The 576716-nt window shown below is 40.7% G+C and overlaps 3 protein-coding genes across 5 annotated transcripts; 2 read left to right on the top strand and 1 right to left on the bottom strand.

Annotated features, from left to right (window-relative positions):
- The first annotated feature begins 329801 nt into the window (after nucleotides 1-329801).
- Nucleotides 329802-391591, top strand: SLC39A10 (solute carrier family 39 member 10). Of its 3 annotated transcripts, none has more exons than XM_060780774.2 (10): nucleotides 329802-330189; nucleotides 363546-364598; nucleotides 366778-366985; nucleotides 372520-372689; nucleotides 374095-374316; nucleotides 377678-377798; nucleotides 380346-380717; nucleotides 382913-382993; nucleotides 385272-385462; nucleotides 387688-391591. In XM_060780774.2, exons 2-10 carry the CDS (start codon nucleotides 363555-363557, stop codon nucleotides 387844-387846), a joined length of 2568 nt encoding a protein of 855 aa, XP_060636757.2. In that variant the 5' UTR covers nucleotides 329802-330189; nucleotides 363546-363554; the 3' UTR covers nucleotides 387847-391591. The 3 variants fall into 3 exon arrangements, with proteins under 3 accessions (XP_060636757.2, XP_060636749.2, XP_060636765.2); XM_060780766.2 differs by lacking the exon at nucleotides 329802-330189 and adding an exon at nucleotides 362569-362646; XM_060780782.2 differs by lacking the exon at nucleotides 329802-330189 and adding an exon at nucleotides 362622-362686.
- Nucleotides 391592-391598: 7 nt separating this feature from the next.
- On the bottom strand, nucleotides 391599-576078 carry DNAH7 (dynein axonemal heavy chain 7). Its single transcript, XM_060780806.2, has 64 exons — nucleotides 575959-576078; nucleotides 567215-567280; nucleotides 563741-563849; nucleotides 561218-561365; nucleotides 560907-560997; nucleotides 560388-560568; nucleotides 557163-557235; nucleotides 554193-554318; nucleotides 547753-547872; nucleotides 543699-543882; nucleotides 541219-541398; nucleotides 537561-537839; nucleotides 536171-536298; nucleotides 535130-535208; nucleotides 533582-533806; nucleotides 532966-533112; nucleotides 530654-531339; nucleotides 529853-530039; nucleotides 521608-521801; nucleotides 518409-518607; nucleotides 514765-514905; nucleotides 514007-514219; nucleotides 509671-509780; nucleotides 507598-507766; nucleotides 507276-507378; nucleotides 507055-507182; nucleotides 504537-504749; nucleotides 502874-502972; nucleotides 501626-501874; nucleotides 498638-498787; nucleotides 497765-497947; nucleotides 495801-495977; nucleotides 493807-493938; nucleotides 490867-491091; nucleotides 487897-488094; nucleotides 480226-480381; nucleotides 477254-477422; nucleotides 476351-476477; nucleotides 474751-474970; nucleotides 471183-472055; nucleotides 467093-467322; nucleotides 464292-464622; nucleotides 458892-459238; nucleotides 457263-457443; nucleotides 451924-452109; nucleotides 443390-443553; nucleotides 442857-443011; nucleotides 441709-441899; nucleotides 439778-439911; nucleotides 435943-436278; nucleotides 431000-431126; nucleotides 429209-429403; nucleotides 426488-426580; nucleotides 415753-415929; nucleotides 413176-413337; nucleotides 410864-411064; nucleotides 409191-409352; nucleotides 407683-407868; nucleotides 403620-403757; nucleotides 401494-401724; nucleotides 397172-397324; nucleotides 396877-397054; nucleotides 393768-393871; nucleotides 391599-391991 (listed from the first exon to the last, which is right to left on the bottom strand). Exons 1-64 carry the CDS (start codon nucleotides 575971-575973, stop codon nucleotides 391785-391787), a joined length of 12021 nt encoding a protein of 4006 aa, XP_060636789.2. The 5' UTR covers nucleotides 575974-576078; the 3' UTR covers nucleotides 391599-391784.
- On the top strand, nucleotides 419963-424532 carry LOC132778124 (baculoviral IAP repeat-containing protein 5.1-like). Its single transcript, XM_060780794.2, has 4 exons — nucleotides 419963-420100; nucleotides 422222-422331; nucleotides 424004-424124; nucleotides 424240-424532. Exons 1-4 carry the CDS (start codon nucleotides 419963-419965, stop codon nucleotides 424495-424497), a joined length of 627 nt encoding a protein of 208 aa, XP_060636777.2. The 3' UTR covers nucleotides 424498-424532.
- Nucleotides 576079-576716: the final 638 nt, after the last annotated feature.

The following is a 576716-nucleotide window of genomic DNA, read 5'->3' as shown; positions in this document are numbered from 1 at the left end:
GTTCTAGAGGCATTCTCTCCTGACATTTTGCCTGCATCTATGGCAAGCATCCTCAGAGGTAGTGAGGTCTGTTGGAACTAGGGAAAAGGGTTTATATATCTGTGGAATGACCAGGGTGAGACAAAGGACTCTTGTCTGCTGGAGCTAGGTGTGAATGTTTGAACTGACCACCTTGATTAGCATACAATGGGCTGACTGTGCCTGGAGCAAACTTTTGTTGAGAAGTGATTAGATGTCCTTGTCTGTTTCCTCTCTGTAGTTGTGCTGTTGCAATTTTAGAGATTTTTTAATACTGGTAGCCAGATTTTGTTCATTTTAATGGTTTCCTCCTTTCTGTTGAAATTGTCCACCTGCTTGTGGATTTCAACGGCTTCTCTGTGTAGTCTGACATGTTGGTTGTGAGGGTGGTCCAGCATTTCTGTGTTCTCAAATAATATGCTGTGTCCAGGTTGGTTCATCAGGTGCTCTGCTATGGCTGACTTCTCTGGTTGGAGTAGTCTGCAGTGCCTTTCATGTTACTTGATTCGTGTTTGGGCAATGCTGCGTTTAGTGGTCCCTATGTAGACTTGTCCTCTAGAACATGGCCATATAGCCCAGAAAACCTACAACAACCCAGTGATTCCGGCCATGAAAGCCTTCGAGAATAAATTGAAGTATGCCAAGTTTGGTTCAATTCCATCATTGGTGGATTTCCGAATGCTCTTTGATTGTAGGTCAACTATAAATCCCAGCAACTACAGCTCCCAAATGACAAAATTAACCCAATCCCACCAGTATTCAAATTTGGGTGTATCAGGTATTTGTGCCAAATTTAGATCAGTGAATGAAAATACATCCTGCATGTCAGATATTTACACTACAATTCATAACAGTAGCAAAATTACAGTTATGAAGTAGCAACAGAAATAATATTATGGTTGGGGGTCACTCTAACATGAGAAACTGTATTAAGGGGCCACTGCATTTGGAAGATTGAGAAGCCCTTTAAGGTATTTAGGATCCTCTCCCTGAAGGTAGACAATTAAAATTAAGAGCCTTTATCATACATATCTAAACAAAATTTAGGTAGTAACCCAAGTCATTCAAGGAGGCTTGTAAAACTACAAATCCCAGGATTCCATAGTATTGAGCCATGGCAGTTAAAGAGATGTTGTTGTTCATTCGTTCAGTCGTCTCCGACTCTTCGTGACCTCATGGACCAGCCCACGCCAGAGCTCCCTGTCAGTCGTCACCACCCCCAGCTCCTTCAAGGTCAGTCCAGTCACTTCAAGGATGCCATCCATCCATCTTGCCCTTGGTCGGCCCCTCTTCCTTTTGCCTTCCACTTTCCCCAGCATAATTGTCTTCTCTAGGCTTTCCTGTCTCCTCATGATGTGGCCAAAGTACTTCAACTTTGTCTCTAGTATCTTTCCCTCCAGTGAGCAGTCGGGCTTTATTTCCTGGAGGATGGACTGGTTGGATCTTCTCGCAGTCCAAGGCACTCTCAGCACTTTCCTCCAGCACCACAGCTCAAAAGCATCGATCTTCCTTCGCTCAGCCTTCCCTAAGGTCCAGCTCTCACATCCGTAGGTGACTACAGGGAATACCATGGCTTTGACTAGGCGGATCTTTGTTGCCAGTCTGATGTCTCTACTCTTTACTATTTTATCGAGACTGGACATTGCTCTCCTCCCAAGAAGTAAGCGTCTTCTGATTTCCTGGCCACAGTCTGCATCTGCAGTAATCTTTGCACCTAGAAATACAAAGTCTGTCACGGCCTCCACGGTTTCTCCCTCTATTTTCCAGTTGTCAATCATTCTTGTTGCCATAATCTTGGTTTTTTTGACGTTTAGCTGCAACCCGGCTTTTGCGCTTTCTTCTTTCACCTTGATTAGAAGGCTCCTCAGCTCCTCCTCGCTTTCGGCCATCAGAGTGGTGTCATCTGCATATCTGAGGTTGTTAATGTTTCTTCCAGCAATTTTCACCCCAGCTTTGCATTCATCAAGCCCCGCACATCGCATGATGTGTTCTGCATACAAGTTAAAAAGGTTGGGTGAGAGGATGCAGCCTTGCCGTACGCCTTTCCCAATCTTGAACCAGTCTGTTGTTCCGTGGTCAGTTCTTACTGTTGCTTCTTGGTCCTTGTACAGATTCCTCAGGAGAGAGACAAGGTGGCTTGGTATGCCCATCCCACTAAGAACTTGCCACAATTTATTATGATCCACACAGTCAAAGGCTTTAGAATAGTCAATGAAGCAGAAGTAGATGTTTTTCTGAAACTCCCTGCTTTTCTCCATTATCCAGCGGATATTGGCAATTTGGTCTCTCGTTCCTCTGCCTTTTCTAAACCCAGCTTGAACATCTGGCAACTCTCGCTCCATGTATTGCTGGAGTCTTCCTTGCAGGATCTTGAGCATTACCTTACTGGCATGAGAAATAAGGGCCACTGTACGGAAGTTTGAGCAGTCTTTCGCATTTCCCTTTTTTGGTATGGGGATATAAGTTGATTTTTTCCAGTCTGATGGCCATTCTTGTGTTTTCCATATTTGCTGGCAAATGGAATGCATCACCTTGACAGCATCATCTTTTAAGATTTTAAACAGTTCAGCTGGGATCCCGTCGTCTCCTGCTGCCTTGTTGTTAGCAATGCTTCTTAAGGCCCATTCAACCTCACTCCTCAGGATGTCTGGTTCTAATTCATTCACCACACCGTCAAAACTATCCTCAATATTATTATCCTTCCTATACAGATCTTCTGTATAGTCTCGCCACCTTCTCTTGATCTCTTCAGCTTCTGTTAGGTCCCTGCCATCTTTGTTTCTTATCATGCCAATTTTTGCCTGAAATTTACCTCCACTGTTTCTAATTTTCTGGAAGAGGTCTCTTGTCCTTCCTATTCTGTTGTCTTCTTCCACTTCCATGCATTGCTTATTTAAAAATAGTTCCTTATCTCTTCTGGCTAACCTCTGGAATTGCGCATTTAACTGGGCATATCTCCCCTTATCCCTGTTTCCTTTTGCTTTCCTCCTTTCTTGGGCTACTTCCAGTGTCTCAGCAGACAACCATTTTGCCTTCTTGGTTTTCTTTTTCTTTGGGACGTACTTTGTTGCTGCCTCCTGAACAATGTCTCGGACTTCTGTCCATAGTTCTTCTGGGACTCTGTTTACTAAATCTAGTCCTTCAAATCTGTTCTTCACTTCCACTGTATATTCGCTAGGAATGTTAGTGAGATCATATCTAACTGGTCTGTGTATTTTCCCTGATCTCTTTAGTTTTATTCTAAATTGGGCAATAAGAAGTTCGTGATCTGAGCTACAGTCAGCCCCAGGTCTTGTTTTCACCGACTGGATGGATGTCCGCCACCTTTGGCTGCAAAGGATGTAGTCAATCTGATTTCGGTGTTGACCGTCTGGAGAGGTCCATGTGTAAAGCCGTCTTTTAGGTTGTTGGAAGAGAGTATTCGTTATACACAGCGAGTTTTCCTGGCAAAATTCTATCAGCCTGCGTCCCGCTTCATTTTGTTCTCCCAGACCATGCTTGCCTGTGATCCCAGTTGTCATTTGACTTCCCACCTTGGCATTCCAGTCTCCTGTAATGAAAATAATGTCTCTTTTTGGTGTATTATCCAGTAGTTCCTGCAGATCCTCATAGAACTGATCTACTTCTGCTTCTTCAGCAGCTGTGGTTGGGGCATATATTTGGATCACTGTAATGTTGAAAGGCTTTCCTTGCACTCGAATTGAGATCATTCTGTCATTTTTTGGGTTGTATCCAAGCACCGCTTTAGCGAATTTCTTATTAATTATGAAGGCTACTCCATTTCTTCGATGTTCCTCTTGTCCGCAGTAGTAGATCTGGTGGTCATCTGATGTGAAGTGGCCCATTCCAGTCCATTTCAGTTCGCTGACCCCCAGAATGTCTATCTTTAGTCTTGACATCTCACCAATAACAACATCCAATTTGCCCTGGCTCATAGATCTTACATTCCAGGTTCCTATGGTGTGTTGATCTTTAGAGCATCGGATTTGTCGTTCACCTCCAGTACCGTCGGCCGCTAGCCTTCCTTTCGGCTTTGAGCTAGCTGCGTCATCACATCTGGGGCTAGTTGAACTTATCCTCTGCTCCTCCCCAGTAGCATTTTGGCCATCTTCCGACCTGGGAGTCCCATCTTCCAATGGCATACCGACATATCTCTGGTTGTACTGATCCATTTAGTTTTCTTGGCAAGGATACTGGAGTGGTTTGCCATTGCCTTCCCCAGGGATCACGCTTGGTCTGACCTCTCTGCCACAACCGTCCCGTCTTGGGTGTCCCTTCACGGTTTCGCTCATGACATCATTGAGGTGCTCAAGCTCCAGCGCCCCGACAAGGCGGTGATCCTTTGCTGGAGAGTTAAAGAGATATCAAACTGCATTAATTCTATAGTGTAGATACACCCCTAGTGCACTCAAAATGTTAAAAGGAAGCTGCTCTAGAAATCGTAGGAAGCATTTTTGAAATGTGTTTTTTGCATGGCAGGAATATAAATGTGGTAATATGTATCAAATTGTATTACCGGTGTTCTAATAGAAAAAGATATTCATTAGCAAAATAAATGTGATATTTAAAAGTGGGGCCATAGGAATACATTTATTCTCCAATGAATTAGGTTTTCTCAGCTTGTATAACTATTTGTAATCCTGACAGCATTTTTTTTCTGAACAGCCTGTGATAATGAAATCCAGATTTACTTATTAATAGAAGTCTAAAAGAACAATATAGCAGGAAGCATCTGCCTTATATATAAGAAAACTAAATGTTTCCCGTTCTGTAACTTACATAGTGCAACAATTTTATGCTATGCAGAAATAACTGCATAAAGATGGACTGGGCAAAACAACTCCGAGCTTTTGAAAGAAAAAAAATCTATAAACCCCGAAAATGGGTTTTAATTGTGAATGTAAGGTGTATTATGTCCAGAGTTTTAATCCTCTGTCTGTGCTGCAGGAAACTGTTAATTCAAATATTCAGCTTTATAAATTGTGAAAGCAGACAATTCTTCCTCTTATTGAGATTTAGGTTATTTTTAAAAGATTAGCTGGAATTTGCTAAGGCAGTTACACATGCATAACACTGCAATTCTATAGCTAAGTAGTGTCTCCAGAAAATTCTTCTTCTATGCAAGAATATTATGCTTTTCACAGAAAATGCTTGTCCCTCTGGATAAGATTTTTTTTCTCACCAAAACAACCATATATGAATTTTACACAAATAAGATTCAAACTGCATAGACTCTGAAAACCATTCCGTTTTTTAAAAACTTCCTCGAACTTATAAAAAGTTGATAAAGTTATTTGTTGCTTCCTCTGAGCATAAAATTAATGAAGAATCACCTCCCTGGGCCAGTTTTGTTTTAAAGGCAACATTATACAACTGAATCTACAACCAAGTGCACAACTGATTGGACAAACAAGTGCACAACTGAACTTGCAGGAATGTACCATTCACAGACACAACTCTGCCTCTCACAACTTGAATTGAAATGTGCAAGAGACAAAAATTACCAAATGTAACTGCAAGGGAAGTACAGTATTTGTAAGACACCAGCAAGATTCTAAATATTGCCAGTTCTCTTCAAGGGAAATTTGGTGATTCACTATAGAGAAGCAAACTGTTCATTCATTACTATGTCGTTATTGCTCTTGCCAGGAACAGTGGTTGATGTTTAGAGATTTTTCTACCCTGTATACCTGGAGGCCCCTAGTGATGCAGTGGTTTAAACCGCTGAGCTACAGAACTCACTGACCGAAAGATCACAGGCTTGAATCCAGGGAAAGGGGGAGCTCGAGCTATTAGCCCCAGCTCCTGTTAAACTAGCAGTTTGAAAACATGTAAATGTGAGTAGGTACTGATCCAGTGGGAAGGTAACGGCACTCCATGCTGATTTGGCCACAGTGGTCCACACTCTTGTTACATCCTGAATAGATTACTGCAACGCGCTCTACGTGGAGTTGCCTTTGAAAACTGTTTGGAAACTTCAGTTAGTCCAATGGGCGGCAGCTAGATTAATCACCGGAGCATCATACAGGGAACATACCACCCCTCTGTTGTGTCAGCTCCACTGGCTGCTGATCCAGTTCCGAGCACAATTAAAAGTGCTGGTTTTGACCTATAAAACCCTATACGGCTCTGGCCAGCATACCTGTACCTGCCCGAACGTATCTCCTTCTATGTCCCACCTTGGAGTTTAAGATATTCTGGAGAGGCCCTGCTCTCGGCCCCGCCTCTATCACAAGTGAGGCTGGTGGGGACGAGGGACAGGGCCTTCTCGGTGGTGGCCCCTTGCCTGTGGAACTCACTCCCCAGGGAAATTAGGTCATCAACATCCCTCCTCTCCTTCAGAAGGAAGCTGAAAACATAGATATGGGACCAGGCCTTCGGGTAATCTGGTAGACTGACAAGGTAATGATGACCAGAATTTGGAAATGACTATGGTGATGCTGAATGGACTTATGGATTTTAGAACTCTGTGAACATTGGCCACTGGATTGGCTTTTAGTTGTTATTATATTAATTGGATGTTTTAACTTGTGGTTATTGTTGTTATGTATTTTATCTGTTGAATTGTTGACATCGAATTGTGCCAGTTGTAAGCCGCCCTGTGTCCCCCCTAGGGGGTTGCGGAGGGCAGGGTAGAAGTGCCCAAAATAAATAAATAAATAAATAAATAAATGCTGCCATACCAGCCACATGACCTAGGAGGTGTCTACAGACAATGCTGGTTCTTCTGCTTAGAATGGAGATGAGCACCAACCTCCAGAGTCAGACACAACTGGACTTAATGTCAGGGAAAACCTTTACCTTTACTATCTGAAAATAACATAAATGGAGTTGAATCCTATGTACCTTAACATGAGGACAGATGTTCTTTTTCACTATGAAAACAATTTTTGATATGTATTTGGAAACGATGATGGATTGTGATATCATTCTACTTACGTCGGCAATAAAAAAACACATATCAAAAAAACCATGAGGACAGATTACAAAATGTCTTGGCTGAGCCCCGTTGCTCCTGTTGTTCGAGGGAGAGAAAAGTCAACTTGCTTTTAAAATGCAAAAATTGGTCCAACAATTTAAGAAACAAATGTCATGGAGAAGCACATTTCCATCTAATGCAGGGGTCCTCAGACTTTTTAAGCTGAGGGATGGTTCATGGTTCCTCAGACTGTTGTGGGGCTGGGCTATAGTTTGAAGAAAACATGAATACCTATGCATACTGCACATATCTTATTTGTGGAAGGAAAAAAAAACAATACAATATTTTAAATAAATAAAGATTTTAACCAACACAAACTTACCGGTATATCAGTGGAAAGTGTGGGCCTGCTTTTGGCTGATGAGATAGTCAAGTTCATTAGGATTGTTGTTGTTGAGTGCCTTCAAGTCATCTGGACTTAGAGAGACCCTAAGTCTAAAGTTTAGGGCAGGGGTGGGTAAATGACTTTGGAGGGCCTCATCCAGCCCATGGCCCTTAGTTTGATAATGATATACATTCCAACAATCCCAAATTGGGAAGGGCCAGTTCCAATTAATCCTCTGTCATTCCATTTTTCTCCCAATGCTTTTAAATGTACCAATTTCTTTTCCTCTTTTGTCCTCAACTTACTTCAATTTCTGCAAGCAGAGCTCAAAGGGCAAACTAGTTTTCTCCCAGTTAACTCAGCAGGGAGGAGAAGAGGTGGCATAAACTTGCTATTCATGTGATTCCTTTCTCCAATAATGCCGAAGCAAAAGCAAATGGCTACAGCCTCGCCTATCTTGTCTGTTGCTCCTTAGGCATATGTGATCAATTCAAAAAAATGTTTCAGAAGTCATTTCAGAACTAGGGAGCAGTGGTGTTTTGTTTCTAAAGTGTTTCTAAAGTATCAGTGAAAATTTTGTTACTGCAATGAGAGTAAGAAAAATGTGCTGTTGAACAGCATCCCAGAGTATTGAAAGTTCGTTACTTTTTCGTTATAGTAATTGTACAAGTAGGGAAACTTTAGGGGCTCATTTCTCCCTCATTTTTACAGCTATTGGGGTGAAAGTTACTACAATAATAGAACACATTTATCACTGTTAGCCTACCAAATTGCAGAACATTTCACTTATTCATGGATTTCTGGGGAATTTTCAAGAATTTTATAAACACATTTGAAAAAATACTAAGAGTTATCTCCTTGAATTTTCTATACGACACAAGATAACAGGGGATCATTTCCCTCCAGCTTTTAGGAATATTAATACATCTACTGATTTTTGGGATTTTTAAAAATGTTTTGGCAAAAATGTTTTTTAAAGTTCCAATCTAATTGAATGTCTCTCATATTAACTAACAGAAGCCAATATCAACCGATTCTACATTTTCATAGAATTTTAGAGTTGAAGGGAAGGGCCATCTCATCCAACCCCCTTCTTCCAGGCAGAAGGACACAATCAATACTCGCCGAATAGATGTCCATCCAACCTCTAAACTAATTAATATGCTTTCCCTATTGAGTTGGAAAGGGCCCCAAAGTGCCATCCATTTAATATTTTCTTCCCAGCCCAGCACAGAGATTTACTTACTAGAAGTATCAGACAGTACTCCTCTTTGCAGATTCCACAATTGATAGGCACTGTGATTGGCTGCTGCTACGGAGGGACAAATCTCTCCCCTATCTAGATTCTGACTTTCTGATGCAAGCAGAATTCTGGGAAATGTAGTTTGGTGCAGGGCCTTGTGCATTCTCTGGCATAGGGCTCCTTGCCTTCCCAAACTACATTTTGCAGAATTCTGAGCTTTCTCAGGCTTTTCCCCAGTGAACTCTGCTCCCTGCTTACCCTCTCCTAATGGCATGAGACCATTAATTGAAAGAGGAATGGGAGCCTTTTTGGCTGCTTACTATGAAAATGAAACCGACTTTGAGAGGCTTCTGAGCACTACAAAATAAAAATGAAAAAGGATTGGGTAAGTTTTTATTCTTAAATTTTAGGTGCAGTTCATGCCCACGTATTGGATATCACTTCGGAAGTACGGATTTAACAAATTTTAATGTGACTTACAGAACTTCCAAAAATTTTGCACAAACCTAATTAATAGCTTTTGACATCTTGATCACAATCAGGTGTTTCTTAGTCACACTTTTTTCATCTACTAAACTCAGTCTTTGTAATTCCATCTAATGGACCTGTGCCCTAGTAAGGGAGTTTCGGACCAGAGCCTCAGTCAAAAATCTGTGAAAGAAAATAGCAAGTGAACTGAGTAAGTGCTTAGTAAACAGACAGAAATGTGAGCATCTTCACTGAATCGAGTGGCAAAGAATCAAGAGACCTGCTACAATCCTTATGCTAGAATGTCTGATTAACTGAAATTTCACCAAGCCTATTCTGTTGAAAAAGACAAATCCTTTGGAGTGAATTCCACAGAGGACTGCACTTCAACTTTAAGGTTACAGAATGAGATCACCAAGAGTCAGGATCCCTCCAGACAGCAGATTGTAATTACAAGGAATGTGAAGAATCCTACTTGACCTTTAAATATATTGACATGTCTGCTGTTATAAATGTGTTTGTGAAGCCTGCAAATCCTACACTCATTAAATATTGAATACTAGAGTGGCTGCCCATATAATCTCACTTTCTTTTCCCCTTTTTTATTCTGCTCAATGTTCATCACGTGTGTGCTTGTGGTTGGAAAATGTTATACATACAGCTGATGAGAAAAAAAGAATAAAAAGGAATCTTTTTATTCCCTGCTCCAATAACAAATTGTAATGCCAGACCTTACTAAATAAGATTTATTCATCACACCTGAAAGAAACAGTGGAAACTCTTGGGCATAATGCACTGCACCTAGTTTTCCGAGAAAAGAGTTGTTGTTGTTTTCCGTATCAAGGTGATTTCCTTTATTCAACCTGACATCTGCATCTGAGCAAACTAAAAGATATTACAAGGGCTTACAAATATGGGTCCTACAACGAAATATGCCCTTATTCCCTTTATTGTTAAAGTATGCCTCTTTATCATTCTTGTTAACAAGTCGGAAACACAAGGTGATCGTTCAGAGGGATTGGGTTGTGAGAGAATGCAAAACTGACCTGCGTGCTTAGAAAAAGAATGAGCTGCCACTATCTTTGAGATGTGCTTTTTCAGAAATGATGGGGTGCTGATGTGCTTATTTGTATTTCCACTTTAGCAAAACTATCATAAGGAACCGTTCACTCTGACATGCTAGCTTTCTACAAGCAAGGTGTTGTTATTTTTTGAGATCTTAGGTGGATAACCCAGGGGCAACTACAGCTACCAGAGACCTTCAGCACTGCCTTCTATGGGTTCCTAAGCCTCCAACAAATGCTTCTTTTCTCATTACAGTTGCCAAGTTTCCCCATGGAGCATGTACTTGGCACAGTCTGGAGAACAGTTGCTGGATGAAATACGGGAAAGTGTGGTTATATTGGAAAATAAACCATGCCTAAATGATGTGCTCTGGTTCTCGGAGTCTGACAACTGTCATTCATATGGGGAGGAAAATGAGCATGGGGACAGCTATCCACATGAGTTCTTGTTTTCACTACTGGGCTCCTCCATGCTGCAGAACAATAGTTTAGAAGACTGACGAGCATGTCTTAAATAGTAGGGAAAGGCAGTAAAGGAGCATGCTTTTAATAACAGAATACATTGGTTATAATCGTGTGCCATTTTCCCCATTTAAATCATCTATGGGTGCACACATACACACCACACCCTGTTTATATGATGCTGCACCAATCACTGTGCTCCTTAGCTTTTCATAGCACCACACATCTTGATAGGGAGGTACAGAAAGTGAGATACTGAAAAAGGGAAGGTTAAGTTTTCCCATCCATACATAGTAAGTGCATGTATATACAAGGATCCAAATACACTGATGACACCCCCTTCTGCCATGTTTCACCAGCAATCACTGGCAAAACAGAAGGCATGTATAGTGCCTCGCAACAAGCCATTCACCCTTTCTCCTTCTCCTATCGCATGGGAGAAGGGTGGCATATCAGGCCAAGGTGCATTGGCACTCTTGGCCTGATATGGCAAAACAAGTTGAATCATTGCCATTTCCCCAGCAGATGGGGGGGGGGGAGCATAAAAACCTCTGGTAGTTCCATTGGAGCTACCCAAAAGGCAAATTATTCACCGTGGTGGCAAGGAAGCTTCTTGCAACACTTCCTCGCTGCTTCACCCACTGATAGGGTGGGCTCTCGGCCTATGGAATCTGATCTGTGGCCGAAGAGGAGCCCCAGCATGATAAGAGACAAAAAAAAAACCTGTGTGATGAGGTGGCAAGGAAAAGTGAAACCTGCCTCCTAGCTCACGCTGAAGCAAAGAGCACAGCAGGGGCAGAGCAGCCTTCAATAGTCTGCAGCTCCACCCCTGTCAACCACCTCTACCAAATCTGGCCTCCTTAATGAGAACATTCAACACACACAGCCCACAATGACAATGACAATAATAATAATAATAATAATAATAATAATAATAATAATGTATTGTCGAAGGCTTTCATGGCCGGAATCACTCAGTTCTTGTGGGTTTTTTTGGGCTATATGGCCATGTTCTAGAGGCATGACGTTTCGCCTGCATCTATGGCAAGCATCCTCAGAGGTCTGAGGATGCTTGCCATAGATGCAGGCGAAACGTCATGCCTCTAGAACATGGCCATATAGCCCGAAAAAACCCACAAGAACTGAATAATAATAATCCTTTATTGGTACCCCGCTACCATCTCCCGGAGGACTCAGTGCGGCTTACAAGAGGCCGAGCCCAAATACAACAGTAAAAACAACAACAACAATACAGCAAAATAACTCAAAAACAAGGCAATAACATTAACAACACACCATGATGCAATTAAAATCTGTGGCAGGGCCAAATGTAATAATTAACATTTAAAAGTGCTGGGCATGACCAGGTGAAAAGGTTAGGTGTTTGGAGGGGGGTGGGCATGCAGTTATCCTGGCTGGGGCTTGCCTGATGTCCTTAGGGAGAGAATTCCAGAGTCGAGGGGCCACCACCGAGAAAGCCCTATCCCTCGTCCCCGCCAATTGCACTTGCGATGCAGGTGGGATGGTGAGTAGGGCCTCTCCAGATGAATGAAGAGATTGTGTGGGTTCGTACACAGAGATGCGGTCATGCAGGTAGGCGGGTCCCAAACAGTGTGAATAAATTGTCAATATTTGTCTGAGATAGTGCTTGCAGTTCTGGAGGGACTCTTAATTTTTTGCATCTCATAGACTTAGCATGGGGATTTGGTTAACCAGTTAAAATTCATGAGTAAACCAGTTTTTTAAAAAAAATCTGAAACATTTCGGGGGTGGGGGGTTGAACCCCTAAACCCCCCCCCCCCCCCTCGCTACAGGCCTGGCCACTTTGATACCATTTTAATTCCCATGGATCTGTCCTATGGAATGATTGGATCTGTACTTCCAGCTTGGATAGAGTTCTGGTACTGGTACTTCCAGCTTGGATAGAGTTATTTTAGGGGGGGGGGGGGGGTGGAGCACGAAAGACTCTAAGTATTCCTCTCAAAATTATACATTATATGATTTTGTAGCATGAAGCCATGATAATGAAAGTGGTATCAGATGGCTATAACTGGGTACTGCAAATGCATTCCTATTGCTCACAACTGCCACATGAATCCCACTTATGATGTAGAGATCAAATTGGTTGTCATGTCAGAATCCGATTTCCCAAATTCTAAAATGATATTAGGCCGCACAATGAATGAAGTAAATATTATTTTAAGTGTGAGAGAGGGGAAAAGAAAGCAGGAAAATGACTTCTGAGTAGCTGACATACTGCCAGTTCAGTTGAAATTAAACTACCGGAATTCCTCCTGCTTTTGTCCCTCAGGCTGTGAAGAAAAGAAGTGGCTCTCCCACTGCTTCCAGATTTCATACCAAATTATTATTGATCAAGTGTGAAGAATACATCTGGAGATAGACAAATCCAGCTCTGCTTCTAGTGGCAAACTCTTGACAAGCTGCCTGCAGGGAGTACTCTCCCCACACACTGCTTGCCATGCCTAGGGTTCCTTCTTGATCAATGCCTCCGATTTTAGGATTCAGTGGTTTGGCCTTAACAATGTTGATGTTAACATACAGCTAGCAATTCTACTTAAAAAGTTTTCTGCAGTTTGCTCTCTGCCCTTCTGAATACTGAAAGAGATAGTGTATACAGTACCGAAGTAAAGGACAGTAGCACAAAAGACAGAGCAGAGTGGTCTCTTAAAATATGATATTGTATGTGCACCCTTACCCAATGCGGAATAGTGTTGCATAATATACTGCAATATAACATAACAGAGTATAGTCTAGCAAAATATAGCATAGTGTACAGCAGACCTGTATAACTTGCAGCCCGCTAGATGTTTGGAACTCAAACTCCAAAAAGGTCTAGCCAGCTTGTTCAATGATCGGGAATTCTGGGAGCTGAAGTCCAAAATGCCTGGAAGGCCACTGGTTGTGCAAGCCTAGTGTATAGCACTTTATAGCATAGCGTAGCGTACTTTTCTCCTGCTCAGCCCCAATGCTGACTAATGGTTCACATATCAGTGGGGCAGTGAATCAATTCAAGTTTCAAAGGCATTCTTGAAGGTGCTGAAGCCCATTCCTGAATAGATCCAGCATCTTGGACAACTCTTTTAAAGTAGCTGAATTTTGAAGGTTCTGAAACTCTTTCCTAAAGAGGTTCAATACATTGGAGAACTTCTTTAAAGGGAGACCAGACCTTGAATGTACTGAAACCATCCCTGTATAGCATCTCAGAGAGTTCATTTAAAGCAGTGGTCCCCAACCTTTGTGCCTCCAGGTGTTTTGAACTTCAGCTCCCACAGTTCCTAATAGCTGGTAAGCTGGCTGGGATTTCTGGGAAAGCACCTGGAGGCTCAAAGGTTGGGAACCACTGGTTTAAAGAGAGATAGATCTTGAGTGTGCTGAAGGCTATTCCTACATATGTTCAGCACCTTGGAGAGCTCCATTAAAAGGGAGTCCAAACCTTGAAGGTTTTTCCTAATTAGGTTCAGAACCTTAGAGATCTCTTTTAAAGGGATCCCAAAACCAGAATGGGTTCACTTCTTTACTGGAATGGATTCCACCAGCACCCCTTGCACCATCACACTACCAAACCAGAAACTGAGATTCATGTAGGCAGCACAAGCAAAAGTTTCATTCCTAGTTGAGAGTGAGAATGATTTTCTTTCTGAAGAACATGACATGCTATTCTTTGAAAGGGAAGGTGAGATATACTCCTGTTGAATTGTAAACACAACTATTTGTCCATTATCTAATGTTCTTGCCTCAATTTTCAGTTAAGATATAAAACACAGACAGGCAGACAGGCAAAGTGAGGTGGCTGCCCCAGGAAGCAAAAACACAAAAAGGCAGCAAAAAGCTGTTATTGGATGGTTACTACCTGGGATGGAGAAAAGGGGCTAATAGGGTTTAAATTACTTGAGCAGGAAAGTAACACAGTTTTCCATTCTGCCTTAGGCACAAGAATATCTTGGGCTAGCACTGGACATAACCACTCTCAGAACTGTGTTGAATACAGTCATCCCTCCAAATCTGTAGTTTCAATTTTTGTAGACTTGATTATTCATGGATGGGACTCTCCACACCAACCAAGTTGGTGGAGGGAGCAATTTGCCTCTCCCCCTGAATAGAGAATGGGTAGTTCCTCAGAACCATCTGGAAAGGCGGGTGGGGGCTGGCTGACCGTCGCAGCCAGCCTCCATGCTCATTCTGGCTTGAGACTTCAACCCACCATGCCCGCCCACTGACAGTATAATTAGTTGGTGCCTGCCGGAACCGGGTAGGAATTTTTAGCGCCCTATGTTCTGGGGAGGTTTTTCGCCTACCCTATACTGTTTTTAGGGGCTAGCTGGGATGGCGGGTTTGTTAAATAGGCCAGCATAAATAGCTTAGGAAAACACATATATTGATGTATACACAAGGCACCCCTTAAGGGTGGGGGTCATTGCACAACAAACACTAACCTAGAGGTCATCAAATGGGTGAGGGGACATCACATGGCCCAGAAACGGGAGGGGCTGATATCAATTTGAGACAGGATTCTCCAGGCATTTACCTTTGGTTGCCCTGTTTGGGCTCCAGTGGACACAGTTATTACACACTGAATAGCCAAGGACGCTGCCTCGGCTTGGCCACCAAGTTCCTAGACACATAGTTTAGTTCAGTTAAAGTTAAAAGGTAACATTTAATAAAGCTGCCCAAATTTGAATCCAATCTATTGTTGTCCAGTCTCGTTATTTCGGGGGTTAAGGGGCAATTGATTATATTGTCCTCTCTAAGAATCTCTATGTCCTCCAGTGACACTATGATCAACTTTTTCCAATCATGTTAGAGGACTTAAGAGATTTCTAAGGAGAACACATCTCTAGAAATCTCTAGGTCGTCCAATGTGATTATACAGCCAGCTTTCAGTAGAAGTTGATCATAGTTATGCTGGAAGGCCTAGAATTTTACAGAGGTGTTTTATGTTTTGTAAAAAAAAAAATAGCATTTTTATTCATGGCTTTTAACCCCAGTGAATGTGGAGGGATCACTATATTTGTTTTTTGAACAATTTCTTAACCTGCTTTGTCAAGGAGCAAGACATCTGCTACAAAATTAAGAAAATATGTGTGAGCAGAGCCACAAAAGGTTAGAGTGCATCCATTTCCAAGTCAAACTTTTTTTTGAATGACTTCTCTAATGTTCACAAAGCTCTCAATGGAAGTTGATTTTTTTTTACTAATTGCATTTAGCTAATAGTAATGAAGTTTGGGAGGAGTAATTTGTCAGGTGCTCCAGCTGTGCTTATCTGGAGAGCAATCAAGGGTGCTTGCTCATTTTGCTAGCAATTTGAGTTGGAATTATTTTAACGTTAATAAACATAAAATTGCTTTCCATTTCCTGTCTTTGTAAGAAATTAATCAGGTAAAAGGGAAAATGCTATTCAAAATGGTTAATTAATACTCAGTGTAAAATTAAAGATTAGGAGAAATGAAGTTAAAATAATTGGTATGCTTATTGGTCCAGGTGAAGATTAAGAAAGTTTTGGATTGGCCTGATGTTATCAGGATGCTGATTTCTGTCTATTCTTATCCTGTTTGTGCAGTTTAAAGAAATTACTTTCTGGAATACAATGACTCAAATCATGCAGAAAACATAGCTGAGGGATTCCAAGCGTTGTGGTCCAAACATGTACTGTTTGCAGGCTCTACATTGGTGTATGTGAACAATATGCTAACATACACTATCCACTATTATCTACTACCACTAGAAGCTTTTAGACTTTTTCCCCTTAGATACCACTTTCCACATCATATGTTTACCTAAGTCATGCTTAGTATATATAGTCATTGAATCCATTGGATTTGCCTACATGTTGATTCACCATACAACAATTGATTCAATGGGTATACTCTAGCTGAAATTCCAGTCCATATCCTGTAACACAACAGAATATGTTCTGGTACTGTCAGATCATTGGTTCTGCTGCCTAAGATCTCTCTGATTTTACTGAGAGAGAGCTGACATGATAGACAAGAGTATTCAGCAGCACTTCCTGAACATGCCAGGGTCTGAATCAGAAGCCATTGGGATGTGAAACAGTTCTGTACTGTTTAGCTGTAGCCCTTCCCTTGTGCTTATATTTCCTCTATTTTCTGGATCTGTCCTTAAAAAGCTGAGGCAACCATAGTTTAGGGATAGTTGAAGGCTAGCATTTAAAGTAAGAGTGGACCCTTTGGCTTTCCAGCATAAGTTGTCAAACACATGGTTGGCATTCAATAGGCCTCAGATTCAGTCACTAGTATTCTATCTCTAGGCATGTTACAAAGCATACCTGGATTCTCCTACTAGGAATGTAGAAAACATATAGGATTCAGGATAAATAATAATAATAATAATAATAATAATAATAATAATAATACTTTGTTTATAACCACTAGCATTCATTTTAGGTATTTCAACAATATCCATGCTGGTAATTGAATGTAGAGAATAAGCCGCCCCGAGTCCCCTTTGGGGAGATGGTGGTGGGGTATAAATAAAGTTTATTATTATTATTATTATTATTATTATTATTATTATATTATAGAGAATGGAAAAAATGACGTGTCCAGGCTTTGTTCTGTAAAGGGCAGTTATTAGAGTTCATAGAGTGGCTGTCCTCATTTTACCTTTTGGGAACATTATCTAAAATGTTTGTTCCTTTAAATTGCTGGAATTATCATCTGATCTTCTCAGGTCTGTAATCTTTAAGTATGAGAGTGAAGAATAGAAGGATCTTGTATCTAGATCACCAGTTCTCAAAGTGTGCTCTGTGAAGCCCTTGGGGCACCATGAAGAATACTGAGGGGCTCTGCAGTTCCCTCCTCCCCTTCCAAGCTTTCCCTTCTCTTTTCTGCTCCTCCTCCTTACCCACCTCCCTTTTCGCCAAAAGCCTTTTTCCCCACCTCCCTTGCTTCCAAACCCATATTTCCCTCCCACAGCTCAGGGGTTGCTTTGACTGTGCTTTTCCTGCGTGGCAGAAGGGGAGTAGACTGGATAGCCCCTGAAGTTGCTCCTATTACAATGATTATTATTACAAAGCCTGGGTGGCCATCTGTTGGGGGGGGGGGCTTTGGTTGTGCTTTTCCTTCTTGGCAGAAGTGAGTGAACTGGATGGCCTCTGGGGTTTTCTACTCAAATACCATTAAGTTTATGTTGGTAAAAATTTTAAATATTGTATGGTTCTTTCTTTCTTTTTCCTTTTCCTTTTGTTTTGCACTAGAAATGAGATATGTGAAGTGTGCATAAGAATTTGTTCATTTTTTTATTAGTTCATACAAACACTCTCCATCCATCTGTCACTGGTCCAGCCCATTAGTTGAATTTTAAAACACAGTGCATCAAAAAGTTTGCCCTATGCTTGATATGTATAATATAATATATAGTATAATATTATTATATTATTATTATGTAAACATTATATATATCTACCATATACATATATCTTCATCTCTTCAAATTGTTCTTCATTTTAAATATTGTATGGTTCTTTCTGTCCTTTTCCTTTTGTTTTGCACTAGAAATGAGATATGTGAAGTGTGCATAAGAATTTGTTCATTTTTTTATTAGTTCACACAAACACTCTCCATCCATCTGCCATTGGCCCGGCCCATTTGTTGAATTTTAAAACACAGTGCATCAAAAAGTCTGCCCCATGCTTAATATGTATAATATAATATATAGTATAATATATTATTATTATTATTATTATTATTATTATGTACACATTATATAGATATCTACCATATGCATATATCTGCTGAAGGTAACTTCTTCACACATTGTGACCCAATTTTTCTTTTCCGCCATGATTAGAGCTGCATCTAACCATGACGGTTTGGCACTACTTTGGCACTACAGTTTGGCACTACTTTGCCATGTCTCAGTGCTATGACATCATGAGAGTCTTCATTGCACCATGGAACACTTGATGCAATTTAGTGGAAGTAACCTTTTACTTACACTAGATTGCAATGAATGTTCCATGGTGCACACAGTTTAATAAGATAGGAATTGAAGATTGGGTTTCCCAAACATTAGGAAATCCTGACAAGGAGAATCAAGAATCCTCACAATTTGGGGAAAATACATGGTTTTGAACAAAAGCCAGCATTTTCTGCACAGGAATCTACATTTCCAAAATAGAAATTCTGATTTTCTGTGCAAAATAAAGCCTTTCTGCATCTAAAAATCATATTTGCTGCACAAGGTGGATGGCCATCTGTCAGGGGTGATTTGAATGCAATATTCCTGCTTCTTGGCAGGGGGTTGGACTGGATGGCCCATGAGGTCTCTTCCAACTCTTTGATTCTATGATTCTATGATTCTATGATTCAAAGGATGCTATTTTCTGCAACAAAAATGCTCTTTTTGCAGAATAAATCCCAAGTAATTAATAGTCCTTGAAAAAGTTGAACTTTTTGAGGATTTTCTTAAAGTGAGGAGGAAAATAGAAGAGTCTGTTTGTGAAGATTTACATTCCTATTATTAACTGCAGGGAATATGTTTGCCCATTCACTTATTTGCCCACAATAAATTATTTCAAACACGACTTTTCTTTCCAGGAAAAAAAATCACAATGTCATTATGTTGTTCAAACATTTAGTCCGTTGTGATTTTGTAAGAATGCCGATATTTAAATTGGAAGACCCAGGATTTGAAGAGCTTAGCATGCTTAGGGACTAAATGACTTCCTGATTTTGGAGGGTACAGAAAAACTGGGGGGGGGGGAATGGAAAACACACCCTTTTGAGTCCTCCTTTGAATTATTTACTATGCCAGAACTCAAGCCTGAGAGAACTCGAATGCTACTTTACATAACAAGCTGAAAAACATTAATTTAAATAACCAGCTCAGAACTCCACTTGGGAATCAACACTGAGGAAAGAGTGTACTCAGAACTCCAAAAAGTCCATTATTGGAGGCGGAGGGGCAGCTCCTTTTACCAATAGCAGTACAGAATCCCAAATCTCAGAAGTATTTTAAGATTTCAAGGACTGCGGCTGTTTACAATTGTACTTAGCTATTAATGTTTAGCGATATTAAAAGCACAGAATGATTTCCTTTCCTTTCTTTTTGTGCACAGTTTTCATACCCCAAAAGAATCAACCCTTTTGCTCATGTCATTCGTACTTCTCAAATACTAGAAGAAGAGCTAATGCAAATCTTATGAAGCCAAATTGTTCGGAGCAAAAGAAGGGGGATTCGGAATTAAACCAAAGAGGACCCCATGGTTTATAGTCAAGAAGGATATCTTTAATAATCTGACCCAGCTTTCCTCAGCTTTGAGACCTCCAGATGGTTTGCACTACATTTTTATTTATGTATTTATTATCTTGCTCATCTGCTAAAAGGGCAATCAAGCACACATCTGCACTGACTACTTAGGTCAATCGGCAAAGTAATCAACCCTGTGGTGGCTAAATGCCCAAAGGTTAATCCAGGAAAATGCCTATGTGCAATTGGCTGCAGCTATCTCAACAGCCATCCCACCTCCCTGGGCTCAGGTGACCCAGGGGTCCAAGATGGCCATCCTGCCCCCAACCTTATGTCTCTAGAGAGAGAGGAACTTCTGGATTTCTGGAGAAAGGGGAACTTCTGGACCACCAAGAGCAGTGACACTGTGGAGATGAGTGGCAGTTGGGGCCCATGCCAAGCAGCACTAAACTATGTTCAGTGTGGATGGATTGGCAAGGTGGCCCAGAGAGTCAGGCCATCAAATAGGCTCAAACCAGTATCTGGGGGGGAGGGGGCTTCAACACAGCTATATAACCCAGAATATCAAGGCAGATAATCCACAATATCTTATTTGAACTGGTGCATCTGAGTCCATGCTGCCAAATAATCCAGGGCAATGTGGACTTTCTACAGCTGTGTGGAAGGTGCCTGGGATGCTAGTTCAAACCCACTTTTAGGTTTAGCGTAGACTGTAATTCAAATAGTAACATAGTAGATTAAAAGACAATCAAAAACGCATTCGTTGTAAAATAAGGTATAAATAGCCTCCTAAACAATTATTTTAATAAACCCTTCAATAGCAACGGACCTAAGAATCATCAAACCATCAAACTAAAAGGAATCCTATGATCATCTCATCCAACTTTCCCAGCAATCCCGAAAGATACTTTGTTTAAAAATCTCCATTTAAAAAGAGTACACCACTCTCTGAAGCAGACTAGTATATTATTTTACAATACACAAGTTCTTCCTAACGTTTAGGTGGAATTTTCTTTTTCTGGTTTGAAACCTAAATGCCAAAGGCCCACCTGAATAAAAAAAAAATCCTGCTCCTCCAGCCCTTTGCCAGGAATGCCTTTGCTCTCTTTCCTGACTTCATGTAGGAGAACACCAGGGAGAGCTGTAAACTGATGATGTTTTGCCATTCCTCTAGTTGCGTACAGCCTTTCCTGCCTCTTTTCCAGCCAGCATTTCTCCCCTTGCAGAGTGGGTTTAATCAGGGACTGAGTGGGATTTTTTGTATGTGTAGCCACATCTTTTTCACTCATGTTGTATACTCAGTTTGGCTCACTGGCATTCCCATTTCTTCTTCCAATTGGCAGGGGGTGGTCACTCAGATGTTTTATGAGTTGTAGGGTGATTCCTGAGGCTCTGGCAGGTGATGAGATCTGCCTTCAGACCTCATATTTAGTTATTTATTTATTATTTGCCATATTTATACCCCACCTTCCTCTACCCCAGCAGGGGGACTCAAGGTGGCATACAATGGCACTTTCACAGTACCTCAAAACAACAAATTCACCTAAAAATAGTTTAAAATTACAACGTATTAGACATGGTTAAAATACATTCAAAGTTAAAAACATGCCATCTAGAGTTCAAGATCTACGGCTATTACAAAGTTCAATTGCACATAATTCTATACTTACACTTAACTGGGAAAACAATTTCAGGGCCTTGGGAGGAATGATCCTTTCAAGAGAGCTGACCAAAACTGAGAGATCAGCCATCCAGATGACCTTTTGTTCCCCTTTAAGATGAACAAATAATGACTAAACAGAGTGCCTAGTCATCTGCTTTTCAAACTAAGTTAATTACTCCTCAAGGAACTGAGCATTCACATGTTCCCAGACTTGCATCCCCATTGCAAAAAGTTATGTAAATAAAACTGTGCCTTTGATTTCACTAATATAATTGTCCCATGCCTTCCTTCTAGTGAGAGGTGAAATCCTTTTGCGGGCATTTCCAGAGTCAGGCCCGTAGCCAGGATTTCGTTTCGGGGGGGGGGCTGAATTTTTTTTCAGGGGGGGTTTTGGGGGGGCTGAGTTTCGGGGGGGGGCTGAGTCTGAGTGAAAGAGGGTCTAGCCTAGCAAACCTTTTGTATCATTACCCCAATACCCCCATGCATATGGGATATATTGAGTATGGTGATCAGATCATGATATGAATAAACATAACAGTTTAAATAATGCACCAATAAGGCCTTTTCGCGAACCACCATGAAAATTTCGGGGGGGGGCTGAAGCCCCCCGAGCCCCCCCCCCCCTGGCTACATGCCTGTCCAGAGTCTACAAGCAGGTATTCAGAAAGTATTCTAGTGTGTTCCCATTAGACCTCCAAATGGCAACAGCAGAGAAAGACTTCTTGTAATGATCTGAGTACTCAGCCAAGCTTCTATGTGAGAGTATGAACCCTCAGCTATACTGTGGCCATTAGCCTTGCTGACTGAGGCTAATAGGGAATTATAGTTTAAAGAAATCGGGGCTGGGGGTTGTGGGAGATGGCTTGCTTAATGTGAAATAAGCTCATAACCTCTGAGAGTAGTCTATCTTCTCCTGAATTTGAATCTTGAATTGGAAGGTGAATAAGAGCAGCCTAAAGGATTACCCACTGAATTAATGCTAGTAGGCTAACCACCAATGGAAGAGAACAGAAATGACATTATATTAGATGTGAATATGTGGATTTTTCTCTCCGAAAACCATTTTCCTTAAATAGTAGTCTATTTGCTGGGCTGTAGTAAGGATGCAGTGAGAGCACTATGTGGTATCAGTATAAAGTTCTTATTGATGTTACCTTATTTCAGATGTGAACATTGAGAAGTACAGTCATCTTAAATATTTTACTGAAGTCTCTGCTTATCCAGCTCACTATTGTACTTGATTAGCTCCCTTCTCCCCTCTCTCTCATTCTAGATAGATAGATAGAATAAAAGCCTGTTTGTCTTATATAGTTATGCCAGGATTACATGCCGGCATGCTGAAAGAGTGGCCTCCTTTTAAAAGAACCCAAAATGCATTCATTTGGGGAAAGTGATTTTATGACCTAGATATAGATTGACTGTGAACAACTATAGATGCTCCAACACTCCGGTTTGGTTTCAGAGTAGGGTGGGCAGTTAAGTGGCCTTTTAGTGCTGACTAAAACCCCACTTGTAAATGTTTAATCCAAAGTGCTTTCCTACAGGACCAAATGGAGAGCTGCAGCCCAGCCTAAGTATGCAGGGAATACCTTTCTCTCAACCCAGTGTTAGAGAGTGGAAGCCCTGCGTGGCAATCAATGCATTGTAGGATTTATGTGTGAAAGCTACTATTAGCACTAATGGGAGTCAGACATGTAAATCCCTTGGCCATAGCTTAGAGGAAAAGGCCCACATTGCACTTTATCATGGAGCACGAGAGGCCCACTCCATTTATCACTCTGGCCCATTAAGCATTCTGCCACTTAGCTGACAAAGACTGCTCTCTCCTTGTCAAAAATAAAATATCTACAAATGAGAGCAGACTTATTTCCCTTTGTACTGCCAGCATCGTGTCATGTTCCAGTTTATGGCATCACATGGAAGCTTCCATTTTTTCCGACAGAAAGCTTTCTCAGGGCTGCTTCGAGTCTGGTGCTGCCCAGTGGGCCAAAACACTTCACCTTAAATTCTCCTGTTTGTCATGTTGGAGAGCTGGTTTTCCACCCTCAGCATTAAAGAAGGGGGCATGTGTCCTGCTTTCACAGAAGACTGTTCCCTGTTTGAAGTGTTGTCCAAAGAGAGCCCTCTGCTTGAACGCATCCTCTGAAGAATGAAAATGATGAATTGCCTTAAGAACCCATTCTGAAAGTTTCTAGTTTTGTAATTCAAGGAGAGGAAAGAAAACAAGAGCCTATTGTCTCCACCTGTTCAGCCTTGTAATCCCACAGCATAGCTTTGGCATTAACATTGAATCACCTCCCCCTGTTTGACTTTTGTTGTCTTCATCTTTCTCCTCATTTGATTGAAAACTGGATTTTCAGTCATTTTACTGAATCCCAAGGCTGTAACAACAGATTAAAAGCTAATATTAAAAAGTTGTCTTTTTCCAGATAGTTTTTGTGGCCTAAGGAGCAATGCAGCTGTACTTTTCCCCCAAAATTTTTTTCAATTTCTATTACTAGTTTAAAACCCACCCAGTCTAAACAGATTGCAAAGTAGCTCCTTCTTTAGATAATTTATTGATTACTTTTACATCCAATATTAAACAGATTGCAAAATAGCTCCTTCTTTAGATAATTTAATAATTACATTTACATCAAATCATCTGGGCGTCCCCTGGGCAATGTCCTTGCAGACGATCAATTCTCTCACACCAGAAGCAACTTGCAGTTTCTCAAGTCGCTCCTGACACAACAAAAAAAAATCCATTTTTTTTTTGTTAAGGTGGTAGGAATGGCTCTCCTCTTCCCCGTGTTATTCTACCTACAAATCCAGGCTGGCAAAACTGTAGTCCATGGGTAGCATCCACTTTTGCAGCCCCAACCAGTCTACCACAGCCTGCCCTCATTTGAAAAACTTTGGCACAATTTTCTGGCAATGTCCACCTCCCAAACCATGTGAAAATACTTCTATCTGCCACCACAAAGTCTGCAGAACCTATCAATGCATCGGGCATCTCAATTTCCATTCATGCCCTACCCAAAATGATGGATGGAATTGACATGTTATGACTTCTAGTCACCATTTTGGAAAGAGTGGATTGTCTTGGGTGTTTGGGGTAGGTGAGCAATGGGGATAAGTCAAGGTGAAATTGGTCTACTACTGATGCTGTAAGGTAAACCAGTCTGAGAGACAGGAATTGATACAGTGGAATTTATTTATTTATTTATTTGGGGTGCTTCTACCCCGCCCTTCTCAACCCCCTAGGGGGGACTCAGGGCGGCTTACAAAAGGCACAATTCAATGCCTAACAATTACAACATACAATGCAATATATAATACACAAATTTACCACAGGCGAGGGGCCACCACCGAGAAGGCCCTGTCCCTTGTCCCCACCAGTCTCGCTTGTGATAAAGGTGGAGCCGAGAGCAGGGCCCCCTCAGCAGAACTTAAACTCCGAGGTGGGACATAGAAGGAGATACGTTCGGACAGGTACGCTGGGCCAGAACCGTAAAGGGTTTTGTAGGTCAAAACCAGCACTTTGAATTGTGCTCAGAACTGGATCGGCAGCCAGTGGAGCTGACATAGCAGGGGGGTGGTATGCTCCCTGTATGACGCTCTGGTGATTAATCTAGCCGCCGCCTGTTGGACTAATTGAAGTTTCCAAACAGTCTTCAAAGGCAACCCCACGTAGAGCGCGTTGCAGTAATCTATTCGGGATGTAACAAGAGCGTGGACCACTGTGGCCAGATCTGACTTCCCAAGGTATGGGTGCAGCTGGTGCACAAGTTTTAATTGTGCAAAAGCTTTCCCAGCCACCGCTGAGACCCGGGGTTCCAGGCTCAGCAATGAGTCTGGTGGCCCAAAAGTCTGTTACCTGGTGAATCCATTTGGGTGTTTAAGATGGATCTCTCCAAGGGCATGGAACCTATTTGAATGCTTTCAAGGTTCTACCATGGCTGTGAACCCACAAACCTCTGAGCCATGCAACCTTCACTACATTAGTTCCACAGTTCTCTGATAATCTTAAACTGACTTCCTAAATCCCATTACATCAGAGGGGACTTGCACTAATTACTACACTATACTACTATGGGTATGGGTGTTGTTGAACATCCTACAATTTCACATCCTTCTCTTCTCAATACAAATGCTTTAACTGTCTAATGCCCAAATCTATTTGTGTGTGTATACACATGTGTTTGTTTATTTATTTATTTTCCAGAGCTGCAAGACTGTCTGGAAAATTTGTTACTGTATTCAAGAGAACTGTTCATATGCCATTCCATTTCCTGGATTCAAAACCGTGCCTCTGTATATCTAAATGGACCCGTGCAATCAGACCAATTACCACTCTCTCACTCTCAATGGGTGATTTCGGCGGGAAAGCATTGACCCCGAATCCTTGTGTCAGCACAACGTATGCAGAGCAGAGAGAAAAGTGGCAGGATTCCAGGATTTGGCAATGAGGAGGGAAAAGAGCCTTGACAATGACTAGCTCTGCAGGAGAAGCCAGCAGGGGATTTGCAACAGCTCTTAAACCTTCTGCAGGGTATAAGTGATGGGTACTAAAAATACTGGAAACTCACTCAGGAGTGCTAAAATATTACTTGGTCATTAGCATAGTAATTATAGCTGAGCTGTTCCTGCCTGGTGCTGTAATTTAAAAAGTTCCAGCATCTCCATTATAATCAGCCGCAGTTAGTTCTAGGGGTTCATTGGCCATTAAAAGAACTCTGGGAAAAGGAAACGAAGGACCCATCTGTCACAGACAAGAGGTTTGATCTCGATTAATCCACCTACTGCTGACACTCAAACCGAGCCTTGCATCCAAGTAGCATGAAACCTAGCAGATAAAGACACACCAGAAAGCGAGGCTTTCCAAAATGTGGAAATCAAGCAGAAACCAATCTAAAATCAGACACAGCCATGGAAACAGCAAGATATCTTATCTGAAATGCTGGCTTCTGTCGAGATGGGAGGATGCTGCCTCAGTGCAATTGTTTTTATTACAAACCATCTTTAGAAAGCCACAACCTTGTTGCAAGTCGACAACTGTCATGACAAATTATCGGCTAAACTAGAGATACAGCACTTGCACCTCATGCCATGTTTTTTTGTTTTTTTGGGGGGTTTTTTGCAACTCAGCCCTTAGCCCTCATATATTTATGCTCAGAAAAATTTCCCAACATATTTGGGAGATACAAATAACTGGTGAAAGGTACCCAGAAATATTTCTTTTCTCCCATCAGATAAGAAAGGATATAAATTATCCATGCTCACCTGGAATGATAAAACAGTCAGCTATTTACATCCCTTCAATGTCATTGCACAGTTTAGTCATTGGGAAATTTAAAGTGATTGTCCATATGTGGAGCATGGAATAAATGTAAAATAAAAATCCCATTAACCAAGTTTTTAATTTGGATTGCTTGAAGTAAAAGAAAATGGGGAGGAGACAGTGGAAGGAGTATGCCTCCCGTATGATGGGAAAGCAAATGGATAATTTGAGAAACAAATTGAATGAAGGAAAACATGTGATGGGGTAGGAAAATCATTTCCAAATGGGGCATTGCAAAGCTTAGGGTGAAAACAACAATCTCTAACATTTACTTATTTGTCCTTAAAAAGGTCATCCTGGTCTTCAAATCAGGTTAATTGGAAATCTAATTCATTTGCACTTTTTGAACATTTTTGAACTCTTTGCACTCCTAATTCTTGAGAGCCAATTCTCCTAACCAAACAAGTTAATATTACTTAAAAAATTTGCATAGATATATTAGGGGGGAGTACTTGCAATAATTATTGGGAAAATGTGCATGAAAACACTTTGAATTTTTATGTAATTTGTTTGTGTTTTTTTAATTGTGTTGTGATACTATGTATACTGTTTTGTTGGAAACTGCCTTGAGTCACCGATATGGCTGAGAAAGGTGGTATACAAATACAGTAAATAAATAATAAAAAATAAATTAAAAAGGCAAAATGATGCAACAGCAAAATGTAAACAGATACATGGAAGAGTGAGAAACTGAGACAGATCAATCCATCTATGCACCACCACTAGTAGCAGTTCTAAAGAGTTTAATATCAGTTAGTTTTTTTAAAAAAAACAGTCTATGCCCTGATTTAAATCACACACATCTCACATCCTACAGTGGTTCCCAACCTTTGTTTGACCAGGATCACTTGACCAGGGACAACACTCCAACATTAGTACCAAAAGGGTTATGAATCAGTTTTTGGTCAACTTTAGATTTGGTTTGGTTATTTGAGGCATTGATTCAGAAAATTGCATTGCACAGACTACATCAGTTCTAGTTTCTGATGCGGAACATATGCCATCCAGTAGTCGCCACCTGCTCACCCACAGAAAACCATATTTAATAATCTAGAACTGATGTGTTCTATCCAATGCAATTTGCTGAATCAGAACCCCAAAAAACCCCAGGAACAGGCCTAAAAATGAAGACACCAAGGCACCCTGCTTCCAGGTGCTGCATGCAATGTCTCTGCTCAGGGGGAGGGAGAAGGAGGAGAAGCAGTCAGGAGGCTTGTTGTCGTGTTTTTCGTGGGTAGTCAGCCTCTCCTCTCCCAACATCCTCATTGCCTTGGCACTACAAGAGGGTTTTGTGAGACCAGTCATTGCAACAGTATAGTAACAGTGAGGCCACGGGCCATATTTTAGTTCTTGGTGACCACTGGTGGTTCACTGACCACAGGTTGGGAACCACTGTTCTAGGAGATGTAAAATATAACTAAAACCCCATTCATGGAACTCTCACATAATATGATGTAACATGGCTCTCAGAGCGTGAAGCCTTCTGTTAGAAGCTGGATCTCAAACACATATTGACCACATTGATTCCCTATGAGGAGCAATGGAGATCTGGCCTGAGGGTCTACTTGCAAGATGACAAGTGGGTCTCCCTCAACATTATAGATAATGAACGAAATTCCTAACATTACTTGGCTGTTTTTTGGGTAAATGTGTTGAACCTAATAAAGGACTGCATTGTCCAATCACTAGATTCATGATTTGAACAACACAATAAGTTATGTAAAGCTTTATCCTGCTTGGACCCAGAAAAGTTTAAAGCTATTGCAAGAAGAATCTTGGAGATGAAGCATTGGAAGGCATTACTCCACTGTCTCCAACAATAATCAAAGAACAAGTAATATTGGAATTATTTTTGCTTCAGACTTTGATGTATTAAAACTATTGCTTAATGATGGTGATAATATGGATTACAGTTGCAACAAGTGTAAAATTTGTAGCATTTCCCCATCATGTGGCATCCAAAGTTCTGGCATCCAACATTATGGCATCTTCGTTGCAAAGCATGTGATAACCTTTGTGAACTTTATAAAATCATCTGCACACTATCAGAGACTCCAAGTCCAATGAGAGAACAGTTTCAAAGCATGAAGACAAAGCTAAGAAATTCACTGTCTGAGGAGAATTTGGAAGCATACATGTTGCTAACCATTGAAAAGGAAATTCGAAGAATTGGATGTGGAAGTAATTATTGACAGATTGGCACAATCATCTAGTGAATTGAAACGATCAGTCTTTTGCTCTCAATATAGTGGACTACATGAAATATGCTTTTGAACTACCTGTTAATGTGTAAAATGTTCATTGCAAGTAAACTATTTCAAAATGTCAACTGTCTATTTATCTGTATTTACATTTAGCATATACTGTACTACTGCCAGTAATATGTACAATTCACGTGCATTGTAATTAGTAACAATATACATTTGTTTTGCAATACTGTATTTTTAATTGTAACTTCTTTCCAATTAAAAAAACAATTATTTCTTATAAAATTTAATTATAGCCATGTAGTTGTGGGCAGACCCCCTTTGTCTCCTGGCAAGCAGACCCAGTTCACTGAGGAGCATCAAGAATCATCTAAGTATCTCATGAACTAGTTTAGATTACAGTGGACCTTATTGTTCTCTATCTCCTCCAAAAATACTTCCTCTTTCCAACAGTTTTTTCAGGGAATATACTTGCTAGAAAAAAAAACTTGCCTGTTGCCAAAGCAACCAGCTTGATCATCTCCACCCTGAGTCACCTGTTGCCACACTTAGCTATGCGCAACTAGCTGCAGCAGAATGAGAGACTTGACTATGTATCCACTGAAAATTGTATAATATGGACAGACAACATCCACATAGGGACACATATTCTGATATGAATCTAATACGCTATGCTGCAGAGGGAAAAATAGGATTGTTTTATCTTCTCACCCATCCCCACAAGTTTAAACTGAGGTTCAAGTCTCAGCTTCATGTCTCCATAGTGGCATTATTATACAACAGTACTAGATTGCTTATGAGTCCTTCTATTGCCATTGAATTCTTTATACATGGGTTCAGGGATGGTAAGCTTTGGGGTGGACCCCCAGTCACATGGATTCCCTTGATCTTCCATCACAAAATGCTTCAGGAGGGACTGTTCCACTTTCAGTTGCTTTTTGGTCAGTTTTGTAGTTGAAAGAAAAACCAAGTAGTGATAGTCAAAAATGTGAATAACAATCGCTTCCTGTCCTGGATAATGGCAATGAAAAGCCAGGACAACTGAAAACGTAGCAGCGAGAGTACTCAAGTCTTCCACATTACCTCTACAGGATCCATTATTGCATAGGACCATTCAGTCAGAAGACAGCTAGTCCAAAATAAGACATGTGAAATAACGGCAAATGTGTAGGGAAGCAAGAGCCATGTACTAGTTGCAAAGAAGTGATTCTGTTTTGGAGGTTCCAGCAAGTCCTACACACTGTACCAAAGCATTCAAAAGTACTTGAGTTAGCATTTAGAGTAGCTCTAGCTTTGACCAATGAGAATAGCTTCTAGAGCTGTGTGATCAATGAAAAACAATGTTTCAAAACTTATTACAAAATTAGAGGGTACCGGCATTTTGTTTCTAAAGTGTTTTTAATGTATTGATAGTGAAAATTTTGTTACTATCACAAGACTAACAAGGAAACTTCTGTGGCTTCTAGCTCCACCTTTTACAGCTATTGGGGTGAAACTCCTTCAACAGTAGAACACATTTACCCCTGTTATCCCATCAAATTACAGAACATTTCACTTATCCATAGATTTTTGGGGAATTTTTCAAAGTTTTTATAAACATTTTCTTTAAAAAAAACACTACAAGAACTATATCCTGAGATAACAGGGGATCATTCCCCCCAACATTCAGAAATATTCATACATCCACTGATTTTAGGGATTTTTTTAAAGTTTTGGGGGAAATGTTTTTAAAAGCCACAACACTTATCTCAGTGAATGTCTCTCATAGAACTTCTATATAGGGATTTCTTCCCAGCCCTGCACAGAGAAGTATCAATCAGTCCTCTTTGTAGATTCAACAATTTATTGGGACTCTCTCCTATCCTGACTGGGGTTTTCTGATGCTGAGCTGAATTCTGGGAAAAGTAGTTTAGGGCAAGGTCTTTTGAATTCTCTGGCATAAGGCTCCTCACTTTCCCAAGCTACATTTCCCAGAATTCTGTGCTTTCTCAGTCTTTTTTCCAGCAAACCTAACTTTCTCCCTGCTGTTTCCCTGTCCTAATTGCTAGAGACCATTAATTTAATGAGGAAGCAAGCCCTTTTGGTTTTGTTTTGCTTGCTTGCGATGAACATGAAAGTGACTTTGAGGGGCTTCCAAGATTTACAAAATTCAAACAAAAAGTATTGGGTAAGTTTTGATTCGTAAGTTTTTGGTGTGGGTCATGACCATGCATCAGATATTCAAATTTAATGAATTTGATACAACTTTAAAAAACTAACTAAAAAATTGCACGTTCCTAATAGCTTCACTTACATTTCAACCTGGATAGAGATATTAGCCCTTGCATAAGAATGGAGTTGGTCCCAAGCTCTCAATAAGCATGTATTGGATGCAATGGACCCTTGGAATTTTGTGGTGTTTGGTTCCAGGACCCTCCATGAATACCAAAATCTGTAACTATGCAAGTTGCATTCTATACAGTGATGTAGTAAAATGACCTCCTTACATAAAATCATAGTTTGATTTTTGGATTTTTAACACATTTTTTCAAGGCGTGGATGGTTAAATGCATTGATACAGAATTTGTGGATACAGAAGCCTGAATATACACTTGACACTGTAGTGTCAGATTCCCTACCCAATCCACACTACTCTTGTCCACTAAATACATAAAACTCTTTCTGCACTTCCAAATAAGGTTTAATTGAAAAATAAGCTATGTGGCAGAGGGTAGAAAGGGAAGAGAAGGAAGACACTAGAACACCACTCCTGAAAATGTGGGACTGCTGGCAATGCCAGCCAAATCATAGGCCTCAACAGATATGGATCCTCCTATATGGATGTGCAAATGTAGTCAGTTCTCCAGCAACAAGCAGTTCTGAAGTGACTTTTGTTCATTTGGGATTCCAACATATTTAACCTAGAAAGCATGGCTATAGTCAGAGAGAAAGAGATGCCCCGGGAGATGAAGAAAGAGAAGAAACTAACAGGAAGAGATCAGAAGGACTGCTTCTGCCCTTGCCAAGCAGGAAATTGCTCTTTCTCGTCTGCCTTGAGGAGGCTGTGGGGAGAGTCTTTTGTTCCTCTACAACTGGGCCTTTTGAAGGCTCGGTCTTTTCACTGAGAAAATAGAACAAGTCTTGGTGTGCCACACAACAATAATTTGGGTTTTAAAAACATAAACAAAAACAAAAAAGTGTTAGATCTACTGCATTGGTAAAATCACTGTAACTTCTCAGATAAGGCAATTTTTGGTGGCATATGCCAGTTTAGCCCTAAGTGATCCAGGGAGCCCACCAGCTCCCATCAAATGATGCAGAGAAACTTCCAGTGGGGTTCCATGGGTCATCTAGAGTGGATCCAGCATATGCCGCCATGGCAGCAAAACATGAGGCTTCCCGTGTTGCGCAGAAAGCAATGCGGGGAAGCCGTGCAGTTGATGCTTCCCCCGTGGTATCAGCTTTTTCTCAAGTTGGGCAATGTGGGACATGGAGCAATGGGTTTCCCACACCCTCCAAAGACAGTAGCCGGATTCACTACAATATGTGGTGGCCCATGTGACGAGGTCGTAGGTCAAGTTCTGGACATCATTACAAACATGGTAATGAATCCTACTGTTACTCTCACCTAGAGTAGACCTATCAAATTACCATATTTACTCAAAATGCAATGCACAACTTTTTTGGGTCAATTACACAGCCAAAAGTGAGATGCACATGAATCTCACATGTAAATCCACCTGCACCTCTCTATCAGACTGAGGATGTCCATTCCACATCATTCAGTTGGCTTTTAAAACTGCCCATTTGGTTTTGAAGGCCTTGTGAATTAGGCCAGTAGAGAAGCTGGAGCTATCCCTCTGTCAGGCCAAGGCTGGCAAGTTCATCTGATGCAGTAAGCCTGGGTAACAACGGAAAAATTTGTTTCTAAAATCGATTTGTATTTGGGGGGTTTTTTTTGTTTCGATATTTAAAATAATTACAAAATTTTCCTTTTAAAAAGTTTGATATTTACGAAATTTCGAAAATGTGAAAAAAATTACAAAACATTAACGAATCGATTTCCGAAACAATAACGAATCGATTCATTAATGGCGGACGCGACCGCGAAATACGCTAAAAAACCTCCAAAAACTTCTGAAGCTTCCCTCTCCCTCTGTTGTTGACTGTTGGTGTGATATTATAATTTTTTTTCACTAATTAAACAAAAAACTTGCCCCAGACATGCGGAAATAATAACGAAACGACCTCAGAACAATAACGAAACGAATACAATAACGAAATACGAAGTATTTACAAAACGTGTTTAAAAATTCGTTTTTTTAAAAAATTGCTCCAGAATGGTTCGTTATCGTTTTGTAATTGAAAAAATTAACGAATTATTAACGAATTACGAATTAACAAAACGAAACCGCCCAGCCCTATGATGCAGTGCTATTAGCTTCCCCTTGCCTGTCAGCCATCCTGACACAAGTAGTGGAGCAGCTGATAAGCATGGGGAAGCTGTGTATTATGTTTTCTTTGTAGTGAACAGCTTCAAAATTGAGGTGCACATTACAATCAATGGGGCATTATACTCAGGTAAATATGGTAATAAGAGACATGTTAACCAATAGAGTCAATGGGTCTACTCTAACTAGGACTAACAAAATATTATTCAGGCCCCAATGTATAAGGTAAGACATAACATCAACCCCTGTTTTGGTCCCTGGAGGACTCCTGACTTTTACTGAGATTTGTTTAGTAAAGACCAAGCCCAGAGGACACATTGCACATTGTAATTGAAAAGGGATTTCCATCCTATAGGTCATACATTCTAGGGATCTACACTAGACTTGTAAGTTGAAAGCCTTTTCAAAGCATTAGCGTAAGCTACTCCAAAAACGTAAGAATCAAAGCACACACACACATTTTTTCATTACTGTTTTGTAAAGCTTGGGAGTCTCCCAGTCAGTTTCATTCCGTACCTAAGTCCCCCCTCCCCCCCCCCCCCCCCCCCCGCTTCACCCAGCTAAATGAAATCCTACATTATCTGTTTTGAACTGGGATATATGCAGAGGTGGCCCTAGGTAGTTTTCAACGGTAAGCAAAAAGTATTTTGCCCCCCCCCCCCAAACCAATCACTGATATATATTTTCGGTTCGTCATGGGAGTTCTATGTGCCATATTTGGTTTAGTTCCATCATTGGTAGAGTTCAGAATGCTCTTTGATTGTAGGCGAACTATACATCCCAGTAACTACAACTCGCATATGTCAATGTCTATTTTCCCCCAAGAGCGCCTCAAGAGCGCCCTTGGGCAAGATCAACCATGCTGCAAATGCTTACTTTGCATAATGGGTTGAGCTGCCCCTGGATATATGGCAGTGTGGACTCAGATAACCCAGTTCAAAGCAGATATTGTGGTATTTTCTGCCTTAATATTCTGGGATATAGGGCTGTATGGAAGGACCCTAAGTCAGTAGCTCCCAAGCTTTGTTCCTTCAATTCCTAGAGGAACCAGCCTGTTTGGACAGTAATCAGGAATTCTGGAGCTAAAGTGAAAACAACTGATGGATCAAAGTTTGGGAATCACTGCTTTTAACCATAGTAGGTTCACTTTCCCCTCAAAGTGAAAATGAAAATGGGTTGAGGTGAGTGTGAAAAATGGATGACCAACCATCAATACTTTAACTGAGGTGAGAAAACAATTGAAATACGCAATCAGATTGTATGACTGATATTAAACAGTACTTTTTAGAACCTAAAATGTAATGTTTAAGATCAATCACACTTTTGCCCAACTTATGATAGCTAAAATAATTTAATTGAACTAAATTAATGTGTTTCATGGTCTTTACTGACATGCTTTTAAATTGCTCCTATATTTAATTCTGTCTTCACATCATATAGTAATTTGTTATTTTATTCAAATTGATAGCTTTCTTTTTTTTCCCTTGGTATTTTTATTAATACATTTTTGGAGAAAGCAAATAAATATATAAACAGTCAGTTTAAAAGCATTCTGTCAGTTTGATTTTTTCCCCCAACCTGTCTACATAGTTCAAAGGTCTTGATTCACCAGCCTGAGATATTTGTATCAAGCTACATTGTAGAATCATTTCTTTTTACCGAAAAAATGATGCATTGGTTCACCATACAATTTTGTTTCGTTTATTTCCTATGTGGCCTTTGCAATATTTTTCTTAAGCAGAGATTGAAGATGGTGATGCCATAAAGTGACCCAGGAGATGAAATCACAATCATTTGGGATTTAGATGTTTAGAATTGGCCAAAGATATTAACCTGGTAATGGAGTCCCGTGGCATATTATTCTCATAGCTTCCATAATGAAGCACAATTTAAAACTATATTAGCTTTATGAATTTCTAGGATATGCTGGCTGTAAATATAAGGTTACCACCCTCTTACTATCTCCCTTTCTTTTTTAAAAAAAAATGACTAACCCCAGCAATGAGAAGCACAGCTCCAGTGAGAATGATCTACCTTGGGAATTAATTCAAAAACAAATAATAAATGCAGGTATCAGCACCAGAGTTGGGTGAATTTGTCTCACAGCATTTGTGTCAGTTTGTCCCACCCACTCACATCAGTCTTTTAAATTCAAAAGTTGGCAACTCCGCTGTTGAAGACTCATTTGAACCAATGGGGGAAGACCACAGCTACATGTATACAAAATGGCACTATCACATCAGAAGGGATGAATGCAGTTGTTCAGATCGTAACTGCAAGCACATTTAATTGAAGGATTTGCCTTGAGCAAGTGTCATGAATACTTTTTAAACATTAAAAAAGTTATTTTATTCATAGAAAGAGCACATCAGGCACTCACAGAGAAAGCAAGTAGACACACAGAGATTCTATATAACTACATTGGGTACACAAACAAAGGGGATATTACATTTTACTAAGCATTCACACACATATAAACATATATTCATTCATCCATCAAGCATACATTACCATCCCTTCTTCCTGCTCCTGGTAGAGAGACCGGCACGTAGGTCAGATTGTGTTCCATAAAAATCTGCCATTCCTTGGAGAAAGTAGCAAGTGACCAGACTCTGTGTTCTATTGCAGATCTGACACACTTTTGCATAGTAAAAAGGTCTATTATATAGCATATTTCTGATGATGTTATTCCAAAAAGTTGTCAATGACTGAGAGGTTGTTTTGCAGCTAAAACTGGCTGACTGGATCAATTCCAGACAGGTTTTTTTTCCTTCTTAAGTAAGGTACATTTTGTTTGCTTCCTTAACTTAGAGAATCGTTGTCTTTGAATATGTAAACATGCTTTCAACCACAAGGTTAATCATTGTCTCTGGTCATCAATATCAGCAGTTCTCATCAGCAACACCTTAATCACATTTCAGCAGTTTTCCAGGTTTCAATATTCTTGGTTACTTCTAGCCATACACCTTTCATACAATTTCATATTTATCACACAAGCATGCATTGCTTTAGGCTACATGTCTCCCTTTTCACCTTTCTTTTTTCCTTAGGTAGAACATGTTCCTTCATTCCACTGAAAGTGTATCGAGACATCGGTGAATTACCACCAAAAGCACATCAACACACATCACCCACTTTTATCACAGCTTTTAGTCCATGGTTCTGTTGTCACCATAGGACCCATGGAGACCCAGATCCATCCTTGTGGCCTGGTTACTTTGGAAGGCTTATTGTTACTGTGTGCCTTCATGTCTTTTCCAACTTCTGGAAACCTTAAGGTGAACTATAAAGGGGTTTTCTGGAGCTGAGAGTTTGACTCACCCAAAGTCACTCAGTGGATTTCCATGGCCAAGTAGGGAATCAAATAGTCATTGTCTGATACTCAGTTATACAATGCTAGCTCTCTTGGATGTCTTACTATGCTTTAAATATCTCTACTGGACAGACAACCAGATTACATGTAGGACCTCTTTTGAGGTTCCTCACATTTCAAGCAATTACGAATATTATGAATATTACTATTTCTTGTCATAGCCATTTTGAGGTCTTAAGATGGAGGGTGAGTTAGGTTGTAATCTATATTTCAAGGGTCCTGCATTGTTCTTAAGAGGTCAGCTTATCAGTGATTATACAGGTATTGCAACTGCTCCAGTAACTACTATAGGGAGAAAGAACCAGTCAAAGGAACAGCATTTTTTTAGTTTAAACTCCTTCAGTATACAATACCACCTGGATCTCAGCATAGAATTGCTCAAACCTGTAGGTGGCATGTGATCTGGTCCCACCTCCTTCTCACAACAATCTTGTATGACTCTTTTTGAAGCATTTCATTCACCAAAAACCATCTGAGAAATGCCTGGTAATGTGAGGGTTACATTTTGTGACTTAAAACAAAGCTGCTACAGCCTCTCATTAGGAGCAAGGCCAGTAGCTTTTAATAAATTAATTTGTGTTATTATTACTACCACTGTTAGTTTAGTACTCCAGTGTTCAATGGATTTCAGGGATATTATCTCCAAACCACTGAACATATACTTTATAACATCAACTGCCTTCAAATTTATCAGCATAACAATAGTCAAAAGCCCAGTGTTTATCCTTTTGAAAGTGATTTTTACTTTAAAAAAAATTAAGGAGTCCATCTTCTTTGGGAGCCAACTGATTTGGAATTCCATTTTGAAAAGTGCTGTGAGCATATCATCAATACAATTAAAGAAATGCATATAAATTATGCTGTCTCTTGAGTTTATGGCTGAGGTTATATAGGAACTTCAAAAATTCAGATTCTTAGTAGGGTTGGTCATGCATTCCATTCAGGGGCGGCTCAACCCATTACGCAAAGTAAGCATTTGCAGTATAGTTGATTTTGCCCAGGGGCGCTCTTGAGACACTCTTGGGGGAAAATAGACCTTGACATATGCAAGTTGTAGTTACTGGGATGTATAGTTCACCTACAATCAAAGAGCATTCTGAACTCCACCAATGATGTAATTGAACCAAATATGGCACGCAGAACTCCCACGACGAACAGAAAATATATATCAGTGATTGGTTGGGGGCGGGTGCCAAAATACTGTTTGCTTACCATTGAAAATTACTTAAGGCAGCCTCTGATTCCACTTTACAGAGTACAGTCATTTGTTTGAATGGGTTTGCAAGAACAGTCTTCGGCACATGCACATTTTAGGCAGATGCATGTTGTCTTCCCTTTTCTTTGGTGATTCACTTCCTCTTTGTTGGTGATAAGTGAGCCAGTGAAGAAAAGGAGTTGTGTCTCATAGAAATCTGTGAAACCTGTGATTTCAAATTCTGAAGTTGAGATTGGTTTCTGTCTTGTATTGTCTAATGACTACCAAGGTTTCAGCTTCCTCTTCAAGCTTACAGATTTGTGGGGCATGAAACAAAGGACCTGATCTCCACAATTTTGTACAGATCTTCTTCATTGTTTTGTCATGTTTGACAGATATAGGGATGAAAAATGTGGGTCCCACTAATTCAGCCATATATTTTTGGAGTCATTTTTCGAACTTTCATGCAAGTATTCACTATTATTGCTATAGATAGGCACATGGTACTGTGCTTTCCACATGGGATATCATGGCATCACAAAGGCACTCGTACATACTAGAACACTCCATAGTATTAACGCCTAAAATGGCAGGTGCCCATCTGTATAGGAATAAAATAACAACTCTGTGCGGGTTTTTGTAACCAATGTGCAGAGAACGCAGGTGGGAGAATGGTAATCCATCATTAGGTTGACACCTTGCAACAGAGACACCATTCATACACAACCATTCATCATTCTTTGAAAGCAACAGGAGAGAAGGCAGTTGCAACTCCTCCTCCTTCCTGCTTCCTTGCTTCCCACCTTTCCTTCAGCCTCCAGGTGGCACATCTAAAGTTTCCTTGATGCAATACATTATGGAGTGGTTCAGGGACAAAGTCAGAGATTCAACAAACATAAGAAGCTGTGATATCCTTGCTTCTTATAGCATGAGAACTTTAATGATAGAAGACCAGTGCACAGGCTGGAACATGACAGCCCTAATTTATGATGTCACAACCTGCAATATAGCACAGGGTTTTTTTCTCATCAGGTTCTTATAGTGAAACCTATCATGTGCATATTTTGTAGGAACATAGAAAAATACCTTATACTAGTTCTATTTATTTCTCCATAGCCCATTGTTACCTTGGACCTTGGGTCTAAGCAACATAAGGAAAGATAAAAGATAACAATGGAAAAATAAATAAATAAATAAATATATCTGCTTTGATAAATAGTAGTTCTTGAGCATATCAAGTAGAAAACCATCATTCCAATTCTAATTCCCCATATAGATCTTTTTAGCAGAGATTCTACCTGAGACCTTTTTTATGCAAAGAATGTGTGTTTTGAAAATGCGCAAGCTCCTGCGCTTTTCTTTGAGGCATCCAAATGATGCCTCAGATAAAAGTGAATCCATTTAGCATAAAGCATAAAAACCCTGATTTGTGCCAAATTAATTTGACATGTGGAAAACCCGGGTCTTTCCAGGTGTTGGCCCTGTGTAGATTGGGCCTGGGATTGCGCTGCGTGACTTTCGAGCCCAATTCATACAACTGTCTTGAAATTTCTGGGCTCCTAGAGGCCAGAAAACCCAAGACAACCTCCACCCCAAAACCCCTTTAAAAACCCTAAAACATAAAAATTACTTACCGGGCCACCATTACCCTGTTGCCAGCCCTCTCCTGGCATATAGAAATGATGCGCCAGGAGAGGGGGAGGAGGAAAATTGCTCCTCCCCCCCCCCCCCGGCACATGGGAGGGACAGAAGTAATATGCACCAGGAGAGGGACAGAAGTAATTTTTACTTTTAAAAGCTTTTCTGGGTGGTGGGGGTTGTTGGTGTTTGGATACCCTGCTGAAAGGTCTGGCAGGGCATCTGGACACACACACCCCAGAAAAGCAAGGGTGTCCATGGGTGGTGTGTGGACTTTAACCTGCACCCAATCAGGTTTCTTGAACCCAATTGGGCTCGAGTTAAAGGACTCTGTGGAAGCGGCCTGAGCTATACTTCCCTTCAGTGATATAATTGTGCATTATCTTGGAGGCCAATGCCTATGGTCTCAAAATCATGCCTCCTAAATGACCAATCAGAAAATAGCAGACCATGGGGACAGTTCAAAGTTTTGAAGACATTAATTTTGGATTTCAACTCCCAAAGCAGTGATGTTGCTGTTTGGGGGATTCTAAGACCTGTTGTTTGAAAAAGTAACTTTCCCTTAGTTTGATTGAAAGACTAGATTGATTGCAGTCAACAGCTGCACGCAGATGGAAGTGGTAGGGGGTAATATAGGTTTATTATTGCAATAAAAATGTAAGTAACTGAGATGTAGAAACTACTCTACCCTTTTCAAAAGCAAAGGAATGGGCAGCCCTTTACTCAAGCTAGATACTTCTTTGGATTTAAATCTCTATCTACTCTATTCACATAGCTGCTTGAAAACTTTTTTTCCTGCCTGAGAGCTCTGAAACAAATCTCACCAAGGCCTTTATAAAATAAGCATCTGAGTCGAAGCTAGCCAACAATCCCATAAATGTTTGATGAAGATATATTTCCATGTCATATGGCTTAAGGTGCAATAATAAAGCTAAGCTTTTTTGGGAGCCCCCAGGTGAGCTAGCCTACATTAGGAAAGTTTGGTTGTTATATTGGTGAATACATCCCTATTTTACCTAGTTTTCTGAACTTTGAGGAGAGATACTTGATTTGTTGCAAATTCGTTTTCCAGAGCTATGTCTAGGGAAGAAAAAAAGTACAGATATTCTGAAAGGTCGAGAAGTAGATGTTCTGCTTGTGTCTGAAAGTGAACCTACAGATGAAGGTCACCACATGGGTACATGCCAAGTTGATTACCTTGCTTGAGAGATCCATGACTATAAATAATAATAATAATAATAATAATAATAATAATAATAATAATACTTTATTTATTTTCCCCCTATCTCCCCAAAGGGACTCAAGGTGGATTCCAAACATAACAAGCAATTTATTTATTTATTTATTTATTTATTTATTTATTTACAGTATTTATATACCACTTTTCTCACCCCTAGGGGCACTCAAAGCAGTTTACACATCTATATAAATAAAAATGTAATGTTTGTTTGTGGGGTTAACAGAACTCAAAACCCACTGGGGGAATTGACACCAAATTTGGACACAATACACCTAACAACCCAATGTATGTCCTTCACTAATAAAAACACTGAAAAACACAGCAGAAGGGACTTAAAAAGCCTCAAAAAAGCTAAATGATGAAAAGCTAAATGAAAATACAGGAAAAAAGGAAAAAAGGGGGAGGGAAGGGGAGAAAAAAGAAAGAAAGAAAGAAAGAAAGAAAGAAAGAAAGAAAAGAAAGAGGGAGGGAGGGAAAGAAAGAAAGAAAGAAAGAAAGGAGGGGGGAGGAAGGGAGGAAGGGAGGAAGGAAAGGGAGAAGGAAGCGTGGAAGCAAAGAGAGAAGGAAGGAAAGAGGTAGAAAACAAAGAAAGGAGAGAGAGGGAGGGAAAGAAAAAGGGGAAAGGAAGGAAAGTTGAAGAAGGAAGGAAGGAGAGAAGGAAAGAAAAAGGGAAAGAGGGAGCAAAGGAAGGGGGAGATTTAGAGAAAGAGGGAGGGAAGGAAAGAGAGAAGGAAGAAAAGAGAGGCAGAAGAAGAGAAAGAAAAGAGGGGAAAGAAGGAAAGAGATAGAGAAGGAAGGAAGAAGAGTAGGAAAGACGGAAGGAAGGAAGGAAGGAAAGAAGGAAGGAAAGAAGGAAAGAAGGAAAGAAGGAAAGAAGGAAAGAAGGAAAGAAGGAAAGAAGGAAAGAAGGAAAGAGGGAGTGAAAGAAGAAGAGAAAGAGGGAAGGTTGGCCACAGCAACGTGTGGCAGGTACAGCTAGTATACACATAAAAATTAAAATTGACAACCCAACATACAAAAGCAAATTGTAACTTAACAACTAAAATTAAATTGAAAAACACAACCTATTATATCAAACAAAACAACAAAACAGACTGTCTCTGCCATTTCCTAAAATATTTTACATGACTGTTTTTAAAACAATATTAAAATTGTATTTATTCAGAGAACAACTTGAACAAGATGTAGGATATTTCTAGTCTCCTCCCCAAAAAAAATGCTGGCTTCACCAAACTTCAACTTCCAAGATTCCATAGCATTAAACTATGGCAATTAAAATGGTGCCAAACTGCATTTATCAATAGTTTTGATGCACCTAGAATGAAGACAAATCAGATATCCTGCAGGGGAGCATTCCATCAAATTAACCATCCCATAGTCCGTCTATAAACAAAACACAAAACACTTCCATTCCAAATACTGTATGGTTATTTTCTCTATGGCCAGGGAGAGCAATTAGCTTAGAACATCCAACATGGTTTTAGTTTCCATTTAAGTAAAAATTGCACACTCATGGCTCTGCATTCAAAACAACAGCTCCACTGACATAAGTGCTTCATTTAGCAGTTCCTACATCAGTTAATTTTCTTTTAAATTTCATTTCCAACCTTCCCTGCATTATGCAAAAAAAAAAAAGAGAGGGGGGGAGAAAAAAGTACGTGTCAACAGAGGAGAATTTGAAAAGGTGACAAACTGTGAAGAATTAAAACTTCTAATTTTACAGATGAGCAACTGCAAATAACAAAATCTCAGACAAACACAATTTTAATGAAAGGTGACATGCTGGAGATAGTTTTTTTTTTTCCTTCATCAGGTAACACCGAATTAGTTTAGGAAGCTGTACAATAATGCTGTGATTGCAATAACAAATTCATAGCCTGTGCTGTTAGTTTTGTTTTCTTGTTTGTTTTCCAAAACCAGACATGACACTTCTCTTCTGGTAGTCTATTTTCTTCGCACCCAATGTGTCAAAGTTTGTTCATGTCTGAGCCTGCTCTTATTCATATTAGTATACTATCAAGCATATTTCCCAGTCTCCCACGACACTTTGTTTTATACCCAAGCAAGACTTGAATAATTTGAGCCTACTGTCATAATAGTGGCTGAAGCAACTTCTTCAATTCTTCTTCAAACACACCAATCTGTTAAGTAAGTGTTTGTCAGGATGCAGAAAATCAGAACATATAACACATATGTTTACAGCATAGTTATAACAGTTTAATCCCATTACCATGACTCAGTTTTATGGAATTCTAGGGTTTGTAGCTTAGTGAGGGATTTAAGAATTGTTTGCTATTGTTCAAAAGGGCCTGCATTAGGGAAGTAGAGAGTTCTAAGGACTGCTGAGGAAACTATAATTCCCAAGATTCCATAGGATGCAGCCATGGCAATTAAAGTAGTATCATACAGCAAGTGGCTGTATGAACTGGGTCTAAAAATATTTGTTGCCGCAAGACAAAGGAACCCACCCACAACTATAAAGCTATCATTGAATTTTTATAAGAAACTAGCTTAGGTACCCAGCGATGCCTAGGTTAGGTGTTTTGCAATCATAAACATACAAAGTATTCATTGTTGGGTTTTGGATTTTAATAATGGGCCCATTAGAAAATGCATAAGAATATGGGTAAACTACAACTTCTATCATCGTCTGTCATTGTTCTAACCCAGTGATTCTCAACCTGGGGTCCCCAGATGTTTTTGGCCTTCAACTCCCAGAAATCCTAACAGCTGGTAAACTGGCTGGGATTTCTGAGGTTGAGAACCACTGTACCACACCAGTATTCAAAGTTGGGTATATTCAGCCTGTGTGCCATGTTTGGTCCAGATCCATTGATGTTTTGGTTCCTGGTGCTCTCTGGATACGTGTGAACTACAACCCCTTAAATTCAAGGTCAATTCACTCCAAACCCAATCAGCATTCAAAGTTGGCCATGTTCAGTCTGTGTGCAAAGGCTGGTCCAAATTCATTGTTGGTTGGATTCACAGTGCTCTCTGGAAGCAGGTGAACTATAACTCCCTAAACTCAAGGTCATTTCCCTCCAAACCCCACAAGTATTCAAAGTTGGGCATATTTGGTCTGTGTGTCAAGGTTGGTCCAGACCCATTGTTATTTAGGTTCACAGTGTTCTTTGATTGCAGGTGAACTACAACTCCCTAAATACAAGATCAATTCCCTCCAAACCCCAACAGCATTTAAAGTTAGGTCTGTCAGGTATGTGTGCCATGGGTCCAGATCCATCGGTTGGTTGGGTTCAGAATGCTCTCTGGATGTGGATGAGCTAAAAGTCTCAGATTCCAGGGTCAATCCCACCCCCCTCCCACTCCTCCAGTCTTTTCTGTTGGTCATGAGGAGGTCTGTGTGCCAGGTTTGGTCCAAATTCATTGTCGGTGGGAGTCACAGTGCTCTCTGGAAATTGAAGTTGTCTTGGAAATCTGTCGCCCAGAAACATACAAACTTTGGGCCTACTGTCATAATAGTCAGACTACACAGAGAAGCCATTGAAATCCACAAGCATGTGGACAATTTCAACAGAAAGGAAGAAACCATGAAAATGAACAAAATCTGGCTACCAGTATTAAAAAACTAAAAAATTACAACAGCAAAACAACAGAGGGGAAACAAACAGGCACATAAAATCACTCTCAACAAAAGATTCCCCCCAAGCACTTCCAAGCCATTGAATGCTAATCAAGGTGATCAGCTGAAACATTCACAGCTAGCCCCAGCAGACAAAAGTCCTTTGTCTCACCCTGGTCATTCCACAGATATATAAACCCGTTTTTCCTACTTCCAACAGACCTCACTACCTCTGAGGATGCTTGCCATAGATGCAGGCGAAACGTCAGGAGAAAAATTGCCTCCAGAACATGGCCATATAGCCTGGAAAAACCTACAACAACCCAGTGACTCTGGCCATGAAATCCTTCGACAATACATACAAACTTTGACTTTTATTAGATAGAAAGATAGATAGACAGTGAAGCTCTGATCCTATATAATATATGTGTTGACCTCACATGACTCGAATCAGAATAATTTTTGAGCAGTGTGAGCTGTATTTATTCTGAGAGGCCCCAGAACCTGACACATTTCAGTTGCATACATTAATAATATTGGAACTTCTATTATATTTTCAAGCTACTAAAAGGTTATTAACATCTTTAACATGTTGTCTAATGTTTCAAGGGGTAAGCTCGCTGATACCTGGCCAGTCCACCACTGCATACAACCCTAACTTTGCAGTGTTGATACACTCTTGGGATGCATCTACAGTGCAAAATTTTGTCACAGATTTAACTGCTATAGAGGACCAGCCAAGAAAGAAGAAGCCCCAGCCTCCGCAGTGACTTCATGGCCTAAGAGATGCCCCGCTGCCACTTCTGCTTGAGAGCAACTGCTCACCACTCTCTCTTTCTATCTGCCAATAAAAAGAAAAGAAAAAAAACCTTGCCTTAAGGGTGCAAGTGGCCTTTACTATGCAATCAGTTCCCATTCTTGGACATCCCTTTAAGGGATTTTTTTTGGTTAACCATTAATAGAGTTCCAAGGGCAGCTTTAAGGCCTTAAGGTGGGCAACAGCATGCATGCCCACAGAGAGGGCTCTGAGTGCCCTGCCCCCCCCGGCATGCGTGTCATAGTTTTGCCACCAAGCATGTCATAGGTTCACCTCCATTGCTCTATACCAGGGATCCTCAAACTAAGGCCCAGGGGCCGAATACGACCCTTCAAGGTCATTTACCCAGCCCTCACTCAGAGTCAACCTAAGTCTGAAATGACTTGAAAGCACACAACAACAACAACAACAACAGCAACAACAACAACAACCCTATCTCATCAGCCAAAAGCAGGCCCACACTTCCCACTGAAATACTAATAAGTTTATATTTGTTAAAAATGTTCTTCATTTTAATTATTGTATTGTTTTTAAGTGTTTTTACACTACAAATAAGATATGTGCAGTGTGCATAAGAATTCATTCATTTTTTTTTCAAATTATAATCCGGCCCTGCAACAGTTTGAGGGACTGTGACCTGGCCCTTTGTTTAAAAAGTTTGAGGACCTCTGCTCTATACTGTAAAATTAATGCAGATTAACACCACTTTAATAGCAATGGCTCAATGTTGTGGAAGCATTGGAGGTACAGTTTAATACGGTCTTTCACTTTCTCTGCCCAAGAATGCTAATGCCTCACCAAACTACTCTGCCAAAGAGTGTTAATGCCTCACAAACTACATGATTCCATCGCACTAAGGCACAGCAGTTAAACTCATGTCAAACGGCATTAATTCTACAGTATAGAATCACCTGGGGAACGAGAGAAAAGGGGAAAGAATCTGGCATATAAGAATGTGTTCACATGTGGTCATAAGAGACATCCCAGGATCAGAGCAAATGAAAAGGCGATCCTGGGGCAATCTGGATCTCTCTGGTTTCTCTGATTTGAACATAGCTTTAAGTAAGGTTTAAATCTTTACTTCTCTCTTCTAGGCAAGCTGGTGACTGTTTCATTGACTTTAGCTTGCTGGCATGCCCGAGGCTTTGCTTCTTCTCACAGTATGCTCTCATTCATATCGAAGCTTTGAAGATAAAATGCTACATGCGAGTGCTGTGAATTGGAAATGCAGTATAGGCTCATTGCTTTGGAGCATTTAATACAATACAACCTATTATTTTTCCATTGTAGTCCACCATTTTTCCATAGGCTCTGAAAAGATAATGACATTGATAAATATTTTAACATAATAAAACAGACAGATAAAACTTTGCCCTACTTGTAAGCCAAAGGGTGAAGTGGCTGTACACGTAACAAAGTAGCATCTCACCTCCAGAAAGAAATTAGTCATAGGAGAATGCGGACCTAAGGAGAAGCCAAATACAATGAAAATGGGAATTCACAGGTACGCAAAAACAGTCCCTGTAGCCCAAATCAAGCTCCTTACACATGGAAAAGGCCAGCCCATGTAGCATCTTGGGGTGCATCTACACTGTAGAATTAATACAGATTGATACCACTTTAACTGCCATTGCTAAATGCTGTGGAATCCTGGAAGTTGTAGTTTGGTGATGAATCTGTGCTGTTTGATAGGGATTTTGTAAAACTATTATTCCCATGATGCTATAGCATTTGAGCCTTAGCACTTAAAGCGATGAAAAACTTGTAGATGCACTATTAGTTGTCACTATTTCTCATCAGGAAAAACAGTTGCTTCAACAGTTGGAGGTATTTGAACCAGTTTTTTATCCAGACAGATTTCCATTCACATGACAATTCCTGTGCCTTTCAAGTTTTGAAATTTGGGGGTTTTTTATGGCCAAAAGGATTGACTAGAGACCTCCAGCTAGTAATGTGCCACCCACTTCTAGCCATTTTTCATGGACCATGATTACAAAAAGTTAAAGGCAAACTGACTAAAACAACTATGCTGATTGCAATGTGAACTTGTAGCATTGTGAGCGGAGAACACCCATCTGCCTCATCTATATAAATAAAAATGTAAATGTATGTTTCTTCATTACCTCAAATCTCCCAAAATACTTCACTGGTTGCTTTGACATTTTGACACAACATAGCATTTGAACAAGCAAGTGTTTATATGTTTTCACATATCTACTATGATATAGATGTCACAGCTGTGACAAGTAAAAATATGCTTTTTCTCAAAAACAGCGCCATCTGTGAGACATCAAAGAAATGCACATTATACTACATATTTTACAATTGTTAAGGTTCAAAACTCAACTCTCCCTAAATACTTCATCAACTGTTTTGAAATTTTGTGGCATGCTCCCAGACTGGGCTTCATCTGCCGGCATCTGTGCTTGGTGCTTGGCTCTCCTCCTCGCAGCCTCCATCCCTGGTAACCCTCCACCCTGGCCCTGCCTCTGAGTCCAAGATAGCTGTCTTGCCGTCCTCCCTTCTCCCAGTATAAGAGCCCCCCTGGCACTGCTGCCTTCTTGCCCAGCTGCAGTGCAGTGCGAAGCAACCCCATCAGAGCTGGCGTTGCCATTTGGGATCCATGGCCTGGTCGCCCCCCACCAAGCATGCCTGCCTGCCTCCTTCCAGAGCAGAACCAAGAGGAATAGAGTGGGAAAAGAGTGGCGGGGCAGGGAGGGAAATTCAGGTTGGGGAGAGGGGTGGGGCATGGGCCCAGGGAATGCAGGGAAGGAGGAAGGCAAGGAGGTAGGACCATCCCAAGCCCTGGGCTCCCATAGCCTCATGCCCTGCCCTGACTTGCCCGCCAATGTCTCACACCAATACCTTCCGGAAGACTGAAGGCTCAGGAGGAAGGATTGAATGGAAGGAAGGGAGAGATAGATTGGACAGAAGGAAAGGAAAGAGTTTCCCCAAAACACACTTATTATTATTATTATTATTATTATTATTATTATTATTGCTATTATATAGACTAGTATCATGATTATTATCATTATTATATAGACGACTATTATTTTTATTATTATTATTATTATTAGATTATGATGATGATGAGATGATTAGATGATTAGATGATGATGATTAATAATATAGGCCAGTATTATTATTATTATTATTATTATTATTACCAGGATTACTATTGTTATTATCTAGACTATTGTCTATATAAATAAAAATGTAAATGTTTGTTTGTTCGAAACCTTAAATCTCCCAAAATTAGATACTCTTTTCTTTCTTTTCCATTTAACCAGACTGGGTCACAGCAAAGCGTGGCCAGGAACAGCTAGCTCTAAATAATATGAGCATAGAAGTTAAATAAAAAAACTAAACCCAAACTGTCTTGGAATAGTAAAAAGCCATAACACAACATTTTTTCAACCACATTGACAAAAGGATTCCTTGGCTAGGATAGATGAATCAAACTTACTTGTCCCCAGCATGTTAGAGTAGGTTGTGTCTTCTTGCTTTTGCCATCATCTGCAGAGCAGTCTTTCTGGATTTTTTGTTTTCAAGCTAACAGATTCTAAGTATGAAATTACACATTTTTAATTCACAAATGCATATATACATACATACATACATACATACATACATACAAAAATGTATTGCTGCTCAATTTCTATTTGCATTTATTCATCGTTTTAGAAAGTAATACAGTATTTTCCACAGGCATATACCTAAATGTCTCTGAACAAATTAATGGCAGTGAGTCCTTTCCGGTGAACCACGCCATCTCACTGAGGCAAAGTACTGAGGCCATCCTTTCAGTGCAAGGAAGATCTGGTTGATTCTGTCACAGATTTCACCAGCTTCCCTAATCTCAAGACCTCAAGATGCTTCGTTGAGAAAATGGTTCAACCATTGCATCAAAATATTTCACATTTCAGGTCAATTTTCTTCACAGACAAAAATCAAATGGTACAAAGTGATATACTGTAATTTTAATTTGTCAAATTAAATTAATTTGAGACCCACTCTTTGGGGAATATGGAATATACAGGCAGTCCCCAAGTTGTCTGGTAAGTGAGGATTAGAAAGATTGGGATGGAAGACATTGTGTTAGACCATAAATACAGTGCTTACACATTCATCAATACCCAAAGGATCCTGACCACTAATAAGAATAACATCTAGTGAAAAAAGAATATTTGCATAATTATTTTTTTCACAAATGAGCTGGATTCTCTTCACAAGCATGTAATTTTCTTCTCAAACATAACACAAAGAATGAAAACCAGTAATCAAAAATGCACCAAACCTCTCAAAACCACGTCTCCCTGATATTGGAATAGGAACTGCAGCTGTTTATTTATTCTTAGCATTCTCTGCAGAAAAATACCTGAAGATGTGCCAGTACATATATCATATGTCTCAGCTGAGATTGTCTTTTGACTTCTCAAAATACCCAGCAGCTCTCCTCCATCAAGTGTAATGGGAGACAAAGCTGAGTTCACACTGAGAATGGTGTGTCCCAGTTTACCACATTAGATGCTATTGGAGTATGTGCATACAGCAAAAATGCTGTTGCATTACCTCTACCTCCATATTCACCCCAGGTGCCCCATTACAATCAAATAGCAGGTGCCTTCAATCACTCACAAAACTCGGGGGAAATCGGAAATGTTATCAAAGCCTTCCATTAGTCTTCTGCTTGATGTGGAATAGTCAGAAAACACAGCAAACATCTTGGTATGTTACCGCTCACCATCAGAGGATTGAATGAGGCACTTAGCAAAGGCTGGCTCATCTAAGTAGCATTCCCATTAACTTATTGTAAAATTGCTGGCCTAGAGTGTAGCAGCAAGCAACCATATCTTCCTGAGGGAAATAAGAGGTAAGAAGGCACCGTGCTTTACAGGTAACTTTCAGCATGTGTATAACAATCACAAAATCAGTCCCAGCTCAGTCACATACTAAGATCAGCCATCATTGCAAGTGATCACCCACAAGAGACTAGGTGACAGCAGCATGAGTCCACACATACACCACATTATATTCACCTCAACCATTTTATGGGGGCCACAGAGTAAAAAAGTTGTAGTCAATTTCCAAAGAAGTCATAAACATGGCATAATGTACCTTAGTTTTTGAGAAAATGCTAATTGTAACTAATTATTTATTTTATAATTAAAATTGGTTATTTATTTGTACCTAGTTACTAACCAGCTTTAACTTTTCAATCAAAACTACACCATCAGACAAACATGTTGATTCTCATTTCTACCATTATGAAGTATGTTACAACAGCATTTTAACTTATGAATGATACGTCTTTTTGTTGTACCAATTTAGTTTTCACTTTTTTCTAAACTTATTGGGCACAGCCTGAGTGAATGGTAGAAAACGCATATCCCAAAGTTCAAGTACTGGTCTATGTTGCATCTTCATGTTGTGTTGTAGATACTGGGATGCTAGAAGAAGAGAGGATGAGAGGAAAGTGTGTTTTGTGAAACAAGCCAGTAGTTTGTAAGCTTCAGATTTTTAATTTAAAAAGTAATGAAAGCAATTATTTTAGTAACTTTTGCAAATGGAGAGGTACACACTACTTTAAAATAACTATATTAACAACTGGCTGCGAAGATGTAGGAACCATAACTTTTCCTTATTACTTTTAAGCAAATTTCCTCATTCTACAGGAAACTATAAATTGAAAGCTTATATTTCTTTGTAACTTGGTTTTTTGCAGCTAATATTTTCTAAATATAGATCACAAGACTTGGTTATAATGGTGGCTGGTGATTCCAATGTCACTAGGATGTACAATTTTCTCTGGAGTTTAGTTAGAGCTTCACAAAAGCTATCCAAGATGCTGAGCCCAATTTACCAAGAATTGCCATAGCTTAGATATAGAATCATATAATCAAAGAGTTGGAAGAGACCTCATGGGCCATCCAGTCCAACTCCCTGCTAAGAAGCAGGAATATTGCATTCAAATCACCCCTGACAGATGGCCATCCAGCCTCTGTTTAAAAGCTTCCAAAAAAGGAGCCTCCACCACACTCCGGGACAAAGAGTTCCACTGCTGAACGGCTCTCACAGTCAGGAAGTTCTTTCTCATGTCCACATGGAATCTCCTCTGTTGTAGTTTGAAGCCATTGTTCCACATCCTAGTCTCCAAGGAAGCAGAAAACAAGCTTGCTCCCTCTTCCCTGTGGCTTCCTCTCACATATTTATACATGGCTATCATATCTCTTCTCAGCCTTCTCTTCTTCAGGCTAAACATGCCCAGCTCCTTAAGCCGCTCCTCAAAAGGCTTGTTCTCCAGACCTTGATCATTTTAGTCACCCTCCTCTGGACACACTCCAGCTTGTCAATATCTTTCTTGAATTGTGGTGCCCAGAATTGGACACAATATTCCAGGTGTGGTCTAACCTAAGCGGAATAGAGGGGTAGCTTGACTTCCCTAGATCTAGACACTATGCTCTTATTGATGCAGGCCAAAATCCCATTGGCTTTTTTTGCCTCCACATCACATTGTTGGCTCATGTTTAACTTGTTGTCCACGAGGACTCCAAGATCTTTTTCACACGTACTGCTCTCGAGCTAGGCATTGTCCAACCCAGCCCAAGACATTTAGCCCTCTTTCCTTCTTCCTGCATTAGTCCTATACATGCTAAGGAGACTATCAAAGAGTTCCTACTTTAATATTGCTGATGGGACAACATTTCCAGCTCACCCATCTCTATCCTTAACACTCCCTGCTCAAAGGAACTATATCTCTCTAATGGTAGAGGCAATCTGGTGCTCAAAGCTAGTAGATCTAGTGAACAAATCACTGTGCCTTTTATATGTGCCAATACGAGAAGTCATGATGATCTATTGTTGGCTTCAGAGAATTGAGTTTTACTTCATAGATTTAAGGAAAGCTTCCAAGATCCTCCAAATTATTAAAGCCATTACAAAGCAATGTGGAAAAGGGACTGGATAAGCTGTTGAAGAGGACAGTATAACAACATACTCGTAGCTATGGAGGAGAATGTTAAGGTCATGAGGTAGCTAACACTTCCAGCCCTCTTAGAAGATGAGATTTATAATCCAGGCTTGAGAGAGTAACTCTTTTTCCTCTCTAAGCTAAACGGGTCTTGTGAAATCCCATAACAAGACGCACATCCTACAAGCTTTCCAATCGATTGTGTGAAGTGACCATTAAGCACACCATTAACAAGATGTTCTAACATGTATTGCATCTTAATCCCTGTGGTAAATAGCACATTCGTAGCACTTGGATGAGAAGACGTAGAAAGAGTCAATGGTCATCATATATACTCATCTGAACGTTGCACTGAGGGGAGAAAGTCATAAATAAGATTCCCTACCCATTTAAAACTCTGATTTTGAGCATAAGGTAATTAAAAGGCAGAAGTCATCATAACTGTATTTTCATAAATGTATACATTTAAAGCTGTTAAAAGTAATAAAAGCATCCACTTATCTCCAAAGCAAAATAACCTCCAACGGTAGTGGCACAGCAGTGAATGTTAGAGGCAGTGAAAGTTAGCAGAGTCATGAATCCAGTCTGGTTTTAGTCTGAACTTTTAAAAAGCTATTCAAGGGACTGAACCCATTTATAAAATAGAATTCAGTACCTTGGATAGTTCATTTAAACTTTAACATTCAACATTTACTATCTGGGAGGCACTGCTCTTTCTATGTTTATTTTACATCCTTAGAAAATGCCTCAACAGGGCTTTTGTTGTCATACAAAGGGCTGTCCCATTATTTAACCCAAATGAACTACTACATGTACAACTATAGACAACTATGGAGTATAATCTCATACACTGTATCCAAAGTCCTACACCCAGGGGTTGGTAAAGTGTGGCCCTTAAGTTACGTGTGGCTCTAGAGCTATGTTTTTGTGCCCCTGAACATCTCCAGACTGCCCCTTTCCTCCAGAAGTGGATTTTCAGACACTCACTTTGTTGGTTTTTCACATTTTAATGATTTCTGTGATGTCTAGAGCAGTGGTTCCCAACCTGTGCTCCACAGAGTCCTAAGGGCCCCACATACACTTCCAAGGGGCTCCACAACTACTCCAAAAATAAAGAGGGGGATCACAAAGTTCACAAAACTTTTTAAAAAAAACTAAAAGGGGGAGTCCTGTAGGGACTGGACATGCTCAGTGGCCATATCATGTTCACTGAGGGAGGGAAAGATAGGAAAATGGAAATGGAGAGGGAACAGAATGGCTGGAATCCTAAACAAAAGAACTCCACTCTACAAAGTTCTACAGATTCTGTTTCTAGACTAGAATATATGAGACATGAGAAAACATTGGATTTGCACCAGTGCAGAGCTCAGGCTTAATCCTTTATCTGTGCAGAAAGGTTTCAAACATCTAAAATTGTTTGATACAAAATGAAAGTTTGAGAAGTATAAAATTTCTGCTTGAAAAAGGATGGGCATCATAACTCAACTCTATAAGGAGTCTACCTCCCCTCTCACTTGCAGAGCTTCCTACCGCTCAGAAAGTAGTGTGAGCTCCTTTTGTAATATTGCTCTCTTTTCCAAAAGCAATAAACTGGAACGGGTGTAATATATCTAATATACTAGAGGTAGTACTTTTCCTAGTTTTAGAATGCAGTTTCCCCTGGCCTTACCTCTATTACACACATCATTCATTAGATTATGAAGACCATTAATGTCATGCAGCAGAACCAAATGAATTCACTAAGAGACCACCATTAGCATATCAAGTACCGGTTTCTCAGCTAAATATTCCTGACAGCTCTCATTACAAGTGATAGATGACATTTATAAAAGACAGCAGTTCCAGAGAAAAATAAAGATCTACCTTGTGTGTCCTGATTGCAGTGTACCATCTTTGACTGTTTATTTTTTTCTCACTTTTTCAGGGTGGAGAAGAGTTGTAAAATTCGCAAAATTAGATTAATTGCTCATGCCAAAATGTATTAAGGCATTGAAAAACTAATTGAGAGTTGATTTTGACTTTTGCAGGTGGTTTATTCCTGAGACAGCAAACTGTGAATCATTCCAGATGTGTTCTCAGCCATATGTCATGCAGCGAGGGAGAGGGAAATGGAGCAAACTACATATAGACGATCCAAGCCAAAAGGAATTTTGTTGTGTTTGTTGTCATTGCAGTTTCTAAAGCTGAGAACCAATTCACAATCATGTTTTAAAATGGAACTCTGATTCTGTATTCCTGAAAATGCAAAATGTGGATAAAATAAATATCTGTTCAATAACATGAATGTATGGAACACCTCTGCTATCTATCTTATGATTGACAATCCTCCATTTTAAGTGCTATTAGAAGACATGTCCATGTTTGGAGGTGTCCTTTTTTTAAGGGCTGCCCAGTTCAGGTCCAATCACATATTTGGGTTAAGTAGGGATTTGATTATATTGCCAGTATTCCAAAGGACAGTCACAATTTACAAAACAAAGAGATTTCAAATCTGGCAAAACCTCAAAATTTTGTGTTGATGAGCCAGCCAACACAAGATAAGAACTTTACTCTTCTGCTTGGCATCAGCCCAATCAGACAGAAGAGAATAGCAATGCCATGCAAATCACAATCCTAGCAAACAGCTTCCCTGCATTTGGTATCTAATGCCTGATGACTGTAAATGTGCCAAATTCTCAAGGACCATTCTTGTAGGAGTGTGACTAGTGCTCATTCTCAAATACAGGATTTGGGGTGTCCCGTACCACCCTAATATGGGATCTGCCTTTGGAACCTCATATATGAGTGGTCCCATACAAAATGAAATGCTTGACATCTTAGTTATGACTTAAGGACCAAATCCCTTAAGTGGTAGGATGTGGTGAAGAATAAATGGAAGGAAGTATAACTTCTGCTAACTCAACTGAGTTATATTGTTGCTTGTGTATTTTTGGAATTTGCCAGCTTTAAAATCTTAGCAGGACTAGTCCAAGCCATTTATTTTCCAAAAAGAAAGGACAAAACAGCACCCCTGCTCTCAAGTCCATGTCAAGGGAAAAATGGGCTAGCAACTGAATTCTACATCAACATCAGTTGTACACAAGTTAATAAAGTGTTCAATTAAAAAAAATTAAAAAACCAACAGGGTTGTGTTAGCATCCTCTATAGTTTCTGAATTGTTGTGTGCCTTCATGTTGCTTCCGACTCAAACTGACCTTCTCCTAAGACATTCTTGGCAAGATGTAATGAGGACAACTTGCTTTCTTAATCCCTGGCCCTTTTGGCTAGTCATCCAGGGAGAAGATGCAATTCGATCTCAAATATAACATTATGAATGAATCTCTCAGGGAGGGGAATTTTCCATCCTATTTAAAAAAAAAATGCAGTAGTCAGACCGCTGCTGAAAAAGCCCTCCCTGGATCCCATGGACCTTAATAATAACAGAGCAGTATCTAACCTTCCAAGATGATTGAGTAGGCAGTTGCCCTCCAACTCCAGGCAGTCTTGGATGACATACACTTTGTTGACCCATTTCAAACTGTCTTCAGACCAGGATACAGAGACTGCTATTGTCGCCTTAGTAGATTATCGCCATCCCCCTTGACAAAGGGTGTATGTCCATGTTGGTATCCTTCTGGAATGCCCGGAAGCGGGGGGGGGGGGGGGGGGAGGGCAGCTGACAATTGGAGACACTGTGTTACAGTGATTCTGATCACACCTCTTAGGCAGGTTCCAGATGGTGGTGCTTTAGGATAGCTGTGCCTCAAAAAAGGAGCTGTCATATGGCATCCCACAGGGTGCTATTCTATCTGCATCACTTCTTAACATTTGCATGAAACCACTGGAAGAGATCATCCATAGGAATGAGACAGGGTGTCCTCAGTATGCTGATGACACCGAAATATATTTCTTCAAGCATTCAAAAATAAGCTTTTACTAAGAAAAGTATGCCTACTCTGAATGAACACCTGAAGGAACCCATTACAGTTGCTCCCTGCTTAGAATTCCTTCTTTGAAACAATTGTGTTTGAACACCAAAGCTTTCAGCTTTGGGGTCATGGGGGCTACAGATTTGCAACATCTTGAACTTCCTCTGCCAAAGGATGCTGAAACTACAAATCCCGGGATACATAGCATATGACAATTAAATTACAGTTGACATCCCACAAATAGAAGCTCCAGATGCTCATGAAGCAGCTTCCCCTATTACACAAATCTAATGTGCACCCTAATTTTGGCAAGATAATTTAGCCCAAAAAATGTGAGCGTTAGATTTGAGTAAATACAATAATCTTATCTGTTTGGACTCTTCCACCCCATGTCCCCCACCTCCTGTTCAACAAGTATACAATAAGACAGACATAGCCATAGGAAATGCATTCCTGGATGGACCAAAAATACCTGAAACTGTGGATATCAATATACCATTAACTGACTTCCTGTCCTAGAATACCATATATTCGAGCTGGAAGACCAAGTGATTTCTAAAGAGCGATTTAGGAATTTGCTATGTCCTCCAGGAACACTTCACAGTAACTTCTGGGAGAAGCATAGAATAGAATTGCCTTGAGGACCTAGCAAATTTTTAGAAAGATATTTTTCTCCCTGGGCAAAAAATAAGTGAAACCACAAATATGAGTTCTGCATGTACAAAAATCTACTATATTTGCAATTTTTAAATGTTACAAAAAATAAAATAATGGCACTTTAATTGTACAAAAATACTCCTCTGTCCCTAAAAATCCACATCCCGTGCATAAATGTATGATGAAACAGCAGGATAGATGATAGATTAGATAGATAGATAGATAGATAGATAGATAGATAGATAGATAGATAGATAAAGAGATAGAGCAATGTAGGGTGGTTTATTTTGTATAGTTCTTATTGTTCTTCTAATACATGCCGACATTAAAAGGGCTGGATATAAAAGCCGAGAGAGGCTTGCTCTTTTAGGCACATGAAAATGAAATGGTCCCACATCTATGCACTGTCTTTTAATGGACCCATTATTTTTCCATTACTTAATCCTGCTCAAGAATTTTTTATGAGCCATGTTAAAAGTGTAAGAGAGAGGAAGCAACTTCTGATTTCTCCTGCAATTTCAGCTTAGCCCAAACAGGCAAAGGCACTCACTATGCTGTTACCCTGCATCAGTCAGAAAAGCAGCAATTAAGCTTTCACGGCTATATAGGACTGCATCTGATTTTAATGTTTCAGCTGGGTGTACTAAGACCCGACTAGGCCAGACCCACTTCTCCCTCACTCACTTTTTCAATCTCTCCCTCTCCCTCTCCCTCTGCAGTGTCTGCTAAACTTGCCTTCTTGTTCTCTTCAGCTATGGGATGACCACTGTGGTCCAGCCTACCAGAAAGCTTTGGTACCACAATCCTGATATCAAGAAATCAGGCACCAAATTATGAAACGTAAAATACAGGATGCAGTTCCACCAGGGACATAGCAAGCATGCACATCCTTACCTCATGGGCCCGGTCCTGTTCAACATCTTTATTAATGACTTAGATAAAGGGCTAGAAGGCATGATCATCAAGTTTGCAGACGACACCAGATTGGGAGGGATAGCCAATACTCCAGAGGACAGGAGCAGGATTCAAAATGATCTTGACAGATTAGAGAGATGGGCCGAAACTAACAAAATTCAAAGTTCAACAGGGACAAATGCAGGATACTCCACTTAGGCAGGAAAAACGAAATGCAAAGATACAGAATGGGGGACAATGCCTGGCTCGAGAGCAGTACGTGTGAAAAAGATCTTGGAGTCCTCGTGGACAACAAGTTAAACATGAGCCAGGAATGTGATGTGGCAGCAAAAAAAAGCCAGTGGGATTTTGGCCTGCATCAATAGGAGCATAGTGTCTAGATCTAGGGAAGTAATGCTACCCCTCTATTCCATTTTGGTTAGACCACACCTGGAATATTGTGTCCAATTCTGGGCACCACAATTCAAGAGAGATATTGACAAGCTAGAATGTGTCCAGAGGAGGATGACTAAAATGATCAAGGGCTGGAGAACAAGCCCTATGAGGAGCGGCTTAAGGAGCTGGGCATGTTTAGCCTGAAGAAGAGAAGGCTGAGAGGAGATATGATAGCCATGTATAAATATGTGAGAGGAAGCCACAGGGAGGAGGGAGCAAGCTTGTTTTCTGCTTCCCTGGAGACTAGGACACGGAACAATGGCTCCAAAGTACAGGAGAGGAGATTCCATCTGAACATGAGGAAGAACTTCCTGATTGTGAGAGCCGTTCAGCAGTGGAACTCTCTGTCCTGGAGTGTGGTGGAGGCTCCTTCTTTGGAAGCTTTTAAACAGAGGCTGGATGGCCATCTGTCAGGGGTGATTTAAAATGCAATATTCCTGCTTCTTGGCAGGGGTTGGACTGGATGGCCCATGAGGTCTCTTCCAACTCTTTGATTGTATTATTCTATGAACATTTGCTATAAATTGCCTCTGGAATGCTGTCTGAACACCCCTTTCTTTAATTTTCACAATCCTCTGACAATGAACTAGGAGGTATGGGGGGAAGCACTCAATGAATATGTGTCAGCATTCCTATGTTCCTTTCCTGCTCCCACTGACAAGATCAGAGCTGTCTGTGGGAAAGATCTGTCACTCATGCCCCAAGACAGCCTTACCCATTGAAATGGTCATCATCCTCAAGCACCCATTGTGCACTTTGGCCTAACCCCATTATGTTCAAAGGAGCCAACCCATCAAGTCCATCATAGACTCATTTCCCAATGCCACACCACATTCCTTTTTAATCATACTCCTCTCGGAAGCGGATCAATAAACGGACTGACACTTCAAATGCTCCAATGATAGCTTATTAAATTTCCCAAAATTATACAAGAGGGAATTTTAAATTTTTATGCAAGTGTGGAAAAGTAAAACTCAACAATGGCACCATCTTGATTTTTCCTAGGCTTTTGGCTTCAAGAGAGAAGAAGAATCAATGAAATCAATATGAAAATGAGGAGGGTATGAATTGCATGGGGTTACACCATCTGGGAGGATGACACAAAAATGACTGTCTATAGCCTTTCATCTTTCAGTGATTAGTTAAACCTAGCTAGAAGGCTGGTCTAACCAAATCAGGAAGCCCCGTCCCCACCCCACTCCAGAAAAAAATGACTTTTAAACACAAGACATGTATAAAGGATCCTGGTATTATACCTTAGAATAAACCACTCCACTGTTGCCAGTATAATAAAATCAGAATCCTGCTGGTCACCAATCTGATGGAATATGATTCTTGGCACGGAGTGTTAATGTATGTATGAGGTAACATGTATGTATTTTGGACTCATTTTGGTATTTTGGTAGATTCGCTGCCACCACCTAATTTATTTTAGGGTATTACAGATGATTCCCCTGAGGTAAACTTCTTCCTGCCCACCAGTTCTCCCTTAGCTCCTTAAGATGACTGTGATGTAAAGATGTTAAAACAGATAGAAATATTCTCACAGGAATGATTCATTACTGAGGCTTATTTAAAAGTTGAACTAGAGAAAATGTTTATTTATAATATTGAACAAACAACTATCTTCTTTAATGAGGCGTACAAGCTTAAATGGTTACTGAGGCACAATAATCTTGATGGTTACTTTAAACAGGTTACTTGACTTAGACATGAGTAAAACTCCTCATTCTACAATAACACAGTAGCAGTGAGTTCCCCAGACTAACCTAACCAAGTTGTCTACACAGCAATTAGCTACACTCTAAGCAGAGTCCTCTAAAAGCTAATCTACTCCAACCCAGAGAGCAAGCCACTTGTGTAAAAACCCACACAAGTACCCCAGGCGACTACTTTGACTTCCCTGGCCAATAATGCAGCCTTGCCTGTCACAAATGCTCTCAGACAGAAAAATCTAAGCTCAAAAATCTACCTCTCTTCTCTTCTGTTCCCAAAATCAATCCTTCTTCTTCAAACCCTAAAATCAATCTCCCTGCTCTCTCTCAAGCTGACACTTTTCCCTCTCAGGACTTAACTCCTCCCATCTGTCCTAACTAATCAAAAGAGAGCTTCAGCTCCTCCCCAATTCTCCTTTTACACTCCCAAGATGTCTGCTTCCTTTGCTGACACTCCCAAAATGGAGTCCTACCTACTGATATTCCAGGCTTCTCCTTCGGCCTACGAGGTAAGAATAATTACAGCATGTTTTTATTTATATTACTATGGAGATGAGTGCATGCCAACCTAGGAAAAGGAGCAAGAGTAATGTATTGGAGGAGATAGTGCGTGATACTGGGTGGGTAGCCCCCTGTGCTGTACATGGTAAGCTTTAAGTGCAAAGGGAGGTTTCAAATGTTAGAAGGCTCCCAAGGTGTGGAAGGACAGAGTAATTCTAATTTAATAGCATTTATAGAAAGAACACCAAGCTAGCAGAAGAAGAGTCTGATGTGATAAAGTTGCAAGTCAAGTTAAAATGAACTATAAAGGAAATTAATGTAAAAACAAATAACTGGTACATATTTTATATATGGCGAAAGGCTTTATTTCATTCGTACAAAGTTCTAGTTAACATTGTGCTTTATTAAGATGTCTATTAAAAGTCCACCATGTTAATCCAACAGAAAGACTTTGCGTACATTCTGTTAGATTTTCCCATTAACAATATTGACTCTTAGAGATTGGTGCTAATTACATTAATGGGAATATAAAACAAACTAACAAGGCTACTGGTTAAAGACCAAGAAGCCATTGATTGCTCATGATACAAGTGAAACAAAGATCTCTTTTTAAAACAGGATGGGATTGAGACCAAAACATTTGGCATCAAATTGGGTTAAATGTGTGTTGGCATAAAGAAAACGCTAGAACCACACAGGTTGATTTTCCCCTTTTTTCTTCTTCTTAGGAGGGAAATTATAGCACTGCAGAAATAGTGGTAATTTCAAGAAATTTGGGGTACTGTAATCAGAGGTGGAGCTGAGTGGCTATTTCTTCTTCTTTTCTGCTTAAAGGCTTAACAGATCTTGTGTGCCAATATAAAGAAGATCTGGCATCAATGGGAAAAGTGGTAATGTCAGCCAAGCAATTGAGAATCCAACCGATACTGCTTTATGTCCCGCTTGGAAATAGAGTTCCTTTACTTGGCTCCTTTGTCTCTACCCTTGGATCAGGCTTAGTTAAAGACATTTAGCTGCCTGAGGCAAAGAAGAAAATGGCAAGCCTTTCCCATTTTATGCACAAATGTCAATGGGACTAGCAGGTGAATTACTCTGATAGAGCAGCATCCTCCATAGGATCTGAAGGCATCAGACTATCTGAGGGATACAGGCAACATTAACTGCACCTTGCTCTATGTCTTTACCACAATGTCTGTTAACAAAATGAAAGTCTATTGTCTTGGATAGGAGGGAGCATGCAAGGCAATGGAGTGCTCCAATCACAGTCATTCAACAACTCACCTCTAAGGGTAGGATCGGGTTTTCTATTTCTGAGCAGTATGAAAATTCGCCATTCTGGAAACTCAATAAGCAGTATATGCAGCTAGGTAAAAAGCCATCCAATTCTGATGGTATGAGATGGCATAAAAGCAGTCAGAATGATCAACTGTGTTTGGGGCAGGGGCTGGCTGCCAATTAGCTTTCGAGCACAATTCAAAGTGCTGGTGTTGACCTATAAAGCCCTAAACTACTCCGGCCCTGTTTACCTCTCTGAACGTATTCTCCCCTACAAACCATCAAGATTATTAAGATCATCTGGAGAGGCCCTGCTCTCGGTCCCACTGGCCTCGCAAGCGCGCCTGGTGGGGACGAGGGACAGGGCCTTCTCGGTGGTGGCCCCGCGACTCTGGAACTCTCTCCCTCTGGAGGCCAGAACCACCCCATCCATCCTAACATTTAGGAAACGGGTGAAGATGTGGCTATGGAGTCAGGCCTTCGATGAATGAGACAACACCATAGGACCCTGGATGGAAGTTGATGTAGATCCATCTTAATAGGACGACTGACCACTGTAGTTTTATATATAGTGTTTTTAAAGTTGTTTTTGTAATTGTGATATATGATATTTTAATGAGTGTATATGTTTTTTATGGCTGGAAACTGGGCTGAGTCCCTCAATGAGGTTGAGAAGCTCGGTATAGAAAACTGTGAAATAATAATAAATAAATAATAGAAGCAATTCTACATATATGCTGTGCAGATGAACAATTTCAGTTTATACTGTTGTGTACATTCACGTATAAGTCTGAAAGTTTTTATCAAAAAGTTAACCCCAAAAAACTGGGTCGAGCTATCTATGGATCAACATAAGTACTGAAACCCTTCCCTGAGTAGAGTGGCAAAAGGTGAGAGCTTAGTGCATCCCAAGAGAACCTAAAAGAAGCACCGACACCCTCTAATCTCTCTGCTGTCACACTACTTCTGACGTTCTTTAAATGCCTGGGCAAGAAAAGGGCGGCAGCAGCTCAGGCACTTCCCTTCAAAGAAAAGCCAAGAGTGTGCTTCTTTTAAATTCTCCCATGATGGATTAAACTAGTGCTTTTCTTCACTCAACTCAGAGTCGGAAATTTTTAAAATAAGAATTAATACTACACTTGACTTTCCTCGAAATGAGAGCCATCCCCTTCTCTGATGGGGCAAGGCCTTTTTGAATGTCTAGACAAGAAAATGACCACAACAGCCAAGAAATTGTTGAAGGCTTTCATGGCTTGAATCACTAGGTTGTTGTAGGTTTTTCGAGCCATATAGCCATGTTCTAGAAGCATTCCCTCCTGATGTTTCACCTGTATCTATGGCAAACATCCTCAGAGGTTGTGGGGCTCACAACCTCTGAGTATGCTTGCCATAGATGCAGGTGAAACATCAGGAGAGAATGCTTCTATAACAGTGGTTCTCAACCTGGGGTCCCCAGATGTTTTTGGCCTACAACTCCCAGAAATCCTAGCCAGTTTACCAGCTGTTAGGATTTGTGGGAGTTGGAGGCCAAAATATCTGGGGACCCCAGGTTGAGAACCACTGTTCTAGAACATGGTGATATAGCCCGAAAAACCTACAACAACCCAGCCAAGAGATTGCTGCCTCCCTGGGATGATATTATTATTTATTATTTATTTACTATATTTCTATACCGCCATTCTCAGTCCGAGGATGACTCATGGCGGTTTACAAAATGGCATGATTCGATGCCACAATCATATAAAAACAGTTAAAAGTATATAACATGCATAAATTCCATAAACAATAAAATCAATAAAAGCATAAATCCTCTGCATCTCATTACTAAAATCATTATCCGATCACAATTGTCCAGTCGTTCTGTGGTCAAGAAATTATCTGCTACACTGCATTTGAGAAAGCCTGCTCGCAAAGCCAGGTTTTGACTTTTTAATGAAATGTTAAGAGGGTGGGGGCTAATGTCTCTAGGGATCTAATGTCCCTAGGGAGGGCGTCCCATAGCCGAGGGGCCACCACTGAGAAAGCTCTCTCTCGTCCCTGCCAACTAAACCTGTGAAGAAGGTGGGACCAAGAGTAGGGCCTCCCCAGAAGATATTAAATTCCTGGATGGTTCATAAGGAGAGATATGTTCAGACAGATAGGCAGGGTCAGAACCGTTTAGGACTTTATAGGCTAAAGCCAGCACTTTGAATTGTGCCCAGAAACAGATTGGCAGCCAGTGGAGCTGGCGCAACAGAGGAGTTGTGTACTCCCCGAGTGCCACTCCTGTTAACAACCTGGTTGCCGCCCGTTGGACCATCTGAAGCTTCCAAACAGTCTTCAAAGGCAACCCCATGTAGAGAGTGTTACAGTAGTCTATTCAGGATGTAACCAGAGCATGGACTACTGTGGCCAAGTCAGACTTCCCAAGGTATGGACGCAGCTGGCTACTTTCCCTTCTTCAGAGAATGATCATTCACTTAACCATAGATCATATCGAAATCCATAATTTTGGCCCCAAAACCTGCCCTGGACTTATACATGTGATTGAGTTATATATGGTAATAGTATTAAAATTTCTGCTCCATGAAACACAGAATGTATCTACACTATAGAATTAATACAAGTTGACATGACTCTGCCCTGTACTATGCTGTCCTTATATCTCAGGATCTGATCCCATGTTATCTGCTCCACTGGCAGATAATCTAGGATAAACAGATAATCTGGGACCAGATCCTGGGATATAAGACCAGTGGAGAAGGGGCCTCTAAATACCATGTCTCAAAACTGGGAGCTGTAGTTTCACAAGGTCTTTAGCTTTGTGTGGCAAAGAGAACTGGTGCCTTAAGGCAACTTTGCCTAACCAAATGCTTTCCAGATGGTTGTGTTAGTCAAAAAAATGATTCCAGCACCAGGTTTGGCGAAGTCTGCCACAAATTAAAAAGTACTATTTCAGACATGTTATTAAGAATTCATGTTTAATGAATTATGGACAAATTGGTTTTGTCTGAACAGCCCCTGCATCTGTATTTCTCTTCTTTAAGGTCTGTTCCATCAGCCTAATAGGAAAAAGAGGAGGGGAGAGGGAGAGATCAGGTTACAAGAACAATGTCATTCTTTTTGACTTGAATGTGCCAAATGTCATCTCGAAATGAACTCCTCCATGAAAATGGTTGATGAGGTAAAAAGCAAAGCAAGAACAGAACAAAGGGAACAGAAGCTCAGAAACAGAGAGGGGGTGGATGCATCTGCTAGTGCCTCGGGAAGTATCCATTAAATGAATATTTTAAAATGGAACTTCATTAGCTGGATTTTGCATCCCTTTGCTTTCCACTTCCATGAAGTTTATTAGTTACACTCTTTTGCATCTTTTACCACATTCTCTTGCTTTCCTTTCAGGCTCTCTGCCACCCGCACTGTGCTGCCTCCTACACGGCAGTTGAGCAAATAGATAGCAATTAAGATGATTTTACTAGGATGCTTTTATGGAAGAGCAGAAGCATTCTCAAAGCTTCTACGAGGTGCTCACTATCCATTAGCAAAGTTAGGCTCTGCTGTATACGATGAACTCTTCATAACACCATAGAATGGAAAGGAGGAAGTACAAAATACAGCTCCAAAAGGCTATGTACACTCATCCATCTGCAGTTACTCAGACAGGCCACAAAAACACTATTTTACTTTTAAAAAAGAAAATAAAAGAGAAAGATAGTGGGATGAAAGGGAGTATAACTACATTGGGTACGCAATGGCAGTGCCCCCCACTCTCAACATCATACCACAGTAATTTTCAACAGACTCAAGATGTTATAACAACCAGTAGCCAATCTTTAATCTGGAACAAAACTTACAAAAATATCTTTAAAGACAAAATGATGGTTTAGGTTCTTAGTGCTATACAATGCCACAAGGGATGAGATCAAATATCTATTAGTTCAGAAATCTATTCACAAAATGGTCAGCCTCCAGGCAGCTGACAAAAAAAATCTTCCAATAATTGGTGTTATCAAAAGTAACCCTTGTGGGCTGCTTCCAAAACAATGCCAATAACCCCGTTGTCGTGTTGTTTCCGTCGTTTGATGTCCCAGCCGGACTTTGCCGCCCATCTCGGCACACCCCATGCACTCCAAAGCATCCAAGAACTGGGCCCCTTCGCTGCTGTCGTTTTGTTGTTGATGTTATTGTTGTTATTTGCTGCTGCTAACGTTGCTGTTCTTGCAATACGTGTGTTTATTTTTTATGATACTGTAGAACTAATGCAGTTTGAGACCACATTAAGTGCCATTGCTCAATGCTATGAAAACACTAGAGTTGTAGTTTTACAAGGTCTCCTTCACCTTCTCTACCAAAGAGTGCTGGTGCCTCACCAAGCTGCAGAACCTGGGATTCCACAGAATTGAGCCATGGCAGTCAAAGTTGTGTCAAAACACATTAATTCTAGAGTGTAGGTGCATTTTTCAATTGCAGAATCATTTACTTATTTGAATGCCCCCACACTAAAACAGCCAAATTGCCTTAGTTTAAAATGTACCCATGCCATTCGCAAAATGCAAACCTAGGAAACATGTTGGTGATGGAGGAGAAAAGAGATACTGTATCAGGAGCATGAAGGATCCCCTTTCTAGGTTGACCCCTTTGGCTCCTAGCAGGCATGTAGCCAGGGGTGGTTGGGGGGCTTCAGCCCCCCCCCCCCGAAATTCTGATGGTGGTCCGCGAGAAGGTCTTACTGGTGCATTATTTAAACTGCTATGTTTATTCATATCATGATCTGATCACTATACTCAATATATCCCATATGCATGGGGGTATTGGGATAACGATACAAAAGGTTTGCTAGGGTAGACCCTCTTTCACTCAGTCTCAGCCCCCCCCCCCCCCCCGAACCGAACTCAGCCCCCCCACCCCCCCACCCCCCACCCCCTGAAACAAAATCCTGGCTACGGGCCTGGCTCCTAGCACTCATTTTGGCCCTTTCCCCTTAAGATAACTTTCCAGATCTGTTACGCAGACTCTGAGGTGACCACCATACCAGAAACTGTTCCTACTGAGAATGAGTGGCCAATTGTCCTCATTCCTTTTTACATTTTTCATGTAAACACTACCTGTCCTCTGCCAAGAGTTGCTGTGCGCCCAGACTGTGTATATGTGTTTTGTGTGTGTACTTATGTGTATATGTGTGTATATGTATATTTATGTGGTTATGTGCATGTGTTGTAATGTATGTTTTGTTTTTTTGGCTTTTTAAGTCTCTTCCATTGCGTTTTTCAGTGTTTTTATGAGTGATGGTCACTCGTTGGCCTGATTGTGTCCAAATTTGGTGTCAATTCGCCCAGTGGTTTGTGTTAATCCCACAAATGAACGTTACATTTTTATTTATATAGATACATGATGTACCGGAAGATATGGATATAGATGTGGATGTAGGTCTAGGTCTAGGCATAGAGGGAGAAGGATAGGGATAGGCAGAGACAGAGATTGAGATGTACATCAGTCAACAACATATTTCACTTGTTGCAGATTTCCATCTAACATCTCCCTAGGGTTAAACTCTTGTGCTGGTAGGACTGCTGACCAAAAGGTCAGTGGTTCCAATCTGGGGAGCAGGGTGAGCTCCCATCTGTCAGCTCCAGCTTCTCATATGGGAACATCAGAGAAGCCTTCTGCAGAATGGCAAAATATCCGGGTCTTCCCTGGGCAATGTCCTTGCAGACAGCCAATTCTCTCATACCAGAAGTGACTTCCAGTTTTTCAAATCACTCCTGACACAGAAAAAAAAAAATTCCAGCTAGCCCATGACAATTAGATTAAGTTATCAATTCCTAACAAATTCTGAGCATCTTGCTAGAGCCGTCCATAGGCCTCCTGGTGTAATTTTCCACAGCCACCAAATCTAAGGAGGTTGGTGGCCAAAGCTGTTCTGAAAACTGCAGACAGCAATCAAGTATTGCACCTTTGTGAAGTTGTGCATAATCAGAAACTACCTTCATCAGACTGCCACTTTTAGGAGCACAGTGGCTGGCAGGACCTGCTATTTTAAACAACAGTTCACTAGACAATCCTGCAGTCTTATTGATGTGATTGAATACAGGTCTCTAAGATCTCATCTGGAGTACATGAGCAAAACAACCACACTTCATGAAGCTGAAAGATAGAGCAACCAATGGCTACGCATTTCAACTCAGATAATCATAGAATCTCTGATTTGTCTCTGTTTAGCACTGAGGTGCCATCTTCGTTAGACATTTTGGACAAAAGGGAGAATTTGGGGATCTATAGGCAAAAAACACCACATGGCGTCAGCTTAGACGATATGCTGTCATCCTCTAAGACTGCTGATAACAAAGTAATCTAAACCTCAAAGACAGATTTTGGCTTTCATGAAATGATAGCAAATTGTTATGTTAAATAATTCTTGGTGCATTTTAAGTGCAACGATAGACAGAGGAGTTTGTGGGATTTTTTGCCTCGAGTATCAAAATAATATGGCTGGCTTTGTGTACTGTGCTTTTAAACATGGTGGGCATGCTATTTGGTGCTCTGCTTCAGGCTGTCGAGTGTCTTGAGAGAGCATTGGCTACAGAACCAGTATGCTCCAAATTTCCCCCATGGTTTTGCTTCTGCCCATCCATGCCATCTGTGGTTTTGAACAGATCAAAGTACTATGTAAGTGGCAGTGCCAAATGTCAATACAACACAGAGCCCTGATGTGCAAACATCCACTTCACTGAACATTACACAAAACAAGAAGGGATAGGAACACACAGCCAGAGTATTCTGCTGGAGACATGACAGCAACTGCAAATATGACATTTTTCATTCAAAGCTATTTTTTAATGATTTAGCACTTCCCTGGGAAATAGCCTCCAAGTTTGAACACCAATCTTAAAGAACTTCTTTAGATTAGAAGCAGTGACCTATTGGGTGCTTATCTGCTTGGCTTTTGAGTGTGTTATATATTTCTTTTCCTATGCTTTCCATATCTTTGCCCAATGCAGCACTGGAAGTAAATGAAAAATTTGATATCGCTGCAGAAAGTTTCTTCCGACCAACTTTTCTTCAGCTGTCAATTACAACTGCAGACCTTCATCGTGCCAAGGCAGTATACACAGGGACATGTGAGAGCCACAAGTATGCTTCAAGGGGAAGAACAGGCCTCTTGAATGGAAATGAATTTTTGCTTAAGCACCACGGTTTTGCTTTTCTTCTCAGCATCAAGTTGTTATTTCAGAAGTAATGGTTTTGGAAGCCAGCAAAGTTCTCCTGAGCATGGAATGTCATATCACTTCTCAGGAAAGGTCAGACACAACACTTGGAAACATTGCTTTGAGGACAACAACTTCCAGATGCCCCCAACCCCCAGATATTCTGATCATTATGATCCAAAATGACATATTTCAAGCTTTGTTCTTAACTGTGGCCTGCTCTGAGATTGGATAATGGACGTAGCCATCACATAAAACCATTAAATGTCAGCATATCTTCAGTTCTTTCACTTATATTTTTACTTCCATGGAAGGATTAGAGCATGAGAAATACGTATTAGTGGCATTTGCTGCCTCATTGCAAAAATAATTTGATTGACTAGGATACAATGTTATTTTGTAGTGACTAGAGGAAGCATTTGCTGTTTCATCTGTTATAACTCTATTATTCCACTTTAATTGCTAGGGCAACGTCCTATGAAATCTTGGGGTTTGCAGTTCAAGAGGGCACATTTAAAATCCTCAGCCATAAGATTCTTTGACCACACAAAACAACAACAACAATCAGGATTCCATGGGATGAGGCCATGACAATTAAAGTGGAATAATAGCAAACAGTGCAATGTGATGATGCTTTTTGGTCATTATCCTGTTTAAATAAATATATAGTCTGGCGCGCAATCCTCAGGTACCTCCTCCCCATCCATGCCAACCTTATCCTCAAAATTTGTCTTTTTAAGCCCCCAAACTCCTCTGCCCCTTTTCTAATAGGGGTACCTTGATGAACCATAAGTCAGACACAACCCGAAGGCAGAAAACAACACATTAAGAAACATTTTGAATTGCTTTTGTGATATATGTAGTATGGTGTAGTTATTTTAGTGTTGGGTTAGGGATCAAAGATGGATGTTTCTCCCCATCTTTCCATTTACACACAGAAGCCATCCCATGATGCATGGCCTCTGACATGCACTCAGAGAAAAAAAACACAATTTCAAATTTGTTTTGTTTTTTATACCATTTCTGAGATCCTTTGCCTACAGTTGACTATGGGTTGCTAATGAAGAAGACCATGTGTCATGTGATAGGACCAATAGGAAACTGTAGGCAAAGGGTCTCAGAAACAGAGTATGTGTGATGAGGACCTGGGTTCTATCCAAACTTCATAGGGCCATCCTAATTGCTGAACCTTATCCCACCAATATGTTGAATACGTAGACTACCTTCTTTACAGTTCAGAATAAAATCTAGAATAGATACAACACCCACCCCCACTGGCATTAGAGCTACTAGTTGTCTTAGGTCAGTGGTTCTCAACCTGGGGTCCCCAGATGTTTTGGTCTACAACCCCCAGAAATCCCAGCCAGTTTACCAGCTGTTAGGCTTTCTGGGAGTTGAAGGCCAAAAACATCTGGGGATCCCAGGTTGAGACCCACTGCCTTAAGTAGTTGCCCGTGTCTGTTACTGATACTTTCAACCTGGCCCATGGCTTGAGCCAAGGCAATACCTGAACCATTAAGCCTAAGGGGAATCAGAAACTTTGATATTTGACTGAAGCTTCCCTGGATTATAGCTATAGCAGACAGAATTCTGCCTTTTTGCCTATCAATAAAGGTTACCAGGCTGAAGATAATGTTATTGGCTGGACCAAGCTAAATAACAACCTTCATTCTCAGCCATGATTCCTTGGGCAATGGACTAATAGACATAACAAGAAGAAGTTAGATAAAGGCATTTGCATGCGATGAACTTAAAGTAAATTAGGAGTCCCATTAGTTTCAGCTGGAACACCGGTGCAATAAAAGAATCAGTGGAAGCATTTACCAGGTTGTGGTATTATCATTAATGATATGCTTTATTTCCCTCTTATCTACATCTCTACAAGGCACGGAGAAGAATAGTTGAGTGCTATTAAAGTCCCAAACTAATTTGTCCTGTCTTATTAGTATATACTACCTGTGCACTGGGAAATACTTACAGAGAACAGATTTGTCACTTGGCTGTGTAGGAGATTAAAAAAGCCTTGGTACCATCACAATGTGGGAGATAAAATGCTACCTGAAATGTTAACCACATACATTATGCTGTGTATTCTAAGGAGTGTAATAAAGCTGCATATAGATGTTGGATTTTTTTTTTTGTTTTAATGTTGTGTACAAGGACTTCATACATGGGACCACTGTTCCTGATTTAGACAATGTCGTCTGTGCACATACAGAAGAAGATCTACAAGCCACTCTCAACACCTTTGCAGAAGCATACACGAAGCTTGGCCTGTCACTGAACATCGAGAAAACCAAAGTGCTGTACCAGCAGTCACCAGCCATCCCCTCTCCAACGCCAGAGATACAGCTTAATGGTGTAACATTAGAAAATGTTGACCATTTCTGCTACCTTGGCAGCCACCTCTCCATCAAAGTCAACATCGACACCAAAATACAACACCGCCTGAGCTCTGCAAGTGCAGCATTTTCCCGAATGAAGCAGAGAGTGTTTGAGGACCGGGACATCCGTAGGGATACCAAGGTGCTTGTCTATAAAGCTATTGTCCTCCCAACCCTGCTATATGCCTGTGAAACGTGGACTGTCTACAGACGTCACATGCAGCTCCTGGAACGATTCCATCAGCGCTGCCTCCGGAAAATCCTGCAAATCTCCTGGGAAGACAAGCGGACAAACTTCAGTGTGCTGGAAGAAGCAAAGACCACCAGCATTGAAGCAATGGTCCTCCAACATCAACTCCGCTGGGCCGGCCATGTTGTCCAGATGCCCAACCACCATCTCCCAAAGCAGTTGCTCTACTCCAAACTTAAGAACGGAAAACGGAATGTTGGTGGACAGGAAAAGAGATTTAAAGATGGGCTCAAAGCCAGCCTTAAAAACTCTGGCATAGACACCGAGAACTGGGAAGCACTAGCCCTTGACCACTCCAGCTGGAGGACAGCTGTGACCAGCAGTGCTGCAGAATTCGAGGAGGCACGAGTGGAGGGTGAAAGAGAGAAACGTGCCAGGAGGAAGGCGCATCAAGCCAACCCCAACCGGTACCGCCTTCCACCTGGAAACCAATGCCTTCACTGTGGGAGAAGATGCGGGTCAAGAATAGGGCTCCACAGCCACATACGGACCCACAAAAATAGTCATCAAGGAAGACCATCCTACTCGTCCAACGAGGGATCGCCTAAGTAAGTAAGTAAGTAAGATGTTGGAATTTTTTTTTGTTTTAATGTTGTGTAAAAGGACTTCATACATGGGACCACTCTTCCTTATTTAGACACACATTCACACACACACCTACAAAATTAAAAATTGCTTCAGTGGAGAAAGTGAATTGTTTGGGTTCCTCCCAGCTTGTTCCAGTTCCTGGTAACAGATATGGTGGACTGATAATTTGTAGTCACTAGAGTGAAGATTTTACAGCAGTACAAATGGTGGATCATTAAAAAAAAAGCAGGGAAGAAAGGGAGACAAAGCTAAACCATGTTTTCTAAGCAAATGGATCATATAATCACTTCTTTCAAGAGTACCTTTCAGTTCTCAGCCTCATACTCTTTGAATACATACAGTCTATCATTGCATTCAATGCAATTCAATTCGGAAGAAAATCAAAAATAAAAGTAGGTGAGAAAGAACCATGTTTTATTCCAGACAAATAAGTGTGGAAAAGTTACTTCTGAAGATCACAACTCACAGAATATTCCAGAATTGGACAGTTCCATATGGCCCAGATCCAGTAAAAGGCTGTTGTTATTTTACTGTTCAAGGAAGTCAACATCCTGAAAACTTTAGTGCAATTATGTTTTTAGTCCCATTTGTGAACACATCAAGTTTAGGGTCATTTGTAATCAAGCATGTGAGTTTCTACACCATAACACACAGAGGAATACTTTAGATTACTGTTTAAATATCTTGGAGGTCAAATAAAGTCATCATGATTAGTAGTTGTTTTCCTGTATGACTGTCTAGCGCCCCTCACGAAATTCACCCAGGACCAGGGTAATCTGTTTCTGAGTAAATCTGAGTTGCATTGCAGCTGCTCTGTAATAACTATAAGCAGATCCACTGAGGGTCTTCAAAGTCCTAATAAACATGCTAATGTTGGAACGCTAAACTGCTCTGGTCAGTTGACTGACACTTCTCTGCTTCAGGGACTGGAGAAGGCTTCACTATACTGGAATAAATGAATGCAGCATCTAACAGAGAGAAGATTCATCAGAATTGTAAATGAAAGGATGGTGGTCTCAGTCTGTTCTCCATGTGAGAGAGCGGGGTCTTATTGTTTTAGATTATTCTCTAGAGCAGGGGTTCTCAAACCTTTTCAACCGCGGAGCCCTTTTTGAAGCAAAAGTTTCTTATGGAGCCCCAAGAAATGTTTATATATTATATTATCACTAATAATTATAGTAATAGGAGCAATCCCAGGGGACATCTGGTCCAATCCCTTCTGCCCGGCACGAAAAACTCAATCAAAACACCACTAACAGATAGGCACTCAGCCTTTGAAATTATTATTATTATTATTATTATTATTATTATTATTATTATTTGCTTTAATTGAAGTCAATAATTGGAAACTTCTCAAAGCACAGTAGATAAAGAATCAGTACAGGAAAACTGAACTACAAACCAGATCTGACAGCTGGCATAACAAAGTATTTCATGGGCAGTTCCTTGACAAAACTGAAGGAAAAGTTGATAAGGAAAAGACCTGGTTATGGCTCATGAATGGAACCCTGAAGAAGGAGACAGAAGGCCTGATTCTTGCAGCCCAGGAGAAAGCCATCAGAACAAATGTAATTAAAGCCAGGATCGAAAAATCAGCAGATGGCCTAAAATGCAGACTATGCAAAGAAGCTGATGAAACCATATCCTCAGCTGCTGCAAGAAAATAGCACAAACAGACTACAAACACAGGCAAAACTCTGGCCCAAATGATTCACTGGAACTTATGTCACAAGTACCACCTGCCAGTAGTAAAGAACTGGTGAAATCATAAACCTGCAAAGGTCGTGGAAAATGAACACACAAAAATACTGTGGAACTTTCGCATCCAGACTGATAAAGTTTTGGAACACAATATACCAGACATCACAATTGTGAAAAAGAAAAAAGTTTGGATTATTGATGTCGCCATGCCAGGTGACAGTCACATTGAGGAAAAACAACAAGGAAAACTCAGCTGTTATCAAGACCTCAAAATCGAACTGCAAAGGCTCTGGCATAAACCAGTACAGGTGGTCTCAGTGGTCATGGGCACACTGGATGCCCTGCCAAAAGATCTCAGCCAGCATTTGGTAAACAATAAGCATAGACAAAACCATGGTCTGTCAACTGCAAAAGGCCACCTTACTTGGATCTGCACGCAATATTCGAAAATACATCACACAATCCTAGACACTTGGGAAGTGTTCGACTTGTGATTTTGTGATATGAAATTCAGCATATAGATCTCGTTTGCTGTGTTTTTGTGTCAGTAAAATAATAATAATAATAATAATAATAATAATAATAATAATAGCAGAAACCCAAGGGGCCATCCAGTTCAACTCCCTTCTGCCATACAGGAAAAGAAAAATCAAAGCACACCCTGGGCAGTGGGAGGGGAATAGTGTTTTTGAAACAAGGAAGGCAAGGGGAAAGGATCTCGGCCACAAGGGAGGCAGCGGGGAGGGGGCTTTTTGAGTTGAAGGGGTCAAGGGAAAAATACTTTTGGGGGTGAGGGAAGTGGGGAGAAAGGCTTTGGGGGTGAGGGAAATGGGGGGAAAGGCTTTGGGGCAAGGGGGTGAAGGAGATGGAGAAAAGGCTTTTGGGGGTCAGGTGGCCGAAGGAAAAGAGCTTTTGGCAGCAAGGGAGGTGGTGGAGCAGGAAAGAGGAGGGAAAGCTTGGAAGGGGAGGAGGTAACCGCGGAACCCCTCAGTATGCTTTGTGGAGCCTTAAGAGCTCTGCGGAGTACGCTTTGAAAACTGATCGTTTCGAGATAAGACTGAGACTTTTTTTTTCTGTTGACTCCCTGCTGCAGTATGAGCCCTCAATAGGCACCCCTCCCTTTGGCATCAACCCTGTGCCCAACTCTAAATCACCAAATACATTTCCGAGCTGTCCCAGAAGGTGAAACTAGTCATGGCCTATTCTTCCAGCACTTCACCTTTAATGTTTGTGGGGAATCCCGAAACAGAAGGTGACACTTTTCATGGTGTGACAGGATAAATGATGCCATCAGATAATTGTTTCAGCTGCATTATGCTCCATAATGGCCCTAGATGAGCCATGATGATGGATAGATGCACTGTGCCAAACTCTCTGTGACATCGTGTTAGTGTCCAAATGGTCCACCTGGGTCAAGACTGCATTCAGCTTTGCTGGGCTGCCCCCTTATCAACTAGGTCACCACCACTCCTCCCAGCTGTCCATGGAGCTCCCTATGAGCACCTGGCCATCACAGTCATATATGCTGTAATCGTAACAGGGAACCTATATGACTAGCTAAGAATGGATAGAACAAACCTCCCTTTCTTGCTGATCATACAGGTGCCCCATTTAGACATCAGCAAATGTGAATGAAACAGCTATGCAGATGCAGGAAATTCTGTGGTCAGTAGAGATCAACGGCACTGGGAAAATCCATCCCTTTCCCCTGTGCTGCTCAGCATAGGGAAAGGATGGTTATGGTTGTGATGTCTGTTTGGACAGTAGATGAGGCCAAAAATGGACCCGATCCAGCTTCCCTGAGGCCTTTGAAGTTCAGAGTTTCCACATTCTTCATAGGATCTCCTGACTTTGCTTAAAGTGGAGCAAAGTCAAGTTAAAGGCAAAAAAAATCAGGATAGTTACTAAAAATCCCTAGGCACCGTGTAGACATCTAATGGTGGATTTTAGTTGAGTATGTTTGTTTGTTTATTTGTTTTTGTTTTGTTTTTAGTGTAGCCAAGCCCTCAGATCCAGCTGCTGTAAAAGCAGTGTAGCACAGTATGCCCGTTTCAAAATTTAGGGCTTAATGTATGACTTTAGCTATCAGCAACATATACAATAATTTCTTTGCTTTCCCCTTATCATACCGCACAAAGAAACTTGCTTATTTTGAGAAAGGCTGCATTTGTTGCCTTTTTGACATCTACCACTTCAATCAAACAAGAATACAAGCATGCCAGGAAAACAAGCCCCCTTGGACTGTTGTTGTTTGAGCTGATCCTTGACTTATTAAATATTTGCTCATGAGCGAATTAGCCACAGTTGTCTGCTCTGCACTTGATCCTCCTGCTTGATGGAAACTCATCAAGCCAGTCCCAGCACACACGCTGCTACTCATCTTCCGTATGTGCCCTTCAGTCTTCTTTAATTGAAGCACAGTTTGCACACTCGACGGGGCTTTCATAAGGATCAAAACTGGGCAGGCACAGTGCCAAAGCTAACATGCACAGGGAAGCCAGATGTTTCATTTCTTTGGCCCATCAAGGGGATTTACTCCCCAGTAACCCCTCCCAAAAGAAAAGGTAATGTGGGAAGGGGGGGCAAGGGAAGACTACTGATTTTATACTTAAATAGAACTTAGAAGTATTGCTTTTTGGACCACTACTCTCAGAATCCCCAGAAAACACAGAGGCTATTCATTTATGTTTTCAGCTTCACGGCCACTCCTGAATGGTAAACAGGAACTGGTGAAATAAATGTAGTTTTGAGTCAAAGACAGAAAACAAAACTCTATAAAGCATTGAACTTCTTGTAAATACCTTATCATTTGAGATATCCCCGTTCAAGATAAGCACCATGGAGCACTTCTATCAGAATGGAAATCCCATTGTTGCTGCACCAGTTAATTGCATGTGGGTTTTTTCCTCCTCCTTATTACTTATTTATTAGAGACATTTGACAATGCTGAGGGATCAAAACTGCTTTTCTGTTTGTTTAGCTACTCAAGTCCCTCTGTGAAATGTATGCTTATTTACAATAACTCCAGCTCTCTGTTTACAATGCAGTTGTTAAATTGGTTAAGAGACTTTAATTGGCCATCAGGGATTACTTGTGCTATTCCCAAATCTGTTTACCAAAAATTATATACATACTTACTTAGAGTAAACTCTTACTTAGAGCTTGTTTATATTAGGCCATTACCAGACACTAAGATTTTTTAAAAGAATAAAAAAAACAGATTTCTAATGTACCACATGAATTCCACCCTTGAATAAACATATCTTTTAGAGGAGGCTGCCAATGCATTCTTTCACCTTAAATACAGCATAGCCACCTGTTCAATTTGTTCCTGTGCTGAGCAGTTGCCATTCCAGAAAGGAGGCAATAGCATTTAAGTTGCAATTAGCAATGGTGTCTTTCTTTCCCTTGTGATTCCTTGAAACAAATAATCCATTTCTTCGACACATTACAACTCCTTATCTGCTGTTTCACTTACCCACAGTCCAAAAAATATTTCCCACAGAAGTGTTTATGAGTCTTTCTAGTTCCTCTAGTGCTATTCTATGGTATGCTTCTGGCTTAAGTACAGTCAAAATATTGGGTTCCCTATTATCCATGGTTTCAGATATTCATGGAGGTCTACATAGTTCCCATGGATAAGGAGAACCTACTATAATCTGTACAGTTTATCAAATATACATTGATAAACCAAATGTGAAAATTCAAGGTTCATAGCTCATTCATTTGAGGACCTATTTACATGGGCTAAAACTCCTAAATCAGGCCAGACATTACTCCTGGACACAAGCTCAACATTCAGGGACTTCTGACCCCAAGCACAAAATAAATCTGGTGAATAACCTAGAATTTTGAGAAAACTTCAGAAGCCACCCTGCACTTTGGGGTTGGTGAGGACAGGTGGGTCCACATGGCTCAGTGATGCAAGCTAGGGGATGGATATTAGGTGGCCTACACACAATGATCCTAGAGAAGACAATTATGCTGGGGAAAGTGGAAGGCAAAAGGAAGAGGGGCCGACCAAGGGCAAGATGGATGGATGGCATCCTTGAAGTGACTGGACTGACCTTGAAGGAGCTGGGGGTGATGACGGCCGACAGGGTGCTCTGGCGTGGACTGGTCCATGAGGTCACGAAGAGTCGGAGACGACTGAATGAATGAACAACAACACACACAATGATACTGACAGATAAATGCTACAAAAATTTCTTACTCTTCCCTTTGCAATTCTCTGTGCCACCAGAAAATTGCATCCAAAGGTGCTGGAGGTGTGGAAGAGACTTCAGAGATAAAAAGAGGTGCATGGGAGTTTTAGTGGAAATAACTGATCACCCACTTTGTAGAAGATACCATGTAGGACTGGTGTTTTGTGACATTTGGTTTAAAATATTCAAAAGGAAAAGGTTTTGGGGGTGGGAGATAGGCTTTTGAAAGAAAGAAAGAAAGAAAGAAAGAAAGAAAGAAAGAAAGAAAGAAAGAAAAGTGCTGTGGTTAGGGAGAACCCTGAAACATGTCCAGGGCTGGTAGAACCATTACATGAAATTCAGCAAAGCATTTTGGAGAGTGGCGATCCACCAGCCACAAAAGTAGTTCCCTGCCACAGGCTTGCTGTTGATATCACTTCTGGACCAGCCATATGACCAGGAAAAATGATATCATCAGCTTCAATGCAATCTTAACCCAGCAAACCATACGGACTCCCAAAGTGCTCCAGTGACACTCTAGTGGCAGCTCCAGAGTGATTTACCCTGGAATAATCAGATAAGCATAGACTTAGGGCACTTCCAAACAGCCCCTTTAATGCGAGAGTTCCCACATTTAAAAGGGGGCTGTCCAGATGATGTCTGTGAGAAACACAAATTAATTTGCAACAAACTGGGAAAATTCTGGTATATGGTGAATTAATTTGTTAGTGGGTTTATTCCACACCTTCATGGAAGGCATGGGATAAACACACTACTTCCTCTGTCTGGACTGCTCCCTCAAAAGTTCTGCACCTTTAAGGAGGCAGTATAGAGTAGCCCAGAAAACCATGACACAAACCCTCTCCCCAAAAGCCCTTTAAAAAATAAAAGAACTTACCCAGCCTGCTTTCGCTTGGTGCTGGAGTTCTCCTGGCACGTAGAAATGATGCGCCAAGAGAAAGGGTTGGAGAAGGAAAATCACTCCCCCCCCCCCTCCTTCTCCTGCCGCATCATTCCTTGTCACCAGGAGAGCTCCGGTACCATGCAAATGGAGGCCGGGTAAGTTTTTTTTATTCTTTCTGGTGGGGGTGGATGGGGACCCAGGAACATTCACATTTTCCTGGAATAAAAGGCTGTCTGGAAGCACCCTTAGTTTCAGATGTGTCGTTTCCTTTACTACAGGGAGAAGTTCATCTTTTTCTCTGCTATGCTAGTGTTTTTATCCCATTATGGCTTCCAGGACACTACTAGCATACATGCAAACTAGCATTAAAGACTTCTGTAATTGCGACTGAGGACCTTATCGTACAAAGGTGGTGAACCGGCAAAGTAGCAAGGCCATCGCCTTTAGTCCTTAGTCTCAATAGGTGATAGTCCCTATTGCACGACAAAATACAGTCCACATTTGACAGTCCACCACTTCCCTGCAATGAAGCTCTCAGAGGCTATTGACATAGGAAGCCTGTCAATAATAGCCCCTGATTACACTAAGTGTAATGAGTCCAAGCACTTCTGTGGTGGTATCTGCCATGCTCCCCTCACTGTATCCTTTTTCATTTGTTTTTTTGTTTTTGTTTTTTTGAAGTGAAAAAAACAAGCAGAGGAAGTAGCAGTGTGGGAGGGTGGGGTGCACAACACCTTCCTAGTGTGTACTACTGGTAATACCAAATATTTTTTTAAATTGAGATTTAACTTCAAATCTGGTTGTTTGCAGTGGAATGGGTTGAGCAATGTATTTTGATCTTTACTTCAGGCAGCAAAATGCATTGGGCCAGTCCTGTATTGCAAAATGGCTGTAATGTGCCCTTTCTTGAAGTTTTATAGCTATAATTGGAAATATGGAAGAATAAAGCACAAGATCTGATTGATAGTCTTATGTATGAGACTATACAGTATGTACAGGATCAAATCACTAGAGCACTTCTGTTCCTGCCAGCAGGAGATTTAAGCTTTCTGCTTCCACCAAATCTCTCATACATTAAAGTTCCCCAGAAACAACAATTAATACACTTATGTGATTGTTCTTAGCAGATTGTAGACTTGTAACAATTTATCCTTAACAGCACTGGGGGAAGCTGGAGACCTGATTTAATTAGGCAAGTGGGTGATAAATCATAGAGTAGATTTTTATTTCAATATGTTCTTTGCAGAGCTGTCATTTTGGATAGCTTGGAGCAAAAACAGTGACAACACTCCAATACTCAAAGCTGGCAGAACAGAAACATCAAAACAGGGCAGACAGAAGGGAGAGCCCTGTATAAAATGTTCTGAAGACATCAAAAATTCAATTTTTGAGGTCTGCCCACTAGTAAATCATCAACAATCAGGAACGTCTACAGATGCAGTACTTGCTTGGCAATGGAGAAATCTGCACCTGTTGAGGTTCTGCTAGCTAACAACACCCACACTCACAAAAATATTAACTTTTGAATAAACACACATAATCCTCTGTTGATTAAAATGCACAATGAATGGGGCTTGATGTTCCAGAATTCCATCATATAGCTATATCACTGTTGGAAATGCATTCAGACTCCATTTCAAAACATTTTGTTATCCCCAGCCCTACTCTGTCCCAATACATGTCACTTCCTCCTTGTTTTAAGGGGATTGTTTCAGTTTGTCAATGAAATTTAGCAGCCAGTAGTGTTATTGTTCATTCGTTCAGTCATCTCCGACTCTTCATGACCTCATGGACCAGCCCACTCCAGAGCTCCCTGTCAGCCGTCACCACCCCCAGCTCCTTCAAGGTCAGTCCAGTAACTTCAAGGATGCCATCCATCCATCTTGCCCTTGGTCGGCCCCTCTTCCTTTTACCTTTCACTTTCCCCAGCATAATTGTCTTCTCTAGGCTTTGCTGTCTCCTCATGATGTGGCCAAAGTCCTTCAACTTTGTCTCTAGTATCCTTCCCTCCAATGAGCAGTCGGGCTTGATTTCTTGGAGGATGGACTGGTTGGATCTTTTCGCAGTCCAAGGCACTTTCAGAACTTTCCTCCAACTCCACAGTTCAAAAGCATCGATCTTCCTTCGCTCAGCCTTCCCTAAGGTCCAGCTCTCACATCCGTAGGTTACTACAGGGAATACCATGGCTTTGACTAGGCGGATCTTTGTTGCCAGTCTGATGTCTCTACTCTTTAGTATTTTATCGAGATTGGACATTGCTCTCCTCGCAAGAAGTAAGTGTCTTCTGATTTCCTGGCCACAGTCTGCATCTGCAGTAATCTTTGCACCTAGAAATACAAAGTCTGTCACGGCCTCCACATTTTCTCCCTCTATTTCCCAGTTGTCAATCATTCTTGTTGCCATAATCTTGGTTTTTTTGATGTTTAGCTGCAACCCAGCTTTTGCGCTTTTTTCTTTCACCTTGATTAGAAGGCTCCTCAGCTCCTCCTCGCTTTTGGCCATCAGAGTGGTGTCATCTGCATATCTGAGGTTGTTAATGTTTCTTCCAGCAGCCAGTAGAAAAACCTGTAAAACTGAGACCTCCTGCTTGTTTGAAAGTGTGGTTTGCTGCTAAATTATGGTACCAGGTATGCAATCTGTGACAGGAACAGAAATGTTCTGCATCAAGGTCAGAAATGTTGTGTGTCCCTCCCCACCCCACCCCCAGTTGTTGCAGAACTGCAACTTCCCACATCCCTAACTATTAACCATGCTGACCAGGGCTAATCAACATTGCAGTCCAACAACATGTAGGGTGTCACATCTTAATATCATAATATCTCTGCACATTCATCCCACTGTAATTCTTTAATTTAGGAATTGCACATCTTACATTGGCACAGCCACATGCTGGCTATGAGATACCTATAATAGTCTCAAAAAGTGCATCCACAACAACCATGGACATCTTCAGTGGAAGTACTATGTCAGGCAATGGACCTCTCCATTCAACTATTGCATCCAGAGATAGACCCAGAGATTGAAGAAATGGAAGTTGTTAGTGAACTGGCTCAAAAATACAAAGACAAGGATGCTTCTCGAAACAAGTCATTACAAAACATTGGTACATCAACTGAAAAGACATTGCCTTTTCTACTTACTAGCCACACACACATACACACAAATACACATCCTATCCAGTTGGGTCCAGCTAGGGTCAGTAGGATCCAATCAGATGAAATTCAATTTCTGTGGTTTAGCTGGGCAAAAGGTCACATCACACCTGCATAGGGTGAAATAAGATGGATCATACAGCCCTAAGGGCTAAACCAATGTGGGAAAGTTTTGGTCCTCCAGATATTTCATATTACAGTGCCCATCAAATACAATAAGCATAGGCAGAGGTAAGAAATTATCAGAGATTTCAGTCAAAAATATCTGGAAGGCCAAAAGTTCCCTTTGTTATGTATCTATGAGTAATTTCTGAAAGTATGGTGCCCCTAAGGAAAACATATCACAAGATGTTCTGTGGATAAGAATATGTGACTTGTCCAAGGTCACCCAGTGTGTTTCCATGGCAGAGAGGGAATTTGAATCCTGTTCTCTAGAGGATCATAGTCCAACGCTCAAACCACTACACCATGCTGCTCCATCAAAGGTTCCCCAATCCAAAACATCACCACCCATTTCTTTGATCAGCCATTGATAAATCATCTTCTGTATGTACCTGCCTTACACCAATGTTCAATATTTTTCCTTCACAGATGGACACACCACTACTTTCACCAAACATCGAACTATATGTAACAGATTCATAGTTTATATAAACACAGACTCCAATACTGGGGCCTAACGAGTCCTCAGAGGTACACGAATGATTAAAAATATAAAACATCAAACTCATGGCTTAACAACACCTTTGAGAGGAACAGCATGAATTCAAAAATAAACTAGGCTAAATACTCTGCCTAACAACTCCCTAGTGGGCATGGTGGTCTAGGAAAGTGTAGTAATGAGATCAAATATGGATTACAATATGTAAAGTGAAAATCCAATATGCAAGGATGAATAATACAAAAATTGCATTAGTATAATGACATCTTGTGTTCGCAAAATAGCCCACAATGTTTTTTGAGGGAAGGCAGAGAGTATGTTCTTTTTTATTTCATGCACTTCTATATAAATTATTATAGACACAGATTTTCACCAGCTTCTTCTCCCAAAGCTGGGGCTACTCTACCCTTGAAGACTACATTTATTCCAGCAATATAAGTATCAATACACAATATATAAAGTCAATGATTTTCAACACTTGACTTATACCACTTGCAAATCCATTAAAGTTCACTTCTCATCATCCACCTCTAAAAACAAAAATAAAATATTAGAATAGACTTCCCTCTTCCTCCTTAAAGACATGCGATTAAAAATATATTGCCATTCTGCTATCTTCTTATCTTATTTTAAAATAAATCTGTATTTCACTTTATTATCATAATATTTTATTTAATCTTCAGAACATGAAAACAGTTTTACATTTTCTTTATAAATGATATAAACAATTTCCATCCATTCATTTGCAAGAAGCTTGCATAGTACTTTTAAAATCTTTTGCTGCAGCTGGATTTTTCCTTGGATTTGTTTTAATTTTAAACTCCCCCTCTCAAAAAAAAGTTTGTATGCTATTTTATTAATTTTCCTACAGTATGAATTTATGCACTACTTTGAGTATTTTCCAGACAGCATTACCTTCTGAGTAGTATAGACATATAATTATTCAATTATCTCTTATGGCAGTGTTTCTCAACCTGGGGGTCGGGACCCCTGGGGGGGTCACGAAGGGGTGTCAGAGGGGTCACCAAAGACCATCAGAAAACACAGCCTTTTCTGTTGGTAATGGCGATTCTGTGTGGGAAGTTTGGCCCAATTCTATTGTTGGTTGGGTTCAAGATGCTCTTTAACTCTAGGTGAACTATACATCCCAGCAACCATAACTTCCAGATGGTAATGTCTATTTTCCCCAAACTCCACCAGTGTTTACATTTGGGCATATTGAGCATTTGTGCCAAGTTTGGTCCAGATCCATCATTGTTTGAGTCCACAGTGCTCTCTGGATGTAGGTGAACTACAACTCCCAAACTCAAGGTCAAAGCCGACCATACCCTTCCAGTATTTTCTATTGGTCTTGGGAGTCCTGTGTGCCAAATTTGGTTCAATTCCATCACTGGTGGAGTTCAGAATGCTCTTTGATTGTAGGTGAATTATAAATCCCAACAAACTACAATTCCCAAATGACAAAATCAATCCCCTGCTCAACCCCACCAGTATTCAAATTTGGGTGTATCGTGTATCTGTGCCCAATTTGGTCCAGTGAATGAAAATACATCCTGCATATCAGATATTGACATTACAGTTCATAACAGTACCAAAAATACAGTTACGAAGTAGCATCTGAAATAATGTGATGGTTGGGGGTCAGCACAACATGAGGAACTGTATTAAGTGGTCACGGCATTAGGAAGGTTGAGAAACACTGTCTTATGGGATTCATTGAGACCATAGGAGCTAAAGGCAAAGAAATTGCCCTTGTCATCTTCTTTACTTGAAACAAAACCACAGTCAATTGATCAACTTATCTATCTCTATGTGGAAAATGATGAACACAATCTCAATGTGTATATTCTAAGACCACCAATATCTGCACTTTGTCTCTCTAACAACCTCATCAAACAGGCCACCAGAATCGCCACACATGGTGGCAAGTCCGACTGTGCCTAGTGAGGGACGTGGGGAACCCATCGCTCCATGCTCCACATTGCCTGACTCACTTATTGCCCCATCACACAAGGAGAAGCATTGGTCACCTAGCTTTCCTTGTTGATCAACATTGAACACCGGACACCTCTCGTGTTGTTACAATGATGGCATGCACTGCTTCCTGCACAGTTTTACAATGGAGCGCCACCCGAAGTAGTTCAACATTGTAGGATGAGAGCAGGTGGGCTCTGTCGTAAAAATGTAAAGGAAGCAGTGCATGCCACCGAAAGTCACACCGTTTGATGAGGTCATAAGAATTTGCTAGGTGATTCCATGGAATGCTTCTCCAGAAATTACTATTGAGTTGCATTGGAGGACTTAGTAATTCTCTAGGTCCTCCAACCCAACACTATGGTACTGGAAGCCAAGTAATTTAAGGGTATTTGGCTATATTAATGTTTTTGGGTAGCTACAGTCAACTGAGAACATATCTTATGAAATTGCAGTACTAAAAAGTCTACTGAATGTGATGTGCAGTTTGTTCAAGTTATTTTTTTCTGAATTCTTTTCAAATCTACAAACAAAAGTGTTAAACATAGATTTCATGGCTCTGTTGTCCTTCAATCTTCCCCTTACCTATTACACTGTGTATGCATCTTTATCCCATTGGATTGAACTGAACCAGCAATTTAACAGTACCATTAGTACTTATTCAAGCAGTAATAATGAAAATGATAAACAGAATGATTTAATGTCCACAGTTGAGATGGTAGTGAATTGCAGTCTCTCTTTTACATCTATGCTGGGAAGATATAAGAGGTATTGAGCTGGTGTTCTTTAGTGATACAAATTTTCACTCAAGAGAAATGGGGAATGGCTAGAGCAATTGGTTTTTCCAATCCACCTTGTTCTCTTCCATTCAGTCACCCCGGTGGGTTGAAAAAAGAATTTACTCACATGCCAACAAACCCCTGCAATGTGAAATAATCCCAAATGCCAGACAGAAGTCAGCAGTATTTAATAAGCCACAGGAAATTTGACCAACAGATAGCACATAGTGTGTTTGGCAAATCAGGTGCAACATGTGACGGAACAGGCTGCTTGCCATCTTAACCCAAAGGAAAAGTGTGTACCCAGGAGCTAGCCATATTGTTATTGGTTTCACTGCCTGAAAACTCACACCACTGAAAAATGATGTTTCCTAGGGAGATGTCAGAATGGCACAAAGAGCTCTAATTATCATTGGCAGGGTTGCTTTCTAAATAAAAGCTTTCTAAATAAAAATGTCATTAAAGGAGAAAAAACTGTTTTGAAGGATATTGGAGAAGTTGAACACTCACTGTCTCCATGGATTTGGAAACAGCTTATGCTTTTGGGACATACTCTAGGCTTTCCCAGCTTGTTTGATTAATCTCTAAAAAGCAGAATAAGTTCTGAAACACAGGAGGTTTCAAAAAGATTGAAAGAGCTCTTTGTCAATCCCAGAGTATGCCATGGATCCAGCCTCGCAAGCATTAATCACAATCCAACTTCACTGAAAGCAACAAATGGATTGTATGGCCAGATCCTATTCAGGCTCACTTGGAAATAGATTTCTGAGACAGAGGCCCCTTCTACACCACCATATAATCCAGATTATAAAATCAGATAATCCACCTTATCTGCTTTGAACTGAATGAGTCTACACTGCCATCTAATCCAGTTCAAATCAGATAAACTGGATTTTATATGGCAGTGTAGAAGGGGCCATGGATTTCTCAAAAACAAGTCATGGCAGACTAATCTTATGTCTTTTTTTTCAATCAGGTTACAAGCTTGGTAGATGCTGGGAATGCTATGGATATAGCATATCTTGATTTCAGTAAGACTTCCAACAAAGTCCCCCGTGACCTTCTTGCAAGCAAACAAGTCAAATGTGCACTTAGCAATGCTACTATTAGGTGGATCTGTAAATGGTTACATGACTGCCTGGCTCCTTTAAGGGCCCAAGCCTTCTCACCGCCCGGCAGCAGCTACATCTGAGCAGGGAGCCACCCAGCACCAGCAACATCTGTGCAAGAAGCCCCCATGGCTCCCACTGCCTGGCCTCTTTAAGGGCCCAAGCCTCTTCGCCACCCGGCAGCAGCTATATCTGAGCAGGGAGCCACCCAGCGCCAGCAACATCTGTGGAGGGAGCCCCCATGGCCCCACTGCCTGGCTCCTTTAAGGGCACAAGCCTCCTCGCCACCCGGCAGCAGCTACATCTGAGCAGGGAGCCACCCAGAACCAGCAACATCTGTGCAGGGAGCCCCCATGGCCCCCATGCCTTGCCTCCTTGCTGCCCGACACCTGTAACATCTGTTGATGTGTGATGACTACTTACCTGGATTAGCTAAACTGAGGCTTTTCCATGAACTCCTTACTGATTGTTTTGGGCAGCTTTGGTGGCTCTGGTCCTCATCACAAACTTTCGTTATAATTGCACTGTCTACAAGATCGGTAATTGAAAACTACACAAACTGGCAAACAATCATGTCTGACAATTTTAATTATTTTAAGTTACAGTTATATGTTATTGTTTTTGATATGTAATGTATTGTTTTTATTAGTATGTGAGGCATTGAATTTTTGCCAATTATTATGCTGTACACCGCTTTGAGCCCCCTTAGGGGTGAGAAAAGTGGTATAGAAATGCAGTAAGTAAATAAATAATAATAATGACCAAATCCAAATGGTGCTCACCAATGGTTCCACTTCATCAGGAAAGAAGTGATTAGTGGAGTGCTTCAAGGTTCAACCCCGGACCCAATATTATTCAATATCTTTATTAATGACTTAGATGAAGTTTTAGAGGGCATGTTTGTCATATCTGCAGATGACACCAAATTGGGAGAAATAGCTAATACTCCAGAAGACAGGATCAACTAACACAATGCATTTCAACAAGGACAAATGTAAGATGCTACACTTAGGCAAAATGCACAGATACAGGATGGGTGATGCTTGACTTGGCAATAGTACATCTGAAAAAGATCTTGAAGTCTTAGTGGCTTAAAGAACTGGGCATATTTTTTAGCCTGCAGAAGAAAAGGTGGAGAGAAGGCATATTGACCATGTATAAATATGTGAAAGGGTGTCAAAAGGAAGCAGGAGCAAGCTTGTTTTCTGCTGCCCTGGAAACTAAGACACAGCAATTGGTTCAAATTACAGAAAAGGATATTCCACCTGAACATTTGGAAGAACTTCCTGACTGTAAGAGCTGTTAAGCAGTGAAACTCTCTGCCTTGGAAAGTGATGGAAGCTCCTTCCTTGGAAGCTTTTAAATAAAGGCTGGATGGTCATCTGTCAGGGATACTTTGATTGTGCTTTTCCTGCATGGCAGGGGATTGGACTAGATTTCCCATGTGGTCTCCTTCAATTCTTTAATTCTATGATTCTCATCTCCAACACTCTGGGGACTCTAACCTGGCTCATCACATTGGCTGGTATGATCACCATACCAATCCAAAAACACTCTTACTGTACAGTATATAACTTTGGACACTAAGCAAGGTCAAGGCAGATTAGCATTTAGTTGAAATACCTTCTTAACAACCAAATTACATAAAACTCATTTTCTCCAGGGAATGAAAACGTCATAAAAGGAAAAAGGAACATTGTGGATATTCAGAAGACTGGTTGTCAGCCATTATTAATAAACTCTGTGTTAAAAACGTGGGCCTATGTGACATGCTACAGAACAAGCCTGCACCGGGATTGTGGCACAGCTGGCTGAGTGTCAGCTGCATTAAGATCACTCTGACCAAAAGGTCATGAGTTCGAAGCCAGCCCGGGTTGGAGTGGGCTTCCAACCAATTGTGTAGCCTGTTGTCGACCTTTGCAACCCGAAAGACAGTTGCATCTATCAAGTAGGAAAATTAGGTACCACCTTGTGTGGGGAGGCTAAATTAACTAATTTATGAGGCCATAAAAATACTCCAGCAAAAAGCACTCTAGCAAAAGCATGCGGGGAATGCGGAAGTACTTCATCAGTGTTGCAGATGGACGATGAAAGCAACAGCTCCCCTGGCGACCAGAAAAAGTTAAATAGCCTCTGTGTATGTCTGTATATGTTGTATGCCAAATTGGCATTGAATGTTTGCCATATATGTGTACAATGTAATCTGCCCTGAGTCCCCTGCGGGGTGAGAAGGGCGGAATATAAATACTGTAAATAAATAAACAAACAAATAAATAACAAGAGTAACAGAAATCACCTTCATCCCCCCGCCCCTGACATCTCCAAAACTTTGCTATAGAAGATTTTTCTGGCTGTGAGGAGCTAAACTTGTAAGTGAGGGGATTTAGTTTCCTAAACCAGCCCCACTGTTTGCTAGCCATGGTTGTGTAAACTATTATTAAACTAGGGCTGAACTGATGTTTGTTTCCTGTTTCATGAAACATATAACTCATGTAATGGTGTTGTTTTTCCTCCATACCTTTCAAATAGCCTTTCATAATTTTCTGTTACAGATAAAAAGGAGGGTCTATTGAGGTTACAATGCAATAAATACAGAGGGAGCGAGGTGAAATCCTTTACATCCACATTTGCTGACCCACTCAGGATGTTAAAACCCAAGGCCCTGAACTCTCTGACATTCAAGGAACTTGAATAAATTCTGGCAATTTCAAGTTTTTGCATCTTCGAAATAACACTGCCTTCATTATTTTCTCCTTCACTGCTTCTGAGCAGGGAAAATTTAGGTCAGTGTTGAGGCTGAGTTACTGCTGATAACTGTCAACAAATAAATCTCTGCCCCATATTTCATTCTTTATGAAAAATAAATGAGCATGGGGCATGGAAATTGACAATCTCTCTGAGACAAAAATCTGTTAGCAAGCCTATTTGCATTTTGAAATTACTTTTGAAGAAACAGTAATGGGCTTTCCACACCAAGGATGAGACATGGAGGACAGAATCAGAGGTTAGACCATAATAGTCTTCTCCTAGGCCTCTCATTTTTGCTAATGGTATGATTAAGCTTCAGACAGACCAATGGCATGAGGTTAGCATGGAGCCAGTTCACACAAACTTGCATTCACCTGTGGACCACTCAAAATGTAATGGCTTATGGCAATTGAAAGCATGGATTCAATCCAAAATCACGAGTTAGGGTCAGGTTTTTCTTAAAATGGAATGCAATATAAAACGTATTTCATTAAATAGGAAGTTCCATTTATAATTGGGGACTCACCCCCCCCCCCCCACAAAAAAAACATGTTTTGGTCTACAGGCCTATAACAAGATATGTAATACTGATGTTATGGATTGTGGTTCTGTTCCTACAGGGAGAATGAGAGCCAAGGCTCTCATTACCTGTAATATGGATTCCTGTCCATATTACAGGTAAGGTGTTTTTCAAAGTCACCTCTCCCATATTGCCTTTGCTGTATGGACATCTTCCAAGCAGCACAGACCAAAAGGCAAGTATTTGAGGAATAAGTGTCTTGTAGCCAAAAGCACCCATTTTTCCTTGTTTTCCATAGCTGATCCTTCCTGTTTTTGGTATCACTGGCATTTTTTTCAACACTCCCACCCTTTGGCATAATTGTGCTTGTGGAGCTGATAGGATCTTGGTCTTGGTTTTGGGTCTCCAAAGCACTATGATCAATGGACCAATAGTCACTGACTTACTTGGGGACAGAGCTTGTAGTCATTAGCTCTACATAGCCGTTGCCTCATTTTTGAAGCTTGCTATCTTAGGAGAGAACAGAAGGTAAGTTGTGTGTTGGTGATAATCCTTGACTCCTTTGAGTGTGTTTTAAGGCTTCTCTTTGTTTTTAACTGTGTTACCTTCCTGAGCACGTGATCTAAGAATGTAGGGCTTCTGATGAGCCACTGATATGTTTGGGGATATTCCCTCCTCAGTCTTTGGAGCTCTGGGTGCATTAATACTGTATAATTAATGCAATTTGACACCACTTTTCCTGCCATGACTCAATGCTATGGAATCATGAGAATTATAGTTTCAATAGTGTAAAAGGTCTTTAGTCTTCTCTGCCAGAGAATGCTAGTGCATCATCAAACTCCATCATCTTCACTCCTTAGACAAAGAAATACTGGCTACAAAGGGTTGTCTCTCAAAGACAAGGAAGAATGTCTTTGACAAAAGCATGGCAACTCTCATCAAGAGGCCTTAAAACTAAAACCTTTGGGGGGTAAGGCTGAGATAATAACTTAAACAGTTATTCAAAAACAAGCTCTAAGCACAGTAGAGGTTGGATAGCTACCTGATGGTGATGGCCTAGATGGAGACCTTGTCTTGAGGGTTGTCCATAGGGACTCTTGCAACTCTGTGATCCTATGACCGAAATGAAAACCATCTATCTTTTCGAAGTAACACCTAGTTAACCCGTAGGAAGGGAACAATCAGGGAACTTCCTGGTATTTCTAAGGAAGAGTCCTTTACAAATCCTGGAAATCCATTGCATCCTCTCCCGTCCTCTGCTGCTGCTGTCTATGAAATGTATCTCTGTTGCACTGGGAAGGGGTAGGAATATTGGTGAGACACTTCCAGCTCAACAGCAGCTACTGCTTGCAATGAGTGGAGGGGATGGGATGGGATTCAGTATGCTGCACTGTAACTATGAACCTCATCATACTGATGCCCCCTCTCTTTTGTCCCATTTTGCCAGCAATCACCGGCAAAACAATAGTCGTGTGTGGCACTACACAGTGAACCGCATGCCCTCCTTTCTTTCCCTTCCTCTATCACATGGGGAAAGGGTGTAAGATCAAGACAAGGTATGTTGGCACCCTGTCCCTACACCACTGGAGAAATTACACTGTCTAGCCGGTATTGCACCACCTGACATCCGCTGGGAAGTAGCAGCCAATAGTGAAAGGACCAAGGCAGAGACATCTCCAGCTCATCCCCTGTTGGGGTATCAGCCAGCACGTCAATGACTTAAATCCAGACATAGTTTTCTAAGATCTCTAGAGACACTCGCCGGAACGCCTCAGCAAGCGAGAGTCCAAAAGTGGCAGGCTCAAACCCAGAACCTCAACCAATGGCTGATACCAAATGAGAGACTCCCCCCTGGGCACACAGAGGACTGGGCGACTTGGAAGGCGCTGAACAGACTGCGCTCTGGCACCACGAGATGCAGAGCCAACCTTCAGAAATGGGGCTACAAAGTGGAATCCTCGACATGCGAGTGCGGAGAGGAGCAAACCACTGACCACCTGCTGCAATGCAAGCTGTGCCCAGCCACGTGCACTTCTTGCAGCAACACCAGAAGCACTCCAAGTGGCCAGATACTGGTCAAAGGACATTTAATCAACTACCAAACTCACACATTTTGTATTTTCTCTGTTTGTTTGCTTTGTTCTGTTAGAAATGTAATATAATTGACTGGCTGCACTGACACGAGAAATAAATAACCCTGTCCCTTCCCACATCAGATTGGGGGAATGTTGGTGTATTGCCATTTCCCCCATCAGACAAGAGGAAAGCCTAAAAACTACAAGTAGTTCCATCGGAGCTACCCAAAATATTGAAGACTCACTGTGGTGGCGAGGAAGCTTCTTACAATGATTTCTCACCACTTCACCCGTTAATGTGGTGGGGCCACAGCCTGCATCATCTGATGGCATTCATCAGGATCTGTGACTGAAGAGGAGCCCCATTGTGATAAGGGGCCAAAAAAACCCCATGTGATGAGGTGGTATGAAGCTTAAGGTTTGAGTTTCTTTTAAAATGTGCGCTAATTCAAACAGTGGTGTAATCGGCTATTTAAAAAATGTAAGTAGATGTTATCATAACCATTTAAAGATCCATCATCTCTTCTGTTCAAATAAAGATCATTCTTCCTCCTTAAAACATTTAGAATGGGGTGAGCAGTGTTGGTGATTTGGGGAGCAAATTTTAGCACACTGGTCTTTTTAAACTTTTTCTTGTTGTAGGGCAAGTCATATGATCTTTGAGGAACTTGCTTGTGGTTCTGGTGATGCTAGTCCATGGTAAAACAGAGTATATGTGCCCCACAGAGCTTTTATAATGAAATCAAAGAGTGACTTCAGCAGTGGCTGCTACAATACTTGGTAGAGGCTGCATACATCCCATGGATATGTTGCTATGCCTGATTTAGAGTGTTCTTGAGCAAAGTCTGCTTTCAAATTACAGCCTGACACTCAATGTTTATGATCTTTTTAAGGACAGAGGAAACAACATCCATCATTCAAAGCCATCTGGGGCTTTTTGCATTCTCAAGGCACTCGTTTTAAGCACAATGCAACCATGGTTAACCCTCTTTCAGTTGATTTCAATGGGAGTTCTAAAGCATGTGTGCTTGCAAAATACAAAAACCATGAGCATGTTTACTGAGTTTATTCTCTCTGGCTTGGTTGTACTATCATTAGCAGGGTTGAATGATCATCATTCATATCCAGCATGCACTGATGTGTCATTAATTGGTATTAATCAGGAAATTGCTATATAAATACAAAAGACTATAGGGACCCATATGTATGGCTCATTACGCTAATACAGCTTAAGAGATTGGCTGGACTTTCATCTGCTAGTTATGAAAGCTAAAAAATTGATTAAAACTGAACTAGCTGTTCAGGGACCATTTTGCACATTTCTAGAACTGGAGCAGGATAGTGGGCTATTTTGCCTATTCTGGGGAATGTCCAGAAGATAAAATGTGGCATTTCTCCTGGTAACAAAACAGGACCCTCAAGGAAGACACATAGGTGGAACTCAACTTACTATAGCAGAAATCCTTCACAGTACCCAGATGAACTCCAGATTTCAAGGTCCTCTTAGTAAAGTCAAGATTTAACTATCCACCAAAGGCATGGAGCAAGAGTCTGGTGCCCAACATCCTCAGCTACTTTGAAGACCAGATCAACACACGAGCCAGATTTGAAGGCAAAAGGAACAGAGGTCTGAGAGGATATCTTATACAGTCTCCAGTCAAAAGGATCAGACATAAACACTTAGTATAATACAAGACATTTTATTCTTTTTGAAAGCCCCACGCCCTCCCCTGATTGATCAGAAGCTGGCATAGTTTTAATCCGGGGTTCTTTTGGCTGGTGGATCCTCATGATGACAGTGGTGGACAGAGTCATTTGGGAAGGTCTGCTGGGAAAAGGCAACGTGAGTTGCGGCAATATATAAAAAAGGCCATTATGAGATTACTGGCCAAGTCTGAATTGCACAAAATATGAGCCTCAGAAACACAATTGGTCTGTTACGCAAAAAATGAACAGTTCAGTTAGGAACTTACAGATTTTATCTGTATACTGTCGATGTCAGGGAGCAGCTGATCTCTGGATTCCCTTGGAAAACTGAAAGTTCTGTTGTTGGAATTAACTTTTCCAGTTGGCATTGTCACCTCCTGATGGATCCACCTCACAATAGGCGGGGAGCTAAAATGCCCTGCAAGTTCATGCAGAAGCAGGATATCTTGTGTTGTTGTAGGTTTTTTGGGCTATGTGGCCGTGTTCTAGAAGCATTCTCTCCTGACATTTCTCCTGCGTCTATGGCAGACATCCTTAGAAGATGTGAGGTCTCACAACCTCTGAAGGTGAAACGTCAGGAGAGAATGCTTCTAGAACATGGCCATATAGCTCGATAAACGTACAACAACCCAGTGATTCTGGCCATGAAAGCCTTCGACAATACATAGGATATATTGTTTCCCTACAGAACTGGAAGACGTGTGCAGATATGATTCCTCGCTTCAGTGCAACTTGCTTACTATTTGATATATAACATATATGTGTGGGTCTCAGAAGGGTTATATCCATGTGATGGTTATAAATTATTTTCTAGAAAAACAGAGATGTATAGTTTTGAAGCACAGAGTGAAACTCCTTTTGTTAGGGGGTTTGTAGATAAGCTCTTTATTGGGATTTGTGGGCACATATTTCATCTTCAGTTTCTCTCAGGTGTGAATATTTGTAAAAGGTTAACTAATCCCCTCTGGAATTGATAGTTTTCCTTTCGGGCTGCTGGGAATAGTCTATTGCGGACTGGAGAAAAGGTACTATTTTGATATTGCAAAACTTCATATAGTGTAAAACATATAATGAAATTAACATATGATTTTGGAATTCGTATTGAGTCTACCTTTTAGGAGGGGGTCAATTTTTCAACAACGTTAGCATAATATCTTCCCAAAGACCCCTAACGAACTTACCCAGCAAGTTTAGTGCCCAGCTGGCAAGTATCTGATTCGAGTAAATCGTATTACACTTGATAACTTCCCAGAGGGTAATAACACTGGAATTTGCTAACCCTTCTGATCACTGTGGTGTAAGTGCTTATCCTGCACACATTCTGATCTGCATCAATTTTCTGGCTAGAGTAAAAGTTCCTTAAACCATCTCCATAATGAAGGCCCCAATTACATTTCCATGTAATCCAGTTCAAAGCAGTTAATCTGCATTGTGAATCTAGATTATATGGCAGTGCAGATGGAGCCTAAGTGAGAAGGAAGAATGCCCGCATTTCACCTTGTTTTGGGAACAGTCCCTTCAGCTAAAATTTCTGTCTTAATTTCCAACCCAGAAATTAAGCTGGGTGTGTCCACAATAGGCTGTGAGCCTCTGTGGTTAGTACTGACTGCATACTGCTTAATGATATATCACCAGAGGGTCTCCCCTAGGTGTTAGGCTTTGGCCTGGAAACCTTTGAGCCTGGAATAACACTAAACTGGAAAAATACATTATAGTATAAAAACCCAACAGATTGACCTCATTACCTTTGAGGATGCTTGCCTTAGATGCAGATGAAACATCAGGAGAGAATGCCTCTAGAACATGGCCATATAGCCCGAAAAAAACTACAACAACCCACCAACACACTGAATTTAAGAAGCAGTGGATAACATTCCATACTCGCTCTTTGTTCTGGGAGGGTGCCGCTTCATACCATAATGATGCACAAGGTGGTTGGAGAGGACTGTCTTTAATTTTAAAAGTTTAAAGAGGACCCACATCAAACACCAGTAAGAGTTCTACCACTTTTGTCCTACTATACATAATTGGCAGGTGTACAACAGGAAATGTAGTCATGGCCATGATGCTTCCTGCAGTGTGAGAAAGAACATGGTTTTGCTTAGCCACTCTTCCTGCAGTGGTTCATTCGGGCTCTGTCAAAAATCCCTCTGGACTACTGCAATACACTCTACGTGGGGCTATCCTTGAAGACGGCCAGGAAACTACAACTTGTCCAATGTTAGGCAGATTAATAACTGTGGCAAGTTACAGGGACCCCCCCCCCCCCTTTTATTTTCCAGGCCCAATTCAAGGTGCAGGTTATAACCTATAAAGCCCTAAACGGCTTGGAACCCGTCTATCTTCATGACCGTAGCTCCCTCCATGAACCAGCCCAGGCCCTTTGATCTTCGGGGGAGGCCCTCCTTTCACCCCTGCCAGTTTCACAGGCTCATCTTGTGGGCACAAGGGAGAGAGCCTTCTCCTCTGTGGCCCCCCGACCCTGGAACTCAACAATCCGGAGAGATTAGGAAAGCCCCTACCTTAGAAACTATTAAAAAGAACCTTAAAACCTGGCTCTTCCGCTGCACCTTTGGTGAGTAGGTGCACAACCTCACACTACTGTTTCCCTCAATGTTTCTGTCACTAGAATACATGTCCGCCCCCCATGGAAAAGTTTGGTTCTACAACCCCGTTTTTATGAGCTCTCCTTTGCAAATAACCTGTTCCTCCTTTATCTCACCCTGAGGTTTTTTTAACATTTTATCCTGCACATGTGACCCTCCCATTGTCATTGTGATTGTGTTTATGTAATTTTATATTGCTTAATGTAGTCATATGTTTTTATGTAATTATGATGTTATTTGTTGCTTAGTGTTTTTGGTTTTATTTTGCTGTAATCTGTTGTTTGGGCTTGGTCTTGTGTAAGCCGCCCCAAGTCCCGTTGGGGGAGATGGTGGCGGGGTATAAATCAAGATTATTATTATTATTATTATTATTATTATTATTATTATTATTCAATCTACCATGAGGGCCAAAAGTCGTGAAGAGGTCTGATGTGCAATAAAATAAAAATGTACATATTCAATTAACGAGATATTTCACATGTAATATCAATTTATTTCCTATATATACTGTATATTGAGCTATGGTGCTGTAAATTAAAAACAAAAAAAGAGTTATTAAATATTGCAATCCCCTTTGTGATTTTTGGCCCACTCTGTACTTCTTCCATTGTTACACTAAGAGTCAACATGACTCACAGTCTTCCATAAAGTATGGCTGATGAAAGACATTGCTAACAAGCAACGCAGTGTGTCCTTTCCAACCACCCACCTAATGCAACAGCTTAAAGAGGGACAGGACCAATGAGTAATGGAACAAATTACATTTACAAAGTAATGTTCCAAGCTCTCCCCATGCAGCTAGCATTTTAAATTTCCCACCTTGGAGTAATGCTACATCCCTGCTATGTTCTTTGTCAACATACCTAAACAATTGCTCAGGGCATAAGACTGCGTGAACACTACAGCTTGAAAAATGGAACTTAAGTCCATGCTTTTTCAAAGCACAAATGTGGCATGGAAGGAAGCAGCTCGCTCTGTCCTGAAGAGGAGAACTGATTGCTTTTGATGATATAAACATATTTTTTTCAGAGTCTGAGTCCTATGCCATCAGTGCTCACTTTTATGCAAAGTAAAAGTGTGCCTCTCTATTTGGAAAAGGAAATAAAAAATCTAGGCCCTTTTTTAACAATATCATCACATTAGAATATGTTCCCAATGATTACTATTTTTCAGAATGCAGACTATTAAGATCGGCTTGCCCCTGCTGTGTTAATCAGAGACTTTCAAATAGTTGAATTAGCATAAATCGTCTGAATTAAATACTTTCTCCCTGTGATATTAGCCTTTCCAGTTTGTGGTTCAGAAATTCAGTAAGTTATCCCATGAGCAGGAATGATATTTTGTAGCAGGTGCTGAAGGAGACCAGGTAAGGTCACAAGAAGGAGTTGAAGGAGATGCTTCTGCAAGGTAAATGAAATGAATGTTCTTGTTTTATTATTATTTATTTACTTCATTTATTTACCGCTTTTCTCCCCCAGTTCCAACATATTCACAGCCAAAATTTAATGTCTAACAAATGTATAAAAAACCTAACATAAAATGACAGTAACATGTAACTATTAATTAAAGTATTAAACTATATTAAATAAAAACAAACAACATCTAGACATTTAAAACACTGAATTAAAAACATATTATTATAAACATTACAATCACATAATCCAGAAACAGAAATCCAATGCCTTTCCAAGTATCAATTGCACATAATCCTATTTGTTGCTTGCATTGCTTATTGCCCAAAGGTTTGGTCCCACATCCATGACTTTACTTTCCTCCTGAAGACCAAAAGGGAGGGCACTGATCTAATTTTGTTAGGAAGGGAGCTCCACAGATGAGCGGCCACCAATGAGAAGGCCCTGTCTCTCGTCCACACCACTCGTGCCAGCAAGGAAGGTGGGACTGGAACCAGGGCCTTCCTGGACAATCTTAACCTCCGAGATGGTTCATAGAAGGAGATAAGTTTGGAAAGGTAAGCTGGGCTGGAACCATTTAGGGCATTATAGGCTAAAGCCAGCACTTTGAATTGTGCTTGGTAGCAGACTGGCAGCCAGTGGAGCTGTCGTAACAGGGGAGTTGTATGCTCCTTGTACCCCACTCTCGTGAGCAATCTGGCTGCCACCCATTGGACCAATTGGAGCTTCTGGATAGTCTTCAAAGGCAACACCACATACAGCATGTTACAGTAATCTATACGGGATGTAACCAAAGTGTGGACTACCATGGCCAAGTCTGACTTCTTTATTTTATAGGGTGCATCTAGATTTAATGCAGTTTGGCACTGCATTGACTGCCTTGTTATTGGGTCATTTTTTGGTCATGTCAGGAGTGACCTGAGAAACTGCAATCCAGACGCTGATAATCAACACCAAAAGGCTAGAAGTATCCACAGGAACAAGACCCCTTAAACAGATTTCCATGGCACATGAACTTCATTTCCAAACGATGCCTGATCCAACAGGTTTTCCCATGAAGCAAACCTTATATCCCCACACTCAAAAACTGGTTTCATTTTCCCCCACCTTTTCTTCTTATCTGACAAAGCCTTTTGGAGCTTGTTGTCTTGAATTTGTTGTCGGTCCTGGCTAAACTCCATTTTTCAACTCCCTTTCTCGCTGCTCATTAAAATTTCCAGGTGTCAAATTGTTTCCCCAACCCAAATCTTGAGAGCTCAGAGAGAGAGGGGGTAAACCATCATCCCTGTGCCCAGCAGGAATATTCTTATGAGAAACTGCCCTTTGCACTGGGGCCTCTTTGTCATTGTCTACATGAAAATCCTTGACCAAACCATCTCCATCTTGCACTTCAGCCATCATTTCCTTCATCATTGTCCACATCAGAAGCATCATAATCCTGGAACACAACCACTGGCTGATTCCCAACAGGTTCCATAGCATTGAACCATGGCAGTTAAAATGGGGTCAAACTGTATTAAATCTTCACTCTTTATCTGAAAAATACCCCACCTTAAAATGTTTTCTGTAGAGAGAACAGTGTCATTTTGCAGCAAAACAATACTGCATTAGGTATAACCCCCACCCCCAGCATATTTCAGCACAGACAATCCATTATCTGCTCAAACCCCTCATACTTATTTCAGAGTTCCTCAAGCGTAAATGGCACTTGAGGACTGTTGGGAAGGGGTGGTTCTCATATTCTCGTACAGCAGGGAGAATGGGGAGAATTTGTTGCTGCTTGCGAAAATAAGAAACAGAAAGATTTACATCCCTTCTAAAAAGAGAGGTTGAGAGAGGCTTCCCAAGGCCGCTCTCTACTATTGCAATTCTCTCATCCTTGGCTGAATACAAAGAGGCGGGGTAGATGCTTCTTTCGTTTTGACAGTGCAATCAACTGAAAATATTCTTTTTTAATTATGCACTAATGAAGCTTTAGATGATAAGGACTTGACCTTTATAGGATTCCTACCAATCCAAAGAAAACTGTTTGGCATGTTCATTAGTGCATTCAAGAGGAAGCTTGTAGAGCTTAAATGCCAAGAGCACAGCTGAAAATATCAAACTTTAAAGTTTACACAGCTGCAACAGCTGACGTACAGAGTTAATAGCAAAACAAAAAATGGGGATCAAACATTAACAAGCCAGCTGTTAATGAGAAGATCTATGCCATTATAAACTTACCCTCTGGTTTAAGCTTTTGCTTATTCGAAAGGCAATACTGCACTAGACTAGGGATGCATCTGCACTGTAGAATCAATGTGGTTTGACACCACTTTATCTGTCTTGGTCTTATGCTATGGGATCATAAATGTTGTTGTTTGACAGTCTTTAGCTTCCTCTGCCAAAGAGTGCTGGTTCCTCACCAAACTACAAATTCAAGAATACCATAGAATTGAGCCATGGCAGTTAATGTGTCAAATTCCATTAATTGTACCCTGGGAAAGTGGGGGGTCAGAACATCAGAAACTAGGGTTGGATCACGAAAATGATCTAACGTTGCAGAAAGAGAGGATCTGAATGTGAATGTAAATTAGATCACACAGAAGGGTTCTTTTCTTCCCAATCCTCAATTCATCTTCACCCTATGAAATAAATTAAGCACAGAAAGAATGACTGGGCAAAGGTCATCCAATAAACCTACTAGTTGAATGGGCATTTATATTGGCCAAAAATGTGAGTATGGGCAGTCCCAAGTTACAAACAAGCTTGTAGGTTTGTTCTTAAGTTGAATAAGTACAACACCAGTCTCTCTCACACACACACACACGTGTGTGTGTGTGTGTGTGTTCATTTGTGGGATTACCGAAACTCAAAAACCACTGGATGAATTGACACCAAATTTGGACACAACACACCTATCAGGCCAACAAGTGACCATCACTCATGAAAACACTGAAAAACACAATGGAAGGGACTTAAAAGCCAAAAAAGCAAAAAGACGCTACAGCGCATATGCAAAAACAACTCCTCCTGGCAAACAAAACACACAATAGCATATCCACACTCTCTCCTGGACTACAGCTCCCAGCATCCCCTAGACCCGGGCCTTTAGAAGAGGAGGGTGATTAAAATGCACTGCTTCCAAGCTGCAAGCTTTCTTCTCCTTGGATTTCTTTGAGAACATCCCAATCCCTGCTTATTTCCTATTTCCTATTCCTGGACTGCAACTCCCAGAATCCTCCAGGTAGATAAGATAGATAGATAGATAGATAGATAGATAGATAGATAGATAGATGATAGATAGATAGATAGATAGATTAGGAGGAGTGCTGGGAGTTGCAGTCCAAGAATAGGTAGAGAAGTAACAAAGGGGAGAAAGAGGAAGGGAAAGAAAAGGGGGAAGGAAGGGAAGAGGAAGAGAAGGAAGGAAGAAGAGAATGAAACAAAAAAGGGAAGGATGGAGAAAGAAAGGAGGAGAGAAAGTGGGAGGGAAGGTTGGCCACAGCAACACGTGGCGGGTACAGCTAGTATATATATATAGTTATGGAAACAAGAATTGGTGAGAATAATTCAGTTGAGATCCCCTTTTCCCCATGGTAACTCTTTCAGGTGTGAATTTCCCTTCCGATGGGTAGATTTCTCTAACTTCCTGTTGTCTCACCCCTGTTCTTTACTATGAGTCATTTGTAAGTTGGATGTTTGTAATTGGGGACTTCCTGTACTCACTTTAAAATACTTTACCGCTGAAGACAATTTCATAACAGAGTAAAGAGCATCCATTCAAGTTAGAATAACCTCAGTAATCCCTGAAACCAAACAAATATTACATTTAGCTCAGGTCCCTCTCACAATACACAGCTCATGACTCCTCAGCCAGAGAATTCTGTGGCCAAACTGTAGATCCCAGGAGCGTTCCATAGGCCAACAGTGATGACAGGTAAAATTAAATCACAGCATTATAACTATAGTGTGAAAGAGAACTGAACCAACTGTGACCTTTCAGATGTTTCTGGTGTAGAATTTCCTTCCCCAGTTATTATGAGGTATGTAGAGTCCAATTTGCTTCCAAGCTCCATTCAAGATGCCGGTGTTGACTTACAAAGGCCTAAACTGAGGCCAGGATATCTGAAAGACCACCTCCTCCCATATGAGCTTGCCATAAATTTAAAATCAGAAGAGGTCCAGTTCTGTGTCCCAACACCTCATAAATTTAGGGTGGGGGTTTCCCATGACAATACTGTCTATGTAGTAGCACCTCGGCTGTGAAACTCACCATCCAAGGACATTAGGCTGGTGCCATCTCTTTTAAGCTGCCAGCATGAAACCAAAACAGTGTTCTTCTTCATGGCATTCAATAATTACAAATGCAGTTTTGTTTTAATCCTGATTTATTGGAGTTTTATACTGCTTTTAGGCATTTATAAAGAACATTTTAATGTGTTAATAAATATTATATTTTAATGTGTCTTTATGTTGTTTTAATTGTTTTTTATCTGTTCAGTGCCTCAGGAGTTCTTATGGGCTGGGAGGCAATGCAGAAATACTTAAAATAATTATAAAATAAGCAGCTGTCACAATGTACAGAAGACAGAACATACCAATAACTCTGGAAACTACCAGTTATCCTGCAACACATCTGAAAATGGAAACAGACTTATCTAGTAACTTACCATATATATGTGTAAGTTGACCACATGTATAAGGTGGGGACAGGTTTGGGGTTTTGATATAACTCATAAATAAGTCATTCTTTTGGCTCTTTCTGCCACTCTTTTTCCACTCAGGGCTTTAAAAAAAAACCAGAAGTGGCACCATCGAGAAGAGAGTAGATGGGGTTACTGCTTCTTTTGCAACTTCATCACACACATCTTCAGAAGTGTCCTAGGATGCTTGCAGAACAGTTGATTCATGGAACCCTAGACCACCTACCACATAACACACATTCACTTCCAGTGGGGCTCCATCAATCAACTGTGGCTCAAGCATGCTGGAGGCTGGCAAATCACTCAGTTGCCCCTCATCGTGACAAAGTCTTTAGATTCTCAATGGACAGACCAAGCTCTTGCCTTTTGCCACTCTACTCAAATAAAGAGATGGTTCCTTTTTTGTGAGGAGTTACGGTGCAGTAGTCACACTGACCCTTGAGGAAGTTGACCAGGTTTTAAAGTAGATTTTTGACTAAAATTCCCAGACTTATGCATAGGTATATATGGTATCTATCTTTGGAAAATATTGAGCCACACATTTGTGTAGCAGGCTTGGAAAGGATACTGTCAGTGGTCTCAATCTTTCTCACTGCTATGGTCAGTACCCATTTGCTCACTTCTGTTGTCATTGCTCCTGTGGTTGTTGTTGTGTGCCTTCATCTGTTCCCACTTATGGAGACTCTAAGGTAAACCCCCGGTGGCGCAGTGGGTTAAAGCACTGAGCTGCTGAGCTTGTTGATTGAAAGGTCGCAGGTTCGATTCCGGGGAGCGGCGTGAGCTTCCGCTGTCAGCCCTAGCTTCTGCCAACCTAACAGTTCGAAAACATGCAAATGTGAGTAGATCAATAGGTACCGCTCCGGCGGGAAGGTAACGACGCTCCATGCAGTCATGCCGGCCACATGACCTTGGAGGTGTCTACGGACAACACTGGCTCTTCGGCTTAGAAATGGAGATGAGCACCACACCCCAGAGTCAGACATGACTGGACTTAATGTCAGGGGACTACCTTTACCTTTACCTTTAAGGTGAACCTATCACAGGATTTTCTCAACAAATGTTTTCAACAGGGGTTTGCCATGGCCTTCCTCTGAGGCTGATGGAATGTGACTTGCTTAAGATCACCTTGAGGATTTCACAGTTGAGCAGGAATTCAAACCCTAGTGCAATGCTTTAACCACTACTTTAGGTTTAATCAGATCTACTTACCAGAATGAGGGAGGGAGGAATGTATACAGGTCATCTCTCTTCACCCATTTCACCTTTGTAAAAGAACACAACAATATGCAGATAAGGTAGGCTAATCAAGGAACTCTAGGGGTTATAAGTAATGAGCTTCCCACCCCATACCCTCCAATATTTCACAAATGAAAACTGGGGGCGGATCCAGACAGGCCTTTATCTCAGGAGAATCCTCATTTTAAAAATGTGGATTTTCCTGGAAGCCTGCTCTCTCTCACACACACACACACATACCCTGAAAGCGCACAATTTTTGGGGTGGGTATCCAGACATTCCCCTGGGACTAGCCCAGGATAACGTCTGGAGGCCTTACCCCCCTCCCCCAAAACCCCTGGATTCCTTTGAAAAGTCATGCACTAGGGGGGGGGGGTGATATTCCTCCCTCTCCTGGTGCATCATTTCTATGCATCAGGAGGGGTGCTCCAAGCCTGTAATGGAGGCCAGGTAAGTTTTCATTACTTTTCAAAGGGGTCTGGGGGTTTTGGGGGAAGGGTGGGTATTCCCACAGTTTACCAGGCTTATTTAGCCCAGTAAACTGTAGTCCAAACACCGAAAGTAGTGGGTTTATCCCATGCCTTCCAAGAAGGCACAGAATATTTCCACTATCTAATTCACCACAAACCAGGCTAATTAATTTGGGATTGTCCAGAATGTTGTCTAGACAGCCCCTCCTTTGCGGTAGGTACCACAATAAAGGTACTGTCTGGACCGATCCTGAGACGTATTTGGCTAAGCAGCATTAGAGTGTGGTCAAAACTGGCCACAGTGTTTAATGAGAGAGAATACACTAGCTATAGCAGGTTATAAACAGTTTACTTTTGCCTGAGTCTATAAGACAGTGGTTCTCAACCTGTGGGTCCCCACATGTTTTGGCCAACTCCCAGAAATCCCAGCCAGTTTACCAGCTCTTAGGATTTCTGAGTAATGAAATCCAAAACATCTCAGGACTCACCGGTTGAGTACCATTGCTATAAAGGAAAGTAAGATCCTTTATGACTTCTCTGTTACCCACCTCCCAGCAGAATGAATTGAGTGCAAAGTACTTTTGTTTTTGGAACTCCATTTGCAGCAATTGGAGTAAGCTGAGGAGAAAGGTTGGAAGTGGGAAAAGGAGAAAGAAACTCTAACATTTTAAGAGCAGTTCAAAAAGTGGAATGACAGAGGGTTAACTGGACTGCTCAAGTGTGGACCTTGGCAGATGCCATATTTGGCGTACCCCTCTCAACCCTAACCAAAATACTCTGTAGAACTCCCTCAGTCCAACCTATATTCAGGGCTAGGAAATCATTTCCTTATGCTGGGCCCCAATGGTCCACATGTGGTGATTATGAATAAGTATGCACTCACTCAAAAATAATCCACTGTCATTTAAACCTCGTATATCAAGAGCACAGTAAAGGTCATCATACAGAACAAAGCTACTGCCAGAATCCACAATTCCTGCCCTGTCTCTTTATGAAGACAAATTGTGTTTTTAAAATCTTTTAATGAAGTTACATTCATCATTCCTCTGGCTGCCTTTCTTTTTGTCCTCTACAACAGCGCTGTCATTTCACTGCTGATGTCATTGAACTTGGATTTTTCTTTCTCCTTTTTTTTCCTTGAGTCATACTCACCACTAAGTGAGATGAATGAAATCAATATTCTCTCCTTTACAGGTGAAATGAGTTTAGCAGCATATAATAGTGGAGTCCCCTTTCCTCCTTCTCCATTGCTGTGCTACAATCTATCAATGTACTCTGCTTGGCACCTGAATGAACCTATCTTAATATGAGATTTCATGCTATGAGTCCCTCAGATGTAATGACATCTTTTAACCTTTGATCCTGAGGATTTTCCCTTAGCACCATCCACCTTTGTCCTCCAGAAGGTATAACATATGCAAAGGGAATTTATGTAGTCCTTGAATGGTGGAACAGCAGTAGGTGGAACAGCCTTTATAGCCCTAAATGGTTCCGGCCCAAGCTACCTATCTGACCGCATCTCTGCCTATGAACCCACCAGGACTTTGAGATCTTCCGGGGAGGCCCTGCTCTCGATCCTGCCTGCTTCTCAAGCACGGCTGGCGGGGACGAGAGATAGGGCCTTCTCAGTGGTGGCCCCTCGGCTGTGGAATGCCCTTCCCACGGACATTAGACTAGCACCATCTCTAATGGTATTCCGCAAAAAAGTGAAGACCTGGCTGTTTGAGCAGGCGTTCAAATAATTAGTGCAATGACTGGTTAATGAACATAGGAATGGAACAATGGATGACGAATCTGGATCATGTTTCTGATGATGAGACAACAGTGAATGGTTATTGTAGTAATTGTTTATTAATTGTGTAATATGTTAGGTTGTTAACTGTTTTTACACTGTAGCATTGAATTTTTGCTGCTCTTATTTGTTGTGAACCGCTGTGAGTCACCTTCGGGCTGAGAACAGCGGTATATAAGTAAAGTAAATAAATAAATAAATAGGTATATTCAGGACATTATCACACAAGGCTACAAAATGGGTTTGGAATTGCGAACCCATCTAGGCTCAAGCTTGAATATGCCAAGATAGGTACTCTTCTTATCACAGCAATCCATTCCTCAAGCACTTGCAGAAACTTGCAAGCGCTTTTAGTGTATTGCAACTGCTGGGATTTGTCTCTTCCCTTTCTATGCATTGCCCTTATTCAGTCACATCACAGTTCTTAAACTCACTGTTGAAGAACTTCTTTAAACACTTTGAAAATAGATACAAAGCACATAGCTGCCTCAAAACAGGCGTTCCTAGTTTTTTGAACAGTGGGTCTCCAGATGTTTTGGCCTTCAATTCCCAAAGCTGCTAACAACTGGTAAACTGGCTGGGATTTCTGGGATTTTAGGCTAAAACACCTGGGGACCCACAGGTTGAGAACCACAGGTGTAGAACATTGAGAAATTGTAAGCACTTCCATTCATGGCTAGGGAACTTCAAATCCATATTATCAGCGGCATGCAATAATGTCTTCAGTAATACTGAGATCTTGCTTTGGCAAACAGTATCTTTTACCTGAACATAAACAGAAAGGTTTTTTTCCAAGCCAGCTGTTGTTTTCAAGCTTATTTTTTAAACTGTATCCTCTGTCATCAATGGGGTTTCCAGAATAAAAGCTGGAGAAGGTTCCTGTACCTTTATAGGGTGTATAATAGAGAGCATTTCAGCAGTTGTTGTGATAGACAACCAGGTAAAAAGGAAGACTTGCCAAACTTGATTATACCATTTTACTATGGTATTGTATACCACGGGATTCAAGCATCTGCAAATTTTGATATCCATGGTGAGTCCTGGAAACAAACCTCAGGGGATAGAAAGGACCCATTGTAGTCTAATTGTTATTACTTTGTGAAAATGGCAATGATGACATAAACTATTCTGATCTTGACTTCTTTGGCGACAGCTCAGAAGGATCATATGGATGAGTGTTTTCTCTGTTTCAGAAAAAGGCTTGCTTTTCAAAGTATCCCAAAACAATAGATAATAAATAGTCACTAACAATGAAATAATTATAACTTATTTATCATTTTTGTAATTAAAGTATAAAGATCATAAAACTGTGCATTCTGGCTGGGAACTAGAAATAAAAAATAACTTTTCAAAGCAAAACTGCATGATCGTATCTCCATATATGAACCCACACGTTCCCTTCGATCATCTGGAGAGGCCCTGCTCACAATCCCACCTGTGTCGCAAGTGCGTTTGGTGGGGACGAGGGACAGGGCCTTCTCTGTGGTGGCCCCCTGACTCTGGAACTCTCTCCCCAAGGACATCAGACAAGCCCCAACATTGGCAATCTTTAGGAAGAGCCTGAAGACCTGGCTGTTCCAGCATGCCTTTCCAGATTAATAGGCATTGTAATTCAAAAAATATCTGGAAAACTCTTTTTACATATTGAAAATCAAATGTAGGAGGTATGGATTTCACATCCATTTGTACCCACTTCCCACAGTTTGGGGATATGATCCTCCATGGTATCCAAGATACTATTTTATTTAAAGCAAACTGTAGGACAGCTGTATATTTAACATATATTATTAGATACATGAATGATTAATATTTCTGCTTATTAATTTATCTGTGCTTGGGCCCAGATTTGGCTGCTAAGCATACCTGCCTGGAAATCATTCATTGGAACAAATCAGAGTTTCTCCTGAATTGATTCAGTTAGAAGGCACTTTCCTTACTTTTTGTACAATTAATCCCCCTAGTTCTGTGAGTCATGTTCTCTTTGAAGTAAGCCCCCACTGCGTCTTTTCAGTTCTGGCTCTCATCAACAAGTGAAGAGGTCTGAAGGTGGAGGGAACAGAAGAAAATAAGCTTCTGTTGTTTTCTCCTGTTTCTCCCTACCCCATATTCCTTTGCCGTCAGCCTCCAGGAGGGAGGTATGATCTTCAGATGCCTTCTTTGCTTGTATAGGCTCCCGTGTGAGGGACAACTCTGGGTTCTGTCTCAAATGCAGTGGCTACAAGACTACAGAAATATCCCTGATGAAAATGTCTGCCATCTAGCACGCCATCAGTAGAGGTATTGAGGTTGGAGAAGCTGCCCTTCACCCATTCCTGAATCACCCAAGAGCCTGGCCTTATTTTTGTAAGATAAACTTCTGGGTCCAGGAGGGCCTAGGTCCCTTCTAAACTGCCATACATTCCAGATTATCAAAATAGTGAATCCACTTTATCTGCTTTGAACCGGATTATATAAATCTACACTGCAATATAATAAAGTACAAAGCAGATAATCTGGATGTTATATGGAAGTGTAGAAGGGGCCCTAGTGATTCCTAGAGAGGTGCTCTCTCAGGGCCCTTCCACACTGACCAAAATGTGAGTCAAATCGGCATTTTAAATGCCAATTTCATCCACATTTGCAAGCCAAAAGGGAGGTAACTTCCTGCCTTTTTGGTAAAGAGGTGGTCAGATATCCACCCATGCCATTTTGCAATCAGCATGAGGAGGTATGACCACTGCCCTCTCCCTTCCCTGCTCCTCATTTTGCCCACCAAAATTACAGTAAAGGGCACAGGACAGGAGCATGAAGCTTCTCCCGATCTTCTGATGTCACTTTGACACACAAGAAGCTCCGGGGAAGCCTCATGCCTCAGTTTGAGGGGCCAAATGGGGGGCATGGCGTGAAAGACGGAACTGTCACCCTCTCTTCCTGAGCTATCTGAGCCCATGGAGGTGGGATGGCTATGGGGACTGCCCTTTGCGACCATGCATGGTGATCCCAAGAGGCAATCCCCACAGGCCCATACCAAGCCCCAGAGAATTTTAAGGGGTGACTGTAGTGTAGGCAGAGGTGGCCCTAGGTAATTTTCAATGGTAAGCAAAAAGTATTTTGACACCTCCCCCCCCCCCCTAACCAATCACTGATATATATTTTCTGTTCGTCATGGGAGTTCTGTGTGCCATATTTGGTTCAATTCCATCATTGGCGGAGTTCAGAATGCTCTTTGATTGTAGGTGAACTATACATCCCAGTAACTACAACTCACATATGTCAAGGTCTATTTTCCCCCAAGAGCACCTCAAGAGCGCCCCTAAGCAAAATCAACTATACTGCAAATGCTTACTTTGCATAATGGGTTGAGCCGCCCCTGAGTGTAGGGACCTCATCACAATGACCAAATGAAGTATCTTAGGATGCTTCCAGCTTGCTTTGGGAACAGAATCCCACACCTACCTTCACACAATGTTGTGTGACTTCTGGCAGAGGCCCCACCTCATCGATGCTTCCCTCCAAATATGGGAGCCTTCCTGTGTTGTCCACTTCTGCCCAGTTTGGACAATGCTTCGCCTGTGTGCTATATTGCCATACTTACTGGTGAAACAGCAGGCGGGGGGGGGGGGGGGTCCCCATGTGATAAGGGTGTATGACTTTTACAATTGCAATTTTTCATGAAACATGTAGCAGTAGTGAAGGAAGGCAGATTAAATCTACTGAGCAGCTTTTTCTTCAATGTCTTCCTTTTTTCTTCTTGTCTCCATCAGACTATATATGCCAGCATAGTTCACCATAGCTCCAGCCATTGAATTTTTCACATTCCTGGGCCAAACCTATTCTTGGAAATATGTCAGCTGCTTTATCTACATTATCCTCCAATTTAATATGCTTTTAATTCATGCATATAAAAAATGTAACACAGGAACGAGAGGAGACGAAGAAGCATAATTATTTGAGATCAATTCATTACACCTCCACAGATATGAAATATTTAGCTAGCAAGTTCCCTAAATTTAGCTAGCTACAGTCGCTTTCTGGTAGCTAGAGAGAAGCAGGTAAAGAGCATGAAGTTAGGGAAGGAGAGAGAGAGAGAGAGAGAGAGAGAGAGAGAGAGAGAGATCATGCAAGACAGCTTTCTGTGATCAAATGCCTTGAGACACAAGCAGAGTGAAGGGACACAAGCCGAGAGTGTCAAAAGCAATGATCTGCATTGTTCTTTCCAGCCCTGAATGGGGAAAATCTATTGTACATCTGGCAGCCAGAAAAATCAAATGAGGCCATTTTGACAATGCTAGCCAAGCCGCATTACCTTTTTATATAAAATGTGATTCACTTCTGTAAACCCCTAAAATGTGATACAGCTAAATGTTTCTCCTAGTTGAGGAAAGAGTGGTTCGAGGGAAGTCACTTTGATAAGAAAAAGTACGGGGGAGTGTTAAAAAAAAACCCTAACCCATCCCCACCCATTCTACTATTCCAATTTTTCTCTTCTTCTGACATTTTTTAAAGAAATTAAAAGAGTCCAGCAATTTAGTCATATATTTCCAACATCTCATCTTGTTTGACCTTGAACGACCCCGAGATCTCCTCCACCTGCATACAAAAAATGCTTCAAACCTTATAGAGAAGCACCAGATTTCCACACAGGTATGAAAATTCTCCTTTGTCTGGTTTGACAGCAAGAGTGGCTTCAGCATCAAACACGCCCCAGGCTTTCAAAGCCAACTTTATATTTTACCCCTTGATCTGTGCCTTCTCTCATCTGAGGTTACAGGAGGTTGGTCTTTAAAAGGTCCTGGTTCTTTCGAAGAAGCACACCACAGCCCGACTAAATCTAGTGGCCAGCTTTTATACCGGTACAGTATAAAATAACTCCAATGCTACTATTTTAGATATAGTATAAGAGTAGAAATTGGACATTCTATGAGTTGTAGTAAAAAAGAAAGTTTCCCAGTTCTTGTCTACCTGCTTCTCTGTATCCATCTATTCCAACCAGGCATGTAGCCGGAGGGGGGGGGGGGCTTGAGAGGCTTCAGCCCCCACCCCCCAAATTCTCATGGTGGTTCGCGAAAAGGCCTTACTGGTGCATTATTTAAGCTGTTATGTTTATTCATATCATGATCTGATCACCATACTTAATATATCCCATATGCATGGGGGTATTGGGGTAATGATACAAAAGGTTTGCTAGGGTAGACCCTCTTTCACTCAGACTCAGCCACCACCACCCCGAAACTCAGCCCCCCCCCCAAAAAAAACCCTGAAAAAATTCACCCAAAATGAAATTCTGGCTACGGGCCTGATTTCAACTATACAGATAAAGCTGATTTTTTGCTTTTTCAGGTGCTCTATGGAGAGAGTACTAGTTTTGTTTGCCTTGGTGGGATGATCGTTGCCACGAATTAGTCAGGAGGAGTGTCCTTCAGCTAGTCAAAAGAACTGCAGCCAGGCTGTTAACTGGGGAATATCTACACTGATCATTTCAGCCAGCTTCAAAGTGTATTAGTTATACAACACACAACAGGAAGGTGTGCTGCAGCATATGATAGGGGCTTTAAACAGGCACAAACAAAACCATCAGGGACTCCAAAATTGAGTCCTTAGTGTGCATCAGCACACTCTAGTATAAACCACAATTTACAGCAAACAGCACCACATAATGTGCCAAACTGTACAGATATCTAAAGCACTCCACTGATGCACACTTAGACATTAAGGGCAAGGGACGTTAGAAAAAATTCATCCCCCAGGTTGGTCAAGCCATGGATATTGTGGATCCTGGAACCAGTTAAATACCAGCCTCTGTGATGCGTGTAAGCATCAGCTGCCCCCACCAAAACCCAGTTCGAGGCTTCAAATGGAATCATCTGCATGGTGAAAACTCTTCCTTCTATGCTGGTTTTACCCCCAGATTAAGTGGGGCTGGCTATAAGGATCACACAACTCCCTTCGTGAAACAGCTCCAGTGACTGACAGTTTGTTTCCAGGCACAATTCAATAATATTATCTACAAAGCCATATATGGTTCAGGTCCAGGTTATTTTACCAGATCATATCTCGCTCTATGAGACAGCCTAGGCTCTGAAATCCTCAGGAAAGACCTTTCTCTCAGTCCCACCCCATCTCAAGCACGATTGGTGGGAACCTGAGAGGGGGCTTCTTGGTGTCTGCCCCTGGTTTCAAACTGCATTATAGGGAAATGCAGATGGGGCTGAAGAATCATATAATGCACTTTAACAGAACTGTACTGCATTACATGAGTCTATACTGTCCAGATAATACAGTTTCAAACTGCATTATATGGCAATGTAGATGAGCCTTATATGGCAAGCTAGACCCCTCCCAGGGTGCAACTATTTGCACAGTTCAGAATCAGCCCTGGCTATTATTTGGATGAGTGATAGACAACAAATAGCAGATGTTGTTGGCTATATTTCAGAAGAAGGAACTGGTAAAACCACCTCTGAATATTCCTAGCATTAAAATGCCCCATGAAACTCATGAGGTTCCCATACATCAACAAGTGACTTGAAGACATGACACACATACAATTTATTTATTTATTTATTTATTTATTTATTTATTTACAGTTCTTATATTCCACCCTTCTCACCCCGCAGGGGACTCAGGGCGGATTACAGTAAACACATATATGGCAAACATTCAATGCCAGTTTGACAAACAACATTTAACAGACAAAGGCTATTTAACTTTTTTCTGGCCGCCAGGGGAGCTGCTGCTTTTCATCATCCATCAACGACACCGATGAAGTTCTTCCGCATTCCACATTCCCCGGAGTCTTCTTTCTTTATGGCCTCATAAATTAGTTAAATTTAGCCTCCCACACAAGGTGATGCCTTATTTTCCTACTTGACAGATGCAACTGTCTTTCGGGTTGCAAAGGTCGACAACGGGCTACACAATGGCTGGACACCCACTCCAGCCCGGGCTGGCTTCGAACTCATGACCTTTTGGTCAGAGTGATCTTAATGCAGCTGACACTCAGCCAGCTGCGCTACAATCCCGGCAGACAAATAGTGCTGAATATGGAGATCATAATAACAATATATGTTGTATATTATGATTATATTATAAAGAGGAGGAGTTGATAGTGTTGGCAATAACAATGGCTGGCATAAACCCAAGGTATAAAAAGTGGCCAGAGAGAGCTGTTTGAACAGAATTGATACGATGGGAAAGAGCAAACTGTGACAGCCTAGCCATTGTATTTGGAGTTATTGTTTTCTCTTATGTTGGCCCAAGTTGATGGGAGCATTTTGGTACCCACCGCCAAAGCACTAACGTTAATATGTCTCTCTTCACTTCCTAATCGTGCTTTAGGGCTGCTTAATGCCTCGCTAGACCCAAAAATAAACCCGAGGGTCCCATGCTCATTTTAGCCTCAATTAAGATATACAGCCTGAGTGAAAAATACATCGATAGGGAGCCACTTTTCTGAAATAACTGCTTATCTCAGTACTTTTGGTTCATTATAAACAGACTCTTGGGATCGGGCTTTAAATAAAAGTTGTTGGTGAACAAAATTACAAGATAATATAGAGAGGCTTCCTAAACTAGATATATTCCATATATATATATATATATATATATATTCTCAGAAATCAGGAAAACATGCCATCTTTGCCAAAGCACTGCCTTCTGTATTCCTCCAAGACAAATATTTTTCACCAAGGATATGTGGAAAACTCCCCTTTGAGTTTTGGACTCCTATGCATTATTGGTTTTATCTGTATTTAAAAAAAAACCAATTCTAATGCATGTGTTGTTTTTTTAAAAATATAATCTTTATTTGGAGTTTTAATTTAATGCATTTGTTGACTCTCCTTCTGAATAGCTGCTTAAAGGATCGATATGATGAACTGTAGAAAATACTTACTGTACCCTATAATGATTATAGCTTTCTTTTGTCTGGGATTCTTAAAGACTATTTTGTCTTCCTTGACCAGAAATGTATTTGTATCCTCATTTAGAGGTAGATGCATTGAATCAATGAGAGCAACTTCTGTGCTGACTCGCTGATCAACAATTAAATTTATGGCTCTATTTAAGCTAGGACTGCTCAGTTTCACTTTCCAATGCTTCACTTAAAAGTGACATGCAGAAAATTGTGTAAATTATACAATTAATGTATTCCTAATTGTTGCTCTTACTTAGTTTTTCTCCTTTCAGTAACTGAGGATCTGATTTCTCAAATTATCTTAATAAAATTTCTTAAAGTTATGATATCTAATCTGTTCAATATTTTTAAAAGGCAATATGTAAAGCTGTATTTTTTTTTCCTCCATGGCTTCCACACTACATCTTTTGCTATTCAAGACTGCCCCCCCCCCCAAGTGCTCAAACTAACTTCAATGGGGCTGCGGTTGGTGATCAACACTGGGGGGGGGGGGTTAAGGAGCCCTGTCGGGATCATTGGGACTGGGACTGACTGCTTTCAATCCCTGCCATAAAGAGGGAGAGGCTGGGAGGAGGCTGGGAAGATGGATGGGGAATGTCGTATAGATAAGACCACCTGTTCTTTGGGGAAATTGAAATTGCAGCAGAAAATTGTGGGAACCATGTTTTCCCAGTAGGGGGGGGGAGGGGGGGAATTGGGGTGTATGGGCGGGAAACTTTAGAACTGTCTTCTTAGGATTTTGGAAAAATAGAATAAACGACTTGTTTCCAGTGATTTATCATTGTGACTTTGCCTTTAATTCCAAGAACTTCCAGAGTCTGACACAAGCTGGCACAAGTGAAATCCTTTCCGCCAGTGCAATGTCAGCAGCAAATAAAGCCACTTAGGCCCCATCTACACTGATTATTTAATGCACTTTAAACCTGCATTTTGAAGAAAGTGGTTTGGTTGTACAAATGATTACAAAGGAAATCCTGGAATCAATTTGAGGGCTGGCTGGTGAACCTTTTGAGTGGAGACTCTGTATCAGACATGCTTTCAGGCTTGAAAGTAATAAACCTTTGTTCCTTTTGCATTCAAAGCTGGTTGGCATATTGATTTGTTCTGCAAGGTATTGGGGACCACAAGGCACTGAACTCTCAGCCCACTCCTTTGGTAGGTAGCTGAATTTTGACTTAACTTTTGTGGGGTTTTTATTGTCTGGCCACTGTGATTTGAAGCTAGCTTCAAACCACATTAAATGGTTGGTGTAATTGAAGTCTTTAAAAGCTACTTGGTTTTCTAAACTTTAAAACTAGTATTAAGATTTGAATCTTAAATTCTACAATTTTGTATGCATTCAGTGAAAAGGGTATAAAAGTGAAAGGGAGACTAGTGAGTGTGAGTACTAAATACAGCAATCATTGCTGTTGCTGCTGCTGTGACCAGCAGTGCTGCAGAATTTGAAGAGGCATGAAGGAAGGGCAAAAGGGAGAAATGTGCCAAGAGGAAGGCGCATCAATCCAACCCTGACCGGAAAACATGCCATCTTTGCCTTCTGTCTGGAAACTGATGTCCTCACTGCTGGAGAAAATGCGGGTCAAGAGTAGGGCTCCACAGCCACCTACGGACCCACCGCCAAAACACCACACCTGGAAGATAATCATCCTCGAGCTACAAGGGATCGCCTTAAGTAAATAATAGCAATCACAGGGGTATAATTTTGTTATTGACTTGTTTTCCTAGGTTAAATTAGCCTTGTCCTGCTTCAAGCAAAGTCAAGAGATGCTCCAGATTTTTCTGTAAATTCTGAAATATCCCTCAGCTTTGGGGCCATTTGTACAGCTGGATTTAGACCAGTTTACTGTTCCAACAAGAATGATTGACAACTGGAAAATAGAGGGAGAAAATGTGGAGGCCATGACAGACTTTGTATTTCTAGGTGCAAAGATTACTGCAGATGCAGACTGTGGCCAGGAAATCAGAAGACACTTACTTCTTGGGAGGAGAGCAATGTCCAGTCTCGATAAAATAGTAAAGAGTAGAGACATCAGACTGGCAACAAAGATCCGCCTAGTCAAAGCCATGGTATTCCCTGTAGTAACCTACGGATGTGAGAGCTGGACCTTAAGGAAGGCTGAGCGAAGGAAGATAGATGCTCAATGTATTGTCGAAGGCTTTCATGGCTGGAATAACTAGGTTCTTGTGGGGTTTTTTGGGCTATAGGGCCATGTTCTAGAGGTTTTTGAAAAGATAGATGCTTTTGAACTGTGGTGTTGGAGGAAAGTTCTGAGAGTGCCTTGGACTGCGAGAAGATCCAACCAGTCCATCCTCCAGGAAATAAAGCGTGACTGCTCATTGGAGGGAAGGATACTAGAGACAAAGTTGAAGTACTTTGGCCACATCATAAGGAGACAGCAAAGCCTGGAGAAGACAATTATGCTGGGGAAAGTGGAAGGCAAAAGGAAGAGGGGCCGACCAAGGGCAAGATGGATGGATGGCATCCTTGAAGTGACTGCACTGACCTTGAAGGACCTGGGGGTGGTGACGGCCGACAGGGAGCTCTGGCGTGGGCTGGTCCATGAGGTCACGAAGAGTCGGAGACGACTGAACAAATGAACAACAACAACACTGTTCCAGATTGTATACGACCATCATCATCCTTGCCCTATGGCCATGATTTTCCCTTAGACATCTTTGAGGAAGTCACAGAAAGCTTCTCATTGATTTCAACTCGAATGTGGTTGGCCTCTATAAAGTTTTTAAAAAACCCTAATCAACGCTGCCATGTATTATATTGTTTACAATCTAAGTCCCAGAAGATAATGTGAAATGATTAGTGTTTGTATCTTTCAGATGTCTTTTTCTTTTATTTAACTCCAGGGAACAAGGACTGTTCAGCCATTGCATCTGATTTAATTCATGTTCTTTCCATTTGCTGTGAATCGTGTTACAATCAGAACTTACTCCACTATGGCTGTAGTTCTAAAATTCTGCAACTCTGTTATGATAGTATAATGCAGTTAAGAAACTGTGTAAAAAATTAGTTGGTGATAATGAAATTTCTGGTACAAAACCCTCAAACTAAGAGTTATGTTTTTTTTTCTTATGAGTTTTAATTACTTTAAAAAGTAATTATTTGCATACTGACAAGGAATGATGTTTCCTTTCTGCATGTAAAAAACATGGGTGTAATTAACTCTTTTTCAATGGAAATAGACTACTCATTACTCAGGGCATATCTACACTGGATCGGTTGGTGCCGATCCAGTGTGCTGCATCCAGAATTGGCAACAAGGAACATGGGATAGCAGTTGCAGCCAGTTCCAATTGGGAACCAACCCAACTGTACTCCCTATCTCTACGTCAGGGCAGAATTTGGAGTATCCCTCAACTTTTAGTAACAGAGCATGGCCATGTTAAGGAAACCTTCCCCAGCACTACTACATATCTGCAGTGCTGATCCAATTGTATGACAGCCTAAGTGGTCAGTGTACAAGAGGCGTTTGTATGTATTTTGATTCATTATGAACAAAGGGATGGGAGAGGAAGGTTTAAATGCATGGTTAGGATGTTTACAGCCAGGAAGGACCATTATGTAATTTTGGGGGCATTTTTCTCAGAGGTTTTCAAGTTGTAATATCTGCATTGGCCAGATGATTAGTGGAATGCTTTAAGTTAATTCTTCCTATTAAAACATAATGTTCTAACCTTTGCTGGAAAAAAATGCAATAATGTTGACATGGCTTCTAGATAGGAGAAGGGCAGCTTGAAGGAACATCTATTCAGAATGTACTCACTCAGTAATATAGCTATATAAATAACAATGTAATGTTCGTTTGTGGGATTAACATAACTCAAAAACCACTGGACGAATTGATACCAAATTTGGACACAAGACACCTACTAACCCAAGGAGTGGCCATCACTCAAAGAAATTTGATTTTCTCATTTGGGAGTTGTAGTTGCTGGGATTTATATTTAACCTACAATCAAAGAGCATTCTGAACTCAACCAATGATGGAATTGAACCAAATGTGGCATACAGGACTCCCATGATGAAGAGAAAACACTTGAAGGGTTTGGTGGGCATTGACCTTGTGTTTGGGAGTTGTAGTTCACCTACATACAGAGAGCACTGTGGACTCAAACAATGATGGATCTGGACCAAACGTGGCACGAATATTCCACATGCCCAAATATGAACAGAGATGGAGTTTGGGGGAAATAGACCTTGACGTTTGGGGGTTGTAGTTACTGGGATTTATAGTTCGCCTACAATCAAAGAGCATTCTGAACCCCATGAAGGACAGAATTGGGCCAAACTTCCCACACTGAACCCCCATGACCAACAAAAAATACTTAAGGCCATCCAATCCAACTCCCTTCACCAGGGCAAGAAAACGTAATGAAAGCTCTCCTGACAAAGAGCCATCTAGCCATATATATAGATAGATATATATGATTCACAGAGAGAGAGAGATAGTATCATAGATTTGAAAGGGACCCATAAAGAAGGACAATTATATGTTGCATATCCCAAAGTAGGCAAACCAGACAATCTCCACATCAACACTGACAAAGAAACATCAAGAAATACTGTTTACCCACAAGCATAAAGAAATTATATATATTAGAAACCAACAATTTCTCATTACTTTATTTTCCAGATCACCAGAGTGGGCCACAGCAATGTTTGGCAGGGGACGGCTAGTGTGTTTGTGTGTGTGTGCGTGCGTGTGTGTGTGCGTGCATATGTTTGGGGGCCTTAGTTTGGGGACCCTTGGTTTAAACTAAGGCCCCTGGCGGGCCTTATTTTGCGGACCCCTGGTTTAAAAGCTAGGCCCACTGCCAGGGTTAGTACAGTTCTGTGCTTCGTATGCACTCACACACATACATATGAAGCATAAATGTATTTCTTGTCCTGACTTGGATATGCTTCCATATATTTCATTATGTATATATATGCCAATGCAAGCATTCCAAAATCTTGGGAGGGGGATTTAAAATCCCAAACACTTTTGATCTCAATCATTTCGGATAAAGGATATTCAACCTGTATTCACTAGCGGGGGAATCATGCAAAGCCAAACCCAGCAGATGCAGACATGCCTTAAATGCCATCTAAATATAAACATTTCCTGTGATCTTGCCTGTCATCTTTTAGCTGAGCTTGAAGGGTATTATTGGGCGAGGGTGGCAGCAGGGCAGAACAGGGGTTATAGCAAAAAAAAAGTCCTTGATGGATTTCAAAGCTATAAACAAGTACTGCTATAATTAAGAGCAATGACCCTTGGAGGGAAAGGGTTGCTATCAGGTAAATAAGCTGCCAGGGTCTTGTTAAACAGAAAAGTTGGGGGAATGATTGGAAAATAGCATCAATCAGTGTTCCTCCAGACAGCTCTTGTAAATGGCAACTGCCAAAGGATAAATGCAGGATGTCATTTATGTGTGTGTGTGTGTGTGCACGCTGGGTACATGTTTTAAAGCTCTCTTTGTTATTTATCCACACAATACCTCATTGATCCACTCTTACCAAGAGGAAAAGGCTTAGCACTACACAAACAAGTCTTTGATATCAAGTCTTAATAAGCACAGTTTATATTGTGTCTCCCTTCCTTGCAAGTCCAATAGTGGCACAATAAAAACAATAACATGCACTTGTCTATGTTTAGCGTAATACAGTTTAGGCTCCAATCATTCAGTGACGTGCCCCATTCAAAGCTGTGCCAGCAGGCCTCATTCTCCTGCCCAGTGTTGCTTGCTTTACATTTCCTCTCCTATTCAGGGCGTCAAAGCAATTGTCTCTTCTGTGTGTGCTTCCAGATCCAAGTTTATGGATTATCGCAATCTGTTAAACTTGCTTTGTTTCCAGCCATGGTGAGGCACAAGCCGTGAGGTTCTTTTTGTTTCTTTCAGACAATTAAAATGCCAAGTGAAGCACTGCAAAAGCCTATAAATGCGGAATTGGCTGGAGACATCGGAGTGGCAGCTAAAGCCCCATCTCACAAAAGGAGCTTGTAAACAGAAACATTTGCAATAAACAGGGGAGGGGAGCAGGGGGAAGAAATATGATGACAGAATAGTGTGTATCTGGTGTTACTGTTGTTGGACTGTCTGTCCGTCCACACCCTTCATTCTTTTATAAGTTGAAAAATACCCTTTATACATATTGCCACACCAGTTGAATGTGCCTATGGTGCCTTGCTCAAAAATCAAGAAGTACCTTGCTAAGAAGAGAGAGTGATGGAAACCCAATCCATCTTATGTGGATAGTAGAAAGGTACCCTAACCTCAGTTCTCAATTCCTGTTCATTGCAGGAATTTTACAGACTGCACAGATGTCAATTCAGCCTTTTAATAGCTAGCGTGGAGTTTAAATAACTGTCCATGAAGGACAGTCTACCACAACCTGTCAAACATTAATGTGGTTTTTTTCATCCGTATTGTCTAGATTTAACCTTTGGAGCTACTTTTCTTCCATATTTATTATTTTTCCACTTTTAAATCAACCATCTCTTCACATGGCCATTCAGGCTATTCCGTTTTGCTGCTAATGAGAAGTTGAGCAGGGCGGCATCTGGCGCCCAAGAACCCTCCCTCCTCCCCTTATGGGACAGAGTGCATTGGCACCCTTTCCTTACCCCTCCCCCCCTCAATCAGATGGCAGAAAGGGCTGCCATCCATAGGAGCTACCCAAACAACACTTTGCTCCACATAGTGGTGAAAGAAGCGCCTTTCAGCACTTCCACTCCACTTTGGAAGGAATGTGGGCAGGGTCTGCCATGCATTGTGTGATGGTGCACAGCAGACCCTCTCCAACCTGCACATAAAAGTAGCAAAATGGGACAAAACTACCCTATGTGAAGAGATCCCAGATCTTGGAAAAATACATTTTTACTACAATCTCAAGAATTGCACCTGTAGTTCATGAAGTAACACTCTGAGCTCTAGAATTTTCACAGGTTTGGTATCACTAACTCGTGCAATAAAATCTCCATTGTATTTGCTCTTTATCAATAAACTTCCCAGTCCACTAAATCTCTTAAAAACATCTTGGAGATCACCATAGCTATTCATGACCTCATCACATTGGGTTTTTGCTCTGTACTATGATGCTTCTTGGAAGAAACCAGGTGAAGCTCATAGGAACCCGTCACATGACACAAAGCTACTTCCAACAGGGCTCCATCCTGGCAGCATTGTAGAATGAGCCCTGAGAACATGGCTACTCATGTTCTCATTACTTAATCCAGGGACAGCACAGGGGGAAGCCAGGCAGTGACAGTTTCCACCATGTCATGTGGAAGGAGCACCTCAATGTAGCGTCCATGAAGACTTGGTGCGATAATTTTGACTTGGTGAAATAATTTTGAAAACCCAATTTAAAAAATGCAAATACAGTACTGACCAAAGAAAACACAGAACTTTCCAAAATGCTGGAGTTGTGTCCTCTTGGTCTAATTCCTCTCTCCCACAAAGATGCTAACCTCAGAAAGCCTTTACAGTTCACCTTTCTTTTTGGCTGAAACCCAGATCCAGAAGTGATATAACATCATTTTGAGTCACATGGGGATCAAGGGTGCAGCCCATTCAAGTTTAGGGGGTGCAACTATCCTATGTTCTTTTCAACTCATGGCAACCCTAAGCTGACCCTATCATGAGGTTTCCTTAGTGCAATTTGTTCAGAGTGAATTTTGCCCTCCTTCTGAGACCGAGACTTGCCCAATGTGATTTGCCCAAGGGTGCCCAATGGGATACCATGGTTGAAGGGGAATTTGAACCCCCCCTAATCACTACACCATAATAGCTCTACAATGGCCTTACCCTCTTTGTATTTGCTCATACTTGTTTTAGTTTAAGTCTTCTTAAGGGGGTGGGAGGTGTTCTATTGAAACTAAAGCTTCTGTCTCAGCTCAGAATGCATCTGTTCCCTATGTGGCACATCTAATACCAATGTTCCTGTGTTGACCTCTTTGTTTATATCTTGGAACACTTACATTTTTCATCTTTTGCCATAATCATTCTTGACTAACTTTCTATACCTATCCCTGTGAAAAGTACAAAAATAATAGAGCAAGAAAAATCAAGAAAAAGGGGGGAAAGAAGCTATATAGAAGCCTGTTACATCATGGCAACTGATTGTTGACAGAGTGCCTTTAAAATATTTCCCCTTTTCATTTTCTGTACTAAATTCAAATGGTGATAACATTTCACAGAACTCCAGCAATGACCTTTGAGCAGCTATAAGTATAATGCACCCTTAAGGTTATTGATTTCCTGAATTTTTAATGGAATGCATGCATTTTGTTCCATGGGCAGAAACAGCCACCCAGTAAAGGCATACATCCCATCTCTTTTCCTCAGTGACTTTGACATTCTGACTCTCTTTTCCACCGATGAGATTTTTGCAGTCAGGTGACATGCTTGGCCTGATTAATCGCATTTCCTTGCACCCCGATAAATGCTAAACTGATTCAATGTATGTCTCTCTGCTTGTCAGAAATGCCACTTTTGCCTATTTTAAGGGCCGTTTTGTAGCTGATAAAGACAGGAAATGCTATGGGGCACTAGCGGCAGCATGACATTTTCCTAATACGCTTCACTGCCTTCCTTGCTGAATACTGATCTTCCTACCAGCCCCTGGAGGGAAGCTACCTAGCTGTGGACTCCCTCTCCTCTCTTGTCTCCAGGCCAATTTATACTGCCTGCTAAAGAAGGAGCTATCAAGTCATAAAGTTGTTCATGCCCTTGATTGTCTTCCATTTGCTTCCATCAGGTGAGACAAAGTCTCCATCTTGTTGCAAGTTCCCTCAGGCCTTGTTTGGAGATGAATTTCTGGGGTTCTTAAAAGTCCGCTTCAAAGGAAAGGGGTTATTTTATTTAATATTTTTCCCTCTTCTTGCCTTTGACTCATCTCCATATTATATTCAGCCCTAAAGTAAAGCAAAATGAGGTGGAAAACTCAGGTAGCAGGATTTGGTTGCTATGGAAAAGGCAAAAATCTTTGAGTTTTATTTGCTTAAGACTCACAGGTACAGCTCTATGATTACTTTAATTGCCATGAGCCCAACCAATGAAAGCCTAGGACTGCAGTCAAATTGTAGAATAATACAACTGGAAGAGACTACCAAAAATTTGCTATAAAAACAACAGCTTCACCTGCCCCCTTTAAGCTACAGTGCTTCACGTGGCTGAATCCACTTCACTCACCTGCATGCCCATCTGCTCCCCATTTGGATATAGCACCTCAGGAGATTGAGTCTGAAAGCACTGGGGTGAAGAGACTGACAATTCCAACTATCTTCAACCCAGTGCTTTCGGACTCAGATGAGTGAAATATCATAGCTGAAAGGAGAATGGGCACACGAGCAAGTGAAGCTCCATTGATGGAGAGGGGCAGACACATGGGCAAATGAAGCTTCACTCATGCACGTGCCTACTCCACTTTCGGCTACAGCACTTTACTCAACTGAGTCCAAAAGAACTGGGGTTTTTTTTCATGTCAGGAGTGACTTGAGACACTGCAAGTCACTTCTGGTGTGAGTGAATTGACCGTCTGCGAGGATGTTGCCCAGGGAATGCCTGGATGTTTGATGTTTTACCATCCTGTAGGAGGCTTCACTCATGTCCCCACATGGGGAGCTAGAGCTGACAGATGGGAGCTCACCCCACTCTCCGGATTCGAACCACCAACCTTTCAGTCAGCAGTCTTGCCAACGAAAGGGTTTAACCCACTGTACCCCGGGTGGTTCCTGTGTTGAGGAGAGTTGGTTTTATCAGTCTCTTCAATCCAGTGCTTTTGGACTCAGCCACATGAAACACCATAGCCAGAGGGCAGTAGTTGAGTGCAAGCGCAAGTGAATCCATCACGTAAGCACCATAGCTGAAAGGGGGCAGTTGAAGCTGTTGTTTGTATAGCACAGCAAGACACTTTAGAGAGGGAAGACGAGCTAGACTGTTGCAGATCATCTGCCAGCAGATACAGAATCATATCTGTTACTATTATATGATGAAAGCAAAAAATTCAAATTGCGGGGGGGGGGGGGGGGGGGTGTGATTATTACATGATGACAACTATTACACTGTGAAATCGAGTATATTGTGGACTCCTAAAGACAAATCAATAGGTCCGAGAGCAAATTAAGCCTGAATTGTCCCTAGAAGCCAAGATGACTAAACTAAGATGGTTATACCTTGAACTATCACAAGAAGACATGATTCATTAGATAATAGTGTTTGGTATGATAGAACAGAGTGGGAAAAGAAGAAGATCACATTGCAAGTGGACAGATTGATTCAAAGCAACTCTGAATCTATGGATTAAAAATCATACTCACCTCATCAGCATGCAATCCTGATACACAATTTCTTGATGTGCTATTCTTTGGACTTCAGTCTTAAAAAAAAAAACATTGCCTTTTAACTTTAAGTTTTAAAGAAAAACCAGGCACTGTCTCTCCAGGCAGCATTGTTTTATTGTGTAGATGCATGGAGAAGTTAGTGGTGGACAAAACTGGTTGGTGGGAGGTGGGCATTCCCACCAGGAAGTGACTGTTTCCACACTGAATTTTAATTTATTTTAAAAGGTATGTTGGTATAGGAACTCATATATTGGTATATTAGTATTAGTGCACTTTCACTTGACAAAAATATGTTTATTTTTTAGGGCTGGGCAATTCGTTTCGTTAATTCGTAATTCGTTAAAAAATTCGTTAATTTTTGAATTACGAAACGAGTACAAAACTTTTTTTTTAACCTGGAAGTGTTTTTAAATATCGAAACGGCAGACGCCAAAAAATTTTGTATTTCTGTCCATTTCGGAAATACGTAAGATGGCCGCCTGCCGATGCTTGCTGAGAGGGGCGAGCGAGCGGCGAGCGAGAGGGCCCGCCAGAGTGAGTGCCTGCCTTCCCTCCTTAATAATAATTAATAATAATTAATCCCTATTCTACTAAATTAATAATTAAATTTAAAAAATATTTTAAAAATATTGGAAAAAAAGGGCGCCATCTTTACAAAATGTTTTGTAAATATTTACGAAATTTCGTAAATACCGAAACTTTTTTTTGGGAAAGTTTTGTAATTATTTTAAATATCGAAACAAAAAAAACCCCAATTACAAATCGATTTTAGAAACAAATTTTTGCGTTGTTACCCAGGCCCATTATTTTTGCATGCATGATGGGGGGAAATTAAAAGTGGAGTGTCCATGGCCATATGGCTGAAAATAATGTGAAGGATTGAAAATGCAGATGGCCACCTAACAGTGAGGTGAGTTTAGTAGGAGAAAATATGTCTCCAGTTATGGTGATCTCACCACAATGTGTGTGATGCGCATTAATGGGGCCAACGTAGATCAGGAAAATGTGATGGCAAACATTTTTTTCATTGTAGGAATGCCTACAAAGCCAGAGCAGGGCACTTGGTGATAGGGTGACTTGAAAGTATGTAATTCATAGGGTCAACATAGGTAAAAGTTGTCTTCATGGCAGTTAACAGCAACAAACATAAATTAAACTTCATGTCACTTCCAATGCCTTGGTCTATATTGATGTTGTTCATCAGTTGAACTGTACTGTATTTTTCTCTCTGAAAAGATAATACCGATCAGATGCATTTATTTGAATCTACTGTGATGTACACAAACGTGCCACCATGGATGCATGCACACACATTCATTCTTTCATGCCCATAACATTTTATTGTCTAATACAAATTAAAACCATTTAATTTCACTGGAGGCTGCTGGATTGGCCTACATCCAAACAGTTTAAATCCATATACTCTAGGAACAGCTTCTAGCTTGGGTATTAGTCTGTCCAATGTATAGTTCATGCATTTTGTCCACAGCTTAATGAGAGGAAACCTTTATTTCATCTTCCCATGTAATTTCAAATATATTCTGACTCTGAAGAGTGTTTTTATGCATTTGGAGTGATTTTTTTTGTATATGGTAGGATGTCCTATGAAAAATAGTTTGACTAGGAATCTAGATTTCTGCACAAAAACTATATCTTGCTTAAGTGGAATAGCTTCTTCTGGAGACTTCCAGGAATATCAATTCTCTTTTTTCCCAGACGAAGGAAATCTAAAAGAGGTCCAGGGACCCAAAATAAGTTTCAGTTTTTGAGACTTCACTGTTTCCACCCCAGCTAGTATGAGGGATTATTTTGACATATGACAGCAATATTTGCTCCAGGTAATAAAAAAAGGATGCAGAAAGACTATGATTATGGGGACCAGGGTTTGTATCCCCACTTGGCCATGGAAACTCTTGACCTTGGGCAAATTGCACTCTCTCAGCCACAAAATGAGGCAATGGCAAACCCTATCTGAACAAATCTTGCCATGACAGATTTGTCTTAGATGAAGCATAGGTGAAAACCAACTCAAAGGCACAAGACAACAACAAATGCAGAGAAGTTTACTTATTTGCATTTTCTGCCAGGTTTCCTTATTAGTCACAGTTACAGGACCAGCAGATGGACAAGGAACATTTCTCCTGACATGAGAGACATGATGGTGTCCTTCTATACAACGCAAAACAAAAGGAACTTTTGTGGGATGGAAAATCTTGCAAAATGAAGAATCATCCAGAAGGCAAACCTGAGGCTTTCCAGTTTCTCAATACAAGATGATTTCATTTAATAAATCTATCATATTGGGCTTTTTGCCACAGCTCTGGCCACTTGGCAACCAAGTGCTACACTGCTAGAAAAGAGTACAAAACGTCAACACTCTTGAAGAGTTATTTTAAAAAAGGGAATTTGAATTTTAAAATCTCTAGGTCATATGAACACATTTCCACATGTGGTTTGATCATCATAGTCAAAATCCACTTTACTTCAAAACTTTAGCTTGAAAAGATCTATCTGCTCTTGACATAGGACCTTATCACACACACACCTCTCAGTGCCATTTCGCCAGCATCGCCCAATAGAGGCAGAAGTGTGATGGTTCCATTGGAGACAGCACAACATGGGAGACTTCCCATGTTGACAAGGAAGCATCCTAGGACACTTCCATGCCACTTGGGGGCAGGGGCTCCACCAGAAATTGAGAGACATCATGTGAGGGGCTGCATGCCATCCATCCCTCAGGTGGCTGGCAAACATCCTAGGACACTTAAATTGGTAGGTGTGATTAGGTCCTTCGTTGTGGCTCTTTTATGAATTCTAACATCCTGTTCAACATATTTATTAATGACTTAGATGAAGGGCTAGAAGGCATGATCATCAAGTTTGCAGACGACACCAAATTGGGAGGGATAGCCAATACTCCAGAGGACAGGAGCAGGATTCAAAACGATCTTGACAGATTGGAGAGATGGGCCAAAACTAACAAAATGAAGTTCAACAGGGACAAATACAAGATACTCCACTTAGGCAGAAAAAACGAAATGCAGAGATACAGAATGGGGGACAATGCCTGGCTCGAGAGCAGTACGTGTGAAAAAGATCTTGGAGTCCTCATGGACAACAAGTAAAACATGAGCCAACAATGTGATGTGGCAGCAAAAAAAGCCAGTGGGATTTTGGCCTGCATCAATAGGAGCATAGTGTCTAGATCTAGGGAAGTAATGCTACCCCTCTATTCCATTTTGGTTAGACCACATCTGGAATATTGTGTCCAATTCTGGACACCACAATTCAAGAGAGATATTGACAAGCTGGAATGTGTCCAGAGGAGGGCGACTAAAATGATCAAGGGTCTGGAGAACAAGCCCTATGAGGAACGGCTTAAGGAGCGGGGCATGTTTAGCCTGAAGAAGAGAAGGCTGAGAGGAGATATGATAGCCATGTATAAATAAGTGAGAGGAAGCCACAGGGAGGGGGGACCAAGCTTGTTTACTGCTTCTGTGGAGAATAGGACAAGGAACAATGGCTTCAAACTTCAAGAAAGGAGATTCCATCTGAACATGAGGAAGAACTTCCTGACTGTGAGATCCCCGTTCAACAGTGGAACTCTCTGCCCCGGAGTGTGGTGGAGGCTCCTTCTTTGGAAGCTTTTAAACAGAGGCTGGATGGCCATCTGTCAGGGGTGATTTGAATGCAATATTCCTGCTTCGTGGAAGGATGGGGTTGGACTGGATGGCCCATGAGATCTCTTCCAACTCTTTGGTTCTATGATTCTATGATTCTATAACATATTCATAAATGTTTTTTAAATAATAATAATAATAATAATAATAATAATTAAAACATAGAACACAGTTCTCTTATGCAAAATGCTCTTCTTGACAACGAAATAGGATTTTTTTTTCAAGTAAGGAATGACTTTTTTTCTGAATTGCACATATTCACAAAGTTAATCCATCCTCCACAGAGAATAACCACATAATAAAAGTGGAGGGGGAGAGGATCAGAAATGACATATTCAGTTCCACTCTCCTCGGTATAAAATATTGTTTACACTCCAGGCTTGTTTCTTCAGGAAATTATTGATGAGAGTAGCTGTTCTTCCAACAAAAAGCAGTTTCTCTCTCTTTTTTGCTCTCAACCGTGGACACTTCTTTTAGCCTTTACTTTATCATTGCACTGTAGTGGCATGCAAGATTGGATTTCAAAATCCAAGGAGGGAGATTGAGATATGGGGAGGACAAGAAAGTCACTAGGATAAGAAAAGGAACTCTTTGGACAAACCTCTCCTAAGAACTTCTGCAAAGGCACCAAGCTAATGCCTTACACTCCAAAGGCTTCATGGAAAAACAAAATAAATTCTGGAGCATAAGCTATATGCTACAATCAGGCATTTAGCTTCAAATGCACCGCCGCTGAGCCGAACACTGTAATTACAATTATACGTCTGCGATGCCTTGTGTATAAATTATTCAAATTAAACCACATAGATTATTCACATTTTTATCTGTAAGAAACATTCTTTAAGAAAACAAAACCACTACCATCACGAGGAAAAAAAATCCTCCTAACAATCACAGATGGTGTTTAACACAACGCTACAAAATGCCAAGTCATTAAAGGTTTGTGTTAGAAAGTAAAATCTACTTTCAGAGCAAGTGGTCGCTTTACAAAACAAACTGGCTTATTTCGAGCGGCATTAATCTCACACTGTGATCTTGGTTTTACTTTTTATTTCTGCTCAACTTCATAGTACAGATTAGCAATTCCAATGCTCTTTTGTGTTTCCGATCAGAAGAAAGGAAAGTGCACAAAAAGACAATGACTTGAGCTTGGAATATGGTGACAGGTCTCTTTCATCAAATATCCTCTTTTTCAGTTTTGTCCTGTTAACAAATGTTGCAGCGTGATGAAAGGTGGAGATTTGTGTCATTCTCTTATCTTTTTAATGTTAAAAAATGCTGCCCCAGAGCATTTTCATGGGTTAGGAACACAATCCAGGGAAGAGCAGATTCCAAATATTTTCCTACCTAAGACTGCTCCAAATATGCCACAGTAGAGGATTTCTTTCAAAATAAGACTTCAGCTATTAACCTCAACCAATGCTACTTCAAAAAAGCAGCAAAATCCTTCATTCCAATATAAGCATACACTATTTTTAGAGAGAGATCATTCAGAAACCAGATTTGCCTTTATTGCTAAAACAATGCCAAGATTTCAGCAGTAGCTGGAACATGTTTTCTTGTCAGGTTTTTAGTTGATCCTTTATGGAGAGCCAACTTGGGTTGCATTCTGGAAAAGGCAGCATAAAAATGAACTAAAACAAACAAACAAACAAACACAGTGTCATGTAAAGGAGAATCTGAGAGCATGCAAGATTGAGTATGGGACGATGTAATTTATTTTATTTTTATTCCTAAAAAATGCTCATCCTTCTAATTAGATTGTAAACTCCGATCACACTACCTATATACTAATAGAAAATAGCCTGAGTATTTATTGGCATCTGATTTTTAAAAACCGGCATGAAATCCACACTTTTTCCTCAGGCATAGACAATTCAGACTATTTCACTTTCCTCTACATGCAAAGTATGCACATTTAAGTAAATTCTCGGGAAAACCAAGTTGACATTAAATTTCATATGTGCCCCACCTCCATACATCATGGAGTACTCTATGAACCATCTCGGAGATTAATATCATATAAGGAGGCCCTACTCTTGGTTCCATCTCCCTCACAAGTGTGATTGGTGGGGATGAGAGACAGGGCCTTCTTAGTGGTGGCCCCTTGGCTAGGGAACTCCTTCCCCTATGAAATTAGATCAGCGCCCTTCCTCCTGACCTCCAGAAGAAAAGTAAAAACTTGGCTATGGGACCAATCCTTTGGGCAGTAATGAATGATATGGGATTATATGCAATAGATATGATTTTTGGAACGGCCAGGACTACGATTATTGGATTGTGTGATTTTAATGTTTACATTTTGAGGGAAACAATGTAATTTCAGGGATGCAACAATTTTTTGTGACACATTGAACTTTGTCTTCAAATTCCTTGCTGTCCTGGATCATCCTGCAGTATCAACCAGTTTAGGACTCATCTACACAGTCCAGTTATTTCAGAGCCAATTTGGAGCAGAAATGGACTGGCCCCAGAGATGTCCAGGTCAGAGTCTACACTGTCTATTGAGGATGAAATCAATTTGGGCCAGGTGAACCTTATCATCCTTGTCACTGTTACTACTTCTGGAAGGCCACAGAGCTCCAGGAAACATCAGCAGAGGTGCCTATGTGATCTGGGAGAAGGAGGGGCGACCTCTGCTAAATGTCAGCATGGGGTGCCCACAACAGCCATGAGTTCTTCTGAAAATCTGTGGCCATCTGCAGTGGTGATGGCAACATGAGCCCTGATCTGTGCTCTTTTCCCAGCATTGATGTGTGCAAAAAAAGGGACTGGTGGTGGTTCATGGGGACAGCAGATCAGTCCACATAGGACCCAGTCATGCTATAGCAACACTATGCACTAAGTGTGGGGTTCCTTTTGAGTTTTGCCCAAACTATGAAATATTCCCTAACTTTTCTTAGCACAGGGTAAACAAGTTCTGCCTTTTCTTTCTCCACAATAATGATTGGAAGTTCCTGGATGTTGTGTAGACATCCAAAAGTAGCTTCTCGCGCAATGCAAGCAACACATTCCATGTTGACAAGCCCTTATTCTGTCAAATGGTGGGACCAAACAAGGTCTTTGGAGGACCAGCCAAGATTTATCTGCCATGTAATGCAACCAGACCCCTAATTTTGCATAATGGTAAGATCAACCAAGGTCATGGAAGAGAGAAATGTAACCCATGCCTCCACAACAGTTTTACCAATTGACTCCTCCCCTCCAAAGCTCACGAGAACATCTCCACATAGACAGGGATATTTTTAGTGAAAAACACTGCATGGAGAAAAGTCCTGTTCCTAGCTTTGCTGAATGACCAAATCCCTACAATTACTACAGGCATCATATATGGCAGCATCAATCACTAAAACTTGTTTTTATCTAAAATTACTAACTAGACTTGGCCCATTTTGAACATCTTTGTGCATAGCTAACTTTTGACATCTGAAATACAAGCATCTATCCTCCTAATATCTTGGACACAAATACCATTGCTATGGGAGGGAGAGATGGCCCTGCTGTGTGTGTGAAAAAGGTGACAGGTGTGGCTATAAAACTAATAATATATTATTTACCAGAAACCTTTATTTTTTTATACCGAGATGACAAGAAATAATTTTCTATTTCTTCCATTTTTTTTCTCCCTTTAGTGAGCACAGCCTATTAATGCATATTGATGTAGCAATTCAAAGAAGGGACACCCTACTAAAACAATCTGGGTTCCCATTTCTGGCTTTTTTAGCATTTTTCCACTGCCATCTGCTTGCACATTTGTTCTAAAATAATGCATGACAAAATGTTCAAGTCATCAGTCAAATACATGGTGACAGATCTATAGCGGCAGACAAATTTCTGAATATCTCAGTTAAAATGGAAAAAAAGGGGGCTTGGTACTCTAAAATAGATCAGGCCCATACACTATGTGGCTATCAAATCAAACCTCCACCTCAGCTGTTCCACGTGTCCCTCTACATCAGTGGTTCCCAACCTTTTTTTGACCAGGGTCCACTTGACCAGGGACCCCTTTGACCAGGGACCTCTCTCCAACATTAGTACCAAAAAAAGGGTTACAAATCAGTTTTTGGTCAACTTTACATTCAGTTTGGTTATTTGGGGTGCTGATTCAGAAAATTCCATTTGATAGATCACATCAGATCTAGTTTCTGATACAGAATATATGCCATCCAGTAGTCACTATCTGCTCTCCCACAGAAAACCATATTTAATAAGCCTTGTCACTATAAGAGAGTTTCATGAGACCAGTCACTCTCATTGCAACAGTGTAGTGAGGCCGCAGACCATATTTTAGTTCTTGCACACCACTGGTGGTCCACGGACCACAGGTTGGGAACTACTGCTCTACGTTGTATTTGATAATTACATTAATGCTGTCAGAGGTAGAATGCAAAAATATGTAGATTACTTGATTGCCGATGGTAGGTTAGAATTTAAAAAGCGTTGGGACACATATCATTTCCCAGGTTGGGTTATTTCAATAACAGCAAAAGAAGCTGGGAGAAGAGTCCTCCAAGAAGTCAACCATTCAACAAATAGATGCTCAGAGGCTTCTCATTTTGTGAATACCATCACTTCCTTCCTGATCGAGCTATAGTATCCCTCACTTCAGAATCCCAGGCTAGATGTTTCCAGCTTCCTTGAAGCCAGTTCTACATTGGTCCATTCTATTTCGATGCAACCAACTTAAGAAAGATTATCCATCCTTTTCTTTTCTGAATTTGAAAATTCGCAACTTGTTACTGGTCATTTCTCGAAAAGAAGGAGGAAAAACTATAGGAGATAGTAGTATATTGTTCTGCTCATATGAATTGACTGCTTCTGTGACTATTGTTTTTTTTAGAGGGGATATGCAAGAACCAGTATAGTGTAGTTGGTTGAGTGTTGGGCAACAGCTCTGGAGACTATGGTTTGATTCCCCACTTCGCAATTGAGCCCTTCTAATTGATCTTGGAAAGTCAAATACTCTCAGCCCCCCAAAAACCTTAGAGAGGTTCATCTTAGGGACATCATAAGCTGGAAATGACTTGAAGGAACGTAACAAAAACAAAGTATTTTATACCATGCTTTATCATTATTGAAGTCCAAAATAGTGACATTACAACATTGGAAGGAGATGCCAAAAAATGACTTTGGTTACATCCGGCTGCCAAAGATCATGGTTTGTTCTGTGTTGTAATACTAGCACAAAAGTATTTTTCATCCATTGGAAAATCACACGTTCACAAGTGCTCTTAGAGTCCATTGGATAGTGTTCAGGTTTTTGCTGGTAGTTTAATATGAAATATTCATTTATTTAAGATTTACAGCTACACTTTACCAAATAGTCCCAAGACAGAATAGAGAAATATCAATAAAACAACGTAAAGCAAACATTAAAAACACCATTGCTTTTTTATGGAGAGGGTTTTAGTCAGAAGACATTATTGGTATTTATTTTCTCTGTTATGGAATTTTCAAAATGATCTTTGAGAGCCTTATGGTTGGCTCTAGAGTACTATTACTTTAACAGAGGAGAGGTTTTTCAAACAGAAATTCAGTTTATTCTGCTGGTTGTATTCTTCAGTTGTCATTTTTGTATGGCTGCTTTATTATAAGTGCGAGAAATAATTTTACTGGGGTTAGATTTATTCCATACTGTCTAACCTTCTGGTGCTACATAGCATTGGTAGGTAGGTCTAAACTTTAAAATGGTGAAATCCAATCTCAAATAGTGGTTTGAGGATTAGATTACCATTCCAAAGACCAGAATTGAAATCCTCCTTGGCTATGAAACCCACTTGGCAATCTTGGGCAATCTCACTCTCTCAGCCTCAGAGGATGGCAATAACAAATCTCTTCTTAACAAATCTTGCAAAAAATATTCTTGCAATAGGTTTGCCATATGGAAAAAACTTGAAGACAGACAACAGCAACAGTTTAGCAGTTAGTGAATGGCAACAACCAATCTTTGACTTTTGGCAACTGCATCTTTTAATCAAGGGAGGGTTGCTGCATGGTAATAGGTCAGAAACACGTATCATGACTTGGCATTTTAGATGGTTTTAAATCTCTTTGATATGTATTTTAATTGCTTATATGTTTAGATTGTTTTATATTTTGATGAGATGTGTTTTATTGTTTATCTGTACGGCATTAAATTTTTGCCAGATTTGTAAGCCACTTTGAGTCCCCTCCAGAGTTGAGAAAGGCAGGGTAGAAATGAAGTAAATAAGTAAATATCCCAAATTCCTAGTGTATTTTTTTCATTCTATATTCTGGAGGTGATTTCCTCTGAATCTACAAACTGCCAATGCAATTCTAAACACATTTAGTCTGTAATAATTTCCACTGAAATCTATGAGATTTACTCTCCAGTAAAAAAAAATGCATAGAATACCAGTCTGGATAACAAATGCATCCTCTATTCTCATACACCACCAAGTGACACATTTACAAAAGTACTTTATCTTAGCATAACAATTCTTGGTTATGTGTTTCACAGAAATATACATGCTTGAAGACTGGAATGTATTCTTCCAGATGACACTCCTGAGATGTTTAGATGTTTCAATAAAATAACTGCCCCATCTCATCCAAGTTTTTTTTTTTATTTTCTGGCAACAACTTTATCGGTTTGTTCTGCCAGCATAATATCGGTTTGCTTAAAAAGGAAATTGTATATTTCAGCCTTTCCCCTCAGATTCCCACCTTTAAACTACATGCATTTTTTTTTTAAAAAAGTATAGGAGTTGCCCAAAAAAACATCAATAATAAATCATCAAGAATCATAAGTGAACCTTGGAGGGAAGTTGCTTTGTGAACTTGGATTTCGTGAAAACCCGGTTGTCTGAGCAAGCGTTTGAATAGTCAGTTCAATGAGTGTAACGAACATAGGAATGGAACAATGGATGATGGATCCGGATCATGTTCTTACTGATGAGACGCTACTGAATGGCTATGTTGTTCATTGTATATTATTGTATAGTGTGTTATGATGTTAACTGTTTTTATATCGTGTTATTGTTGCATTGCATTTTTGCTGTTCTTGTTAACCGCTGTGAGTTGTCTAAGGGCTGAGAACAGCGGTATACAAATAAAGTAAATAAATAAATAAATAAATAATTTTTCATCCAATCTTAACAGTGCATTTAAGAAAAATATTCAGCAAGGTTTGAACATTTGGTGTGATTTTTTTAAAAATCTACATTAAATGTATTAGGCTAAGCAGTAAAAAAAAAAAGGTTGGCATAAAGGCAATAGGACATGTGTCCTAAATCAGAAATCAACTGAACTAGGCCCACTATTCAGCTAAAATTGCTGTTAGGCTTTTTACGTGTTTACTTTAGAGCAAATTTACAATTCCAGCTTTGAAAAAAAGCAAATATAACTATAAAATATAAAATAAACTGAAAACATGAAGTTTTGGAATAGGTAGAGGGAGTGGAAAGGAAGAGAATCCCACCTTCTGCCATCCCTTTGTTGCCCGCATGCTGGCACAGAAGCAGAAAGAACCCATCATTTCAAAATATGTGATGGAAACATTGCAGGTTTGGAAACTATTGATAGGCTTTACCTACGATTAGTTATGGACAGGATAATCATAGAGAGGAGCTAGACCAGCAGCTGGATGCATATAGTGTCAGAGGAAACATCAACGAAAGTGATGGTCCAGCTGCAATGACAGTTTGCCTTCCTCGTGTGATAAAGTCCCTTGTGATACAGTTGCCTCAGTTTACTGAAACTGGGAGATGGCAGCATGGTGTGGCCAATGCCTTAAACAAGAGAAACACCTTCCAACACCATATTCCAAATGAGATACACCCCTTTGCCAGACCATGAGGCACCTATACCTTCACTCCAGAGCTCAAACCACAGGCCATTCCTAGGAACTAGTCTATCTTCTCCAGCACCTTGCTGCCCCCTCCTAGCATCCTATTGCCTTGGCAGATAATTTTGTTAAATACCTGCCTGATCTCTGGAGTGGAAAATAACCAAGACAGTAGACATAGTTGCTCCTGAGTGTTTTTTCCTATGGAATTGAGACAACTTTTCCTCTCAGTTCATCTAGGGAATTGTTGGTGATAAAACAAGTGGGATCATGTAAACAATTCAATTGGTATTGATAATCACTGAATTAAAAGTTAGTGTTTTGACTATGACAACACATAATATTTAAAGTGGAGCATTATAGAAACTGGTTTGTATCCAACGAGTTTTTGAGTTAATCCCGTTCTCTAATAAAAATGGGGTGATTGCACCAGATGTCACTCAAAGTGCACAAGAGTGAATAATAATATTACCCGCCTCTCCCTGTCAACTACTAAAGGTTTTTTGGACTTGGTGAAAAGGTTAGAGAGTAGCTCCCTTCAATTCATTCACTTATGTGTGCACATGTCACTAATAGAAACCTACTTCGTGTGTGCAAAATATCCAACATTTATTTCTGAAGTTATAAATTGCCCATTGGCATTTGCATCTCTGTGGTATTTGCATTTCTAAATTGTTTCTATTAAAGGGTGGTGAGTTTTTCATGTGTAGATTACATGATTGGAATTTTAATTCATTTGTTTTCCAGTATTTAAAAGCTCATGAGTTAGCTCTTGTTTTTGATTTAGCTTTCGTCTCTGTTCTAATTCAGAGCTCTTCATTTGTTGTGATTTTGGTCACTATTAAGGACTGCTTAATTACATTTATGGCCAATTCATATGGACTGAAGAGGGCTATTCTCTAACCTTTTGCACCAAATCCAAAAAGAGAGTATTTGATAGCTGACAAACCCTCAGTGAGACGATTGCGGCTATTAATGTTTATCACTGGGATGGCAGCAGATGGGTTAGTCCATTCAGATAATGAGCATGTGGGTAGTCCAGGCTCAGAGGGGAAGGGAAAAAAAGACACATGCCATCTGTGAGTGCACCCATGTTTTGCCCTATCAAGCTGAGACCAGTTTCTTCTTCATCATCTAAATTGCCTTCCCTCTTTCTATTCCCACTGATAAGCTGCAGTGCTTGGTCCCTCCCAGGGCTTGACAACTGCTGATTTACGATAAGGCCAAAGATTCACAGAGAGCCAGCATGTTGTAGTGGTTTGAATATTATACCGAGACACTTGGTGACCAGGGTTCAAGTCCCTGTTCAGCCATGGAAACCCACTGAATGATCTTCTGCAAATCACACTGACAAACCCTAATAGAAATGCAATGGCAAGCTCCATCTGAATAAATCTTAGCAAGAAAATACTATGATAGGATCAGTATAGGTTAGAGTCAACTTGAAAGCACATAGTAGTAACAACACCTAAGATTCACATGAATGAGTTACAGAGGATTTTGTTTCATTCATGAACTGTAACTCAATAAAGAGTTTTGTCCTTCTAAGAGAAACATCAAAAGACTAGATATGCTTAAAGGATGGCTGTGAATTGGATTGGTTGATTTCAACTTTCAGATATGTTTAAGCGGCAAGCCTTTCAGATATTCTGCTTCCAAAATTCTTTTGTCAGTAGATGAATGGAAACCAATATTCTTTGACTCCAAGTAGCATTCGATTAGGAATAGGCAAAATATAGACCTGGGCCACATGTTTATAGGGACCTCATTCCCTCCAGACTCCCAAAGCTGACCTTCATGTGGCTAAAATATGCCAAATTATCTTTGTAGGTTGTTTCTAGGAGTATCAAATCACAATTCAAACCAGTTTATGATCCCCATTCGCTGTTTTACAGCACAATATTCCAGTCATTTCAAAACTAGTAGAAGCCATCTGACCTCTTTTGACATTCCTCTCATTTTTTGTATTTTGGGGAGTGTATGATGCTCCTAAAAGGAGTCCTGAGATAGACAATTGACCTATGCTCAATTTGTTACTCCATGTTAGATGGAGGAACTGCCTGTATCTATGGAAGGGAGAATGAACTTTGAAAAAGTTTACTTGTCTTGCCAATATTTTTCTAACATGTCTGACACACCAAACTAGTATCATAGTGCTGTAATCTATGTCTAGAGCAAAAAGTTGATTAAATATTCCAAATCTCTTTAAATCTCTTTTACAGATAGTCGAAAGGATCAAGTGTCCCGTCATCAAACTGTTTCTTTTACTAATGTTCTAAGTATTTTTTTGTTGTGTCAAGAGCGACGTTCCTGTTGTGAGAGAATTGGCCGTCTGCAAGGACGTTGCCCAGGGGATGCCCGAATGATTTGATGTTTTATCATCCTTGTGGGAGGCTACTCTCATGTCCCCGCATGAGGAGTTGGAGCTGATAGAGGGAGCTCATCCGCCTCTCCCCGGATTCGAACCTGCGACTTGTCGGTCTTCAGTCCTGCCGGCACAGAGGTTTAACCCACTGTGCCACCGGGGGTTCAATGTTCTAAGTGAGGTCCTCCAAAGGTACTGGTAAAACCTGGAGGGGAAGAGGTGAGAGATCAGGACCATGGACAGCTCCCTGTGGAACACACACTTCCATAGAGCCACACTTAAGGGTGTTGCTCCTGCAGATGTCAGGAACCAGCTGGGAGATTAAACAGTCCAGCAGTTAAGCAATCTTTGCTCTCCCAGTGTGGCAGGGACCAGTACATAACAAGAGCTTTTCAACAGTGGAATATGCTGCCTTGAAATGTGGTGGAGTCTCTTTCTCTAGAGGTTTTTAAATAGAGCCTGAATGGCCATCTGTCAGGAGTACTAGTTGCATTGTGTATTCCTGCATGGCAGGGGGTTGACAGGATGGTCCTGGTGGTATCTTTCAATTCTATGAGTGTACCATATTTGTGCTAATTGACTAAAACAATTTCTTGAAATCTTTCAAGGTACCAGCAGCAAGTGGCTCATACCATGACTTCTGAATACAGCTGAGATCAATGACCTGTGGCTTATTCTTCTAGCCAGAGGTGCATGTGGCCGTGAAGGCAGCATCTCTTGTACACACAAGAAAATGCCATTTGCTTCTGAGGCGCAGGGAGGAAATATGAAAGCAAACACCTTGCTCTAAAGCGGAATCGCTATTCAATGAAGCTTTCAGGATCACAGTTCTATTTTAAAGAAATATGTAACTCATTTGCAAAGGAAACAGCAAGGTTACACAGGTAAACAAGGGAATGTGTATGATCTAAAAGTTGTGTAGACCATGCTTTATGGGTAGGTTTTGTTATCATTGGAGATCTTTCTATTGCCCATCCTGGAGAATTCCAAGGAAAGATTGTCATCGGAGTCAGAAAAGGAGGCAAACTTGGATAACACACAGAGGTGGCCCTAGGTAATTTTCGACGGTAAGCAAACAGTATTTTGGCGCCCCCCTCCCAACCAATCACTGATATATATTTTCTGTTTGTCGTGGGAGTTGTGTGTGCCATATTTGGTTCAATTCCATCATTGGTGGAGTTCAGAATGTTCTTTGATTGTAGGTGAACTATACATCCCAGTAACAACAATTCGCATATGTCAAGGTCTATTTTCCCCCAAGAGCGCCTCAAGTTGGGCAAAACCAACTATACTGCGAATGCTTACTTTGCATAATGGTTGAGCCACCCCTGATAACACAGATACTAATAGGATTGACTCTTAGGACTCCCTGCCTACAGCAATCTGTAGTAATTCTTCTAGATCATTACTTGTTTTATAACCCATGTGTTTATCAGAGAGAAGTATGTATGTATGATGTAATAGCCATCTTTCTAGTCAGCCTTTCCTGCAGCAAAAGCAGCATTCATGGCTCTTCTTCCTTGCTTTATCCTCACAGCAACCATGTGAGGTACATCAAATCAAGGTGGAGTGGTAGTCCAAGGCCATCTAATGAGTATCATTAGTGCATGGGTTACCTGGATCTTCCAAATCACAGTAAAGCCAGTAACCAGTAACCAGTACCCCAAACTGGTCTCACTACAAGGGGCCATATTTCATTTGCAGAATCCAGAAATTCTAAGACACCTCCTTTTTTTGCCTATTTGGATATGTTCCACTAGTACATGTCATTGCTGTGGTAATTCTGGATACCAGCCTAGTGGTATATGCTGACTGTTGGAGAAGACACATGAAACCTACCAGTGCTGAAAAGTAGCTCAAGTGCCATTTTTCTATTGCATGCCTGAGAAACTGAGGTTTCTTAAGGCAGCTCCAGGCAGGTAGCAATGAGTGCTTTGATTCATTAGACAGGATCTCAACCGTAGCAAGCAAGGAAATCACTCAGGTGCCTCTTGATCATTGTAAACAGTTTCTAAACACAGAGACAACCCATGGTTCAGTGCCCTAGCAAACAGGACAGAAGAAGATATCTAAGTTCACAGGCCTTGGAACAGCTGGGCAATGGAGAAGAGCCAGCACAGCTGAAAACAGTAGGCTAGGCAACACAATAGGAAGCTGGCATTAGAAAACCAGCATATTTATGAAGAACCATTGAGAAAGAGTTTATCTCAAACACCCACCAGGCCTACCACTCTCTCAACTGTACAGATTTATTCTCTGTTTTTCTTTACTGAGGGCAAAGGATTGCTTATGTTCACAGAGCATTTCTCTCTCTTTAAGGCTTAATAAGACTGCTAAGCAGGCAGCAAAGGATTTTTTCGTCAGCCAGAAGAAACTAGTTATAGTATTCATGTTGCTTTCCCAAATGCCATGAGGAGTGATGTTATTGTATTCAGGATCTTCAGATGCTATTCTAGATCAGAGTTAATGCAGTGTTTCATTCAAGGGAAGCTTGGGGGAGCCTACTTGGGGCTTGGACTTAGAAAATAGGATTTGCTTTGAGAGGAAACATTAGTATGGTGAATTCTTTCAAAGATGTGTAAAAGCAACTGTAGAATGGTATCATCACCTGACTCCAAAATAACTCTAGGGATTACCATTTCTTATATGAGTATTGTATCATCTCTGATTATGTCATTGACTGCTTGAGGCTATCTTTAGACAGAGGGAAATGACAGCTTCAGATAGCAAACGTTGAAGGATGGAGGGCAGACAACTCTGTGAGTCACGTAGCCCATCCTCTACCACTGAGTTAGCCTGCTGCTCTTGCTATTCTATCATTAGTGTTGAAGCAAGTTCAGATACAGTCCATTTGTGAAGGAGAAGTCACCACCTTGTCCTTCACTTCAAACAGCAAAATGTCTCAGGCCAGCTCTGACTAGGCTCTCTGAGATTATTCCCATTTGGCCTTTTTTGAAATAGTAGATCTCCATTCATGGCATAGTGGTTAATTCTGAGTTACAATTGCTCATCATGATAGTCTCCAAGTAAAGTTCAAAAATTCAACCCAGCATGTTGATCACTATTAACATACCAAGTCTGCCTGTTTGTAGCTCTGCTAGAAACAGGAGCTCTGAAAACCAAATGGCTGTAACTGTCCATTCAAGCCGAAGTGATACCAAACATTAAAAGCAACACAGAAGCCTTGGGCAGAAAGATGTCTTCATTTTCCTTGGTAGCCAAAAGTCCTTGATCACCATGGAAACTAAACAAACAGAATTAAAAAATAAACACATACAGGGACACATAAAAATAGGATAAACCTATTAAATAATCATTCATATTTGAAAAATGAGCACAGTCAACATTTATGATTAGCAGGAAAAGTGAAGGTCCATAAGGTATAAATTAACAGCTGAAAAAAGGTAGCTGGACAAAGGTCTTAACAGGTCTTTAATCTAGTAGAGGCCACACAACTTTCAACTAATGGTCTTCTTCAAAGGTCAATGAAATGTTCTTGTATTTTTCCATTTTTCCCTCAACATTAACATTGATGTGTTAATTAGAAACAGCTATATAATTATATTTATATTTAAAGTAAATACATTAACTTTAATGCATAATTTACCAAAATATCAATGCACTTACTTAACAAACCTTTGCTGGGAATGGGAAATTTGGAAAGCTAATGGTCTTAATAGCACATTAAGGAAAAGCTCAGAAAGATTAAAGAAGTATTAGATCTTCAGAATATGACATCACTGCCCCGGTAAACAAAAAGTCCTGTCATTTGAATGATGGGGGCCTGACTTCAACTACAAAACTGTTCACCCCACAGTGACTGTTCCCCTCAACTTTTATATGCTGTTGCTGTTATAGTTGTAGTGTGTCTTCAAATCATTTCCAACTTATGATGATCCTAAGGTGAATCCATCATGGGATTTTCTTGGCAAGATTTGTTCGAGGGAGGTTATCCATGAATTCCTCAGAAGCTGAGTACAACTTGCCCAAGGTCACCCACGTAGTTTCCATGGCTAAATGAGGATTCAAATCCTCATCTCCAGAGTTATAATCCAACACTCAAACTACTACACCACAGTGGCTCTCATATGTGCTATATTACCCTTGCAAAATGACTACGGATATTCTCACATATGACATTGAAATGTTTCAAAGATGAGATTACAAATGGGTTTGTCTGCCTTTAAAAAAAATTCACATTTCAGGTTTTTTTGGGGAGATACATTTCCTCACCTTTTTCCCCCTGCACAACTTACAGGTGGCACCCTTATTGTGCCACTTAAAAAGACCTAAAGGGTGGTGAACATGATTAGATAATAATGAACTACAAAACATCTGAGGAAGTTATATTGTTTTCATGGTATCTCTTGAAACGCAAACAGTTCAGCAACAGTAGGTTTGACATCCCAAATCAGAAATGATTAATTACAGCAACAGTCTTAATAATTCTAAGTGATGATAAATGAAATGTAAATCTTGTGTAAAACTGTATGGTGATCTGTTGCTTCAACATGCTTAGTAAATGAGTAAGTAGGGCTAAAAAGTGAATTCAATCCAATTCACTATAGCCCTACTTTCCCATTTACTAAGCATGTTGAAACAACATGCAAAGAGTAGAATATTCTTGCTTCAGCCCACTCTGTTTCCAGATTCACTGCTGTTCACACACGGAGAGCAATGCATTAAAATGGGAAATCTTCCTCTATGTGTAAATATTCACATGCAAGCATGAACCAAACTTCTCCACCAAGCTCCCCATGTAGAAGAACATCTGCATGTAAGAGAAGTCATCTTGTTCAGACTCATTGCTCATCATATGAGGAAAATTATGGAGCTAGAGGTGGAAGGTTAATGGGACTAAACTATTCTTTTCTTTCATGTTGATTCAATATACATTATGAGAGAAGTGAACTTCAACAGATTCCCCATATATATATATATATATATATATATATATATATATATATGCTTGTCCAATTTGTGGTTTACATTTTGAATGGAATAGAAAATGTCTACTTCTGAGTTAATATAGACCAGCCTTTTCCAACCTGGTGGCTTCCAGACAAGTTGGACTACCTTTTCCATCAGTCTCAGCTAGAACGAGTGGGGGGGGGGGGTAGCTCCAGACTAAGGCTTAGTTATTTTTTTGTACTCTCCCTCCCAGAATGCCCTAATCAGCATGTAGTTCCAAAAAAGTAGCATCTCCAGATTCTAGTTGAGTTCTCTGCAATGGAAGAAGCGTTCTTATATCCTACTTCAGAAGCTAGTCAGAAACAAGACTTCTTAAGTTCAAATCACTGCATAAATTTAACACACGTTGCCCTCAAGCCTACTAAAGGCATTTGGCCTTTTGTGGGAAATGAGATCCAAGTGCCCATAGAAACTTTGGCAATGTAGAGGGAAAGAAAATACCGAAGAGTATTCATGCCTCGAACACTACATATGCTGCACAACATTAAAATAAAGCCCACCTTGTATGGAAAAGCAGATGAATTCCAAGACTTCACTAAGGAAAACAACAAGGAAATGTGTAACGTTCCACCATATGGATGAGGTATTAAATATGTATAACTGTGAGTGCAAACACATCTATAATGAAGGGCTGGAGCCAAGTTCTTATACATTTTTAAAATGCTTTCTAGGTATAAACCTGTGCTAACAGGATTTATATATTTTTTAAAGAAAACAGTCTTTTATAGAATAGGACATGCTTTTTAATCTGGCTAGAGGTACATATAACAGAACATTTTGAAGCATCCACTTGTACTTGTATCGCTTTTGGCCAAATTGTCTAAACCTCTGTGGCTTGCTTTCAACCTGGTGAGTGTTTCTCAGTCCTGGTCCATTATGCTTAGCTTGTACTCGCTGGGCACAGATGTATGGTCCTAGTTATCCATGACAAGCTTCCAATCCTTAACATAACTACCAGTAAGTAAATCCTGCTCAACCTGAATTCACTTCTGACTTTCCCCATGGCATTACTGACTTCTGGTGAACATTGCAGGCTTTACAGAGTTGAACTGACTGATCCATTTTGGACAAAGTTGGGAGTTACTCCTATGTTTGCTGGAAACTGCATAACATCCCAAGGCTTTTGGGATTGGGTCCAATTCAGGCTAAGCTGCTATCCAGATGAAGCACCAACACTCTGTCCCTGCACTCATTAGCCCAAGGAGAAAGGATGGATCATGATCATGTCACCACTGCACAGGGCTTTGTGTGAGTTTCTGGCCATTGCAGGTGCCACATTCTGAAATGTGCCTCTTTTGATGTTGACCATTTCCACTACCTTGGCAGCCACCTCTCCACCAAAGTCAACATCGACACCGAAATACAACACCACCTGAGCTCTGTGAGTGCAGCATTTTCCCAAATGAAGCAGAGAGTGTTTGAGGACCGGGACATCCGTAGGGATACCAAGGTGCTTGTCTATAAAGCTATTGTCCTCCCAACCCTGCTCTATGCCTGCGAAACATGGATTGTCTACAGACGTCACATGCAACTCCTGGAACGATTCCATCAGCGCTGCCTCCGTAAAATCCTGCAAATATCTTGGGAAGACAAGCGGACAAACGTCAGCATGCTGGAAGAATCAAAGACCACCAGCATTGAAGCGATGGTCCTCTGCCATCAACTCCGCTGGACCGGCCACGTTGTCCGGATGCCTGACCACCGTCTCCCAAAGCAGTTGCTCTACTCTGAACTTAAGAACGGAAAACGGTAGACAGGAAAAGAGATTTAAAGATGGCCTCAAACCTTAAAAACTCTGGCATAGACACTGAGAACTGGGAAGCCCTGGCCCTTGACCGCTCCAGCTGAAGGTCACCTGTGACCAGCAGTGCTGCAGAATTCGAGGAGGCACGGGTGGAGGGTGAAAGAGAGAAATGTGCCAGGAGGAAGGCGCGTCAACCCCGACCGGGACCGCCTTCCACCTGGAAACCAATGCCTTCACTGTGGGAGAAGATGCAGGTCAAGAATAGGGCTCCACAGCCACCTACAAACCCACAAAAATAGTCATCAAGGAAGACCATCTTACTCGTCCAACGAGGGATCGCCTAAGTCTTTTGATGTCAGATTGGAACACCCATGATAGCCAGGATCTCCTTTGGAGCTCCATGTCTAGCTGGTAGAAGCAATTGGGACATATTGAGAGAGGCTGATGTGGTCTCAGCCTGGCTAAACCATGTGGATGCCAACACAGTGAGTTCAGCCAGATGTGTCTGGCTCCAGATTTAATGGCCACTTTGAGTGTCTTCTAAAATAACTGTTACATGTGAATACATACAATGGATTTTGGAACACAGCATGGTGCTTGCAAAGCCTTCTTAAACTTAAGCTTCAATCTGACTAATTTCTTGCTTGGTCTGTTTCTCATATTTAAGATGAAAGAGAGTAGTGCATTTGTCTCCAGTGCAGGAGCAGCTGTTTAGGACTTCTAGCTCAGGAGCATGCCAGCAGTAAGAAAAGGAAGTGACCTTTTGGCACCCTAACTCACAAGCTTTTGGTACAACATGAGACTGTAAAGTGCTGAGGAATTAACAAGCGTGCAGAAAGTAGTAAAGGTCTTGTTTTATAGCAAGAGAAATTCATTTTCACAAAGAGTAGGTATAAATATAGAAGTCGTTAATATGCTCTCGGTTGCACTGGGCTTAATTGAGCCATTTCCTTGTATTCCTTCCATGTGTTCTGTTCAGACAAGAATTGATTTACTAGTGTCTTGCTGGGCATTTCCCTATGAAACCTTTTCCAAATGCAAACGAAACCCAAATATATTAGCATTTTCCTCCTTTTTGCTATATACCTTTGCTTTTAATGCTTTGCTGTTTTTTTTTCTTAGAAGAAGAGAAAACATTTAACAAAGAAGAAGGAATAATTAACTGCAGTGCCTTTTGGATGATGGTACACTGGTGATTTTAATTACAATTCCCTGAATTCCAGGGAGTCCTCTACATTCTAGTTCTGTGGAGAAGTTTGTAGGGATTTTTCTTTTATACTCCATGGCAATACACAGGTCCTTGGATTCTTTGGATAATGTTGACACTGTTAAAGCAGCATGTTCAGGATATACTTCAGATAAGAACTTGGACAACTTAAGTTTTAGACTATAGCAATAAGAATATCCTAGCCATTGTGTCCACCGGGAAATTCTAAGAGTTGCAGTCCAAAGAATAAATTGTTGAAGCTCTGGGTTCAGCTCTGCTTTAAAAAGCCTTATCTATCTATAGCTAAACTTTACTGAAAGCTCATTTCAAGTCTTTTCTGTTGCTCAGGTCACAGATCTGCCAGCCTTTGCTTTATATTGCCATCAGCTATAAGGAGCATAACCTCCCACGAGGTTGTCTGGAAGGTTTTGTAGGCTTATAAATGTGGGTTGAAAGAGGCAACTGCTCACTTTACTAAGCCAATAAATAATCTTTAAATGATTCCCTTCTTGTCTATATCTGCTGTGAAAAGATATCAGATGGGCTGCCTGAAACTGAACAAGCCGAGACAAGAAACATACAGCCGTGTGGTGACAGAGACACTTCACAGGAAAAAGAAAAAGAAAAGTTGCAGATTTCAATAGTGTCAGTGCTAAAGTCATTTTGTAACCAAACTCATTGGGGGTTTATTTGTTTGATGTGACTTGCTACCTTCCAGATGTCTTGTGCTTAAGTTGCCAAGTCATAATGAGCCCGGACTCTCAAATATCAGTATCAAAAACTGAAATGTTTGGAATGTGTGATTTCATAGAGTCCAGGCCCAGGGAACGTTACAAGGTTGATGCTATAAGTAACACCCTTTAGTGATATTGTTAGGCTTTATATATTAAGCATCAACCACAGTTGCTCATAGTATGTCACTAAAAGCAAAAACACTATATATAACAAATGATGAAAACACATCAACACACTTTTCAAGGCAATGCTCTTATCCTAACTTTTTTTTTCCTTTTGCTCCAAGAAAGAGAAGAGGGCCCAGGCTCTGAGATATGACACCCCTAATTGTATTGCAAATCCTTTGGTCCTCAGACCGCATAGCCATTGGCAATGGTAGTTATAATACAGTGCCATATTGTGGGAAGAAATTATCTATCTATCTCTTTATATATCTCTCTATCTCTCTATCTCTCTATCTCTCTATCTATCTATCTTGTATTCCAAACAGGTAAACAGTTCGTTACTCCGCATCAATAGGAACATAGTGTCTAGATCTAGGGAAGTAATGCTACCCATCTATTCTGCTTTGATTAGACCACACCTGGAATATCGTGTCCAGTTCTGGGCACTACAATCAAGAGAGATATTAACAAGCTGGAATGTGTCCAGAGGAGGGTGACTCAAATGATCAAGGGTCTGGAGAACAAGCCCTATGAGGAGCGGCTTAAGGAGCTGGGCATGTGTAGCCTGAAGAAGAGAAGGCTGAGAGGAGATATGATAGCCATGTATAAATATGCGAGGAGAAGCCACAGGGAGGAGGGAGCAAGCTTGTTTTCTGCTTCCCTGGAGACTAGGACACGAAACAATGGCTTCAAACTACAAGAGAGGAGATTCCATTTCAACATTAGGAAGAACTTCCTGACTGTGAGAGCCGTTCAGCAATGGAAGCTTTTAAACAGAGGCTGGATGGCCATCTGTCAGGGGTGATTTGAATGCAATATTCCTGCTTCTTGGCAGGGAGTTGGACTGGATGGCCCATGAGGTCTCTTCCAACTCTTTGATTCTATGATTCTATGCTACCTATTCCAATTTTTAATTTCTCTTCCGCTTACTAGTTGTTTTAAGCTCCCATGCTTCCCATAACCCCTCAGCTACTCTTTCCCCATGCAGCTTCCTGAGTTCATTCCTTCTGTAAATGCTTCCCAGGTTTTCTCAAAGCTCGTTCACAATAAACTTATGTCATATGCCATGGCTGTGAGAGAATCATGTGCCTGGGGCCACCCAGTGAATCTTATATCTAAGCAGAAAAACAATTCATATCTAGCCACACATTGGACCAAAAATATATTGAACTCTTAATGCAGATCTTAAGAAAGAAGATACCATCACCCCCCACTATTGACTAGTGGAAGTTTTAATCCAGCAACCACTTAATTGCCTACTGCTCCTGAAGAAACTACATTAAAAAGCAGGAAATGGTGGCAAATCTATATATACAGCTTCAAACAGTTTCCAAAATATCACATTTGCAAATTTGTATGGGTTCAGAGATATATTAAATACTATAGTATTGTAGTGATTTATCTAGGACCACGAATATTGATTCCATGCCTGGTGAGTGTATGCTAAACCAAATCATCCAGGATGGAGAAATCAACTCACCAGGTTGAAGACAAACCACAGAGGTTTATTATGATTTGGCCAAAAAAGATGCAGGTTCAACAATTTGCTTCAAAATGTGCAAGCATAGATATACAGGGAAATGCAAGTTCTGACAACCATTCAAACCTTCCACTCCCTCCCCTGATTATCTGGAAAAGAGGCTGGTCAGGTGCTGGAATTGGCTGAAAGCTCTGTTGATGTCACTTCTAGGCAGAGATTTCCTTGGCAGGGAGAACTGCAACTAGGGATTGGCTAAATTGAGAGACCAATCAGCTGCAAAGAGCGCACAGTCTGGGGAAAACAATAGTATAGATATAGTGATAATCTTTTGATTAGATCGAAGGTCCAGTTCCATGCTAAACAAAGATCTGGTGCTTGGAAAACAACGGTGTAAGACCCAAGAGACCAAGGTGCTGCTCTTGAGGAAGCAATGGCTTGTCTGTCAATAAATGAGTTAATGAAAGTACAGGGAGCAGCAGACTCTCAGCTTCATGTGAATTGTACAAACATTTTGGATTTATCTGGCTGGCAAAGGAAATAACCTATCTGCATACACACAATAAATCTGATTGTTACCTGGCTTGGAAAATAGCCAGAGGGATTTGTCCGGCCTTTTTTATTCCCAGGAGATTATGTGAACAGGGTCACAGAGGGGTAGCTGTTTCTAGGTTACATTTTGATATATTTCAAGAAGCAGTTCATATATATTTCATATAATAAACAGATACATTATACAGTTTGAAAGATACAAGTTACACAAAAATCATCAAATTGGTACAATTTATTAAAGGGTTAGTCACAATATAATTCATGGTGGTACTGGGTTCATTCCCGATCTTCTAAAGCCTTGAACTTATGCAACTCTGGACCTTCGGGAAAGGACTTTTTAATAAAAGGAAAAATCATATTTACTTGTGGTCTTTTAGTGAACTATAAATCATTTGGGATTGGAGGAGGGTTACTGTGGCTTGCTAACAGTATGACTACAGTTTTTGTCAGAATATCTCTTTTACTTCAAGTCTACTAGATCAGGTTGGTGAAACTGACAACAGGTAGAAAATCCTATATGCACCTGGTGGTGAATATGATGCTCTTGTTGTGTGCCTTCAAGATGTTTCTAACTTATGGTGACCCTAAAGCAGTGGTTCCCAACCTGTGGGTCCCCAGATGTTTTGGCTTTCAACTCCCAGAAAGCCTAACAGCTGGTAAATTGGCTGGGATATCTGGGAGTTGAAGGCCAAAACAATTGGGGACCCACAGGTTGAGAACCACTGCCCTAAGGCAAATCTTTCATTAGATTTGGGGATGAGAATATGTGGCTCACCACAGATGGTTTTCTATGGCTAAGTGAGGAATTGAGTCACGGTTTCTAGAATTGTAGACCAATGCTCAAACTGCTACACCACACTGGCTCTCAGTAGTAAACATGAAATAATAAATTAAGTAATCAACACATTTGCTGTCATTTCAAAGCAACCACAATTAACCACACCAATAAAAGCTGACATTATGGAATGAAAATAAATGTGTCTGTGACACAAAGCATTTTTTCCCTCCAGTCTGTGGTAGCATTTTTATATTTACTTAATTTCATTCCAGCAGCTATTTGGAAATAAGTGGCCACTTTTGGGAGAGAAAAAACAGTTTTATGAACTCTGAAATATAAGTCAAGAGTATCATTGTATATGTCAGTAAACCAAAAGGAATGTTGTTTCAGTAGGAAGTAAGGTAGTTTCTCAGCAAAGTTTAACAGCCCACTCTGGAACAAATTGAAAGATTAAATGAGTAATTAAATTTTAAGAGAAGGTTTCTTGTGCGTACTTCTCCCAACACCTAATAGACAGGTTAAGAACTGTTTGAGGAGGGCATTTTGTGTGTGTGTGTGCTTTGATTTGGGTGTGATTTAGGGGTTTTCTTTAATTGGGGATGTATTGTTTTTGTTTCTGTTGTTTGTATGATGATGATGATTTCTTTCAGATTGCTTACTAACCTGACTGGTTTTGAGTGCTATATCCTGAAGTTACTACTGTAGGTCCTTGTGTCAAGGGCAAGAGTTCTAGTTTCTCTGACTCAGGCAGCAAAAAGTCTTGGCTCTGCCCTGTAGCTCACTCCTTCTTTTCTGAATTGTTTCAAGAGCTATGTCATGCTGCTGTTCCCAGAATCCTCCATCTTCTCTTGTCCGCCTTCTCCCCCTCTCTCTCTCTCTGTCTTCCCCTCAACTTTGAGCCATTAAAAATTCTCTCATCTTCTTCTTTTCCTATTATCTCAGCCCAGGAAAGAAAATAGTGCTGTCACTTTCAGTGGGGCTAGCCTTTCATCTAGCTGTTCCGCTCTTGTTCTATGGCTTTTGGGGTCTCTAAGTGGTATCCAATTTATTTGTATTCGGATACCACTTAGGTGAAGCATACCTCTCTGTCAGCCTGGCGGAAGCTGGAGGTGTTTTGTGCTCTCTCTCGAAAGCCATGGGACGAACAAATTGACAATATCAATTCTAGCCAATCATCTCGGAGGCAATTTCCACCTGTCTGCCGAAGAGTGTTATTCCTCCAATTCATTCACCAGAACCACTTACTGTCATTGGAGCAAAGCTCGGGTTGCTTTCTCCAACACTGTCAAGACCCCTGAGCTCAATTTTCAGCCTTTTGCATCATAGATAGGCTATACACCAAATGAGAAAGGAAGCTTCTCGAGCAATTCATTGTCTGGATGGTGGAGAGATTGTGCACAATAATGCTATATGGCTATTTTTCTTCATCAGCTTTCTTTTTTATGTCCAGTGGGGATTGTTCAGTAACTTCACTAGTCAGTTTTTCAGTGTGAGTTAGTGGGTTGTTTAAAAAAAACATATATACTCATGTAGAAGTCAACCTCATGTAGAAGTCAAGGTCTGGGGAGTAAAATTGGGGATTTTGAAATGACTCCTAGATAAGTCCAGGATAATTCCATGCTTAGGGGAAAGCACTAATGCAGCCCCAGAAGACCACTATTTCTCCACCCTAGCATTCAAAAAGGCTGAAAACAGTGGTGTGAGAACTGAAAGAGTAGAGGGAGTTTGGTGCTTCTTTTCAGTTCCCCTTTTGCCTTTTGCCACTCTACACAGAGAAGATAAGATTCCTTTTTTGATAAAAGTTAAGGTAGAGTTTTCACTATAGGTAGTGAAAAGTTAGATTCCTTTGTTCTCCATAGTTGTTGTCAAAGTAAATTCTGTCTATGTAGCTTGAAGCAGCTCTATTGGTATGGCGATTTAAATTTCTCTCAAGTGCTCTGCGTAACTTCCAAGCTTTCTAAAACTGTGGGTTCATATTTAAATATTTTTTTTCTTGTGTGAATCTTTCAACAAACCAAGACCCCATATGCAACATCAGAATTTTTATTTTAGATCATTCCTTAAGCATGAATTCAACAACAATGGGAAGACATCATAACCCCCTTAAAAGGATCAATGGAATAAATTACAAGTAATTACAAGTAAGCCAGAAGATGCTTTTAAAAACAGCCTCTGAAACTATAGCTTTAAGGCTAGAACACCATACAAGGTTGCAAGTTGTCCATTAAAGATTTTAAAGCCAGAAGTAATAAAGAGTGGAACTGCTAAATAATGGAAAAATTCAGCTCTATAAGTGATATTATAACTAATTTATTTCCCAAAATTGACAATGCAGATGAGGCAAAAAATCATAATAAGATTTTTCTATAAGAGGCACAAGAAACAGGGTAGAAAGAAATATAGGCTTACAAAATTATTATAATGGCTTTATTCAATTAATCCATGATCTAAGCTTACAAATAGTCCGGAAAGCAATTTAAATCCCACACCAAAGAACACCAGAAAGACCAACACAGTGTACAGATGGGCTTTCCAACTAAACAAATAATAACACAAGTCTGCTGAAGCCCTATTCGTAACACCAGAAGACATAGCACATTACTTGAAAGACAGTGGATTAATAAAGTCAAATATCAACCATGAGGTTGAAAGTATGGCATATACTGCCCTACACCAAATGGACACACTCACAGATTTTAGTTGGAAGCAGAAGAAACCATAAAAAGTATGATGCTACATCTAGGTCCTAAAATATTTGAGATCCTTGTTATTTTAACGGAATAGTTGTTGAATTTACCATTAACACTAGTGCTCTATATATAAACACCACGTATAAAACTAGTCAAAAATGGACTCCCAAAACCTGGGTCGACTTATCCATGGGTCAATGTAAGTGGTATACCTCTTTTCTTTTAAAGCCACCGCTGAGTAGAGTGGTGAAAGGCAACAGCTTAATCTATCTCAGGAAAACCTAAAAGAAGCACCAACCCCAACCTCTGATGCAATGTCATTTCTGATGGTTTTAAATGCCTGTGTGGAAAAATGGCAGTGGCCACCGACTGTACTGGCTCAGCAGAATAACTCTTGACTTATCCATTGGTCATATCAAAATCCATAATTATGGCCCCAGAATGTGCCTTCGACTTATATGTTATGAATGAGTAAATGCGGTATTCTGCATGCAATTTTATCCTTCTCCTTCCTCTCTCTCATAGGGAGAGAAAAAATACAAACTGTGTTTCATTATAATTATTATTGAGAACCCAGCATTATACAGTGCTTTGACCACTGGACTACAACTCTGAATACCAGGGTTCACTCTGCCATGGAAACCCACAGGGTAATCTTGGGCAATTCACACTCTTTCACCCACAGTGGAAGGCAATACCAATTTATTTCTGCTAAGAAAAATGCCTTGATGGAGTCACTTTAGGCTTGTTTGACCCAAAAAAATGGTTCAAAACTCATTTAGGATGTAAGGGACGCTGGTGGTTCGATTCGGAAGTCAGTTCCGATTTTCACAGAAAAAATGTTCAAAACTTTTCGAAACTTCCAAGACTTCTGAATCCTTCCTTAATGGTTTGAAAGTGTTATTTCCTGTTTCATTGGGTGGTCTTTACTTTGAAAGTTGTTGTTTTACTCCAGAAGTGGGGGAGGGAGCAAAAGGAGGAAATCCATCCAGTCTGGTTTAAAACGCTTCCCAGGCTTGAGACCAGAAACAGGTAAAAGCTGAATCATTTCCAACTCACTTACTGCTTCGTAACAGAAATGGCGGAAAAACTTTTGAAAGGGCAAAGGGACTTCCGGTTTCCTTAAAAACTTCAACATTGCTTCAAAAAGCAAATCTTTCCAAATTTATTCTGAATTATGAAGATTCCAAACGAACCTAACCATGCCTACTTAAGATCACCATGAACCAGGAACAATTTGAAGGCACACAACACAATAGATGATAGAAAATTAGCTGGCAATATCCCTGCCAAATTAGGATAGTTGGGCTGTGTGAATTCCTTTCCATTTGTCTGCCTCTGAGGGCCCTTCCACACAGCCATACAATCCAGAATATCAAGGCAGAAAATCCCACAATATCTGCTTTGAACTGGGTTATCTGAGTCCACATTGCCATCCATTCTAGTTCAAAGCAGAGAATGTGGGGTTTTATTCAGCTGTGTGGAAGGGGCCTTACTTGAGTTATAAGGAGGTCACAGTCAAGCATATATTAAAACATTTGATGCTATAACTGTACTCCTATGGTTGGTTCATTTTCAATTAATAAAATATTGGTATTTACATAAACCACACTTGCAAGAAAAAGTACAGGCCATCTTAAAATCATTTCTTTTAATTTACTAGATGGGAGCTTTGTAATAAAATGTAAACTTATTAAAAAGTAAATGAAAAAGAAACCTGGGGGAGAACAGGTGGATTGTCTTGTCTGTAAATCAAGAGAGGGAAAATCAGAATTATTGGACGCCCCAAGTGAAGGAACACAAAAACCTGATGAAGTTTCAAACATTTCCAAAAATAATATGTCTCATGACACAACACAAGTTGTTGGTGCCTCTGTATTACAAATGAGATCCATTTCTAAGAGACTGTCATAAATAGAAAGCCCAGATTTGTGCCTTCCATAATCATTTCTGAAGATCTGAACTGTCTCCCCATTCTAGTTGGAACAGACTGTTCTCTGCAAGCTTACCCCTGCTAGAGACCTTTTCCTGTGCAATCACAAATCATCACAGCATTCATGCCTCTATACTGCAGCACTTTAGGAAATTTTAATTGGGAGATGTTTCCCTTGTCTTTTAATTTATACCCAAGAGTCTTATTAAAACTGGTCTACTGAAGCAGCTTACAAACTAAGTCTTCATGATTACTGTTCGCAGACTCACCTGTGCTTAACCTTTAGTACCTAGCAGCTGAATCCATGCAAACTTCCAAGAGCTGGTTTATATCCCATAGTTGACTGATTGAAATGCTGCAACCATTTAGGCTTATATCCCCCATTGTATTTTTAGCTATCTGTAAGTGCATACCCTCCGACATTTCACACAGAAAAAACAGGTGACTACACTGCAGAATGAATGCAGTTTGACACTGCTTTAACTGCCATGGCTCAATGCTATGGAATCATCGGGGTAGTAGTTTGGTGAGGCACCAGCACTGGCAAGGAAAGGGGGCGAAGGAGGATAGGGGGCTGGTAGCCATATTCACCCCCACCCCCTGTGGTGATGCTGATTTGCCATGGGAGGAAATGTGACCACCCTCTCACCAAAAAGGAGAGGTCCCCCCCCCCCTCCGTGGGCAGCAAATGCACACAGAACCTGAGGTTTAAACTCCAGAAATGGAACTAAAATTGATAAAGGAATGCATGATTAAATGGGCACAAAATGTCAGATACAACATCGAATCTGATGCTGAGAAAGTATGACTTACCTAAGGCCACCCAATGGGTTCCCTGGCTGACACTGATCTCCAGAGTTATAGTCCAACAACAATCCATCATAGTGTGCTGGTTTCTACATGGTCCACAAAGACCAGAAGACTTCATTAAAGGACTGGCATCAACCGAGGAAGGAATTGAGGGGTACAAATCAGAGTGACATCCATAATAAACACAGATGTAAAGATGTCTGTTTCAAACTATCCATATTTATAACTTGGCAGAGAACTGCCTCTTCATAGCACATGTCAAAACACATTATTGTTCAAAGCATGCATCTCTGGGGTGTTTCCTTCTGCTTAAAGAGAGTGCTGGTTCCTCTGAGGAGCCAAAAGAACCTTACAAGAAACCATCTTGCCAAAAACCCCTGCTGTGTACAACTAAGTGCAGATCATGACAAACTGATTTTGTGTAATACTGTGACACGACATTAATTGAGCTTTGTTTCTGAAAACAGATACACAGCATCATTTTCCTCTGGCATCCGCTGTTTATAAATCTTTCATTTCTGCCTGATACACAGTAGCCTCTAGTTTTCAGTTGTGCTGTCTATGTTCTGATATTCAGCATAGTTTCTATGGTGAAATGGTAACAAGTCCTGCATCATATTATTGTTGTGTGCCCAAGTCATTTCCAACCTATGGCAACCCTGGGTCTGAGAGTATGTAGCTTACCCAGTAGGTTTCCATGGCCAAGTGGGCAGTCAAGCCCTGGTCTCCACAATCATAGCCCAATACTCAAAGTACTACACAATTCTCATTCTTTCCTGCTCCATATAATGCACTCCAAACATGTGCCAAATCTTCAGATATGATTCACTGATATTTTTTATTTATTTTGTGTCCAAAGAATTGCATAAATAACAAGTATAAAACTTATAAAGTTTTCCCCTGACATTAAGTTTAGTTGTGTCCAACTCTGGGGGAGGGGTGCTCATCTCCATTTCTAAGCTGAAAAACCAGCGTTGTCCGTAGACACCTCCAAGGTCATGTGGCTGGCATGACTACATGGAATGCCTTTACCTTTTCATTGGAGCAGTACCTAGTGATCTACTCACTTTTGCATGTTTTCAGACTGCTAGGTTGGTAGAAGTACTTTGCAACCTCAGCTTAACAGTGGGAGCTCACCTCACTCCCTGGATTAAAACCACCAACCTTTCAGTCAGCAAATTCAGCAGCTCAGTGGTTTAACCTGCTGCGATAATTCACTGAAATGACTGGAGTCCTCGAATTCTACTGATCTGACACTCAAGTTGAGCTTATGTTTTTCTTTCCCATGAGCTATCACCAATACCCCAAAAAGGCAAAATAAATACATTTTTAACTGGGCATATTGGTGTGTCTAAGGATATATCAGTTCTTCAGATTTATTTTGGTTGAATGCCAGTTCCTCTCCACCTTGATATACACGACATCAAAGAATTCTCGGAGGTTAGAAAGCCCCGACTTCTCTTGGCAGAAGTGATGAAAAAAATTCTTCAGTGAAGAAAGTTCTTCTGTATGTTTGATCTAGTGCTTTTTGCCAGTTAATATAGGTCACAGGGTAGGGAGACAGGCTTCAGCTTTCCCACATCCCTCCATCCCCCAGCCTGTGTCCTTTTTTAAATATGGGCATGCATTTGGCAGTCTTTCCATCTTCTGGTAAGGAGGTTAGTTTTAATGCTCAGTTTAATGTTTAGTAATTTCACATTTGAGTACTTTCAAAATGGTTGGGTGAATGCAATCCAGCAGTAGTAAATTGTTAATTCTCCATTTTATTCATTAGATCCCAAATGTCATCCTCTGTCACCTCAGATGCACAGAGCTCTTCCAAAACTTCAAAATGTTACTTTGCAACCTCAGCTGCTAGGATGCCTCAACCAGAATGGCTTCTGGGAACTGCAGTCCAAATGGTAGCTCCAAATTCTTTGGATGTTGTTTTGTTTTCATTGGGTGTATTTACACTGAATGCCATTTGAGACCACTTTAGCTGCCATGGCTCAATGCTATGGAATCCAGAGAGTTGTAGTTTTACAATATCCTTAGCCTTCCCTGGCAAAGAGTGCTGGTACCTCACCAGACTACAAATACCACGATTCCATAGCAGCTAAAGTGGTCTCAAACTGTAATCAATCTACAGTGTGGATGTACACATAGGAAAGGTGTGGACATGTGTAACAGTATTAACCAGCTGCTTGAATGCTGATCTTGGAGAGCTGGATTCCAATCCTCTCTCAATCATGCGACACAAATTAATGCAGCTTGACATTACTTTAACTGCTATGGTTCAATGCTCCAGAATCCTTAGATCTTTAGTTTGCTGAGTCACCAATACTCTTTTGACCTCATCAGACCGGGTCCAAATCGGTCTGCACATGGCGATTTATTTTCTCTTTTGCAACAGAGTCCACCAGCGTCAAACTACTTCCAGTGGGCTTCCGTCACAAAAGGAAGTTCAACAGGGAGGATTCCCATGTTTCATTGAGATCAATGGAGCCAAGGCTTCCTCCCATGGGATGTGGCAACCAGTAAGTCAGGCATTGCAGCAGGTGGGTAACGGGTTCCCCACACCCTCTAAAAAGCACCAGCAGAATTGCCATCATCCATGGCAATTCCAGTGACACATTTGATGAGGTCGTTTGGCAAAGTTTAGAGACCATGACAGTTAAGTGGTGTCAATATGCATTACTTCTACAGTGCAGATGCTTCCTGAGGTGGGACATGCTTTACTATGGTATATGGATTGTGTGGTCCTGTATATGCAGTTGAGCTGCGCCTTCCAAAATTCATCACCATGGACGATCATGCCTAGTGCTGATGGGACTCACAATCTGACAACATCCAGATAGCAACAAAATCCACACCTCTTTGTAGGGAATATTTTAAATGCAAATTCTGATAGTTTTACAAAGACCAAGAGCCGGTGGCAGTGGGAATGCTTCCTACGTTCATTGCTGTGCAGTCTATTTCTGGACCAAAACTGAGACAGTCATTTGCATTACTTTCTCTACCAGACAAAAGTGAGACTGTCTGTGCAATATGGAAATGGGAATAGTGAAGAGGAAGGTGTTTTAGAACCTTATTTGCAGTGTCTTGCTCTCTTAAAATGTGAGTGTGGCAACAAATGGAATTTATATTCATCACTAATACCCTGTAAAAGATAAATGCATTTATGCCTTGAATGGAAGTTAGGGGATTAACTTATTTTGGAGGGAAATAACTTGGAGTGGCAGGTAAGACTTTTTTTCCAGATGTCACAATCTTAAACTCCATCTTATAATGTTTGGGGAGAAAAATACTAAACTGGAGATTTTGAGTATTTTGATTATTTGATTCACTTATTTCTAGTTTAAAACTCTACAGGTATAATTACATATCAAGGTTGGGATGGGGAGCCTATGACCTTACTAGTTTGGCCCAGTGTGAAGAATCATGGAAGATGTAATAGTTCATGAGCATTTAAAGAGCCACAGTTCTCCCTCCCCTAAATTAAAAACAGCCAATCCCTATTTGGCTCACTTCTTTTCCTCCAACTGGGCCCCATTGTTCAACCTATTCAGCCTGCTACTTATTAGTGACTAAGCATTTACTCTCAAAACCAAATGAAATCTTATAAGAAAAGGGATTGTCTACGATGATCATGCTGCCCTACAGTCCTTTGAGAACTAACTAGTTTACTGATATGGGGAATCATCTCCATCTTTGGACTTCCTTTGTTGCATGGATCATCATGAGGGTCTCTCGTGATGATTGTCCAGATCCAAGATGTATTTCTGTCTCATCACTGGTAAGACTTAGAGCAACCTGATAATTTTCCTGGAATATACCTCGCTGTTCCTTGCTCCAGGAAACAACTCAAGCAAAGTGTTGGATGAGATAATCTACCAAACCCCGCCAACTAATGCTAACCTTACTCTATAACCTTGAGCATGCCCCTGGCTAGATTATTATTGTTGTTATTATTATTACTATTTTCAATATTTCTATCCCGCCCTTCTCAACCCCTGAAGGGGGACTCAGGGCAGCTTACAAACCGGCCACAATTCAAAGCCTCAATATAATAGAAATATAAACACAAATAACAACAGTTTAAAACAGTAAATGAAACATTAACTTAAAAAAACATGTTAAAACATTGTCATCAACCATATAGCCAATTTCAGTCCGGTTCAACATCCAGAGTTCCGTCATGCTTGCTGTCCAATGGCTTGGTCCCAGAGCCATGATTTAACCTTCTTCCTAAAAGAAAGGAGGGAAGAAGCTGGGGAGCGAGTTCCACAGGCATGGGGCCACCTCTGAGAAGGCCCTGTCCCTGCCAAGCACACTTGCGAGGCTGGCGGGACCAAGTGGAGGGCCTCCCTGGATGATCTTAAGCTACAAGGTGGGATGTAGAGGGAGATACGTTTGGACAGGTAAGCTAGGCCAGACCATATACCATTCTTCATTTGAAGTTAATAGCACACTAAAATAAAACACATTTTTAAAAGGTACCAATGAAACAAAACCAAAAGTCCTGTTTCATTGGGATCTTCATTCATTTTATCCCTAGAGTCCCCCAGCCAGCATAGCCACAGGGGAAGTCTTACTGATTACATGAATCCAGGTAATTCTAGTCCCAAAAATAACATTTCCAAGCAAAACTATTTGCAACACTGGATGGATTGAATTCCATTCCTTGGAAGTTATGACCCTTTTATTTTCCTCCTTCACCCTTTAGACATTTTGGCAGTGCAGGTTGAATATCCCTTATCTGGGAACCCATAATGCTTCAAAATACGAAATTGTTCACATGGGTGATTGAGAGTTCACATAGATGACCTTGCTTTCTGGTGGTTCAGTGTGCACAAACTTTGTGTCATGCACAAAGTTATTTTAAAATATTGCGTATAACATAACATAGACTATGTGTATAAAGTGCATAAACTTGGGTCTTATCTCCAAGATATGCCATTTTATATTTATGCAAATATTCAAAAAATCAGGGGGGAAATCTGAAATCCAAAACATTTCTGGTCCCAAGCATTTCAGATAAGCGATACTTAATCTGTACAGAATAAAAAGCCTTCTATAATCTTTTTTACTATAATAAATCACATTTTACAAAGCGATAAATATCATGTGCCAAGCCCAAAGACAGCTTAAACCTCTTCCTTTTAAAGACGGTCTAATTACAAAGAAACTGTCTCCAACGCAATTTTGAACTCACTGGATTATTTCACTGTAACCATAAGTGATCAGTCTTTTTTCCCCACACACACCAAAAAAAATAAAATAAGAAGAAGTGAGCATGACTGAGCAAACAGCTACAATCCAAATTGACAGCTTTGGGGCTTTTTGCAAGAGGTTCCCTTTCACTATGTTGACATGTCATTTTGAAAACAACTTGGTGAACATTGTTATCTGCTTTGTTCTTGAACCAGGAAGCACATTTTGTGTACCCTGTATTTGTTGTACCGCTTTGAGAATTTCCACATCTTTCCTATTTTTAAATAACCTCACCTTCTCACAAAGTAAATCTTCTCACACTGTAGTGATGAAATGAATGGGAGATCTGAGGGCTAAGCAAATTTGGGGAAGGGGGGATCAAAGTCTTGTCTTGTACATTTCTCTCTGCCCTTAAAAAAAACTAACACAGCCATTGTTCTGCTGAGACAACAAGTGAAATGACATCTATATACTCATTCCAGCTATGCAAGCTAACTATATTAGCTGCCAACATCTTCCATCACACCTGAAGGCAGCAAGCTTGCTTAAGGGCTTTCTGACTGGCCACTTGGCACATGCAGCCCTCTTCTCCAAAAGAAGAATGCAGGCAAAGTTCGTGGATGTGATTCCTGATGTTAAAATGTCCTTTAACTTATCCCCAACCTCAGAGACTTAAGTGCTGTTGGGTTGCAATTCACATTATTCCCAGTCCACATAGCAGATAATCAAAAGTGATGGAAGCTGCCATTCAATCGCATCTGGGAGCCCAAATGGGGTAAAATTTAAAGAGCACCAAACACTATCTATCTATCTATCTATCTATCTATCTATCTATCTATGAATGATTTTGTCATTTGGGAGTTGTAGTTGCTGGGATTTATAATCCCAGCAACTACAACTCACCTATAATCAAAGAGCACTCTGAACTCCACCAACAATGGAATTAAACCAAACTTGGTACACAGAACTCACATGACCAACAGAAAATACTGAAAGGGTTTGGTGGGCATTGACCTTGAGTTTTGGAGTTGTAGTTCGCCTAAACCCAGAGAGCATTAAATCCAGAGAGCATATGGAGCATTCGTGCCAAACTTGGCACGAATGCTCCATATGCTCAAATATAAACACAAATGGAGTTGGGGGAAAATAGACCTTGACATTGGGGAGTTGTAGTTACTGGGATTTATAGTTCACCTGCAATCAAAGAGCATTTTGAACCCCAGCAATGATACAATTGGGCCAGACTTCCCACACAGAACCCCCATGACCAACTGAAAATACTGTGTTTTCTGATGGTCTTTGGTGACCCCCTCTGACACCCTCTTGTGACCCCCCCAGGGGTCCTGGCCCCCAGGTTGAGAAATGCTGCTATATAGCTTCAAACAGTTTCCAAAATATCACATTTGCAAATTTTTATGGGTTCAGAGATATACTGTTGTCTTTAGGAACCCTTCTGACACCCCCTCATGACCCCCTAGGGGTCCTGACCCCCAGGTTGAGAAACACTGTAATAGAGGATAATATAGGAATCACTAGACTGGGCCACAGCAACGCCCTCAATGAAAATGAGCTTGACACCCCTAGCCAACAGCATCTGGTATTTGTTGGCAGTAACTCATACCAACACTAATCAGGTCTGATCCTATTTAGTTTTGTTTTCTTTTTTCCATATAATTTTATTGCAAAATATATGAGGAACGGGGAAGGGTATAAGAGTGGATATAGAGCAGGGACATTTTTAACATCTTGCATCTTCATCTTCTTCTATTGTTATCCAATACAAAAGTTTCTATGATGTTAAAAAGAAAAAGAAAAAAAGAAAACATTTATTTTCTAATGTAAGGACTTCATCACAAGCAATAAAATCAGTGTTTATATATGTTTAAGAAATGACTAGGCCCATCACATGATGCAACCTCGTACCATGGGTTCCAGATATTTTGCTACTTCTAAAGTGTGTTTTGAGAATTGAAGTCCCAGCCAGCGAATGCCACAAGAGGGGAGGAGAATGGACACAGTCAGCCAGGCCTCTGATTGGCTGAGAAAGAAACGTGAGAAACACACACAGAGAGAAACCTCAACTCCCATCATGCCCTAGGAGGGAGTGCAGAGGCTCCTTCAATGCCAAGACCATACAAAGTGCTGCTGGGAAAATGAATTTCTGATGGGGCTCTCTCTTTCTCACTCTCTTTCCAGCCCTATTTGCCTCAAGCGGGAACTACTTTATTTTCTCCAGCCTGAAAATACTGAAGGTTGATCTGTGGACCTTCTACATGTACTCTATCAGAAATATATGGCCCCTGCTTATGCAGAGATCTCGTCTGATCTTGGAAGTGAAGCAGCTCATCTCTGGATTGTAGATTGCCAACAAATGTCAAGTGCTTTGGGCTATGTTTCACAGAAAGAAACATAGCCCAAAGCATAGGTCTGACTAATGTATTGTCGAAGGCTTTCATGGCCGGAATCACTGGGTTGTTGTAGGTTTTTTCGGGCTGTATGGCCATGGTCTAGAGGCATTCTCTCCTGACGTTTCGCCTGCATCTATGGCAAGCATCCTCAGAGGTAGTGAGGTCTGACTTTCATCCAACATTCCTACTCTTTTCTTCATTGTTTTACATAAGTTCATAGGTACATAAAGAATAAAATTCATTCAGTAGAGTTGGCTAAGAGTATTAGGCAGTGAGGATCCTAGGCTAGATGTCACTTGGTATGACTTCCCTAGGATTTGATCCAAACACTCACCTAAGACATATCGCTTCCTAAGGAATACATACCAAGGTGCACAACACTCAAAGCCAAGCAAATTTTTTTGGTATATAACACAGGCCTATCTTATCATCTCAGCCACAAATAGGCAATCAACTGCCAATTAAGTAACTAATGATTCTTACCTGACATCCCCAAATGTGCTGCCTGAGCATCTATCTCAATCTGCCTGCAAAAGATGTTATTATATTTCTACATGAACAATTCTAAAGCATCTCAGTTTCTTTAAAAAAATTAAATGATAGCAATGATAGCAAGTGTTTTTTTAAAAAAAAAATAAAGCAAGGGGAAAAGAAGTTAGGGGAAAAAAACAAACTAACTCTCTTTGTAAGATTGGTGCTTTCCCTTTTTCACTCTTTACAATTCTGTCAGAAACCTGTCATTTCCCATTTCTCTGAAAAACTCATATTTTCTGTGTCTTCTTGCTTCACAACTCTAGACAAAATCTGTACCAAAGTGATTTCGCCCGTTACAATATTTTTTCATTTAGCATGATATGATTTCCCATCCCCCGATGACCCATAAACACCAGGTCGTCCAATGCATTATGGTTTCATGGGCTCCACTGTCACTTTGTGCAAGACTTCAAAAGGGGGAAAAACACCCACATTAAATCGTTTTCAGTTATGTTTCAATGTATGTTGTTAAATATCGCTGATGTCAGCACCCTTCCAGTAAAGATAACACAGTGTTTGATTTGATGTGGCGTTTGGTCCTAAAAAGATGCTGCATTTTCACCTGCAAAGAAAGTGATTCCTCTGTTACTTAAATGTAAAAAAAAAAAAAACAAATTCAGCATCTGGTCCTTTTATGTGCTTAGGATACTAAAATAATACTGCTCGCTCTCATTTAAATGGGTATTGATAAATCACTTAAGTTAACAAATTAGTCTAATAGATGTTTAGTCTTTATTGACTTCATCTGACTTCTCTGAAATTTCGCCATACTGGGAAACCTCTCGAACCATGATAGAAGCAATTAAACCATAATATCAGGTGTCAGCTACTATCCTGAGTGGCAACTTAATTAAAATCTTGCCTCCACCCTGGACATTTTAAAGTACAATATACTCCTTTATGTGCAGTGGAAAATAGGCCAGGGCTCTGTAGCTGAGTTGTTGTTGGTGTGTTGTTATTGTTGTTGTTGTGTACTTTCAAGTTGCTTCTGTAAGATCTGGGCTTTTTTTTTTTTTTTGGCAAGATCTGTTCAGATGGAAATTTTCCATTGCTTTCCTTTCAGGTTAAAATATTGTTTATTGTCAAAGGCCACTCACTGGCTTTCCATAGCCAAGCAGAGATTTGAAGTCTGGTTTCCAGATTCCTAGGTCCCTTCTACGCTGCCATATAAAATCCAGATTATCTACTCTGAACTGTGTTATATGGCAGTGTAGACTCGTATAAACCAGTTCAAAGCAGAAAATGTGGGTTGTCTGTTTTGATAACCTGGATTATATGGGAGTGTAAAAGGGGCCTTAATCCAACACTCAGGATGCATCGACACCAGGCAGGGATTGACTTTGCCCTCCATATGTTTTGGACTTCAGCTCCTACAATTCCTTTTTTATTAGTTTTTTCCTCTCCCACCCTCCCCTCCTTGTACATGTAATTTATACATCTAACTACAGAAGTTACATTTGCAATATCAATCTCAGTCTTAATTTTTCTACTCCACATATTAGCACTTTCTCTAAATAATTCCTAACTGGTTCCCACATCCTCTTAGTTATTTTAACCTTTTCTGCGAGTGCAGCATTTTTCCGAATGAAGCAGAGAGTGTTTGAGGACCGGGACATCCATAGGGATACCAAGGTGCTTGTTTATAAAGCTATTGTCCTCCCAACCCTGCTATACGCCTGAGAAACATGGACTGTATACAGACGTCACATGCAACTCCTGGAATGATTCCATCAGCATTGCCTCCAAAATATCTTGCAAATCTCTTGGGAAGACAAACGGACAAATGTCAGCATTCTAGAAGAAGCAAAGACCACCAGCACTGAAGTGATGGTCCTCCACCATCAACTCCGCTGGAGCGGCCACGTTGTCCGAATACCCGACCACCGTCTCCCAAAGCAGTTGCTCTACTCCGAACTCAAGAATGGAAAACAGAATGTTGGTGGGCAGGAAAAGAGATTCAAAGATGGGCTCAAAGCCAACCTTAAAAACTCTGGCATAGACACTGAGAACTGGGAAGCCCTGGCCCTTGAGTGCTCTAGCTAGAAGTCAGCTGTGACCAGCAGTGCTGTAGAATTTGAAGAGGCATGAATGCTGGATGAAAGAGAAAAATGTGCCAAGAGGAAGGCACGTCAAGCCAACACAGACCAGGACCACCTTCCACCTGGAAACTGGTGCCCTCACATGCAGGTCAAGAATAGGGCTCCACAGTCACCTATGTACCCACCGCCAGTACACCAAACTTGGAGGACAATCTTACTCTGACAACAAGGGATCACCTAAGTAAGTAAGTAACCTTTTAAATTTTATCTATATTATTCCATTTTATCTATATTATTCCATTTGCAATTTGTTATTTCCACATTTAACATATTGACTATATACTTATACCAATTAATCAATTAGCTCACACAATTCCTAACAGCTGGTAAACTTGCTGGGATTTCTGGGAGTTGAAGCCCAAAACACCTGGAGGGCCGAATGATTATTTGTTCCCTGATCATTAAGCAGACTTCCAATCGTCAAGGAAATCTGCAGGAAATATTGCCACCCAGCAAGAATTTGCAGAATTTTCTCCAGTATTCAAACATCCCAAAGAGTTACAGAGAAATGGTTTTGCAAGAAAAAAAAATCTTGAATTCATTTTGTTTTTACACCAAAAAAACCTACATTTTTTTTGCAAGAAAACAAGGGGCTGTATAAATAAATTGTGTTTGATTTCCTCCAAAGAATAACTCCTGCACAAAACTTCAGGATGTGTTGCTATGGGGAGAATACTATAGAAGAATATTTTTTCCCATAATGGGAGAAAAAGCTAAGATAGATAGTTGAAAATATATTTTTCTATTTTGTAAAACACAGCAGGAAGTGAGGGAAGATGGCCAAGGGAACTGGTGCTTGTACTCTACTGACTGAGATCACTGCTTTAGTGGGCCACAGTATAGCATTGGCTTTTTTACAGGTAGTTATGTAACTATTTTAGTACAAAATTTCCTCCTTTAAGACAAGAAATTGGTGGAAATTTCCAGTGAAATGTGCAATTAATTCCACCAGCAGAAGCAGACTCCTGTTGATTTCTTCAATCAGAAAGTAATGATCGTTGCAAATCAGGAAGGCATTCAGCAATAATTGAGTCCCAAAGGAGGTGCTTTAAGTATTTTAAAAGGTTGTTAATAATATTTTATCAAATGTTCTAATAGGTGCAGGGGTGGGCATATTGTGGACTCCAGACTGCATGTGGACTGTGGAACCCAAACACACAAAAACAATGAAAATATCCCCATCCATCCTCACACACACACAGAACACCAGACTACCCCTACATACCTCTATTTTCCTTTGAAATCCCTCTCAAAATGCCTGTAGTGAAACCAAAATTCAGTTAGCCTCTAAAGAAGAGGTGTGGCTTCATCACCCAGCATACAGGACTATCCTGTTAGTTTGATGTTAAAATGCAGGCTAGGTTTGAAGGCAAACAAACAGAGGTTTATTAACTTTCAGACCTGAAAGGATGTCTGATACAGAGTCTCAACTCTAAAACAATTGAAAATACCTTTGCAAAGCTGTGCAAGATATTTTATCCCCTTTGACAGCCATTCCATGGCTGAGCAGAGATTTGAACCCTGATCTGATTGTTTATTGATATATGTACTGTGGATTGTGTTTTTATGCTTTTAAACTGTATACTGTTGTTTGTTATAAGTTGTTGTAAACCGCGCTGAGTCGCCGGCTAGGCTGAGAAATGGCGGTATACAAGTATAGCAAATAAATAAATAAAATAAATAATAAATCTTGCAGTGTCCTAGCCCAACACTCAAACCAATACACCACAGTGGTCTCAGATTGAAAATTAGCAAGAAAAAATAAATTGAGGATTCTTAGGGCTTCACATAATCTCTGGAAGGCTTCTGAGGCCAAAAAAAGAGTCCTGGGGTCATATGGAGACCACAGAACACTTAGCTTATCCCAGACGTATACCATACTTGACCGAGCAGCCAGCACATACCAACTCCCAATCCAGTTCTCTTTACAAATGTGGTTAACTCCTGTAGAACAGAACAAACAATAGTTTTAACTTCTGGGTGAGGAGTTGGGGAGGTGTGTGAAGCAGGATAACAAAAACAATCAGGAGGTGTTTGTAGCTGAAAGAATGTGGGAAAAGGCGGGTAATGCTCACGCAGCCTTGAGGCTTAAAAAGAGCCATATCCTCAGCACAGCTCAGGAAAAATGAGATTTTTTTTCTTTTGAAATGCTAATGATTTCAAAACTGCTCTAAAGGCAAAGTAATGGATTCTTCAATTTTAAAAGTGGCAGAGCATTATGATGTTAAATGCAGAAGAAGCTATGATGCAGCTGGTACATGCAAGGTAAAACATATACAAAGACAAATGTCCTATTTTATAATACAGAACAACATTTAAAATGTATTAAGTTGGAAATACTAGCAAATCTGGCTGCACTTTTTAATGCGAGTTAAAGACACTTTCAATCCCAAAATTGACACTGTAGAGTTTCAAATTGTAAAGTTTCTTGAGGACACCTAAGCACAATGTTAAATACAGCACTGGATGAAATGGTTGTATTTGCACACAATTCATAGAAGAATCTGCCTAACAAAAAATGATGGTGTGATTGTTGTGTACTAAAACTGTATGTTCATTTTTGTGTTACGTTTTAATTTAATGTTTGTTTTAACCTGGTTTCTAATTTTTTGGCTAATTTAAATGTATTTGAGAAGTGGAAAATATAAATTAAAGATGGGACCCAACTAGAGTACATCTACTACAAATAATGGGACTGGGTAAGTTAACAGTGATACACATCCCTTTGAGGCAAGAGGTTTGCTTTATCAATATAGTACTATACAATTGCTCACATTCTGCATGCTCTACCTGGGAAGGAATCCCACTGGAGCATTGCAGCACATCAAAATACCTGTGAGTTACTCTGGAACATGCTCTGACTTATAAGAAGCACTGCTTGAATATCAAGTGAAAAGTGGGTGCTAGAAATAATATCATTTGAAAGCTGACTGGCACAACCTGGGGATCACAACCAGATATAGGTAAGACATCTGCCCTTGCACTTTGCTACTCTGCTGCTGAATACACATGCCCAGTGTGGAACATCACATTAAAACAGTGGATGTGGCTCTTAATGAGACATGCCACATTATCACAGGATGCCTACACCCTACACTGCTGGATAAATTATACTGTTTAGCCGGTATTGCATCACCTGACATCTGTCAGGAAGTAGCAGCCAGCAATGAAAGGACCAAGGCATTGACACATCTGGCCCATCCTCTGTTCGGATATCAGCCAGCACACCAAAGCCTTAAATCTAGAAACAGCTTTCTAAGATCTGCAGAGATACTTGCAGAAACTTCCACAAATGAGAGTCCAAAAGTGGCAGGCTAAAATCCGGAACCTCAATCAGTGTCAGATACTGAATGAGAAACTCCCTTCTGGGCACACAGAAGACTGGGCGACTTGGAAGGTGCTGAACCAACTGCACTCTGGCACCACGAATTGCAAAGCCAATCTTAAGAAATTGTACTACAAAGTGGAGTCCACACATGCGAGTGTGGAAAAGGGCAAACCACAGACTACCTACTACAATGCAGCCTGAGCCCTGCCCCATGCACAATGGAGGATCTTCTTATAGCAACACCAGAGGCACTCCAAGTGTCCATCTTCTAGTCAAAGGACATTTAGTATGATGCCAAGTTTTTAACTTTGTGATTTTTCTATGCATTATAACTGTATTCTCAATTCACTTCGGACATTATAAATAAAAATAAATATATGCTCTTGAATTATTCTAGTCCAAGGACTTGTGTAACCCTTCAAATGTTGCTGAACTGTGTTCCCAGCAGCCCTCGCCAAGTTAACTAATGGTGAGGTCTTCTGGCACCTGCAAACCAACACAGTGGGCAATATGATTCCCAATCCTATTCTAGACCAAAACTTCTAAAACTATAAGTTGCGACCCCATTTAGGGTCCCTTATTAAATGTGAGGGTCACAAAAAATGTGTGTTCCTTGCCACCTTGTAACTGTTTTAACCCTTTACATGACTCTCTTAGCAACAACATGCAGCAAATGCTTCTGCTGTACTTTCTTTAAAAAAAACAATCAGCCTGCCTTATTTAGCAAATGCTGATTTTACTTAATGTCTATTTTATATACCTGTATATCCAGTCATTTAAAAATTATTGGGAGAAAAGGGGTAGGGGTTGCAAGTGGAAATAGTTTAAGAAGCTCTGTTCTAGACAATGTTTTATTAGCTCTTCTCTATGAAGTATTATGGATAGAAACTGTAGGTAAAACTGATTTTAGTAATTAGCTTGAAAATTATTAATAGGAATGGCTCATATACCAGTATACATGTTTTCCAGAAAAAGTACCAATGGTGTATTCCTGCATTGGGAGGGTGGTGGTGGTGACTGGATGACCCTTGTGATCGCTTTCAATTCTACCCTTCTTTTCCACTGGATGCTGATGGCTCCAGTTTCAATGTTTTTAGTGTAAACTTTAAAGGGGCCATTCAGTGCATGGAACCCTATCCCTGAAAAGGTTCAGTGTAATCACTTACTTTGAAGTTCAGACTAAAACCCAGAATGGATTCACCTCTCCCCTGATAAGACAACCACCAGCTTTGACTGTTTTCACTGCATCAGCTTTCCTACATATTAGTGATTCAGGTCAGCGTTCATAATGGTTAAGCCACCAGGCTTCAGGCTGGCCTCCCAAAATAAGTAATATTATTTGAAGACTCCAAGCATCTTCTTGACTTTCTTTTTTTATTGTTTCTGGGCTTTTTCATTGTTTCAGCATGCTCCCGAGTGCCAAGGCATTCTTCAATTCCTCAGTCAGCAGTTGCTTTTCAAAGCATTTCTGCCGACTTTGTGGGGGCCAAGTCTATGTATAACAGTTCATCAGCCTGACAGCCAGACCCTCCATGAAAAAGCGATGCTCATTATGAGCCGCGGGTGGCAGTCTCTGGCCCTTGGCAAGTAATGAAATCAGCCTTCTTGAAAAAAGTAGCATTTCCCCCTCTGAGCTAGCGAATGAATACAATTTATTTGAACATTAATCATCAGTGAATAATCTAGGGAAGGAAGAGGAGAAGAATTGCAGCAATCAGACCTGAGTATTATTCAGGCGCCGTCTTGAACTTCTCCAGAGCTTGAAAAATTGCTCGGTTCCCTTCCAGGCTTGATTCTATCCTTAGGGAATGTGCAGGTAACTCCCACTAACCTCGGGAAACAGATAACTATTTTCATATACTGGTACCCTGGTTTGTCATGAACATTTTACGTGGCTTCATTGCACTGCTTTTCTTGTCAAGCTAACAGAATGATGGTTGCTGTCTCCAAACTAACCACCACTTGGTTTGTTGTAGTGAGAGTCTCACCTCCAATGGCATCATGGAATCAGGACTTCTAGACGCAACACCCTAAAGCTCTGATCAAGGGTGTGATATGCCACACACTTGATTGGGACTCATCTTTTCCATCAGATTTTACCTGAAATCCCCAAAGAATCTTCAGCAATCCCTGAATCTTGAGCCATCCCTGCTGGAATCCAAAATATTTGTAGAGGGTTTGATCTTAAAAGGGAAAAGTCATTCACTTGACAAAAACGTATTCCTCATGGACAGGAAAATATATAAAATAGATAAGCAGATCTGCACAACTGTTTGTATAATCAGACTTTCCTTTGGGTGTTGTTGGCATGTGGCCTTCAGGTGGTCAGGTAAGTGTACCTCAATGGATGGTTGTGTACCATCCACTGCAGCTCACAACATCTGAAACATTGAGGCTATAGTCTTCTTATGATTTTCACGGATCTCAGGGCCCTTTCACACAGCCATACAACTCAGAATATCAAGGCTGAAAATCACACAATATATGTTTTGAACTGGGTTATCTGAGGGCACTTCCACACAGCCCTATATCCCAGGATATCAAGGCAGAAAATACCACATTATCTGAGTGTGGACTCAGATAACCTAGTTCAAAGCAGATAGTCTGTGATAGTCTTTGTGGAAGGGTCCCGAGTTCACACTGCCATATATCCTAGTTCAAAGCAGAAAATGTGGGATTTTATTCAGTTGTGTGGAAGTGGCCTCAGTGAGACTCATCTTTGAGTAGAGAGATATGCAATTAAACTGTTCTTGTGAAAGAAGCTGCCTTGGACCAGGATGAATTATTCCAATCTCAACACTTCCGAGACCAGATTAAGAGAAGAGCATCAGTGTCCTTGAGTCACATCCATGGGCAATACTACATGAATGGCAGCCAGCCCCAAAACCAGCAAGGAGAGAACCACTTTGTGAAGGGTGTAAAGGGGGTAAGAAAGGCAGATGAAGGCAATGATCAAGAGATGGAAGAGAACTTAGAAAACAGAGTAAGACAGGAGAGGAAGAATTGCCAGAAGGTAGGAAAAGACAGAAGAGGAAGAAGGGGAGGAGTTCTCATTTGTTCTTGAGCATGGCTCTTAAAGCAGTGGTTCTCAACCTTCCTAATGCTGTGAAACCTTAATACAGTTCCTCAGGTTGTGATGACCCCCACCATAATATTATTTTCATTACTACTTCATAACAGTAATTTGGCTACTGTTATGAATTGTAATGTAAATATCTGATATGCAGGATGTATTTTCATTCACTGGACCAAGTTTGACACAAATACCCAATATGCCCACATTTGAATACTGGTGGAGTTGGGGGGGTGCTTTTGTCATTTGGGAGTTGTAGTTGCTGGGATTTATAGTTCACCTATAAGCAAAGAGCATTCTGAACTCCACCAATTATGGAATTGAACCAAACATGGCACATGGAACTCCCATGACCAACAGAAAATACTGAAAGGGTTTCGTGGGTTTTAGTTTTGGAGTTCTAGATCAACTACATCCAGAGAGCATTGTGGATCTGGACTAACCATAGAGTGAATACTTAATATACCCAAATGTGAACACTGGTGGAATTTGGGGGAAATAGACCTTGCAATTTGGTAGTTGTAGTTGCTGGGATTTATCCTTCACCTACAATCAAAGAGCATTCTGAACTCCACCAACAATAGAATTGGGCCAAACTTCTCACACAGAACCCCCATGACCAACAGAAAATACTGTGCTTTCTGATGGTCTGTGGTGACATCTCTGAAACCCCCACATGACCCCCCCCCCCCCCAGGGTCCCAACGCCCAGGTTGGAAAATGTTGTCAAAAAGAGTCTATTATGCCATCCCAGATTTGAGTCCAGGCAGAGGAGCTGCAAAGAATAAGTCAAAGTATACCAGCTGACAGGACACCAGGGATCAAAATAAGGTCTTGGGTACTGAAAGTAATTATAAAGCTCAAGGCGTACCATCTCCCTGGATGAGTTCAACAATCCCTATTTACCAGATTTGCTATCTAGGGAGGCAACTGACTTGACTCCTAAATCTTTTCACTTCTCTTCAGCTTAGGAAGGATCTGTTTAAACTGGCTGGTGGGAAGAAACCCCAGTCAACAGAGAAGAAATAGAACACTGAATTCCTTTATTTAAAAATGACTGCTTTTCCTTGAACACTGAAAAAGAAGTAAACCTCTTGATCTGCTTGAGACGAGTGGTCAGCCTCATTGGACAATGACACAGCTGGCCTTCTAAGGAACTGCTCAGACTAAAGCAGAAAGTCCAGCTCAGCAGAATGACTGGGAAGTCTGAAAATATGTCATATTACTTAAAAGGCTCCAGCCAGTGAAGTAAATGAGGTGGGTGAAAATACAATACGACCCCTATATTTGTAGGCAATATGTTCCTGGACTTTGTGTGGATATGTGAAACCACAAATATGAAATGAAGCACTTCTGACTCAAGAATATCATAAGGTCACATTAGAGATTATCTACCAATTATCTAGACACATCTCAGTCAGGCTTTAGGCCTGGTGATGGTACGGAGATGGCTTTGGTCACCTTGATGAATGACCTCTGCAGAGAACTGGGCAAGGGGAGTGTGTCCTTGTTGGTTCTCTTGGATATCTCAGTGGCTTTCAATACCATTGACCATGGTATCCTTTTGAGTTGACTCTCAGGAATGGGTCTCGGGGGCACTGTTTTTCTAGTGCTCCTGAAAAACCTTGCCCTGGGTAGTATTACATGTGGGGAAGGTGGAAAGAGAGAGATGCTACCCCTCTATTCCACCTTGGTTAGACCACACCTGGAGTATTGTATCCAATTCTTGGCACCACAATTGAAGAGAGATATCGAAAAGCTGGAATGTGTCCAGAGGAAGGCGACTAAAATGATTGAGGGTCTGGAGAACAAGCCCTATGAGGAGCGGCTTAAGGAGCTGGGCATGTTTAGCCAGAAGAAGAGAAGGCTGAGAGGAGATATGATAGCCATGTATAAATATGTGAGAGAAGGTCACAGGGAGAAGGGAGCAACCTTGTTTTCGGCTTCCCTAGAGACTAGGAGACAATGGCTTCAAACTACAAGAGAGGAGATTCCATCTGAACACGAGGAAGAACTTCCTGACTGTGAGAGCCATTCAGCAGTGGAACTCTCTGCCCTGGAGTGGTGGAGGCTCCTTCTTTGGAAGCTTTTAAACAGCTGGATGGCCATCTGTCAGGGGTGCTTTGAATGCAATATTCCTGCTTCTTGGCAGGGGGTTGGACTGGATGGCCCATGAGGTCTCTTCCAACTCTATGCTTCTATGATTCTATGGAAGGATGAATCCAAACAGATGTTTAGCATTTGGGGGCACTCAGGATGTGCACCTGTACTTCAAAATTTACCTGCACATCCCTGATCTCACAACACACACTTCCTTCCAAAGCCAGTCTTTTTTTCCTGTTTTCCATATCAAAATGCCACTTCTCAAAATAATATGCCTCTGCCTATCCACCTTGGGCATTAAGACACATTGTTTAATGGCCTCCCCTTCTGCCTCTCGACTAGAATTGCATTCAGTCATTCATTTAGTAGCATACTTTGCAAGTCAGATGTTTTGCTGATCTGACTTTTAAGTTAATAATTGGGTGGGTTTATTTTCACAAAAAAGAGTTTTCCCCTCTCTCCTTTTTTGGAGCAGGCTATCTCCGAAGATGAATCCTTGTACTGATTTATTTAAATTGCTTTGGCTGAATGCAGGCACCTGCTCTGCGAGCTGAACCCCTGCATGTTTCAGCTGTAGAGGAGCTGAAGTGTTTTGGCAACCGAGCTGCATCTTCTCTCGTCAGAGGATGTACTTCAGCAGCAAAGATATTTACAAATGTTACTCATTTGCTGCGCTTGCATGCCATATAAACTGCATTTGGCAGATGGAACCAAATCCTCACCTAATCATGGGTGATGAATGAACTTACTTCATTAGCTCTCATTTGCATTATTTGCTGATTATGTTTCCCTTGCCCACCCTTGAAATGCAGTGTTATGCTCCTGGTTCTGGAGAATTATGTTGCGCTCTGTTAGAAGCGATAGAGACATTTCGGGCGTTGCATGACGTCATTCTTCTCCTGTTTCTGGTCTCGCACTTTATCTTTTCCCACAGGATTCTTCTAGGAAGACAAAAACGTATTTTAAAATAAACCAACTAAAAGTATGAGTCTAGAGATTTTTAAATACCAAAAGTAAAGTAAATAACTATTAGCACTCTTATTATTGTTTATTTCCCAGTCTACAGCTGTAAGGCCCTCAAAATGGCTTACCTATAAGTGAGCATTTTCAAATGTTCCTTATTTGGTGTCCAGAAAGTTTGTTGCTTATCAGAATTGCACATGTCTCTTATTATAAAAAAAAATCCCCTATTTGAGTGTTGGAAAAAAATCATTTTACATGTGATAGATACGCACATATAAGTTGACTTCGTGTATAAGTCAACTTATACATAATTTTAGAATCAAAATTATGGATTTTGATATGACCTGTGGATAAATCAACACTGGCCTCCTGGCCACCATCATTTTCCCACCCAGGTATTCAAAAAGTCCAAAAGCAGTACCATAGTGGAGAGAATAGAAAGGAGATAGACTAAATGTCAAGGGATGGGTACGTGAAATTATTTATAGTTTCCAAATCACAACCTCTCTGAACTGCTGCAAGCTGGACAGCAAGTATCGCACAAGAAGGCAAAATATAGCAGAGTCCTTTCACAACAGAAACATGCTTCAGCCTGTCTTTCAGCAGGGTCCAGTTGCAAACATCTGATCTTATCTACATACTTTTTAGTAAACTCACAGATTCAGGTTTTCATCCAAAATATCAGGAGGCTTTAATCTTCACCGTTGGCATTGCAATATATACAAACATGCAATTAGGATATACAGATCAACTTTCAGCCTTGTCCTCACAAACTAACAGAACCTCAGAGTGTCATGCACACAATATACAGATACCCACACTGAGTCACACAGGAGAGGGAAAGATGGAACTTTTCAACCCTCTCATATAGCCACCTGCTGATACGTCATCAGTAAGGGACATTGGCTGATGTAACACCTTTGCAATACAACTCACATGGTTATGACTCAGCCATTACCTCATCCACTTAGGTATTGCATCATGACATTCACAGTCATTACCCAGGTGCTATCAATATTTCACATGCTCATCAAACAGTATTTTTATGTGACTTGAAAGGCTATGCCATTTCTATCTAACACCAAGCTCTTGCCTTTCAACACTCTACTGAGATAAAAGCATGGTTCTTTTTTTTTATTAAGGTTTTGTTTTGGGGTTTTTTTTTATCGCGTCAGAAGTTACTTGAAAATATACTGCAAGTTGCAGTAGTTATATTGACTTGTGGATAAGTCAACCCAGATATTTAGGATCAATTTTTTGACAAAAGTTTTCTAAACTTATACATGAGTGTATAAAGTAAGCTTTTGATCAAGATGCCAAAAAATCCTATATTTGGAGTATGAGCCTGTCATAAAACTAAAATGTGTACATCATGCAATTTATGAACATGGACAATATGCTATTTTTACAGAGAAACACAAGACTAAGTTAACTGAAATCAATACTTTCATTTGGTATTTTGGTGGATCAGAAACTTGTCCATAGCTACTTGATTGTCAGGTCTGCATGTCATGAGTTTTGACTGTTGCATTGTCATTTTGAAAACCTGGCAACACTGCTATCACTGGGTATAACATTGATAGCCCTTTAGGCATACTAAAATACAAGAAAAGAAGATGACGGGAAAGGGGGAAAGAAAAAAAGAACTCAGGCACATACTGTTAATATCGTGAGGTTGCCTCAGTTTGGTGTAATGGCTGTTGGCTATCAGTTCTGCAGCTGGCTTCTTGGGAAGGCTTTATAAGAAGTACTTCCGAGGAATCAGTAAAGTATTTCCAACTGAGGTATTCTTAATCCACAAATATTAGCTCCCTGTTTGAAACCATTGTTAACACAGCTCACTCTGAGAGAGCTTTCCCAGATACATTTATGCAGCCATCCAAAAAGAGGTAGCTGGAGAAGTGTGCAAAAATGGCGCATACGCCACCAAATTCAGTGATGCAGACTTAATAAAGGGTTGCTAGCCATTAGTAGACACCTCAATGTGGTGGAACTCACACCATATGACCAAAGGGCATCTTAACATTGCATATATATTTTAACATTACATATATCTGATCTAACCTGGAAGAGATCTTAGGGTGAATAACTCAGTGGAAATATCAGGTTAGCACAAGCATGAGCAATCTTCAGCCCTCCAGGTGTTTTGGACTTAACTTCCAGAAATCTCAACCAACTTACTGGCAGTTAGGAATTGTGGTAGTTGAAGTCTAAAACACCTGGAAGGCTGAAGTTTACTCATGCCTGGGCTTGCATGTTTTAAAATAATATTTAAAGAGCAAATTCCTTGTCCTTGATAATAGCTAAAACAGTAATTGAAAATAAAACATTATTGTTATAGTGACCTTTGGAATAACATGAACAGTTTTGGAAACACTCGTTTTGAAGGGGCTGAAACAATTCCCCTCTAAGGAAAGGTTACAGAATTTGGATCTGTTTTGCTTAGGAGAAGGAAAAGGAAAGAGGTGACATGATAGAGGTGTATAAAATTATTTTGATGTGAAAAAGGTTAATAGGGAGAGCTCCTATATTGAAACTGTAGGGTGGGTGGAAGATAAAAGAAAGTATGTCTTGATCCAAGACATTGTAAAAACTGTAACATTCACTGCCACAAGATATAACAGATGGCTGTCAACAAAGATAGCTTTAAAAAGTGAGTGGCTCAATTCATGGAAGAACAGGTTAAAATACAGAAGAAAGGGGAAAGAAACAAAAGCTTTGATGTCTAAATATGAACTGAAAGCCATACCCAACCCATTCCCCATCAATAAAATGTCCCACTAAAAATCAACACTATAGATGCATGGTTGATTTTACTTTTGACAAAAAAAAAATGGGCCTGCACTAGTCTTATGAATTATTATTACAAGTTTTTTTTTAATGGCCAGGGGAGTGAATGCCTGACCCGTATCAGGGCCAATCCACCATACACCATGTCAGATTGGCCCCAGTACCTACCGGGTTTCCATAGATGAGCAGGGAAGCTCTGAACCATACAGCTGGATCAACCATCTCATCACATGGAGACAAAGACAAATTCTAGCATGCTGCCAGGACCCTACCTCGATGGAGCCCGCCGGACACCATCACACGACATAAGACAAGTTCCAGTACGGCTCCATAGGAAAAGCATCTTGGCAGCATGCTAGGATGCCTCCCTGAAAACACGAGGGACTTCCCGTGTTCTCATTAAGAAGAACAGGGGGAAGATGGGTGGTGACACTTCCCCCTGTGAGTAAGGTAAGGGTGCAGTGGGCGATGCAGGGTGCAGGGAAACAGTTTTCCTCTGCTACTCCACAGATTTGGACTTCAGTGTGATGACATCCCTTATCTGTTTCAGATCAATCCGTTGTCTAGGGACACATCTACATTGACCACTTAGGTTGCATGTGCCCCAGATAAGCTTGTGGTGATCAAACACTGCATGGAGCTGATCCAGAATTCAGAATATCCCTTGACTTTGGGCCTGGAATGGAACCAACCATGCTGTTTCCTGTGCTCCTCTGTGTTGCGACAGTCTCTGGATGCGACATGGGTCCCACCTGTCTGCCACCACCTGCAGTTACATAAGGGTGATTGGGGAATGGAGGGATGAGAAGAGGAAGGATTCCTCCCCCCCGTCCACCTCCCTTTGTTGTGCCATTACCTTGGCCAACTTTACTGCAGATAGATAAGATCAATGTCATGAAGACTGCCATGACAAGGTGAACAGGGGGAGAGATGGTTGAGGTGCCAAAGTACTCCACAACATCTAGGGCAATGACTGTCTGACTCATACTAGGGCCAATCCAGTATTCACTATGCCAGTTTAGTGGGTCAGTAGAGATCTGCTTCAGATGGATACCACTGCTGTCACCCTTTCTGATCAGCACAGGGGAAGTGGATGAGTCATCCTCATGTTGCCACTGTCAGTTCCTGAGAGCTTGTCAAGAGTGACAGGCAATGAAGGCACTCACAAGAATCTCTGTGGCTGGTGAGGAGTAGCAACAACAACATGGTGGATGAGTTGACATCCCAGTTCGGTCAATATGGCCACTGGCCTCAGATTCGGCATATATATTCCAGGCATATACACACTGGAGTAGCTTGCCCAATGTAGACATAGCCTAAGTCAGAATATGCTTTAGAGTGTATTCCATCTCCTAAAAGAATCCTTGTACCACTGCTTGTCAAACAAGCAATCTACCCTCATAAATGCATTTATTCATTAATGTTAAATATATGCATGCTGCTCTTCCACAAACCCACAATTATCATCAAATGATGCACTAATAATAAACCTACTTTATTTTAAGTCATTTTTAAACCAAAGAAAAACCCAAAAGAAACAAAAACAAAAGCCAGCTGCAAAACACTTCAAAGCATTCAGATGCCTGCTGAAAAGAAGATTTTACAACCCTTACAACACTATCCCAGTACAAATGCAGTTTTCAAACATCATCTGAGAAAAATGTTCTAGAGCTTAGAAGAAATGGAACTGGAGGTTCTCTTCTATATCATTATATTCCAAGGCAACCTTAAGCAATACCTTCTAGCTTAATCTCAACTGGCACATGGACTTAGATAGGGAGAGAATGTTTTCAAAATACCTGGGACCCAGAGAACACTGAACTCTAAAGAGTAAAAATAGTGTATGAATCAGGCCAAGACAAACACAGTAACCAATTGATCAAACAATTATAGGAAATACTACATGTTAACACTGCAGTACAGCTTCTGTTTATGTGGGGCATACATTCACAAATTTACTCCAGAACCAGAAAAACACATATAATAGTGCACCTTATTAGAAAGAATAATTTCTTCTGGAAGTTACTATAGAATTGTCTGGAGGACCCGGAACATTCCTAGAGAGGACAATTTTATTCAATGTACGTAACTGAAACTGTGGATACTGGTGTTATGCTGTGTAATAAAGATCAGCGTTATCTTGGGCAGAGGGGACAAGCAATCCCACCGCTGCCACCAGTGTAATAAGAAATCAACGACCAACTGGGGCAGGGGGGACAAACAATCCACCCGCTGCCACCAATGTAATAAAGATCAACGACACACTTGGGCAGGGGGGACAAGCAATCCTACCGCTGCCACCAATGTAAAGGAGATAAGCGACACACCGTGCAGGAGGGAATACAAATCCCAACCTCTGGTCACCAGTGTGAAGATGTTAGCGTTCAGCTGGACACTACTTTAATAAAGATAAATGACTGTGACAAGGGGAAAAGACTCTCTTATCCCACCTCAGTATTATTATTTAGTGACCAACTGTATTAACGATGTTAATGACCGATGTATTAGATAAATTCGCCGCCACCACCTCAATTAATGTCTGAGGAAAACATAAGTGTGAATGTGAAAATAGGTGAAGTTATATTCAAGCCCTTTGTTCTTCTTTAACCACTGCTCCTTTTGCTGACTGGACTGAAATTGAATGATCTTTAGGCTAACTGAGATCTAAGGATTGTGACAGACCGAGGCAGACACCAGTTTAAAGATGAAATAAGAAACAGGTTTATTTTAAAACTTGGTGAACAAATCAACTCCTGATAAGAGTGGCACATAAGCGTATTGCGGTTACGGAGGCTAAGCTGGTTAGACAGGCAGTCTTACTTAAGACTATAACTTTTGTTTCCCCGTGAGTTCCTTGCTCCACACTGTTCACTAACTCTGACACAGTGTGTCTCTGAGCACAGTACACAGACTGCCTCACAGAGCAAACAGGCATTCCTTCACTGACCCTAACATGTACAGTGTTCCAGGAACCTTTGCCTTCCCTATGCTCTAACTCCCAAGGCTCACTACAAAAATTTTCCCTCCCTGCCTAAGTTCTTCACAGCTCCCTCTTCCTAAAATATACTTCTTCCCTCTACGATGTTTAAAGCTGAACTCCCCCAGCTTGTCAAATAAGACAGCCTTTTTCCCTCTAAAAGCTAACTCCTCCCCTGACTGCTCTAGCCAATCAGGAGTTGACTGACTCCTCCCTCTTGCCTCTTGGCTCCCTGCCTATCTCTGAACATGTCAGCTACTGACTTCAGGCTTCGGCCTTCCTGGCAAAAGGTTAGATTCACTACATGCTGCAATGCTAGTTTCACTAACCGAAACACGCAATGCATATTGTCTGTTTCGGTCAAACTAGACAATATATTTATATGTCCTGCAGAAGTCTTTATCCAAGCGAAGAACAATGTGTTTTTAAAGGGCTCATAGTTTTCCAAGTCTATACATCTCTATACTTACATACTTGTTTTGTGATTGATCATTGGAAAGAAAATGTGTATTTAATTTGCAAGACTGATTATTGTGGCACATATATGAAGAAATTGGTTGTGAGATGAACAATACATGCATCGTATGGAATATGCACTGTCATGTGCTTTCAAGTTGCTTCTGACTTATGATGATCCTAAGTGACTCTGTCACTGAGGCCCTTCTACACTGCCATATAATCCAGATTATGAAATCAGATAATCCACATTATCTGCTTTGAACTGGATTATACCGAAAATACCTTTCGGACCGCATCTTGGCCTATGAGCCCACGAGGGCCTTGAGATCGTCTGGGGAGGCCCTTCTCTCGATCCCACCTGCCTCACAGGCACGTCTGGCGGGGACGAGAGAGAGGGCCTTCTCGGTGGTGGCCCCCCGGTTGTGGAACACTCTCCCTGTTGACATCAGACAGGCGCCCTCCCTTATGTCTTTCCGTAAGAGCCTAAAAACATGGCTATTTGAGAAGGCATTTAACTAAGTGCTACAATAATTTGGTAAAGACGACTGGAACGGAATATGGATTATGAGATTGGTTACGATTCTACTTGAGACGGAGCGGATTTTTTAGTGTAACTATATAACTGTTGTATTATGGATATGTTGTTTTTGTTATTGCCTTTGTAAATTGCCTTTTATATGTTGTACACCACCGTGAGTCGCCCTAAAGGGCTGAGAACGGCGGTCAACAAATGCAGCTAATAATAATAATAATAATCATAATCATAATATACAGTATGTGTCTACATTACCATATAGTTCAGTTCAAAGCAGGTAATCTTGATTTAACAAGACACTACCTCTGAGGATGCTTGCCATAGATGCAGGCAAAACGTCAGGAGAAATGCCTCTAGAATATGGCCATATAGCCCGAAAAAAACTACAGCAACCCAACTTAGATGCGTCTTCTTATCCACAGGAAATACATATCTTAGCAATGGGGTCCGTGGATTTTGCACTAATTGAGCTTTCACATGATCATCAGAAGCAGTCTTGTTCATATAAAGCCCAAGGTCTAACAATGACACAGCTTCTTTTCTTTGCTCATGTTCCATGGTTTCTTTGGCAGGGCTTGGATGAGATGAACCAGTGGTAGACACCTTAGTTTCCACAGTTTCCGATTGCAATCCAGGACTTTCCCTGCCTGCTGTGGGTGGCCCAACTTGGTTGCTTCCACTATGTCAGCTATTGCTGCTATTGCAATATCAATTGGCAGAAAGTTAGGTAATGCTAGTGTGAATAAATTATCAAAATTGGGATAGTGCTTGTAGTTCTGATGGGACACTAATTTTTGCTTCTCATAAACTTAACATAGGGATTTGGTTGATCAGTTAAAATTAATAAGTAAACCAGGTTTTTTTAAAACCTGAAAAATTTCATGGGTGGTTTGAACTCCTAAACCACCCCCTTGGCTATGAGTTTGAGAGATATACATTTGTTGGGTATCTAAGAGTGTATACATTTCGGGAGATACTCTGTAAAGTTACCCTGTGACTATTTTTCTACTGATGAACAGGATACCATTTGGAAGGGAGGCAGGGAGGAAATAAGGAATAACAGATGGACCAACAAAGAAACCGTCTCCTGCACCCAGTGTTTTAGAGGTAATGAATGGGCTTTTTGGATGCACCTGCACTGTGGAATTAATTCGATTTGACATCACTTTAACTGCCATAGCTCAAGACTATGGAAGCTGGAGTTTTACAAGATTGTTAGTCTTTTGTGCCAAAGGTGCTGCTGGTTCCTCACGAAACTACTAATCCCAGGATTCCATAGCACTCAGCCATGGCAGTCCCCGGTGGTGCAGTGGGTTAAAGCCCTGTGCCGGCAGGACTGAAGACCGACAGGTCGCAGGTTCGAATCCGGGGAGAGGCAGATGAGCTCCCTCTATCAACTCCAGCTCCTCATGCGGAGACATGAAAGAAGCCCCCCACAAGGATGATAAAAACATCAAATCATCCAGGCATCCCCTGGGCAACGTCCTTGCAGACGGCCAATTCTCTCACACCAGAGGTGACTTGCAGTTTCTCAAGTCACTGACACGACAAAAAAAAAGCTATGACAGTTAAAGTGGTGACAAACTGGATTAATTTTACAGTGAAGATGCACCCACAGTTCCTCACTCTTAATCTACATCTGAGCAGAGGCAGCTTTCCCAGGTCTTGTTCCCATCTCTACCCAAATGGTAACCACCTTTAAAAAACATGAATAACTTCATCAATCCATTTGATAAGCAATGAAGGTGAAATATATTTACCTAAATAGGCACTCACTTATATTTCAAATTAATCCTAAAATCTTATGTGACAAATATTCAATTTCAGCAATCATTTCCTTATAAAACATTCCACCGTTTTGAGTTTGGACTTATTTTTTTAGGGAATGAGATACTAAATTAATAGGTCCCCAAGCAATTATAACAAATTGTTCTTTTATAAATTACTAGAGTGTGTCATTATCTAATGAGTCATGATGAATTTTAAAAACTGGGGCAAGTCCAGAAAGGATTTTGGCTAAAACTCAGAGACATTTTAGAAAAGAAAAAGAAAGCACTTCCTAATTAAAAGTCAAATAAGTTCAAGGACCTTCGCTCAAAATCAAACCAAGGAATTAGAATTACTTGCTGTGCTATTGCCCTGGTGGAATCTTATTTAATTCTAACTCAGCCAGCATTTCCCAATAGTAACAATGGACTATTGGCATTTGAAGCTCAGTGGAAACTCCAGGGAAGCCAAGCCCTATGAGGAGCAACTTAAGGGATGGATATCTTTAGCTTGGAGAAGAGACGGTTGAGAAGGGATGTGCTAACCATGCTTAAATATTTGAAAAGATATCATATCGAAGAGGGAACAAGTTTTCTGCTACTCTAACACAGAGCAATGGATCCAAATTTCAGGAAAAGACAGTCTACTTAAACATTAGGAAGAACTTCCGGCAGTAAGAGCTCTTTGGGGGAGGAATATGCTGCCTTGGAGTGTAAAAGAGTCTCCTTCTCTGGAATTTTTAAACAGAAGCTTGAGGCCCATCTGTGAGGAGTGCTTTGCAATGTTCCTGCATGGCAGGAGGTTGGACTAGATGGCCCTTGCATACTCTTCCAATTCTGGGAGTCTATGATTTACGTCCCACTGAAATAAACAGGAGTTGTATAAAAACTAATAAACACATCTGAGTTGAAGTCTGGAAGATAGCTCTACATTAAGGAACTAATCACATTGAGGTCACTGATCTGGGCGATAGCAGAAGGGGGTCACCAAAGATCATGGAACCCATTGCCCCATGCCCCACATCAACTGCATCACCCCTACCTCATTCCACAGGGGGAAAGCATCATTGCCCAGCTTCTTCCCTTATTCTCTATGTAACACAGGAAACCTCCCATGTTGTCAGTGCTGCTTGTTATGACAGTTAGACCTCACTTCAGATACAGAGCTCTGCCAGAAGTAGATAGAATAAATGAATTGGAAGAGACCGCATGGGCCATCCAGTCCAACCCCCTGCCAAGAAGCAGGAATATTGAATTCAAAGCATCCCTGACAGATGGCCATCCAGCCTCTGTTTAAGCCTCCAAAGAAGGAGCCTCCACCACACTCTGGGGCAGAGAGTTCCACTGCTCAACAGCTCTCACAGTCAGGAAGTTCTTCCTCATGTTCAAATGGAATCTCCTTTCTTGTAGTTTGAAGCCATTGTTCCGTATCCTAGTCTCCAGGGAAGCAGAAAACAAGCTTGCTCCCTCATCCCTGTGACTTCCTCTCACATATTTATATACGGCTATCATGTCTCCTCTCAGCCTTCTCTTCGTTGTGTGATGAGATCTGGTGGGCTCCATTCCTGAAGTGAGGTCAAACTGTCGTAGGATGGGCAATTTTGCCGTCTGATGAGGTCATAATAGTGGAAGCCATATTGTAACTGCTGATCCAAGTATACACAGCATTAGATGGGACTAAGGGATGAAACCATTTCATTCTAACAACTTTGGACATTTCCCACAAAGCACAGCCCACTTCTATAGCAATGTACTAAATAGAGGAGGGGGGAATCCAGTGCAATATTTCACTTTGGACCTCATCATATGTGCTGCTAGAATTGCCACGCATTGTAGTGAATCCGGTGGTGCCCAGCATGGGACACCCATCACCCTATGCCCCACATAACCCAGCTTCCCCCCTCCCCCCCCCCCCAAACACACACACACTCTACATCCCATGAGGAAAGCATCCACCACCCAGCTTCCCCCCATTGGGATCAATATGGGAAGCCTGTGTTTCCAACATAGCGGTATATGCCGGTTCCTCTTTAGTTTTGCAATGGAGTCCCACCAGATGTAGCTGTACATCATAGGATGGGAGCTATTGGGTTACATCACAAAACTAAAGAGGAACTGCCATTGTTGCCAATATTTATCCTATCTGATGAGTTTGTATGTGCCCAGCATAGTTCCATGAAATGGCTTTCTGGATTGCAGGGTTCATCATGGTGTAACAGCTTCCCAAACCTTCAGCTGATCTCTTATTAGACAAGAGATGAAAGCAAGAGTTGCAAAAGCTCAGGACTTGACCTGAATGTTTAGCTTTCTTAGTTCACCCCTGAGCAAGGGCAAAACTCACACATTTTCATGGAGTCAACTCTAGATGAAGGACAGGAGCTGTATGCAAATTTCCAACTGGAAGATTTCCATCCTTCCTTCTCCCATTTACTGTGATCTATAAACAAAGCTCTATGCTTTCCTACCTGGCCATATAATTTGTTGTAATTTGTAAATTTTAATTGATTCCACTTTCCAAATGTCATTCTTGCTTGCTATTTTTCATTTACTATGAAAACAAATATTTCTTATCATGTCGGTGAGAAGAAATAATCTTCTGAGTTCACCTTGATCTAGGAACAGCCACTTTTAGTAAGATTTCAGTCTTAATTTCAAAAGGGAAAATCTGTTCTCTGTGTGTATGTTTGTGTTTGAGTGACAGGCTATGAGCAACAGTGGTTGTTGCTTTGTGCATAATAGGGATGCAATTCTTCGCTGATTTTTTCCTCGAAGGAAGCAATGAGTAATTTTAGCAATTTTCTTCCTGCTGCCAGAAAGTCTTTGAAAGCTGTACAGTGTTCAAAGACTATGCAAAATTTGCACATGGCATTTTTGCTCTGGAAAAAAAAAATACATTATCTGTGCCGGAAGCAGAGAAAAACATTTGCAGATCCAAGGGAGACCCTTCCTTCTCAAACCACAACCGTAACAAATTTACAACAAATTGGTGAAAATCAGGCTACGTCCTTATTGATTACAGATGGTTAGTTAAAGGATTGGCACTATCATGGGACCAAACCTGACTATTGGCCAATGGGACTGTTGGTCAATTAGGTTCATACCCCAAGATGACAGCTATGGGATTCCACATGGGTAGATGCTACTTTATAGTTTCCTTAGCATTGGGGGGGGGGGGGGTTGGTACAAGCTGGGCATGCTTGCTGCTGTCCACACCCATGAAGCTTTTGGGTGACCCCCTAAAATATTTCTTAGAGCTTCCAACTTCCAAAATGTCATCTTACTGGATCTGGGCCCTATGCATAGCCCTGAAAGTTGTGACCATAAATCTATTTACAATGAACTCTCACACAAGGTGGACAGATGGAACAAAGCTTCAACCAACCTGAACCAGCTATATTGGTAAGGTTGCTTATATTCTCCCATGCTGGGCATGAGGTAAGACCTCCTGTCACCAGCAAACAGTTCAATTGAGGTTAGCTGATGGTTCCCACCATTCCACCAGGGCTCATGCAAAGGCATGGAGATTCCTGGGAAGCAGCGTTAAAAATGGCACTGCCCAATCCACCACAAGCTCAGCTCTCACCTCCTGCTGTTTCTTGAGCAAAGGAATCACTCTGTAACTCATCACATTGTCAATTCATGATAACCCCTCCCCCTCAATAAAATATTTATAGTTCAGCAAGGGCTCCATAATAAATATATAATTTTTCTCTTTAAAACCTTTTTCAGGGCTTTCACAAGTTTGAGGCATTGGGAAACCAAGAACAGACCAGCAGCAGCTTCAAGCACACCTCCCCCCCCCCCCCCGACTTTATCATTTCGAATCCTTCAATAAATTGTTTCTATTTTTCTTGACTTTCTGTATAACTTGTATCTTTCTGTGTGTTGTGTTGTGTGTGTGTGTGTGTGCATGTGCATATCTATATCTATATAGTCAACTCTCTATGATCCTACCAAGATAATCCCTTCAGAAACAAGAAGACTGGGCAAAACCCAAACCTGTTTGTCTAGTTCACTTGAAGCTGAGATGTTGCTTCCCGTGGAAACAGAAGCTCAGAGTATGTGCATTTGTTAAGTCTCTTTGTTGACAGCCAAGCCCTTATTGCTCATGATCATCACATTTTGTTCAACAAATTTACACCTTTGTTTTCGGAAGATATCTTTGTTCAACATGGAACTGGACAGTGTTGCTAATCAAATGCTCATTAACAATTCACTGACATTGTCTCTTTGGATTATGCCTCCACTCAGGAGGTGTCACATCAGCTGATTAATCCCTTATCCAGCCAATCTTCAATTGTCATTTCCCCATCAAAGGAAATCCTCACCTGGAGGTGGCAATGTCAGCTGAGCTCCAACCCATCAGGGTGTGGATCCTGACTGGCTCTTCTTTCAACCAATCAGGGGTAGGAGCAAGAGATTTGAATAGCTGACAGACTATAAGATGTTTTGCTTTCCTCTGTATATTATGCTTGTACCTTTTGAAGCATCTTGCTTGTACTTGCATTCCTTTTGGTTGAATTGTATTAAACCTCTGTGGCTTGTCTTCAACCTGGTGAATTTTTTTTCTGTCCTGGTTTTACATACACTCACCAGGCACAGACTCTCTAATGGCAGTCCTAGCTAAATTCACTACAATCTGAAGGCTTCCAAACCTCTAAAAGCCTTGAAGGGCTCACACAGTCCATAAGCCACATGAACCTAGTTGAGGGCAAATTCAAATGACTGCTTCCTATGCTCAGCCTGCTGCATTCAATGGTAGACAGACAAACAGAGAACAAACAGTATTTATCCACCATGGCCTCTGGGAGGGCCAAAAATCAGTTGTCCCAGGTCTAGGCAGCAAATGTATTGTCTGTTTGTGCAAAGCTACAATAGGATACATCCAAACAGGTCTAATAGTTTATCATACCATTTCAGAGATTGACACGAGTATTTTGAATTTCAGAAATGAAATATTCCTGTAATTTTGCATTGAGAGAAGTTTAATGTTATACTATTGTTTGTTACTTCAAATTAATACAAATTAATACAAATGTATCTGGTACTATTGTAATGTAGGGGGGAATGGCTTTTACAAAAAATACAAAACATAGCTGTGATCCTGTAAAGAACAAGATCACATCATAGGTCCACATGCAAATCTATACCACAACCTCCAAATTATTCAACAATTCCTGAAGTCTTCCACTTGGCCATTCCTTGCCGGGCAGAGAGGCAGCAAGCTATGTTCCCATCTCTAGATGCAAAATTATTAGAGCCATAACATCCAGCTGCACTATTTTGGCAAGGGCATTCCTGGTTAATCTGCCTTCCTATGTTTTCTGATGCCTTTAAAATGCCCAGTTCCCTTTCTTCCACCCACTTTCCCTTTTTGTCCTCACCTGACTGCAATTGCTGCAAAAGTTGTTTGTATCCAGGGCCCTTCCAGACAGGCCAGAAATCTGGGAGGAACTAGGTTTATTTAACCCAGTTCCTCCCTGATTTTTTTCCCCACTCCCAACCCAAACCCCAGGCTTGGGGGGTGGCTAGATGCCATGCCCCCCAGCTTCACATTTTCCCCCAAAACATTTACCCCAGGAGCCTGCCGGCAGGTTCTTCTCCCCTCCCACACACACACACACACACTTCTTGGTGCATCTTTTTTCCACGTCAGGAATACTCTGTAGTGGGGTCTGTACTGTTAGCAAGCCCCTTGGGTAAGTTTTTTGGGGGGGAAATGGGGGCTGGGGAGGAGGAGGAGTGAGAGCCATCCTGCCCCTTCAGATCCCAGGTGTCCAAAGAACCAAGGTGGCTGTGGAGATTGACCCCGGGACTGGAGTCAATCCCCACAGGACCCACACCTGGAAAGATCTGGACCCAAGCTTAAGGTCTGGATCTTTCCAGGTATTTTATTAATCCGGAGCAAACTGAGAAATTCCATGGTTTTTTTCCAGGTTAATTTGGTTTTACCTGAGGTATCATTTGGAGGAATGCCATCCTTTGCAGTACCACCCCCAAAAGTACAAGAGCATAAGAGAAATAGACATCTGTGTATATCCCTCACATGATGGCATCCATTGCATTAAAAACAATGGATTCTATTGCCAGCAACACGTTGCACTTTGTTTATCTTAAACAGTCGGAAGATGCTCAGACAAGGCGCTTCCTGGCTGCAAAGTAGCTGCTGCTGTGGTGGATGGTACTTTCATCTGGGTACCGTAATTGGTCTGCTGGCATGACACCCACATTACATCAAGGGATGAAAATAAAATTATAAAGTGCTGCATAAAGCCCAAAACAGCCACCTTTAAGTTTCATCTTCCCTTTAATGCTTCTGAATCCATAAAATATGCATTAATCCCTGTTTTTAATAGCTTTTATCAATCCATCTTTCCTCCTGCAAATAGTTGACCATGTTAGTAGATAAGTCTGCGCACTCACTACACTCTCGTCCCAATGAGAAATCTTTTAATCATGGTTTTGTTTTTAAAATTACCTATAAAAGAAGAAATAAACAGTGACTGCCTTTTGAAATCTCAACGGCCAAAGCATTTAATGTACAGAGTTGCCCTGCTGCTCCTGCCAGCTGAATATTAAGTTTGTGCTAAGAACAAAATTAATGTTCTTTTTAAAATGTGAAAATACTGGCCAGAGAGACATCAAGATTCACTGTACACTGATTAAATCTTTTATTCCAGTAATTTACTTTTCCAATTAACTAACTCCTCCATTTACTGGGCTTCTTTAAAATGTCTTTCAGTGTTACTTTGATGAGAAAGGGAATGCAGCCCAATGGAAATTATCATTGGGCCCCTTTATTTGCAAGACACAAGAGGAGTTAACATTCTTGGCTCTACGTGTGTTTCCAATGAAAGACATGAATCAGCAGAATTTTATATTTCACTCCAGCAACAGTGCTTCCATAAGAAGCTTATATTTTACAAGCATTCAAGGAATTTTCCAAAATCCAGAAGATTATCTTTTCCATGGGCAATCCACCATTTTTTTCTCCTGTGTTTTCTGCTGTTTTGTTTAGCACTCAAACTCCCATTAAGAAGAAAAAGGTGGGAACTCTGTGCAGTGTCTTTTAACTGAAGGCAGTTTTACACTGCCCTATAATGCAAGATAGAATCACATTAGCCTATGTGCATCCACACAACACATGCAAGGTAATGTGAATTAATCTGTGATAATGGCTTGCCATGCAATCATGCCGGCCACATGACCTTGGAGATGTCTACAGACAATGCCAACTCTTTGGCTTAGAAATGGAGATGAGCACCACCACCCCCCCCCCCCCGAGTCAGACACAACTGGACTTTACCCTATGATACTTAATGCTGGGTTTAAAAAACATAGGAGAAGTCCAGATCCAGCTTCAGGATTAGGAATTTCCCTTGTATTAGGGCAGTGGGGAGAGTCATCCCAGATCCCATGGGAGGAGCAGTCCCCTCCATTCCTTCCAAGCACACCAACTTAGTTACATGGCAGCAAACCAGGAAGTAGAGTGCTCTGTCCCAATCCCCAGCCATTGTCATAGCCAGCTCAGATAACAAGGATGAGGAGTTGCTAGAAAGGCCAACTGAAAAAATGGAGGCCAGCAACTCCCAGCAGCCTACCTTGCCTAACTCAGGCACTACTGCAGGCAAGTCTTCAACTGAAGCAAACACTCCCCAGTAGTTTGTGCAAACCCCTCTAGAAAAAGCTGAAGCAACACATCTGAGCAAACTTTTGTTGTTTATTCATTCAGTTACTTCCAAATCTTCCTGATCTCATGGACCAGCCCACGCCACAGCTTCCTGTCAGCCGTCACCACCCCCCCCCCCCCAGCTCCTTCAAGGTCAAGCCAGTCACTTCAAGGATACCATCAATCTATCTTGTCCTTGGTCTGACCTTCTTCCTTTTTTCTTCCATTTTCCCCAGCATCATTGTCTTCTCCAAGCTTTCCTGCCTTCTCATGATGTGGCCAATGAGCAGCTGGGCTTTATTTTCTGGTTTGATTTTCTTGCAGTCCAAGGCAATCTCAGAATTTTCCTCCAGCACCACAGTTCAAAGGTCTTCCTTTGCTCAGCCTTCCTTATGGTCTCGCATCCATAGGTTACTATATGGAATACCATTGCTTTAACTACAAACTACAAACAGAAGGGTTCAACATACCCACACTTCTAGAGTGTCTGATAGAGAGGATAGGGAACTGCAAGCCTCAGAGATTAGTGAAAGGTGTTCATTAATCAATCAGTAGATAACATATGGGGACATAAATGACTAAGTGTTGTGACTCTTTTGCAGCAGACAGTGTTGTTATCTGACTTGAGCCCTGACCTTGACTCTGTTTCTTTAACAGCTTGACTTAAAGGAATTCTGACTTCAGTTACTTGTACTTCAGATTTTAATATTGGCTCACACACCTCTGTTTATTGATTGTACTTGGTGCTTCTGAGTTTGGACCTGAACGTATTATTATTATTCCAGTTTGACTTCCAAGGACTCCTGAATTTGGCTATTCTGATATCAGACTCTTAACTTTGGCTGCTTCATTCCTGTTGTTTGTTTAAACTAAACCCCTGATAAGGTGGCTGTGTTTACAGCAGCCATATTGGACTGTGGAGGTGCTATCTTGCCTTGACAGCACCCTCATATTTTTCATACTGTTTGGAGCTGCATAATGTGCCTATGTAGAGTTACTACAGTTTGACATCTATGGTATCCTGGAAGCTCTAGTCTGATGAGAAACCAGCATTTTGGCAGAGAAGGCTAAGGACCTTGTAAACTCACAACTCCTACAGTTCCATAGCAGTGAGTCAAGCTACATTAATTCTACAACAGTGGTTCACAACCTGTGGGTCCCCAGATGTTTTGGCCTACAACTCCCAGAAATCCCAGCCAGTTTACCAGCTGTTAGGATTTCTGGGAGTTGAAAGTCAAAACATCTGAGGACTCACAGGTTAAGAACCACTTTTCTACAGTATAGGTGCATCCGAGGAACTGGCTGCTGAAAGCACCCCAACTGGGAGATCGCCTTGTCTCTTTTATAGAATCATAGAGTTGGAAGAGACCTCATGGGCCATCCGGTCCAACTCCTTGCCAAGAAGCAGGAATATTGCATTCAAAGCACCCCTGACAGATGGCCATCCAGCCTCTGTTTAAAAGCTTCCAAAGAAGGAGCTTCCACCACACTCTGGGGCAGAGAGTTCCACAGCTGAACAGCTATCACAGTCAGGAAGTTCTTCCTAATGTTCAAATGGAATCTCCTTTCTTGTAGTTTGAAGCCATTGTTCTGTGTCCTAGTCTCCAGGGCAGCAGAAAACAAGCTTGCTCCCTTCTCCCTGTGACTTCCTCTCAAATTTTAAGTCAATTTGTCTCTTGAATCACCTGGAGAGTCCCTTCTGCTGATGCCATGCACTTCTTCATAATTGTTCAGACCAATGCAACTTGGGTGGTGGCACCACTGTAGAAATGCTCCAATAATCTTTAGCTGTTGGTTCATGCTGAAGACTTGCAAATGTTTTGTAAGCCCTCCTGGGGTAGTTCTGACTTTGCAACTATTTCATGGATAATATGAATGCTGAATATTGAATTATACATGTTTACATATGTTTCTGTAATTGTTTTATACCATCGTGCTTTATATTGTATACTTTATTGTTGTTTTCCATAGCTGTGAAGTCTTCAAATGTGGCCAGTTTATACATCCTTAAAAACATTTAATAGATGGGCAGTCACAGAACAAAAAAGATAAAGCTTTCTAATGCTGACATTCGCCAACAATATTCTAAGACAATCGTGCACCCATTTTTGGTGAAACTGCAGTTTTCTTAGTCAACAAAACCTATGCACATTTCACCTTCCAGCAACCAATTAATTGATTACACTTGTACACTCAGCAGAAATTCCTCTACTTCTTCCTCAAGACTATCACTGCAAAGCTACTAATGCAGAATTCATAGCTGTTGAAAGTCATTCAGCTTGCACGCCCTTCTCTTGGGTTAGAAATCTGTTAGTCCTTCCACCCAGGCTTCTCTTCTTTTCACTTTTTTCCCGCTCCCCATGCTTGTTCAGCTTTTCCATCTCCTGACTTCACCCCACTTAACAGGCAGCAGGACTATGTCTCTCTAAATTATATGGTATTGCAGGCTGCCTAGCGGCTGTCTAGAAAAAAATGAATCTCCCAGATTTGCCTCTGGCAGGAAGTGGCTTAAGATTTTGATGCAAGCTATTTGGATCACTTTTAATTAACTAATGCACTTTAGGAAAAAAAACTCAGATGCATGTCCCCAGTGTCCCCTTATTATCCATGCTAAGCTGCAAGTGTCTAGGTTTCATAGCCTTAGAGCTATGGTGAAAAATGAGAAACAGGGAAAGAGAGTCTTATTATTAAAGAAAGCTGCAGGTTAAACCTCCAATCTATAGAAGAATTAGAAAGCAATCGGAAAAAGTCAATGGCAGATCAGAATATTCTGATGATGGCGCTTGATGGCATTCTAGACATCTCTACTCAAGAGTAAGGCCACTGAATTCACCGAATTCACCAAACTACTGAATTGTAGTGAAGGCAAATGGGAGGCTGTAAGTTTTTCAGGTTGTATGGCCATGTTCCAGAAGCATTCTCTCCTGACGTTTTGCCTGCATCTTAGGCAGGCATCCTCAGAGGTTGTGGGGTCTGTTGGAGACTAGGCAAGTGTGGAACGTCCAAGGTAAGGGAAAGGACTCGTGTCTGTTTGAGGCAAGTGTGAATGTTGCAATTGGCCACCTTGATTATAATTATCATTGAATAGCCTTGTAGCTTCGAAGCCTGGCTGCTTCCTGTAACCCTGGACATTCCACAGATATATAAACCCCACTTGCCTAATTTCCAACAGACCTCACAACCTCTGAGGACGCCTGTCGTAGATGCAGGCAAAACGTCATGAGAGAATGCCTCTGGAACATGATGATACAGCCTGAAAAACTTACAACAAACCAGTGATTCCGGCCATGAAAGCCTTTGGCAATACAGCAAATGGAAGTCTTTCTCATCTCTCGTTCACCTTCTTTGGAAACGGGACAGAGGCCAAGCAAGCTCATTTAAATCCAAGACCATCCAAATTTTGTTTCCAAAATAAGGATGGTGGAATCCTTTCAAGCCTGTCAGGATTCTTTATTACAGACATAGATCTCCTCCTGTCATGTAGAAAGAAATCTGTTCTGATCAAATGTGGATAAAGAGAGACACCAAGTGGCGAGAAATGACATTCCTCGGCAAATTCTCAGCTATATTCTTTAGCTTTGGTTGTGAAGCCAAAATGCAAATGTGAAAAATAAACCTCACCACACCCAATGACATGCTAATGATTGCCAGGCTAATTAATTTCCAGAATTAGGATTTGTTTCTAGGTGCTAATTTCAAATTGCATTTTTGCTGCCGGAATATTATTCTTTTATTCACATCTCTGTTCCATCTTTCTTGTTCTCAGCTGTAAGCATAAAAATTTGGAGAGTGTTCCATTGTAGTATAGAAGCCAACCTATTTAATATAATGTATTTTCAAATAACAATTTCCTTTGATTGCTTTGTGGTTTATTACACATGCCAATCATGCATATACAGTCAAATATGTGATAGACAAAATGGTCAAACTTGATGGCTTTTTGCAATCTAGTGGCCCTCAATGTGGGGCCAATACATTGCAAAAAGCCATCAAGTTTGACCATTTTGTCTATCACATATTTGACTATATAAGCATGATTGGCATGTGTAACCACTGGGTTTGGTTTCGGGACCCCCGTTTCAGGACCCTCGTGAATATCAAAATCCATTAGCCATCGTATAAATAGCATAGTAAATAATGTCCCTTATATAAAACAGTAAAATCGGATTTTTGAGGATCTCGTTGTAGATGATTGAATCCACGGGTACAGATTCTGTGAATACAGAGGGCCAACTGTACTATTTCTAAACTGTTATGAAGGAGCAAAGTACCATTGCTTCTGGTACTAATACAAAGAGCCATGTTTGTCTAGGAAGTCATGTCTGTTGCTAAGAAACCTGCAAGCTCATTCACTGAAGCCTTCTTTTCTCACTTCTGAGAGTCAAAATGTTTCTGGTATTAATAAGGCATTTCTTCTGCAAACAGCAATGTAGCATCAACAGTTATCTAATGTCTTGCTTAGTGTTCAGGAACTTAACAACATCTTACTGGAAATTGTTAGAGGTGGCTTACATTCAGCATGGGTACAAATTGCAATGTGTGTGTTTGTGTATCTATATCTTGTATTGCATTAGTACCACAGTCACTGAGTTTGATGAAATCGTTAGCAAAGTATCAACTGGTGAGGATCTTCACCCAACGGCCACTGAGAAAAAAAACACTACCCTACAGTGGGTTGCTGGTGTGTTTTCTGGGCTGTCTGGCCATGTTCCAGAAGCATTCTCTCCTAACATTTCTCTCACATCTATAGCAGGCATTCTCAGAGGTTGTGAGGTCTGTGGAAACTAGGTAAGTGGGGTTTTATATCTGTGGGATGTGCAGGGTGGGAGAAAGAACTCTTGTCTGTTGGAAATAGGGGTGAATGTTCCAACTGGCCACCTTGATTAGTATTCAATGGCCTAGCAGTTTTCAAGGTGTGGCTTGTTACTGCCTGGGGGAATCCTTTGTTGGGAGGTGATTAGCTGGCCCTGATTATTTCTTGACTGGAATTCCCTTGTTTTTGAGTGTTATTCTTTATTTACTGTTGTGATTTTAGAGTTTTTTAAATACTGGTAGCCAGATTTTGTTCATTTTCATGGTTTTCTCCTTTCTGTTGAAATGGTCCACAGACATATAAACCCCAGTTTCCTAGTTTCCAACAGACCTCACAACCTCTAAGGATGCCTGCCATAGATGCAGGCAAAATGTCAGGGGAGAATGCTTCTGGAACATGGCCATACAGTCCAGAAAACACACAGCAACCCAGTAATTCCAGCTATGAAAGTCTTCGATAATACTCTCCTACAGTGCTTGAACACTATGGCCTCAGCAGATGCCCAAAAGGTTTCACTCTGACCAAGGGCGGCTCAACCCATTACGCAAAGTAAGCATTTGCAGTATAGTTGATTTTGCCCAGGGGCGCTCTTGAGGCGCTCTTGGTGAAAAATAGACCTTGACATATGCGAGTTGTAGTTACTGGGATGTATAGTTCACCTACAATCAAAGAGTATTCTGAACTCCACCAATGATGGGATTGAACCAAATACGGCACACAGAACTCCCACGACGAACAGAAAATATATATCAGTGATTGGTTGCGGGGGGGGGGGGGGAATACTGTTTGCTTACTATTGAAGATTACCTAGGGCCGCCTCTGACTCTGACTGAACTCTGGCAGGAGGACATTCTAACTTGGACATTTTGGGAGCTATAATCCAAAATGCATATTTTCCTAAATGTGTACTCCATTTTGAAAATCATAGGCTTCTAGAGTTGAAAATGACCTCCAAGGCCATCTAATGTAATATCAAAGACTCCCAAGAGATTGCCATACACTGTTAGTGAAAAGACCTCCAATGAAGGAGAGTCCATCCTCTGAGGCAGTACATGTTGAAGAGCTCTTACTGTTAAGAGTTCTTTCTAATATTTCTTGCAATCAAGCTTGATCCATCTTCTGCATGACATTTCTACAAATACTTAAAGATAGCTATCATGTCCCCTCTCAGTCTTCTCTTCACTAAGCTAAACATACCCAGCATCCTAAGCCATTTCTCATAAGACTTCGTCCCCAAGCCTTTTACCATTTTGGTCACCAAGCACTTAAGACATTCCAGTTTTCCCATATTCTATTTGAATTGTAGTGTCCATAAGTGGACACAGTATTCCAGTGAGGTCTAATCAAACCAGAATAGAGCAGCATTGCAACTTCTCTTGGTTTGAACACAATAATCCTGTTGGTGTAGCCAGCCTAGGGCATTTCTCAAAGCCCACAAAATAAACAGCTTTAAAAAATGCTAGTTTAGAAGCACATTTTGGCTCCACATGAAACACCACCTCAGAGACAAGGGACCATCACACAGACCAGCTGAGTTGATGTCAGTTCAGTACAGTTGAGCACGGGCTAGCATTCATACCCTTCTTGCCCCCCCCCCCCCCCAATTCCTACAGAAAAAAAACATAAAAGCCTGTGATCCTAGAAGCATTTGGCCTTACCATTCTTGCAGAGTATATACTTCCACATTCTGGCATCAAACCTTTGGAGGATTAAAACCCCTCCCCTGCTGCAAAACTGCATTGCTTCCTAATGATGTAAGAATCAAGAAGTACGTACTGCGCAGGAATAGTAAAGCATGCTTTTCTGCCATTTTCTATAGGAATGGGAGATCAGGGAAGCTTGGAAGGCACTGCCATCCAAACACCACAGGCTGCTTGAGTCCAGGGAACATGGGATGGCTGTGGGGATGCCATCTGGGATCACACATGGCGATCATAGATGGAGTCTTCACTGGCAAAGCACAGCAAATGCCCAGATCTTCATGGAAGATCTAGATGTTTACTCATGCTTATTCAACCCAGGAAAACCTGGATTAAAAGGTTTATCCTGGGTTTAAACCCATTAGCCTGGTCACCTCATACTAATGCGATTCCTACGCTGAATTATGACAGAGATGCAGCCCTAGAATTGTATTGGCTCTTTTGGCTGTCACCTCACACTCTTGATTCATGTTTAATGTAATGCCTACCAAGATCCTGCTGTGAAGCCATGCTACCCATTTCTTTCATTTACTTGTTTGTTTGTTTATTTCATTTATATACTGTGGAGCCCCCGGTGGTGCAGTGGGTTAAACCCCTGTGCCGGCAGGACTGAAGACCGACAGGTCACAGGTTCGAATCCGGGGAGAGGCGGATGAGCTCCCTCTATCAGCTCCAGCTCCTCATGCGGGGACATGCGAGAAGCCTCCCACAAGGATGATAAAAACATCAAATCATCCAGGCGTCCCCTGGGCAACGTTCTTGCAGACAGCCAATTCTCTCACACCAGGAGTCACTCCTGACACGACAAAAAAAAATTATACATTGCCTTTCTTCTGGAGTGGGAACTAAGGCAGGGCAGAGGTTAGCTGTTAAAAGTCAATTTGTTAGTTTTGATCCTGCCCTCCAACCTGTTAAAGTCATTTTTATTTCTGATTCTGTCTTCTGATGGAGCCCCCAGTGGCACAGTGGGTTAAACCACTGAGCTGCTGAACTTGCTAACAGAGAGGTTGTAGGTTCAACTCTAGGGAGCAGCATGAGCTCCCACTATTACCCCCAGTTTCTGTAAACATAGCAGTTCAAAAACATGTAAATGTGAGTAGATCATTAGGTACTGCTTCGGCAGGAAACTAACAGCACTCCATGCAGTCATGCCGGCCACATTACCTTGGAGGTGTCTACGGACAATGCCGGCTCTTTGGCTTAGAAATGTAGATGAGCACCAACCTCCAGAGTGGGACACGACTGGACTTAATGTCAGAGGAAAAGCTTTACCTTTTACCATGTATGTATCATTGTGAAAATAGGGATACCATTCATGATATTTGATAGTATGCCGGTGAGGCATCTTGCTACTAAATTGATGACTACACAGTATTTCCACAGATCAGGTATGAACTGCAGTTCTTTCCTTTGTGTCATTGGAAAAAGAATACATTCTGTACAGCCATTTCAGACTGAAATGAAGAAGAGGAAGAAATCAAGGTCAGTGTAGTAATTCAACACTAACATACAGAACTGCGCTTAACCTTTCTTATTTTCCTTTTCCCTCCTTGCCCACTTTTCATTTTTGCCTCCATAGATTTTTATCCTGGGAGCAGAGATTGTTTTATAATTTCCTATTGATATAAAAGTGATGTGGGAATGTTCCCAGCTATTGTGAAAAGTATAAAAGTTAGAAACAAAGGAAGGAAGGAAGGAAGGAAGGAAGGAAGGAAGGAAGGAAGGAAGGAAGGAAGAAAGGAAGAATTTGTTCAGCTTTCCTACATTTCTCAGAATTTCTCACTTAATATTTGAAGTGGAATTTTAACTTGGAAAGGTAGAGAAGATACATAATCTATAAGGTATAATCAAGAAAACCCAAGAAAACGTTTTTGGCATGATTCCTGTTAGGGAAGCCATAGCATCCTTCGAAAAGCACCTCTCTCCTTCCAAGTTTCCACTGAATCTCTTCAAAGCATTTGTGTCATCATCTGTGCCAACTTTTAAACAGATTTGGCCTTCTAGTAACAGACATAATAGCTTTTTAAAATATGGTGCAATCACAGTTCTGTTAAATCAGCAGTGACAGCAATAAGCAGGAATGAACTAGAGAAACACCTTTACAGCTAACATAACAGCTTTTCCTGCGAAGGTTGCAGATGTCTCATGTAAACACAGATTTCCTTGCTTTAACTGTTTAGAATTATTTACAGCCAAAATAAAGAACCATGAAACCAAGTGTATAGAAATAGCTACTTGCAGTATATATCTAAAAAAGAAGAGAAATATGCCACACTTGGAAACTTTGGGCATAAACTTCTGCAGTTTGTTTCCTGAGGCACTTTTTTTTCGTGTCAGGAGCAACTTGAGAGACTGCAAGTTGCTTCTGGTGTGAGAGAATTGGCCACCTGCAAGGACATTGCCTGAGAGACTGCAAGGATGACCAGATGTTTGAAAATGATATTAAACTGCATTAATTCTACAATGCAGATGCACCCATAGATTTTATACCATGAGTCCTTAGTCTTAAAGATGTGGGTACATCCCTGAAGAAGGACCACTTCATATGGCAACACTTTGTTGCAGGTGTCATGCATCTATACTAATTTTGGACTTTTCTCCTTGGCTTTTACTACCTTTATGACAAGGAGGTGTTACTCCCTTGCTTCTAGTGATGAGTGATGCTATCATTACCCAAAAGCAAGATATCATTATATATTCCATTAATTTACTTATTGGTATAATCTATTAGGCTATGGTTTCTTTCCTCTTTTGACTTTATTTGTTTAAATTGAATATTTCAAAACCTGCGAGTTGCCCAATTTGTACAGAACATGGGGACATAAGAACCCTTTTACAGTTGATGCTGAGTTTACCATTTTGTATAGACTGTCTTCACCTACAAGATACTTTGGAATTATTTTCTGACAGCTCCTGAAGCTATTAAAATACAAAAATGAACCAGGGACTAAATCAATGACAAGCTTTCTGCTCGCTCTCTCTCTCTCTCTCTGCATAGTGAAAAGGCCAAAGGCTGTTTAGTATTCACTCATCTGCCAAAATGTACCCATCTAATCAGGTGTGACGGAGTAACCATGAAATTTCAGCATACCATCAAGCCGCCTTGAGAGCATAAAATGCCCTCCCCTACTTTGCGTTTTGTATGGTGTTACAAGGAACCCCAATTCACTCAAGTACCTTTTCGATAAGCTCCTCATTGACCCCAGCAAAGCAGAATGCAGTACAGTTTCCATCATTTCTGTGACTGGTGCTAAAGAGTCACTTTGATGCTCTTTCTAAAAATCAGATTATTTTTAATGCACATTTTAAACAAGTTTTTGTTTAATTTTGAACAGGAGTTGCAGGTTATTAACAGCTTCTTTGGAAAATGTGCTGGATGTAATCAACTTTATTTAGGACTTCACCATACACAATAAAATCAGTGTTTCTACACATTTAAGAAAGAGCAGCCTACCGTGCCCTTCACACAATGCAAGGTTCAACTTGTCAAAGTTTTTCAGTATGTCATTTCTTAAGTAACAATAAGAAAGTGTAAGTTAGTGTAAGGATCAAGCCCAACCATACTGTAAGCAATAAGAATCAAGCCACCTAGTTAGCGTTGTGTAATTTACAGCCAGGGTGGAGTAGTTGTAAAGTTACTAAAGTAGGACAAAGATTCTCTATTGTTGAAGGAGTTGTGTTGATGAAGAGTTGCTGTTGAAGAGAAATCTACCGAGACACAGAAGAATTCGAGAACAAGACTGGTGAGAGCCTTTTGCAAGGTAGAAGGTTTCAACTACCTGGGAGTGTATGGAAGAAGGACTTGAGAAGAGGCCTGGTCTTCTTGTTGTTCATTCGTTCGGTCGCTTCCGACTCTTCGTGACCTCATGGACCAGCCCATGTCAGAGCTCCCTGTTGGCTGTCACCACCCTCAGCTCCTTCAAGGTCAAGCCAGCACTTCAAGGATACCTTCCATCCATCTTGCCCTTGGTTGGCCCCTCTCCCTTTTTCCTTCCATTTCCCCCAGCATAATTGTCTTCTCTAAGCTTTCCTGTCTTCTCATTATGTGGTCAAAATACTTCAGCTTTGCTTCTAATATCCTTCCCTCTAATGAGCAGTCGGGCTTTATTTCCTGGAGGATGGACTAGTTGGATCTTCTCATGGTCCAAGGCCCTCTCAGAATTTTCCTCCAACACCACAGTTCAAAAAATCTATCTTCCTTCGCTCAGCCTTCCCTATGATCCAGCTCTCACATCCGTAGGTGACTACAGGGAATACCATTGCTTTAACTATGCAGATCTTCGTTGCCAGTGTGATGTCTCTACTCTTCACTATTTTATCGAGATTGGTCATTGCTCTCCTCCCAAGAAGTAAGTGTCTACTGATTTCCTGGCTGCAGTCTGCATCTGCAGTAATCTTTGCACCTAGAAATACAAAGTCTGTCACGGCCTCCATGTTTTCTCCCTCTTGTCAGTTGTCAATCATTCTTGTTGCCATAATCTTGGTTTTGTTTTTGTTTGTTTGTTTAACTTTTGCACTTTCTTCTCTCACCTTGATTAGAAGGCTTCTCAGTTTCTCCTTGCTTTCGGCCATCAAAGTGGTATCATCTGCATATCTAAGGTTTTTAATGTTTCTTCCAGCAACTTTAAATCCATCCGTGCATTCATCAAGCCCTGCACATCACACGATGTGTTCTGCATACAAGTTGAATAGGTTGGGAGAAAGTATACAATCCTGCCATACACCTTTCCCAATCTTGAACCAGTCTGTTGTTCCATGGTCAGCCCAGTCTTCTACTATACTGTAAATATTCCTTATATAAAGTCTTCTCTACTACAAAGACAAGTTGTGTATGTCCCCTCCTTAACTGGAGAGGGAGTGCTTCTGCTACAAAAGGGGGTTGTTTCTGTTGCTTCATACAGAACCCCATTAATTTCATCACAACGCAACTGTGGAGGTCAAGTATTTTGCAGTTTCTAAAGGGTTGGTTTTTCCAGTGATTCCTAAGCTGGTTGGCAATAGACTTATTTTTTAAATTCCCCACATAGAAACAAGCAACATGATCAATTTCTTCATGTGATGTTAATTCCTATTGCCCACTTGTAAATAAAATGATGGTGCTGTCTCAAAAGAGCCGAAATGCTCATTTTCCCAGATTGCTAATGCAGGGGCTTTTGAGGAAAGGATTAATTTGAAACCACTTCCTATGTTCACCAATGCAAAGGCGCTAGGAAAGATGAAGGTTAATTTAAAGGAGTGCTGTTTTTTAAAAAAAGATAAATAACCGAAATCCTGAAGGGACAATGGGAGCATTCAGTGCGAACAACCCCAGGAAAAGTGCCACCTTAAGAAAAGTGCTTAACCTTGTTTCAGTGGAAGGGTCTTGTATGCAAACGACCCCATGAAAAGTACCACCTTAAGAAAGATGCATTAAATCTGCTTCAGCAAAAGGGTTTTGAAGGCAGTGCTACCTTAACAGATGCTTGTTTTAAAAAGTGTACTGGTATCCTTGAAATGGGAGGAGTCATCATCTGTCCATGTGAAGGGAATTAAGCAGATGGTTGAATTAGAAGCTGGAGGAAGCAATCCTAGTGTGATGGGAGTAAGTAAATTCTTCGTCTTCTTTAAAGACAGAACCCCATGAAACTCCCCCCTTTCCCCCACTTTCCTTCATTTACTCCAGCTTCATGTGATGAAGTCCTTAGATCACAGTCAGTGTCAGTAAAGTACTAAAAGCTCAACTGAAACACAAAATTGCAAGTTGTTTTTGGTATTTTCTGACCTTTTTCTTTACTGCTATAACTGTGACAAAAATCTCCTCAAAGCTATAGAAAAATAGGTTGCAGCAATCACTTTTCTTTGGACTGGGTATGAGATTAAAGGGTTTTTTAAGAATCTGCTCCATAGTTCATATCTTAATTCCTCTCCTTTGGGCTGCGGTTTTCTGGGATTTCCTAAAGAAAGATTACAGGCAGAGGCGGCCCTAGGTAATTTTCAATGGTAAGCAAACAGTATTTTGGCGTCCCCCCCCCCCCCCAACCAATCACATATATTTTCTGTTCTTCATGGAAGTTCTATGTGCCATATTTGGTTCAATTCCATCATTGGTGGAGTTCAGAATGCTCTTTGATTGTAGGTAAACTATACATCCCAGTAACTACAACTCGCATATGTCAAGATCTATTTTCCCCCAAGAGTGCCTCAAGAGCGCCCCTGGGCAAAATCAACTATACTGCAAATGCTTACTTTGCATAATGGTTGAGCCGCCCCTAATTACAGGAGTAGAAAAACTTTTATAAATTGTGGGCTACAACTCAGATCATCCCTAACCATTGGACCTACTGCCTGGAATCAGATGGCAGCCATAATTCAAAATATCTAACAGACACCAGAGATTTTGACATGAAAAGGAACCTTTCTATTGGAAGTAGTATTGTGGCATAGAAGCAGAGGAAAGCTGCATTGCTTGAGAAACACAGCTTTACCCACACTGGAAACCATATGCTACAGAAATTTGGTTTGTTATTTTGTTTTATTTGGGCTCTTTTAATATATATGAAAGCTCTTTGGGATTCTAAGACGAAATGAACATTTGAAAAGTAGAGAGTGGGGGAAAATCCTCAGAAAATCTAAGTAGTTTGTATATCCAGAGAAGCAGAGCACTTCAAAATATCAAGGCAACAGCCTAACCTACAGCAAAAGCTCTCCAGTGGCATTTTATTAATTGACAAGACTTAAATGGCTACTCAACGAGATTATTATTTACAGAGCCCAGGCAAATCACCAAATAAAACACAACAGTGTCACCGATGATAGAGCTGTTTTAGGAGCAAGGGACAAGAATAAATCAGCCTCCCTGGATAAACAGAAATGGATCATGCAATGGAATAAACTTGTTTTCTTAAACAAGTGTACAAGTGGTAAGACTAAAGACTGGATTTTGAGGCCTCACGATTGTTAGGGAGAGAAAAACATCCTGAGAAAAGTGCAAATTAAGATTTTATTTATACCAAATACCAAAGTTTCAGTGGTTTGATTGTTTAAAGCAGGGTTTCTCAACCTGGGGGTCGCAAGAGGAATTAAAGACGTGGATGTTTCGTTGTGCATTCGACTGACGACTCCTATAATAAATGACTTATATCATGATCTGAATCATGATCTGATTCTGAATTCCTTTATTACATTACTATATATATCCTTAAGTTAAGTTGAATCGATCCTGTTAAATTGCTCCGTTTCCATGCTATTTCCTATGCTTTTCTATGTTGCTATCCATCTTATTGAACCACCTTATCCTTTAATCCAGCTCACAAAGTAGACCTCTTTCCCTCTCTCCAAAATTAGTCTGCTGTTACTTTTGATGCTTGTTATTATTGTTATGCTGTTTTATGCTGTTTTAATTTGTTATTGCTTCACTTTTAATTGTATTTTGCCTTGGGCTTGGCCCCATGTAAGCTGCCCCGAGTCCCTTTGGGGAGATGGAGGCAGGGTAGAAAAATAAAGTTCTTCTTCTGTCAGAAGGGTCACCAAAGACCATCAGAAAAAACAGTATTTTCTGTTGATCTTGGGAGTTCTGTGTGGAAAATTTGGCCCAATTCTATCATTGGTGGGGTTCAGAATGCTCTTTGTGTGTAGGTGAACTATAAATCCCAGTGACTACAACTCCCAAATGTCATGGTCTGTTTTCCACAAATTCCACCAATGTTTACATTTGGGCATATTTAGTATTCATGCCAAGTTTGGTCCAGATGTGTCATTGTCCACAAGCTCTGTAGATGTAGGTGAACTATAACTTCAAAACCCATGGTCAATGCCCACCAAATCATTCCAGTATTTTCTGTTAGCCGTGGGAGTCTTGTGTGCCAAGTTTGGTCCAATTTCATTGTTGATGGACTTCGTAATGCTCTTTGATTGTAGATGAACTAAAAATCCCAGTAACTACAACTCCCAAGTGACAAAATCACACGCACACACCCTTCAACCCCACCAGTATTCAAATTTGGGTGTATCGGGTATTTGAGCCAAATTTGGTCCACTGAATGAAAAAATATCCTGCAAATCAGACATTTACATTACAATTCAAAACAGTAGCATGAATTATTAAGTAACAATGAAAATAATTTTATGGTTGGGGGTCACCGCAACATGAGAAACTGTATTAAGAAGTTGTGGCATTAGGAAGGTTGAGAAACACTGGTTTAAAGGAACACAAAAAAGAAGATGACTTCCAAATCTCTTTTCAGCCGTTTTAATTTGATCCTTAAATCCCATCTCTTTCTATCTTACCTATGAGTTAAACTTTGTCTACATATTTAAATCGTACTAATTGGTAAAACTGTTAGTCATTAAACAGCCCTCGCGTTTTCCAAATAATTATCTTTTTTAGATGAGCCCTTCCTTGTGCCATCATCAGCCTCATGTATTTTCGGGGGTGGCTGGATTATGTGACCTTTGTTTAGCCTGTGTTTTGCCAGCTTCTGTTCCATAGTTTTTTCCTAGTTAAGGAAGAAAGACATAATGTTCCACTGAGCCTTTCAACAGATAACAATCAGAGCCAGTTGTCAGGAAGAGTAGCATTTCTTTATCTTGATTTTGTTGACCAACTTTATTTGTCTCAGGCCCCTTCCCTGCAGCTGAATAAAATCCCACATTTTCTTCTTTGAGCTAGAATATATGGCAGTGTGGACTCAGATAACCCAGTTCAAAGCAGATATTATGGGATTTTCTGCCTTGATATTCTGAGTGGAAGGGCTCTCAGTAGGATGTATGAGGTCCGAAAGTTCAAGGAGAGAGAAAGATGCTTCTATTGTTAAAATAGACCTTTCCCAATTTCTAGAAAGGGGAGGTCCACTTACCTGAAATTTTCCTGTCGATATATAAGCCTAGTATGCTTGGCCACTACTCAGGATATTAAAAGCCATCTTTCTGATTAGTAAATGAAGTGATGCAATCTGGTCAGGTTGCCAATGGGTTCCAAGGGCCGAGATTATGAATTTTTTCCCCGTAATAAATTGCCCCGTTGGCATCCTATTCAAAACTGCCATGGGCTGCTGAAATTTTATAACCTAAGACGCGTTCTTCTGTTCACTCAAGATTCAATATTTCTATAGCCCAATCTGAATGGAAGATGTTTCTAAAAGTAAATCCCATATTAAATGTCATGGGATGGCTTCAAGCCCTCAGGTGTGTTATCCTTTTCTATCTAATTAAATTTGTAAGCATATCTTTCACTGCAGTGCAGCAGCTACTGTGTATTCTCTGCAACTGTCAAGAGCTAGCAGGAAAGTTAACTTTTTTCTAAGGTACCGTTGTGTGTCAGCACCAGAACTAAATCTAAATTGCTATTTTTAAATGTCTAAAAACATCCCTGTCGAAGCTCCCTTGTGAAATCGCGTATTTGCTGAAGTCTCATTTCTGTAGCCAGGGAAGCCAATTGTATATTCTGCTGTATTTTATGAAGTGCTTCATAAAGCCTACAGATTAATTTGGGTTTTTCTGTAACGTTTTTGTAAATCCTTTATTTAGGGGAGGTTTGCCTTCAGCTTTTGCAGGCATATTTTTTTCCCAGGCTATGAGAGTTAAATGCAATGTCGCAACATGGTAATCTGAAATGATTTACATCCCTTGTGCTTGTAGCTGTAAACCTTTCATTCATTCAATTAAAAACTAGAGGAAGACGTGGCTGACAGCATGAAGCAGCTTTAGCAGATACAGAAATAAATCTAAATATTTTCTTTTTGCTCTCACCTTTGGTGGCATTTATTTGAGGTGGTATCTCGGGGTTATTCTTGATGCCATTTCAAATGTCATTCTAGAGGTGTTGCCTATCCATTTTAGTGAAAAGGAGTTCAGAATAACTGAAATGACTTTGAAACTAATGTTAAGAATTTAGAGAGGTTTCTTGCAAGGGAATTCTCTATAAAGCCCCCTAGACAAGGCTAGTTCAACTATCAGACAGAAAATGGTGACACTGAATGCTGAGGGATAGCTTAACAGAGACAATCTATTCATTCATTTCCATGGAATCACTTAAGAGGGCCTGTTGACTTCAGGTCTAGTGAAGGATTGTTATTGTTGTATGCCTTCATGTTTTTGACTTATGACAGTCCTAAGGTGAACTTACCACAGGGGTTTGCCACGCAACCACCAAAATAAAAAGACAACACAACAGATATGGGTTAAACCAGGGGTCTTCAAACTAAGACCCAAGAGCCAGATATGGTTCTTCAAGATCATTTACCTGACCTCGCTCAGGATTAACCTAAGTCTGAAATGGCTTGTAAGCACACAACAGCAACAATCTTGTCTCATCAGCCAAAAGCAGGCCCATACTTCCCATTGAAATACTAATAAGTTTATATTTGTTAAAATTATTCTTCATTTTAATTATTGCATTGTTTTTAAGTGTTTTTTTTTACACCACAAATAAGATATGTGCAGTGTGCATAGGAATTCATTCATTTTTTTTTTCAAATTATAATCCGGCCCTCCAACAGTTTGAGGGACTGTGACCTGGCTCTCTGTTTAAAAAGTTTGAGGACCCCTGCCTTAAAACATCATACAATTAAATAACATTTAAATAAAAATTTTAGATTAATGCATATGAAAACATTTTAAAATATTACATTCAATAATAAAACCACATCAATCATAATCATAATCTGGGGGCATTGCAATAGCCATTGCACGTATTCCATATCTATTATTGCACTACAATTATTCTTCAAAGGGTTGATTCCAGAGCCACATTTTCACTTTCCTTCTGAACTTTGTAACTTGCAGATAATTCTAAATTGTGGCATGAACTTGGTGAGAATAACGCCAAGGCAGTGGCTATCTCGGACCTACCCCTCGGATAATTTGGGTGAAACACCTGGGTCCCCATCTGCAATAACCCTGGGTAACCACTAAGGGAAACATGATGGAGAATTCTGCCCCAAGGATTTATTGAGGCCAGACTCTCCAGTTCCTAGGCCATTTCTGTTCACCCACACCCTAAACACAAAGGGGAGTGCCTTGGATGTACACCAAATTTAAATCCCTTGCTGATTTCCGGTATGCCTATTTAAAACCACACCTTCCCAATTTGCCCACTTCAAATAGTATAGGGTAAGAAAAGGCGACCCACTTAATTATACTGTTAATGGGTGGAAAGATGGGTCAGCGTCCTGAACAGAGGGGTAGAATGCTAAATCACATAGCTCCATCTCCAAAAAGTAGCTCTTGCCAGAGCTACTTTCTTTAAGTTCTTTGCCAATGGAGGAGGCAAAGCACTCCACACACACACCCCAGTTGTGCAGAAGGAGGGAAGTTAATTCTGGGATTGAGAGTATGTGACTCATCCAAGATCACCCAATGAGTTTCCAGGGTTGAGCGGGAATCAAATCCTGGTCTCCAAAGTGTAGTCCAACATTCAAACCACTCCACCATGCTGGATACTTTCCCACTTAGAATTTTGATAGTGACAGTTCTCAAATTATATAGATCAAAACGTTGTCTAAGACAACAAAATCTCATAAATAGCTTTTTGTGTATGTGCAAGGGAAATCTGGTGACCTATCAACAAGTTTCCCCAATGAAGAGACAAGTGATAATGGGAAACTCAGCTTCTCCAGTACATCGGCTATAACACAAATTCTGAAATGAATGTTTGGAATATTTTAGGTTACATTCTCAGTTTATATAGGTAATAGTAGTGTCTATCTAACAGACGTATCAAAGCACTAGGACTTCTAAACTGTCATAACCACTCAACATTTCCTCTACAACTCTCCTTAGAGTTTTCCACAACAAAGAGAGATTTCTCAGCAGTAAAGTCAGTGTCAAAAGGACTCAAAGAAGGTGAAATATCAGGTGAGAAGGAAATCTTGCTACTCTAGATATTTGGACTCTAGATATTTGGACTTAGAATTCCCATCAACCAATTGTAAGACACTGGGTTTTGAAGTCCAAAATGTCTGGAGAACCAAAGATCCCTCATGCCTTATTAAAATAATTGGATCCAGCCTACTCATTGGAGAAAACAGGCACTTGCTGGAGGCACCAAACCAATCAGTAATTTCTGTCATTTCAGGAAAGATCTCTCACCTAAATAAAAGGCATCCATGCTGACAGCCACATTCATGATGTTAGCTGTAAAACTCCTAGCCTGCCATTCAAGATGATCCTCAGAATAAAAAAAACTGCATGACATTTGATTCCATAATGGACATATTTTCTTAAACATAAGGCTCCTCTGCAGGGAACTCATTCCAATATTCGTTGCACAATTATTGCAAAGCTCTGAACAACTACAAAAAAAATCTATGGGCTACAAATGCTAAAATGAAGTCTTTTCATGCATGATTTCTTTTCTCCCTGAGGATCTACTGTAAAGAAGCCCTAAAGGAAATAAAAATCAAACAGTGCTAATAAGGAGATTTGCTAATGGGTATTTCTAAAACAGGTCAAATCAAGCTAAAAGTCAAGTAACTTATGCAACTGTACAGACCTAAATTGAAATTATGAACGCTTCCTTTATCATGGATATATCAAAGAAGAATTTATCCAAGTGTTTTGCAGTATGCAATCTACTATACTTCTAGCAAAATGATTGTGCATTGTAGGCACTAAGGACTTCATCACATTGAGGTCTGAATCTGTGGGGGGATTTGCCACACAGTGTGGTGAATCTGTGGGGCAGTGGGGAGAAGCCATTGCCCCTCACCTCACATCGCCTGCGGCACATCTTCCCCCATCCCATGGGTGAAGCGTCACCACCCCACCTCCTTCGGTTCTTCCCTATGGAACATGGGAAGCCAGGACAGTTCCTCTATGTAGCCCCGCTGGAAGTTGCTTTATGTCATGCGATGGTGTGGGCTCTGAGGAGGAAGCGTTCTCGCAGCATGCCATATACTAATTTGCCTTCAGGTGATGAGGTGAGAATGGCTTGTGACATGCAAAACTTGTAAATTTCATGAAGCCATTTAATGTAATGATGTTTTTGTTCAGTAATAAAATTTCATCCCATTTAATTAAAAAAAGATTATGTCTGTCCACTTAAAGCAGCTCTCAAAAATTACAGCAGGCTCCTGCCCATTTAATGAAAAATAACCAATGAGCCTTTTCAAACTGCATGGTTATAGCACTTTAATTGACATGGCAACATCCTATGGAATTATATGATTGGCTATTAAGGGAGGAGAAACTTGATTCCTCAGCCCCAAGAATGAATGGAAGGATGTAAGGATGTATGGATGGAGCTAATACTTTTGGAAACTTCAGTAAAATATTAAGGCCTGAAATGACTAACTACCTGCTTGCTGGAGTGTAATTAAAAGTTTCTAATAAGATCTGAAAAGTAAACTCTGATAAGAACTGTGATAACGGTTCTTTCAAGTTAAGGAAAGTTTGCAACATTTCTTATGTTAAGAAGGAAATCAACACAAGCCTTGTGTTTGTCAACACCAGTCAAGAAGAGTCAACATCTGGCCAGGAAACTGAGTTGGAGTCAACATATCATTGGAGTCTATCATTCATTTACAACTTTGGGACTACATCAGTAGAATATTTGTATAAAAGGCTCAGTCTAATAATGCTCAAATTGTGACAGACCTGAGGAGTCTGGTTCACCCGCCTCTCTAGTCCATGGGAAGGACAGAGATGGTATATTCGGAGAGTGTCAGATATGCTATGGGAAAGCATGATTCTGTACACTTTGCGGTTTCTTTCTCAAGGGAAGAGGAAGAAGTGCACTTTTGGAGTCTTGGATTTTGTGCAGGGAGTCAGGTTCTGCTGTATGGAAAACACAGATCTGGACCTTAGAATTGTTCTTAGAGAAAGAAGTTTTGGCATTTCAGCGTAAAAAAGTTTTGGCGTTACAGAAGTTTTAGAAGTAGGCATTGGCAGGCTGCAGGAAAGCAGGGTCTGGCCTAACAGGTGCTTCTCCAAGGACAGAGAAAAGGATATAATAATATTTGGGTGCATGAGGATGAATGCATGCACATGTGTGTGAATTTTGAGTGAAAATGTAATTCCCCTTTTGTCTGTTTGTTAGTCTAATGTAGCTGTAAGTTGTTGTACATCCAATATAATTGCATAGAATCTGTATATCTGTATGTCTAAATCTTTTTCTGTAATCTGATGTACCCTCTCGCACTGGAAATTGTAATAAAAAGAACCTATGCTTTAAAGTTATTGAAAAATTATTCATGACAAATTGGTGTCAGAAGTGGGATATTCTTTTCCGGTGTGGGAAACATTATTCGTAACACTATTACCCGATTTGCTCTTGCAAAATTCTGGGAAATGTCATTTATGGAAGCCAACAACCTCTCTGGTTGAGAATTCCAAAGTCCCCACCCCAAACTACAAAGCAAGTGAGAGCAGAGCAGGTTTTGAAACACTAATGCAAGATCATCTTTTTTATAAAGTTTCACTTTGTAATGCTGTACTGATACTGAACCTGGGAAAAATGCACGTCAGCTATTTCTCCATCTAAATATGTAAAATGGCACAGAAAGGGTGACACCCAAGATTGTGCTGTAACTATGGTAACATGTGTTTGGGGAGGAGAAGGGCCCATCATAAATGTACATAAGCCACCCATTTAGAGGAGATTTAGTTATACCAATGGCTTTGTGAATATTTCAATCATAGAAAAATGAGTCTCATAGAATTTGTTTTATTTAAAAAAAACAGCGCAGCTGTTCGCAGTTTTTCGCTAGCCAAACTTTACACTTCTATTTTTCTTCTGTGATGTTGTGGAGGCATAATTTGCATTTGATTAATATGGCTTTTAATATTCCACTGTTCTCTGCTCTGTTAGCTTTCTCTTATGCACACTGAAGAAACAAGCATCGTTTTTGTTTTGTCTTGTTTTTTTGGTTTTTTAAGTACACAAAACCCTTTTGAGGCTGAGCATATCTACAGCAGCTGCCAGCAGTGGCAAATTCAGAAATGCAAAATAAGGAGTGACATCCCCTTCCTTTTGGGGCCTAAATCAGATCAATCACAATGCACTGAAAATGCGTTGATTCCTAGTTTTTCCACTCCTGATTAAGAAGGTCGCATTTCAGCTTTAAAAAGAACTAAAATTACATGGGTTCTTCTAGAACACTGGTTCTTAACCTGTGGGCCGAAGACCACCAGTGGGCTGCTAGGACGAAAATCTGGTCTGTGAGCCTTCTTCCTCTTTATTTATTTTTTAATTTTATTTCCACTCCTTTCGTGCCATCTTCCATTCCTTCTCCGTCACTGACCAGTCCTGCTCCCTTGGATAGACCACATCAGCTCTAGATTATTAAATATGGTTGTTTCCTGTGGGCAAGCAGATAGAGGCTCCTGGATGGCATATGTTCTGTATCAGAAACTAGAGCTGATGTGGTCTATCCAGTGCAATTTTCTGAATCAGCACCCCAAATAACCAAACCAAATCCAAAGTTGACCAAAATCTGATTTGTAACCCTTTTGGTACTAATGTTGGTGAGTGGTCCCTAGTCAAGGTGGTCCCTGGTCAAAAAAAAAGGTTGGGAACCACTGATCTAGAAAGACTCAAGAGCCTGCATTGATCAAGAAGATGCTCCTGGCTGTCTCCGTGACATTAAAGAACTTTTGGTCCTTAGCAGGCCATGCTAAGGAAAATCAAGAGATACTGCAGAGTTTGACTGAAACCCTGGAGGACCCCTACAGTTTGGATGCAGTATGGGCAATACAATCAGCTATGATGTAGACCATGCAGCTACCACCTCCATTCCTTGCTCCTTGCACTTATGATCACTTCTGGTCCATATTTCCAAGACATCTGTTCAAATAACAGTGTGGACACATAGAATGCTGGATTTTGATTTCCTATATTGAATGGAGGTAACCTTCCAAATTGTCCATTGCAGGTGATTACAATAACCTGAAATGCCTGTTTGATATGTATATATGTATTTAAAAAGATTGGAGGGGGGGGGGAAGCTAAGCTTTTTTAAGGTCCCCTTTAATTTCTTTTATCTACTATAAAGTTCATGAAAGACTTAACTCTTTTTCACAGATTTGTAGAAATCTTATTCGCTGTGGCTGCTATTAACTGAAAGATAATTAACCTGTAATTAGGACTCTGGATGTAATCACTGGTTTATCTGAAGGCCTTTTTATTTTATTATTTTAACATTTTACAAGCAGGACTACATATTTCTGCAATACATGCTTCGTCATTCCAACTCTTCCTTGATTAGAACTCATTATTTGGACCAAACACATTCCCAGCAGTGGTCTACAAAAAGGGCTAGGATAAGCCCATTCCTTCAAAATCTTTGCCATCCCCTTTCCTTCTTCACCCTCTCTCCCTTTCATGACCACCAGTTGATTCGGGTTGTAGACACCAATGAGCCACAAAACTCACTGGATGCCCTTAGACCAATCCCTCACTCACATGTTCTGACCTGTTTTGTAAGGAAGTTATTAAGAAAAGGAAGAATAGATATGCCACAGCTTCCTTGGGATAAAGGTAAAATATCCAGGGAAGTATTTCCTTGTTGATTTCCTTTTTGAAGGAAACAAGTAATTTTAACAATTCTCTTCTTAACATACGTGTCTTTGAAAATGTTTTTTTTTTAAAGCCTAGCATTTTCTGCATGGAAAATATTTGTGCTGGGAAACATTTGCTGCATAGGAAATGCTGTTTATATTGCTATGTATTCACATGTTTTATGTAATTATGTTGATGTTGTTTATTGTTTGCATTTTCAGTTTGTGTTTTCGGTTTTACTTAATTGTAAATTGTTGTTTGGGCTTGGCCTCATGTAAGCCGCGCCGAGTCCCCTTTGGGGAGATGGTGGCAGGGTATAAATAGAGATTATTATTATTATTATTATTATTATTATTATCATCATCATCATCATCATCCATGCAAAAAAAAGCATGTGAGGATTTTTCACATAACAAATTCTAATCAGTGACCATTCTTGTCCATATAGGAATCTTCTTGCCAGGGCTTCTCAGCAAGCAAAGAACATGTTTTTCATTCCCCACAATGTACAGCCAATAAACACACATTAAAAACAAACCAATCCCCATTCTGGAGTCACTGTCTATGTAATATATATTTCAGTATTCGTTAGTGGCTTATTGAGACTTTACTCAGTTCCAAATCCAACAGCCACTATGTAGGAAATCTTTGACCAGTTTCTTCCATGCACAGAGTTGAGTAATTAATACTACAGATCCAAAGATGGGTGCACAGAAGGTGAACAGCACTACAGGCAACATGCCCTTAGGAACCAATGCATTTTCTTTTAATATCTGAAGTTCACCCACTTTAATTCACACCTCTGCACAGGATTTGACAAACCATTCATTTGAAGAGCTTCTGGGATGTATAAGTGACCCAAGTTCAGGCGGCTATTTTAAGAATTTTCCGTCTGTGTTTATTTTTTAAAACTTAAAGAGAATATGGGATAAGAAAACCAAGAGGAACCTTTGGAGGCACACAAAGGAAGCTGTCCTTTCAGGGAATTGAATGTTTTGACATTTAGAAGCAAGAGTTTATTGAAGGATGTTTTTCTTTCATACCTGAACAGTGATTGATAGTGGAAGGGAAAGAGAGAAAAATCTTGGCAAATACTATCTTTATGCCCTGGGAAGGCACAGGAACAAACCCTACAAATCTGCCAGTTTGGGAAGAGGGAGAAATGAATCATCCTATTTTGAGTTCTCCTTCATTTTGGACATGGTCATTCACAGGCCTCCAATTCTGTCTTTGCATTGATCAATGACTTGGGGTGCATCTAGACAGCCCCTTTATTGCGGGACAAAATCTCATCAATCCACCACAAACCAGGAAAACACTAGTTTGTGGCAAATTAATTTGATAGTGGGTTTATTCTGTGCCTTCTTGGAATACAGCAGTTCAGAATACAGCAGTTCAGACAGTATTCCCATGGTTTTCCAGACTAAATTAACCTGGAAAACTGTGGGAATACCAACCCCCTCCACAAAAGCCCTAAAAAAACTCTCTTTTTTTAAAGTACTTACCTGGCCTCTACTAGAGAGTTGCTGCAGCTCTCCTGGCACATACAAATAGAGTGCCAGGAGAAAGAGGAGGAGGAAAATCGCTCCTGTCCTCCCCCTTTCTCCTGATGCGTCATATCTATGTGGTATGAGAGCTGCGGCTGCTCTTCAATGGAGGCCAGGTAAGCACTTTTCTTTTTAAAGGGGCTTTTTCAGGGTTTTGGAGGTAGAGTGTCCTGGTGTTCTCCTGAGCCAGTCCCGGACGGACATCTGGACACCTACCCCATAAAGCGCATGCTTTCTGAGGTGCGTGTGGACAGGGCCCCAGGAACATTCGTGGTATTTAAATGCGAATGCTCCTGGGGTAACTGCCCTTTATGATATCAGCAGGTATGACAGAAAATGGCCAGGCACTTGCAGGAATCTCGGTAGTGAGCAGGGAGTGGTAGTTACAAGATGAAGAATGACATGAAAGCCCAGCAGGGTCAATGTGGTCCCAACCCATTGACACTGACCCCTGATTCATCTCATACAGAGTGGATCTAAGGCTGATCCGGACCAGATTGGCACATAAGTCTGGTATAGACATGGCATATGTGTCAATGAAGTGCACTAAGAAAAATAAATCCAAATGTAATGTAAAATAATAATAATAATAATAATAATAATAATAATAAATACTGTAAAAACACAATCCAGAGCAGAAGAGAAAACTGGCAAAAGAAGGCTCTCCATGGACAGTTCCTGAGAAAAATTGAGAGCCAGATTGACAAAGAAAAAACATGGATGTGGCTCACAAATGGAACTTAGAAAAAGGAGACGGAGGACCTGATTCTGGCAGCCCAAGAACAAGCCATTAGAACGAATGCCATCAAAGCCAGAATTGAAAAGTCGATGACGGATCCCAAATGTAGAGTCTGCAAGGAAGCAGATGAAACAATAGATCACAACCTCAGCTGCTGCAAGAAAATCACGCAGACAGACTACAAGCAAAGGCATAACACCGTTGCTCAGATGATTCATTGGAACTTGTGTCACAAACACAATTTGCCTGTGACAAAGAACTGGTGGGATCACAAGCCGAAAAAAGTTACAGAGAATGAACATGCCAAGCTACTCTGGGGCTTCCAGATTCAGACAGACAGAGTTTTGGAGCACAATATTCCTGACCTCACAATTGTGTTTAAAAACAAAGTATTGATTGTTGCAATCCCAGGTGACAGCAGGATTGAAAAGAAACAACTGGAAAAGGTGGCATGATATGAGGATTTAAAGATCGAACTGCAAAGGCTCTGTCACAAACCAGTCAAGGTTGTCCCAGTGGTGATCGGCACACTGGGTGCAGTGCCTAAAGACCTTGGCCTGCACTTAAACACAATAGTCGCTGACAAGATTACCATCTGCCAGCTGCAAAAGGCCACTTTACTGGGATCTGCACACATTATTCGTCGATAAATCACACAGTCCTAGACACTTGGGAAGTGTTCGACATGTGATCCAATACAACAGCCAGCAGAGCGTCTGCTGTGGACTCATCTTGTGATGTTTCTAATCATCATCATCATCATCATCATCATCATCATCATATGATGTAATATATATTTTATATTACACTAGCCATCCCCTGCCATGTGTTGCTGTGGCCCAGTCTCTGTATATGTGTTTTGTGTATGTATATATGTGTATATGTATATATGTGTTTGCATATATGTGTGTGTGGTTTTGCACATGCATTGTAATGTATTTTTATTGTTTGGCTTTTTAAGTCCCTTCTGCTGAGTTTTTCAGAGTTTTTATGAGTGATGTTCACTTGTTGGCCTGATAGGTGTATTGTGTCCAAATTTGGTGTCAATTCGTCCAGTGGTTTTTGAGTTATGTTAATCCCACAAAATAACATTACATTTTTATTTATATAGATGTAATATTACTAATAATATTACAATATAATGGTATGGTACAATATAGTAATATATAATACTGATATTGTATAATGCTAATAATATAATATATTGTATGTATGTGTGTGTGTGTGTGTGTGTGTGTGTGTGTGTGTGTATAGAGAGAGAGAGAGAGAGAGTAATCCGCTCTGAGTCCCCTTCAGGGTGAGAAGGATGGCATATAAATGTCATAAATAATAAATAAATACATTTGTTTGGAGGCTCTTGGTAAACAAAGGCTTTAAAGCAGGCATGGGCAAACTTTGTCCCTCCAGGTGTTTTGGACTTCAACTCCCACAATTCCTAACAGCTAGTGAAGTCCAGAACACCTGGAGGGACAGATTTTGTCCATGCCTGCTTTAAAGTGGAGTGTACACATAAAATTAGACACTAAGAAGACAGAAATACAGATGGTACTTGCAGCCCAGTCTGCCATCCCAATTGTACCATGGTATACAAAAAAAGCCTCCTTTAGTGACAAACAACTTACTAGTTAGAGGAGATGTCGTAGCTCTCAGTATGGGTGGGTGATGTACAGGTGACTGAGCTATTTTTTAACATGATCCTAAACAAACTTCACAGGTTTTTCCTACACATTGCAGTAATTACCTGATGTACTCTTCTGCATATAAAGAACCATACCTGGATTTGTCTTTCAAAGATATCTTCCAGATTCAGAGTCCTTCCATTTTTTCTCTTCCCTTTTCTACCACAGAAATTTGCTCTCCATTCACTTGCATGCAAGGACCCTTTTATGAGTTAGATTTAAAGCCAGGTTCACAGAACTGACGGCCTGGTATATTAATCTACTGTTCCATATAACCCTGTAATAACATAGACGTTCCTTCAAAGAACAGTTTCCTTCGCCTTCAAAAGCTTTTCTTTGAGCTTTACTCGGTGTTCTTATGAATATTTTATATTGGCTTAGACCTGCAGTATTCCTAACACAGATTATTTCCCCTGGGGGCCAGGAAAGTATTTAGATACCATTTATTTGTATGTATTTTACTCTGACTAAGTAGATATACACATTTGTAAGCCACCTAAACATTTCTTGTTCAATATGCTATACTACCCGGGTTTGGTCTTTCGCTACATATGATCACTCTGAAGAGCATAAAAACAGAAAGTATTCAAACTGATATGCTGGTAATAAAATAATTCCTTCTAATAAAATGGATAGATCTTGTTTATTTGCCTTATAGAATATTTGGGTTTTATATTAAATGCTTAGTATGGCTGTGTCTACATAAATAAGAGAGCTAAGGTGCTCCATCCACTTATTCTGATTAGCAATCAACTCAGTGGAATTTAACTATTTATTTACTTATTTTATTTCAAAGTTTTATATACCGAGCTTCTCACCTCATTAGAGGGACTCAGCCCGGTTTCCAACCATAAAAACACATACAATTGGTAAAATATCAAAGTACGTAATTACAATAAAACAATGGAAAAGCACATATATTTAAAAACTACAGTGGTCAGTCGTCATTCCAAAATCGAATATACACCGTCTTCCATCCAGATCTTTGTCTCATTTTTCAAAAGCCTGTCTCTACAACCACGACTTCACCTGTTTCCTGAATGTCAGGATTGTTGGGACGGTTCTGACCTCAGGCGGGAGAGAGTTCCAGAGTCGCGGGGCCACCACCGAGAAGGCCCTGTCCCTCGTCCCCACTTGTGAGGCTGGAGGGACCGAGAGTTGGGCCCCTCCAGATGATCTTAGTAATCTAGTGTAGTGAGGTCCTAAGTAGCGTAAATTCAACATTGCACTGTTTCAGCATTAAGAGCAATTATTTAAAAAAGGAATTTCCACTCCCTGTTTGTGTTCTAAGAGTAACAGAGGAAATTAGAGCATTGAGGAGCATATACAGACCTCCAGCACAAAAATGTCATTAAACGGAAAGAAGATGGAGAAATATAACAATTCCCATATCGCTTCTTATTTCTCCCTTAACCTGTTTCTATGCACAGGGAGCCTGCTGGAGTTGATTCCTAAGCATCTTTAAAATCCTTGTGTTTCCAAATACTTTAGAAAGGGGCTCAGATGGTGAACCCACAGAATGACCTTGCGTTTTTAGTGTCTAGAAACAGTGAGAAAAAACACAGTGGGATGAAGTCCACAGCCAAACCCAGGACACATGTGGCCAACAACAGTGTGTGGTCTAGATGGCAAAAGTTATGAATGCAGAAGTGCAAACTAGTTTTGGTCTTTGAAGTCAGTTGGCAGCAACTACAGTCAGCTGGGAAGCAAAAGGGACAATGGGAGGAGGAAAGAGAAACTGGGCTATTTTAAAAAAACAGACAAAAAAGTGGGTGATAACAGTATAATTTGAGACTGTCTCTGCCAAATCAGGACAGCTGGAGGGTATGGAAAGAGAAGCATTTACTTTTGAGCATAAAAACTAAGACTTTCTTTTTCAGGGTCTTTTTTAAAAATCAATATTTTATTTTTATTTGTCGTGTCAGAGCAACCAGTCCATTATATTACATTTCTAACAGAACAAAGCAAACAAACAGACAAATACAAAACTTGTGAGTTTGGTAGTTGGTTAAATGTCCTTTGACCAGTATCTGGCCACTTGGAGTGCTTCCGGTGTTGCTGCAAGAAGGTCCTCCCTTGTGCATGTGGCAGGGCTCAGGTTGCACTGCAGCAGGTGGTCAGTGGTTTGCTCTTCTCCACACTCGCATGTCGAGGATTCCACTTTGTAGCCCCATTGCTAAAGGTTTGCTCTGCATCTCGTGGTGCCAGAGCGCAGTCTGTTCAGTGCCTTCCAAGTCGCCCAGTCTTCTGTGTGCCCAGGGGGGAGTCTCTCATTTGGTATCACCCATTAGTTGAGGTGCTGGGTTTGAGCCTGCCACTTGCTTGTGGTTGCTTCTGTATTGAGAAAAATCAATAGAAAACAGCAGTCATCTGCTGTTGATATGTGAGATTCTGAATGCCTTTTGCCAGGAAATGAATACTGGCAGGAATGAGATCTAGACTCCTGAGAGCAACTTTGAAAGGAAGCACAAGGAAATCCTATCCCAGGCAGAGTCAGAAGCATATTCCTCTCAACAGTAGATGCTTCACACGACAACTAAGGTTTGGTGGTGCTCTCAGAATTATGTTGTCTAGTAGTTCCCCCTATGGCACCAACGGCTGCTCTTGCCAGAGTGAAGACAGAGGGGAGCAGAAGACATTTCCATCTTGTCTTTACTAATAATATAATATAGTATATTGTATATACATATAATATTTATAATATTATAATGTCATACAATATAATACTAGTAATAATAATACAATATTATAATTATATATTTACATTACATGTAATATTACTAGTAATATATTACAATATAATGGTATAGTGCAATATAGTAATATATAATACTGACACTGGACTATGCTAATAATATAATGTATTGTATGAAAATATATATTGTAAGCTGCTCTGAGTTCCCTTCGGGGTGAGAAGGGCAGCATATAAATGCCATAAATAAATAAATAGTAGGGCCCCATAGTGGAATAGTAAAGTGTGGTTTGGTTAGTGAGATGACATCTGCCATCTCTATAGCTGTCTGGGTAGGTGGTTGAGAGGATTAGAAATGATTGATCATTTTGTTTTGCACCACCCTGTAGGTGTTGGGTACTGTCATGATAAGCCCCTTTATTTCAAATTTATCTCTAGACCTCTGCTTCTAAATTACTAAGCCTCCTATAAAAATAAAAATAAAAAAGCAATAGGGAGGGACATGATGGGACTATTAAAGACCTCATCACATGCAAAGATTAGGTACAGGAAAGTTTGGGGGTACCACAGATCAATTGGATAATCCCTTTACCTCATATGAACCAAAGGTATTCCTCGACCAGGCATGAATTCTAGAAGGAAAGAGGAACTGTGTTAGTGACTATGAATTGCTCAAACATCCATATACAGTGGGCTCTTGAAGCATCAATTTTTAGAGCTCATTTAAATCTATCTGAACCTAGAATGGATTAACTGCTCCTCTGATGTGGAAGCCAATAGCCCTGTGTGTGTGTGTATGTGTGTGTATACATACACACACACACACACCGCTAAAGAAATATATTTGGTATCTGCTAGGATTTGGTTCCAAGACCCCCTGTGAATTCCAAAATCCATGGCTGTAAAAGTTCCATTTATACAAAGATGTCCCTTTGGTAAAATGGCAAAATTTACTTTTGAGATTTCATGTTTTTTAAAGCTGTGAATGTTTGGATCGATGGCTATAGAATTCATGTGTCCATCAATTCGACTATATTTCCCATAAAGGCTATTCAGCAGAACCATATACTGTTTGTTTTCTGTAGCCTGGAGGCCTAGAAATATGTTTGGCTGCAGAACTCACACCATTGCTACTGAACTGTACAAGATATACTTGTTTACTGCATAACGTTTATTTTCTGTTATTGTTGTTATTTTCCTTGAAATAATTTCTGACCTATAGTGGCCTTAAGGCAAATCTATCACACGGTTATCTAAGCGGAGAATGTGTGGTTTGCCCAAGGACTTCCAATTGATTTTCATGGCTATGCAGTGAATTGAACTCTGGTCTCCAGGTCATAGCCCAACACTCAAACCAGAACAGCATGCTGCTCTCTTATTTCCTGCACAGTAATGATCATCCCCAGGATCCAACTAATTTGGAAAAAAATCTGAATTAATTTCATGGCAGACTATGGAGCATCTGGAAAAGTAATCCAAATCACAAGCTAGGTTCGGCAAGTACCTTGAGGTTTTTATCATCGCAGCAATATCATTATTGTGTGTCTCTGACAATTAATACTCATACTGAGCTTTAAAAAGTTACTTTGAGGAGCTACAACTCTTGAAATCCTTCTATTGGGTGAGTTTGGGAGTAGCCATCCACAAACCCCTCCATGCTCTGCAGATAGTTGTTCTTGTATATACTAATAATATATTTTGATCCAAAATCAGCCTAAAAATCTGGGTTGATTAATCCATGAGTCAATGTGATTACATTACCTTGAGACCTATCAAAAAAGGAAACACCTTCTCAGAGTAGAATGGCAAAAGTAAGAGCATTCCAGGCAAACATAAAACAAATTGCCAACTGCTCTCCAACAATGTACTGCTTCTGGCTTCTTTTAATGTCTGGATAGGGAAATGGAAGCAGTAGCCTGGAGTGTCTGACCCTCTGGGTTGGCATTGGTGTTTCCCCCTCTCAGCAGAATAACCCAAGTTCCATAATTCACACCTAAATCCATAATTCAGGTCCCAAAACCTTCCTCTGACTTATACAGGAGGTCCACATATACATGAGTATATAATGTATGTCACATGTTAACTACAACTGAAGTTACTAAGTCATTGCCACGTAAGGATCCACATGCCTTTTAACACAGCAACGTCTGTCCGTTTCTTTTCAGAAAGTTTCCAAGGCTCCTCCTCCAGAGAGACCCTGGTGGGAACTTGCTTTCCCAGAAGCACTTGCATGGGGTGGGCATTGAAAAGTCTCTGAGTTCCTCTCAGAGGCTCGTTTGCTTGTCATGACCAGCTACCGGAAAAACCATTTACCTTTTAAATCAGTGGTTCTTAACCTGTGGGTCATGGACCACCAGTGGACCATAACAACGAAAATCTAGTCCGCGAGCCTCCTTCCTCTTTATTTTATTTTATTTTATTTTATTTTCGCTTCTTTTGCACTGCCTGCCACTCCTTCTCTGTCACAGACCAGCCCCAGCCCCTTGGCTAGACCACATCAACTCTAGATTATTAAATATTGTTTTCTGTGGGCAAGCAGATGGAGACTATTGGATGGCATATGTTCTGTATCAGAAACTAGACCTGATGTGATCTCTCCAATGCAGTTTTCGGAATCAGCACCCTAAATAACCAAACCAACTCTGAAGTTGACAAAAAACTGATTCGTAACCCTTTTGGTACTATGTTGGAGAGTGGTCCCTGGTCAAAAAAAGGTTGGGAACCACTGTTTTAAATGGACTGCAGTATTTCAATGTTTTATTTATTTTTAAAATAGTTTTTGAAACAAAAAAACTGGCCACTTTTAGATTTTATTTTTATTTTTAATTCTTTTTCTATGGCAACATTTGATTTCATTTCTGAAACCCACCAAAGTGGCATAAAATGTTTAAAAATGGACAGTGATACTGTTAACTTTGCATATCCCATTAACAAAGTCATCATGCAGTCATTTACATTTATGACATTATCTCTATCTTTCCCTTTTAACATAAGGGCAGTAGATTCATTGATACAGCTATCAACATGACCTGTTGAACAAGTGTCACAAAGTGCAGAAATGGTCAAAGTCAGATTATCAAATTTACTAGATTCTAATGCTCACCTTTTTTGACTAAATTGCCTTCCCAAAATTTGGGTGCACATTAGATTCGTGTAATATGGTAAATACTTCTTTGTATTTCAGGGTTTTGAAAATTGAGGACCTCATTAGATTCAATGGAGCCTTAGACTCATGTAAATACGGATATTCATTTTATAATATTGTGGCTCACTGTATTTTGGAGTGCTTACTTTGATATGGAATCAGTGTCAGAGGCGTCCTCAGAGGCACTGCATTAAAAAGACAACAAGAAAAGTGGGCCTGAAAGAATTAAATTAAAACTCATGGCAAGTTTCATACATTTCTAGATTCTGGACATTTATTTAACAACTTCTAGTTGGATTAAGTCCTAGAACCATTAGGAATGAATATACAAGGACAGGGATACACACACGCGCATACGGACACGTATACATACACAGTTACTGTTGAATAAGTGCCTTTACAGCTACATTCTACTGTTACTTCAGAAATGTAGGAAGTAGTTGCCTACCCTACATTACATAATCATTGGACTCCTCATTCTTTTATGGGCAGTAATATAGCTTCAGGCCATTCCCCGTCCATAGCTGCAGCTCTAATTGAGTTTACTAAGGAAGTGAATTATGGAGCTGTCAGTGAGAAAGCTGACATCCCAGTTTTTCAGATCAGCAAACAACTGGTCACACAAGCCATTGTATCGCTGCTGCAGAATGTAAAGAAATCGAGCTATGTGTGAGTTCATTGATCTGACATCTCTGCTTGTCCAAAATATCAATCTTTTCCTTATATCAATATTCCAGTTCATGTTGTGTCTAGCTCTGACGTACTGTATATTAGATGTGCCGGTTTTTTGAGCTGAGGTGGCAAATTCCTCAAAAGTCTGTCCATGTGTTGCTTCACATTGTTTTCCATTTCGCGTGGGAATTGAGCTGCTCAACCAAGTAAGCAAATGAAAACAGGAGAAGAATCTGAAGTCCTCAATGGCAAAGCAGCCAAAAGATAACATGGTACATGTTACAACGGCTGTGAAGGGGAAAAAAGGTTGCAATAGATGAGAAGCCGCTGGTCATCAGGTTAACCATGGCACTGGATGTGCACCTCATTCTGTGATGACTGTGTGTTGATCAGTTGTGCAATAATAATAAATAATAATTCTTTATTTATATTGTGCCCTTCTCCCCAAGGGGGCTCAGAAAGGATTACAGCATATAAACAGTCACAGGCAAACATTCAATCCCTTGTTACAATGAAATACAATTAGACACAAATACACAGACAAAGGCAAAGGCTTCTCCTTTCACTTCCAGCTCTGGAGATAGTGCTAATCTCTGGCTTTGGGGGAGCTGCTCTTCTACATTTCCAAGCCGAGGAGGCTTCATTGTCTGTAGACACCTCCTAGTCATGTGGCCAGCATGACTGTATGAGTGTCTTTTTGCCTTTTTATTGCAAAGGGGTACCTATTGATCTACTAGGTTGGCAGGAGCATGGGCTAACACCAGGAGCTCACCCCATCCCGCTGAGTCAAACTGCCAACTTTCAGATCAGCAGTTTAGCAGCACAAGGGTTTTACCCATTGTGCCACCCGTGGCCCCAATCTCCACATATAAATCAAATTCACGTACAGGCAACTTCCAAGAAAAACAAAGCCAACAAAAGTTCCATGGCAATCAGCAAGTAGTGATGGGGGCAGAACTCTGAAATCTGGAAGCCCCTAGTAACAACAATCTTGGATAGCAACGGCTCCCAAAGTGACCCGTTTAAGATGGAATCAGGTGTGAAACAGGGATGTGTTATTGCCCCAACCTTATTTTCCATTCTCATCAATATGATGTTGCATCTTGTTGATGGGAAGCTTCCTACCAGTGTGGAAACCCTTTACCAGAAGATGGCAAGCTATTTAACCTCAGCAGACCGAAAGCCAATACCAAGGTCACAATAATGTCTGTTATAGAACTCCAATATGCTGACGATAACATAGTCTGTGCGCATTCAGAAGAAGACCTACAAGTCACTCTAAATATCTTTGTGAACGTCACACTCAACTTCTGGAATGATTCCATATTTGTTGCCTCTGAAAAATCCTGTAAATCTCTTGAGAAAACAGGTGGACAAATGTTAGTGCTCTGGAAGAAGCAAAGACCATCAGCATTGAAGCGATGATCCCCTGCGATTAACTTCACTGGACTAGCAATGTTGTCTGAATGCTGATCCCCATCTCCCGAAGTAGTTACTATACTCTCAACTCAAGAACAAAAAACAGAAAGTTGGTGGAGTGGAAAAGAGATTTAAAGATGGGCTTAAAGCCAACCTGAAAAATGGTGGCATAGACACCGAGAACTGGAAAGCCCTGGCCCTTGAACATCCTAACTGGAGGTTAGCTGTTACCAATAGCACTGTGGAATTTGAATGCAGAATGAAAGGAAGAAATGTGTCAAGAGGAAGGTTTGTCAAGCCAACCCTTGTCAAGACTGCTGTTCATCTGGAAATCAATCTCCTCACTGCAAAAGAATAAGCGGATCAAGAATAGGCCTCTACAATCACCTATGGACCCACTGCCAAGACCCTACACGTGGAAGGCAATCATAGTTTGTGATAAGTCCTACATTTTGGGCCTGTCTGGCAGGGCCCTTAAAGTCCACTGGAACAAACTTTTCAACAGAACAGATGCAGTGGCCTTATGTCTAGGTTATCATATGAGAGATTTTCTTTAATATTACTATAGTGTTATAATTCTTGTTATAACGTACTCTCCAACTGTTCAGTGTTGACAAGAATAATCTAATTGCTTCCCTTTCACTTTTTTTCAGATGCTTTCAAATTGTCCCAGGTTTTCTCTCCTCCTTCCACTTTCCCCATTTGTCCTTCCTTTGCCACAAACTGAGTTCAACATTCAAAAGTAGTGTACATTCAATGAATGCAGTGGAGGACAGAAAAAGAAGGGCATAATCTTGTCCTTCCCAGTAGGCACAGGGGGGAAAAAGACTACTGCAAACTTCCTATCTCATGTTTTCTTCCTCATTAACAACTTTTGCCATCTTAACTGAATTCTGATGTTGCTTGGACATGTCTATCTGGGTTTTCCTATCTGGAATATTGGAAAGTATATATGAGAGTTATTATTAAATTTTTAAAAGGTTAGTTGATAAACTATTTATTTCTACCACACACACCCTCTGCCTTTGTGTTGAGAAGTAAATTCCCTAAGGCCCTTCCACACAGCCATATAATCCAGAATATCAAAGCAGAAAACCCCACAATATCAGCTTTGAACTGGGATATCTGAGTCCACACTACCATATATTCCAGTTCAAAGCAAATAATGTAGTATTTTATTCAGCTCTGCAGAAAGGGCCCTAGATTTCCTTGAGATGTATTTCCAAGTAAGTGGGTTCAGGGGTGCAACCCTTGTTGTAGTTAATGAATGAATTAATGAATGAGTTAATGAATGGAGTTCCCGGTGGTGCAGTGGGTTAAATCCTTGTGCTAGCAGGACTGAAGACCAACAGGTCACGGGTTCGAATTCGGGGAGAGCACAGATGAGCTCCCTCAGTTCCAGCACCCTATGTGGGGACATGAGAGAAGCCTCCCACAAGGATGTTTTTTTGTTTGTTTGTTTTTTGTCATGTCAGGAGCGACCTGAGAAACTGCAAGACACTTCTGGTGTGAGCCCCCGGTGGCGTAGTGGGTTAAACCCCTGTGCCAGCAGGACCGAAGACCGACAGGTCGCAGGTTCGAATCCGGGGAGAGGCGGATGAGCTCCCTCTATCAGCTCCAGCTCCTCATGCGGGGACATGAGAGAAGCCTCCCACAAGGATGATAAAACATCAAAAATCATCCAGGCGTCCCCTGGGCAACATCCTTGCAGACAGCCAATTCTCTCACACCAGAAGCGACAAGGGTGGTAAAACATCAAAACATCCGGGCGTCCCCTGGGCAACGTCCTTGTAGATGTCCAATTCTCTCACACCATAAGCGACTTGAAGTTTTTCAAGTCACTCCTGACATGGAAAAAAAAGTTAATGAATTCCTTACTTCTTTGATTGTATTTACATAAATTTCAATGCAAGTCATTACAGTTATCTATTAAGTAGAGGGACTCCATCCTTGGTCCAAAGAACCAGGAGGAGTCCTTCTTTAAAGATGCTCCTTGTCACTAGCTCCCTTCTTAAGCACTTGGATTAAAAATAAAGAATTGTAAAGAAATCCTTGGCTTTGTCTAACTTGCTTCCCCTTCCAGTCTTTCTTGAAGCCGATATTGTCACCTTTGCGGCATGGTAAACTTAGGGCCCTTCCACACAGCCATATAACCCAGAATATCAAGACAGAAAAATCTCACAATATCTGCAGCAGGGAAGAGCTCCTTGCCCCACCCCAGCCATTCCACAGATATATAAACCCATTTTTCCTACTTCCAACAGACCTCACAACCTCCGAGGATGCTTGCCATAGATGCAGGCGAAACATCAGGAGAAATGCCTCTAGAACATGGCTCTATAGCCCGAAAAAACCCACAAGAACCTCACAATACCTGCTTTGAACTGGGATATCTGAATCCACACTGCAATATATTCCAGTTCAAAGCAGAAAATGTGGGACTTTATTCAGCTGTGTGAAAGGGGCCCTAGTTCTGGATGTAAAGGAGACTTAAACGACCACCCTGAAACAGTAAACATAAAGAGTGAAATAAAGGCACACATTACTGTAAAGAAGTGGCTTTGTATGTTAAAGGCTCTTTCTGAACCTTTAAGTACTCAAAATGGTTTTCAAACAAATTAATCTATTTGCATCATTGAACATGACAAACCAAATTAGCACACTGAAAGTAACCATTTCCATGAATTAGAAACTGAATCTTTCCCATTGGCATCTATTCCCAAGTAAAACTGTAACACAGAAACATAGACAAAATCAATGCACAGGACTAAAAACTAGTCTCTGAAAGGACAGAATTCCATGGGGATTAGCCAAAAAGCCATTTGTGAAAAGATGTAGGATATTCTAAACTCAATTAAGAATAGTCTAAGCTCAGGACAAAAGGCAGTGCTTATTAACCATGAAATTGTATGGCTGGAACAGGAACCTATTTGGTTGCATGAATTTTGAAAGGCAAGTATCTCTGACAACTGCCAGGGGAAGGGAGGATGGGTGTTTATATATTTATTTATTTTGTCAAACAAACACCAGAATAATGGTGTGAATTACAGCTTTTTAGAAACAGCAGGTTTCACCTAAGGCTAAAAATGTGGGATATAAGTGGAATAAAATTGAAGCAATCTTTTTGGTCATTAATGTTCTAATTAAGCATTTCATTATGTAAAGTTTTATTGCAGAAGAATTCATTAATAACAATTAGTCTGGCGCCTTATCCTAATTTATACACACCTGTTCCTCATTACAATGTGCCTCAATATCAATACTGGAAAATGCTTAACCCTTTTGCGTAAGGAAGCCCTAGGCAATAATGTGAATATTAAGCATGCATAAATCCATAGAAATCAATGGGACACAAGCACACAAATGGTTTGTAGCCTTGACGACTAGGCTTGTGGGGCCTACAAGAACAGATAGAGGCTATTTTTAATATTAGTAAGTGACCATTGCTCTTCACGTAGAAGTCGAGGTGCTAAATCAGCCTTCCTGATACCACTTGTCAGTTGGAGTGGGCTCTGCTCCAAGCAAGAACAAAGGGCTATTTCTAATATTCCAGTTTAACTAGTAGAGCGGTAGCTTGCTATAATTTCCAAGGATAAATTGCTTTTGGGTTCAAATTGCAGACTCCACAGCAGTTATATATTTATTAGGCCTGTGTGATCAATGTAAAAATGTTTCAATGCTCACTACTAAATTAGGGGGGGGGGGCACTGAGTATCATTTCTAAAGTGTTTAGAAATTGTGACAGGCCATTCAGCAGTTTGATAGATTTTTGATTTCAGGTGACTGGGCATCTTTTTATCACAGAGTACGCCTGCTACCAAGTGCCATTTCATCCAAGCCGCATTAATCCGTGTGGTGATTTCATCAAAGAGGTTGCTATGAAGTTATAGTTGAGCCAAGATATTTGAAGGTGTTGACTTTTGGAAGATCCACCCTGTCCACCTTGATTGTACCAGTCTCCTCCTTGTTGGTTTTAAGATACTCTGTCTTTTTTACATTGAGATGAAGTCCAAATTGCACCAACAGATCACACTATGCTTGTGTTGCGGCAGTTTTCCCGTGATCCTTTTCGAGCGCAATCAAGCAGGAAGAAGACAGAGACCACAATTTGATTCCAGGCATATTTACTATCAAGTTGATAGGACGCTCAGAACATGATCTGAAAAGCGTGCTTTACAGTCAGTCAAGGTTCAATATTTATAGCAGAATCCACTGGTCTAGACATGCGCACAACTGTCCTTGACATTTGCACAAACATAATCATTTACAGAGGCATTACGCATGACCTTTTCCCATACATCACAATGACGCATTACAATGACGTACTCCAACTGTTTCCAATCTTAATTATTCCCATATTCGAAATACCTTTTAGAATATATCTGAAGTTGCCTGCTATTTACCTCACTGACCCACCAGAGGCCGCTAACTGACCTTTCCCAGTTTCAGACCAATTACGCATGTTCTTGACTGGCTGCCAAAAAACATTTGCCTTTGATGATGCTTATAACGTCAGACCCCATTGTTTCCCAAATGTCATGTTCCCTTTAATATTTAACTTCCTTGAGCCTCCATGAAGCTTGTTTAAGTCAATCATTTACTTTCGTCTATGGAACGCTTTGCTCTCTCTACCCACTTCCCTGCTTCAGAGCTCTCTCTCAAGGTATGCCTTTTTCATATTCATTTTAAAATATTATATTTTTATAATTTCCTTCCGCTGACCGCTACATTCCCCCCTTTTTGCGAGCGGATGTTTACAGTAGTCTCGCAAACTCACGCAATTACATTTTTAGCAAAAATAACATTTTAACACAATCATTTATCACAGTTATTGAAGAATGTTCCACACACGTTGGCATCTTCACAGTGTTCCTTAATCTTCTGTCTGATGTATTTAACCCGCTTTCGGATATGTGGTCAAAACCAGAGCCGTAGTCCTCGTTCTGGATCTCATGGCACTGCTGGTTTAATGATACAAAGTCTCAAAGAATCCTTTGGATCAAGAGTCGCAGTCCACTCAGGTGATGCTTTCTTCATTCTAGTATAATGTACCCAGTCTCTTATCTGCAAAGGGGCTATGACCAGCTCTTTTCCTCGTCCCTTTCGGGTCGCGGCCTTTGCTGTGGTGTCAGCATACCAGTTTCCATAGGTCACATGTTCCTCGTCTCATTGATGTACTCTGCAGTGCATTACTGCTACTGATGCAGGAACCCAAACAGCATCTAACAATCTCAAAATGGTCTCACTATATTGTATTTATCTCCCAGCAGAATTTAGTAGTCCCTTTACCTTATATAATGCTCCATATGCATATTTAGAATCTGTATACATGTTGACTATTTTTCCTCTTCTGATAACTCCAGAGCTCTAATTAGTGCTATCAGTTCTGCCTTCTGAGCTGAGGTGTTTAAAAGAAGTGGTTCTGCTTCCCACACAGTAGTTGTACTTATTATTGCATATCCAACATATCTTTTTCCCATTTTCCATCAAACTGCTTCCATCAATCCCAAGATGATGACGAATCCCACAATAGCACATTCCCAACCCTGACAGGTCCATCCAATCTTCTTTCCTTCTTTCTTCTTACAGCTTTCAGATGTTGGCTCTCTCTCTTATTCAGAGCAACTTTTATCCTCTTATATTTTTAAGTCTTTGAAATATCTTCTTATTGATGTACGATGCAATTAATTCTTTTATTCAGTCGATCAACTCCTAAATTGTAAGTCACTGTATGATCTCCTTTTTAAGCAGGCTTAACTCATCCGCAATTTGGCACTTCCTCATAGCATTAGGACATTCATCAAGCAGTAGACCCTTTCCACCTTTTTCCACAGGAATCACATTTCCAAAATTTTTCCAGCCACTCTGGGTCTTCTAACAAAACAGAGGGTTCTATAACAGGCCAATGTAAAATCATTTAACATTTCCAAAATTTGTACTTCTTAACGCTTAATTCTCCTTTTTACTTCCACCTCATATCGCCCTCATCTATCTTCATTCACTTATCAATTCAGTTGCCGACATTTTGGACTTTTTAAGAAGGGGTGTACATATCAATTAATAAAATATATTAAACAAATATCTTCATAACATCCAATTTTTCCTTTTCACCGCTCTTCCCACAAAATCTTCTAAATGTAAATGTATCTCAAATTGTCACCACTTTTCTCCTGTATGGTACAGTTTCCATTTCTTCTTTTTCAAAAAGTTTCCAATTTTTCTTTCCCTTTTCCTAGTGAGGACATTCAAGTTGGCCATTCTTGAATATTCTCACCACATAATAATTGATTTCTCCCTTTTAACCCATCAAATGTTTAAACGTATAATAATTTAACATACATTTTCTTATTCCAAACTGCAATATTGCCACACATTTATCTTGAACTTTCAAAGAGGGAATCTATTCTTTCACATCTCAACATTTCAGGTTTCTATTATTAAGCAAATGCTAGATCTTTGCATTTCTCTTTCTATCATTTCATCACCACTTCCTCTATATTCTCTCTCTGCATTTCTCACTTCAATTCTACCCTGTTCTAGGCAATCACATATATTGGTTTTTCCCCTGTGATTGGCCCTATACTTTTACTTTTTCCTTACTTTCTTCACATACCTTTTCTTCTTCTCAATTTTGCTTACCCACATGAAAACATATAAACTTGGCATTTCCCATATCATGTGTACTTTTCCAGGTTTTCTGAATTATCCTCTTTTTCCTTTTTATTGGAAACCTGTAAAGATTATTTCTTTCTCTTTCCCAACACAGTTTCCACACATTCCTTTTTTTCTTCTTCTAGTCATCCACATACATTTATGTTATCCAGAAAATGTAAGCGATCATTTTCTCCTTGTCCCAAAAGACAGACACCATTTCATCATATTGCACGTAGCATTTCCTTTTTTTCTTCTCCTTTTTCTCATTTTTCATTTTTCTTTTTCTTTTCCATTTTGGCTTTTTCCCGGAAGCCTGAAACCATTTGTCTCTTTTCATTATACACCTTTCCACAACAAAAACAGGCATTGATACACAAATGTGTGCATAGGGTTGCAAAGCAGCAAGAAGGGTTAAACATATGGACACAAACAACATTAACCAAGACAACCACAAAACACAAAACAGACTTATTACTTTCCCCCTGAAAGGGTATTCTTCTAACCTGTGAGTGTGATTTCTGTAGCGAAAACAATCACTCGGGGGGTTTTCACTTGATTTCTGCAGTAATCCCACAGTGAAACATTCCCCAATGTACTTCCAATGTACCCCTTTTTCTTTTTAAGGCCTTTTTCCTTTTACCTGTGCCATGGAATCAAAGCTCTCAATGTACCCCAGTCTGGAGGCAGGGAAGACGAGGACCAGCCGGGTCATTTCTTTCAATGGGTACCCGCATTGCCCCTTCTGATCATCGTCTTACCCGACCCGCTGAGTGGGGGCCATCAAGCCCTCAAATGAGGCTTCATCTCTATTCCTCTTGTTGGCTCAGGATCCCGGACGAGCCCCCATCTGTTACGGCAGTTTTCCCGTGATCCTTTTCGAGCGCAATCAAGCAGGAAGAAGACGGAGACCACAATTTGATTCCAGGCATATTTACTATCAAGTTGATAGGACGCTCAGAACATGATCTGAAAAGCGTGCTTTACAGTCAGTCAAGGTTCAATATTTATAGCAGAATCCACTGGTCTAGACATGCGCACAACTGTCCTTGACATTTGCACAAACATAATCATTTACAGAGGCATTACGCATGACCTTTTCCCATACATCACAATGACGCATTACAATGACGTACTCCAACTGTTTCCAATCTTAATTATTCCCATATTCGAAATACCTTTTAGAATATATCTGAAGTTGCCTGCTATTTACCTCACTGACCCACCAGAGGCCGCTAACTGACCTTTCCCAGTTTCAGACCAATTACGCATGTTCTTGACTGGCTGCCAAAAAACATTTGCCTTTGATGATGCTTATAACGTCAGACCCCATTGTTTCCCAAATGTCATGTTCCCTTTAATATTTAACTTCCTTGAGCCTCCATGAAGCTTGTTTAAGTCAATCATTTACTTTCGTCTATGGAACGCTTTGCTCTCTCTACCCACTTCCCTGCTTCAGAGCTCTCTCTCAAGGTATGCCTTTTTCATATTCATTTTAAAATATTATATTTTTATAATTTCCTTCCGCTGACCGCTACACTTGCACTTGACATTCAAGTTCTTCCCTGTCCTCAAAAGCAAGCATTACATCAGCAGCACACAGCAAAGTCCAAGGTGTTGATTTGGAGAGTCTGTTCTTCCATGTTGGTGCCACTGAAGACTCCCTGAAAACTGTCAGTGTAACATGGACACTTTGGCGACACGCCTATTTATGTTATGGCAAGCAGATGGAGGACCATCAATGTCACATTCATGGTTGTTACCCATGGATCTCATATAAAGGTTTACTTACTTACTTACTTAGGTGATCCCTCATTGTACAAGAAGCATAGTCTTCCAAGATCAGTGTACTGGTGGGTCCATAGGTTTAAGGAGCTCCATTGGCTGCCGTTTACCTATCGAACCCAATTCAAGGTGAAGGTGCTTACCTACAAAGCCCTAAACGGTTTGGGACCTGCTTACCTGTGTGACCACATCTCCGTTTACGAACCCACGCGCTCCCTTCGTTCATCCAGAGAGGCCCTGTTCTCGATCCCACTTTCGTCGCAGGTGCGTTTGGTGGGGACGAGGGACAGGGCCTTCTCTGTGGTTGCCTCCGGATTCTGGAACACCCTCCCCAAAGACATTAGACTAGCATCCACGTTGGCAGTCTTTAGGCCCTTGTGTTTCTTAATAATGTTTTGTATGTCAGAATCTAATGAATTACAGTAGAGTTTCATTTAACCGACCTCTGATTATCCAACATTCTGTCTTATCCGATGCTCTCTATCAGGATGCTTGTACCAGGAAAGGGGCAAAGGAATCCTCCAGCACAGCCGCCCATTAGTTCAAAGTCAGGGCACTGCGGCCTTCAGCACCTTAGCAGCACCGGCAAACAATCTTGGTTGCCTGGCAACAGTGTTCTACGGCCGCTGGAGAGCGTGCGCTGGTGCCATGCGTGGCATCGGAGGAGAAGGAACAGAGGAACAAGAAGGGAGGGAGGGCAAAGCAGGGCATTTGCCCAAGAGCTCTGGAAACCGTCAAGTGAGAGAGTGCCATTTTCTTCAAATTTTATTTTCCCTGACGGATTGCGGCCTCCACATTTCTGGGGGATGGGGCTTGGGGCTCCTCCACGCCAGGAGAGAAAAGGCAGAAAATACTCCCGCATTCTTCATCCCTCCCTATTATCTGACGGAAAATGGAAGGAAAAAGGAAGAGGGTCCGACCAAGGGCAAGATGGATGGATGGCATCCTTGAAGTGACTGGATTTACCTTGAAGGAGCTGGGGATAGTGACGGCCGACAGGGAGCTCTGGTGTGGGCTGATCCATGAGGTCACAAAGAGTCGGAAACGACTGAATGAATGAACAACAACAAATTAGCTGACATTTTTGGCTACCTGATGTTCTCCCGGCCCATTTATGTTGGATAAACGAGACTCTAACTGTAGTTCCGAAAAACAAATTAAAAATGAATTTTTGCACAGCTCTAATATTTACTTAGTTAGCTGTATGGCTCCAGGGTTTACTTTCTGCTCTGCTCTGCATCCATTTTTGGCTAGAAACAAGGATGATATATTAAATGTTTTTTATTCATCCAAATAAAAAGCAATAACCTCCTTATTTCACCTTGATCTAGGAACAGCCACTTTAGCTAAAGTTTCTGTCTTAATTTCTAAATAAAAAAGTACATTTTTGCATGGCCAAATGTGTTTCTGTGTTTGAATTGAAAGTTTTGAGCAGCAGAAATTGGTACTGAATGTGTAATTGTTTGATGGGTCTGGAAATTTCAGTGTCTGGGATAATATTTTTTTTCACCGAGCCCAAAAACAATAAAATGAAATGAAATACAAAAAAAAAAATTAAACACAACAAAATACATAATGCAACAAAATAAAATACACAATGCAGAATAACACAAAATCATAATAAAATCAATCACACAGGGCAGGCCAAATGTGCAAGATAAAATGATACAAAACATTGAAACCCTGAATGAGATAGGAAATGGAAAAGGTGTATTTGTAAAGGAGGAGCCCGATAAGGAGGACCAATGGGGTTTGGTCTTCATTAAGGGTAGGAGAAAGTGCATCGTGTAGACAACTAGATGGAAGCTAACAAAAATGGATTGGATTGCCACTCTCTGAAAGCACATCGGAAAAGCCAAGTTTTTAGATTTTTCTTAAAAGCTGGGTGGGGGGTTGATCCTGAACTCAAATCTCTACTTGGACCACAGCTGCTACCATGTGCGACCAGCAGGACCATTAACATGTCTCTGGTTAAAAACAAAGAGAACGTGGTGAGAACAGAGAACAAAACAGTACTAGACTATTAATGAAGTGGATCAAACCACCTCTGATAAAGCAAATAATTTCTCCTCTCATTTTATTTTACACATATTTGTACATTTAGATCACTTGAATACTATTCTAGATGTCAGTTGTTCCATGTTACAGATTTGGAACAGGAAGGGCCCTTCCAGAAAGGGTCTATATCTCAGGATCTGATCCCAGATTTTCTGCTTTAAGCTGAATTATATGAGTCCGCACTGCCATATAATCTGGGATAAACAGAAAATCTAGGATCAGTTCCTAGAATATAGCGCCTGTCTGGAAGGGCCCTAAGAGTTTGTTTACTGCAAAAATAAATAAATAAATACCCACCTCTGTTTCAGAACTGTAAGAACACATGATGTACAAATTGTTTTAACAGTGAAAATGCTTCTTTGTCTCTTTAATATGCTTTAAAAAAATACCTTACTTGTTAGTCTGCCGTTCCCATGGGGAAAATTGTTTTCTAGTGTGTCCATCTGAATGGGAGATGCATGGCGGGGGAGACAAATTAGTGGGTGGAAAGTGTGGCATTAAAAAAATGTGTAGGTCAAGGTCCTCATAGTTTGAAAGGCAAAATGAATTCTGTCTTTCTTCACTATTATCACTCATTGACTTTTTTTAAAAAAAAATCAATGTGTCAGATTTTCTTTTCTTTTTATGTTCCTGTAAGCCACCTAGTGATATGCATGACATAAAAGAGTAAGATTTAGAGTTTAAGTGCTTGAAAATAAATAAAGGAATGAATGCATACTTCTTTCCTGTGTTGACTTAAAGTGGGCCATAAAAGCATTACTCAGAAAGTGGTAACCGAGGAACACTGTGGCTGGCCTTCTGGGTATGAATTACTATGGCGTAAGGGATGATACAACTCACTTTTTGTTGCTGTGGAGATCGCAATTCTATTTCAAGTATGAAACAACCAAGACCCTTTGAAAACCCGTCTTGTAAGCAGAGCATACACACATCCAACATGGATATTTCAACATTATCAGTGAGCAGGGAGGTTAAGCTATTTTCTTGTAGTTGGATGTGGTACAACTACTTTATCTGCAATGATTTCCAGAAGTTCCTGTGAGTGCATGTAATTGTGCATCCAGCTACAGAAAAGAGCTGAAATGTCACTTCTGGTCTTCCCTCTTCAGTACCATGGAAATGTTGAGCATGAATGTGCTGCTTATGATATGTATTTCAGGGGTAGCATTAACAATGTCATGTAGTGGTTTGAGCAATGGACTACAATTCTGGAGAAAGATTTCCCGCTCAACCATAGAAACCCACTGGGTAGCTTTGGTGAGTCACATACTCTCAATCCCAGAAAGCCCTATGATAGGTTTGCCTTAGAGCAGTGTTTCTCAACCTGGGGGCGGGAACCCCTGGGGGGGGTCGTAAGGGGGTGTCAGAGAGGTCACCAAAATCATCAGAAAACACAGTATTTTCTGTTTGTCATAGGGGCTCTGTGTGAGAAGTTTGGGCCAATTCTATTGTTGGTAGGATTCATAATGTTCTTTTGATCATAGGTGAACTATAAATCCCAGCAACTACAACTTCCAAATGTGAACATCTATTTTCCCCAAACTCCATCAATGTTCAACTGGGACATATTGAGTATTCATGCCAAGTTTGGTCCAGATCCATCATGGTTTGAGTCCACAGTCCTCTCTGGATGTAGGTGAACTACAACTCCAAAACTCAAGGTCAATGCCTACCAAACCCAGTATTTTCTGTTGGTCATGGGAGTTCTATCTGCCATGTTTGGCCCAATTCCATCATTGCTGGAGTTCAGAATGCTCTCTGATTGTAGGTGAAGTATAAATCCCAGCAACTACAACTCCCAAATGACAAAATCAACCCCCATCCAATGCCATCAGTATTCACTTGTGGGCGTATCGGGTATTTGTGCCAAATTTGGTCCAGTGAATCAAAATACATCCTGCACATCAGATATTTACATTACAATTCATAACATAAAGTACAGTTATGAAGTAGCAGCAAAAATAATTTTATGGTTGGGGGTTACCACAACATGAGGAACAGTATTAAGGGGTCAGGCATTAGGAAGGTTGAGAACCACAAATCACAAATTACTTGAGGGCAAAACAACAAATTAGGGGACATAGCTTGAGGATGCACAATGTCTCCAAATACAGGATAGTTACCTCTCTGACCTTTTTGGTGCAACATTTAGTCAGAAGTAAGTGCTTCTGGCCCCTTCTACACTGCCCTATATCCCATGATCTGATCCCAAATTATCTGCTTATCTCAGATTATATGGCAGTGAAGACTCGTATAATCCAGTTCAAAGCAGATAATCTGGGATCAAATCCTGGGATATAGGGCAGTGTAGATCCAGCCTCTGTTTGGGTGGTGCTTGCTCAAAATATGTAAACTTTATTTATCCACTTACTTAATTATTAAACTGAATTTAGTGAGATTTACATCTGAGTAAAGACTCAGAGATTGCACTTCTGAAAGAGCTCCATCCCTTTCCCTCCACAATGTCACCTCACCATTAACCTGAGATTACCCAAAAAGCTCCAACTGAGGTCTTCTGGTGAATTATCTCCCTGTCACCCTGAATGTTGTGTAAGGTATGACTCATTTGTGCCCAAGCCTCTATAGCATATCAATATCCTAGAGTAGTGACACAGTGCAAGACCTTTGTCCAATTCTGGATTGATCGCCAAGCCTCCCTGGCCATAAAGCAGCTAGAGATCTCCATTAATCTTCTGCACCAATAGTTTTATCTTTCCTGAAGTAAAATTGATTCCCTTATCTCAGCTGGGGAGGATGCAAGAAAGAATGTCTGCCTTGATTCACTGCCCAGACAAAGCCTGTGAAAGCTTTTTGAAGTAACAAAAATAACCATTTTAGATATGACACAGAGCATTGCCTTTGTGGCTTATATTTACTCATTAAGTGTACGCTGTGTAGTTCAGAATGTGTAAAGCCCTATTCTGGAGTTGTCTGAGCATTAAAAACATTTGAAGAGAGTGAACATGCTTTCCCCTCTTTCTATTTCTTTGTCCGGATGAAGGACATCTTTCATTGTGGCGATTCCCCACATACCTTGAAAATGGTGGTAGAATAGGACAGCACTAGTACATTTTCTCTCTTCCCACTCTTCTTATATCAAGGCAAATTAAATAACACTTCAAGAAAACTTAGGTAAATCTGGAAAACAATGAAAATAATCAGACTTTATGGCACAAAGCTGCTATTCCATGGCAGTCACACTAAGATAGATAGCAGATACATACTGGGATGAGCACCTTCAATATTACATCTCTTTACATTCACATAATTATGCTTATTTACAGATCTGAGGTCCTCCAGTTGTACTTTCTCGCTCCCTTGGAAATCCACCTTCCTATGCTTCTGTTGTCCTATTATTATTTTTTTAAAGAGAGAGTAACCAAAAAAGTTGAAAATATTATTAATTTATTCATTGTATTTATCTTTCCTGAGGTTCAACAATATTTAAAAGGTATGTATATTTGATACATCAATTGAAGCACAATACTGTATATCCCAGAATATAACTTCCATTGTACATATGCAAGAATGGAGCAAGGAATTGTGAGAGTTGATGTCCAAAATACCTGGAGAGCCAAAGTTTGCCCATGCATGATGTAGTTGGTACACTAGAGTGAACCTGTTTGCAGAACATTCAGTTTACATCATCACATTGATTTAGGGCCCTTCCACACAGCCATATCTCAAAGCAGTTGCTCTACTCCAAACGCAAGAACGGAAAACAGAATGTTAGTGGGCAGGAAAAGAGATTTAAAGATGGTCTCAAAGCCAACTTTAAAAACTCTGGCATAGACACTGAGAACCGGGAAGCCCTGGCCCTTGAGTGCTTCAGCTGGAGGTCAGCTGTGGCCAGCAGTGCTGTAGAATTTGAAGAGGCACAAATGGAAGGTGAAAGAAAGAAATGTGCCAAGAGGAAGGCGCATCAAGCCAACCCCCACCAAGATCACCTTCCACCTGGAAACCAATGCCCTCACTGCGGGAGAAGATGCAGATCAAGAATAGGGCTCCACAGTCACCTATGTACCCACTGCCAGCTCACTGATCTTGGAAGACAATCGTACTCGGACAACAAAGGATCGCCTAAGTATAACTGAGAATATCAAGGCAGAAAACTCCACAATATCTGCTTTGAACTGGATTATCTGAGTCCACACTGCCATATATTCCAGTTCAAAGCATAAACTGTGAAATTTCACTCAGCTGTGTGGAAGGGGCCCTAGAAAGCATTCTATGTGATTTTGCCTCTGTTGGTCCTATTATCCCTGCCTTGGGACAACCATCTTCGTTACCTTTGCAAAGGTCTCTATGGTGCCCTCTGTTGGTCCTATTATCCCTGCCTTGGGACAACCATCTTCGTTACCTTTGCCTCTGTTGGTCCTATTATCCCTGCCTTGGGACAACCATCTTCGTTACCTTTGCAAAGGTCTCTATGGTGCCCAAGGATGATGGGATTTGTAACCCAATATATCTAGAGAGTACCAGCTTGAAGAAAGCAACTTCTTTGACTACCTCACACTGGACTTTATCACAAGGAAATGTTCCAACACTAAGGTTAGATGAAAAACTTCCCCTTTAGCATTTCCTGTATTTGAATTCTTGACATTAAACAATGTTCGAAGTACAGATTATGTATTGAATTATTCATCAAGTAACATTTCTAATAGATGAAAGAAGAAATCCTTTTATTTTTCCCTTCCTTACAGGCGTCAGCTTCCGAAATGACAGCACACCCAATTATTAGAGCAAGGAAACATCCCAGATTATAGGTAGGAATCAATGAATAGCACTAGCTGTTTTAAAATCCTATTAGCTTAATGAATCACACTTACGAAGGCACTAATAATTATATTATAAAAAGGAGTCAGAGCAATGTAAAATCACCCATCTTATAATATTCAGCATGTCAACTTTATTGCTACAATTACTGGAATTTAATAGAGAAATATGACAGAGAGAGGAATTAATGGAGTTAAAAGAACAGAGTAGATTAATTTAATAGACTACATTAACTAAGGAGTTGCAATTGTTCATTCAAATTCATAAGAACACCTGTTTGTCCCATTTACACAAATAATTGGTCCATAATTGACTGATATAACCCTGAAAAGGAATTTGGAAATTGTTTCTGTATCAAATAGGCCGAGTTGTTGCATAAGATGTCAGTCAAGATGCTGTGTAGCATTTGCATTCCATTAACGAATGTCTGAATTAGTCTCCTCAAGGTTCCCAATGTATGAGGTAGTGCACATCCATGCCCTTGAAATAACTAACATGATATCCATCCAGCACAATTAATGGCATGCAACTGTGGCAAACCAAAACATCTGAAGGAAGAAAGATTCCCAGCCCTGATGTAGATGGTAAGCACATTCTCAACGGTGCATCTACATTGTTGAATTAATGCAATTTGACATCACTTTAACTGTCATAGTTAAATGGAACATGAGAGTTGTAGTTTTACAAGGTCTACCAATGAGTGCTGGTGCCTCACCACACCGCAACTCTCAAGATCCATAGCATTGACCCATAGTATTTATAGTAATGTATTAATTCTATTGCAGAAATGCACCTAAAATGATCATCAGTGGAATGAGAATTAGAGACATATAGTTCCCCAAATGGATAAGAATGAACACCTAATTGGTTAAGTAATGTTAAGATAGTTATGGTATAAGGGACAAGAACCTGTACATATAAAAGTCTTTCGGATATGCCATAATGCCTTACTAGAGTTAGGAAATTTTGAATCTGAAGGTAATAATGATGAACAAGAAGCTACCTTAAATGGTTAAGTTGGTGTTCCTACATGTGTTAATTATAACCAAACCTATTAAAGAGATGCAGAGAGAGCAAGAAAACTCCCTATGAAAAAATAATATCCATGTAATAAATATGATGTAACAATACTTTTAACATGCAGGACTATGCTGTGTCTTTCTGACTCGCCAGCGAAAGAGAAGGCACGCAGGGTGACTCATGGTGCCACATGAGCCCTCCCTTCTCCCCTCATCACATATGGAGGGCAGGAAAGGGTGCATTGGTGCCCTTTCCCGCCCCTATCACATTGAAGAAAGGGTGGCAACGCATGGCAAAGCGCATTCCCCCACCACCCTTTCAGCCATCACATAGGGTCTTGGGGCCAAAAGTACAGAGCTACCAACAGAGCTACCTGCACAACGCTTTCCTCAGTGGAAGGAAAGTGGCCAGGGCCTGCCTTGCATCGTGTGATGGCGCATGACAGCCCCTTGTCAAAGTCGCACATTAAGGCAGCAAAACAGGGCATTATTGAAGTGGGGGCGTCATATAATAGGCAGTTTCCCCTGCCTGATGAAGCTGAAAGAGATAGGGGTGGAGAACCATGCCCATTTCACATTATAGTTCTTTTTCTTTTGATTCTACGTGCATATTCATGGTGTTCCATCCAAACTCTTAGTTGGAATATCTGGTTTTCCCTCCCTCCAGCCTCCTTAGTGTTCTTCCTTCTCCCCCTCCTACTGATCATGTGTCACATCTACGCATAATGTTTCAGAAACTGCCTTTCTCTAATTTCCACTGAGACCTTTTTAATTATTATTCCAGAGTTATAATCAAAGTGTTGAAGTGCTTTCGCAACATTACATTAGTTAAGCGTTTGAATAATTTCCTTTTGTTGCTTGCATTCCTTTTTCCCTAACTTGATCTCTGCTGAGTTTGGGTCCTAGAAAAAAATTGCTGCTATCAGTGATGATACAGCCACTGTGGCATAGTTACTACTGGATGGCTTATGTTCTGTATCAGAAACTAGAGCTGATGTGGTCTATCCAATGCAATTTTCTGAATCAGCATCCCAAATAACCAAACCAAATCTAAAGTTCATCAAAAACTGATTTGTAATCCTTTTGGTACTAATGTTGGAGAGTGATCTCTGGTCAAAGTGGTCCCTGTTCAAGTGGTCCCTGGTCAAAAAAAAAATTCCAACTTTTCTGTCACTCCAATTGTTCTCCCTCTTTCATTGTTAAAGGAAAACTCACAATAAAGATTATTTTAAAAAAGGTTGGGAATCACTGTGTTAAAGCAACACAATTATCTACATGCATCCTACATGTAAGTTTAAGCTGCAACGAATTTATTATTATTTATTATTAAACTTTATTTATACCCCACTACCATCTCCCCAAGGGACTCGGTGCAGCTTACATGAGGCGGAGCCTACAATACATCAATACAAGCAATAACAACAACAGTAAAACAGATTAAATAAAACTCATAACAAAAAAGCAATATACAATGACAATAATACAACACACAACTAAAATCTATGGCTGGGCCAAATGTAATTAAAGTTAAAAATAATGCTAGGCATGAATAAGGTAGGAGAGATGGGGCATTAGTGGGAGCGTACAACAATCCTAAATCAATGTAAAGTGCACTTGGAGGGCACAATGCTGAGAATTCATTATTCTGGGAAGGGACACTGGAGCAAACCACGTTTTCAGGCTCCTCCTAAATACTGCCAGAGTTGGGGCATGCCTGATGTCCTTGGGAAGTGAATTCCAGAGTTGTGGGGCCACCACTGAGAAGGCCCTCTCCCTCGTCCCCACCAGTTGCGCCTGCAGTGGAGGTGGGAGCGCAAGTAGGACCTCTCCAGATGAACGAAGAGATCGTGTGGGTTCATACATAGAAATGTGGTCATGCATTTTCACTAGCTCTTCAACAACATTGAATGGATTTGCACTATTTGGGATGCCAGATTTGTGTTCCAAGTCTTAGGATAAAAATGGCTTGTTTCCAGACTTCTTTAACTTCTATACTAGCTTATTAATCTTCTGCAAACATCATCAAACCTCAACAGTCTATCTTTTACACAATGCCAGTAACCTCCTCACCTTGAGTGAGCATCAACTAGTGTTCCAAATACAAAGATTATTATTTTTAACACTACACATTGAAAAAGTCATAAACATGGACTTTAATATCAGCCTAAGTAAGATGAGAAAGGCAGTGTAATCAGCTGCCAGATTTATTAGTGTTCCTTTCCATCATCCCATCCTCCATTTGCTTCATTGACTTCTAATAACATTTGCCCTTCTTTCTGAAATGAAATCATGTTAGCATGACAAACATTAGAAAAGAAATCTGTTCACTGTATTATAAGAATGATTCCTGGGGAGCTTTCATATGCTTCGTTTAAATAGCACCTCATTATTAGTAGTGAGACTTTCCCTGCTTATTGAGTGGTTTTGATAATTTTCCCTAAAGTTTTTCCCCTTAAAGTAAGAAACTTCAAAGTGAATTGGAAGGACAAGGAAATGCATAGAAGAGGAAAAGAGAGATGTTTATGGAGGGCAAGATGACACAAATCTCCTACAGAGATAAAATGTTTCAACCATATGTTATAGAGCAAATATATTTTTGACCCATCAAAGCTAAAGCAGCAAATGGAAAACTGAAAGTAATGTAAATTCATATCTGCACTTTGTGTGTAGAATAGCTACTTTCTGTTCTCTTGCATGTGCATACACTGAACTGCATTATATGTGTCTATGCCAGGGGTCTTCAAACTAAGACCCGAGGGTCGGATATGGCCCTCCAAGGTCATTAACCCGGCCCTCGCTCAGCGTCAACCTAAGTGTGAAATGACTTGAAAGCACACAACAACAACAATCCTATCTCATCAGCCAAAAACAGGCCCACACTTCCCATTGAAATACTAATAAGTTTATATTTGTTAAGATTGTTCTTCATTTTAATTATTGTATTGTTTTAAGTGTTATTTGCACTATAAATAAGGTATGTGCAGTGTGCATAGAAATTCATTCATTTTTTTTTCAAATTCTAATCCGGCCCTCCCAACAGTTTGAGGGACTGTAACCTGGCCCTCTGTTTAAAATGTTTGAGGACCCCTGGTCTATGCTGACTATATAAATTAATTCAAACTGGATTATATCACAGTATATATCATTATCCATCCATGCTTCACCATGAGCGATGGTGAGAATAGCCTTTCACAAATATCTGGAGCATCCTGGGTTCTCTACTCTTTGTATAACTTTTTTATTCTAGAATTCTGAGTTTGAAAGATCTTATTGAAAGGTGGGGAAGATGGTACTGACAGCAACAAAGGGCAAGAAGATAACCTGATTTCATTTTGCAGTCCTTACTTATCCAAAATCTGCAACAGGAACTCATGATACGTAATTTTCAATCGTCGGTTTATCCCTTTGAGAATGCTTTGTAAAAACAGAAACCATAAATAAAATTATACAAAAGCAATAAATGGTAGGATGTCAAATTGGATGCTTTCAATAACACAGTCCTAAGCATGCTTACTCTGAAGTAACTCACAGACTATTCAGTAGGTTGGGTCTACACTTCCCTATATCCCAATAACTGATCCCAGATTATCTGGTTGTGTAGACTAGACTCATATAATCCAGTTCATAGCAGATCATCTGGGATCAGACCCTGGGGTACAGGATAGTGTAGATCCAGGCTAACTCTCACTTAAGTATGAATATGATATTATACAGTGTTAATTGTAAGGCAAACTAGCATGTTTAAGCAAGCATAGACTTGAAGGGAAATGTTGCTCCTGACCTTTCCACAAGGCTTCATAACCCTTCCACAAGACAATGGATTTAGGGGACATGTATATGTTCAAAATATAGATTATTTTACAAAGCAGCCCAAGGCTTACCTCTAGTAAAATAATTAAGAGACATTTCACTTCTCTAATGAGACTACAGCAATAATGTATTTCCCCTCCAGCTCTTCCTAGATTCATCTCTCTTTCTTACCATTGATCCCACAGTCTCCGAAAGCGTTGCTCCCAGCTGACTTGGGTACTTGCTCTGTAACAGAGTAAATAACTGTTTATACGCATGATAGACTTACGGTCTAACATAATTAATGTCATTCTGAACCACTTACAAGGTGTGTGTGTGAGAGTGAGACTGAAAAAGCCAGTCAGAGCAAACCAAAGCAGTTTTCTTTTTCCCTAAATGAGAATTTACTGGTTGGGGAGGTGGAGAGGAGAGCATTTCCAGTAATTATTTACAACTGCAACCTCATTAAATAATTAGGTAATCAATAATAAATGTGCTTCTTTGGTGCCTTTTTATTACTGAGAAGGCGGGGGGAGTCAAGCGCACGCCTATTAAGCCGTCCAAGTCCTCGTAACAGACTTTTACAAAGCATGTGAAGTTGTCCTGTATTTAATTTAGCTTTTAAGGGTGCCCAGCTTGTTACTGGAGCTTTCCGTGAGTTCAGCAATTTCTTTGCTTTCTATGCCTTGTGGAATTACACAGCCGGAGGGTGTTCTAAGTAGTAAGTGAACATTTACACCTCTAAAGGCACAACAATGCACCTCATTCATTAGCACAATTACTGACCTCGGTATAATTAAACCAGTTATGTGGCAGTTAAACTAATATGCAGCAAACAGGGCATGTACCCAACCATGTTCAGGCATCCATTTTCACAGACTGAATCAAGAACGACTGACTCAGCAGCCCCTTTTCAGCTTTATTCTCCCTGTGTCAGTTCTTAACCCAGCATTGACCCAATGTTTTTTGCTGCCTAATGCAAGAACAAGACCTTCCCACATGATGGACTTACGGTCTAACATAATTAAAGTCATTCTGAACCACTTACAAGGTGTGTGAGAGAGAGAGTTCAAAGTGACAGAGATGGCTGGACAGGCAGCTGATTTAGTGAAATCTTGGTGTCAGGACAGTATCTTCCACGATACTTGAGGATAGCAGAGCATCTCAGAGTATCTCAGACAGACCACCCAATTTTATGATTCTGTTCATTCTTTGTTTCTTGCCATTGACTGCCTGAGGCGTTTGCCTCACCTCACCTCATAACACCTTTGTCCTAATCCCAGGGAGTGGCCCAACATGTTCAACTGGGTTCACCTGTAGAGACAGTCCCCCAATATGAGGATGAATGCTGGCAGAACAGGCTGTGACAGAAGTGGGGTTGAGACACAGAGCTTTGCTCTCTATTCTGAATTCTTAGGATGTCATCATATTGATGAGGTCCCCTGCAGCAATTTGCGAGCCTCCATGGCAAATTGGTGAAGTAGCGGGGCAATCCTGGTGCCTAGCACCCCACCTTGCTGACAGCAACACTTCCCCATCACCCATGGGGATGTGTCATCATGCGGCTTCTTCCCGTGCTGATCCCATGATTTCTAATGGAACACAAAAAGGCTCCTGTGTTTCCGACGCAGTGTCGTAGGATGTTTACACCCTAGCTGAGCCACTGAACACCACCAAAAGTAAGCCTACGTCGTCTGATGGGTGGTGTAGACCTCTGTGTCTCAACTAGGGCCAAGGCGCCCAACATAACTGAAAATGACTAATGTGATGAGGTCCTTGATCACATGGAAGGAACCATCCTGAAATATTCTTTCCCACATGCATTTGTCTTTGGTACTGTCTGTTTAATTCTAAGCACAAATCTTCCATCAAAACATCGGAGCCACTCTATTTGTTTTACTCTTGAATTTCTTGCTTTAGAACTCTCTGAATTATTTGGTTGCTGTAGGTTTTTCAGGCTGTATGGCCATGTTCTAGAAGCATTCCCTCCTGATGTTTCACCTGCATCTATGGCAAGCATCCTCAGAGGTTGTGAGGTCACAACCTCTGAGGATGCCTGTCATAGATACAGGCGAAACGTCAAGAGAGAATGCTTCTAGAACATGGCCATACAGCCTGAAAAACCTACAGCAATCCAGTGATTCCGGCCATGGAAGCCTTCAACAATACATTGGACATCTCTGGATTATCTTGAATTTCAAGGGGATGTGTTTGCTTGAATCAATAAAATAATTTAGACTTTACAAAGCATGTGAAACTGTCCTGTGTTTATCTTAGTTTTTCAGGGTGCCTAGCTCATCACTTTGAGGACTAGTGTGATGCAGTGGTTTGATCATTGGACTTGGACTCTGGAGACTAGAGTTCATATCCCCTCTCAGTCATGGAAGTGCACTGGGTGATCTCAGGTAAGTCATACTCTCAGTCTGAGAAGAAGGCAAAGGCAAGCCCTTTCTGAACAAATCTTGCTAAGAAAACCCCATGCTAGGTTCATTTTAGGATTGCCATAAATTGCAAAAGACCTGACAGAACACAAGAGTGATAACAAGCTTGTTACTTGAGCTATCCATGCATTCAGGGATTTTCTTTCTTTGTATGCCAGGTGGAATTGCACAATCAGATAATCCTCTAAATAGTAAGTAAACATGAGAGGGTTAAACATTGCCTAGATATCGCCCATCCAAACTGCATGTTTGAGTTAGAGTTCACTTTAGGAAGGAAAGTGAATTGAATTCTATTTCAGAAAAAAAGCCATAACAATGTCACCTATCCCTATTGAGGCACCTATCCCAAGCAGCTGGTGTAGGGGGACATAAAGAGGTGGTGGTATGTTTTGGAAATGTAGGCCCCTTTTGCACTGCCATATAACCCAGATTATCAACTCAGATAATCCACATTACCTGCTTTGAACTGGGTTATATAATTCTACACTGCCATAGACTCAAGTAAATAATCTAGATTTTAAATGGCAGGGTAGAAGGGGCATTAGGGGCCTTCTACACTGCCATATAATCCAGAATATTGAGGCAGATAATCCACATTACCTGCTTTGACCTGGATTATTTGAGTCTACAGTGCCAGAAATTCCAGTTCAAAACAGATAATCTGGATTTCATGCAGATGTGTAGAAGAGGTCTTATTCTCTGCTGACTAGTACAATGGAGGAAGATGCTATTCCATCATCAGTATTCAAGTAAAATTCATCTGTTAATCCAGATCATCCAGTAATGCTGGGAGTGGGCGTCAGCAGTCTTGTACTTTGCCTTATCCCTCATTTACTGTAGAAGTGAAAAGGTAAAGATTATTCTGCTTAACACACTGATGTTTCTAATATCTATTATTATCTGAATTTTGGAGTTGAAAATATTCCAAAGGTATTGCTGATCAATGGGATTTGCTATGAAGAACCCATAAGCCACATAGAACTGCATTACCAAAATATTGCAAACAATATTTTTAAACCATTTCATTCTTTACCATACATTCATGCATATAAACAACAGAAATACCAAAGCAAACTTTTTTGTTCATTCAGTTGCTTCCGATTCTTTGTGACCTCATGGTACAGCCCAAGCCAGAGCTCCCTGTTGGCCATCACCACCCCCAGCTCCTTCAGAGTCAAGCCAGTCACTTCAAGGATACCATCCATCCATCCATCTTGCCCTTGGTCGCCCCCTCTTCCTTTTTCCTTCCATTTTCCCCAGTATAATGGTCTTCTCTAAGCTTTCCTGTCTTCTCATTATGTGGCCAAAATACTTCATCTTTGCCTTTACTATCCTTCCCTCCAATGAGCAGCCGGGCTTTATTTCCTGAAGTATGGACTGGTTGGATCTTCTCGCGGTCCAAGGCACTTTCAGAACTTTCCTTCAACACCACAGTTAAAAAGCAATAATCTTCCTTCGCTCAGCCTTCTTGTCCAGCTCTCACATCCATAGGTTACTAAGGAGAATACCATTGCTTTGACTATGCAGATCTTTAAATAACAGAAATTTTAAATATATACAAAATCACCAAAATATGCTTTGCATGTGTGGTTTAAACATTCTGAATATAAAATAAATCCATCTGTCTTATCCTTATGCCATCCCAAAAGAGCAATTTAGTGATCTAGATCAAATCAGAGTTATTGTTTATGAATAATGTTGGTTGATCTCAGGGATCTGGGGTATGGAAAGGATTTTTAAAAATAGTAGGGGTGCAGACAATCTGCATCAGGTCCAGCAGATGGCAGCCATAAGACCACATCTATCTTTTGCTTTGCCTTCAAACAGGAGGAGGTTGAAAATGTTTCTATCAGGCAATTTGAGCCTGGGGGAGTTTTTCAAGATGCAAATGGACGTGATCATTTTGTACCACATTAAAAAAGAATATCCTTGTCCTACCAGTATCTTGTTTTGAGAGTAAACTTACTCGATCAACAATGATGTTCTCCTTTGAAAAGTGAAAGGGACAAATATACTCAGAATAATTAATGGAGCAAGCATGGGATAAACTTGGGGCCCATCCAGACAGTACCATTATCCCAGGAGCTTCTGCAGCAAACATGAGGGTGGCCATTCCCTGTGAACATGGAAACAATTGCTACAAATGGCAAAAAATGTGAGATTTTCAGGTGCAGGAATATCCCATTCCTGAGCCGAAAATCCACATCTTCAAAAGTCTGTATGTCTCCACATGCAGGAATCATAGGATTTTTTTATCTAGGTTTGTTCCCAGGTTGTAAATGTAGAGGGCATGTTTTATTTATTTATTTATTTACTATATTTATACCCTGCCCTTCTCACACACACCCCCAGGGCGGGGAGTGGTGGATTCAGGGCAGCCTCACAGAAGCACCATACTAAGCCAACATCATAAAACATTCAACAATACATTAAAAATATTAAAAACAATAGATTAAAACAATAGATTAAAACACACCTTTTAAAAATCCATGTCCAGGTCAATTCATTGTCATGAGTTGCTTAGGTCTTCTTTCACTTGCTGCCATTCACTGGTTGAACGCTTTGTCCCATGGCCAAGTCTTAAGTTTCCTTCTAAAGGACAGGAGGGAGGTGGTCAGTCTGATGTCTTTGGGCAGGGGATTCCACAGATAGGGGGGGTGCACTGCTAAGAAGACCCTGTCCTTTGTCCCCACAAGTCACGTTTGCAATGGCGGTGGAAATGAGAGCAGGGCCTCTCCAGATGATATTAAATTTTGTGATGGTTCATAACAGGAGATATGTTCAGACAAGTAGTCTGGGCCACAACCATTTAGGGCTTTGAATTGTGCTTGGAAGCTGATCGGCAGCCAGTGGAACTGGCGAAACAGAGGGGTTGTGTGCTCCCTGTACACCACCCCGGTGAGCAACCTGGCTGCCGATCGTCAGACTAGCTGAAGCTTCTGGACAGTCTTCAAAGGCAGCCCCACGTAGAGTGCGTTGCAGTAGTCTATTCAGGATGTAAGAAAAACGTGGCCAGGACAAAGTTCTGCCCCCCTAGTCTTGAATATCACCAACAGGAGTTTAATTGCCCATCTCCTGTCCCTGCTGCTCATGTTTCTTGCTCAAATCTCATCCCTTTAGAAAATGACTGTTGTGACCTGGTGAGACGAGATTGTGAATGCAAAACCTAGCCAGCCATTACTCTCTTAACTTTTCTTTAGAGCTGAATAAGATAGGATTTCAGACCAAATCTGAAGGAGCCTTGGTGTCTTATCACACATGGCGCATGGAAACATTGAGTGGACATTTACCTGTCTGTCACAAGCTGATCTTCCTTTTTTATATGTCCTCAATTTTATTCCAGTCACCTTGATACGAGGAACAATATACGTGAGCTATGAGCCATTTCAAACTATCTTAATTAGCTGCGATGATTATAAAGTGTTGTTTAAATGAGATATTAATGTAGTCATTTTGGCCAATAATGAGGAGATAGGCATTTCTGGAAGCTTTATTGTGTGCCTTGAATTCAGCATCAGCTCCTTGTTGAAAGAGAGGGATTTGAAAAGAAAAATCCCCTTGAGAATAATCAGTCATATTCTACAAGAAGCTGACATATGGGTTTCATAGAAAAGTCTTGTGTAATCTTTAAAATATAGAAGAAGAAAAAGAAAAATGAATTCTTTCTCTTTCACCAAGAAAACCATATACTAGAAGATGGATGGGCTTGACACATCCGTCATTAACAAGAAGCTCCATTCAACTCTTTGTAACGCTGAGGAACTATTTGAGGCGGCATTGCTTAAGTGAAAAGAACAAAAAGTCTCATGGCACTTTAAAGACTAACAAGTTTTAGGTGGCACAAGCTTTTGTGGTTCTGTTTAACGAAGTGTTTTATTCTCTTTCCTATTCGGAAGGAAAGCTAATGAAGGATGGCTGGATCAATGCATGCATCAATGGATTCAGGTGTCACAGAAAAAGAAGCGAAGAGAGCATTGATCTCGCCACACCCTCAATGTGCTCATTTTCGGTACTTTCTTCATGTAGAAAGCAATTTTCTGAAAAGCCCCCTTATCCATGGAAATGTTCCACACAGTCTAGGAAAAGCACTGTTCTGGGTTAAGTAGAGTCGCTTCACAAAGAAGGCGTCCTTCTCTTTGGAAAGTTTCTCTCCAAATGAAGTGTATTCTGAAACACAAGTTTATTCTGAATGGGGTGTTCAACCGTAACTGTTTTCAAAGCTCAGGATCTATGAATATTTCACACACACAACAATGAATAAAACCAGTAAAAGCAGCCACCTTCAAAAAGGCAGGCTTGTAGTTTTAATTTGGAGCAAAAAGACTCAGGAGCAAAGAAACCTGTTGCTATCATAATCCTAAGATTTTCTTTCATTGGGCACATCAAATTTCATAATATGCTGCGCTACAAATTCCATTCTTAGGATGGTCAGCAAAGCTTGGTACAAAGGACAGGGTGGGCAGTTCACCCCTATGATATAGCGGTTCTTAACCTGTGTATCCCCAGATGTTTTGGCCTTCAACTCACAGAAATCCTAACAGTTGGTAAACTGGCTGGGATTTCTGGGAGTTGTAGGCCAAAACACCTGGGGACCCAAAGGTTGAGAACCATTGTCCTAACAGATCAAAGATAATAGGTTATTCAGTCTAACAACTGAAACCATTGCCTTGCATAATTATATCTGGCTGTATACCACAAAAGAAGATTCTACTAAAAAAGGTTTTGCCTTCTAAAAAGTTGAATTGTCGAAGGCTTTCATGGCCGGAATCACTGGGTTGTTGTAGGTTTTTTTCAGGCTATATGGCCATGGTCTAGAGGCATTCTCTCCTGATGTTTCGCCTGCATCTATGGCAAGCATCCTCAGAGGTAGTGAGGTCTGTTGGAACTAGGAAAAAGGGTTTATATATCTGTGGAATGACCAGGGTGAGACAAAGGACTCTTGTTTGCTGGAGCTAGGTGTGAATGTTTCCACTGACCATCTTGATTAGCATATAATGACCTGACAGTGCCTAGAGCAAATTTTTGTTGAGAGGTTATTAGATGTCCTTGTTTGTTTCCTCTCTGTTGTTGTTCTGTTGTAATTTTAGAGTTTTTTAATACTGGTAGCCAGATTTTGTTCATTTTCATGGTTTCTTCCTTTCTGTTGAAATTGTCTAAAAAGTTATGATCTCCAAAAGGTGTTTTCCAAAAGTGCAATTTTCCAAAAGTGTCCTGTAAGAAGACACTTGGTGAAAAATGCATCTCTACAACCTGCAGATACTTTAATAGTTGGAGAGACTATGCTAATTGGGCTCGTGATTGCATAAATTATTGTAGTACAAGTGATGTTACTGCAAATATCACACATGCATTTTATAGTACAGGTAGAACATACCATATCCAGATTTCCAAACCATTGTTGAATAAAAGTCCTACTTCTGCATTAGCTGTCATTAAATAATACTTTTTCTTTAAAAAATCATATAATTACTGAGACCTGTTTTTCTTCTCACTTTCTTTCGACAATTTAATGTATTGCCAAATTTCCTTTTCTGCAACTTCATCTTCTTTTGTGGCCATGCTAGAAAAATGGCAGGAAGAACAAAAGGCCTCCACTGTACCAATTTTCAAGACGACTTGAAAGACGTGTGGAAAATATTGAGCAGGAATGAGGTTGGCTTGCTAAAAAGTGACATCTGAGAATGCAGAAACACTTTCATCTTGGCATCCCGCAAAAGGCATCGCCAGTTCTTAGTGAGCATTTCTATATATTACATTTCACGTTATACCTGGAAAACAGCACCAGCAGCTTTGACTTGCATTATGTGCTACATACACCGATAAAATGCAGCTTCAGCCATTTGATGAAACTAATTTACAAAACTTTCCTTGTTGTTGTTATCATTATACTTGTTTATATCCCACTTCTTCCCCAGTTTTCGCATTAAAGTTTCTTACAACAGTTAAACATAACTAACATCACATGAACTAGGAGCCGCGCTGGCACAATGGGCTAAACCCTTGTGCCGGCTGAACTACTGACTTGAAGACCTGAGGGTCAGCAGTTTGAATCCACAAGATAGGGTGAACTCCCATCTGTCAGCCCCAACTTCCCATGCAGGGAAATGGGAGAATCCTTCCACAGGATGGTAACACATCCGGGAGTCCCCTGGGCAACGTCTCTGTAGATGACCAATTGTCTCACTCCAAAAGCAACCTGCAGTATATTGTCAATTTGCTACTGACATGATAAAAAAATCACATGAACTTACTGACCAATAAGAGGGGAAGGGCACAACTTTGCTTTCTCCTGTTCTCTAATTATGAAGATAACCAATACTTAATAATGTTATCTAATTAAAAAAAAAAGCATGCAAACGGGGAATGGCTAGAGCCATCTCCAGATAATCCATCCCTTCTGTATACAATGAATTTATCAGATTCCATTTTAGATCTTTGTTCTCAGTATTGCCTCTTTCATATTATCTGGGCTTTCTTTCTTTGCCAGTGTTCACAGTAGCTCGAGCCGATTGTGTGTGTACTTTTAAAGCAAAAATCACCTTAGCAAAGAGCTTTCCAAACGTTTTATGTTGGTGACACACTTTTTAGACAAGCATCATTTTGTGACAAAGTCATTCAGTTTTACTAGAAAAGCAAAGATTAAATCAACCCTTTATAAGAGAAACAGCCACAAATATAAAGTGTAAGAAAGAAATGTATGGAAACACAACACATCTCATGAAAGCCATTCAAAATATATTATTTATTCCTTATTGTACTTAGACCCAGAGGTCACAGCAAACTTTTTGGAAAGCTCTGCCTTAGTAAATACTTTCTGTGCATTGTATTCTTGCGTGGAGGATGGAAAGCTGAATAAATTCCATTGATGGAAAGATGCCATTTCACATTAGTTGTGCTTTGAGCTGTTTCAGAACATTATGTAAGTGCCTTGTATTTTAGGAGAAACTCTCACACACAAAAAAAATAGGAAGCAGGAGTTTGCTGTAACCCAAATGAACCTCCCTAAACTTTTGGATGATTTCAGTAATCAATAATAGGGAACATCCCTTTCCCTGTTTACGCTTCTGGGGGAAAGTTCAGTTCAACCAGGTCATGAAATTGTTCCGAATGCCTGCCTGTATCACAAGATTTCAGTAAAGGATCACAAGGAATTATTTCTTGCAAAAGGATGAACTTTAAAAGAACAGGACCAAAGTAGATTTGGTTTTGACTGAAACCTTTAATAACAAGAGTTGATCTGTTATATCATATTAATGATAAAGAACATGGCCAACTTTTAGTTAGTTTTATAATAGCAGGAGAGAATGCCCTTAGAAGATGGGGAAGGAGGAATGGCATAAGTTTCAAACTCCAGCTTATTCTTTGCTTTGTATTTTGTTGTATCTGCTGAAACAATAATGAGATGGATGAGAAGAAACTGGCTTTTCAGTACAGGCCAACTTTTGTCATTGTGTCCCTTCAGGTTGTTTGTGACTTATGGTGACCCTAAAGCAAAACTATCAGTGGGTTTTCTTGAGAAGAGTTCTTCAGAGGAGGTTTGCCATTGCCTTCCTCTGAGACTGAGTGCATGACTTTCCCAAGGTCACCCAGTGAATTTCCATTAGACGTGAATGAAATTCATTCCTACCATTTCTACCAATTCTTTCATGTTTATTCGGAAGCACAAAATGGGAACCCCCCTCCCCACACAAAAATCTGATTGACACAAATGCCTGTCTACAGTCTGCTTTTGTGTGCATCCAAACTTGCCTCCTTGCCTTGGAAAGAGAGTGTGTGTGGTGGGGTGTGCAGGCAGGCAAGCCCGGAGCTTGGCTGCAGACGTGCTGTGATGCACCATGCTTTCCTCCCCAATGCTGCTTCTCTTCTGGGATCCGGATGTGGGGATGGGGAATCTGGGAAGCAGGAGAGTGACCCCTCAATCAACTTGCCTCCCTCCTTGCCTTGGAAAGAGAGTGCACACATGATGGGATGTGCAGGTAGGCAGGCCCAGAGCTCAGCTGCAGGCATGCTCCAGGATGCACCGCAATTCTTCTCTTCTTCTTCTTTCCTCCATCTTGTCTTCCTCCCCGATGCTGCTCCCTTCCGGGATCCAGATGTGCGAATGGACAACTGGATGACTTGGGAAATAGGAGGGTGAACCCTCGATCAACTTGCCTCCTTGTCGTGGAAAGTGAGTGTGGGCTTGGCAAGACAGGCAGGTTCAGAGCTCAACTGCAGGCACACTCCAGGACTGCCTACCTGAAGAAGAGAAGACTGAGAGGAAATATGATGGCCATGTATAAATATGTGAGAGGAAGCCACAGGGAGGAGGGAGCAAGCTTGTTTTCTGCTTCCCTGGAGACTAGGATGCAGAACAATGGCTTCAAACTACAAGAAAGGAGATTCCATCTGAACATTAAGAAGAACTTCCTGACTGTGAGAACCGTTCAGCAGTGGAACTCTCTGCCCTGGAGTGTGGTGGAGGCTCTTTCTTTGGAAGCTTTTAAACAGAGGTTGGATGGCCATCTGTCAGGGGTGATTTGAATGCAATATTCCTGCTTCTTGGCAGGGGGTTGGACTGGATGGCCCACGAGGTCTCTTCCAACTCTTTGATTCTATGATTCTACACGCCCCATCACACATGCAATCTTGGAGACTTTATATAATCTGGAAATTAAGCCAACTATTGGTTTTGGTTTCATCAATTACATGATAGATTAATAAAAGTTGGGTTTGAGGAAAAGAAATCTAAGAAATATAAGATGGAGTACATTTTTGATATGGGAAAGATACTCTAATTTATTGTTAAGAATGAAGACATAAGGTTACCCTGCTTAGAAGGAATGGGTAACTGAAGCCCTAAAAAGGATCACTCGTAGCTGGAAAGATACAGTGTGACATTTTTGTTGCAGATCTCACTTTTTCTCTTGATGAGGTAAAAGAGTACCATAAAATAGGAATGGTGCCTTTCCTGAGCAGATTCTGGAAAACATAGACTCTCCCTAGCAAACAGGGACACTTGGAACACATCCAACCCAACAACATCTGTCTTTCTTGTATAATACAATGGTCCTCATAGAGCACCTTTCATGTTCAAGGTGTTTCCAAATGCTTTACTGGGTAATGACTTAGGGACTAGTGTGATAGCTCCTGCTAGCTCATTCTGCATGAAATAGTGCATACCAGGCCTTGGACAGTAAACCTGCCTTGGCTGCGAAGAGATATTACCTAAAAGAGCATGTTCATTTCCCTTTCTTTCAAAAAAAGTGCTATAGGATTTTTATCTCCAGTCGACAGGTTGGCTCAGCCTGCAGGCAGGCACATCTGCCCACACCCATATCTTTTAACTGAATGCACTATCGATAGAAATGGGGCAAGCATTCTGAAATATTTTTAAGGTGTGAAATTAAAACTGCACCTGAGCCACCAGGATTCACTCCCTCAGTGTCTCTTCCCCACCCCTTTGTTCTTTTCTCTTTGCTATGTTCAAATATATGCCTGTTATTACCTGCAATTTATCCTCCTTTAGTCATGTTTTGGACTAAAGATTTCTAAGTGTTCATCAGTACTGGCCCAATTGCCTGTTTCCAGGTGCATCTACACTATTGGATCAATGCACTTTGACACCATTCTAACAACCATGGCTCAATGTTATGGATGCCTGAGAGTTGCAGTTGAAGGTGACACCAGCGTTTTTGACAGAGAGGGCTAAAGACTGTAAAAATCCACTTCCGAGGATCCCATAGCATTGAGACATGGCTGTTGTTTGTTGTTTATGCATTCAGTCGCTTCCAACTCTTCATAACCTCTTGGTACAGCCCACGTCAGAGCTCCCTGTTGCCCGTCACCACCTCCAGCTCCTTTAGAGTCAAGCCAGTCACTTCAAGGATACCAATCATCCATCTTGTTCTTGGTCGGCCCCTCTTTCTTCCACTTTCCCCAGCATCATTGTCTTCTCTAAGCTTTCCTGTCTTCTCATGATGGGGCCAAAGTACTTAATCTTTGCCTCGACTATCCTTCCCATCGGTAAGCAGTTGGGCTTTATTTCCTGAAGTATGGACTGGTTGAATCTTCTTGCGGTCCAAGGCACTCTCAGAACTTTCCTCCAACACCACAGCTCACAGTTCATGAGACATGGTGGACTGCCTTAATTCTACAGTGCAGACTGCAATGGAGCAGTATCAAAGGAATAAACATACCTTCTGGCTGGCAATCCCCTTTTTCCAATTTAAGCAAAAGCATATGTGTTTACTCAACTACCCGCAAGGACTACCCGCAAGGATGTCGGACTAACCTCCTCAAATGCCAAAATTTATTTTATTGTTCTGATATCCCACCGCTCTTTTACAGAAGAGGTGAATAACATGTGGCCAAAAGAACGACAACTCCTTCATTCCTTACCATTTGCTTTGCTGATTAGAGATGGTGGATGGTCTTACAGTGCCTAAAAGGCCACGTCTTTCTCACCCCGGTTTCACAGGATTAGGAAGCAAAGCAGATATAGTCCAGAATGGAGAGTCTGCAAGATGTATGGATCGGATGTTTCAGTGACCTAAACAGAGATGGTGCAGAAGAAAGTTTGAGCATTGGACTAGGACACTAGAAGATCATGGCTTGAACCACCACTCAACCAGATTAAAACCCACTGGGTGACCTTGGACAAGTCACATGCTCTTATCCTCAAAGGGTGGCAATGTCAAACACCCTTTGAAGAAATATTTCCAGGGAAATGTCATGCTAAGTTCACCTTAGAGTCACCAAAAGTTGCAAATGACTTGAAAGCGCATGGCAACAATAAGAAGAAGAGGAAGTCTCAAGGAACAGGAAGTCAAGACATTGGCCTACAGAGAAAAGGGGTGACAAAAAGTGATTTTCACAAAGTCTGTGGTTTACCACAGTAAGATATGAAGGTTTCAGAGTAGAATACCATTAACCCAGCTTCAAGAAGCTCTAATGGTCATGAGCTCTTTCTCACTGGAGGTTTTTAAATCAAAGTTAGATGGCCACCTGTATATATTGCTTTAGTAGGGATTTTATTGAACTGGCAGGAGGTTGAGCTTCGGGTCCATTCCAGCTCTAGGCTTCTGTGACTATAATTTGAGCCCGCATGTAGCAAAATGCATTTGGTACTCTGCCATTTTGACAGATTAAAAGATAAATCTAAACAAGCTGGAAATGCTATTTGTCCTGCAGCCAGCTGAAAAGGGAAAGGAGAAGTGCCATGTTGTGATATATAAATTACTATTGGAGGGCTTTTCAGGATCAAAATTGTACAGTTTCTCTATGTTGTTTTTGCTGCAGCTATGTGCCTTAAAGTCATTTCTGACTGATGGTGACCCTACAGCGAATCAATCACGGGGTTTCCTTGGTGGATTTTGTTCAAGAGCAAGGCTTGCCTCTGCTTTCCTCTAAGGTTGAGTTTTCTCAAAGGTAACCCAGTGAGATTCTATAGCTGAACAGGGATTTAAACCCCAGTTTCCAGAGACATATTCCAATGCTCGTTCTATAACACTACACTTTCTCTATGCAACCAGATTAATGTAACAGCCAGTTACTATGCATTATATTCATTAGGCTTGTGTACGAATCTATTTTCAAAGCAAGTCTCTGGCTTGTCCGGTTGGTTCAGAGGCCCATAACGGCATGGGCACTGATGACAAGTTTTTCAGCTGCAACAGAACAATGGCTGTTGAAACCCGGCTGCTTTTGGTTTCTTTGCAGTGCTGGGAGGGAGGCAGCCGCTAGAAGTGAAAGGATCCCAGAAAGGATCATAGGAAGCGGGGTGGGGTTCTAAAGCCCTTGAGTCTCCTCTAAAGGGAGAAGGGAAAGGATAGGAAGGGGTGTTTCTTAAGCACTCACCTTAAACCTGGGTGTCCTCTAAAGAGAGAAGGAAAGGGATAACAAGAAGGGGGTTTCTTAAACCCTTGTGTAGTGCACTCAGATCTGTCGCATGGCAGAAAGGATCTTAGTTTTCTATTTCACCGCCTCCACCAATAATTATATGTAGCATACCAAGCCCTAACGAACCGGGCAAGGTACAACAATGAGGTGGTTAATTAGATGAGTGTGGGTAGCTTATTTAGTGATTATTACTATTATATTATTATTATTATATTATTACATTATTATTTTACTGACACAAAAGCACAGTATGTCACAGCAAACGAGATCTATATGCTGGATTTCATATCATAAAATCACAAGTCGAACACTTCCCAAGCGTCTAGGACTCTGTGATGTATTTTCGAATGATGAGCACAGTGGCCTTTTGCAGTTGACAGATCGTGATTTTGTCAATGTTTATTATTTCCAAATGCCGGCTGAGATCTTTTGGCATGGCACCCAGTGCACCAGTGACCACTAGGACCACCTGTACTGGTTTATGCCAGAGCCTTTACAGTTCGATTTTGAGGTCTTGATAGCGGCTGAGTTTTCCCTGTTGTTTTTCCTCAATGCGACTGTCACCTGGAATGGCGACATCAATAATCCAGACTTTTTTCTTTTCCACAATAGTGATGTCTGGTATTATTATTATTATTATTATTATTATTATTATTCGCATTAGCATTTTTTTTTGTCATGTCAGGAGCGATGAGAAACTGCAAGTCGCTTCTGGTGTTATTAGCAATATATTTATTATAATTTATTTATTATTTACAACAACCCAATTTATTTATTATTTATTTGAGTCTGTATGTTTGAGTGAGGCCAGAAACACTGATGTGAGGCTTGACTTTTAAAATGTTTTTACCTGAAGCATTTTTTAAAACGAGTAACTCATTACCCCAACCAGAATCCTTTCTTCCAATATCTTCAGCCACCTTCTTCTGAGGGAAATCTTCTTTTCAATAACTAGACATGTGTCTTTATTATAAAGAACTGAACAAGGAAATATTTATTCAAGGATTCACAGGTGTACAAAGTTTGATGGCTACTCTGTATTCCTTTAAAATGTTGCTGCAGTTGGTTTTAGTTAACACAAATACTTGTAAAAGTTTCCAAAATAACTCCCAGTATGGCTTTTACTTCTACAAGACTGATTTTAAACTTATTTCACTTCAAAGTATCTTTTTTTTCCTTGACTGACATTCAAGGCACTGGCTTGCCTTTTTCTTCCTTCAGCTATCCCACTGAAGTTATGGGTTACTATTGGGGCTTCATTCCCCTTAGTTAAACAATTAATTACTAATTTAAACAGGTCCAATTGACTCTCTAAACACACAGGCTGAAGGCTTAAATCTCTTGGTTCGGTTTCTCAACACACCAGAACCCACCTTCCACTTTGGATCACTGACCAAAGACTGAATTTTTAAAATGCCTGCTCCTTCCAGTCGGCAGTTAACTGCGCCTACTTTGACTTCTGGCTCAGCTAAGGCAACCACAGCAAATGTTGGCCTGCACCTATCATATCACAACATCAATAAACATATTTAAAACATACATTATAATTAGACATTTTGTTACACCTTGCCTTAAACCTAGGAACCCCCCCCCCCCCCCCATTGCCACCAATAGGCTGGATTGAAAACAAATCTTTCAGCTTCCTGGATCAAAAATGGATTTCAGTTCTATCAAATTCAGGAGGTTCCCCACCAAAGTTTACCTGGATTGTGTTGGGGTTCAGCCTGAGTTTGAACTTGAACCTGATTCTCTGTTTGTTCCTCCTGGTGCTAATGAAAGTATATTTACTGATGCTAGTGGAAATGTACCTTTTGATGCCAATGCTCCTGAAATTAGTGAGGAAGAATCTGCTGTAGGTTTGGAAAATGCCAATGTTCCTGAAATTAGTGAGGAAGGAACTTCTGTAGATTTGGAAAATGAAAGTACCAGTGTTAATGATAATGTTGCAGAGGGAGACCTGGAACTTTCCCTCCCTTCTGCACCTGTTAACTGTAATGACAACAGAAGGAGCCAAATTTGGGAAGACAGAAATAAAACACTCAGTTTGCGTCGATCCTCCCGAATTCAAGAATTAAAAACATTGGCTTCAAAACAGAAGGGCGGTTCACGGAACCCATTCTTGAGTTTTAATTGCAATACGCCGAGCTGATTGTCTCAGTTCAGGCATCGTTTCAGAATTGATGAAAACCTTGGCAGTTCTCCCGGTTCCCTGGCCATAGTCTGGGAAGATTTCTAGGATATCAAGTACGGTTAGTGGATTGCTAACAGATTCCAGTATTTCCCAGTGAGGCTTTTGGTTTTGCTTTGTCCATTTAAATTCATGTTTGCTGATTTTGCTGTGGCTTTTGACTTGCATTTTTCCTTTATTTTGTAACCATTTTTCTTCAATAAAAAAGGATTGTTTTTCACAGCCAAGTGTGGTGGATAGTTATCTTAGGGCCTCGTTCCCTGCTCTGGATTGCAACAGAAGCCCCCCCCCCCCCCCCATTGCCACCAATAGGCTGGATTGAAAACAAATCTTTCAGCTTCCTGCATCGAAAATGGATTTCAGTCCTATCAAATTCAGGAGGTTCCCCACCAAAATCCAGGACACCAAAATGGATCAAGGTTTACCTGGATTGCACAAGCCTAATATTCATACAGAGTGGTTCTCAACCTTTCTAACACCGTGACCCCTAAATATGCTTCCTCGTGTTGTGGTGACCGTCAACCATAAAATTATTTTTGTTGCGCCTTTATAACTGTAATTTTGCTACTGTTACAAATCGTAATATAAATATGTGATATGCAGGATGTGTTTTCATTGTTACAAATTCAACATAATTAAAGCATTGTGATTAATCAGAAAAAATATGTTTGGGGAAGTATGGAAAACAGATTATGGGATTTGCAGGTGATGGGATTCACGCGGGAGGGCGATCTAGGCAAGGGAGGCCTCGCACAAGGCAAGGCCTTGCGTGAGGCGGCCCTCGCCTGACCCGTGCTCCTGTCGGCCGGTGGGAGAGCAATCTAGGCGATGGAGGCCTCTTGCAAGGTGGAGGAGCTGACCTGGAAAGCCTGGCTGTTTCCCTGGCACAAGGGCCGGCAGCCATTTTGAGGAGGAGGAGGGGCAGGGCCAACCGAGGCGCCTTCACAACCCCCAGAAAATGGCTCAGTGACCCCCCTGGGAGTTGCGACCCCCAGTTTGAGAACCGCTGATTTGGTCAGATAGTTCACAGGTTTACATGCATCCCCACATCAAATCATCCCTGAAAAGTTAATCATTTATTACTAACTACTAGGCTGTGTGTTTGTGCCTATGTGTAGGTTGGAGGAAGAGATATTGTTGAAGAGCACTTGATAACACAAGCCTAAAGAACATCTGATGCCCCTTCCACACAGCTGTATAAAATCCACATTGAACTGGATTATATGGCAGTGTGGACTTAGATAATCCAGTTCAAAGCAGATATTGTGGATTATCCGCCTTGATATTCTGAGTTATATGGCTGTATGGAAGGGCCCTGACCCTCTAGCTATTGCTCTAAGTTTGCAGCGCTCGGATTGAGGAATGGTAACAGTTGAAGTCCAATAACATCTGGCAGACCACACATCACCCTGTTGCTCTGCCCTACCATGCAAACTCCCTACATTTCCTCTCTCCACAACTATTTGACCTTCCTTGGATATTTTTTTCAGAGTTCACTTTGATTTCTTTTGCTTCCTATAATTTTTGCCTCACCCTCAAGGAGAACATCACAACCCAATGAAAAAGATGAAAACTTTAAAAGATCCATATCTATCTTCTCTCCCTACAGGGCAATACGCTTCCCGTCCCCACACAGAATCATAATGCTCAATCTCTCCACTCTGAAACACAGCACTCCTGCATTATAACTTTGCCATTTCATAATTTTTCCCATTACAAGTCTGACTTTCTCAAGACGTCTCCAACAATCATTGTGATTCTATAGCAAGAGCTGTCTTTCAAACCCATATCCATTTTTTTTTTTACTGTTGATTAGTTGAAAGCCTCAGAAGTTTACAGTGCCTGAATTAATTAGATAAGAGAATTGGGCCATCTAAACCATAGCAAATCTTAACTGCTCCACCTCTCACTCCTTCTGTCTTTCTTTCCCAGTTATAGCCAATGCTTTTGAAGAAACTAGTTGAATATCTGTGTGTGTGTGTGTGTGTGTGTGTGTGTGTGGACAGTATTTAAATATTGGGTTGTTGTAGGTTTTTTTGGGCTATATGGCCATGTTCTAGAGGCATTCTCTCCTGACGTTTTGCCTGCATCTGTGGCAAGCATCCTCAGACCTCACTACCTCTGAGGATGCTTGCCATAGATGCAGGTGAAATGTCAGGAGAGAATGCGTCTAGCAGGCCCATAGCCAGGATTTCGTTTCGGGGGGGGGGGGCTGAATTTGTTTCAGGGGGGTTTCGGGGGGGTTGAGTTTCGGGGGGGGGCTGAGTCTGAGTGAAAGAGGGTCTAGCCTAGCAAACCTTTTGTATCATTACCCCAATACCCCCATGCATATGGGATATATTGAGTATGGTGATCAGATCATGATATGAATAAACAGAACAGCCTAAATAATGCACCAGTAAGGCCTTTTCGCAAACCACCATGAGAATTTCGGGGGGGGGGCTGAAGCCCCTCGAGCCCCCCCCCCCCCCCCCCCCCGGCTACATGCCTGGCGTCTAGAACATGGCCATATAGCCCGAAAAAACCTACAACAACCCAGTGATTCTGGCCATGAAAGTCTTCAACAATATATTTAAAAATTGTTTAACCCAAGCTTTGTATTTTGTATTACCTTTTAAAAAAAGTGGAGAAATTGCAGGGGTTATGAGAGAATATGTACATGCAAAGTTCATGTCACCATGCCAAAAAGATGAAAGCTAGAAATAATTTATTTACTACAACACACACTCTCTAAAAACTCTCATTTATTCTCATTCTCTCTCTCTCTCTCTCTGATATTTCTGCACATTGTGTTTGTGTACTTGCAATTCTTTTCCAAGCTGTTGTGCTCCCAAGGAATTTTCCTGATAAGATTCCTGCTAAATGAGAGTGCCTCTCCTTCCTCTGAGGCTGAGAGTTGACTTGTCAAAGGTCATCCAGTGGATTTCCATGTCTGAGGTCTCTTCTACACTGTCATATAATCCAGTTTATCTGCTTTGAATTGGAATATATGAGTCTACACTGCCATATAATCCAATTCAAAGCAGATAATCTGAATTTTATATGGCAGTGTAGAAGGGGCCTAAGTAGGGATTTGAATCTTGGTCTCTGGAGTCCTAATCTAACATTCACACCACTATACCACATTCACTCGATAACAAGACAGTTTGGAAATCCTGAATACAAATGGTTCATTATACTGCCATTACCAGTCATTTCATTATTCACAACAGGAACATTGTTATGCCCTCATTATCGCCCAAATTAATGTGTCAGAATTAACTTCCTACTTCCAGTGTCTTACCTTGCAAGGCCTGATGAAAAAATAAGAGTTCGATCTCAGATTAGGATTCTAGTAATAAGGGCAATTAGAGGACAATATTTCAGTATTCTGACAAACCCAGGAAGCAGACAACTCCATAGTGAGGGGTTTGGGGGAGGGGGATGTTTTTAATAGGTTTCATACACCAAAGAAAGTGCTCCCCACACCACCCAGGTTTTCACTTTTAAAGGATTACCAAGAATATCCCAGGACAGTGTATCCACTGAGACAGGAAGGAAACATGATAAATCACTAAATTTCAGCCGAGAGAGAACTGGCCCTTTAAGAACTTTATCATGCAAGACTGCCAAAGTGCAATTACAGCAGGATAAAAGCACCTTGTTGATGGCACTTGCCACCCATCATGGCTGTTCCATACTTGCATTTTTCTCAAATCTAGTATCACTGTTGTTTCACAACTCTTCTATGTACAACAATTTTGCTGTATTCTCTGTACTGAGGAATAGAGGAAGATCTCACAAAAATTTTGTGTGCACCGCTGTGCAGTTGCAGAAAATTAAGGACGGGAGAGGGGTTGCTCTGTTGATGCTCTGTTGACATGAAAAAACACATGTTTCTGAACCTCATATCTAGCTCTTCCAAAGCTTACTGAACTGTGCATTACCTGATTCAGTTTAATCTTTTCCTGCAGTCATATAGCCACATGCATTGTCCAGAAGGTGAAATACATAAGACAGAGCCTTCTTTATTTACATGCTCAACAAAAACTTATCCCAAAGAGCCGGTTGTTTCCATAGACACTCTGCACGTTTATGAGGTCATACAAAATGGTGAAAATGAAGGTGAAGTTATCACAACTAATGTACATAAGTTACTCTATACCACTAGAGGGCAAGAGTGGTTGAGATAGAGTCTTCTGACATCTTTCCTTTGTGTGATCTGCTCTGTTAGTTTCTTCTCTCTGTGCCTGATATCCTTGGGTTTGATAGCTTCCTCCCAAGAAGGAGAGACTGCAAATGCTCAAAGGGCTTGATTTGATGGGCTAGTCTTAAAATCTACTAAGAAGAAAAACAGAAAACATTGATGTTACATTTTTGAAAGTATAGAACAACAATGGAAACTTAGAACTGCCTCCATCTTTTGTAGAGCTCATGTGATCTCAATGGAAAACACATAAAAACAGAAATCACTGGAGAGCCCCCAATGGCGCAGTGGATTAAAATGCTGAGCTTGAACTTGCTGATCGAAAGGTCACAGGTTCAAATCTGGGGAGTGACGTGAGCTCCCGCTGTTAGCCCCAGCTTCTGCCAACCTAACAGTTCAAAAGCATGCAAATGTGAGTATTTCAATAGGTACCGCTCCAGTGGGAAGGTAACAGCACTCCATGCAGTCATGCCAGCCATATGAACTTGGAGGTGTCTACGGAAATGCCAGCTCTTCAGCTTAAAAATGGAGATGAGCACCAATTCCCAGAGTAAGACACGACTCGACTTAATGACAGGGGAAAACTTTTACCTTTACTCTACCCCAGCAGCTGGATAGAGGCCACACAGATTGGCTTGGTTACATCATCAGATGGTGGAGGAGTCATGATGGATCTACAATTCCACAGCCAAAACTAGGTGTAGTAATTGAATTGAACTATAATTGGTGGCTTCTATGTTGAGGGATGCAGTTTTATTCTAGACTTTAAAGGAGCTATCCAAAGGGTTGGATTATATCCCCAAAATAGATTCAGCACCCTGGATACTTCAATTCTACTTGCCCCCAACATGGAAACCAAGAGCTAACCCTGGAAGAATCAAGATATTTGTGAGTCTCACTGCAGCCTTGGTACTGGGACAAAAAAAACAGCTTGGGCTAAAAAGTGAAAAGCATTTTGTTTTCCTCTTCCCAGATATTCATAACCAAAGCTTTATCTCCATGAAAACAATGAATAGAATAATAGAATCCGAGAATGAAAGAGTTGGAAGAGACCTCATGGGCCATCCAGTCCAACCCCCTGCCAAGAAGCAGGAATATTGCATTCAAATCACCCCTCACAGATGGCCATCCAGCCTCTGTTTAAAAGCTTCCAAAGAAGGAGCCTCCACCACACTCCGGGGCAGAGAGTTCCACTGCTGAACGTCTCTCACAGTCAGGAAGTTCTTCTCATGTTCAGATGGAATCTCCTTTCTTGTAGTTTGAAGCCACTGTTCCGTGGCCTAGTCTCCAGGGAAGCAGAAAACAAGCTTGCTCCCTCCTCCCTGTGGCTTCCTCTCACATATTTATACATGGCTATCATATCTCCTCTCATCCTTCTCTTTTGAGGGCTAAACATGCCCAGCAGTATCTATCACGGATTCCTCTTATTAGGAAGAAAAAAGCAGGATCCTGTTAAGAACAACAAAGAAAAAAGTATCTGGCTGCTTCAGTAACAGACATCCAGACCCAGTAAGGAGACCTGCACTACTCCATGTGAGTGCCTTCAAGTTGTCTTTTGATGTATGGAGATCCCACAAATGTCATAGTGTTTTCTTAGGCAAAGAATACTGAGAGGTGTTTTTGCCAGTGCATTCCTCACTGGTCCTTGTGGCACTACAAAATTAGCATAATTAATTAATTAATTAATTAATAACAATAACAACAACTTTAGACTTATACCATCTCCCCTAAGGGACTCGGGGTGGCTTACATATGGGACAAAATGCCCACAGACACAAAAACAAAACAGTCCATCCAAGCAAACACAATTAAAAGAAAAACATAATTAAACATAGCAATCCAAATAAAAGCACAATTCAATAAAAACAGCAGTGTTAAAACTCAATCAAAACATTACTCAACCAAACCAATTGCCAGTGGTACTATGGGCATGACCAGGCTATGAAAAAAGGCTGGGCATGAGATAGCGCAAGCAGCATATTGTAGGGCTGAGTATTGGATGAAGTGCAGAGAAGAAAATATTATTAAGGAACCTAGGGACTGGGTATTTATAACTAGGGTCTAGGTATTCTCGGATGCAAGCTGAAACATCAAGGTTTTCAAATCCCTATGAAAGGAGAACAATGTAGGGGCTTGCCAAAGTCAGGGGGTCACCACCAAGAAGACCCTCTCCCTCGTCCCCACCGACCATTCTTGTGACAGCAGTGGGAGCGAGAGGAGGGCCTCCCCAGTGGATTTAGAGCCCGTGCTAGTTCATAGGGGGAGATGCAGTCACAAAGATAGGCAGGAATCAAACTGTTTAAGATTTTATTGATCATAGCCTGCACTTTGAATTGAGACTGGGAACTTACTGGCAGCCCTGAAAAAACAGGAGAAGGTGACTCCAAGTTGTCAGAATCATCAATCTACATTTTTGGGTTACTTTGGACAGACACCACCTGATTAGACTGGTGAAGCAAATGCAAACTTTCTATTTATACAGGAGGACAGTAGCTCTGTCCACAGGGACCAAAACAAAACTCAACTAAGCAATAAGCACCATTGATTTTGGAGGGAGAGTTGAGCCCTTGCTTAAATTTCTGTTGCTGAAATCAATGGGGATTAAATGTGTTTTACTTTAAGGTATAACAAAACAAAATTGTATACCTTCTATCCTCTGGCATCAGTTGGAACAAAAAAAACACGGGGAAAAATAATTAACCTGGTTGTGGGTTAAGGACAGAGATGGGTGAGATGGTGTTGCCATACAGATATTGTAGGGCAGTAACTCCTGCCAAGTACATTGATAAAGAATTCTTCCTATCACCTTTTTTGCAGTTCAGCTTTTTACAATCATACATATTACGTGATCATGTCCAGTAGCAACACAGAGATCAAGGAAAAGGTGATAAGAGGCTCAGAAAGAGAAGATTGGAGCAATACTTAAATAACATCATTTGACAAAAATAACTCACGACAGCAATTTTAACTAACTGGAAGGGAACCAAAATGGGGAAAGCTTTTGCACACAATTCATGGATATCCCTCCCCATAAACCTAATTCTTGGGCCACAAGTTACAAAACTCTGCTCTAGACATCAGTGCAATCCAATTCATACCAGCTCCAGCCAATACAGTGGGAACTGGGTTACTGAATTGGTTATCTGACAGTTATATAAATTGGTTATATACATTTTATACTATAGAGGTTGCTGTTGGTGATGTTAGGTGCCTTCAAGTCATTTCCAAATTATGGTGACCCAAGATGAACCTATCTGGAGCTGAGGGTATGTGATTCACCTGTGGATTTCAATGGTTAAGTGAGGAATTTAACCCTAATCTTCAGAGTCGTAGTCTATCTCTCAAACCTGACTACACCATGGTAGTTCTACCATATAAACATGAGGCAGTTGTATGCAATTTCCATCACTCTGTTTTTGAAAACAGACCCCAACAATGAGGAATGGATGAACTGCCTTGCAAGGTCCCACTCTGCTCTTTCTCCCAAATCCAAAGGCTACCTGGAGTCTCCATCAACGGTCTGGCCCCAAGTTTGCATAAGCACCACACATTTCCCCATATTTACACCATCAGTATAAATGGGAATCAATCTCAGCCAGTTTCCCCTGTGTCACAAGAGGTTCAAGCACAACAGGAACTAAAAACTCATTTGTCCACCTCCTCACCCCTTTTCCACATCTGCAAAGCCCATCAGGGCACCTAAACACCCATTGTCTCTGAATCCCAGGACCAATCAGGGTGCTCGGGAATTATCCCAATTTGGGAACTGTGTCCTCAAGGATAATCCGCTCAAGTGTCCATTATCTCCCAGCTGTGCCCAAATTCAATTCCCAGTCCCACCCACTCCCCAAGTAGGTGGACACACCAGGCAACAGACAGCTTCACATTTTACCAATGACAGTTTATTGAAAATGTATTGTTGAAGGCTTTCATGGCCATAATCACTGGGTTGTTGTAGGTTTTTAAAGCTGTATGGCATGTTCTAGAAATATTATCTCCTGAAGTTTTGCCTGCATCTGTGGCAAGCATTCTCAAAGGTTGTGAGGTTGAAATTACCCCAGACCACTCAGTCATTCATTGGCCAAAATTCACAAACATTTAAACTTCCAGCCCATTAGCTGCCAGGCACAGGCAAGCCTTTAAGTCCAATGAAACCTTCAACAATGGCCTTATTTTTCATGTTTCCAAATGTATGTGACTTTTCTGTAAAATACCCATGTTTGTTATAGAGTGGTACACTGGATTTGGGACTGCCCCCACTGTCTACTAGAGCTGAATAAATCAGTTTCTGTCCTGCCCTCCACTCCTGCTGTGTGTACATTGGGCTGACTGGGAGCTGCCACACACTGGGAAACAACTCAGGATTTCGGACAACAAGGTCACCCCATGTTTACATTTATTTCATAAGACTTTGGACCAGGAGAACTTTCTGCTTGCTAAAATCTTTGCTTTTTTACCATTCCCGCTCGTAAGAGATGTTATCAACCAGGCCTTATGGGGAACGTTCACAAACTTGCAAACGTAAAGAAATAAACAGCTGCACAAGCTTTGAATGATAGGTTTGCAAACCGAAAGCGAACATCGAATTGGAAACCTGCTGGGACTATTTTGCTGCTCCTTTCAATTGAGTCAGGATGCCAGAATGGGCATCTTAAGAACTTTCAGTTTAATATAAGACTATGCAAAAGGACAGCATTCCTCTAAACTGTCACATTACGAGGTACATTTTCCTTCAGGTTACCTTGCAGTACAGAAGAGTGTTCTAAAGATGTGCATCTGGGCAATAAATCTTTGAATTGGGAGAAAAATGCACCTCGACCAAATGCTGTCTTTTTACTGTGCAAACATTCACTGTAACAACATCCAATGGCTGGCTGGAGGGAATAGCTCCTGATGAAGCTGCTAGTTGCTTCCCACTCTTTCCAGTTTCTCAGTGGGGAGTGTGCTTCAAGCAGCGTTAGTGATAAAATAGGAAGCGGTGGGAAGATGAGAAGACAGGGGATGTTTATAGAAAATGTTATTTTCCTGTATTCAAATATTCATTTGCTCAGCAGCTGCTCAGCCACAGATGTTCTTAGAAATACAGTTATCAACAAACACTTTTATGCTGGGAAAACTTTTTGTCTTTGCAAATATAGAGAGGAACTAAAACTATAGTTATTGAATTGGGAGCAGGACAGAATGCAGAGAAAGAAAATGAAATGTTCTGGAAATCAAAGGAGCCACACACTTCCCCAATACAACAGTGATACCAGTACCTGGTTATGTTTATGTATGATGTGGCAGCTACAAACTGGAAAGATCCAGCTTGTAGCCACAAGGGGCAAGTCAACAAAGCCAAGGAAGCCCAGACTCACCTCAAATTGACTTCTGGTTGCCACCATGGTATTCTACTTCAGGCAAATTTAGAGGATGCTCCAGAGTTTGTTGGAAACGCCAGTGTATCTCACACTTTTGGGGCAGTGTGGACAGCTGGATCAGATTCACTTCAGACTGGTCCACTGTCCTAATGGGATACCAGAGCCAACATCTTTTCCCTGCATTCATCAGCCCCCCTTATTCTTGGTCAAATCTGCTGAAGTTAGAATGGGATCGCTGTGATGGCCAGGAGTTTGTACGGAACTATGTATTCACTAAAAGCAGTGGTTCTCAACCTGTGGGTTCCCAGGTGTTTTGGCCTACAGCTCCCAGAAATCCCAGCCAGTTTACCAGCTGCTAGGATTTCTGGGAGTTGAAGGCCAAAACATCGGGGGACCCACAGGTTGAGAACCACTGACTAAAAGCATCACTGATGACAGGGAGGGAGAGGGGGCAGTCCAACAGGAGACAATGTGGTCTGAGCCTGGCCAGTCCGTGTAGATACCAGTGCAGTGCCATGGCAGGTTTGGCAGGGTTTCTATGGCTGCCTTTCAATCCACTCCAGATCATTTCTGCTCCAGATTGGCTGCAGATTTGCCAGCCATATTCTCTCCCAGGGTGACCTTTGTCCAGTTACTCTATCACCACCTGATCGATCTCACAGAGTTGCTGTAAGGATAAAGTGGGGGAGGAGAGCCATATGTGTCACTTGAGCTGATTAGAAGAAAGGTGAGATATGAATGTGAGCAACAACATTCATTTCAGAGGCTCAGGGTTTGGGAGATGACAGCTATGTTATTTTGTTGCCACAAATGTGCCCACACCTTGTTTGGCATAAGTTTTTCTGGATTGCAGCCTGCTTAGTAAGATCTATAGAGTTTTGACTCAGTTGCCATATTATTATACACATGTTTGTGAGGGAATGTAATGAGTACCAGCAACAGGAACTGAAATGTAAAATAGTGCAAATACTGACCACTACCTTTGCAGTGACTATTAACAATTGGGTGGTAACATACACATTCTTGCTCTAACTAGGACCCTTCTCAACAGCTGAATAAAATCCCACATAATCTGCTTTTAAGTGAACTATATGGCAGTGTGGACTCAGGGCTCTTGCAGACAGATCCTATATCCCAGAATCTGATCCCTGGTTTTCTGGATCATATAAGTCTGCACTGCCAGATAATCCGAGATAAACAGAAAATCTGGGATCAGATCCTGGGATGTAGGGCACTCATATAACCCAATTCAAAGCAGATATTGTGGGATCTTCTGCCTTGATAGTCTGGGTTTGTATGGATGTGTGGAAGGGCCCTGGGTTAGTACGTGAGCTGCAAGTAAATGCCTGCCTTCCAGCCAGAGGAGACAGAGACAAATTTAGAAAGTCTTGCTGCTATGGAAATACTTTTGTGGCAGGGAGATCTTTGACATTTCTTGCAGTTCCCTTTTGAGTTAGGAGGTGTATTCTAATGTTGGGAGAGGATTTATCCACTAATTTTTAAAAAATAGGAGCAAGAAAGGGGAGGGAGAGAGATTCATAAAATGACAAAGGACTCCAGTATCAGCCACGGTAATTCTATTTTCCTACAATATTTTTATTGCATTCGGTAGGCTGAATGACAAATGATCCATCTGTACTGTTTTCCACAACCTTGTACAGTATTCCAAGAAGCCTCCTCCAACCAGATGCCTTCCTGATGTAATGGGCTACAGTTTCCACTATCTCCAACTAGCAGACCCATAGGAAATGTAATTGCCATTATTGTAACTAATGTCCACCTCTTCCTGAGAGTAAGTGACAGCATAAAACCTTTGAGCCTTTCATCTCAAGAACAGAGAAGCATCCTGAGCTCTGAAGATCACTTGGAAAGGAATCCCACTGGAGCATTGCAGCACACCCAAATACCTGGGAGTCACTCTGGACCGTGCTCTTACCTACAAGAAGCACTGCCTGAACATCAAGCAAAAAGTGGGTGCTAGAAACAATATCATACGAAAGCTGACTGGCACAACCTGGGGATCACAACCAGATACAGTGAAGATATCTGCCCTTGCACTGTGCTACTCTGCTGCTGAGTATGCATGCCCAGTGTGGAACAAATCTCACCACGCTAAAACAGTGGATGTGGCTCTTAATGAGACATGCCGCATTATCACGGGGTGTCTGCGACCTACACCACTGGAGAAATTACACTGCTTAGCCAGCATTGCACCACCTGACATCCGCCTGGAAGTAGCAGCCAGTAGTGAAGGGACCAAGGCAGAGACATCTCCAGCTCATCCCAGCTCATCAGCCAGCACATCAACGACTTAAATCTAGAAATAGTTTTCTAAGATCTACAGAGACACTCGCTGGAACACCTCAGCAAGCAAGAGTCCAAAAGTGGCAGGCTCAAACCCAGAACCTCAACCAATGGCTGATATCAAATGAGAGACTCTCTCCTGGGCACACAGAGGACTGGGTGACCTGGAAGGCACTGAACAGACTGCGCTCTGGCACCACGAGATGCAGAGCCAACCTCAAGAAATGGGGCTACAAAGTGGGGTCCACAGCATGTGAGTGTGGAGAAGAGCAAACCACTGCAATGCAACCTGAGCCCTGCTACATGCACCATGGAGGACCTTCTTGCAGCAACACCGGAAGCACTCCAAGTGGCCAGATACTGGTCAAAGGACATTTAACCAACTACCAAACTCACAAGTTTTGTATTTTTTCTGTTTGTTTGCTTTGTTCTGTTAGAAATGTAATATAATGGATTGGTTGCTCTGACATGACGAATAAAAAAAGCATAAAACCACAAAATTATAAATATCCAAAGTCACAAAAAAGCAAGCATCTGAAGTAGGGCTGATGGACTACAAGACCCAGTATTCCTCGCTGTTGTCTAGGCTGATGGGAGTGGCATTCCAACCACCTCAGAGAGCTGCACTTTGCTCATCCTGATCTAAAATCAAAAATATCTCATGACATATTGTAAAAAATGCAAAAAAAACCAAACAAAAAACAAAAACAAAAACAGATCTTGTCTTAACCGATTCAGCTCCTAATTGTAAACAGTATTTTTAAAAAGATGGTCAAAATATTGGGATGGCGCAGAAGGTGATTAGGAAACAGGAATCGTTGCAGCCTGACATGATTCACGGCTCTGTAGTCTAAATGCAAAGATGGCATCAAAGTGCACATTTCCTAATTAGCCCAAGATGCTGAGTCTTACAGACACTTGTTCTTAACAGATTTGCATAAAACTTGAGTGAAAAAAACTTCAGTAATTGGAGTCTTGCTTGAAATATGGGACATACACCCAAGCTTGTACATATGCTTTAACAGATTGCTAGAGCAGATTACAGATTTCAAATGAAAACATTACATTTGCTCTATCTGTTAGTAATTCCTCCAGAACAAAAAAGTGTCTTATTCCTAGAGTCTAAGGATTTTTGTTTGGATAATGTGCATCTGGGAAAGTGAAGATTATAATGTCAATATTGCCACCTCCAAATACAAAGAGTCACATCTTCCAAAGGTCATAAGGACTTCTTTTTCTAATCTATCTACAGACCACCCTTCAGTGAAAGACTATCTAGGTGTCATGCATTGGACTTCTCCAGACTGGTCTAAAGAAGCGTGATTTCTCACAATATGCAACTTGTCAGGTTTTGCCAGATGGTATCGCCTTGGTGTCCCCTTGTTTCCATTCCTTTTAGGAGCTATTTGTGGTGATTCTTTGGATCTGCAGTAGGGATCTTTCAAAGCATTTTATTTTATTTGGAGAGGGAAAAGAGTAGAAGGAGAAGGCGAAAATCCTAATTTCCTCAAGTGATTTGAAAGGCAAATATTCTGTCTAGTTTTTTAATTTTTAAAGATATATAAAACCTGACTTCTTAAGGAGGGCTTTTATTAAAAGTTCTAAACGCCCTTGAATATTTTTAGTCTTTATGGTTAACTACTAAAAGGGGGAAAACATTTTTGTTGTCATTTACTTAAGGAATTCTTTTAAGTATTGTTAATATAGTTTGTTTGTCTCCTTCAGTTCTCTTTCAGCAGGATGGACAGCATTATACACATTTGAAATAAGTAAGCAAAAATTTCCATTTGAGTAATGAATTTTTTATAACTCCCAGTTTTTTAAATTATGGGGGCTCAGAAATGCCTGGAAATGTACTGCTAATAAAGCAGAAATAAGCCAGTTTTCATCTGCCCCTTTATGCCTTAAATCCCCCCTCCTCTTCCATCTAGATTGTAAATGGGATGTTGTGGGTTTTTCGGGCTGTATGGCCATGTTCTAGAAGCATTCTCTCCTGATGTTTTGCCTGCATCTATGGCAGGCATCCTCAGAATTCAAAACCTCTGAGGATGCCTGCAATAGATGCAGGTGAAATGTCAGGAGGGAATGCTTCTAGAACAGTGTTTCTCAGCCTGGGGGTCGGGACCCCTATGGGGGTCATGAGGAGGTGTCAGAGGGGTCGCCAAAGACCATCAGAAAACACAGTATTTTTTGTTGATCATGGGGGTTCTGTGTGAGAAGTTTGGCCCATTTTATCATTGGTGGAGTTCAGAATGCTCTTTGATTGGAGGTGAACTATAAATCCCAGGAATTACAACTCCCAAATGTCAAGTCTCTTTTCCCCAAACTCCACTAGTGTTCTAATTATTGAGCATTCATGCCAATTTTGATCCAAATCCATCATTGTTTGAGTCCACAGTGTTCTTTGGATGTAGGTGAACTACAACTCCAAAACTCAAGGTCAGTGGCCACCAAACCCTTCCAGTATTTTCTCTTGGTCATGGGAGCTCTGTGTGCCAAGTTTGGTTCAATTCTATCATTTGCGGAGTTCAGAATGCTCTTTGATTTTAGGTGAACTATAAATCCCAGCAACTACATCTACCAAATGACAAAATAATCCACCCACCTACCCCTCAATACTCAAATTTGGGCACATCGGGTATTGTGTCAAATTTGGACCTGGGAATGAAAATACATTGTGCATATCGGATATTAACATTACGATTCATAACAGTAGCAAAATTACAGTTATGATGTACCAACAAAAATAATTTTATTATTGGGGGTCACCACAACATGAGGAACTGTATAAAGGGGTCGCGGCATTAGGAAGGTTGAGAACCACTGTTCTAGAACATGGCCATACAGCCCAAAAAACCTACAACAACCCAATGATTCCAGCCGTGAAAGCCTTTGATAATATATTGTAAATGTTATTAATTTTTGTGAAGGAGCAAAATGACATAAAGACCTAGTTAAATGCATCCCAGGTTACTTTCACAATGCAGAGTAAGTTTAAAAAAAAAAAAACCTTTACCATTGGCCAGTTTAAGAATAGGAGCCAATGAACTTCCATACAAGAAAGGACAAGTCTACATATTATGTGCTTTCAATTACCACAATAAGCACGGGTTCAGAAGCCCAGCATGTCCAGCTCCCCAAATGACTGAAGAAGACACAGAAAAAATGAAAGCCAAATCAGAGGCATTTATTCTCAATAGCCAAAGAGGATGTCAGCAGAGTCTGCACTCCAAAAAACTTTTGGTCCAAAAAGTTGCCAGCTAAGATCCGCTCTCTGGTTGATCTGGGATTCTTTCTGTCATCATCTCTGGTTGGATCCAGTCATGGCGGGAAACTTAATAAACTGTCATTGAGTCATTTTGAAGGTTTCTGCCCATTTATTGATCAACCCAGGAGAGGGGTGTGGGTGGAAAGGAATGAGATGAGGCAAGAAATAATGGGATGAAATGGATTGAGATATCTCCGTTCTGGTGAATATTATGGGTGCCAATCAGATAAACGAAAGGGTGCTCAGGGTGTTGACAATTTCAGATTATTTTTAATATATTCATGAAATGTATAAGGGTTCCTTAACATCATTTTTAGAGTTGGCTTTATTGTGAACAAACGTTAATCAAATAGACTCTTTTGAATTCTTGTGTTGGGTGGGGGACAAAAATAATTATTACTGGGGAATTTTCATGCATAAATGATCTGATAATGCATCCTATAGAAATATACTAAAAAAATAACATCCATCATGTTGCAGAGGTTCTGGTTACATATGTGTTTAGGGATGAAGTCCAAGGTACCTGGGTGGCTAGAACCCCTCACACATATGTTAAATATCTTGTGTCCCTATATTGGGAAAAAGCTGAGAAAAGAATCAAGTAAACAAGTATGGTTTGGGTGTTCTGTTTTTACTGATTTTCACTTATACCTGTGATAAACCTATGTTTGGAAATTGTTGTTTTTATGTGACTTCAAGGTAACTTTAACTTATAGCAACCTTCTCACAGATTTTTCTTAGCAAGATTTATTTGGAGGAGGTTTTCTGTTGGCTTCCTGCGAGGCTGAAAGAATATGACTTGCTAAGATTATCCAGCAATTTTCCAGAGCTGAACAGCGATTCAACCTCTAGAACACTGAAATCATTACATTCATAATGGCTCAGCCTGAAGGTACCAGACCTCACCTAATCTTGGAAACCAAGACATATCATTCCTTTATATTTGGATGGGGGACCACCAAGGATTATGAGCTCGTGTAAGCTGCATGTTCAGAGGAAGAAAATCACAAACTACCTCTGTGTATTCATTGCCTAAATAAATCCCATAAAATTCATGAGGACATCATAAGTCAACAGACAACTTGAAAACACATGCTACTATTGTTTGCAAACACAATCTTCCCTCCACTTTTGCAAGTTAAGCATCTGCAAATGTGATTTTTCACAAATTGCTTATTTGCAGTTGCCATCCCACATGCAACCAAAAACGAGAAAAGGTTATCTCTAGGTATGTGTAGGTCCTCTGGTGCAATTGTACAATCAACATCTGCCAGAAGTTGGCCATAAATTCATGAAAGAGGATCTACAAATGTCTAGACTCTACACATCTCTAGGCAATTATAGCCCCCCTACTGGAATTGAACCATGAAATCATGCCAGATAACCTATAAATATATCTACAGAAATGTTATTACAGGTAAAGAAAAAATAGTGCGCCAATATTTGTAGGTTTTCCATTTTTTTGGAAGTTTTGGACCCTGAAGCTCCATGAGTGTAAAGGCTGACTATATGTACATTCTGCAGATACTACTGACTGAGAAGACTGGCTTGGCTGAAGATGCATTGGTATGTATAAAGTGTGCAATGCCTTGACCCATCAAAATGCTTGGACTAATATTGGTTACTGTTACAAATGTAGAACATTCCCATAGACCAAAGAGGAATCACTGCAATTGTTGTCAAAGTCTAGTTCAATGAGAACCTCTTCAATCACAACCAAAATGTGTGACCAGCCAAACACCTACTGGTAATTTGTCTTGTTTAAGCTCACTGAACATTCTGCACAAGGAGATTGCTGTCTTTATCAATTTCTCACTGGCTGTTTATCTTCACTGAAATGTGATAACCTTGAAAAGAGAAGCTGAGTTTTGAGGAAACTAAAATGTTCATTCATTCAGCCACCACCTGGTTCTTCATCAGCTTCCCAACATGTCTTCATTGTTAACATTTCACTGAATAACATATTGACCATTCTTAGCCCTAAAGCTAAGTCCTATCATTTTAACTAAATTCAAATATAAGCAAAAAGGCCTTTATTCATTCATTTAATGAATTAATAAAAATAATTAAGACTCTACAGCAGAATTTGGATACACCAAGGCAATTTATAACTAGCTTTTATGGTTTGTATTTGTTTGGTAATGAAGGTCCATGTTTCAAAAGTAACAAAACAGAAGAATAAAGTGACTATATAGGTGTTTATTTAGGGAACATTTTCCCAGGCGTTTAAACAGGAGTTGTTCAGACTACATGTGTTCAACTATTAAGCTATGGCTCATCATCATCCAAGGAGATCAGGAGCCCCCGGTGGCGCAGTGGGTTAAACCCTTGTGCCGGCAGGACTGAAGACCGACAGGTCGCAGGTTTGAATCCGGGGAGAGGCAGATGAGCTCCCTCTATCAGCTCTAGCTCCTCATGTGGAGACATGAGAGAAGCCTCCCACAAGGATGATAAAAAACATCAAATCATCCAGGCGTCCCCTGGGCAACGTCCTTGCAGATGGCCAATTCTCTCACACCAGAAGCGACTTCTCCTGACACGACAAAAAAAATCCAAGGAGACTGATAAGAGAGAGTTATCTCTTGTTTTTCTCATTCTTCTCGGGTGCACTGTTATGAAAACAGATGGAATTCTCATCCTTTAGTCTTATGATCCTGGCAGGCCAGGATGAAGAGAGCTGGGGAAGATCAAAATGAGATAAGAAAAGAGCAGGAAGACAGTCATGCTGTTGTTGCTTGGGCTGGCAGGAGGAATGGAGCTCCCTCTCTTCTCCTCTTACTCTTCCCTCTTCTCTCTCTTTCACTTTCCACTTTTCAGCATGAGGTTGGCTGGAAAAGTCATGGACAGATAGTTAGCAGAGCCAAGAAATGGGGCTACAAAGTGGAATCCACGACATGCGAGTGTGGAGAAGAGCAAACCACAGACCACCTGCTGCAATGCAACCTGAGCCCTGCCACATGCACAATGGAGGACCTTCTTGCAGCAACACCAGAGGCACTCCAAGTGGCCAGATACTGGTCAAATGACATTTAATAGAATACCAAGTCTACAAATTTTGTGTTTTGTTTGTTTGTCTGTTTTTTTAATACAATACAACTGGTTTGGTTCGCTCCTGACCCAATAAATAAGCATGAGGTTGAGCCTGACTGGCTTCAGGAGGATGAAAGAGGAGAGTTGATAGTCCAAAGGATGCCTGGATGTCCATCTTCCTAGACAGTCTTCTTCCTGGTTGTACAAAATCATATGAAGTAGAGGGTACTGCCTGCTTTCTTCTCCCCTAATTTTTTTTATTTTTTTCTTCCTCCTTCTCTCCACATTCAAGGGTTTTCTAGCCTTACACCACCTGAGGACTGGTTCAAGTAAGTGGAGGCAGTCAAGAGGGATTTAGAGGCAAGAGACGAATGCTAGAAGCATTTTATGAGGGATGTCTTTTCCCTACATACGTCTTCCTTACTTTCATTCATTTATTCATTCTTTAATATTTTTTTCTGTTTCTACAAAACTTTCTTCAAGCTTTTGAGAATTCCCCATGAGGACATTGTGACCCCGTGGGGGGTCCACAGACCACAGGTTAAGAACCGCTGATCTAATCTGTGTGCATTTATTTGGCTATTTCATTTACTAGCAAAGTCAGCCTGGAGAGTAAAACTTGGGAGTGCAGTTGCTAAGCAGCTTCTGTTACTATTAATGGGAACTGAACTGCATAATCTGTGTGCACCGAGGTGTGCAAGCCCTAACCCCGAGACCTTCATACATGTCACTGATGCATTCAAAATATTTTTCAGTTTCTACTTGAATTTTAAAAAATCCTTGCAGAGAGGAAAGCTTAGAATAAACAGTTGGCATTCCCCCTTCCCCCCAGCAAATATGTTGCTTTTTCAGAAATGCTATGCTGGTGTTTTTGGAACAGTTGCTGACAAAACACAAGGTCAGACTAAAAGGGGTTTCCATCTCCTGAAGTGCTCTCTGTTTAAAACCCTCAGGCAGACTCCTGGTGACTTGGTGCATTAAATTTGCTTTCTCCTTCTTTGTTTTGGTTGTAGGGCTTGTTCTAGTGATCTTTACAATGTTCCTGCTGTGCACTCCTGCTGCTTCATTCCCTTGGCCTTCAATAACAAAATGCAAGTGTGTTTTTCCCCTTCAGTATGTCTCTGTCCATGGGGCACATCAAATATGATAGACGGATGGTGTCTCCAGCTCCTGCAATTTGTAGCAGCGGCATCTCTTCTAACATCCTTAATTAGAGTGTGAGAAAAGTCATTGACAGATAGTTAGCAGTATTAGCAGAAACAAAAGAGGAAAAGACGTTTAGCCCTATAGTATGGAACATACTATGCTCTCACATGGAAGAAGTAATGTATGTACCTTTTATCTCAACTCAGACAACATTTTTCTGGAATGATGCATCAGACACTGCAGACAAATAAGAGAAGAGGACTGCTACCCTTGAAAAGTGATTTCAGCAAACCATGAAAAGTGGTTTTCATTCCAGTGTGCTTCACTACTGCCAATGTGCCACATTCAAGACACAAACTGGGTTTGAAGTTTATTCAGTAAGGCCAGATTTATTTATCATATCAGGAGCAAATCAAACAGTTGTATTGCATTTTTAAACAAACAAGCAACAAAACAAAACACAAAGTTTTCAAGCTTGGTAGTTGATTAAATCTCCTTTGACCAGTAGCTGCCTCTGGTGTTACTATAAGAAGGTCGGTCCTCCATTGTGCATGTAGCAGGGCTCAGGTTGCATTGCAGTAGGTAGTCTGTAGTTTGCTCTTCTCCACACTCGCATGTTGTGGATTCCACTTTGTAGCCCCATTTCTGAAGGTTGGCTCTGCATCTCGTGGTGCCAGAGTGCAGTCTGTTCAGCGCCTTCCAAGTCGCCCAGTTTTCTGTGTGCCCAGGAGGGAGTCTCTCATTTGGTATCAGCCATTGATTGAGGTTCTGGGTTTGAGCCTGCCACTTTTGGACTCTCACTTGCCGAGGTGTTCCAGCAAGTGTCTCTGTAGATCTTAGAAAACTATTTCTTGATTTAAGTCGTTTATTTATTTATTTATTACTGGTGCTTTTACCCCGCCCTTCTCAACCCCTGGAGGGGGACTCAGGGCGACTTACAAAAAAGGCAGAATTCGATGCCTATACATAATAATACAGAGTATACAAAAATATAAAACGATATACAAATGCAATTAAAAACGATTATCATAATAAAACATTCGCACTGGTACCTAAGACATTGTATGAACATCATATAAACATCATATAAAGTCATTCTTATAATCAGCGTTTCGATTCCAAAGTTCCATATAACCAATCCGTTAGTCATTTCCTAGCCATCAGTGGAGTTCTTCTTTATTTACCCGCTTGTCCAAATGCCTGGTCCCAGATCCATGTTTTTAGTTTTTTCCTGAAGGAAAGGAGCGTAGTTGCAGATCTGATTTCCCCGGGGAGAGAGTTCCATAGGCGGGGGGCCACCGCTGAGAAGGCCCTGCTCCTCGTCCCCGCCAATCTCACCTGTGATAGAGGCGGGGTCGAGAGCAGGACCTCCCCAGAAGATCGTTGACGTGCTGGCTGATACCCAAACAGGGGATGAGCTGGAGATGTCACTTCCTTGGTCCTTTCACTGTTGGCTGCTACTTCCCGGCGGATGTCAGGTGGTGTAATACCAGCTAAACAGTGTAATTTCTCCAGTGGTGTAGGGCGCAGACACCCCGTGATAATGCGGCATGTCTCATTAAGAGCCTCATCTACTGTTTTAGCATGGTGAGATGTGTTCCACACTGGACATGCATACTCAGCAGCAGAGTAGCATAGTGCAAGGGCAGATGTCTTCACTGTGTCTGGTTGTGATCCCCAGGTTGTGCCAGTCAGCTTTCGTATGATATTGTTTCTAGCAGATAGGGTGCCAGTACAGAGCCTCTGCTCTAAAAGAACTGTCACAAAGAGTTGTTGTAGGTTTTTGGGCTATATGACCATGTTCTAGAAGCATTCTCTACTTCTAGAATGCTTCTAGAACATGACCATATAGCCTGAAAAGCCTACAACGACACAGTGATTCTGGCCATGAAAGCCTTCAACAATACATTGAACCTTCAAGAAGCTTACAGAGAAGTACAGAACACTTTATCCACTTTGACAGCCATTCAAAATACCTGCATTCTTCCCTAATTGGCTGAGAAGCTGGCCCAACTAGGATCAAGGCCAGGGATTTTCTCAGAACCTGTAAATTAAAAACAATTCATAAATGAAAAGACATGTAGGAAAGTTTAAGACTTACAAAGAAAAAAATACCATCTTGTCTTACAAATAAGTTGCATAAATAGGGAGTTGGGCTTTCAACCTAGCCAACAACATGTGCAGACCAGTTATTAAATTATACAGTAGCTATATATAGAATGAAGGATTTAGCACCTTGATTACTAGCTTGCATCCGGATCTGTGTAGTATGCAATTTACTGGGCAATAGACCAACTCAAAAAAGAGCTTCAGAAAAACCAAACCAAACCCACTAGTAATATATGAGTTTTTTAAACACTTAAATAAATAGCAGGGCCATATTGAGAGCACCTTTCCCCTTGTGTTTCTGTCTTTAATGATTCATGTAAGCTTTTTGTCAGAAAATCTAGGTATTTTGAGAAAAAAGAGAAGCATGCATTTGAAATAAATGGGGAAACAGCTAGTTAGAGTTGCTTGAATTGAAGTCACTGACAGGTCTTATCAGTGAGTCCCTCGATGGAGGTGAGAAGACCAGTATACAAAACTGCTAAATAAATAAATAAATAAATAAATAAATTATATCCCAGTATCTGATACCAGGTTTTCTGCTTTAAACTGGGTTTTATGAGTCCACACTGTCAGATAAACAGAAAACCTGAGATCAGATCCTGAGATATAGGGGCTGTCTGGAAGGGACCTGAATTTCACAGATTAATCAAAGATGAGGAAAGAGAATTTGTGGCTAAAGAAGCAACATTGGATATAATGTTTTCACTAGCATTCCACAATATCCCTCTTAAAGATCATTTGTTGTTAATTATACAGTGCTCAGTTCCTAAAATTGGAAATACTGGGGCTCAAGCTCTTTTCAGAGGTATCACAGTGGTGTCATGAAGTCCAGAGTTTGAGACACAAGTCCAGGACTCCTTTGATCTGTCAAGGCTGAGATAACTTTCACTAAATTGCTGGGATATATTACTATCATGTTACCGGTGCTATTATTATTGTGCCATTAAATATGACAGTAGGCCCTTGGTATCCACTGGGGTTTGGTTCCAAGACGCATCGCTATATAGAGTTCAAAATCTCATTACATAAAAGATGTAGTAAAATAGCAAAATCAAAGTTTGCTTTTTAAGCTTTTTAAAAAATATTTTCAAGCTATGGATGATGGGATCTGTGGATGATGGATGACTATGGGCAACTATCTACTTTTTTTTCAAGTGGCCCATTTAGGAATTTTATCTTGAATATTGTAAGAAAAAAATTAAAAGGGAATTACAAAGCATTGTGTTCCAGCGTTTCATGTGAAATATCCTTACCATTGAACAAACCAAGTCAGCAAACAACCCAGATACATGCCCCATTCTTGTTCTATTGAAAAATAGTGAATTAAATCCACAGCCATTAGAGATTTTAAAAGTAACAACATTCCATCTCATTACCACAAAAAATTGGTTCAAGATTGGAAAAGACATACGGCAGGGTTGCATATTCTCACCCAACCTATTCAACTTGTATGTAGAACACATCATGCAACGTGCAGGGCTTGACGAATGCAAGGCTGGGGTTAAAATTGCTGGAAGAAACATTAACAACCTTAGATATGCAGATTATATCACTTTGATGGCCAAAAGCGAGGAGAAGCTGAGGAGCCTTCTAATCAAGGTGAAAGAAGAAAGCCCAAAAGCTGGGTTGCAGCTAAACATAAAAAACCCAAAATTATGGCAACAAGAATGATTGACAACTGGAAAATAGAGGGAGAAAATGTGAAGGCAGTGACAGACTTTGTATTTCTAGGTGCAACGATGACTGCAGATGCAGACTGCAGCCAGGAAATCAGGAGACACTTACTTCTTGGGAGGAGAGCAATGACCAATCTTGATAAAATAGTGAAGAGTAGAGACATCACACTGGCAACGAAGATCCGCATAGTTAAAGCAATGGTATTCCCCGTAGTAACATATGGATGTGAAAGCTGATCCATAAGGAAGACTGAGCGAAGGAAGATAGATGAGTTTGAACTGTGGTGTTGGAGGAAACTATTGTTGTTGGCGGCCTTGGCCTTTGTAAGCCGCATCGAGTCCTTTGGGAGATTTTGCGGGGTATAAATAAAGTTAAGAAGGAGGAGGAGGAGGAGGAGGAGGAGGAGGAGTAGTAGTAGTAGTAGTTCTGGGAGTGCCTTGGACTGCAAGAAGATCCAGCCAGTCCATACTTCAGGAAATAAAGCCCGACTGCTCATTGGAGGGAAGGATATTAGAGGCAAAGATGAAGTACTTTGGCCACATCATGAGGAGACAGGAAAGCTTAAGGAAGACAATGATGCTGGGGAAAATGGAAGGAAAAGGGAAGAGGGGCCGACCAAGATGGATGAATGGGATCCTTGAAGTGACTGGATTGACCTTGAAGGAGTTGGGGGTGGTGACGGCCGACAGGGAGCTCTGGTGTGGACTGGTCAATGAGATCACAGAGAGTTGGAAACGACTGAACGAATGAACAACAAAACCACAAAAAAGCATTGCCAAAGCAATTTATGATGAAAAGGAGTTAGTTTCTAACCCTTGTTCTACCCCTATAATTGTTTTAAATTCACCCATTTATTGAGTTAAGACACATGCTATACTGTGGTGAGTTTGAGCTCTGGAAACAAAAGTTCAAATCCTTGGTCAGTATTGAAACTAGGCTTGTGCGTGGATCCATTTTTACCATTTTCCTTTAGTCAATCCGGCTTCTTTAGCTTGGTCGGATGGGTATTACACCAAGGTGGGCTCTTGGTGTAATGGCCATCTGACCAAGCCAAAGAAGCCGGATTGACTAGAGCCGTGGTTCTCAACCCAGGGTCCCCAGATGTTTTTGGCCTACAACTCCCAGAAATCCCAACCAGTTTACCAGCTATTAGGATTTCTGGGAGTTGAAGGCCAAAAACACCTGGGGACCCCAGGTTGAGAACCACTGGACTAGAGGAAAATTGTGAAAATAGCTTGTGTAAGACACATCCTGGGATTCAATTGGCCCAGCCGTCATGGTATCCCATCCATAATGGGACCATGTGATAGCCAATCATGGCTCCTCCTTTCCTTTTCAGGAGCACTTGGTTTGCAAAGAGGCTGCCGCATGCTCCTCCTTGCACAGGGTTTCCATGTGAGCCCTGCCTCTTGGGCCATTTGGAGTAGAAGAATCCCAGGATGTGTTTTACACAAGCTATGTCTGCTTCCTTAACCTCACTGCTGAAACCCAGGCTCCCTTGAAGGGAAAAAGGAAAGGGTCCCAAGAACGGAAAAGGGAGCCTCGTAAATTCCCAATTGCTGCCAATGGCCAGGTCTAGCCATATTTTTCATCTGCGGAATGGAAGCGGCTATCCAGCTACCTGTCCGTTTTTGGGAGGTGCGCGAAAACAGATATGGGGGGTCTACCAGAATCCAGCCAGCAGAAATAGATCGAGGTTCAGCCAAAATGCACAAGCTGAATAGATACAGAATGGGGGACGCCTGGCTCGAGAGCAGTACGTGTGAAAAAGATCTTGGAGTCCTCGTGGACAACAAGTTAAACATGAGCCAACAATGTGATGTGGCGGCAAAAAAAGCCAATGGGATTTTGGCCTGCATCAATAGGAGCATAGTGTCTAGATCTAAGGAAGTAATGCTACCCCTCTATTCTGCTTTGGTTAGACCACATCTGGAATATTGTGTCCAATTCTGGGCACCACAATTTAAGAGAGATATTGACAAGCTGGGAATGTGTCCAGAGGAGGGCGACTAAAATGATCAAGGGTCTGGAGAACAAGCCCTATGAGGAGCGGCTTAGGGAACTGGGCATGTTTAGCCTGAAGAAGAGAAGGCTGAGAGGAGATATGATAGCCATGTATAAATATGTGAGAGGAAGCCACAGGAGGGAGCAAGCTTGTTTTCTGCTTCCTTGGAGACTAGGATGCGGAACAATGGCTTCAAACTACAAGAGAGGAGATTCCATCTGAACATTAGGAAGAACTTCCTGACTGTGAGAGCCGTTCAGCAGTGGAACTCTCTGCCCCGGAGTGTGGTGGAGGCTCCTTCTTTGGAAGCTTTTAAGCAGAGGCTGGATGGCCATCTGTCAGGGGTGATTTGAATGCAATATTCCTGCTTCTTGGCAGGGGGTTGGACTGGATGGCCCATGAGGTCTCTTCCAATTCTTTGATTCTATGATTCTATGAATAGAAATCTACTGTGTAACCTTGGGCAAGTCATACTTTCTCAGCCTCAGTAGAAGACAAAAGCAAAGAACCCCTGATAGGGAATCCATGTGTCGGAAACTACTTATCCACACAACAACAATATCTGTTACAGGAATTAAGGTTCTGTGTAATTTTGTGTAATATTCTGAAGATCAAACACTGCAATGGAGAGACAAGGTAGGCTTGCTTGTGTCATCTTTCATGTCTGGCAGAAGTGCACCAATATTTTTTTTTCTTGAGACGTTCATCCAGTTCCAGGCAATGCTGTCAGCTTTCATTTAGGCTTAAGAGTGAAAGAAGTGAAAGAAATGAAAGACAGTACTTAAACATAGTTTCTCAAAAAGCTTCCTGTGATTGACCCATCCCACCCCCATTCATTGTCTATCCATCTTCCCTAAATTTCCAATTCAGGCATGGTGTTTTTCAGTCTTTGTCTTAATGCCACCCTCCACAATCATTCTCTTCCTTACCTTTTCAACACTAACAATCAAAACTCAAAGATTACCAATTCTCCCTCGGGCAATCTGCTAAAATCTAGAAACACAAAAGCAACTAACTTTCCTAGCTTTTCCATTTCTTTCACTTCTGCCTTTAATTCCACCCATCCCACCCTCCAATCTGAGCAGTGATATACAATCAGAGGAAATTTCAAACTCCTAAACTCTTGCCAAAAGATGCTCTTTAGTTTCTGATCATCTGTGAGACACCTGAAATACAGTTATATCTGAAACGAGATACCTGAAATACAGCCCAAACATACAGTTAAAATAACTTCTCTATATTTTTAATAATGTTGTGATTCACAAGGCCACGTTTGGATATACAAGGGTTGAATGAAAAGTAATGCCTCCACCTTCGTAACTCCTCAACAGATAGCAGTACTGGTATGCGGCAGGTACTGGCTTGTTCAGTAGGCTCTCCTCTACAGTTCCATGTTGGTGGGAAGCCTTAGCATTGAATGGTTGTGCTGTTAAAGTGTGAAGTATGGAATCCCGCGCAGACGGTTGGTCAATGCGACTTAAGCAACATGAAGTCATTGAATTCTTGATGGCAGAAGGTGTCACCCCAAAGGAGATTCATCAGAGAATGCAAGCTATTTATTGTGATTGTGTTAATGTAAAAGAAGATAATTACGCTTCTGATGAAGATGTTGAGAGAATTGTGAGATGCTGGTTGCAGAAACAGAGTGTCGACTTCTGTGACGGCTTCAGGAAACTTGTTCATCATTGGCAGAAATGTATCCAATTGTCTGGTGATTATGTGGAAAAGTGAATAGTGGTGGTTAAAGAGCACGTTCTAAGGATTATTTCTGCATTTGATTTATTAAAATATGCCCATCCAAACCCAAGTCATTAAGGTGGAGGCATTACTTTTAATTCAACCCTCGTAGGTTTCATGTACAATGCTTTGTGTGGGTCCTGGAGTACAGAACAACATCCAAAAGCTGGATTGTATCCGCATAATAAATGTTAGGATTCGAATTGAACCAACGCTGCCATTAGGCAGAGTGGGCACTGATCTCAGGTGGCAGATGCACAAGAAGAGGATTTTTTTTTTCAGGTCTTGAGTGACGACTTGAGAAACTGTAAGTCACTTCTGGTGTGAGAGAATTGGCCATCTGCAAGGACATTGCCCAGGGGATGCCCAGATGTTTTGATGTTTTACCATCCTTATGGGAGGCTTCTCTCACATCCTTGTATGGGAAGCTGGAGCTGACAAAGGGAGCTCATCTGCACTCGCTCCGAATTTGAACCTCTGGCCTGTCGGTCTTCAGTTCTGCCAGCACAAAGGTTTAACAAGGAAGAGGATAACTGAAACCATCGCTCCCATAAGAATTTGGGAGAAGGGCCCCCATGAAATTTTCCTTCAGCCTCCAAATTTCTAACATTGCAATAGCTGAAAACTTCAAGTGACTGTTCAGAAGTAAGGCATTCAAGGCAAAGCAGCAGGTAAAGTTACCAAGGAAACAGGAACACAGCAAATATATGAGCTTTAGGTATGACCAGTTTTAAATGTCTCATTCCCTGAAATGCTAGAAATTTGGGGGCTGAAGGAAAGCTCCATTGGGAGCAGGGCAATGTCCTCATTTTGCAACCCTCCTCCAAACTACAGACCAGGGCAAATGCAAGGCAGTCTGGAAGGACCATGTTTTGTCCTCCATTCATAGACCTGTGAGCATCCTGCCCCATGCCTGTCGACTAGTCCAGCCCCATACTCTTCACTCCTCAGATAACTTGTCTAGGCATACCCACAATTGCCCAATTTGGCAGGGACTGTCTCAATTCATCTTTTGTCATTCCACTTTTACAACGTCCTAGTTTGTCTTCCCTCACCCTACTTCCTCCATTGCCGTCACCTTACTTCATTTGATGTAAACTGAGCTTGAACTGCAAAACTAGTTGGCATTCAATTAACTCGGCAAGTGGGGGAAGGAGCAGGGAGAATTGTGCCCTTCCCTATAAGTCCAAGCAAAAGCAAACTGCTGCAGCCTTTCCTAGCTTGTGCCTTTATCCTCAGTAAGACCTTTTGCCATGTTGACCACATTCTGAAATTGCTTGGCCACATGTTCAAGTTTTCATCTATAAAATGTTGGAGGGTATGCTATAGGTGGAACAAGAGGATGAGACGTCATTTTGTCAGGCAGCAGGGGCCCCATTTACACTGCCACATAACCCATATTATCAAAGCAGATCTGTTTTGAACTGGATTACACGACTCTACACTGCCATATATTCCAGGTCAAAGCAGATAATCTGGATTTCCTATGGCAGTGTAGAAAGGGCCAAAACTCACTGATTCAGGTTCTTACTTACTTACTTACTTACTTACTTACAACATTTATATGCCACCCTTCTCACCCTGAAGGGGACTCAGAGTGGCTTGCAAGATATATATACATACAATATATTATATTATTAGCATAGTACAATATCAGTATTATATATTACTATACCATTATTAGTAATTTATTTATCATGTCAGGGGTGAATCAAAACAGTTGTATTGCATTAAAAACAAACAAAACACACAGTTTTCAGGCTTGGTATTCTATTAAATGTCCTTTGACCAGTAGCTGGCCACTTGGAGTGCTTCTGGTGTTGCTACAAGAAGGTCCTCCATTGTGCATGTAGCAGGGCTCAGGTTGCATTGCAGCAGGTGGCCTGTGGTTTGCTCTTCTCCACACTCGCATGTCGTGGATTTCGCTTTGTGGCCCCATTTCTTAAGGTTGGCTCTGCATCTCGTGGTGCCAGAGCGCAGTCTGTTCAGCGCCTTCCAAGACTCCCAGTTTTCTGTGTGCCCAGGAGGGAGTCTCTCATTTGGTATCAGCCATTGATATTATTAGTAATAATTACATGTTTATTATTTAATAATAATAATAATTAATATTACATGTAATATAAAATATATAATTATAATATCTTATTATTAGTAGCATTATATTGTATTATAATACATTATAATACATAAGCCTCTATGAGCTAAAGCCTCTATCATCATATGTATGAAACATTATCCTCTCTTGGTGTTCACGTATCTTTATCTGTATGCATTCACCTGCAAACATACACACCCACTCAAGCAAATAGGTTAAGGGAGGAATAGTAAATAGTGGGCTAATAGGTCATACAGTGCAATAGGCACAGTCTTTGCTGTATCTACCTGGAATTCAAATGTATAAAAACACAGTAATGATTCACAGACAATGCAATTGGCAATCACACAGCTTAGTTTTTCTAAGCTAATCTCAAACTGGAGAGGGGAAAAAACATTGTCCGAAACCAGCCTAAGATGAATAGAATCCAATTGCAGATAAACTTGAGCTCTCCATCTCATGCTGAACTCTTTCTTTGAAGTTCCTTTGATGGAAAGTGTTGACTCTCACATCAGCCGCAGAGTATCCTAGGAGACTGAAACATTCTCTCGTTGCTTTCTGCATCTTGTCCATTTCTGATGTCAGATTTCTCGTCCTTTTAATCTTTTTCAAGAAGATTGAGCTACATATCCTCTGGAGATTGCAGAAGGGTGTTGCTATCTGTGTATATCACAACTGGGGACAACCTGATGAAAAAACCAATGGTGCCAGGTTTCTACCTAACATAATTATGTTCTCTTACTGTGTTTTGCTGTTGCTGCTGTGTGCCACCAAGTCATTCCAAATTATGGTGACCCAAATGATGGTTGCCCTTGCCTTCCTCTGAGGCTGAAAGCATGGCTGCACGAGGATTGCACCCCCAGCTTTCTAATTTTAGAGCCGCCTTAGTGTAGCTATTTTAATGTTCGACTCAGACTCTGGGAGAGCAGGATTCAAATCTCCCACTCAGCCATGGAAATCCACCGAGTGGCCTTGGAAAAGTCACACACTCTCCACCTCAGAATAAAGTGATGGATTAATCTTGCAAAATAAAAAACCCCTATAATAAATGTTGTAATGTGTCAGGGTTGACTTAGGGGCACATAGCAATACTATTAATTGTAATGGTGATTTATGATAGCTGGCTCCCCTGCTCCGAGCGTTATGCAGATGCTGGAGTAGCGGTTGTGATAAGGGAAAGGACCACGTGGTCCAGAGAGGGGGCAGAGTGAGAGCGGGGAGAGCAGCACACTGAGGGTGGGAATATACTTTGTAGTTGCATTTGGTGGAAGGATAGAAAGGAAGGGAGGATTAGGATAAGGTTTAGGGAAAAGTTTAGGGTAAGGTAAAGGGTTAGAGTTAGGATTAGGATTAGAATTAGGGGTTAGGCTTAGGGTTAGGGAAAGGTTTAGAGTAAGGTAGGGTAAGGTTTCGGGTTAGGGTTTGCGTTAGGGTTAAGGTTAGGTTTAGTGTTAGGATTAGTATTATGATTAGGATTAGGGTTAGGGTAAGGGTAAGGGTTAGGATTCGGGTAAGGGTTTTACCATTAAAGAACTTTTACACTCCTCCTATAATATCTGTGTCCGGCCTGCCTTACATTATGTTGGAGTTCAGCCTGTGATTGTGTTTCAGGATCAGATGCTTTAGGTTGGGAAATGATGCCAATGAGTTGCAAGATGAGTTTCAAGATGGCAATGGTTTGGCCAGTGATATTGATGCAGAGAATGACCAGGAGATCCCTGTTCAAAGTGTCGTTTCCCATGAGAATGTCCCTGAGGGGTCTGGGGATGATGGTGTGCTTTCTGAATTGTTACCAGAGAGTTCCCATGATAGGGAACACGAAAACAGCTCGGCACCTGGCCCAACTGCAGAAGTTAATGAGCAAATAGATAGAAAGGAAGAGATCAGTCAAAACAGGAGAGCCGAACAGTGGCTTCAGCATTCTGCCAGGCTCTGAGAGAAAAAGATAAGAAATTCTCAGCTAAAGCAAAACCAATTTCTGAGTGCTAGACTTAGCTAATGAGGAGATAAAAGTTCCAAGTACAGATGAAGCATTGTTTGAAATCAAGTCAAGATCTTGTCCTTGTTCATGGAAGCTTTGCTTGGAAAATTCATGTTTTAAGTGCCTTTGTTTCATGGTTTTGATTCTTGGATTCTGTGCTTTTATATTCATTTTTATTTATTTTTTGCCTTGGATTCATGTTTCCTGATTTCTTACATTTTATTTTGGAAGTTTTGACCTTGTTTTATGGGCTTAGCCGGAATATTACCCTGGACTACTTTGTTCCTGCTTATGTTCCTACCTAATTGGATTTACCTATTTCTTTAAAGTGCTTTTTTTACCTTACTGTTTTTTAATTATCTTCAATAAAAGGATTGTTTGCCATCCAACGGTGTGGTGTTTAAAGTCAGAGGACCTTTCCTATCCTGGAGTGCAACACATTATCTCAGTCTCTCCTTCCACCCCTCTGTCTCGGTCACATGTTCCATTCTGCATTGCGCAAACAGAGGTCCCAAAGGAGCGAAGTGGAAACAGCATAACACTCAGAGCAAGGAACTCAGCTATCATACAATCACCATTGTAACTACCATCCAAAGAGTGTTTTAGGACCGGGACATCCGTAGGAATACCAAGGTGCTTGTTTATAAAGCTATTGTCCTCCCAACCCTGCTATATGACTGCAAAACGTGGACTGTCTACAGATGTCACATGCAACTCCTGGAACGATTCCATCAGCACTGCCTCCGGAAAATCCTGCAAATCTCTTGGGAAGACAAGTGGACAAACATCAGTGTGCTGGAAGAAGCAAAGACCACCAGCATTAAAGCGATGTTCCTCTGCCATCAACTCCACTGGACCGGCCACGTTGTCCGGATGCCTGACCACCGTCTCCCAAAGCAGTTGCTCTACTCTGAACTTAAGATCGGGAAACGGAATGTTGGTGGGCAGGAAAAGAGTTTTAAAGATAGGCTCAAAGCCAACCTTAAAATCTCTGGCATCGACACTGAGAACTGGGAAGCCCTGGCCCTTGAGCGCTCTGCTGGAGGTCAGCTGTGACCAGCAGTGCTGCAGAATTCGAGGAGGCACGAATGGAGGGTGAAAGAGAGAAACATGCCAGGAGGAAGGCGCGTCAAGCCAACCCTGACCGGGACTGCCTTCCACCTGGAAACCAATGCCTTCACTGTGGGAGAAGATGCGGATCAAGAATAGGGCTCCACAGCCACCTACGAACCCACAAGGAAACCCATGATGGAAGACCATCTTACTCGTCCAATGAGGGATCGCCTAAGCAACTACCATCCATGCTAAAGCAGACCCCATGGAGAGCTGCCACCACCTCTTGGTCCATGGGCTTGCTAGCTATTGCAGTTCATTGCTTCCAAGAAGTGCTTAGTATCTGATAGTCATGGGCTTTTCGTTTCATTCGTGTTTCCATTTCGTTCCGTCCAATCGGTTGGCATGAAACAGAAAGACCCCTCCTGAAATGAAAATGCAATCAATGCGAAAGGGATGCAGGCCTGCCTTTCAGATGGATTGAATGGGGCCTGGCAGGGCTTGCAGCCAAACACCGAGTAAGGAGCACTCATTACTCAGCACTTGGCTGCAGGCCCTGCCAGGCCCAGGTGCATAAGCCAGGAAGCCTGCACCCATAGGCTCAAAGGCCTACCTATGAATGCAGACTTTGGACCTACGCACCTTGAGCCTTGCAGGGCCTGGAGTCGAGCACAGTGTAAGAAGTGCTCCTTACTCCTTACTCAACTCTCAGCTGCAGGCTCTGCCAGGCTCAAATACATAGGCCCAAAGCCTGCATCTATAGGCCCAGGTGCTTTGGGTCTACGGGTGAAGCCCCCCCCCCCCCATGTACACAAAAACAAAATGAAAAACAAATATCTGACCTCCCAATTTTGGAGGAGATCAGAGCCCCCACCAAAAGCTGAACACAAAACAGATCAAGTCCCAAATGCACAAGTCTAGTATCAGAGGCCCCTTCAACACTGCCATAGAATCCTGATTATCAAATCAGATAATCCACACTGTATTATATCAATCTACATTGCCATATAATCCAGTTCAAACCAGATCATATGATTTTGCATGGCAGTGTTGATGGGGCCTGAGTTGTCCCATTTTCCCAGCTTTTCTAGCTATTTATCAGTAGGCTTGCTGCTGTTGCACTTAATGCATACAGGATGAAATTGGCTGGGCTGTTGGTTCTTCTTTAACTGGATCAGAGAGTGTAGTGTAATTGCAGTAAATTGGGACAAATTTACTGGATGGCTGCCATCCCACCTACAGCTAAGGCTGCTGAATGCTCAGTGACTTGGATGGGATTTAAATATTGACTGAAGACCATAGCCATAGCTGCCATAAAAGCAGATCTTCTCACTTCCCTTTGTAAGGCAATAATTCTTTGTATATTTACACAAAAATAAGTATTGCTGGATTTCTATATCACAAAGGTACCTACATAGGTTTGCATAATTGCGTACTTTAAAATATATAACGTTCCACAGCCATTGTCTTGCAGTACAACAACACTCTGTAGTAATGGGGTGCTTAAGAGATTTCTGATAGAAAACACAAGTGCAGTGAATCTTTGCCCCTCCAGATATCAGCTCTCAGATTGCCCTATACTGACTGTGGATTTGGAGATGTTATATTCCAAATGTTTAGAGCACTAAAGCATGACCATGAACTGTGGTTGTTGTGTGATGCCCTGAAGGTGGACCTATCATGGGGATTTCTTGCCAATATTTTTTTTTCAGAGGGTATTTGCCTTTGCCTTCTTCCGAGGCTGAGAAATTTTGACTTGTCCAAGGATGCCCAGTGGAATTCAAACCCTGGTCTCCAGAGTCGTAGTCCAATGCTCAAAGGACCACACCATGTTAGCTCTGTTTGTGAAGTACAGCTCTAGAATTCTTTAATGGAGAAATTTCATGACACCAACAAATTAAAAATCTCACAATTGTGTAGAATAGCCGTTTAGTGCCAAAGTATTTCTGGACTACTTCCAGAAGGGCCATAGCTGCCTGTGGGATTTTAGAAACTCACTGAACAAAGTGATTTTTTTCTCAGCATTTATTTCTTTTGTTGTTGTGTGCTTTCACATCATCCCTGACTTATGATGGTGTTAAAGTGAACCTGTCATGGGGTATTCTGGGGCTGACAAGTATGTGGCCAAGCTGGGAACTGAACTCTATTCTTCAGAGTTGTAGTCCAATGCTCAAACCACTATACCTCACTGACCCTAGAAAAAAACAAAAACAAATCCTATATGCAGTGATAGCTGGTGTTGCCCATGTCACTAGGACAGAAAACCTGCTCTAAGTTTTAGTGTAAACAATATAGAAACTCACCTAGGTGCTGACCTTACTACCCAAGTTTTTTGTTGTTGTTGTTGTTGTTGTTTTGTCGTGTCAGGAGCAACCTGAGAAACTACAAGTTGCTTCTGGTGGGAGAGAATTGGCCATCTGCAAGGACGTTGCCCAGGGGACGCCCGGACGATTTGATGTTTTATCATCCTTGTGGGAGGCTTCTCTCATGTCCCCACATGAGGAGCTGGAGCTAATAGAGGGAGCTCATCCACCTCCCCCCGGATTCGAACCTGCGACCTGTCGGTCTTCAGTCCTGCCGGCACAGGGGTTTAACCCACTGCGCCACCGGAGGCTCCATTACTACCCAAGTAAAGCAAAGTAAAGTTTATTGCGGTTGATGACCAGATCACAACATGGGAACCCAGTCTAATTTCAGTGAAAATGGTTAAGGAGGAAAAAAACCCTTGCATTTTTCAAAGGGTGTCTAACCATGGACATTGCAGTTTTTGAGTCTGGTTCCGATTCGCAATCAGTGGATACTATGGCCATCATCCCAGCCTTAAATGGGTTCCTGGGTTGTTTGTGTAGGTGTTTGCATAGCAAAACCAGTTTTGTTTAATCCACTTCCAAACTGGATTATAGTGTCTGTGTGGAACTGTTCTGAGAGACTTAACATTTTGAACATCAAAAATGCCCACTCGATAAAATGTGAATTCCCACAGTAAGGTGAAATATGAAAACAGACTTTTCTCTAGAAAGGATGAAAGAAATGAATGTTTTAAAAAACCCTTTTGTCCTCCGGACTAGGAAGGTCAATGTGAAGCACATATATTCTGCACTAAAGCTGATTGACTGTCTCGTTAAAAGAAGCACAAAGGAGATGATCATGACTTCATCTTTGTCTAGCTTTCACTGAAAAGCAAAAACTGATTTTTTAAAATTTATCTTTTTTACAAAAGGATCTCCCCTGGCCCCAAAGATCTTCCTCTTACCTAAGAGCTTTCCTCCCTTCTGAAATGCTGCTATTTGTAAAAGCTTCTGTTTCCTTACAGATAAGTTAATGTCAGTGAAAAGTAGAAGCAAGCACCTTGACAGCACACTAGACAAAGCAATGCATTGCTCTCTCCACTCTCACCTGGTGACCCTTCAGAATGGTTTTGCTCAGCTACTTATAAGCACACATACTAACTAGTGAATTTAGTATAAGGAGCACGGAGTGGCACAATGTGTAGGGTTAAACCCTTGTGCTGGCAGGACCGCTGACCAAAAGGTCAGCTGTTCAAATCCAGGGAGCGGGGTGAGCTCCCATCTGTCAGCTCCAGCTTCTCATGCACGGACATGAGAGAATCCTCCCACAGGATGGCAACACATCCAGCCATCCCCTGGGCAACGTCCTTGCAGACAGCCAATTCTCTCATACCAAAAGTGACTTGCAGTTACTCAAGTCACACCTGACACAAAAAAATGGCGTAGAATTATGCAACCTTCTGGACATCATCAGAATATAGTTTCCAGCATTCTTCCTCATTCACTAGATGGCTAGGGCTGCTGGCCTTTGCAGACCAACATGATGTAGAGGTCAGCATACTAGGGGGCATCTACACTGTAGAATCAATGCAGCTTGACACCACTTCACCTGCCATACTATGGAATTCAGCTTGGGGTGCAGGACCCGATATTCTTCCCTCCTCAAATAAATCCTCTTGACATAAGGATAATAATCTCTTGTAAAAATGTCAGAGGTCATTGACTGGAATCTAATGTTTTGATCAAAGGACAAATGTCATTGTGTTTCATAATAACTACACAGTCAACTCTACTTGGAAATCAATCAATCTGACCTCCAGACCTTGAATAGACTCTTGTGGGCTCATGATTACACAACACTTTGCCCTGCCATGTGTCCCCTGCCTTTTGCAAGTTGTTGACAATGGTTTCATTCCAGTAGGCTTTTACAATGAATCCAGAATTCCAAATCCCAAATCCTCCAAAATTTGAAATTGTCTACACAAGTGGCTGAGATAGTGATACTTTTCTTTTTGATGTTTCACTCTATGCAAACTTTGGCTTATGCACACAATTATTAAAAGATATGCTGTATAAAATTACCTTAAGGCTATGTGTAGAAGGTAGACGGTAGATTTTCAAGCAAAAAATTGAAAAAACAATTTCATGCACAAAGCTGTTTTTATAATACAGTAAAACTGTCACACATTAAATGTATCTTTATTTGCTTTTAATTATTGTATTTCAATATTATTATCAAGTCAGCACTGAGTTCATAGTATGATATAGCATGGGTTACAGTTACACTCAGGCTTATGTTTTAATAGTAACTCTCAAACAACTGCGACTGTACCTTGGGAAGGCGGATCTGGCCAAAGTGGTCCATGCCTTAGTCACCTCTAGACTGGATTACCGCAATGCACTCTACTTTACATTTCTTTAGGTCTGCTAGTACGCCCTTCACAAACACCCTATCTCCTTTCGTCCAGGTCCCAACATTATTTCCAATTTTAACTTTACATTTGGCCTTCCCACTGTTTTTAATTGTATGTTGTCTTAGTGATAATGTATATTTTATGTCTTATGTTTTTTTTATTTTTAACTGCTTGTATTGTTGTTTATTGTCTGTAGTGTTCTATTTGGGCTCGGCCTCATGTAAGCCACACTGAGTCCCTTGGAGAGATGGTAGCGGGGTACAAATAAACTGTTATTATTATTATTATAAACAACAAAAACTACATTTATCTGAAATCTACAAATCTCCATAAAGTAAAGGTTTCCTCTTGACATTAAGTCTAGTTGAGGGGTAATACTCATCTCCATTTCTAAGCCAAAGAGCTGTTGTTGTCCCTAGATGCCTCCTAGGTCATGTGACCAGCATGAAGCGGTACCTATTTATCTACTCACATTTTCTAACTTTGTTTGTGTTTTTAAATGCATTTTAACTGCATCCTCAACTTGCTTCTGACACGATAAATAAATACTCACATTTGCATGTTTTCAAACTGCCAGGGCGGCAGGAGCTGAGGCTAACAGCAGGAGGTCACCACATGGAGTGAAGCCCCCAGTGGCACAGTGGGTCGCAGGTTCGAATCCGGGAAGAGGCGGATGAGCTCCCTCTATCAGCTCCAGCTCCTCATGCGGGGACATAAGAGAAGCCTCCCACAAGGATGATAAAACATCAAATCAACCGCGCGTCCCCTGGGCAATGTCCTTGCAGACGGCCAATTCTCTCACACCAGAAGCGACTTGCAGTTTCTCAAGTCGCTCCTGACACGACAATAATAATAATAATAATAAACACATGGGGTGCTGTTGCCTTTCAGCTGAAGCGGTATCTATTGATCTACTCACATTTGCATGTTTTCGGACGGCTAGGTTGGCAGAAGCTGGGATTAACGACGGGAGCTCACCCCGCTCCGTGGATTCGAACCAGCAACCTTTTAGTCAGCAAGTTCCACAGCTCAGCGGTTTAACCTGCTGTACCACCATGGCCCCTACCGTAGATGCTAGTTAACCACCTGAGAGTCTATTATATATATATTTAAAAATCAATTAATTTCATCTTTGGACTTAGGTCCAATCTCCAAAATTTCTCATTATGTACACAGGTATTCCAAAATCCGAAAAAATCCAAAACTCTTCTGATCAAGTTGAAAGATATTCAACCAGTAATGTTTCTGTGTTTGGATTTTCATTGCTAACATTGTTCCCTGAGGCAATTTTATTTTTTACACAGTTTCTTTTACAAAATTGCAATGTGCCAACCTCATAAGATATCCCAAGTGGTACCTTTGCACCAGAAAGGTGCAATATAGAGGTTATAATAGTGAATATATATTCTTAAATAACTGCTAATAACAGCTTCCTTCTATATATTTGTACAATGCAATCACATCTGCACAAATCATACAGAAATATGGACACATAAGTTAATAGCCCCACTCCATCCATATACATATACTAGAAAGAAAGTACTACTGATCTCCCAACTCCACTTTAGTTCTCACGGCTGGATAGTGTACTTTGTTTACATTATGTTGTGTTCGCTTACATTGATCAGAAATGCCAACTGGGACATATGCATTCACTGTTTGGGAAACAAATTAGTAGAAACTGGTTGTATGGAGACAACCAGATCTTGAATCATCCTGTTTGTTTGAAGTGAGGGGGTGGAATGTGTATGGACTTTTTTTTCCCCTTCTCAAGAGTAACGCACAATGCTTCGGGAGACTATTATAAGCACTTCAGTGATCACAAGACTCAGCGGATTAGGCCTCTGAACTGCAAAAGTAACATTCCACTAGCTTCAATCAAATGAGATTCTTTCAAGTCAATGTTGTGTGTGTTTTCTACTAATGTATGGCAACCCCATGAATTTCATAGGGTTTTCTTAGGCGAGGAATGCTGTATAAAATTTCAGTTTCTCTGAAATGTCCTGGTATTTGTTGGTGATCACCTATCCAAGTATAGTGGGCCCTCGATGCCCACTGGAGTTTGGTTCCAAAGTCTGTTGATGCTCATGTCCCATTATATATGATGGTGTCCTTTATATAATACTAGCGGTCCCCTGCCACGCATTGCTGTGGCCCAGTCTGGTGATATGGAAAATAAAGTAATTAGAAAGTGCTGGTTTCTAATATATGTAATGTCTTTATGCTTGTGGGTAAACAGTATTTCTTGATGTTTCTTTAACAGTGTTGACATGGAGATTGTCTGGTTTGCCTACTCTGGAACATGCAACATATCATTGTCCTTTAGGAGTCCCTTTCAAATCTATAATACTTTATCTCTGTGTGTGTGAATTATATATATCTATTAGGCCTGGGTAACAACGCAAAAATTTGTTTCTAAAATCGATTTGTATTTGGGGGTTTTTTGCGTTTCGATATTTAAAATATTTACAAAATTTTCCTTTGAAAAAGTTCAGTATTTATGAAATTTCGTTAATTTCATAAATTTCGTTTTTAGAATATTTTTTAATTTTTTTTGAAATATTTATTTATAAATATTTTTTGAAATATTTAAAAATAGAAAATTAACAATGCTTGCCCTGTTGTGGAGCAAACACAGCCACAGGACAGGGACAAACTCACACACACAGGCACACAGGGGTCTTTTCTTTTTTTAGAATATTTTTTGAATTTTTTTAAGAATAAAAGAAAGATATTTTTCAGAAATATTTAAAAATGCTTGCCCTGTTGTGGAGCGAACGGCAAAGCCTCCCCGCTGCTCCCAGCCCAGGGAATGAATGAATGCAAGCAATGAATGAATGCAAGCCAAGCCTCCCTCCCGAACCTCCCGTCTCCTCGCCTTCCCCAGCAATGAGCAATGCGGCCACGCGGAGCCACTTTTAAAGGGCAGCCCGCCCAATCACAATCAGCCACGGTGCTTGGGAGTGCAGGATTGGCTCCCAGGGCACCCAGCATCCTCCATCCCTAAAACGTCATTTCCGAAAGGGGCGGAAGCCCGTAAAAAAGATGGAGGATGCCGTTTCGATATTTAAAAACACTTCCGGGTTTGAAAATATGTTTTGTAATCGTTTTGTAATTGCTAAAAATAACAAATAGTTAACAAATTACAAAATTAACGAACGAAACCGCCCAGGCCTAATATCTATCTATATCTATGGCTGGATGGCTCTCTGTCAGGAGAGCTTTGATTACGTTTTCTTGCCCTGGTGAAAGGAGTTGGACTGGATGGCCTTAAGTATTTTCTGTTGGTCATGGGGGTTCTGTGTGAAAAGTTTGCCCCAGTTCTGTCATTCCTGGGGTTCATTCAGAATAGTCTTTGATTGTGGGCGAACTATAAATCCCAGTAACTACAACTCTCAAATGCCAAGGTCTATTTCCCCCAAATTCCATCTGTCTTCATATTTGGTCATATGGAATATTCATGCCAAGTTTGATCCAGATCCATCATTGTTTAAGTCCACAGTGCTCTCTGGATGTAGGTGAACTACAACTCCCAAACTCAAGGTCAATGTCACCAAATGCTGCTAGTATTTCCTGTTGGTCATGGGAGGCCTGTGTGCCAAGTTTGGTTCAATTCCATCGTTGGCGGAGTTCAGAATGCTCTTTGATTATAGGTGAACTATAAATCCCAGCAACTACAACTCCCAAATGACAAAATCAGAATTTTTTGAGTGATGGTCACTCCATGTGTTGTGAGACGTTTTGTTGCCAAATTTGGTGTGATTTCATTCATTGGTTCTTTTGTTTTTAAGGTACTCATTACGCACAGAGCATTATATATAGAGAGAGATGGGAAACAATTCAAACAAATGCTGGAGATAGCCTGAGGATCTGTAACATCAAAAGAAGCAATGGTTACACATCAGAATAGTACTTTTGCTAATTGGAATTTTGTTTCCAAATAATTTTGAGCTCTTCTTGGCTGAATTTGTGGCTGCAGAATGTGGATATGGAGAGCTGACTGTACTAACCAAGCTGACCCTACCTAGCATCACCCCAATGTGATGTAGAAAGAGCTTGAATCTCTTAGTGTTGCTAATGGAGTTTTGATTTGATTCCTTAGATTTTAAGACTCTTTGTCCCCTGGTGCCAAATAGCCAGAAATGGGAGTAGCCTTTGTCTGCTTTAGACCATCTTAACTGACAACAACAAAAGCACTATCTTCACAAAAGGAAGAACTGTGATTCTCACATCGTCAGTATGGTTTTTAGCACCTTTGCCTGGTGAAGAAGCCAGTGACGTCTCAGAAGTTCACATGAAAATGCAGAAAATGCTAGACATAGAAATTAAAATAGAATTAAAATACTTCCTCCTAGGAATGCTGGACATTGAAAAGGAAAAAAAATAAAGAGGTACTGTTTAACTATTTGGTAACAGTCACAATGCCAGACATTGGAGAACCAAAGTAACACCCTCGACAGATCAATGGTCAATTAAAATAATGGAGATTATGAATATGGCTAGACTCATGCATTTGATATCAACTCATGAAGGAAAACAAAAAAAATTCAAATGGATTGGCAAACAATTAAAGACTATTTGAAATGTGAAAAAATGAAAAATGATAATGATAATAGAAACTAAAATAAAGATATAAGAAAGTTGTTGTTTCACAAGTGGCTATAGAGAGAAAAGGGAAGTAAGGAAGAGAAAAGCTTTAATTCTTGTGAACTTTGAAAGGACTATACAACACCACGAAGTAGGCGAAGTCAATATATCCCCGTCTTTCCTTTTATTTTTCTTTCCCCTTTAATCCCTGCTTTTATATACTTTTTTTCTTTTTATCGTATTGCATATATTCTTTGTGTGTGATCAATAAAAAATATTTTTTTAATAAAGAAGTTCACATAATTTATTGTGGGTGTTTTTTGCTGGCCCAACAAAAATGCTATTTCTTGAATTTTAGACATTACTGTTTTTTGCTATATTGCCAAGACAGCTAACCCTTCTTGTGTTTTATACACATGTTTAATTATTGCAGTGGTGTTGTTTTAAATGGCTCTGGAAAACCAAAAATGTAATTTTGGGGAAAAGATAAAGGTAAAGGTTTTCCCCTGACATTGTCTAGTTGTGTCTGACTCTGGGATTGGTACTCATCTCCATTTCTAAGCCGAAGAGCTGGCGTTGTCCATAGACACCTCCAAGGTCATGTGGCCGACATGACTGCATGTAGCACAGTTAGATGATAGATTTTGGGGAATCTATCATCAATGTCCATTTGAATGTCAAAAAATGGCAAAAGGCAAAATGTCTACATGTTTATATTTTTATTTATTTTATTTATTTATTATTCAAACTTATATGCCGCCACTCCCCTGGGGCTTGGAGCGGCTTACAAGAATGGCTAAAATCTAACACAATTTTAAAGCAATTTAAAACAATTTAAAAACAGCAATATTAAAAATCAAAGGCTTGTCGAAACAGGTATGTCTTACATGCCCTGCGGAAAGCTGATAAGTCCCGCAAGGCACGGACTTCAGGTGGTAGAGTTGATTCCAGAGTGATGGTGCCACTGCTGTAAAGGCTCTGCGTCTGGTTGCTGTTAGATGCAAGGTCTTGACACTGGGAATTTCCAATAGATCTTGGTCCTCAGAACGGAGGGATCTATGGGGTTGGTAGGGGGTGAGGCCAAAGCTGGCAGGTTCAAACATTCAGTATATACAACTGTTGTCTTAACACATGGCAGGTGGTCTGACATAGTCCTCTGAGGCCTGGGTTTTGATAAGAGTCACTTATCTTATTGTCCATGCAAGTGGGTTTGGTGAAACCTTTTGTTAAGGGATTATCTGACTCAGGAAGCATTGGAGGGGCTTCCAGAGTCAAGAGAGTTGCTGATTTTATGAAAACAGTGGCTTTTCCTTCATATATCATATAAACATACATATACATAGGGGATAGCGAATGGGGCAAGGGAACATTCAAGGAATTCATAGGAAGAGGGGGGGAATCATGCAGGGTCTAAGGGAAAGTCACGCCACACACACCCCCACCCAAAGTCCATTGAAGTTCATATAAGTTTGGAAAAGTTGATAAAAAGAGTTCACACTTCATAGTGATTTGACAAAGAGTCCATGGAAGCTCCTAAAGGTCTTAAAAGTCCTCAAAAGTTGATAAAGGTTCCCAAATGTTTATAGAAGTTGGAAAAAGTTCATAAAGTTTGGGTTACAGGGGCGTTGCCATGTGGGGCCATGGAAAAAAACCTTAGGTTCCCACATGGGGGAGAGATAGGGGATTATGGGATCATTCCAGCCTGGTGTCCTTGGCAAAACTATGATTTCCTGATCATCAATGTCCATGTTAATATCAAGAAATGGCAAAAGGCAAAAATGTCTACACATTTATATTGCCAATGCTGGCAGGTTCAAATATTCAGTATATACCAACTGTTGTCTTCACACATGGCTGCTCCTTGGCTAGGACAGATTCACATGTTACCTTTCAGGTTAGCTCCTTGAGAGCACATGGATGCTGCCAATACACACATGGCCATGCTGACTTACAGAGGAGACAGTGATTGTGAAAAATCACACCTCTATTTAGACCACATATTGTCACCATGAGTTGCATAACCACAACAGGGGCACAATTATATTGGCTACCATTGTCTACAGTTCTTAAATGGCAGGTATTCAATAATATAGTTACACATTTATAACCTCAACTTATGGGTCCATAATTGGTCTGTATTCAGTGAGATTATGTAGTCTTGCTGGAAGCCTACATAAGTGCTGCCCAAACTCACCATAAGAGCCAGTAAATAGATGAGGCAAAGGAGGTCTGTTCAACTTCTGATCAGGGTGCAAGGAGGACAAAATTTCCACACCACACCACTCCTGCCAGTGAGTGAGGCTGTAGCAACCCTTATCTTAAGTCATTCACTTGGAGGAGAAGTATGGAAGCATGTTCCTCCTTGTGCCCTGACTAGACACTGAATAGATTTCCTTTGTTCAAATTGACTGTTTGTTTTAAAGGGAAAGAGAAAGGCAATGGCTTACTTACTTTACTTACTTACTTAGGCGATTCCTCGTTGGCCGAGTAGGATAGTCTTCCAGGATCAGAGTTCTGGTGGGTTCGTAGGTGACTGTGGGGCCCTATTCTTGATCTGCATCTTTGCATCTTCTCCCGCAGTGAGGGCATTGGTTTCCAGGTGGAAGGCGGTCTCGGTCGGGGTTGGCTTGACACGCCTTCCTCTTGGCACATTTCTTTCTTTCGCCATCCATTTGTGCCTCTTCAGATTCTTTAGCACTGCTGGTCACAGCTCACCTCCAGCTGGAGCGCTCAAGGGCCAGGGCTTCCCAGTTCTCAGTGTCTATGCCAGAGTTTTTAAGGTTGGCTTTGAGCCCATCTTTAAATCTCTTTTCCTGTCCACCAACATTCCATTTTCCATTCTTGAGTTTGGAGTAGAGCAACTGCTTTGGGAGGCGGTGGTCGGGCATCCGGACAATGTGGCCGGTCCAGCAGAGCTGATGGCTGGTGGTCTTTGCTTCTTCCAGCACCTTGACGTTTGTCCCCCTGTCTTCCCAAGTGATTTGCAGGATTTTCCAGAGGCAGTGCTGATGGAATCGTTCCAGGAGTTGCATGTGACATCTGTAGACAGTCCACATCTTGCAGGCATATAGCAGGGTTGGGAGGACAATAGCTTTATAAACCAGCACCTTGGTATCCCGATGGATGTCCCAGTCCTCAAACACTCTCTGCTTCATTCGGAACAATGCTGCACTTGCAGAGCTCAGGTGGTGTTGTATTTCAGTGTCGATGTTGACTTTGGTGGAGAGGTGGCTGCCAAGGTAGCAGAAATGGTCAACATTTTCTCATGTTACACCATTAAGCTGTATCTATGGGATTGGAAAGGGATTGGCTGGTGACTGCTGGAACAGCATTTTGGTTTTCTCAATGTTCAATTACAAGGTGACAGTCCATTGAGGGGGAAAGGCAATGGCAAACCTCTCCTGAAGAAGAAGAAAACCTTCCTAGAATTGCCATAGATAGAAAACGACTTGGAAGATACAACAACAATTGGCCCTGCCAAGAATTCTGAAAGCAATAAGAAATGTCCAGAAGGGAATAAAGCAGTCCCTTGAGTTTGCTGGCATCGCCTTCAGGCTCACCCGCCCCCACCATCTGTACCACCAGGTAATCTCCCTAACACAGATTAACTCTGACAAAATCCATAAGCTTTCTCCTCTGAGCGTCAGCTCTATTTTCTTCTGCCTACAGCATTTCACCCAACACAAAGGGACTGGCATATTTCTACCATTCAGCTAAAAGAAAGGAGCTTAGCAAGGCAATTCAAGGTACCAAAGCCCTTTTTGCCTCCATTCATGGGATGGGATGCCTCTGCATTTAAGATACTTAATCGCTGGCGGGCACCTTTCAGCCTGAGAGTCTCTTTGGACTCCTGGGACCTGGGATTCTTCTTGTTTTGTAAATCCTCCTCTTTCACCCTTTTTTGCAAACATTTCAATATCTCTTCCTCACCTGCAAAATCTATAAAATTGATTGAAACCTGAGAATGGGACTGAAATGTCACTGGCACACACAAATAAGTTTAATCAATCCTGCAGGAAGTGCCTGGAATGGTTTTTAACAGATTTTTATTTGTTTGATCATTCTTTTAACATATTGCAATATTTAATTCTGTTTTATTATTGCATTAGGATAGGATGTATTGCACCCAGTGTTGCATCCTCCAGCACCTAACCGCCACTACGTGCCCTGCTCTCAGCATCTGTTGCATGATCCAGTCACCTCAAAACCATAGTGCATAATGGTAGGGCCAGACCTAGCACTGTCATCGAACACGGAAACCCCTGCCTTCAAATTGATCTGACCTCAGCAGGGAGTTCCACAGTTCTTGGGGGTATGAATTTTCCAAGTATCAACAGGACGGTGGCACCAGCAACAGCTACAACAAGAAACTCTTCTTTTCCTCCTTTTCAGATTCACCTGGCCACTTCGTAACAATTCCCTAATAAAAAGTATTGTTTTTTAACTTTCAGCTCTCTGCATGATACATTGTATCTTTTACTGGCTCTAACTATGCTTTAACCATGAACCTACTCTCTCCCGAGTCACGAAGCCCCACTGGTTGGGGCATGGAACTGCAATCCTTTAAACCGCGGATATCTGGTCCCACCCTGTTTCAGTATCCGCAACTTAACTGATCAGTTCCAAATCAATGCTGTCTTCCTCCGTGAATAATTAGAAGACTAACTGCTATCTCATTTTTAGCAGAACGGACCCCTGCGCCCCTCAGATCCATTTTTTCCTAGCCAAAATACCTTTGTGGAAACCAAAAGACCCTTTTTGCGGTTCCATGGTTCCACATAACACTGGTGTATGTGGGACCAAACAACATGCAGGCCCCCGCCTTCAAGTTGATCTGAACCACAGCAGGGAGTTCCTCAGTTCCTGGACGTCTGGTTGGACCAGCATCAGTGCGACTGTGGCCACAGCAGCAGCCTCAACTGCAGCTGCCTTCGCTTTCCTCCCTTACCCAACATTGTAACAAATCCCCCAATAAAGTATCCTCTAATTGTAGCTTTTTCCTCTCCACGGTGATACATTGTGCCCCTTTACTGCTTCTAACATTCTCTAAATGAACCTTTCCTTTCCTGAGCCATGGATCATTGCTGGCTCACCTGGGATGCTCTTACAGCATCCCGGGAAGGCCGAAACTGCATTCCTCTGAACCACAGATACAGAAACCTATTGGGGGCCCGTATCTGTGGATCAACGCATCGACTCCAAACCGATGCCATTTTTCTCCTAGACTAATTCTAAGACTAACTGCTATCTCACTTTTTGCATTATGGACTCCTGCACCCCGGGAATAATCATTTTCACCCCAATACCTCATGTGGAGTACGAGCAACCAATCGCTATGCAGCTTTCCTTTTAATCCTGGCAGTAAAAGAAGTAACAGGCTATCACAGAGCAGCTTTCATTTTACCTCAGCAGTAGAAGGAATAACAGCCAATCACAGAACAGCTTTCCTTTCACCTCAGCAGTATAATAAATGCCAACCAATCAAGGAACAGCAGATATTTCACCTAATCAGTATAAAAAATTAAAATTGAGTTGTGATTGGTTGCTATTGGCATACCAATCATTCCAACCAACATGGTGTTGAAGTACTAACATCTTCAATTTCCAATACACCTTGCATCCACTATGACTATCAATAAAGTGCAGGGGTAATCTTTGCAAATGTGTGGTTTGAATTTAGAAAGCACTTGCTTCCCTCATGGGCATTTATATGTCGCTTGCTCCAGTGTCGGTAAACCATCAGATCTTTATGTTTATGCAGAAAATGGACAAACCAAAAATGTAGTCAATCCATTAGCTTTACAATAAAAATGATGTATGTAAAAAAAACCTTTTTTTTTCCTTTCCTTTCATTCCACATAGAAATAGCAAGGCAAAGCAGGGTGTTGAATTGAATGATTTTTTTTTGTCATGTCAGGAGCGACCTGAGAAACTGCAAGTCACTCCTCTTGTGAGAAAATTGGCCGTCTGCAAGGACGTTGCCCAAGGGACGCCCGGATGATCTGATGTTTTATCATCCTTGAGGGAGGGTTCTCTCATGTCCCCGTATGAGGAGCTAGAACTGATAGAGGGAGCTCATCTGCCTCTCCCCGGATTCGAACCTGCTACCTGTCAGTCTTCAGTCCTGCCAGCACAGGGCTTTAACCCACTGTGCCACCAGGGGCTCCTAATTGAATGATGTGTTTTCTTGGTGAATCTATGTTTGCAACACTACTTTTATTTACTATCACATTCAATTCATATCAGACTGAGCCACAGCAAAGCGTAGTTGGGTTTAGCTAGTTATATATATAAACACACACACATCTCTATATATGGGTCATGATCACAAACAGTGCACCAACTGCTAACTTGGGCACACCTGAGAGCCCAAATTGCTCAGCTTTTGCTCAGATATGTGCTGCTGAGTAAGATATGCATAAAACCCTGGAAATAGTCTATGGATTGTATATGCGAAGGCCTCTCTGGCAAAGCCGTTCAGGACGCAGATGTGGCTTAGAGGGAGGCAGGAGGATGCCACTAGTGAAAATGTTATTTATGTAGCTCTGGAGCAGCTCTCAATACACCAGGAGGAGTAGATTATAACATCTGCGGGAAGTAACTTAAATGAAATGTGCATAACCAAGCAGCCCAAAGGCTCTAATTATCAGCAATGGGTTCCAGAGCAAAACAAAACAAAGCATCAAAGCTGCCATGTATATGAAATGTTTCCCCACACACACACCCTTCAAAGCGTTTGAATCATAGTCACAGTTTTCCATACATCACGGCTGAGGAAAACAGTAACAAAATCATAGCTTGGTTCTACACCTTAAATTTGATTTTAAATTGGCACATAATGGTGTGGTAATGAGTGAGGTTTTTTTTTCTTACTTTGAGAAGTGTGGAGAGAGAAACTGAGTCATTGAAAAAGTGGAGTGACAAAAGGATCTGGATTGCTCCTGCCAAACTGGGATAGTTGGGGGATATGCAGCAACAGACTGGAGAAGTAATTTGCCCTCTCCGTTGACTGCATCCAATACCTGATTCTCTGTGCTCCCAGATTGGTAGATACTATGTAAATATGCTTTATATCTCGAAGCTTGGGAATCAACCTATACTGCACCTGAAGAAGTGGGTTTGACATTGTGAGCTGCTTTGTGTCTCACTTGTGAGATAAAATGGGATAGAAATAAAAGCAGCAACAATAATAATAAATCAATGAAAGCTCATGCAAAAATAAAAACAAGTTACGGTAGTCTTCAAGGCGCTGCTATATTTATTTCCCCTTTCGTCCTTTTTATGCTGCAAGACACCAACATGGCTACTTCTAAAACTATTGCATTGTATATGCATGCTATCAGTTAAAGAATTTATGCTAAAAACAAATAATAATAATAATAATAATAATAATAATAATAATAATATAATCAAACCTTGGGTCGACATATATATAAGTCAATGTGGTGCCTCTGTTCATGGTCTTTTCTTCATGCCAGCTGACAAAAATAGTGGTGATGGCAGCAACTCTTAGCTGCTTCCCCGTTCTAAATTTAGTTCATCCTGGAAGAACCTGAAATAAGTCTCAGGGTGCTTTTGCCTCTCCAGAATGGATAAAAGAAACCCCACAAAATATCATATCAAATTCCCTAATTTTGGCCCCCAAACTTGCTTTCGGCTTATACATGAGAATGATTTACATACAAGTATACAGTGGAACCTCTACTTAAGAGCATATCAACTTAATTGCATTTTAAGAGTCATTACTCAGTCCAGGTTTCACATTGACACAAGAGCAACATATTGACTTAAGTATTAGCGCCAGAGGGAATGCTAGCACCAGAGCCCACGACTTTAGAGCTTCAAGGGAGCAGCCTCTGAGCAGCTGAACTTGCTGACTAAAAGGTTAGCGGTTCGAATCCAGGGAGCAGGGTGAGCTCCCGCTGTTAGCCTCGGGTTCTGCCAACCTAGAAGTTTGAAAACACACACATTTGAGTACATCAATAGGTACTGCTTCCGTGGAAAGGTAAGAGCGTTCCATGCAGTTATGCTGGCCACATGCCCTTGGAGGTGTCTACGGACAAAGCTGGCTCTTCGGCTTAGAAATGGAGATGAACACCAATCCCCTGAGTCAGACACAACTAGACTCAATGTCAGGGGAAAACCTTTACCTTTACCTATGAATGTGTAAGTGTTGCCTCAAATGTGCTTCCTCGGCAAAACTTTGTGCTTCTACCATTTTAAAGTTGATCTTTCTTATTTATTGTTCCATGTGAATGTGCATTTATACATTTTTGTTACTTATAAAGTACATTTTCTTATTTAAAAACACGTAACAAAAATGGGAGGGGCGTTTAGGGGGGCAGAACAAATTAATAGCATTTCAATTGGAAAATTGAAATAAGCTCATTTTGTGTTAAGACCTCAGTCATGGAACGAATTAAACTCTTAAGTCAAGGTGTTACTGTATATGCTGTACCTCAATCCATCTGTGCATCCTGCCTACCTCTATGTATGTGTTTTTGTGTATACCCTATATACTGTACTCATTTATAAGTCTGGAAATTTTAATTTAAAATCAACCCTCAAAACCTGGGTCAACTTATGTGTGTGTCAGTGTGAGTGCTCTATGTTAACTCTAAACAAAAAACGAACCATCCTCTTTTCTGAGTGTGAAAAGCAAGAGTTTAGTCCATCCCAGAAGAACCTAGAAGTAGCACCGGTCCCCTCTGCTTTGACGCAGCTTCTGGTCTATTTGAATGCCTCGGTGGCATTCAAATAGACCAAAGTCAAAGACTTCAAAGTCAAGGGTGGCTGTCCCCCTGAAGCAGTATTGGTATCTTCCCCTCTCCACAGAACAACTCACGCCTTCTCCACTGGTCATATCAAAATCCATAATATTGGTCCTAAAATCTTCCCTTGACTTATACATAACATCGACTTATGCATGGGTATATATAGTATGCATGTAAATAGTAATAGTAGTAGTAGTAGTAGTAGTAATAATAATATACTTTTATTACTATTCTGCCCTCTCTCCCAGGGGGCGGGGCGGGGGGACTTAGGACAGTTTGCAACATAAAGTGGCAAACATTCAATGCCGTAAAGTGCAAGAAAACAATAAAGAATCACAAACAGGTCAGAACATATTAAACAGCAATATGAAATAATAATAGAACCGGACAGTAAATTAAACAGGCATAGCTAAAACACACAATTAGACAATACGCTTTGGCACTTTAGTTGTGTATTGATGTCAGCTATTTTTAACCATTGATGGTAAGTGTTTTTAAATTGTGTATTTTATCTTATTTTACATCTTTCTTTTTTATATCAGGAGTGACTTGATAAACTGCAAGTCGCTTCTGGTGTGAGAGAATTGGCCATCTGCAAGGACGTTGACCAGGGGACACCAAGATGTTTTTTGATGTTTTACCATCCATGTAGGAGGCTTCTCTCATGTCCCTGCACGGGGAGCTGGAGCTGACAGAGGAAGCTCATCCATGCTCTCCCCAGATTTGAACCTCAGACCTGTCAGCCATCAGTCCTGTCAGCACAAGGGTTTAACCCAGGGGTCCTCAAACTTTTTAAAGAGAGGGCCAGGTCACAGTCCCTCAAACTGTTGGAGGGCCAGATTATAATTTGAAAAAAGCATGAATTCTTATGGACACTGCACATATCTTATTTGTCATGCTAAAAACTACAATAATTAAAATGAACAATTTTAACAAATATAAACTTATTAGTATTTCAATGGGAAGTGTGGGCCTGCTTTTGGCTGATGAGATAGGGTTGTTGTTGTTGTTGTTGTTGTGTGCTTTCAAGTCATTTCAGACTTAGGTTGACCCTGAGCGAGGGACGGGTAAATGACCTTGGAGGGCCGCATCTGGCCCCCGGGCCTTAATTTGAGGACCCCTGGTTTAACCCACTGCACCACTGGGGTTTCCTATTTTAATGTGTTGATAGTGGTTGTTTATAAGTTTTATGCGATATCATTTTATACTCATAAAAATATAACTGCTTATATTTATACTGCACTTGCAAAGCCTTATAAGCCGCCCTGAGTCCCTTTTTGGAAGAAGGAGACAGGATAGAAATAAAGTTTATTATTATTTATTATTATTACACAATAATAATAATAATAATAACATTTAATAGAATGCCAAGTTTTCAAACTTCGTGGTTTTTTTCTTTTTTAAAAATACAACACAACTGTTTGGTTTGCTCCTGATAGGATAAATAAATAAAATCATTATGCAATTAAAATGGGATTCAATAATTAAAACTATTAATAGTTGCAAATTTAAAATGTTAAAACCAGTGTAACAAACCGTTTCCATAGTAAAATTCCATTTTGCTTAGGCGGGTGTGTTTACAACTCCTCTCTATATGCTTGGGTGCATAAAAAGTTTGTAATTGTTTCATAAAAGAGAGCAAGGAGGGGGGAGTTTCAATCTCCTTTGGGAGGGAGTCCCAGACTGATAGATATATCCACCACTGCAAAATTCTCCCTCGATCCTTAATATGCTTCTCAATAGAAATTCCTTTTCTTCTTTTTTCTGGCAGCCGGCCTGTGTCTTTCACAGAATCCTGAGATCCACCCAGAATTGAACAAAGAACTTTTGCCACTCATGTTCCTGTTGAAAAGGTACAAAAGCCCATCCCCAGAAGAAGAAGAAAAGTGGCCACCCCTATACACCAGTGAAGCAATCCTCGGCTCCAGGGACTTTGTGAGAACTCTGTTATTCATGAGATGGTAACTAACCTAATTAGAATCAAAGAAGTGTAATTGTCAAGCTAATTATTTTTAAAAGGCTGCAAGAACAAACCTGCAGCTTTCCCAAGGTTACACCTAACTTAGGTATAGTATGAAGGGATGCATTCAAAGCCATCACTACCACCTTGTTGTGTTTAAAAACTAGTAAAGTTTGGTTTTTTATTTGGTACTGCTTTTCATGTGGACCTTGCTTTGCTCTCAAAGTACAGTTTCATAGTGTTTTCCGTGCTCCGCTAGAGAACAAAACTCCCTGTGCACTTGAACCTCAAAAGGACCCAGCTAGGCTGTGCTATAAAAGCTTTCCTGATAAAACATAGACTTGACTGATAGACTTGAGAATCTGCAAGTTGCTTCTGGTGTGAGAGAATTGGCCGTCTGCAAGGACGTTGCCCAGGGGACGCCCGGATGATTTGATGTTTTTATCATCCTTGTGGGAGGCTTCTCTCATGTCCCCATATGATAAGTATCTATAAAGGTAGTTTAATATATATTCTTATAGCTGTCTGTTCAACCTTATACCTGTGGAATTTCATATCAGTTTGGTCACACCATTCTAGAAAAATTGTGTTGTTGTTGTTGTTCATTCGTTCAGTCGTCTCCGACTCTTCGTGACTTCATGGACCAGCCCACGCCAGAGCTCCCTGTCGGCCGTCACCACCCCCAGCTCCTTCAAGGTCAGTCCAGTCACTTCAAGGATATATATATATATATATATATATATATATATATATATAAAGACATATTTTTCATACTCAAAATTGTTTCCAGCTTTGGTATAATTTTGAGCATCTTCATGTTCGCACTTTTCAATACTTCTTTCAGGAATTAGAAAGGAGTTTAAGCCTAATTTTGATCAACTTGGTGTGAATGTTGACTGACTTGATTAGAGAAATGACTGTGTTAATTCATAAGAAAATGTACACAATTGCACAAGAATGTTTCCAAAAGCTTGCAAAGTGCTGTTGTCTTTTGTCACAAATACAAAACCAAGGCATCAGTCTTTCCAGTTGATCCAATATTATGCGTATTCCAGAAATATTACTGGTACGCTGTTTGAATGGATGGTGCTTTACAGAAGCTAAACCTTTCAAATATATGAGACATATTTATTTATTTATTTATTTGCAGACGACACAGGGTGGTCTACAGAGGCAACTTTTTGATGCCCAAGAACATCATAAAACATTTAAAACATTAATACATAGTATAAAACCCAACAAAAGTTATAAAAACATAAGCCATTTGCATCTCCTAATGAGAAACATTATCCATCTCATCGTCCAGTCATTCGAAGTTCCTATGTCTTTTACATTGTATTTTCAAACACTTGCTTGAACAGCCAGGTCTTGACTCTTTTCCGGAATGTTAAGAGGGAGGGGGACAATCTAATGTCCCTAGGAAGGGCATTCCATAGCCGAGAGGCCACCATTGAGAAGGCCCTGTCTAAGAATAACTGGGTATGTAGGACTCTTCTGCTATAACAAGCATCTATTTAAAACTTTTCATGAAGGGGATCCACCACTTTTCAAGGTATTTTGTTCCTTCAATTCTAAGAATCACTTTCCCCCCTATATAAAAGGTAAAGGTTTTCCCTTGAATCATAGAATCATAGAATCAAAGAGTTGGAAGAGACCTCATGGACCATCCAGTCCAACCCCCTGCCAAGAAGCAGAAATATTGCATTCAAATCACCCCTGACAGATGGCCATCCAGCCTCTGCTTAAAAGCTTCCAAAGAAGGAGCCTCCACCACACTCCGGGGCAGAGAGTTCCATTAAGTCCAGTCATGTCCGACTCTGGGGAATGGTGCTCATCTCTATTTCTAAGCCAAAGAGCCGGTGTTGTCTGTAGACACCTCCAAGGTCATGTGGCCAGCATGACTTCATGGACCGCCATCACCTTCCTGCCAGAGCAGTACCTATTAATCTACTCACATTTGCATGTTTTTGAACGGCTAGCTTGGCAGAAGCTGGGGCTGACAAGCAGGAGCTCACGCCGCTCCCCGGATTCGAACCTGTGACCTTTCGGTCAACAAGTTCAGCAGCTCAGTGCTTTAACCCACTGTGCCACCGGGGGCTCCTTCTAGTCATCGTACTATCACTGTTTTATTATCAATCTAATTATGCCATTGTATTAATACTTTAGCAGCCCCCAGTGGTGCAATGGGTTAAAGTTAAACCCTTGTGCAGGCAGGATTGCTGGTCAACAGTTCGAATCTGGGGAGTGGGGTGAGCTCCCGTCAGCTTCAGCTTCCCATGTGGGGACATGAGAGAAGCCTCCCACAGGATGGTAAAACAACCAGGCGTCCTCTGGGCAACCTTCTTGCAGACAACCAATTCTCTCACAGCAGAAACGACTTGCAGTTTCTCAAGTCACTCGTGACACAGAAAAAAAACCCTCCGATAATGCTGCCTTTTGGGGCAGGGATAGGTCACTCTTCATACATACACACACATACACACAAATTAAGACTTTAAAGTCACTTTCCAGATTTTGATTTGGAGAGCCATCCCAACTCTGGAAAGTTGCAGAATAATTCTATATCGATACCATAATTTGCAGCATGTTGCATTATGAAATATCTGAGGGTGACATGAGCGTTCCTCATCATCAAAAGCAAGAGTGGCATATCAAATCCCATACTATCGCATGCTTGTCATACTTTATATGCAAAGTAACTACTACCTTGAACTGTTCTCCCTACAGCTGTAAATCATATGTATGTAACCACAAATCCTCCCAGTTTGTGGCAAGGAAAGATCCTATCGCTCTCCCCATATTACAACCCATCAAATACCTGATCTTTGGTGAGGAGACACTCGCAGAGGAAAAACAAGCAAATGAGTAGCTCAGCGGCTAAGGTGTGTCACAGCCATATGAAGGTAAGTATGCCTTTTAAAAACCTTATACCTTTTTTAATCCACAAGGGAACCCAAAATAGCTCAATGCTATGGAATCGTGGAAGTTGTAGTTTTACAAGATCTTTTGCCTTCGCTGCCAAAGAGGACTGGTACTTCATCAAAATCTACTTCTCTTAGGTGATCCCTCATTGGCCGAGTAGGATAGTCTTCTAAAATCAGTGTGCTGGTGGGTCTGTAGGTGACTGTGGAGTCCTATTCTTGATCTGCATCTTCTCCCGCAGTGAAGGCATTGGTTTCCAGGTGGAAGGCGGTCTCGGTCGGGGTTGGCTTGACATGCCTTCCTCTTGGCACGTTTCTCTCTTTCGCCCTCCATTTGTGCCTCTTCAAATTCTACAGCACTGCTGGTCACAGCTGACCTCCAGCTGGAGCACTCAAGGACCAGGGTTTCCCAGTTATCGGTGTCTATACCAGAGTTTTTATGGTTGGCTTTGAGCCCATCTTTAAATCTCCTTTCCTGCCAACAAACATTCTGTTTTCTGTTCTTGAGTTTGGACTAGAGCAACTGCTTTGGGAGACGGTGGTCGGGCACCTGGACAAAGTGTCTGGTCCAGCAGAGTTGATGGTGGAGGACCATCGCTTCATCAAAATACAGTGCCCAAGATTCCATAGCAGTTAAAGTGGCATCAGACTACATTAACTCCACAGTGGAAAGCACCCAAAAGAGCCACCAGTGGAGTCAGAGTAAAATGAGTAGATGTTTTATTGTTTCAGGAAAAGGTCATAGCTAAAGTATTTGTCAAAGCTGGAAAAAAGGGCACTCCACAAGACTGCAGCCTCTGAAAGTGCTTCCAAAATCAGCACTTAAGACAATCAAAAGGCCACAGGAGGTAGATTGATATAAAAGTAGCTTATTCTTCTTAAGGTCAAGTATCACAATATCCCACAATTTCAAGGGTGACGTGAAGGCACATACATACACACACACAAGAACATAAGGATTCAGGTTACAAGAAAATAATTTCCAGTGGGTTGCTGTGAGTTTTCTGGGCTGTCTGGCTATGTTCCAGAAGCATTATCTCCTAACATTTTGCCCACATCTGTGGCAGGCATTCCTTAGAGGCTGTGAGGTCTGTTGGACACTAGGCAACTGAGGTTTATATATCTGTGGAAATTTCCAGGGTGGGAGAAAGAACTCTTGTCTGTCTGAGGCAAGTATGAATGTTGCAATTTGCCACCTTGATTCACATTGAATAGCCTTGAAGCTTCAAAGCCTGGCTACTTCCTGCCTGGGAGAATCCTAATTTCCAATTAGACATCAAGATGAGCTTCTTGACATTAAGAACAGTTGAATAGTGAAACGAACTCCTGTATTTCTTCAAATATAAGATGCCATCAGTTGTAAGACGCATCCTAATTTCAGTACCACCTCCACCAACAAAAATACATACGCACTCCTGTGATTCTAAGTGTCCTTCCCCACAGCTGAATAAAATCTCACATTTTCTGCTTTGAACTGGAATATATGGCAGTGTGGACTCAGATAACCCAGTTCAAAGCAGACATTGTGAGATTTTTGCCTTGATATTCTGGGTTATACAGCTATGTGAAAGGGCCCTAAATCACACCGCATTTTTAGAAATGCTTTGGCAGGAAGGTAATAATGCTACATGTAGTCATGCCAGCCACATGACATTGGAGGTGTCTAAGGACAATACCAGCTCTTCAGCTTAGAAATGGAGATGAGCACCAACCCCTAGAGTCGGACATGACTAGCTTAATGTCAAGGGAAAACCTTTACTTTTTATATAAGGGGGAAAGTGATTCTTCGAATTGAAGTAACAAAGTACCTTGAAAAGTGGTGGATCCCCTTCATGAAAAGTTTTAAATAGATGCTTGTTATAGCAGAAGAGTCCTACATACCCAGTGGGTTGGATTAGATAACTCTTGTGGTCTTTTCCAACTCTATGGTTCGGTAGGGTATTTGAAGATAAACACAGAGAAGATATTCTCTACACTGCCATATAAAATCCAGAGTATCTGCTTTGAACTGGATATGCCAGTGTAGACTCATAATCCATTTCATAGCAGATAAAGTGGATTGAGGTCAATCATATCGACTTCTGATAATTAAGATGTCTAATATGTCTGTAACTCTTGTAGTTTTTTCCAACTCTATGGTTCGGTAGGTTATTTGAAGATAAACACAGAGAAGATATTCTCTACACTGCCATATAAAATCCAGAGTATCTGTGCTGTCTGCCCAGACGATATAAAAAATAAAACTGTGACGTGCTTCTCTCTATGCCTGAGCGAACTGCAGGTGTCTATATTGAGAAGCTTGAGATACACAGCAACTGAGACTATTACTGGTTTAAACATCAAAAAAGGATATTTATTTATTTATTTAATCAAAGTCCTTGAATACTTGGCACAGTTCATCAAAGTTGCAAACAAACAGTCCATAGATGAAACTATAAAAATATTCTTTCTTTTCTTTAGTTACAGAGGTAACCCTTTCTCTAGATGGCAGATTAGATCCTGGAATCTTAACACCCTAACCTTAAGCTGTTGTGGTTTAGAAAAAAGCAGGTTTTTCCCTATCTATAACTTAAGGTTAGTTCTGGAGACAAAGCAGTCAAGACTTTCTCTCTATAACTATATAACTCAATCTTCTCAATTAAGTTTATCTGTCTATAATATCTCAATACAGCTCAATACATAATATACTATCTATATTAACTCGATATAGCTTAATACTTATCTATAATGTATAATATACTATCTATAGCTTAATATAAGTTACTCAATTTAGTTTTTGCAATAGTTCTCCCAGAGCTAACTGCCTAGCTGTCAGCACGTCTGAAGTCTTTCCTCAAGCTGAAAAGGCAGGGGGAAATCTAAAATGGAGATCTTTCCCTGGGAGAAAAGGCGGTCCCTAAATTCAAAGAGCTGCTCTCTAAGCCAATAGTTGCAAAGAGGCCTGCAGACTCTGATACTATTAACTTTTAGGACTCTTGCAAAGCTGCAGCAGCCCTGGGAGAAAATGCAAGAGGAAGCAACCTCAAGCAACTATAAAGTGAGGCAAATCAGGCTCCTGGGAGACGGAACAGTATCTGCTTTGAACTGGATATGCCAGTGTAGACTCATAATCCATTTCATAGCAGATAAAGTGGATTACCTGATTTGATAATCTGAATTATATGGCAGTGTAGAAGGGGCCTAAATCTACACAAAACTTAGCTGCTTTCAGTCTCCTTCTGGTGAGAAAAAGTGGGGTATAAATAAACATAACAATAACAATAAGTATCTATAAAGGTAGTTTAATAATATATTCTTATAGCTGTCTGTTCAACCTTATACGTGTGGAATTTCATAGCAGTTTGGTCACACCATTCTAGAAAAATTAGACATATTAATGATCAGAAGTCACCATGGCTAACCTCATAACAAAAGCAGAATGGGAAACTATGTTTGTTCTTTGATTAAACAATGGAAGGAGGAGACTTAGTAATAACTGGGTTAGTAGAGAATAGGAGTACCATTCAGCAGTTCAGCAAAAACTTTGACCTACATTAACCAGTTTTCTTTTAATAGTGCAAAAAAAAAATCTAGCCTCAAATTAGCTGTGATAAAAATAGGTGATGAAATTAGTTGGATATTTTACATTCAAATGATGGGGAAATGGCCTCAGATTTAAAAGAGACATTCAACCATATTGAACCTGGTTGGGAAAGAATTGATCAATGCCTTCATTGATTAGTGTAGGTGTTAGCTGTAACCCAAAAAGTAACATTTCCAAACTGTGCAGAATCATAGCACAGAATCAAACTATACTGACCGGGAAGCTGATGAAGAAGCACAACCTACAAACAAACTACAAACCCACTAAGAAAATCCAACAAATGCTATGTTCAGCAAAGGACAAGAGGGATCCTCTCGCTTCTGCAGGAGTCTACCATACACCATGTAGCTGTGGACAAGTCTACATAGGGACTACCAAACGCAGAAGCATTGCCCAAACACAAGTCAAGGAACATGAAAGGCACTGCAGACTAATTCAGCCAGAGAAGTCAACCATAGCAGAATACCTGATGAACCAACCTGGACACATTTGAGAACACAGAAATGCTGGACCACTCCAACAACCACCATGTCAGACTACACAGAGAAGCCACTGAAATACACAAGCATGCGGACAGTTTCAACAGAAAGGAGGAAACCATGAAAATGAACAAAATCTGGCTACCAGTATAAAAAAACTCTAAAATTATAACAGTAAATAAAGAACAAAACTCAAACACAGGGGAACTCCAGACAAGAAACAATCCGGAACAGCTACTCACCTCCCAACAAAGAATTTCCCCAGGCAGTAACAAGTCACACCTAAAAACCGTCAGGCCATCAAATGCTAATCAAGGTGGCCAATTGAAACATTCACACTTGCCTCCAACAGACAAGAGTTCTTTTTCTCACCCTGACTTTCCACAGATATATAAACCCAGTTTTCCTAGTTTCCAACAGACCTCACAACCTCTGAGGATGCCTGCCATAGATGCAGGTGAAACGTCAGGAGAGAATGCTTCTAGAACATGGCCATACAGCCCGAAAAACCTACAACAACCCAGTGATTCTGGCCATGAAAGCCTTCGACAATACAACCTGGGATCAGATGCTGGGATATAAAGACAGTGCAGAAGGGGCCTTAGTTTTCCCTTTCTTATGTATGGAAGAAGATTAATTGAGATTGTCCTGCCAAATTGGGACAGTTAGAGAATGTGAACAATTAGTGTTTGGGATGGTACTGTTTATTCTTTCATTCAGCTCCACAGAAGATAATGGCCAACGCTAAGCCCAGCTTTGACCTTTGAAGAAAATTAGACCCTTTCATGAGATGTTAAAAATATTGCAGTCGTAATATATTATGAATAGTATATTAATATATTACACACATAGGAATCATAAATACTAGGAAATGTTTGTGTGTGTGTTTCAGCTTGAATCCCTCACATTAATCACTTTAGCCATTTGCTACAGTCCATTAACACGGTCCTCCCTTTAGAACGATAGACCAACCTGTGTGCCCTCGATCGGTCATTTGGACAGAACAGGATGCTCTGGAACATGCTCTCCGCGTGGCCCAGCCCTGCCCATAGCCATCCCTGGAAATCGCTCCACTGGTTTTGCATGATGATTCCAGCTCCAGAAGCAAACTATAACCAGAGGAAATTGGTATCGGCATTCCATTGTAAACCTGCCAGTAAGTTATTTTAATCCTTCCATCCTGATATGCATGTACTGTACATCTGTGCTGGTAGAAGCTGATTTCTTTGCCTCCTCCAACCCACTTACCTACTCCATGCTACTAAGAGGTTAGGAGACACTCCTGCACAGCAGACTATAATGTGGCAAGAAATTGAGAATCTCTAAAAATTAGGTGTCTGGCAAGCTGAGACTCCTTCCACTCAGCTGAATAAACTCCCACATTATCTGATTTGAACTGGAATATATGGCAGTGTGGACTCAGATAACCCAGTTCCAAGCAGATATTGTGAGGTTTTGTGACTTGATATTCTGGGTTATAGGACTGTGTGGAAAGGGCCTTTCTGTTCATGAACTGAGGAGCCCATAGTGTTTTTCTCCCTGTTGGGTGTCTGTATATAGTAACTGTATATGGTTATAACCTACCACAAGTTTATAACTCAGAAAAGATCTCACATCGTATATCCGTCACCCACATCTGTAAAAAAAAAACTGCTCTTGTGTTTTAAATGAGGACTAATAGATCTAAAAATACAGTAGAGTCTTGCTTATCTGACATATACAGGCCGGGAGAACGTTGGATAATATGGAAACTCCTACTATTACCGGTCTGACACCTAGAATACTAACAACAGGGACTTAAAGGGTTAATGCAAGGCAATGCCTCGGGACTAGAGCGGTTTAGGAGGAAGTGCCCGGAAATGGAAGAGGAGCATGGAAATCACAGAGGGAAGGAGGGAGGATGCTTCCGGTCCTGACTCTTTTCTCCCTTTCCTCCCTTCACCTCCTACTTGTCTTGCCTTTTTCATTTACTGGGAATGGAGAGAGAGTTGGGGAGTCCTCCTTTAATTAGCGGAAATGCTGGAGGAAAGGGGGAGGCGTCAGATAAGAGCACTGGATAAGGCAAAATGTCGGATAAGCGAAGGTCGGATAAGTGAGACTCTACTGTATAAACAAGATATAGGGATTTTGTTGCTGCTTCTTATTTATTTATCGTGTCATCAGCAACTAGACATTTGTATTACATTTTTAACAAAAACAAACAAACAAACAGACAAAACACAGAATTTGTAAGCTTGGTAATTGATTAAATGTCCTTTGACCAGTAGCTGGCCACTTGGAGTGCTTCTGGTGTTGCCGCAAGGAGGTCCTCCATTGTACATGTGGCAGGGCTCAGGTTGCATTGCAGCAGGTGGTCTGTAGTTTGCTCTTCTCCACACTCACATGCCGTGGATTCCACTTTGTAGCCCCATTTCTTAAGATTGGCTCTGCATCTCGTGGTGCCAGAGCGCAGTCTGTTCAGTGACTTCCAAGTTACCCAGTCCTCTGTGTGCCCAGGGGGGAGTCTCTCATTTGGTATCAACCATTGATTGAGGTTCTGGGTTTGAGCCTGCCACTTTTGGACTCTCGCTTGCTGGGGTGTTCCAGCAAGTGTCTCTGTAGATCTTAGAAAACTATTTCTTGATTTAAGTCGTTGACGTGCTGGCTGATACCCAAACAAGGGATGAGCTGGAAATGTCACTGCCTTGGTCCTTTCACTAGTGGCTGCTACTTCCTGGCAGATGTCAGGTGGTGCGATATCGGCTAAACAGTGTAATTTCTCCAGTGGTGTAGGGCGCAGACACCCCGTGATAATGCGGCATGTCTCATTAAGAGCCACATCCACTGTTTTAGCATGGTGAGATGTGTTCCACACTGGGCATACATACTCAGCAGCAGAGTAGCATAGCGCAAGGGCAGATGTCTTCACTGTGTCTGGTTGAGATCCCCAGGTTATGCCAGTCTGCTTTCGTATGATATTGTTTCTAGCACCCACTTTTTGCTTGATATTCAGGCAGTGCTTCTTGTAGGTCAGAGCACGGTCCAGAGTGACTCCCAGGTATTTGGGTGTGCTGCAATGCTCCAGCGGGATTCCTTCCCAGGTGATCCTCGGAGCTCGGGATGCTTGTCTGTTCTTAAGGTGAAAGGCACATGTCTGTGTTTTAGATGGATTAGGGATCAGCTGGTTTTCCCTGTAATAGGCAGTAAGAGCTTCTGTTCAACCATCTCAAAGCTCCCTGCTTGAGCAGTAATGGCACGATCATCAGCATAGATGAAGCTCTCTGTCCCTTTCCTATGAGGCAGGTGAGCTGGTAGTCCTTTGTGATATTATACATTTTTCTCAGGAGGAGGCGGTGGTTTATGGTATCATAAGCTGCTGACAGGTCTATGAAGACAGCTCCTTCTGAAGTTGCTGCTTCTGATTTATAGTGGCCCTAAACTGAACCAATCACAGGAAATGACAATGACAATGTGGACAATGGCTTGGAAATGGATTATGGATGTTAAATGGCGTACTTAATCACAGAATTCGGCTAGATAACAGCCACCAGACTAGTAATCGTTTAGTAGATTGTAAGTGTATTGTTTTAATGTTTTTAACTATTACAATTATTGGTTGTTCGTATTTTATTATGTGGCATCAAATTGTTACCGACTGGAAGCTGCCCTGAGACCCCCTAGGGGGTTGAGAAGGGTGGGGTACAAGTGTTCGAAATAATAATAAATAATAATCTTCTGGGACTGAGAGCATATGACTCATCTAAAGCCACCCAATCAATGGTTTTCCATGGCTGAGCCCTCGTTAGAATCTTAGCCCAATGTTCCAACCACTACACCATGTTAACCTACCCCACGTTCGTTCAATCCAATGATTCGTTCAATCCATGTTCTCCTGACGTTTCGCCTTCATCTATGGCAAGCATCCTCACTACCTCTGAGGATGCTTGCCATAGATGCAGGCGAAACGTGAGGAGAGAATGCCTCTAGAACATGGCCATATAGCCTGAAAAAACCTACAATAACCCGACGTTTTAATTTCTAAACGATCTGTACACATGGACTTCTTTTGCTTTTTCACCCACACAGGGAGTAAAAGCCCCTAAATGTCTTAATAATTCTTATGAAAGTGAGACATCTTTCGAGCTTTGCATTTCTTTTATTCTCCCAGTACTTCTGAGTAACTTGATGTTCTTTGGTATACCTCATTTCAAATAAAAATGGGTTTTGTCTGTATTACATAAATAATACAGTACACTGCCTTAAGCAATTTCTTAGGAATACAACCCATGAATAATGTAAATGAAACGTTTTAAGATGTTATCTGTTCAAGTTTTTTGACATATAATGTCTGTGTGTTGATTTTGCAAATAGCCTGAAATAGGTATAACTTAGGAAGGAACTATAAAAGAGAGGTTAGTGAGGGAAGGGATGGCTGGTAACATCTTTCATGCTTCCCATATTCAGCATCCTATTTCAGGTCACTCACATATCTTCTACAATTTCATATAAAATCCAGATTATCTGCTTTGAACTGGATTATATGGCAGTCTAGACTCATATAATCAAGTTTAAAGCAGATAATGTGGATTATCTGCTTTGATAATCTGGATTATATGGCAGTATAGAAGGGGCCTATGACCAACTGATGTATTTCCAGACCTAGCAAGTAACTATGCAGTCCATGAAATAAGAAGGCTATCTAGCCTGACAGCTTTGCAGAATCAGTGTTAGGGGAAGAGAGCAGCCTTTTCCTTCAAATCTCTTTATAGGCCCCTTCCACACACAGCTGAATAAAATCCTACATTATCTGCTTTGAACTGGAATATATGGCAGTGTGGACTCAGATAACCTAGATCAAAGCAGAAATTGTGGGATTTTCTGCTTGATATTCTGGGTTTTACGGCTGTGTGGAAGGGCCCACAGTCATGCTAGAAATGTAATAAAAATTTCCCACTGGGGGCCCTTCCATACAGCCCTATATTCCAGAATATCAAGGCAGAAAATCCCACAATATCTGCTTTGAACTGAGTTATCTGAGTCCACACTCAGAATCCACACTGAGTTATCTGAGTCCACACTCAGGGTCCACACTGAGTTATCTGAGTGCACACTCAGATAATGTTGGATTTTCTGCCTTGATATTCTGCGATATAGGGCTGTGTGGAAAAGCCCCATATTCACTGAAAACTTGTTAATGAACATAATCGGATCTGTCCAAAAACTATCCTACTCTAATGGCACCCAAGGATTTGAACTGCTGGAAGGCAAATTGTGATCTTTCAAATTGCAGCAGGCATGGGCTGGGATGATCTACTTGCTGAGTAGTTCCTGAATACCGAAGAGTGAACAGGACATGCACAAAATACTATTTTAATATTATACGGCAGCCAGAGCATGGTCTGATGCAGTGATGTCAGATCTGTGGCCGTCCAGGTGTTTTGGACTTCATCTCCCAGAATTCCTGGCCATTGGACAAATTATCTATGGCTTCTGGGAGTTGGGAGGCCCAAACATCTGGAGGGCCACAAGTTTGACACTTCTGGTCTAGTCTTGGATTGTGACTCTGGAGATGAGAGTTTGAATCCCTGCCCAGCCTTGGAAACCGAGGGCCCTTCCACACATCCCCGTATCCCAGAATATCAATGCAGAAAATCCCATATTATCAAACTAAAGTCAGTGGGCCGGATATGGCCCTCCAAGGTCATTTACCCGGCCCTCGCTCAGGGTCAATCTAAGTTTGAAATGACTTGCAAGTACATAACAACAATAACAATCCTATCTCATCAGCCAAAAACAGGCCCACATTTCCCATTGAAATATTAATAAGTTTATACTTGTTAACATTGTTCCTCATTTTAATTATTGTATTATTTTAAGTGTTTTTTTATACTACAAATAAGATATGTGCAGCGTGCATAGGAATTCATGTTGTTGTTTGTTTTTTTTTCAAATTATAATCCGGCCCTCTAACAGTTTGAGGGACTGAGACCTGGCCCTCTGTTTAAAAAGTTTGTGGACCCCTGGTCTAGTGGTTTTTGAGTTATGTTAATCCCACAAATGAACATTACATTTTTATTTATATAGACTAGCCGTCCCCTGCCATGCGTTGTTATGGCTCAGTCTGATGATCTGGAAAATAAAGTAATGAGAAAGTATTGGTTTCTAATATATGTAATTTATGCTTGTGAGTAAACAGTATTTCTTGTTGTTTCTTTGTCAGTGCTGATGTAAAGATTGTCTGGTTTGCCTACATGCAACATATAATTGTCCTTCTTTTGGGGTCCCTTTCAATATGATACTATATCTCTCTGTGTGTGTGTGAATCATATATATTATCTATATCTACGGCTGGATGGCTCTTTGTCAGGAGGGCTTTAACTGCATTTTCTTGCCCTGGTGAAGGGAATTGGACTGGATGGCCTTAAGTATTTTCTGTCATGCATAGGGGTTCTGTGTGGAAAGTTTGCCCCGATTCTGTCGTTTGTGGGGGTTCAGAATGCTCTTTGGTTGTAGGTGAACTATAAATCCCAGTAACTACAAATCCCAAATGTCAAGGTCTGTTTCCCCCAAACTCCATCTGTGTTTATATTTGGGCAGGGGAGGCTCAACCCATTACGCAAAGTAAGCATTTGCAGTATAGTTGATTTTGCCCAGGCGCGCTCTTGGGGGAAAACACACCTTGACATATGCGAGTTGTAGTTACTGGTATGTATAGTTCACCTACAATCAAAGAGCATTCTGAACTCCACCAATGATGGAATTGAACCAAATATGGCACACAGAACTCTTACAACGAACAGAAAATATATATCAGTGATTGGTTCGGGGGGGATGGGACCAAAATACTGTTTGCTTACTGTTGAAAATTACCTAGGGCTGCCTCTGTATTTGGGCACATGGAATATTCGTGCCAAGTTTGGTCCAGATCCATCATTGTTTGAGTCCACAGTGCTCTCTGGATGTAGGTGAACTACAACTCCCAAGCTCAAAGTCAATGCCCACCAAACCCTTCTAGTTTTCTGTTGTTTGTGGGAGTCCTGTGTGCCACATTTGGTTCAATTCCATCGTTGGTGGAGTTCAAAATACTCTTTGAGTGTAGGTGAACTATAAATCCCAGCAACTACAAATCCCAAATGACAAAATCAATTTTCTTTTGAGTGATGGTCACTCCTTGGATTAGGTGTCTTGTGGCCAAATTTGGCAGCAATTCATCCCGTGGTTTTTTGAATTATGTTAATCCCACAAATGAACATTACATTTTTATTTATAAAGATTATTATTATCTGAGTCTACACTCCCATGTAATCCAGTTCAATGTGGATTTTATACAGTTGTTTAGAAGGGGCCCAAGTGGTGTCAAGCTGCACCAATCACCTAGTGTAGATGCACCAGCAGACCAAGGGCCCTTCCACACAGCCCTTGGTCTGGTGGTTTATTTATTTATCGTGTCATCAGCAACCATACCATTGTATTACAGTTCTAACAGAACAAAACAAACACAGAGATTTAAAAAAAACACAGATTTTGCAAACTTGGTAGTTGGTTAAATGTCCTTTGACCAGTAGCTGGCCACTTGGAGTGCCTCTGGTGTTGCTGCAAGAAGGTCCTCCATCATGCATGTGGCAGGGCTCAGGCTGCATTGCAGCAGGTGGTCTGTGGTTTGCTCTTCTCCGCACTCGCATGTCGAGGATTCCACTTTGTAGCCCCATTTCTGAAGGTTGGCTCTGCACCTCGTGGTGCCAGAGCGCAGTCTGTTCAGCGCCTTCCAAGTCGCCCAGTCTTCTGTGTGCCAAGGGGGGAGGCTCTCATCTGGTATCACCCATGGATTGAGGTGCTGGGTTTGGGCCTGCCACTTTTGGACTCTCGCTTGCTGAGGTGTTCCCGCGAGTGTCTCTGTAGATCTAAGAAAACTATGTCTTGATTTAAGTCGTTGACGTGCTGGCTGATACCCAAACAGGGGATGACCTGGAGATGTCTCTGCCTTGGTCTGGTGGTGCATCTACACTAGATGATCAAGGCAGCCAATCTCACATTCTCTGAGTGTGGGCTTAGATAACCCAGTTCAAAGCAGATAATGTGGGATTTCCGGCCTTGATATGCTGGGATCTAGAGCTGTGTAGAAGGATCATATGGCCCCTTCCACATAGCTGAATAAAATCCTACATTATCTGCTTTGAACTGGGATATATGGCAGTGTGGACTCAGATAACCCAGCTCAAAGGAGATAATGTGGGATTTCCGGCCTTGATATTCTGGGATCTAGGGCTGTGTAGAAGAATCATATGGCCCCTTCCACATAGCTGAATAAAATCCTACATTATCTGCTTTGAACTGGGATATATGGTAGTGTGGACTCAGATAACCCAGTTCAAATCAGATAATGTGGGATTTCCGGCCTTGATATTCTTGGATACAGGGCTATGTGGGAGGGCCCTGGCCCTTCTCCTCCTGGTGTTTCCCTGCTCCAGCCCTTCAACTTTTCACCTTGTCCCCCTTCCCCCTCCCCAGGGAGGGAGGTCTTCATTTGCACACCAAAAGAGAAAGCCAAGACCCCACTTCCTTTGGCAGCAGAGCGGCAGCGCGCATGCGTGGCGCCGCAGCGACCATCGCTACGCCGTTTGCGTTAGGGCGCGATCACCTCCATTAGGCGCACACACCCCTCTCAATCTCTCTCTCTCTCTACGCTACTGACTCCCTGGTTGCCGCAAAGGGGGAGGCGGGCGGGCGGGCGGCGCGTGGCGCCCGTAAACTCCGCTTGGGGAAAGAGGCGAAGGCGGCGGGCGCTCTGCGTAAGCCGCTTTGGTGAATGAGGAGGAGGAGGCCGCGGCAGGCAGAGTAGCAGCAGCAGCAGCAGCCTGGAGTAGGAGCCCAGCCAGCTTCCCGCAGCAGCAGCACTGCGGAGTGGGAGGAGGCGGCGGCCACGGCGGCGGCGGCGGTTTGGTACCGAGCGGAGAGGGAGATGCACACGGCACACTCGAGCTGAGGTAGCTATATAAAAAGCCCGGTTGGGGACGGTCCCTCCCCCACAAGGGCTGAAGAAGGGACGCACAAGGAGGCAGCGGCGGCGGCAACGCTGGAGCCTCCTCAGCACAGTCTAGGCCAGGAGGAGGAGGAAAGGCCCCTTGCTTGCTTGCCGCCTTCTTTGCCATGGGGGCTTCTGGGCCTGTTTCCCGCCTCCTCTCTCTCTCTCTCTCTCTCTCCTCATGTTGAAGGGGAGGGAGAAGGGGAGGCCTTCCTTTCTCATGCTTCTCTTCTCAGGTCTTAATACCCTCACCCCCCCCCCCCCATGACCATTCACTTCTTTTTCTCTGCCTCCTTTACCCTCTTTTCCCTTCCCTTTCTTTTCTCTCTTTCTCCCTGATCTTCTTGGCCCTCATTCCCCCTCTTCTGGCCTTGGTACACCCTATCACCCCCTTTCTTTTCTCTCTCCTTCTGGCCTTGGGAAACCCATGCACACACATCACCCCAACTTCAGGGGTATATGAAAGGGGTGATGTGTGTGGTATCCCCGTCTTCTGGCCCTGGTACACCCTATCACCCCCTTTCTTTCTTCTCCCCTTTCCCTGCTGGCCTTGGGAAACCCATGCACACACATCACCCCAACTTCAGGGGTATATGTGTGTGTATGAGGGCCTTTCCAGGCAGGATCTGATCCTATATTTTCTGTTTGTCCCAGATTATCTGGCATTGGAGACTCCTATAACCGCCCTGAGTCGCCCAAGGGCTGAGAAAGATGGTATACAAATCTAGTACATAAATAGTAAATAAATAATAAGACAGTTTAAATAGTAAATAAATAATAAGACAGTTTAAAGCAGAAAATCTGTGATCAGATCCTGGGATATAGGGCCTGTCTGGAAGGACCCTGAAGGGGGTGATGTGTGTGTATGAGGGCCCTTCCAAGCAGGCCCTATGGACCAGGGTCTGGTCCTATATTTTCTGTTTATCCCAGATTATCTGGCAGTGGAGACTCCTATAACCGCCCTGAGTCGCCCAAGGGCTGAGAAAGGTGGTATACAAATCTAGTACATAAATAGTAAATAAATAATAAGCCAGTTTAAAGCAGAAAATCTGTGATCAGATCCTGGGATATAGGGCCTGTCTGGAAGGACCCTGAAGGGGGTGATGTGTGTGTATGAGGACCCTTCCAAGCAGGCCCTATATCCCAGGATCTGGTCCTATATTTTCTGTTTATCCCAGATTATCTGGCAGTGGAGACTCCTATAACCGCCCTGAGTTGCCCAAGGGCTGAGAAAGGTGGTATACAAATCTAGTACATAAATAGTAAATAAATAATAAGCCAGTTTAAAGCAGAAAATCTGTGATCAGATCCTGGGATATAGGGCCTGTCTGAAATGGCCCTGAAGGGGGTGATGGGTGGTGTATATAAAGGGGGTGATGTGTATTTAAAGGGGGTGTTGAATGGTGTATATCGGAGGTCCTCAAACTTTTTAAACAGAGGGCCAGGTCACAGTCCCTCAAACTGTTGGAGGGCTGGATTATAATTTGAGAAAAACATGAATTCCTATGCACGCTGCACATATCTTATTTGTAGTGCAAAAAACACTTAATAACAATACAATAATGAAAATTAAGAACAATTTTAATAAATATAAACGTATTAGTAGTTCAATGGGAAGTGTGGGCCTGCTTTTGGCTGATGAGATAGGATTGTTGTCGTTGTTGTGTGCTTTCAAGTCGTTTCAGACAGGTTGATCCTGAGCGAGGGCCGGGTAAATGACCTTGGAGGGCCGTATCCAGCCCCCGGGCCTTAGTTTGAGGACCCCTGGTGTATATGAAGGGGGTGATGTGTGTGTATGAGGGCCTTTCTGGACAGCCCCTATATGCCAAGATCTGATCCTATATTGTCTGTTTATCCCAGATTATCTGGTAGTGGAGGCTCGTATAACCGCCTTGAGTCACCTAAGGGCTGAGAAGGGCGCTATACAAATATAGTAAATAAATAATCCAGTTTAAAGCAAAAAACCTGGGATCAGATCCTGGTATACAGGGCCTGTCTGGAAGGGCCCTCATACACATCACCCCCTTCATATACACCACACATCACCCCCTTCAGGGCCTTTCCAGATAGGCCATATATCCCAGGATCTCATCCCAGGTTTTCTGCTTTAAACTGGATTATTATTTATTTACTATATTTGTATACTGCCCTTCTCAGTCCTTAGGTGACTTAGCGCAGTTATATGAGTCTCCACTACCAGATAATCTGGGATAAGCAGAAAATATAGGATCAGATCCTGGCATATAGAGCCTGTCTGGAAGGGCTCTCATACACGCACATCACCCCCTTCATATACACCGTTCAACATCCCCTTTAAATACACATCATCCCCTTCATATACACCATACATCACTCCCTTCAGGTCCCTTACAGACAGGCCCAGTATCCCAGGGTCTGATCCCAGGATTTCTGATTTAAATTGGATTATATGAGTTCACACTGCCAGATAATCTGAGATAAACTGAAAACATGGGATCAGATCCTGGCATATAGGGCCAGCCTGGAAGGGCCCTCATACACACCATTCAGCATCCCCTTTAAATACATATCACCTCCCTTCAGGGCCCTTCCAGATAGGCCCTACACCCCAGGATCTGATCCCAGGTTTTCTGCTTTAAACTGGATTATTATTTATTTACTATATTTGTATACCGCCCTTCTCAGCCCTCAGGTGACTCAGGGTGGTTATATGAGTCTCCACTGCCATATAATCTGGGATAAACAGACAATATAGGATCAGATCTTTGCATATAGGGCCTGCCCGGAAGGGCCCTCATACACACACATCACCCCCTTCATATACACCGTTCAACATCCACTTTAAAAACACACCATCCCCTTCATATACACCACACATCATCCCCTTCGGGGCCTTTCCAGACAGGCCCTATATCCTAGGATCTGATCCCAGGTTTTCTGCTTTAAACTGGATTATATGTATCCACTGCCAAATAATCTGGGACAAACAGAAAATATAGGATCAGATCCTGGCATATAGGGTCTACCCGGAAGGGCCCTCATACACACACATCACCCCCTTCATATACACCATTCATCATCCCTTTTAGATACACATCACCCTCTTCATATACACAATTCATCACCCCCTTTAGGACCCTTCCTGACAGGCCCTATATCCCAGGTTTTCTGCTTTAAACTGGATTATATAAATCCGCATTGCCAGATAATCTGGGATCAAACCCTGGCATAATAGGGCCTACCTGGAAGGGCCCTCATACACACACACATCACCCCCATAGCAATACCATTCCATTTTCTGTGCCCCTTTTTGCCTTCAGGCCCCAGTATCCCTCCACAGCCCACTCACTGTTCTCTGCCTACTCTTTTAACCTTTTTGTTTGTACAGTTTTTGGTTCTGTTTTGCCATTTTTAGGTGTTGTGAGCTGCTTTGGGCCTACATATAGCCATAATAATAGTAAGACCTTGTGATCTTGGTACACTCTCCCCCCCCCCCCCCCCCACAAATATTCTCCTCTTTTCTCTGCCTCTTAACTCCTGGCCTTAGTGACCCTCTATTCCCCCCCCCCATTTCTCTCTCTCCTTTTGCCCTCTGTCCTTGGTGACCTCTCACATCACCCCTTCTTTCCTTTACCTTTTGGACTAAATGTTCCCCATATCCTCTCCTTTCTCTGTTCTTTTTACTTTCTTTGGTAGCCCCTATATCATCCCTTTCTTTTCTCTGGCTTTTTTACCATCTTCCCTTGTGTCCCCCCCCCCCCCCAAAAAAAAACAGACCTCCTTCCTGTACCTTCTGGCCATGAGGACTCCTTATATCACCTCTTGATTTAGGGCCCTTCCACACAACCATATAACCCAGAATATCAAAGCAGAAAATCCCACAATATCTGCCTTGAGCTGGGTTATCTGATTCCACACTGCCATATATTCCAGTTCAAAGCAGAAAATGTGTGATTTTATTCCGCTGTGTAGAAGGGGCCTTAGTCTCTCTCTCCTCCCCCTTTCTTTTCCTTTCCTCTAATACTCCCTCACCACTATTCCTTCTGCACCCAAATCCCCTTTTCCTCCCCTCCCCAACCCTGGCCCTTGAGGTGTGCTGAAGAGGTGGGGCAGAAGAGACAAAGATAAGCATTTCCACTCAAGAGTATTCTCATTTTTGGTAGTTTTAATTTTGGTAGTGAGGAGGTGGTTTTTTGCCTGCCCCTGTGGGTGCATGTATGCTCCAATGACCTAAAATGGTTCCTGGGCAGGACATGGGCTTGGTATCGATCAGGCAAGGGGGCCTCGTGGGGAGGATTACAGTGCTGCACAATGACTCTTCTTCCTCCTCCTCTTTTTACCTTCCCAGCCACTCACGTGGCTCGCTCTGTGCCAGCCTGAGTTGTAAATTTAAATAAGGGCTTTATGCACGTGTTTTATTTTACACACACATGGACAACACAAGGGATAACCATGGCACACTACTCTTTTGTTCTCAGATTCCTGTGTTGTCCACTTGTTCATTTTATGGACAATTCCAGACATCTGACAAGCCCATTGTTTCTTTACTTTGAAAGCATTGCATTACTCTCGCATATTTCGAAAGCCCCTCCTTTGAGTTTTGGACTGCCTTTTTAACTCTTTAGTGTCTCAGAGTACAATAATAATGTCATTTCTCCTATGTGCCACACCTGTATGTTTGAATACACATTTGTGATTTTCCCACAAAAAAACATTCTCTGCATCTTACATCATGAAAGTTAAAACAGCTCTTGTAAAAGCTCAAAATTCAGTGTTAGTCATAATAAGTCAGATGATGGTATTTAAAGAATCTGGAAGAACATTCTCTTTTGGCAGAAATATTCTTATTACTTTTGTCCTGCTCAGAATATATAATCTAGGAACTAAAAAGCCTTCTTCCAACCCTGCTGTGCTAGTCTATAAACCAGGGGTTAGTGCAGCTAATAGCACAAAAATGGCAATGGAAGGTGGAAAATCAGAGAGTTCCTTTAAAACGCTGCCTCTCAAAGACACTGCTTTTGTAATTGAGCACACACTTTCCAATGCAGGAAACTGTTTACCTTCTTGCAGTATACTATGGCTCTCTAGGTGGACTGGTATACCTTTTAATTTACTGCTGGCACTTGGCAGAGCACAACATCTAAGAAGAGCAAAGCTATAGTATAACCCAGGCATGGGCAACCTTCAACCCTCCAGTTGTTTTGGACTTCAACTCCCAGAAATCCCAGCCAGCTTTTTTTTTTCTTGCGTCAGGAGCAACTTGAGAAACTGCAAGTTGCTTCTGGTGTTTGATGTTTGATGTTTTACCATCCATGTGTGAGGCTTCTCTCAAGTTCCCACATGAGCTGGAGCTGAAAGAGGGAGCTCAACCTGTTCTCCCCAGATTTGAGCCACCAACCTGTCGGTCAGCATTCTTGCCAGCACAGGCGATTGTGGGAGTTGAAGTCCAAAACATCTGGAGGGCTGAAGTTTGCCCATGCCTTGTATAACCCAACTATGTTGTTTGAAGCCAACATTTTTCATGAGTTACAACAATTTAAAATGGGAACAATAGTTCTATTTAAAGTGGCATGTTGTAATAGTTGCATGTGCCATCATCTGCTGCATCCACAAGACCAGTTATTGTCTCTTGTTCCTACAGCTGTTTGTGTACATACTTTATTTTGAACTAGTAGAACAGAGGAGAAATTTAAGGTGACCTGTTAAAAAGTATACATTTGAATGTGCAAATAATACTACAATACGGTTTGGATGCATATGTTGATACTGTACTCAACAGAAAACAAATATTCTACCTTTTCATGCCTTGTAAATAAGTTTATCAAAAACCTAGCAGAGGTTTTCCTTGGCTAAAAATAACCTTTTAAGTACTCTGTCCTTCACATGGATTCACTTGTCAGAAAAGAACTAGATTTTGTTTTCAAAAATAAAGCCACAGATCTCCACATATTCTGGACTTCATACTTGGATTGTACCATTCATCTTGCTAGACAAGTAATTTGTCGTGTACTAATGAATATTGATTGGAGAGATGTGAGAAGCAATGGAAATAAGATGCTAGAACAGAGTTCTCAAAGTATACATTAATATGCAGTGTGGCTTATCAGACTTATGACCTGTGCCTGCAAACATAATGGGACTTATCCCCATTTAAGTGTACGCAATAAATTTACATCTTAAACCACCTGCTAACAAAACCAAACACATGCAATCAATAGGGCTTACACAAGTATCAGTTTATTATATTATTCAGCAGTTGATTCAGTAGGTTTAGCTAAGTTAGGACTAGTAATTAAATTTTGAACATAAGCACAGTGTTTTGCAAAGATATTTACCCCTTGACTTTTCCACATTGTGTTGTTTTATAGCCTGAGTTGAAATGGGTTTAATTGGCATTGAGATATCAACAATACACTCAACATTGTAAGGATCACAGTATTTTCCTGACACAAGACCTAAGTAAGCAAGTTGCAAAAGTACTGAACTGCATCATTGTGATATGCTGAAATAAGTTCTGTGCATCTCTCCAATCTTCAGAAGTCACATGCAGTGCTGCATGATCTCAAATGAAAGAGACTTTCTGGAAAGAGCAGTGATTCTCAATGTTTGGGTCCCCAGGTGTTTTCCAGCTGTTAGGATTTCTGGGAGTTGAAGGCCAAAACATCTGGGGACCCATTGGTTGAGAACTGCTGCCCTAGAGTTTGTAAGTGAGCGTACCTGAATAAACAACTGTGTCTTCATGATTCCATCAAAACAAATGCGGGGCAAAATTATGCAAAAACTTCAATATTTAAAAGAAAACATGCCACTGAGAGCTTTGTTATATCCATTGCTAGAAACTGCAAAGAATATGGTTTAACTTCAACATATAGAGAAAGTATCAACCAAAACTCAATGATTGGATAAGAAAGCATTAGTTGGAGAAGAAACTTAGAGGCCAGTGGTACCACTGAAGGAGCTAAAGAGATCCATAGCTGAGATGGAAGAAATCATCCGTAGGGGAACTGTCACCTACACATTCCCCAAAACTGGGGTTTTTGGAAGATAGTTCTATAGAGGCACAATAAGACTTTCAGCTGTAATGGCTGCCAAAGGACTTGCATGTACTTGGGGGCTAATATGCAGTCACCTAGTGGCAGATTGTTTGTGTTTAATTAACTTTGGTTCCACAAAATATTTTACACTGTCACAAGAGTAAAGACTTTGATGTACTTTAGACAATAGCAATTAAATCCATTTCAGTTCCAGGTTATAATCTCAACAAAATACGGAGAAGTCAGTAGAGAATGAAGATTTCTGTAATGCACTACTTCTGTATCAATATGTATAACAATGTTCAGTAAATCTGTCAGTCAGTGAGACTGACTTACCTTATTCCTGTTGCACAAGAATAACATGGTTTAAAATAAACTTTCAGAGCAGCACACAGGCTAAGGTTAAAAACAACACTGTTCTGAAATTGCATCATCAGTCTGTTTGGTTAATACAGTGCTAACAAATGTGATCTGTGGGCAGTATTCTACCATCTGGGCATCTTCTGTTCAGTTTGTTTTGAAAGCTGTTTTGTCTGAATAAAACATTAATTTAAGCCTGTAGCAACCTTAATTTTTTAAAATACTGTTTTCAATGGAAGTTTGCTGGTCTTGTAGTGTTACACTGGCCAAGAAAAATAGAACTGGCTCTAATGTTTTATATATAGATTTGCATTACACATTCATTTTCTTTAACTGGACAATAAACCATTGAGCTTTCCCCCCAACCTTGTATATCTTTTTTACAGTTTTTTGTTAACAATAGTTGCGTATTCATTTTATCTACTTGCCTGATATTATTGTTATTCAGTTCTGCCTGACCTCTGCATTGGGGCTGAGAAAGTTATGTATGTGCCTCCAAGCCTCTTACCGACTTATGGCAATCCTTAGCAAAGGCATACTTGGGGGTGGTTTTGCAAGTTTCGTCCTTAAATACATGATCTGTCTTTTCTGCCAAAACAAAATGGTGCAGTAGCAAATGTAATCAGAACCACGAGTAAAAGGATTGAATCAACAGCATCTGTATAAGTGTTGTCCAATTTATTTTTGCCGTTTAGTATGCTTTTTCCATGTTTTTATGGTAGAACCAATTAGAAAATGGCATTTATAACCCAGGGAGAAAAATTGTGTTACATAGTGTGTTTAAAGCATTTTCAAAATATATGGGGGCCAAAATTAAATGAGAAATCATTCTCTTGCCTTATCCCATATAGTATTAACATAGATCCATGTCCAGAAGGGTACGTTAAGGATGCATCCTTGCTCCCACCCTATTCAACATATTCATAAATTATCATACACTTTTGGACCCCAAATGATACTTGCCCAAGCTTGGAACTAGAAGAAACCCCTTACTGCTTTATTCAGATGATGCTGCCATCATCTCACACACCAGGCCACGTCTAAATTACTTACTTAGGAAATTCCTGAACTGTTCCCAGAATGACCTAAAAATCAACTACATGAAATCTAAATTTCTGGTATTTGGAAAAAGACACCCCCCCCCCCTCGCCATTGGTCTCTTGATGGGCATACTCTAGAACAGATCAGAAGTTTCCAGTATCTGGGGTTTTCTTTTTTTCACCACAGACTGTCCTGGTCTACTCATATTGCTTCTATTACCCTCAAAGCTCAAGTAAGCAGTTCAGCCATTTTGTGTTTTACCACTACTAAAGGGGGACAGTTCATACCTTCGGCAACTAAAGTCTTTAAGATAGCTTCCCAGCTGCTATAAGCTTCCAGCATCTGTATTGGGGGCCTAACATAAAAAATTGACCAACAGTAAACACAGTTTTGAGGGCTCTTTTCCAGTTCCCCAAATGTGTACCGTCCTGTGTCTTATTACTTGAATCTGGTGTAGCACCCCTGTCAAGAGCCTGGTGGTGGGCACTTATATTGGCTCAAGATCAGAGTTTTTAGTGTAAAATCCGGTTTGATTCATCACTTAGCTCAGGATGAGTACATAACCAGTTGGTTTAAGATCAATACATCCCTCCTAATTCGTCTGGGTTTTGACATGGCTCTCAAATCAAACAGACTGTGGGGCATTGACTTTTGAGAGCTGTGCTCTCACTCTTATGTACTTTCTCCCCTAGTGCCCTGTCTATACATTATGTGAGTTCTTTCCATGCAGCAAACTATCTAAAGAACTTGATGGTGGCCAAATAGCACTGCCTGTTTTCCAAAGCAAGGTGCAATGTGCTTCCGTCTAAATTGCTGCTTGGGAGATTTGCAGGTACCCCATATAATGAAAGACTCTGCCCATGTAACAATCAGGAAGTAGAATGCGTCTACCACATTCTACTGTCATGCAGTTTCTATGAACAGGCCCAAGCACACATAATCAACCTCCTACTAAGCAACTTATTAGCAAGTCCAGTGAAATTTTATGTGAAGTTTCTATTTAGTCACAACTTTCCCCATGTGACCTTGGCGATTGCCAAGTTTCTTTCTGAGGCAGCCAGCATTAGACAATACTCAATTTTAGACATAGGCTGAAATACACTGACACGTCTTGTAGTCTTTTACCTGTGTTTTTAGCCAACCTGTATTTTAAGCAATTTTTAACTGTTGTACATTTTATCCATTTGTATGTTTAATCAACCAGATGTTCCTAATCTCATTACCTGCATATCTTGTATAACTGTGGTGCAGTAAGGGTCTTTGGACCATAAGTTCTTGTAACAAGTCTTCTTAACATAGATACTGAAATCCATACATATGTGAATGGTTAACTGAATTAAAAAATATTTTAACCAGAACCCTTTAAAACCGTAATTTTAGTTTTTGGTGAATTACCTGCAGTGTTTGGAAACTAATTATTCAGTTTTTTTTCCTTTAAGGATTGTAAACATTATTTTGAAAATATGCTTTTACTGTCATTTGAGAAGCTCTTCTCTGTGTTTCTATTGAAAAAGTGGGAAGCAGTATATTTGTTTCTAAGTCGTAATAGTTTATTACATGGTAATTATCTTTTATCTGGAATGCTTGAGTGTTTTGGATTTTGGAACACCTGTATTTGCGTATACGTACATAATGAGATAGCTTGGAGATGGAACCCAAGACTAAATATGTCATTCATGGCAAATTTATAGTATTTTAAAATAATGTTGTGCATGAAATAACGTTTGTGAACCGTAACCACCAGACAGAAAGTAAAAATGTCATTATTTTGGCTACCCATGTGGGCAATTTTGGATTTTGAAATATCTTGAATTTAAGAATTCTCGATAAGGGATGCTTAATCTATTAATTTCAATGGAACTTTGAAACTTGAGGTGTCAACACTAATAACATGTCAGTAAGCATATGTTACTTTGAAAAATAAAAGTCATTTTTCAGTATTTTGTTGAGAAGATGCACATTTTCAAAAAGAGGCAAGTGTCTTTCTCTTCCTTTTAGTAGAAGTAAAGTAACCAATAAAGTTCCATAAATAATCCCCAACATATGTATTTGTTCTTGTGTGAAGTACCAGTATAAACTTCTTTCCACAGAATTTGATAATCTGTTCATTCGTTCAGTCGTCTCCGACTCTTCGTGACCTCATGGACCAGCCTACGCCAGAGCTCCCTGTCGGCCGTTACCACCCCCAGCTCCCTCAAGGTCAGTCTAGTCACTTCAAGGATGCCATCCATCCATCTTGCCCTTGGTCGGCCCCTCTTCCTTTTGCCTTCCACTTTCCCCAGCATAATTGTCTTCTCTAGGCTTTCCTGTCTCCTCATGATGTGGCCAAAGTACTTCAACTTTGTCTCTAGTATCCTTCCCTCCAGTGAGCAGTCGGGCTTTATTTCCTGGAGGATGGACTGGTTGGATCTTCTCGCAGTCCAAGGCACTCTCAGCACTTTCCTCCAACACCACAGCTCAAAAGCATCGATCTTCCTTCGCTCAGATTTGATAATCTACGAGTTTAGAAACATGGCATTGACTGAATATCCCTTGCTCTGCTTCATATCACACACAGTTTTTCCCCTCAGAGGAAGGAGTTCCTCATCATCTGCTGCCCAGTTAGTGAGGTTCATGCATGTATTAGTCACCTAACACATCTCTAAGCTAAACCAAAATGGATATCTGGTATATCAATACATACAGGAAACATGTTTGTTGTGAATAGCTTGTTAGTTTGCTAAATTGGTGAGATAGATTTAAGTTTGACATGAAACTGTATTGCATACAGTTCAGTATTCCTCAAATATTTGGCCTTGATAGAAAAAAACAAGGATTACTTTTCCTGTGGCTTCAAAATATCCAAAAAGCAAAGTGATTGGTAATGCCCAATAAACATGTATAAAAGATTCAGAGTCTCAGGGTGTTGAAAAAAATGAATGTATTTATCTCTTAGCCCAGTGCATTTTGGTCTGTAATATTTGATGGCCTTCTTCTAGGAAGTGCAACATTTAAACCACCTGCAGGTATTCTTCAAGGAGTATTTTCTGGGCTTTTGTCTGGCAACTGACTTAAAAACATTGTTTTGATGTGTTATCTGGCTTCCATGAAGGCTTTATACAGAACCCTCCGAAGTAAGTCCTTTTGAACTCAAAAAGATTTGCTCCTGGGCAAGTGAATATAGGACGCCTGCCTTCCACTGTGCTATATAATTCTAATTTCAATACAATTGTGTTTATTTGTTGTGAGTGGCTGACATTCCTGTTCCATTATGTCGGTACCTATGATAAATATGTAGCAAAGTTGGAAGTGCTATCATGTTTGTCTTTTGAAAAGTGAAGTAAGAATTAGAAAGGGGGTTCTCTTGAGATTGATTTATTCTCTCTGACTATTGTTATGCATTCCAAATTATTTCAATTATATATATATATATATATATATAAAATGGCATTTGAAAATGATCCCATTTCTTAAAAACTTGAATCAACTCAGTATTTTGTAAGTTGGCACCTACTAATGCAAAAGACTTGCATCTTTAAAAAAACCCTAGCTGTTTAATGTCTAGATTACTGAATTGGAGAACTTGAATCTATTCTCCCAATCAGTTAACAGACCCCCCCCCCCATAGTTTTTATAAAACAGTTAAGTGTGTCCCCCCCAAAATGTGTTGGTGTTTCTGACGAGTCTGTTACTTCAGATAAGCAAACCCTGATGGAGTTGAGGCTTTCAAGTGTAATCTGTTGAAATTATTTGGAACTTCCATCTTTATACCTTGGGTAGCGAACACAGGGGTTTTTTTTAGTAGTTATATAAATTATTACAGAAGCAGCAGCCATAGACTCTTAATGATAAATAGCACTTCTTTCAATAAGATTCAGAGTATTCTTCCTTTACACTATTGGAACATGTGTTACAGAAGGCTATGACAGGGTGGATAGGGAACCATGGGAAGGAAAGGATGCCTAGTTTAAACAAGCTTTTAAATTGTAATTTAAATAACCAAGCAAAAAGCCTTATTTCAGTTGTTTCCCATTGATAGTTAATGCATATTTCCTTAAGACTTGTGCATGTTAAATATGCATATGAATTGGCCAATCTAACCAGTAAAACATGTTAATTTACAACTGAGTAGAGGCCCAGATTATCGCATCTAGAAGTCTGTGTTCTGCTTCCTGTTTTCATTTGTTTCTTTTTTTCTTAAATTGTGTTGCCAGTCTCCCACAACACAAATTAGATGACAATCTAAAATAGTAGCTGCCATATATTTATACACATCCAGATATTGTAGTGCAGCTTCCAGAATTCCCGATCATTTGTTGTATTGGGTGGGGCTTCTGAACATTAAAATTCAGCCTCATCTATTCTAGGGAGCCAGTTTTGCAACCACTGCTCTTAAACCTTAGCTTATTATAGCCTATGTACATTATGTGTGTTTTACTTGTTTAGGGAGAGTAAAGAGCTGCTAGAGCAGTTTATTTTCATGAAATGAAAAATCCATGATAGTAAGTAGATACTCATAACTTGAGACAAAGCAAACTGCAGAACCCAGTTACTTAAACAGTGTAAAATAGAAATAAGCAGAGTCATTCTTATTGATACAGGGGAGAGTTATAGTATTTTAGCAGTGTACTGGAGAGCCTCCCTGAGCCAAGAACTTCATCTCAGCATTTATAAAGAGTTGACATGATCTCTGTGTGAAACCTATGAGAACAAGTATTGTTGTCATGTGCCTTCAGTTTATTTCTAATGTAAAGCAACCCTAAGGTGAACTGGTGACACCTTTTTCTTGATAAGATTAGTTCTGAAGGGGTTTGCTTTTGTCTTCCTCAGGGGTTGCGAAAATATAACTTGCTCAAGAGCACCCAGTGAGCTTCTGTGACTGGATTTGGATTCAAGCCAGGTCTTGAGAATCATAGTCCTATACTTAAATACCACACTGCCAATCTGGTATACTGGGTATCATCTTCCAGAGCCAAGGACTAAATCCCAACATTTAGCCATTTCGTAATGTCAGTATGAAAACATAAGAACAATATGGTATATAATTCCCTGAGCCATCTTGTAAAGTGGCATATCAGTTTTCAGTGTACAGTCAGTCTCCAAGATAGGTTCTGTAAGTTTGTTCTTAAATTGAATTTAAGTAACTCCAGCCAAAAATTTATATATATGTATTAACTTTGGCTAGCATAGAGAAGGGTTAGTACCCCTGAGGTGTTTGTTTTGCTGTGCCACTGTTCAGAAGATTTCACCTCACTTTCTATCCCTGTGATAATTAGATTTTGAAAAATTGGACTTATTGTGGAAACAGGGATTGGTGGTAAAGCTTCAGTTGAGATACCTTTTTCCCATGATAAGTCTTTCAGGAGGGAATTTCCCTTCTGTGGGGTAGATTTTTCTCACTTTTTGTTGTCTCTTACCTGTTCTTAACTATGAGTTGTTTGTAAGTCAGATGTTTGTAACTCTGGGACTGCCTGTACTGAGCTAAAGGTATATGTGGTATAATGCATGAATGAGAAATGTGATGTTGCTGTGGGCTTTTAAGTCATTGCCTGCTTATGGTGACCCTAAAGAAAACTTACTACTGAATTTTCTTAGCAGGGTTTGTTCAGGAGGGATTTGCCATTACTTCCTCTAAGAGGCTACCCTCAGTGGGTTTCCATGGCTAAGCAGAAATTCAGGTACTGGTCTTTTGGGTTCTATACTTAGACTGCCAGCTCTTGATAAAGTAATTAAAGGTTCACAGTATATTATTCTATGAAGTAATAACTTAAAAAGAAACATGTTGGGTGTATGGTGGGTGTAATATGTCTGTTCCTAAATTTTATTTTAACCAAGTAATGGTAGACATTCTGTATGGTAGAGCTTTGCAAACTGTCACAATGTGTTAATGTGTCAGCTGCAATGTATAGATATGTCACACAAATGTAGCGAGAAACCTGAGCATATGTAAACTAAGCAATAAATCAGATATTTTGTAATATATAAGTGAAAGATTTTCATGAAATATGTTGTGTAATAATACATTTTATTATTACAGTTTTTATGTATGTGTCCATATCTCATAAGGGGTTGGTTTAATTTATGTGTGGCTAGTAAAACTAAACTACTGTGTCGCGAAATGATGTATGTTTAAAAAGAGTGTCACCAACATGAAATGTTTGGAAAACTGTGCTATAGGGTTAGCCCAGCTTGGGTAAACCCATTGAATCAATTGTTGAGATGAATCTAATGCATGCATTGGGTTAGGACTAAAAGAGATCTTAAGTCCCTATTTCAAAATGAACACAAATATTAAAATAAAAACCAGATGATGGGTTTTCATGTGCAATAAAAGATATCTGAAAGATGAGGATAACTTAAATGTCTGTGAACAGGTATGTAACTGGGCAGGGAAATCACTTTTAATCATCAATTTGTTAAATTTAACAAGCTTGAGTTTTTCAAGACAAGTCACATTCTATAAACCATAGAAAAATGTCTTACATGGAAATCCCCGCCCTGATTCAAAGCTTCAAGAAAATCCAGTGCGGTAGAGTGAGTTGGCCTTAGGGTAGATGATGCTAAAGCCTGTTTTCCACCATCCCTAGCCATCTTGGCCAGTGGCAAGACATGATGGGATAAGTAGTTCATCTACCTTTGTAGTGCCAGGTCCATCCATTCATCTCATAACCTTCTTTTAAGATGTTAAAAGTCAGAGGTGATTAAACCAAGAAGAAGGTACACTTCTGCCTTGAAGCTTAGCTGTATGCTCTCACTCATAAGACAACCAAGCTCATATTATTTTTGTGGAAAAGTTAAATCAAGACACACCCATTCACACTGTACTGTAGTTCTTGGGTGGAAAGAGAAGGTGTAAATCATGGCAAAGACTTGCCTTCTTGAATGCAGTTACAGGAATGTAGTTTCTTGGTCATATTTCTTTTCACATTTTCTGCTTTGTCAAACACTCTGAAATTTGAGAGGCAGTACAAAGAGGGGGAGTGTTGCAAACAAGCACCCAAGGCTATAATTGTCCTGTATTAAAACTTGTATCTTCGATAATTACACATACTGGAGTAAGGATTTGTGGAATGCTGTGCCAGTTCAGAGCTGAATATGGGAGGTGTTGTTTTCCATAAGCTGCTCTCAGCAAAGTTTGGCGTGAAGCAAAAGGAAAATAAATCGAGGGGGAGGGTGGATTTTAGGTCAGAGGCTGCTCTGTCATTTTATATCCATTCAGAATATGCGTGAAATCTGCATCATTACCTACAAAATACACTTATTTGATTCTAACTTCGTTTTTGCTTCCTCATTGTAATATTGTTAGTTTTTGGAAAACTGTACAAGAAAATATGGGAAATACGGTGATTCCATATGACTGATAGTTACAGCCTATGGCCCGAGCTTGGGAATATTTTTATTTAAATTTATCATAAAATATGAAATCCCCCAAACATTGTGGTAATTAAGATTTTGAGAACTAGTATTCAAAAATAATATTTCCCTACTTTGTTTAGAGCAGAGTGGGGATTGTGCAGCCCTTCAGAGGTTGTTAGACTGCAATTTCTAGCTTTCTTCACATTGGCTATAGTGGTTGGGGCTGTTAGGATTTGCAGTCCAACAAGCTCTGGGTGGCTCAGTGATTCCCACACTAGATGGTGTACTGAGGGGGTAACTCATTTCTCAGCTTCCTTTTCAGTCTTGTATGCCTCAAATAAGGAAAGTACAGATTAGACAACAATGATGTGATCAAAAATATCTAGGCACCTACACAATGTAGATATTTAGGGTGTAGTAGCTTTTGTATGACATTGTCTTTGACTCCTTGCTTTTTACCTGCTTCATATTTTTCTGTTATCTGCTGCATGTAGAAGGAAACTGTTTTCAATTTGGAAATGTTTGTTACAGTTAAAGTTTTAGATTTGTGTAATACCCTAAAGATACTGTCTGATCTATGGACCCTCCCTGTTTAGTACTTGAATGGGAGACTGTCAATAAATACCAGGTGCTGTAGGCTATATTTCATAATAAATGGCAAAGCTCTTCTTAGTATTCCTTGCCTAGAAAACCCTATGAAATCGATTAGGATGCAATAGCTCAAGAGATGACTTGAAGCTGCATATATACACAATGGGAAAGAAAAACTTGTTTTATTCTGGGTGATCCTTAATTTTTTTTAAAAAAAAATCCATGAAGGTAGAAAAAAATGAAAAATGAGGAGAAGCAGAAGCTGCTTCTAGGCAATGTGTTTTAGAAAAAGAGACTAATTTTTAAAAAAGATTCACAAATTTGTATTTAGGAGGTTCCAGATTGCCTTTCTCCCAATATAGGAACTTATTCCTTTACTTCCTGCCCTAGTGATCCTTTTATCCTTTCAGTATCCCGCCCTTCTGCCTTATATAGTATAAGCCTTTTGAATTGATAATTGTTTTCCCAAGCTGCTTTTAACATGCTGCTATTCATCTTCTGTTAAAGAAACTTTTTCTTTAACCTTCACTTTGTGGCACTCATCATCTTGTGTCTTTCCATTTCTTTCTAAATCTTTGGAAAAAGCTGCCCTTTCCCAGTTGATCTCTCATCAGACTACACATGATCTTCTTGACGCATTTGATTCAGGTCACATCACTAAAATGGCTTTGTCTTTGCAGCAACTCAAAATAATAACATTTTTTAAAGTTCAATTTTTTAAAAGATACTAATAAGATAGATGTTTCTGTTTTCCAGAAATGAGTGTTTTGAAGTTCGGTCTGATGTTGGACAGCAGGGTTTGCATATCTGCTTTACAGTTGAGTCTATTTCTTTGCTTGGTCTTAATGAGAATGTATTTTGAGAATGCTACCTCAGCAAGGTATGTTGTAGGAAAGGATAAAAGTATTTTTTCAACTCCCTTTGCAATGTCTGGATATTCATTCTAAGCTTGGCCCAAAAATCAAATACCATCAACAAATTGAAAGTGTCTTTTAAATTCTTGTCAGCTGCTATGTCAGTAAGCTGTTCTACCTTTCTAATTGATAGGTCCATATTATGTAGTGAGGCTGTTAATGGATTTCAAAGCCAGTTTATATTGTCATTTGGATGAGGAAAATATTCACAGAATAAAGTTTGTAGGCTTTGTAGATGTTCTATTATTTCTGATGCAATTTCTGATAGAGTAGTTTCTGATTCACACAAAAAGTCTTAAAAGTATAGGAAAGCACTCTTTTTTTCACACAAGACTCCCCAAATTGGATTTTTCTTGACATTGCTTCAATTTTGGCATGAGTTGAAAGTACAATCATACATGAACCCTGAAGAGATAGGTTCAGTTCATTGGGAATTGAAATATATCAGGGAGATATGACAAACGTTGTAAACATTCGAGATCACAGTCTTGATGACAGATTAAATGAAAAGTCAACATAACTTCATTCTAAAGGGCAAAAAGTCAAACCAAAACTTTACCCCAGGACTACATCTTACTTCAGTGTGAAGTAACAAACTTTTGACTCGACTTACCATTTCTTCACAGAGAGCAATGAAAACTCGAGAATTCAGGGGCCTCAATTTTATAAAATTTACTATTTCTGTTGCTTCAATAAGCACACTTTGAAAATTCAGTGGCATGTTTTTCACGTCTATGAATGATGCAGTGGCTAATTCCAATTTTGGGCATAATACTTTTAACACAATCAATAAATCCACAATGTGTCCTAGTGAAAGACATTGCACCATCAGTGCAGATATCAATGCATTCATTCCAGGACAGCCTGTTTTCTTTGAGATCAGAATAATCCAAATCAATATGCCCTTCCCCACTTATACGATTCTTGAGAGGCTTGCAAAACAACATTTCCTCTTGTGAAACTGTATAACAACATTCCACAAGTTATTTCTGGATTTTAATATTTTTCTTGACAGATGTTCCAGAATTGTTACTGTTGTCTTGAACTTCTTTGACTTGCTCACTAAGATTGGGTAAATCATCTCCTAGTTTCTTCTTCAAACTGCCATGTTTTAACCTTTTATCAATGACAAAATATAACTTGTCTTAACACTGAATGATATGTATACACAAACCGTGACACGACTGACGCAACTGGCTGAAAAATGATTGAGAAGGTACTGTAACAGATGACAAGACACGTGCACTAACTAGCTGTGCTGTGATCATGGTTGACAGGCTGCTAATTGCCACTCGTCGTCGAACGCTATCAGTCAATTATGTGGGGCATTTTTAATTTCTTGACATGTGAAATACCATACAGATTTTAATATTGTGAAATACCATACAAATTTTAATGTAACTACAATAAAAATCTGCAGAAAATACACATAACCTTCTCACTGAACCCCGATAATCCTTCACTGAATCCTTAGGTTCTGTTGAGAACCGCTGCTTTACACCATCATTGAGAATAATGGGAATGCTTTGTCTTGGTTCAAGTCATTCATTTGAGTATTCCTCCTCTACTTCATTTCAGGGGTCTGTGTCAAAAGCTTTCCCTGTTACTGTAGGGGTGTGACAAATATCAATTTGGGGCCCTTTTCTTTTTTCATTATATACCCTTCTCTTGGAATTATGGTTTCAGAGTAAGGTTTTTGGTACCACACTCATGCAAATGACATTTTCCAGAATTTTAAATCAGTAGATGCCTCCGTGTTGATGTCCATAATCAACTTCCTATTGAGTATTTCTTTGTGGATGACCAACCATTGTCTTTAACTGAATGTAGATTAAAACAGAGATCTTGATGCTTCAGCCTGACCATGCAATCTTTCAGCTTTTGTGGCCACCACATTTACAGGGTTTCACTGTGGTTCCTGTATTTTTTACCTGAAAACTCAGAATCCTGCAGGAGGATGGCTTATCCCTGAACCCTTTTTGAGAGCAACAGCAAAAGCATATATTATTTCAATTGTTTTAACATCTGTATGATCTGTACATGTTTGAGCCTTGAGACGACCCATCTGCTTGTCCAGGCCTTGCTTAACTCATGTCTGGATTATTGTAATAGTTTAATAGCAGGATTGCCTGTCTACTCCTCCTTCTTCTGGTTGTAATCCAGAACTGCTGTCCAGGTTGTTTTAAATCTCCCTAAATATTCACACATCTCTGCTCCCTATAGATCCCTCCACTGGCTTACTTACTTAGGCAATCCCTCATTGTCCCGAGTATGATGGTCTTCCAAGTGTAATGTCTTGGCAGAGGGTATGTAGGTGACTGTGGAGCCCTATTCTTGACCCACATGTTCTTCCACAGTGAGGGCAACTCCACTGGCAACCAATTCAGGTCCGGGTCTGCTTCAAACTTTTGGTTCTGGTATTTAAGACTTTGTGCTCTAATCTCCCCTAGTACTTGGCAGCTTGGGTAGCATGGTATGCACCATTTAAGAATTTAAGATACACAGGCAAAGGATTATTTCTGTTCTACTCACATGCATAGTTCTGCCAATGCTGTGAGCCTTTCGAGACCTGGCTCCTTATCTGTGGAATGGTCTTCCTTTGGACCTTCAGATGGAGGAGGATCTCACCTGTTTTCATATGGGGTGGAAACCCTTCTGCTCTGATTGTCCAGATTAAGTTGTGCCTGAGGTTGCTGAGATGACAGTGACTGGTAGGGTGAAGAGGATTTCATTTTATTATTTTAGTTATAGTTTTATGTTTTATAGTCCTTGTCCCTGGTTGTATATGTTGAAGTTCTTCCCTTTCATAAAAGGTAGTTATAAAAACAAACATCATTGTATTCTTCTTGCTCCTCCTCTTATTATTATTATTATTAACATCATCTGCGTTAAATTTCATCTTGAAATATATAACTACAAAAATCTTTAAGAAAGTGTGTGTGTGTTAGTGACTGAAGGCAAAAACCCTTGTACTAAGTGATTTCTCCAAGCACATGATATGTTAGAATAATTCTAAGAATGTGTAAAAGGATCTACATTGTTAAGAATTAAAGTGGACAAATGCTCTTAGTGAGATGAGTTGAAGAATAGATGAATTAATTTACTCAAGCAACTCTGCGCTCAGAGAAGAATTCGCGTATATACCTTTTATAAAAAACAGTGAGTAAAACTAGTATTTTGGAATATAACAAAACTATCTTTAGTGATAGATATGTTGGCAACATTTCTGATTTGTCAGTTTTTAATAATTAACAAGATTTTTGATGGATAATAATGTTGAGGTATAAGAGTGCAGTTCTGTTCATGCCGAGAAGTAAATTTCATTGAATACAGAATAACTTAGTTCTGAGTGAGAATGTATAAGACTGAGAGATAAATGTTTACAATATTAAATGCAGTATTTAAAAGTTTACACATAGTTTAATAGAAGATGTGAATGCAAAATGCAGTAATGGTAATCTTTTAAATGACATTAAAATAATAGAATTAAGAGGCAATTGTTACATTTTCCTGCATTTGTTTTTGTATCACTTTATTTGTAATCTTATGACTATTTTAAATGGTGTTTTGAAGTGTAGCCTTTATAAAAATGAAGCAAAAGCTAATTTCTCATTCTAAGAAAGTTCAGCTTCAGAGAAAGATTGTGTCTACCTTAGGGGAAAAAAGGAATATAAATGACTAGCCATCCCCTGCCATGCATTGCTGTGGCCCAGTCTGGTGATCTGGAAAATAAAGTAATGAGAAAGTGTTGGCTTCTAATATATGTAATTTCTTTATGCTTGTAGGTAAACAGTATTTATTGTTGTTTCTTTGTCAGTGTTGATGTAGAGATTATCTGGTTTGCCTACTCTGGAACATGCAACATATAATTGTCCTTCTTTAGGGATCCCTTTCAAATCTATGCTACTATATCTGTCATGTGTGTGTGTGTGTGTATGAATCATATCTATCTATATATTATCTATGGCTGGATGGCTCTTTGTCAGTAGGGCTTTGATTGTATTTTCTTGCCCTGGATGGCCTTAAGGCAGCATTTCTCAACCTGGAGGTCGAGACCCCTGGTGGGGTTGTGAGGGGGTATCGGAAGGATCGCCAAAGACCACCAGACAACACAGTCTTTTCTGTTAGTCATGGGGGTTCTGTGTGGGAGGTTTGGCCTAATTCTCTCATTAGTGGGGTTCAGAATGCTTTTGATTGTAGGTGAACTTTATATCCCAGTAACTACAACTCCCAAATGTCAAGGTCTGTTTCCCTCAAATTCCATCTGTGTTCATATTTGGGCATATGAAGTATTTGTGCCAAGTTTGGTCTAGATTCTTCATTGTTTGAGTACACAGTGCTCTCTGGATATAGGTGAACTACAACTCCCAGACTCAAAGTCAATGCCCACTAAACACTTCTAGATTTTTCTGTTGGTCATGGGAGTCCTGTGTGCCAAGTTTGGTTCAATTCCATCATTGGTGGAGTTCGGAATGCTCTTTTATTGTAGGTGAACTATAAATCCCAGCAACTACAATTCCCAAATGACAAAATCAATTTTTGAGTTATGGTCACTTCTTGGATTAGTAGGTGTCTTGTGGCCAAATTTGGCAGCAATTTGTCCATCAGATTTTGAGTTATGATGTCACTCAAAATGAACAGAGTATTTATATCTATATCTATATCTAAAGACATGATTGGGTATATCCCTTTTGGGCATTTTGGGGTTCAAATGCACAGGAGGAGGTGTTTTTTTTTGTTTTGTTTTTTGTTTTTTGTTTTTTTTTTTGCAGTCTCTTACTGTACTAGAAACTGAAGTTATGGGAAAAAGAGAAAAATAACTTTCTTCACACAGGACATATTACAGAGCTTACATGAATTCATGTAAGGAATTAAATATTCCAAAGCAGGTTCCCAACCTTTTTTTGGCCACATGCATCACCACCACCACCACCCCCCGCCCCACATATAATTCTTATTCTTCAAAAAGTGAACTCCTGTTCACGTGGAGGAAATCTAAAAGACCATCAACGTAGTCTAAACTAGCTTTCATAGAACATGGTATCAGGGTAACTTAAGTGCCCAACTTCATTGCGTGTATTTGATGAGAATATTCAAGACTATCCTATCCTCTGACATTCATTTTCTTGTGGCTGATAATCATTAAAAAATATACAAAAATAATGACTTACCTAATATGTAAATAATAATTGTGCTTTTGGGGGGGGGGGGGGGGGTGTTTGTTGTTGAGTTTTTTTTTTTTTGCAGATTTCTTGCTACATTCATATGCCAAACAAACAGACATTTATATATATATTGTTTATATATATATATATATTGTTTAGTTTTTAATGTTAAAAGAGCACTGAAAGAAGTGGGGTATTTGGAATGAAAGTTGCTTCCCATTTCTGTGCTCATGCATCTGTATTTAACTATGCTCTTCTCACTTCTTTCTCTATGAGTTGGCTTTCCCTCTTTCCATTGTCACCAGCTGACCACCGTATACATTCTGATCTTATTTGTAAAAATGTGTGTCACAATATATATTATTATACTGTATATAAAAAGTCCCCTCGGGGAGATAGGGGGAATACAAATTTGTTGTTGTTGTTGTTATTGTTATTGTTATTGTTATTGTTATTATTAGAAGCACAACAAGATGAGCCCATAGCGAACAAGATGACTGCTGGCTATTGTACTAGATCATACGTCGGACACTTCCCAAGTGTCTAGGACTGTGTGATGTATTGGCGAATAATGCGTGCAGATCCCAGTAAGGTGGCCTTTTGCAACTGGCAGATGGTAATTTTGTCAGCGCCGATTGTGTTTAAGTGCAGGCCAAGGTCTTTAGGCACTGCACCCATTGTGCCGATCACCACTGGGACCACCTTTACTATAAGAAATGCAAAACGAATCACTGCTAATTACTCATTCTCACATTGCTCCCCTTAAAAATCAAATTGCCCCATGGGAACCAGGGTTCTAAAGGCACTAGATCCCATCTAATCTTGGAAATTTAACCAGAGTCAGCCATATTTAGCCCTTAGATGGGAGACTAGTCATGAATGCCAGGTGCTGTAGGCTTCATTTCAGAGGAAGAAACTGGCAAAACCACTTCTGAGTACTCCTTGCCTAAGAACATATTTAAAAATTCATAAGGTGTCTGTAAGTTGACAGACAAAGGCATATAAACATGCACATAAATAAGGCTGTGACTCCTAGTCAGGGTGGCTGTGTAAACCTTTCAGTGTCAGAAGCAGTGTGTTTCTAAGTAAAGGCTGCTGGAGTGCCCAATCATGTGGGTGTGCCTTAACCCCCACCCCCACCCCTGCTTCTGGGTGACCCATGAGTTTCTGGTGGGCCACTGTGAGAAACTAAACGCTGGACAAGATAGGCCTGTGGTCTGGCCCAGCAGGACCCCACCCCCCTTGCATTGAAAGGCTGGCTTATATTCAGTGGCTCCAATGATGAGGTGGTTTTCTATTCTGAACTGCAGTGCAAGACCTTTAATAGAGGCAACATGTGTGGTGCAAAATATTGGGCAGCGCCTTCTGGAAATGGAAACGGAACTTCGGGTTTCAGTTCTCTCTTCTGGAAAGCTCTTGTTCTTCATTCGAAAATATTCATCTGCATGCACAAGAGGCATTTCTCTTCTGCATGACTCTTGTGAATCAAACACTTTTTCTGTGCCTTCAGTTTTAAAGAAGACACATATAAATTAATAATGTTTGTATTGAATAAAGACTTTGGGTCATTTTAAAAAGAAACAACAGATGTGAGAAAGCGTGCTGAAATCGAAATTATTGGCTGGATCAAAAATGCATTTTCATATTTCTGGGATCATTTGTAGAGGCTGAAATGTCTACATGTAGGTTACATGGTAATTTGTGGTTGTCTGAGGTGGGAGCTGTTATGAGGTGACATTCCTTGTATGAATTAGTGGGCAGTTTTAGAACAGGGATGTGAGAGTTCTGGTCTTCCTGACATAATTGAACTCCAGTTCCCATCAACCCCAGCCAGGCAGGCCAATTGCGACGGATGATGGGAAAAGCTGTTGGTCTTCTTTAGGAAGGGAACAGGTTACTCACCTCTTTATTTTATTTTAAAAGGGCAATTGTAGATTTCAGTAGCTTCTACCTTATTCATACATAACTATGGCCAGGAGCTACATTCTTCTGACACACTTGACTGAGAGCCTCTATCTGTTTTCCCTATGCATAAAATGCAGTTATTCAGGTTGGCCATATTATGAGAATTAAAACAATAATGTTTGGTAAAGTAGGAGTTAAAGAGGAAGACCCAACTCCAGATGGATGTATTGTACTCTACACATCCCTGAATCTTAGCAGGGCTGTTGTTATAGGGTGACTTGTAAATCTCTTATTCATAGACTTTTCTTGAATCAAAGTTGAAAATACATCTTCACCCAGGTGATAACCCTCTGCTGTTTACATGAGAAAAGAGACAACTCCTGGTCTCCTGGTATCTTGTTTTCAGTGACAGGTCAGGTTCACCTCCTAAACCTATAGATTAATGAGATGTTGCCAGAGTTCAGGGACTGACAAAATGAGTATTTGGAACTGGGACCTTTGGAGCGATTAGGTACGCCACTGCATTCATATCCCATTCCTGTCAGTGTTTATTTGTAAGTAAACCAGCACCAGTGAATTTAACAACATTTCTTCCCATCTAAGAGGACATGGGATGTGTGCTTACCCTCTCATCTCTGCATTGACAGTAGGAAATTGACTGAGAAAGTTTTAAGTGCTTCTTCCATTCAGCAAGGCCTTAATCTGACAGGGTTTGAAAGGGCAGTTTTAAGATGTTGTCACATACAGTATTAAATTGGTCCCAGGCTGATTTGATGACGGAGCCTTCATGGTTCTGACTCTGCTTCTTACCTGATAAGAATGGTTCAGAATTGTAAGTGTGCAGAGAGACTTTTAAGAAATGTAATTGCTTCAGAAACCAGGTCAGGATGTTGACAGGGTCAAAACATGCGTGGAGAGGGAGTTTAAAAAGAACAGATATGTCTCCGCTTTCTTAGAATTGTTGTTTTAACTGCTGAGATGCTTTAGCAAAGTTTTTGGTGCTCTGCTGTGCTTTCTGTAAAATCTATTCCATAAAATAAAATTCTGAAGGATTGAACAGGTTTTTCATGAGCATATGTGCTGTGTAAATTTAGTTTACCTGTTTAGCCTATGTTTTCCATAAGTTTTACATCGAGACTCCCAAGTTCCTCTAAGGCTAACCCTAAATATTTCTTTCTATGCTACTAGCCTGCCTTCTGACCTGAGGTGCTTCCTTAAAGCAGCTTAGAACAAATAGATGTGCTGAGGAATTCGTTCTGAGAAGAGGATTCTGTATGGCAACTTATCTCTCAGAGCTCTGGTAGTTTATGATGTTTTAGCTCCACGGAGTCATTGAATCAGTTGGGTGTTGGGTTTTCTTTTTTAAAAAATCCTGATGTATTTGATTTCAAAAGAACCCAATGTGCTATAAAAATAACACATTTATAGAAATCGGTTACAAAAATAAAACCACCCATCCTAGTGTTTTCAATTGTATGTTATTTGACAGGTCAAGTTATGGTCAGTGGCTTGAAACATTACATTAAGTAACTTACCAAAAAAAGAGATTATTGTGTAAGTTATCAAAGAAACTAGAATGAAGTTGCTTAGCTATTGTTACATTTTAAGTCTCCCTTTTCAAGAAATCAAAAGTATTCCAAAAATCAAAATATCTTGTTGCTAGCACTATGGCCACTTTGAGGAAAGTGGGGTTTACACATCTAGGTCCTATGGCATTTGTTTCAAGAAGCTCTTGCTCTATCACTGTCAGAAATTTGATAGCAACATGGGAAAGGAAAGGTGGAAGTACTCTGGATCCTGTGGCTTGACTTACACAAAGCTCCTGTAAAAAGCAGATTTCAAGAATAGGCATCCAGCTTGGGACATATCAGAAAGTGCTGATTGCCAGACCAGTCCACACCACGCTCATCCTTCATCACCCATTTCCAGGGCAGCTGCCCTGCTGTGTGCTTGCCTTGGCTGAGTGGAAGGAAAGCATAGCGTGGATTGGTCAGGCAACCAGAGCTTTCCAATATTCCCTGAGCCTATGCAACCAGATGCATATAACAACAACAACAACAACAACAACAACACACATTTTGTTACCTGCCTTTCTTCAGAGAGGCCACGTGTTCTTGGAAATGGGTAAATGAAACTGTAGGTACTGGTCTCACATATACAGCAGTCATACTGTACTCTATGGAATTTTCCCCTAGTCAGATTCTTACAGCAGATAGAATGGAAAGATCCCCGTTCTTATGGTAAAAGCAATGTACATGAATTATGTAGATGACTTAAACTGTGGACTTTGGTATCGAGAACTAGAATATTAATTTAAATGAGAGCACTCCAGTATCCGGGAGTGTGTGCTAATTGTGGTAATACAGATTTGAGGGAGTAGAGGGGGGAGAAAACAAGGTCTTAACTGGGAAGGGGCTTCGGGCCATCAGGCTGGATTGTCACACCCTCTGTATTCAGATTTGCTGATAAAGAGGAATTACTTTTGTTATTTGGATTTCCCAACTATATAGAAAAGAATGATGTTATTCCAAATATAAACTATGGTAAATAAGGTGGGGTAGTGCTGATTACAGCCTCATAGTCATTTCTCACGTAAAGAGGTTAGCAATAGTTCATTCTTTCATACTCCTCTAGAATATCCTAGCTGTAGCAGACCAAAGTTCACCAGTCTGTCCCCTTTAGTGCCCTCAGAGTGCATACAAGTCCAGCTCCCGCTCCTCATTCCTTAAATGCCTTTTAAATTGTTAGCTAATGGCATCATCTTGTATTGGAGTAAGTTCAGAAAGTTGTTCATTGACCGAAGAAGTACTCCCATGTAGCTGTCCTAAATCTTGTTACCAGTCAATTTAATTGGATGAGTTCTCACCAAATGGTCTGATATGATGTAGCTGGAGTTCTTTTGGGAAGATTCCTACACGGTTTGTATAACAGGAAAACTTGGCTTTTGCTTTTCTACTTCTGCAAGGGCTTTACTTTTCAAGATATATCTACTAGGGTATAAATTTATCTTTTTTTCAAAGAAAGCTCAAAAGGTTTGGGCTCATTACATTACAATCCCATATATGCATCCACACTAACAGTATTTTCAGAAGCATAAGAGACCCAAGAAACGTCTTCCTGCCCCAGGGTATAGTTGTCAGATTTGTGAGCAGGAGGATTCTTGATTCTTGTGTCTGGCTTATGATCATGAGAATCAGGTTTAATATAATGATTTCCCGTAGGGCAAATGTTAGGTTAGAACAGGTCGCTTACCTCTGTCTGCATCAACCTGCATTACGCGTTGCTTCCAGGCTTCCATTAACTCTCTATGGGAACCTAGAGGCTTCCCATAACTCATTTTTATGACTTGAGAAAATCTTACTTAACAGAAACTGCCTTGGTACTTTCCAACCTAAAATAATCTACATCAGCAAGCTATATCCCTGAACTGATACATAGCAAATGCACTTTATTGAAATATACAGAATACTAAGAGAAAGCAAATAAAGCACTATAAATAACTTTTAAAAAACCAACACCTTTTTATCTTTTTGCTGCGTTTCTTGCATGGGTTTCTCTGAAATTAGTGCTGTAATGTTGTTGCTTTTTCTTCAAGTTCTAATCATACTGTCAAATGGGATGTTTTCTGGTGTGGGTAACAAATTGTCCAAATTCACCTTCATATCTTACCTTTTTGTGAGTTTCCTCCACTTTTTGGTTGCTACTTCATTGTCATTTTCTTCACTAAAACCAACAATCTGTTTCATAGAAACCATGAGATCAACATGCATCCAGTCAGATTTAATTTCATGAGGGCACAGGCAATGGCTTTCTCACTTTGAATAGTTTTGTTTGCTGGCAGGTGTTGTTCTGTAGCCCAAAACATTTGCCCAAATAATCTCTGTTTTCTACACGAGGAACTCTAGGTGATCTCCAGTGTTACACAAACTGACTTCCCTCCCCTCACCACTGCAACCCCCCATATCTGTTCTAAAGGACTCTTTAGAATAGAAAGCCCATTCTGCCATTGGCATCCATTGTGCTGGCATGTGTCTACTGTTGCATTTTACTCCATGTATTTGGTTTGAAAAATGCAGATTGAAAGGTCTAGTAGACCTAGCCAATTCGGAAGAATGCTCGAGGTTACTGTCCCAACAACATTTTGTAGGCTGCATGATTTCCATCCTAGCTACATATGCTCAATATAATTCCATGGCTTTCTTTTGGAGTACCACTTTCTGCAGTTCACAAAGTTTGAAGAAATACCAGTGCCAGGAAGAATGTCTCCTCTCCAGTTAATTTTTTTCTTGCCCCAAATGGGCACCACCCAGTTCACTTTACTGCCTGTGGGAGAAAGACAAAGAAAATCTGAACAATTTCTATTACAGGGTGAAAGCCAAGGAGAAATCTCGGGTGGAACTGCTGACTGTGGAAAAGCGGGTTAAGAAGTCTCTGTCTTATCTCTCTCCCTCCTCCCTTTCTTTCCCTTCCTCCCCTTTCCCCCTCCCCTGCCTATGTGTACTTCTTTAGCCTAAGTCTGTAGGTGTGGTATGCTGTAAAAACAAATTCCATCTCTGTAAAGCAGAGGTGAGCAACTGCAGATACCCATTTCCATCAGACCATCATGAACTACATACTTACACAACAAGACCAATTTACCTTCGTATCCTTCTGCAGTCCTTCACACAATTGCAACATTTTGTTGTCATTTTGAGAGGAACTGTACACGAAAATAGAGGTGATATGGGATTGCATGGAGTTCTGGGGTGCTTTGTGGGTGCATCTTCAGAGGCGAAAATTGCCTGAATATCATCGTGCCAGTTTTTGAGAGCTTTGTGAGATTAGTGGGAAATTTCAGGATGACAAAAATGGGGTCTTCACCCTGTAGCCACCTCTTCGGTAAAGAATGGCATGTTTCACGTAGTTATCTCCTTTTGGAGACTATTTTTCTTTTAGTTGGCACCAAAGCAGCAACCAGGAGCATGACAGAAATATTTAAAAACACACTGGATAGTGTCGCATGGCAGGGAAGCATGAGGTTGTGAAGCACATTGAATATCTTTTCCCTCATGTCTCTGAAAAACACCCCAACTAAACCATATGAGCAGGTTGTCATAGGAGAAATATGTTTGTAAGATACTTCTTTTCAGCTCTTTGATCTGCTGGTTTATTTTCTCTTGTATAGAGGAGCCTGTGGTGGAAGTCAGATGATTTGTTCTTAGAATCGTAGAGTTGAAAGATGACACGAGGGCCATCCGGTATGTCCCTGTGCCAATCAAAACTAAATCACGTTCTCACAAAATCACCGTGTGTTATATGTGTGATCTCACCACCATACTACTAAACTTTTAAGCATCTTGGCCGTAGATGCTCCTTATTCTCTCTCCTACAGACTCTACTTAGACCAGTTCCATCTACTCTTAACCTCTTTATCCAACTTCTTTGCCCTTTTTGTAACAATTGCCTTGTGCCATAAAATTTATTTCACTTTTGAAATAAAAGGAAAGAATGAGAAAAACTTGGGATTAAGCCAGATAAGTAGTTTGGTTTTTTTTAAAGTGGGCCTGTGTATGAGGAAAGGGTTTTGTGCATATGGTCATGCAGTAAGATGTGCCATACTCTAGATAGGTACAGTCTGTTCCCTGTCCACTCACTCAGCCAGGGATAAATCATGACTACAGCCAGTCAGAAGAGTTCACTGCAGTCATAATGCAGGCAGATATCCATGCTCCCCAAATGTGATGTCTCTACCAAAGGAAAGGTACGGCCTAATATTAGGGATGCATGACTACATTTCCAAGTATGGTCTTAGCTCTGCTGTATGTGATAGTCACATGAAAGTGATCATGAGCTACTACTGGAAAGGATTAGGATCATACTTGAGTCAGGGGTAAGATTTTGACAAAGACATTCTTGGTGACCCTTAAAATGATTACAAATGCGGTGTTTTGCATTTTGGGTCTTGGTAAGGAAATGTTTGCTAACACTTACAGCAGTACAGATGGGGGCTCTGCATTTTGAAGCTTTCCATAAGAAATAGATAGCAGCTTTGCTTGTAGCAAACTAGTCTTCGGACTTAACCAAATAAATTTGCATTTGTATCCTCTTATAAATTTAATGTGTAGTAGTTACATTTCAAAAGTTCCAGATTGTGCTTCTTCATCTTGGCTACTCCACAGCAGCCGCAAATGCACCCTTGTATGTTTTGTATTTAGTCTCTTAACCCAGTATCATCCTTACATCTTTGACTCCAGCTTTGCAGTGAGTGCCTCTCAACCATTGGGAAAGCAGGGCTGGCAACAAATTTATGTTCCCTTCTTTTGGAATGTTCTCCCTCAGTCTGTGCTCTTGCACAGAAGAACATGTTGCTCACAAAGAGACTTCTTTTTGTAAAAATAGTTCTGACAGTTGATCTTAGTCCGTTTGACAATTCAAACCGAAGCCATGCAACCATTTGATTTATCTAATACTGTATCCACAAATACCTCATTTCCCTCCCTCACAGAGTTTGTGCGGCAGATAGAGAAGCTAAGCTAACACATCAAACTGCCCCATCTTTTCTAGGTAGTTTCAATCTTTGAAACAGACACTGGCCTTAGGTTTAGTGAAATAAATAGTGCAAACAGATAGACTTCCTGCTTCAACACCCTGTATATACTCATATATAAGTCTAAAGGTTTAGTCCAAAAATTGAGTCCAGTAACCTAGGTTGACTTATCCTAGGTGACAATAACTTATTTTAAAAGGAACAATTTCTGAGTAATGAAAAGCAATAGCTTAGTCCATGACTTAAAAGAAGCGTCAATCCATCAACTGTCTTCGCCATGGCACTGCTTCTAGCGTTTTAAAATGTTTAAACAGGAAAGTGGCTGCAGCAAGGGCCAGCTACCCCTTGTGATACAGCTATTGCTGTCCATTCTCAGCAGAATGGCCATTGACTTATCAATTAATTGTTTCAAAACCCATAATTTTGGCCCCAAAAGGGAGAGCATTTAAATATTGATGTTCCAGATATGAAGCAGGTTGTAGCTCAGTTTGGAGCTTGAGGGGATGGGGAATATTGGATATAAATTACTATCTAGAGCAGTGTTTCTCAACCTTCCTAATGCCACGACCCCTTAATACAGTTCATCATGTTATGGTGATCCCCAACCATAGCATTATTTTCGTTGCTACTCCATAATTATCATTTACGAATGGTTATGTAAATATCTGATTTGCAAATGTATTTTCATTCACTGGACCAAATTTGGCACAAATACCCAATACACCCAAAGTTGAATTCTGGTGGGGTTAGGGGGAGGACTGATTTTGCAGTTGGAGAGTTGTAGTTGCTGGGATTTATAGTTCACCTACAATTCAAGAGCATTGTGAACCCCACCAACAATAGAATTGGGCAAAACTTCCCACACAGAACCGCCCTGCCTTGAAGGGACTTACTGGCATGAGCCTCCCTCCAGCCTCACACGCTCTCCCTTGCCCTCATATGCACACCACTCTGTCATGCCCCGAGCACACCTGCTCTCCCCTCCCCGTTTGGAGTCTCAGAAAGACCTGTGCCCTTGGCCAAGAGGCTGGCCAATCACAGCAGAGGAGGGCTTTTGGTGGAAGGATTCGCCATCTAGTTCCAAAAAAGAAGAGAAGGACAGGCGGAGATCTTCAGCCTTCCCTATCAAAGAGGTTCCGAAGAGCATCAGAAATATATGTTTTCCGATGGTCTTTGGGGACCCCTCAGAAACCCCCTTGCGACCCCCCCCCCAGGGGTCCCAACCCCCAGGTTGAGAAACGCTGATGTAGAGGTTATTTGGTGTCTTCCTGTGTTCCTCATGAACTCTTTGGAATTTCCATGTGGTTCAATTTCTGGGGTCATACAAAAGTTGTATATTTTGCATCTGATTTTCCTCGTGGACATTTTTCTCTAGTGAGCATAAGACAACAAAGGGCATAAGTTAAAAATAATTCACTACATAATTGGAGGAGTCTGGGTTTTTTTTTTTTAAGTCTCTGTTAAGACTATAAAAACAATGCCCATGTAGCCTTTTTGAAAATAATGCTGACTTCTTCACTTGAACCAATTTCATCTTTTTTCATATTGGCACCAGGGAACTTCAATGAGGTTAGTTAGATGTCCATCCTGAATTCTAAGAATGGAATAGGTAAGTTTAGTTGTCATGAGTTTTGAGAAGTAGAGATTCTGAAAAAAAAGTTTTGAGCAGTGTTCTGATTGAGAGAGCCTACTTTCAGTGTTAAGTAAGTACACTTGCATCTGTTAAGAGTGAGAGAAAAAGAAATGTGTAAGAATCCTAATTTGGGTGTAATGAAATAATTATGCTACTTTGGGGCTTGGAACTGTGCAGTGTTCTAATGAATGGGCATTTATTAGAAAAGCTGTGACTCACTTTCACTTTTTAGGTGAAAAATCCTTTGATTCGCAGACCTTATCATTAAATAAAATTGTGGGTTTTCCTTCTCCTCCTCTTGTAATTAGAGTTTTTATTTGAACTTCAGCACATGGGGTTTCAAAGAAATTGCCAACTAGATGATGTACAGCAGAGAGTCTTCAGGTGTTGATTGCTTTACCGTAATTAAGGTGGATGGCTTTTGAGCCTGTGTTTCCAGCTCACTTATTCCCTCTATCTGCTTCTTCAAAAGTTGCCAGTAAATTCCATAGAAATAGCTGTGTTAGTCTATTATACTAAATATTCAGCTGAGAGTATTGTTGCACCTGGGCTAGACCTCATATTCATTTGACAAAGTATGTAGATTGTAAAACAGAATTGACTGTCTTATTCATCTAAATTTATCAGTGGTGATAGATAATGACAAATTTTTATTTAGCTTAATTATTTATTTACAGTAAATACACCGCTTTTCCCACCCCTGGGGGGACTCATATTGATATTCAAGGTCTGGACTTGCCATGTTCATGCACTATGAAGCTGTATTTGTTAGAAATAATCTAAGGTTATCCCGAGATAATGTAACATCCAGATGTTTTCTTTTCTTTTGTTGCAGAAAATAGAAATGACGGTACATATGCACACACAGTTTTGCCTCATATGTTTGCTGACATTTGTCTTTCATCAGTGCCACCATTGCCACAGCCATGGTGCAGAAAAGGGCCAAAGTAATAACCACAATAGTGATCAGATCTTGGACACACCATATCTCCAGAATGGTAGGACAGAACCTGCACCAAATAAGGAGGCTGAAGAGGAGCAGAAATACTATATTGAAAAACTCTTTGAGTGTTATGGTGAAAATGGGAGATTACATTTTTGGGGACTGGAGAAATTGCTGACGAACCTTGGGCTTGGCGAAGTCAAAGTAGTGGAATTAAATCATGAGGACATTGGTCACGATCATGTTTCTCACTTAGATCTCATAGAGGTACAAGAAGGAAAGCATTCTCATTCCCACAGTCATCCCCATCCCCATAGTCACTCAGGTTCAGAAAACCAGACTGTGAATGAAGAGCCTACCAAAAGAAACCAGAAGTGTGACCCTGAAAAAGAAGGAACAGAGCCGTCCCTAAAACCTGGTGGAAAACACACCCGTGGCCATAACAATCATCACAGACACCGCCAGCGCTACCGCTGCCACCACTTACACCATCACCTTGGCCATAATGGCAGCCATCATTCTCATAATGACTCCATTAGTGCTAGTGATCATGGGGAACCAAGTCATGAGCCTTCAACAGAAACCAACACTACTCAAGAACACTGTGAAATAAAACCATGCAAAGAAAAGAAGAGGCGGAGAGACAAGAAGAAGAGCAGTGAGATCCCAGTTGAAGCAACACAGGATTTTACCGCTGATCATGACTCAAATGAACAATACAAACACAACCGTGTTCAAAAAGAAGACCATGTGCATGAAGGGTCTCCCTCGCATGTGCATTTCCATGATAATGACCATTCAGCCTCTCATGGGCACCGAGACCCGCATCCTCCCAGTGGAGCCAGCCATCGGCATGCTAGCAAGCGCGAAGCACCTCATAATCACAATGGCATGAAGAGGCATCTTCACAAGGACCATAACAGACATGAAGATTATCACGAAGAGGTTAGTGCAAACTTGTTAAAACTTGCCTTGCCTTGCCTTTAAGGAGGTAAGGCCATGTGTGCATAAGCCAACAGTATGTTTAGATCTAAAAATAAAATTGAACCAGCCTGGTGTAGTGGTTAGACTGACCCTAGAGGTGTCAAATTCTTGCTCAGCCATGAAAAGGCCATTGGGTGATCTTGGCAAGTCACGCAGTCTCAATTTCAGAGGAAGGCAAAGGCAAAAACCCCTTTGAACAAATCTTACCTTATGAAGAAGAATGCTAAGAAAAAATGTAGCAAAGATCAAAAAGACATATAATGATCTTCTTTCCAGTCTTTGTTACATATAGAGAATTTTGAAATAACTTGTATAGTATACTCCATTGAAAAGAAGGGAATTCATATTTTTCATTATTCTTTAGTCTGTATCTGCTGTGCTTGATCTTTCTTTCCCTCTTTTCTATTTCCCGTTCTTTCTTCTTCTTTTTTTTGTATACTTATAAAACGTTAGTGTTTTTGAAAACTTAATTAAAAGCATTTTTAAAAGAACAAATGTTGCCAAGAAAATCCATGATAAGGTCACCTTGCAGTCCCTATAAATTGGAAAACTACTTGGAGGCACACAGCAACAAGAAAAAGTTGGGATAGGAGCATGGGGTTGCCATTCTTGAACAAGCTTGAATAGACCCATTTTCATGATTATCCATAGTGGCAAGAGTAATTTCCCAGGAAACAAAAGCAAGAGAGATTTAAAATAATTATCAGTTGCACATTCTGTTGCCTCCAGGTAACAAAATATCTTTTGAGATAGCAAGGTTTTGATTTTATGTATTTATTTGAGCAGCTCTTCTGATAAAGCATAGTATCATCACTACATGAAAATTACCATGTTTTGTCAGTTTGACAGTCATAAGGGCATTCTTCTACCTTCTGTCTGGTAAGATAGGAAGGCTGAAATTTGTTACCATTATCAACCTTCGAGTTGACTGATTTACTGCCACCCTATTATGATTTTTTCTAATATTTATCAGAGGAAGTTTGTCATGGGCTTGCAAGAGTATGTGACTTTTCCAAGGTTATCCAGTAGGTTTCCATGGCTGAGTGGGATTCAAAGACTATTCGCCCACAGTCCTAATCTGACACCATGCTGACTTGCCAAGTTTGAAATACTCAGGAGCTGAATTTTTAGTTCATAATACTCTCAAATGAAGCTGCTTCTGTTTCTTGTCAAATGTAGCAATTTAGTATTTCATCTTCAGAAACGCAATTATAGGTTTGTTCATTTGAAAGAAAACTATGGAAATGATACGTTGTTGTTGCTGCTGCTGTTGTTGCTGTTGTTGTTGTGTGCCTTCAAGTTGTTTCTGACATATGGTAATCCTAAGGCAAATCTGTCATGGGTTTTACTCAGACTGTGAGAGTGTGACTTGCTCAAGGTTACCTGGTAGCATTTCATGGCTAAGCAGGGATTCTGACCCTCGTTTCCAGAGTCGTATGTAGCCCAACACTCAAACCACTGTACCATGAAGAGTTTAAGTTGCATTAAAGAAAAAAAGCCCTCCCCCCCACACACAACCCCACAATATGTTCATTTGAATTTCTCTTGTCCTATGTATATTCCTTGGGGTAGGTTTTCTTCCTCTTGTGCAAGTACAGGTCACATTCTTCTGCAGTGCTTGAGTGGCTTTTCTGTAAATTTACCTCTTGACTCCTGTTTGGGCATTTCAACCTTGTGCAGCTAGAATCAAGGGAAGGGAAAAAACATGATAATTCCAATTGGCCTCTTTTAACTATGGTGCATAAGGACTCTGCTTTGTCCCTGTTTCTCTTCATGCACCACAGTTAAAGGAGGCCAGATGTTGGGACCTTTGTGCATTAGTCACAGGCACCATCCTGAATTCAAAACCTGATTGTTGGCAAGGTTTTAAATTTCACAGTGTGCCCACAGATGCCACCCAGACTCTTTGCTTTCATAACAACCTCCGAACCCCATTTTTTTCTGGTGGTCTCAGTCCACCTCCATTTAAATAATGTTCACAGCAATTTTCAAGGTTTTTTTTTTTTCATTAGAGTATCAGGATCAGTCCCACTTTTCTAAATACAAGTGATGAAGCTTTAAATGTTGTGTATTCCTCTGCTTCTGAATGAAATTTGCTGGTGTTGCTTGTTTAATTTTCTTCTCCTTAACTTGTTTGCAGTGTTTAAATGTCACCCAGCTGCTAAGGCATTATGGTCTTCGCCCCAGTTCTCCCATTTCTCCAAGCTTGTTTACATACCTGTGTCCCGCATTACTGTATCAGATTGACAGGAGACTTTGTATTGAATATTTTGAGGATTTACTGATTGAAGACTTGAATAAAGGCAAAAATGCATCGCTTGGGATCATGAATAAAACAGGTGCATCAGGTAAGAAGTGTGTTGTCAAAAAATCAAGACCAGAAAAAGCATGCATTTGTCGTTATTGTTAATGTAATTTTCTGTTAGAAAGTCAACATGCTGCACAGGTGTCTTTTTTGGCTAGCTGTACATTTTGTTATAGCTTTGAGTATGCAGTGTTTACGACAAGCTCGTACGGTCAGTCTGGCTAGCCAAAGTAAGAGAGAGAGGCCTACTCACTCTATTACCCCATACAAAAGGGCTGGACAAAGTGTGACCAGTGATCCTGCCTGAAGCCTCTCAGCAGTCCCCCAAACCCCTTTCAGCCAACCAATTTGAATAAAATATGCACAATTTTCAGATGTTTTTTGCCCTCAACGGTAGCAAGAAGTGACACAGTGTTAGTTCTGGTCATCATTTTGGCAAAGACTTGTATGACAATAGAAGTATTTGGGTGCACTGTCAGTGGAAGGCCCAACTCATGTGGAGGGTCCTAGTGGGGGAAATCAACCTCCGGCTTCCATACAGTTGCCCACCTGACCATAAAGCTGCAAATCTTTCCATTCTTGTCCTTGTCCTCAACTTTCTTCCTCCGGTTCATCTAGAGTAAAACATCTCCTCTTTGGAACCGTTTTCTGAAGATGTTTAAGGCTAATCTTGCTTTTTGATGGTTTTGTTTTAAAGATAGAGTTTATAAGACTACTCAATAACCCAACAGTCCAAAATGCATTGTTCCCCCTGGGCTCCTTATTCTTCTTGATGTGAAAAGATGCTTGCTCAGATATTCACAGCATTTCCTTTACAGCAGGTAGGAGTAGAGTAGGAGTCATGTGGCCCTTTGAACATTCTTGTATTGAAACTCACAGCACTCCTTCTCTTGGTTGTGCTTTCCAAAAATATCTGGAAAATACACACCTTCTATCATTGCTTTATAAACTGGCATCTGTTCGTCATGTCTCTCTCCATGTTTGCCTTCTATATTTGAGCAGCTTCTGCCATTGCGATCCATTAGTGAGTTTTTAATGTAAGGCCATAACACATGAGAACAGATTCTTCCCAATGACGAGCAATTGATGTGAGGTGACTTTGCTAAGCAAATTTCAAGGTTTCCTCTACAGGACACCACAAACTATTTTGGTTTTGCATGATTTCATATGAAAGATCCATGCAGTTGACACTTCTTAAATTTGGCTGCACCATTCACATGCAGCCCTAATCTATATCCTATCTACTTAAATTAGTGGTTCCCAACATTTTTTGACCAGCAACCACTTTGACCAGGGACCACTCTCCAACATTAGTACCAAAAGGGTTACAAATCGGTTTTTGGTCAACTTTAGAATTTGTTTTGTTTATTTGGGATGTTGATTCAGAAAATTGCATTGGATAGACCGCATCAGCTCTAGTTTCTGATGTAGAACATATGCCATCAAGTAGTCACCATCTGCTCACCCACAGAAAACCATATTTAATAATCTAGAGCTGATGTGATGGTAGTAATCTTTTTTGAGTAGTCAGCCTCTCCCCTCCCAACATCTCAGTTGCCTCAACACTAAAAGAGGATTTCATGAAACCAGTTACTCTCGTTGCCGTGTGGTTTTGAGGCAACAGTGTAGTAATGGTGAGGCCACATACCATATTTTTGTTATTAGGGATCACTGGTGGTCCTTTAAGTCCACGGACATAAAGAATTTGAGCCTACATTTACTGGAAGTCTAATAATGCTCAGAATTACCAGCTCTTGTTACTCTGTAACTTGGAATGTGACTGAATGTTGCATAAAATGATAATCTTCTTAAAAATATTGTGTCATTTAAATAACCACAAAGCAAGACTATCAAATGGCATGTTTTAAACACCAGTTTTCAAAATTCAGGAAATAGAGCACCATCTTGGAAACCTCATCATACGTAATATAACCTTTCCTAGTTGCCAAAAGTAAATATAGTCAAACCTTTTCAGTACCACCTAAGATTAGAGGACAGATAGGAAACACACCCACACACACCCAGTTTACCCTCGAGAGTCTTCAATTGGAAGCTCTTACTTGCAAGGATCATTCATAATGTCCAGTACATGAAAAGATTTTGTAGCCAATTCAGTCAGCCCTTCGTATCCACAGATTCAACCATTTTTATTCTCAGGCCTTTTTCATATGATTATCCACAGGTTTCTGTGGAACTGCTGGGTGAGGTGCTTAATGGCATTTTGTTTCTAAAGCTGGGACAATTGCTGTAATCATAGAGAACCTTGGAGGGAATTGCCTTTAGCTTGAAAATAATGGTCTAGCTAATCTAATGGTGAATATTGATTAGTCGTTTTGCAGGCACTTACAAGCGGTGTCAGAAATAAAGCACAAATTGAGTATGTTCAGATATATGTTCGTACTTGTCGGAAAGAATGCCCTGGTGGTAATTATTTTTAATGAATGTGGCATCATTAAGAAAGGTTAACTTGTTGTATATAAATTTCCCATAGTGACACAGCTACTACCTCATTAACGGTACTCAAAGATTCGATAGTACCAAATACTCAATATATGCTGCATATGGTAGCAAATTGTTTGTTTCTGTGGGCAATCTTATTTTTGGAAGGTTTGACCTTAGCTTAATTGCCAGGAGAGTTTATGAAAAAGCTGCTAAGCATTTTCTGCCAATTAAAATGTTGAAACTGTATGTGCGTGTTAAAGCTGCCCACATGCGCGCGTGCGCACACCCCCAAAAAACCTCTCATCACACATATGCCTTTGAACCAAGTTAATTATAAAGTTTCCACAGATGAGCGCTTCTTTTTAAAGGAAGCCTTTTCTGTCTCAATAATGAGGGAGGGAACTGATGAATAAGTAATCTTGAAGACCTTCAAAGTTTTAAGTGACCCAATTTGAAAAATAAGTGGAATTTGTAACAGTCATGTTGATGCATTTTGCTGGAGAAGCTATCATTATTTAGAACAAATAAAAAAAAACAATGCCACTTTGTTGCAGTGATTGAGGAGCAGCTTGCTCTGTCACATTAAACCTCAGGCATAGTACTGTAATTTCAGAGTGATCTGCGTGGCAATGTGAAATAATTATCGCATTTTCCAACATTTATTAATTAATGAATTAGTTTCTCTGATAATTTCACCAACAACTCGCAGGAAGTCTTTCTCATGAATATGAAACTACATCCATAAAGACTGAACAGAAAATGAAAGCCAAGTGTTCCTGTTTAATTCTCAGTTGGCTTTGCTTCATATGCATCTGTCTTGATGGCAGTATCTCCTTTGATCCATTTCCTCTGTCTTTCTCCTGTTCTCTATCTGTTGCCTCACTGGTGCAGTGTCCATATGTCTTTTATTAGTTCTCTGTCTCCTTATTGCCTTCCCCTGTCATTTCTTCCATCCTTTTTCCACCAGAAAAACTATTGCAGTGATTGGTGCCACGTAAAAATATATCTAGGGAAAGGATAGAAGGGGGCGGGGAAGGATGATGGCAACTGTGAAGGGAGGAGAAGATGTCCAGCTCCAAATTCCTGGTTTCCAGTGGAATGACAACTCATGGCACAAAATAATAATAATAATAATAATCATCATCATCATCTTAGTAATGATAATAATGGTACAACTGACTTGGACAGTCACCTGTCCTATTCAAGCCACCCCTCTCATAATTTCTTGGGTAACACACTCCTTTATAAATACAGGTTGGTAGATTCTGGATCCAGCTTCCCTCCAGTTGTCCCCTTCTTTTTCCACACTCCTGTTCCTGGTTTGCATGCTTTATGCAACACATCTTTTGGTAGATTCAGGAGCATAAGAGACCTCTGTGGAAATATGGCATTCTAAAGACTTACGTTGCACTCTTAATGACAGTGTTTTTGAATAAACAGTACCCTTTGCAGCTGCAGAACTGGTCTTTGGGGATTTAGTTAAGCTAAAAAGTCCTAGCTATTAATTTGCCAGTGTATTGACAAAATACTGAAAAACCACACTAGTTGTAGTTCCCTGGAAGAAGAGGAAGTAAAGGGGAAGAGGATTCTTTCCTGGACAAAAAGCTTTTCCGTAAACATACTTTCTTTTATTTGCCTGTCAGCCCATTTCTCGGCTTTCATGATTATATCTTATCTGCTTACTCCAAATAAGCTATTTTGGAGGAAGTAGGGATATGTAAGCTCTGGTCTTTGCCTATTCAGGTGGCTAAATTAAACATAGTTACTTTTTGTCTAAGCTACAGAGGAACTAAAAAATACTGTGATTATTTATGCAAGATAGAGGCCTCCCAAGTTTTTCTAATAGGTTTTGCCTAGGGTCGTTTGCCCCTTGAGAATATTTGAAGGATAAACCATTGTCACATGCTTGGAGCAAAGTTACATGCTGCATGAGACAAATTCCATTGTGTAATGTGACTGCTATGTCACATTGCCTCCTTTCCCCTGAATCATGTATGGCCACACATTGTAGTTCACTGCATGGGGGAGAGGTTGACACAGAAAAATACAGTGAGCATCACTTATTCAGAAATCTGAAATGTTCCAAAATCAAAAATTGTCCACATGGATGGCTTTGTTTTTGATAGTTCAGTGTACACAAACTGTTTCATGCACAAAATTATTAAAATGTTGTGCATAAAATTACTTTCAGGCTATGTGTATGAGGTGTATATGAAATAAAATTAATGTTGTACTTAGACTTGGGTCCCATCTCCATGATATGTCATTATGTGCAAATGCAGGTTTTTCAAATTCTGAAAAATTCCAAAATCCAAACACCTTCTGTTCCCAAGAATTTTAGATAAGGGATATCTAGCCTGTATCATATTGTGGTAGCAACCACATCAATTTCAACAATTATTTTGGAATCAGTAGAGTGTCCCACTTTGGTTTTCTCTTTCCCTGTTTCAAGTCTTATTGCTTGCATTAAGCATAATGTTTTCAGGAAAAAAATCCACCCTACTTCTGGGAAAAGTCAGTACATAAAAAAGGTATCCAACAAGCTGTAAAATATAAAGGATATAGAAGATCAATTCTGGACAAATTGCTTCTTGTTATCTTTGCTAGTTAGGAACACATAGTTATTGCGAACAAATCTGTAGAGAAAAATGCTGCAAAAATTGTTTTTGAGACATTGAATTCTACCCGTTCCTGTGTCTGAAAGTGTTCTGTTCATAAGGCATCAGCTGTCCATTTGCATTCAGGTCCCAGAGGCCATTAATGGAAAGTTTAAACCTGGTGATTTTGATTCTTTGCTGTTTTAAATTGTGCTCAGTGAAATCATTTGGGAGGAGTTAAATTTACACAAGTGTTAGAACAAGATTATAGTTGGGCATAAGATGTTAACTTTTCCGGTGTGTGATCAAGCCGTATAAATTTTTTGAGAAAAGCACCCAGCCCAATGATGCAGATCATAAAAATTACACAATGAGTCATGATGATTTGAGTTTCTGATCCCAGGTTTATATCTATAATAGAGGGGAAATGCGTGTGTATTTTCTTCCTTTGAGCAGTAACTGTTTTGTTTTTTTGTTTTATGTTGGTGATTTGAAAACTTCCTGATTAATGTTTTTATTTCTCCTTCCTCTTCCACAGCCTGGATTTGTGGCCTCATTTCTATCACAGTCATTAGCCTGCTGTCCTTGCTAGGTGTGATCTTGATCCCTATAATTAACCAAGGGTGCTTCAAATTTCTCCTCACCTTCCTCGTTGCTCTTGCGGTAGGAACAATGAGTGGAGATGCACTGCTTCACTTGTTGCCACATGTAAGTTGTGTCTCACCCCAGAGCTTGTGCTTTCCATTTCTTTTGCTCTCTAAGTATCGTCCAATGTGCCAGCATTTCACCCAAAAGTGTTCGTGAATATATGCAGTTGCTTATCTATCATTGAGGGTTGTTGTTATAATAGATTACGCAAGTCTTTCACTGAGTACAATTGAGCATGATTCATTGAGTTACTTCCGCATACAGTGGAAGTATTGAAACACATACTCAAAATACTATAATGTAAATATGTGTAGTGTGTATTAAAACAAAAAGGCTTCTGTGACTCAGTTCTGTTTCTGGAGTACTGAAAGTTATTTTGAGATTACGATGTGTGCCAGAAGGTATAGCCTAACCACAAAGATAATTCACTTTTGACACTCCTTCGCTTGTTAAAAGTTGAGTGTGGTCTTAGCTTTCTCTGTTTGAAAGCAGTGGGTAGAATCCCCCCCCCCCCTTCAGAATGTTTACACATTTTACTGTAATCAGCAAACGTATAGATATGGTTGTTTATCCCTTTTGAATGTTACATTTCTTCAGCATTCAGGCAAACCATCCTATTAAAAAGTCAAGAACCTGCTGCAGGGTTTCAAACTATAAGTTTATACCCTGCTTTTCTGAAACAATCCTAGATGATTATAGAAGTGGAATGCCGGATATACAATGACAAGAGTCAGTTCACTAATTTTTGTGGTAGAAGGCAAGGAAAAAGGTTGCTATAGGTCTACTGTAAAACAGTGGTTCTCAACCTGCGGGTCCCTAGATATTTTGGCCTTCAACTCCCAGAAATCCTAACAGCTGGTACACTGGTTGAGATTTCTGAGAGTTGCAGGACAAAACACCTGGGGACCCACAGGTTGAGAATCACTGCTGTGGATAAAAAGTCTGCTATGTGTACACTCCTCACTTGGTAAAAGTTTTATTGGGGTTGATAGCGCTACATTGCACTCTCTGTGCTTTAGAGGCTAATAGTTGATCAATATTATTGTCAGAAGACCTGTGATCTTAATGTCCGAAGAAAATAAACCAGCCTTTAAGTTTAAGAAAATACTACTGTCAACACCCTCAGTACCACAGATTTATATTATTTTTCCAGGCCAAGTCATTTGGAATGGAAACTTGCAGCTCGGGAGAGTTATAATTTATTGTCTTCTAATTTAGATTTCCCAAAACTCAAATTATTATTTCATTTAGCTTTCTCCTGTGTATAAACTGTCAGTATGAATTCAAAGCTTTCAAATTCATCTATTATGCTTGTATTAAAACAGTGCCTCAAGCCTCACAGAAAGAAGGGTGCAGTGGGGGAGAAAGGAAAGAGAATTTTGTGTGTCTGTTTAGTTAAGGAGTGCCATGTTGGCTTTACTTCAGGAAATGTTAATGCTGCGTCTTTCTCTTCCCTACCAATTAGTCCCAAGGGGTGCACAACCACAGTAACCATGACGGCCAAGGCCACCACCAGCATGAGCACCAACATCTCCATGGGCATTCCCATGAACACGAGGGACTGGTCCACAGCTTCCTCGAAGAATATGACGCAGTTTTGAAAGGTCTGGTGGCTCTTGGTGGGATTTACCTCCTGTTCATTATTGAACACTGCTTAAGAATGTTCAAACACTACAACAAACAAAGGGTAGGTTTTGATATCTCCTATATTCTGGTATTGGGAAGACTATTATCACTGAGTTTTTAAGTGGCTTATAGAAAGAATTTGTATTGTATTAGTCCATCTAGTAAAACAGTGTTCTGAGAGTAATTCTGGCATTAACCAGGTCTGGGAAAAACAATCCAAAGTGAACTAACAGCAGATTTTTGTGATCCCACAGCAGGTTCTGCAGCATCCCAAAGTGTGTGGTACTTCCTGTAGTGAAAACGTTGTGCTTTTCAAGTACAGTCTGAACTTATCCAGAATTTCAAAATAATCCCAAACCCAAAATTTTCCATACGGGTGCCTGAGACAGTGACACCTTTGCTTTCTGATGGTTCAGTGTGTTCAAACGTTGTTCCATGCACATAGTTACTGAAAATATTGTTTAACATTACCTTCAGTCTACATGTATATGAAACAAATGAATGTTGTGTTTAGACTTGGGTTCCATCTCCTGAGATAATTCATTGTGTATATGCAGGTATTCCAAAATCTGCAAAAAACCAAAATATGAAACACTCCTGATCACAAACATTTTCGATAAATGGTACTCAACCTATATTTTTAATAACCAAATTCAGTGATTGCAACAGTATATAAAAAGCTCCCCACCCCCAAAACTGGATGATTTGAGAACTGTTGAGTGAAGCAATTCTGTTATTTGGCTTTACTTACTTTCCTCAACAATGTAATGTATGTGCTTTTGTAAGTAAACAGAGTCAAAATATTATTTCCTTAGGATTTAAGGTAGAATTTAGGCTGCCCTGCTACCTAAGTATCTGAATGGGGCTATTTTTGTTTTTGTGTAACAGTGATAGTCATTGGCCTAGAGTGGATAAAACAAGCTTTCCAGTGTAGCGTTGACACAATTAATCTGTGTCATCCACATCTGAGCAAACCATGAACACTTTCACAATATGCAATTAGAATACTTAATTATCTCGCTTTAACGGCCATGGCTACATCCTGTGGAATCTTCCTAGGGTTTCTGGTTTAGCCAAAGGCATAAAAGGAACTCTCTGGCTGAAAATACTGACCACAGAACAAAACTAAAATCAGATGGGACTAAGTGGGTTGTTTTTTTTTTTGTTTGTTTGTTTTTTTTTTTGTTGTGTCAGGAGCAACCGCTCCTGTTGTGAGAGAATTGGCCGTCTGCAAGGACGTTGCCCAGGGGACGCCTGGATGATTTTTGATGTTTTATCATCCTTGTGGGAGGCTTCTCTCATGTCCCCACATGAGGAGCTGGAGCTAATAGAGGGAGCTCATCCTGCCAGCACAGTGCTTTAACCCACTGCGCCACCGGGGGCTCCACTAAGTGGGGTCAAAATGCTAAAGTGATCGTTATGTGCTTGGTAAGGATGTCAAACCAGAGAAACTAAACAGACTCGATTATTTCTCCTTGAGGGTAAAAGCAAGAGGATTGGGACTGTCAGATGGTTAGGCAGCCATAAGATGACTTGTTTTGAGAAAAAAGAGTTGTCACTCCAAGCAATTTTGTAGTGATAAATCTGACTGCTACCATCAGAAATGGTATGTTGGAGGAGGACACTGCTACAAGTAATTAGTAGGTCCTTACACATAGACAGCTTTTGATATAAGTTGAAAGTGTTGATTTTTAAAGAACACCAAAGAAATCTTTAAAGACAGAGAGCTTATGTTTCTCTGGAAACCAGATTAATCTGTTTAGAACAGTGATTCCCAACCTTTTCTTGACCAGGGACCACTTTGACCAGGGGCCACTCTCGAACATTAGTACCAAAAGGGTTACAAATCAATTTTTGGTCAACTTTAGATTCAGTTTGGTTATTTGGGGAGCTGATTCAGAAAATTGCATTGGATAGACCACATCAGCTCTAGCGTCTGATACAGAACATATGCCATCCAGTAGTCACCACAGAAAACCATTTTTAATATTCAAGAGCTGATGTGGTCTATCTAATGTAATTTTCTGAATCAGTGCCCCAAATAACCTCAGGAATAAGTCTAAAAATGAAGACACCAAGGCACCCCTGCTTCCAGGCGCCACGTGGAACGGCTCCACTCGGGAAGGGAGGAAGAGGAGAAGCAGTCAGCAGGGTTGTTGTCGCACCTTTCATGGGTAGTCTGCCTCTCTCCTCCTGATATCCCTGTTGCCTCGGCACTATAAGAGGGTTTCATGAGACCAGTCACTCTTGTTGCAATGGTGTAGTAACGGTGAGGCCGCGGACCATATTTTAGTTCTTGGGGACCACTGGTGGTCCATGGACCACAGGTTTGGAACCACTGGTTTAGAAGTTAGAGGTTGATATGGCATGCTTGTCTCATTATTCCTTTTAAAGTAATTTTGACCACTACTTGAGCACATAGATATACAAACATTTAGATGAAGATGCCTTGAAAAAGGTTTCCATCCCCGACTTCGTACTTATTTGTTCTCTTTCCTTAACATTACTAAAGATGTTATGGCAGCTACGATGCTGTTTATTTACTGAAGAAAAACTGGCTGAAGCTTGCACAGAAGACACCACATCTGGAGTGGGATACAGTTCATAGAAATTGGATATATTCATAATAATGTTTTCCTGTACAAGTAGCTATACAAGTTTCCCTAGAGAACAGTAGCAGGAGAGCCAACTCTGTACTGAGAAGGATAAATAACAGCCCAACTTTTGCCCCATGCACATGACTCTTAGATTGTGGAGCAGTTTACTAAGAATGTATATATGAATGAATGAATGTATATACATACACATACAAGCACACATATTTACCCATCCTGTGTCCTCAGCTGGGGTGTTGCAGCTGTGCTGGGCACCCTGCGGTGGGCCTGAGCATCATTGTAAGGAGCACAAGTCAGGCTGTGTGTCTGGAATAGAAAAGACCAGTGGGTGCCATGGATATATGGATAGAAGGCCCTCTTGTTTACAGTCATGGACAGACAGTATTTTGTGCATCCAGCACAGCAGCAACATTCCCAAGATGTGCCAGAGAGATAAGTGGGCTCTCTGTGATATTCACGGTGTTTACTCCACAGACATAGAGATCCCCTGGGAGAAGAACAGAACCACTGTGCTGATCAGTAGATCCTTTGGAGCAACATACTAGAACATTGGGAATGATATGTTTTGAATGGAGAACCTCTGCTAAATATATAGCACCTGGTGGGAGACTTGTTATGAATTGAGGGAATGCACCAGAACAGTGTAGGTGCCTAAACTGACATTCTGCGTCTGAATGATTCTGGCATCATAAATGACTGTGGGCACAGTATCCATAGGTAGCTGTCCCTTTCACCTCTTTCCTCATTAGGATCCTGTCGTTACAGGTTAACACTTGACAGCCAGGTCTTTTTTATCTTCTCTTTCAGACTAAGCAGAAATGGTGTAAGAAAAAACAGATGATTGATGAATCGCCAGTTGGGAGGAAACTCTCAGATCATAAACTAAACAGACCTGATGCTGACTGGCTTCAGCTCAAGCCTCTAGCTGGTAACCATTTATTATTAGGTGGCTTCTGCTACATTCTCTCTGTGTTACACCAACACATTTACATACATTGGGCCAACCGTTAATCTGGTTTAGTGGCTTTTTACACACTTGTGTATAAACCCTCCTCAGTAAATCTGCATTAATTGACAGTAATGAGAGTTAAAGTATTCGTAGGAGTTCCAAGCAGTTCATTAAACTGATTATATAGAGACATTTTGTAGACTTCTTTCATTTTTATATGGCGTGTGTACATGTAGCAGTAGGCACTGTTTTGCTAGAGCTGCAGTTTGGAGGCCCAATTAATCGGAGAGGGGACACTTTTTTTTAATAAAGCCATTTTTTTATCCTCCTAATCCAGGAATAGGCAGACTTCAGGCTTATGAAGGCTATTTTGTTGTATTACTAGGATGCCAAGATCCACCAACCAGAAATATGTACAAATGACATGTAGAAATTAGAGAATTCTGTCCCTAGGAATTTGTATAATGGGTACATAGAAAGGTGTTTGGATCTCACAGTTCCAGTGACTATCTTGTAAGTGGCCTATAAGAAAAATAAGCAGGAGTTCAGTTAAATAATTTTACAGCTGCTGCATTCTAGCGGAACGCAAGTACAAGGCATAGGAAATAGACTTACTTGATATTTTTACAAACCTGTTTTTTTTTGTTTTTTGTTTTTTGTCGTGTCAGGAGTGACTTGAGAAACTGCAAGTCGCTTTTGGTGTGAGAGAATTGGCCGTCTGCAAGGACGTTGCCCAGGGGACGCCTGGATGATTTGATGTTTTTATCATCCTTGTGGGAGGCTTCTCTCATGTCCACGCATGAGGAGCTGGAGTTGATAGAGAGAGCTCATCCACCTCTCCCCGGATTCGAACCTGCGACCTGTCGGTCTTCAGTCCTGCCGGCACAAGGGTTTAACCCACTGCGCCACCTGGGGCTCCTATTAATTAAAGAGGAATAAAGGAATCCTGGGACAGTTACATAAAAAAGAAAAAAGTGCAAAAAATAGTTTTGAAATGTAAATGCTCCAGAACTAGAAAGAAGCAAGGACGGGAAAAAATACACAGTAAGTTCAAATATGTATCTTAGGCCCAGGGGCGGCCCGTCCATTACGCAAAGTAAGCGGTCGCAGAACACTTTTTTTTTGCCAAGGGCGCAGAGGCGCCTCTGTAAATGCCCCTCGACCGCCACTTGAGGAGCACCCCCTCAGCTCACAACAGCCCTAGCAGTCCGGGGGGAGCCTCGGCTTTCTTGCCTCGCTGCCGGGCGATCCTCTTCCCAAAGGGGCCAGGCCCTTGAGCCCCGTCTAGCCCCTCTCGTTCCTGCTCCACCCAGCCACCGGGTGCGCGAGCAGAGCCGGCGCTCAATCGTTTTCCGCGTTCAATCCCTTCCCCATGACCGGCTCCCTTTCCCAATCCCCCGGCGCTCCACCTGCCTCCTCTCCTCTCCCCAATCCGCGAGTGGGCCAAGAGGCAGAGCCGCCGCGCCTGGCCCACTTCGGGTCTGGAGGCGTGTATGAAGACTCCAGCGTGCGCACCAAAAGTCGCCTCTTCTGATTTTCTCTTCAGCTATTGGGACAGAGAGAGAGAGAGAAAGCCCCTCCGGCTGGAGGTATCTCCCACCTCCGCTCCCTCCTTTGTTTTTGCACCTACCTTCAGGAAAGGTGGGCATCTCCACCTCTCTCTCTCTCTCTCGGTCCTAATGGCTGAGGAGAAAGTCAGGAGAAGAGGTGACTTTTGGTGCACAGGCTGGGGCCTTCAGGCACACCTCCGGACCCAAAGCGGGCCAGGCAAGGGAGCAAATGTGGCAAGTGTAGTTACTGGGATGTATAGTTCACCTACAATCAAAGAGCATTCTGAACTCCACCAATGATGGAATTGAACCAAATATGGCACACAGAACTCCCACGACGAACAAATGATTGGTTGGGGGGGGGGGGGGGCGCCAAAATACTGTTTGCTTACCATTGAAAATTACCTAGGGCCGCCTCTGCTTAGGCCCCATCTACACAGCCGCATAATATGGGATAGCAAACAGGTTAGCCTGAGGCATCCAGATGATGTTTCAGGCTAATCCGTTTCAACCCGGAATAAACCTGATTATCCAGGTGTATTTCAGGTTTAAAAGATATCTGCAAAGGTCTGGATCTTATTGAAAACTCTGGACCTTTGCGGTCTCTTGGGATCGCCATTTGGGATCCAGCAGACAGTCTCCACAACCCCTTAATACCAGTTGTCAGGGAACACAAATAAAAGGGGTCTCTTAATTCTTGTGTCCTGCTTGTAGATTTTATGTTGGGGCTTCTGCTTGGCCATAGTGTGAACAGAATACTGAGCTTCTAGTCTTTGGGTCTGATCCGTTCTCCCCCTTTCATCTTCTTAATGCTGTCCCTGCAGCCTTCAACTCGTATTTAGGAGCATTGCTTTCTTGAGCAGCTAATGTGCATAATTAGAGTTTGGGGAAAGTATTGGCAATATCTTTACCTTAATTAAAACTCTGTTGCCATTCCGAATTAACATACATGACTTCCTTGGCTCTTTCAACACAGGGGCAGATGATTCTGTTTTATCCGATGATCGGCTTAATGAGACCGAACTAACTGACTTAGATGGGCAGCTGGACTCCCTACCGAAAGCCTTCCTGTCCGTAGAGGAGGAAAACAGTATGCTCCACTCCCATAACGACATCTCCCATGCCGTTCGGGACAACGATCTCCCTGCGGTGGGCTTCCAAAGCAACCATCGAGCGGATAAGAACGCAGTTGGGAAGCACAACCACATCTGGTCACACAAGCACTCCCACCACTCCCATGGACACTGCCATTCTGGGAAGGACCTGAAAGACACTGGCATTGCAAATATAGCCTGGATGGTCATCATGGGAGATGGAATCCACAATTTTAGTGATGGTCTGGCCATTGGTAAGCAAAAGGAAGAATCTTGGGGAGGGTGCATAAAATTGGGTGCTGTGACTGCATCAGTCCCTTGACTTGGGAGGCTCCATATAAAAATTTCAAAAATATGATAAACTTCAGAAGGGGAAACAAAGGTATTTCACACAAGGATAAACCTTCTGGCTGCTTGAGCCATTCTATGATAGGTGTTGTTTTAAGGCAGACAGTTGCAAAGGTCATGTGTCTCCTTTATACATTTTTGCTCAGTCGTCTTACCAAATTGCATTGATGTGTTAATGGCATTAATTTTAAAACAAATTGCAGTAGAAGCGTCTGTCTCATTTCCAAGCCAAAGCAGCATGCCCGAAGCTACAGTTCAAAACTTCAAAACTAGATACATGCTCCCTGAGCTCTTGGTTTTAAAGGAAATTGTTGCTTGAGCTAACCTCAGCATGCCCATCTCAATCTACAGATCACGTAGCAGCTCAGCCAAAGAAGTTCTGTTCCCTTCTCTCCTTCCCACCCACCTCAAACAAACAGTGTTATATTTTGTGCCAGAAGTTTTAGGAGCCTTTTGACGTTATGACCTCCAATTAGTTACAGTTATGGAGAAGTATCTTGGTGGAAAAGAGCTTCTCCTGCCTTTGGGCAAATACTGTCCCAGATTAGTGGGCAAGGAATAAACAACTTTGTGAAGGACCCATCTTCCCCTTCTGTATCTTTCTACATTGCAGTGAGGAGCAAAGTGGAATCTCCTCTTGGGTGTCTCTGTTGGCAGTACAGGCTTTTCTTGACCATAGGACCACCAGAAGCCCTGCCTGTTCTAGTCTCAGATAAGGCTATAGCAAACCATAGGGGCAGGTACTTTAATTCAGTTTCAGAAGTATGTCCGCCAAAGTAATTTGTCCATAAATGTTTTTGTTAGCCCATCTCTGTACACAGACTTATTAAATCTTCTAGAACAGTGACTCCCAAGTGTTTTGGACTTCAACTCCCAGAAGCCACAGCTGTCTTTGTCAGTGATTCTGGGAGACAAAGTCCAGAACAGGGGTCCTAAAACTTTTTAAACAGAGGGCCAAGTCACAGTCCCTCAAACTGTTGGAAGGCCGGATTATAATTTGAAAAGAAAAACTTGAATGAATTCCTATGCACATTCCTCATATCTTATTTGTAGTGCAAAAAATACTTAAAAACAATACAGTAATTAAAATGAAGAAGAATTTTAACAAATATAAACTTATTAGTATTTCAATGGGAAGTGTGGGCCTGCTTTTGGTTGATGAGATAGGGTTATTGTTGTTATTGTTGTGTGCTTTCAAGTCGTTTCAGACATAGGTTGACTCTGAGCGAGGGCCAGGTAAATGATCTTGGAGGGCCGTATTCAGCCCCTGGGCCTTAGTTTGAGGATCCCTGGTCCAGAACACCTGGAAAAACAGTTTGGGAAATGTTTTTCTAGCGTCTACAGCTACAAGTGTTGTTTTGTTTGATTAGCCAACTGGGTATATATTTGCCTCTGCTTTAAGCCTTTCCATCTGAGATCAAAAGAAACAAATACCTTGAGCCTTCTTACTTGTCTTGGCTATTCCAGATAGAATATAATAGACAAGAAAGGTTTTCATCATTCAGCTGCTTGTCTTTTCATTTGTATCTCATTGTTTCAAGGCATTGAACGTTTGCCTATGTCTGTAAATATGCTGAAATCTGCCCTGAGTCTCTTTGGGGAGATAAGGCAGAATATAAATAAAGTGCTGTTGTTGTTGTTGTTACTAAAAAATATCAGTATGTATAGTGGGTGGGCTTCATTTTGGGTTTTTTTTAAGTGCTGTTAACAATATGATATTCTCTTGGCCTACCATATTTCTTCAGGCATGTGCCACAGGGCTGAAGTGTTTAAGATAGCAGCTGGGATACATATAATTTCTGATGTTGGATCAAAGCTGAGTTGTACATTGTGATAACTCTCTTCCATTAAATATTTTCAGATTCATCCAGATTTCAGGTGCAATTCAGTATCTTTTAATGAAGCACACATGTGTATATATGCATGTGTACACACATAGGACAGAAGGTGGAACCATAGGCACTCGACATACAAGCCCAGCTACTATTTTGCAGAGCTTTTGAACAAAGAGGGTTCTATTTATTGTCCCTTTGTTGACTGTTTGCTTCACAGTAGCCAAACTGAAATAAGCATTCTCTGTTTTGTTTTCCCCCCAACACAGGAGCAGCTTTCAGCGCTGGATTGACAGGAGGAATCAGCACCTCAGTAGCAGTATTTTGTCATGAGCTTCCCCATGAATTGGGTAATCAGTTAATCTGAAGTCAGCAGTGCATGCTTTGCTGATCTAATGTGGCTGCCATAGCAAAGAAGCTATTGTTTTTCTCCAAAAATGTATAGGTTTTATTTGGCAATGGAACTAAAGAGCCACAGCATGTGTATGACCTCCCTGCATTAGACTTCTGAACATTTCAGATTTTGTTGAAGTATAATGAACATGAAAACTACAAATCACCCCCACCTCTAGAGAGTGTGTCATGTGAATCCATGCCCAACTATGCAAACCACTCCACTCGTGCTACATTATTACACAGAACTATCTTGAGAGAGATATATATATATATATATATATATATATATATATATATCTCCTTTAGCACAGGACCAATGCAAGGATAGCAGGATTACGTGGCCATCATGGTGTAGCAGTTTAAATGCTAAAATACAACTATGGAGACTGGAGTTTGATTACCCACTCAGTCATGGAAATCTACTGAGTGACCTTTGGCTTGTCACACACTCTAAGCTTCTATCATAAGTCAGAAACAACCAAAAAACAACAATAAGGGAGAAGACAAGCTAATATGAGGGAGCGTGCAGTCAGAAATTGGCCAGGTTCTAGGATGGCTTTTAGCAAATCTGCCCCTAATTTTAATACAATTGAAGGTGCTCTACCATCTTCACAAAACACATTCACCACTGCTCAGATCATATTGATTTCCCAGCTATCTCTGGTGCAGGAAGCTGTTCCTTATGCTTCTGGTTCAGCCCTCAAGCATTGTACCTGGAGCATGGGGAGCTCTTGCCCATCTATATGCCTCCATATCTCGAACAGGAATGGGAAATATAACCTTACCCTTGGTGCTTTGAAGCTGGAAATTTCTATCTCTCACAATTGACTGTGCTAGCAAGGGCAGATGGGATTTGAAATCCTAAAAGGATGTCAGAGATCTGATATTCAGCTGTGGGCCATTCTGCTTCATGTCTCAGGTGTTTTTATATTCTCTCTGGCTGCCCATCGCAAGCACTTCAACACGGAATAGTTTATCAAGGAACTATTCTTACTCCTGCAGGGTGATGGGGATGGAGGAAGGAGTCAATGGATCATGTCACTGACTTAAAGCCTGCTAGCCATCTTTACTGCATCAAAATTGCTGCTTTGATTTCTATTCTCCTTTTCTTTGTACTGCATCCAGTTAGTCGCAAGAGCAGTGGGATGCCTCTTTGATCCAAAAGATTTGTGCTGACAGGGGGAAATAAAAAACACCAGATTCCCAACAACACATGATAGTGAGAATATTGCACACTAGTATTCCATATGTCCCTGTGTATAAGTCAAATTTGCACCCCTGAATACCTCCTCCCACCAAAAAAATAAAACAGGTTCCCCACCCACTACTCCATAGGGCATATCACACTATGTTTGGGGATCATCCTGAGCCATTTTAGGGCTAGGAGAGGACACAAAGTCAACAGAAGTAATTTCTTAAGTACTTCCTGTTTCAAATGGGCATCTTCTGAATCTGAATTTTCCCATGAGATGCCAAGAGTATGGCAGAAGTGTGATCTGTGCCTGCTAGATGGCATTTCATGGCTAATACATTTTATTTATATTTATTTATTTATATACACACATATATACATACACACACACATACACACACAGAAATTGTTTTTGAGCCCATGAGAGAACTTAGGACCTCCATGTGTGGTGGAAATGCCCACCACATTCCCTTAAAGGGTATTTGAAATATTGTTGGGTTTTTTTTTTTCAAACCAATTTTTAAATGATTTTTATTAAAGATTTTAAATAGGGTATACATCAAGAGGGTGTCAATCATGGACATATCTTTTGAATCAAATGTGATAATCCAGGGAAGGAGGGTAGGTTTGGTAAGGATTGAGATAGGGAAAGGTGGGGAGAGAAAAGCACAGGAAAAAGGTGGGGGGAGGAGTGTGCAAAGGGACTGGAGGGTTTGGGGAGGGAGAGTTAGTGAGCTAATTTACTGATTATGCCCCCGTAGATAGGGTTAGTGTTGGTGTTATCTTCTTATCTTGTCTCTCCCATTTCTATGCCTGTTTAACATTAAAGTAGTTTTTGACCGGGGACCAGTCTATCTTGTTTTTCTCTGTTGTTTGTGTGTTTTTCAAAAAAACAAAAATTTTGACCCCTGAAGACCACAAAAATGGCCCTGAGGGGCCAAACCTTGCCTTCCCCTGCTATAAGACAAGCCTCTCTGATCAAGCTAAAGGAGCCATAGCCATGCTTTCTGATAATGGTATTATTCTTGTCTTCCATGTAGGTGACTTTGCTGTGCTTCTGAAAGCAGGCATGACCGTGAAGCAGGCCATTGTTTACAATCTCCTGTCAGCCATGATGGCTTACGTAGGGATGCTTATAGGAACAGCCGTGGGACAGTATGCCAATAACATCACCCTCTGGATCTTTGCAGTCACTGCTGGCATGTTCCTCTATGTCGCCCTTGTAGATATGGTAAGAGTCATGCTAACCTGTGTTAACTTTGAGAGAGTAGCATATGTTTGCACATGGCAGTGTTCTGTAATGAGTTCTGTACGTCATGTCCAGCACTGGAGCACTTGGTACGCAAGATAACAGACTGCAGTTCTTCCCTATAGTTTCCCACTTTCCTCTGTTGAATTACCTGCAGTTTCTGCCATCTTTTTCTTGCATTGTGGTTGGAGGATTGGTGGGCAACAGTGGGAACTGAAATCCTAATATATCTGAAAGGGTAGATGTTTTTTGAGGGCTGTGAATAAATGTTGCAATTGCAGGTAGACCCAGAAAGGAGGAAGTTGATGATTGTTTTTGTTGCTGCTGCTACTGTTGTTGTTGTTGTTATGTTTATGTTTATACCTCACATTTTCTCACCACACTGATATTAGTGAGGTAAAGAGCAGGGCGCAGTTTCCACGTGGCCCAAGTCGTATGAACTGCACTGCAAAAGGAGAAACTTTTGGAGTGACATGCCTAAGTGATTATCTGAAATGGTGGCCCCCGGATTGTGCACGCTCCCTTCTTGCAGCCCATGCCCTCCTCAAACCAATTTCCCCCTTTTCTTTAACCTATGATGGAAACGTTTGCCAGGAGGAGGCTGGGGACACATGCCATCTTTTCGTGTTTGCCCCCAACTTAGAGACTTGTTTGCTTTTTCCTCACAGCCACAATGGCTTATGTAGGAATGTTCACAAGAACAGCCATGGGACAGTAGGCCAATGGCATTATCCTTCAGCTTGTTACGTCATAGTAAAGAAAAGAAATTACAAACATTCCAGGATACAGAGTCAAAAGCAGAGCAGATTTATAATTAAATCTTATGAGATGCTGCAGCCATTTTTGTTTCTGTTGCCAGAAGATTGCCTTTCAGCCCTCCATGCGCAATATATATGGAAAATCTGATGCACAGGATTCATAATTAGAGGGTTGCTTAATGTTTCCGCCTGGCCTGTTTGGCAGGAGGAATACATGCCTGTGACTGTATGGAGTGGGACTCCTCCTTTACCAAGGGCATCATTTGCTCGTTTCATCTTTCTGTGTGCACATTTTCCATCTACAGATAATAGCATACAGAATGCTTTCTGCATTATGTCCATAAGCTCCACCTCATTCATCTCAGCTGTTGGCTCAGGGAATTCTATCAGGCTACTTTGCAGGATATGTTTAGTCAAATGCTAAAACACTTTTTATGTATTTACTATCTGTCATTTGTATGAATACTTTTCTGAGGAGTTTTTTTTCCTTCTGTTTTCCTGTTGTGAATTTGTACTGCAAAATGTGGATGACAAAAGACAAGACTGTGATGAGATATATATCTTAGGCCCCTTCCACATGGTGCTTATATCTCATGATCTGATCCCAGGTTATCTGCTTTGAACTGCATTATTTGAGTTTCCAGTACTGTATAATCTGGGATAAAGAGATAATCATAGAATTATAGAGTTGGAAGAGACCTTGTGGGCCATCTAGTTCAACCCCCTGCCAAGAAGCAGGAAAATTGCATTCAAAGCACCCCCGACAGATGGCCATCCCACCTCTGTTTAAAAGCCTCCAAAGAAGGAGCCTCCACCACACTCTGGGGCAGAGAGTTCCACTGCTGAACAGCTCTTACAGTCAGGAAGTTCCTCCTAATGTTCAGATGGAATCTCCTGGAATAGTTTGAAGCCATTGTTTCCTTGCGTCCTAGTCTCCAGGGCAGCAGAAAACAAGCTTGCTCCCTCCTCCTTATGACTTCCTCTCACATACTTATTATACATGTCTCCTCTCAACCTTCTCTTCTTCAGGCTAAACATGCCCAGCTCTTTAAGCCATTCCTCATAGGGTTTGTTCTCCAGACCCTTGATTATTTTAGTTGCCCTCCTCTGGACACATTCCAGCTTGTCAACATCTCCCTTCAGTTGTGGTGCCCAGAACTGGACACAGTATTCCTGGTGTTGTCTCACTATGGCAGAATAGAGGGGTAGCATGACTTCCCTGGATCTAGACACTATGCTCCTATTGATGCAGGCCAAAATCCCATTGGCTTTTTTAGCTGCAGCATCACATTGTTGGCTCATGTTTAACTTGTTGTCCACAAGGACTTCAAGATCTTTTTCACACGTACTGCCCTCGAGCCAGGTGTCCCTCATTCTGTATATTTACATTTCATTTTTTTTCTGCCTAAGTGGAGTATCTTATTATGCTACTCTTTCTTTCCCTTTCAGCTTCCAGAGATGCTTCATGGGGATGGTGACAACGAAGAGCATGGTTACTGTCCGGTGGGACAGTTTATCCTCCAGAATTTAGGATTGCTCTTGGGATTCGCCATTATGCTGGTGATTGCCCTTTACGAAGACAAAATAGTGTTGGACATCCAGTTTTGACCATTTGCGGTACTTAGCTGTGGTTACCACCATGTTACTTACTGTATGGCTTTTCAGTCTGCACTGTTGTACTGTATGCACATTTGTTCCCAGGCAAAGCAGTATGGCGTGCGCTCCTTTACAAGTAACAGTATTCTGGTGTCTGCAGAAACAAGGTCCTGTCTTCCAGCCAAAACAAACATACACACACACACAGATAAACAAAATACTTGGTTAAATGAGGTTCAGCTCCCCAAAGGTAAGATCTAGGCTTGATGTCATTTCTAATCAGTCTATTTTGGAAGCAGGAGATCCAAATACAATGCTCAGGATGCTGTTAGCAAATGCATTGGAGGTCCCCCCCCCCCTTTGTCAGCTTGCGGTTGCACTGTGCTGTCAAAGTCAGATCACTGACAAAGCCTTTTGCGTAATATTTAAGCAAATTATGATGTTTGCTCTCTGCCAAGAGCCAGAGCATGTGTTGCAAGGCGTGGCATCCTTACCAGGTGGTCCATGGGCCCCTGAGCCGGTTCTCAGCCTCCCACCGTGCCACACATACATAAGGCAGCAACAAGAAATCCAGAAATGCATGAGTGTTCTGGGCGGTTAAGGTTGCATTTTCTTTTAAAAAAATTAAAAATGAAGGGTTTTTGAGCGTGTTATTTGTGAATTGCCTTTTGACCGTATCAAGGGTGCCTCCCTGCTCTGGACGTTGTTTCTCAATAATGTCCAATCAGCTGTTCTGCACTAAACTGAACGGTTGGTGACCAAAGTGAACCCATGTATTCCTCTGGATCAAACCCTTCCCTTCGGTTTCTTTGTCTTTTGATTAATCCTTTTAGAGAAGGAATGGGAATTGTTAGCCCTCCAGAGGTTTGTGGACTGCATCTCCCAGCATTCCTCACCATTGGGTAGCTGGGACTTGCTGCCCAACATCTGGAAGACTACACAATTCCTACCCATGTTCCAAAGGCAGGAAAAGTTGGTCTGTCAAGTCTACAACACGCAGAATCTCCTAGTCAGAAGTTGGGAATGTCAGAAATTAATTTTTCCAAGCTCGGAAGGTCTTGAGCAGTCACCCTTTCTTTCAGGCAGCTCTGTAGTTTCAGGCAGATACAGGAGCCCCTTCCTCTGGATGTTATTCATGCCTTTTGCTGCTTGGATGTCTTTTGGGAGTCCAAGAAAGTGGGCTATGTATTTCTGCCTCCAGCCTTAGAGGTCTGGGTTCCCAATGGTTGGTTTTTTTGGAAGATTTGACAGGCATTCGGTATTAAATGTTAAGTTTGTAGACATTTGTTAGCAAAATGCCAAATCTTTGATTCTCTAGTTCTCTCTGGTCCTTTTCCTGTAGTACCATAGTAGTGCTGCCCAAAACCCAGAATACAGAGCCGTTTGCGCTTCCCCCCCCCCCCTCTCATGATGAAGCACATGTATGGGGATGTCTTTGGTCACAACAGCCAAATTTGTTCCTGCATTATATATCCTTAAAATCCAGGCTGAGAAGAGCTGATTCAGTGTTCCTGAGAGGCAGTCCTGGTGTCTGTTTGTTTACCTAATTCCCCAGAACAGTTTTGAATGTATTACATTGAATGCCTTTGCCACCTTTGCTTCCAGCCACTGCTCAGAACTGAGAGTTCGGTAGATAATAAGGCCCATTCTTTGACATTGGCTGTGTGGGCAATTTTTGTTACTTTTTCTTACATGGGGCCTGTTCCTATGTTGCTGCTGCAGTTGGGGTTTTGTTCTGTAAAGTAGGAACCCAAATCACCTAGATGAAAAGGCAAGCCAGGTGTCTTGTCTCTGAGATGCCATCTTCTGGGGAGCAAAGGTAACCCCTTTACCTTACTGAGGTCTCTCACGTTGTCCACAAAGGCCCTCTGTTATTGAAGCAGTACAGGGAAGATGTGCACCTCAGGGGAGCAGCCCTTTACATTATAATAGAGCAGTGGTTCTCAACCTGTGGGTCCCCAGGTGTTTTGGCCTACAACTCCCAGAAATCCCAGCCAGTTTACCAGCAGTTAGGATTTCTGGGCGTTGAATGCCAAAATATCTGGGGGACCCGCAGGTTGAGAACCACTGTAATAGAACATGTAGACTCAGTGTGCATGTAGTTTAGGAGGATGGGCTCAACCAGAAGCCTTAAGCAATGATGAGCTTTAATACTGCATTTTTGGGTGCCAAGCAGCTTGGATGACTGTACTCTGATAGCGGGCACTGATAAGAAGTGCTCACTCTGTCCCTCTTCCTATTTGATGTTTTGATAACACAGCCTAACGGTACTAACCTTAGCACGGCAGTTGGTTTCTCCCAACACGCCGTTCTCTCTCTCAGTTCATCTCGGTACAGGAGTTCGGCTGAATAGGTACAGGTTGGCTTTTTTAGTTAGGCTCAGGTCAAGTCACTCCCAAAGACGATCTAGGTTGGAAAGTGGAACAAGGCCTTCATTCCAAATTAAAATCACTTTTTCTTTTGGATCCTTCCAGTTCATTTCTGTTGTCATTCCTTTTAAATATATATAGATATATGTGACTACTGTTGTCTACTTTAAAGGCATGTTAGATGCCTTTTGTTGGGTGTCTTTTTTTGTGGTGGGGGAGGGGGGATTGGAATCGTGTTGAATATTGACCACGTTTTTGACCAGTTAGTGTTCAGGTTCAAATCCAGCGTCCTGTCAGCACAGAGAATTTGCTCAGATCACTGAGAGTCTTGCAATTACAAACACTACACCTTTGCCCTTGCCTTCCTCGCTTGAGAAAGTGGCATTTTTAATGGAGAGAGCGAAAAGGATAGTGAACTCCCCTTGAAATCAGTGGTACTTTCTCTTCTCCCTGGATAAGGGGTTCTGACCATTGTCATCAAATTTGCCAAATTAAACGAAGGGTCCTGGCATTGCTGAAGCAGCTGTTTTTTAGTCAAGATAAATTGGGTGGGTCAGTGGGAGGGAGGGGCGGGGAGATTGCTTTTTAAGGTTTATTTTTGTAATTATGAATGAATCTTTCTCTACTTCAGGTGGTACCTTTCTTCCCATTTTGCTGGCATGTGCTATCGTGTAATGTTGCCTTGTCTAGGGAAACAAAAACCTAATTCGCAGTAATAAGGAGTCTTTTGACCAAGAAACAAAGCTACACGAGTCAAGCTAAGGCATTGTAGAATTTGTCATTTCCCTTCCAATGAGAGAGTTCCTCATTTGTGTGTTCTGCTTTCCGAAGAGCCATACAGCAACCGTGGCTTCTTCTGTTTCCTTGAGTATTGAATTCCCAGGAAATTTCGAAATTCGACTGTTCGATGTCACACTGGGGACAATCGGGATTCCGCTACATTTCTACCTGGCTTCATCATTCCATTCTGCTGAAGTCCAGTCTCATTTAAATATGTACTTGTAGGAGGACATGTATGTTACTTGTATCTTACGATGCTGTCACTGTGTGACATCCCATGTTGATCACACTGCACTCAAATCAGCCGTGATAATTATTGCTTAGAAAATGCTGTAGGTATCTCTAGGAGGCAGTGTGACTTCTTTCCTTACAGTTCAAACAATGTGATTATGGTCCTGAAAGATATTTGAGATATCAGCTGGGGTGGGGTGGGTGGGCGAGGGGCGGGCTTTTTTTTGGTTTGTTTTATAACAGTTTTTTTTAAAGAAAAACTATCAAGCTGGAAATGATAAAATGCTGTTTTTGTTCATTGTCAACAGTGTTGTGTTCATCTTATGTATGTTCCTTATTCGTAAGGAACACAAGAAAATAAAATTATTGAATAAGCAGCCCTTTCACCTGGTTTTTCCACGGTCTTTTAAACCAAACTTTTTTTTACTGGATTACTTTTATTTACAAACTCAAAAGATACAAATGGTGTCTATTCAAAAACGTCTAAATGTTTGCATTTCTTAAGAAAGTAGCATCTGAAAAATGAATCACGGCAGGGACAAGATCAGAGGCCAGTCTCTGTGCCCAGAGTTATGAATTCAGCTGGCATAAAAGGGCCACCCCTCGCCCAATCCAGTGTTCCTGTGGTTGGTCTGAAGGAAGAATCATGGCAATCACAAAATTGGTGGAGTGGCCTGTAGTGGACAGCGTCCCCCGCCTCTCGCTTGTCTTGTAAACAGGAGCCAAGTAACTGGGCCGTTCAGGGATGTCTGACCGTCTGCAAGGCTTGAGCCACATCTGCATGGAAGGCACAAAGAAGTCATCAGCCATGTTGGATTATGTATGACTACATATGACCGTGCAGAAAGTGCAGAAAGAGGCACGTATTTTGCATGCATGCCAACACAACATCTTTTCTAAAATGAGTTTAGCACTCTTCATGCTGCTTTGTCCAGTGGCTAAATCCAGTTATTAGTCCCATCTGGATCAAATCCGTTGAATCAATTGCCAAATGTTTAAATCCACGCTTGTTACCCTGTTCAGCCAAAAGCCATCACAAAATTTTGGAATTCACATTCTAAGATCATTACTGTGACCAAAGGTAAAGGTAAAGATTTTCCCCTGACATTAAGTCCAATCGTGTCCACAACTCTGGGGGTGGTGCTCATCTCCATTTCTAAGCCGAAGAGCCGGCATTGTCAGTAGACACCTCCAAGGTCATGTGGCCAGCATGACTACATGGAGTGCCATTACCTTCCCATCTATTGATCTACTCACATTTGCATGTTTTCAAACTTCTAGGTTGGCAGAAGCTGGGGCTGACAGCGGAAGCTCACACCGCTCCCCAGAATTGAATCTGCAACCTTTCGGTCAACAAGCTCAGCAGCTCAGCACTTTAATCCACTGCGCTACCAGGGGCTCCTTTTGGTGGACCCAAAGGACCACCAAAACCATACCTCAGTAGCATCTCAACATAAATATTTCTAAGAAGCTGGGGAGTAGAGACTCTGAAGATAGCCCATCGGATCCTGTTACAGCAGCCTGTCACAAAGCTCCTCTCTGCCAGAAGCAGACTGGATACTTCTATTCTCACTACCCTTCTCCTTTCACCTTGGAAACCCAATCTGGGCCAGGACACTTTGGCTGCATCATGAGCTGTGACAACAGCTCTGTCATTGTAGCTGCATTTCTCTATGTAGAATCTTAGTTTCTATTTATTTACTCCACACTACTAATTTGGTTTGAGTCTAAAACATTTCAGGAGCTAACAGTTCAGACAGGAACATCTATAGTGGAATTAGTGGAACCCAGCATTCATCAGCATGTCAAACTTCACAGGTCTTACTACTGAAATCCATTTTATATCAGTTCAATATTCAGCTGCAAGGCAGGGTAATACTGACTAATAAAAGACTATTAGAGGAAATTACTTTGAAAAGAGTTTGAGCTATTATACCCCCATGTACACACGCAATCTCATTTGATTATAGAAGCTAAGCAACTTCAGATTTGCTTAGTCCAGTAGATTCTCGGTTAACCGGCACCCATGGGTTTTGGTAGATGCCAGATAAACTGTTTTGACTTGATATTAATACTGAAATAAAGTAATTAAACAAATTAAGACAATACAAACAATGTAACTGTATTACAAAAACAGCTTTGTGACTGCAGTATTATTTCTATTTTTGCCAGTTGCTTGAGAGTTCTGGTTGCTTGAGTTCTGGTTAACTGAGATTCTACTGTACTTAGATGGAAGATCACCAGGGACTACCAAGAAATAATCCTGTCTGAAAACTGGAGAGATACTGCTAGAATACAGGACTAGATGAAGCAGTGACCTGACTCCACGTGAAGCCTCTTCTTAGGAACCATCCTATCAGCCCAACACCATGCACATAAGAGCATATGAGATTATACCCTATGAATGCAATCCCAAACTTCTACTCAAAAGAAATTATCCATTGAGGTATGTGTGTGTGTGTGTGTGTGTGTGTGTGTGTGTATATATATATATATATATATATAATTAGAATCTTATTTGAAATGTCAATATTAGTGTAAATAAATACTAACCACAGGCATGTTATCATAAAGGATCTTGGGATATGATTCCCCGAGCTTTTTCGTCTTCCTGTTCCAGCGAGCACCATCCAGGAACAAGCCATGAACATAGACACCTACATTTATTTAGAAAGAAAGAAGAAATAGCACACCAAACAGCAAATCAATACATGGAACACAAAGTCCCGACTGGAAGGTCAGAACCATGCCTAACTAGGTAGCTGTCACGATGTTATCAAAGACTGCAACTGGGGCATTGCTTACTGCTACAGTCAGCTGCCATCATTTTCCAAGCACGCATGCATCATTTTCATTGATTCTAGAACTAAAATAGGAACTGAATTACTGGGAAATGCAATGTAGTTGACAGGTGTGAGGAACAGGTAAAAACAAGCTCCATCTTGGGTTGCTATGAGTTTTCTAGGCTGTATGGTCATGTTCCAGAATTATTCTCTCCTGACATTTCGCCTGCATCTATGACAGGCATCTTCAGAGGTTGTGAGGTCTGTTGGAAACTAGGAAAATGAGGTTTATATATCTGTGGAAAGTCCCGGGTAGTAGAAAGAACTCTTGTCTGTTGGAGGCAAGTGTGCATGTTGCAATTGGCCACTTTGATCAGCATTGAATGGCCTTACAACTTCAAAGCCTGGCTGCTTCCTGCCTGGGGGAATCCTTTGTTGGGATTGTTAGCTGGCTCTGATTGTTTCATGTCTGGAATGTCAAAAAATGAGAATTTCAGACATGAAACAGTCAGCCAATTTTGTGTAGTTTGTTGTCGACCTTTGCAGCCCAAAAGGCAGTTGCATCTGTGAAGTAGCTGTGTAGCTGTGTGATACCAGTGTTATATAACCTTACAAGTGGATATCTATGCTACATTGAAATTATTATTATTATTATATTTAAAACATTTATATTCCGCCCTTCTCACCCCAAAGTGGGAGCATATATACGGCAAACATTTGATGCCAGGACACAAATTCTTATATGCATACATAAACATTAAAAACATTTATCAAAATATTAAAATACACCATTTAAAACCGTCCTAGTCATCCATGTCAAATCTAATTGGCCTGGTAATCTTTCCTATTGCTGTTTTATTGCCCTGTCCCGAAAGCTTGATCCCACAGCCAAGTTTTTACCATCCTTCTAAAGGACAGGAGAGGGCTGACCTGATCTCACCAGGAAGGGAGTTCCATAGCTGGAGAGCAGTCACCAAAAAGGCCCTGTCTCTCGTCCCCACCAATCGCGCCTGTGACAATGGCGGGATGGAAAGCAGGGTTTCCCTGAAGGATTTTAATATCCGCGATGGTTCATAGGGAGAGATGTGTTCGGACAGGTAATTTGGACCGGGGCAAGCTCTCAGCCCCAGTTCACACAAAACATGCACAACACAGACTCTCTATCGTTAGCACAACATTAGAAATGAATCCAATCGTCCAGTAAACCACTGTGTGGTGACAGGTTAGCCTTATGGGTGCAGGCCATGAATCCCTTGCTACTAGGGGTAAAATGGGATAAGATCCTTAAAGGGATCCCCAAATCATACCAAAAGGTATGCAGGCTCCATTGTCTCCCAAAATAGATCTCGCCCAATGCCCCAAAATCCCATGGAATTGGAGCAGAATTCCTAAAATAAAATAAACCAAGTAACAAGAGCCTCAAACATCTAGATTAAGAACATTTTGTAAGCACACCACATTAAAAAAAAACTGAAGGTGCAGGCAGCTTACTGCCAGTTGAATGAGGACAGAATAACAAGAAAGAATATGCAGGCTCAAATCCCTGCTCAGCATGAAGCTCTCTAGGGCCCCTTCCACACAGCTAAATAAAATCCCACATTGTCTGTGTTGAACTGAGTGTTGACTAAGATAACCCAGTTCAAAGCAGATACTGTTGGATTTTCTGCCTTGACATTCTGAGTTACAGCACCGGGACTGTGGCACAGCTGACTGGGAGTCAGCTGCATTAAGATCACTACTGACCGAAAGGCCATGAGTTCGAAGCCAGCCCGGGTCGGAGTGAGCTTCCGGCCAATTTTGTGTAGCTTGTTGTCGACCTCTGCAGCCCGAAAGACAGTTGCATCTGTCAAGTAGGAAAATTATGTGCCACTTATGTGGGGAGGTGTCATATGGTCTGCAGTGGATGGTGGTTGGTGATGGAAGGGTTAATGTGAGTATTAGTTCTAGAGGGTTTGGTGATCTGTAAGTGGGAGTTCATGGATGAAAAAAATTAGGGATGGAGGTGTGCAGGAAATGGGTTGCAGCTGGGTGTTACTGGATTTAAGGAGCTAAGCTTGGGACTGATGTTTGGGAGAAAAGTATCTGTTGTATTTTGGTGGTGGATGCTGCTGATTTTGTCTGTTGGATTTTCGGTATCCTGACCTGTCTCCTGTAATCTTGGAACCCTGGAACCTTGAACCTTTGGACTGGCTTTTGACTACAGTATAGACTCTTGATCCCTGGACTCTGTTATTGAACTTTCAGCATTTGACCATTGGACTGGACCCTTTTGACTACGAAGTTATTTTTGTTATCAGTTTTTGTTTATTATGTAGCTACGTGCTATCTTTGTGTTTTATATTTTGGACTAAAAACAGCCAGCAAGTAAGTGCTGTTTTAATTAAACTGTTTGTTAAAACTAGGAGTTTGATTAATCTCTACCTAAACAAGGTAGAGCCCTAGCAATGTGACAGGAGGCTAATTTAACTAATTTACCAGGCCATAAAAAAATCTCCAGCAAGCATGTGGGGAATGAGGAAGTACTTAATCAGTGTCGCAGATGGATGGTGAAGCAACAGCTAGAAAAGTTAGAATGTTAAATAGCCTCTGACTGTCTGTCTATATGTGTTGTGTGTCTATGGCATTGAATGTTTGCTATATATGTACATTGTAATCTGCCCTGAGTCCCCTGCAGGGTGAAAAGGGTGGAATATAAATACTGTAAATAAATAAAATAAATTATATGGCTGTGTGGAAGGGAAATAGGTGACTTTGGACTAGCAACTTCCAATCTAACATACATCCCACTCTAAAATATACTGTATTTTTCCACCTTTATATCCAGTGCATGCTACCAATCGGACCATTAAAGACGAATAAAGATTTGGTGTCAAATTCACCATCTTCAGGAGGATTTTTGTATTCCTTGTCTTCCAGGACTTCATAGTCAAATCCTAACAAGTCTATCGGGATGGTGTATTTCCTGGCAAAGTTCTGCTGGGCACCAGTTAAGAAGGCTTGAGTGAAGAAAAACCCCGAAAGCCAGAACATTGGAGGAGTCCCGTTGTCATACCATGTCTGCAACAACAGCGGGAAAAGGAAATATTTAGTAGAAATAGTCTTTTTGTGCAGAATCAAGAAAGATAAGAAAAAACACAAACACACACACGTTTCTTGTACACTATTTATGCTCACCTGCAAAAATTTCAGTCTGGCAAGAAAATCATTCACATAGCTGCCAAGTGGTTTGAGGCTGGGATAAGACTTACTCATCCACATGCCTGGAATTTTGCCCTTTAAAATGCTATTCACCACTTCTTCAAGTTCTGCGGACATCACTACCAGTCCCTGAGGGAAAGGGAAAGACGTATCAACGACTACTATCACTAGGAAACTTCTCAAATAACGGTATTGTCAAGATACTTATTTAGAGCAGACTAACAAAATGTTAATGACAACCACTCACGCAAATGTAAAGCAGCCGTAATACAAAAATCTGCCTCTCTTATAAGCATGATTCATGTATTTAATGGAGGCAAGGCTCCCACTGAAATAGCTTGTGGGAAATAGCAACAACAACAACAACAACAACTCTGGTCTATGTTACAAGCTTTGCATATATGTGAGAACTTGGGATGAGTTTTGCTTACATTTGTACAAAGCAAAACTCATTCCAAGTTCTCACATTTATGCAAAGCTAGGAACATAGACCATAGTTGTTGTTATTTATTTACTATACATATTTTCGAAGATAAGTCGAGTTTCTCAGCCCTTTTTTTTGAGCTGAAAAAGCCTCCCTCGGCTTATAATGTGTTCAAGACTGGGCAGCGGAGCCTGGGAGCCATTGCTTGCAATATACGATATATTTCTCTCTCCTCTTATCTCCCTTAACAGTGTGTTTTCTTTTCCAGTCGATAGGGAAATATCCTCCTTGTTTGTATGGCTCTCTTTCAAAACCACCCAATTTCCTGGCTGTTTTTATGTGTGTGTATCTAAATGAATTAACTTTATATGTGCATTTTTGTTCCCTTGGAAGGAGCCCCCGGTGGCGCAGTGGGTTAAACCCCTGTGCCAGCAGGACTGAAGACCGACAGGTCACAGGTTCGAATCCGGGTAGAGGCGGATGAGTTCCCTCTATCAGCTCCAGCTCCTCATGCGGGGACATGAGAGAAGCCTCCCACAAGGATGATAAAAACATCAAATCATCTGGGCGTCCCCTGGGCAATGTCCTTGCAGACGGTCAATTATCTCACACCAGAAGCGACTTGCAGTTTCTCAAGTCGCTCCTGACACAACAAAAAAAAAGTTCCCTTGGAAGTGGTTACCTGCCTTTGCAAACCCTACAGATCTATAAATATGTTTCTATATGAATGCTTCTCTTGAAGTCTTTGCGCACCATATCTATCCATTAATCTTATAAAAGCATTTCCCCCGAAATATGTTAATTTCTCCTACAGATATAAATGCATTTCTATGTACCTGTGTATCTGTATCTATATGTATACATCTATATCTATATGTATATGTGTACATGGAAATGTGTATATATCTCCTACAGATATATACACATTTCCATGTAACTGTATATCTGTATCTATATGTATACATTATTTTTATATATGAATTTCCCCTCACATGTTTATAAGTCTCTGCAAATCCTATATATAGACATCAATACATATATAGAGGTACCTATATATCTGTATATATCTCTCTGTGTGTAAATAATTTTATATATGTATTTTCCTCTCACATGTTTGCAAGTATTAGCAAATTATATATAGACATATCTAAATATAGAGATCAATACATATATAGTATTGTATATTTATCTCTGTATATTTATATATAGTATTTGCAAATTCTATATAGACATAACTATCTAAATATAGAGATCAATATATATATAGAGGTACCTATTTATCTGTATATATCTCTCTGTGTGTAAATAATTTTATATATGTATTTTCCCTTCACAAGCTTGCAAGTATTTGCAAATTCTATATCGACATAATTATCCAAATATAGAGATCAATACATATATAGAGGTACCTATATCTGTATATATATCTCTCTGTGTGTAAATAATTTTATATATGTATTTTCCCCTCACATGTTAACAAGTATTTGCAAATTCTATATAGACATAATTATCAAAATATAGAGAGATGTCTAGATAGATATATATGAGCACAGATATATAGGGCTTGAAAATATTACAAGGGGGAAATGCACACACAAATATATATAGACGTGTCTAGATAGATATGAATATAGATATATAGGGCTTGCAAATAGTACAGGGGAAATGCGCACATGCATACAGACATATATAGAGAGCTGTCTAAATAGATATAAACATAGATATATAGCGCTTGCAATACTGCATGAAGGAAGTGCACATATAGAGAGATAGAGGATTTGCAAACGCTTCAGAGGAAATGCATATGTGAAATCAGTATATATAATTATAGATCTATATCTGCATTGTTTATATAAGCACTGAATGTTGGCTTGTTACTATGTTGGAAGCCAGCCTGAGTCCCCATAGGGAGATAGGGCAGGATAAAATGAAGTAGTAATAGTAGTAGTAGTTTGTTGTTATCATTATTATTATTCTGTTATTGTTGATACCATATTGTTTTTGTTGACCCTACTTTTCCACTTACAGATCTGGTTTACCATTTTTCTTTGAAATACGGGAAATATTCAAAAACATTTAACCTACGGATGCCTCAATTAACGTAATTTTATTGGTATCTATTTTTATTTTTAAATTTACCAGTAGCTGCTGCATTTCCCGCCCTTATCTTATATTCAAGTCAATATGTTTTCCCAGTGTTTTGTGGTAAAATCAACTTATTTTCGGGTTGACTTATACTCGCGTATATATGGTATATCCTGCTTTATCTCTCCCGGAGGAGACTCAAAGCGGCTTAACATAAAAGCATTAGTATACAATATAAAATACACAAATATGCCAACATTAAAACAGAATTAAATATAAACAGTATTCAAAATCCATGAAAACATATTCAAGGTGAAAAACAACACCACCTAACTTTATCTGTGGTTTTTTCAGTTTCTCTCAGTCCCTCTCAGCCTGGCTACTAATGAAGGCTCATGGGAGTTAGTAGTTCAACCAAACATCTGGAGCAGCCAGATCCCAGGCGTGTTATAACACAATCTCATACATACACAATAAGTTTGTTTGGTTTGTTCATAGATTATTCAAGATGCGTAGCCAGGGAATGCTGAAGGAGCCCATACGTCTCCCACTAGATCAGTGGTTCTCAATCTTCCTAATGCCGTGACCCCTTAATACAGTCCCTCATGTTATGGTGACCCCCAACCATAACATTTTTTGTTGCTATTTCATAACAGTCATTTTACTATTGTTATAAATCATAATGTATATACCAGATATGCAAGATGTATTTTCATTCACTGGACCAAACTGGGCACAAATACCCAATGCACCCACATGTAAATGCTAGTGGAGTTGGGGGAGGATTGATTTTGTAATTTGGGAGTTATAGTTTCTGGGATTTATAGTTCACCTATAATCAAAGAGCATTCTGAACTCCACCAGCGATGGATTTGAACCTAATTTGCCACACAGAACTCCCATGACCAACGGAAAACACTTGAAGACTTTGGTGGGCATTGGCCTTGAGTTTGGGAGTTGTAGTTCACCTATATCCAGAGAGCATTGTGGACTCACGCAATGGTGGATCTGGACCAAACTTGGTACAAATACTCAATACTGCAAATGTGAAAACTGGTGGAGCCTGGGGAAAATAGACCTTGACTTTTGGGAGCTGTAGTTGATGGGATTTATAGTTCACTACAATCAAAGAATATTCTGAACTCCACCAACGATGGAATTGGTTCAATCTTCCAACATGGAATCCCCATGACCATCACAAAATAATGTGTTTTCTTATGGTCTTTGGCGACCCCTCTAACACCCCTTCGCGACCCCCTCAGGGGTCCCGACCCCCAGGTTGAGAAACACTGCACTAGATCCTTGTAGTAGTGTATAATTTGTAGTCCTTTAGATGTAGTTGGATTGTATCACCCATTTGTCTAAGAAGCATAGTCAGTTTTGAGGACATTGGATGGGATAGTTGTTGCTTTTGTCCAGGTTGCCCACTTACTGTTGTAGTAGTATTAGTACTAGCAGTAGTAGATAGTGTACTAGAAGGGTGAAGAGCTTCCCTGGCTCCATGGTGGCCACAGATACTTGTAACATCTGTAGCAAGTTATACTTTCTGCTTTCCTTTTTTCTCATTTCCAGACCAACAGGAATACATTATGCAGCACAACACATTGGTTAGGAATGAATGCTGCTCCCAAGCAACTGTTAAGCGCAGAGCTCAGGAATAATGATGACACCACCAGCTAAAAGTGCAATCGACAAGTTCCCAGAGGCATCCATGACATTAATGGGAGCTGACAGCTCCTCTCGCCAGCCGGCTGAAATTTTCACATGCCTTCTGGAAGGGGCACCTCACCTTGATTGCTTTCTGGATGTTGATGCAGGAGTCTCGGATTGTTTGCAGGAGTTTGTTAAATCGCCCCATCTCTTGGACAAGCACGGTGTTCATGCTCTGGGTGTAGGTCGTGGGGTATCGCCGCATTGCGGCTTCAATGTGAAAGTCTTTGGGAAGTTTACTTTGGATGTCACTTGCCACGTCACGAACAATGTCATCAGATGATTTCGCACCCGCGCCTGAAGCTCGAGACTGTTTTTGGAAAGGGGAGAATTAAACACAGCAATTTGGTACTACAGCATTCTGAGCTTTCATGAAAGGATTATAGTGGATCAGCGTTGCCTTCTTTTGACCTAGCTACACAGGCAACTTGTAGGAACATGCAGAGTTAGCCATACACAACTTAATTCAAAGAGAAGTGTGTTCTGTTAGAAAAACTGGGCCTAGAGCCCTTTTTTGTTACTCTGATCTATCACTGGACAGCATTAGGTTCAGCCACACTTCACATATCTTGTTTGTAGTGCAAACAACATGAAAGACCAATCTAAATAATGCTCATTTGTGGGATTAGCATAGCTCAAAAACTACTGGAAAAATTGACACCAAATTTGGACACAATACACCTATCAGGCCAGCAAGTGACCATCACTCATAAAAACACTGAAAAATACAGCAGAATAGACTTAAAAAGCAAAAAAAAAAAACAACAACAACGTTACAATGCATGCACTATGTACACAAATACATATATATATACACACATATACACAAATATATACAGAAATATATACACACATATATGCACAAACAAAACAGACACGGAAAGGGGGAAGGAAGGAAGGAAGGAAGGAAGGAAGGAAGGAAGGAAGGAAGGAAGGAAGGAGAGAAGGGGGGAGAAAGAAAGAGAAGGAAAGAAAGAAAGGTAGAGAATGAAGGAAGAAGAGACGGAAATAAAAAAGTGAAAGAGGGAAGGAAAGAGAGAAGGAACGAAAGAGAGAAAGAGGGAGAGAGGGAGGGAGGGAGGGAAGGAAGGAAGGAACCAAAGAGCAAAGGAAGTGAGAGAAAAAACAGGTAGAGAAGGAAGGAAGAAGAAGGGAAAGAAAAAGAGGTAGGGAAGGAATGAGAGAAGGAAAGAAAGGTAGAGAAGGAAGGAAGGAGAGAAGGAAATAAAAAAGTGAAAGACGGAAGGAAGGAAAGAAGGAACGAAAGAGAAAGAGGGAGGGAAGGAAGGAAGGAAGGAACCAAAGAGCAAAAGAAGCAAGAAAAGAAACAGGTAGAGAAGGAAGAAAGAAGAAGGGAAAGAAAAAGAGGGAAGGAACGAAAGAGGGAGGGAAGGAAGGCGAGAAAGAAAGGAGAGAAAGAGGGAGGGAAGGTTAGCCACAGCTACACGTGGTGGGTACTAGTACAATATATAAAGTGAAGAACAATTTTAACCAATGTGTTGTCGAAGGCTTTCATGGCCAGAATCACTCAGTTGCTGTAAGTTTTTCAGGCAGACCTCAAAACCTCTGAGAATGCCTGCCATTGATGCAGGTGAAATGTCAGGAGCGAATGCTTCTGGAACATACAGCCTGAAAAACTTACACCAACCCAATTTTAACCAACATAAACTTACCAGTATTTCAATGGAAAGTGTGTGTCTGCTTTAGGTTGGTGAGATAGTCAAGTCCATTAGGATTGTTGTTGTGTGCCTTCAAGTCGTTTCAGATTTAGGGCAACCCTAAGTCTAAAGTGTAGGGCGGGGGCCAGGTAAAGGACCTTGGAGGACCGTATCCAAGTCTTAATTTAGGGATCCCTGTACTATAGGAATAGTGTACTCTCTTAGACAATGAAATAGTCAGAAAGGTGAATGTATGTGCTCCAAGTGTCTGTGAGGCTGTACAGAATAGTCATATAATATTCAAGTAGACCAGGAGACGTCTTGAATTTCCATGACTTAGTTTCCAGTGGAGAAAATTGCTCTTACGGAAGCTTATCACGATGCTCCACATCATAGAGTGCATGAATATTGCACTAACAGTAATAGGAGGAAAGGAAAATTCTCTGTATTTAAACTTGCATGCAAAAACTTTGATCAATAACAAAGCCATTACTGTGGAAGCAAAGGAAGCAGTAAGGATATTACTCTCAAATGAAAACAGCTGTACCTGTGTGAGAAGGATATTATCAAACAACAACTGTGTTTCAGCTTGATCCTTGGTGATGTCAGCATTGGCATTCATCCCAAAGATCTCCGGGGCAGGATTCAAGGGAAGAGTCTTTGTGTATTCAATGTAACTTAGATACTGGAAACAGAATGGGAATAGAAAATTACAAATTGCTTGGCCCTGAACATTTCTGGTGCAGGGAGCCAGTGTTGCATGATATTTCAGACAACAGATGCCAGAATCTTCTTTTTGACTGATGGCTTGCATAACTCTGGTTTGGCTGGTGTAAACATTTTCCCTAATATTGCCCAAGGAGGCTGCCATTACCTCTTACACAATGGCTTTCCCCAGTTTATGTAGTAACTATTCAGTGACTCCTAAAGGTTGGTTGACTCCCCCACCCCCACCCCAATGGATTCTGACTAGGAATGTGTAGGGGAAATGCATATTGAATGGCAATAGGGACAGCCATAGGCTCTCATAGGTACACAAATGGAACTTTATGCTTTGTCAGCTCCAAATAGGACAGGATCATATCAGCCTGGAATTTAGCCCATACCAACTAGTTAAATGCCCATCATTGTGACTAGGGCAAACCCAAGACATTTTGTCTATATAAGAAGAGGCTGGATGGCCATCTGTCGGGGGTGCTTTGAATGCAATTTTCCTGCTTCTTGGCAGGGGGTTGGACTGGATGGCCCATGAGCTTCTCCCAACTCTATGATTCCCACACTTCACCTACAGAGGTCTATTGGGCTTAGAAGTGAATCATATACTTCGCATTAATCACACAATAAATAACAACAGCAGCAATAATAATAATGTTGTGTGCCTGATGTGAGCTTAGCTCAGTCTTTTACACTGGACTTAGAAGTGAATCATATGCTTCACTTTAATCACACAGTAAACAGCAGCAACAACAATGTTGTGTGCCTGATGTCAGCTTAGTGCAGCATTTTCCCTAATGAAGCAGAGAGTGTTTGAGGACCGGGACATCCGTAGGGATATCAAGATGCTTGTCTATAAAGCTATTGTCCTCCCAACCCTGCTATATGCCTGCGAAACGTGGACTGTCTACAGACATCACATGCAACTCCTGGAACGATTCCATCAGCGCTGCCTCCGGAAAATCCTGCAAATCTCTTGGGAAGACAAGCGGACAAACATCAGTGTGCTGGAAGAAGCAAAGACCACCAGCATTGAAGTGATGGTCCTCTGCCATCAACTCCACTGGACCAGCCACGTTGTCCAGATGCCTGACCACCGTCTCCCAAAGCAGTTGCTCTACTCTGAACTTAAGAACGGAAAACAGAACGTTGGTGGACAGGAAAAGAGATTCAAAGATGGGCTCAAAGCCAACCTTAAAATCTCTGGCATAGACACTGAGAACTGGGAAGCCCTGGCCCTTGAGCGCTCCAGCTGGAGGTCAGCTGTGACCAGCAGTGCTGCAGAATTCAAGGAGGCACGAGTGGAGGGTGAAAGAGAGAAACGTGCCAGGAGGAAGGCGCGTCAAGCCAACCCCGACCGGGACCGCCTTCCACCTGCAAACCAATGCCTTCACTGTGGGAGAAGATGCGGGTCAAGAATAGGGCTCCACAGCCACCTACGAATCCACAAGGAAACCCATCATGGAAGACCATCTTACTCATCCAACGAGGGATGACCTAAGTAAGTAAGTAAGTAAGATGTGAGCTTAGCTCGGACTTTTAAATTGGACTTAGAAGTGAACCATATGCTTCACTTTAATCACACAATAAACAACAACAACAACAACATTGTGTGACTGATGTGAGCTTAGCTCAGACTTTTGAAATGGACTTTGAAGTGAACCATATGCTTCACATTAATCACGCATTAAACAACAACAACAATGTTGTGTCCGATGTGAGCTTAGCTCAGACTTTTAATTTGACATAATGACAGTAATAATAATAATAATAATAATAATAATAATAATAATAATAATAATAATTGTTATTATCATTCTAAAGGCAGATGGGTAAATTCTCTGCTGAGATATAAAGGTTGAAGCAGAGACCGCTGCCTTACTTCACCAAATGGAAAGTCTGGTCCTACAGTTCCAATTGCTACTGCATATCAACCCCTGGATCATGTTACCATCGTACCTGCCTCCAACATTCTGTTGAGAACAAGCTCTTAGCCCTCTCCTGTTTTATTGCACAGGGGGGTTACCCTAATGGCGGGGAAATGAAGCCCAAGAGTTGATTGACAGTCCCCGGCAAAATTTCATTTGAGATTGATTATAGCCAGAGGTGAAGCCAAGGGCTAAACTTGTCTCTCCTGAGCTAGGAGCCAGGTCTCCAAATCCGTGCAGTCATTCTGCCTTTGATACAATACTCTTTTGATTAACTGTTTTGCACCCACACAAATTTATAGTGCCTCTGTAGCGTCTGTTTTTCACGTCCCCCTTTTCAAAGCTGGTCTTTTGCTATACTTGAGGCGAAAGATGAGATGACATCTACTCTGACATTTTACATATGCACGTAGGACTCTTGATACTGGGAGTGTGGCATCATCTCCTACTACACCTAAGGGCAACAAGCTGGTTTAGACAACCACAACCAAATTATGTGGCATGTCAAGCTCCATCTTCTAGTAAAAAATTTGGAAAAAAATCTAGAGCATGTCTCAAACTCAAGGCCTATGGACTGCCATGTCATTTTAAGTGGTCCTGCAGATGTTGGGCTACAACTCCTGAATTCCTCATACTTAGGCATCAACTGGAACTGATGAGAGTTGTGATACAGTAGCATCCAGAAGGCTGCCATTTGTTCTGTTCAATCAGTGGGGTTTGACTTTGGATACAGGGCTTGGGGACATGATACCTGTCTTTAAAATATCCTTGAAACTTTCCCCAACTTCAGAACCACAAGAGCTGGTGGATTGCAATTTCCATTATTTCAAATCTTCATGGCAGATAATCAAAAGAGATGGGAGTTTCCATCCAGTAAACATATGGGGTCCCAAATAGGATTAAAACTAAACAGCACTGAATACTATGATACCCACACACCCACACCCATACCCACACCCACACCCATATATATATATATATATATATATATATATATATATATATATATATATAGTTGGCCCTCTGTATCCATTAAGTCTTTGCCCAGAGGACTGCCACTGTTGCCTCCCAGAACCTCCTAATTGAGGCTCCTATCTCAATCTGAGTGATGGTAGAGCTGGCCCTGATTATGATGCGCATGATACAAGAGGAGAGAAGGGACATCTGTTGCAGAGACTCTGTGCATGTATTCAGAGAGCATAATTATGTGTTCTGCACCAAGAGATATGTTCCACCACTTGGGAGATCTCAGTCTGTAGGGATCAGGTCACTTAGTATCAACAGTGAAGGTTAAATCTCAATAATAATAATAATAATAATAATAATAATAATAATAATAATTTATTTATACCCTGCCGCCATCTCCCCAAGGGACTCGGAGCAGCCTACATGAGGCCAAGCCCAACAACACACTAATAAAAACAACACGCAATAAGTGAAATAAACAATACAATTAATATAACTCACATATAGATAATAACACACAAGGATTTAAAAACCTATGGCCGGGCCATTGTAATATCATCCCTACATGCGCAGTACAAATGTACACACTTTTTTCTTTGATATATTTTTTGAGGGGGGAAGTTACATGTACTACCTGCATATAGTTAAGAATTGTGGGAGTTGAAGTCCAAAACATCTGGAGGGCCAAAGTTTGCCCATACCTGATATAGTTGTTTTGCACCAGGAAACAATAATCATGAAGCATAGCTGACTTTTCTACAACTGTCTCAGATAGAAGATCTACTGAAACAGTGATTCCTCCTTGTGGCTCTAACCATCTCCCAGTTGGCCTCTGCTTCCACAGATTCTGAGTAAGATGATCCTCTGAAGATGCCAGCCACATATGCAGGCAAAACGTCACGGGAAAATGCTGCTAGAATACGGCCATATAGCCCGGAAACCACACAACACCCCAATATAGCCGCTTTCTGGATTGGGCCCAATGACTGTTAAGACACCTACCTCTCCTTCAGGAGGGGCATAATAAATGCCACTTGCATCAAACTTGTAGTCAAGATCCGTAACAATGATTGGATTGTAGAACTTGTTTAAAATGCTGCGTAGCGTACGCCGGTCCCAGTCATCGGTAACCCTGCCTCCGTAATTGCATTCCCCTGTCATGTAGCGGAGAGCATCATACGGCAAGTCCTGAAACATAGAAAACCACACCCTTGTGAACTCCCAGTGCTTTCTCGAAGTGTGAACACTCATAATGAAGCTTGACTTAGAAGGTTAAAACTCACAGGAATTTGGGCTCCAAGACGATTGCTATATATATATATATATATATATATATATATATATATACATACATACATACATACATACATACACACACACTCTGTCCATAATCTAGATCTGCTAATACACAACAAGGGACCACACAGTTCAAAGTTTTTGTACACCTGTCCTTGTACCAGTTATTTTTAAAGTAGGAAATTATGCCATGATTCTTCTCCACAACAAAGTGTGCAATGCAGGAGCACTCTGGATGACCATTCTAAATGCTCTCCCTACACTACAAATCTCAGGATTCCATATCTGTTGCCATGGCATTTAAAGTGAAACATAGCACTATAATGGTGCAACATAATAAAGTGAAACATAGCACTATAATTGTGCAACATAATAAGAAGAAATTCCAGCTACACTTTGCAGGTCACTGCAGTTCCTTTGAAGTAGTTGCAAAGGTTTCTAACAGACATAAGAGCACCTGTTTTAATATGTCTTGAGAGTACAGCAAGCATTTGTCAGAGGATGAGGGGGATGATAGGTTTCAAAATAAGGAATGTGTACGTGATCGGAGATAATTGCAGGCAGATGAGGCCGATGTTTCCAGGCAACAGGGGAAAGTGAAATTCCTTGAGCAGATGGGGAGTTTTCCCAGAAAACTAGATTAGGCCTGAGAACAGAAGGAGTAAGAAACAGACAAACTAGATATTCTCACAGAATTCGTGGGAAGACCTTGAAGTCCAGGTGTATTCAACATGATGTCATGGATGCCTGTAGAGGTTTAAATTAAGTAGTTTGGCTTTGAACCTCTCAGAGGAGACAACGTTGCCATAAGAGATGGCTCTCCTGTCTCTGCTCTCAAGTTCATGATTCAAGTATTTTCAAGATTCCTGCTCTGGTTCATGTCTTTGTTTCTTTGAAAGATTTACCTTGGAAAAAATTGCTTTCATGTTTACTGATATTTTGTATTACCTATTCTACTGAGCCTTTGGATTTGCCCTTTTTTCCTTTTTATCTGTTTCTTTAAGAAACATTTTAGATAGAATTACTGGACCCTGGTGTGATGCTGGGTGAAAAGGTGTTTCAGTGCTAGAGTGCAACAGAAAGGGCCAATAATGATCTGACTTGGTATAAGCTGCATTCCAGTATAGATGTGGCCCTAGATAAAGCTGGTTCTTGCTGCAGTTAAATCTTACCAGTCATATTTTTTCTATGCAGAAAACAAAACTTTATGATACCTCATACTGATTCAGGAACATATGGAGTTGTTGGACACTGATCCGGAGGTCAGTCTCATTGAACTCATAAGGAATATTCCAACCCAGTGGTCCAAATTTCCGTCTTTCTTGAACTAGTGCATGGAAGAAGACGAGGCCATACAGCAGCTTCTTGAATTCAGCCTTTGGGGGTTAGTGGGGAGAAGAAAAAAACATGGGCATGAATGACACATTCATATTTTCCTTTCTTATGTTTCTTAGATGAACAATGTGGAAACATCAAAGCCTATTTACTTCCTTTCTGATCTTATGCCACTCACTTCCTCCAGGAACCATTCTGAGTAGCTTGAGTAGCAGTATGGCATCAAGTGCCTTCAGAGATCCTTTCAAGTTGACAATACTGCATGAGATGATGGTTTAACTTCATTTATTTATTTACTACACTGTTTCAGGATCCCATTCTGTTCACCAAAAGCCCATGGTAAGACCAGGATCTTCTTTGTTACCTTGCCACCTTTACAAAGCACCAGAAGAAGCTGGAAAATTGTTCAGAAGGTATACAGCACTGTGTACTACAACCTGACCTGGAGATGCTGATATTACCATTGCAGTGCAAAATAATAGCTATACTCCACTGACTTCAATGTTATCACAGTTATTACAGGAAATACGTAATGGATGATTTCTTCTCAGTCAACCAACCCAAAACTTTCCACGGCCCCTTCCACACAGCTGAATAAAATCTGACATTTTCTGCTTTGAACTGGAATATATGGCAATGTGGACTCAGATAACCCAGTTCAAAGCAGAAATAGTGGGATTTTCTGCCTTGATATTCTGGGTCATATGGCTGTGTGGAAGGACCCCTTGACCCCCTAATAATTACTTAACGCAGACATGGTACAAGCTTTTGGGAACTGTATCCCATTCCATACAAAGACTATGCCACTAAAAAGAAATGCATTTTCTCATCTTCTACGTCTACAGCTAAAACGCACGAGTCTTACGTTTCTTGGCTTTATTTCCTCTTTTATAAAAAAACAATCTGGATTTTTTTTAATTGCGAGGCAAGCAGAAAAGGATCATCATCACAGTTTAAGCACAACGGCTCTCGATTCTTAATCATGACGCCTATCATGGAAACTACCTTGGGTCAGGCCCACTCAAGCTCTGAAACCTAATTACGAACACAGCAGGTGGCTCCCCAGTCTGAGCAGTCATTCTAAAGAAGGTGTTTATGAGTGCCATCCATCAATCCTGCGCAGCCATTTTAGCTCGCCCAGTTTGAAGAAGCTCCCATTTTAATGCTGTTGATTAAAGACTTCATTCACACCAGTGCGAGGCTCAGCTATTTTTCTGCAACTGAAAATTTCCCCCTTGCTTTTGCAGATTTGTGTTACGAAATGAGTTCTTCCCATTAAAAAAAAGAGAAAGAAGCTATTTTATTGATGGGACACCACCAAAGCCCGGCAGAGGAGGAAAGAGAAGCCTGGTGATAAAATAAAAATAAAATTTTAATAAAATCCGCTATTACTGCATCCCAGGAGCCAGTAATCAGCGCAGACTTCAGTGCAGAGAAGGAGGGCTATTACATTTGGAAGGTTTTACACCAGCAAACACATCATCAACTTGCCAGCGTCTGCTTTATACTCTTGACAGAAAGGAGGAAGCGAAGCTAATAATGGTGTACTAACAGGCCTTTTGCAGCCATTAAAAAACTCAGGGTCAGAGATGGGGTCCATCAGATATGAACGGATCACATTTGCCCGTAAACCTTTCGGGGCCTCGTTTGTCATCTTCACTCCATTCTGGAGCACTGAAACGGGGAAATTCGGAGATGGGTAGCTCGTGAGCCATATGCGGAAATCAGGATGCGTTGTGTCTGGATTTAGTTCCTAGAGGAGAGAAAAACGAAAGAAATTTCAGTCAAAAATGGCTATTATGAATGTTAATTGTGACAAAGGTTATATCTAATGCTGGACTGCCACACACATGAAAAGGAATATGAAATGTAAGATGGGAGGTGCAATCTCCGCTTCCTACTGCAGACCTCTCCCATCTCCATGCACCCAAAATTGCTTTGGGGAGGGTAAAAGAGAGTTTTGAGTATTAAAGAACTTTGCAATGGGAAAGAGACAGGAAATACAGACACCACTGTAAGCAACTCATCATATTTAAGCCAAAGGGATCTAGATTTGTATTCACTGTAATATCAACACTTTCTGAAATGTTTTCATCAGAGACAGTAATTTATCTTCGATTCCAGACAGAAGTGTTATAATAGGCAAGTCAAACTCCCCAACCTGAAATAGCTGACCTATTCATACAGCAACTAAGGGAGTTAATTGGTAGATAATCTTTAAGACACATGGAACAAATGTCCCTATTACAATGAATAGATCATTTTTAATCTTGGAAGCTAAGCATGGTCAGCCCTGGGTTGTACTTGGATGGGAGACAGCTGGTTGTTGCTGTAAGTTGTATTTCAGAAGAATGAATTGGCAAAACCATTGCTAAGTATTCCTTGCCTGGAGACCTCATCAGATGGAGGTACATAAGCCAGGGGGCATTAGGAGAATCCATGGGGCTGCTGGGGGAACCGCCAGCCAGTGCCACTCATGGTCCCTTTACCACCATATGGTGTTTCCCATCTGCCCCCTGCTTCTTGAATGAGAATACGGGTAGTCACCCATGTTCTCAGGTCAGCTTCTGTACACACTGCCAAAACAGAGCCAGGACAGAACCCTGCTGGAAGTAGCTCTGCGTTATGTGATGGGCTCCAGTGGGCTGCATCCTGGCAGTGACTTGGCAAAACCTAGAATGGTGAAAAAGTCCCATGTAATGAGGTCGCAAGAAAACCCTATAGAATTAATGGGGTTAGCATATGTCAACAGGTGATTTGAAGCACACACATACATATCATGATAAAAAGTGTTGTCAGGATTATTTAGTACAAATTAGTATTGGAGAGACATACATTTTGCAACCTCATCTCAAATATATTCACGTGTTTCAGAGGAATCAAAGTCCTTATGCCGGCTGTTTCTTCAGTTGAAACAGCTCTCTAAGAACTCGGAAAATATGGCTCAAAATGTTTGGGAGACACTCTCCACCTCACAACAAACTGGAGCTATAAGGTGGAGGAGAGACAGATGAAGTCTTCCTGTGCACACCAAAATCCAAATCTGGAGTCCATCTGCAGAATTCTACTCAAATTTAACTCCACTTGGATGTATTCATTTATGATCTCATCAGATGGGGCAATTTGCCCAACGTATGATGCTTGCTCTCCCCTTTCGCCATGGAGCCCATTACACGACCATGGAGCCCATTACGCAGCAGCAGCATGGTGTACACCGCCGCTGCGGCAACATAAGAAGCTTCCCGTGTTGACTTTGAAGCAACGGGGGGAAGCTGGGCGGTGGATGCTACGCTCCATGGGATGAAGCCAGCTGTAACTTGGGCAATGTGAGGTATGGGGTGACGGGTTCTCCACACCCCTCGCCGGAACCCCACGGATTCGCCACAACGCGCGGCAAATCCATATGCCAATGTGATATGGTCCTTAATTATGTATGCAAAGAACTTCAGCCTTAAAGCATTTTCTAAAGACTCCATTTTATGAAAAGGTTTATGTAGACTCGTTATAGAGATCTGAACTCTGAAACAGAACATACAAAGTTATGCCTTCCATTGCGTCGCTCCCCAAAATCATTCTTAAATGTATTGGGACAACATGCTACAAGTTATTCCTCTTCTTCTCCCATCTCTACCTCCATTGGGCATTTTATTCTACCTATCTGACTTGTGGAAGTACTTCCTTTGCATGACATGCAATACCTAAGAATACCCATCATTCTGTTCCCACTCTGACTATCCAGATACCTATCAAGCTGGACAAGGGGCCAATCACTTTCTCCTGTTTAGGACAAATGTATCGCCTCCTTGTGGAACCCAAATGGAAACTGCAGTTATTGTAATGCTACATACTGCTATCAGTATTTACCTCACAGACTTTTTCCAGCATCGGCATCCATGACGTGGCAAGGTGACAATTCTGCAGAACCACCCAACTGCCATCTTTCACTGACTTCTCAATCATGCGCATGGCAATGGGGCCTTGGCCCTGGCCCAGCGACAAGGAGCTCAGTTTCATTGCACCAAAGCCCTGCAGCAAGGAAAGAGAGAAGATATCACAGAAGGTCATCATAACACAACAAACTTGCTGAATGAAATAATGTCAACTAAAGTCAAGCAAATGCAGTTGGTAAATGTCACCGAAAAGGCCCTCTCATTTCCTTTTGTTTGTTGAGTTCTGCGGTTTGCTAATAAGATTCCGCATGCTCTCTCTACTTTGGCCCTTCTAATCAAATCCACAGCCTTGGTTTTCTTTCATATGGCATAATACGCTTCTTGACAAGAACAAGACCAGTTCTCATTGTGTTTTGGCCTTCAAGGCAAATACTGCAATGTAATGGTGTTTGCTCGTAAGTCCTACAGTTTTCGGTAAGAATCGCTCCTGGAAGGGGATAGCACTGCAGCCTGATTCCTACTATAAGGCTCAACTAAAGTAGGCTAATAGAATAAATGGGATTTATGTTCACTCCTCAAACAGATATTATTTATTTATCATATCAGGAGCAAACCAAGGGTACAGTTGTAAAGTATTTAAAAAAAACACAAAGTTTAAAAACTTGGCATTCTATTAAATGTCCTTTGACCAGTAGCTGGCCACTTGGAATGCCTCTGGTGTTGCTATAAGAGGATCCTCCATTGTGCATGTGGCAGGGCACAAGCTGCATTGTAATAGGTGGTCTGTGGTTTGCTCTTCTCCACACTTGCATGTTGTGGACTCCACTTTGAAGCCCCATTTCTTAAAGTTGGCTCTGCATCTCGTGGTGCCAGAGCGCAATCTGCTCAGCGTCTTCCAAGTTGCCCAGTCTTCTGTGTGTCCAGGGGGAAAGTCTCTCATCCAGTCTCAGCCACTGATTGAGGTGCTGGGTTCTAGCCTCCCCCTTTTGGACTCTTGCTTGCTGAGGTGTTCCTGTGAGTATCTCTGTAGATCTTAGAAAACGATTTCTTGATTTAAGGCATTGGCATGCTGGCTGATATACAAACAGGGTATGGGCCAGAGATGTTACTACCTTGGTTCTTTCATTATTGGCTGCTACTTCCCAGCGGATGTCAGGTGGTGCAATACCAGCTAAACTGTAATTTCTCCAGAGGTGTGGGGTGCAGACAGACTGTGATAATGCGGCATGTCTCATTAAGAGCCACATCCACTGTTTTAGCGTGGTGAGATGTATTCCACACTGGGCATGCATACTCAGCAGCAGAGTAGCAAAGCGCAAGGACAGATGTCTTTACTGTATCAGGTTGTGATCACCAGGTTGTGCCAGTCAGCTTTCATATGATATTGTTTCTAGCACCCACTTTTTGCTTGATATTCATGCAGTGCTTCTTGTAGGTCAGAGAACGGTCCAGGTATTTGGGTGTGCTGCAATGCTCCAGTGGGATTCCTTCACAGGTAATCCTCAGAGCTCAGGATGCTTGTCTGTTCTTAAAATGAAAATCACATGCCTGTGTTTTAGATGGATTAGGAATCTGCTGGTTTTCCCTGTAATAGGAAATAGGAGTGCCTAAAGCTTTGGAGAGCTTCTGCTCAACCATCTCAAAGCTCCCTGCTTGAGCGTTGATGGCATGATCATCAGCATAGATGAAACTCTCTCCCTTCTGGCAGTGGCTGGTCATGTGTGTAAATGTTGAACATTGATGGAGCAAGCACGCTCCCCTGAGACAGGCTGTTCTTCTGTTTTTGCCATCTGCTTCTCTGGCCCTGGAATTCAACAAAAAAGATCCTGTTTTGTAGAAGATTTCCTATGAAGCAGGTGAGGTGATAGTCCTTTGTGATATTATAATTTTTTCTCAGGAGAAGGCAATGATTTACAGTGTCATAAGCTGCTGACAGATCTATGAAGACACCTCCTGTAATCTGCTGCCGTTCAAATCCATCTTAGTCAGGTTCAAAACTTGTGATGCGCAGCTTTTGCCTTTCTTGAAGCCAGCTTGCTGTGGAATCATACATGGGTCTATTTTTCCAAAATTCTATGCAAATTAGTCTCTCAAATGTTGATTCAATGCGAGTACTCTAGTTGGGACATAAGCGTGCAAGTCTATGCAAAGTTTTAAATTTATGGTTGGGAATAAGCTCCGCTGAACTCATTGGAACTTTCTTTTGTGAAGACACATGTTTCATCCAGGTACACCTGGAGTTGCAAGGCCACCACATGCTCCAGAACCTTGCCCAAAAGAGCATATTTGATACTGGCCTGAAGTTGGTCATTTCTGAGTGGTCAAGACATGGCTTTTTTAGAATAGGCCTTACTATGGCCACTTTAAGGCTAGATGGAATTATGCCTTACATGACAACTGCAATGTGTATTCATTCAAAGAGTAATATATATTGGATTTCACATTAGCACCACAACATTCACAGATCATGAGTTTGGAAAAGTGATATATAGCTAATGGTTCCCAGCTTTAAAACATCTCACTGGTGAAGCACTGGAACAGTGTCACATACCTGGTCATCGGCAAACTTGAGAAGAGCAGCCATGGGATCTGCACCAGGTGACAAAACAAAAATGAGAGGAGCACAGCAGTGACTGTCACCAAATGCTTTCGACAAGTCAAAAGGAGGTGGCTCGATAAACATACGCCCCAAGTTGCTAGTTATAAACTCCTGCACCATTGGAAGAATCTAGAAGGCCAAGAAAGAGAATAAGGTCATTTCCACTTTCAAAGCATCATTTGTATATTTTGTTGAAAAGAGGATCAAAAAACCTAAAGTATCATAGATTTGCAATGGATTATCTGCACATTTTTTTTTTATTATTCATACTAAGGCAGTGGTTCTCAACCTGTGGGTCCTCAGGTGTTTTGGCCTACAACTCCCAGAAATCCCAGCCAGTTTACCAGCTGTGGGAGTTGAAGGCCAAAACATCTGGGGACCCACAGGTTGAGAACCACTGTACTAAGGCATTTGGTACTAATATAAATCAGTCATATATAAAAATGATAACAAAACATATTAATATTATACACTTCAAAGGAAAGAAATTACAAATTTAAAGAGAATTAAAGTTTAATATTTCATGACATTCATTTGATGTTGTTTTAATAGCTGCCAGACAGCTTCATATTTCTGTTTTCGACATAATGACACTGAAAAGAACTATGGTGGCGGACCTTGTTGAAGGCAACATTAGCCCTGTTAGATCAATTCCTTGCTTTTTCCTCCAATATAGAGCTCTAAATCTAACCTTATATGGAAAGACAGAAGCCATCATGTATTTATTTGCCCATCCAGCACAACGTCGTTAATCCTGACTGTCTGTGGCTTCTCTGAGTTTCAGAAAGGATGGTCCTCCTCCATTGTCCTTCTAACTGGAGCCCCTTCTATACTGCCCCTATATCCCAGGATCTGATCCCAGATTATGTGTTTATCCCAGATTATCTGGCAGTGGAGACTTATATAAAATCCAGTTTAAAGCAGATAATCTGGGATCAGATTCTGGAATATAGGTCTGTGTAGAAGAGCCTGGATCTACTGCAGAGTTGGGAATGAATCCTGGATATACAACATGCAAAGAAAGTGTTGTACAGCTGAGTTGTGGTTTCTTTCGTCTTCAAGGCACTTTACTATCTCTTCAGTACCTCTTTCATTTCCCACCCTACAAAACCTATTTTGGTACACGGCAGTAAAGAGTACAAATATTTGATTTTTCTCATTTACATAGAATTTTTTAATAAACATTAATTAATAATCCTTATAATAGATAGAAGTTTTGTTTATTGATTTGGAGCAAATTCTTTCTGCTCTTCAATTTGAATAAGCTTCCAGGTTTACAACTATCAGTAGTAACACAGTCTATAATATTCAGTTTTAGAAACTAAGAAGCACAACACAAAAGGATTGGATCAAAAAGGAAAGCAAATGCACAGTTCAGCAGTTACCCATCATTTCCCCATCGCTGCCTGCCCATGCTGGAAAAAGCTTCATGTTGCCCTGTTGAACTTTGCTTGTTAGGAAACAGAGAGAACCAGACATTTTGTCCAATAATTTTTTATTCATGCTCAGCCTTCACATAACAAGGGTTCATGTTCCTTTCATTTATGTTTTCTCAGAACTCTTCAGAAAAAAACCTCTGAAATATATCTGTATTTTATGCATTTGGCATATTGGGGTTTACGGCCGAATTTATAGCAGCCTCTGGCTGGGTTAAGATTTGGAAAACAGTGTTATGTAAAGTTATATAAAAAGCTATCAAAATTTCTATAGCCTTTACTTTAAGGTACATATCTGTAAAAGGACTGAAATGAAAAACCAGTCCACTGAATTAACAAAACATACGGGTCCATCTACACTGTAGAATTAATGCAGTTTGAGACAAAGCTCAAATGCTATGGAATTCGGTGAATTATAGTTTAATGAGGCAAAAGCACTCTGGCAGAGAAAGCTCAAGGTCTTGCAAAACAACAGCTCTTACAATTCAATAGCACTGATTCATGGCATTTAAAGTGTTCTCAAATTGAATTAATACTACAGGGAAAACACATATAAATTTTAGTATCCCAAACACACTTTGACCACAAGGTCTTTCAGGTAGAAAACATAGACCTACTACCACATCACACTAGAGAATGAATTCAATTTAAATCCGGTTTCTTCCTCCTGCAGAATTCTGGGGTTTGTAGTTTAGGGAGGCTGTTCAAGGCTCCTCCCTAAACTACAAACCCCAGAACTCTGCAGGATGCAGAAACCGGGTTTAAAGTGGATTAATTATCTAGTGTGATGAAGGAAATTTCTTGATAGAATCAACGGTTGTGCAAAACAGGCCTCTAAAGCAACTACACAATGCAACTGTGCACAATACATGAACAACAAAAATTGTGTCGAGTACCAGCCTTGCGCTCTGAAAAATATACAACCGCCGGTTCAATAGGTCCTACAATGGCAACAAGAGAAGCAACGGGGCATGCTTCCGAAATAGCTTTTGTGATCCTGAGCCTTGGCACTCCCTCAGATGATTTATTTTTCCTGGCAATAAATAATCTCCAGCCTTCCAGCAGCATCTTTTACATGTGTTGCAAGTCACTCTGTTTTTCAAAATTAAACATGGATTTCTAGCCACTCTCTGTGCATCTATCTTACATGTTTAAACATGAACTGTACCTAAAACCAGCAAATGATCAAGTCCACTCAGTGCCTGCTAATTATTGTTTGCTCATTTATGTAAGATGCAAGGCTTTCTAAACGAGGCAAGCTCAAAGTTTGGAAAAATTACTTTATGGGCTATAACTCTTGCGGCACAGCACACCGCTACAGAGAAAGCATGTGATCTTAGTTTGGATTTTGCCAACATAATGTCTCTGGGTTAACCGAACATCTGAGGAGTAGCTGCCTAAGCCAATATGAAGGAATAAAACATCCATTACATTCCCTTAAATTTAAACTATGAAAGAAATGGGAACCTCTTCTGCATTTGGTCACCACAGGAGGATGATTTATAAGTTACTAGTTGTCCCCTGCCACGCCTTGCTCTGGCCCAGTCTGTGTTTATGTGTTTTGTGTGTGTATGTATGTGTGTATATATTTGTGTATATGTGTGTTTGCGTATATATGTGTGTGTGTGTGTGGTTTTACACATGCATTGGAATGTATTTTCTATTTTTTTTTTTTGGCTTTTTAAGTCTCTTTTGCTGTGTTTTCCAGTGTTTTTATGAGTGATGGTCACTCGTTGGTCTGATATGTGTATTGTGTCCAAATTTGGTGTCAATTCGTCCAGTGGTTTTTGAGTTATGTTAACCCCACAAACAAACATTATATTTTTATTGATATAGATATGGTATGAGGGGTTTATATGTTATATTTTATTTTAGGAATAAGCACGACTGAGCTTGGGAGAGCTTCCTTTTATGGAGCCCCCAGTAGTGCAATGGGTTAAACCCTTGTGCCAGCAGAACTGCTGAACAAAAGGTCAGTGGTTCAACTTCGGGAAGTGGGGTGAGCTCCTGTCAGTTCCAGCTTCTCATGCGGGGACATGAGAGAAGCCTCCCACAGGATGGGAAAACATCCGGGCATACCCTGGGCAAGGTCCTTGTAGACAGCTAATTCTCTCACACCAGAAGCAACTTGCAGTTTCTCAAGTTGCTCCTGATACACACAAAAAAGCTTACATGCCCACCTGCTTGGATGTAAGCTCCATCAAACTCAATGGGGCTTACTCCAAAGAAATAACCTTATATCACCTTATACATTATAGGACTTTATAGATCCCATGAAGCAAGTTCTATTGATCACAATGAGACATGTTTCCAAATCAGTATGTTTTGCCAGCAACAAACTTTTACAAGACTCCAAGGTGGCCATTCTAGTCCAAAATAATAGTTCGTTAAAAAACACTTAAGAGTAGATCACAATTGACCAAAGTAGAATTTCCACCCTCAGTATAGACATACTGGAGTTTGTCTTAATGCAATCCCACTGAGATGTATAAGTGTCTGACTATGCTTTTTACACAACTTGTTCTCCAAACACAATGCATGACCTCAGTGTAGAGGAGAACATTTGACCACAGCTCTCTCCCTTCTGAGAGTTGCAAACATTTAATTTTGAAATGGTGTTTACAGGTGAAGCCGATCAAGAGAGCCCACAAATTGACTTAAATACAAAGAGAGAAAGCACACAATATCAGTGTAGAGAAAGAAGGTGACTAAACCAACTTCTTAAAATGGAGACAATCCTCAAAGACATCCATGCAACTACCAACAGCCTCTTTGACTTTAGGGATATGTATGAGTATGAAAATCGCTTGAAAACCTTCACTCAGTGGCCTTTTAAAGAGAATTGCAAATGCACTCCTGAAAATGTAAGTCTATCAAGATACTATGGTGATTCTATATTTAAATAATACACAAGTTTTGAGGGCTATGTATACTATTTAAAGAGAGTACTAGTGGGTTTAAAAGGAACTAATGTTTACACAAACCTAGATAGATAGTGCTTTTAAAATGTCTTTCTTTAGAAGTTTATGTTCTAGAAGAAGACAGCTGAAAATCTACTAAATTCCCTGTGGGAATGCTGTATTTCAATATATTCTTATGTTTTCTAGTAGAAGAAAGACACAACATGTCTTCTTACTCCAAAAGCTTGTCTTCTAGAGAGGTTACAGCCAGAGTTGAAGTTGTTGTTGTATTTCCAATTAGTTTTATACTATCTTCCTTCCAAATGACATTCAGCTGTCTCATAGAAAAACTAAATTAAAGTAAAACTGAAGCCCCTGTGAGTTGAGGCAAACTACTGTTGTTAATAGCACAAGAACCCACTGAAGAAGCATACTGCTTTACTGATTTTGTGTTGTCTTAATGGATTTGTGTGAAAGAATTTTAATTCTATGTTAATTTAATTGATTTTTAATACTAACCTTTTATATAATTTCATGTATGAATTTTTGTAAGTCATAGGATCAAAGAGTTTGAAGAGACCTCATGGGCCATCTAGTCCAACCCCCTGCCAAGAAGCAGGAATATTGCATTCAAATCACCCCTGACAGATGGCCATCCAGCCTCTGTTTAAAAGCCTCCAAAGAAGGAGCCTCCACCACACTCTGGGGCAGAGAGTTCCACTGCTGAACGGCTCTCACAGTCAGGAAGTTCTTCCTCATGTTCAGATGGAATCTCCTTTCTTGTAGTTTGAAGCCATTGTTCCGCGTCCTTGTCTCAAAGGAAGAAGAAAACAAGCTTGCTCCCTCCTCCCTGTGGCTTCCTCTCACATATTTATACATGGGTATCATATCTCCTCTCATCCTTCTCTTCTTCAGGCTAAACATGCCTAGCTCCTTAAGCCGCTCCTCATAGGGTTTGTTCTCCAGACCCTTGATCATTGTAGTCACCCTCCTCTGGACACATTCCAGCTTGTGGTGCCCAGAATTGGACACAATATTCCAGGTGTGGTCTAACCAAAGCGGAATAGAGGGGGAACATTACTTCCTTAGATCTAGACACTATGCTCCTATTGATGCAGGCCAAAATCCCATTGACATCTTCCAGACAATCCCTATATCCCAGGATCTGAACCCAGGTTTTCTGCATTAAACTGGATTATATGAGTCCACACTACCAGATAATGTGGGATAAACAGAAAACCTGGGATCAGATCCTGGGATATAGGGCCTGTCTGGAAGGGCCTTTGAGCAACAGTTCTGGAGGAAAGGAGCATTAGGGCCCTTCCACACAACCCTATATACCAAAACATCAAGGCCAAAAATCCCACATTATCTGAGTGTGGACTCAGATAACCCAGTTCAAAGCAGATATTGTGGGATTTTCTGCCTTGATATTCTGGGATATAGGGCTGTGTGGAAGGGCCCTCAGAGAGAAGAAAAACAGCAGAAATAGAAAATGCATTTGTCTGCACAGAAATCTGCTTGTACAGCTCTGGATGCTGCCTTTTCACTTTAACATTGGCTACTTCCATGCTTTGCTGTCCTATCTTTGCTCTGGTCCACTAAACCTCCCTAAGCAACATAAATTGCAGTTGGGGCAAGCTCTGCAAAAGCTGAATATGCAAGGTTAAGCAAACACAACGATAATCGTGCAAACTAAGTAGAATAAATCTTGCCAATAGCTGCTGGATCAAAGACTTAATTTGACCTTGTAAACCTCGCAAGATAAATGTGGAGAACCCATATTTTGGATCGGGCGAACAGAGTAAGTTTATATGGTGAAGCTAAGCAGGAGGCACTTTAAGAATAATTCAAAAGCAAAGATAATTGTAATATAACTCTGCTGCTCATCATGAAAATATTTCGACATGTATGTGACTGGCAGAAATCCAAACACATCATAAGTTTCTTAGACTTAATTTCAAAATGGGGAAGAAATGTTAAAATATTGTAAATTTCCTGAGCCTATAGAGTGGTGTATTTACAATATTATAAAATGTCTGGATGATCCCATGGAACCTATGTGGGTTTTCTCTTCCCATGCAGATGGCCAGTGCTGGTTTTATCCAGTGTCCAAACACAGATGAACCAGATGTGGTGAAGTGTTTCTTTTGCTTGATAGAGTTGGAGGGATGGGAGCCCAATGATGACCCCTGGTAAGGACACTTGAGCAAAGTTCATTAAGCTAGAAATTTTGCAAAGACAATTTGAAGTAATAAGCTAGATATATTCAAGAAAAATTGACTTTTAAGGTAAAGCTTGGTTTATGTATTTATTTACTACTAGCTGTCCCCTGCCACGCGTTGCTGTGGCCCAGTCTGGTGTTCTGGAAAATAAAGTAATGAGAAAGTGTTGGTTTCTAATATATGTAATTCCTTTATGCTTGTGAGTAAACAGTATTTCTTGTTGTTTCTTTGTCAGTGTTGATGTGGAGAGTGTCTGGTTTGCCTACTCTGGAATATGCAACATATCATAGTCCTTCTTTAAGGGTCTCTTTCAAATCTATGATACTATATCTGTGTGTGTGAGAGAGAATCGTATCTATCTATCCTATCTATCTATCTATCTATCTATCTATCTATATTTATGACTGGATGGCTCTTTGTCAGGAGGGCTCTGATTACATTTTCTTGTCCTGGTGAAGAGAGTTGGACTGGATGGCCTCAAGTATTTTCTGTTGGTCATGGGGGGTTCTGTGTGGGAAGTTTGCCCCATTTCTGTCGTTTGTGGGTTTCAGAATGCTCTTTAATTGTAGTGAACTATAAATCCCAGTAACTACAAATCCCAAATGTCAAGGTTTATTTCCTCCAAACTCCATCTATGTTCATATTTAGGCATATGGAATTTTTGTGTCAAGTTTGGTCCAGATCCATCATTGTTTGAGTCCACAGTGCTCTCTGGATGTAGGTGAACTACAACTCCCAAACTCAACGTCAATGCCCACCAAACCTTTCCAGTGTTTTCTGTTGGCCATGGAAGTCCTGTATGCCATGTCTGGTTCAATTCCATCATTGGTGGTATTCAGAATGCTCTTTGATTGCAGGTGAACTATAAATCCCAGCAACTACAACTCCCAAATGTCAAGGTCTATTTCCCTTAAACTCCATCTGTGTTCATATTTGGGCATATGGAATATTCATGCCAAGTTTGGTCCAGATCCATCATTGTTAGAGTCCACAGTGCTCTCTGGATGTGGGTGAACTATAATTCCCAAACTCAAGGTCAATGTCCACCAAACCTTTCCAGTTTTTTCTGTTGGTCATGGGAGCCCTGTGTGCTAAGTTTGGCCCAATTCCATCATTGGTGGAATTCAGAATGCTCTTTGATTGTAGGTAAACTATAAATCCCAGCAACGACAATTCCCAAATGACAAAATCAATTTTTTTGAGTGGAGGACATAAATTGGACTGTTAGGTGTCTTGTGTCCAAATTTGGTGTCAATTCCCCCAGTGGTTTTTGAGTTCTGATGGTAGCACGAACTAACATTTTTATTTATATAGATACTTGTATAGGGAGCCCCTGGTAGGAAGTGGGTTAAACCACTGAGCTGCTAAGCTTGTTGACCGAAAGGTTGCAGGCTCGAATCTGGGGAGCTGTGTGAGCTTATGCGCATACGTTGTAATGTATTTTTTTTTAATTTTTTGGCTTTTGAAGTCTTTTCTGCTGTGTTTTTCAGTGTTGTTTTGAATGATGATCACTCGTATTGTGTATTGTGTTCAAATTTGGTGTCAATTCGTCCAGTGGTTTTTGAGTTATGGTAATCCCACAAACAAACAAACATTACATTTTTATTTATACAGATTTATGTGAAAATTATTCTTTTTACAGGCAGGAACATGCCAAACGTAGCAACGACTCTTGTGGATTTTTGTCCCTTTCTAAGAATTTTGATGACCTAACAGTGGAGGAATACTACGAAAAAGAGATGGAGCGAGTCAGGGTTTTCCTTGTAAGTAATAGATTATAGTTCTTCTAGTCCCTTGCCACTGTTTGTAATGTCAGTGCTATATGCCTAGTCTGTAAATATATTGCAACTAAATGAAATTCTCTGCTTGCTCCTTTAGTGCAAAACTGGCAGAAGTGTAATACATGCCTTTGAAAAAGAAGTGGCCCTAACTAGAAAGCGCCTTGTGGATCATTTTGTGAATAAATACGAATTTACTCCAGACTGGGAAAAACCACCCCAGACCTTCCTGCCAGGTATAGATTCTGCTGCAAAAGAACACTGTGTGTTCATGGCTGAACAGAAGACAATATCTCAGAATGGAGAAGGCAAGCCTGCTCTGCTGACAAGCGCAACCAATGGAAACATAGGCCTATGACAAGGGCGTGTAGCATTGCCCAGAAAGCAGCTCTGAAGGGGAACAACTTGGTAATATGGGCTGGTAGACAAGGGAGAGGAATATTTGGATATGTCTCTGTTCCTGATGCTGGAATTTATCTACAATGTTCTACATGAAACCAGAAGTGGGGAAAAGGAGAAAATATTGGCCTTATGCAACCCAATGTTGTGTAGGAGACACACAAGGAAGACATCTTTTTTAAATAAAGAATTTTCAATAGTACTGTGTGAATCTTCTTTAAAGACGACAAACAGGTTGATCATGTTTACAACTAAGTGCAATAATCTTGTGGCTAACCGGGCAAGAAAGTGTCCCAACATAATGGAGGATCACCTTCTCTGGGGATAGTTATGCCCACTTGCACCTTTCAGTGCCACCACTGTACTAACTGTAATGTAATGAATAAACTTGTACTGATCTGCACCTCAACTTAACCTCTTCTCATCTGCCTTATAGTGCTGGGAATAGCTAGCTTCAACTATTTTGCTTTTGTGGTTCAGAAGCAGAATGTTGACGGCAATACACATTTAGCTTTTTTCAACTGTGAAATCGAAAATCTTTCCCCTGGCACTTATGCAAAGTATTCAAATAAAACCAAGTTTGAAAGAGGGTTGGTCAAAAGGTTTGAAGTACAGGAAAAGCAAATTTCATAATGCTGGGTACCAGACGCTCTTGGACTGTTGGAGTCCATCTTCTATTGGGCCATGGACTGCCCACCCTTGCAAGGAGAATAGTAAGAATATCTCCTCTACATCATAAACATGCTAAGGGTACTCAGGGAATCACAGGTCCCTTCAACACTGCGATATAGCCCAGATTATCAAATGAGATAATCCACATTATCTGTTTTGAACTGAGTCTACACTGCCATACACAGTTCAAAGCAGATTATCTGGATTTTATATTGTAGTGTAGAAGGGCCACACATCCTTCTTAAGAGAAAATGAACCCCTTAAAACCTCTCATTTCAGCCACATAGTGGCTTGAAAATCATCTGTGGGGAAAATGGGTAATTCCTTATCCCATTTTGTGAAGAAACCATCACAATGTGTTGTAGAAGACAGTGATCAGGGGAGGATTTGCACCACTAATGCTTGTGTGCCAGTTGCACCCATACTTTGGGAAGTCACACTTGGCCACAGTAGTCCATACTTTGCTTACATCCTGTATAGACTACTGCAACGTGCTCTACGTGGGGTTGCCTGTTTGGGATCCAATGGGTGTCAGTCAGATTACTCATCAGAGTGGCATATAGAGTGCATATAACTCCCTGTTACGCCAGCTCCATTGGCTGCCAGTCTGCTACCGAGCACAATTCAAAGTACTGGCTTTAGCCTATAAAGCCCAGCTTACCTGTACGAGTGTATCTCCCTTTATGAACAATCTCTGAGATTAAGATCATCTGGGGAGGCCCTGCTCTTGGTTCCACCTCCCTCGCAAGTGCGATTGGTGGGGACAAGAGACAGGGCCTTCTCATTGGTGGCTCCTCAGCTATGGAACTCCCTCTCCAATGAAATTAGATCAACGCCCTCCCTCCTGGCCTTCAGAAGAAAAGTAAAAACTTGGCTATGGGACTAAGCCTTTGGGCAGTGAGCAGTACAAAGAATGATCAGGGATTATATGCAATAGATATGATATTTATTTACAGTATTTGTATAACGTTTTTCTCATCCCGAGGGGGACTCAAAGCGATATTTGGAATGGCCTGGACTATGAATGTTGGATTAATGCTTTATATTTATATGTTTTTAATTCCAAGTTTAATGTTAAATGATGTTGTGTTTTATGATTTAATTGATAATTGTGTGTTTTTATCATTATGTTAGGTTTCTGCATGAGAGGCATTAAATTTTGCCATAATTATCATGGAAACTGCTTTGAGTCCCCCGCTGGGGTGAGTAAAGTGGTATAAAAGTGAAGTAAATAAATAAATAAATAATCTCAGTGTCCTTTGGTTATCCACACTTACTTTGTCAGATCTCAAGCAGCGGATGATGAGCATTCTCTGAAACTCTCCCAGTTTATTTTGCCATTCATCGGGAAATTTCTCATGATGAGGTTCCTGAAAAACAGATGCATGCATAACTTGCTTTCAACTTTTACAGACTAGTGTCACAGAAAACTGGCTATCTTAATTGCACTTTGGGAATCTGTCCCAGAACAGTTTAAAGTGGATTAAATGTAAAAGCAGCTTGAAGAAACTTGGAAAAAAGAGCCCTTCCAGACATTTATTTATGCCATAACTCTCTCCTTGTGGTATTTCAAGTAATTCTGTATTAAAAAAATGTATTTGGAATTGGGAAGGGAGCATTTTATATTTAGCTCAAAAGCCTCTCCTCTGGGATGTTCTTTCCTTTTTATTTGTTTAATGGTAACTAGGGATCTGTTTTAAAATACTGCATTTCATGTGTTGCTAGACAGTAAGGAAGCTTGAACAACTGTAGCAGAACAGATCTAAATTAAATATTTGCAATGCATTAGCTATGACTCCATGAAGTTACCCACTTTTAAGTAAGGGACAGAGTCCCCACCCAGCTCCAGTGAAAAGTGAATATCCTATATCTACTTCCAAGTGCATATATTTGTTTCATAGGCTATAGAATTGTTGTATTCAAGACCTGAAACACCTTTTCACCCAGCACCACACCAAAGTCCAGAAGTACTAATACAGCAGTTTGTTGAGAAAAGCATGTACAAAGAGGGGGGGGAAAGGCATTTCCCAAAAGAGCAGAACCGAAGGTACCATATACACTCGAGTATAAGCCAGCCCAAATATAAGCCGAGGCACCTAATTTTACCATAAAAAACTGGGATAACGTATTGACTTGAGTATAAGCCAAGGATGGGAAATGCAGCAGCTACTGGGATATTTCAAAATGAAAATAGATACCAATAACATTACATTAATTGAGGCATCAGTAGGTTAAATATTTTTGAATATTTACATAAAACTGAAATTTAAGATACAACTGTCCAACTCTGATTAAACCATTATTCTAACCTTCTTCCTGGTAAAGGTGTTTATGTATCCTTCCAATAATAATAGAGAGTAAAATAATAAATGTAATAAACATAATAATAGAGTAAAATAATAAATGTAATACTAATAGAGTAAAATAATGTCAATGTAATAATCATAATAAATAGAGTAAAATAATAAAATAATAAAAAAACTGGATGTCCCTTGTCATCTCATTCCCCCCTATAGGAAAGTTTTGCTTCACGATCTCCACTAAAATGAGCTCTGCAAATAATCTGTCCTTGTTTATCTCGTGTTTATCTCGCCTGAGTTTTTAATCTGATTCTACCCAGTTTTCTTTTATCCATTGCATGTAGCTCTCCCATGTTATTGTGATTGTGTTTATTGTAATTTTATATTGCTATGTCGTCTTTTGTTTTATGTAATTGCGTTATTATTGTTTATTATTCGCGTTTTCGGTTTTGTTTTATTTCATGCAATTGTTGTTTTGGGCTTGGCCTCACGTAAGCCGCACCGAGTCCCCATCGGGGAGATGGAGCGGGGTACAAATAAAGATGATGATGATGATGATGATGATGATTATTATTATTATTATTATTATTATCTCTTCCAACTATGAGTCTATGATTTTAAAGTTAAGACTAAAAACGCAGGATGGCTTCATTATCCTTATTGATGTGAAAGTCGTGATGCAACCTCAGATTCTTAATTATTGTTTTGGGGGGTCGTGTCAAGAGTGACTCCTGGTGTGAGCCCCCGGTAGCGCAGTGGGTTAAACCCCTGTGCCAGCAGGACTATAAGACTGAGAGGTCGCAGGTTCAAATCTAGGGAGAGGTGGATGAGCTTCCTCTATTAGCTCCAGCTCCTCATGCGGGGACATGAGAGAAGCCTCCCACAAGGATGATAAAAACATCAAAATCATCCAGGCGTCCCCTGGGCAACGTCCTTGCAGACGGCCATTTCTCTTACACCAGGAGGAGATTCTTAATATGCTTAGCCAACTCTTAATAGCACCAAAGGGTCTTCAGAAATCCAAGCAGAAGAGTTTCGTCTTATTTGCTAAATTGTTACTTTATCAGTGCTTTGGAAAGCAATAGCCCAGCATGACTACTAGTCAAGCCAACTGGGAGGTTTTGACAGCTGTAGTCACAAAAAGTAACATTTCAAAACTCTGGTTCTAGCCTCATAGAACTTAACCTGATAGATTAATTCATGCAAAGAATGTACTCTGCTACCAAGCAACAGAACAAAGCCTGATTACCAAATCAGCACTGAACCAACCCAACCTTGCCTTTCACCTGTGAATTACTTGGACAATGTTGCTCTTCATGATAGGAGTTATTAAGCCTTCCTTATTAAAACATAATTAAGTGTAAGAAAATTAAACTACAAATTTATTCCTTTGTTCAGGCTAAACTAAATTAATTTTGTAGCAGAAAAAAATTACACAGTCTACTCCCCTTAAGAAATACTGTCTAAAATTAAAACCCATCATGTCTAAAGCGAGCAAACTGCTTTTATTCTCTTTCCTCATTATCCCCAAAAGCTGTATTTTCCATAGGCAAAGTATTTCGCAAGACTAACTAAAACCACAGCAATGATTCCTACAAATGTATGTAAAGCTTTAAAAAGGTGTAGATAATAAGGTGTGGAATGAATGTTTATTTCCATCAGTGAGTGAAAGAGGGTGAAGCGGGGTGGGGAACATACCAAACTATCATAGACTGCCTTCCACCCTTCCTTCAAGTGAATAAATCCCTTCCGAATGCCTTTAAAGGTTGGCAAATCATCAAGGCGGCAGATTTCATCCCATGATTTCTGGGGGAGCCACGGGCAGGGATTAGAATAGGGGTTGTCCAGGCCTATGCCGCCCGTCAGCAAAAACGTCCACTCCGCTGCATCAATCTGCAATTCATTAAAATAAGTTACTTCACAGGGAACATTGGCACGTGAAAGACAGATGTTCCAAAATAGTTTCCCAAGAGAGACAGATACAAAAAGAGAAAGTGGGAGTGAAGGAATCAAGCAGCACCTTTATCCTCCCTCACCCTTTTTTAAAGTTCAAAATGAGAGACTTCATGGCGTCAACATCAAAATCCAGTGTTGGGGTCAGAGTTTAGGACTGTTGAGTTTCTGCAATGATGGCCATCCACAGACCCCTCATCTCAGACTCAACATGATCAGAAGAGCAAGAAGAAAGAGTAGCCTACGGGACATGAGTGCAGTTCTCCCCACACATCAAACATATGGGACAATTAAAGTCTAAAAGTATTCATTTATAAATAAATGACAGAATTCCACATTTTTGTTTGGCTCCTCAGACTGGCATAACACCATGTAACACAATTTTTGTTCCTGGGTTATACATGTCATTTCCTAATTTTAACAAGACTGATATTTTATACTAGCTTTTTACCAGTTATATTTTGCAAGCCCTGTTTTATCCCTCTTATATCCTGCTTTTAACTGTTGAATTTTACAATGCTTTGTATAGATGCTTGTAAGATGTTGTTACGTTTTTAACATGACTGATCTTTTATATTGGCTTCTTACTGGAAAATGTACAGTTCCTAGCATATGTTGCACTTGCATCGCCACACCTCACGATGTATATTTTGCACACCCTGTTTTATCTTGTTTGCATCTTATTTTTAAATGTTGGATTTTACAGTGTTTTGTATAGATTTTTGCTACTTTCGGTGTAAATGCATACGACCATTGGTCGGAGCAATAATAAACTGATTGATTGATTCAATCGGGACATGATTTGCTTTGGCTCCTCAATCTGACATAGCACTATGTTACACAATTTTTGTTCCTGGGTTATAAATGTCATTTCCTAATTGGTTCTATCATAAAAACATGGGAAAAGTTTATTAAACTGCAAAAACTTTGTTTTTGCAAGAGATACATCCTGCAGCACATTGTGATATAATTTTTCAATTACTATCTAATCAAGTCTCAACCAATTCAACCTAATTTATGGAAGCCACATAAATGAAGTTCTGGAGTATAACAACTATTTTCAAAGTAAGTACTGCACAATTAAACAGGAAATAACACTTTCAAACCAGAAACAGATTTTTTTTTCAAATTTTGTTATATAGTATAATTATCCCACTGCACCAAACTTTGGGTTATTCCTGGAAACCAAGGGTATTAATCTTATGAGAAGCTTCTCAAAGGCAGTCACTGCTGACATGTATGTCTATGATAGTAGAGGAGTAATGTCAGAGGTGTCCAGTGTTTGGGGACCCCTGGGCTCCTCCCCCACAAATCTGGAACTTTTCCTATTCCAAACAATGGTTAATTGGGCACAAACTAATAGCAAAATGCATGTTGTCTGCTCTTCCTTGCTTAAACTTTTCTCCAAACCACCAGCTCCGACTGCATGTGTATATCAGTCAAGTGAACAAGAAGCAACAACATGGTGCAGCATTTTGCAACACTGGCATATCAGTATGAGGTATACCATGCAGTAACTCTTCTAGCAGCACTAACCATTTTTTCATGCTTCAAAAGGTTTACGTTCAGGCAGAAGGAGAAGAGCAACTTGTCTTTTTCAAAGAGGGAACGGCAGATATTGACATAGAGGGAGTAGGTGAAGTGATCTTTGAGAATCTTCAGCCTGCAAGCATGAAAAAGGAAACAGGGCAGGGGAACCCAAATTAATCTCACTTTGCAGCCAACCACTTAGTAAACATAATTACAAACTCTTTAAGTTTCAGCCGTTCTGGTCCATTTAGCCTCAAATAATCAGAAATACTAATTAACAATACACATCCATTTTGAAACACAAATATAGCCAAACAGAAATTTCTCAGACATAGGTTTTCTTAGAAAATTTCCAGATTCATTTCGTTTTCTGTTTCCTTCCAATTTGTAGATTTTTCCTCCTGAATATTCTCTATCATTTCTTTGGGGTGGCTATCATCTCATCTGCTACCTTGCTAAACTCCATGCCCATTTGGCACAGGGAGCTCCTGCGGCTAGTCTGTTGCCCAGACTGTAATAATGGATCTACTCCTTTGTCAGTTATGATTCCTGCCAAGGCCTACTTTAACATGAGAAAACAAAACAAAGGACGAGATCCAAGCCACCACCATCACCCATGAACCCAATTGCTGGCCGTGCATCATCATAGATACTGTTCCCTTGCAACCACCTTTAAATTGCACTAATGGTTAACTGCCCAGGCCAGGAGAATGTTTACTGTTCTTCTCTCTCCAATTCTGGAAGCCTCTATCAAGTGAGTATATAATTATATATCCATTTATCTGGGAATAAACCTCATTAATCTTACTGTGACTTGCTTCTCATTAGATAGGTGTAAGATTGTACCGGAAGCCACAGTATTTATGATGTGGGAACTGTGGAGGATTACATATATTATATGATGTACTGTTCCCATTACAAGGAGCTAAGTTTTAAATATACAGACCATACTCTGCATAGATAAGCCTACTGGTGCCACAGCGGTGACAAGAAAGTTTGGAAAAGATTGCCTCATTTGCTTTTGCAGAGGCAAGAAAACATTATAAATTAACAGCTGTGTGACTGTGAACTGTGATAAGTTGCTCCTCACATTCTTCATTTGCTCATATAATTTGATTTGATTTTTTAAAGGGCTGTGAGGTTGGAACAAATAAAGAGTTTGATCCAGACGTCGTCATGCTTGGGTTATGTGCCTTGAAGTCATGACAAACATAAACTTCACTGATTCAAATTAGTTTTAGTATAACTATGTATGGTAAGGGTAAAGGTTTCCACTTGACATTAAGTCTAGTCATGTCCAACTCTGGGGGGTGGTGCTCATCTCAATTTTTAAGTTGAAGAGCCGACGTCATCCTTAGACACTTCCAAAGTCATGTGGCCAGCATGACAAGCATGACTTCATGGAGTGTTGTTACCTTCCTGCAGAAGAGGTATTTATTATTTATTTATTCACCCACCAATCTACTCACATTTGCATGTTATCGAACTGCTAGGTTGGCAGAAGCTGGGCCAACAGTGGAAGCTCACCCTGCTCCTTGGATTCGAACTGCTGACCTTTCAGCAAGTTCAGCAGCTCAGCTGTTAACCTGCTGCACCACTTCTACCATGAGCAGTGAACATGCATATCATCAGTATCAAATTGGGACAGTCAAGATATTTCAGTACATCCCCATTTGGCAGTATTTCCTGATTCATCAATGGAAAACTAGTGTAGACAAAAGGCCCTTCTACACTATGCTATAATCCAAGAGGAAACAACCCGCTTCCTCTCGGGTTGTAGTCCCCACCCTCCACCCTGGGCTTTCCTGGGAGGGGTGCCTGGATGGCATCTTGGATCAACCAAAGGTTGACCCAGGATGCCATTCAGCCCCCTCCATCCCCCCATTTTGTCCCCCAAACCTATCAGAGGAGGTGGGAGGGAAGGGGAGGGAGGAGGAAAATACCTCCTCCCTTCCACACCTCCTGATATACCATTTTCTTGCATCAGGAGGACTGTAGAGAGGGGCCTGCACTGCCCACAGGCCCCTCCAGTGACTTGAGGGGGGGCAAAATGGGGGCTGGGAGGGAAGGGGATGTCATCCCACTCCTCCAGGCTTTTGGGAGCATAAGGAAGCAGGATGGCTGTAGGGACTGACTCATGGGAAGCAGTCATGGGAGTCAGTCCCCACAGGACCTTCACCTCTAAAGACCATCCAGGGTCATAGCTTAAGGTCCAGATTTACTCTGCATTAATTCACTTTTACCTGAAGCATCATTTGGATGCCTCAGGTAAAAGCAAAACAGGCCCTACGTTTTGGGCCTTTCTGGAAGGGCCCTAAAATAATCCAGTTCAAAACAGATAATCTGATGTTTATATGGCAGTGTAGATGGGGCCTAAACCACTGAGTTGAAGGCAAAATGTGGTCAATGGGCTACCTGTGATCTGCACTAGTCCAACCATCCTTGCAATAAAGTAGCTTGTTGGTGTATTTTTTTTTTAAAATCAGCATTTCTGTTCTAAAACAAGGGCACTCTCAACTTATTTCAAAGAGGAATCATGTTCCTAGATACTTCCAGAAAGCATGGTGATAATTTAAAACAAGGGATGTGCTCCCTAGAGGACATAAATACCCTAAAGCAGTGGTTCTCAACCTGTGGGTCCCCAGGTGTTTTGGCTTGCAACTCCCAGAAATCCCAGACAGTTTACCAGCTGTTAGGATTTCTGGGAGTTGAAGGCCAAAACATCTGGGGACCCACAGCTGGAGAACCACTGCCCTAAAGGAACCAGATCCTGTTTGATCTTGGAAGTCAAGCAGGGTCAGCTGGTTAGTTCTTGGATGGGATACTGTCAATGAATACGAGCTGTTTTAGAAGGAGGAAATGGTATAATCACCTATGAGTATTTCTTTCCCAAGAAAAATTCCATTAATTCACTGGGTTACCATATATCCAAAGAAGACTTGAATATATATACATAGACATGTCCTCCCTAGCAGGTTCTCTGTGTGAAATTAAATCTCCCAATTAACAAAATCAACACAATGTCAAAGCAACACTCATGATTACATCCATTCATCCTATCAGTTCATTGGATGAGAGGTCATCCAAGGTCATATGGAGTATCTTGTACACACGATGCACACTAGAACACTGCTACTACGACTACTTAACAGAAGGCATATTTCCCATTTGAGGATAGAGGTGTGGATTATATCTCTTTGACTGCGTGCTCAAAAGTCCCTCTGTGCTTTTGCAATGTATCTAAAGCAACCTTTCCAAAGGTGATAGCAATGCCCTTATCTCAACGGAGTTACCAGAAAAATAGTTGGTCCACCCAAAGTGTCAACAAAGTCATACATGAAATGATCTTTCCAAAGGCTGATAAATACCAGGAACACAGAAAGCAAACATCTACACAGTACAAAATATCAAGGAGTAAAGGAGAACAAACTTCCAAGAGCTTGTTTATGATTTATCATCTTCAAGCACTAAAAAGAGTATCACATAAAATATGACACTGAACTCAATTTTCACAGCACATTATTTTTTAAAAGAGTTTCCAGTGAAGTCAACTTAAATGCTGTGTCCAATTAACTGAAGATACTGAAATTAGTCAAGCTAGCCTTCCCTAATTTTCATAAGCTTTCTTGTTTATGGCCTGTTTAGACATTTATCCCTTATACTGAATTTAATAAAGACAAAACTTGATGGGGAGGATTCTATCTAAAAAGTTATGTGTTTTTCAATCACTTCTGTGTAATTGTTAATGAGAAAAGTATCAGATTATATTCTTACAAAGTTTTTCAAGGACAAAGAACTTCTTAACTGAATATTTAGTCCAATATTTTTAATTCCCTAAATGATACCTAGATGAGCTGTTTTTCACTATACATACTGGGAACGGTTCAAGGAGGGTTAAATTGCCCTGAGTCCTATCAATGTTGAAAGTCAAGGAAATCATTAGGATTTGCTTTGAAATTCCATTGATTTCAAGGAAAAAGCTGTGCTTAAATTCCACTGAAATCATCATCATCACCAACGCCACCATTACCATCCCATTTTCCATAGTTCTGGATTCAAGGCATCCTATAAGAGAGTAATAAAATAAATTTCACAAAATACAATAGAGGTTGAGTATCCCTTTTTGGAAATGCTTAGGGCAAGTGTTTTGGATTTCAGATCCCCCCCCCCCCCCCAATTTTGAAATTCCTGTATTTTCATATATGTATATAATGAGGTATCTTGAAAATGGGACCCGAAACTAAATATGGGATTCATTTGTTTTTCATATACACTTTATACACATAGAATGAAGGTAATTTTATGTAAGATTTTAAATAAAGTTGTCTAATAAACAAAATTTGTACATGCTGATCCATCAGAAAGCAAAGGTATCACTATCTCAACAGCCCATATGGACAACCTCAGCTTTTGAGATATTTTGGATGTTGGAATTCTGGATAAAGGATGCTCAACCTGTAGTTAGAAAGTGATTAAACTGTAAAAAAAAATGTTAAAAATGCAAACCATTGGGTAAAACGCAACAGCAATGCAAATGAGAGTTGGGAAATCAAATACATTGAACAAGACCTGTTCCAACTAAACCATCAGTTCTCCAAGGCCTGTCAAGAAAACATTCTCTTGTTTAGGGAAAGAAAGTAGGAAGGGTGCCAATGTAAGCTCTCTGGGAAGGCGGTTTCTGAGCTTGGGAGAATCTGGTGGATATAGGAGAGGGGCAGCCATCATTCCCAGAAGTATCTATGAAGGGCAATAGGATGGGCAGAAGGATTTCCCCCAACAGATTTCAAAGCCCAGGCAGATTGATAAGGGAAGATAGCATATCTACCTCCGGATGGAGCACACCCACAATCCTTCAACAAAGAACAATGGTATTCCAAGATGATATCTCAAAACAGAAAACAAGGAACAACTAAATATACAAAATTAAAGCAGAGAAATATGTTACATACCTGTCCTGTAATATATCTGACTTCTCAGAATTATCTATGGACATAATGAAAAGGTTGATGAACCACGTGAGGGAATACTGATACATGGGCTCGATATTGGCCAAATCCGCAATGGAAAAAAACAGAATGGATGAATGAATTGCAATGGGACGGTAGCCCATTCTAGTAGCATCTATCTTCTTCTCTGTTTCTTCTGCTACAGCTTGCTTTTCTGAAATTTCATTGGCCAATGCCTTAGAAGAAGACAATATCTTGATGGCAGTTTCATCTTCTAAAATATTGCCTTCAGAAGATGACAGAACTTCCAAAATTTTGTCCTCAATTTCTTTTAGCTGCCTAGAATATAAAAAATCGCATTGTCATGTCAGTGAATTTGCAAATAATTACATTCAAAAAGAGTTTGAAGAGATTGAGGGAATCAAATGACATTAGTTTACAAGCAGAGCTTGATAATTTCATAAAACATTTGATGGATTTTTATAGAATTCTATTTTGAATGGACATATAGTTTCTCAAAATGACCCCACAGGACATTTGCCACAGTTTAGCTGGAGACTTCTGCATGTGTACCCCTACAGAGCTACACAAAGTAAAAAAGAGCTGCTGTGCACAGGAAATGTCCTGCTCCAACAGCTGGGATGGCACACACACAAAACACTCATTTTCACCCACAATGTCTTCATTTTGTCCCACATAGCTACACCCCTGCTAAGCTCAGAAGGAACCGGAAACTGTTCTGATGTTTTGACCCACAAGCTTTTGTTTCATTACTAAACAATCCATAAAAACTCCATCTAGAACAGTGGGTCCCCAGGTGTTTTGGCCTACGACTCCCAGAAATCCCAGCCAGTTTACCAGCTGTTAGGATTTCTGGGAGTTGAAGGCCAAGACATCTGGGGGCCCACAGGTTGAGAATCACTTATCTAGAAAGCCACAATGAGCTCCAAATGAATATAGAAGCTATGATATGGGCGCCACCAAGAACAGCAGCCTTGGCTCTTCTCCCTGTTTCCCCAGCAGCAACTATTACAGAAAGTGTGACACAACATAGGGGTTCTAATATCTCTCCTGCCTTTGCAAATGATAACACAGCTGGCACAACAACTCCTGAAGTAAAATATAAAAAATAAAACTTTATTTATATACTGCTCTGTCTCCCTTAGGGGGACACAGGGTGGTTTCCAAGTAACATCACCAAAACAAAGTAAACAGCATAACATAAAATTCACAAAACAACATAAGTATAAAATTATCACAATAACACATGTATATTAAAAATAATCCTGCCTATTCAGAGCAATTAAAAAGCTGGGCCAAGGCTAGTGCAACTCAAAATACGAAGGGGCAGCGAATTAACTACAGTGCTATAACAGGCCAATGACAATAGCAGGTATGGGTCTGTGGCTGCTCATTTCCAGGGCCTATTAAAGGGATGACTGGGGTAATTGGTAAGAGTGCAAGGCCATATTCAACAATGTTTGGGTTGGACTAGAACTGGTCATTCTCAAAGGCTTGTTGAAACCACCATGTCTTCAAGCTCTTACGAAAAGAGGGGAGGGATGGGGCCTGACTTATTTCCCTTAGTAGGGCATTCCAGAGGTGAGGGGCCACCACCGAGAAGGCCCTCTCTCTCATCCCCAACAACAGTACTTGTGACGGTGGTGGGAGCGAAAGGAGGGCCTCCCTGGAAGATCTTAAAGTCATATTAAGAATATGTCCTTTTTCATCATTATATTAGCATAAAAACTCAGGGAGGCAAAAACAGGCTTCCACAGGTTTGGTTTTGATTCAGCATTCTGAGTTCTATTTTCTACATAAATGAATAAAGGTATTTTACAGCAAGCCATCACTGAAACAAAATGACAACATTCTGGATTAAAGCTCCCGCCAATAGGAAGAACTTTCTCCAATCCAACAAAGCAGCAAAGAAGAGTTCTCTCATGATAGCACCTCCAATTTAATTTCAAGTGCCTGACATGAGTCATTATGTCCACTGATTGGGACAGACAATGTCGCAGTACTCGGGTTTATTCCTTTATTACAGAGGATTAATTTTTAAGAGGTGCTCTGAGTGTTGAGATTAATTTTTAAGAGGTGCTCTGAGTGTTAAGACTCCCTTTTTAGTTAAAAGCTTATTACATCTCTTTTGGACTATAGTTTCACACTGTATTTTTTTCTCCATCTTCAAATGAACTGGTCTCAAAGATGCACTACTTAGGACCTCATCACATTGAGGTCCAAATCGTGGCTGACAGAAGGGGAATTCACCAGGCAGAGTGGTGAATCTGTGGGGCATCGGGAGAAACCGTCACCCTACGCCCTGCATCACTCGCCTCGCTGTTTTCCCCATCACATGGGGGAAAGTGTCGCCACCCAGCTTCCCCCAGTACTGTCCCCATTCTAAGTAGTGAAAACACGGGAAGCCTCCCATGTTCTCTGAGCTCTGTCCTAGGATGTTTCCAGGATGGAGCCCCACCAGAAGTATCCCTGTGTTGTGTGATGGGATCCAGTGATCCAGAGGTCCTTAGAGGGACCTGAAGGGAATCTTGGAGTTGAACATTTTCCCCTTTAACCCAGTAGTCAATCAATTTCCCATAGGGAACTGCCCAAGATATGGAGACAGTAGCCTTCTACTGATATTGTTTCTCAGTAAATATTACGTCTTTCACTATCCTCATTAGTCATCACTGATTGATTTCCCTTCTTTGGATTTGATAATTCCTCTTTTACAGAAGTAATGACTGTATATTAGACACATTATTTCCATTTTTCTGTCCTGAACTTCATGCCATTCAGTTAAGCAGATGTTCCCAGATAATAAGATTATAGGAAATCCATATTTTTCAGACCATACACACTATTTCTCTAACCGCTTGGTCTGTTTATTTTGCAGTTAGGTTCAGACATTCTCATACACTGTATTTGTTAGTGAATAGTTTCCAAAAGCATGGAAAGAAAAACAATTTTGGTACCTAAGCCTTAAGGAATTGCTCCAACAGTGCTAGAGCAGCATACAGAAAATCTCAGCCTCAATAAATGACATTTCCATATTGGTCTGAAAAGAACCAAGGCTTGAAACGCAGGAGAGCTCATATCAGTCAATATAGACCAAAGCTGGGGAATGTATGGCCCTTCAGAAAGTGTTGCATTTCAACTCCTTTCCACTTTATCGAACACTGCTAGCTGTGAAGTATGATGGGATTAACAGTCCAACAGCATCTGAAGGACTGCACATTCCCCTCCTTGGTATATATCCCAGGAATCTATTTTTCCTTATTTCCTTCTTGCAAGTGAGTATAAATAATTTCAAAAGTTTTAACTCCACTGAATGAGAATATAAGGATTTTTGCATGTTTTTCCCCCTTTTTTTCATTTTATGACATTTTTGTGATAAACTGACTTGTATAAAACAATGGCTTTTGCACAAACATGTTTGTGTACAGTGAATCCTTTATATAACGTACCCATGGTTTTTGTTGAAATAGCAACACCTCATTTAGAAGAAAAGAAAACATATTTCCCATGACTGTCCCAACTTGTGTGAAATATCCTCTGCCAATGAAGCTTAGCGTAATTATACAGTACAATTTTCTTTCCATTGCAGGATTGATTTTACGGCCACCATAGATTTCACACCAATATAGATTCCATAAGCCTTTTAAAAATACAATCAAATTTTCTGAACTTTTTAAGGACATAATTCAGTTCCACGCCAGCACCATCGCAAGGTAGGAGATGCCAATTACATGATTCCATATCTAGCATTAATGACTTCTCTCGCTCAACTGTTATCATTCTGTCAAGACAGTTTTCAAACAAAACACATTTTTAATACCGTTTGTTTTCTGCGCCTTGCAAGATTAAGGCTTGCTTTTCTTCTTCAAGATCTGGTCTCTCTCTTGCAACAACAATCCCAAGTAGCTGGTCTTGCATCCCCTCAGGTGTTATCATGAAGTTCAGTAATGTGACCTGTGAAATTCAGAAGAGATCCAAATCAAAACAGTATTAGGACTAGATAAACTAGGCCCCCTTCCACAAAGCTGAATAAAACCCCACATTATCTGCATTGAACTGGGATATATGGCAGTGTGAACTCAAATAACCCAGTTCAATGCAGATATTGTGGGATTTACTGCCTTGACACTCTGGGCTATATGGAAGAGCCCTTGGAGCTTTTGGCACTCCAGAAACTTCAGACTACACCTGCCCCATCTCTTACCATTGGCAATACTAGGTGGGACAGCTAAGAGATACTTTAAAACATCTGGGGTGTCAAGGTTTCTCTACTTATGAGATAAACCATAAACCATGGTTAATATCAGGCCACTAAAATATGAAGCTTCCAAATCTGGGATGGCATTTAATGTTTCGAAGCAACAGGGATTTATGTTTTATATATATCACGGCATGTCCTGTCTTCAAGAGGAAATGTATATCTTTTTTATATAGCTCCAATGATTTTTCACATTAATCTGGTGTGCATGAAAGTGATACTAAGCCCTATAACCGAGAAAGTGAGATGTAACCAGCTGAGCAACAAATTTGTGTTCTTTATCATGTTTTTCTGCCATGTTTGCATTACTGCAGTGTGGGGAAATCACAGGTAAGAATCCAGACTTATAGAACCCTAGAGTTGGATGAGACTACAAGGTCCATCCAGGTCACCCCATTTTGCAGGAATACATAATCAAAGCACCCCTGACAGATGGCCATCCATTCTCCTTTTTTAAAAAAAAAACCTCCAAAGAAGGAGACACCACTATATTCCCAGGCAAGGTATTCCACTGTCAAGAGTTCTTAAAATCAGGAGGTTCTTCTTAATGTTAGGGGCAATCCCTTTTCCTGCATTTTTAACCCATCTACAGTTGTGGCTAGTTGCTTAGAATTCCTGAAAGTTATCTAACAAATCTTAGTTTATCCGCTACCAGGCCTTTGAAATTTACAATCAAGTTGAAAAAACAGCTCAAGTTGGGTTTCCTTGTTAGCAGGTGAGCATTTGCCAGTTTTCAATAACTGAAAGCAGCCAGGTTTTATCTGACACAATAGGGCTGGCTTTAGCACAGCAGGTTAATCACCAACTGCAGCTGCAGTAAATTGTGCCAACCAAAAGATTGACAGTTTGAAACCAGGCCCAACTCCCCATCCACCTAGCGGATTGAAAACACCAATGTGAGTAGATGAATAGGAACCACATTAAGCGGGGAGGTTTTCATGCATGACATTTTGATCAGAAAAAGGAGGGAAGTTTATGAACAAAGAAAGCTCTTCGGCAAAGAGATGGAGAGGCAGCATCCCCCTGTGGCTGCCTCCAAAGATGCCAAAAGATGGGGTAAAGCCTATATATATATACCTCTATCTGTTGTCTGTCTTGTCATTGTATAATCGGCATTGAGTATTTGCCATACATGTGTTTTGTGATCTACCCTGAGTCCCCTTTGGGGTGAGAAGGGCAGAATATAAATACTGTAAATATATAATAAACAACAGTTGGAGGGTCACAGATTTCCTACTCCTACATGTTGTATGGTAAGCATTTTGTTGTTCTGTAAATTCCTATCTTTCTTTTGTATTGACCTTCTGTATGAGATGTTAACATGAAAAAGACAGTTTTGGAAAAAAAAGAACATTAGAAACAAAGCAAAATGAGGCAGAGATACTAGATAAATGGATCACCAATCCAGGAGAGTATGAAAGGAAAGACACTGCTAATATTATTTGTTTATAAAAGACAGCAAACAGCAGACTGTTCCTAGGCAAACTGCTCACTTTGACTGATGTCTCAGGGAGGTAATGTGGATTTCTCAGCTTGGTCGTAATATAAAAACGAAAGTCAGGTGCATATTCGATGGTGGAGTCTCCAAGACGGATACAGATGCTGCCGGCCTGCTTGAATGTCTGCTTAAGCAGAAGCGGCTCTAGAATAGGATCCAGTTCTTCACCAACATTTTCCAGAAGCACTGGAATTCAGCCCAAAACAAGTTCTGTTAAACCACACAATCCTGATCTGACCATTTGGAAAAATTGGGACAAAATATCAACAGGGATGGAGCAGAACTGTATTCTTGAAATACAGACATATAGACAATAAATTTCACACTAAAGGGGAAACCAATCTTAGGCACTCAATTGTTTGAACATCAGTGGAAAATAAAACATTTTTACTACAGTTCCAGTTGCCTGCATAAATTTTAAAGAACTCCACTATAAAATCTGATACAAGCAGTATTTTACAGCTTTAAGAACAAAACTGATGTATAATAAAAACAGAAAGTCAAATTGTTGGCAACGCAGTGCTGAGAAAGCAGACTGTAAACATTTTTGCTTGGATTGCCCAAAGATCAAAGTCTTTAGGGAAGATACACTTAAACTAGTTGAACGCTTAACAGGCTCCTGAATGACTATTCAGCAGACCTGTGATAAAATGAGGGGTGAGCCATTAAGAAGCATTAAGAAAACTAGTAAACTGGCCTGACACTTTCGAGGTAAACATGACAAGGTGGGCACTAGCAATTTAATGAGGAATTTAATAACATAGATTTCATGGCAGATCTAATCAATACAAAATCATTACAGTATGTGAATAAAGTAAATACCTCAAATGCAGCAGTAAGATGATAACAAATACCAATACTCAGAGGTCCCATCTACACTGCCATATAAAATCCAGATTATCTGATTTGCACTGGATTATATGGTAGTGTAGACTCATATAATCCAGTGCAAAGCAGATAATGTGGATAATCTGCTTTGATAATCTGGATTATATGGCCATGTAGGGGGCCTGAGTAACTGATGACAACTAGTATGTGATTAATCACAGGCAATGCTAACTCTGTGTCATTAATTCTGCTCTTGGCGGTAGAAGAAAGAGTAAGTTTATGACAATGTGGATTTTTAAGGCCTTGGCTGCTTACCAGGTGTGCCAAACTGAACACAGTTTTCTAGTGTCCGCACAAATTCAGAGTCAGAAAGTTTAATGACATGCAAGCTGTTTGCCTTCTCCATATGCTTCACCCATTTGTTTGCTTGACCCTGAGGATCTATCATGAGAGGCCATCGTCTTGCATTCCTAGAGAGGGGGGCAGGAGAGAAAAATGGAAGACACAAACTTGATGAATGAGCTTTGCCTATTATGCAGGAAACACAGTAATGTTTATATGACTCAATTTAGAGAAAGTTTAGTTTTCGGAGTTCAGCAAGGTGTGCAGATGTTATGCCCCATGCTTTTAATGGGGAATCCTACATCCTGGGGTATAATCTATCTTACAAATAAGTCCATGACCCAGTGTGCCTTGATTACACAGCAAAGAGAAGTGATTTTTCTTCTGCCACCAAAGAAATTCAGGAGTGGAAGGCATGAAGGAAAGGTCTCATTGAGCTCCAGGGGCTTCAATCTGCCCAGCCACCAGATGTTTCCCTCCCTTGATTTATAGCACCTGATCCTTACGAGATAATGATCCCATTATCAATGGAAAATGAGTCGGAAGGCAATCCAGCAATGTTCCAAGCTCTAATCTTGACTGGTTCTCCTAAAGTAGTGGTTAGAGAAAAATCGTCTGAGCAGGGGATGCCTCTGGCTTTCAGGGTCATCATCCAATCCTGTGCTTGATTCTGAAAGGGAGGAAGGACAAGCATAAGTCAACTGTTATTGTTGACTTCTGTAGTATCTGAATGAAAAATTACATCAGCCTTATGATGAAGTTTATGAAGCTCACTACGAAGGTCTTCTACCTTCATAGTTTTGACCTTCTATCTTGCCACTGGCCAAGATTTCTTCAAACCATGGATGTCATCCAATTACAGAAATCCTAGCCAATTAATCATACAAATGTCAGTCAATTAACTAATTCATAATCACAGAATGGAAAACAAGGTAGAGCTCCTTCTTAATAAATAAATAATCAATTAGTGTTGTATAGAGTGTCATGTAAGAAAAGGTAGCTCTATGAAGAGATAAAGAGTTTTCTTTATGTGTTGAGGATGCACATATAGACCAAGATTCAACAGCATTGTTCTATTGAGACAGTTATCTCATTTGGTGGAATGGGAAGGGGGCAATCTCTCCCAAGACCCCCATGACTCCTCAAAACCTGCTTTAGATTGCTTGGAATTCCTCTAGGAATTTCATTACACCCCAGTGCCATTTCACCAGCTGCCATGGCGAAATGGCAGGAATGAGGGGTGACTCTGTAAGCCCGCATGCAACTTTGTCATGGCAATACTTTTCCTATCACACTGGGCAGGCCCATAGCCAGGGGGGTTGAGGGGCTTCATCCCCCCCCCCTCGACATTTTCAGGGTGGTTCATGAGAAGGCCTTACTGGTACATTATTTAAACTGTTACGTTTATTCATATCATGATCTGATCACCATGCTCAGTATATTCCATATGCATGGGGGTATTGGGATAATGATACAAAAGGTTTGCTAGGATAGATCCTGACCCCCCCCCCAATAAAACTCAGCCCCCCCCTCCCCCGAATCACAATCCTGGCTACGGGCATGACACTGGGGAACCATGGCTGAACTGATGCAGATCTGTGCTAGCTCCTGTGTTTGGAGGGAGCTTCTTAGGATGCCTCCACCCGGATTGTGAAGTCCAGCACCGTTGTGTGATGGGCAGCATGCCCATCCATTGCTGGATTGGAGAAGTGTCCTAGGTTGCTAAAAATGCTGCATGTGTTGAAGTGGTAAGTCACCTTTATGTGCAGCATTGAATAGCCTATGTAGAAGCGGGGGGGGATCTAACATGGACCAGCATGACATGCTCAATAGATCTGACTCAATATGTGTCAATTTAGAAGGCACATTCTTGTTGCATTCCATACTGGGAGAAACACTTCATTCAAGATTGGTACGTGCCACAGACAGCCTTTGCAAGTAATTTTTATTAAAAACTATGCAGACCCCTAGCATCACCTATCTAAAATTGTGCAGGCAATGTTTGAATGGATTAGTCCAATTAATTAATCAAGAAAAACTCTGAAATCAAAACTTGTCAATGAAGTCATAGCAGATTGCAATGACTTCTATGAGCAGCTTGTCTGCCAGCTGAAAAAGTCTAGGGGAAAGTCTAGAGAACCAAGGGAAGGTAGGGAAGACAAGAACTAGAAGAAGACATTTCTAGTCATTTCTTCATGGCATCCCCAGGATTGCCATGAAGAAATGTCTACAATGGTACAACACAGAAAATAAAAAAGGAAGATTATTAAATAGGATTTCCAGTGTGAAACCTGGAGAGGGCTCCTTTATCTTTAATAGTGATGTAGGAGAAAGAATTTGAGTAAATACAGCTTGTTATCTGGCTGCAAGATGAGCAGCACCTGCTGAAATTCCTTCCTACACAAACACTAAATGCATAAGAGGCCTCTCCAGTTTTTACTCTGGCAACCATACCCAGTTAAAAACACACACACAATGTAGGTGGTGCTACTACTATTACACACACACACAGGGCCCTTCCACACAACAATATAACCCAGAATATAAAGGCAGAATAACCCACAATATTTGCTTTGAAGTGGGTTATCTGAGTCCACACTGCCATATTTCCCAGTTCAAAACAGATAATGGGGGATTTTATTCAGCTGTGTGGAAGGGGCCAAAGAGCCCTGTGGCATCATAAGAACTCCCAAAGTTTTATCTGGCACAATCTTTCATAGATCTCAGCCAACTTTATTGGATGCACAAGAATAGACCAGAAAACCTTATACAGTCCACAGCCCACCCTTAAAAGAAATTTTGGCACAGTTAAGATTTGTGCAAACAATGGGACACCTTTGTGGTTTCCTATGGGGTCCTTACAACCCCAAAAGCTGTCCAAAATAATTTTAAGCAGAAAAGGGTATTGAATGGGGTTGATGGAGTTAATGTTTTCCTGTTATTTCCCCCACCCATGTCCCTGTTATGGAAACAACCTTCATTGTTGGGGAGGGGAATAACCAGCAAAAATGGTGGAATAACCCCCAAAAAACAGACTATCCTTCTCTCTCTAGCATCCCCTAGTGGCCTCCACCCAGATAATGGAACAGTACCCAGAAAAAAAATCTAGTTTCCAACAGATCTCACAACCTCTAAGGATGCTTGCTATAGATGCAGGTGAAACGTCAGGAGATAATGTTTCTAGAACATAGCCATACAGCCCGAAAAACCTACAACAACCCAGTGATTCCGGCCATGAAAGCCTTTGACAATGTATGAAAACCATTTAGCAGGTGTGTAGAAAACTGTTTTGTATTTGGAACAACTCCGTAGCCAGTCAGAACACCAAATAGAAGTGATAGATTGTCTTTTCCAGTGACCTAAAATAGCAATCCTTCTGACTTCTGTAATATTCGAACATGGCATAGGATGATCTTCAGACTCCTAAATATGCCTACTGCTGTATTAGGGTCAAAGAAAAATGATTTCAAAATCCCACAAGGACTCTTCAGATCTAGTCTTTATATAAAACCGATCAAGAAAAAATAGGTTTAATTCAGATTTACTCAAATTTAAATCCTTGTGATTTAAATGGATTTAGTGTGACTAAGAAAGATTAGCTCAAGATTCAAATCTGGGATGCTTTTTTATGGGATTGATAGCAAACTGCATTTAAGATATGATGGGAATCAAATAACACATGAAGTGTGGGTCTTTTGTGTGTTAAGTCACACTGTATAGGCTGCTTTTCTACGCCTTCCAAGCATAGGCGAGAAGGAGTTCAGAGCAACAAATCAAAGGGATTGTATTTGCTACTTAAAATGTGTCTTTACAGTTCTAATGTTGCAGAAATCCTTTGTAAAATCATACTACGTATTTTTGACATTAATACTGAAATCTGAAATATATACAGAACGCCTTTACTGCCCTATTGCTGCTTACCATCACATTAACTCCAGTGCTTTCAGTTACAGAAAACAGGATGCCAGATTTGTTTTTTTTAAGCACCTTAAACACGCAAGATACCAACACCTGTTGATCAAATGGACTTTCTAACACCTACACAGGCCAGATAAGGACACCACTGATCTGTGGCTTGGGAGTATGCCATTTTGGGAGCTAATTCTGAGCCCTGCCCTAGGATCTTTTGATGTCGCACAGGGTAGAAATATGTAAATACACCAACGAACTGCAAATAAATGAATCACTAACTGGCTGACAGCAAACTGGTTTAAAGATAATGCAGAATGTGTATACACATACAGATGCCAATGACGGTTGCCGTAAATGCTCTGCATTCTATCTAAATGAGGCTTGAACGCTGGAACGTAGAACCAAGAAGTGAATATAACAAGCACAGAGTTGAGCATTTTGGCTCAAACTTTTCACTGATGTCACTGAATTTTTCCCAAATAGACCAAAGAGGTCTGACACTTTAAAAAAGGACAATAGCCTCTATCCCTTTTTTATAGAATCCAATGTTTTCAACAGTAGCACAGAATCATAGAATCCTTGAGTTGGAAGAGACCTTGTGGACCACCCAGTCCAACCCCCTGCTAAGAAGCAGGAAAATGGCATTCAATCACATGTTTCAGAAGGAAAAAAGAAGCTAAGTTTGCTATTGATGGTATAAACATAGGCCCCTTCTACACTGCCAAATAATCCAGATTATCAAAGCAAATAATCTACATTATCTGCTTTGAATTGGATTATATGAGTCTACACTGCCGTATAATCCAATTCAAAGCATATAATCTGGATTATCAAAGTCAACAACCCTTCCACACAGCTGTATAGAATCCACATTGAACTGGATTATAGGGTAGTGTAGACTCAAATAATCCAGTTCAAAGCAGATCTTGTGGATTATTTGCCTTGATATTCTGGGTTATATGGCTGTGTGGAAGGACCGTAAGTGTAATAGGAGTTGAAGGTCCAACATACCTAGAAGACATCAGGTTGGCAAAGGCTAGTTCAGCAACTCCTACATTTCTTTGCAACCAGAAAATGAAAATCCAGTACCTTTGCATCAGCCAGCATGTCAACGACTTAAAACAAGAAATAATTTTCTAAGATCTACAGAGACACTCGCTGGAACACCTCAGCAAGTGAGAGTCCAAAAGTGGCAGGCTCAAACCCAGAACCTCAGTCAATGGCTGATACCAAATGAGAGACTCCCTCCTGGGCACACAGAAAACTGGGCGACTGAACAGACTGTGCTCTGGCACCACGAGATGCAGAGCCAGCCTTAAGAAATGGGGCTACAGGATGGAATCCATGGCATGCGAGTGTGGAGAAGAGCAAACTACAGACCACCTACTGCAATGCAACCTGAGCCCTGCTACATGCACAATGGAGGACCTTCTTGTGGCAACACCAGAAGCACTCCAAGTGGCCAGCTACTGGTCAAGGGACATTTAATAGAATACCAAGTCTGCAAACTTTGTGGTTTGTTTGTTTGTTTGTCTGTTTTTAATGCAATACAACTGTTTTGGTTCACTCCTGACACGATAAATAAATAAATCCTTAAAGAACATTAACATTAAATGAAACAAAGTAAAAAAGCATTTTTGGATTAGAGAAAATGACCCATGGACTCAATATCTTCATAGTAAGCTGTCTGGGGGCCCTGGTGATGCAGCAGGTTAAACTGCTAAACTGCTGAACAAAAGGTTGCTGGTTCAATTCCGGGGAAGCTCCAGCTTCTGCCAACCTAGCAGTTTGAAAACATGCAAATTTGAGTAGATCAATAGGTTCTACTTCTACGGGAAGGTAATGGCGCTCCATGTAATCATGCTGGCCACTTGACCTTGGAGGCATCTACGGACAACAGCTGCTCTTCAGGTTAGAAATGGAGATGAGCACCAACCCCCCAAAGTCAGACATGGCTAGACTTAATATCAGGGGAAACCTTTACCTTTACTAAGCTGCCTAGGAATTTAACAAATTCAACAAACAAACTGAAATGTTGGAACTGACCTAGGTACAAAATAATAACATTTCAAAAAGTTTTAATACCCTCTCAAAAATAACTTCAGCTAAGTTATTTCTGGATTTATGTTCCGGAAAATGTTAATCTAAGGAGACTTGTCTGTCTCTTGTTAATAAAATCAAGTTAGAGAAAATTATAATAAACTATCTTGGTTGGTTATAACACAAGCCATTAAAATATTAATGTTATTCTTTGGCAACATGATTTGTTGTGTTTCATACTTACACCTTGGAAATCCCAAAACACTTATTAAGAAATCAACAAAGAAAAGAATGTTTCTTTTGGTTGCAGTTGGCGGGGAAATAATATCAATTACGCATTATAAAAGAAAGGAGAACGTAGGACTGAACATACTAAATATTATTTTTTATTCCTTTCCCCCAATACTTGTAGAACAAATGTTTCAGCCCTGTTAATACAATTGCTACACTGATCTGATTAAGGAGAACATGATTGTACAGCAATAAAATATGAGAGAAACAGAAATTGATGAAGATGTTCTTCCATGAACTTGAGCTATTAGTCATGTCAGTCCTGATGCAGCTAAACTGAGTCAGAACTAATTCCCACTGAAACCAACAAAAGCAGTACAGAGTCCCACTACTTCCAATAAGCTTGTTGCAATTATCTGGGAAAGATTTTATGTGCTGAAGTTCAAATGCATTCTGCTTTTTCAGAAATGCAAGTGTGAGAAAGTCCAGCATAAAATAATGGGAAATTCCCCAAATGTGTAGCACACTTAAAGATGTTTAGACATTCAAAGGTTTTTCTGTCCTAGCAATAAATTTAGACAAAGAAAATAAAATGTGATGCTTTGACTACAGTCATCCATAGTTGCAGATATTTGGTTGCCATGCTTGTAATTGGCTAAAAAAAGGTGGGTGGAGACTTGACAAAAAGCTGGTATGCAACGTATGGAAAAATCTTGAATTTCTGATCAGCCTGTCCTAGGCATGTAGCCATGCAGTCTGTGTTTTAGCTGTTTCCCATACACATGTTCCATTTGGTTTCTTTCTTCAGAACTATCACACTTAAAAGCAACAGGGTACTCTATAAGGATCTAGGGTGTAGCCTTGTACTAATAGCTTCATCACACCAGAGAAAAAGATCTGCTTAAAATCTGGTTTCTCCCTCCTGCAGAATTCTGTGGTTTGTAGTTTAGTGAGGCTGTTAAAGGCTCCTCCCTAAACTACAAATCCCAGAATTCTGCATGAGGCAGAAACTGGATTTTAAGTGGATTTTTTCTCTAGTGTGATGAGGCCAACCATCAGAGCATTGGTCCATCTAACTCAGTAGGGGCCACATCTCAAGAGTGGCGAACCGCTAACATGTTTGGAATAGCAACCCCCATGCTCAATTGCATTTTGTCATTTAGACTGTGCTTTTTCACTGTTAATTTTTGTTGGAAATAGCAACCTTCTCAAGCCTCCATGAGTTATTTGTTATGCATATAGTTGCTTACTGTACTGTATGGGTGTATTGGTTTACAATTTTACCTAATCTCTTTGTTGAGGGAGGGGCTGCAGACCATGTGATCGGAACTGGGCATGTTCAGACTCAGACTCCATTTTAGAGAGTAGGAGCCATTAGACCAGTGTTTCTCAACCTGTGGGTCCCCAGATGTTTTGACCTTCAACTCAACTCCCAGAAAACCTAACAGCTGGTAAACTGGCTGGTATTTCTAGGATTTCTGGGAGTTGTAGGCCAAAACACCTGGGGACCCACAGGTTGAGAACCAGTGCATTAGACTCTTTGAGGGAGTAGAAGTCACCTGTATGCTTTTAGAAGTCAGTGTGTATGTGCTTGAATCAGCGGCAGTGAGTACAGTTTAGACTTCAATGTTTGTTTTGAGCAAACCTTAGGAAGATTAAGAGAAACTACTTGAAATTCTATTGTAACTGGATTCATAAACAAAATGCCTGTATGCTGTATACATGAAGTTTGTGAGTAAACCAACTATGTTACTTTTAAAGAAGACTGTTCATTTTGTCTCTTGAGAGCATGATTTAAAGACAAATATATTTTAAGGGAGAATAGATGTTGTATATATTTCCAAAAGGTCATTTTCCCAGTGGTTTTCCAAAAAAGTTATGAATCCCATTTCTCAAATGGTTATGGAGATTCACATTTTTCAAAAATTCTAGTATGGGCTTGTGGGAATTGCAGTTCAAATCATGCCTTGAATCTCCCAATCATCTGTGTAGGATTCAACAAGTCGCTCACTGGAAAAGTGGTAAAGTTTTTGAATGCAGCTATTCACACTAGACCAGTGATAACTGGTAATTATTATATGTAATGAACTATTTTCATAAAAGTATTAAGATGCTCAATTTACCATGTAATGGGACTTCCCCCTTGCCTGCTTGTAAACATATCAATGACATCATCATGGAGGGAGGAGCCATGATGGGCAGTATTGATTCTTTTCTTCTGCCATTAGTGTTTTAGGACCGAGGAGGAAGGAATGGTAATTTATCTCTTTTTAAACATAAAAAGCTAAAATGTACTTCCACAAGACAAAACATGGAGGATTTCTTCTATCGAAAGAAAATGGGGGCGGAGACAATGGGAGGAGAAATATGTCCCCCGTGTGATGAGAAGGCAAACAGATAATCAGAAAAGAAAGTGGAAAGAGGGAAACTGTGTGATGGGGGTAGGAAAACCATCCCTTTAATTTCCAAACAGGGTATTGTGAAGCTTAAGGGAAAAACAACTATGCCAAACACTTTACGTATCCTATGGGATGAAGTCCAAAGTCACCGAGTTACAGCTTTAATTCAAGCTTGATGGTAGAAAAGGTTTTGCATGCAGGAAATCTCAAGTTCAGCATTTGGTATCTCCAATTAACCATGGATCCCCAGATGTTTTAGGACAAAACTACCACCGGTCACTAATAGTCAAGGATGGTAGTGGTTGCAGGCCACAACTAGCTTAAACCATGTTGTTAGTTCTCCATAGAGTAGGTTCAATAAATCACTGAGATTTATCTACATGTTCCCAGTTAACAGGTTATATCTTAGGCTAGCAGAAGCATTTAGACTGCAGCCATGTCATTCCTTCGTTCCTTACCTGTCGGTAGCTGGACGTGAAGGCTCCCAAGTAAGCCACAATACCTGATGAGACCAGGATATCACCTGTCAGGTTGACATATTGCTTTCCCAGTTCCAAAGCTGACTGGCTCCAACGGGTTTTTTCACCTCCAAGGCCTCCAAGCAATTTTTCTGCTCGGTCAAGCTTTTTGCTGCACAGGTCAACCTGGAAACCAAAATACAAACTTTAGCTATCACAAATTTTGGGACTGCAAATTGTTACCCATTTTGCTTTTAATGCATCTGAGAACTACCACAGATGCATTGATTTTACTGGACGATATCATTCTTTTCCAATAAAATAAATGGCCTTTGGATTTGAAGGTTTAAAGCTTTAAGGTAGAAAACGGGGAGAGGAAATGTGTGTGACGGATAGTCATGTCTGAACACAGCAAGGTCTATGGCAATTCCATTCTTCTTTCCTTCAAATAAATTATTGCCTTCAGTCTGAAAATGTGCAATTGATAATGGATTTATATGTGATATAGAAAACAATTGCATCCAAACAAGCAATAGATATCTCACGAGCGCATGATGCTGACATAGGAAGGTCACTTTCACATGGATATGGAATGTATATTGAATTTCCTATCTTGTGGTTTATTTTTTAAATAATGTCTACCAATGTGAGAGACAGCAGAAATTGTGCAAAGCCTTGGAGTTGGCAAGGAACCCATAAGGCCATTCCACATATATCTTCACCTACCTATTGGGCAAAGAGGTTAAAAAAAGCAATCCAGGGGCAGGAATTCGCATATTCACAAGTAACTTCTTTTCCACATTTGCTTCTCCCCAAATTCGGTAGAATGAAATCAGACTTAAGAGACAGAAGATGGGCCTCTCTTTCCCTTTGATCCAATCTAAGGCCAAAACCAATGTGAACCCTAATTGTTAGGATAGCCAATGTCTTGAGATAAAAAGGGTTGTATTAACAAACCTGAATGTCTCAGGACACACAGGCCCCTTCTACACTGCCATAGACAATCCAGATTACTTGCTTTGAACTAGATTATATGGCAGTGTAGACTCATATAATCCAGTTCAAAGCAAATAATTAGGATTATCTGCTTTAATAATCTGGATTATATGGTGGTGTAGAAGGTGCATGGTGTACTTTGCTGCCAACATACTACTCAATCTTTGTAACAGTGGCACTGGTGCACATATATCATCACCAGCTGCACAATTTTCATGTATATCTTGTCTTCTGGCTATGCTATGGCTTGAAAATAAAGCATGAACTTCCTGTATCCCTTATTTGAAGGAGAAATTTTTGTGAATAGCTGCTTCTGTAGCAAATTCAGTGATGGCAGGACTGATGGATAGTCAGCATGGACTAGTAGTTTGAGCGCTGAACTAAAATTTTGGAGAACAGGGTTTCATTTCCTACTTGGTCATGGAAATCCACAGGGTGACCTTAGTGAGACTCACACTCTCGACCCCAGAAAACTCCATGATAAGAGTTACCTTAGGGTTGCCATATATTAGAAATGACTCAAATGCACACAATTACAACAGAACTGGGCTGCTGCAGGGTTTTTTGGGCTGTATGGCCATGGTCTAGAGGCATTCTCTCCTGATGTTTCGCCTGCATCTATGGCAAGCATCCTCAGAGGTAGTGAGGTCTGTTGGAACTAGGAAACTGAACAAAATCTGGCTACCAGTATTAAAAAACTAAAATTGCAACAGCACAACAACAGAGAGGAAACAATCAGGGGCATCTAATCACCTCTCAACAAAAGTTTGCTCCAGGCACAGTCAGGCCATTGTATGCTAATCAAGGTGGCCAGTTGAAACATTCACACCTAGCTCCAGCAGACAAGAGTCCTTTGTCTCACCCTGGTCATTTCACAGATATATAAACCCTTTTTCCTAGTTCCAACAGACCTCACTACCTCTGAGGATGCTTGCCATAGATGCAGGCGAAACGTCAGGAGAAAATGCCTCTAGACCATGGCCATATTATTATTATTATTATTATTATTATTATTATTATTAAACTTTATTTGTACCCCACTAGCATCTCCCGAAGGACTCGATGCGGCTTACAAAGGCCAAGGCCTCAAAACACAACACAACAATACAATACCTAAAGCAAAATTAAAAACAGTTAAAGCAATATTAACGACATGCAATAAACAATACATCAAGACACTATGTAAACTGGGCCAGGCTAGAGTAAGGGGTACAGGATTAAAAGTGCTGATGTGATAGGTGGTGTGTGAGGATTGTAGGGCAAGTGCAGTGTGCATTGTGCAGCAATCTTAGGTCTACTAAAGTGCTTCTGGGACTTGTTATTGGAGATTCCTATTCTGGAAAGGCGCATCAGAACAGCCAGGTCTTCAAGTTCTTTCTAAAGACTGCCAATGTAGGGGCCTGTCTGAGATCTTTTGGGAGGGCGTTCCAGAGTTGGGGGACCACCACAGAGAAGGCCCTGTCTCGTGTCCCCACCAAGTGCGCCTGCGACGCAGGCAGAATCACGAGCAGGGCCTCTCCGAAAAAACCTACAACAACCCAGTGATTCTGGCCATGAAAGCCTTCGACAATACATACAACAGAACTGTTTCAGACCTCAAAAACAAGTAGGAGCAGGACGCTGCATTTTCCTATATGTGAAGGAAACACCTAGTACTTCCTTGGATATATTATTTCATGACTTATACTTTGTTTTGCCTTTATCCTAATTTTTGTTCTACCCCAAAAAATGCATCACTGTGTAAGTGTGCCTTTAAGTCACATGTCGACTTATGGAGACCCTATGACTTTCATTCAACTTTCTTATGCAATGAATCTTCAGAGATGGTTTGCCATTGCCTTCCTATTAAGCCAACAGCAGCTAGTATTTGTTGGCAGCCTCTTGCCCAGTCAGTAGATTCCAAAATTTAAAGGGATTTGGTACTTTCAGTGTATAGGATCTGCTTATTACAGCATCATATTACATAATATGTCACTACAAACCATCTCAGAATTTAGAACATTCATTTCTTTACAAGCATTAAATTAATATGAGTGTAAGTAGTGTTGTACGTTACCTACTCGATAATTTGCTATTAATATATTACTTTTAGACACTCTTCACATTTTCTTTAAATCACATAAATATTAGCAAAATATTACATGAATAACAGCAAGAACACCCCCAGGTTCCTCCTGAAGACCACACCCTGAAAAAGCTAAACTGTACCCAAATTATGTTTTTGGAGAAAATATTATTTGTTCCACATGGGGAAATGCTATTACAAATTGCTGTACTCCCTTACAAAAAATAATGTTATCCTCTCTTTATCGAAAAAAAGAAAACATTATAGATACTTTTGTTATTTTCAATGCTTCACACCCAAACTCTGAAGCACCCACAGGAAGCCAAACCCTCATCCATTGTTATTTCCTCATTTAGACATCAGAACAGTCTATAAATTGATAGACCTTTCCTTCGTAGATTCACTGAATCTCCTTTAAAGTAAATGAAGGCAACAGTCACCGCCACAACTTCTAGAAGCCAGTAGTTAATTAAGCTATTCATTATGTAACATACTTTCTTGTTATTCCTGAATCTTCTTCCAATTAGTTTAAATGGATGACCCCGAGGTCTAAAATTATAGGAGTTGGCGGTGGGAGGGGAGGGATCTCTACCCATCTAGAATTTAGCACAGGAAAGTGAATAATACAGGCTTTCAGATCTTTTTGGACTGCAAGTCCCAACAAAGCCAATGGTGCGGAATACTGAAAGTTGCAGGCCGACCACATCTGGAGCATCATATGATGACGCTATGTAACATGCTTTTTGTTCCTGGGTTATAAATGTAATTTCCTAATTGGTTCTAGCATAAAAACATGGAAAAAATTATTAAACTGCAAACACTTTTTTATGCAGGACATCCCTCAGCACATTGTTGTTCAATGAATATCTCATCGAGTCTCAACCAATTCAACATAGTTTGTGGCAGCCACAAAAATGAAGTTGATGGAGTAGAATAACTACTTTCAAAGTAAATACTGCACAATTAAACAGGAAATAACACTTTCAAACCAGGAACAGAACATTTTTCAAATTTTGCTCATAGTATAATCACCCTTGATTCGCGACATATGTCTGAAGTTGGTCATCAGCTAATAAATAAGTACTGATGATCAGAAGTATCCTAGTATATTTTAAACTATGGCCTTTACATAGTTTTTAAAAGCATGAATTATTTTAACATGTGCAATAGGATTCACTGATTGCAAAACAATATATATCATATATAGTGAATTGCATAGTCACTTTTTGGTTTCATTAAGAGGTCATTCCATAGCCTTGGTGCGATTGTGTTAAATGCCCAGTTTTAACCATTGATGTGCTGGCAATACAAACAAAAGTCTGGGAAATACAACAAAAATGAATACAGTGGTATACAAATAGACTTTTGTTCATTCCTATTTCACCCAGGGTTGTAACGTTTTTATTTATAACCCGCCCTTTGTGTTTGATTATTATTATTATTATTATTATTTACACAAAAGCACAGTATGTCACAGCAAACGAGATCTATATGCTGGATTTTGTATCACAAAATCACAAGTCGAACACTTCCCAAGCGTCTAGGACTGTGTGATGTATTTTCGAATGATGCGCACAGATCCAAGTAAGGTGGCCTTTTGCAGTTGACAGATTGTTATTTTGTTGATATTTATTGTTTCCAAATGCCGGCTGAGATCTTTTGGCATGGCACCCAGTGTGCCCATGACCACTGGGGCCACTTGTGCTGGTTTATGCCAGAGCTTTTGCAGTTCGATTTTGAGGTCTTGATAGCAGCTGAGTTTTTCTTGTTGTTTTTCCTCAATGTGACTGTCACCTGGAATGGCGACATCAATAATCCAGACTTTTTTCTTTATTATTGTTATTGTTGTTGTTGTTGTTGTTGTTATTATTATTATTATTATTGTTATTATGTTATTTTGCACTGTGTACTTTATTCTGTTTTTGTTGTGATGTATTTTTTTGTCGCTTTGTGTCTAATCATGCTGTATTATTTTTGGGCTTGGCCTCATGTTAGCCACCCGAAGTCCCCTTTGGGGAGATGATGGCAGGTTATAAATAAAGATTATTATTATTATTATTATTATTATTATTATTATTATACTATGAAATATGGATGCAAAATGTATACATATTTTAATGGGGAGGAAATCAAGATTTGAGCTAGGCAAAATTTAAGATACGAGAAATTATTCTAATTCCAATATGAACCAAATTTAAGATAGAAAAACAAAAGAAGCCCCTTAGAAGGAACTGCCAGGAGCATATTTACCAGATCTTTGAATGCGTATGTTATGTACCTGGTTCTCCAGGTCTGCTTTCTCATTCTTCTTTTGTTCTAATGTCAGCTGTAGTTGAGCCAGCTTATCCTGAACTTCTTTTAGGGCTGCTTGTTTCTTCCTTAAACCATCCATAGCAACTTTCAGTTCCGCTTCTGCGGCATTGAGCTTTATCTTCTTTGGGGCAACAACCTTTGCTACCCTACAGATTCAAGTAAAAAATGTCAAGTATTCTGCCCTTATGCAACTACATGAAGACACTACTAGACCACATTGCACATTTTTTGTATATGGGTTGCAGACACATATAATCTTATAACAACACAGCACCAATCAGGTGTTATGCAAAGTATCAGAACAAGGCCAAGACATTTTGAGATTTGAAAAAGAGGACAAATGACACCTCCATCCATTCCATGTATTAAAAAGCTAGTCCCTTATCTGCTGGAAATGAATGTATTACAAATAAGACCAATGTTCTCGTCCCCATCAGACTTTAAAATACTGGGATACTGGAACAAAATGTGAGTGGAAGTAAGATTCCCCCCCCCCCCCCCCGCCAAAAATAATTCCTTGTTTGTACAAATGTAATACCGTCCTACTTTTTTTGTCAAAATCTGACTTATGAGGACTACACCTATCAACTACAACAGGAAGGGTGCATAGACCAGCGTCCTACATAAATATGGATGTTTAGCATAAACAGAAAGAGGCAGTCATGTGTGTACTCAGAAAAAAAGCCATTTCCATATTTACACCTCTATGTCCATATTTTACAACAGTGGTTCCCAACCTGTTGTTTGTGGACCACCAGTTGTCCGCAAGAACTAAAATATAGTCCATGGCCTCATTGTTACTAGACTCTTGTAACAAGAGCGACTGGTCTCATGAAACCCTCTTACAGTGCCAAGGCTTATTAAATATGGGTTGTTGTAGGTTTTTTCGGGCTATATGGCCATGTTCTAGAGGCATTCCCTCCTGACGTTTCACCTGCATCTCAGAGGTAGTGAGGCCAGACCTCACTACCTCTGAGGATGCTTGCCATAGATGCAGGCGAAACGTCATGAGAGAATGCATCTAGAATATGGCCATATAGCCCGAAAAAACCTACAACAACCCAGTGATTCCGGTCATGAAAGCTTTCGACAATACTTATTAAATATGGTTTTCTGTGGGTGAGAAGATGGCATAGGTTCTGTATCAGAAACTAGAGCTGATGTGGTCTCTCTCATGCAATTTTCTGAATCAGCACCCCAAATAACCAAATTAAATCTAAAGTTGACCAAAAAACTGATGTTTAACTCTTTTGGTACTAATTTTGGTCCCTAGTCAAAGTGGTTTTAAAAAAAGGTTGGGAACTACTGTTTTACAAGTATGTCTGGCAATAAAATGACAAATCTGCAAAGTGAGGCTGATAGTTTCACACCTTTAAAGACTAACACTGGATGTTGCGGTGCTAGTCTCCTTAGCCCTGTTCACCACGTATTTTTATATAAATATAAAAATACAATATTTTCTCTTCTTGTGATAAATGACCACATAAAAGTCTTTGCCTAAAATATTCTACAGCCTGGGAAAGTCAGGATAAGGGAGAATGTATAGACAGCCCAACCACTCCCATTCATAGTACACTTTTGCTCAAGCCCTTACTTATCATAGGAATCCATGGCAATGACCCATTTGCACAGCCCTTCAGCAGCTGTGGAAGCATTTCGAATCTTCTCAGGAACAAACTCTGGATTGGTGATGTACTGCTTTCTGATGATGCTCATGTAAGCTGGGGGGATGTTGTCCTTGTCATACTCATGAAGCGACTGTAGAAACCTCATATCTCCCAGTAGCTTCTTAGCTGGACCCCAGAAATCTTCTATTTTTTTGCCTGTGCCTGTCGGATCTGGAATTTTATCAGCTTTGATGCCTTTCAAGATGCAAATGGTCTCCATCACAAGCTTCACACCAGCAGGAGGACTCTTCATAGATTTCACAACAGTGATATCCTTTAAAAAATAAAAGAGGGGATTGAAGTCTTCTAGCTCCATCATTCACACACTTGGGCCCCTTCCTACACTGCCATATAAAATCCAGATTACCTGCTTTAAACTGGATTAAATGGTAGTGTAGACTCATACAATCTAATTCAAAGCAGACAATGTGGATCATCCGTTTTGATGATCTGGGTTATATGGCAGTGTAGAAGGGGCTTTAGTTATATTTCCATGTATTAATCTAAGCAGAGTCATCTTATAATTCTTTCAAGAAATTCAGCACTTCATTTAACATATCACATTTTCTCCCTGTGTTTTTTTGCATATTCTTTTCTATGTATCATCTCAACTTTCTATGAATATTAAATTTATAGAATCCTCAGTATATTGTATTCAGTTATAAACTATAATGGTTTCAGTAGTGCTTGCTCGCAAGTAAATGTGGATACAATGCCAGTTTCAGGGATTCTAAAATTGTTGTTGTGTGCCTTTAAATCATTTTCAATTTATGACAACCCTAAGGTGAACCTATCACAGGGTTTTCCTGGCAAGATTTGTCCAGAGAGGACTTGCTTTTTCCTTCCTCTGAGGCTGAGACAATGTGACTTGTCTGTTGTTTTCCCAAGTAGCAATTTGAACCCGTTTCCAGAGCCACAGTCAAAAACTGAAGCACTGGCTCCGATTCTAAAATACTTACATTTTATATGCAATGAACATTGTTTATAATTTGTGGGAAGCATTTGGAACCAGACATTTCTGACTAAGATAATGTAGTTTTCATGACTGTGTTCTAACATATGGATTTTTAAAAAATATAACAGATACATATACTAATTATTTTATTAAATAGTAATTTCAATCCATGTCCAAAAACAGACAATGAGCACACACAGACAAGTGGATAGTTTCCCTATCCTTTCTTTAAACCTCCTTTTCGAAAGCAGTTACTGTATCTTATTACGCTATATATTCATATTTAAGTCTAGACATTTTTGTAAAAAATCAGCTCAAAAGACCTGGAACAACTTATATGGCAGGATGGACTCAGATATCTCAGTTCAAAGCAGATATTGTGGGATTTTCTGCCTTAATATTCTGGGTTATATGTCTGTGTAGAAGGGCCCATAATTCCAGAAGGAACTGGGTTATTTAAACCCAGTTCCACCCAGTATTTATTCCCACAACCTCCCACCAGCCTGGGATTGCCCTGATAAGAGCTAAGGGCTCTTTTACACTTAACTAAATCCTGGAAGGAAGCAGATTATTTAATTTTTATTTATTTATTTATTTATTTATTTTGAGTATTTCTACCCCGCCCTTCTCAACCCCCGAAGGGGGACTCAGGGTGGCTTACAAAAGGCACAATTCGATGCCAGCAATACACATAGTAAGATAAAATACATAGCAACAACAATTATAAAACAATTAAAACAATCCAATTATACAGTACAACTAATCTAGTGATCAACGTTCGCCAAGCTCAAAATCCGTAAGTTCATTCCGCATTGTCATAATCCTATCCAGTTCTAGTCATCATTGTCCTTTGTCTGTCTGCCAGGTTACCCAAAGTCCTGGTCCCATATCCATGTTTTTAGTTTCCTTCTAAAAGAGAGGAGGGATGTTTAAACCCAGTTCTTTCCTGTATTTAGTCCTCATTCCCTCCCACAACCCTGGGATTTTCTGGGGGGTGGCTAGATGCCCTCTCAGGTCAACCAAAGGGCATCCAGCCATCATCTAGCCCCCTATTTCCCCACCACCACCACAAAAATTACGTAAGGAGCCTGCCAGCAGCACGGGCTTCTCCAGAGAGCTATCCTGATATGCAAAAATGATGCATCAGGAGGGGCAGGGAGGAGGGAAATCCAGGAGCCCAAAGAACTGGGATCGCTTTGGGGATTGACCCCTGAGACTGCAAAATCCCAACAGAGCCCTCACCTGCCAAGATCCAAACCTTAGGTCCAAATCTTTCCCAGTGTCAAATTAATCCGGTGCAAAATGAGATATCCCAATTTTCTCGATTAATTCATTTGGACAACTCAGGTAAAACCAAGACAGGTTCTGAGATATGGACCTGTACGGAAGGGCCCTAAGTCCATCCTGGAGGAATCTAAAAGAATACCAACCTCTTCTCTCTCTGTCACACTAGTTTTTCAATACCCGGATGGGGATATGATGGCCTCACTATTTTCCCCTTTCTGCAGAATGACCATCAATTTACTCAGGGGTAATATAAAATCCATAATTTTGCCCCAAAACCTTTAGATGAGGTTGTCTTATACAAGAGTATATATGGTATTTTCTAGTTACATTACATTTTTTTCCATTAAAGCACTTTCAAGAGCTTCGGGCTATATGATTCAGCAATCTGCCGTTCTATGTATAGAACAAGTACTTTCCCTTTCTCTCATTGTCCTATTCAATGTGAATTAATTCAATTTTAATGGTAGATCAGCATTCTGAAACACAGCAAATGTCACAAACTCAGTGAACACTGCCACTTGCAGGTCATTCTGAAGTTTGTAGAATACAAGTAAGTCGGGACATTCTGACATTCACTAGTAAAGCTGAAGGATGAGCACACTCCACAAATGTGGAGGCCTCATCCTCATTTCCATCATTTACCATCAAAGAACAGCATTTACAATGACTCATCACCACCCTTATCCAGTAATGCCTTTTCAATTGTTTCTGAAGGAGCCTTAAGTACCTTCCAAGAAGTTACTGCAACATCTAATGATCTTGACATGTTCTCTCATTTCATCTTAACACAACTAAGCAAAGTGTGGCTTTCTGCTATTTATAAACCATATTTGTTATCTTTCTGGCAGGGGCAGCGGTTTTGAGAAGTCTGAGGGACATGCCCCCTGCACCTAACACCTTCTTTAAAATTGTTGTCAATTGCTGTCAAGTTGACATTGATTTATGGTGGTACTATGAATGAGAGACCTCCAAGTCCCTCTATCATCACCAGCCCTGCCAAGGTCTTTCAAACTCCAGACATAGCTTTCTTGAGTCAATACATCTGCCATGCTGTCTTCTTCTTTCCTCTTGCCTTCTATCTTTTTTATATTTTTGTGTTATTATCTATGTAATTTATTGTATATATTTTATGAGTTCATATGTTTTTGAATTTGTTGTAGCCTCAACCCATCAGGAGAGGCAGGCAATATAATAATAATAATAATAATAATAATAATAATAATAATAATAGATTTTGATATATGAAGTGGGTCTGTTTTTCTTTTAGGTTCTCCTGGGGTGGACTAAATTCTTGCTCTTTTGCAACTCTACTCAGGGTCCTTCCACACTGCTCTTAATCCCAGGATCTGTTCCCAGATTATCTGCTTCAAACTGGAATATATGAGTCTCCACTGCCAGATAACCTGGGATAAACAGATAACCTGGAATCAGATCCTGGGATATAGGGACAGTGTGGAAGGGCCCTCAGAGAAGGGGATGGTTCTTTTTGTTGTTGTTACAAGTTAAGGTATAGTGCTTACACTTACCTGTAGAAAAGTTGACCCGGGTTTTTGGTGTCTGGTATTGGACTGAAGTTTCACGCTTTATACATAAATATGTACAGAACATGGAACAGCACATTGGAAGACTAAAGTTCACATCCCCTCTCAGCCATGGAAACCTACTGGCTTGGTATACCAAGCTCTATCAATCCTCAGAGGATGGCAAAGTCAAAACCCCTCAGAACAAATTCTACCAAGAAACCCCATAATAAGATCACCTTAGGCCCCTTCTACACTGCCATATAAAAGCCAGAGTATTTGAACTGGATTATATGCAGTGTAGTCTTTCTTAGGAAAACCAGGAATCTCCATAACCTTTTGGAAGCGTGACCCTTTCGGAGATTAATTGGCACACACTATTTGGAATAATCATAACCTTTTGGAAAGTATGATCTTCTTGAGAAGAAATAAATACTCGTTTGAGTGAATCTTCTCCTTAGTGGTAAATATCCACTCGTATTCATGCAAGGCAATTTAGGCTTCTCAGTTGTGAGACTGATATAGCTGGTTATCGCTCTGAACTGTTAGGAATAAAGATATGCCAATGCATAAAATATATAGCAGATCTTCAAAAGTGTTATTTCAGTTGCCCCAAAAAACATCTACTCTCCCATAAAATATATTGGTTTTGAACCATGCTCTTAAGAGACCAAAAATAGTCTTTGTTAAAAGTAAGATAGCTGATTTACTTACAAACTTCATGTATTCAGCATATAGATACGTTTCTTATTTCTTTATGGTTTAAACAGTAAGTTCTCCAAAGCATTCTGTTTTAGTCTCTTCTTTGTTGCATACAGACTAACATTATCTTCAGTTTAATACATTACTGAACACTGACTCATTAAATTTATTTCATTTCTACCATGCCTTTCTCGACCCGAGAGGGGACTCACTATACACTGACTATACACTGCAGCATAATGACACGGATTAACTTCTAAACTGTACTGCTTCTGGACACACACTGACGGCTTCTAAAATGGAGTCTCAGTCCAAATGATCCCAGATCTGGTCAGATGGTCTGTAGTCCCTCCCACAACTTCAAAAAACACAGAGTTAAGGGAAAACTGCATATCGATATATACATACAATATAGTAAGTAATCACAATTATATATATAACAAATAACTAGTATAGGAGGCTTGTAGAAGGTTGCTATTTCCAACAATAATCCAGTTCAAAACAGATAATGTGGATTATCTGCTTTGATAAATTGTATTATTGTCTTTGATAATCTGATTATATGGCAGTGTAGAAGGGCCTTAGAGGTGTTACACCTTAGAAATAATTTGAAGGCACATAATGTTGGTTTCACCAAGTGGAGTTTATAAGATCAATCAGTGTTCTTAGCTCAGTGAGGCCCTTTCAACTGCACAAAATGAAAATGTTGCAGCTAAATCCACAAAATAACAGCTAGTGCAGAATGAAGTGTGATTTATGGGAAAGTAATATCTCAATACAATTTGCATACGGAGCAGCTCCTTCAAAACCAGGTGCTTCTATCAAGATAAGATTCAAAAACATCTTCACACACTGTTAGTTACCTGTGCCGTCAGAGTGTCAAGAGCAGCCAAGGCACTCTCCAAAATTGGCAAGGCTTCTGCCAGATCAGCATCACATTCATCCTTGATGGCCTTAGCAGCCATAGCTTGCTCATTGGCCACCTCTTCATCAGCTTTCACGATTTTTTCTGTTTTGGCCACTTCTAGGGACTCTTTCTCGATCACAAGCATCATCTCGTCGACCTGCTTGCTAGCCACCCGGAGTTGGGGCTGCAAGGCTTCCAGCTCCACCTGCATCGTGGCCACCTGCGCTGCAGCTGAATCCAGTTTCTCCAAGCCAACTTCATATCTCCTTTTCATTTTCATCACCTGACTGAAGGGAATTCAGAAAACATTCAAGCAGGCCGACACATACATACAAGTGTCAACAAGATAATCCCAAAACAGTCCTTTAAATGTGCTGAACATTCTCCTATTTTCTCTGCCAATACGGTAACCAAACAACCATTTCTTGAGCTCTTGAGCATAATTCCATTCATGAACCCTAACACAGATGTATGTTTAAGTTCAGTTGACTTCACATACATCATACTGCAATCCCGACTTGCTTAACAACTTACTTCAGATAAAAAAAGGCTATTTTATTTTACAGCAATCTCTCCATGAATTAACCACTGCACTGCTTGAATCTGGCAAACCAAACCCTGCCTTATATTCCAGGATCCGATCCCAGATTATCTGTTTATCCCAACTTATCTGACAGTGTAGACTCATTTTTTTTTAGTATCAGGAGCAATTTGAGAAACTGCAAGTCGCTTCTGGTGTGAGAGAATTGGCCGTCTGCAAGGACGTTGCCCAGGGGATGCCTGGATGTTTGACGTTTTTACCATCCTTGTGGAAGGCTTTAATCATGTCTCCGATAGGGAGCTGGAGCTGGCAGAGGGAACTCAACCTGCTCTCCCCAGATTCGAACTGCTGACCTATTAGTCAACAGGCCTGCTGGCACAAGGGTTTAACCCATTGTGCCACTGGGGGCACCAGTAGACTCATATAATCCAGTTCAAATCAGATAATCTGGGATCAGATTCTGGGATATAGGGCAGTGTAGATCCAGCCTTAATGAAACCAAAATATAGTCATGCTGTCTTCTATAAGGGTTACAATTCCTTGTTTCCCCTATTGGCATGTCATTCTTTTAAAGTTGCAAGTAATTGCAAGTGAGTTGAAGTTACAACCATGACATATAATGTTTGCATTTTGTTGTTTTAGCACCTGTACAGTTTTAAATGGCTTTTCATTTTTATCAAACTCATCAATAACATAGTGATTCCATCACTTCCAGCCTCGTTATTGGTAGATAGTGGGAAAAGAGGAGCGGGGGATTTCTATATTATTTACTATTTTTAATCTGCCAGAACAAAGAAACTGCTTTCTCACATTCTACAAAACTTCCCAGTGACCAAGGTTTAGGAGAGGTGATATGGGACACCCTCGACCAATTTGTCAATAAGATTCAAATCCTGGAGATGAGATATGCAAGTTTAGATCTGTCAGTTTAAATCAATAATTTTCAGGCCATTGGGATTAGATCTGTGAAGTTTTACATCTACGAATTCGTTTCAAATGCTATGTAATGCTGCTTAGTTCTAATTTGTAAACTACAGTGAGCACTGCTAAAGCAACTTGTATAAAAATGAATGAATAGGTAAATAAATATAGTATCTTACAGTCAGCTTTAAAACAAAATTTTCAATAACATTTAACTACAAAACCATTTGTAAAGTTCAAAAGTGTGTGTGTGTGTGTGTGTGTGTGTGTATGTGAAAGCCTACCAACATGAAACAAGAAGAAAAATCTGAGACAGAGTGTACACCAACCACATAATGCAGTTTCAAACTGTGATATGGGAGTGTAGATGGGGCCTCACTTTTTACTAGTTATCTTCTACGCTAGTATTTCTGAGGAATATCAAGATCTTGGGAGAAAAACTTTTATAAAACTAAAAGAGTTTTATAAAAGTTTTCCATTTGTATGATGGAAAATATTGCTCACCATCAGGGTAACCATGCAAACAACAACACTTTGTGATACGAAATCCAGCATATATATCTCGTTTGCTGTGACATATTGTGTTTTTGTGTCAGTAAAATAATAATAACAACACTTTATATTCTGTTCTATCTCCCCGAGGGGACTCAGAGTAGATTACAACATTCACAGATAGGCAAACATTCAATGCCTTTAATACAGTGAAATAACAGTGACATACAAATACACAGAAGAAAGCTAAAGGCTTCCCCTTTCATCTCCAGCTTTCTGGAGGAAGTACTCAACTCTGGCCATGGGGAGGTGATCTTGCTCCACTTCCAAGCCGAGGAGTCTGTTGTCTGTAGACACCTCCTTGTTGTGTTTGCTGGCATGGCTGCATGGGTACCTTTATTAACTTCCCACCGAAGCGATGGGAACTGCTAGGTTGGCAGGAGCTAAGGCTAACAGCGAGAGCTCACTGCGACCCACGGCTTCGAACTGCCAACCTTTCAGTTAGCAGATTCAACAGTTCCACGGTTTAACCCACTGTGCCACAGCTGAATGGTTTAACCCATTGCGGTCAGCAGATTCAACAGTTCCATGGTTTAACCCATTGTGCCACCTCAGACCCCAAATAAACTGTTTGAAATTTTGATGAAAAATATTTTAATTACATGTTACAAGTATCTCTACAGAGGGACTAATGAGAATGATAAGAACTCCTATGGATGCAAGATTTGAGTCTGGATTTTAGCACTATTCATACACCATACGATTTTCTTATTGCAAGCCAATGCGATATTCATTGTACTTACGTTCTATTCTTCTCTAGCAGGGATTTAAATGTGGAAATCAACTCCAAATATGAAGTAGGTGTGACATAATTGTGTCTCTGGAGTTCATTATAGAACGATTCAGACAAGTTAATGGTAGTCATGTGAAATTTTTGGCACAAGTCAATGCAGCCATCCCGGGTTTCTTCAGACATTTCAATATCTTCCAAGGAGCGAGTGGCCACTGCCTGCAAAGCATCTGAAGGCCAGGACTAAAATGGAAGAAGAGAAACAAAGTATTCTAGCCTTATTGTGAAGAAAATCATACTGTATAAAAAATGTCTGTTGGTGACAGCTCTTAAAAAGGAGCAAATCAGGAGAGAAAATTGACACAGGAAAGGTTCTTATGGTGGGTTCCTTACTGACGTTGCCACAGCTAAAAGTCTTATAAAAGCGGTGTTGCAAAAGGCATACAAGACAGAGTCCAGTACGGAGTTGAGTACATGGATGTTATAGAAATGAAGAAACATATCAGTCCTATTAGCCAAGGAGTGCATTGCACCTGAACCTTCCTATCTTTTTCTGGTGCAGCTCTAGAGAAGAGTTTTTAGGAAAATGGCCGCCTCTACACTGCCATAAAAAACCAGATAATCTGATTTGAACTGATTATCAAAGCTAATGGATTATTAGCTTTGATAATCTGGATTATATGGCAGTGTAGAAGGGACCTATGATATAGGGAAAGTGTTTATAGTGCTATATCTCTGCACTGAGGCTCTCACAATAATCAACCTACTGCACACATTCAAAACAGCCATAATAATAATAATAATAATTATTATTATTATTATTATTATTATTATTATTAATACCCTGCCACCATCTCCCCAAAGATGACTCAGGGCAGCTTACAAGAGGCCAAGCCCGGTAAAACATTACAGCAAAATAAATACAAAATGACAAAAAATAACATCACAATAAAGTAAGTAAAAGATAAGAGTAAAATAAGACAAAATGACAAAGTGAAAAAATCAAACACAATGGGCAGGCCAAATGTACAACATAAAATGATAAAACTCTGGATGAGATAAAAATGAAAAAAAGGTATATTTGTAAGGGAGGAACACGTAGGGGACGAAACAGTGGAGACAGGCCTACAAAAAGGTGGAGTGCGGTGCAATATGAGGACAACAATTATGGGAGAAACAACAGGGAGTAAATATATGGTAACTCTCCAAAGGCACATCGGAAGAGCCAAGTTTTTAGATCCTTCTTGATTATACCATTTCAAGGAACAGTCCTTTTAGGATTATACTATTTTAGCATGTGAGCAAAGGATAATAGGTTGAAGATACCTTAACTGAAATACCTGGAACCAAACATGTTTTAGATTTTGGATTTTTTTCAGATTTTTGGAATACCTGTATTTGATTATACATATATAATGAGTGAACTTGGAGGTGAGACTTAAGTCTAAACAAGAAATTCATTCAAGTTTCATATACACATTATACACATAGCCTGAAGGTGATATTATCTTTACTAATTTTGTGCAAGAAACAAAGTTTGTGTAGACTTTGCATCAAACACAGCAAATGTGTCACTATCTCATCCTTCCATCCATAGGGACCATTTCAGATTTTGAAAAAATTCAGATTTTGGAATTCTGCGTAAGGGATGCTCAACCTTTAAATGTTTGCATACTCTGTAACTTAAAACCTATTTCTATTATTACTGCTATTATTATTATTATTATTATTATTATTATTATTATTCCAAACTTGAGAGGGTTCACAACAGTCAAAATAGTTAAAAATTCACAGCATACAAATGTTAAAAACCAATTAAACCATCACAAAATTTAAACCAGTTTAAAACATGATCACCTTTAAAAAAAACAAATAGAAGTTGAGCACATTATACAAGGCCTGCTTCTCCTAAAACAAGAATTCTCAAAGCTTGGCTGAAACAAAAAGGGTTTTGCCTGCCTACCCTTATGAGTAAACAGGGTGCCAGTTCAGCCAGTATGGGAAAGGCATTCCAGAGCCTGGTGGCAGTCACCAAGAAGGTCCTCTCCCATGTGAAGGTGGTAAAACAAACAGAAGGGTCTCCCCCACAGATCTCAAAACATGGGCTGGCTCATAAGGGACAGTACAGTCCTTCAGATAGCCTGCACCTGAGCTGCTTTAAAGATCATACGCAGCACTTGTGCTCAGAAACAGACTGGCAGACAGTGTACCTGTTTCAATAAGGGAATTGCAGGATTTCTGTAGCCAGCCTCAGTAAAACAATCTGACTGCAGCTGTTTGATGATCTAAGCCACATGTGTCAAACCCAAAGCCCATGGGCCAAATCCAGCCCACCATGTCATTTTATGTGGCCCTCCAGATGCTTGACTGCAACTCCTGTATTCATTAGACATCATGACTAGAGTTGATAGTTGTGATACAGTAACAACTGGCAGGCTGGAGTTTGATCTGTTTAGTCAAGATAGCGGGGTTTGAAAGCAAATACAAAGCTTGTGGATAATGTCTGACTTCACAATCTCATCTCCTTCTATGAACCGGCGTAGGCTTTAAGATCTGCTGGGGAGGCTCTTCTCTCAGTCCCACCACTGTCCCAAGTATGGTTGGTAGGGACAAGAGAGAGGGCCTTCTCAGTCGTGCCCCCCCCCCCCCCAAGCTCTGGAATGGCTTCCCAAGGGAGATTAGGTTAGCCTCCTCTCTTCAAGCTTTCTAATCCAGTCTAAAAACGTAGCTTTTTAAAGACACCTTTGATCTTGAGTAGATCAAACGGTTGGTCTGAGAACTTGGTGGCTATACTTCAACACTGGGTTCATTAATCGAAAACAATCACTTTTATCTGCAGTTATGATTACATTTTATGAATTCAGAATTTTAATTTATTATGTGGTATTTTATGGATGTTTGCTCATGTTTTTGTCGCTTTGATGTCTATGTAATTGTTTTTATTTTATGTGCGGCACTTGGAGTACTTTGTTAGCTGTCCCGAGTTCCTTTATAAAATACAATTTGACCTTTCCTCAACTTCAGAGCCACAAGTGCTATTGAGCTGCAATTCTCATTATCCCTAGTATGCAGATCATCAAAAGTGATGGGAGTTGTTGTTCAATGATATCTGGGGATCCAAACTGGGTAAAAACGTAAGAGCACAGACCACTATGTAAAAAAAAAATTATAGTTGGCCTTCTGCATCCATGGATTATTCATCCATGGATATGATGGCCCTTTGAAGGCATAATGAGGTCACGTCGCCCCCGACGAAAATGAGTTTGATACCCCTGATCTAAGGTTTCAAAACACTTTCAAAGGCAGCTCAATGTAGAGTAGTGGTTCCCAACCTTTGGTCCTACAGTAGTTTTGTAATTTGACTCTCAGAAATCCCAGTCAATTATCCTGCTGTTAGGAATTATGGGAGAAGAAGTCCAAAACACCTGGAATACCAAAGATTGGGAACCACTGATGTAGAGCATGTTACAGTAATCCAAATGGGATACTACTAAGGCTTGATCTACACAGTCCTTTATTCCAGAATCTGATGCCAGATTATATGCTTATCCCAGATTGTCTGGCAGTGTAGACTCAAAGATTCAATTAAAACAGATAATTTGGGATCAGATCCTGGGATACAGGGCAATGTAGGTTCAGACTAAAATATGTGTCACCCTTGTAAATTCTAATCTCTTTAGGAGGAGATGCAGCTGGCACAGGAGCATTAACGACTCAAAAGCACTACCACTCACTGCCAAAACCTGACTTTCCTGGTTCAGGGTTGAGTCCAGGCTCACACCCAACTGCAGACCTGTATCTTCAGTGAGAATGTAACTCAGTGGTTCTCAACCTGGGGTCCCCAGATGTTTTTGGCCTTCAACTCCCAGAAATCCTAACAACTGGTAAACTGGCTGGGATTTCTGGGAGTTGTAGGCCAAATACATCTGGGGACCCCAGGTTAAAACCACTGATGTAACGCTATCCAGCCTAGGCTGAAATTCTATTCTCTGATCTGACTTTCAAACGATCAAGTGTACTTCTGTCTTGTCTGGATTCAATTTATTCACCCTCATGCAGTCTATTACTGATGACATCACAGAAGATGCATTTGACAGCCTTACCTGAAACCAATCAATAGTACAGCAATTAACGAGAGCAGGGAACTTCCGAAGGCGATTACGGAAAGCATCTCCAATGGGACTCATGGCCAACACAACGTGCAGCTGATCTCGGCAGCGGTCAATGAACATGTTGAAAAGGGCAATGGGACTACCATCAGTCTGCTTGGTTCTGTCCCTCTGGCGGTCTATTTGTCGCATCTTTTCACAAATTTCTTGCTTCTCATCTACTGCAAAGAGATTGGGTACTTCTCCAGCGTTTAACAAGTTGTTGATGTCTTCTAAAAAGGACTCCCTTTTTATCTGGGTATCGGTGAATAAGAAAACTCCTTGCATCTCACCTTCGGTAGATCTCCTTAGGATAACTTTTAGATCTTCATGCCATTCATTGGTCCCATAGCTCTTTGAAATTTCAACCTGAAAGGGTGTGTAATCTGCCATATATGCTGCTAAACGTGTTAGGGACTGCCGCCCACTTCCTCCAACTCCCACCAGAAGGGCATGGCTACGGGGCTGCTTCAGAATGCGTGAAATCCTACAGACGTGCTCTATGGCAAATCGGAATAACACCAGCTGCATGGGTTTTTTGCTCATATTATTGTATTCTTCCAGATGGCCCTCTACAACAACCCTCAAGTGATCGACATCCAATACTTCTCTGTAGTTTGTGTCCTCCCTTTTAGGATCATGAAAGTCACAGAACATCAGACTTCGCAAATCATCTTCTTCCACCTTGCCATCATCATTGAAGTCCAATTTGTCAAAAAGTTCGTCAAAATCGTCCTCAAACACATTTTTCACTACTTGTCGGATGCATCCAACAAGCCAGGCTCGATCTGCTTGATCAACTAAACGATCATAATACACTCTTAGGACCTGCAAAATAAGAGACAATGCAATTGTTGGGCTTCTTGGTAACCTTATAGTCACAAATATGGAAACAGAACGCAAATGATGTCAAGTGAAATCAAGCTTGCTAGGCAGTATAAATGGTTCTGGCCCAGCATATCTGTCCAAACATATCTCCTTCTATGTCCCACCTAGGAATTTAAGATCCAGCGTTTAACAAGTTGTTGATGTCTTCTAAAAAGGAGTCCCTTTTTATCTGGGTATTGTTGAATAAGAAAACTCCTTGCATCTCACCTTCAGTAGATCTGCTCTCGGTCCTGCTCCTGTCACAAATGCGGTTGGTGGGACGAGGGACAGGGCCTTCTCGGTGGTGCCCCCCCCCACCTGTGGAAATCACTCCCCGGGAAACTTAGGTCATTTTCATCCCTCCTCTCCTTTAGAAGGAAATTAAAAACATGTGTTGTGTTTTGGCCTACAACTCCCAGAAATCCCAGACACTTTACTGGCTTTTAGGCTGTTAGGATTTATGGTAGTTGAAGGCCAAAACATCTGGGGACCCATAGATTAAAAACCACTGTACCATGTGTACCTGAGGCAACAACAGGATTCTTAAAAGCACACTTGGAGCCCTATTGTTGCCTCAGGTCCACATAGTTCAATGTGGATTTGATACAGCTGTGTGGAAGGGGCCTTGGTTGGCCTATCAGGATGTTTCCTTTGTCCTATGTCAATTAAAAATATAGGCCTAATAAAGGGGCCTTGTGAATTATTTTATATATCTTTGTAGGAATAGACATGAGACAATGTCATGAAATTTATAATACTAAAGTAACTAGAAGAGTGGTCATATTCTATAACCAACTCCTAAATAGTTTTGATCTCAATTAAGTAGATCTGTACATTTGGAATATCGTCCGGGGAGGCCCTGCTCTTGATCCTGCCTTCATCACAAGTACGGTTGGTGTGAACGAGTGACAGGGCCTTCTCAGTGGTGACCCCTCAGCTATGGAACGCCCTCCCTAGGGAGATCAGATCGGTTCCCTCCCTCTTAATGTTTTGGAGAAAAGTTAAAATATGGTTGTTTGAGCAAGCGTTTACAAATGCAGAGTAACTGACATAGGAAACCCAATTACTAGACCAGGGGTCCTCAAACTTTTTAAACAGAGGGCCAGGTCACAAGTCCTTCAAACTGTTGGAGGGCCGGATTATAATTTGAAAAAAAAAACATGAATGAATTCCTATGCACACTGCACATATATTATTTGTAGTCCAAACCCCACTTAAAAATTAAAATGAAGAACAATTTTAACAAATATACATTTATTAGTATTTCAATGGGAAGTGTGGGCCTGCTTTTGGCTGATGAGTTAGGATTGTTGTTGTTGTTGTGTGCTTTTGAGTCATTTCAGACTTAGCTTGACCCTGAAAATGACCTTGGAGGGCACATCCGGCCCCCAGCCTTTAGTTTGAGGACCCCTGGATTAGACGATGGAATTGGACAATGTTTTTTTTAACAAGGAGACACTAATTGATGTTGGTTTTTATTGCTTCTGTTGTGGTTTTAATGTTTTAATTTGTATTGTGATATTATGTGTATTGATTTGTTGTAAACCGCCTTGAGTCGCTGAAAGGCGGTATACAAAGTCAGTAGATAAATAAATAAGTAAAGAAATAATATCTACAGCTGACAAGTAAGAACAAAAAGCGCAGAGGGTTAAAAAAAATCAAGGAGTGTGTGCTGGTACGGCTGTACCAGGAGCTCCAACTTCCTTTTCGTTCTTTGAGTATTTGCATGTATTCTAAAGTTCCATGCACTTTGCAATAAGGTGGCTTCCCTTGCAGCCACCTGCCTATCATTGTTGGGTTTTTTAGTTCTGCCCCTTTCCCCAAGGTTCAGGAAGGAAAGGGAGCCATTTTAGCTCAGTCTTACAGTTGAACGTTTAGCTACAGGACATGAATCAGCTCCACCTGTAGAGAAGCTTCGTTTCTTACGAAATTCTGAGGGGAAACAGTTCCAAAGGACTCCAGCTGGAGAATCTACAAAGCCTTGACTGGTAGGACTACTCAAGACCCAAGAAGCAGTTTGGAGCCGGGAGTAGAGCCCACACCAGCAAAGTTTAGAAAGTAGATCGCCCAAGGAGGGGTTAAAAAGGATTTTCCTCTTAAAGAAAAGAAACAGTTCATGAAGCCAGTTGCCTGTCCCTTGTGGACAAAATTAAGAAAGCAGCCAGTTGATTCAAAGCCTTGAAGTATTTGTTTGACCTGTTGAAGATCTGAGAAGTATTTGATTGTTTTGTTGAAGACCTAAGCAATAATAAAGGACTTTGTTAAACTTTTCAAGCTTTTAAAGACTCTGTATAGGAAAATCCTTAAGGCCTCTCACTCGAGGCACCCCGGCTTCCCACTGAGCACCAAGAGCACATCCTGTTCAAAAGCCTATTGCTATAGGTGCAGTGTGTGACAGCACAGAGTATTTAAAAAGTCTCCAACAGCTATATAACCAAAATTTATAGATTTATTATTGCTAATTATGTACTGAGCTGCATACTTGACCTAGCAATGAAAAAAAGTGAATCAACTCTTGTTTAGAAGTTCTGCCACCGTAGCCCTAAAGCTCGCAACAGCTTATTAAACCATCTTACAAAAATGCTTCTCCAAAAAATAAAAATAAAATTAAGGCAAAGCCTTCAGGGTGTTTTCTGTTTCCTATCAGGAAATTTACCTCATGAACCCAAAGACGTTTTATCGTTCCCGGAGATTCTGTTGTTTCAGGTCTGGAAAGGCACACACCTTGGATGACACGGGAGAAATCACGCAGGTTGAACAAATAATGAGATTTAGTGGGAGTCGGGAGCAGATTCTCCATGGCTTCTTTATATACAAACATGGTGCTATTTATAACGTGTGGTGACAGTTCCACGCACTCTTCTGGGAAACTGTAACTGTTAATTTCAAAGAAAATGCAAGAAATACAGTAAATAATAAGACACGTATAGTTATTCGTACAATGTAAAATATATCCCTGCAGTTGTTCAGCTCCTCAAGCTGGTATTACTTGGGAATGACCAAGACTCCTTCCACACTGCCCCTATATCCCAGGATCTGATCCCAGACTATCAGGCAGTGGAGGCTCATATAATCAACATCAAAATAAATACCAATAAAATTACATCAATTGAGGCATTGGTAGGTTAAACGCTTTTGAATATATACATAAAACTGCGACTTAAGATATGACTGTCCAACTCTGATTAAACCGTTATTCTAACCTTCTTCAATGTAAATGTATTTTCGTATCCTTCCAATAATAATAGAGTAAAATAATAAATGTAATAAAAATAATAATAATAGAGTAAACTAATGGAAATGTAATAATAACGGTAATAACAGAGTAAAATGATAAATGTAAGAATACCAATAATAAATAGAATAAAATAATATAATAAAATAATAATAATAGAGTAAACGAATGGAAATGTAATAATAATGGTAATAATAGAGTAAAATAATAAATGTAAAAATAATAATAAATAGAATAAAATAATAAATGTAATAATAACAATAATAGAGGAAAAATAATAAATGTAATAATAAAAATAATAAATAGAGTAAAATAATGAATGCAATAGTACAAATAATAGAGTAAAATAATAAATGCAATAATAACAATAATAAATAGAGGAAAAATAATACATGTAGTAATAATAATAATAATAATAATAATAATAATAAATGGAGGAAAATAATGCATGTAATAAAAATAATAATAACCCAGTAAAATAATAAATAACTTTGACTCGAGTATAAGCAGAAGGGGGGTCTTTTAGCCTAAAAAAGGGCTGAAAAACTAATCTTATACTTGAGTATATATGATACACTGTTACAGACAACTACGCATTACACTCAAGCCTTTGAATGTCTCAAAAGTAGCAAACAAATTGTGTGGTGTGTGTATATTTTAAAAAGTGGCTGAGTTTGACAGGAGTTGCAATATGGAGTATGCTGGGGGTACTGGTTTATATGGCAATATAGATGGGGCCTGGGAGACAGCAGGGATAGTTTAAGTCCCTTCTACGCTGCAATATTAAACCCAGATTTTCAGCTTTGAACTGGATTATATGGCAGTATAGAAGGGGCCTAAGAAGCGCCGCCATAAATGCTATAAACTTTACCTTGGCATTTTGATCACACACAAAATAAAGAGGATTAAGTGTCACCATGTCTAAGGAACAAGTTCATAGGATGATATTTCGATATACAACTGTCATGTTTTCATATTATTTTGATATTTTAATATACAAAACTATGCCAAAGTCACCTACCATATAGAAAGATGCCAATCCAATATTCTGGAGAAAATTGTGTACATTGAGGCATCATCAAACTCATTAATGGTAACTGTATTGAAGTGGCGCAGATAGCGGGGAGTGACTGGATTTCGACCTCCACCTGTAGGTAGGCAGCACAGTCATCACAGCAAAATAATGTAAATGTGATCACTCTATGGATACTGTTTGCTTTTAGTTAGCAATTTGGATTGATTCTGCCTAACCATACTGTGGGTCAAGAGCAGCAAATAAACGCCACATATAAAAACTTGTAAGTGAAGGTAAAGGTTTTCCCTGATATTAAGTCTAATTGTCTCTGACTCTAGGGTATGGTGCTCATCTCCATTTCTAAGGCGAAGAGCCGGCGTTGTCCATAGAGGCCTCCAAGATCATGTGGCCAACATGACTGCATGGAGCACCATTACCTTCCTGCCATAGCAGTACTTATTGATCTACTCACATTTGCATGTTTTTGAACTGCTAGGTTGGCAGAAGCTGGGGCTCATAGTGGGAGCTCACCCCACTCCATGGATTCGAACCACCAACCTTTCGGTCAGCAAGTTCCGCAGCTCAGTGGTTTAACCCACTGTGCTACCAGGGGACCTGTAAAAACTTGAGCGAATATTTATTTTACCACAATGATTACAGTGTCTGTTTTGCTATGATACAAACAGAATCAGTAAAAGAAACTACTATTTTCATATGCGACAGAGGACAAGGTTTTCAGACCTGCTGGTTTTCTGCATTAGGTGTGACAACTAAAGTGAACATAAAGGTCTGTTGCTGCTCCAGGATGCTCTGGATTATGCTGGAAATGCACTTCAAACATGCCCTGCTTTCAAAACAGCATTACTAAAGATCTGGAGAAAGGAAACTGATGTGTAAAATCATGCCTACCTGGTGGTCCCATTGCACACATGATTTGAACATCTACGAGTTTTATCATAGAGCAGTCTTTCAGGTCATACCAGTTCCAGTGGTCTAGCCACTGGCGAAGGAGCTCCACGGGAGGCTGAGCACCATAGACCTCCCTTGCTGGCATATTGACATCATCCACAAAGACAACCTGAAAGCAAAGTATATTTTAAAAATATCTTTGAACCCATCTAAAGCACTTTTTTCTAATTAAAATAACCCCTTTCCATTATCTACTTTTTTTCCTTCCATATTCTTAACATAGGCTGATTGTTTGGCCATCGGAAATGGCTGAAGAGCCGTTTCCATCACTGTTGACTATTGGCTTTGTTGATGGCAACTGATAGGAGCTGAAATCTATCATCTAGGGAGAGGCAGGGTGACCATAGAAGGAGAAAGAGCATTCAGGACAAATAGCATCAGACCTTCCAGCAATACCTAGTCAAGGAAACCAGTGACTTTCAAGCTTAATCTCTCCTTCCTCTTGACTTCCCTCCTTGAAAAATAATTGCTAGACTTTTCCTTGGCTATGGGGATTTTCATTTTTATTGCTAAGCAACATTAGTGTCAAGTAAGCTGCCTACGAGCCGATCTGAGCTTGCAAGATAGACGCATTTTGGAAAAGGAACAATAGTACAGTTTCCCTGCATGATGCCATCCTTGCAGTTTCTTTGCCTTTTAATGGAAATAATGGCTGAGTTCATGCTGCTAAGTGTCAGATCCAAGGTCCTGCGAACACATGTTGCCAGATACACTCCCCAGCCTTACTTATCCAATGAATGGAACCAGGATTTGCCAGCTGAAATGCCCTAGTAGGGACAACAACATCATCTGCCAAACTCCAGAAGGATCAGTATTGCCTCTGAGCTCAGCTGGAATCCTCAAAGCAATGGCTGGAGAGGAGGGGATCTGTACCCTCCCACAAAACTGAGCAGGATATAGCAATCACTGAACTTGTTTTTTAAGAAAATAAAAATAAAAAGAACCAATTTATAACTGCTGGTAATCCCTATCCTATTTTGCATCTGACATCATAGTGGGAAATGCAACTGGTCTTAAACATGTTGACATGGCCAAGAGCAATGGGTCCTTGGTATCCACTAGAGTTTGCTTTCTCGATGGTTCTCAAAATCTGTGGATGCTCAAGTCCCACTCTATATAGCGTTGAAGGAAAATGGTGCAAAAAAAGCTTTTGCATTTCAAAAATATAGCCAAACAATGATGTTTCCATCCATGAATGCAGAATCCATGGATACAGAGTACCTATTATTATTATTATTATTATTATTATTATTTGAAACACAACAAGATTAGTACACAGCAAGCAAGATCACTGTTGGCTGTTGTATTGGATTACACATCGGACACTTCCCACGTGTCTAGGACTGTGTGATGTATCGACGAATAATGCGTGCAGATCTCATTAGAGTGGCCTTTTACATCTGACAGATGGTAATTTTGTCAGTGCCGATTGTGTTTAAGTACAGGCCAAGGTCTTTAGGCACTGCACCCAGTGTGCCGATCACAACTGGGACCACCTTGACTGGCTTGTGCCAGAGTCTTTCCAGTTCAATCTATTATTATTATTATTATTATTATTATTATTATTATTATTATTAGACATCACTTCATCTCTCCTGAAGGAGACTCAACAGCTTGACACAAGAGCTTTAGCATACCTTTTAAAATATACAAATATGCAAACATTAAAACCGAATTAAATATAAACAGTATTTTAAAGATTCAGTTAACATCCACTAAAGCATATTCAAAGTTAAAAACCACAGTACCCACTGAATCTAGATATAAAATGTCTGAAGACCATTTGATTAACAAGAGAGAATGTATATGAGAAATGCTCTTTTAACCTCCAAAGATTTAAGTGATGAATAAGGTTGCATCTACACTGGAGAATTAATGCAGTTTGATATCACTATGGAATCCTGTTGTCAGAGCTTCCTCTAAGGGAAGGGTTGGCTGTCAAAGCTGAGCAAAACAAACTGAAACCCACCTCCACCATCCATATCATTAGGGATGCTTCCACACTATAGAATTAGTGCAGTTTAACTGCCAACTTATAGACTCCTGGGACTTGCAGTTTGGTGAGTCACCTTCTCTATTTGACAGAGAAGCTAGTTAATTTCAAAAGCAACAACTCCTATGATTCCATAGCTTTGCGCTATGGCACTTAAAGTGGTGTCAAGCTGAATTAATCTTCAATGCAGATGCCCCACGAGTGAAGTTATGAGTACAGTACAGGCAGTCCCCAAGTTACAAACAAGATAAGTTCTGTAGATTTGTTCTTAAGTTGAATTTGTTTGCATGTTGGAACAGGTACATTATATACATATGTTTTGGATAGCATAGGTAAGAGTGAACATCCATGTGGTATTTGTTTTACTGTCTGTGCCCTTGATTAGAAGATTTCACTTCACTTTCTGTCCCTGTGATAATTGGATTTTGAAAAATATGGCTTGTTGTGGAAACAAGAATTGGAGATAAAGCTTCAGTGGAGACCCTTTTCCCCATGCTGACTCTTTCATGAGTGAATTTCCCTTCCAAGGAGTAGATTTCCCTCACTTCCTGTTCTCTCACCCTGTTCTTAACTAGGAGTCATTTATAAGTCGGATGTTTGTAACTCGAGAACTGCCTATAGTGTGTTCACAGGAAATGCTGCAGTTTACATACACTTGTGCATTCCATGGCTAATGCACAATTCTTGTGCAATTTGAATTCACATCTTTATACCTTGGGGGCAAGATATAATGTGAGAACCCAGTAGAGTTTGGAAAAGTTACTTTTTAATAGTCCAATTCTCCCTACTAGCATAGTGATGTGGCCACACTTGCTGAAGATTTGGGAAATTGTGTCCAAAAGGATTACTGCTCCAAGCCCTGGAACCTGCCCCAAGTGGCACGATAAGCCAGTGTTCTTATTCCACTTTTAAAAGTTACCATTTTCTTCCCAAGAGGGGGACCAAAGACTCCTTTTCTTCTTTTATCAAGCTTTGACATAATGATGTTCTGAGTCTGAGCTGCCGTGGTCTGTGCTGAGAAGTTAATGAGCAGTGGTTTGTATACTTCCTTATTTAAGCGGTTTAAGAGAAAATCCTGTAAAGTTGGTAAAAAGAAAAAAGAAAAAAAAGAATGGGTCACATGAGTGTATAAATCTGACAGCTTATAGCCTTCCAGCAAAAGGCACGAAGCCCCGCTTTTTATTACGAGTCATCTAAATGGGGTGGTTTTATACATCAAGTTTGTGAGCCATTCCACTTTTAAAAATGATGAGACGATAACAAAACCACCGTCATTAACATTCAGAGCTCTTTTTAATGATGTTCCTGCAGAAATAAACCAAAGTGATTCAAAAATTTTAGGACCCGTGTTTTCAAAGAATATTATGCAATACATCATGGACATTTCTCAATATAATTACAGATGCTTTAACTAGTTACAGTATATCATATTAATGCATAAAATGTTTGCCTCCTTAATTAATTCTCTTGTGTATGAGCCAGCTATGAATTTGTTGGTTGACCTGAGTTCTGCAGAGGCATCCATACTAAAGGGATTTTATGTTTCCTAAAATCTCAGGCGCATAAAGAGATTTTTACACAAAACATGACCATCCAAAGACTCAGTGATCTAACAAACACTGTAATGGGAACATTCATTATTATTTTTCATACATAACATGCAAGGGAGGAACTACCTCAGTATTAAACTGCAATATAGACACTTGTGCAATCAAGCTGAAGACCCATTTAGTTCGGTTTAGTGCTACTAAATATTGAAGGGAAGTGTGTTTGGGGTAAATTGACTTCTGAATGGTAATTTTAGTAGACCTAACTCTCCTGTGAACACTGAAAAAACCTAAATGAATTTTTTTTGGAAAGTGACTTTATTTTGTGTAGCACCATTAACAACATTCTGTTTGCATCAATTCTCTAACTCGTCACATGAGGTCTGGGCTCTGTTGTAGGATGCTTTTAACATGGATTCAGGACAGAGCTGGATGGAGCCCATCACATGATGTAGGGCTTCTCCCAGTAGGAGTTCGTCCTGGTTCAATCCTGAAAGTATCCTACTATGGGGCCCAGGGAAGACGGGAGGCTTCCCATTTTCCCATAAGGTAAAACAGGGAAAGTGCGGGGAAAAGCAGGTGGTGAAGCTTCCCTCCATGGGATGGGAAAGGGCGGGATGTGGGGCAATGGGTTCCCATGCTGTCTGCCAGATTTGCCCCACTGCCCAATGAATGCCCCCGCTGTTCCCGGCTTCAGGACCTCAATGTGATGAGGTCCCCAGAGAACAGGAAGAAAACACGATGCAGGAAATGTGCTGAACCAAACAAATTGTTATCATTAGCATCACTAAGATTCCATCTTTTTCCAGTTTCAAACAGTATTAAAAAAAATAGGCAAATATTTTCAAAATGCAAAAGTTCAGGATGAGAAATCCAGAAAAAAAAAACATAACTGATACAAAAAGTAGTCAGAATATTTATCCAAAAGGAGACAAGAATGAATGGTTCTTCTCAATTCACATGTATATCAAGAAAATCCAAAATAGCAAAAATAACAAATAAAAACCCAGCACATTGTTTAAGGCACTGTGGATCCCAACTCCAAATGCGGTCTCCTTAGTTCAATTTTAGGACCCCAAAAATTTGGCAGCAGTAAAAAGTTTCTGAATATCACCTAGAACTTTATCACATAGATGTCCTTAAGGCAGTGGTTCTCAACCTGTGGGTTCCCAGACATTTAGGCCTACAACTCCCAGAAATCACAACCAGTTTACCAGCTATTAGAATTTCTGGGAGTTGAAGGCCAAAACATCTGAGAACCCACAGGTTGAGAACCACTGCCTTAAGGCAAGGGACAGCAGGGGCATTCCTGGGTCAGCAGCAAATCCATGGGTAGTGAAACAAATCATCAGGCAGTGTTCCACATCACCCCTTACCATACCACATGGAAACTCATCTGTCCCCAGCTTGATCCCGTGCTGTCCCTGGCTTTCTCTATAAAAACACAGGTAGTTACGCATGTTCTCAGGACTGCCACTTAGCACGCTACCGAAATGCAGCATGCACAGAACCTGCACAGAGCCCTGCTGGATGTAGTCCTGCATCATGTGATGGGCTCTAGCAGGCTCCGTCCTGACTACTATAAGCAGAGTTTTTAAAAGATAGATAGATAATCATTTAGTAGCAATATAATGACTTATAAACACTAGGGATGATGTATAAGAGAAGCAATTTCTAGTTAACTATAGTTATTTTTAAGGCACTTGTGTGAGCTTTAGCAAGTTCTATGACGTTGCCTTATTAATCCTACTTTTTATATGATACAATACGTACAAAAACAAAAATTACTTCTTTAAGTACTGTGATTAAGATGAATAAATTACTTTTTAAAAAAATTCAAACTCTGGCAGATCCCATATTTGGCTCCCACTTGGGGGAGATGGGGAAATTTGCAACCTGAAAACACTGTACTTAGGCACTCCCTCGTTGTCCGAGTATGGTGGCCTTCCAAGATTAGTGTCTTAGTGGTGGATACGTAGGTGACTGTGGAGCCCTATTCTTGATCCACATATTTTTCCACAATGAGGGCATCAGTTTCCAGGTGGAAGGCGGTCTCAGTCAGGGTTGGCATGATGCTGCTTCCTCTTGGCACATTTCTCCTTTTCGCCCTCCATTCGTGCCTCTTCGAATTCTGCAGAACTGCTGGTCACAGCTGACCTCCAGTTCTAGCGCTCAAGAGCCAGGGCTTTTCAGTTCTCGGTGTCTATGCCACAGTTTTTAAGTTTAGCTTTAAGCCCATCTTTGAATCTCTTTTCCTGTCCATTAACATTCCACTTTCCACTCTTGAGTTGGGAGTATAGTAACCGCTTTGGGAGACGGTGATTGGGCATTTAGACAATGTTGCCAGTCCAGCAGAGTTGATGGTGGAGGAGCACTGCTTCAATACTGTGGTCATTGCTTCTTCCAGCATGAAGACATTTGTCTGCCTGGATTTTGGAGGATTTTTCAGAGGCAAAGCTGATGGAATTGTTCCAGGAGTTGAGTGTGATGTCTGTAAACAGTCCACGTTTTGCGGGCATATAACAGGGTTGGGTGGACAATGGCTTTATAAACAAGCACCTTGGTATCCCTACGGATGTCCCGGTCCTCAAACACTCTCTGCCTCATTCGGAAAAAGCTGCACTCACAGAGCTCAGGTGGTGTTGTATTTCTGTGTCAGTGTTGACTTTTGTGGAGAGGTGGCTGCCAAGGTAGCGGAAATTGTCAACATTTTTTAATGTTACACCATTAAGCTGTATCTCTGGCATTGGAGAGGGATTGGCTGGTGACTGTTGGAAAAGGACTTTGGTTTTCTCGATGTTCAATGAAATTTGCAACCTGAAAACACTGTAACACATTGATGATCCAAAGCTATTCCACAAAGAAAAAGGGAAAGAGCACGATGGTAATAGATTTGAGTCCCTACATAGCTTAGACTGCTGAATCCAAACTATGATCTTAAAACTGCCCAGTTCTTGCAAATTTGCTCTAATTAGCACAATTTAAAATTTTTTGGTAAAAGGTAATTTTTCTGTTAAAAACACAAGCTCTGCCTTCATACTTTCTCTGAGCCTTGGGTTGCACGTTACTTATATTTTATAAGAGCGATAAATCAAAGTCATATTAATGAGTAATTAAATAAAATCCAATTATAGCCTTTATTGCAAACTAATTTTCCAGTTTACTTACTTTATGTCAACCAGAATACATTTATAAATAACAGAATCTTTCACATGAGTGCAGGAGACCACTTTCTCTCTTTCACTGAAGAACAAATTTAATTGTTCATAACATCGATGCAAAAATTAATTATATTAATTTTTAAAAATCATTTACAGTGAGGAAAGTCACAAAGGAAAAGAATGCACAGTACCAAATATAATAATTACTTCATGTTTTCTAAAAGCTTCTGATTGTGATTATAACAAGCATTTGTCTAAATATCCAAGGATAACATTATTCCAATAAATGTCAAGACAGTAGTTTGAATGTGGCAATATTTATATTTCTAAAGAGAAGTAAAACGTTCTAAACAGATTTATCAGAATTTAATCAGTATTAAATTAAAAATTCAACACAATACCATTATTCTGACCGTTCAAAAGAAAGCAAAATTTCTCTCCAGAGTAAACAATGGTAGTTGCCATAAATTTACAAGCCACATTCACAGAGAATGGAATCAAAAACAATAAACCAAAATTACAACAGCACAACAACAGAGAAGAAACAAACAAGGACATCTAATCACCTCTCAACAAAAGTTTGTTCCAGGCACTGTCAGGCCATTATATGCTAATCAAGGTGGTCAGTTGAAACATTCACACCTAGCTCCAGCAAACAAGAGTCCTTTGTCCCACCCTGGACATTCCACAGATATATAAACCCCTTTTCCTAGTTCCAACAGACCTCACTACCTCTGAGGATACTTGCCATAGATGCAAGCAAAATGTCAGGAGAGAATGTCTCTAGACCATGGCCATATAGCCCGAAAAACCCAATAAACCAAACAACAACCCAATAAACCAAAATCCAACAAATCACAAAATAATTTACTCTTACGTGTGACCTCTTCCATAGTCAACCATATACTCTGATATTTCTGTTTCTTTCCATGTTACTGTCCATTTAGCAGCACAGATGGGTAGGCACTGAACGACACCAAAAGCTATGCACATACTACAGTGGTCAATCAAGTCACACAATCTACTAATTTATATTTCACCATGGCACATAGTTTTGTTTTGGTTCTTTAAAGCTGGCCATCAGTTAGAAATAGTTTTTGAATTTCTTTGGAAGTCTTAAGGATGAAAAATCCTAAAACAAAACACCACGATGCAAAAATAATAATATTTATCCCAAAGAAAACAAGAACTAATCATTGTTTTTAATTTACAATAGAAACTTTCAAACACAGGAAACTGCAAAACACACTGTTGCTGCATATTTTGCATTAATACCCCACCTCTTAACCCAGAAGACATTACCAAAAAAAAAAAGGCTCAGTAAAAAAGTCCTGATTAGCATCTGGCCTTCATTAAAACTGCAGGAAGCACAAACCATTAAAAACCAACTGGAGTAAAAACATCATTACTGCATGTCTAAAACTGAACAAAGAAAGGGGCACCCTCTCCTAACTAGGAAGGAATGCCACAATCATTATAGTATCATAAATATGTTCCAGGACCAACCTTTATCACTGAAGAACTATGCTAAACTATCACTGAAGAACTATCCAACTATCCTAAAATTCAGCCAATCTTCTATGGGTGATTTTCAGATATGCTGTCCTCAAAGCCACCAAGACCTTCAATAGTTTTTAATTTTCTCGATTCTTCCAATCATATTCTAATTCAGTGGTTCTCAACCTGTGGGTCCCCTGGTGTTTTGGCCCACAACTCCCAGAAATCCCAGTCAGTTTACCAACTGTTATGATTTCTGGGAGTTGAAGGCTGAAATATCTTGGGAACCACAGCTTGAGAACCATTGTGTTAATTGAAGGCTACCTGAAGGATCATCTTACACCAGGCAGTTTAGCCCACTGCAAAGGTACCCTAGAGTAGCTCTGGATTCAGTTCTTTTGTGCCATGTCTGGGGCTGGCTCTACACTGGCCTATATCCCAGGATATGATCATAGATTATCTGGCAGTATACACTCATATAATCCAATTCAAAGCAGATAATCTGGGATCAGGTCCTGGGATATAGGGCAGTGTAGATCCAGCCTAGGGCTGTCATTACACAAACATGAAGCACAGCTTCTTTTCCACCACCTCAACTACACTTGGTTGCTGCTGCCACTCCATGGAGTCCTGTTCATTACAAAACCCTTTTACACTGCCATATAATCCAGATTATAAAAGCAAATAATCCACACTATCTGATTTGAACTGTATTATATGAGTCTACGCTGCCATATAATACAGTTCAAAGCATATAATCTGAGATGTATCTGGTACTGTAGAAGGAGTCACAGGTGCCTCTGCTGACATCAGAATAGTGTGTTCACCCAAACAGTATGGAGAAGGACAGATTCCATCTCTTCTTCCTAATTGTGCAGGCTCTCAATTCTGACATCAGCGAAGGTATCCACATGACCAGGAAGGAGTGGGGAGATGGGTTGATCATGCATGTTTCTCTGCTGATATGAGAATGGGGCTCCTGTATGATCAGGAAGAAGGAAAGGATCTCCCCATTCTTCATGCTGGTCACCTTGTTCTGATATCAGCAGAGGAGTCAGGAGCTTTCATGGAGCTCTAGTCACTTGGGAATACTGACGGTCACATCCCCTTTTCCTACACAGGGAAAGGGTTATGGCACAGATGTCTCATTTGGACATCAGATAGGACTAAGCTAGACCGAATCCAGCATCCCAGGCTGCCCTAAAGCAGCAAGCTAGTCGAGTTTCCCACAAACACCCGAATATCCTTGACTTTGCCCAGAGCAGAGCAAAACCGATTCAAAGCTAAAAAACCTGGGATATTCATCAGAAGTAGGTGCGCATCATGAAGACAGCCAGCTTTCCTTTCACAGTGAGAGCTGGGTTTCTGACTTGTGTGAACAAGTCCTTATTCATTACTACCATCTCTTAATAACTTCCTCTTCATTGTATGCTTCCTGTATTTGTATTAAAACTTCTGCACACCTTCTTATCTCTTTCTCTGCATCTTCCATTTTCTTTCTACCAGAGCCAGCCCAATAATTTTGCCATGAATGATATTTTCTAATTCAAGTGAAGCTCAACGGATATGTCCCTCCCACAAAAATACACATTACAGCCAAGTTGCTGTACCATTTATATATAATCATCTTCTTTTCATATGCTTTCCCCAAGAACATACAATACTTCCTAATTAAATATACAATATAACCTAGGATTATGCTCGATTCATAATGTATACTATTTTTTCTTTGATGCTTTCTATTACTAGAATTCATCAGCGAATCACTCAGTACATAAAATCTCTCATATTATCACTCAGCAAGGGGAAAATTTGTGAAATTATCCATTCTTGCATATGAGAGGAAAATAAGTGATATAATTTGCATCCCTAGTGCGTTCTATTTAAAAATCAGAGCTAGAAAATAAACAAAACATACAGTTTTCTCTGGGTTCTATTCTGACCCCATTAAACTCCCATCTTCCTATTCACTGTAAGAGAAATGTCAATTTATCCAGAATGGAACCCATCTACTGGTAACGAAAATACATCAGTTTGGCTTCAAACATGATGTTTCATCAGAAAACAGGACAGAATATATTTTTGTCCCCTTTGATTGGTTGAGGTGAAGTACACCACTGGCAAAAATCAATGAATATCTTGCAATGATGTTTATCTTAGCTATTTTTGCAAAAAAGAATAACAACAACTGTATTTGACAAATCAACTGAATGTTGGGGACACTGTCCAAAACTGTGCAGGTGATAGAAGTCTAGTGTTGTGTAGATTCTTCAACAAAGTATGACCTTAGGAATAAAATGCCCCATAATAAAGCAGAAGAGCTAATTACAAATAGGCATTTGATATACATACAAACTACATATAACAAGTTTCAAACATACTTACTATAATGTAAACACTTTTCCCAGTTCCGGTTGGTCCAACAAATATGGAAGGCTTTTGATGTGTTGTCAGCAAATCCATTAAGGAAAAATATCGAATGGTATCCAGAGTTGGCACAATGATCTCATTGAACAACATATCTTTCGGAATAGGCGGGGCTGTCTGAAGTGCCTCTATCCAAGGCTCCCACCTTCCTGCTCCCTATTTCAAAAGATCACATTAAAATTATTAGAAACCCTGATCATGAGAAAAAGTTCAAAATAGAAATATAAGATTAGGCGCTTCTTTCATTGCCTCAAGAACTGAAAGTGAAATATGCATTGCATGCTAAACCGCTAACCCTGGAAAGTGGGACAACATGTGGAATATTGGGTTTACTGTGAGGTGGAGTGGCAGGTGCTAGTGGCAGGTGCTAGTGAAAGACCCAAATCCTGCCAGCGTTTCCAAACCAGATTGTTGTCTCCATTTGCAGTGCAAAAGTAAGATTCAACTGCCTGTCCATTCTGTTGGTGGAATGGGCATGTGTTGCACTCCAGGCCTGAGAACACCTATGACCACAGCACCACACAAGAGTCCAGAATAAAAGCAAACAGTTTATTGTAGAAACACATTATAAGTATAGGCAACAAATCAGTAGAGGTATAATCCAGAAAGGTTTAGCAATAGGTGATCATCCAAACAGTAATCCAAATGTCTCATGTAGATTCCAAGGTAACACAGTCCAAGAATAGCAAAAAAAGTCACAAGCACAGCATAAGTTCACAAGCAAAAGGTATATTTAGTAAAACTTGAGAGGAATATAAAGACAATAATATAGAAAACTTCCAGGAAACGTAAATCTAAAACCAAGGCTTCACTCGAAAGAAGCACCAGAGAACTCAGGTCTAGCTTCACACTTGAACACTATGTTGCCTGAACTAACTCTTAGGAAAACAACTTGCTAATTAACAGGCACCCATGTTTTACTTGGCCACGGTAGTCCACGCTCTGGTTACATCCCGCCTTGACTACTGCAACGCTCTCTACGTGGGGTTGCCTTTGAAGACGGCCCGGAAGCTCCAACTAGTCCAACGGGCGGCAGCCATGGTATTAACAGGAGCAGGGCGCAGGGAGCATACAACTCCCCTGCTGTACCAGCTCCACTGGCTACCGATTAGCTACCGAGCCCAATTCAAAGTGCTGGCTTTGACCTTTAAAGCCCTAAACGGTTCTGGCCCTACATACCTATCCGAACGCATCTCGGCCTATCAGCCCACCAGGACCCTAAGATCTTCGGGAGAGGCCCTTCTCTCCATCCCGCCTGCTTCACAGGTGCGGCTCGCGGGTACGAGAGATAGGGCCTTTTCTGTGGTGGCCCCGCGGCTTTGGAATGCCCTCCCTACTGAAATAAGATCAGCCACCTCGCTAATGGCATTTCGGAAAAAACTGAAAACTTGGATGTTCCAGCAAGTTTTCGGCTAACCCGACGTGATGATGTTTTGATCATGGATTAGTAATCTCGGACAACGAATTGGATTGTGACTTTAATTATGAGATGTTCTGGTCTGTATTGGTGGCCCAATACTATGTATGTATATGTATGTATTTTATATTTTAATTTTATATTTTAAATTGGAATATTGTAGTTTTAAATATGCTGTAAACCGCAATGAGTCGCCGTATAGGCTGAGATATTAGCGGTATACAAGTGTACCAAATAAATAAATAATAAATTTACCCCACAAAATCTCTCCCTAACTATCCCACATAATTGCTTGGACCTACAATGTCTATTTTTTGCTCTGAACTTTAAACAAAGACCTTTGTTGATCTCAGTAACTCCAGGTATTTTCTCATGAGAGGCTTCTTTATCACTTATTTCTTTGCCTGACTTCTTATCAAATGTTGCAGTTTCAGGCTCCTGCATTTTTCAAGTCAGATTTCTCACAGAGAGAAGCATCATTCCCCTGACTTGAATGTTCATCATTTCGAGCCCTGGAGATCTCACAGGTAATCCGACAATCCTCTCTGAATCATCAGTGAACCCATTCGTTTCAAGAGCCTCAGGTTGATCTCCAACAGAATGTCACTATCTTTGCCTCGGGCATTCAAATATCTTGAACAAGTCCTGGAAAGGCCAAATTATGGCTTTGGAGCTGATTAATCTGCTCAGATGTAGAGAAGCAAAACCTACCCTTTTCCTTGAGTGGTGGTGGTGAGGGTTTAAGCCTCCAATGTTCCCAAATACACAACTGCCATCAGAACAAGGATATGTGTATACTGAGGAAAGTTAGTTTTGGAATTACACTTTCCAGAATCCAAAAGACTTTGCAAGTTGCAGTTTCAAAAAAGTAACATTTTCAAGCTCTATGCTGTAAAGCAATCTATGCCCTACTATTGAAACTGTATGTATAGGCATGAAAGTGTACCAGAATTACTAACAGCATGCAGATAATTATTATATTTATTCAACCCTTTCCGATTACTTTGAACATGTTAATTGTTGATAAAGGTATTTGCAGATACCTCAGGAGAGGTTAGCCAGATTTGAAACAATGAATTCTAAAATCCATAATTTAAATGTCTTTCACAGTCCGGTGCAGAAACCATTTTTAAATCCTACTGATTTTGGCGGAAGAGAGGAAAGCAAATGCTTAATCAACTCTCTTGTTGAAACCAATGTGAATTTTAAGTGCTCAATTCAACCAGAACTATACACTTGGTGAGGGTTTTTTTTCTTTTTGAAGAGTGATAAAGAGCTAATTTCACTCAGTAGTATCCATTGTTTCTCCTGTTCTTTGTCATAGTGCAGTGAAGTGAGAAATACACTTCTAATAAATACATTTCCCTCTTTCCAACTATCATTAACTCATTTCTATAAGAAGTTAGTTCTCTAATTTAGTGAGGAATATTGATTTCACATTCAGGTTACAATAGGAAGGAGTATACCAATTAATTTTCTGAAAAATCTCTTTTCAGAATCAAGACACTTACATCTTTGACAAACCGGTAATCATAAATTGTTCCATCTTCTGGATATGGGACAGTCAGGATTTTTGCACGCAGATGTTCATGACCACTCAACAATTTGTATTTTTCTCTTGTTTCATCACTCATTGGCCCTTCAAGCAGCTCTCGCACGATCTTGTCAAATTTCAGCCGATCTGCCTCTACACAGCTGGCTCCAACAGACCAGGCAAGGGCAAACACAAATATGCTCTGAATGGTTTAAAAAAATCAGACATGAATTGTAGTTAGTGAGCAGTGCCATCCTACTTGGCACTGACATTTCTATGAAGCATATGGTCCACAGAGACAATGGGCAAAACAAGACAAGAGTAAAGAAGTGTTGGGGAAAAACATTGCTCCCAATACTAAGCTACAGATCTCACACTTAACATAACAGTTTGATGGAAATTCACAATCCTGCATAAGAGGATTTCTGATCACAAAAGAAATTTTTCTTTCCACCAAAACTGACTCTGGAGATTCCCATTCTACTAGGGACACACATTCCTGGACACAACTCTACATCACAACTGTGTCTGCTTGCTGGCCATCTCTCTATAGATCCCTTTCAACAAGGAAGCTTTTCTGACATTTACTGTACAGTAATGTCCTGTCGGTGCCAAAGGTCTATACCACTCAGTCCCATTGGGATATTATTACTGAAAAGCTTAATTCACTGTTCTATGCTGCTGAATTATTTGTTGCCTTGCTATTTCTTTATGATGTGTACTATTTTATATTGCAAAACACCCAGTGGCAAATATGTACAAATACTCTCATCAATGCTTATTTTAAGGGTTGTAGGGCAAACCGAAAAATAAAATTAACAGTCATCATGCTTTTTGTACGTCGCTCTTTCTGAAGGGGAGAAAGTTTACAATCCAAGACAGGATTACAGGCAGCTATAAAAAATAAGATCATTTGTACACATTGTACATGGGTTGCCAAAGCATACATATCATGCATGCTTTCAGACACATGGAAAGAAATATGGAAACATTCATGTTGACACAGGACATCAGTATTTTACTACCTTTGCTGTAGAAAACATTGCTGCAGCATTACTATTCCTGCAATAATTATAGTGCACAAAGAAAGATTTCCCACAGAAATCAATAAGAATAATGTTAGTTGTGATTAACCAGCCTCATAGATTTCAGTGGGACTAAAATCTGAATCCAATTCACTATTGGTAAAGATGTTTATTACAGTGCATTCCTAAGTATGTTTACTCTAAGATAAATTCAACAGGGCTCACTCCCCAATAAACGTGAATAAAATTACAGTTCTACAACACAGTTTTACACATATTTACTAGGCTTGTGCATGGATTCGGAGTGGTCATTTCTCTTCAGCCAATCCAGCTTGTTCGGCTTGGTTGGATGGTCATAACAGCAGGGCCCCAGCCTTCACATTTTTTCATCCATTACAGGACCACCTGGCAGCCGATCACACTCCTCCTCCCCTATTTGGTATCATGTGGTGTGCAAAGATGATGTGTCTTATGCAAGCTGTGCCTGCTTCCTTAACCCCGTTGCTGAAACCCAGGCTGCCTTGAAAGGAAAAAAAGAAGGGTCCAGGAAGGATGCTTCCTTAACCCCATTGCTGAAACCCAGGCTCCCCTGAAAGTCCCAGGATCGGAAAGGGGAACCTCATATGTTCCCCATTGCCGCCAATGGGCCGGATCTAGATGTATTTTTCGGCTGCAGACTGAAAGTGGCAGTTAGCTACCCGCCCGTTTTTGGGAGGCACACAAATACAAATATGTGGATCTATTGCAATCCAACCAGCGGAAATGGAACGAGGTTCAGCCAAAATGCATAAGCCTAATATTTACTAAGATGTAAGACCTACTGAATTCAGTGGCAAATATGTAGAAATTATTTCATCAATGCTGAGGTGCTACTATAAATCAGGCCTGGGCAAACTCTGACCCTCTGGATGTTTTGGACTTCAACTCACAGAAGCCAGTCATCTTACCAGTTGTTAGGAATTGTGGGAGTTTAAGTCCAAAACACCTGGAGGGCAAGGTTTGCCCATGCATGTTATAAATCAATTTAGGAGCTCGTAATGAAATACCTTTGCATGACTCAGAGCTTCAGGTACAATGAATACTTGGCAGCACCTCCAGATGTTTTATCCTACAACACCCATCACCTTCAGACCCCACAATTAATGAAAATAAACTGTGAACATTGTAGTCCAAACAATTCAGAGGTCAAAGATTCCTAACACTTGCATAGAAATAATGCAGCTGGAGCATGCTCATCTCTTTTAAAAAGTGCAAAGGTAGTTGCCCATCACAAATATATTCTATGTTTTAAGGAAGGGAAATTACATAAAGAACTTGCTGATGAGTCTCCTCAGGAGTGACATCTCCTATTTTGCTCTGCAGTATGAGAAAACAGACTGGAAAGGGCAAAGTAGGACACCAACATGTATAGAAACTTTATGACACTCAACTTTCCTGTTGGACTTCAGTGCTCACCTACCAAACTCAAACTCAGGGGCATTCTGTAATATCTTCATCAAAGAAAGCAGACAAGATAATGTAGATGTGGAGAGTGTCTGCTGCTACCTAGGGAACACAGATCTTGGTGCATTTGCAGAAATGTACAAGGGTTTTTCACCTTTCCCGCCCTTGCTATAGATTGGATTGAAGCCACTAAAACCTCTCACCTCCGGGACCTGAGTGTGCTAAGAAAATAAATCTGGTTCACAGATTATAATATATTGTGTTTGCACATTTTTAATGTATCAGGTTTACTGCTACATTTACCAATCCCCCAAGCAGTTGATTCAGCTTCTTTAAACTGTCAAAGGAAATATGTACATCAGTATCTGGACTACTCTCTCCTAAAAGATTCAGGAAGGTTAATTCAAATTGTGATTCCTAGTAAATGCATTTAAAAAAAACCTGCCCACCTCAAGCCAGGAGAATATTTCCCGGTCGGTAACCGTTTTAAGTTTTGCTTCATTATGAAATTCATCCATCATACAATCCATCAGATTCATTAAAGACCGAACTAAGTTTGTGTCAGATGTAGGGGACAGCTCCTAGAAAAGAAAAGGCACATGCTACACAGTATGGGAAACTTAACAATAAATTAGTCTCTTATATATATATTTAAATCATTACTTTGAACAATTAGACAAAGGATAATATTGAATTATGTGGCCAAGAAGAACCATGCTTACATTACATTTAATCCTGTATTTCTAAATTTGTATCTTACTAGCTTGAGCAGAGCAAGGTGTCGCACACCAAGGCTGGGAAGGCACCTTTGAACCAAACTCACACTCCAGAGTTCAATGAATAAGCAAAACAGTTTATTGAAGATTAAATGTAGCTTCAGCAAAAGAATGAAAGCAATAAAAAGTAATATAAAATATTGTCCATGGAAAACTGTCACTTCAAAACTTGGAAGCAATAATCCACAAGACTAAGGCACAGGCAAAGCCTTTAAATGGAAGACTTGACACACGATACAAACCAGAGGAGTAAAAATACACGAGAAACATAACAAAGATCCCCTAAGTTACATGAGTCCAGGATACCACTTGATTCCAGGAGCAAAACAAGAAATCATGAAAGATAATTGAAACCATGAAAACAACATAGGAAAATCCAAGGCCCAAGAAGCTAGAAACTGTAGAGAGGTTTGCTTCTTTACTAGACATTGATTCCTCTGAATAAATCAATCCAAATCAACCCTCATTTATACTTAAGAAATTATGCCTTTTTCCTTGAGAAATCTGAGGAGTACCTTTCTTAGATAACAGTCTCATCTGTCTTTGTTGACAAATCTCTTTTCTTCTATCTAACTCAGGGGAGTCAAACTATTCTACAACTCCAATTAACACATTCTTCTCAAATTCCGACCTTGATTCTCTTGGGAAAGCTAGCTCAGGCCTGTCAGCCTCTGGAACTGACTCTAACTGAACATCTACTGTTGGCTGACAATCCCAGAGTCCTCAGCTTCATCATGAACAACAGCACTCTCCTGTCCAGCATCCCCATTCTCAGACCCCTGTGAGTCTGTAGAAACTTGTTCACTGTTGTCTGAAGTCTCAAGCAATGAAACAATCACAGGCTGAACCACAACAGAAGGAGAATCAGAGATTAATTGTTTCCCCATTATTGCCACTGAATATATACTCAAGAGCAACTAGAACATTGGTTCCCAACCTGTGGTCCATGGACCACTAATGGTCCGCAAGAACTAATATATGGTCGGTGGCCTCACCATTACTACACCATTGCAACAAGAATGACTGCTCTCACGAAGCCCTCTTATAGTGCCGAGGCTTATTAAATATGGTTTTCTGTGGGCGAGCAGCTGGTGACTACTGGATGGAATACGTTCTGTATCAGAAACTAGAGATGATGTAGTCTATCCAATGCAATTTTCTGAATCAGCACCCCAAATAACCAAACTGAATCTAGTTGACCAAAAACTGATTCGTAATCCTTTTGGTACTGGGACTACTACTGCTCAAAGTAGTCCCTGGTCAAGTGGTCCCAGGTCAAGTGGTCCCTGGTCAAAAAAAGACTGGGAACCACTGAACTAGAAGATAAGAAAAGAGTCGGGAATTTTGGATCCACTTTCATCTATAGCAAAACTGCCAAAAAGAGCTGACAGGATATTGGTTCTCAACCTGAAAGTCCACACACTACTGGCCTACAACTCAGTTTAAGAACTACCAGACACGATCCCATATGGTCCTGGTGGAGTGGAAAGCTCTGGCAATACACATTCTTTAGCTTCATGTGATTATACAAATGGATGTTTCCTCAATGCTTGCCTGTAAGGGATGTTCAGAAGTGCTTTTGTTGTGTTCTCCTGCACGGCAGGAGACCTAATCCAACTCTATGATACTGACACATTTTCATTGCACAAGACCCCTCTTTACCTTACCTTTGCACACTTTCTAATAAATTCAACAGAAAGTGGGACCATTCTGTCAAACAAGGTTGTTATAAAGTCTTTGTGCATTGTGGTCACTGTGGGTGGCATCAGATGTAACCAGGACAGCATTACTGGTCTCCAACCTAACATCTGAGGTTCCATGTAGACCATGCCGCACCTAGAAACCTGCAGAAGGGAGATATATTTTCACAGAGCAAGGTGAAATCATGGCATCGGCAACTTTTCTTGTGCTGAAAAGAGCCCTATATGGGTAAGAACAAAGCTGGAACTATCTCAAAAACAGCGGAGGCTTTTGGCTCAGCTTTTGGCATGATTTTATTTTCCATGCTACTTTCAAAAGCAGATCTGGCTGTCTCCCAAATAAAGGATAGTTGACTATCAGATGACTTAATAGTCATTCTGTTGCCTGCCAAGAGCATCAGGTATATTCAGTAGTAGTGATACCATGCAATCCGTTTCAATTTTGGGTGAAAAAAATTAAACTGCCTTCTCTGATTTTTTTTTTAAAAAGCTGTAGGGAAAAAGCAAATTGAAAATAACTATAGATGAAGAATGGCTGCATTCGGTTTAGCAAACCCGTTAAACAAAATCCAATTTGTAGACAAAGTATCTATGATGAACCCCTTTTAAAATTCCAGATTGCAGATATAAGGGAATTCAGGTTCTGCCTACAGCACTGCAATAGATTCTGTGAAACCATTTTTTAAAAAGTGGGAATCCTAAATAGAAAAAAAACCCCAAGGAACTGGGAAAGTAATTATATAAGATAATAAAAGTTTTAAAAATTGGCATACTGATCCCCAACACATTCATTCAGAGATGTCCCAGTGATTTCAAGGAAATTAACTTTCAAATGTAAAGCACTTGGGAATTAAGCTTTAAACAACATCAGCAACTATGCCAACAGAAACAAAAAGATAAGCAGAAAGTATCTATTGGTAGGATTGGTTTCAAAGCTGTCTTTAAATGGCTTATTAATTTATTATGTCATTCTATCTGCATCCATGGCACTTTTCTCAGGTAATGCTGTAGAGAGTCAGCATGCACACTGCTTTGAGCACTGTATACTACAACTCTGGTTCAAATCAGCAGACAGTCACGGAAACCCATTGTGTGACTTTAAACTAGTCACTCTCTCTCAACCTCAGATGAAAGCAATGGCAAAATCCACTCTGAAAAAAGCTTGCCAATAAACTGTTATAGGTTTGAGTTACGAGTTTTTTGGGGCTGTATAGCCATGCTCCAGCAGCATTCTCTCCTAACATTTCACCTGCATCTGTGGCTAGCATCTTCAGAGGTTTTGTTGGCAGTTAAGCAAGTGGAGTGTTACAGGTTTGCCTTAAGGTTGTCATAGATCAGAACAGACATGAAGGTACAACAACACGCAAAACAGTTAGTGAATGACTCACTTGCACATGCATGAATATATGCATCCTTTCATAATGTTCGATGTCATTAAGATCTTTCTACACCAGAAATGGCAACTACTCAGCCCCGGAGACCAAATAAGTCATTGACTGCATCCTCTGGGAGCCTATGGGCAACTGAATCATTGTTTTCAAGCCTAGGAGATGCCTTTTGCAAATCGAAAAGTGATCCAAATCACTTCAACCTAAAATAGTTGGGCAATGAAGATGGTTTTCTGGCCAGCAAGGGACATTTGATTTTTTTTTTTAAGTTGCAATAAAACAAAAACCAGTGGGTTATTGGGACCTCAAAAAGAGTTGGCCCTCAGGTGGCATGCTCCTCTTCCCTGCTTATTTCCAATGCACCTTATCCCTTAATAGGATGTTTAGACCATTATAACCCAGTGAAAAGCATTGGTATCCTTTCAATCATGCTATGAATCCATCTTTCAGAAAACAAGGAAACAGAAGGAAGTGGGTCCCTAAACAATACAAATTTGACAGAATATCACTACTAGAAAATGCATTCCAAAGGTGGAAACTTACAGTAGCAGGAGAAGCAACTTCCAAGTCCATTGGTTCAAAAATAAGGCTCATTTGTGGCGACATCTGGATGATTTCACCACTCATCAAACAGAGTTTCTTATTATCATCCAGCACAGTGTTCATATTTTCAATCCATACTGCATCCACTGGCCCATCAAAAATGAGCCACTTTCTATCAGGTGTCTGGGACGAAAGAAAAAAAAAGATAGTTTTGGTACAAAGAATATGAACTCCCATGCCGGGTCAGAAATGCCTTCTTAACAGCTGCATTCCTCTTTTCCTCACACATACAAAGGAATTTTTCTTTTAAGATGGATCCTGCAGCAACATAAGATGTGAAGATCATCAAAAAGGAGAAAATATGGCGGACTAGTTAGGTTTAGATAGATGCAGTGCTGAATGAGACAGTTTGTTGTTCCTATATTTCACTACCAACAATGGGGAAAGAATGCTTGATTTTCTGCTCCATAGTCCAGAAGTACATGACTGCCTTTCAGTGCTAGGAATGCACTAGGAATGACAAGAATATTTCCTGTCCTGGTCTATGACCAAAATAAATTATTTGATTTGACAAGAATATTCACAAAAGTTCTCATCCAGACACTTTATATATGTGATCTATACACACCTGTTTGGCAAACTATTCCAATCTTGGGTTGCTGTGAGTTTTCCAGGCTGTATGGCCATGTTCCAGAAGCATTCTCTCCTGACATTTTGCCCATATCTGTGGCAGGCATCTTCAGAGGTTGTGATATCAGGAGAGAATGCTTCTGGATCATGGCCATACAGCCTGGAAAACTCACAGCAAACTCACAGTGATTCTGGCCACGAAAGCTTTCGACAACATATATCCCAATCTTTCAGAATACTTACAGTTGAAGAAGCAAATGCCCTAAAGCTGACAGCTAGGATGCCATCACTCCATTCATGGGAGACGGGATCAAATTGTCCATACAGCTGCCCCATGGTTATGGCTTTGGGGTTGATTACAGTGATCTGCACTTTGTTTTCCTCCATAAGCCCCTACAAAATCAGTTACATTTGATAAATCCAACGAACACTACATTCAGTAAAATCTACATGTGTGCATATGTATACAGACGAGCTTCTGTATCCATGGATTCTGCATCCATGGGCTCCACCATTCACAAGTTTAAAATAGGTTTTTTTTTAAAAAAAAACTTGATTCTGCCATGTTATGTAAGAGATATCATTTTAGTCTGGCATTACATACAGTGGGACTTGAGCATCCATGGATTTTGGTATCCATGGGGTGTCCTGGAAGCAAATCCCAGTAGATACTGGGCCCAATGTATATCTATCTAGTACACAGTTTAAAGTGAACAAATGATTGAATAGATAGATAGATAAATAGATGATAGATAGACATATGATAGATAATAGATAGCTAGATAGATGACAGATAAGTAAGTCGGTAGGTAGATGATAGATAGATAGATAGATAGATAGATAGATAGATAGATGATTGATAGATTACTTTTCACACAGGTCACCCAAAGATAGAGAGATAGATAGATAGATAGATAGATAGATAAATAGACAGATAGATTGATAGATGATTGATAGATTTTTACTTTTCACACAGGTCACCCAAAGATAGATAGATAGATAGATAGATAGATAGATAGATAGATAGATAGACAACATCTAACAAAATTTAAAAGCAATTTAAAACAATTTAAAAACAACAATATCAAACATTAAAAGCCTGTCAAAACAGGTATGTCTTACATGCCCTGCGGAAAGCTGGTAAGTCCCGCAAGGCATGGACTTCAGGTGGCAGAGTATTCCAGAGTGATGGTGCCACTGCTGTGAAGGCTCTGCGTCTGGTTGCTGTTAGACGCAAGGTCTTGACACTGGGGACTTCCAATAGATCTTGGTCCTCAGAACGGAGGGATCTCTGGGGTTGGTAGGGGGTGAGGCGGTCCCTCAGATACATCGGCCCCAGACCATGCAAGGCCTTAAAGGTGAGTACCATCACTTTGAAAGTGATACGGTGCTCAATTGGTAACCAATGCAGCTGTAGTAAGATTGGGGTTATGTGGCATCTCATTGGAATTCCCGCAAGAAGCCGAGCAGCTGCATTTTGTACCAACTTGAGCTTCTGGATCACCGACAGAGGAAGGCCAATGTAGAGCGCGTTACAGTAGTCCAGTCTTGAGATGACTGTAGCCTGGATCACCGTAGCTAGGTCATCCCTGGACAGATAGGGGGCCAGCCGTCTAGCCTGCCGCAGATGAAAGAAGGCGGTTCTGCTAACGGCGGAGACCTGGACCTCCATCGTCAGCAAAGGGTCCAAAAGGACTCCCAGACTCTTTACCAATGATGACGGGCATAGCGCCTCGCCATCCAGGGTAGGCAGCTGGATGTCCCCACTGCCCGGTCGACCCAGCCATAAGATCTCCGTCTTTGCTGGATTCACCCTCAACCTGCTGGCACGCAGCCATCCAGTAGTGGCCTCGAGGCACTGATGGAAACAATCGGGTACAGAGTCCAGTCGGCCTTCCATCTTCAGCACCAGCTGAGTGTCAGCGGCGTACTGATAACACTCAAGTCCAAAACCTCGAACGAGCTGAGCAAGTGGTCGCATATAGATGTTCAATAACAGAGGGGAGAGAATGGCCCCCTGAGGAACCCCACAAGATAGAGGGGACCTCTCAGAGACCAGGCCTCCCCTCACCACTCGCTGTCCACGGTTGTGAAGAAAGGAGGACAGCCAGTTTAAAGCTGTCCCCCTGACTCCAGCAACAGCAAGGCGGTGGGTCAAAAGATTGTGGTCGACTGTGTCAAATGCTGCTGTGAGATCCAATAACACAAGCAGCGCTGACCCGCCCTGGTCAAGCTGGCATCGAAGGTGATCCATGATGGAGACCAGCACAGTCTCTGTCCCGTGCCCCACACGGAAGCCGGACTGGAAGGGATCTAGTCCGGCTGTGTTGTCTAGGAATTTTTGCAACTGCTCCGCTGCTGCCCTCTCAATCACCTTGCCCAGGAACGAGAGATTCGAAACTGGGCGGTAACTGGAGGGAACCAAACAATCTAAGTCTGGTTTCTTCAGCAGGGCAGACCACTGCCTCTTTTAAACCCTCTGGAAAAACTCCTTGCTCAAGGGAGCTGTTTATAATCTTCAACAGAGGGTCGCGTAATCCCTCCAAGCAGGATTTCACCAACCAAGAGGGACACGGATCGAGGGAGCAAGTGGTCGGTCTAGCTGCAGCTATGAGCCTATCGACAGCCCCTGCGTCCAGCGGGATGAACCGGTCAAGGATGGGCCCAGCAGGATGGGCCCAGCAAGATAGATGATAGGTAGGTAGATGATAGATCGATCGATCGATAGATGTTTACTTTTTCACACAAGTCACCCAAAGATAGATAGATAAGTAGGTAGGTAGATGATAGATAGATAGATAGATAGATAGACAGATGATAGATAGATAGATGATATGTAGAAAGATGATATAGATAGATAGATAGATAGATAGATAGATAGATAGATAGATGTTTACTTTTTCACACAGGTCACCCAAAGAAACACAGACAGACAGACAAACAGACAGACAGACAGACAATAAATAGATAGCTAAATAGATGATAGATAGGTAGGTAGGTAGATGATAGATAGATGATAGATAGATAGATGATTGATAGATAGATAGATAGATAGATAGATAGATAGATAGATAGATAGATAGATGTTTACTTTTTCACACAGGTCACCCAAAGAAAGACAGACAGATAGATAGATAGATAGATAGATAGATAGATAGATATGTAGAAAGATGATAGATAGATAGATCGATAGATAGATAGAGGATAGATAGATGATGGATAAATATTTACTTTTTCACACAGGTCACCCAAAGCAGCTGCCAAAACCCGATATGCCGATGTTTTTCCTCCAAAGGGCTCTCCGACTATCATAAAGCCGTGGCGTACAATCATCATTTCGAATATCTGCAAAATTTTCTCTGAAAAAAAGCCAGTCATTTGTAAATTCATCTCTTCACAGTTTTTCTTGATGGCTTCTAGTATGTCGTTGTAATCTGGTTTCGGCAGCTTCACACCAGGAAACAAATCTGAAGTAATGCCCTGTCAAAACATGAATTACGTTGTATCTTTACCATAAGTAGTGCAGGCGATCTCCGGTTTTTCTGTGATGTAGCAAGGACAAATACATCACATCTTTTAAACCAGCAATCTAAACACATTGTTATACAAAGACAGCCGTCAGATAAGAACGCTAGAACACATTTAAAATGAGCTACCAAAGAACTACAAATCCATGTTAGATTGCTATGAAAATGAGATATTAAAACAAAGATGGAGGAAGGGAAAAGGTTACACAGCATGATAACCTACTCCCAAAATAGGCCAAAAATTATGGATTTGGTGAGATATTGGATTTCAATTGCAGATTGAGACACATGGCTCCCCCATGGTCTACAAGAAAGTGAGGCAAGGATGGAAATTCTCAACCATTTTGTGTTTGCATTCAAAGTTGTCAGGGTAGTTTTCTCCCCAGTGTGGGAGAAAATGTATAAAAAGGTAAAGGATTCCCCTAAGCATTAAGTCTAGTCGAGTCTTACTCTGGGGGTGGTGCTCATCTCCATTTCTAAGCCAAAGAGCCAGCGTTGTCCATAGACACCTCCAAAGTCAAGTGGCCAACATGACTGCATGGAGCATCGTTACCTTCCTGCTGAAGTGGTACCTATTGATATACTCACATTTGCATGTTTTCGAATTGCTAGATTTGCAGAAGCTGGGGCTAACAGTGGGAGCTCACCCTGTCCCACCGATTTGAACCACTGACCTTCTTGTCAGCAAGTTCTGCAGCTTAGTGGTTTAACCTATTGCACCACATATTCACTCACAATAAAGTGGAGGATGGCTACACGGCTGTCTTGTTAGCGTATCTTTTTTACATTTTGTAGATTGTTCTTTAAATCCGCTGAACATCCAGTGCTAACATATTTAACTAGAATTGCAAGTGTGCTCAGAGAAGAAACATGAGAACATCATCAGTATAATAGCATACTGTACATATTACTTACCCTTCATATGCATTCATTGTCTCCTGAAGTCACTTACCTCAAAAAGTGGTAGGTCGTGGGATAAGAACTTTGGTAAATTTACATCAATGATGGATCTAAGCAACAAAATTTCTTCATTTTCTTCTGGATACTTGAGCTATATTAAAAAAAGAAAGATCATTTTCAGAGTTAAAGTGTTGGACTTTACCTGCAGTACCATAGTTTTAAATGCGAAAATGTATTTTAAGTATGCCTAGCTTGCACATCTTACTACAATGAATATGCTCCAAATACAGGAAGCCCATGTATTACGTGAGCTTAGCCATCTGGCCAATATAGCTTTTGTTCTTTAAAGAATCCTGAAGATGGATCTAGTGAGATGTTATTGTAGTTTTTTTCCCTTTCTCTCGCTTTGTATCTTTATCACTTTTGCTTGGCATTAAAAAGTATATCTAAAATGGATCAAAAAATAGCAAATCCCATGATATTGCTTGGAAACATCACAGGTCCCAAAGTCCCCAGTTGTGAAATGGGTTAAACCCTTGTGAGTGTTGACCAAAAGGTCAACAGTTCGAATCCAGGAAGCAGGGTGAGCTCCCATCTGTCAGCTCCAGCTTCTCATGTGGGGACAACAGAGAAGCCTCCAACAGGATGGTAAAACATCTGGGCGGCCCCTGGGTAACATCCTTGCAGACGGCCAATTCTCTCGCACCAGAAGCGACTTGCAATTTCTCCAGTCGCTCCTGACACACAAAAATCACAAGTCCCATCTACATTTCCATTATAATGCAGATTGGACTGGTTTATACGGCAGTGTAGACTTACACAATCCAATGCAGTTCAGTCTGCATTATATGAATCTACAATGACCATATAATGTAGTTCAATCTGCATTATATGGCAGTGTAGATGGGGCCACAATATTCAGCATAGGAGAGGCACTTTTCAGGTTGAGCAGATCTATTGGAGGGAAAACATCTCTAGCCAAGGAATTCTGTGACACTTGAATAGGATTCCTTTGTTAATGTATTTCTAAGTGTATGCTTTCAATTGTTTTGATATGGCTAACAATTTAATTCTATTTTAATGCTGACTTTCTGTATTTTTAATTATATTATAATCATTCCAATTTGTAAGCTGCCTTAAGTCTCAATTTTGGTAAAAGATGAGGTATAAATAAAGAGGAAGAGAAGGGGAAGAGGGAGGAATATAGGTACTGAATGGCAATCTTATGAGGCACAGAACAAACATTTGGTCAGTAAATCCATCCATCTCGTCACCAACTGAGTTCACATGAACTTTCACCAACAGTTCTGAAACCTGATCCCAATTTATTATTCTTATTTGTTCATTAACATTTTGTCAGCGTTTACAAGTGATGGGATCTTGGGCTTAATATGACACAGGGAATCATGTGCCAGAGTTGTGACGCAAAGGTGAAGGAGGAGTGCTTGCCCTGACATTTATTGCCAGTTTGATGGTTTATAAAACCGGGAAAGATTTATAAGCCTGGCCGCTGAGCAGCACAGAGAACTCCTGGAGTTGCAAACATTCATTTGTGCAATGCCAGCTTTGTAATGCTGATATATAAAGTGCCTGTGGGGCTGTGTACATAAAAGGCCCTTGATCTGATTCAACATCAGACACAAATGAGAAGCACAGATTCACTTACAACAAAATACTGGAATGCCAGGCTCTAATCAAACCAAAAAGCTCCCTACCTTCAGGTTCCCAGCCGCAGTGAGCACTGATTTCACCGCTCTCATCCCATAATCGTAGTGATGCTGGGAAGACAACTGCTCAGAACACAGGCGATAGGTAGCTACAATTTTCACAGACAGAGGCCGAGCAGTAACAAATCCACAGGAGTAGAGGACAATTTCCGCAATCATGGCATAATCAGGCACCATCATAGCCACAGTTCGAAACAAGGCCTAGTAAACAAGCAGTGATGGCCAGGTTAACCTCAGAACCCCAGAATAATCCCTGCAAATAACCAGCTTCCAGGACTACAAAAGAGAGTTATATCCAGAATGTTAACAATTTTACAGTACTAATTTGATGAGCTCAAAGGAAATCTTGAGTCTTTCTTCCTTGGATTGGAAAAGGCAGAATCCAAAAGCACTTAGGTGTTTCTTCTCTCCCCCCCCCCCCACTTTTCTCTCTCTCTCTTTCTCTCTTTCTCTCTCTCCCTTCCTCTCTCCCTCTCCCTCTCTCGTCCTCTTTCTCTCCCTTTCCCTCTCTCCATCCTTCTCTCCCTCCCTCTCTCTCTCTCCCCCCCTCTCTCCCTCCCTACCCCTCTCTCTCTCCCTCTCTCCATTCTTCTCTCTCTCCCTCTTCTTCCCTCTCCCTCTCTCCCTCCTTCTCTCTCTCCCTCTTCTTCCCTCTCCGTCTCCCTCCCTCTCTCTCCATCTATCCCTCCCCCTCTCGCTCAATTTCTCTCTCCCACTCCCTCTTCTTTCCTCTCTCTCTCTCCCTCCCTCTCCCTCACACCCTCCCTCCCTCTCTCCCTCTCGCTTTCTCTCCATCTCTCCCTCTTCCTCTCTCTCCCTCCCTCTTTCCCTCTCTCCCTCCCTCTCCCCCCTCTCTCTCCTGCAACTGCCCCAAACCTGCTCAGACTGGATTTACACTGGCCTAGATCCCAGTATTTGATCCCAGATTATCTGACAGTGTAGACTCATATAATCCAGTTCAAAGCAGATTATCTGGGATGAGATCCTAGGATATAGGGAAATATAGATGTAGCCTCCCAAACCTCTGGAACAGAAAAGCCAGCTGGCAAATGTACATCACTGGATTTCACCCAGCCAACAGTGCTCCTAAACAAGGAATACAAAAGTCAATTTCCTTATCCCACAAAAGTCTCCCTGAGCCAGCCAGCAAAAAATATCTGGAGAAACAATGCTTTTAGAACAAGATTTCTTGATAAAGACTGGGCCAAAGATTTGATTGAAATACAAAAATGTTTACTTTCATAAAAGCAGAACCCCTGAAGAACACCGGATACGTCAATGGTCCATCTAATCCAGCGTTCCCTTTCTCAGTGTCCAGCCAGATGTTTCTGGCAAGTTTGCAAGTAAGACACGGAGGAACACATTCAATAGTGGCTGGATGAGTATTACAATGTAGCCCATATCTTGTGACGTCTTCCCTTAAACAGAATATCCATTCTGCCCCGATATACTGTAGAGTGGAGATGCCTGTCTCCCACCTATCCTTTGCTTTGGCCAGCCATATTGTTTTAACTTCAACTTTCTAAACTAAGCTATTGTTTAATCTGCTTTTAGAACATTCAAATTATTTTTATTTCTTTACATTCTTTTCTTTTAGTGTGCTATATTTAAACTGACCAGCTGATTTTACTGCAAACCACCCAGAGATCTTACAATAAGGAGTGAGCTAGAAATACTATAAAGACCAATAAAAGTAGCAATCTACAGGACAGATATATGAGTCAATATGCCTCCCACAGACAGAAACAGGGAGAAGAAGGAAAGTAATGACTTAGAAATATAGAGTGGCCTAAAATAATAACCACGCTATAGTTGCTACAACAACAGTTGAGAAGGGATGCAGAAAATAAGTACTGGCTTCCTGTCGGCATCATGAAAGTCACAAGATGATGAAGGAATTAGAAAGGGCAGGAGAAGGAACTGCCTTCACATAAATAGCAGAGGTAAAGACCATATGATACCCAGGAATGAAGTGCAATTTTTTATCCAGATGTTGTTGAACTGCAGCTCTCATAAAACTTAGCGGGAATCAGCAATGGTGAGGGATAATGGGAAATGTAGTTCAACAGCATCTTGAAGCCTACATGCTGTCCAGCTTTGACCTAATCTGTAGGGAGCCATGGTGACACAATGGGTTAAACACTTGGGCCACCTTAACTGTTGACTTGAAGGCCAACGGTTCAAATCAGCAAGATGGGGTGAGCTCTCATCTGTCAGCCCCAGCTTCCCATCCGGGGACATGAGGGAAGCCTCCCACAGATGGTAACACATCTGGGCATCTCTTGGGTAACATCTCTGTAGATGGTATTTGGTCACCAAATACCAAAAATCTGTCGATATACCTCAGTGAATGACCCGCATCTTCCAATTCAATATTCCCATTTGAGATAACCCTCCAGTGTAATCCTATGTATGCATACACAAACATAAGTCCTTTGAATTAAATGGTGTCCACTCAGTTATAAAGGTATTTGGGATTCCAGCCCGAATTTTTCTCTTACAGTACCTTAAGATTGTCAGGAAGTTCTGAGCGTCCAGCATAGCCGGGATTCATAGTAATAAAAACAGCACATGTTGGGTTAAGTTTGAGCTCTGTCCCTTCAAACACTAGTATATCAGAGCCAGCATTGATACCTATGACAAAAGAGAAATAGGTATCACTTTATTAACTATTGTAAATTGGCTTTATTATTTTAACCCAGCATTGATTTTTTTAAAAAAGATTACCTCTCTGGATAGTAAGAATCTGCTGAGCAACAACAGAAAGCACTTCCAAGTCGATCCTGTTAAATTCATCAAAGCAAGCCCAAGCACCACAGGAAAGCAAACCCTATCAAAAGACAAATAAACACCTATTCATTTCTTGCTTATGAATTTAGTTTAATGGAAGAAAAGCCAAAGATATATCCATTTATTCTATTTCTATGCCTACTGACACACAACAGTCAGAATGGATGCACAACCTGTGCTTCTTCCCATTCAAGTCTTGCTAAAATGGTGCTCTTTGATTCTGACTACTACACGTTGGACAGTATTCATGTGTTCACACCTTAAAGAACTTTCCCAGAGCGAGGTAATCCAGTCCATCAGAACAATTGAAAACCACACACTGCTTGGCAATCGCCTTTGCTAAGTCCTTTGTCGTCTCAGTTTTTCCAGTTCCAGCAGGTCCTTCTGGGGCCCCACCAAGATGAAGGTGCAGAGCGCCAAAGAGAGTCCTGAAATTAGAAAGGGAAGAGTAGCAGATAAATGCCTGGTGAATAATGGTATAAGGGTTGAATGAAAAGTCATGCCTCCAGCTTCATTACTTGCGTTTGGATGGGAATATTTTAATAAATCAAATGCAGAAATAATCCTTAGAATGTGCTCTTTAACTACCACTATTCACTTTTCCACATAATCACCAGACAATTGGATACATTTCTTCCAACGATGAACAAGTTTTCTGAGGCCGTCACGGAAGAAGTCGACACTCTATTTCCGCAACCCATCATGCACAGATCTTCCAATAGCCAAACAAAGCAATAATGTGACCCACACGTTCTTGTGAAATGCTGATTATGCTTGAAATTTCTCTCTGAGTGATATGACAATTGTCCTGAATCAATCTGTCAACCTTTTGTTTGTGAAACTCGGTGGTTGCTGTCAGAGGATGTCCAACTCTTTGTTTGTCACGCAAGTCAGATGTTCCCACCTCAACATCTTTAAACTTGCTCACCCAATGACGCACAGTACTCACATCAATACAATCACCATAAACAGCTTGCATTCCCTGATGAATCTCCTTTGGGGTGACACCTTCTGCTGTCAAGTATTCAATGACTGCATGTTGCTTAAGTCGCATTGACCGACTGTCTGCGCAGGGTTCCATACTTTGCACTTTAACAACACAACTGTTCAATGCTAAGGCTTCCCACCAAAATGGAGGAGACTCTACTGAACAAGCCAGTACCTGCTGCATACCAGTAATGCCATCTGTTGAGGTGTTACGAAGATGGAGGCATTACTTTTCATTCAACCCTCGTATATATGATGACGTACAGATATTCTTAGTTATTAATTTATTTACTTACTAACTTTACTTATATGCCGCTGTTCTCAGCCCAAAGGCGACTCACAGCGGTTCACAACAAATACGAACAGCAAAAATTCAGTGCTACAGTATAGAAACAGTTAACAACCTAACACATTACACAATTAATAAACAGTTACTACAATACCCATTCACTGTCGTCTTGTCATCAAAAACATGTTCCAGATTCGTCATCCATTGTTCCATTCCAGTGTTCATTAACCAATCATTGCACTAATTATTCGAACGCCTGCTCAAACAGCCAGGTCTTCACTTTTTTGCGGAATACTATTAGAGATGGTGCTAGCCTAATGTCCGTAGGAAGGGCGTTCTTCACTTTACTAAGGCAGTCCAAAACATTTGTACTGCCAGAAGAGCAATTCTACCATAGGATAGAGGAGTGATCCCAAGATTTGGTTCTTCAAGAGTTTGGGACTTACAGCTTGGCCAACTGTCTAGAATTGTGGGAGCTGAAGTCCGAAATGGCTGGAAGAACCACTGAGCCAGGCTGAAGTTGGGATTTCCTCCAATAAACTGTGATTTACAAATTTGCCCCAAATACATCTAAAACTTGCAAATTCAGAAGTATACCTCCCTTCCCCCACCTCAAACTCCTCCAAAACCCTCTGGGAATGGTCACAATAGAAAATGGGAAATAGCTTCCAGGGCCTTGTTAGTATGCCAAAGTAGACCACAAGGGGAAATCTGACCCTTACCCCCTATAGAGTTGCCCACCGCTAATAAGAGATGTCATGAATTCGCCCTGGGTCTTATTTGAGACTTCAAGGAAGTGCTGAAACCTATCTCCAAAAATAGATTCAGCACCTTGGAGAGTTCCTTGAATGTCTAGAATAAGACTTGCAGTAGTTTCTGTGCACACGGAGAAGGAAGCACCCATTGGTTACTGAAAATTAGAAACTGCATTCCTTATGCATCACCTTCATCAAAACAGGACTACATTTGTTCATTATTGGAACTGTAAACATTGGTGACATACTTATATTATCTCTACACAAATTCTTATAACACTTTAAAGAATTTGTGATTTACCTGTAGCATCTATCAGTGAGTGGAGTAATGACCAATCTAGGGGTATTGCCAAGGTATTCATATCCATACCGCAAGCCAGCATTGATCATCTTTGTTTGCAGATGCCCTTCCTAAGGGAAAACATGGATCAGATTGCAAGAGCTTAGAAGTATTGAGTCAGAAGTACCACAATTACTTACAACTAGTTGCTTAGTGAGGTAACAAGGATATACAGACTCGCACTTCAAAAGTAATAATAAGAATAGCATAGGATAAGTTTATTGCCATTGTACATTGTACAATGAAATTAAATGTCAACACCAATCACGTTATATATATATATATGTTACAGAACAATGCACCCACCCTTCCACAGTTCGTTGCTATTGCACACAGTGAAGAACGTGATATTACTTGATTGATTAGTGAATGCTTCTGGGAATTGAAGAGGCGGGTTTAAGTTCTGCATTTATCCTATCACCGGGATTATCACCGGGATAAGCACCGGGATTGTGGCGCAGCTGGCTGAGTGGCAGCTGCATTAAGATCACTCTGACCAAAAAGGTCATGAGTTTGAAGTCAGCCCAGGTTGGAGTGGGTTTCCAACCAATTGTGTGTAGCCTGTTGTCAACCTTTGCAACCCGAAAGACAGTTGCATCTGTCAAGTAGGAAAATAAGGTACCACCTTAAAGTGTGGGGAGGTTAAATTAACTGATTTATGAGGCCATAAAGAAGACTCCAGGAAAGCATTCCGGGGACGAGGGACAGGGCCTTTTCTGTGGTAGCCCCCCCCCCCGACTTTGGAACACCCTCCCCAAGGACATCAGACAAGCCCTTACACTGGCAGTCTTTAGGAAGAGCTTGAAGACCTGGCTGTTCCGGTGTGCCTTTCCAGAATAGAAAACTCCAGCAATATGTCCCAGAAGCACTTTATCAGAGAGTTAAGATTGTCTGCACATTGCACTTACCCTAAAATCCTACATGTTACCTGTCATACTCAGCACGTTTTAAATCTGTACCCATTACAGTTAGCCCGGCCCTAGTTTTTAATTGTGTTATGGTGTATTGTTTATCGTCTATTGCTTTATGTTTTTGATTTGCTTTATAATGTTATGTGTATTGTTATGTTGTTGTTTTTGAGGCCTCGGCCCATGTAAGCCACATCGAGTCCTTTGGGAGATGCTAGCAGGGTACAAATAAAGATAATAATAATAATAATAATAATAATAATAATAATAATAATTCCAGCGGGGAAGCATGCGGGGAATGCGGAAGTGCTTCATCAGCGTCGCAGATGGACGATGAAAGTGACAGCTCCCCTGGCGGCCAGAAAAAGTTAAATAGCCTCTGTGTATGTCTGTATATGTTTGTATGTCAAAAATTGGCATTGAATGTTTGCCATATATGTGTACACTGCAATCTGCCCTGAGTCCCCTGCGGGGTGTGAAGGGCGGAATATAAAAGCTGTAAATAAATAAATAAATAAATATCAATTCTAAGGTTGGTTTAAAAACAGACAATGAAACCAATGGTACAATAACTTATTTTTCCAACTTTGTAAAGAGTAATGAAAATGGACTTCTTCTAAACCAGCCAGAGGTGGGAAGCACAAAGCTCTCCAGATGTTGAAGCCAGTGAAGTGATGGACTGCAACTCCTAGTATTCTTATCATATTAGCTACATTGACTAGGGCTGCTGAGACTTGCAGATCAACTACATCTAAAGGACTGTATGCTTCCAACCCTGAGAATAAGTGGTCCTTCCAATAATGAGGTCTTAGGCCCTTAAATATCAATACCAGTAGTTTGAACTAAAACTATGAATATGTACAAGCAGTGCAATCATTGTATGAACAGCACAATACAGAAATGTATCTATATATGATGACAAAGATTTTTTGCATTTAACATGCATTAAATGATGCAAGTCACAATCACTGAGGTTGTGTTTTCACAATTATTGGAGCTGCAGTAAGTGGGACAAGGGAAATGTAATTGCTTTCTTCCTCTACTGAACTTTCCATTTGTACTTGGGGGAAAACTCCAATTCTCATACTAGTTTGGCACCTGGGGTCTCCCAACTGTTCCACACTGGCACAACCATAATTTCCACACAGTTTTTGAAGTCATCTGCTGAAAATTACAGTATTATTCCAGTTATCTAAAAGTGCCAGAGTATAGTATTTAATATCAAATCATATCAAAGACTGGCATTCACTCAATACCTATCATTTGCTACCCACTGCAAATAGTAGAAGTACCATTATGGTATCACTGAATCTGAAAATAAAGCCAATTTAAAGGAAATGATCGATTAGGATTTTGGAAAACATTTTGACAATTCCCTTTAAGGTGAAAACAGGGGAATGGTTTCAAAAGTAAGTAGTATCCTTAATTAACACCCTGTGTTATTTCTTTATCAATACAAAATTCTGTGTGGCTAAACACATAATTACCACAATAATGCAGTTTATTGAAAACACAATAAAATACAGAATATGGATAAAACAATCATACTATTTGTTGTAATTATTAGTATTAGCATTTTACGGCCAATAAACCCAACTTGGCCTGGCAACCCATAGCAGTCATAATATGAAAATGAAAAACAAATATTCAGTTTCACTGTCAGGAAGTGGCCCTGTAGATGGCTACAAATCACTTAAGAACAATGTGCTGGATATGCATGCCACATAGCTTTTTAAAAATCATGCTGACCTGAAGGTCAGCAGTGAGACAAGGTGAGCTCCCATCTGTCAGCTCCAGCTTCTCACACGGGAACATAAGAGAAGCTTGTCACAGGATGGTAAAACATCTGGGCATCCTCTGAGCAATGTCTCTGCAGACAGCCAATTCTATCACACCAGAAGCAACTTGCAGTTTCTCGAGTTGCTTTTGACATGATAAAAATGCCATAAAGGTGATCCAGGGAAAAACCATTAAAATGGTATCAAAACCCGCAGAGACAAAGGGGAAGAACCAATGTTGCAACCCTCCTATTCCTTCCTAGACAAAGGTATATATCCATCAGCAGTATAAAAGACCAATTTCATTTCAAAACCATACATTAAACAAGACCAGAATGGATTAAGACCAAGGCTTCTTAAACTTCTTCCACTTGCAACCCATTTCCACATGATACATTTTATGTGACCCTAGGTATTTTGTATGTAAACTATGTATAAAAATCAAATATTTACTGATAACACTATGTAACAAAATTGTCTGGTCCTTACTTTGAAAGTAGTTTTTATACTCCAAAACTTCATTTTTGTGGCTGCCACAAACTATGTTGAATTGGTTGAGACTCTAGGAAATAGTCATTGAAATACTATAGCAGAAGATGCTACGGGATGTCCCACAAAAACAAAGTTTTTGCATTTTAATAAACTTTTCCAAGGTTTTATGATGGAACCTATCAGGAAATGACATTTATAACCCAGGAACAAAAATTGTATTACATAGTGTAATAAATCAGCATTTGCAAGGCTTACTAAACAGGTTAATTTTTCTTTTTGTGGAGTACACCTGAAGCCTTTTCTGCACAGTCCACCGTAAACACTGGACATTGTTGCTAACAGATTTGTGTAAACGGGTGATATTTAGAAACCTCTTAGTGTTGTTGATTATTATTATTATTATTATTATTATTATTATTATTATTTCTTATCTGCCTCTCCTTGTGGCTCAAAGTGGGTTACAGCATGATTAAAACACATAAACATTAAAAATTCTATAAAAATAAATATATTTCCATAAAAGATACATATTAAAATACATATACATATTAAAATAAAAAATAAGAGCAGAAGGTGCCATTCCCTCACACAAGGATGAACCATCCACACCTCAGACCCATAGGCCATCCTTCACTGATAGATGGGATATTTAAAATCTCTATCCTGCTCGATTTAGCTCCAGTTCAAAGGCTTGGTCCTTGGCTCAGGAAATAAATACAGAATTACAACAGTCAGATTGAGGCCGCTCAGCTCAAACATACATTACTGCTCTGAAAAAAAAAATCAAATCAAATCTAGACTTCTCCAGCAAGATCAGGGAAACTAAATTCGGCCTTTTGACAGAAAATGTTTTATCTGTGCACCTCCTGCAAATTCAGCAAGTGCACCGGCAACATGGTGATGAAAAAGTCATTTTAATTATAAACTGTATTAGTATGGCTATTAGCCATCTTACCTCAGAATCCACAGAATGATGGGTGAGGTATCTTTTGTCATCAGCAAAAAAAAAAAAAGATTGCTCATATTCGTGTATCTTTCCTCCTGTGTCAGCAGATGAACCCAAATTGAAAAGCTGTGAACAGAAATTGCTTCCTAATCGGATTCGCAAACATCACTTACCTCCCAGTAGTACCTAAGCTGACTTAGCCATTCAAAGTCACTGTCGTCGTTGATGTGCTTGCTTACGAGGGACGCCAGCACATCCCTGGCGTGGACGTCCAGGACAACGAGCGCGCCAAGAGTCACGCGGTTCTGTTTGGACAGCTTTCCTCGCACCAAGGTGACAATGCCATCAATCTGCCCATTGCATTGCTCCAGGTAATTTTCCAGCGCCTGGAGCAGGTCGGGAAAACAAGGAAACAGGGATGAGTCAGTTTCCTCTTCGCCACAGAAATATGCAAAGCTTTGCTCATACTACGTCATTTAAAACTTATCTTTTTGCAAGGTTTCTCTTCATGGTTAACAGTTTGTGAGTGGATTCTTAGTGGGAGAGCACAAGATGACCAAAAAGGTGTTGTACGTCTGGGGAAAAGTGGGTTTGTTCATCCCAAGAACCACCTGCAATTTTGAAGATGACTGCACTCAAAGAGACAGTTTAGGGCCGTGGTGACTAAATGAGATCAACTAGAAGTTACCAAAGACAAGTGTGTGTGTATGGGTAACCAGGAAGCCACACTCATTGATTTCAAGGCTGCCTTAAAGTGGATGGAGACGCTGGAAGGTGAATTATAAATTGGAATTACTGTGTCCAATTTGTGTGTTATCCCATCCACGGCTTTCCAACTAATGCTACAAAAATATCACATTGTCAAACATCTCTTCAAAGGGAGAGTGGAAATACTGGTCAAAAGAATCATTTATAGTTCAAATACACCTACCGTCTGACCCTTTTTTATAGCTGCTTGCACTTCTGAGGTCCAGAAAGCCTGGGATACACAAAGAACTGTCTGTCCAGGCCATTCTCTAACCCAGTCTATACGGACAGAATTTGGATAGGCTTGTATTGCAGAGGAAATCACCTGGTGATAGAAAGATGAAATTACAATTGCAACATCAGACGAGCTAGCTCTCTATGCAGTCTCAACCTCGGCTACCTCACATGGGCTGTTGCCTAGATAAGAAGTGGGGAAACTTATGTATGTGATCCAGATAGAACAGGAGGATAAAACATAAAACGTCTTTCTCCCCATTTCCAATATTTTGCAATGGAATTCAGTTCCTTGGAACTAAATTTGTTAGATCACCTTTTTGTTAGATCCTTGTTAGATCTTTTTTTGTGGTTCAGGTGATGGGAGATACACAACTCTTTGCCATGGTAATGGAATATTATGGGATACAAGTGGAACCACATTCTACATAACATCTGGGATACGCTGATTGTACTTTTCCTGCATGACAGGTGGTTGGACTAGATGGTCTATGTGGTCTCTTCCAACTCTATTATTCTATTTTTCTAGGTGCAAAGATTACTACAGACACAGACTGCAGCCAGGAAATCAGAAGACATTTACTTTTGGGAGAGGAGCAATGACCAACCTTAATAAAATAGTGAAGAGTAGAGACATCAGACTGGCAATGAAGATCCACATAATTAAAGCAGTGGTATTCCCTGTAGTAACCTACGGATGTGAGAGCTGGACCATAAGGAAGGCTAAGCTAAAGAAGATAGATGCTTTTGAACTGTGGTACTGGAGGAAATTCTGAGAGTGCTTTGGACCACAAGAAGATTCAACCAGTCCATACTCAAGGAAATAAAGCCCGGATGCTCACTGGAGGGAAGGATAGTAGAGGCAAAGATGAAGTACTTTGGCCACATAAAAGTGCCTTGGACCGCAAGAAGATCTAATCAGTCCGTACTCCAGGAAATAAAGCCCAACTGCTCGCTGGAGGGAAGGATATTAGAAGTGAATATGAAGTATTTTGGCCACATCATGAGAAGACAGGAAAGCTTGGAGAAGACAATTATGCTGGGGAAGATGGAAGAAAAAAGGAAGAGGGGCTGACCAAGGGCAAGACGGGTGGATGGTATCCTTGAAGTGACTGTCTTAACCTGGAAGGAGCTGGGGATGGCCACGGTCAACAGGGAGCTCTGGCGTGGGCTGGTCCATGAGGTCACGAAGAGTCAGAAGCGACTGAATGAATAAACAGCAATATGAAGAGAAGTATTTGCCTTCAAGTGCGAATCAAATTATTTTCTCATTTCAGGATCCCTTGGATGTAGGGGCAGAAGTTAATTTTGGGTGGGGAAAAGCACAAGAAGATCCTCTCAGGCCACATGCTGTGCCAACTACGCACATGCTTTTGAATAAAACGAATATTAAGATTGGAGCTATGCATTTAATATAGCACACAGTTTAAACACAGATACACTTCACATACACTGAGGTCTGAAGTGTATGACTTCCCTGCTATTCAGGAGCATCAAAGATGATTTGTGTGATTCAGCTTTCCTTGTATTTCAGCAAGCGTGTATTATACATTATGTTTTAGCCTGGTGAGAGGACTCGCACACTCTGCCGCAACAGCATGATTTTCAGCTCAGAATCCGATTCGTGCCTTTTCAAGTTCCATGCTTGGCAGCCCTAGTTGCATGCCAATTCGGAGCACCTAAATTTGAGAGGAATTAGCTCCCTTGACTTTGAAAAGAACAAATCAACTTCCATCTAAGAATGATTGAAGCATTGTCTGTAAGCCTGGTCTAGCCTTGATCGACATAAAAAGATTAAAACCACATGTTTAAAGATTAGCCCATTCAATGAAGCTTTTCAATCTCAGCGTCAGGAGACGAGGCCAAGAATGCACTGTATGACAATTACAAAAAGAAAGGAATGGAAAAGAAAAGAAAAAAGGGGGTTGTCTAATTGGAAAGATGGATCAATATAGTTAATGGAGCAAATTTACATCAAAAACATATTCAAAACTAAAACCACCAATTTAGCATTTCTAACAGACTGTATTCACAGAATAACAAACTACCAGCAGACACCATAAAATGGTTTCTTTTTGTGGCTCTAGTATAATTTTCTCGGGGCTTAAAATTGTGTTTATTGTTAATTCATGAGAAATTTGACTACAATACACTGCCAGCATGCTGTAGTAGTTTGAAAAATTGACTATGACTCTGGACACCAGGATTCAAATTTCCAGTCAGTCATGGAGACCTACTGAGTGACCTTTGGAAAATCCCATTCTCTCAGCCTCAGCTGAGAGGAAATGATGAACCCCCTTCTGAACAAACCCTGCCAAGAAAATCCCATGAGAGTTTCACCTTAAGGTTGCTATAAGTCAAAATGTCTTGAAGGCAAATAACAGCATTGGCTGCAACAAGAACAACACCTAAAACAACTTAAGAGGAATTGAGAGTTGGGGGGCTACATTTCAGAGTACTTGGAAATCAAGTTAAGATAGAGACACAAAAAGAAAACTAAATATGACCAAAGGTTTTAAAAATTTGAAGTGGCTGGAAATGTTGACTATTTATACCAGGGGACCTCAAACTAAGGCCCGGGGGCCAAATTCGGCCCTCCAAGGTCATTTACCCGGCCCTCGTTTAGGGTCAACCTAAGTCTGTTACAACTTGAAGGCACACCACAACAACAATCCTATCTCATTAGCCAAAAGCAGGCCAACACTTCCCATTGAAATACTAATAAATTTAAATTTGTTAAAATTGTTCTTCATTTTAATTATTGTATTGTTTATAAGTGGGTTTTGCACTACAAATAAGATATGTGCAGTGTACATAGGAATTCATTTATGGTTTTTTTTTCAAATTATAATCCGGCCCTCCAACAGTTTGGAGGACTGTGACCTGGCCCTCTATTTAAAAAGTTTGGGGACCTCTGATTTAGACAATCCATTTTAAGTTATGCTGTTCAAAGATTTGTTTTTCTAAAAAGCTATTATTTGCAGAACATTCACTGTGTCCGAAGGCCAACTCGCGTCTACCACAGGAACACACTCTCAGTAGTTGCCCCTTAGCTATGGAACTCCCTCCCCGGTGAAATTAGATCAGCTCCCTCCCTCTTGACCTTCAGGGGGGAAAAACTATAAATGTGGTTGTAGAACCAAGCCTTTTATTAGTAGTTTTGAACAGTGCAATGAATGAATGAATACAAAATAGTATAATGATGAATGGAATGGCTTTGGATTAAGATTTTGGACTATGTGGTTTTAATGAATTATTTTAATGTTTAATGTTTTTAACTTTTCAGATTTTAATGTATTGGTTTATTTTATTGTATGTATTTGTGCAGTCTTGAATTGCTGCCTATTGTAAGGCCTCTCTGAATACCCTTTGGCGTGAGAAGGGCGGGGAATAAATGTGGTAAATAAATAGAAGTTTGTGTTCTCCTGGCTAATAACAAAGTGTATATGAAAAAAGAGTGTCAGAATTAACATTGTATCTAATTTGATAAGAATAGCCAACTTCTTCAAACATTTTGTTTTGTTATTAGAACTAGTGACTTTATCTGTTTGCTTTTCTATCAAAAGAAACTCAAGCCAAGTGTGTTTTATTTACCTTGTGGATGGAATTCACCATTGCTGATTCCAGTTCAACTAACCATTTTTCCACTTGACCTCTTGCTTTAGCTGTTGATATTGTGGTTATGAGTTCTACTACTTCTCCTTCACTGCTTTTCATGTGGGTGATATCCAAGACTTCAGTAAACTCAACACTTGCAATGCCTTCAAAACACTTCTTCAAGTGAGGCTTTACACTGGAAAAATAAAAGAAAGGATTAAGAGAAACAAACGTTGCATTACAGAACAAGTGACGACTCCTTCAAAGGAGAAGTTATTTGCACATTGTACAGTTAGATTAATGACCTCATGCTATCTCAATGAGTCAGAACAGTTACTTCTATCCACAAATGTTTTTCATTCCTGTATCATATTTGCAAAAACTCCATACATTAAAGACCACTTTTTTTTTTGCAGTAAATCCTTTCCAAAGCACATTAGGCACAGACATGGCAACTATAGGAACGGTCCTACTGAATTTCCAATGGAACATACCAGGAATGATCTGTAGTCCTGCATGATGATGACCAATTCTTAAAATATTTCGATGCTGCTTACTGTTGTTGTTTTCAGTTATCATAGATTCAAGAGCCACACTCAGAAAAAGGCAATCAAAATAACAATTTATCCCAAACTTTTATTGGTGTGATCAGGCCCGTAGCCAGGATTTTGTTTCGGGGGGAGCTGAGTTTGATTCGGGGGGGGGGGGGGGGCTGAGTCTGAGTGAAAGAGGGTCTACCCTAGCAAACCTTTTGTATCATTACCCCAATACCCCCATGCATATGGGATATATTGAGCATGGTGATCAGATCATGATATAAATAAACATAACAGTTTAAATAATGCACCAGTAAGGCCTTCTCGTGGACCACCATGAGAATTTCATTTCGGGGGGGGGGGGGCTGAAGCCCCTCAAGCCCTCCCCCCCCCCCCCCGCTACATGCCTGGGTGTGATAAAGAATCATTGTCCTGACTCATTTGTTTGTTGCTATGAGTCTTCACATTGACTCTGACTTACATATAACAATGAGTATCATAGGGCTTTTTTTTTTTGACACAACAGATTCAGAAGAGAGTTGCCATTGCTTTCATCTGAGGTTCAAAGAGTGTGACTTGCCCAAGGTCACCCAGTAGACTGAAACACCGATCTCTTAGGCCCCACCTACACCACCACACAATGCAGCTTCATAATGCAGTTTAACTGCATTATATGTCAATGTTGACTGGTAAAATGCAGTTCAATGCACTTAAACTGCATTCTGAAACTGCATTATATGGCAGTGTAGGAGGAACCTTACAGCCCAGGTCTAACATTCAAATCCCTATCACATCTGTCCTCTCTGCCTCATTTGCCATGCTGCAATTCATCTTTCATACTGAGATCCCAATTCACATATCAGACTCTGTTTGCACAGCACTCAACAAATGAAGAGAGGATTGTGCTTGCTCACTTCACCACCTACGACTGACCTAGCCTCCCCAATATTTGTATATCCAACTTCTCAAGGGCAGCATATAGGGCAAAGAGGGGGAAAGGGTGGAATATTTTGAGAGAATAGGACAGCTATATGTGGTGCTGGAAAGGCAAAGGTTTCAGACAGAGATAAATATTAGGACCAGAACTTGGAAAATGTGACTAGTGGGGTCTGATTAGGGGATTCTCTTGCATGGGAGGTGTAATGGGTGTTTCCCCCACAAGCTTGAGTTGGTATAAGAATAAAGAGACAGAGAAACAAAGCTAGAAAGACTTTTGAAAGTAAACACGTGACATTTTGTTAGATCAGAAGCAGATAGGAAGCCAGAGTGGGGATTGCAAAGGAGTGTCATATGGTCTGACCATCAAGAAAGTAGGTTGTTTTTGTGTGCGTTCAAGTCATTTGGTGACCTGAAAGTGAACCTATCATAGGGTTTTCTGAGGGCCCTGCCAGACAGGCCCAAAAATACGGGGCCTGTCGTGCTTTTACTGGCAGCATCCAAACGACACCTCCTGTAAAAGCAAATTAATTTGGGACAAAGCAGATAAACCCTGCTTTGTCCCAAATTAGATACTACATTAGATCCAGGCCTTTCTGAAAGGCCCAGATCTAATGGAGTATTGAGCCTGTGGGGACTCAGCGACGTGTAGTCCTTGGACAATGCAGGGGTGAGGCCCCATCATCATCTCGCACCTTTTGGGCTCTTGGAGCTCAAAGGTGCGAGATGGCACCCACCCCCTCTCCCAAAATCCCCAAAAGAAGCCCCTTAAGTTGTAAAACAGCTTACCCAGCCACCATTAAGGTACTGCTGGAGTCCTCCTGGCATGTAGAAATGATGCACCAGGAGATGGTGGGGGCAAGGAGTGATTTTCCTCCCCAACCCCCCCTCCCACTCCCTGTATCTTGGCATGTCATTTCTTTGCATCAGGAGGACTCCAGCAGTACCTTAATGGCGGCTGGGTAAGTTGTTTTACATTTTAAGGGCTTCTTTTGGGGGGGGGGGTCCCATGCCATCCCAGCAGTTACCAGGATGGCATGGGGACACCCCTCCCCCCGGGAAGCCTGGGTTTTGAGGTGGACAGAAATGTGAGCCAAAGCGGGTTTTAAAAACCCACTTTGGTGTGCATTTCTGTCATGTCTGGAAGCGCCCTGAGAGTGTGTGATTCACATAAGTCCACTTAGGGGGTTTCCATGGCTAAATGGAGAATTGAACCTTGGTCTCCAGTCATAGTCCAGAGGGCTGAAGAAACACAAGGGAGGAATCAAGACCACATAAAATTCAAATGATCATGGCTGGGGTGGCCCAAGCTCCTTCTACACTTCCATTTAAAATCCATATTATATGCTTTGAACTGGATTATATGGCAGTGTAGACTCAGATAATCCAGTTCAAAGTAGATAATGTGGATTATATGATTTTATAATCTGGATTATATAGCAGTGTAGAAGGGACCCCAGAAGAGATATAATTTAAGGATGAACATGAGCTTTCATAAAGGGACAGATATAAAATACAGTCATTTCTGAAAAGAGAAGCAATGCAATTCATCTAAATATAAACTAAATATTTAAAAGAGGTGTTGAATGTGAAGTCATAGCTTCAGTTAGATAGATGGTCAATAGACAAGGAAAGCAGGTGCACTTAACATCTGAAGAGAACAAGTTGTTTACCCACTAAAATGTATAGTCCTTAATAAAAAAACATTTTGACTCTCACTATACCGTGTAGGATCTTTGGTCTCCGAGAGAATCTCGAGCAACTCATCATTGGATAAGAAGAAGAATCTGGGGAAGAACAGTCGCTTCTTCTCTAAATATTCATTCAATCCCTTAAGAATTAATTCCAGGAACTCATTGGACTTCTTCAGCCTCTCTAACATCTTTTCTATCATCACTACTGTAAGAACATGTTTGTCCTGAGGGGGAGGAAATGAAAGGAATAATTAGGCCAATTTAAAAGTTAGATGTTAAATACTTCATTCTAAATTTAGGCTCCAGAGTGAAAACAAATGTGATTCATTCTTTTGAAATTCTGTGCAATTTTTAATAATGAAGCTTAAAAAAAAAAAACCTTTTCTGATAGCATCTTTTGGAATCATTTGGACTGCCATATAATCCAGACTATCAATGCAGATAATACAGATTATATGAGTCTACGCTGCCATATAATCCAGTTAAAAGCAGATAATCTAGATTTTATATAGCAGTGTAGATGAGATCATAGAACTGGAAGAAGGAAGAAGTGCCGCCCAGTGCAAACTCCTACCATGCAGGGATACACAACTCCTGGAAGATACTTATGCAACATCTATTTAAAAGGAAGGCAATAGCACCCCCCCCCCCAAAAAAAAACAACAACAACAGTAATCTACTGCTTAACTGTTTGTACAGAAAAGTTATTCCTAATGTATTGTCTTCTATTCTCTGGAGCAGATGAAAATAAGATCACTCCATCTTCTATATGACACCTTGTCATATATTTCAAGATGGCTTTAATGACACCATTATTTTCTCTTCCCCAAGTTAAAAATATTCAAATCCTTAAGCCAATCCCCTAAAACTTGGTCTTTTGTCTTTCCTAGCTGGTTACCTTTCTGAGATACAGTCCTTTTACTTTCTAAGTTATTCTGTTTTCACCAGTGAGACCCTTGTTTCTCTTCCAAGAGAAGATAGAGCCAAAGGAGGTACTAGACAGTTTAGGCATCTTCTTTGTCCTGTTGGCATTTCACCATCTCCTGTATGCAATGGCCCTACCATTTCCATGTTTGTCCTCTTTCTTTGAACATAACTAGAACCTACTTTTTATTGTGTTGTCAAAGGCTTTCATGGCTGGAATCACAGGGTTGCTGTGAGTTTTCCAGGCTGTCTGGCCATGTTCCAGAAGCATCCTCTCCTGACATTTCACCCACATCTATGGCAGGTATCCTCAGAAATTGTGAGGTCTGTTGGAAACTAAGCAAGAGAGGTTTATCTATCTGTGGAATGTCCAGCGTGGGAGAAATAATTTTTTTTTATGTTTGAAGCAAGTGTGAATGTTGCAATTGGCCACCTTTATTAGCATTGAGTGGCCTTGCAGCTTCGCCTCCCAACAAAGGATTCCCACAGGAAGAAAACAGACAAGCGCTGAAGCTGCAAGGCCACAGCATATTATTTGAGAACTCTGAAATGCTGGACCATTCTAACAATCACCATGTCAGACTCCACAGAGAAGTCCCACTAATACAGAAAGTAAACAATGGTCGAATTCAGCATATAATTATACAAACAGGTTGTACTGTTCAATTTCACAGTGATGTCAAACAATATAATATAAGTTTTAGTACAGTCTCTTTGAAATAATATGTGTCGTATCTTCTTTTGTTGAGTTGTTTATGTATCAGGAACCCTTATATATTAGACTCCACAGAGAAGCCACTGAAATCCACAAGCATGTGAACAATTTCTACAGAAAAGAAGAAACCATGAAAATGAACAAAATCTGGCTACCAGTATTATAAAAAAAAAAAAAACCCTCTAAAATCAGGACAGGAAATAAAGAGCAACACTCAGAAAACAAGGGAATTCCAGACAAGACACAATCAGGGCCAACTAACACCTTCCAACAAAGGATTCTCCCAGCCAGGCTTTGAAGTTCCAAGACCATTATTCAATGCTAATCAAGCTCACCAATTGCCTCAAACAGACAAGAGTTCTTTCTCCCACCCTGGATATTCTACAGAGATATAAACCCCACTTGCCTAGTTTCCAACTGACCTCACAACCTCTGAGGATGCTTGCCATAAATGTGGGTGAAATGTCAGGAAAGAGTACTTCTAAAACATGGTCATACAGCCCAAAAAAACTCACAGCAAACCACTTCTTTTTATTATTTTAACCTCTCTAGAGAGCCTGAGATCATTCTGAGATTTAGCTGTCCCTTTCTATTCTTTCGTATTCCTCTGTGGCCATTCCTTCTTCCTCCTTTTTCTTATACATGTTTCTTTTAAGTCTCAGTTCATCTGAAAGCTCTTTGTGCATCTTTCCCTGGATTTGGGAGGGAAGAGTGATTGTTTGTTTAAGGAAGCTTTCACAGTGTGTGTTAGTTTTGACATTTACTCTTCAGTTTCTGGCATTTTGTTGATATTTTTACATGCCGGTGTTCTGTTAGCTGTTTCCTTTGCGTTTGTGAAAATGCAAATCTTCAAATTTGTCAGCCACTTTGACTGCTTCCATCATGAACAGGGCCCACACAACTATTTTTAAAGTGGGGAGGGGCGGAGGGTTGCTATTACTTTCATCTACTTACAGGTAAGAACAGGGGGAAATACAAATTAATTTACCTATCCATTACAATATGTTACATGATTTTTGTTCCTGGGTTATAAATGTCATTTTCTAATTGGTTCTATCATAAAACATGGAAAAGATGTATTAAACTGCAAACACTTTGTTTCTGCGGGACATCCTGCAGCACATTTTGCTAGAGTTTTTCAATGTATTGTCGAAGGTTTTCATGGCTGGAATCACTAAGTTTTTGTGGGTTTTTTCGGGCTATATGTCATTTATTTATTTCGTATCAAAAGCACTGCATAAATTAGTATACAACTGATAAAAATAGAAGGAACGCAGGCGGATAAATATCTTTTGACCAAAAATGGGCAACAGCAATGGCATTGTCTGTAGCCTCCAACAATTCTTCCTCTGTACAGGAGGCGGGGCATAGTGGACAAGCATACAGATGCAGAGTTGTCTGTTCTGCTCCGCAGTCACATAAGGTGTGGGATTCTTTTAGGTAGTGCCATTTTGCCAGGTTGTCTTTTGATCTGCCCACTCTGCTTCTTAGTCTGTACAGGGACTTCCAGGTTGCCCAGTCTTGGTTTGTCCCTGGAGAAAGACCCTCCCTTGTGGGGGCCATCCAGTTGGGATTTCCTGGTTTCGCTGCCCAGAGGGATACCCTTGCTGTTGCTGGGGGGATGCTAAGAAGACTGCTGGTTCTCATAACGCTTTTCCTTGATTTGAGTGTACTGGGAGGAGTCTGTTAGCCATGTGGTGGATGGCTTTCACAGTGTTCAACCATATTTCTCTCACATTTCACAGCAACTTCCTGTCGCATTCACAGCAACTTCCCGTCGCACATCAGGGAGGGCAATGCCAGCTAGCTTGTAGAGTTTATCAACAGGTGTAGGTTTAAGACATCCTGTGATTATTCTGCATGTTTCATTCAACGCTATGTTCAGCTGCTTTGCATGGGCAGACTTGATAAATATAATGTGTATGACATGATAAATACACAACTGCAATGATACAGAGTATTTGTGCAAATTACACTGTGGTGGCGCAGTGGGTTAAACCCCTGTGCCAGCAGGACTGAAGACCAACAGGTCAAATCATCCGGGCGTCCCCTGGGCAACGCCCTTGCAGACGACCAATTCTCTCACACCAGAAGCGACTTGCAGTTTCTCAAGTCGCTCTTGACATGACAAAAAACAAACAAACTGTGTAACAACATTTGAAAAAAATGTTCCTGGATTGAAAGTGTTATTTCTTGTTTAATTGTGTAGTACTTACTTTGAAAGTAATTGTTGTATTCCAGAAACTTCATTTTTGTGCCTGTCACAAACTATGTTGAACTGGTTGAGACTCTATGATATATTCATTGAAAAAGTATAGCAAAATGTGTTGCAGGATGTCCTGCAAAAACAAAAGTTTTTTGCAGTTGCATGTTTTTATGATAGAACCAATTAGGAAATGACATTGATAACCCAGGAACAAAAGTCGTGTTACCTAGTGTTATAATCACTTACGACAATATGGTAGCTATTTTCCTTTGGTATCTTGAACTATGTGCAATTTTTTTGTCTCTCTCATCTACACCCCTTTGCTTTCCTCCGCCCTTCTATCTCTACTCAGAGGAAAAACAGATTTTCTGAATAACGGCACAAGAGCACCCTCAGGTGGCATCTATATGCAATTCCAGTGGCACATTTAGCACAGACTTCAACTTGAAGAGATATAAAGAAACCCATACAATTATTTTCATGATTTCCCCAGGAAAGAGAGGATTTGGAGATAAGCCTTTTAGCTCCTGAACCTATACTGATATGCAAGAGTTACAACTGAAATGAGGCTTGGCGAACAAATAAGACCACCACAACATTTTTTGAAGCACTAATGTGACTTGGCGATCTGCAGACAACCAAGCTATATCGACATAAAGCTGAATTGTGTCTAAAGATGTGTTCTGCAGCTCCTCTATAGAATTAGCCTCTTCTTAAGATGAATTAAACAACTTCTTTCATTTTTCTTTTCCTATAGACAAGCATTACTCTTTTATGCCAAATTGGGGGATAATTTTTGTTTATCAAAAATAGCAGTGAAATGAAAGAGCAATTTCATCTACGTTGATCTGAGCCACGTGGAAAATTATTCTGAGTTGTGGTAAAACATAGGGCAATCAAAATGCATTTGAGATTTCTTATAATCCTGCTGAAACACAACAGCGCATCAAAAAAAATATCAAGACACAGACTCAGATTTAGTTCATGCTGCTAGGGGATACATATTCCCACTGCAAAATCTACTCACTGTTTCTAGATATACACTGCCATCTTCTGGAGAAAGAATCTCAACTTTTTATTCACATGGACATATGAAAAATGTGTTAGTTATGGCACACTGAAGCAGTCCAAGAAAACGCATAGAAATTCAACTTTATCCTACGCATAGGACTGCAACTTGATTATTCAGGAGTACAACCTCAGGACGGGAGGAGGTCCTGAGGTTGTATACCAGCAGCACTTAAACTTTCTGAAGCAAAACCAATAGCACAAAACTAATGTGGAGCCCAGCTTGGACCCGTTTCAAATTATGCCCTACTAGAGCATGTTCAATCAAAATTCCTAAGAGCAGCTCTACAGGCTCCCAGATGTGTCTCTAGCACCACTCTGCAATTGGAGACAAGCTTCTTGAAAGGGGAGGTGAGAATATGAACAGCCATTCTCAACTACTGGCTACACGTATCCTTCTCCCCACATGGTCTTGCCCCGCTAACCACGAGGGACGACTTCCAGTCCACATGGATTAAAACAGTGGCAGCAAAGATGCAACTCTACGTTTCTCCGAGAACAATTGCTAAGCATGTGATGGGACCAAGCCAAAGATCTCATTAAGCAATGGATCCTGGACATAGAGCGCCAATCGGACCTAGCCTGTTCCCCAACCTTTATTGTTAGGGAAGTCAATAGATACCTCACCACCTCCATGGGATACCTAACAGACCTGAAGGTGGGTTGTAGGTTTTTCCGGGCTATATGGCCATGTTCTGGAGGCAATTTTTCTCCTGACGTTTCGCCTGGATCTATGCCATGAGGCATAGATGCAGGCGAAACGTCAGGAGAAAAATTGCCTCCAGAACATGGCCATATAGCCCGGAAAAACCTACAACAACCCAGTGATCCCGGCCATGAAAGCCTTCGACAAGACCTGAAGGTGCCCAAACAAAGAAGGACTTTAATCCTTGCAAGATGCCATGCCCTCCCATCGGCTGTATAGGAGGAGAGGTATTGGAAGACCCCCTTCAAGCAGAAACTATGCCCCAGTGAGACAGGACATATAGAAACAACTGAACACGTGCTTCTTCAATGCATGTTCTACAGAGACCTTAGAACCAATCTCATTACACCATGGCTTCTAAAATAAGTGAAAAATATTATTCCACCCTCCTGCTTTCGGACTCTAACACTACAATAACTTACAGCATTGCTAAGTTTTGTGCTACAGCACTTAAAATTAGACGGATGATGATTGACCCCACAAGGCAACACCCTGTTGGGAATGTAGTTTGAGCAACATGTTACAGCTGAAATGCTACTTGATTTGTAATGTCCCCCTCCCATCCCCTTTAGTGCCTCCCCATGTTTTGATCCCTCCTATCAATCCCCCCCCCCCTCGGTTCCATACCTGTTACATTAACCTGTGCTTTTAAACTGTGGTTTTAGACTGTTTTCTAATTTGCTTTTTAATAACTGCTTCACTGGGGAGCTGTGTTGCCCCTCCCAGGGTGCTTGTGCTCTGATTTGTGATGGTCAGTGATCATAATAAAGTTTTGTATTATATTGCATGAACAATAGTTTCCAAGATGGTATTCAAGGGATGACAAATTAAGTCATTTAAAAGTCTGTGTAGGGCAGCCATGAGTTACATCCAATACTGCCATTTTGCTAGGAAAAGGATTGGCAACCCACAGTCAATAAGAACCACCTCCAAGCTTGCAAACTAGCTGCAGCTCCAAGCAAAGGCAAGACAGAAGTAAACCTTTTCCCCCTTTTATGTTGTTCCCATTTTTATTCACAGTGTATCAAGTTCAAATATTTTCTTTCCAGTCTAACAGCACTGCTGAAAAGTGCTATTAAAAGTAAAGTGCATTGGGATGACACAAATTGTTATATAAGGTTTACATTGCATCTGTGAAGTTTCTGGGAGTGCTAGTAGATAGGAAAAGAAGGCTTGAAGGCAGAATCCATTTTGCCTTAAAGGAAAAATTAGGGCAGGGTTGATTTGTTCTTGCTATTACGGTGGTGGCAAATTCAGTGATATGTGAGGTGGGAAGTTTCTTTGGAGGGACATGGGGCTGCCATAATGAAGTGGAGGAGGCAAGGGGACCACAAACCTTTTGTTGCTCATTTTTCGTTTTCAAAGGCAAGGTGTTTCATTGGTGCTACTAGCATCATGACTAAATGTTAATGTCAAGATGAGAGTTGCTGGGATACCCATTCAGAAGTGTGCCACTGTACTATTATCCTGCTTCTGGCATGTGGTTGGTCACTGTGATGAACAAGGTGCTGGGCAGGGTTACACTTCCTCTGAAGACACAAGTTCGCAGCTTGGGAATTCTCCTGGATTAATCTCTGAGCCCGGAGCCCCAGGTTTTGACGGTGGCCAGGGGAGCATTTGTACAATTAAAACTAGTGCACCAGCTGCGCCTGTACCTTGGGAAGTCAGACTTGGCCAAGGTAGTCCACACTCTGGTTACATCCTGAATAGACTACTGCAACACACTTTATGTGGGGTTACCTTTGAAGACTGTTTGGAAGCTTCAAATGATCCAATGGGTAGCAGCCAGATTGCTCACCGGAAAGGCATACAGGGAGCATACAACCCCCGTTACATCAGCTCCACTGGCTGCCAGTCTGCTACCAAGAACAATTCAAAGTGCTGGCTTTAAGCCTATAAAGTTCTAAATGGTTCCAGACCAGCTTACCTGTCTGAATGTTTCTCCCCCTATGAACCACCTTGGAGAATAAGATTGTCTGGGGAGGCCCTGCTCTTGGTCCCACCTCTTTCCCAGGCACAATTGGTTCCTCAGCTGTGGAACTCCCTCCCCAGTGACATTATATCAGCCCCCTCCTTCCTGGCCTCCAGAAAGAAAGTGAAAACATGGCTCTGGGATCAAGCCTTCAGAGAACAATTATCGTGCAATAATAGCTACAGAATATGTGCAATGACTACTGGAATGACCCTGGGTTATGATTGTAAATGGAGTGGTTTTAATAGTGAATATGTTTTTAAATGTTTTAATGTGTATTAATTCAAATTTTAATTTTAGCTTAATTGTACGTTGTCTTAAGGCACTGAATAGTTGCCTATGTATAAACAATCAGAAGAGTCCTCTGGTAGAGTCTATCTGGTATGTCTTTCTGTTTATTTATTTACATATTATATGGTAAATAAATAAACAGAAAGACATACCAGATAGATTTTTGGTTCAACCCAGGAGGATTCTTCTGATTGTTTACAATCCAGATGTAAAGTATATTCATCCAACAAAAGACATATTATGTTCCTACAGTCATTTCCATTCTGTCATACCTTCATATGAATCCATCAGTTTCTCTAAATGAATACCCATAGCTGCCAATCAACATAAACCATGAAGAATTGGAAGAGTCCCCAAGGGTTACCCAGTCCAATCCAAAGAGAACAATTATACCTGAATGGCACATTTCATGATATCCTTCCATGTTTTGTCCACAGTGGTGAATCGCCTTCCTTCCTCAGGCATCTGAGCCATTATGTCAGGAGAACTGAAAATTGGCTCCAAATACAACCAGGTAGCCTGAACTTTGAGCCATTCATCCAAGATTTCCTGTACCAGCAAAAGTTTTGATTCCCATTCCCTATAAGACATAAGGTAGTAAGCTTCAGAGCATGAAGCAACAACACTTTGAGGAGACTCCAACAAGGAACATTAACTCTAAAATCTTCCAACTTCTGTGACAAGAAAGCTGGGAATGGGGAAAAATATCTGAGATAATGGCGTCTTATTTCCCATTAACCAGGGAAAGCAATTCCAGAACATGTGATTATTGAACAATGTAATGGTTCGTACTCTATTCGCTACTCCGCCCCCCAAAAAAGTCCAAATTATGCAATAATTTTCCAATTCTGTATCAGGAAATTTCAAATTCTGCCCTCTAATAACATGGGGGGGGGGGGGGGTAAATAAAAGTTATAACCAATTTGAATTAAACTGGTTCAATTTGCATGATGTATTTTGAATTCAGTACTCCCCATTCGCTAGAAAGACTGTACTCAAACATTATGTAGTGAAAGAGAAAAGTGGGAAGTACACATTTGACCATAAACACTGCTGGTAAAACCCTTTAAGTTTTTTTTAACCACCATCTTGTATAGTCTGGCCTCCAACTAACTGTAAATTACCATTGTCACAAATTACAATAGGTCACTTCAAAGCCATGGGGTTGAAATCTCCCCTCAGGAAACATCTTACCTCATCTTTTTTTCATACGGTTTGATAAAAGGAGACCCTCTCATTGTCTGGGTTTTGACGATGTGGTCGTCCAGCAACATCTGAATATCATCCACGGCTGATAAAATATAGGTCCCTGTTTCTCTATAAGAAAGAAGAACGAATTCCATGCCGTCCCATTCTGAAATCATTTTCACCATGGCCTTCTCAAGCGAATGCTCCTTGCTGGCAGTTTCACTGATGCCTTCGAATTTTTCCAAGTACGGTTCAAGGTGCATATCAATATATGAAGAGACAGTTGAATCTTCAGAGGGATTCAATGAATACCCAACTATTTCTGACATTGCTTGCCAATGCCGGTCTTGTAAACCAGGGTTGCAGATCACTTGGATCAAAGGAATGTGTTCCTTAAATTCTTCCACTTTGGTCTTGATTCTTGTTGTTATGAATAAGGCATTTGGTGAATCATGAAAGGTTCTCTCTAACTTATACAGTGCGCGCCAGTAGTTTCCTGTATCCATCTCAACTTGATCTGGATTCACCTTGGTGAATATTCCATCCATCCAGTTTCTGTATTTGGTGTTAAATTCTACTGTCATGTCATAAAGCCGAAGATATGGGTTCAAAGTATCTTGGATTTTTTTACGTTGGGGATACTGAGAGGGTATCCATCCATAAGCTTCCTCTTCTGCATTAATCTGATCAATCTAGAGATGCCACAGATAATTTTGAAAGCATTAACACAGGTCCCACATTAAATTATAATTTGACATAAACTTTCCACAAAGGCAAGACACCCATGTGGATTATTCAATGATAGTCACCATAGTCAGAGGAGTAAAATAACAATTTCTAAAATACATACAAACACAACAAAAACTAGTATTACAAAAAGTCACTCGTTCACTCATTGGAATAAATAATGGCTTCTAGATGTGTATACTTTAGTCAGCTACATGCATATAGTTCAGTGGTTAATGCTTTTGTGATTAGTCTGAGTAAGTATATCATGTAAGAAGCTATCAATTGCACTAAATGTATATCGTGGGGCAGGTGATCACTCTGTATAGCTCTTTTAGCATATAAACTAAACCTGAACAAAGTCACTGTCTACTGACATGTGAACCACCACTAGTAAGAAGGGTGATGAAGATCTCAGCATCTACAACAAAGAGTTTTAAGGGCAGACCTTTTTCTCTTCAGGCAGGCGGAAAGAGAAAGGTTTTATTTGCACTGTGGCTCTTGGATTTGCTCCTTTAAGGTCTTATTTACATGCATTGTCGACACCACATTTTACCAACCACTAAGTAAGAGAGTGAAGAAAATATAGCCCACCCCCCATAAATATGAGACACATGTTCCTGAACTTACTGTGGAAACAGAAAACTGTGGATAATAACACACCATATTGAAATGAATTACTTTTGCCAGAAGTTGTCACAGAGTCACCCTAGAAAACCTAGAAAATCCCTACAGATGTATCCTTTTTTTTTTAATAATCTTTATTAGGTTTTTGATAAAATACAATGACGGGGGGGGGGAGGGTAGGCAAGGGTTGGGGGGGGGGTGTCAAGGGAAAAAACGGGGAATACATCACATATATATATATCAACATATACAAGCGCACACTATATGCCTACCTACATACATATACAAGGTTCCTAGGAGAATAGCTGCATCCTTGATAGGAATTTGCTAGGTGCTACAATGTGACTCTATTGAAACTTCTGGTGGAAGCCTACTACAGACTAACCTGGAGAACCCAGGAAAATCTAGAGCAGTGATTTGACGAGGGACCACTCTCCAACATTAGTATCAAAAGGGTTATGAATTGGTTTTTGGTCAACTATAGATTCAGTTTGGTTATTTGGGGTGCTGATTCAGAAAACTGAATTGGATAGACCACATCAGCTCTAGTTTCTGATACAGAACATATGCCATCCAGTAGTCCCCATCTGTTCGCCCACAGAAAACCATATTTAATAAGCCTCAGCACTATAAAAGGGTTTAACGAGACCAGTCACCCTCATTGCAACGGTGTACTAATGGTGAGGCTGCGGACCATATTTTAGTTCTTGCAGACCACTGGTGGTCCATGGACCACAGGTTGGGAACCAATGGTCTAGAGAAAGGCACATATTGTTGGATGCAGGTAGGTGAAACTGTGGGCACTGATCTCATGGGTACAGGGATTCTCTCAGGGATATTCTCACTATCTGGCAGCTCAGATCTTTCAACTGAGATGTTAAGTTTGTATTCTGTCATTAAACTAAGACACTTCTGACAGGAACAATTGCAATCTGCTCTAAAGAAAAATAAGCAACCATCCTTACCTTATCAGCAGCTGCATCTAGCTTTGCATTCAGCGCCTGTGCTTTTTTCAGATATCTATTGACTTCATTAATGTCCCCATAAGAATAAAATTCTTCCACTTGCTTAGCATAACTTTCCAGTTCCTCCACAAATCTTTCACAGCGCATCTAACATAATATTACAAATAAATAAAGAGAAAGAGAGACGAATCAATAGAGACCTACACACACTGCAGTATTGCAATACAATGGGATACGTTTACGAAAATTAAGTAGTGTTTTGAGTACTATGCTGTGATAATCAGTAGCCTGCCAGGACCATATTGGTTTAGCAGTGGTCACTTTATATTTTGCCACTGATTTTGTAGGGCAAAGATGTGGAAAGCGTGTTCCCTCCATGTTGTATGGCAAAGCTGAGCATTCCTCACCAATAGCTACTGGGATTTAATTACAGACCCCAATCCTGGAAACACATTTTGCTTCAGCACTCTAGTAATTTCAGTGATTATATCAGAAGTATATATATATATTGTGTGATTGAAAAGTCACTATTCAATCTGGAGGGCAACTTGATTCCCACTCCTGCTTTAAGAGCTACCCCAATAAACTAAGTACCACTTAGAAGAAGAAAACTAACTTTAAGTCCTTCTTGAAACTGTTCTGTCTTCTCTTTAATTATCTTTCTGTGCTCCTCAAAAATCTCCCCCATTCGTCCATACCACTGGAAGACACTATTGTTCAGTCGAATATCTACTGGCGAGAAGTTTGTACACTCTATCAAGTAGGCAAGGCAATTTTTGGCTTCAATCAATTTCTGCTCCATCTCAAGCATGTCAACCTCTTCCACTTTTTCTATGTAAGCCTAATTGGGAGAAAACATTAAACAACAGGTGTTACTTGCACAAATACATTTCTGTGATCTTTGAACTTGCAAAAATTGATTAGTAGACAGGCCATAAAATGGCAGGACTGCCTGCAGAAAGAAAGAAACGCTAACTAAGGGCCCTTCCACACAGCTTTATAACCCAGATTATCAAGGTGGATAATCCACAACAGTGGTTCTCAACCTGTGTTCCCCAGATGTTTTGGCCTTCAACTCCCAGAAAAACTAACAGCTGGTGAACTGGCTGGGATTTCTGGGAGTTGTAGGACAAAACACCTGGGGACCAACAGGTTGAAAACCACTGATCCACAATATCTGCTTTGAACTGGACTATCTGAGCCCACACTGCCATATAATTCAGTTGAATGTGGATTTTATACAACTGTGTGGAAGGAGCCTAGCTAACTAACTAATTCACCAACACTCCAGGATAGTTAGGTTAAACTCAATGAAATGTAGGTTTCATATTGGTTACCCCAAGCTATCTTCATTTCAGTAGTATAATTTTAACAGTATGTGTGTGTGTCATTTTGTGGCTGACATTTTTCTACAATTTGATTTTAACAAACTTTCTGGGTCTACCATATGTCTTTATGGAGACAAAGCTCTATTTAATATCTTCCTTAATCTATTAGTGTATAGAACCAATGAGTTTGCTAGAGAGAAGGGTACTGTGATAGTTTTCCCAACCTTCAAAGCCAACCTCCAAATTCCACTAATACAGTTTAAAGGTTACACAGAATCAGAATAGTATCATGTTCAATAGAATATTTTTCTTCTAAGTAAGTGATCAGACTAGAGAGATTTCTTTTCTATTTGCCAGTTGTCAAACAATCTGGTTGCCATTATCTTGGGGTTTTTTTATGTTTAACTGAACCAATCTGTTGTTCCATGGTCACTTCTGACTGTTGCTACTTGGCCACTATACAGATTCCTCAGGAGACAGACAAGGTGATCTAGTAACCACCAAGAACTTGACACAATTTATTATGATCCACACAGTCAAAGGCTTTAGAATAGTCAATAAAACAGAAATAGATGTGTTTCTGAAACTCCCTGCCTTTCTCCATTATCCAGCACATATTGACAATTTGGTCTCTTGTTCCGCTGCCTTTTCTAAACTCAGCTTGTACATCTGGTAACTCTCACTCCATGTATTGCTAGAGTCTATCTTGCATGATCTTGAGCATTACCTTACTGGCATGAGAAATAAGGGTCACTGTATGAAAGTTTGGCAAGGAGTCTTTTCTTTCTGTTTTCACAATGCCAAAATCAATTTCTTTTTTAAGAAAATGCACATACCTTAAATTCCATTAGCTCATGTGTGTTTGATGGAGTGGAAAGAGCTTTCTCTGCTATCCTTTCAAACTCATCACAGAGCCTAAAATCATAAATAAAAACACCCAGAACAATAAAAACAACATATACATATACATAAATCTTACAAATATATTCCAGTTCACTTCCTATACCTGGTCAAGAAGGGAAAAATAAACTTTCCTGTTCCAAATACTTATGACCAAATGTAAAGTGGTCTCCTTGCCTTAGGTAAATATTTCAGAAGCATTTGTGCCACAGCGGGGAACCGGGGGGGGGGGGGGTCAATGAAGATAAATACAACAGTGTTGGGACTTAACAGTCCTATGACATACTCTGCCAAGACATATAGAATAGATAGATGGAAGAAGAATAATTTGAGACTTCCCATCACCCTGGAATAACAGTTCAACAGAGTTCTCTGAGTGAATTACACAGTAATATAAGGTATATGATTTATACTCTAGATCCAACATGGAGCAATGGTTTGAACATTGAACAATAAATCCCCACTCAGCCATGACTACCCACTGGGTGACCTTGGGCAAATCATAAACTCTCAGGGCAAATTTTCTCAGGGTAAACCTCTCTGAACAAATTTTGCCCCCCCCCCCCCAAAAAAAAAACTGTGAAAAGATTGCCATAAATTGGAAAGCACTTAAAGACACACAAGAGCAATGTGATCTACAAGTGTGGAAGTAAAGCATTCTTTGAAGCAGATGAGGAGAACCTTCAATTATTTGAGATAATTTGAGCTTCATCTTCCAGAAATCCAAGCCAGCCTGTCTAACACTAAGGTATTTAGAAGTTCTTGTTCAAACTGTCTGAAGGACATGGAGGTTCAAACCCACTTCCAGCAACAACCTTACCAACATAGATTAAAACAACTAAATATTCACCTGCAGTCTCCAATGAACTGGCTAAGTACAAATGAAGATTCAACTCCCCTATTGACAGGTAATAGTCCATGACCAGAGAAGGATCAGAGACCACGTTTAATTGTAACTTTGAAAACATAGCATTTACCTTGTATTAAGATCTTGATGATCTTTGAACATTTTTGCAATAATTTTGGAACAAATGCCATCAGCTCGCTTTGTGAGGGATCTGATCAGCTCATCACAATGTAACTCGAACATTCCTAGACGAATACACTGGAGCACAAGGATTAATGAGAACAAAATTACTAATGAAAAGCAAGAAATGTTTATCAAACTCACACAGAAGGCACCACAGAATGATCCAAAGAGATCCACAGCTCCATCAATTATTTTAATGACCTAAAATAATCTTGCTGATTGTTTGCAAGAATGTCCTTTCGCTTTTGTGACATGGTTGAAAAAAATCACAGTAACCTTAAGTTAATAAGGAGATTTCTTTGAGTCTTCTTTAATATTTTTCGCATAACTAAAATATTTGTTTTTACCAACTCTGTTCTTCTCTGAAGAACAATTCCACTTCCATAAAGGAAAATGGGCAGATAGATCTGAAAAACTAGGCAAAAGATTCCTGTTCGCCACCGTGGTAAATAGGATGTTGGAACAGACCAGTGTTTCTCAACCTGTGGGTCCCCAGATGTTTTGGCCTTCAACTCCCAGAAATCCTAATAGCTGGTAAACTGGTTGGGATTTCTGGGAGTTGTAGGCCAAAACACCGAGGGACCAACAGGTTGAAAACCACTGGAACAGACCGTAAAGGCACCCAAAATCCTTTCCCTCCTTCATTTCAGAATATTCCACTGATTTTTGTAGCTGTGGATTTAACACCCACAAAAAGCTGAACTCTGAAAGGTTATCTCATACATGGTCCTTAGGCAATAGCCTGTTAGTCAAAACTGATGATGTTCCAGCAAGATGTTTTAGGTTCTTCCCTCTTTGAAGACAAAATATAATTTCCTCCAAACATTATTGAAGGAGAACAAGTGGCAAGAGACTATATACTAGAAGTGGTACAGTCAGCATTTCCAGGACCCAAGAACATGCTCTGTCCCAAATGAATAGGTGTTTTTATAAGTACAATGCCTAATAATAATAATAATAATAATAATAATAATAATAATACTTTATTTCTATCCTGCCCTATCTCCCCATGGGGACTCAGGGCGATTTCCAACAAATGCACAAATCCTGTCTGATCTTGAAAGCTAAACAGAGCCAACCCTGGTTAGTCCTTGGATAGGAGACCACCAACAAATACTACATGTTCTAAGCTATATTTCAGCAGGAGGGATGGCAAAACCCTTTTTGTCTAAGAAAACTCTATGAAACACATAAGTCAACAGGTGACTTGAAGGTCCCAACACACAACACAGAAGCTGGTGGTTGACATTAGTAAGTACACAATATTCTTTTGTAATTGTGTTTCCATTCCCTATCCCGTCCCTAAAAACATATTTTACCTTGCCTTCATATATTACCTTTCTGGAATTGTACTGGATTTCATCCCGGATGCTTTGATACTTAGCAACTTGTGCAGTGATTTCTTCAAACGTGTGCTCTTCGGACAGGAACTGATCAATGTCTCGTTCCGCTTGCTTGTTGATCAAATCATGGTACTTATCGTAGAGCTCGAGGTGCTCAATTGGTGCTTTGCTCTGTCTAGCAATCTCATCTTTAATGTTTTGCTTATGCTTCTCCAAAATTTCATTCAGGATTATAGGCTTCAAGTTGGATAATGCATGTACCTTGCTTTCAGACTTTCAAAACAACACAGAAACATTGTTCCTTTACTTGAGGTATTTTTGTTTGCACAAAAAGTAAGCTTACTGTAAAACATTTAATATTATTAGACAAAAGGAACCGTTTATGCTGAAGAGATTTTCCTTCTCTTATATATCCCCAAATATACACACACACATAATAGGCTCTAGGGAGAAATGAGAATTTCACATCAGTCCGTTTTGTACAAGTATTTCAAAATTCCTTCACACGTTTGAATATTTTTTAGAGAAACAATTGCAAGAAAAAGACCCTTTAGAGACACAGACAGATACACCCACCCACCCCCCACCCCGAATAAGGGGTGCTTGCATGGTTAGCTCTCCCAATACTGGCACTGTACACCTGTCCCAGTACGAGTACAGTAAGCAACCATGTTTGTGATGCATGAGTCGCACCATGTTGAACAACTATCAGCCTCCAACCTTCCATTTTTGGGCAAATTCCTAGAGCATGTAGTGGCTTCTCTACTCCAGGGGCTCTAGGATGAGAAGGATTATATAATCCATTTAAGATGGCTTCAACCCTGGTTATGAAACAGATAGCTTTGGTCACATAGATGGATGATCTGTGCCAGGAACTGAATAGGACAGTAGTTCTCAATTTGTGGGTCCCCAGGGATTTTGGCCTACAACTCCCAGAAATCCCAGCCAGTTTACCAGCTGTTAGGATTTCTAGGAGTTGAAGGCCAACATTTCTGGGGACCCACAGGTTGAGAACCACTGGAATAGGGATAGTATGCCTCTGTTATTTCTGTTGGATTGTTTTTACATCCAGGAATGTATCTGCATAATTAAAGCTTGTATGCCAGTTGTGATTGTTCCCAGAAATGTCAGATTTGACCACGATGACACATGCCTTTGGGGCACATTTACATTGACCTCTTAGAAGACAGTTTCACACTAGTATTGAAGAAAGCAGTTTCACTGTGCAGATGATTACATAGGAAATTCTGGATCTAATTAGAGGCCTAGATAATGATTACAGAAACCACAAAGGTTGGCCTTGAACCGGTTCCAGGATTTGCAGTATCCACAGCTTGACAACCATGGAGAATACAGGTTTTTAATTCCTTCCTCCATAATGCACATGTGTGCATCAATGTGTCTGTGCAGCAATTCACATTCTGCAGAATTGATTTCGCCCTACAATATGATCTACACAGGAGTGAGCTAATGAGCATTAAAGGTTTCGTTCAGATTTTCTCTCAACTTTGCTTATGTTTGTTTAAAGTCCTTAAAGCAGTGTTTCTCAACCTGGGGGTCGGGACCCCTGAGGAGGTCATGAGGGGGTGTCAAAGGAGTCGCCAAAGACCATCAGAAAACATAGTATTTTCTGTAGGTCATGAGGATTCCATGTGGAAAGTCTGACCCAATTCTATTATTGGTCAAGTTCAGAATGCTCTTTGATTGTAGGTGAACTATAAATCCCAACAACTACAACTCCCAAATATCAAGGTCTATTTTCCCCAGACTCCACCAGTGTTCACATTTGGGCATATTGAGTATTCGTGCCAAGTTTGGTCCATATCCATCATTGCATGAATCCACAGCAGTTCTCTGGGTATAAGTGAACTACAATTCCCAAACTCAAGGTCAATGCCCACCAAACCCTTCCAGTGTTTTCTGTTGGTCATGGGAGTTCGGTTCAAATCCATCACTGGTAGAATTCTGAATGCTCTTTGATTATAGGTGAACTGTAAATCCCAGCAACTGCAACTCCCAAATCACAAAATCAATCCTCCCCCAACCCCACCAGTATTTAAACTTGGGTGTATCGGGTATTTGTGCTCAATTTGGTCAAGTGAAGGAAAATACATCCTGCATATCGGATATTTACATTACGATTTATAACAGTAGTAAAATGATAGGTATAAACTAAAACAATATTATGGTTGGGGGTCACCACAACATAAGGAACCGTATTAAGGGGTCACAGCATTAGGAAGGTTGAGAACCACTGCCTTAAAGCATACTACAGCATACTTTCAGGCATACATTGTCTAGCCATCATGTTTTATAGTTTGAAGCTGCATTAAATTGTTAGTGTAGATGGGGCCTCTGTTACATCCCATTTGCAGCACTGTAACACATTCCATATGGGATTGCCTTTGAAAAGTACTCAGAAATTTCAACCGGTCCTAAGAATTGCAGCAAGAGACTGTGGCCAAGTCTCTTATTATGATCAATAAAGCCTTATATGGTTCAAGTCCAGGATATCTGAAGGACTATATCTTCCTACATAAACCTGCTCAGATTTTTGGAGGGCCTTCTCTCAGTCCCACCAGCTGCCCTGGGACACATGATGAGAACCATGGAGAGGGCCTACTAGGCAGATGCTTCCCAGCTTTGGAACCTCCTCCCTAGGGAGACGAGAACCAATCCTTACTCACTGTGCTTCTATCAGCAAGTTAAAACTTTATTGTTCTGGCAAGTTTTTATAAACTGTCTGCAAGGGTTTTTAAGAGTGTGCTGTTCTGCTGATTTTTATCTTTTGTCTTTTAATGAATTTACTTTAAATGGTTTTAATACCATGTATCGCTTAACTGCTATTTAAACCATAACTTTTTATATGCTAAGAGAGATTTTTGTGGCTGCAAAATGTCGCCACCTTTCTTTACTGCCTTTGTTCCCAGGTACTTCAGTAACCTTTCAGGAGGGAAGCAAGGTCTGAACTTTGTATCTGCAGAACTCTTTTCCCTACAACGTCTCAAGCAAGCAATAGGAACAATGTCACTTTTCTTTCCTTGGATGATTTTATTTAACCATCTTAGCCTGATGAACAACCCAGCAGGCTTCAAAGGTTTAGTTACAATGTATACTTCAGATTGGGTTTTTCATATATGATTATTTATGTCTTTGTAAATATTATTCAGTTACCTTGTTCTCCAGTTTGGAGGGAAAGCTAGGACACAAACAAATTGGAGGGAGAAAAGGAGGTAGGAGGAGGAGGGGGAAATCAAGGTTGCCATGTATTTTATACTCAGTCTTGATCTCTAGAGGCTGAATTAAAGGTAGATACTTTAAGATATTGCTATGTACAGCTATTCCAGGGTGTGTTTTTAAAGATGACACTAGAATTTGCTAATGTTTTCACAAATATTATGGAAAGAGCTTGAACTATATGAGGGAAAGAGAAAGATTTGTCAGCTCCCAATAGAGAAGTATATTCTCAACTGTTTCATCCTCACATGCAGTGCCTGAGATCCTCCAATCTTGGAGGATCCCAACATCTTCCATTATCTTCTCCAATAGCATGGAGCCCATTCCCTACCAAGCTGATTCAAACTACAGCTCAGGGCTAGTCAAAAAAGAAGAATCATTGCAAAAAAATGTATGTCAATAAGGAATGTCTTACCAATCTTGAAAACAGTTTGGTCTCTACTCTTGGGAAGAGATTGACCGCTTTCACCATAACTGAATAAATGTTTAGAAAGATGGCTTCATAATCTGAAAAATTCGGTTCAAAGAGAACGGCTTCATTTTCAAGAATCAGCCTCATTATAAATCCTGAATGTTCATAGGCTCGAGTAGATTTCTGACAAAGGAGAATTTAAAATAGAAAAAAGAACTTAATAAGACTCAGCTCACAATGACACAGGTGTATGTCGTACAGTTTCTCAAGAGAATCCTACATTTCCTTGCATGAAACAATGCTTTTATACAAGCTCATTCCCAATGCAAAAGCAAGGACATGCAGCCTTCCAGATGGTGCTGGATTCCAACCCATGAGCCCCAGCCAGCCTTTCAATAGTGAGAAATGATGGGAGCTGTGGTCTTTCAACATTGGGCATCACCTGAAGCAGTTGCTTACAGCTTTCAACATGGCAGAGCAGCCAGCAGAACATAGTGAGTTGTATGTACAAAATGCAGAAAAGGGGAAAACATTGCTCAAAGACAGGGGTCCACGAATGTTTTAAACAGAGGGCCAGGTCACAGTCCCTCAAACTGTTGGAGGGCCGGATTATAATTTGAAAAAAACATGAATTCCTATGCACACTGCACATAAAAATCACTTAAAATAATACTATAATTAAAATGAAGAACAATTTTAACAATTATAAACTTATTAGTATTTCAATGAGAAGTGTGGTGCTGCTTTTGACTGATGAAATAGGACTGTTGTTGTTTTTGTGTGCTTTCAAGTCATTTCAGACTTAGATTGACCCTGAGCAAGGGCCAGGTAAATGACCTTGGAGGGCTGTATCCGGTCCCCAGGCCTTAGTTTGAGGACCCCTGCTCAAAGAGCTCCAGACTTAGTTTATGTGAAAAACAAAAAGTCCAAAATAAAACTTAAGGAATAATAAAAGTAAAAGTAACACTATAAAATAAAATAAAAATCAATGCAAAAACTCAAGGCAAACATAAGCCACATCTTCAAAGTACATTATATGGCAGTGTAGACAGGGCCATAGTTTTATACAAAAGGCTAATGTTGAATACTGTAAGCCATATATATGATTGCCACTTTATTTTATGTCTTTTTACAGACAGTTCACAAGATGGCTATGCTCTACACTACTGGAGAAATTGTACTGTTTAACCAGTATTGCACCACCTGACATCCATTGGGAAGTAGCAACCTGTAATGAAATGACCGAGGCATTGACATCTCTGGCCCATCCTTTGTTCAGATATCAACCAGCAAGCCAATGCCTTAAATCAAGAAATAGCTTCCTAAGATCAGCAGGAACATCTCAGCAAGCAAGAGTCCAAAAGTGGCAGGTTAAAACTTGGAACCTCAATCAGTGACTGACACCGGATCAAAAACTCCCTCTGGGCACACAGAAGACTGGGCAACTTGGAAGGCACTGGACTGACTGTGCTCTGGCACCACGTGATGCAGAGCTAACCTTAAGAAATGGGGCTACAAAGTGAAGGTCATGCCATGTGAGTGTAGAGAAGAGCAAACCACAGACCACTTACTACAATGCAGCCTGAGCCCTGCCACATGCAAAATGGAGAACCTGCTCACAGTGACACCAGAGGCAATCCAAGTGGCCAGCTACTGGTCAAAGGAAATCCAGTATAATGCCAAGTTTTTAATTACTGTTCGTAGGAGTCCCCGGTGGCACAGTGGGTTAAACCCCTGTGCCAGCAGGACTGAAGACCAACAGGTCACAGGTTCGAATCCGGGGAAAGGCGGATGAGCTCCCTCTATCAACTCCAGCTCCTCATGTGGGGACATGAGAGAAGCCTCCCACAAGGATGATAAAAACATCAAATCATCCAGGTATCCCCTGGGCAACGTCCTTGCAGACGGCCAATTCTCTCACACCAGAAGCGACCTGCAGTTTCTCAAGTCGCTCCTGACACGACAAAAAAAATATTACTGTTCGTGATTTTTCTATATATTATAACTGCATTCTCAATTAAATACACGATAAATACATGTAACAGACAGTTTTTGTCTGTTACATTATAGTTTTTGTAAAAACCATTCCTCTATACATGTATTTACCTCTCTCTGAAACCTTGTGTACTTTTATTTCATAAGCCTCATTCTTTATTATGATTTCCATAAATATTTCAAATGCATTGTACCTGAAAACTGCCTCTGGTCATCTATGGTTTTGCCTCTTTTGTTCAATGGGGCAAACAAAGTACTTGCTTTTTGTGTTCCTTTGTTGATCTGAGGCTAGAAATGCGGAATATTTTTTTCCCCTTTACAAATGGAGCACGGCATGAAAATGCTGCATGCTTAAAAACAGAAAATCTGTCTTTGTAGAATGAGATTACCTTTATAAGCCCCCCTTTTTTGGAAAAAATACCATTTTGTAAGAAAGGAATGCAACAGACATAGAGAGACTTGTCATCCAGCCAATGAATCCTACTTACTGGAGGTTGCACAATTAAATCTGTGAAGTCCTGCATTGAAAGTAAAGCCAGACTCTGCAGTTGCTGGGTCATTAAGGCTGCGGCACAGTTGAAATAAGCATCTAATTTGGGACCGACGGCATTTGTGGGCACTAGCTTCCTTTTATTGGCTTGATAATAGATATTTTGCACTTCTGTAAACCACCTGAAAGGAAAAGGAAGAGTTTCAAAACAGAAATTCACCTGAACATACCTTTCCGCAATTTTACTTGTCACACCAACATAATTCTAAAGCAGAATTCCCCACTCCTATGCAATATTTTGTTGTGTTGCCCACAAAGAAGCCTCTTTAACTAACTAGGAAAAACCAGTTTAAATTCCCTGAGATTAAAGATTTATGGCAGACATCATACATACACACCAACAGTAAAGGTCCATTTTGCTTTATTAATATGATTTACAAGATCACAGACTTTTATCCCAACTCCTGTCAGAATAATTGTTATTCATCTTGACCTCACAGGAGAGGGAAATGCAATCAATCAAACAAATGAATACCTCTCAAAGGAACAAATCCAATTACTTACAATATCAACTGCCTGCACTATGGAGCACTAGACCTAAATCTTGTCTTTTAATCACCTGCAAACTACCTTTCTGTGCGAGGAAAATGGCAGCTGGGTAGGAAAAAATAGGTGGAAAGTAATATTCAAAGTGTGTTGTCAAAGGCTTTCATGGCCAGAATCACTGGGTTGCTGTGAATTTTCCGAGCTGTATGGCCATGTTCCAGAAGCATTCTCTCCTGATGTTTCACCCACATCTATGGCAGGCATCCTCAGAGGTTGTGAGGTCTGTTGGAAACTAGGCCATTGGGGTTTATATATCTGTGGACTGTCCAAGGTGGGAGAAGGAACTCTTCTCTGTTTGAGGCAAGTGTGAAAGTTGCAATTGGCCGCCTTGATTAGCACTGAATGGTCTTGCAGCTTCAAAGCCTGGCTGATTGCTGGCTGGGGGAATTCTTTGTTTGGAGGTATTAGCTGACCCGGATTTATTATTGTCTGGAATTCACCTGGTTTTTTAGTGTTGATCTTTAATTACTGTCCTGTTTTTAAAGTTTTTTTAATACTGGTAGCCAGATTTTGTTTATCTTCATAGTTTCCTCCTTTCTGCTGAAATTGTCCACCTGCTTGTGGATTTCAATGGCTTCTCTGTGTAGTCTGACATGGTGGTTGTGAGAGTGGTCCAGCATTTCTGTGTTCTCAATTTATGTATGTATGTATGTATTTATTTATTTGCAGCATTTATATTTTGTCCTTCTCACCCTGAAGGGGACTCACAGAACACAGACACGGCAAACATTCAATGCCGCCAAACAGAACAGGACAGACAACAGATAGAGGTATTATGTCGGCATTTTCCCCAACTTCAGAGGTTGTGCTCAATTCTGGCCACAGGGGAGTGTTGGTGCTCCACCCTCTATGACAAAGAGCCCTTGGTCACAGACTTCCTCCTTCCTTTGATCGCTGGCATTTCATGGTATTTCCTTTATGATGCCGTAAAATACCTCCCTGCTTAAGCGATGCCCAATTTCTCTACTCACAGCTCACAGCTGTTTTCGAACTGCTTAGGTGGACAGTAAGCTGGGCTGAAGGTCGGGTGCTCACCCCGATCCAGCCTTTGAACTGCCAACCTTTCAATTGATAAGATTGATTGCTGCTGGTGATTAACCTGCTGTGCTAAAGCCTGGCCTAATGTGGTGCCCAGGTTGGTTCATCAAGTGCTCTGCTATGGCTGACTTCTCATTAATTTGCTATCATTAAAATGCTATCATTAATTTGGCTAAAGGCTATTTGTACTTCACTCTGTTTCTATTGGGATGCTTGACTAGCAAAGACATCTGTAAGTAAACAGCAGACTGCTGCAGTTATTTATTTCAAATATTTATAGACCATCTTTTCGCTTGTTGGGTGTTATATCACAAAACAATCTTTTTACCTAACTGATAAAGTCTTGATGTTGCCAAATAATTTGAAATATCTGAATAGAGGAATGTTTCATAAAACAAGATAGGCTGCAGGGAAGTGTGATCAGGGAGGGCACTCCAAACTTGGTTCCCTATTCCTGGGGAAACTCTTTATACATATACCCTCAACATCTTCATACACACACAAATACATATCAGTGCAATTGCCAATTTTATGGCCAGTGCTATCTGCATGCAACAGCCCATGGCAGGATGAGATTAGAAACCTCATCTCAAAATCAATTATTTCTTCTCTGACAGCAAGCTCCACTCCTTGACAACTGATTGAGAAATTAAAACCCCAAGATTAGGTGTAGCTGACCCTTAGGCCACATGTAACAACATAAAAATATTGCATTAAGTGAGTTCTGGGGCCATTTCTGCCCAGGGAATTCCAATGTATGCACAATGGTGGTGATGTGGGAGTGCCAGGTAAATCTTGAATGTCCTCATCCAAGGAGAAGTCCATGTCTGCCTGAATAGTGTCAACATATAGGAAACATCCAAATGTAAGTAAACCAATAAGTACTGCTCTGGCAAAAAGGTAATGGCACACCATGCAGTCATGCTGGCCACATGACCTAGGAGGTGTCTACGGACAACACCGACACTTTGGCTTAGAAATGGAAATGAGCGCCACCCCCAGAATCAGACACGACTAGACTTAATATCGAGAGGAAACTTTTACCTTTTTATTAGAAACTAAAGTATGTCACCTCCCTTTGTCTCCTTCAACAATCGCATAGGACATTTTGTCCCAAAATGCAACACCACCCTGCAAAATTATAGGAGTTTGACACGACATGAACTGCCATGGTTCAATGCTGTGGAATTCTGGGATTTGTAGTTTTGTGAGATATCTCTGTCAGAGAGTTCTGGGGCCAAAGCAAACTACAAAACCCAGTATTCCACATGATGGAGCCATTCCAGCTACAAAGGTGTCAAACTGCTATAATTCTGCAGTGTAGATGGCCTCATCAAAAGAAGTATCCCAGTGGGACAAAGCACTCAATATACTAGGATTATTTTTGGTCCACGATATTTTGTTCTTTATTTTTGAATATAAAAAATGTATATGGCAAGTGGGAAAACTGAATACCATTGTCCAAGAGACTGTTCATAGAAAACGGGTTCAGCAACAAAATGAAATGAAAACGTCCCATCATAGTCCACAAAGAATTGTACAAGGACTTTGGGAGGCCATGATTTGGTTCCTTATTCAGCCACTGAAACCCATGAGATGACCTTAAGCAAGTTACATTCTCCCAGACTCAGAGGCAAACAATGGCAAACATCCTCCAAAAAAACTGACAAATTAAAAACAGTGATTGAGTCACCAAAAGTTGGATTTGATGGTAGTAAAGGTAAAGATTTCCCCTTGACATGAAGTCTAGTCATGTCCAACTCTGGGGGGTCATGCTCATCTCCATTTCTAAGCCGAACAGCCAGTGTTGTCCATAGATGTCTCCTACATCATGTGGCCGGTATGGCTGCATGAGTGCCGTTACCTTCCCACAGAAGCTGTACTTAATGATCTACTCACATTAGCATGTTTTTGATCTGCTAGGTTGGCAGAAGCTGGGGCTAACAGCGGGAGATCACCCCACTCCCTGGATTCGACCTTTTGGTCAGCTTCACCAGCTCAGTGGTTTAACCTGCTGCACCACTGGAAGCTCCCTGGATTTGATGGCACTGTTTCATTATCCAAGTGGAGGCCAAAAGGAGGCACTAGACAGAGAAGGATAGTCCATTTAATGGGGGAGGGGGGAGTTGAAGGAAGAAAACCATTTTCTCCATTTTTGCTGGTTATTCTTTCCCCACTTTCCCATATCATAAATGAGGGTTGTTTCCACAACAGTGGCATAGGTGGAGCAAATAACAAGAAAACAGTGGGAAATGGTTTTACTCCTTCAAACCCCCCTCCCTCTTGTAAACTGGATTATCCTTCTCCGTCTAGCACCCCCTTTTGGCTTCTGCCCGGAAAATGGAACAGTACCAATTTGACTTGAAGACACACAACAACGCAATTAATAAAATATATTCCAATCTTACTTTTTAAAAAGGATATCTTTGGCAGATTCCATATGCTTCACAACGATATTCTGGAAGAAGGAGAGCTCCATAGATTCTATACGAGTATGGAATGCTGCTTTATCAATTAGCCTCAAATCACTGTAAGAATAATTTTAAAAAAACAAGAGTTTGAATTATGGTTTTCACATTGCCGATGCCGCTCAATGTTTAAACAAAGAATCTCCCATCTGTTAAGAATTCGTTATCTTCTTTTGTCTGACTCAAGTTAAACCTTCTCCTAGCCACAGCTTCAATTTCCAGTTCTAATTAAGCATTCTCTCCTCTAAATTAATGCTCTAAATCGGATCTCATGCAATGGCACTTCAACTGAACATAGCACTTCATTTGCTTGTTGTTACTTTTTCACTTCTTATATTTTCATTAACCACTAAACTAGATTATAACCATGAGGACCATCAGGCACTGCGCCTTGGGGTCTTAATCCATGTACAATGCAAATCTTAACATGCGTATTATTGAGGGAACCAGCGTGTGACGTGAACAATACGCTTCAGACGAATTTATCGAAATGTTTAAACCACCAAGGTTTAAATGAATCATCACACATCTTCATTTATTTACAGATTTCGTTTGTGGTTGCTTATCTTCGTTTTCATTTGTACTTATTCACTTGATTGTTTTGAAAGCATTTTATTTTATTGCCTAGAGGGTCTCTGTGGGCATAAGCAGGCATATATGCGTTTAATAAACGGGATGAAATGAAATTTATGCGGCAAACCAGCATGAATCGTTTTGCAGAGGCGTAAGAAAGAGTCCTGGATCATGTTAAGAAGCAGAAAGCAACGAATACACAGAGGAAAGGGTTGCCTTTCCTCCTTTAGCATAGATTATTTGACTATCAACCATGATGAATAAAAAATGTAAAATGCGGGTATGCATGAATAATAAGTTAATAAGTTAACCAATACATTCTTTTAGATCAGGATGTAAAGAATGTGACCCATGTGTCACATATGTCTCCCTAGGACATTGTGTAGTCCTCAGTCCCCACATGTTTAAAATGCCCCCAAATTAATCGCTATTAAGTGTGGAAGGCAACCATTTTTGGGTACTCCCAGGGCGGGGTGGGGGGGGGGCTCTTTTTCTAACAGAAAGTGACCCATTAGCTGACCTCTCTGCCACTTCCTGCTATTTAAAAAAGGGCTATCCTGGAAACAAATGTCTAAATAATAACAACAACAACAACAACAACCTCACGATCATGTTAAAAAATGAAGTATAGATCATTGATGTTGCAATCCCAGGCAATAGCAGAAAAGAAACAACTGGAAAAGCTGACATGATGTGAGGATTTAAAGATCGAAATGCAAAGACTCTGACACAAGCAAGTAAAGGTGGTCCCAGTGGTGATCAGCACACTGGGTGCAGTGCCTAAAGACCTTGGCCTGCACTTAAATACAATGGCGCTGACAAAATTACCATCTGCCAGCTGCAGAAGGCCACCTTACTGGGATCTGCATCCATTATTTGCCGATACATCACACAGTCCTAGTCACTTGGGAAGTGTCTGACGTGCGATCCAATACAACAGCCAGCAGAGTGATCTTGTTTGCTGTGGACTCATCTTGATGTGTTTCAAATAATAATAACAACAACAACTTTATTTTTATACCCTGCTACCATCTCCCCTAGGGGACTTGGGACAGTTTACAAGGGGCAAGCCCAACAATTACAGATAAGAACAAAGACACAGTTAAAATCATTCAATAAAAATAATATAACATAACACAGTCATAAAACAGTTATAAAAACAGCATCATAAAACAATAGCCTGAGACAAAGGTCATAGTTGAGTTCAGGCTCAATGAGTGTAAACAATTTCTGAAGGAGCCAACAGAAAGTGCGGAAATTGAGAGAACAGGGGCTAGGGACAACCGCTGGTGAAAGTGTCCAGGCAGCCAATAAAAGGGCCGAAATAAAGCGCAGAACAAGATGGTTCTATGGTGAATTGCTTAATTATTATTGCCATTATGACATCGATTTGATCCCTCATTAATAATTTCATATATATCTTAAGGTTGGTGTTTAAGCTTGGAAAATTACTCTTTAAAAAGGTAATTCTTGATATCACTCATTGCAAAAGCTACAAACTGCAATTTGTTGCTGACAGAAATGTTTACATGTGTGAGTATGATAAGTATGTGATGGGAGGGGGCTACTGTGTTTTGCAATACAATGCAAAACTTCATTACAGTCACAAAGCGGGGCACAAGCGCCTTGGGAGGGGGGAACACAACTCCCCAGTGAAGTAGTTATCAAAAAACAGATTAGAAAACAGTTTAAAATCACAGTTTAAAAATACAAGTTAATGTAACAGATATGGAACCAAGGGGGGGGGAGAGAGAGAGAGGCAGGAGGGGTCAAAACACTGGGGGGGCACTAAAGGGGAAGGGAGGGGCACATTACAAGTCTAGTAGCATTTGAACTGGATTAGTCTGGGAAGAACTGGGAAGTCTGACTTGGCCACGGTGGTCCACGCTCTGGTTACATCTCAAATAGACGCACTCTATGTGGGGTTGCCTCTGAAGACTGCCCGGAAGTTGCAATTAGTCCAAAGCTCGGCAGCCAGGTTGCTCATAGGAGCTGGGTACAGGTAGCGCACAGCCAATTAGCTTCCGAACACAATTCAAAGTGCTGGTTTTAACCTACAAAACCCTGTACAGTTCCGGCTCAGTTTACCTGTCCGAACGTATCTTCCCCTATAAACAATCAAGGGCGCTAAGATCTTCTGGAGAGGCCCTGCTCTCGGACCCTGCACTTTCACAGTCGCATCTGGTGGGAACGAGAGACAGGGCCTTCTCTGTGGTGGCCCCCCGGCTATGGAACTCTATCCCAAATGAAGTTAGGTCTGCTCCCTCCCTCCTGACTTTCAGGAAGCAATTGAAATCCTGGCTTTGGAATCAGGCATTCACAGAGTGACATACGGAGACCAGGAAAGACTAAAGTTATTGGACCACAATGTGCGGACTGAGTTGGATGACATTTTTAAATTTGGCGAATGGTTTTATATGTATTTTAATCTTTTTAAATTGTTTTATAGTGTATGTAGAAAACAAAACAGAAAAACAAAAGAAAGAAAAATAAAAAAAGGAAAAATATGCAAAAGATATACAAAAGAGTGAATATTCAGTGCTCATTAAACATATGAACAATCAGATTTGGTTGTACAATTATTTATACCTTAACATTTCATAACCCTCTATCCCCACACCTGTGAACCCCACCCCTGTATTTTAATCTTATATGTATTTTAACCTATTGTTTTTATGTATGTTGTTTTAATATTTTATTTATTGTTAGCATTGAATTCTTGCTGTTAGCCGTTCTGAGTCCCTCCACGGAGGTAGAGAAGAACCGGATATAAAAGTTTAAATAAATAAATAAATACATACATGGGTAAAGAAAAAGTTCTGAAGTTTTTTCTCAATCTCTTCCTTAGCTGGAATCGATATTAATAAAACATATTATTTTATACATATATGTATTATTGAATACATACTTAGCTAGCTTTCCTATTAAGTTCCTATTAAAATTATCACATATATTAGAAAAATAATCCGAGCTTCAGGGATGAAAATATCACATTTGGAAATGGGCTCAACTGCTGATTAAAATGAGTAACGCTGATGTTTAATGGCCTTGCTCTGCCAGGAACAGAAACCTTAGTCTGATCAGGCTTAACTTGAGAAATATTTTAAAGATAATGTTCTCTGACAACAATTAGTTCCTTCAGGGCTTTAGCTGTCAGAATGAGGTAGTGCCAAAACAGAACAAGTTAAGCAAATGTTGCTTTATTTGCCTTCCTGCAGGCAGCCCAGGGTGAGCATTTTTCAGCAATTAATCTCCTTTTAGTCCTTTTCCATTTCTTTATTATTTTTATTGCTTTCCTACCTTTAACATTTAACAGCTGTACACTGAGTTATAAAATACTCTGAAATGAGAGTGTTCATCTGTGTGATAATAAAATTTTGCAGTTTGAAGCAAAATAAAGGAAGTATTCATATTTTAAAGAGCAAAGTATGGTATGGGAGGGGGGTTTAAGAGATTTCCAAAATGGAGATAATGAGGGAAGAGTAAACATTTTAGTCACAGTAATGAGATTCTGGGTCCTTGAAATGGTGTCACAGAAACTACAAGAAATACTGTAGTCCATTCTAAAGTCCGAGGGAGAGGGCCAACCTCAGGCCCCTTTCACACTGATCTGATCCCAGATTGTCTTCTTATCCTAGATTATCTAGCAGTGAAGACTCATGTAATCCAGTTTAAAGCAGATAATCTGGGATCAGATTCTGGGCTATAGGGAAGTGCAGAAGGGGCCTCTGGGGAGATCCTGCTGAAAGATCTCTGTGTCCCTCAACATATCAGCATTGGAATAGTAGGAGGGGGAAACCACAATCCCACAGTAGACTGAGGAAAACTTTGGATGTAAACAATCTACAGCATTCCAAGACGCCGAATATACCCTTCATCCAAGGGAAAGTTTTCCTACACCCAGACCTACTGTGATGCAGGATATTCAAAGTCCCTTCAGTTTGAACGTGGTTCCAACCACAAGGCACTCCAACTTCAGAATTTATTTCTAGTTCCTTTCATCCTCCATCATAATGCAAACAAAGCATTTCAAATTGGGCAAGAGTGAAATATAAAACTGGGCTGAAATGTCCCAGGAGGTATTCTTTGGTGAAAAATGACCTGTTCTGCAATTTTGAAAAGATGGACAGGGAAATACTTTCCACTCAACACCATCCTACTCCAACGTTTTTCATTACCTGTGGTATTTCAGAGGCAATGTTCACACTTTCTTGAAATAGATGTGAGGAATGCCCTCAGCCTCTTAACATTTCATAAAAAAGTCAAAACCTGGCTTTTGGAGCAGGCTTTCTCAAATGCAGTGTAGCAGATAAACCCTGATCTCAGAACGACTAGACAATGCGATTGGATAATGATTTTGGTAATGAGATGCGGAGGATCTATATTTTTATTGGTTTTATTACTTATTGTATTCTATTTTATGTTAAATGTTTTTAACTGTTTTTATATTATTGTGGGCATTGAATTGTGCCGTTTTGTAAACCGCCCTGAGTCACCCTCAGGCCGAGAATGGAAGTATAGAGATGTAGTAAATAAATAAATATTTACCACATTGGAGGTGATTCTGAGTAGAAAAAAAAATCCTGCTGGAAACACTCCCACCACATCTACAGTATCCCAGTGAGGCATTTCATTTTAAAAGCTAACAGACCTTCATGGTTTTTGCTTCTAAAGATAATTGTTGAGGAAGGTATGCATTTAACAGAATGCAAATATACCTGTTATTCTTTTTAAAAAATCCAAGCAATGGCACACTATGGAGTGGAGCCACAAAGGAAACAACAGTTCCTATAAAGTGAGCCTGAAGACAAATGGGAACAGGGTGCCTGGTGTTTTCATAGGAGAGCTGTGAGGCCTCTATCACTCACAGCAACAGTCACTGAGAGACTACTTTCTGCTCTCTTGTGGACCCACAATAGCAAAGAAACAATCTATCTGTGTTTCAGAAAGTAGCTGTATGCTGAACACAGAGGTGTAAGGCTCAACAGATGTCCAGACAATGGAGTACCTGATCCAAATGTGATGCCGGCCATGGATAAAAGGAAGGTAGAAGAACTCCTTAGTTTAAATTAGTGGTTCCCAACCTTTTTTGACCACAGGCACTTGACCAGGGACCACTTTGACCAGGGACCACTCTCCAACATTAGCACCAAAAGGGTTACGAATCGGTTTTTAGTCAACTTTAGATTCAGTTTGGTTATTTGGGGTGATTATTCAAAAAAATTGATTGGACAGATCTCATCAGCTCTAGTTTCAGATACAGAACATATGCCATCCAGTAGTTGCCATCTGCTTGCCCACAGAAAAACAAATTTACTAATCTAGAGCTGATGTGATATAGTAATCTTTTGTGGGCAGTCAGCCTCTCTCCTCCTAACATGCTCATTGTCTCGGCACAATAAGAGGGTTTCGTGAGACCAGTCGCTCTTGTTATTGAGTGGTTTCAAAGTAACGGTGTAGTAATGGTGAGGCCACTGACCATATTTTTGTTCTTGCAGACCATTGGTGGTCCATGAGCCACGAGTTGGGAACTATTGGTTTAAATGGAACTGGGAGACCATATTAGAAAGGCAATTAACATTTCAATACAAAAGGATCTTTTCACAGTAAAAGGAAAGGAAAGACGTGTCGCATTGAAGAGCTGGGAGCTCAACCATTCACCTTTCTGAAATAATGACATCAAGGAAAACCACCTTCAGAGTAAGAGGCATTTCTCTATAGATACAAGAGGATCTGTTCTGGAAAATCATTGTATGTACAGTATGCATTTTCACAGCTTATATCTATGCTTTCAAAACTTTGCTTACTGAAAATTTGTCTGCCAGAGGTCAAGAACAGCCAACATGGCGGGATTCATTGCATGCAAATTTTCATTTATATAATTTCGAGCTGCCAGGAAGGATTTATTCCAAGGCTTAGGCACCATTTCCATTCTGAAAAGAACAGCAAGAAAGAAGCAATCAACAAAAGCTATGACCTCCAGAGATCCTCCAGCTATATCTACTTCTTAGAAATGGGTCTTAAAATGCAGAAGACATAATGAACTTCACAAACATATCAAAAAATAAAAATACACTCCTGGAAGAGTAGATCACAATTACTCAGAACAGGAGATAAGATTTTCTTTCAAATTTTAAAATTCCTTTAAAGTAAAGGTAAAGGTTTCCCCTTGACATTAAGTCTAGTCGTGTCCATCTCTGGGGGGTGGTGCTCATCTTCATTTCTAAGCCAAAGAGCCGGCATTGTCCGTAGATGCCTCCAAGGTCATGTGGCCAACATGACTGCACGGAGCGCTGTTACCTTCCTGCGGAAGCAGTACCTATTGATCTACTCACATCTGCATGTTTTCGAACTGCTAGGTTGGCAGAAGCTGGGCCTAACAGCAGGAGCTCACCCAGTTTCGAACTGCCGACCTTTTGGTCAGCAAGTACAGCAACTCAGCAGTTTAACCTGTTGCGGCTGTAGGTCAAAATCCCTTACGCTTTTCTAGGCTGTAGCAAATTAATTAGCTATATGCTTAGCAGTTAGGCAGTTAATTAACCAGTTAGACATATTTTAGGATACGGTAATAATACAAAAGAGTTAAAATAGATTTGTCAGGAGCACAAAGTTTCCTAATGGGCACAATCCATTCCCAGAAGTGCATGTTATTGAGGATGCCTACAGAGTTCAATGAAATGTTGAAAGAAAATATTTTCTTGTGGCCTCTGGTGGACGCATTTATCATTGAGCATATTGCAATACACCCAGCAATTACCTTCTGTGTTTACTTAGCAATACCATGCTCCCTAGGAAAGGTCTTTAACAACAGGGAATAGATCAATGGCCCCTTCCAGACAGCTGAATAAAATCCCACACTATCTGCTTTGATCTGGAATATATGGCAGTGTAGACTCAAATAACCCAGTCCAAAGCAGATATTGTGGGATTTTCTGCCTTGATTTTATGGGATATAGGGCTGTGTGGAAAAGCCATCTAGCATCAGAGACAGCTCTCCGATTTCAGGAGAGAAAACCAACCTTGGACACTCTCTCCCTACCCCTATGGAATAATCTCAAATCAAACAGAAGGGGAAAGGAGAGCATGGACAGAGCAGGTGAAGCTAAACTCAACTGCTCTAAGATTCTGGCAATTGCAAGTCAAAAAGTAACTTTTCCAGGTCTTGCTCCCACTCCTCAGTCAACAGGTTCCAAATGCAGACCAACCTTGGAGCTAGTCTGAACTCACAACAGTTCTTGACTGGGTTCGCTGTTTCCCAGGGTCTCTTTTACACTACATAGTTGCAGCACTATGATTCCTTTTTAAATGCCATGGCCACAACCTGGAATGAGTGTTCAGAAGCACTCAAAGAGACTCCTCTGCTGAAGGATCCTAAATGCCCTTCCCATTAAACCGCCAATCCCAGGATGCCATTGGACAAAACCATAGTAGATCAAGTGGAATCATAGTGCTATAACACTTCCTTATTTTGTAAACTAGTTTCAGATTAGAGCTGCCACCCTTTTATGGACAGAGATTCTTACACTGTTAATGTAATCAGGAAATTGAGTTTTTCACATCTGTTTATTTCAGAGGAGAATAAACCATGTTAACTCACATAGCTCCATTTTATGGAATCCTAGGATTAATAGTTTGATGAGGCACCAGAGCTCTCTATGATAACAAATAATAGATGTCTCACAAAATTATAATTTCCAGAATTCCACAGCATTGAGCTATAAGAATTAATGTAGTGTCAAATTGCTATAGTTCTGCAGTGTGCATACAGCTAAAGTCATATACTGGCTGAGGAGCCCCCGATGGCACAAAGGTGAAACCCTTGTGTTGGCAGGACTGCTGAATGAAAGGTCAGCGGTTTAAATCCACAAGACAGGGTGAGCTCCCATCTGTCAGCTCCAGCTTCAGATGCAGGGATGTGAAAGAAGCCTCCTACAGGATGGTAACACATCTGGGCATCCCCTGGGCAACATCCTTGCAAACAGCCAATTCTCTCACACCAGAAACGACTTGCAGTTTCTCAAGTCACTCCTGACATGAAAAAAAATACTGACTGGAGTAGGGCAAATCTAAGAAATCTCACAGATGTTTTAGGCTACAACTCCAATTTAGCCTGAGGAAAGCTAATAGGAGCTATTATCCAAAAACTCTGGGCCATTCTACACTGTCATATAATCCAGAATATCAAGACATCTAATCCATATTAACTGCTTTGAACTAGATTATTTGAGTCTACACTGCCATATAATCCAGTTCAAAGCAGATAATCTGAATTTTATATAACTATGTAGAAGGGGCCTCTGAACAACAAACTATTCCCCACCTTGGGATATGATCAAAGCTCAGTGTTAGATTCAGGTTTCAGTTCCTAGTATCTCTGGTGAAGCTATCTGAAGCAGCAAGTTAAAACAGATCTAAGGAAATGTTCTAACAAAGAGAACTACAGTAAAACCAACCATTTCATGCTGGATCTACACTGTCCTATATCCCAGGATATGATCCCAGATTATCTGCTTATTCCAGATTATCAGGCAATGTAGACTCATATAATCCAATTGAATGAAGATAATCTGGGATCAAATCCTGGGATATAGGGCAGCGTTGATCCATCCTCACTCAGTTCAATAGGGAAAGTATACATCTTAAATATCTGCTTATGAAGGACCCACTGTATTAAATGGGGTTTATTCCCAATGTGCACAGGACTACATTCTAAGGCATTTTGTGTTATTTTGCTTCCTGCAATTTCTAAGTAAATATTTGAAATAACATTTTCTTACTCTTGACGATGTGGTGGAAGAACTTGCATTTTGTCTTCCTCTTTTTCCCTGGGATCTCTTAAAACAAAGTCAACTGAAATAAGGCATTAAAAAGAAACAGAACAGAACACAAATAAGCTCAGCAAAACAGAAAAAAAACAGACAAAGAAACTGAACCAATTATTTTCAGGTAGACTTCAAAGGTGTTATACAGGAGTAATTGAAAGCATGCAGCTCAAAGTCATTTGATTAAAGAATGCTTTGCAAAGCAAAACAAAAGACGTGTGTGTGTGTGTGTAGGGTTGAAATAGCAAAATTTCAAAGCAGCTAGCAGGGGGGATACTGACAGCACAATCCTAGAAATGTTTACTCAGAAGTAAGTGCAGTGGTGCACCATGAATTTTCATTCTTAATAAGCAGGTTTAGTTTTGCAGCCAGAAAACAAAGTAACATGCCCAGAATTTGAAGTTTCTTTCCAGAAAGAATTCTTCTTGTTTACACCTCTAAACAGGATGCATGAATGCTTTCCAAAATGATCTTCCTAACAATAATGGGTATGCTTATGCTTCTGTTAAAACATATAATTCAGCAACATATAGGCTACAACAATGGCTTTTCAAACTCTTCTCCTATGACAGAACCCCAATGGCTTGCCATGGAAAACTTGCTGAGGCTTCTGGTGACAGAAATGTCCTGAAGTACATTCACATGAGGAGTTTGGTAAGCCTGTTGCATTTGAGAGATGTTTAGCTTCAAAGGTATTTCTGCTCCCTCTAATTTCTAAAGATACCTAGGATTCATGAGATGTTAGGATGCAGCCAGAGCTATACAATATTTTGTAGGTAGCACCTATGTTGAATCCCATTATCACCAAGTTTACAAGATTCCTAGTTAAACTATTGGGGCAAAACTGAATAGTCTAAAACCAAGGTTCAGCCTCTCCTAGCATGTGGTCCTGAGGTTGGTAAACAATGCATCATTCACAGTAAACAATATGCCCAATTCTTTCAGGTGGCCAAGGTTGTGTTTCCAAATGGACATGGAGCAGGGTGACTGATCTCAGACGTCCTGGGGCATCCTCTCCCTTTAATCTACCAAAAATACAAACTTAAGCAAGCTTCAGGGATCTCCAGTTCAAAAGTAGTTGGTTCTGGGATGTGGTCTGCTTGAAACATAAATGAAGACTTTTGAGCCACCTCCTCTTTTTGGAAGTATTTTACTGTAGTCACTGCTTTGCTCCTTTTGAGCTAAAATCGCTGTTTCAGGCTGGATCTTCACTGTTCTATATCTCAGGCCACTTCTATACTGCCATATAATCCAGATTATCAAATCGGATAATCCACGTTATCTGCTTTGAAGTGGATTATATGAGTCTACACTATTGTATAATACAGTTTCAAGCAGATAATGTAGGATCAGACACTGGGATATAGGGGCAATGTGGAAGGGGTGTATATTTCAGTATGTGGTTTTTATATTGTGTAGATGGGACCCGAAGATCTGATCCCAGATTATCTTTATCCCAGATTATATGAGAGTGGAGACTCAGGTAATCCAGTTCAAAGCAGATAATCTGGGATCATACCCCAGGCAGTAAACATCAGTCCTCAGACCTCCACCTTCCAAATCTAGGATTTTGGCCAGAAGATCTTGTTTGGACTTTCCTCCTGATATTCAAAACCTTCTGATTCACCCCAAATGTATTTCAGCTTCAAAGACAGTCTTCATGATACACATCTACTTCCGGTGAACATCTAAGGCAGGGGTCCTCAAACTTTTTAAACAGAGGGCCAGGTCACAGTCCCTCAAACTATTGGAGGGCCGGATCATAATTTGGAAAAAAACATGAATGAGTTCCTATGCACACTGCACATATCTTATTTGTAGTTCAAAGACACTTTAAAATAATACAATAATTAAAATGAAGAACAATTTTAACAAATATAAATGTATTAGTATTTCAACGGGAAGTGTGGGCCTGCTTTTGGCTGATGAGATAGGGTTGTTGTTGTTGTTGTTTTCTTTCAAAACGTTTCAGACTTAGGTTGACCCTGAGCGAGGGTCGGGTAAATGGCCTTGGAGGGCCATATCCGGCCCCCGGGCCATAGTTTGATAACCCTTGATCTAAGGGGTTTATGGTTTAAACCAGCTTTTCCCTTTTTCAGGCAAGATCAGGAGACATTCCAAATTTTGCTAGGAACTCCAAAGTATTCAAAAGATACAAAGCAGCCTGCACAACTGGAATAGATTCCATTCCGCCTCCTCTGCTGCTCCTCCTATCTGGACATGAAGCTCTGTGCAAGCTCCTGTCCAATGCAGGAAATCTTCCCCACTCCTTCTTTCAAGTCATGTGCACACATCTTCTGATGGAAGAATGAGGTGCCCATGCAAACAGAAAGGAGAAGCAGGAATCGCACCCCTTCCTTCATGCTGGCTGCAGGAACATCCCATTCTGATGTCAGCAGAGATGCCCTCAACATGGAGCCCCTTGGCCAGCTGGGAGTGGCAGCAGCAATAGGGAGGACAGATGAATGCAATCCCAGAGGGGCTGCTATGCTTTCAGTGGAAACAGCTGCAAATTGAGCACAAATATGCAAGACCTAGGCTGCTCCAGGTTACATTTGGAGATGGGTTCTCCGAACGCAAGATTTTGGGCAGAGAGTATTGTTAGCCCACATTGTTTCTCAAAATCCTAGCTTTGGCTTAGAGGACTTTGGTATGAGGGTCCTTTCTATACATTGTTCCAACCAGAAATGCCGGTGCTTTCTATTTTTTTCCAAGGGATATTAATGTGTGACTCCAGTTTGCCTAAGATGCACTATTGGCTAAGTGCAAGTGGTCTCTTGTAGTCATGTGTATTCAAAACATGTGCACATCCATTGATGTGTTCTGAGGCTATACGTGGTAATTCAGAACATAGTTTTTCAGACTGTGATGGGGAGGAGCACATTTTTTTTCTTAAAGATCCAGGGACCAATATCATATTTGTGGCCATTGGCTACACTGTTTTTGCTTTCTTGGAAACACTTCATTAGCGCAACTAGGTTTAACATTGTCATATCCAGTTTCAGAATGCAGATTCACTGCTTTGAACTGAATTATATGCGTCTACATTGTCATATAATCCAGTTCAATGTAGTTAATATGCATTCAGAAATTGGACTATATAGCCGTGTAGACAGTATCTAGTGGGACAAAATTCTATAGTTTGATTTAAAAAATAAGAGTGAGTTACTAATAACATACCTATTGCTTTCTTCACACTGAGAAGATAGTCCTCTCGCATTTCATCTGAAAGCGCACCGACACTTTCGCTGAGCATTTTCAAGTGTTTTGGCACCAATGCCAAGACATTCTCCAGCCATGAGTCTTCCATGGGAGCCACATGTTCTGTATCTATTCCATGGCGAATATAATAGAAATATTTCTGCAAAAGTAGAACATCACAAAAGTTGTGCACTACAAGAAGAAGAAAAGCCCAATTTTCCTGGTTTTGATGAACATGATTTTCCTAATTGATAACTTTATTCTTGACTTAACAAATAAATTGGTGTAATTTTAATGGCAAATGAATATGTGAGAATGTGGCACAGCTCCTTGCCATGTGGAGACTATGAACCAAGTTTTTCTCACCTCATACCTTGCTCTTTCAAACTGATAAGCAACGATGTACCTGGAGAGCAGCACACAAGCTACCCTTGCCAAATTTTCAAAATTCAAATGTTGCAGGCCCATCTCCACTCCCACCCGCCACCCTTTATTTACCAAAATGTCTTTTTCTATTGCAGCAGTAGACTCAGATTTCCCTAGTTTTGCTTCTTCTATGGAAAGGGATTCTTCTGGAAGGTCTGGTTGCCTAACAAAACCAATGCAACAATTAGTACCAATGGTCTTCAGACATTTAATATGTAAATCAAACATCTAATCTGTAAATCAAATCCAATCATTATTTATGAAAGCAAGAAAATTAGCTCACCCAGCTGCTACACTGGCTGTATTATTTCTATCATTTTGCCTCTCATCCCTTTACTAAAATGAAGCTTAGTTCATAGTAACACATTATTTTAAAAACTCACATAATGATGTTAACAAGAGCACTTCTGAAGTTTTCACGGTCTCTTTTACCACCAGTTTTTGCTTTAGAAGTTGATGGTCCAGTTCCAAAATCACTGTCTGGAGAATCTTGTACTTTACGCTTCTTAGGTCTCTGAGCCATATATTCTCCTTCAGGTGGGGGAGATGATGTGGATAAATACAAACTCAGATGGGCTACTCACATACATATTGCAAAGTTCTGCAGAACAGCAATAGCATCAAAGATGATACTGTAAACTTGTGAACTATTTGAATATATCAAACAATAAGAACTCAGAGATAAGATCTCTGAAGCCAACCTGTAGATGGCCAGGAGACGTTGGCAATGCTATGACACCATGAGAAGGATGGAAGTTGTCTCTCAGGCATCAACCTCAACAGGAAACTAAAACTAAATCTACACTTCCCTATATCCCAGGATCTGATCCCAGATCATCTGCTTATCCCAGATTACCTGGCAGTGATGACTCATATAATCCAGTTCAAAGCAACTGAACTATGGATTGGTGCAATGTGCTATTGGTGTATTGGATTTATCATGTTCATGTTTAATGGTTTTAAATTGTATTTTATATCGGCTGTTTTAGTGATGTTTTAATTGTTTCTATAACTGAGGCACTGAATGTTTGCCTAGATGTATGATGTATGGTGCTCTGAGTCCCCTGTGGGGTGAGAAGAGTGAGATATAATAATAATATATAAGATACTTTATTTATATTCCACTCTATCTCCCCGGGGGGACTCAGAGCGGATTGCAGAACACATGAGGCAAACATTCAATGTGGTTATACAATTAACAGGACAGACAATACATAAACAGAGGTAAACACTTTTCCCATCTTTTTCCATTTCTGGCATTTGGAGGCTGTGCTTGACTCTGACCATGGGGGGGTGCTGTCGCTCCAAATTCCATGGCAAGAAGCTTTTGTTGTCCATAGACATACTTCTTATGGGTGTCTTTATTATATCACCACTTAAAGTGGTACCTATTTATCTACTCACATTTCTGTTTTCGATCTGCTAGGTGACCAGAAACTGGGGCTGACCATCGGCCTCTCACCCTGACCCAGGCTTGAACTGCCAACCTTTCAATCAGCAGAATTTTCTACAGCTTAGTGGTTTAACCCGCTGTGCTAAGCCCAGCACCTCTTGCTAAGCCCAGCCACTAAATAAATAAATAAACAAATAAATAAATAAATAAAGCAGATAATCTGGTATCAGATCCTGGGATATAAGGCAGTGTAGAAGAGGTCAAAAAGATCTTGAAGATTAATTAAGGAAACAAAGTATGATGCAAGGAAAACCAGTCTTCAGTCAAGAAAGATCTATGGCTATCAAGACCTCTTTTCTCACTTCTTAAGTGCTGTAAATAAGAGGGGATAATTTTCTGCATTCTCCCTGACTTGGACCAGGATGGTCTAAGAACAGTCCAGGTCACTACTTAGATTATTTTTGTTTATTAGAGCTGCAGAAACAAGCATTTTACAAGCAAGGATCTAAATCCAATGTTGCTCAGGACTGCAATACTGGCACTAGAGAGTCCTTCCTCTCTCTTGCAATCCTCCAAGCTCATCCCACAAAAATGATCTGGAGTGCATGGGAGACTGCAGTGGAAAGGACAAACTACCACTTTTCCACTTCTGGTGGATTCCACTGCTCTGCCAGAAGATATCACCTAAACTCCTAGATGGCCCAGCACAGCATTAGATTTCCAAAGGCAGAACTAAGCTACCTATGGCCCACCAATCACCATCTCCAGGATTCATAGTTTTCTGGAATAGCTGCATAGAAAGGCCATTTCAAAGTTGGTGTATGAGGAGGGGAGCAGTGAATCATCTGGCTATGCCCATACCTAGCCAAACATGGACCAATGGCAGTCCCTGTTGAGATCCACCAGAGCCTCAGAGGGTGATTTCATCAGTCTGTGTCTGTAGAGTAATGCTTTCCAACCTTTGGTCTTCCAGTTGTTTTGGACTTCAACTCCCAGAAATTCCAGCCAGCTTACCTGGAGGACCAAAGGTTGGGAACAACTGCTGTAGAGGCTTCTGCAATCCACCCATGCTCCACCTGTCACAGAGTGGCCATTCAGTGGGGCTACCACAGCAATGCCATGAATCTAAGGCAGGGGAAGGTCTTTCATGGATGCAGAATGTGGAAAAGAATACCAGACTCTAAAGTGACCATTAAAAGGCATAACATGGATTACTTTTGCAGTCATTCTTGGATTCTGCTCTAACAGTTGGTCTGGGCACAGCCTTAGTTGTATATTAAAATCCTTATCAATAAACTTTGTTTTAGATTCATTTGGACATAAATTGACAAAGACATTCCAAAAATAACATACAAGATATTGATAATCCTACAGAATAAATATATTATTATCAATACATTTGTTGAATATGTAAGGTTATTATATCTTCCTAAAATATTATGCCTATCATGTACATTCTGAAAACCATTTTGAGTTATATTTATTTTACTCAAGCATCCATTCTTATTCTTACCTGGCGTTAGCTCATTTTTGAGCTGAAACTGTTCTGGAACATGCGTATCCTTTTCTTCTCTCAGCTGGAATGAAGGGGGAGTCTGATGCCATAGAGGCTTGCAGTTTATCTGAAATATTTGATTTTACCCTTTTAGATAAATGTGAACTAATACATTTTCTAATAAGCCTTCAAATTTTAAAAAAAAAGGGGGGGGGGGTAAATAAAGGCACAGTGACTCAGCAATATAAATTAGCAGTGAATAGGCCACCAGAAAAGAAAACACAATAGGTCCTCCACATTTGTTGGGATTAGGAGCATATGAAACTTGCAAAATCGGGAACACTGCTACTCTTCTTAAATTGAATAATGGTTCTCTAGGAATATCCAGGTCCTCCAGCATAGATTTATTTTGGAGGGCCCATCACTGCCTAGAAAAGTAATCTTTCTAGGAATCTCTAGGTCCTCCGGTGCAACTGTATATTCAACTTCTGGGAGACATTAACCAAAAAGTCACACTGGAGGACCTAGAGATCCCTAGAAAGAACATATTAATCAGGTCCACAAATATGAATGTGGACAGTTGACTACAGTCATGAAATCTTTAAACCTTAGGACTAGATCTAGCAGGATACGAGTGTACATCAGAGGAGGTGAAGGAGGCACTCTTGTCTCTATTCCTTCTCTGATCACAAAAACAACCAGAGAGTGTTCTGGGCATAACATAATTCCCATGACCACAGACTGGGCACAGACTCATACCAGAAGTTCTTGAGCACTCAGAGGATAATACACAAGACTGCCCCTTCTTCATTGGGTGTTTTAGGGCAGGCAAAATGTTCATGAGGCCACCCCATGCCCAATTGTGACTGGGAGAACAAAATATTTGAAACTCCCCAGCTGACCTTGCATTCCAGGGGCACAGTAGCGGGATAAAGTAGTAAAAGGTGCCTCCTTACACAACATCTTTCAAATCACATATTGCATAATAAGAAAAGACTGGCATTATGTCATCAACAGAATCTTGGATGTTGTAAATCTAGAAAGATCACTGTGGGACTGTTTACATACGAAAGACATGTGTAGTACAAGCAAAGTGATCACCTTTTACATACAATACAGTTCACTTTAAAATTGTATATAATAAAGGTAAAGGTTTACCCTGACATTAAGTTTAGTCATTTCCGACTCTGGTGCTCATCTCCATTTCTAAGCCAAAGAGGCAGTGTTGTCCGTAGACACCTCTATGGTCATGTGGCCAGTATGATTGCATGGAGCACTGCTACCTTCCCACTAGAGTGATACCTATTGATCTACTCACTGTTTTTGAACTGCAAGGTTGGCAGAAGATGAGCCTAAGAGTGGGAGCTCACCCCGCTCCCTGGATTCAAACCACCAACCTTTGCAAATTCAACAGGTCAGCAGTTTAACCCACTGCGCCAATAGGGGCCCCCAAAATTGTATATACTGTAATCCAGATCCAAACTTCTGTTTCTATCCCCTGCTTTTCTTGGACTGATTTTTCAAGTAACTAATTGTGGGGATCTTATCATATGCAGCAACTGCTGGCCCCATTTGCCAATCTGCATCACCATTCAAATCCGGATACAGAAGCAGGCAGTTAAATAATGCTGGGTGGGCATAACGATGCATTATACATCCACACTGGGAATAATGAGCTGAAGGATGTTTATATGTACACATCTCATTTGCTGAATTGAGATAAATATATTTTCCCCAATCTAGTCATCAGTTTTTGGTTAAAAGAAAGGCTTTGTGCGCCTAGAATAGCTAACCAGCACACAAGAGACAGACAATGGCAGCAAATCCAAATAACTGCCTTATTTTTGGATGTCAGCATTCATTAACTGTATATATCTGCAGCTGTAGTTCCACAGAGCAAGACATATATGGAGGCATCCTCACATAAAGTTAATGGCATTCCTACCTGATAGATATGAGTATGCTTTCCAGCCAGAGCTTGGGAATATTTAATTTACTTAAGTCAATAGCTATTCTGCAGTGCTAGTTTATTAGCTCTCTTGAACATGTGGACTGAGTAAGGGGGCAATCCCCTTTTTATATCACATTACAAACTCTGGTTATAGTTGAGACTCAGGTTCAAATGTCAACGCAGCAATAATGCTTATTGGGAGATTTTGGGCCTCACTTATCTGACATGGCTATTGTGCGCAATCAAATCAGCAAACGTAAGTGACATAAAGGCCATTGAGTAATGGAAAACTGGACAAATCTAAGTGGAAACTTTTTTTCAATTTTTGGGGGGTACATGTGAGGAAATTGAATTATATTTTCTTTTATAATGATAGATAAAAGGTTCAAGAACATTTATTTATTTATTTATTTATTTATTTAGAAGTTTTATATACCGGTCTTCTCGACCTCCGGAGCGGGACTCAGGCCGGTTTACAGCATGCACTCAAATACAGTAATATAAACAGTACAATACATCATCATCAAACATTAAAAACCAAAAAATGCAATAAAAACATCATCACATTACACAAGCCAAGTCGTCAAATACAGTTACAATTCATCACCATTCTTCTGTGTGCACAAAGGTTATTGACTCAATCATCAAATGCCTTATTCCACAGCCAGGTTTTTAGTAGATTTCTAAACGACAGGAGGGAAGGGGCAGATCTAATCTCTAGTGGAAGGGAGTTCCAGTGCCGAGGAGCCACAACCAAAAAGGCCCTGTCCCTCGTCCCCACCAGACGCGATTGCGAAGGTGGTGGGACCGAGAGCAGGGCCCCTCTGGAAAATCTTAATAACCTTGATGGTTCATAGGGGAGAATCCGTTCAGACAGGTAAATCAGAAAAGGCATATTTATAATCATCCCTCTACATTATTTCTAAATATTATGTAGTAAATAGACCTAGATGTCCTGTATTCCACCTCACTGCAATTTGGGGGCTTCACTTCTTCAGTCCTCTTTACGGGAATGAGCACATTAAATCCTTTGGGCACTGTAAAGGACTGGAGGAGACACTATTTCCTTTGTTGGTTTTTTTCCCTGTTTTTTAATCTTGCTGCTCATAATCTGACAAAAGCAAAGAGTTTCCTAATAGTTTGGCTGTTCCTTACAGTAAACCTACCTTTGAAATTCTATTTGTAAGCATAACTTTGCAAAACATAAATTCGGTTTACAATTATTTTTGAATACGCCTCATCTTTATTATATCAAACAAATATGTTTATGCCAAGCCTAGTTCTAAACAATGCATTCCATATTTTTGAAAAGTTGAAAATGGCTTTCAGTGCTAATATTGTATTTTTTTTTTTAAAAAAAAAAAACCCTCTTCTCTAGGGCTCTCAGAAGTGCCAGTCAGCAAGCCAATGATAAGAGATTATGGAAAATACAGCCCACAACACCTGGAAGTCCACAGATTCCCTGCCCCACATTACAGCATTCTCTACTTTAAAACAAAGGCAGTATGTGAATGATTTGTTTAGCAAAACAAAAAATGTACCTTATCTACTTGTGGTAAAAATTTTGTTGTAGTCTTCTCCAGTTTCATTTTGGTGGGCATCTTGGGCTGTGAGGTGAAAGGAAGAGCAGCTAAAATGAGAAACATATAACCACAACCCTAAAATATTTTTTAACCCTAACCCTCCTAAAAGATGGTAATCCTAATCAAACCCCACAGAAGAAAATCATTTCTGAATTTCCTGTTTAATTGTGTGGTACCTACTTTGAAAATAGTTGTTATACTTCCAAAACTTCATTATTGTGGATGCCACAAACTATGTTAAAGTTGTCTGATATATTAATTGAAAAACCACCACAGTTGGAAGGCCATCATTGAAAAACTATAGCAAAATTTGCTGCAGAATGTCACACAAAAGCAAATTTTTTGCAATTTAATAAACTCTTTCCATGTTTTTATGATAGAACCTATTAGGAAATGATGTTTATAACCCAATAATGAAAAATCATGTTACGTGGTGTAATCCAGTCTGCAAAAGTCAAACACACACATGTGGAAGAATAACTGCACTCCTCTCTGGAGAGATTGGCCAAACCAACAGAGGGTTTACCCCAAAAAGGTGGTCTACAAAAGTAAAAGTTTACTCTGTTGTGCCATTCGGCAGTTTGATCCTTCCTGACAAAATTACAGAAAGTAGCCAAGAACAAAACCCTGGACTTTTGCTGTAGCTTGCTGTGAGGGAACTGAGGTTGCATCATGACTTTCACATCAATAAGGATAATGAATCTATCCTGCGCTTTTAGTTTTAACTTTAAAATCATAGATTCATAATTGGAAGAGATGACGAAGGACATCCAGTCCAGTCCCATAGTGCCACACAGGGAAAGGTACCACCAAAGACCCCCCAAGGGCTGATCTCAAGTGCTGAACTCTTTCCCACGAATAGAGAGGACCATGGACAGCTCCCCCAAATAGATTCATGTCATCACTAACATGGAGGCTACTCCCCACATCTCAAGACCCAGTCCACAAACAGGGATGCTCTCTGACTTGTTTAGCTTTCCTTCTTTAAACGACAGCAGTCCATCAGCACGCACGAACACAGGGCTCATTCATCACAAGCCAAGGATCCCCCAGTTTGTCACACCATGCCCAAAGGGTCATTGTTTCTGTATTCTCTGTGTGCAGTAGGCGAGCACATTCTAATATATATTATACAACTTGCCTTTTTGAAAGTTGCAATTGCAAACTGAAGGTAGAGGAATAAAGTAATATATTGACTTGAGTTTAATGCATTCTGTGACTCAGCTCTTAATTCAAAACACTCATATCTCAAAGTGGATTTTCTCATAGAAATGCTATTAACCCATTCCACCCCTGAAACCCCCCCTCCCCCATTATTATGTGCTTTTATAAATAACAAATAATGTAGAAATGTAGAATTGCACATTCACATGGAACAATAGAAAAGAAAGATTGACTTTAAAATGGTAGAAGCACAAAGTTGTGGCAGGAAAGCACATTTGAGGCAACAAAATGTGTGTTGGCCAGTGTAACAACAAGGTAAAACCTGCACATTCACATGGAACAGTAAAAAATGAAAGATCAACTTTAAAATGGTAGAAGGAAGCATAAAGAGGCAGAAGCTTCGTTTTATTCATACTGGACTAATTTCAGCCTCTCTCCCTCTCTTGCTCTCTCTCCCTCTCCCTCTTCATGAAGCCAAACATACCAGGAATGAAAACCACACAAAATCAACTAACCCAAAGTTCCTCAAAGTGGACAAGAGCAAAACGGGCAGCAATCCCCCAAAGCAGACAAGAGTACAAGGCACGGAGGGTGCCCCAAAGCCCTACACTCTTGTGCTACCACTCTTTCTGGCACTAGCTGTTAATTCAAAAAGCTGTTAGTATGTCAAATGAAACCTGGGCCGGGCAACAAATCTTAACTCAAAACACTGCACGTAAGCAACAGCTCTGAATGCAAAATGCATTATTAAGTAGAGGTTTTCAAATTGCCTAGGTAAACAGTGAGCTGGGCTGACAGTCAGGTAGGTGCTCACCCCGACCCCGGCTTCGAACTGGCAATCTTATGGTTAGTAGATCTTATTGCTGGTGGTGGTGATTTACCAGCTGTGCTATAGCCAGGCCCTTACAATGATATTTCAAATCACACTGTTTTTTCTGCATGTAGTGTGGTTTTCATTGCTCCTGGTTTTTTATTATCACAGATTTTGTCAAATTTTCTGGTATCTTAGTTCCGATATTGTGGCTTAGTCTGGTTTGCTAGGAGCTCCATGAGTTGACACCATGAGTTTCTGAAGCGGGTGGCAGCAATCCTAGTTTTCTGGTATATGTATGGAGCTCCTGCCTGAGCAGATGCAACTGATAAAAAATATTAGAGAAAAAGCAACCATAATTCCAGACGGGTGCCTTCTCCATAACTTCCGGGTGCCTTCTCCATAACTTCCGTGTGAACATCAATAATGGAATAATATGTCCAATCTCGATAAAATAGTGAAGAGTAGAGACATCATTCTGACAACAAAGATCCACATAGTTAAAGCAATGGTATTCCCCATAGTCACCTACGGATGTGAGAGCTAGATCATAGTGAAGACTGAACAAAGGAAGATAGATGCTTTTGAACTGTGGAGTTGGAGAAAAGTTCTGAGAGTGCCTTGGACTGCGAGAAGATCCAACCAGTCCATACTTCAGGAATTAAATCCGACTGCTCCTTGGAGGGAAGGATACTAGAGACAAAGTTGAAGAACTTTGGCCACATCATGAGGAGACAGGAAAGCCTAGAGAAGACAATGATGCTGGGGAAAATGGAAGGAAAAAGGAAGAGGGGCCGACCAAGGGCAAGATGGATGGATGGCATCCTTGAAGTGACTGGCTTGACTTTGAAGGTGCTGGGGGAGGTGACGGCCGATAGGGAACTCTGGCGTGGGCTGGTCCATGAGGTCACAAAGAGTCAAAAATGACTGAATGAATGAACAACAACAACCTTTAGAAACTATATCTGCTCCTGTATCTTGACACCTTCCTAACACCCTGGTTGTATGCAGAAGTTAAACCATACCAAGGATTGCATTTATGCTAAAGCACATCTAACATGAAACTAAACAAAATTTTATCAATAAAGTGTTAAGCACAGCCTTTAAAGGAATTTCAATTAAACAGTAAATAGCTTAATGAACTATGATTCAGTTTCAAGCAGCTTTAGTAAGGTGAATAATATTCTATTCTATATTCAGTATTCATATAATCCATAGTTTGGAAGAAAACAAAATTTGAGGTTTACCATTTTGAAAAAGTCTATAGCGATGGTGGCGGGGGTCCAGTCCTTGAAAATATTGTGAGGAGATAACTACTGCCAGCATCCCATGCAAACTGTCTGCTTGAGTTTACATTTCAAAAACTAATTTAGAAATTATATGAACAGCTGCAAGGAGGATTACGTCCCTTTTAAACGTTTGACTTTGAAGAGCTCGGGCTGCATTTTTGTTTTCCTAGAGGATGTCATTCCACAATCAACTTTCCACTAATGAGACGAATATATTAAACTCTCCTTCAACAAATATGCCTTGCACCACCTGCTCTTTCCTCAAACTGCATGAATGTTTAAGTAAATGTCAGAGGAGGAGGGGGGAAGGCATTTTTTTCCGCATACAAAAAAGGAAATGTGGTTAATTCAGTCGATTTACTCTACACAAAACAGCAAAAATATATAAATGCCAGCCACTATAATACGTGGATGAAACTCTGCCAAATCAAGCATCTTTACATGGTTGTATCTAAACTGGTGAAAGAATGCCCTCTGTTGGTTAAATATATTCCGCACACATTCCCAAATCTGTAGATACTAGACCCCATTACACTGAAAAATCCTCTGCCAAATTGTTAATTAGATCCCGTCTCTTTATCTGGCTTCAGTCTCTGGTTTCTGGTTCAACCAGAAACTTGTTGTTGTGTGACTTCAAGTCCTTTCTGACTTATGATAACTCTAAGGCAGTGTTTCTCAACCTTCCTAATGCTGCGACCCCTTAATACAGTTCCTCAAGTTGTGGTGACCCCCAACTATAAAATTATTTTTGTTGTTATTTCATAACTGTAATTTTGCTACTGTTGTGCATCGTAATGTAAATATCTGATTTGCAGGATGTATTTTCATTCACTGGACCAAATTTGGCACAAATACCTGATGGTCTATATTTGAATACTGGTGGGGTTAGGGAAATTGATTTTGCAATTTGGGAGTTGTAGTTGCTGGGATTTATAGTTCAGCTACAATCAAAGAGCATTCTGAACTTCACCAATGGTGGAATTGAACCAAACTTGGCATACAGAACTCCCATGACCAACAGAAAATGCTGCAAGGTTTTGGTGGGCATTGGCCTTAAGTTTGGAGTTGTAGTTCACCTACATCCAGAGAGCACTGTGGAGTCAAACAAATATAGATCTGGACCAAACTAGGCACAAATACCCCACATGCCCAATGTGAACACTGGTGGAGTTTGGGAAAAATAGACCTTGACATTTGGGAGTTGTGGTTGCTGGAGTTTATAGTTCATCTACAATCAAAGCGCATTCTGTACCCCACCAATTATAGAATTGGGCCTGACTTCCCACACAGAACCCCCCTGCCATGATGGGACTCGCTATTGCAAGCCTCGCTCCAGCCTTGCACGCTCTCCCTCGCCTGCACATGCACACCACACTGCCATGCACTGAGTACGCCTGCTCTCCCCTTCCCACTTGGAGTCTCAGAAACAGCTCTCCCCTTGGCTGAGAGGCTGGCTGAGAGGCCAGCCAACCACAGTGGAGGGGGGCTTTTGATGGATTTGCTGGCTGGCGGAGAGATCTTCAATCTTAGAAATATATGTATTCTGATGGTCTTTGGCGACCCCTGTGATACCCCTCACGACCCCCCCCCCCCCCCCGACACCATGACCTCCAGGGTGAGAAACACTGGTCTAAGGCAAACTTACTACTGGTTTTTCTTGGCAAGATTTGTTCAGAGGAGATTTCCCTATTAAATTGAAAGAGTGTAACTTGGCCAAGGTCACCCAATGAGAGTTGAACACCAATCTTCAGAGTCGTAGCCCAATCTTGAAACTACGACACCACACTGGCTCTCAGATATACTCTAGAATCATAGAACTGCTTTTTGTTTACAGCAGAGACAACACCCACTGTCCAGATGATGTTAGACTACAGTCATCACTGTTGTTCTGCTATTTTGGGCTACTTTGGTGCCGTTCACCAAGATTTGGAGAGCCACATACATTGCTACCCATGAGATCCAACCTCTGGTATACTTCTCTTTGACCCCAAGAAGTCTACACACAACACTGTTACTCTATTACATCAAGCAGGCAAAACACAAACACACACACACACATTCGTCTGCAACTTACTCCAAAATAAACTATTTTTAAAAGTCATAGCATAATGACTGAAGACTGAAAGACTGGAATACATAAGAGTTACACTGGGACTGACTGGCCTTTGAAATGTGACACAGGGAAATCTGCTTCCTGGGTGGTATTTTAAAATATGCATGCAGTCCTCATGTTATGGACAAGATAGGCTCTGTAGGATTGTTCTTAAGTTGAATTTGTATGTAAGTCAGAACAGGCCTATTTCTAAGTGTACCTACAGATAGATAGATAGATAGATAGATAGATAGATAGATAGATAGAGATAGATAGATGCAAGCTTTGGATAGCATAGGAAAGGGTGAACACTCCTGTGGTGTTTGCTTTGTTGTCTGTGCCCCTGTTCAGAAGATTTCACCTCATTTCTGTCCCTGTGGATCTTGAAAAAATGGCTTGTTGTGGAAACAAAGATTGGGGATAAAGCTTCAGTGAAGACACCTTTTACCCATGATAACTCTTCCAGGGCTGAGTTTCCCTTCCAAGAGGAAGATTTCTCTCACTTCCTGTTGTCTCACCCCTACTCTTAACTATGAGCCATTCTTAAGTCAGATATTTGTAAGTTGGGAACTGCCTGTATGTGTATGTGTGTGTGTGTATGTATGTGTGCACGCGTGTGTATATATGCACATACATATACATATATATATGCTGATATTTCAGGCTCATCATCATCATCATTATTTTGCTACTGGTGCTGCTTTAAAGGATATCACAACATGTTTTGATGCATGGTTATTCTTTTCAACACATTTTTCATATGTGGTGACTCCTCTTTTTGAAGGGAAAAGCAAGCTAAAACACCTTTAAATGTGTAAACCTTGCCTGTGTTGTTCCGTTTGACATTAACAAGATGATAAGTAGCCAAGGATATAATTCACAGCTGAGTACACATGAAGCAGCCACAAACCCATAGTACATGACTATTTATGTCAGTTTTGTCTTGAGAAGCTCTTGATCTTTAGCACTGGAAAAATACCAGGTTCAATACTTACTATGAAATAAAAGCCCTGGAGTTAAAGCACCTTATTCGAGGGGCTGTGGGGAGGGTCAGGCTGGATGAAACCCCACTGAAAATCTGTATCAGGCATCCTCAACCTGTAGCCCTCCAGCTGTTTGGGCCTGCAACTCCCAGAATTCCTGACTATTGAACAAACTGGCCTGTGGGAGTTGGAGACCCAAACAGCTGGAAAGCCACAATTTGAGGATGCCTGGTCTATATAGAGTGCTCCCCAAAATATAGACACCTGTATCAGCTTATAATTGTGGAATATAATTATCTCTCTATGTATATGGTTGGGTTTTGTGGAAACCCTTCACAGATGCACCCACACTGTAGAATGACATTTGGTGCTATGGAATCCTGGGATTTGTAGTTTGGTGAGGCACCATCAGTACTCCTTGGCAGAGAAGGCTCAAGACCCTGTAAAACTACAATTCCAAGGATTCCACAGCACTGAGCCAAGATAGTCCAAGTGGTATCAAACTGCATTAACTCTACAGTGTAGAGCAGGCATGGGCAAACTTCTCCCCCCCCCCCCCCCAGGTGTTTTAGATTTCAACTCCCACAATTCCTAACTGGCTACTAGCTGTTAAGAATTGTGGGAGTGGAAGTCCAAAACACCTAGAGGGCTGATGTTTGCCCATGCCTCTGTGTGTAGAGAGAGAGAGAGAGATGTATGTATGTATGTATTACTTCAGGAAATAAAGCCCGACTGCTCATTGGAGGGAAGGATAGTAGAGGCCAAGATGAAGTACTTCGGCCACATCATGAGAAGAAAGGAAAGCTTAGAGAAGACAATTATGCTGGGGAACATGGAAGGAAAAAGGAAGAGGAGCTGACCAAGGGCAAGATGGATGGATGGTATTCTTGAAGTGACTGGCTTGACTCTGAAGGAGCCGGGGGTGGTGACGGCCGACAGGGAGCTCTGGCGTGGGCTGGTCCAGGGGTCACAAAGAGTCAAAAATGACTGAACGAATGAACAACAAAAACATGTATATGTGTGGCGATGTATTTTTCTGGGTGGGGCTGTGATTTTCAGAGTCCACTGTAACCCCCAACAATTATAAACCAACTGAAGAAAAAAGGAAGGAGAGAAGGAAGGAAGGAACCAAGATTCAGGAGTGATCCTTGCTCCTCAAGAGAAATCTCAAAGGTTGCATTTAGCGGGATTGATAGCAGGCCTTTCCACTGTGCAGAATCAGGACGGACTCATCATCGACTGGGCAGAGATGATGGTTCCAGACCTGTTTGCTGAGCAGATGTAGGACCAGCAAGGGGGAGAGAACCAGCTCCCCCTGCCCCCCAAGGATAATTATTCGGGGCCTCTGAGCAGGTGCAGAGGGCCTGCCAGGTTTTTCTGTTTGTTTGTTTGTTTTTGTTTGTTTTCTTTTTGTCGTGTGAGGAGTGACTTGAGAAACTGCGAGTCGCTTCTGGTGTGAGAGAATTGTCCGTCTGCAAGGACGTTGCCCAGGGGACGCCCGGATGTTTTGATGTTTTACCACCCTTGTGGCAGGCTTCTCTCATGTCCCCGCATGGAGAGCTGGAGCTGACAGAGGGAGCTCATCCATGCTATCCCCAGATTCAAACCTGTGAGCTGTCGGTCTTCAGTCCTGCCGGTACAAGGGTTTAACCCACTGCACCACAGGGCCTGCCATTGAACTGGTGGGAATGCCTTCAGTACAATTTGAGCCAAGGGACCTCCAAAGGGCAGAGATGCTCACCCAGCCCTCAAGCGGCTCAGAGACATGCCTATCTGGACCAATGTGAATGTCTCCATCCCATCCAAATAGAGGACAAGTGAATGATGGACCAAACTTTTGTGGCTGCCACAAACTATATGGAATTGGTTGAGACTCGCCGAATATTGCAAAATGTGCTTGCAGGATGTTTAGTTAGATTGATGAACTTTTCCCCACATTTTTGATAGAACCAATTAGGAAATGGCATGTATAACTCAGAAACAAACAGGGCCCTTCCACACGGCCATATAACCCAGAATATCAAGGCAGATAACCCACAAAATCTGCTTTGGAATGGGTTATCCGAGTCCACACTGCCATATATTCCAGTTCAATGGGGATTGTATACAGCTGTGTGGAAGGGGCCTTAGTGTTATTTCTCCATCCTTAACAGGATGAAAGATTCCAATGGGAAAGAAGTGCCATGAAAGTTGAAGAGATTGTCGTTTGAAATGGAATTCGTAATAACCTGTAGTCGATACAGAATGAGTTGACTTTAGTCTTGGGGTAGTTAGTCAGTCACCATAGTGACTATGCGCTGTCCAAGAGTGCAATGGGCTTTAGGACTTCCTGGATAGATATACAAGTGGCGCGCGCCCCTCACCTTCTCGTCGCTCATGGCTGGCTCTTCCTTCTATCCGGAATGCAAGGGGCGAAAAGAGGGCGCGCGCTCGCTCGCTCGCATGGAAAGAGGGGCGGAGTCTCCTCGGGGCTCCCCTTTGCAAACTGGGGGTCTCGCGCAGCGGACGGGGACGCCTCGCGATGTCGCCTAGCAACGGCCCCAACGCCAAGCTTGCCTTGGGGCGGGGCGCCGAATCTCGGTCTTCCACTCGCCGCTAGGGAAAAAGGCTCTCATTGGTTAGAAAGGAGAAAGGGGCGTGGCTGTAAGGCGGCGCCGCCTCCACCCTCACTCATGTCACCCATTCATGTCCTTATCGAGTGTAATGATTCATTTTGACCACTAGGGGGCACGTGTTCCCTTCTAAAGAAAGGCCCATAGTGCTTTACCTACCGAATGACAACTACAGTGTGTTTATCTAATTACTTACTTACTTACTGAGAGCCCCCAGTGGTGCAATGGGTTAAACCCCTGTGCTGGCAGGACTGAAGACCGACAGGTCGCAGGTTTGAATCCGGGGAGAGGCGGATGAGCTCCCTCTATCAGCTCCAGCTCCTCATGCGGGGACATGAGAGAAGCCTCCCACAAAGATGATAAAAAAAAAACATCAAATCATCTGGGTGTCCCCTGGGCAACGTCCTTGCAGACGGGCAATTCTCTCACACCAGAAGCGACTTGCAGTTTCTCAAGTCGCTCCTGACACGACAAAAAAAAACCAAAACACCTACTTACTTACTTGCTTA

The sequence above is a fragment of the Anolis sagrei genome, chromosome 1 (assembly GCF_037176765.1).
Source record: "Anolis sagrei isolate rAnoSag1 chromosome 1, rAnoSag1.mat, whole genome shotgun sequence".
NCBI classification, from domain to species: domain Eukaryota; kingdom Metazoa; phylum Chordata; class Lepidosauria; order Squamata; family Dactyloidae; genus Anolis; species Anolis sagrei.
Note: the sequence above shows the minus strand (reverse complement) of the source record. Positions and strands in the feature narration are given on the sequence as shown.

Excerpts from the sequence above, each read along its gene's own strand:
- SLC39A10 (XM_060780766.2), top strand. The coding sequence starts at position 362,581 with ATGCTGACTTCTTCACTTGAACCAATTTCATCTTTTTTCATATTGGCA. Across the intron at positions 366,986-372,519 it reads GAATAAAACAGGTGCATCAG|CCTGGATTTGTGGCCTCATT; the intron begins GTAAGAAGTGTG and ends CCTCTTCCACAG. Across the intron at positions 380,718-382,912 it reads TAGTGATGGTCTGGCCATTG|GAGCAGCTTTCAGCGCTGGA; the intron begins GTAAGCAAAAGG and ends CCCCCAACACAG.
- LOC132778124 (XM_060780794.2), top strand. The coding sequence starts at position 419,963 with ATGGAGACAATCCTCAAAGACATCCATGCAACTACCAACAGCCTCTTT. Across the intron at positions 420,101-422,221 it reads GCAAATGCACTCCTGAAAAT|ATGGCCAGTGCTGGTTTTAT; the intron begins GTAAGTCTATCA and ends CTTCCCATGCAG. Across the intron at positions 422,332-424,003 it reads GAGCCCAATGATGACCCCTG|GCAGGAACATGCCAAACGTA; the intron begins GTAAGGACACTT and ends TTCTTTTTACAG.
- DNAH7 (XM_060780806.2), bottom strand. Across the intron at positions 554,319-557,162 it reads CTTCCACCACATCGTCAAGA|AATGGAAATGGTGCCTAAGC; the intron begins GTAAGAAAATGT and ends TGTTCTTTTCAG. Across the intron at positions 459,239-464,291 it reads TTGACACTCTGACGGCACAG|GATATCACTGTTGTGAAATC; the intron begins GTAACTAACAGT and ends TATTTTTTAAAG.